At 43.0% G+C, this 576,716-nt stretch overlaps 7 protein-coding genes and 2 long non-coding RNA genes across 75 annotated transcripts in view; 4 read left to right on the forward strand and 5 right to left on the reverse strand.

The window, feature by feature from the left end:
* Window positions 1-215: 215 nt before the first annotated feature.
* LOC101172547 (uncharacterized) lies at window positions 216-3,164 on the reverse strand. Its single transcript, XM_078941982.1, has 2 exons — window positions 2,522-3,164; window positions 216-1,362 (listed from the first exon to the last, which is right to left on the reverse strand). The coding sequence occupies exon 2, from the start codon at window positions 1,162-1,164 to the stop codon at window positions 574-576; it is 591 nt and encodes a 196-aa protein (XP_078798108.1). The 5' UTR covers window positions 1,165-1,362; window positions 2,522-3,164; the 3' UTR covers window positions 216-573.
* Window positions 3,165-8,022: 4,858 nt separating this feature from the next.
* On the forward strand, window positions 8,023-73,808 carry abcc9 (ATP-binding cassette, sub-family C (CFTR/MRP), member 9). Of its 19 annotated transcripts, none has more exons than XR_002293121.3 (44): window positions 8,023-8,374; window positions 10,579-10,644; window positions 12,484-12,662; window positions 15,729-15,870; window positions 15,962-16,083; window positions 17,065-17,231; window positions 17,342-17,443; window positions 17,619-17,759; window positions 17,873-18,064; window positions 23,794-23,958; window positions 24,208-24,363; window positions 24,442-24,576; window positions 25,565-25,727; window positions 25,802-25,842; window positions 26,465-26,607; window positions 26,673-26,781; window positions 27,536-27,643; window positions 31,885-31,957; window positions 32,581-32,686; window positions 37,039-37,077; window positions 39,540-39,578; window positions 42,822-42,923; window positions 43,047-43,131; window positions 43,211-43,291; window positions 47,414-47,551; window positions 47,623-47,748; window positions 47,828-47,927; window positions 48,386-48,459; window positions 50,477-50,650; window positions 50,763-50,917; window positions 52,073-52,142; window positions 52,249-52,406; window positions 52,564-52,656; window positions 53,109-53,211; window positions 53,317-53,430; window positions 55,057-55,177; window positions 56,266-56,396; window positions 57,347-57,425; window positions 62,929-63,037; window positions 66,920-67,023; window positions 68,260-68,393; window positions 70,072-70,134; window positions 70,516-70,817; window positions 72,369-73,808. XR_002293121.3 is itself a non-coding variant. In XM_078941976.1 (43 exons), the coding sequence occupies exons 3-43, from the start codon at window positions 12,515-12,517 to the stop codon at window positions 72,504-72,506; spliced, it is 4,743 nt and encodes a 1,580-aa protein (XP_078798102.1). In that variant the 5' UTR covers window positions 8,023-8,374; window positions 10,579-10,644; window positions 12,484-12,514; the 3' UTR covers window positions 72,507-73,808. The 19 variants fall into 19 exon arrangements, 9 of the variants coding, with proteins under 9 accessions (XP_078798102.1, XP_078798103.1, XP_020569948.1 ...); XR_013653681.1 differs by having other exon boundaries at window positions 50,766-50,917; XM_078941976.1 differs by lacking the exon at window positions 70,516-70,817.
* A 2,324-nt stretch (window positions 73,809-76,132) lies between these two features.
* kcnj8 (potassium inwardly rectifying channel subfamily J member 8) lies at window positions 76,133-82,261 on the forward strand. Its single transcript, XM_004083226.5, has 6 exons — window positions 76,133-76,863; window positions 78,534-78,682; window positions 78,852-79,012; window positions 80,986-81,125; window positions 81,245-81,461; window positions 81,535-82,261. Exons 1-6 carry the CDS (start codon window positions 76,517-76,519, stop codon window positions 81,772-81,774), a joined length of 1,254 nt encoding a protein of 417 aa, XP_004083274.1. The 5' UTR covers window positions 76,133-76,516; the 3' UTR covers window positions 81,775-82,261.
* Window positions 82,262-82,775: 514 nt separating this feature from the next.
* Window positions 82,776-86,588, forward strand: echdc3 (enoyl CoA hydratase domain containing 3). The gene is made up of 6 exons (XM_004083227.2): window positions 82,776-82,965; window positions 84,143-84,264; window positions 85,009-85,106; window positions 85,182-85,382; window positions 85,616-85,794; window positions 86,020-86,588. The coding sequence occupies exons 1-6, from the start codon at window positions 82,841-82,843 to the stop codon at window positions 86,171-86,173; spliced, it is 879 nt and encodes a 292-aa protein (XP_004083275.1). The 5' UTR covers window positions 82,776-82,840; the 3' UTR covers window positions 86,174-86,588.
* Window positions 86,589-92,856: 6,268 nt separating this feature from the next.
* Window positions 92,857-152,399, reverse strand: usp6nl (USP6 N-terminal like). Of its 7 annotated transcripts, none has more exons than XM_078941983.1 (16): window positions 152,282-152,399; window positions 151,385-151,591; window positions 144,580-144,686; window positions 118,560-118,633; window positions 106,972-107,051; window positions 105,337-105,376; window positions 104,730-104,810; window positions 101,248-101,355; window positions 100,506-100,615; window positions 99,839-99,887; window positions 99,184-99,304; window positions 98,802-98,896; window positions 98,280-98,345; window positions 97,816-97,915; window positions 97,596-97,748; window positions 92,857-95,377 (listed from the first exon to the last, which is right to left on the reverse strand). In XM_078941983.1, exons 3-16 carry the CDS (start codon window positions 144,581-144,583, stop codon window positions 93,864-93,866), a joined length of 2,595 nt encoding a protein of 864 aa, XP_078798109.1. In that variant the 5' UTR covers window positions 144,584-144,686; window positions 151,385-151,591; window positions 152,282-152,399; the 3' UTR covers window positions 92,857-93,863. The 7 variants fall into 7 exon arrangements, with proteins under 7 accessions (XP_078798109.1, XP_078798110.1, XP_023808000.1 ...); XM_078941984.1 differs by having other exon boundaries at window positions 151,385-151,588; window positions 152,282-152,385; XM_023952232.2 differs by lacking the exon at window positions 152,282-152,399 and having other exon boundaries at window positions 151,385-151,638.
* On the forward strand, window positions 113,630-114,877 carry LOC111946914 (uncharacterized). Its single transcript, XR_002872723.2, has 3 exons — window positions 113,630-114,215; window positions 114,345-114,441; window positions 114,594-114,877. It is a non-coding gene; the product is annotated as an uncharacterized LOC111946914 (long non-coding RNA).
* Window positions 114,939-118,553, reverse strand: LOC144989477 (uncharacterized). Its single transcript, XR_013653706.1, has 2 exons — window positions 115,686-118,553; window positions 114,939-115,380 (listed from the first exon to the last, which is right to left on the reverse strand). It is a non-coding gene; the product is annotated as an uncharacterized LOC144989477 (long non-coding RNA).
* A 6,380-nt stretch (window positions 152,400-158,779) lies between the features above and the next one.
* On the reverse strand, window positions 158,780-433,419 carry celf2 (cugbp, Elav-like family member 2). 42 transcript variants are annotated; one of them, XM_023952423.2, is made up of 15 exons: window positions 381,742-382,113; window positions 333,674-333,709; window positions 250,139-250,335; window positions 233,639-233,721; window positions 210,307-210,355; window positions 205,594-205,728; window positions 196,960-197,039; window positions 185,619-185,780; window positions 183,971-184,034; window positions 178,688-178,822; window positions 174,901-175,029; window positions 171,652-171,849; window positions 168,320-168,463; window positions 164,531-164,703; window positions 158,780-162,919 (listed from the first exon to the last, which is right to left on the reverse strand). In XM_023952423.2, exons 1-14 carry the CDS (start codon window positions 381,792-381,794, stop codon window positions 164,576-164,578), a joined length of 1,593 nt encoding a protein of 530 aa, XP_023808191.1. In that variant the 5' UTR covers window positions 381,795-382,113; the 3' UTR covers window positions 158,780-162,919; window positions 164,531-164,575. The 42 variants fall into 42 exon arrangements, with proteins under 42 accessions (XP_023808191.1, XP_078798113.1, XP_078798118.1 ...); XM_078941987.1 differs by having other exon boundaries at window positions 174,901-175,026; window positions 381,742-382,108; XM_078941992.1 differs by having other exon boundaries at window positions 171,652-171,831; window positions 174,913-175,029; window positions 381,742-382,108.
* A 27,238-nt stretch (window positions 433,420-460,657) lies between these two features.
* LOC111946946 (uncharacterized) overlaps window positions 460,658-576,716 on the reverse strand; it is a 508,119-nt gene continuing 392,060 nt past the window's right edge. Inside the window, exons 11-12 of one of the 2 annotated variants that reach the window (XM_078942016.1) lie at window positions 465,649-465,760; window positions 460,658-461,241 (exon numbers count right to left, since the gene is read on the reverse strand). In XM_078942016.1, coding sequence (XP_078798142.1) covers window positions 465,667-465,760 — 94 coding nt within the window. In that variant the 3' untranslated portion in view covers window positions 460,658-461,241; window positions 465,649-465,666. Of the gene's footprint in view, window positions 461,242-465,648; window positions 465,761-534,599; window positions 538,307-576,716 lie in introns of those variants that run through there. The other variant, XM_078942017.1, reaches the window with a different exon arrangement.

A 576,716-nucleotide genomic window follows, 5' to 3' on the forward strand; every position in this document is an offset into this window, starting at 1 on the left:
ATAAAGAGAAATAGATGTTAATTTGGTTCTAACAGTCAGTAGAACCTGCAGCAAGTGAAGTTCAAGGTTCACAAAAAATAAAAAAACATCGCCTCCAACTCGTCTCAATCTGACGTCTGTCTCTCCACAACTACTACTTCTTCCTGTCCATCAATGTGTCAACTTTGGGGGGAAAAGCTGGCAAAACGGAGAACAGGTCAAAATAAAAATGTATACAACTTTAATTTCACTTTATTTTATAAGTTTTATAAATGGTATTAGAAAAAAGATCACATTAACAACACAAATTTTTTTTACAGGAACTCAAAGAGGAGAAAGAGGGCTGGACCACTCGACACGGGGGTGGCAGGACAAACCGGACCGGAGACACAACAGGGGGGAACGGACTGCAGACAGACCAGTGGAACACAGTCCGGACCCCAGAGCACGGACGTCCGGACGCCAGAGCACGGACGTCCGGACGCCAGAGCACGGACGTCCGGACGCCAGAGCACAGACGTCCCTCCACGTTCAGTCCTACGGCGGTTCATTCGAACGGGTTACGGCTGAAACCAGTCCGGACTCTCGAAGGCTTCAGGCAGAAATGCCTGCTGGGAAGCGGACGGCACGCTTCCGGAAGCAGACGTGGTTTCTGAGGCCGGAGAGGCGGATGAACCCCTTCCCGCAGGTTCCGCAGACGTGCGGCCTCTCGCCCGTGTGCGTCTTCCTGTGCCGCTCCAGCTTGGAGGCGCTGACGAAGCCGTTCCCGCACAGGTCGCACGGGTAAGGCCTCTCGCCCGTGTGCGAGCGCACGTGGCACAGCTTGGCGTTGCTGTGCTTGAACGTCTTGCCGCATATCTCGCAGGCGAAGGGCCTTTCGTCGGTGTGGATGGTCAGGTGTCTCTTGAAGGCGGACGGGTCGGTGACTCGTTTCCCGCAGGTGGGGCACAGGTAGGGCTTCTCGCCCGTGTGCGTTCTCTTGTGGAGCAGCAGCTTGTCGCTTCCTCTGAAGGTTTTGCCGCACAGCTCGCAGAAGTACGGCCTCTCGCCCGTGTGGATGGTCCGGTGCCTCAGGAGACACAACCTGCTGGACAAGCTGGTGCCGCAAATCCCGCAGTGGTACCCGTGACCCCCCCGCTGGTCGTCCGGACCGCCCTCCGCTTCAGAGTCCAAAGGCGCGATCATAGTTTCCCGCTTCTCAGAGTCCCGTTCCTCGTCGTCGTACTGCAGCCGCTCTTCCTCCAGGATGATAAAAGTCTCAAACTCTTCCTCCTTGATGTCTGGAGGCTGGAAGAAGACCTCCTCACTCCCTTCTGCTTGGAGCTCCTCCTCCTCCTCCTCCTCCTGCTGCTTCAGGGAGTCTGGGAGAGACAGAGACGTGACCTGTTGTTAGACAGAAACGGACACACGAGTGAAGAAACCATGGAGCTTCAGAATCACATCATCAGTCCCTGAACTTCAAATAAAACCTTTCTTACCAGTTACAACTCCATCTATTACCTCCTAACTCCCCACCACCATTGGGAATCTACTGGGGGGGGGGGGGTACATAAAGTAGGATTTTGAATACTTTGCACATTTTTTAACCCAAATATTGCAAACATTGAGATTTCCTATTTTTCAGATTTCATGAGCTGAAAAAAATGTTCAAATATCCAAATATTCAAGAAAAGGTAAAAAGAAACTGATTTTCACAATATGAAGATAAGAAGAGTTAAGAATCAACAGGTGTTTGAATAATTCCAAACTATTTCCAAAAATGTGTAAACTTGATTGTGATGAAATAATCAAAGCTCTTTTAATTACAATCAATGGGTATTACATTGTAATGTGCAATAATGATTACTGAAATGTTTAAATTACAATCATTAAAGCTATTGATTTTGTTTACTTGATCTGCAATGGGTAGCAATAATAATAATAACTGGTTTATTGTGATCATGTGTTCTAATTATAATCAATGTTTATTACATATTGGTTACCGATACGGTTCACTGAAATCATGAATGAAGGTTTCCGAAAATAATCAACCATTCTGTTACCTGAAAATAATCTATTGGATCAGAACCGGATTACAAAAACTGTAAAACTATCAAATGAATGAACTCAGCAGAGGTGGGATTCTATAAATCCGCTTCTTCCCACTCCTCTTCAAAAAATAAATTAAGCTCTACTTGACTTTAGTTAATGATCACTGTGTTTAAATAAGCAAAATGTGATTTCAGTGACTTTTTTGTTTTGTTTTGTTTTATTTTATTTTCTGTCTTTTTAAACTATGCATTTCAACATTTCTGTAATGAGTGTGATAAATTTATTGTTGTGACTACAATGCTTGAAATAAATCAATAAATCAAAATTCCTGAATTTTAGCGTTGTTCATTGTAGTTTACGTTGCAGTCGGTAGAGGGCGCACAAAATGTTAAACATAGTAAAAAGTGTCTAACTTTCACAATCAAATATTGGATGTTTAAACACAAAAACAGTCATTTTGCAGATATAACTTTGTGAGAGTGTGGTTTGCGGTATTTTTGGCTGAACTTACCGATTCTGAAAAGCCGAACCTCCGGTTTTAACGCGGCGTCGAGCATCTTTTGTTGCTCCGCGAGCCGCAGCTTCAAGTCCGCGATCCGGTTCTCCAAAACCAGGTAAGTCTCTTCCCCTGCCGCTCCCATCTGCTGCCGGACAATCGCTCTGAAATCCTGATCCGAAGACATGCTTCAAGCGGGGGCCGATGCAGGCGTGAGCGCCAAGGGCTTGGAAGTTTTTCACTCAACGGATCGTCAAGCTAATGCTAACTTCCGGTGTTAACCTTCCGGTAAAAAAAAACAGTGAAGAAGATTCCAGTTCCGGTCACCACGTGTTGTTAATTTGATTTCTGAGCAATTAAGAAATGATAGTATTTAAGCAAATTGTGAAAACTATAAGCAAAGGTATATTAATGTTCTATGAGTCTGTTGTAAGCTAAATATGAGAAAGGGGTTCAGAATATGGGTGGAGAATCGGCTGTCAGTGTCACCAACAGATATAGTTAGCAAAACACACAACATATTATTATGTATACTTGAGTGTAAATATATCACGTATACTATAGACATGTGGTGTTAAAGTATACTGACTTAATACCTCTTTAGATTAAATTGTAATATTTTAAGTTCGTATTATATAGATAGTAAATACAAAGTAAACTTCATGTATTTTTTAAAAAACTTTATTGAATGTAAAAATTCAATACAGAACAATGTTAAACAGTGAACAACAACAACGAAGGAACAAGCCAGGGGATTAATACAGTAAAGTTCATGTATCCTGGCTCACTTTTAGTATAGACCAGGGGTCTGCAATCTCTTTTATCCTTCCATTGTGGCTCTCTGGTTAAAGAAAAAAACTTTAAAAAATAACTGTAAAGTAAGTAGTAAGTTAGTAGTAAAGTAAGAAAAAAACTTAAATAAACTAACCCATTCATTTTCCGGTAAACATCCCAACTGCTCCCATTCAGTCGTCCATCCTCCAGGGTCGATTCCCCTCTGCGTCCCGTCGTCTCGTTTCATGTTTCATTTCGTGCCGCACAAAAAGGTCCAGGTCCTGCTATTTCCACGAACCTCTGCTCTCCCGTGTTTAGCTGAAGGATCCAGTCAGTGATCCGAACCTCATCCAGGACTCCAGAACCAGGAGGTTCCCCCAGAGGTTTGGAATTGCCTCTGGCTGAGACTCACCGCCGTCCGTGGTTTCTGACGCAGCTGGAATCTTGTTTCTTTGTCAGTTTTCCCTCTGATGGACCTGTTACAGGTGGAAGATCCAGGTGAACTGCCTAAGCAGGTTTTAGAAAAGACCCACTCTGCTTAAAATTGTGTTTTCTACATATTCTTGTGGCAAATATTTGAAGATTTCTAAAGAAAATTAAGATTAAACCTGCATTTCTGATACATGAAAAATGGAGAAGGAAGCCAGTATATTTTCCCACATTTTTGAACTCAAACCCGTTTAATATCTATTTGCACATCACTGAGCGATGCAAGTGATGTAAGTTGACACCGTGTCCTTGTGTCAAAGACACTGAACTCCACGTTGCTCCTGGTGGTCACAGGTTGGTGCCAGTGTGAGTCAGTGGTGCGTGTTGGTAAATGGGGACGGTGACACTTTTAGCCTTAAAGTGCTGTCATTTCCAGATTTGGTGAAATGTTGCTATGGCAACCAATCCTATAGTTTTAAAAGAGTTTTACAGTTTCTCTCTGAAACGGCAGTGAACTTTTTGAGCCTGAACGTCTGGAGGCTGCGGAGGTGACCAGCATCCTTTCCCCGTGAAGAAACGTGAGCCTGTGTCTTTACAATTTCAGAAAAATAACCACATTCTGTCCCGAGGAGCACAACAGCCCTCACACCCCTGACTTTATAAACCTTTTTGATGTGGTTAAATAAGGAGGAAAGTTACGCAGTAACTGAAGCTGCTGGGACTTCACTCCTCCAAAGTGGGGCAAGCTCGCCCTCCTGTGGTGATGTTAGTTTTGATAAAAAGGAAATAAAAACAAAAATAGTCTGATATGCTCAGAAACTTATTTATTTAGGACAGGGGTCTATAACCGGATGTTCTGGAGTCACATGTCTTTATTCCTCTATTGCGGCTCTTTAGCTTTGAAGAAAAATTTGAATAAATAATTGGTACATTTTTTCTTTTAAGTTTTGTCATTCATGTTTTGATTTTTTTAAATATCAGATAAAAAATATAATAAAAGGTTAAATCTCCTGTCAGACCTGTATCTTAATTGCATATTCGCATCTATTTCTTTACTTTTGTTCATTCTTAACATTATTGTGAACTTGGGAAATGTTCTTATGTAAGCTTCTTGTTATGTCAGACTGGGAGAAATGTTTTCACGTGATGTCAGAGTTTTAAAAATCACAATAAAGGATAAAAGTAGAGACACTCAAGGTTAATCTACCGGCTTTGATCGTGACCTCAGATGTCACTCGAGTCGTCTGTTTGCCTGTGATTTGTTGGATGTTGTGTAAAACGGGCAAAAGGAGGCCTGTGACAGCAGGAGTCACAGAGGAGGCGGGAGTCCATGCTTCCTCCTCCTCCTCACAGAGCGTTCTCACGCTGCGACCGATACCACAAACACGACACAGATGCAGGACACATAAACACAGGAAGAAGAACAAATCCGTGTAAATCACACAAACCGGGACGTGTCCTCAACGTCATGGTCCTGCAGGGCGGCGCGTGGGTCAGCAGGGCTACTTCCGCCTCTGGTGTCCGAAGGCCAAAGTGGAACATCTGCTTCAGAGCGAGTGCGTTTCTGCATGTAGGCGAAGAGGGAAAGTGTTTATTCAACTCGGGGGACATCGAATCGCTGATGATCTTGTCTGCGCTGAGGATGGAGGTCATCCTCTTCCTCTCAGGGAATCCTGGGAAACACTTGCAGATGTGAATCTCTTCGCTCCGTCCCCCTTCCTGCACAAACCCATCCACACACCCCGTCTTCCACTTCTCTGACCCACCCGCCACCTCCCCGAGGCCTCTCAGCTGGGACGCGTAGGCAAACGGAGTCCCAGGCTCTTTGTCCGGAACCTGCAACCTTTATCCCACCACAACGGCGGGTGGAGCAGACCTATCCGCCCCAGAGGCTGGGAGCCCCTACGAGGCCAAGACTTAGGATCATTTTGTGGATTAGTGGGATGACGTCCGAGAAAAGTGACGAGCAGAGAAGTTCTTCAGCACAAATGATGTAAACAAATGTGTCTTTGACCCACAATGACAGTCAGGATGAACAGGAGATCACTGGTGTCTCGATTTCCTTTGGGGAAAAGGTTTTAAATGAAATCAAGTAGAAAACTTTCATTTCTAAGATCAAATTTCACTCTCATTTGAGTGAAGACGTTAAATCACAATATTTCCAAAAATCTGATTTATTTTACATATAAAAAAGAAGATTTTTGCACAGCAAGTTTAATCAAAACATACAAAATAAAATCATGTGATATGTCAGAAAGCCGTCTGGGTTTTTCTAATGGAAAGAAGAAAAAAGGACAGAAAGTAAACAGAAGATAATCTACAACACTAAGATCAACAATTTAATTGTCAAGATAAAATCGTTATCATGAAGTTTAACTTTTAAACAAATATTCTCTCCTTATTTGTTCGGAATGCACAGATATCTTACACATATAATTATGCATTCAACAATACTGACTGATCCATTATAAACAGATTTATATCTGTACAACACATTTTTTTCTAGTTATTTCTACTAAATTCTGTTGAGTTTGTCAAATAATCAAATTCTTTCAAACTTTGTGGCGCAATACCAGAGAGAAAATCTGACATGGGTTTTGTAAATAAAGGACGATGCAAAAGTTTGGCCTTTTTCTGTTGTTGCAGGAGCAAACTTAATCTTTCTTCATGAGTGGCAGTTCAACAGACAAGGGAGTGATCATTAAAATCAAAATGTAAAGAACGTAAGCATAAAGTAACAGTGCTTATGTAAACTTTTGACTAAAAACGAGTCAAATGCAGCTGAGAACTGGTGGGTCTTTAACCTGGATTTAAATCAACTGAGTGTTTTTAGTTGATCCAAGGGTTTCTAGCAGTCTGTTCCAGATCTGTGAAGCATAGAAGCTGAACGTTTGGACTCTAAGAAATAACAACAGACTGGATCCAGATGAGAGGAGAGTTGTGTTTGGTACATACTTACTAAGGAGGTCAATTATGTATTTTGGTGCTAAACCATTGAAAGCTTGATAAACCATTAACAGAACTTTAAAGTCTGTCCTCTGGCAAACAGTCTAAAGACCTCTAAACTGGACCAATGTGGTCAATGCTGGTCTGTGTCCATCACTACCAAGTTTATGGCCTGGTTGGTGGCTTTTAGATGAATAGATTGAAGCTTTGTGGAGCCTCCAAGCGTTTGGCCCCAAAGATAATTCCCTCAGGTTTTTTTCTTTGTATCTTCGCTCAAATGCTCACCTATGGTCATGAGCTCTGGGTCATGATCGAAAGAACAAATGAGATACAAGCGGCTGAAATGAGCTTCCTCCGTAGGGTGGCTGGCACTTCCTTAGAGACAGGGCGAGCAGCTTGGTTATCCGCAGAGAGCTCAGAGTAGAACCGCTTCTCCTCCACATCGAGAGGAGCCAGTCGAGGTGACTGGGGCATCTGGTTTGGATGCCTCCTGGACGCCTCCCTGGGGAGGTGTTCCGTACATGTCCCACTGGACGAAGGCCCCGGGGAAGACCCAGGACACGTTAGAGAGACTGTCTCTTGGTTGGCCTGGGAACGCCTCAGGGTCCCCCCAGAGGAGCTGGAGGAAGTGGCCTGGGCATCCTTGCTCCTCAGACTGCTGGTCCCAGATGACCCGGTCCCAGATGACCGGAAGAAGATGGATGGATGGAGGAGGAGGTAACTAATTGACATCCAGGTCTTGATGTCTCTGATGCAGGCATTAAGTTTTTCCATATGATCATTCTGGACAGGTTTAATGGATAAACATAACTGCGTGTCATTCACGTAACAATGCAAATGAACGCTGTGTTTCCTGGTTTTGTTTCCTATCAGTGCAGCATGTAAAGCATAAACTGGATGGGTCCTAGAACTGAGCCCAGTGGGACTCCGTAGCTAACTCTAGTGCAATAAGAGGACTGTCGATTTACATTAACAAACTGGTACCTATCAGATAATCAGGATTCAAACCCCTGGAGGGCAGATCCTCTGATCCCGATGTCATGCTCTAAAATTTGAGTAAAGGGCTGTGGTCGATTTTGAAAGGAAATGACTACATAGTCCAACCCCCATCTTAAAAAAATGGTAAATGGGCGTGGCCCTACTAAAAAAGGCTTAATGCAGGAATTTAAAAACCACATGTCAATCAAAAGACCACGCCTCAAAATATGGCAACTTAAACAAAAGTCAATTTAAAGCAAATTTAAGAATTAGTACAATCATGTACATTTTTATATTTAAACTCTGATTTTAATTTTTAAAATAAAACCAAAAAGTAATAGTTTGTCATTTAAATATGGGGAAATGAGATCCCAAACCCTCCCCCCTTCACCGCTGGTGTTTTCCTCACACGTGCGCAGGTGTTTCAGGTACACCTGCAGCGCGCGAGCTTCGTACCATTTAATCGGGAAATGAAATATGATGTTTCCCATCAGTTACTCCTTTCTCTTTAAGTTTAAATGATCACTTAAAAATAAATTATGAATCCTTTGGCAGCTATAAATACATCCGTCGTCTCTGCCTCTGATCGTGCGCCATAACACCGCGTTTTCTGAGCGGACACGACGCCATGCAGGCATTTCCTGTCACCTGCTCCTCTGCAGAAACCTGGATGGATGCTTGAAGACGCGCAGAGGTTCCGGGAAGGACGTCCTGACCCAAAAGCTGCGTCAGAGAGGTCGGGTATGTGCGGGCTCCGGTTCTCCTTCAGTCCCCGCTGCAGCATCCTCCCCCTGATCATGTCTGAAGCTGCTTCTAACGGAGGCACCAAACTCCATTAAGAAAACTGGAGTTTAGAATAAATCTGATTCCTAGTAAAAGTGCAAACCCGAATTTAAAGTTTTTTTGTAAAGGATGCATGTATTGATAGAAAATCTTTATTTCGGCGTTAGTAGGATTGCTGTAACGTGTGTATTTCAGGAACACCTGGGAAGGATTCCTGCATACAGCACTGCTCTCCTTTCTGAGGAAAGGGAAGTGGATTTCCTGGGATAGTTTCTAAAAGTCGAGTCGTTATGGGATAAATCAGCATGTTTTTCTTTTTAAATCAATGCCGAATTTTAAATTAAATCACATTTGTTTAGAAAAAGCAAATATATTTTAAAATGTATCTAATACGTTTTTATATCGTTTAAAAAACGTAAAAGCTTTATTTTATTAATAGGATTCTGGAAATCACTTAACGCGCGTTCAGGCTTCTTTCTGTTATTTTTCCATGTAGGCGCGTGTCCGTCTGACTCTTCATCTTTATTTTTACTTCAGCATCTTTGGCAAAATGTGAAATAATCAAATGAAAAGGTTTGTTCTGCTTGAGTGCACCGGGCTGACCTCAGCATCCCCCGCAGCATCCTTCCCTCCTTCCCCGCATCTCAAAGCTCGGATCTCGTGCGTGAGATGAGCGCGAGGATGATCCACTCAAAACCAGATTATGATCAAGCATGAACATTATGAAAGGATCATCTCTGCGGCGCATTTCTGTTCCGGAGGAACGATGGTCAAAACGCGGAAAAATACTTCAAGTTTTATTTTGTTAATTAAAGTTTTTTTTTTATAAAAACTCTATAAAAATAGAAACACGGCCATTTAAAATAACATCAATCCAAATAACCTTGGCATTTTTTGTGATTCCAATATCAAAATATGTTTATGTTCTTCATAATTAACTGTCTTAACTTTTTTCTCAGGATTTCAGCGCGACTTTTCAGCGCTTTGCGTCATTTTGGCAGCTGGAGAAGCCTATAATAAACTCTTCTTCTGCGCCAAAACAAGTTCAAGTTGGGAAATCTGACACGAGTCAGCGTGGAATCAAGTGTTCCGAAAACCCGCCATAGAAGCCGGAAGCTCTAAAAGTCGTACATTCAGAATAAAACAACTTTTGTTTTTGAAGGTGTTAACATTTACTGTACTGTGGTAGTTAAATTTGGAATAATTCTATTTGTATAGGAATAAACTTAAAAAAATAATCAAATAATTACTTATAATAATAATAAATAAGAAACTTTTATTAGTAAAATTTTATTTATATTATTTTATCGTTTAAGTTCATTGTGATTTAAAACAGTGAGATTTACTTCATTAAAACTGAACATTCATTACTTGATATATTAGTTCATAATTATTAACACAGTCAATTTGGAAATTTAGTTAGGAACTAATAATATTGGCAAAGATTTAAAAAATGAGATTTTCCATTTATTTTTAGTGTTTTTAATTAAAAAAAAAAAGTTTTAATATCTGAAATCTGTCATTTTGATGACCAGCAAATTCAGTTAAATAAGCTGATATAACAGTGGGGGGATGACTAGTGATAAAATGTTAAATAATCAAACTATACTTAAGATGGTTTGGTTTTCTCAAATGTTTCCAGGATAAATCACTGGATAACTATAAAACTTGGATAACTATAAGTGATGCAGTAACTTTTGTTCAATTTAGCAATTAAAGTGCATGTTAATGACTTAAAAACCTCTATCCAGGGTACAAATGCTGCATCGAAAGCATGCAAACATAAAAGAAAATTGTTTTCACCCTTACAAATAAAGAAAATCTTACACAAAATTGTAATCTGATTGAAAATATTTATTTTTTAAATTGTTTTTACAAGAGCAAAATTACTTTTGATACCTTTTTTTTATCAACCAGCTTCAAAAGATTTAGATATTTGTTGAGGAATAGAAAAATAAAATAAAAGACGACTCTTGTTTTGAAGGTTTGAACCGGAAGCTGCACGAGGTAATAGCATTAGCTTGACGGTTAGCGGTGAAAGTCAGCACCGCCGAGCAGCTGATGCTTTAAACTACACAGGCTAAAAATAATTAACCTTTTTTGTTTTTTTCTTGCTCCAGCTTTCACAGTGGTTTATTTCTTTTCCGTTTCTTTGTTCTCAGTTTTCTTTTCATCCCAGAATCCAGCGGAATGGAATGAAACTTTGAGGATTTAGACTTTTTTTCGAGGTAAGATTTGGGAATAATTAGTCAAAAAAAGTCATTGAATTTAGGATTTTGTTTTCATTTTTAGCGATATGTGGTGCCTTTGGCTTTTGTTAAAGACGGAGAAGATAAACCAAACAGTGTAAAATAATCAATTAAATTCGAAGTAAACATGTTTTTTTAAACTGGTGTTTGGACTCTTTCTCCACAGTGAGTCACTAAAATTCAATTCAAACAAATATGGCAGCTCTTCTTTGTCTTGTTCTTCTTTACTTTTTTTGTAGTTAAGCTCATTTTTTGTAATTTTCTGATCCAGTCAACAGATTCTGCTCAGACATTAAATTTAAACCTAAATTATTTTTCTTTAGAGCTGCTAAACGTTGTTTATACATTCTACTTGATGGTATTGTTTTTATGTTAAAATGTTAATTAAATTAATTTGAAGATTGCACACGTTGCCTGCTCCACATGTAAATGTGGTTTTATATGAAGGAAGTGGCAGTTATTCTTCTTTTTCTTAGCTTAGTGCTAGTATTCCCCGTTATTTTGAAAGGTTTGGTTACAACCACACAGTTTAGCTGGTATACCTGTCAGATGGGGGGGCCCAACTCTCCATCTATTTTTTTTTAAATTGTTTGATAAAAGGTTGAAGAAAACCTGGAAAGATTTTCTTACAGTTTTTCTTTTTTTTATTTGAAATGGTTCATTTCAAGCAATCAAATAAGAATAGGTCTTTCTTAGGTCTACACTTAGGTCTATAATATTTTTTAGGTTATTAAAACGGAAAAAATGTTTTTCTGTCTGGAGGTACACAATAAACTAAAAGACAATTAGATTGATGTCAGGGCTTATCTTTTGAAAGTCTGGGGAAAAGTCTGAAACTTCCCCTTCACTTTGTCAAATTCTTTGTTTTGATCATTGACTGTACATGAGAACTGGGCTGACTGACCCCTCCCCTCTTGCATTCCAAACAGGAGGTATCCGCTGGTCCCAAAAAGCCAAAATCCCATTGACTTCTATAGAGAAATAAACAGCTGTTACTCAGTCATTCTACTGGTCAGAAGAACCATTTTGGATCTGATACTTTTTTTTCTGAACATCTTCTCGATAATCCTCTTCTTGTTATTCAAGTTACAAACTTGAATTTGTTTAATAAAATTAGGCGGAGCCTGCTGGCCCCCATGTTCAAAGTTAAAAACTTTTGATTGACATTTCAAGTTGATTGAGATTTCAAGTTGCCCACTTTCAAGTGAAGTCCTTTCTATAAAATGACTTCAAGGGGTGTGAACTTCCAACAAGCTCTCTCCTGATTGGCAAGAGATTGGTTGCCATAGAAACTTTGATTCAGACCCAGTCTGACCCAATTCAATCACTATTTACTGACGACAGTTGGCTCCAACAAGGCGGCGTCTGTATCGCGAAAGATTGGCGATTGAATTTGCTTCATTATTATATTATATTACATTATTATAATATATTACATTTTCTATGAGTGACGTCACATTAAGACCAAATCCGAATTCTTCCCTTACCTCTGCGGCTTCTCCCTAACCCGACAGTTAGCCCTCCAAATGTGGAGTTATAGAAAAATGGGGTCTTTAATTCAGACGTCACTCTCATTCAATGATGTTATCAATGGTCGCCACGTGAGCGCATAGCAGCCAGTGCTTGTAAATTGCATAACATCATCAGTTTTATAACTTTAAAAACTCGTGCTAAAACAAAAAGTCATTTCTTACACTTTAATGTAAACCTTTGTGCTTGAGAGCACACCCACCTGAAGAAAAGCGCTTCTCAAAACCCTCGCGGTGCAGGGAGGCAGAGCCCAGTGTCATCGGCGTAAAAATGTCCTCTTTCTTGCAGACGTCTCTGGTTGGGGCTGCTGGCTGAAGGCATGGCCTTTTCCTTTTGTGGCAACGACAAGAACATTAGTGCCTACAGCGTGGAGAATGGCGTGCTGAACAATGGCTGCTTCGTGGACGCTCTCAACCTTGTTCCTCATGTGTTCTTGCTCTTCATCACCTTCCCCATCCTCTTCATTGGTAGGCCATTCACTACTTGCTTGTTAAAAATGATCTTGCTTGCTTTCGCATATCCATTTCCTGTTGAAAAGTTCTTAAAATGATTTGTGGACCTCAAACGAGTGACCTCACATGCTAAAAAGCTTTAAAGCATCATATTTTGGCACCGAAACGGCTCTAAAGTAGGGTTTTCCACTGGTAAACATTGAGAGGTGTGATTGTTGAGAGTCTGAGCCACAGCATAAAGGCAGTGGAGTCAGTCTGTGTTATGTGTGCTCTGACAGGCTGTTTGAGTGTTTCCTGCCTAAGACTCTTAGAGCTTCACCTTTTCTGTCAGAGTTCAGCGGAGCAAGCACAGGAAATGCCGTATCTCGGCTTATCTCCATCGTGAAACGGCATGAGATTGATGTGGAAATTACAGGGAGGGCTCTGGGACATAAAAGTCCTACATTAATTCAGGTTATCAATAATTTCACCTGAAGGAAAATGAGGCCTGAGGTAAATCAGGGATATTTATGGGAGTTTGCTCCGCCATCCATATCCATCCATCTTCCTCCGCTAATCCGGGACCGGGTCGCGGGGGCAGCAGTCTAAGCAGAGATGCCCAGACTTCCCTCACCCCAGCCACTTCCCCCAGCTCCCCTGGGGGGACCCCGAGGCGTTTGCTCCACCCCTCCTAAGAAAGTGAAAGTTTTGGGACCAGCCACTCAAAAAGCCACACTGTTAAGATCGACAAAAATACACAAAATACACTGTTTCACTCAAGCAAAACATCTTAAAAGTCCAGATGACCCTTTGTAAAACCTTTTCTGCTGCTGAACCATCAAGGATGAATTAAAGCCTTCATATACCCTAATAAACATTGCGTAAAGCCAGACCTTTTACATTAAAGTCAATGGGAAGTTGCTCCCTTTTGCTGCCGGCCCCAAGTGGTTGTTTAAGAAACTGCAACATTTCATATTTATTGGTAATGATGGGTAGATGAGGCTTCGTGAAGCGTTTCAGCATATTGCCTAAACTGTATTGATACTGTGTCGCTGCTGTGTTACTCAATACTCAAAAGACATCTTAACTGCACAACTTGTGTTTTATCAACACACATACGTATGTGAAACTATGAAATAAATTAGTTAACGTGAAAAAGTGCCGGAAAACTTTGGCTTTACATTTTAATCAGATTTCTCCAAGGGCAAAGCTGGACTATTTTATATGGGACGGGGGGGGGGGGGGGGGGGGGGCAAAACTGCAGTGCTTAAAGGAGCTTGTATTGATGATTTCTTAGTCAGTCAATATTGATATAATTGAATTAATAAGTGTGTGTGCTAGCTGTTTATATTACTGCTAATGTGAATACTGTTTTTATACCAAATAAAATGAGTTTTATTAAATTGAATGGGGGCATTTATGAGTTAAATTTGATTTTGTTGGGTGTTTTGGCAGTGATGGTTGTTTAAATCCTTCTGTATTCGGCTTTGTCATTAAAAGTAAATTAAAACGCGCAATGGTACTTTTTTGGACTTTGTTTCTCAGCTCAAACTGAAAAATCTGTCAGATTTTCTGGTCAAAGTACAAACTGTTCAAAAGGATGGGACGTCCCTTTTTGACGTTTTGATTTACATAATTTGTTTTTCATAAGTAGCTGAATACAGGAATGTCCCAAATGTTATTTCTGTGGGTTGAATGTTGTTACCAATATTACTTTTATTCTTTGAGACAATGAAGATCTGGACTGAATGTTTCCACAGCCTGTTTCCCATGCCAGTAGAGTGGCTCTGCCTTTCATGACCTCTGTGGGAGACCCGGGACCTGGAAGGAGTAGGAGGTTTGGATTCTAGCTGGTTTTCAAATAACAGATGCATACAGGGGGATGGGTAGACTTTACTGTATTCATTGCTGGGAAACAAGATAAACAGATTTACATTTTTTGCTGAAAGTCGGCTTGGAGCCAAAAGTGGTTTTCACGATGCTGAACATCATCGGTTCCTCTTTGGAGTTTGAGTTGTGGTCCACTCTATAGTTGCCTTTGAGTTCTTACTTTTTCTAGAAGCATTTTGTGAATTCCTCTTATCTTTTATTTTGAATGTGTGATTTATCTTTATTGTACTAGGGTTTAGAGCAAATATGATGAATAACAAAGTAAACAGTGAACAGTTTAATCAAATAAATGGATGGAAACCTTTTCTTTATCTGATTGTTTTGGACAGAAAGCTGTGCTTTTTACCAATGCTATATATTAGCATGTTATATGTTAGCGTGTTATGTTAGGATGTTATATGTTAGTGTGTTATATGATAGGGTTCAATCATCATGCTATATGTTAAGATGCCATACTTTAGCATGTTATAGGTTAGTGTTCAAAAAGTTAGCATGTTATATTTTAGCATGTTATATGATAATGTTCTATCAGTTGGCATGGTATTTGTTAATGTGCTATATGTTAGTATGTATTTATGGGCAGTTGCATTGGAACATAGTTGGTAAACGATTTATTCAGCAAATTACAAACTGAAGCTAAGTGTAAAGTAATGAAGAAGTTTACATAGAACTCATCTGTCACTTTTCTGAATTTTCCACCATTTTTATTCTAGTCTTCCACAGACAAAGTTTTACTAATGTTTCTGTTTGGAAATGTTTTTTTTCAGAATAATAATAATGGATTAGATTTATCTGCGCTTTTTCTCGGTGCTCAGAGCGCTTGCAATGTGTCCATTATTCCTTCACTTCCCATTCATTCTTGGTGATGGTAACTACTGATGTAGCTACCACAGCTGCCCTGGGGCAGACTGACAAAGGCGTGGCTGCCAGTTTGCGCCTACGGCCACTCTGACCATCACCATCATACATCAAACACATTCACACACCAGTGGAGCCCCTGGAGGCAGGAAAGGTGAAGTGTCTTGCCCAAGGACACAACGACAGCCGGCTGGGGGGAGCGGGGATCGAACTGCCGACCCTTCGGTTGCATTGGATTGGACAACCTGGTCTACCGCCTGAGCCACTGCCCCCCCCTGAAGAAAAAAAAAACATCTAAGTGCAAGCACACTTTTTCATGAACCCCTCTGTGTCCCTGTGTCTGTCCTTCGGTAGGGTGGGGCAGTCAGAGCTCCAAGGTGCAGATCCATCACAACACATGGCTCCACTTCCCAGGCCACAACATGAGGTGGATCCTCACCTTCCTGCTTCTGTTTGTTCACGTGTGCGAGTTTGCAGAGGGCATCGTCTCCAACAAGTAAGTCCTTCGTCAACCCTTTTTTTAGCTTTTATCCTATTAAACTGTAACTGTATTTTCATCATTTTGTATGTTGGCCTCTTGTCTCAAGGGTGATGAACACCGACCACCTTCATCTCTTCATGCCAGCATTCATGGGTTTCATAGCAGCAACAACGTCTGTGGTTTATTACCACAACATAGAGACATCCAACTTCCCTAAACTGCTGCTTGGTAAGACGTTTGGTTTGATCAGGTGTTGTATAGATGTGGAGTGGTTAACGCCCTTGCTACACAGGCCGCGGTTCAAGTCACGGCTGGGACCTTTCTGCTTGGAGTTTGCCTGTTCTCCCTGTGCATTAGTGGGTTTTCTCTGGGCAATCCGTCTTCCTCCCACCGTCGAAAAAACATGCTTCAGAGGTTAATTGGTGACTCTAAATTTTCCCACGGTGTGTATGTGGTTGTGTGATTTGTGGCCCTGCAACAGACTGGCGACCTGTCCAGGGTGTACCCTGCCTTCACCCACAAGTAGCCAGGTTAGGCTCCGGCAGCCCCGTTTGTGAGGTGTTGCCTTATGTTCATCAAAAGTCTAAATGACCATTTAAGAAAAAAGGAAAAGCATGCACTTCTTATTGATGAGTCTGTTTACATTAACAAAAGATAATCAGTCATAACCTAAATTCTAGGGTTGTCAGAATTTTGAAGTGACCTTGTAAACAGGATTGTCTGATACTTAGAAATCCAGGGGCGGAGCTACAGGGGGGGACTGTTTCCCGAGCAAAAAGCTTTGCCTCACACTTGACCCCCACAATTTTTGAGTCAATAATATCAATATTGACAAAGATTAAGAAATCATCCATACAAGCTTTTTTAAACATTACAGAAATAGTAAAAGCAACATTTTAATTAACAATATTCTTTCATTCTTAATGGCCTCCCACTCTGAGGTTTTGCCACCCTTCCAAAGCCCCCCCCGCCATATAAAATAGTCAAGCTTCGCCCCTGGAGAAGTTACCCCCAAAAGCCAAAGTTTTCCAGCACATTTCACGTTAACTAATTGTTCTCATAGTTTCACATGCATATGTGTGTAGACAAAACACTGAATAGAAGTTGTGCAGTTAAGATGTGACCCAGGGCCTCGTGGCGTATCCAAAGCAACGAGCATTAGGTGGCCAGATTTTTAGCCTTTTAATGACACTGACTTCTATCTCATAGTCCTCTTCATCTACTGGGTGTTGGCGTTCATCACAAAGTCCATCAAGCTGTGGAAGTTCACAGAGTTTGGTGTTGGACCGCAACATTTAAGGTTCTGCATCACAGCTCTTTTGGTGATTCTGTATGGACTTCTGATGGCCGTGGAGGTGAACGTCATCAGAGTCAGGGTGGGTAATCGTTCTTTTAGCCGCCATTAGCTAAGCTCCCATTGAGGACTTCTGTTTGCAGAGCGTCTTCTTAATATGTGTCATGCTCATTTTACTGTTTGTCTTTGTAGAAATACGTATTCTTTGCCAACCCTCAGAAGGTCAAACCACCTGAAGATTTACAGGACCTGGGAGTTCGATTCCTGCAGCCTTTTGTCAATTTGCTTTCCAAGGTACGTCATCTAAACAGTACTTGATGTTAGAGATTTGCATGAAACCATGAAGTGCGTCTAAAGTGATGTTTCATCCACAAACAAAAAGGTAAGCACAGATGTCTAAAATAGGCAAGGACTTCTATGAAAATAGGATTTGGTAGCAAAACTCTGAAAATGGAGAAACATTTTCCAGGCGACATATTGGTGGATGAATCCTCTCATCATGGGAGCCCATAAAAGGCCAATAGAGCTGAAGAAGATTGGTAAACTCCCAATCGCCATGAGAGCACTCACCAACTACCTGCGACTCAAAGACGCCTATGAGGACCAGAGGGTGAGCGGATGGATTATCTGATCCACTTTTTACCCACATTTCGTGGTATTTTTTACTAAAATTGCCCTGCTCTTTTGTTTTCCTGTCTTTTCAATTCATCACTCATCTAACAGACGCCTGAGGATCGAGATCAGAACCCATCCATCTGGCGCTCCATGTATCGGGCGTTTGGCCGCCCTATCCTGCTCAGCAGCACATTCCGCTACCTGGCAGATCTGCTGGGCTTCGCCGGGCCACTCTGCATCTCTGGCATTGTGAAGTACCTGGATGTGACAGAAGTTGTTTCATCAGAAGACAAGAAAAAGGTGGGTGGAGCGGCATACTTTTTTGCCCTTAATGCTGTTTCATTTGTTTGAAAGCTTTGGGTCCACATGTACTGTGATTTTCTGTCTATTCGTCCATCCATTCTTAACTTTGTCCCATTTTGGGTTGCTGGAGCCTATCCCAGCTACTGTTGGGCAAAGGCGGGGTACACCCTGGATAGGGCGTCAGTGTGTCTAAGCATCAATTGTGCTCCATTCACACATAAATAGAGAGCAAAACTCAACCCATTACACTAAGACCTGACAGAGATTTGTTCATGCTCAACATCTAATTCTTTTTGACTCTAGAAAGGCAGCCACCTAAAGCTCCAAAGACCTCACCTCTAGCTCCATCGCTCAGTATTGCTGTCCGCCATCAGAGCACTCGCATATGCCATAGGCATGACTTTCATCCCTGATGCCTTTCTGGAATATTGTTCAAATTCCACCACCCTTTTTTCCAAATCAGCAATTTGTCGTTTTTAGCATTTTAGATCCGTGGCAACTTTATTTCCTCCAGTATCCTGAGGATTTGTATTTGCTTGGACCCCGGTCAAATTCTCAGATAAAACTTTTTTTACACCTATTCCTACCGCTGTGTTTTCTTAGGTTTCATTCTGAAGGGAAGTGGGTCTCTTGATATAGCCACATCTATGCATTTAGACTATGGTCACATATCCAAAAGTGCCACAGAGAGGCGACCTAAATGCATGTTTTTTAGCCAATTCGACAGGTGGCTGTGCGGCAGCATTTGTAATCAGGACGCGGTAGTCGCATTTTAACGTGTCGCACAGTGAGCCGCGTTTGTTTTGACAAACGACTTGACGATTTATTGATATCGGTCAGTGCCGGCGGACACATTTGGAAGTCAGACGGTGGCAATCCAGCAGCAGGCGGGTGGCAGGAAGGCAGCAGCGCGAGGATTGACTAATAAGAATTTCTTCAAGGTCCCTAAAATCGTCTGATGATTGGTCGACTTCAGGCTGGCACCCCCTGCCCCCAACCTGCCGTCCCACTGCCACCATCCAATAGTTAGAAATTGTACCGTAGCAGCACGGGCTCTCGACAATGGCTGTTGACATGGGCAGGGGACCTGGTGATGACTGGACGTCAATCTGGCGATCCCGGCCACCGTGGATCCAACATATTCTGGGGAGACGACATTGATAGTGCACAGAACTCATAGTGGCATTGATGCCACCACAATGACTCAAAGGCCTGCGTATTGACAAATTGTGGTTGCTGCTTAGAAGAATACGAAGAAGACAACGTCGAGCTGCAATAATCATGGAAGAAGAGGAACGCGCACAAGAAGGGCGTAGAAGTTGTTGTTGGGTGAGGCTGTGAATGTTGCTGGACACTATATTTATAGTTTTATATACTCCCGGCTACCTGGCAGCTGGTAAAGCTTGATATAGACGGCCGCCGTCAGCAGACATTTACACATCATCTAATCAGAGTTGCTGCCAGCAGTTAATTTAGTAGATCTCCCATATACCCATCGCGCAGTGGTGGTTGGATTTGTGACTGTAGCCACCATGAGCCACTTTGACTTTGGATTTTAAGTATAAAGTGCGATGATTAATAAACCTGAAAAAGTTTTTGTTTGATGGGAGAAAAAAGCAAAAGTTGTGATTGAATACACGAAGCAAGATGTTTGGAAGCTTCACACTGAAAAGCAAAACAAATATGTGAGAGCCGCTGATGTACTGAAGACATTAATTGGAATAAAGTGTTTCCTCCACCTGGATCCGTCAGAAGTGAAGCACAGATTTATGGGCGGTCAGTGGCTGCTGGTAAATTTGGACGGACCACTTGACCGTCGGATGAGTCGGGTCCAGTGCGATGCCAGCGAGGCGTTGTCGCAGTCATCGTTTCGTTGCCTGTTGGTGTGTGTCTGAGGCTGCACAGGAAGCTATCATGGACCGACTATCCTACTAATGACAGCCAAACACCCGCTTACAGCCTGAAGGTGTTTTCATTCATTCATTTTTTTTTCATTCATGTTCTATACCGTTTTTCCCTTTCGGGGTCCCGGGTAGGGTTGGGCGATGTCCCCTAAATCGGCAGTTGACGATGTTTGCAGTCAACCATCGGGATGGACGATTATATCGTCGGGGGGGGGCTATTTTTAATTTTTCGTTCTTATATAATTGCTATTCGTTATTTTACTTTATTTTATTTCCCAAATAATGACTCATCCGCGATGATCCAGTCAAAACTGAGGGCAGTGACTTCAAAAAAAAAAAAAAAAATAAACAAAATAGAAAAGAAGTGGTCCGGTCCTGCACTTGATTAGTCAAGTGCAGGATGATGTGATGTGATGTCAGTCACCCATCACGATGGACGCAACCCTAGTCCCGGGGCTGCTGGAGCCTATCCCGGCCACTTGTGGGCGAAGGCAGGGGACATCCTGGACTGGTCGCCAGTCTGTCGCAGGGTAGAATGTCCACAATCACACATCCATTCACTCTCACAGTCATACCTATGGTCAATTTAGAGTTTCCAATCACCCTATGAAGCATGTTTTTGGACGGTGGGAGGAAGCCGGAGATCCCGGAGAAAACCCACGCATGTACGGGGAGAACATGGAAACTCCACACAGAAAGGTCCCCCATTGATATTGTTTTTCACGTCCCCCAGGGGACTTGAACCAGGGGCCTTCTTGCTGTGAGGCAAGAGCGCTAACTACTGCGCCACCGTGCAGGTGTTTTCATCATCAAAAATGTAGTTTTCCCCCTCAAATTTAAGGCGTTTTCTTCATTTTTCCTTTCATTTTTTTGTATTGTTTGTTTAAAATTGTCTTCTTACTGAGGGACTCAAATCAAACGGTCTTCTGTGTTTAGTGACGCACAAAAGCTTGAATGTTTTGCTGTTCAGCCACATCAAAAGACAAGTTCTGTTAAATTATGGAGGACATGTTGAAAGAAAATTAAAATTACAACTGCACTTCTGAGTATTTCTCTATTCAAATCGTGATGAATTAGGAGCAGAAAATAAAATCCTGTTTGAAAAAGCTTCTGACGTAAAAACTACAATCAGCAGTGTTATGACCCAGGCGCTGGAAAACACAGGTGAGTAAGATGGTAAGTATTTGAGTTTTATTGTTGGCGTGGCTTGGAGCCGTGGCGTGGCTGGAGGTCTTGGCGTAGCTTAGAAGTCCTGTAGGCGAGGAGCAAAAACACATGAGCAAAGCATAAGCTCTAGCGACCAGACTAAGCATCATCAGGGGCAACAAACTGGCGACGAATGCTGGAACTGGATCTCCCTATGTAGGACTGGTGGTTGATGAGGTGAGTGGTCACAGCTGGTTCGAATCAGGGAGCAGCGCAGAGAGGGGAGGGGGAGGAGAGCTGCCAGAGGCACCATGACAGTAAACTCCCACATTGATCCATGAACGTCTTTGTTTTCCTCGTCTGAGCTGGAATCTGGATCTAAACGGCCGAACAGCTCCAATGTTGCTCTCAATTTGTGCTGGATCGGTAATTTTAGGTTGGGCTTGTGACAGGCTTTAAGATGGTGGGAGTGCGTGTAAACAGAGAGCTCTCATCAGGCCTGGATTTAGCCAGCCTCACCATGGTGTGAAGCTGAAATACCGGGGGGGGTCTGATTGTGCTATGAGTTTGTGGTATCACATCCTTCTGCCCCCCTAAATGCTTAGAAAAACATGCTATCATCATATCAGTTCATCTATCCATATATCTATCCCATCATTTGATCTGTTTGCGATGTCTTAAACGTTTTATGTTCAATGCCCTTCTTGATATCCTCTGAATTTACTGGGCTTGGGACAGGCACAAGCAGGACTCTGGTTTGTGCCCTTCGGAGGCTATCTTTTATGTTTTTATGTCAGTTATTTTATTTATGTTTTTTCTTTGTGTTTTTTTATGCTTTGTGATTGTTTTTTTTTATATGTGTGTGAATGTGTGGGGTAATTTTAATTTCTTTAGTTAAGTTGGAATTTTTGAAGACAATCACATTTGGTCTGTCAGATTTAAGGAAGGCATTGTCTCCTCTTGCCCATGCTTATATCTGGACATGACTCACACCAATGAGGAAGGGAAGGGGGGGCGGGGTTGCTCTGTGCCAACCACTCAGAGGTGAATTTCTAATGAACTCTGTCCCAGAAAATAGTTATAATTTTGATTAAAAACGGCTAAATCATACTTAAATGACCACTGGGAGCGCTTTGAAAATGATGACTGGAGTAGGACTTTAATGGATAATCCGTGCCGAGCACAACAAAAGCGATGTCATCCACGAGGACATGATGAACAGATTCCTGCAGACGGAAGCAGGCCTTCATTCAGCCAAAAAGTCTGCTCGCTCATCTAAACATCAGCTCCTCTGTAATTCATGCCAGCCTTCTCCAGAAGGAGAGGCAGACCAGATGCCCTCGTGATGATCTTTCCATTTCATCTGGAGCGGCTGCCGCTGATATTGAATATAAGCTGTTGTCGGCTCGGTGCCTGCCCGTTACATTGGGTACAAAGGCAGCAGAGACAGAGAACAGAGCAGCGCTGCATTTCTGAGCGACGTGGAAAATTCCCCGCTCACTTCACACTGTGGTCTGATATGTGGGGAGGCCTGCTGAGCATCAACCAGAGATTTTTGATTCTTGCGTCAGCTCAAGTTTTGAGTTTTTTCCTCTTATCGGGGGTCTTCAGTTTAAGGTTGACATATATTGTGGTGACACTTACACTGTTGTTGAAGTAAATGTTATAACCAATCTTTACAACTAAATTACTTTACCTGTCAACTGGTAACGTGTTTATAGTAAAAGGTGCTGTTTTATGTAGCGGCAATAAAACTTTTATATTTTGTTGATACTTTTGAAAACAAAGGTAGTGGGTTGGTACGCATGACACAGCAGAGCACTGGTTCCCATGTAAATGTATCTGCTGCCAAAGGTTCGTATGGTAACACATTGAAAGGGTTTCTGCTGGCTTTTTGAAGCTAATTTTTTTTTTTGTAGGGACTTTACATATTCATTTTTATTTTTTAAACATAGAATTTTCGTTGTTTTTTTTTTTACAGTATAATATTTTCAATTCTTGGCAACAAAAGTGAGACACCCTAAATCAATACCGTAAATTTTTAATTTCTTTTTTTTTTTTATTTCCGAGATGTTTTAACATTAACTGTGTATTAAATGTAATATGTCAAATGTCGTATATTCATTCAATGGACTGTATATGAGAACTGGATTGAGTGGCCCCTCCCCCTGGCGTTCCAAACAGGAAGTGGCTCCAAGAAGCCAAAATCCCATAGACTTCTAGAGAGAAAAAAAACAGCTGTTCCTCATCCATTCTATTGGTCAGAAGAACCATTCTGGATCTGATAAATTGTTTTAACATGTTCTTGATAATCTGCTGTCCAACAAGCCAAAAGTTTGATTGACAGATTTTGTCTATCCAGCTTGACAACTTTTTTTTATTTGCAGTAGCAGTTTCCAGCACATTTATTCAGTTTTTATAGCTAATTTGACATTTAGCCTTTATTTGCTAGGTTATTTAGCTAATTTTGTTTTCCTGACAATCTACCCTTCGCAGTTATATTAGCACCTTGTAGTTCAACTTTCCTGCAGTTTGTGGCTATAATTCAACCATATTGCTATCACACCAGGTAACAAAGTTAATATAATAAAAATGTCAAATTTTAATATCTAAGTATCTTCAAAAAGGTAGATTGTTCATTAAATTATTTGTTTTTTTTTGTGTGTGTATCTGTAGGAAACATATTTAGGAGTTTACTTCATGTCCTCCGCTGAGCTTCTGCAGAACAGTTCTGTCCTCTCGGTTCTTCTCTTCCTGGCGTTGGTCCTGCAGAGGACATTCCTTCAGGCTTCCTACTACGTCACCATAGAAACGGGCATCAACCTGCGTGGAGCACTGCTGGTGAGTAAAAAAGAATAGAAAAAACACAGGTTTTTGTTTGTTTGTTGTGAAGAACGGAGGCAGAGTATACAAATCGTCCTGGCTCAACACAAAGAGCTGAAGTGGAGTACAGAAAACAGTGGGTGCTTGAGTAAATAGGCATCAGAAACGTTGTATCAACACAACTGTTAAAACTGTGTTCAAAATGCTTTTCATGAGCACCTTCATGTCAATATGGTCTTTTTTTTATTCCTTTTTTTTATTACCTAGGCAATGATTTACAACAAAATCCTGCGCCTGTCCACCTCCAACATGTCCATGGGAGAAATGACGCTTGGGCAGATCAACAACCTTGTTGCCATAGAAACCAACCAGCTGATGTGGTTCCTTTTCCTTTGCCCCAACCTGTGGGCGATGCCCGTGCAGGTATGCTCGTTAATGGCGAGGTGATGACCGTCTGGACTGGAGGCGGGTGGTTACAGTCTGTCCTCCGTCTCTCTCCAGATTGTGATGGGCGTGATCCTGCTCTACTATCTGCTGGGCTGGAGCGCTCTGGTGGGGGCTTCGGTCATCGTTCTGTTGGCTCCGGTTCAGTATCTGATCGCCACAAAGCTGGCGGACACACAGAAAAACACACTAGTGAGCAGGAGCTTTATATACTCTCGTTTTAAGTGATGTGGTTTATGAAGAGCAGTTCAAAATAATTCAAGAATACACAAATAATAATAACAAAAGTGTTTATTTTTACTAAGAAAATAGATAGCTTAAAACTGGGATGTAGGTTAACTCGCTAAAGCAACAACAAAGAAAATGTTGAAGCCTTGTGGCGGCACCCACCCTCGCCAATCCTTCTCCTCTTCCATGGTGACAAATTGAAGCCAATAATTTTAAAAACAACTTAAAACTAAAAGCTGAAAAACTGCTGTTGAAACTTAAAATGAATGAAAACAAAAGCAGAATTTGGAAAAAGTGACTGTGATTTCTGAAAGTCGAATTATTTTTTTAATCAGTTAAGAGAGAAAGTTCACCTCTTACCGCTTGTTTTTGACCAAATGATGAAGCAAAAGGTTGTTTTAAAGAAGCCGGCGCAGTGATACAAAACATTTAAGCTAGGTGACCGGAACTTCTTTTCTCATCGTGCGGTTATCATGTGGTATATCACTTTTTAATGTACACCCAACAGCCAATCAGAATCAAGTTTTCACCCGGACCATGGTATAACTGTATTTAATGTATTACGTTACTCCGTTACTGACAAGTAATTGTTTTGAAATTCCAGGATTTTGTTTTTTTCCTTATCCATGGGGCTGGAATTAGGCAGAGAAATTGGTCTTAATTATTAATATGCAAGGTCTTAAAAAGGTCTAAAATGTGTTCAAAGTTTCTTTATGACTCACTTCAAATAAGAGTGATGTGTCCATAAGGTAGAACTCAACAGACGATCAGTAGAAACCATTCATGAAAAGATCTGTTTTTAGAAGGCAGGGCCATCAGCAAAGTTCTCTGTCAACATTTGAATAAAGAAAACAAGCTCAGACGTTAAAATCTGCACAAACTTGAGCACTGCTTTATTTGTTCTGATTGTGACGAGGCTGGACGGTAAAGTAGATCCTGCTGCGTCTCTCAGGAACACTCCACAGATCGGCTGAAGAAGACCACAGAGATCCTGAAGGGCATCAAGCTGCTGAAGCTGTACGCCTGGGAGGACATCTTCTGCGGCAACGTGGAGGACACCAGAGGCAAAGAGCTGACCAGCCTCAAAACCTTTGCTTTCTACACGTCGATGTCCAGTAAGACGAAACCCACGCATTCCTACGAATCGCATCTCTTGCTTTGCATTCACCTCCTCTTTCTGTGTGTGCAGTCTTCATGAATGCTGCTATTCCCATCGCTGCTGTTCTCGCGGTATGTCATTTTTTTTTATCCATTGACTGTATCTGAAAACCTCCCCCTGGCATTCTAAACAGGAAGTACCCAGCTGGTTCCAAAAAAAATCACAATCCCATCGACTTCTGTAGAGAAATAACCAGCTGTTACTCATTCTATTAGTCAGAATCTCTATTTTTAACAAGTTTTTGTTAAAACTCACCCTTTTCATGATACTTTTTTCAAGTTATAAACTGACCCATCAGATGCCCCAATAAAAGTAGGTGGAGCCTGCTGGCCCCCACATACAACGTTCCAAACAGATTTCGTGTTGCCCGCTTTTGAGGGTTAGGGGTGTGGTCTTCCAACTAGCTCACTCACTCTTGATTGGTGAGGGTGGTTGCCACAGAAACGTTGACTCAGACCGACTTGGATCAATCAATCAACCAGCTTACTGCTGGTTTCTGGTTCCATCATGGCAGCAGAACAGTGGCGACTGAATCGACCTCATCACATTAGAACTGGAAGTAAACCGTTTTCTATGGACGTCAAACTCACTCAGTCCAGCTCTCAGATACAGTCAACTCTTTTTACTGGTTGATAGTATTTAGCGATAGATGTTTCTGATCACGAGGGAGAAATGCGGCGTCCTCTCTTGCAGACATTTGTGATGCATCACTTCCTGAATAAAAGCGGCCCCAGCCCATCGGAGGCTTTTGCAGCTCTGGCGTTGTTCCACATCCTGGTCACGCCTCTCTTCCTTCTCTCCACGGTGGTTCGATTTGCAGTCAAAGCTCTGGTCAGGTGAGATCTTTTCAGACAGCTGTTATAACTGCTGTTGGAATTTTAATAGTCTGGTGTCTCTTCAGTGTCCAGAAGCTCGGCGAGTTCCTCCAGAGTGATGAGATCGGAGACGACAGCTGGAGAAATGGCGACATTTCGGTTTCCTTGAACGCGGGAAAGAAACACACGGGAATGGTCAGTATTACCGAAACCAGATCAGTGGATTTATCTGACTACGACGGCACAAATGTAGGGTTCACTTTCTTTCCAGCTCCGTTGTGGGTTATTTTTATGCTTTAAAGTCCCTCTCCAATCAGCTAATCCTCTTTTTTCAAAACGGTCCCAGTAGTCTTTCAATTACCATGATGCCGTTTTTAGGCAAAATCGGGGGGAAAACTGTCATTTTCTGGGACATAGTTTCTGCGAAGCGGCAGGAGTTCATTAGAAATTGAGTTGTAGGTGGGCTGTTGGCACAGAGCAGCCACGCCCCCCCTTCCTGTAACCCATGACTGAGAGCTTTCTATCTGCTCCTAATTCACATCAATTGATTAAGAAATACTCAGAAAGGCAGTTTTGAGTTTAATTTTCTTTATGAATATCCTCCATCATCAGCAAAATGCCACAAGAACATGTTAAAGACACCAAAAACACGATTCTCATCGGAGTGGGTATTTCTTAACATCTCAGAGAATTTTGATTAGTTCTGTTTCGTGAACTTCGCTGCTTTCAATAACTACGGTTCAGTGCACTTTACGTCTTCCATGTTTATGGATCTTTCTGATAATAAAAATGCTAAACGACAGCGGTGGGACTGTAAGCTCAGGGGTTACGTCTCCGTCTCCCTCAGGAACCAAACCGGATGCGGGAAAGTTGTGTGTTTATTAGCAAAAGCTAACATGAAATCTCTGTTTGCACCCCCCCTTCCCTCCCTCGTCTCTTTTGATACAAGACGAAAGCCATCAACAGGAAGCAGCCAATGCGCTACCAGATGGACAACTACGAGCAGCCAATCAGGCGGCAGATGAGGCCCACGGAGACGGAGGATGTGGCCGTGAAGGTCAGAGGCTGAGGAGCTGGGAGGAGGAGGAGAAGTTTAGAAAAATGTGGAATGACTTAAAAAGATTCCTAAAAAAATCTAAAATGAAAGTAAATCAAAGGAAAATGATTAAATAAGAAATGTTGAAAAACCTAAACAGACGGATTTCTCCTCTGATGGAGTTCAAGCCAAAAGGTCAGTTAGCATCTATGAATACAAATGCATTTGTTTATGCACGTGTTTATGCTAAACGCAACATTACACCAAGACATCGACAAACGGGTAAAAATATGCTAATAAGAAGAAGAAAAAACAGAAAATGGTCAGCGCCAGAGCTTCAGCTCCAGTGTTTACATCCTTTCAACTACATTAACTTCAACATTAACTTTCAACTTTTACGCAATTAACATCATTCCAGTAGATTCTGAAGTGAAGAAAGGAAGTTTGCACCTTTATATCGGTGCAGAGCAGCTTTTCATCAGAATCAGCTGTTTCACGGTCACAGAGTCAAGGTACGTCAAAGAGCGTGTTATTCATAGGGGTGTAGGGAAAATCTATATATCGCCATAGTTCATTTGGTGATACTTGTATCGATTGAAAATCCTGTCAAGAGGATCTTTATTTAATTATTTCTGAGCGTCCTTCAGAGTCTGACTCTTGTTTTCCACTTCAACCTGCGACCGAGCAGGTCTTCTCTGCACAAAACAGCTACAAGATCTCAGCGACAAGCAGTTTGTTTTGTTTATATGAGACATGCACTACTTGGTTTTTACTTGGGACGGGTACCGAACCGTAACTCTGTGCCACGACGCTGCCAGCTGCACAGCGGCTAATGCACAGAGCGTCAGTCAAAATGCTGTCGGCAAAACGGGCCAAAGTTCTGCGGAACCCCACAGTTCAGTTCTAGTTCAGTGACCTGATGAATCAGAGTGATGTGCACAACGCTCTGTTAAAAAAAGGCCAACGTCGCGGCGGAAGACATGGAAACTGAAGTTCTGATGGGATGAACATTCGACGTCTCGGTTTTGGACGGGCTGGATCTTAATGACCCGGCTTTGCGTGCTTCTGTGAGTGCAAGAGACCTTTGTCTTTTGTCAGGAAGTGTAGAATTCACACGAGAATTTGGTGGCCCCTGAAGGGTCTTGTGAAAGTCTTCTGCATCCTCTCGGTCCTGAAGGCAGAACCCCGCCCCCCCCACACCCTCCTCCCTGCGGAGAAGCTCCACGGACGTCCATTAACTGGAGTTGAAACCAGCCCGTCTTTCCCACACTAAACGTTGGTGTTTTATTCTGATCACTGTTTGGGTCCTGGAAGCCTCTAATTGATTGATTTGTAAATGTTCTGATCCTCTGACCATTGCAGTCAAACGTGCAGCTTCTCAGTTCTGTTTGGAGTTTAAAGAAAAGGCAAAACAATGCATTTAAAACACATTCATTTATTATAAATGAAGGAATTACAATAACAAAACAAATAGTTTATGGAAAATAAAATTCCATTAAAATCCTATTTATGAAAAATGTGATAAATACTCATATGTAACACTTTTAAAAAAAACATATATATATTCGTATGTTTGTTTATTAAAAAGTAAAATTTTCCTTTCTGGGTTAGAGAGATTCTTTGACAGTTAAAGCTTTATGTAAATAGACATTAATTTAAACCTGACTGCAAAATGAAAGCATTTAAGTTCTATAATTCTAAGGTCAAACTTAGCGGAGGTTCTGTCTTAAAGTCCCACTGCAATCATCCTTTGATCTACATTCAGTATTCGTGGTATTAGGTAGATTTCTATTCTAGTCACGTGACTCCTTTCGGTTCATCACAAAAAGGAGGAGGTGCTGCGGGAGTTTCTGAGGAGGAGAGCCGAGATGAAGAGCAGGCCCGTCCGGCGGCTTCCTCGCCATCTGCTAAAGAATATTTCACCACGAGCAACAGCCGGTTCCTGTTTCCCTACCAACCCAAGTTTGATGATAATCGCAGAGAATATTTACCACTTTGAGGAATGAATGATGGAGGAACCAACCTCTTGCTGAAGAGGATGCCTTCTTGCACCTAACTGATTAAGGAGGAAGCACAGGCTCCTGGTTTTTGCGAATTCTGCGTATTTGCGGGCGTCTGGTTTGACCAAAAAACACAATTTTCATCGGAGTGGGTCTTTATTTCTCTGAAGAATCTGTGCTTTAAAATGTTATAGAACCTCTGAGTTTACTGGCAAAAAGACACATCAGTTTAAAGAATGTATTGTAGTTTTCACATCAACAGAATTGAAACTGAGTCAAAAGCGTTTGTCACTTTAGATTTCCAGTAGGTTCTCTGTCTTAGTGCCACAGCTGTTTGCTTTGTTTTCATTTTTTTTTTCTGTATGGGTTGTTGTTTAGCTGTTCAGGAGCATTTCTTGCAGCTTCCTGAAAGATTCATTGTTTTGTGATTGTTAAAAAACTAACCCAGTTTTGCAGATATTTATGGATTCTTCTCTGTCTTAGAGCTTTCAACAACACTCATCTTTATCTTTCGGAGCTGCAATTTATCAGACAATTTTACAAACCTTAACTGTTTTTAGTATTTATTTATCTTGAATTACAGGGCTTTTATATTGAAAGTGGTCTTGATGACCACATATTTATTCTCTCGTGAATTTACGTTTAATGCATCTGAGAATTTACTGTTAATCACAGCTGTTTAAAAGCCTTACAAGGCTGCTTTGACTGTCTCTATGTCCGGTTTTCTTTCGGTGATCAGTGACACGTGAAGCGGAGGAAGCAGAGCTGAGGGGGATTCTCAGATAAAATAAACAGAAAATAAACATGTAAAACACAACAGATGGGAGTAAAGTAAACACGAGTTTCAGCAGGAAACAGGGAAGCAGAGCAGGGATTGAAGACAAGTTTTCCTCCGCTGCTCAGCGTTCCCACGTCCTGGACTTCCATGAAAACTGTTCAGATGGCCGTTTTAAACCCAGATATTTTGATATTTCGATATTTTGAGTTCACAACCCTGACGATTCTAAAGGTTAGATCGATGTTTGACGTTTTAGGAAGTATCGACTTTAGCCCAAACATTAGACAACTCGTTCATCCGTCCATCCATTCATCTGTCTGTTTAGAAATCTGCCTATCCATTCATTCATCTTCCATTCATCTCTCCATCCATTTATTCCTCTATTCATTCATTCGAGTTTCCATTCATTTGTGCATCTATTGTCTTGTCCATCCATTTATCTATCCATCCGTTCAACCGTCCATTCATTTAGTACTCCATCCATTTATCTGTCTATCCATTCATCTCTCCATCCATTCATTTATCTGTTATCTGTCAATCCATTCAACCGCCCATTTAGTAGTCCATCCATTCACTCATTCATCTAATTATCTGTCCATCCATTTATTTGTCTATCCATTCATTCATCTTCCATTCATCTCTCTATCCATTCATTTATCTAATTATCTGTCCATCCATTCACCCGTCCGTCCATCCGTCCGTTCACTAATTCATCTAATGATCTGTCCATCCATTCATTTATCTATTTATCTGTCCATCCATTCAACCATCCATCCAATTTGTAGTCCATCCATTCACACATTCATCTAATTATCTATCTGTCCATCCATTCATCCGTCCATCCGTTCACTCGTTGATCCATTTCTTAGTCTGTCCATTCATCTGCTCATACATTCATTTATCTCTTTTTCCATTTATCCATTAATTTTATCTGTCCTTCCGTTGACTTGTCCACCCATTTATCCATCCATTCATCCCAGCAGACTTTACCTCTTAACTGCCTGTTTAACCAGACAGTTGAGCGCATATTGGAAACACATTTTTGAAGATCGTAATTAACCCACTCATTTAATTATAAACAGGAAAAGACAAAAATCATTGATTTTTGAGTTGGGTTTTTCTTGGTGGGATATCAAAGGGTTCAAAACAAAAACAAAGCATCGTTTTTCCTCAAGGTGGTTTGTAAAAGTGACAGGAGACAAGCTGAAATGAAATAGTTTTCTTTTCGTGTGAACGACATTTACTGACTGTACTAAAGCGTGAAAACAAAAGTATTTGTTTGAGGTCATCAGGGCAGCAGGGATTCCCAGAAATATGTATTAAAAGGTCCTAAAATGACCTTAAAAGTGAAATTTTTGTGATTTTCTGTAACCGCTACAACTTTGCTAAAGATGACATTTGAAGCAACTTTCTGCAAAACTTTGGTTAAGGGAACTTTGCTGTTAGGAAAGGCATCAACCTTTTGTGTGTCTGTTTGTGAGCAGGTGAGTAACGGATCCTTCACCTGGGGAAACAACCTGCTGACTCTGTCCGACATCAACATCCGCATCCCTACAGGTAAAACGCAGTTTTACAGCCAAATGTGAACAAGGCGTGAATTATTTTATTAATTACTTTGACTTTCCATTACAACACGAGGATTTACTTCCTTGACTATCCACAAGTTGGTCTTATAAATGGTCTTTATTGTTGCTCTAGTGTCTATTTTGATTTAAACTCCATTTATTGGTCTCATATTATCGTTTATTTAAGAATTCCAGCATCCCTACAGCAAGTTTTCTTGTTGCAGGTTTAGCTTCTGAATTAAATACTGTCAGTACTTTTAAAATATTTGCTGTTTTAGTTCATTTTCAGAATATTCTGTATATTTGTATAAACTCGTTTCCCATTGGAAGCTAACCTTTATTTATATTAATTATATTTGCATACATTTCAAATTCTATTATAAAGATACAGCTTTAGTTGGAGGGTCTGCATGTCAGATTGACTCTATATGGACCGAAGACCCACATGTACATTCATGTTTACGTCTGTGACCACAAAAACGGCGCTTTGGGGTCGTTTTGTTAGGAAGAGTGCAGTTTCTTTCAAACCAAACTAGAAACTTGTCAATAACTGTGAGAAAAACCTCTGAATAAACAGATGAAGAGAGATGTGACGTTTTCTGATTAATGTCTCAGGTCAGCTGACCATGATTGTTGGTCAAGTGGGTTGTGGGAAATCCTCCCTGCTGCTGGCCATGCTTGGTGAGATGCAAGCGATTGATGGAGTCGTCCACTGGAGCAAGTAAGCCACAACAACCAGATCTTACAAACATCTAATGACTTAGTCTGGACTTCTTCTGTTTGACTTTTGGGAGTCTATAAAGTGCTTCCAGTCTTTAGGCTAAAAAAACAACAACCCACACTTCTTTCTTTAATTTCCATTTAAATTCCTTACATATATTAATTCATTTTACCAGTGAAAAAGAGGTCAAAAGTCTCATATTTTTCAAGACACACTCAAACCCAAATGTTGTATTTTTGGTGTTTTTAACATGTTCTTGTGGCATTTTTCTGACGATGGAGGACATATATAAAGAAAATTAAGCTTTAAATTACGTCTGAGTTCATTGTGAATCAGGAGGAGACCAAAAAAAAAAAAAAAAAACAGTTTGAGAAAGATCGTATTTGTGACCCAGAAAATACGCGGGAATCTGGATCAAAACCATGACTGGATAGCTCCAGTATTGCTCGCTGATTTTGTTGCACCACTAATGTTAGGTCGGTTCACGTCGGCGCCTCTATTTGGATGCGCGGCGAATTTGCTGCTCCACGCCTGTCCAAATAATGTGTTCATAAAATTGACGCCCAGACGCGTGTGGGAGGAGCTACCGCCAAATATTTTTAGCCTGATCGCTACATGGAGCAGTATTTGTATCAATCAATGCATGGTTTAAGAACAGATTTATTTATTTCGAAGAGCTGTAGAAAATGTCATCACCTCTCCATGTCTGCAATTATGAGATCATTCGAGCTTCACCGTCCTCTTTCGGCGAACCTCCGTCTCTGTGTGACCCAGTTTGATGACTTGCTGTCCCGCTTTAGTCCGAGGAGGGAAAAAATAAAAACAAGAAATAGGCAAACTTTTTTATTTTTTATTGTCTTGATGAAAAAATAAGAAATCTATCATAAAATTCAAGACCTGAACGATCAGCTTCTGTTGAATTTTTGGACTCCACCCACTGATCGTGTCTGTAAACGCGTCCAAAGCTGATTGCCTGATTGGTTGACGTGTCGTCCTCGCCAAGGTTTAGATTTTCGAAATCTGGACGCTGCTGCCGGACCGAAGCGCAGTGGCCGGAGGTCAAATTGCTCTACAGGACTTTAGGGTGTGAGACGCTGTAACCTGGTGGGAGAGCTCTTGATAAAGGGGAGGGGAAAGGGGCGGGCTTTTCTTCAAGCTAAGGTCCCGCCCACAACTATTCTGACTTCTGTGAGAGGAACTTCTAATAAGGTCCTGCTGCTCTACAGAGACTATATCGTTGGCTTTTGGCCTAAAAAGGGCATAATTAGAATTAAAAGAAAAACTGGAAACGCTTTGATAATAGGTCAAAAGATGATGAGTGGGTCTTTAAGGAGATCTCAATTTTTCTTGTTCATTATTGAATCTGCTGACAGCCTATCGTCTAGTCCAGTGTTTTTCAACCAGTGTGCAGTGTGCCGCGGGAGATGGTCAAGTGTGCCGTGGGAAATTGCCCTCATTAACTGATCTAAAAACATTTCCCATCTCCAGGAAATCAGCTCTCTGTTCATCCAAACAGGCCCTGATAAAACACTGAGGAGTTAGGAATATAAAAGATCGTAAAATACTTTTTCTTTGAGTTTATTTTTTTTTTATTAAAGACATTTTGATAAGAATGACGGTACCGCGATTCAGCTGCAGCTTCGGCTGTATTTTGGAAAAGTCCCGCCCCTTTAACTGTCTCCACCAATCATTCTTGGGGGGCTTAATCACATGTCATCAGTCTGACCAATCAGAAGTGGTTAAAGTCTTCACTTCCTTGTCCCGATTTAGCTCGTAAAGTCGCTCAGTTCTAACAAAAATACCAGCTAAAGCTCATCTTTAGCGGTGTAGCTTTCCACAGAATCCGGTTTCAGACCGTGGAACAAGTGAATAAAACAATGAAGCTCAGAAAACCGATCTCCGGCTGTTTTATGCACTACATCTCCCATGATGCATTGGGTTGTGAGAGTGACAGCGCACAAGGAGATCTGTTGTTTAAACGTCTTGAAACCAACGAACACACATCAAACTGTTTTTAAATCTTCTAACTTAACTTTTATTGCATCTTTTAGAAAAAAACAGCTGCAGTTTCCAGCTTTTTCTGAAACAATTATCTCAAAAATGCATGTGAGATTTTGGAGGGACTGTAGATCAATACAGACTATGAGTTTCTCCTTTTTTTTTTAATTTTTGGATGCTGGTGTGCCGCGGGATTTTTTTTAAGGTTAAAGTGTGCCATGGCTCAGAAAAGGTTGAAAAACACTGGTCTAGTCTCTCATTTTTCCTTAAATATTTCACATGTGAAAAGTCACACTGCTTTTCTAAAAGTTGCTACAAATACTTTTTTAAAATTACCACATCAAGCAAGGGAGAGGGGGGCAAACCGCACAGTCCTTCAGTCTGCAGAAGGACTCAAATGTTACGTCCTGTTGGGCGCAAGCCTAAATATTTACGGAATCATCTGAAACATGACCTAAAAAGTAATCAACCGAAGCTTGGAGAACACCAACACAAATACCAAAGGGACTCTGACAAAAAGAGGAGGAAGAGGATGGTCCTGGTGACCCCCCTCGGAATGCACCAACATGATAAGGAGCGTCCCGCAGACCTCCGTCAGGAGCAGGCCGACAGGAAGAGGGACAGAGTGGTGGTGAAAAGCTTCGACTTTAAGACATTTACTGACTGCTAACTGAAATGTGTCAATTATCCTGAAGATTGTGAAAGGACTATTCCTTCATATTAGGAGTGTGTATTGACGATACGATACGTATCCCGATATTGTACCCGAACAGATTTTCTCCTTTTTTTAACCATATGACTTAGAAAATACTCTACCTGAATATCAATATGTCTTTTAATGTAATAAAATTGTAAAATTTGGTTTATTTAATGATTACAATAAGAACTGCAACTGTATCTCTTATATAAGTTGGTTTTACCCAATCAAATTCATAGTGCTTTTATTTTGTAACTTAAAATATATATAAAGGGAACAGTCAACATTGTCTGATTTCCACCACAAAATATATTTCAGTATAAGAACAAAATACAGAAAAATGGGCCTTAACCAAAAAGTTATGATTGAGTAAATATTTCCAACATTGCTTAATGTAGCTTCTCCAGTACTTTAAAACCTGAACGGTGCTCCAAAAATAAAGGAGTAAAAGCAAAAACACAAATTCTTATCAGAAACAATAAAGTGTGATGATGAGGCAGCATGACAGGATGAAGGAAAGTTCTCTTCTCGCTGATTTCTTGTTGTTCTGTGTGGCGTAGAGCAGCTCAAAGAGGCTCGGTGTGCGGTGCTGCCAACTAGCGGTTTAAACCAGGCCTGCACAATAAATCGCAAATTTAGCGTTATCGCAATTTCAAGTTGTGCGATATCCATATCGCAAAAGTTGGTGAAAATCACAATAAATTGGAAACCTTAAATGTGCTAAAACAATCACATGGCAGCTTGAAATATTTAACAAATTGAATAAATTCCTTTATGCACTTGACCAATGAGATAGAGCCCTTCACCTTGTTGACCAATCGGATGGAGCTTTTATGTTAGACGTTGGCCTCCTATGCAGACAAGGGTCATTTGGAGTCTGATTTAAGGTATTTTGACTCTTATTTAAATTAAACTGCTGCAGTGAAATGGGAATATTTTTGGCTGTTTTGCTGTTTGTTCATTTACCGCAAGTTATATCAGCAGCCCTAGTTTAAACCAAGAGTCGGACGCTGTAGGACGCTCATAAATAATTAAATGAATATCGTCCTGACAGTAGTGTCGCCAAATGAACTATCGCGATATATCGCTGAATCGTTTTTTTCTAACACCCCTACTTCATATATCCGTTTTATTTTTATCTTTTCACATCAATGATCCTAAATGGGCTCTAACATGTAATGCATATCAAGATAAATGCAGCCTAATGGAGGATGAAGAAAACCACCAGTATATTCATATTGAACTACACTTTGGCTTATTTTCTGTCAAATATCTGAGAGATTTCTTTAAGATAATAAGGTATGTGAGACTGTAACTCTTCTCCACAACTTTTGGGTCTCATTTTTACTTATTAGAACCGGAACCATCTTTTAGGACTATTGCTGTCAGTATTAGAGATTTATAACAATTGTTTAGTTTTTGTCTTAAAACTTCTAAGCTCTGTGTTTTACTGATTTTTACCTCAGTTCCTAATTCAGAAGGTGGATAAAGTCCGCTTTAATTTTCATTTCTCTGCACTGTTTCTGCTTCCTCCTCCACCTGCTTCACCTTCTGCTGTTTGACGCTAACCTTCCTGTGTGTGTGTTTATGTTTGTGTGTGTCCATGTGTGTGCGTGTGTGTTATTTCATTCTCCTTGTTGCACTCGTGCCACAACAGGCCGACTGATTGTGAGCTGGTCCACGAGGGGAACATCAGGTACTCTTCCTGTTTTTCTCTCAAACTCTCCTCTTCTCAGATTGAAAACTGGGCTGCAGTGACGTTGAACTTTGTTATCAGCAGCAAAACTGCTCTGAAATTGTTGATGGTGACGGTTTTGGGAAAGATTTATTGTTATTTTCTGTGTGTTTGAGCCTGATTTAGTGATGTAAAGCCAACCTCTGTTGACTCCTGCCATTGCCTTGATTTAGCTTCTTTATTCTGAAGTGTTTTGTCCACATCTGCTGCATGTCTCTGACATAAACCAAAAGCCACAGTTTCCCCTGAGAAATGGCCTAATTTTACATCATCAGCTGAAATATCATAGCAGTTATGCAGAATATGTGTGGTCAGAAATACTTTTGACATTTTGATTAGAACCTTTTGGCCTCTTAAGAGGTTTAACCTTCAATACAGAACTCTTTTTCAGTTCCCGCCAACTTATAATACACAGCAGTCAGGAAACAGTTGGAATATTCACGTTTGTAGCTCAAGATTGACACACCGTTTTAAAAAAACAAAGAAAAGAAGTCGGATTACCCTTGACTTTATTTGGAGCAGTTGGACTTAAGTTGACAAATGATCAGTTTTGTGCAAACTGAGCACTAAAACCCCATTTTAAAACTTGACAGAAGGTAAATCCTCACCGTGAAATGCTTTGATGGTGACAGACAGGAAGACTAAACCTTTGTAGGAGCAAAAGCAGTTCCAGGTGCTTCCGAACACCATAGAGAAACTTCTCTAAAGTCTCCATTAGGAAGCATTTTTCTGTTCTTTACTCATTTGAGTTTTTCCACTAAAAAAAATGAAGCAGTTTAGTTTTACAACACGTGATCCAAAGCCTCAGTCACAACTGTCTTTACGGGTGGCCCGCATGAAATATCAAGGTTGTATACCGCTCTGTAGACCGCTACAACTTTTAAAGGTAAGAAAGGGGGAAGTACTGACTGTTGGAATTTAGGAAATGTGTCTATCGGTGTAGTTTGTGTTCACACCCCGTGCATAAGACATTTGCATGCGGTTGGTAAGGGCTCAGTTCTCGCTCTAGAGCTTGGTGTAAGGTAGGGGTGTCCAAATCCAGGCCTCAAGGGCCGGCAACCTGCTGGTTTTCCAGAAACCCTGCCTCATCTGCTGTTGATTACCTGGATCAGGTGTGTTTAGCCGATTAGCAGCTTCGACGGTAGGTTGATTGGAAAACGTACAGGACACCGGCCCTTGAGGCCTGGAATTGGACACCCCTGGTGTAAGGACTCCCATAGAACAGCATCACCCGTATGTCATTAGTGCGTGCCACTTCCGATAGACTTACCACACACACGACAATGGTACGTTCCCTTTTTATGACGTCCCTTGGGGGTGGGGTGGCAAGCCTCAAGGGAACTGCGCTCCTCTCAATCCTTCAATACCTGAACTTTGACATCCTTTCCACTGACATAACTCTTCGACCGTTGACGTAATTAGCGTAATTCCAGCAGATTCGGAGGATGAGAGAAAAGCAGCTTTGCGCTGATATGCAACAATTTACGTTGGTAATGTTACAAAAACGTTTTTTTTTTGTGTCGAAATCAGCTGATTCACCGTGATCACGTAAACAATTGACAACTTGGGGTGTGTCAAAGAGCGTATGTTATTTAGATGTCACCGGCAACATCTTCAGTGTCACAGTTAGAGCCTTAGTCACATGCACCACTACAGGGGGTTGACTCGTACGGTTGCTGAGGGTTTTTGGGTTGTCCGGGCCCTTGAAGGGTCGTAGAGAGGAATAGCCACATCTTCATCGGAGCACAGGAGGGACTTGTAACCTGCAGCATGCCCATTATTAAAAAAAAAAAAAAGATTTTCTCAACAGGCTTGACAAGTGGCCTGCGACCTTGATACTACGAGCGGTAACTGCGTTCAGCTTTGCAGACCGTATCCACTTAGAAAGGGTGTTGTGACTAAGGCATGATCTTCTCTGCGATGCTCCCTGGGTCCGGAGAACGCAAAAACCTGTGTGGGTCAACCCCCTGCATGGATGGAAATAACTTAAAGCGTTATTGCTCTGCATTCATCAAGCCAGACGACCGTTTTCTGTTTGTTACCAAGGGGAGTGTTTGGACTTTTAGGCTAGAAATGTACAAACCTTTACTTTCAAGCTGAAAACTCCTTTAACTCCTTGAGGAGCATCAAGTATTAGACATCATTGCAGAAGAAGCCACCAAACCTCATTATGTCAGACGGACAGCGGCTACAGCCCCTCCATGACCTATAATTTGATAAACGGTTGGCAGGTCAACACCCATGTCTTCACTCTCGGGGCTTTGACACAAAAACAATCTTTCTGCTGCTTTCCCACGTCACACTGCATAGAAGCTGGCCCTTTTTGTGTCCAGCTTTGTGTTCTTTTGCTGTTTTTGTGCTGTTTTGTTGCACTTTTCCCCCTCAGTCAACTGTTTTAACTGTAAACACACTGACTTTGACAGTTGGTCAGAGACAGAGGAGTCTGCCGAAGACGCTCCGAGGTACACGCTCTGCTCCTGATCTCCTGCCTCCTCTTCCAGCTCTGACGTGACCCACCTGACCTCCTCCTGCTGCCTCATTTCCCCTCCCATCAGATTTTTAACCTCATTCGTGTCTGAAGTTGACTCAGAAGACAGTGCCGTTTCTGTACCTTCATTCATGTTTTTCCTCAGGTTTTTTATGTTATCGTTCTCCTCACAACTTCAATTTTTGTGTTGTTTTTTTTTTTACTTTATACAGTTAATGTCAAAGGTTTAAACCCCCCAATGAAGCAAAAGAGAAAGAAGATTAATTTCTAAAAAGCTCTTTTGATTAAGCATGGTAGTGGGAGCTTCATGATGTGAATGACACCAGGAACAGCACTGATGATTTTGATTGTTGGCAAAGCAAAAACTTCTTGGAGTGGCTCTCTGAGAGCCTTGATCTTAATACTGGAGGGAATCTGGAGGGACTTGGAGGTTAATCTTTATTTTGGGTGATGAGCCATGAAAACAGAACAGTAAGATTCTTGAAAAGAAATCTGCAAAAATAACTTTAAAAAAAAGTGAACATAAGCCACTGAAGGCTGCAGACACTCATGCTCACACTGGGCTCAGAAACGGTCGTTCAAGCGACCACTTCCATTGAAAAGTCTATGTAGACGCGCATAAATGCGCATTTCAGAATTCTGTGTTTACAACTCTTGTGTTCACGCGTGGCTATACAAGTTCTTAAGTCAGTTTTTGGGATCTACTTAGAAAACTTGCGGCCATTAAACGTAGTGACGTATGGGTAGTGTCCTTTTTAATTCACGGTAGTACCAACCGTTTGAAAATTGATCATGGAGGACAAATTTATAATTGAGGCTTTTGCCCGGTCGTAATTTTATGACACCAAGTCTTTCATTTATCGGAATAGAGCTGTGAAAGAAAAAGCCAAATTCACCAGATTTACGCTGTTTTGTCATTTTTACACCAAGCCTCTTCCAACTATGAGTACATGCAGTAGTATTGGGCAGCGACAGTCCAGTGTGAACACCAAATAGTAAACGTTTAACATGTTTTTGAACATGTTGAACATTTCCGGTGTGAACGAAGCATTCGAGTCAGGAAAGCAAATGTGCTGATGGTTCCTGACAATCAGCTGTTGTTTTTTTTTTATTGCTTAATGCGATCAGTCTGTAAATAAACTGTCAAAGGAGGTTCTGTCTTTAGCGTTTCTTTATTAAAATTCTAGATACGTCAAAAAAAACACACAATTTCGCAATTAAAAAGCAATACTTTGATTGACAGCAGATACTTTCATATTTCTGCCACGGCTCTAGCGCTCATCATCTATCAAAGGAGACGTCGGCGTCTTCTTCAGGCCGTGGAGTGGCGAGCTATTACACGTGGGAGGGGCTACAGAAGAAGCCATTTCGGGAAATGGCGGTTGGTGGTTTTACAGAGGATATGTGGATCCAACAATTCTACATGACTCGCTCAACTTTTGACGAGCTGTGTGACGCTGTGGGACGTCTGGTGGCGCCCGCTGTGCAGCGACCATGGCTGCCAGCTTCTGCCAAGAAGCACATCGCCATCGGTATCTGCAAAATTGCTGCCTTCGGTCATGTGACTCAATTCATTTGAAAAATTCCATTGCAGTTTTGAGAAATATTTCAATTTTGATAAACCTCAAAATCCACCACCTCCAAGTGCAAAAACTTTTTTTAAATAAATGTGGCTTTTTCATAGATTGTCGTGTTTCTATTATGTTAATTTATTATCCCAAATCCAATTAACACAACTCCATAGTCAAACGCAAGGAAACGCAGCTTGTGTTTGTTCTGAACCAAACTAAAAATTTCATTTTATTGGTCATTCCCATTGAAACTTGGGGGTTTAATTCTGACAATAGCTGTATTGTTATCATTCCACACCTCTTTAATAATTTCTATGTCTACATTTTCTAGCCTTAGAGTTCATCTGTGCTTCATTGTGGTTCCTGGTTGCTTTTATCAGTTCCTTGTTCATGTGTTTTCCAGAGTAACGCCTGCTTTTAGAGGGAACATCTTCCTTATCGTGTGGCCTTCAGAAGGCCTTTTGTGGTTTATCTATAAAACTTATTGGAAGGAAATGCAAAAGTGCTCATTTATGTTCATGTCATCGAAAATTCCAGCACTGCACCGAAATGAAGACAAACATTAGTTTAACACAAACACATTGAAGTTTGATAAAAATGTCGAAATTTGGCAAATTGAAGTTCAAGCACGTCTACAAACGCAAACCAGGCTTACTGTTAAATGTCTTTGTTCTTTGATCCAAAATCTTTTATTCAAAGGAAATAAAAGAAAAAACAGAAACATAAAGATAAAATATTAATTCAAAGTAGCTTACAATGGCATAAAGAGAGAAAAATTATGTTTTCATATGTCAAATCAAACAGATTTAACAAACCAAAACATCCAGAAACGAATCCAAAAGTGCATTTAAAAGGAAAATAAAATAATAATACAGTAAATGAATTGAATAGATATAGAATATTGTGTTAAAATTACACTTTAACAAGCTTCTCGCTTTTCAAAAAGGTTTTGCTAAAGAAAAGTGAGCTAAAATTACAGTATAGAGCTGTTTCTAATAGGATCTGAAGTCTAAATCAATTGCATCATTTTGGAAACGTTTTTACACTCGAATTGGTCACCAGATGACGGATTTTTTTAATTACTGATTCCTGTTTTTCCCCAAAACTTCATGTTTTGTTTATGCTTCCAGCAGTGCTGCTCGGCCGTCTCTCTGTTGTGTTTGTGCTGCTGTGTCTCATTTATAACTCGAGCCTGGTTTTAACCATCATCCCTGGTGGACGGCGTTTGGCATTGCAGTGGGGTTTGGGGTGTCCAAATGCTCCTTCAATGTTCAAACAGGATTATTGATCTGATATTTATGTCTGGATTTGATTTAGAAACAATACATCAGAGCGATGTTGTATTTTCCTAGATTTTCATTGAAAAAAATTACTTTTTTTTTTAGGCTGCATATTCTAAATTGGGTCTAAACCACGACAAAGATAAATGCTTTAATTGATCAGAATTATATGTGAATTGATACTCAGATCACTGCTGCCATGTTTAGCAGTTTTTCGTGTGCAGCCGGTTTAACAGTAAAGCAACGTTGTTATTGTTTCACCAACATAAAGGCATCAGATCAGTATTCCTGCTCTCTCAAGCGTCGTGGTTCTGAGACTCATGGTTCTTATCGTCTGCCTGTTTGCCTCCGACTCCCACCATGCAGCAAGAACAGGAACTCAGTGGCCTACGCCGCCCAGAAGTCTTGGCTGCTCAACGCCACGTTGGAGGAAAACATCACCTTTGGCAGTCCATTCAACAAGCAACGGTAAAGCCTTCAGGGAGCTCTTGCAGTCTTTGTGAGGACAATCCATCCAAAGGCTCAGATCTTTGTCCATTTGTCCTGTTTTTTGACTCGGTGGATGTCTCGGTTATGACATTGCTTCTGCAGGTACAAAGCTGTGATCGACGCCTGCTCTCTTCAGCCAGACATCGACCTGCTTCCTTTTGGAGACCAGACTGAGATTGGAGAGCGGGTAATGCAGCCTGAGTCCTTTCTCTCCAACAGTTCACCATAAAACCCTTTTGTTGAGTTTGTTTGTGATTGTGTTTCAGGGCATCAATCTGAGTGGAGGTCAGAGGCAGAGGATCTGCGTGGCCAGAGCTCTGTACCAGAACACAAACATCGTCTTTTTGGTGAGTCTTTAACCCCATATAACCATTTATATCATATATGATCCATGCATTTCTGATCCAAAGTTTCCTTAAAAACCCACTGTTTATAAGTAGGTCCACGTTTTCCGCCCTGGAGTTGATCATCTTTCCACTAGGGGCAGTAGAAGGGCTTTTCCTTTCTAATTTCCAAATGGCTGCTTCCATTTAATCTCGAGGTTTGTTCAAACTGGAAACGTTTGTTGATCCAGATGGAGTCCTGGGGCCTGTTTCAGAAAGGAGGTTCAACCAACTCTGTGGTCAAACTTGAACTCTGAGTTGGTCAATCGAGAGATTAACAACTCTGAGTTTTCTGTTTCAGAGAAGCTGATCGGAGTTAGGTTAATCAACTCTGAGTGGACTGATTCGGAGTTAAGCGTGCGCACCGCGACTATAAGAAACCATTATCAATGGAGCGCTGATATTACGAGTCACCATGGCAACCGTGGAAAAACGAGGTCTGCATATTTTTCGCCAGCTGAACTTGACGTGCTGCTGCAGAGTTACAGTGAATATGAGCACATATTCCAGAAGAAAAGCAACACCGCTGCATCTGCAAAACAGAGACAGTTAGCGTGGGAAAACATAGCTGCTCCAGTTAATGCCTAAGTTTGCATTTAAATCATTGTTATAAAATATTGGCTGTAATAACTTTTTAAGTAGCGTACGGTGTGAAATAAAAAATGGGGATATTTAGGTGTACTTTTGAAGTGTTATTCCTGGTGTAATTGCAGGAAATGCTGCATAGTGTACAGAACCAATCTGGGGGAAAATGCATTTAACGTCGGTAATGTTTAGAGGACTTTCTTGTTAACTTTCCCCTCTTGCAAACGTTGGTCAGTTTAATATTAATACATGCAATTGTGTTTTTAAAAGTGAACTTATGTCTACCCTTGTATTGATCAAGTGGTATAGGTTTATATGGGATTAAGAAAGTAAGCAGTACTAGCAAATTGTGTTTCCTAAAAGTAATTGTTACATTAATCTAATTCAATGTCCCTGATTTCATTTTCATGTAGATGCAATCCTGCAGGAATTAAAAGAACATGGCAGCAGCTAAAAATGAAGTATAAAAACATAATTCAATCAGGTCAAATATGAGCATGTCATGGATGTAGGCTTTGTTGACAATATTTGACATATGAAACATCTATATAGCAATACATATCTAATGTTGTTTTCATTGTATATATGTAATTGACTGCAATGAAAAACGGTAACGCTCAAACAAAAACGTATGGGGAAATGACAAAAAATCGAGTCTAGGTCTCAAAATCCTGGCACGACGTAAATATAATTCTCTATGAATTAATGCAGCCTCCTCGTCTATTGGGTCCTCCAAAAAAGGACAAGCCATTCTTGTCACTTGTCTCTGTGTGACGGAAATTTGGGCAATGAAGGTTAAAGCGAAAAATACCGTTTGTTTTTAAAAAGGGGAGGGGACCGGCAGAAACTTTGAGTTTGGAGAATAAAACCTGCTCCCGACCAGGTTAGGTTGTCTGTAATTTCGTTGTACATGTACAATAACAAATAAAGATATTTCTATATTTCTATTTCACAGCGTAAGTAACCATGGACACTGACTCAGAGTATAAGTTAACTCTCTTTCAGAAACGGGTTTGACTTACTCTGATTACTCTGGTTTAACAAACCTTCCATTCTGAAAGGGAAAACCCAGGGTTTCCCTGATTTCAGGGTTAACGCACTCAGAGTTTACACTTAACCTCCTTTCTGAAACAGACCCCAGAACCTTGGCTTTGGTCTGTATTCAGACTGAATTTTCTGATTCAAACTAAAACTGGTGGCTAAAGATCTCTTCAGTCGTTGGCCAGGAATGACAAGGGCGGGGCCAACCAACTAGAGAAAGCACAATGGAAGTCCTGCACTTTGCGACCCTCGTGGGGAACATTTTTGTATTTCACTGACCACAACAGGTACACTTTTTACGGCTACTTTTGAGGAGACCACGGTTGATAAGTGTTTATGACATAAAGATTGTTGCTGCCTCCTGATGTAGAGAATAACTCTTCTATTGGTATTCATGTTTCAAATGAGTACTTGCTGTATACAAAAATGTATGGATAATTAATTCTATATAATACAGTTACACCATGTTAAAGGTAAGTAAAAGGCGAGTTTGCTTTATGAGAAAAAACATATTCTAGTGATATTATCCTGATTGAATCTAAAAATTATATTTTATATTTTTTTGTGGATTTAATCAAAGGGTTTATTCATAAAATTTTAGGCTGTCGAGCCCCGCATAAAGGCAAGAGTTTTGAAGGTGACAGTCGGAAACGCACGTTTACATCGACTATTGAACGCGCGCTGCAGAGGTGGACGTAACTTTAGGACGGGTGTTTGCGCTTTTCGGAGGCGTAACGCGAGTTTCCCACTAGATCAGCTCTCTATGTGTGCGTCATTTCCTGTTGTCACAGACAGCTTTCATTGTTTTTAAGCGTTCATTTCACTCTGAAAGCCGTCACGTCGTTCTCTCATCCCCTCATGACACTTTGTAATGTCTAGACGGCTTCATAAGAGCTGCTCTGTAAAGCTGTTGAGGAGACTGAGGCGGGAATGTTTTCTTTATAATGTTTAAGGGGAGAGTGTCAGCAGCTCGGTTTTCCTCTCACTTTGGCAGTGGAATATACGCGTCATCTTATTATACACAACCTAATTAATCATATCACACCATCTATTAACGTGCTAAGAGCCCTTACTGTGTCATCCACCCTGTTGCAGATATTATGGGGTGTTTGGCAGATGTGCAGTGGTGTGTCATTCCCAACAAGGTTAGGGAATATTGAGAAAATGTGCAACAAATATGAGAGCTGCTGCGAATAAACCAGGACTTCTGCAGACAACATGCTGAAGAGGTCAAGCAAAATGTAAAACAACGCGTTCATGCTGCAGGTTTGAGTTTGTTTTTGCTGGTTTTCTAGCTGAAGTAAGTTTTCTTTTTTAGTTTTTTATCCTCCAAATTACAATGGTTTGAATATAAAACAAAACACAATCTAGCAATATAAAAAAAAGATTTAAATTTGATTTAAGGATTTGATTATAATCCGACTCTGACAACAATCATTTTTTACGTTTTTGTAAAAAAAGATACTGAATCCGTTTTTACTATTTTTAATCCTTTATTTTTACTTTTGATAATATTTTCCATCTAAGGTTAAACTTATTTTTTAATTTAAAAAAACAGGGCTACTCTTACAAATAAATGAACACTAATAAACACTGCATATTCTATCTATTTACCACAGACAGAGCTACAGCTTCTGTAAATGTGTTTACCTTTTAAATTCCTGCTTTTTGTTCATTATTCAAAGAATATTTAAGAATTCAATCCGTCAAGATTCAAGATTCTGTTCATTGTCATCACACACCTAGTATTTGCAGAGAAAAACACAGGTGAGACGAGATGTTGTTTCTCACTAACATGACAGTGCAAAGAAGCAGCAATAATAAAAAAAGCAATGAAATAACAGTCCAAGAAGAAAAACTGGCAAAAAAAATAAGACGAATACAAAATTAAATGAGTGAAATAGAATAAACTAAAATGAAATAGACCAACATTCAGTCTTGTTTATGGGGGGGGTTGTTAGAGTCTGTCTCCATGTATTGTTTCTTCGGGTTGTGTGTGGGGGGGGTTGGGGGTCAAAAGGGTCAATGATCAGTTGCCTGTGCATGTTGTCGCCATGGCAACTCCAAAAGGTTATCTAAGTTCATGGATCCTTTTATTTGACATCTAAAGAATTAAATCGGCATTGAAGGAAACAAACCTTGTGGTGTGGGCGTGACCTCTGACCTTTTACTGGGCGCCACTTTAAATGTCAGACATTTAGAGCGAGGCTGTACATGTATCGAAGGGCTTTAGCATTTCGAATGCATTGACTGAAGGGGCAGGTGAAGTGAAGATGATGTGGAACTAATAGGAACTAGAGGACCTCAGCGATGTGATCGGTTCTCCTGGTTCTGGGTACATTTCAGTCTTTATGGATGACATCACTGTGATTGTCCTGGAGCCGCATGTCTTCTGGTGTACAGATGATGTGCAGCGGTCAGGCGGTGGAACTTCTCATCTCACTCTGCCTCCTCTGGCAGGACGATCCTTTCTCTGCGTTGGACATCCACCTCAGCGATCACCTGATGCAGGAAGGAATCCTCAAGTTTCTGCAGGACGACAAGCGAACGGTGGTTCTCGTCACGCATAAGCTGCAGTATCTCATACATGCAGACTGGGTAAGACCTCCAAACCAGGTGTCTCCTGAAGGATAAAGGAGACTTAACACTTTGGTTCATCCCATCTTCAGATCATAGCGATGAAGGACGGCTCCATTCTTCGAGAAGGAACCCTGAAGGACATTCAGACTCATGACGTTGAGCTGTACGACCACTGGAAAACACTGATGAACAGACAGGATCAGGAGCTGGAAAAGGTTCAACACCATTTCATCTACTGCTAGAGCCGTTCTGTTCTCTGATGAGCTTTTCCCTTTCGTCTGTGTGCGTCTGCAGGACACACAGCAGGACAGTCAAACCACACTGGAGAGGAAGACCCTGCGCAGAGCTTTTTACTCCAGAGAGGCCAAGAATCATGTCGATGACGAGGATGAAGGTGATTCTTCCAACAGATGATGAAGTTTCTGGAAGATGCGAAGAACTGAGAGACAAATTATCTTAGCGTGAATTCAGACTGGACACACTCGGCCCACTTAAAGTGAACCAGAGATTGTTTCCACCGATAATCCGGAGCCAATTTTCAGTCTGAATACAATCGGAGCGGAACGGCTGAACCAAAACGGCCACCGTACCCGCTTGCACACACACTCACGCATAAACACACATGCACACGTACAAAACAAGCAAATGTGGCAACATTTATAATATATTTAGATAAAATAATTATAATAATAATAATCAAGCATTTTATTTTGAAAGAAATACGCTTTAGATTTCAGAGCACTACCAACTGAGAGTCCTAAACTTATTCTGTTGCATTTTTGTAGAAAATGTGGAGCCTTTTGTTTATGCATCAAAGTTTTCACTAAACAGATTTTGAATTTACTCCAACAGAAGAGGTAGAGGAGGAAGACGAGGAGGACGATTTTTCCCTGATCGCCAACAGACGTTCAAAGATTCCATGGAAGGTGGGTTTCATCTTCTCAACGGAAACTTGGTCAGTGTTCGGATTTCTCAGCAGAAGGTTTTCCCTGAAGAACAAAAAACAATTCAGATTGGATTCATCTTTGTCATCGTTGCTATGGTAACTACTTCTAAAGGACCATCAGGAGCGGACAGTTCTCATGGTGGCTGGAAATGTGAAGGGGCTGAGAGGCTCTCACAGACTCCTGCGCTTTTCTTCTTCTGCTCGCTAATAGAAAAGTTCATGGCTCCATCTTTTCTCTTCGTGTCTCTTGAGGCTGATTGTAAACATGTCACGGATGGTTTCCCTGAAACTACTTTATAAAGTACTGTATGAGCTTGACGCCGCGTACAAGCGACCACTTTCAGTGTCAGGAGCGTCATACTTCAGGGCTCCTGCCGGTTTTCCAGACATCCTGCCTTATCTGGTGCCGATTACCTGGATCAGGTGCGTTTTGCCCATCAGGAGCTTCAATAGCAAGTTGTATGGAAGATGCTGGACACCGGCCCTCGAGGCCTGCATTCGGTCTATGTAAAAACGTGTAGATGAGCGTTTTAGGCTTTTGCGTTCAAGGCTCTTCGTGCGCAGCTTCGCAAGTTTCTACAACTCTAGAAACAAAGCGCGCGACCATCCAGTGCCCGTTGAAAGTTTGACTAGGTTTAACTTTGACCAGTCAGGGACTCGTTCACCAGATTTTCACCGCTTTGACATTTTACAGCAAGCCTCTTCCAACTGTAGGTGATGAACATGCACTAGTGAACAGTAGAGAAAGAAGAAAAAGCCCCTCCATGCTTATCCAGTGTAAACTCTCCGGGTTAAATGTGCCTTCAAAAACCAGAAGGTTCTTAACACGCGTAACATGCCTGGTGTACTGAAGCACACATTCAGCATCGACTGGGACACAAACTTGCTACAAAATTCGCAGCAAGCGCGGAAACGATCTGCCAGACGTGAAATTATTTGTGCTTGATTGCCAAAGCTTTGCAGTTGTCGGATCCACAACTAGAGGGACACGTTTGTGTAAAATGACACGTACAGTAAAGTCAGAAATGTGTTATTCTAAATAATTATTCTAATATTGCACAATTTTAGCTCTAATCAAATTTGATTTGAAAAAATTCTATTTGCGTTGTCGACACGAGAGAAAAATAACTCCATGAAGTCTTGTAACAAGGCTGCACTTGCATTTAGTGGAAGTCGGACACACGTAAATTGGGGGGAAAATGATCCTTATTAATACGTTCTATGAACTATTGTAGCTCGTCAACCGTTTTTCACAATTTATCCACCGGAGTCTGATGGGAAAAAAGGGCCGTTGCAGCGTTTTACAGCAAAGTGTTGTCGAAGAGTTATGATACTTCAAAGAACGCGTTGCGTCCTGTTCTCTGGAACAGCTCTGGTATTAAAGGATTGAAGACGCCCCCAGTGGTCATTTGGTGAACTGCAAATTTTGATCCTTTGGGTTTGTTTTTTTCCCTACAGATCTCTAAGAGAAATAACCATCTTTAACCTCTTTTTAATTTTTTTTAATGAACTCCTGTGGTAACATAACCCATTATGTGACGTGCAGGCATGTGAACACCAGGTCCTAAGAGGTTAAAAACTGGTCTTTAAAACACTTGAATCCCTCCAGGGGACTGTTTGACCCGTGAGGAGATAAAGGAAGGGAAACTCAGAGTCAGTGAAAGTTTAAAGCTTTTTCTCTTGGAGAGATTCCAGTGTGAGGAGTTTCATAAAAGTCTCACACTTGGGTGTGTGAAATTTCTTCTCCACGTTTGACCCATCCCCTGGGGGAGCAGACTCAGGCCATTTGATGGTTTAACTCCCCCAATCCAACCCCTTGATGCTGACTGTAAAACAGGTAGGCAATGGGGTCGACCAGGGATTTGAACTCGCAACCTTCCAGTCTTAAGGCAAACGCTCTACCACAAGAGCTCAGAGTTGATAAAAGCAGGAATTTGGATTTTCCTCTGGCAGTAAATGTAGTTTTTCTCTTTTACTCTGTTTCCGTCTCTGCTCAGGTGTGCTGGTGTTACCTGTCGTCTGGCGGCTTCTTCATGGTTTTCCTGATGGTTTTCTCCAAACTCATCAAGCACTCCGTCATTGTTGCCATCGATTACTGGCTCGCCGTCTGGACCTCTTCTAAAACCGACTCCGCCTCGCTCAACGAAACCCTGAGCAGCGGCATCCCCGAGGTACGACGACGTCCGCCTCCTTCTAGGGGTTTCAGGGGTCCGTTCAGAGAAAATGTTGTGAAAGAGGATGACAGATCTTCATGACTCAGCAGCTTTTTTTGATGACTGACAGCAGGACTCCCACTACCTGCCCGTCTTCATCACCCTGTGCGCGGCAGGAATTACCTTATGCCTCATCACTTCTCTCACTGTGGAGTTCCTGGGTCTTTCTGCAGCCACAAACCTGCATCACAACCTGCTCAACAAGATCCTCCATGCTCCCATCAGGTACACGGGCGCATGTACGTGCACCGTCACGCAGTCAAAACAAGTCCAACTTTATTCATAAAGCGCCTTTCATACATTTATAAATTAAAGTACTATCAATTGTAAAAACAGTTGTCAACATAAAAAAGCAAAAACAAAAAGTCAAAATCACCTCAAACACACACACACACCCCCACACACCCACACCCACACACACACACACACACACACAGATAGACATGCATGCAGAAAAACCTACAAGTACACACATATGCAAACACACACACATACACACCTATATATATGCATAAAAACAAATGAATACACACATGCGGGCGGCCGTGGTGCAGCGGTAGGGCTGTCGACTCATGATCATAAGATTGCAGGTTCGATTCCCGCCTTGCACGCCCATGTGTCGAAGTGTCCTTGGGCAAGACACTGAACCCCACCTTGCCTCTGGTGGGAGGTTGGCGCCAGTGTTCGGCAGCGGAGCCGCCATCAGTGTGTGAATGTGTGTGTGAATGTGTGTGTGCATGGGTGAATGGGACTGTGACTGTAAAGCGCTTTGGGCCTTCGTAAGAAGGTAGAAAGCGCTATATAAGTATACGCCATTTACCATTTACCATTTACATGCAAACACACACATACACATATATATATATATGCGTAAAAACATATAAATACACACATATGCAGACACACACACACACACACATGCATCCAGCCAATCATACAGATACACACATACACACCTGCCTTCACACACAAGCATTGAAACGCATACGCACACATTCACTAACACATGCATGCAGGCAAACAAACAAATACACACATGCATAAACATGCGTGCACACACACACACAAGCATGTTAACACACAAAGGCTCACATACTCGCATGCATGTACACACACACACTCAGTTGTGTGTAAACATACATCCACTTACACAAAAACAAACTAATGTGGCAACATTTACAATAAATTTAGACAAAAGCAATCTACCGACTGAGATTCCTTAACTTGCTCTGCTGTTTTTTTGTTAGTTTTTGTCTTTCATGAATCTTTGTGGAAACGATCAGATGTGGACTCTTTTGTTGAAAGTCACAGCAGCTAGAAAAGCTTCTAAAATGTTGTTTTTTGGGGTTTTATGTAACACGTTTGTTATGTTCTCCACAGGTTCTTTGACGTCACTCCTCTGGGGCAGATCCTTAACAGATTCTCAGCTGATACCAACATCATTGACCAGGTAAAAGCATTAAAGACCGCTGTGTGGATCAAATAAAAACATGTTTTGTCTGTATATCCCCTGGAGAATAGTTTCAAAATGCTCTCACTGCCTTTCTGCCTTTCAGCACATTCCTCCAACCCTGGAGTCTTTGACCAGGTCCACTCTGCTCTGCCTGTCAGCCATTGGGGTCATCTCCTCCATCACTCCTGCTTTTCTCATCGCCTTGATTCCTCTGTCCGTGGCCTTTTACTTCATTCAGAAGTACTTCCGGGTCGCCTCCAAGTGAGTTCAGCTGCTACTTGGTGTACATTTTTATTCAGTTGATGTTGAAGTTTTTGTCCAAAAGGATATTAGTTTTTTTCTGAATGACCAATGAAAAAAATGAGAACTTGGTCTTTTACTCTTTGCTTTATGAATGTGGATAAAACCTTCTTTTTAGGGACCTTCAAGACCTGGATGACTCCACGCAGCTCCCTCTACTCTGCCACTTTTCTGAGACAGCCGAAGGTCTCACCACTATCAGAGCATTCCGGTACAAACCTTCTTCACTACATGGAAAATGTTTAATTTTTTTCACCAAAAATAACCGCTTTATGGCTAAGAATAAGTCAAATGGAGGACTCTGAAGAATAAAAAATAACTCAAGTAATGCAAAGTTAAGAAGATCTTAATATCAGGATCATAAGTGACAGAAGAAGATAAATATTATGGGAATCTTCTTCTTATAATTTGACACAGAAAGCAAACAAAAGGGGTCTTTACATTGAACCCTGGGGTATCCCTTTGAAGGATTCACATAATTTAACTACTTTTTAAGGCTTGTATTTCACCTGTGAAATACTCACGACCAACCACCCCCCCATAATCTCTAAGAGCCCCCCCCACCCACACACACACAGAATTAATAAAATAACTTTTTTAAAAATGTTTTAAAGGATTTTCCCAAAGAAAGACGTCGTTCTTTCTGTTTTTAAATGTTTCCAGACATGAAGCGCGGTTCAAACAGCGCATGCTGGAGCTGACGGACACCAACAACACCGCCTACCTGTTTCTGTCTGCTGCCAACCGCTGGCTGGAGGTCCGAACGGTGAGACTCGAACCATTCTGACTGCAGGGTCTGAGAGGAGCTCCTGATCGCCATGGTTTAGCTTCAAGGTGAAGCGTCTTAGAGCTGTGAGGGTTTTCCCTGCAGGACTACCTCGGAGCGGTGATCGTCCTGACGGCGGCTACAGCCTCAATATGGAGTTCTCAGTACGGTCTGCCTGCTGGAGGTCTGGTGGGCCTGGGCCTCACCTACGCCCTCACAGTGAGTCTCCTGGTTCCTGTTTTCTACTCATTACCTCAGTTCAAAACATAGCCGTCTTCAGGTAGTTTTAGACTCAAGACTCATAATCGGAGGTGGTATTCCTTTTGGGTATGGGATATTTACTTCATTCTCACTATTCTGAACAGTGCTTTATATTTCCATCTTAACATTACAGAAAAATCAAGAACATCAAGAACAAAAATCAAGAACAAGAACATTTGAAACTCTATTAGTTTGTCTTGATGCAAGCAACGATCTGCAAATTTAAGCGTTGGCGCGTCAGTCCGACAGCAGCGCGTTTTGGGCGTCGCTTCGTAGAAGAAGCTGGTTTTATCCATCATTGTACATCCAGATGATAATTATTCCCCGCGATCATCTTCCTCGGCATATCAGGATATTCTTCTGAGTCAGCTGATGCCATTTCTATGTGCAGTGGTTTGTAGCGGTTCAGGAACCGGCAACCAGCTGTTGACTTAGCAGCTGGCGAGGAGGCCGACGGGCCGCCGTGCTCTTCATCTCTGCTTCCCTCCTCCCTCACAGCACCTCCTTCAGACGCAAACGTCTCAAACAAACGCCTTAAGCTCTAATATTGAAATGCGAATAAGCCGGGGGACACTGTATATACATTTTTTATTCTTTTTAGTGAGATTTGAACGTAGAAACGGCAGAGGGGACGGCTGCCAGGGGACCGTCTACAAAGTGCAAGCTCTGAAAAAAATTGATTAAAAACAACAGAAACAAATAAGCCATCATCATATTCAGGTATTTTTGTCAAAAAGCCATTTTTACTTTTTATTGGAGGTATGAATCATACATGATTGAAAAGGTTTAATTGGTTTTGAAGATACTAAAACTACAGTCACTAGTAGGCATCAGACATTTTTATTGTTTAATAGTTGCACTGATTTCCCATTTAATTTAGATTTTATTATTTATGCACTATCTCTATATGCATACACAAGCACTGAATATCAGAAGGTGAGGCTAATATGAGAAAGCAGAAATAATAATCAGATAAGAACAGTTGCACTAATTTTACATTCAAACTACATCACAGAAGTGTTTAGGTGTAAAATGATTAATAAATAGAAGAAAACCTGGATCTGTTTATAAAATTTGTTCCTTTTTTAGCCTTTTTTTTTTCTTTGCGCTCTAAGATTTTTATGTAATAGATCTTTTCAAAAGTCAAATTCCGGCAAACTCATGACACCTTTGTCAAGTTTTGTTCCCCGTTTGTTTGCACCAAAACAAGAGACTGTAATATTTATCTATTCATCTTTTAAGTTGTTGCACAAAAGTCAAGCTAATCCAGACTTTGTTCAACCTCAAATTAAGATTCGAATGAATGAATAAATCTGTATTTCATTACAACCCCTTGGTGTAGATAAGACGGTAGATAAAAGAAAATAAAAACAATGAGAAAATAAGGAACAAAAACGAAAACAGCATAAAGGTTTCTCTTCCCTGCAGTCTGCTAAGCTCTTCGTCATTCATCTAATCAATTTATTGTGATTTTTTTATTTTTTTTTATTTTCATCACATTTTTTGAAAACTTTTCTTTTCTGTGGGAGATTTTGAAATGTCTCCGTGTCTGAAAGGTGACTTTGAAATCAAACTGCCTCTCAGGTCTCCAACTACCTGAACTGGGTTGTGAGGAACCTGGCGGACCTGGAAGTCCAGATGGCGGCGGTGACGAAGGTCAACAGCTTCCTGGGAACAGAGTCGGAGAACTATGAGGGGTCTATGGGTAACTTCTCATCTTTAGTCCCAACAGAGGAAATCTGAAGCAACTGCAGGGGTTTATAAATAAACATAAAAGATACAATGTTTAAAATCATAAAATTAATTTAAAACAGAATGACGATGAAACTATAAAGCAGCATTTGTTGTAACTTCATTTTCTTTGTTGTTGTGAGCGTTCCTGTTTTATGCCAAACTGAAATGCAAACACATCTTCTGACAGATGACATAATATGCATGAGGTCCCTAATTATTATAATATTTAAAGGAACATAAAGACACGTTTCATCAAAGTGAACAAAGGAAATTTTCTCCCAAAACAGAACAGGCACAGTAAAAGAATGAGAACAATTTAAAATACTTTTTTTTGAGGAGAAAAAGACTGAATTGTTAAAAGAATTGTTTGTTTCTGTTATTTTTCTACGGTGGCCCAGAAGGGTCACAACACAACACATTAACTTTACACACAACACATTAACTTTAACTTTAACATTAACAGAAAATCCCTGAAAGTCATTGAGAAATAAATTAAAAGCATTTCTATAGGTGCATCCAGACGCTCTTCCTTGTTCCTTTTTTTAGACACATTAATAATATTTTCAATCCGTTTAAAGCTTTTTTTTTTTTTTTTACCAACCATTAGGTAGCTTACTTTACTTTTCCCTTGCTTAGCTAATTTAGCATGTTGCAGTTTTGTTGACTAAATTCAGCAACATCGAGCCATTTTGACATTTAGCTTGTTTTTTAGGAAGTTTAAAATTCACGTAAAAGTGAAAGTCCCACTCTGATCATCTTCTGATCTATTTTCAAAGTGTTCCCAGCGGTCTTTGAAGTCTGACTATGCCGCTTTTTAAAAACAAAATCAAAAAAACCTGTGTCGTTTTCCAGGACATAGGAGTTGATGAGAAATTCCCCATGGGTGAGACCTCCCCATTTCCCATCATCCCTTTGTTTACACTCCCTCCCGCTAGCTTACAGCCCGTCGCACCCCCAACTTAACTTCCCCAATGGGGAAGGAACATTATAGGATTGACTTCTAAAATATTGCCGTTCACTCTGTAGAATAACCCGTCCCGCCTGCTTCTCCCCCCGCAGAGGCCTCCCAGGTTCCTCAGGACTGGCCCCAGGATGGCGAGATCAAGATCCAGGGGTTGTGCGTCCGCTACGACCCTCTGCTCAAACCGGTCCTCAAACACGTCAATGCCTACATCAAACCCGGTCAGAAGGTGATTAACGCCGTGCTGCGAAGAGAGCGCAGGAGCGTCGTGTGAGGGCAGGAAAGTGGGCGGAGTTTGGTCTCAACAAAGGAGTATGAACCACATCAGTGCAGCTTAGGTGTTGAGTAAATATGGGTTGTGTAGCATGAAGGCGGGACATTTACTGAGCTGGGTCACGCGGTAGCTGGTACTTCACACCACGTTGGAGGGAAATGCGGGCCTCATATCACACTGGGGTGGAAAAGCAGAGACCAAACACAGCAGAGAGACGTCCTCTGGGAGCGGAGCAGAAATGTAAAGCAGGGAGATGTCATAGAGATTGGCGAGCCTTCCTCTTCGCCGCAGACGCCTTACATGGTCCTGCGCACGCCGCGGGTCTGTGTCGTCCCTGAGATGTGCAGATAAAACGCTGCCAACTTTTTTTTAGGTCAGATCCAGAGTTTCTGCTCTCCTGTGAGGGCAGAAACTCTGGTCACAAAGAGAGTCATCTAAATGAGTCCACATTTTTACTTATTTATCTTCTGTGTGACGTGCAATAATGTCAGCAAAACACCAATATCATCCTCCATAGTGGTCCGTTTTTTCACCTGTCTGAGGCTCACCTGAGCTTTAGAGATGTCAGCATTTCTGCAAAATCACAATACTTTTATTTACTCTTATTGCAATATTCAAATCAAACTTTAATTATAAAGCCCTTTTTTTTACATTAGAAAAGATCTCTTTGTTCTCTTGAAATTTGTACATTTTTCTGCAGAAAAACCAAACCAAAATTTCAAAATAAGAGCTTTTTTTACAAACTGCAGCTCAAACGGATTCTTCTGTGAAGAACATCGCAGCTTCTTTAAAGATGGCCTTCTTTGAATTCTCAGTGTCATGTTCTGCCAACCTGTTCTCACTCAGGTGTGTCTTGTCTCACTCAGGTGTGACTCTGCTCTCATAGTCCCTTTCTCCTCCGTCAGGTGGGAATCTGTGGTCGCACCGGCAGCGGGAAGTCTTCCCTGTCGTTGGCCTTTTTCAACATGGTGGACATTTTTGAAGGTGAGTCTGTGTGCCGTCACTCCGTCCTCGTGAGAAGACCCGCCCCCTTTGTTCTTCTGCTGTCTCATTCTTCATATCTTTGACTTTGAGGTTGAAATGACAATTTTTTTGGTGTTTGACTCTGCAAATAATCTGCCGTCATGTTTTTCTAGTATTTAATTAATTGCGTGAAAGTAGGAGGGAAGAAGCAAATTTATATGAGCCCACCGCTGTAAATTCTGAAACACAAACCAAACAGCATTTTGCTGGAGAAAAGACACAAAGACTTCACACTGATGACATGAAACTACATCAGGTACAGTAATAGTGAAGAAAATCACTGGAAAGTAGTGAAATTAAACTATTTTACATAAGAAATTTGATCAAATATCAAAATCTAGAAATAAGGAGTTCCACACAAACATTTAAATATGGAAAAATTGGCTAAAAAAGCTAAACCATCAAATTGAAATGTTCTTCATTAAGTTTTTAATGGAGCTAATTGTAGTTCATTTTAATTATAGTGAGAAAGAACCAGTGAAAATGACAAAATGACAGTTGATCCACCTTAATAAATCCTCATGAAGTCTAAAACTAGCCCATATTCTTATGCTACGTTCACACTGCAAGCTGTGTCTGAATGACGGCTGCTTTCAGCAGTACTCCTGTCCTGGACGACTTCCTGTCCCGCATTTGTACCAGAGAGAGGAATGAGAATAGGAATAAATATAGACAAACCTTTATCGTTCTTTCAGTTGAAAAATGATAAACTTCAGGAGTAGAACAATCAGATTCTCTTGTGTTTTGGTTTTGGACTCCGCCCACTGATGACGTAATCAACATGAGTCCCTGATTGGTTGACATTTTTTTGGGTCAAAGTTCAGATTTTTTTTTTTTTTAACTTGTCCTGTCCAACAGCTAGGCAAACAGATGAGAGCTGAGGGCCTCTTGTGTTGGACATATTTTATTTTAACAAGAGGGGTTATTCATCTTCAGACAAACCAAAGGTATGTCTGAATAAACCCCTTTTGTAATTGAGGCCAAACTTTATTAATTTCAATCATGTTTGAAAATCTTTGGTGTTGGACCGGACGGAAAAGGAAAGAGGGGAAGAAGAGAGAGGGACGTTAGAGAGAGGGGGGAGTAGGAGGGTGATAATAGGAGGGGAAGGGGGGTAAGACCATGAAGCAGCAGAGAGCAGACAGGTTTACTGGTTGTTTATCGTTACGGTACGGTTCAAATGTAGTACAAAAAGGGCGGGGCCTGTTCACACACACTCAAATATTATCAACACACCTGCTAGCCGCAAAAATGTCCACATGTCAACATGCACACAAAACAGATAGTGTTCACGAACGCATACCTATGCCTTTAAACCAACTAGTGTGAAATCTTTCATTCATTCAATCATGCAAACTATTAGTGCAAAGGTGGGCTAACACCTGTGCTCAGGTGAGTGTATATGTTCTTCTAAAATGGATGGTGGAATGTGAAAAGAAGGAGGAGGAGCGCCCAGCCACCCCCACACCCATACCCCCGCCGCAGCAGCAGCGGCAGCCGGAATTCCCCCAACGCCACACGGGAACAGGCAGGGAACAACCGCCCCCCGGGCGACCAAGACCGCCACCCAGGCCAGGGCCAGCAGGACCGCCGCGAGGCCCCCAGAGCCAGAGAGCAGGGAGGCGCAGAGGGAAAGAGAGCGCCGCCCCAGCCCAGCCAGGAAAGCAGCCCCCAGCCGCGCCGGAAGAGCCCAACGCAGGGCCCCACCGGAGAGGGACGCCCACAGCCCCAGACGAGCACCCCACCACCACCCAGGAGTTCCGGGCATCCCCCCGCCCCGACCCCAGGTACGAGCCAGGACCCCCCAAGGGAGACCCGCTCCGCACTCCAGGCAGCCACCCACCCGGCCCACGGTTGGTCCAGGTAGGAGCAAGGCAGGGGCCCGCCGCCCCCGCCCAGGAGGGGGGAACCCCGGGGAAAAAAGGGCGGCCCACAAGGGATGTTATAAATATGGCCCGACCAGGCTCGGCCATGTTGGAAGTTTGGCGGGGCCCAGCGCCCAGGGGCAAGGACCAGGACCCACCCCCCAGGGACACGAACACCCCCGGCTCAGGTGTAATATGAACCCCCCCACCGTGCGGAGAGAGCACCGCCGGGCCCAGGGAGCCGGCACCCAAGGGACACGGCCGCCATCGCCAAGGGGCCCGCACCCCCCACCAGGGAAGGGGTAGGGGACGGATGGACCCAGGTCCCACCTTCCTTGTAAAATGTGTGTGCGTGTATGGGTGTTTGAGAGGGTGTGTGTGTGCATGTGTGTGTGTTTATGTTTGAATGTATATATTGAAGGGGGAGGGGTGTGTGTACTAAGGGGGGTGCAGTTAAAATTGGCGAGTAGAGCTTAGGGGACATCTCCTGATTACTCACAGTGATGTCCCCTCACCCTCCCCACCAAGGGGCCCTAAATGTCTAAGGTGCGGTTAAAATTGGCGGGTAGGGTGCCAGGAGGACATCTGCTGCTTGCTTGCAGTGATGTCCAAGCACCCCCCCTACCAAGGACCCTACATGTCTAAGGTGCAAATAAAACCGAAAGAGGGGGGGCCCACTCCATACGGCAACCATAGGAGGGGGGCCACTCCCAAGTAGCCCCCCCCCCCCAAGGCGCATCGCAGGCTAGACCCCCCACCCCCTCACCCTAATATGAGGTTATATAAGGAAGGGGGTAAGTTGGGGACAGCTGGTAGACTGTTCAACAAAGTTCAAACAAAGTTCAGATTTTTAAACTCCGGATGTGCTACGATGATCAAACTGCGCTGCTTTCACGCTGCAGGACGTCTGATGGCGTCCGTACGCTGACCAAACATTAAAACTGGACACAGCTTCCAACATCATGACAAAGAGTCTGACTGGTCAACATTTATCTTTAAGTTTGAGTTTTGTTTTTGTCTTAAATCAGGTTTTTTCTTCGTCAAGAGTTTGGAGCAGAACCATTTTCACTCATTTTACCACGATTTTGCTATTTCTAGCTCTTAATGAGACAAAACGATTCATGATTTTGAGAAAAGCTTTCAAAGTTGAAGAGCAAAGATTTGTTGAAACCACTTCAAACCTGGTAAAACATGGTGAATGTCTAGGTTTGAGATCTGTGCAAGTAGACTGTGTGACAAACCTGCTGAAGAATGATGGCGTGTGGTTATTTTTTTCACACTAACTTTCTTAAAATGCAAATGCTGTAAATATATATCTGTCTTTACATGTTGATTTTTTTTTTCTGTAAAAACTTTAGCAAGTTCAAGATTGGTTAATGTCAGTGGTTGGAGGGACGTAAAAGACAATAGGGTTTGTTTGAAGTGAAGCTCTGCTTCAGGGAAATGACTGCTTCAGCCTTTCTCTCCTTTCCAAACATCTACCAGTGTTTATGTCTCATGCTGAGCTTTTTAAAACAGCTCTCTGAGTTTGCTCCTCACGCCTTAGAGGATTCAAATAACACAAGACTTCATCTATTTTCTAGATGCTTCTCTGCGTGGCGTTTCTTCCTGAAGGCAGCAGTTAAACCTTAAATCGTTCTGGTTTCATAAGAGCGTCCCGATCGAAGCGTTTCTGTTTCTGCTCTGAAGAAGGATGGACGCTGCCGGGCAGATAATTCAGAGAAGAGATTACGCAGTCGCTTTTTCCATCCACATGTTCTCACAGCTGGGCAGTTTGTTTCATGTAACCATAAATTCAGGCCTTTAGTGGCAGAAGCGTTTCCTTATAAAGCAGTAAAACAAAGTCCAAGCAGCGCCTCCGACTCCGCTGGACGGCGGCTGAGTGTGAAGGAGACGTTTCTTCAGAAAACATTCAAAGATGGACTTTTTTTTTTAGCTTGGAAGTCTGTATTTTATGAGGTAATAGTTTGAGTTTGACCTTTAATTACGGAAGTTTTTTTGTTCCATCAGATTCTGAATTTTTTAAACCTTTGCATTTTGTGTCTGATTTTTTTTTTTTTTTCTAAACCCTTGATTTTCAAACGGCAACAATTAATCCCCCAAAATCATATTTTATAACCTAAAAATTTCAGCGTTTTTAATTTCATGAATCAACAGTTTGACGGTACGACAGAGTTTTGGGGCCAGTTTACAAGCACGTTTTTTTTTAATTACTACTTTTAAGTCGTAAATTTACGAGAAAAAAAGTCATAACTGTTACTTTACGAGATTTTAAAGTGTTCTAGTGAGACAATAAAAGCGACTTCTTGGGCCTTCAAAATGTTGAGTTTCCAAATTAAAAAGACTGAAATATTTAAGACAGAAAATATTATTTCAGGGTAGGGCTGCACGATATGAGGAAAAATCGCGATATGCGATATTTGAGATTAATATTGTGACAACGGTATAATTTGCGGTATATAAAGCAATAGCAAAACAACCAAAAACATCATTCCCATTTCATTTCAACAGTTTAAAAATGATACTACAAATGACCCTCGATGACATAGATGACAAACATCTAACATAATAGGCCTCCATCCAATTGGTCAACAAGGTGAAGACGTCCATCCGATTGGTCAAATGCATGAAGGGATTTATTTGATTCGTTAAATGCTTCAAGCTGCCATAAGATTGTTTTAACACATTTAAGGTTTATGATTTATTGCGATTTCTGCTGTCGTTTGCGATATGCATATTGCAGAGCTGGATATTGCGATAACGATAAATTTGCGGTATATTGTGCAGGCCTATTTCAGGGCATATTTTGCTGTTCGAAAATGCAAATTTATAACCCTTGTGCTATCTTCTGGGGGTCAAAGTGACCCCAATCTTACATTGACGTGGACAAAGGTGGATAAAGGTGGAGAGGATTTCATGTAATCCATGGACACAAGTGAAGATCACAAATTGACTACTGTCGCCATTGGCATTGATACGATGACTCAGAGCGACTTGGACCAATCACTGTCGACTGATTTCAACAAAGCGGCGCCCGTATCAGGAAGCGATAGTGAGACATTTGGCCTGATTTCGCGAGAGCATTTTCTATTGGTGACGTCACAACCCGATTGGTCCATTGTTTATACGGTCTATAGAGGGAAAGTCCCTTAAGTCACTATGGCTCCCCCTTAAAAAAACACTTTTGGACACCACTACGGCTCCAAATACCCCTACAATTAGAGCAATAGGGAGGAGCCAGAGGGGTAGGGGTAAGCAATTTGGATTCGGACTACACCTCAAGCTTGTGGCGTCCATCTTTAGTCAACTGACAGGTCTCTTAAACCCAGTGAAACCATCCAGCTCGTACTTAAATTGCCCCAACTTTCCTCCTATATTATTTTCAGTTTTCCACACCCACATTCCTAATCTCTTCCTTTAGTCCATATGTTCATTTTGGACACTCTTTTCCCAAAACTCTCCAATCATCACTTCATTATTTTCTTAATCTGTTCTTGTTCTTGCCTCAAACAAAGCAGCAACAGTCCCTGCAGTTCATCAGCTCAAAGACTTCAGTTGTCGAAAACCCTCTGCTCACGAGACCTTTGTGCCGTTTTCAGGAAAGATCATCATTGACGGGATCGACATCTACAAGCTTCCTCTGCACACGCTCAGGTCTCGGCTTTCCATCATCCTGCAGGACCCGGTGCTGTTCAGCGGGTCCATAAGGTACACGAACACAGTCCTTCAGTGTTCCTTCATCCTCCCTTCATTAGCTGCGTTTCCATCACACGTATGCACAAAACCTTGTGGAAACTTAACAATGTTTCCGTTAAATCCTTATGATGCGAATAAACACAAACCGACTCGTGATGAGTCATTCAAAAACCCGGATGTGAACAATTCCTTTGATTGACAGCAGAAACATTCACATTTCTGCCACGGCTCTAGCGCTCATCATCATCAATCAAAGGAGACGTCGGCGTCTTTTTCAGGGCGTGGGGCGGCATGCTCCTTATATGTGGGAGGGGCTACAGGTGAAGCCGTTTTGGGAAATGGTGGTTGGTGATTTTCCAGGACTCGCTCAACTTTTGATGAGCTGTGTGACGCTGTGGGACCTCTGGTGGCGCCCGCTGTGCAGCGTCCAACGGCGCCAGCGGAAAATGGTTGTTGGTCATTTACAGTGTCGGGAGTCTTATTATTAAAAAGTTATTAGTTATAGTTACTAGTTACATTGCCCCAAAAATAATTGAGTTAATAACTTACAGCATCTTAAAAGTAATTAGTTACTCAGCAAAGTAACTATTCCATTTACTTTGGATAAAATCTTTCCTCAGCTGACTGCAAACATAACCTTTTGGTTAAAGTGACACTAAATAATACTAAAGTACTAAAGTATTCTGATAGGGTTCTACCAATGAAATTATGTTTAATTACAGTAGAGAGAGAAATTCAAATATTCATTTATCAGAATTATAACTTATATACAAAAATTTCAACAAGCCATATATAAAAATATTATTAATATTAACTTTGCATAAATCCTCAAAAACCACCTCCTCCAAGCACAAAACCTTTTATTTCCAATAAATGTGAGTTTTTATTGAATTTGTTATGTTTCCTTTAGAAAAATTTTATATCACAGTTCAAATTTGAGCAATTTAATAGCCAGTGGAAACGGCAGCTACTTTTGACTCCACTGTTTTTATCAAATATCTTATGATCTAATTTCAAAGTGTTCCTAGTCGTTTTTTAATCACGATAAAGCCGTTTTCTTTGACATAGTTTCTGCAGAGCGGCAGGAGCCTATTAGAAATCCACTTCTGAAGTTTATGGCGCAAAGCAACCCCGCCCCCCCTTCCCGTCTCCGTTGGTCAGAGCTCTCCGTTTGCATGGTCTCCTGTTACACCCCCAACTGAACACTAGCGGTGCAGCAAAAATGGCGAGCAATTTCGGAGCCATTCAGCCGTACAGTTTAGATCCAGATTCCAGCTCAGACCAGGAAAACAAAGACGTTCGTGGATTTATTTGTCTGCAGGTGGATGCATCAGAATGGTGCAGATTTTCTACGTCACTAATACGATCTTACGACGGAGTTTTAGGGAAAGTTTACATTTTTCTTTTCTTTTTTAATTACGACTTTTATGTCGTAATTTACGAGAAAAAAAGTCAAAACTGTTAAACTACGAGATCTTAGATTAACGAGGAAAAAACACCAAAGTTTTCCGTTCATCGGAGCCTGGCTTGAAGATGGAAGATGTGGACCCTTTTGTGAAGCTTTATTTCCGGATAGGTTTAAAAAACCAAGAAATTCTGAACTTTTTGACGACTCAAAATCAGATTATTTTCCGTGTAGCAGTCTTTCCGGGGTTCGGTGTCGGTAAAGCGGAGTTTCATGTGTAAAATAAGGAGCTGAGAGACACGTTTGGGTGTAGAGGACCAATACTTTATTTTTATTTTCATTCACACACCCAGAGGTCCGTTTGTCTCATTAAGTCATGAACCTGTCATGCACAGAACACCAGTGTGTAAACAGTTACAGACGCCCCCTCCTCCAGATGAAACGTCCTGTTTCAACATAAAACAATGAACATGAATGATAATAGTCTGTTATATTAGCATTAGAACGTTGAAAATGCCAAAAAAGTGCTCCTCCTCCTCAGACGGAAGCATGAGTTTAGTCGGTCAGCTCTGCTGCTGCGTGGCGTTCACTTGCTGCTCTCAACTCACCTCCACTTTGATCTTGTAAATTTACGAGTTTTTGTCTGATAAATTTACGACTGTAAATCTCAAAATTTACTTTTTTTTATTAATTTTTTTGTGGCCCTAAAACTCCGTCGTACGATCTTTTCCAAACGGCTATTTTTCCTCTGTTACTAATTTACAACAAAGAAACAGTCGGAAAAGCAGTTTTGAGCTTAATAAAAGCACAAGAAGATTAAAAAAAAGAAAATATTGACATAATGATTGAGATGATGTTATTATGCAGTTCACATACACACCATAATCCACTAAAGATAAAATTAGCACACAAAAAAAGACCAAATTGTGGACCAATCAATCTACTTCCAACAGGTAACTATACACTCAGGTAAAGAATTTTTTCTTTTTTTATGTCTATAAAAGTAACACCTTCCCTTTACTTCAAATACTTTTGGTTTAAAATGTGTTGGTCGTAAAACAAATGTTAGAACGTTTAAAAAGAAAGCAAGTATTTCAAAAAGACAATAATTTACTGATGCTGATTCAGCTTTTCTGTCACTGAAGGGAAATCCTCTTTGCTAAAATGTTGGCCGTATTTTTGCCGCCGCCTGGTCACATGACGGCGGTTTTCCCAGCTGCGGGATAAACAGATAAAGACGCAGTGGGAACTGTGGCTCCGTGCTCGTCTGACTCTCGTCACGAACGTCACGCACGGGGAGATGAAGGACCCCGCCGGCTCCTCGTCTTCGTTCACACACACTGTGTTTGTGTTAGCAGATAATAACACAGACTGTCTGTTTGTTACAAGAGGCAAAGAGCATGTGAGTTTGTTTGGACAGATATGCAGTCAGGGACGATGATGTGCGGCGCAGCAGTCCCTTAAAGTTGGTTTATGCGAACATAAGCCGGAGGTGAACGGTCGACACGGACCGCCTCGCTGTTTTCTTAGCTGTTCTGACCCAGTTTGAGCCGCTCGGCTGCAAACACGCGGCCAGTTCTACCCTCTTACAATCACAGAGCCTCTATTTCCTAATCGCCTCTTGTCCAATCCCAGCTTTTCCACAGTCAATGCTGTTATCTCATGGAAGAAAAGCTGTTGTTTACATGTTTACTCTCTAAAATATGACAACTGATGGACTCCAATATTGATACATTTTTGGACTTTGCATCCTATAAAAAGTCTGAGGATCCAAACTCAAAACTTATTTTGTGAATTTGCCTTTTCTTTTCTATTTCACTCTTCTGTCAGCTGGTAGTTATTGTGATTTCATGTATGTTTTAAATGATCTTTTTGTTTGTTTTTTGCCTTGAGGTCTTTGAAAGGTGTTTTCAAACAAAATGTATTGTTATTTTTTTTAACTATTATTATTTTTATTATTAATATTATTGTTATTTTTAATTTGCTACTATTATTAATATCATTATTATTATTGTTTTATTTTATTATTATTACACCAGAGATCCTGCAGGTTTTAAAAAGTCTTCAAAGCATTAAATCAATGAATTTGGAAACAAAACCTTAAAAAGTCTTGAATTTTGTGCTGCTTCTCCATTTCACGTTTCATGTGAAAAATTTAATTCTTCAACCAAGATTATTTTGATGAAAGGATGTAAATAAACATTCGGGAACACCAGTTGGTATCCACTAGTACGCTGTGAAGCATCACAGACCACAAACAAGGCAAACTACAGTTTTGATCATAAAATGGGAATAAATGAATAAAATGGACTTAAGTTTGGACATGCATGCCCTTAAAAGGTCTTAAAAAGTCTTAAATTCAAAGTTTTAAAAACCCTGTACTATCTTAATAGATGAAACGAAATCGCTCCGTCTGGTTTATGTCCATATTGTCGTCACAATTGAAATGTATTTTACCATTTAAACGTAATTCTTTGTTTGTGTGGCAGATTTAATCTGGATCCGGAGAGGGAGTGCAGTGATGACCGCCTGTGGGAGGCGCTAGAGATCGCTCAGCTGAAGAACATGGTCAAATCTCTGCCCGGCGGCCTCGGTAACCAATGAAAAACCTCCTTACGGGGCGGTCCCTCGCTATAACACAGCTTTATTTGGGGGAAAGTTTGCATTTTAATCTGTGCTCTGATTGGCTGTAGACCACTGTCAATCATTCTCCTTTACGAAATGCGTTAATTTGACCAGAGTTGCATAAATCTTTGATCGCGATCAGATCTTGATTTTTTTAATCTTTCGTCCTGGACGTAACTTTCTGTGAAAGTTTGAACTCTGAGAGTTTAAACAAGAGAGAAACGTGTGAAAATGTCGGAGTCAGCCTGAGAAAAGGGGTTAAAGTGTGAAATGAGGAGTTTGCAGCCATAAATCTTGAAGTGCTACATAATGTAAAAAATGAAGACGACTGCTTTTCAGATTTCATCTATCAGTGATTTATTTTCAGTACGCAGCTACAGTGATAAGCGAGTGACGACTCTACATCACACTATTGTCCACCACATCCATTTTCTCATCTACCATCAGCTAATTTTAAAAATGGACTGAAAACTTAATTGGATTTGATAGTTTTGACCCTTGGTGGAGCATCTCTTGGATGTTAGGTACACTATATTACCAAAAGTATTGAACCCATAGACTTTAATACGATGCGGGTCCAGTCCACCTTTTGCAGCTTTTACAGCTTCCACTCTTCTGGGAAGGCTGTCCATTAGGCTGAGGAGTGTGTTCAAAGGATTTTTGGACCATTCTACCAAAAGGCCATTGATGAGGTCACACACTGATGTTGGTGGAGAAGGCCTGGCTCTCAGTCTTTGCTCTAAAATGATTCCAGAGGTGTTCTGTGGGGTCCAGTTCATCCACACCAGACTCTGTCCTCCGTGGACAATTGTCCAAAATGTTTTGGCATCCTGAAGCATTCAGAGTTCCTTTCACTGGACCTAAGGGGGTCCAAGTCCTAAAAAACAAGCCCAAACCATGAATCGTCCTCCACCGAATTTCACATTCGCCACAATGGGGTCCCAAATGTACCGTTGTCCTGGCAACCTCCAAACCCAGACTCCCATCAAGTGTCCCGGCTTATTAACGGTTATGTTCTTACGGCTGCTGTAGCTAATGTTGAGATTGGGGTCATCAGGACCCCACAAGAAAGCACAAGGCTTAACCCTTTATGTAATTAAAGTAATTCCAGTGGATTCCGTCACATCAGCTTTGCGCCGTGGTGCAGCCCTCGCAGCAGCCGTTTAGCAAAAATCCGCCCGTTGGTTGTTGTGTTTGTGTTCAGATGCCGTGGTGACTGAAGGTGGGGAGAACTTCAGCGTCGGTCAGAGGCAGCTCTTCTGTTTGGCCAGAGCTTTCGTCAGAAAGAGCAGCATCCTCATCATGGACGAAGCCACCGCCTCCATAGACATGGCAACAGTGAGTGTCGGCGTTCAGCACACACACACACACACACACACACACACACACACACAAAAAACCTCTATCTAAGCGGGGTAAACAAAGAAACTACATTTGAATTTTGACTCTTCTTGCTGATGAATTTGACTTGTTTATTTCTCTTTTATTGGTAAGGATCATGCAGAAACCCAAGAAATGTTCATTTTAAAATGTAGGAGTCTTATGCGTGTCAGGAAGAACCACATTAAACTACAAGCATTGCGTTCTTTGCCGGAGTTTGACCGTAGGGTCCGACGGCGACAGTCGAGTCGGCCATATTGTCCTGCAACCACGGCTGCAGATTCGTGAACATTTTACCAACATGCACCTGTACGACTGCTGCGGGTTTTTGGATTGTCCGGGTCCTTGGAGGGTCATAGAGAGGAGCGGCCACATCTTAAGCCTTAAGGGGAGCGCAGGTGTGTCTCACAGTTCCGCCTTAAGGGATGTTCTGATAATGGCACGTACCGCGGTCGAGCGTAACATTCGAGCGCTTCGACATTTCGCACCAGGCCTCTTCATGCGACAGCAACAAGTATCGCACAAACCCCGTCCCAAGTGAGTCAAACCCGGCGTTACCGCTGATGGAGGGACGCTAGGCTCACAGGTGCCTGATAGGCAGAACCTGGAGGGGGGGATTGAACTTCATCCAGCAAACGCGTGTTCCTTACAATATGTGGTACCATTTAAAAAGGGAAATAGTCTTTTTATTTTCAGAGCATTGTCACAGGAAGCTCCTCCCCCCCTATTTTCTACACTGGTTTTTGGTTCATCAGCCCTCTGCCTGACCTCGTCAGCCGCAGACGGAGCCTGTTTGTGGCCTTCATTGATGGACGATCTTGCGACAGCTCAGTCTGGAAGCTGCTCAGTATTTTCCAGATAGAGTGAGTAATAAGGTCTCTTTCTGTGACCTTATCACAGAAAGGTCACAGACATTTGACATTAACATTTCTGTTCAATTTAAACTTGTATTTTTAGGTAACATTTTGGGTCTTATCACTTTCTGTGACCTTTCACTCTCCGTCTCTCAGGGTTCCTCACCCGCAGAAGGTCTTGTCACAGAGCCACTACGTACATTTTGAACAGTTTCCACGTATAAAAGTTCGATCTTTCGTGATACATCCGTGATTTATATCATTCATACGTTTTGTTTGCGTTTTGCATTCGTGGATGTGCGTAGATGTCCGCGAATTCAGTTTGGAGCTGTTCAAAGTTTTGGGTCGGTTGAGAAATACGCAGTTTCTGTGTATTTTACGTAGTTTATATGCAATTATTACATAAATCCTACACAATTCTGCGTGATATTTGCGAGACGCTTTCGTAAATTTGTGGTTTTCCATGACTGTTCCATGTCTGTCTAACAGACTTTTCAGGCATGAATCAGCTATGTATACGTTTTATATCGTGTACACGGCGCACATATCATGTTCAAATGACATCATTGATGCATGAATCATTAAAGGATGGCATATATACAGCGCAATAACCATTTTATGTTTTCTTTGTTTGGTTTATTCGTACTTCTGCTGTGATTTTAATGTGTTTCATTGGTGATAAACAACCACAACTTTTCCCCTGTATATTCACGTGTGACCAATTTTCATGGTAGCGGCTGTTTGCCACGGCCTTAAGCTTGTCTTCTCTTCCACCGCTGCAGGAGAACATCTTGCAGAAGGTCGTGATGACGGCGTTTGCGGACAGAACGGTCGTTACGATCGCCGTAAGTCCTTGAAGGTCTCAGTGTGTTTCTGGAACAGGAAGTAACAGTGATGCAAACCAGCAGCATCAGCCGGATCTTGCATTGTTTATGTAAACCATAGTCTTTAGTTTTATGAGTGCATCCTCCTCTTTTCCCTTTGTTTGCCCAAACAGTTGCTGTAAGTGAAATGACAAACATCGATCCTCTTTGCCGCCTCTTTGACTCATCTGCTTCCCTGTTTCCTCCTTTTGTGTCTGTGATCGTGTCCCTTTGCTCTTATCTCGTCCCTCTTTATTTACAATCATTTCTTTGATCGTCTTTCCTTCTTCTCGTCCTTTCTTCCCTCTCCATCTGGTGTTACCCCTCCCCCATCGTCCTGCGTCTCCCCCCGTCCCGCACCAGCACCGCGTGTCGTCCATCTTGGACGCCGAGCAGGTGCTGGTCTTCTCCTCAGGGATCTTGGTGGAAAATGACTCGGCTCCCAGCCTGCTAGCACAGGAGGAGAGCCTCTTCAGTGTGCTAGTGCGGACTCACAAGTAGACCCGGATCGGCTCAGACCGCCTCGGCTCGGCTGGAACCCCTTCCTTCCCATCCTCCTCTGTTTTTTTGTACCCGTCTTTGGTGTCTGTACCACTTATCCCGGCCGAGTCCGAGCCGGAGTCTGAGTCTGGGTCTGCTGGAGCCTTTCTGCCCTTGGCGGCCTGGTTGGTACCAAACTACCTACTGCATGCTCAATCATACCCACTCTGATGAAGAGGAGGCTTTAATGTGTTCTTTCTGATGATGGAGGGCATGAATACAATGGCCATAGACACGTTCAAGATCACAACCACAATTTAAAAAAACAAAATTCCAGAAAACCAAAAAGTGGTCAAACAAAAAAAGAAGCAATGTTTTGAAAAATAAAAGAAACCAGACTTGGTTGGTACTGTGGCACAGCACTGATTGGATGATGAAAGTTATTTGCTGGGTCTGATCCGTAATGATCATAAAACTTTTAAAACGTGCAGAGATTAAAGACGCATTTGTGAAAAATGTTTCATTTTTGTTTTGTTTCTTTTTATGTTTTATTTTCTGGAATTGTGTTCTGAATTTTAAAAATGTTCCTTACTTTTTTAATTGTCGTTGTGATCTTTAATGTTTTTGTGTCGAGTGATTTGTTGGTGTGATTTGGACTTCAGGGCCACCGTACATAATAGAAACCGAAGCTCAAATTATGAAGATTTCTGTTTTGCAAATAACGAATCAGGAGCAGACAAAATAAAAATAAAAGATCATATTTATGATGTAGAAAATACGGTGGGCGGGGCCACAGGCTCTCTGCTCCGCCCCTTTCTGATGCATCCACCTCCAGACAAATAGATCCATGAACGTCTTTGTTTTCCTCGTCTGAGCTGGAATCTGGATCAGACCTGGACTGATGGATAGATCTGCTTTTGTTGCAGCAGTAATGTTAGTTTGGGGATGTGTGGGGCTGTAGGCTAGAGGGACGGCGTGTAAACAGAGAGCTCCTGCCGCTCTGCGGAAACTATGTCCTAGAAAACGATACAAGTTTTTAAGGTTTTGGCTAAAAAATGGCGTCATCGTAATGAGACGACCAGTGGAAATGGATCAGAAGACGATCAGAGTGGAGCTTTATTGGACTTCAGAGGACGACACGTACAGCTGATGTTTGGGTTTAGACTCTCAGTTCACTCCTGTTGTTACTTCATCCCATCAAAAAAAGTTTTGAAATCCTGATGACACTTTAAACATTGTCGTCTTCTTACACTTTGGCAAAAATCCCCTCAAAAGCTTTTAGGTATTTAAAAAAACATTTCTGTTCTATTCAAACTTTTATTTTTAGGTAACATTTTGGGTCACATTCCGCCTTTTCACTTCCAGTTTGAGTTATCCGTTTTTAATTTTTGTCTGCTTTTGGATTTATATATTAAAGTTTTAAAATGTAGACATTTCTTCGAGAGGATTTCAGGAAAAAACCCTGAAATTTCTGGGGGATATTTTGACCCGTGAGGTCAACCTGTAAAAGTGACGGACAGACAGAAACATTGGGATTTACCGTTTTCTCCTAATTTAAAAGTCGTTCCCTTTATCTTTAAAAAGACGACCGGTTATTTGGTCATTAAAATGACGAATGACAGCCACCAAAAAAAAAAACTGGTCATGATCCATTAAGTCCTGAAATCATCAGAGAGTTGTGTTTGAAGACTGCCAGGGTCGTGGACGCTCACGGCGTCCGTGTTGTGTGTCTGCAGCACAGAGTGCACACCATCCTCACGGCCGACCTGGTCATTGTGATGAAGCGAGGAAACATCGTGGAGTACGACAAACCCAAGACTCTTTTGGAGCAGGAGGACGGGATGTTCGCCTCCTTCGTCAGAGCTGACATGTAGCGGCGTCTCGTCCATCGTCAGACGCCGTCAGACTAACAACCAGCTAAACCTCCTCCGCCATGAAGTTCGTCTTTAACGAAAGCCACTTGACCGGAAATATGCAGTAAAAGAACAAAAGTACGGTCGATGTGAGTCGTTGAACCATCCGTTCACCCGTTTCCTTCATGTTCCGACCCTCCTAACTGTCAATAGGCGTGAGGTAGAAAGGCTTTAGTGGCTCCGTTTCCATGACAACAGGTTTCATAACAGCGTCTCAGACCTGATCTTCTCCAGCAAGCCTCGGTACGGTTCGCTTGGAACGGAGCTCCAGAAAAACCATCCTTGGTCTTCCTGGTACAGATTTCCACTAGTGAAGAATCAAAGGGGAGACTTAAGAAAGTGATCTGAGCATGCTCAGAGTGTCCCGGCCTGCTATGATTAAGACAAAATGCAGAAAAACAAACCAATATTTTCTACCACTTTATCGTTACATTTAGCAAAAAATGATATGGGACTATTTAGGTTCTTCAGGCACTGGGAAAAGGCTTTAAAGTTTAGAATAAAGGTGTGCAGCAAAAAACCACCAGTAGAGGGCGCTGTTGATTAAAGTGAAAACGAGTTTAAAAACATTTGCTTAAAGGATTTGGATGTTTTAGGTTAGAAACAGCGACGGTGAACAAACTTTTCAGTCAACTCATCTGCTTCCACAACATTTGGGCCTTTTTCTACGGTTTGTATGCAGGACGAAGTTCTTAACATTTTACAAAACTTCACCATTTGAAGCTTCACCTTTTAAACTTCAGCGTACGTCTAAAATCGCAGTGTTTCTATGTGAAATGTTAAAAAAAAATGTTGTCGTGGAAATTGTGTCGTAGCTTTAAGCCGAATGTGAAACTCGGAAGATGATAGGATTTTAAAATTCGTTTCTAACCGTTTATTTGGTTTGTATGTGACGCAATAACAAGGACACATGGGGGGGCGGGGTCACTGAGACTTTTGATCTCTTTTTTTATTTTTTGCAATTGTGCTCGTTTTTATGGTTAAATTGTGCCGCCAAAGCAAAACTAGTTAGAGTTTTCTCTAAGGCAACATAAATGTAAGCGAACACTGTCTGTGGATGAATTACTTAAGACTTTTAAACCTCATTTAAGGTACTCCTTCAAACTAAAAGCATCTTAATGAAACTATAAATTAGATCGTTAAGACCATCAAAATTCAGAACAATAAAGAAAATTTGCTTCGTTGCTGATTTGTCTTTATTTACACTTATTTCATGTTGTTTTGACCTCAGTAAAATAAACCTTTATGTTTCCTGCCACAGAACTGCTGTGATTACCTGTTCATTTGGTTAAAAGGATTTCCATCTGTCCATTTTCTAGACCCACTGCATCCCTTTCGGGGTTAACGGAGTCCGTGCCGGCCAATGTTGGGCTAAAAGGTTTTCAGTAAATCAATTTTTTGTACGTTTTTCAGTTTGCAAAAACATTTTTTCATCTCTGTTCAATAAATGCCTGTTTATGAAAATCAAAAGTAAATATATATATCTATATATATCTAATATATATCTAATATTTTTAAATAGATTTAAAAATATTAGACATAGATAATCCAATGTGACTTTTTGTGAGAAGTTTCCAGTACCACTGTTATAGCCATGTAGTGTTAGCTGTGTTAATTGTTAGCTGCGTTAGCTACATTAGCTGCGTTAGCTACATTAGCTGCGTTTCTAAAGTCAATTTGAGAAGGTTCTTCACTGTTCCGGTTTTTTCTGAGGATCTCTGGATAAGTACATAAAATCATCATTATCTGTGTTTATACCATGGTCCGGGTGAATACTCGATTCTGATTGGCTGCTGGGTGTACATTAAAAAGTGATAAACCACAGTGATAACCGCACGTTGAAAAAATAAGTTCCGGTCACCTAGCTTAAATGTTTGGTATCGCTGCGGTGGCTTCTTCAAAACAACCTTTAGCTTCATTATCTGGACTAAAACAAGCGGTAAGAGGTGAACTTTGTCTCTGAACTGATGCTTTATTCAACACATCGGGACAATCAGCATATGTATATCGCTGAATCTTGACTGCAGCGTGTGAGAAATGCGATCCAAATCAGAAAAAAAAACAAGAATTAAGGACTATAAACTGTTTAATATGTATTGCTTTTGTAAGTGACCATGGTATAAGCAGGTTGATGGCCTTCGAAGTGTGCATTATTACTTTTTAACGTACTTTGCGGAAGCAACTGCACACTTCGTCGGCCATTAACCCTAAAATAATCCACATTTTTATCATGCCGGATTATCAGAGATCAAACCAGATCCCTATATATGTTTCATTAGTTTAAACCATTTTATGGAGTTTGAATTTTCAGAATGGTTATCTCCGTCTCTGGAAGTTTGTCATCTCTTTAACACTTGTGCTATCTTAGGCACTTTAACATTGGGAGTTGGGTCATCTAGACCCACTAGACAGTCCTCTGAACCTTTTTTCTTCAATGATTTGTGATCTTCACTGGTGTCCATGGATTACATGAAATCTTTCCACCTTTATCCACCTTTGTCATGGTAGGGAGAACACGTCAATGGAAGGGTGGGGTCATCTGGACCCCATAGGATAGCACAAGGGTTAAATCTGTGTTTTAAATATTTACCCTATAAAGGAGAATTATATTTTGTTTGTTTTGCTGCTTCTGTTCTGACTCCAACATAGCAGATCCTTTTTTTTCTGTCTTTTCGTATCCGTTTCTGCCTTCATCCAGCTGCCTTTGCGATTCTCTCGTCTTAAACATGTTTATGTGCGAGTTTCCAGCGTCACCACGGCCTTTGCTGACGTGCAAACACCAGGAAACCAGCGTGCTCACTTGAGTCTTAACTCAGAGGAAACCTCCTCACATCTATGCACGTCTCCTTCTGTCCCCAAATCTGACTGTTAAAATCTTAGGATCTTCAGCCTGTTTTGTAGAAATCGTTTACGCTCATCGCATATTTGAGAGGTTTTGACAAATATTTAGCAAAGTATCACATGTGTTTATCTTTTTTTTTAAACATTTTTAATGATAATAAAGGAATTTTGTGTGACGTGGGGTTGTTTTGTTCTTGAATCTGCAGCTGATACACTGATGTGGAGCAGAACCCATAATATTTTTCATAAAAGTTTGAATTCATAGATGACTTTAAGAACCTAACAAGGTAACGAAATGGAAAACAGCAACTTCAGAGCATCAGACAGACATGACAGAAAGGAGGCTACAGTTGCGTAATGGCGCCCCCTAGTGGTCAAATTGTAATTACCTTTGAAATCCAAGAAAATTAAGACATTTTTAATAAAATAATCTTCTTTATTGTTGTTTCGGCGGTTTGACACTAATGATAATTATATGACATCAGTCTAGAGGAACCCTGATTTTGTAGTTTCGAACTCAGCTCTGAGGCTAAAAAATTGACTCATTTTTGTTGGGTTACTTCAACTCAAGAAAAAGAATTAAACTGGATTAAAATTAGAACTATTATAACAAAAAATAGTTTTATTCCAAAAGTTATCGTAGAAATATCTCCCAACATGAATAACCCACGTGTTTTGAGAGTGGAAAGGGTTAATCCAGTGAATTTAAATCAAATATTAAAACCGGATTGAGAGTTGTTCCAGTTGTTCATTTTCAGAAGAACCTGAACACATGATTCAGCTCAGTAAATTAGTACATTTTTTTAGCTAAAGTTTTAGTTTCTGATGAGAATTGTTGACACGAAAAAACTTTTTAACATTTGGGAGAAATTTTTGCCCTGACGCGCGTGAAGTTGTAACTTTTCCGACCGTCCCGGAGGGTCCCTGAAGGCGCAGATCTCAGCTGGTCTGGACTCTGAAGCGGGTCGACGTCAACAGGACAGTGCCGTCAGTCCCTCCCTGCCCTCAGAGGAGCGGCAGAGGCGGCGCTCGCCTCCAACCATCCCCGAAAAGTCGATGGATCCGCGCGTAAAGACGCACCGGCTTCGGATTTCCGTTTGAGAGCTAACTCCGAGGCTCCCAAAGTCAGCATGTACCCGAGGAAAAGCATCATCCCGGAGGAGTTCGGGCTGCCGGGGCTCGTCTCCCGGATGCCCCGCAAGCCGGTGTTCAGGGACCGCGTGAACAAGGCGCGCTTCATCGCCAAGAACGGCTCCTGCAACTTGGCGCACAAGAACATCCGGGAGCAGGGCCGGTTCCTGCAGGACGTTTTCACCACGCTGGTGGACCTCAAGTGGCGCTTCACCTTGGTCATCTTCACCACCACCTTCGTGAGCAGCTGGCTGCTGTTCGCCATGAGCTGGTGGCTGGTGGCGTTCGCGCACGGAGACCTGGACCCGGGCGTGAAGAACCGGCCCTACTGCGTCACAGAGGTCAAGTAAGAACCAGGAGACATTAATGTCCCCTTTTTTTGTCTCTGAACTCCTCATCCTGCTGCTCGTCTTCACTTTACTTTAAACTCGGAGAGGAAGAGGAGGGACAGGACATTCATCAGGGGTGAACCTTCGTTGTTTATTTTAGGGGAAACAGGTGATCTCACATTCCAGCAGATAAAAGAGACTTTTTGGTGTCTCCTTCTCCTCCACTGAACCTCCTTTCCCAGCTTATTGTCTCTGCTTTCCTTTTTTTATTTTATTTTTTAACAAACTTTAACAAACAAACTCTTCATCTGTGGAATGCTCCTCTCTGTTCTTGAGGAGTTGGGATGTATGTGAAGATACAGAAATGTTCTTTCCTCATGAAAGTTTCCCACGCTGCTGCACTCCCTGCTCCATTATCAGCGTCCATCTGGGAAGTGAGGAGAGCCGCAGATGGAGTCTCCTGATGGAGAACAGATACTCCAAAAATGGTTTTCCCTGGAAAACCCTCAACTGGAGCTGATGTTGCTTCTGGAAGGAGCAGTAAATTTGATTTTGAAATGCAGTCCTGCCTTCTTGGACTCCATGTACTCATTTTTTTTTCATGTTGTCCCTGGCGCACAAAGATTCCTCTAGAGTCTCAATATCTTAAATAACTGAATATAATCACAAGCTTTACCTGGACAGACGTTGTGTTTTTATGCTCAATCACAACACAGATGGATCAACAGGAATAGCTGCAGAGATCACCCTCACTTTATCTCAGTTTCATATTCTGGCTGTGTCACTGATTTTGTTGTTTTGTTGTTTTTTTGGTGCATTTTGGCTTTTTTTTTATATATACAGTGTTCTCCATCCTGATTGGCTATTGACTTTGTCACTCACTCTGTGTGCCGTGTGTCATGTACAGAAGGAATTTAGTTTTCCAAATTACATAAAACTTCTATATTTGTTTTTATTCCATAATCCTGGACGTGTTTTTCTATCAAGGTCTGAACTTTGAAAGTTTAAACAAGAGAAAAAAGTGTCGAAATGTTCACGTCTGTCTGAGAAAAGTTTATAAATCCGGAGTTTTACAGCCTTAAAACCCCTGCGATGAACGAGGAAACACTGATATGTTTGTTTGGGTGTTAACAATAACATCAAATCAAAGCGATTGAACTGGTTCATTTAAAGAAAAATCATCAAAACTCTAATGTTAGCAAGTTAGCTACATGTAAACCAAAGTTTTTTTTTCTACAACCAAGGAACCACGAACCGAAGGAAATGGACTTAGTGGCTCCAATTCCAACTGAGATCTGTTTTTTGGGGGCTTGTCTGTGAAGCGGACAAGCGTGTTATAGAATGAAAATACAGGGCTGATCGCAATCAAAGATTTATGTAGATTTGGCCAAATGATGCATTCTGTACTTGAGATGCAGCATGGAGGAGATTGATTGACAATGTCTCCAGCCAATCAGGTTGCAGAACGCTATGTAGTGTAAAATATGACAGCATGCAAAATCCAAAAGAAAGCAATACTGTGAAAAATGAACTGCAACATATCGAGGGATATTGCCAAACAAGGAAATGTTAATCAACGTTGTGCATTCTTAAATTCTACCGATTTAGTCCCTCGTTGCTCAGAATTGTACACAATGATTCTCCTGGTTGGTTGGATTCAACAAGCTGTGACTCTTCCTCCGTCCAGGTCTTTTTCTTCAGCCTTCCTTTTCTCCATCGAGGTTCAGGTCACCATCGGCTTCGGCGGGCGCATGATAACGGAGCAGTGTCCGACGGCCATCACCGTCCTCATCCTGCAGAACATAGTCGGCCTCATCATCAATGCAGTCATGCTGGGTGAGGCTACGAAATTCTCCCAGATAATGTGTTCTCCCACATCCAAGACCTAAGACCAGACGTCAACATGTCAGCGTTGGAAACCTCTGCAGACACAAAGAAAGCCAACCCTCGACTCATATCTATTGGGGATCACCACAAAGTTATATCTTTTTTTTTTTGTCCTCAGGTTGCATCTTCATGAAGACGGCTCAGTCAAACCGTCGCGCCGAGACGCTGATCTTCAGCCGCCACGCCGTGATCGCCGTCAGGAACAACTGTCTGTGTTTCATGATTCGGATCGGCGATCTGAGGAAGAGCATGATTATCGGCGCAACTGTCCGGCTACAGGTTCACCTGGATCATTCTTCACAGATCATTTAAAAATATTTAGCGTTTTCTATTTAGCCCTTTAACACCAAGGATGGCGCCGATGACACAAAACAACACGCTCTTTAAACCAACCTAAGTCTTTAACGGTTAACGCGATCAAAGTAATTTGAACAGATTTTAAATCAAAGACAAGTTTACGTGTTACATTACAGCACACAGCTGCTTTTCTCCACTTCAGAATCCACTGGATTTATGTCAATCAAATATTAATTAAATAAATTCCTTAAGGGGTTGAATAGTGACGGTGCTAAAGGGTTAATGGACCTAATTTCCTCATGACTGCCTATCTACCATCTTTATATGATATTAATTATTACCAATCCAAAGTGTTTAGCGGAAATCTACACAGAAAAAACAAACACATTTTCATTATACATATATATTTTTAACCCCCTTGTGGTTTGCAACATGCTGTTAGATCTAGGACTTTAATTTAGCATCACTTTAAATGCAAACACATTCGAGAATATTTTTTTTACATCATTTGAAATAAAGTCTGGCATGAAAAGGTTAATTAGGTAAAAATCCTTCTAAATATTTCAATAAATAAAAGTTCATAAAAATGTTCACCTACACAAAAAATAAATTCAGAAAAAATTTTGGTTGTAATTATTAACTTTAATAATAATTCTGAACAAATTAAATAAATGATGTTAAATGTTTATCATTCTTTTATTGAAAAAGCTTTAAAAATGACAGACGGCAGTCAGCTACTATCTTTGTCATTTTACATGTTTTCATAAAGATGGTAAATTTAATCATAGACAAAACATCGTAGCTAGCTAGAGTCGCTAAAGATTAGCTGCTTCTGGTAACTTAAAAATCTTTTTGAAAACATTTTTTTGTTTATGTAAATATTTTCTAACTAAACTAGAGTACAACTTCAACAACTACAAACTACAACTGGACGGATCACGTGTGACGCCACTCCTAGAAAATGCCTCGCTGGTTTCAACCAAATGAAGTCAAGTCAGGCGCCATTTTTTCACAAGACTGTTGCCATGTTGGAACCAGCTGTCCTCTGTCCGTGTCCACATTTCTATGGCAACCACTCTCTCCAATCAGGAGTTAGCACATTAGAAGGCCACACCCCTTCCACTAAAAGCGGCCTCTGGTGAATCTGTCAATCAAATGCTTTGAGCATTCGACACGAGGCCGCCTAGTTTTATCGAGGCGTCTGATTGGTCAGTTTATGACTGGAATAACTTGAACTACCGTAAAAATATATTTGAAAAAAATTGGGTTTATTAAGAACATGTAAAAAAAAAAGTATCAGATCAATAATGGGCACTCTGACCAATAGAATGACTGAGTTACAGCTGTTTTTTTAATCAATAGAAGTCTATTGTATTTAGGAATGTAAGGGGGAGGGGCCGCTCAGTCCAGTTCTCATATACTGTCAACGGTTATTACAACAAAGGATTGGAATTATTGGGGATTAGACGTTATGTATCTTAAATCTAATTAAAGCTTCTTAGCAAAATAGTTATTTGAAAGAGGAAAACGAGTTTGTAATATAAAGAAAGTAAATTTAGATGAGTAATTAGCATAAATTGCTGTAGACTTTTATTTTAATTAGTAACTTATTCACGCCGCAGTTTTCTAGTTTCTTTTAACTAGCTTACCCACATAAAGACAGATTAACTCTTATGATTGGAAACAAAACCACCAACTTTCCCATCCTTCTTTCATTTTAACTGGATATTTACAGGAACATATAGTTTTTATGCCATAAGTGTTTGTAGTCTAGTAGTATGATGCTCAACACCGGAACGCCAACACCGTTAAAAACACGATACATGAGATTTTATGCCAAAAAAAAACAAAACAATGATTTGCCTTTCAAAAGGCCTTTATTAACATCTTTCTCATGAATTTGGCCTAGTAGTTTGGTTGGAATTTTGATGGCTGGTCCTGTGCGTCTCGTGCAGGTTGTGAGGAAAACGACCACGCCGGAAGGGGAGGTGATCCCCATCCACCAGATTGACGTGCAGACAGAGAGCGCCATGGCCAGCAACAGCTTGTTCCTCCTTGCCCCGCTCATCATCTGCCACGTCATCGACAAAAACAGGTTCTACGTTTCTCCAAGTCAATCAAACATGTTTTTCTTATGAAACAATGTTGGGTGTCGCTCCCCGCCACCTGCTGGACAAACAGGGAGCTGCAGCTGTGATTCTGCCGTGTCTTCAGCCCTCTTTATGACCTGTCGGCCATGGAGCTGCAGTGCAGCGACCTGGAGGTGATCGTCATCCTGGAGGGGGTCGTGGAGACGACCGGGATCACCACGCAGGCCCGGACCTCCTACATTTCCGAGGAGATACAGTGGGGTCATCGCTTTGTTCCCATAGTAACGGAGGAGGAGGGCGTGTACTCTGTGGACTACTCCAAATTCGGGAACACAGTGAAGGTAAAAAAGTGAAAATAGGATGGTCTTAATTTGACGAGACGGGATGAAGACGTTTGCGGATGTTTCCCTGAAGGTGGCGACTCCGCCCTGCAGCGCCCGGGAGCTGGACGAGAAGCCGTCCATCCTGATCCAGACCCTCCAGAAGAGCGAGTTGTCGCACCAGAACTCGCTGAGGAAGCGCAACTCCATGCGGCGGAACAACTCCATGAGGAAAGGTGGGAACCTGCACAGGAACAACTCCGCCCTCGCTCCGCCCAAAGTCCAGTTTTTTGCCCCCAACGACGGGGGCCAGAGCCTGAACGCGGTCACCTGACACGAGGCCCGCCCCCTGCTGGCCGCCCTGCTCCTCTGCCTGGAGAGGAGGACTGCGCCCGTTTCTGTGATGGGACTCTTTCTTTGGCACGTCTTACGTCGACATCCGTCTTAACGCGTTTATTGCTAACCTTCTGTTGTCACGCCGACCATGAAACCCTGAAATGTCAATCACGTCTTTCTCAACACGTCTCTCTTCTGATCGTGGAACATCCAGAGCTTCACACGTCCTCGTTTGCACGTTATCAAGTGAAAAACGGGAAATTCTGAGCGGTGCCTTTAATAAAATCCAATCTGTGCATCTGTGTCTGTTCATCACGTATCCATGGAGACGATTCGTTTTGCTGCTTGAATAAAAGACGTGAGATGTTTTTCCAGTGGGACATTCTGTAGCTACGAATCATGACATCATTTCCTGTACTGTTCTGTCTTCTTGTGTTACTGAGGACTGAAAGCTCTCACTTCAATAAAAACAACTCTTAAAAAGACTTTTGATTCTTTTATAATCATGTTTGGTCCTTCTGGCTGAATTTGATTTAAACATCACTAGCAAAGCTAATGAAGCTAAAAAAGTTCCACTTTAATCATCTGATGATCTATTTTCAAAGCGTTTTTTTGTCATGATCATGCAGTTTTTAGCCAAAATCTAAACACCTGTGTTGTTTTCTAGGACATAATATTTGTTTTTGGTAATTTTTTTTATGTATCTAAAGTCAAATCTGTAAATGTAGGTAAAAGATTTAATAGACCCAGAAAAAGAGATTGAATATTTATCAAGATAATTCAGACTTTATTTTAGATTTGATATTTTTAACTTATGTAAAATTTAGTTTGAAAAAGTGATAAATTAACTGCATTTTCTGTGTTTTAAAAAAATAAAAACTACAATAATTACACGTTTATAAGTTTTAATTTACTTGTCATAAGTTGTTTCATATTTTACCAAAGAAAAGAAAAATCCTCATTTATAGAAAAAGAGAAACACTGTTCTCTTGTTCCAGTGCGTGAGTCTGGTGACGTCACGACGCTACACGGAAGTGAGTGTGGGACAGTGAAGGCAGCCAGTCATGGCTCGCGCGTTGCTCCTCGCGGCTCTCGGCGTGCCTCGGTTCGGCGGGAGCGGGCCTCTGCTCTCCGCTCGACGGTTCTGCTCCGAGCCGCTGACGGTGAGACGGCAGGAGGCCGGAATCAGGTGCTGCTGAAGGAAAACGAAACTATGTCGGAAACTGCTGTCTTTGTTTGCGAATCAAAAAGACGTCAGAGTTTAATAACATTTGTCCCTCAACAATATTCATTTTCGCTGTTTTCATTTATGTAAAACAGAGTCCATAGTTCAGGTCAGGTTGTGGGGAAAAAAACTATAGTTTCCTCTAAAACATCTGGCATAAAACGACTTTTATTCACTAGAATCAAGAAAAAACAATAAATTAATTTCCTAAGATTTTGCAGATTCTCGCTTTTAGTTCTGCTGTTATCTTGCAAATATACAATTAAGTGGTTAGAAAGGGAGGATTTTCAGTCAGACGGATTAAAAAAACCCTCAGCTGATCATAAAGTTGATCAATTATAGGTTAAAACTTCTTGAAAACGACTTTATCCTCTTAAACTGAAAATGATAAAGTTTAAAACAAAAGTATAGACCTCAAGAATAAAATGAATACATTTATTTTTAAACCAAAAATATGTTTAAACTCAACTGATCAACTAAAGCAGAAAAGAATAATTTGGAACACCTTAATTATTACCATATGTATATATAATCTTATACTTTAATTTTTATTGTATTTTTTAACTGTTTATATTGTTGTACTAGCTAAAGTCTGTACATCACTGATGCGAGTGTCCTCCAAGGTTAAGATCAATAAAGTTTCTTTATCTTATTGATAACAGCAGGGTTTAGCTTGGGACGCCATGTTTTCAGCTCACTATGTAGTTCTTTAATATTCTCTCGGTTGTGAAACATTTTCTTATGGTTCCTTGGGTCAAGCTGAACAAAATGATATGACACACGATGTGGACATGGTTACCAAAAAGACCTCAGTTGCTAAGGAAATCCAAAAGTTTACTTTTGCCGATTCTTCTGAAAAAAGCATAGATTTGTTCGTCACCCCCAGGCAACCCAAAAAGAATATGGTTGCTATGGAGATCAAACAACAGAAAAGGTGCCATTTTGAAAAAATGGACTCATAAATGACTAGGGTGGCAGGGGTAGAGGGGCAGAGTGAGGGGTGTGCAGCAGAGGCTCAGCTGATGGGGGCGGGTCGCACCTGCAGGCCAAACAGCTTACGGCTTCATTTTGTTGTTTGAAAGGTTTTAAAATGAACATGTGGTTTTCTGCTGCTGGTTAAAGAAAATGAATTGTGTTTCAGGAGGATCATTTTAAACAACCCAAAGAAGAGGAACGCCCTGTCTCTGTCCATGCTGGAATCGCTCCGGGAAAACATCCTGACGGACGTGGACGGCGAGGATCTGCGAGTGATCGTCATATCAGGTTGGTTTGGACGGCGTGATGGAGGCTAAGATATGGACGTTTTTCTGTTCCATCAGATTCTGAATTTTTAAAACCTTTGAATTTTATTTCAATTGTTTTTTTTAACCCTTGAACTTTCCCTTAAATTTTTTAAGCATTTTGCATTTTCGCACAGTAAAATTTTATTCCCCGAAATATTATTTTCTATCTTAAATATTTCAGTGTTTTTGATTTTTAAACTTAACATTTTGATGGCCTAGAAATTCGATTGAAAAGAAGTCCGTTATTGTCTCACTAGAACGACTTAAAATCTCGTAAATACACGAGAGAAAGCTCATACATTTAGAAAATGTTCCTCGTAAATTTATGAGATTTTAAGTCGTTCTAGTGAGACAATAAACTGACTTCTTTTATGTCTCGTAAAAACTTGAGACTTTTTCTCTTAAATTTACAATATAAAATCTCGTAATTTGACATTTATGACTTTTTTCTTGTAAATTTACGACTTAAAAGTCGTAATTAAAAAGTATTTGTTTGTAAAATGGCCCTAAAAACTCCGTCGTACCATCTAAATGTTGATTCTTGAAATCAAAAACGCTGAAATGTTTAGGATAGAAAATAATATTTCAGGGGATTAATTGTTGCTGTTTGAAAATCAAGTGTTTAAAAAAAAATCCTGACAGAAAATGCAAAGGTTTAAAAAATTCAGAATCTGATGGAACAGAAAAACTTCCATACCTAAAGCTTCCCGTGTGTTTGCTGCAGCTGAAGGTCCCGTGTTTTCCTCTGGACACGACCTGAAGGAGCTGACGTCGCTTCAGGGCCGGGAATATCACGCTAAGGTGTTTCACACCTGTTCAGAGGTCAGTCGGTCAGATTCATCCAGATTGGAGGTTGCTGTTGTAATTATTCATCACCGGATCCGCTCTTTGTTGTAGGTGATGACTTTGATACAGGACGTCCCTGTTCCGGTGATTGCCATGGTGAACGGCGTCGCCACGGCGGCCGGGTGCCAGCTTGTTGCCTCTTGTGACATCGCCGTGGCAACAGACAAGTCCAGCTTCGCCACTCCTGGTGTCAACGTCGGCCTTTTCTGCTCGACGCCGGCGGTGGCCATCGGCAGAGCCGTGCCGAGGAAGGTACACGACGGGCACGGCGGCATTTCAGTTCACTGAGACAGCTCTGTTTAGAAAAACGTACAAATACTTGAGGGAAAAAAGTAATAAATTAACATAACAAAGTCAGGTTGATTAACATATTTTTAGACAAACGCCAAAACTGAAGCAGTGGATGAAACAAATATTATTTCTGCAGATGTAAAACCTCCCAGTGTCAAACTCTAATAATCTTCTTTCTCCTTTCTCCAAATGAGGTTGCCATGGAGATGTTGTTCACAGGAAGTCCTATTTCAGCCCAGGAAGCTCTGCTGCATGGTCTTATTAGCAAGGTGGTGCCAGAGGAGCGCCTGGAGGAGGAGACGCTCGCCATCGCCCAGCGGGTGTGTCGGGCTAGCCGGCCCGTGGTCGCTCTCGGCAAGGCCACCTTCCAAAGGTGAGGGCGGCGCTGAAGGACCCTTATTTCCCCCAGATCACCGCCATTTTTTTAAGAGGATTATTGATTGAATCCTTCCTACCAATTTTAAGAGAATATGAAAGATTTACATGATGAAATATCGGAATATCAGTGGGCGGCGCCTTTACTTGACAGAATTAGAATGATTAAATTCAAATTTCCATTAGAACTCATACAAAAGTGTCTGATTTGTTTGTTTTCAAGGCAAATGGCTCAAGGCAGAGACGCAGCGTACGCCACGGCGTCCAAGGTGATGGTGGACAACCTGGCCCTGAGAGACGGACAAGAAGGGATCCGAGCCTTCTTAGAAAAACGCCAGCCTGTTTGGAGCCATAAGACGGAGAAAGCCCCCCCCTAACCCTCTGAAGACATGATCCACACCAATCCTGCCAAATCAGTGCATCAGAGAAGCTTTGTGGATCTCCAAAAAAGTCTAGCATGATCTAAACCAAAACATCCAAGAAGATGAGGAGTCACTGATTTCTAATGAATGCTGCTTCGGTGGACTTTGACTGAACTGACTGGAGGTTTTGGGAATCTGTAGCTTTTAGAACATCTTATTTGTAGATATTCTTTCGATTTTCTTTAATGAAGAAAATACTTTGGATGTTTTTTTTTCCTTAATTAATCATGTCATTTGGAATTTGCAGAACTCTTAATCACAGTTTAACACACTTTATATGCATTTAATTGCTGTGAAATACTGAATTGGTATTTAATTTAACAGTAAAAAAATCATTTGTGCATTAAATACAAATTTCTGTTTTTATTGATTTGGTGTAAATATTTTTAATTACGCTGCGTTTTTGTTTGTTCTATTTTTTTTAATCGATGGCTTGTTTAAAACTGTTCAGTTGTAAATTTAACTGATAAAAAAAGCCAAAAAAAGTCTTAAGTTGCTGAAGAAATTAAAAAGAATATAACTCAGTTTAATTAAATTTTTCAAATTATGTCTAAAATTAAATTTTATTCTTTCAGTTTAAAAAACAATCAAAACAAACTTGAGCCTTCATAGCTTAAGTTTGGTTAAACTGTTAGTGATTACGCTGTCTAGTCAAACTTCTTAATCCTAAAACGTGATCGTTTGCAGCACAGACTCTACAATATAATTCATATTTAGGTTTCATTTTGGTACAGATTAGAAAATAGTCAAGTTTCATTTTAACGCTGGGGTTCAGTTTAGGTTTTTTTGTTGAAAACCTGCACAGCAGGTACATAAAGACATTCTCAATAGATCGCAGATTTCCGGAGTCACCATGGAAAGATGAAAGGATGAAAGGAACCAGAGCTGCTGCTATGGAGACAGTAGAGCAAGAAGGTGCTGGTTCAAATCCCAGAAAGCACCAGATGGAGGAAAAATGGTGATCGACAAAGCACTGCCTGATGTCCAGAATAGTGCGATGGAAGTGACTTGATCTCCAAAGCAGAGAAGCGCTGGTTCAATTCCCCGTCTCTGCTCTTTTGTTGTCGGTTTTTGCCGCTCCTTGACAGTCTTCAGCTCAAAGGAACAAAGCAACACAGTTCTGCTGTAGACAGATTAGCACAGTGGGAGTGTCTCTGTCCTTGAAGCGGGAGAGCGCAGGTTCAAGTCCCAGTCAGGGACATCGAGGTGTTCAGTCGCCTCACAATTCAAGCTGCGGCTAGGAGGAGTCAGGACGGCAGGGAAGGGGGCTTCATCTTTGCCCCCCCCCCCCCCCCCCCCCCCGAGGAAGGAGGACCAGGAGAAGAGGATCCCAGAAGAAGATGTGCATTTAGATAGATCCATGCAGAATGCAGCTTGGATGTGTGGAGGGTCTGAGCACTGAGATGCAATACAGGTAGAGCAACACCTGGAGGTGGCAGTAGGGTGGAGGGGATGTGTGTTGTAAATAAAGAAAAACTTAGATATAGAGACTATTATAGAGTGTGTATATATATTTAGTTAGAACTAACTAGCAACTTGTCTTTACAATTTACAACAAGAGAGCACAAGAAAGTTAGAAAGAGAAAGTAAACCAAGTAGTGTTTTAGTGTGAAGGTACTGATCATGATCTAGTTGGTGCTTCTAGGTATTAGAAAAAGAAAAAGAAAATCCTACCCCCCCAGTCTAGTTGGTTTAGCCTCCTGTCGGTTCTAGTCTTCTGTCTCACCCTCGTGGGTGTCTCTCTACCAGTTAGCGTAGCTCTAATATCAACCTTCATCATCTATCTTATAGCACAGAATTTATAGATCATCAACCAGACTAAAGATGAAGCTGCTCCCTTCCTCAGCATCCCTGACTCTTCCTCACCACAAACAAGAATTGTTGATGCAACTAGCCAGGACTTGAACCTGCACTCTCCTGCTTTAGAGGACAGAGACACTCCCCCTGTGCTAATCTGTCTACAGCAGAACTGTGTTGCTTTGTTCCTTTGAGCTGAACACGCTCCACATGTTTCAAAAATCAACAATCAGGTTTAAAGACACAGACTATGACATCTACTTCCTAAGAACCCTTATTCTAACTGGGAATTGAACCAGCACGTTCTCACTGGAAGCACACAGACACTGCCACCACACTACTCTATCTGCATCAGAGCAGGGAGGTTCTGGTCCATGAAAGATCTTCACGCAGAGTCAGCTTTTATAGCGACGGTTTGTTAACGAGTCGGGAATTGAACCAGTCACTCCCACTGCACTATTTAAAGCACCACACAGGTCCAAAAAAATGTTCTTTGTCGGTTTTTAAACTAATTTGGATTTATTAATACATGACAGTTGTTTAACTTACTGGTACATCCTTTTATCCGTTTGTGACGTCACACTTAACCCGTGTGCTATCTTAGATGACCCCCCCCTTACATTGACGTGTTCTCCCTACCATGACAAAGGTGGATAAAGGTGGAAAGATTTCATGTAATCCATGGACACCAGTGAAGATCAGAAATCATTGAAGAAAAAAGCTTCAGAGCACTGTCTAGTGGGTCTAGATGACCCAACTCCCAATGTTAAAGTGCCTAGGATAGCACAAGGGATACGGCACGACAAAATGTCGAAAGCTTTTATCAATTTAGTGTCTATCCATCTTCAGAACCAACTGAATCCTTTTCAGGGCCACATAGTTGCTGGAGCCTATCTCAGCTGCTTTTGGGCAAAGGCAGGATACGCCACGAAAAAAACCTCCCTTTCATGTTTTTGCTTTCATGTTGATGCTAAATGTGGGTAATTTTGGAGCCAAAGAATGTGCATTTATTTTTAATGCATATTTATAGGCATTGAGGGATGAATGCATTTTAGTATCCAGTTGTTCTCAAAGAAAACACTTAAATTTTACTTTGTTTTTTTACTTGTTGGTTTTTGCATTAAATGACATTCCAAAAAACTCCTTTTTTTCCAATTTTATTTGAGATGTATGTCCATAATATACAAAGTTTGCCGAACAATAAGTAAAAGGAAAAACAGAAGAATTTAAAAGGATATGACAATTACAGGCAAAAACATTTGTATTAAAAGACAAACAGATTTTAGTTTTGTTTAATTCACACAAAGAATAGAGGATGAACTCCTGAGGACCGGACTGTGTGGACGACCTAGCAGCCCCTCCCTGAAGCTCTTCAATTTTAGTTCAAGTTGGAGACTTGTGTCATAAATAACCGGAAGACAAAAACGGTTTTTAGAATGTTCTCTAAAAATTATGTTAAGATAACGGCCGTCCCTGGTCCACATGAGGCGTTGGCCCCTAATGGGTTAGTGACTCGCAATGCTGGGATGGAGCGGTTTGACTCGGACTAGGCGGGACAGTCCAAGTCGCAGCCCCTGGCTGGGTGACGATGAGGCGCTTTCACCAATATGAGTAGGAATATAATATAAATATAAATATCAGCCTTCAATCTGGGGGGTCTGGTGGGTGTCGGTTTGGATGTTGGAAGACTTTTTACTGGTTTGGAAGCAGCTAAAATATTTTTTAAAGTCTTAGTAACAAAAATCAAGAGGATGGAAAACGTCAGCAGTTGAAACCAACCTGCTGCTTCAGGCTTCGTCTTTGATTTTTGTCTTTTTCAGAAGTGGTTTGATTCTGTCTTTGGTGGAGACTTTGTCCTTCTTTTTGGTCTTTGTGGGTTTCTTGACTGTGAATTCTTCATCCTCACTCTCAGATGGCTCACAGAAATCTTCATCACTTTCTGGATGTGGAAAAGCAAAGAGCTGTGACACTCATGAAAGCCAAGGGAACCGTTATTTATGGAGCTGTGGAACAAAAAGTGCTAACCGGTTTTAGAAGAAGTCTTCTTTGAGGCGGATGATCTGATCTCTGACCAGATTGCGTCTAAGCCTGGGACCCACGAAGAACAATAAAAACACACAAATGAGTAAACTGAAAGAAAATGGCGATAAGACCAGTGGTTTTTTTTAAGATCGTATTTATGACGCAGAAAATTCACTGGGCGGGGTACAGTCTCCATGCTCCGCCCCTTTCTGATCATCCACCTGCAGACTAACAGATCCATGAACGTCTTTGTTCTCCTCTTCTGAGCTGGAATCTGGATCAGAACCGGACGTCTGGATGGATCTGACATCACTGCCATTTTTGTTGCCCCGCTAATGTTAGGTTGGGGGGTGTGAGGGGCTGTAAGGTAGCAGGAGAGCGTGTAAACGGAGAGGGGTCCCGTCCCCAACTTAGAGGGGAATTTCTAATGAAGTCCTGCCGCTCTGCAGAAAATATGTCCCAGAAAACTACACAGGTTTTGGGATAAAAACGGTGTAATTAGAATGAAAACTCACTGGGAACGCTTTTAGAATAATTCGGAGTGGGTCTTTAAATACAAATATTTGTCAAAGAGTATTTATGCCAAAAAAAATCACTCCCAATGATTTAAAATTGTAACCTGCAGATCTAAGAACTTTTGGATCTGCTGGTGACTCTTGAAAATCACATGAGAAGGTTTTTGTGAGGCTTATGTTATGTTATATAAGTTTAATCTTTCTATAAAGAAAAAAATTCTGTGTTGCAGATAAAAATGTCTCCAGTTTTCTTTGAGGTTTCTTTGTTGGGTGATGCTGCAGTTTATTGGAACAAATAACTTTCTGTGAAAAAAAAAAAAAAAGTACCAGTGGCGCCGTTTACAGATCAGTGGGAAACAACAGGTTAGCCTAGTGAAGAGGCTAGCTGGGAATTCTACTGTATTTGAATGTAAATGTCTAATTTTTGTAATTTAAAATAAATAAATAAGTACATGTTTATTTATTGTTGATTAATGGTTCTAAATTGACCCTAGGTGTGAATGTGTGCTGGGGCGGGGCCCTGCAGTAGACTGGTGACCTGTACAGGTGTAGCTGGTGTAGCTCCAGCAACCCCATGACCAAGAAAGGGATTCAGTGGGTTCTGAAACTGGATGGATGGATGGGTGGGTGGGTGGGTGGCATTTTTCCACCCATGTGTAGAAGTTTCCTTTGGCAAGACACTAAACCCCACCTTGCCTCTGCTGGCTATAGGTTGGCGCCAGTGTTCGGCAGCAGAGCCGCCTCCAGTGTTTGAATGGGTGTGTTTATAGGTGAACAGGAATGTGACTGTAAAACATTTTGGGCCTTCTAAGAAGATAGTAAAGCGTGATATAAGTATACGGCACTGAGACTACGGTCCTGTATACCAAAATGCCACCGCAGAGCGACAGAAATGCTAGTTTATAGGCAAATTAGGCAGGTGGCCGCGCGGTAGTGTTGTTCATCGGGAGGCGGCAGTCGCATTTGTACACAAGCACTGTCACCGCTGTGTCTTTAGGAAAAATGTTACAGTGACCAGACAGTTTCTTGACTCAGTCAGTGGCCGCCCGGGCCCATTTGGAAGTCGCACGGGGGCAGTCCGGTGACGGGTGGTTGGTTGGCAGGAAGATAATTGACTAATAGGGGGGTCTCCAAGGCCCAAAATCGTCTGATGATTGGCTGAATTCAGACTGCAACCCGCCAGCCAACCCCCCGGCCCCCGTCCTGCCATCCCACTGCCACCGTCTGATTGTGGTTGGACCGCTTGGACCTTCGTTCTGGAGAGTGCATACAGTTGAGCAGAGAGGAAGTGACAATGACATGTTTCTGGTAGCAGGGAACACAGAGGAAAAAGCCATTGCTGTGATGGATTCTGGAGATACAAACACTGAGATTTGGACAGAAAACTTCCAGATCAACAAAAAACAGGTGCCATGTAAGCTGGACACAGGAGCAGAATGTAATGTCATGTCTGTGAAAACGCTCACTGCACTGGAAGCTGCAGGTTCATTGAAAGCCAGCAAAACAAAAATAGTTCCCTGTTTTGGTCACAAGGTGGCAGCAAAAGGCAAGAAACAACTGATCTGTGACTACAAAGGGAAAAAAGCACAAGATTGAGTTTGCAATCACTCAGGAAGATGTGAGCACTGTAGTTGGAGGAGCTACACGCTCAAAAATAGGCTTAGTTCAGAGAGTAAATGCAGTTGGAAGAGAACAAGACATTCTCAAAGACTATAATGATCTGTTTGACGGTCTTGGTTGTTTGCCAGGTCAGCATCACATCCAAATAGACCCCTCAGTCTCACCCAGAAGGATTCCTGTAGCCCTGAGAGACAGAGGAGTCAAAGAACTGCAGGGAACGGAAAACATGACAGACAGAGTGGGTTAACAGCGTGGTGACTGTGGTCACACCCAAGAAAATTCAGATATGCATGGATCCAAAAGACTTGAACAGACAACATCATCCATTGCTCACTGTGGAAGAAGTTGTGTCTCGTATGCCAAACGCCAAATACTTCTGTGTTAGACGCCAACCAGGGATTTTGGCAGATCAAGCTGGATGATGAAAGCTCAAGGCTCTGTACATTTAACACACACATCGGTGGTTACAGGTTTCTACGGCAACCTTTCTGCATCTCATCAGCACCCAACGTGTTCCAGAGAGCAGGAAAAGTATAAATCTGAAAATGAACTCTTAATAAAAGGATTACAAAATGTTTTGGTTATATAGGTGGGTTTTTATAAAAGCAGATGGTAAAATGATTTGTTAGCATAACGACGGACAAAACCAGCTCAATAGACTTGAATCAAGAAAGATCCAGACTATTTTTTTTATCCCATCTTATTTTATTGAGCAAAGTATGAGAATGTTCTGTTATTTTCCTCTTTAACTTAAAAGAATATCGATGACATCAGAAAGATTTCTGCGGTTTTAGAGGCGGAAAAAAAAACCCAGACTGAAAGGACAGAGAATATTTGTAAAATTTGAAATGTGTGACTCAAATGTTGAAGATTTTGAATGTGTACCAGTGAAAGTGATCAGTGTAACAGTAGTTCACGTCAGCGTTGACAAATTTGAAAACAGTTAATTATTTTCTATCAATCTTAGTCTGTTAGTGATGTAAACTACACTACAGCGGTTTACTGTCGCCGTCACACACAAACTTCTAAAATCAAACAACAAAAGTTTTTTTTTTTCAGGGTTGAAACCTTTATCAATCAAAACTTCACAGACTTCAGAAAAGGTAAACGTTACTTGCAGGACAAATGCATTGCACGTCAGTCTGGACCCAAAAACCATGAAGAACCGTAACAGAAAAAGCGTCTTTAAAAAATGACAAATGCTGCTTTTTTCACTGTAAAATGTAAATCCAGATGAACAGTAACCCATTCAACACTGTTTTCTAACTCAACACCGGGCTGATTTTTAAAAAAAAATAACATTCACAAGCATTAAGCGTTAATGAGTCCCTATTGTCAAATAGTAAGATATAAAAAATAAAGATAAATGGAATTTTCTTTCTTTCCCTGCAACTAATAACTCTGTATATCAACAAAAAGATCCACTGTACATTTAAGACTCTAAAAGATATAGTCACCTCTGATAAGGATTTACATTCAAAAATAAAATCAAATCTTCAACTCTTTTATTCCTCTTTTTTAAAGCAACAAGTAAAAACCTTAGAGGCTGGTGTGTCCTGTAGCAGTCAGGCTCGTACTTCACTTTTATTTAAAAATAAACAACAGGGCGGAAACGAAGCCGGGACTACAGCTAGTCTTGACCACAGTGTCAGTGACTTCAGCTCAGTTTGTTCTCTGCGTCTGTCCTCCTATCAAAGCAGCATGGACTCCTGCATGGCAAACGCCTCCTGTGCGTGCCTGTAGTGTGGTTGCCCGAACAGCTGAGGGCGCTGTGGCCGTATAACCTGCCGCGGCTCCTGGTACTGTGTTCTATAATCGGGCAGGGGGTCCGGAAAAGTGAACTCTTCAACCGGAGACATTTGAGCTCGCTGAAAGCTGGGTGAGCGGGGCATTCCACCTGGGGACGGAGGAGGCGGGTCTGCAGGGTCCCACTGGAGCCCGTCTGGCGCCAGCTGGGGTCGTCCTTCTAGCACAAAGGCCTGGTTTAGCTCCCGTCTATGCTGGTCCTCGTACATGCGGTCTACCTTAGCGTACGCCGGTGTGGTTGCTGGTAGTTGTTGTGTGTAGATGGGGGAGGACCTGCCGTGGATTTCTACCTGCATGGATTTGTCCAGGGGTGACGTGGAGTCTCTAATGTTGTGGGCGGAGTCAGGCAGGCGCTGTCTGCGATATGTGGCGTAGGAGTTATTCTGCAGAGCCTTTTCAGGGGATCTGTTGTGCTGGCGTTGAGTGGTCACGTAAGCTAGCTCATTATAAGCCTTTCTGGAAAATGATGGAAGCTGAGAAGCAGTAGAAAAGTGCTGTTCTCCCCTGTTGAAGGGGGGGTGGTGGATGGGAATCTCCATTGTGGTTCTGCCTGGAGACTGTTGCTGGGAGGATGTGTGGATGCCATGGTAACTGGCTTGGATCTCTGTTGAAGTGTTCTGGTAAAACTGAGGAGCGTTTCGTGGCATTCTGGGCCCCGTTGTGGCGGAAACCAAGCTGTTAGCCAGAGTCAGTCCACGATTCAGGTTGCCATGATGCAAAGCTGACACAACAGGAGCTGGTTCAACATATGGGGTCCTCATTCTGGACGGAGGTCTCTCAAGTTCTAGGATCTCAAAACCCAGTTCAGTTAGCCCTGGGACATTGTCATACTGGGAGGCATTGGAGCCTCTGTCAGAACCAGGAAGGAATCCCTTGGGGCGTGGCTGGCCCTCCAGCTTCTCATCGTCATCTGGGTTGGAAGGTGCTGGTGACAGCCTGTGATTCCTGTCTTGGGCTGCTGCTGCTGCTGCTTTGGCAGCCTCCAGCTTTGTTTCAGACGGTTTAACCCAGCGGGGGGTTATCTCCCTGCGGGTGGTGGCTGTAGCAATGTGGTCCTGGGACCTCTGTGCGTCCTCTGTGGTGATCTGAGGCGTTGGTGTTGATGATGGGGTTGCTCCTCTCTTGGGCATGACGGAGGGGGGCTGCTTTTGTTGCTCACTGGGCAGCTCGGTCGATCCCCAGGAACCCCTCTTGTGATGACGTGTCGGTTTCTCAAGTGAGTCCCGGCGTGACCGGCTTGGGGGACGACTTTCGCCCCGCTGCATTTGAGGACTTGAGTCCTTGGCAGGCCGAGCTGCTTCTATGTGGCTTTGACCGTTAGCCACCTGGTTTGGTGCAGGTGCTGCGCGCTCAGGAGGAAGCTGCCCTAAAGGCTTCTTTGGAAGCTCGTCCTCGTTACCTGTAACCAGGGGAAGAGAAGAGCTGCTTTAACACCCAAACCAACGCTCAAGTAGCATTGCGCTGTTTCACATCAGATGAGGATCACAACAGGGATATATGACTTCATGCAACAACACTGCCATAGACGGGCCAAAAGAAAGGAGGACTGTGGTTGTAAACGACACACATTGACACTGAAAGGAAAGACATTAGAAAAAGAGATGAAGCAACCGTGAAAAAACCCTTCAGGTACCGAGAACCAGAGGTTACTTTTACCACCAATGCATTCTGGTTCTTCAAGGAAGTTTTATGCCAACAATAATCAATTGCTAAACTTGGATGGAGTCCAGGTAGACCCTGTTTGGGAGCTTTTAGAGATGTGTGTAAAATGTAACAACACAAACCGTAGCATGTAGGATATTTTTCCAAGGATTGTAGTTTGAAAAATGGACAAAACCTTTTGGTAGAGCTGTTTTAAGAAATTCTTCATCAATCGGCCTTTTCAGGGGATCAGAACTGATCTCTTCTACTTTTGTTGTCCTTCAGTAAAATCAGTAAAAGAAGGCATTGGAGTGTAACAGAGAACGTGTTAATAATTGTTTCTAATGCTTTAGAGATGGTACAATTTCCGCCTTTGAGGGTCAGGCACACAGGAAGAACGGTTTTTATTCTTTATATAATTCTGGTCGACATTAACGGATGCTGTTCTTTTTCATAAGGTTCTTCTGAACAACAGGACATGGGAACAAGCCTAAAGAGCCATTTAAGTTTAGAGCAGTCTGGTTTTTATGTGTTTGTTAAAGTATTTGGTTCCGTTTGTGGGAGAAAAGCCAAACCAAGTCACTGTTCAATGACATGGATTTGTTGTTGTCCCTGGCTCAATTCAAACTTTTCTTTCCAGTGGTGCCTTGGCACGGCTAATATGTATGCTGGCGTTTGTCAAGGTTTGTGGTTCCATCCTCACTATTCTATTCCAGATTCCAGGTGTCGGTACCATTGTAAACCTCTGCAAGGAGTCCCTCCAGCCAATGCCAAGGAGCACCAGAGAGATGACGGCTTCCAAAGAGCCGTGCATCTGGGCCCAGGTAAGTCTGGTCTATTTTTACATCTGTGTATCAAGTATAAAATTATACACTTCAGTGCTTTTTAAAAGTTTATATTTACTTTTTCCCCCAAACTAAGCCCAACCCTGGTTTTTGGAAGAAGGCATCTTTGTAGTAACTCCTCTAAGGAAGCCACAGCCTAATGCAACGTGTGAATTTGAATTTACTAGCAGTTTATTGTTCCACAACGGGGAAATGAGAAATATGTGAACTATAGATATTATAGTATGTGAGGTGCTGGGTTCAAACAACGGATTAGTCAAAAGTGCAATAGAGATTTATTCAGCCGCTTTTCAAAAACCCAAATTGAAAACAAATGATGGACTTGATACGATTTTGATTCACAATTTAGTACTTAAGCTGTGATGCCCGATCCAAGTCTGTGGGTGTGGTTTTCACCTGAGAAACATTATGCACTGAAGGCCTCATAAGCTGTTTAATGATGAACGTCTTACTGTTGGGTTTCTCTTTAGTAAAAGTTCTGCCATACATTTTTAGTAGAGGAGCAGGCATTTGGATTAAAAAAGGTTTTAAACTATTTTTGTCCCATCTGGTAATATGTGAAACTTTCCCTCTGCCTTTAAAACATTAAAATTGTCGAAGTACATGTATTTGGCCACCAGATGGCGCATTGTCTTCAGTAACTTCAGCAGCCGCTTGATTCAAAGGTTAGACAGGGTTCTGAGATAAATGAGGTTTATAGAAGCTCAAAATGTTGGACACCAGCTGAAGAAAGAAATCTTTGTGTGGGGGGGGGGTTACGTTTGAGGCGGGAAAACCCAACTGCAGTTGGACAGATGTGACACAACAGGACTGACTGACAGATGGACAGACATGGAAGGAAAGATCAGTCAGGATAGCCCACCAGTTGCTGTTGTAGGAGCCAATTTGGCCGCCACTCACACTTTTGTTGTTGTTGGCTATTATTGTTTGAGAGGAGAAGGAGAGAAGGAAGGTTACTGAGGCAGAGCAAGACTGGAAAAACACAACTATTGTACGATTAGAGAACAGGAAGCCAGGTGTGACACACCAACATTTATTTCCGTTTTGTCCTGGAAGCCAACCTTTGTCCTGAAAAGAATAAGGTATGTCATGTTGGTAATGAGTTACTTTGTGCGTCTTCTCCTGCAGTACCTGGTGGTGGCAGATCCAGCTTTGCCTTCCTGAGCTCCGTCATGGACGCCTGCAGCTGCTCGATTACAAAGTCGTCCTCATAGTAGAAGTTTTTGTTCAAAGTCACCTGCAGGAACTCCACCAGCTCCTCCATGGACAGCTTCATCAGGTGCTCTGTGAGTAACAGTTGATGGTTTAAAGACCTGGAAGGTGGTACAGATCAGTGGAGCGGGCGTCTTACTCTTGTGCAGTTTGAGGATGGTGTAGGACATTGCAGGGAGAATTCGTTCGCCCTCCAAGATGTAGATGTCCCAAATCCTGAGAGTCAGAGTGAACGGAGTCTGAGCACAAAAACAAAAGATTGGAAATGTTATTTTATTAAGCAATGTGAGAGAAGTCAGGTGGGGGGGGGGGATTCACAACAATGTGATTTCCTGGATTCTCAACTGGCTTAGAAGTGTATTTATGATGACAAAGAAATACCTACTACTTTTTGCCTCAATGTATTACATCTTAATCTTAGGTTGCTTGTATTGAAGTGAAGAACACAAAGGAGTGTAGAGCTTCAACCCTTGTGCTATCTTAGAAAAAAGGTTCACAGCACTGTCTAGTGGGTCTACATGACCCCACACCCAGTGTTGAAGTGCCTAAGATAGCACAAGGGTTATGGAAACTTTTATAGCCGGTGTCTAAATAAATACTCACTCTGTCCAGGAAGCACTGGAAGAACCACTTCATGGTGTACAGGCTGGTAAACACTTCCTGGTTGTCCTGCAAAAATAGACCAATCATCACCTCAGTGCATGTTGGAATATCACCATATTGGACAAAAGAAGGTTTTGAGAGAGAGCTGTCCTCACTAGTACAGAGAATGAGGGGTGTCATGATGAATTCTATACCATTATAAATCATTTCAAAATGAACTAAATCAATAATTAATATTGGAAAATACCATTTGGATTGATGCAAAAATTGCATTAAATGTGCTAAAACAATCTCATGGGAGCTGGAAGTACTTGCACTGTTCAGGTATTTATCTGTGAGTCACACTGGGTAAAGATGTCCTGGATCCATGTTAGGTCAGTGTATCAGATTGATCAAAAGGAATAGTTAGGATTAATCGTTACACCGCTATTGAGAACAACACTCATTATCTCTAACCTATTCAGGCATATTGAGCCTTAAAATCTGACTAGATTTTTAACTTCATCTCATCCTGTCACTCACCAAGTGCTGCTTCAGCTTGGGCATCATCTTCTTGAGGATACGGTCGTGATGCTCCTGGAAACGCATCAGCTTTGGGAAACCAGGAACAAAAAATCCTGCAATAGGATCATGGCACAAATCACTCAGTTGCATCAAGTTATTTAACATAAACTCTAATGTGTGTAGTTGCTTTTTTTTCTAATAAATCCCCTTGAAAGTCCACTGGCGAATGTCTGCTAGAGACAGAAATGCTGAATGTGATGAGAACTGCAGCGTCTGTTTGCTGTTCAGCATCAATTCTAAGCTGTGGTCTTTCTGCTGCATCACAGCTGGAAGTATTTCTGTGTTTTCCCATCAGAAAACCTCTTTAAAAAGCCTTTAGAGCTGAAGCAGAGAGCGTTACCGTGCATGGCGTGCTTCTGTCCTGACAGCAGCTTGACCAGAGCCCAGAAGGCATCTTCTTCATTCATGTAGATGAGCAGCAGCGCTGTGATCTGACTCATTCCCTGACAGTAGCCCACCTCCTGAGGAGACACAGCCACCACAATCACAGAGCTGCTGGTTAATGATCAGAGTTTGAACCACACCTCTGAGACTTTAGAACTTTTTTTTGACATTTTGGAGAACTGAAATAAGCAACATGGATTTGAACCCTAAACCTTTGAACTCCCAAACAGACCACTTCCTGACTGCAGCCTTTTCCCACACAGCCTCACAAACACAAGCAAAGCTTCTATCATCTTTTAGACCTTTTTTTTTCCATCGTAGTTTTATTATTTTAACACTAGACATCTGTGAAGAGCATCTCCACTCAGAGAAGCAGCTAAATTACTTTATTCATTTGCACCGTCACACATGGATCTACATAAATTATTGGGTTTTATGACGTTCACAAATTCTTCTCACCGTTTTAAACTCCCTGAACATTCAATCCATTCATGTCTGATGAAGTCTTTAAAATATGTTTTAGAGAAAATGAACAAATAAGTCATGACTACAATCTAAAAATGTTCAGTGACTCCAGAGGGACGCCGTCATGTCTGACGTCATGTACTCACCGTGTTGTACATGGAGTACGCCGTAAGAACGTGGAACAGCGCCTGCTGCCTGTGGAGGGAAAATAAAGCTTGTTAGTTAACTTTAGCTCTAAACTCTTTATTTTATTTATATATAGTCAGAACTGTAATTCTTCTCGTTCATCCAGGTGACTTTGACATCTGGACGGCATGTTTTCTCTTCGTAACCCTTGTACTATCCTAGGCACTTTACCATTGGGAGTGGGGTCATCTAGACCCACTAGACAGTGCTCTGAACCTTTTTTCTTCAATGATTTGTGATCTTCACTGGTGTCCATGAATTACATGAAATCTTTCCACCTTTGTCATGGTAGGGAGAACACGTCAAAGTAAGATAGCACAAGGGTTAAAGGGCAACTAAATCCATGTATATATGATAATATTTACCTTTACAACACTAAAGAATCATTTCTTATGAAATATGAGTTATGTTCACCGCTCACTTTTCCTCCCCAGAAGACGACGACTCTTGATTTAACAAATCAAAACAAACTCAGGATTTAACAAAACATGTAAGAAAATTAATTTAAGTATAATAACTTTGACCTTTACTGTAAAAAAAGTTCAATCCATACATAAACCTTTTTTACTGATTCACTTTAAAGGAAACCTGCCAGTCCATCAGCAGAGGCGGCGTGGACGGACTCACTTGACATCGTAGCGATCCATGAACATGATGTGGTCTCTGTAGGTTCTGTTTATGTCCAGGTCAATCTGCCGGACGTCAGGAGACGTCTCTCTGGCTCTGGCCTTCAGCTTCTGAATGTCAGAGTGTGAAACACACATCTGCTGAGAACACTTTGGTATTTTGATCTCATTTAACCTTTACAGGGGGGGGGGACAAAAACCACAGAACACATTTTACCTACCGCATTTGACCTTATTTCACATGACACCTGTTTCGTTTTAATTTATTGGAACATAAACGCATATTTGCTGGCATTTTAATTACATGTCAGGATTTGGTGAGGAGATACTTGAGATATTTCACTAGATAGCAAAGGTTTGATGTTATTTAGTGCAGATTTTTGTCTCTTCAAAAATAAAGAATTCTATTTTATCTCCAAACTTGATGAATATGTCTACATTCTTGAACGAACAAACAGGCTAAAGGTCAACATCCAAATAGTAAAATTGATTTTTGGATGTATTCTTTGACATCGTGATGCCATTTCTCTACGTTCATGCAAAAAGAGAAGTTGTCTTCCTTTCACTTTGACACGCTTTGTTTCCGTTTCCCTTTGAAGATGACATCATCCACTCCTAACCAATGGATTCACCTCAGCAGGTCAACTACTCTTCATGCACAATTATCCCTGTTTTGGTTTGTTCCAACATCTAATCCCAAAACAAAAGTTGATGCGATTGTTCCTGAGCTCGAGTCTCTTCACCTCGTAGAAGTCCTTCTTCTCCTCTTTTATTTTGGGAATGTCGAGCAGCAGACTCCACACTTCCCCTCGGAGCTGCAGGGGAATGCCCTTGTAGATCCTCCTGACCAGCTGCAGGAACACAATCACAACACAACTCAGTGTGGCATCAACTCACAAGTTCCACAAAAAAGGGATTCTTTTCAAACAGTCTAAAATCCTTTGACAGATTTCTCATGTTTGACCCAAACATGTCAGTAAGTCTTTGTATTCTAATCTTCTAGTAACAAACTTTCAAATATTGACAGAAAAAAGAAGATGTTTTCCCCCTGATAAATGATTAAAACACACACAGCAAAGTTTAAGTGTGAGAACATCATGATCATCTAAAGAGGGATCCGCAGAAACCTGTGAGAGCCGTCTGCTAAAGCCTTTCATTTCTGCAAAATCGGATGCAAAACGAGCATCTGGCCGCCGCCAGGAACGCCTCCTCCCAATGTGTCACGCGTGTCAGAGATACACGAGCTGCACATCGGAATGAACTACAGTCTCCCGGAGAGAAGCAAAGGGCCGAGGAAGGTGAACCTCCGCCATCTGGCTGGAGGAGCTCCAGAGGAGCATCGGCTGCTCTGCAGAACAGAGACGGGAAATCGTTTGTGTTCTCCAAAGAAAATCCTGTTTTTTGAGTCTTTAAAATGTTCGTTGACCATTTTTCTTATCTAAGAGAACAAATGTCATAAAACAATCATATTTGCTTTTCTCCTTTTAAATAGTTGTCAATCAAACTGTCGTAAAGATGATTTCTTTGAACTAACGAGCCGTTATGACGTCACAATGGTCCGGGAGCGAAGGCGCGAGCTCCCTGATGCCCAGTCCAGCCCGGATGAGCTCAGCTGCAGCATTGATGCGTTACCGCACGTATTTTAAGAGCTTGCAAGGCTGGACTTTGTTGTTGGTCGCACAAATTTAAAACTAAACTTGTGTTCTTCACATTTGTGTTCTCTCTCTGACCAAGTTTGAAGGCTTTAACCAGAGAGGGTAAAAATAAAAACAAGAATGAAATCGGGGGATTTTTTTAAATTATTGCCTCCATGAAAATAAGAAAAGTATCATAAAGTTCTGGAGGCCCGAGCAGGCTGGCTCCCCATCCCACAGCGGGTCTCCGTCTGGCTGCCGGCCCCCTCCATACCATCCGCTGACCCCTGCTGCCCCCTGGGCTTCGTTACACCACTGTAGTTCAGAAATGCCGCACAAGTCTCATTTCATCTCTGCTGGCCTAACGGCCGCGCCGCATATCTGATGTCTGCTGTGCTGAATGTAGAGGAAAAGAGCAAACCCAGCAGAGAACTGATTTACGGAGGTGTGCGAGGATGAGCGCGGCCTCCAAGAAGGCTCATAAATCTGATCTCACCTCCACGATGCATGCGTGCGGAAAGGCAGAGGAATGCCTCATTGAGGAGTAATGGCTCTGGCTGTGGATGTGTGATTTCTGACATCTATACTCCATCAGCCTCTCAGCGCCACGCTCGGTTGCTGGTGCAACAGCCATGTCATTAGGCTCAGACGAGCCTGTTAGACTAATCAGCCATTAAATGTTTGTGTCTGCAAACATGTTGACACTTGCAGAAGTCCTCTCTACGTACTGTATGGTAATAACGTGAAATCCAACATGATGCAATAAAGGGAAATCCTGCAGCTTTAATAAAAGATTTCATCGACTCTCCTGCGTGACACAGGCCTGTACAGTATTTTGAAAACTGACTTTCATGTCTCCTGGTTTGTTTCAAATTTAGAAATGGAAGGTAGATGTTTGGTCAAAGGCCAGTCCAACTTTTCTTTGAGCTGTTTTCACACTGACCGCAACCATCCGACCTCAGACGGTGACATCCTTTCATTGGTTTTCTATCCGCCTTAAGCCCTAGTCGCAGCCTCACTTAGAGAGAGATTCGGGCCGTCTTCAGGCAAAAAAATAGGAAAACACGTGTAAACCCGCTTGGAAAACGTTCATGCACACTGACAGGTCATAGTGAACATTAATACAACACGCATGTTAGAAATGAGGAAATTAGACAGAGTGTAGTTTGTGTGGACATCCTATGGACTTTTATGCGTCACCTGGACAGTACTGCAGGTTTGAAGCCAGTACTCAAACCTTATTAACCGTACGACATCGTCACCCACACATTATAAATGCCTGATACTTCTACTTTCCTTCTTAATACCACACGCACCACAACGGTACAGTCCATTTTCATGACATCCCTTGAGGTGGTCGTACGAGCCTCAAGAGAACTTAAAAAACACACCTGAGGATGCAGCTGCTCCTCTAGGACTCTCCACGGGCCCGGACAACCCGAAACCCTGCAGAACCCGTACGGGTTCATCAGGCCTTTAAAGAATTCTACTCCAGAAATGTTTAGCAATCACTATAGAGTCTACTGGACCGGGTTCCACCTCACAGAACTGCAATCACACTAAACCAGTGTTTTTCAACCAGTGTGCCGCGGCACACTAGTGTGCCGTGGGAAATTACCCTCATTAATCATTCACTGATCTAAAAACATTTTCCATCTCCAGGAAATCAGCTCTTTGTTCATCCAAACAGGCCCTGATAAAACACTGAGTAGTTGGGAATATAAAAGATCTTAAAATTACTTTTTTTTTGTGTTTATTTGATTCTATTAAAGACATTTTGATAAGAATGACGGTATTTACCAGCAGCTATAGCGGTTTGCGGGAAAGTCCCGCCCCTTTACCTGTCTCCGCCAATCATTGTTGAAGGCTTAATCACATGTCAGCAGTCTGACCAATCAGAAGTGGTTAAAGTCTTCACTTCCTTGTTCTTAATTCTGCTCATAAAGTCTCTCAGTTCCAACAAAAATACCAGCTAAAGCTCGTCTTTAGCGGTGTAGCTTTCCACAGAGTCCGGTGTCAGACCGTGAACAAAACAATGAAGCTCACAGACGCGAGTCTTTCTGCCCTTTTTCGGCAGTTTTCACACTACATCTCCCATGATGCATTGGCTTAAAGGGCCAGTGTCCCAGCGCACAATGAGTGCGCGTGAAATGTCTAGAAACCTCAACGGACAAACAAACAGTTTCTAAATTTTCTAATTTAACTTTTATTTCATTTTCATCTCTTAGAAAAAACAGCCGCAACTTCCTGCTTTTTTGGTCACAATTATCACAAAATGCACGTGAGATTGCGGGGGGGGGGGGGGGGGGGGGGCTGTCAATCAATAGAGACCATGAATTTCTGCTTATTATTATTTTTTTTTTTGGATGCTGGTGTGCCGCGGGATTTTTGTCAAGGTTAAAGTGTGCCGTGGCTCAAAAAAGGTTGAAAAACACTGCTCTAAACGAACGAACATGATACTTCCATCAACACAGGGACGTCCAATCAGCTCAGCCAGCATGGGGTCGTGACCTCCTTCCAAAGTGACGGTTTCATTCCAAATATTCTCAGTTGTGATAAGAACAAAGCACACACAGAGATGTGACCTTTACCTTCTCACTGTTCTTGTATTTGTCCCAGCTTTTCAGCATCTTCAGCCACTTGGTGGTCCTCTCCAGCTCTGTATGTTTTTGCTGTGAAAGTAAGAACAGGTTTACATTAATAACTCATCTTCACATCAAAACAAACCCACAAACACGGGGTCATCGCGTCTCCGGAGCAACTCATTTTACTGAGCCACAAATCAAATGTCTGCTTTTAAAGACACGAGGAAGTGAAACGCTTCAAAACATGGACACTAAACTCAGCCTGTAGGTTTGGAAAACTTCTGTTTGTAGGAGGATTGAAAAACTCAAAGATATTGTTAGACTAGACAGAAATAAAGCAAAACTATCCTGATTATTCTCTGTGCAGCTAATTATAAAGAATACAAAGATCTGCTGCTCATCTATTTCTAGAACATCAGCAGCTTTTCTTCAATATGAACCTTAAAGCTGGAACTTTCCAGGAAATCTTTGTGCATTTTCACTCTTAAAAACAAGAGTTGACGTGTTTTCCTGCAGGGGTGGGGGTGGGGGGTTCTTTGGAGCGTTACAGTGGAGGGGAGTGTCCTCCTCTGAGTTCAGAGTCATGAGAAGCGTCCGAAAAATCCTCACCCACCTTTTCCTCCAACGAGTCGAAGGACGGAAGTTCATTTGGGCTGAAGAGAGAGAGAGGAAAGGAGGTTAAAGACAGGAACGTGTCGGATTGGAAGCAGGATTTTAAGCTGATCTGTCTTTTTGAAGATCCTGGAGTTAGAGGTCGTCACTCTCCGTGACTCCTGCAGTCACAGGAGGAGGATCAGGGCTCACACAAACAGGAAATAACAGATTCTGTAATCTGGACTCTTATTATCTGAGTCTCTGAAGCGTCTCCTGCCCTCAGAGCAAACAGAAGTGCAGTTCTGCCACGGCGGGGAAGGTTTCTTTTATTAGTCCTGTTTTTATTTTCAACACAGACACAGTACCTTAAATAAAGCTGTGAAAATGGGATTGTTGTTGATTCAGAAAATTATAAACCTAAAATCTAAAACCAGGCTGTTTTCTCAGTATCTGTGCATAAGAAGTGGCGGCGTCTCTAAACCAAACCCATTCACTTTTTTTAACCAGCTGTCAAAACATTCTCTACCATTTTGGGAACTACGCGTTTTTTTCTCGTAACGCATGAGGTAAACTTTTTGGTCCTCTGGATAGTCTTTCCAGCTTTCAGATTTAGTTTACCGTACCAGAGTTCATTTGCAAGTTCCACCGTCCTCAAGTGGACCAGAGTCCGCCTGCTTTGCTTCTAGTTCAGATGAGCTTTCACCGCTGCAAAAACAACGTAAACAAACTGATGTGGACCAATCGGAGAGTTCTTTACTTTATTCTGCTGCTCTAAGCGGCCGGACAGCTCAGTTATGTGCAGGACGGGTAAACGGATAAAATACAGGGTCGTGTCAGGATGGGCATCCGGCGTAAAAGTAGACCAGTACTCTCTAATACTCCTGGATACTTTTCAGTACTGTGGACACGATCAGTCCAAATCAGTTTGTTTATTTTGTTGTGCAGATGTAAAAGACCAGCAGAACAAGCAAACTCTGGTTTTCCGGAAACAAGCGGTCCGACTGTGAGAATGAAAACAGACTCACAATGGGCCAAAAGAGCAGAGCAAACTAAAGATAATAAAGGACTGAGGTTTTGGAAGGTACCACCCCGTAAGGGAGCAGTTGGTAGAACTTCAGGATCTTTCCACGTACTTTGATCTGCTTCAGTTTTTGGGATCTTCTCATGAGTTTATGAGCAAACTGAAAATAAAAGTCCCATCATTTCCAGACCCAGAAAGTCTGGAAAACACCTGTTTTTCAGAACCAAAGTTCAATAAACTCAGAAGCTCTCCTCCTTTTCTTCCCCCCGACCTTCATGTTCTTCTTTTTTTTTAATGCCTTGCACCTCAGGAGACTTCTGTCCCTGTCAGAAACGATCAAAAACCCCAGAAGGGTCCGTCCGCCACCCCCCTCCATGTCACACCGCCCACAGAGGGGACTGGATCGCACCACTCCATCCTAACACTGATGCCCTGTGATTATGGCTGTTTCCTGCCTGCATGTGCCGGCCTAAATATAACACACCGCCGGCGCTGCCTGAGAGCCTGGTGGCCTTTAGAGCCAAAGCCACAAACACTCTGCTGTCAGTTAGACTCGGCTTCACAGCCAGCCCGTCCTGTGAGGCGTGGCGGCTGTGCTGAGCTCGGCTGAAGGTTTTCATGAGGACAACTCACTGGACGAAGCCGAAGCGGTCGGTGACTTTGTAGATGTTGTAGTTGGTGTCCTCCCAGGACTCCACAACGGCTTCTTTTCCCTACAGGAAGAAAAATCAAAGAAAATCTGAGGAATTTAACTCACAACCGTGACGGAATGGAATAAGAGTCCAGGTTATTTTATGATACCAAGAACAAAAATACATTTTTTTCACTTTTCTTACATTCTTAGTTGTCTTTTACGCGTTAGTAATTGCTTTTAGTCATCGTATGCTGTTTTTGTTCTTAATTTGCCTCATTTGAAACTTTTTTTTGCCTTTTCTTTTATTGTAAATCACTTTCGCCCCTGAAGGGTTTGTAAAGTGCTATTTAAAGAAAGCTTCATTTATTTACTATATGATGTTACTTCAAAGAACACAAACACCACTGTTGAGTGATAAATGATCACTCCATGTTTTCGGTTTTAATATGATTCAAGGTTTTTCTGTGATTTTCTGTGGTTTATCCGTTTTTAATTACACTAAAAACAGTCAAATAATGTAATGGCGTTCTTCACTTTTGGTATTAAAACAGTTTTATTTGAACCCTTGTGCAATCCTAGTCACTTTAACATTGGGAGTTGGGTCATCTAGACCCACTAGACAGTGCTCTGAACCTTTTTTCTTCAATGATTTGTGATCTTCACTGGTGTCCATGGATTACATGAAATCTTTCCACCTTTATCTACCTTTGTCATGGTAGGGAGAACACGTCAATGTGAGGGGGGGGGAGGGGGGGGGGGTCATCTAAGATAGCACACGGGTTACAAAAATTAAGTGAACCGGTCCCTACTGTATCTCACATCCTCCAAATGTACACACTGGATAGGCCACTAAGGTCAGCTTCCTTCAGCAAAGCAGAAACCAGGAGAAAATGAGAAATGTTTTGAGCCATGTCATGGAGAACTCAGTGCATTACTACCATCAGCCAAGTCAACCTGTACCTGAGAACTAGAATGGATGCTTTGTAAGTTATAAACAAAGATGATATGGAGATCCGGAATCTAATTTCCATAGCTGTCATATTATCATCATCATCATCATCATGGTGTCGTTTAAACAAACAGCAACACCCTTCCGCATCTTCTTCTTTGTCTTTTGACTCCTCCCTTTAGGGGGCGCCGCAGCGAATCATTGTTCTCCTTTTAACCCCCTCCTCTGCATCCTCCTCTCTCACAGCAACCACCCTCATGTCCTCCTCCTCTTCCTCCATCCTTTTCCTCCTCTGAAACCATCTCCACTTGCTTCCATGCGTTGGATCTCCAGAACATCCGACATGATCTGTTCCTCTGATGGATTCATTCCTGATCCATTCTGGTCTCCACCAAAGAGAACCTCAACATCTTCGTCTGTGCTGCCTCCAGACCAACAACATGGCTGCTCTCATTAGTCAGGAAGCACAGAAAACATACGGTTAATGTCTGCATGAAGAGACTAAAGCATTCACAGAGCACAGATATGAAACTATCGTTCCATTTTCTATCCATCTACCATTTTCCCCTGAAGGCTGACATTCGGGGCATTGATTTGTCAACCCGTCTGTTTTTGGCTGATCAATAATAATATAAAACTTCTCTAAACTCTGGTTGTGATGAGAAATGCCGTTTATCATTTAAAAAAACGTGCAAAGAATGATCAAACTAAGAGCATTTATAACAAATATCTCCCTGCTGCCGTTGGTGTGCATCTGTGAGTTTTCATCAGCAACTTCTGACCGAGATTCCTATAGACCTTTTTCGCAAAAACCGGAAGTACGTCATCAACGTGTAAACCTAGTTCCGGTTTGTGCTTCGCTGGCAGAGGAATGGCAGAGCCTAGAGTGTTTTCGAAGAGCCTGAGTTGTGTTCCGAAGTTCACCAGCACCGATGTGATGAGGAGTGTAAAGATGCATTCGTCCACTAAAGGAAACAAATTGGACAAGGGATATAAATTCGTCCACGAAGAGTTTATCCACCATTACCAAGGTAAGCTTCAGCTAGCTTTAGCCATAGCCGCATCACCGGTAACTCTGTGTGTTTACGTCAACTGTAAATCCTGGTGTTATTAATTTGTAATATAAGGCATAACACATCGCAGTGAATATGTTGTGTGTATGTTTAAGTGAAAAGGCATGAGATTAACATAATGTAACATCCGGTGTTGTTCCACGCACCGACGTAAGTTGATGACGTATGTGACGTGTGACGGAAGTAAAATAAAGGAAAAGAGTTGTCTGACGAAGAAGCCTCTTGTAGTCCCTGAATACCCTAAATAATACGGAAGTATTACATGGTGTCAGAACGGAGCGTGCCCACATCGACCTGACGATTGACGATGGAGAGCGCCGGCGTACCGATGCCGCGAATGGATTGGGATTCCACCAATTTACCTGACGCTTGGAGAAAATTCCGCCAGCACGTGGAGCTCATGTTCTCGGGCCCGCTGCGTAATAAATCTCAGGAGGAGAAATGCAGCTACCTGTTGTTGTGGATTGGGGAGAAAGGCAGAGATGTATACAGCACGTGGACTCTCACAGCTGATCAAAGAAAGGTACTGAGAACTTATTTTGATAGCTTTGAGGAATATGTCACGCCCAAAGCAAACCCAATCTTTGCACGCTATAAATTCCATGAGAAGATACAGGGAGAATGTGAAAGTTTTGATCAGTTTTTAACGGATTTAAGGCTCCTGGTTAAAGACTGTAATTACCAAAACAGCGATGAGATGATCAGAGACAGAATTGTGTTTGCAACCAACTCACCACGAGTTCGGGAAAAACTGCTGTGTCAAGGCCCCGACCTGACTTTAGAAAAAGCGATCGACATCGTCAAATCACATGAGCTGTCTCAGCAGCAACTAAAAGTAATGGCAGGTGCCACCTCCAACATTTCTTCTCAGTCTGCTCATGCAATAAGCCAAAAACCACATAAGCCAAGCTCGTTCCACCACAGGTTCAAAAGCCATAATAGCAATGTGACGGCTCCAAACACAGAATGTGGAGCATGTGGAAGACAACACAGCCGCATGGAGGACTGTCCAGCAAAGGGACGTCAGTGCAACAATTGCAAGAAATTTAACCACTTCGCCAAGATGTGCAGAACGCAAAGACAGCCTAAAAATATTAAATACAAGCCCAGAAAGGTGCATACTGTCATGGATGATGAGCAGCAACCAGAACTGTTCGTTGATTCTGTTACTTCATGTTACAAAGACACAGACAAAGAACAAGCCTATGCTGAAATTGAGCTAGGAAAACAGAGACACAGAATGAGTTTTAAAGTGGACACTGGTGCTCAGGCTAACATCATACCAGCCAAAATATTTCACCAGACGTTCGGGAGTGTCGCTTTACGCCCAGCAGACAGCAAGCTCACTGCATTTGGTGGGCATTCACTGAAAACAGAAGGAGTCTGCAGGCTGACATGCAGACACAAAGAAAAGATCATTCCTCTGGATTTCACCATAATATGCGAAAAGGCTCCCCCTGTCCTAGGCATGCGTGCTTGTCTGGACCTCGACATAGTCAGACTAATACATGTCGTTTCTGCAGAACCCAGGAGAGGCACAAACATCCTGGAGGAGTTTCCTGATGTTTTTGACGGCGTTGGTCTATTCCCTGGAGAATGTAAGTTTCAGCTAAAACCTTCAGCTGTCCCAGTGGTATGCCCCCCCCGCCGGATCCCGCATGCCCTGCGAGACCAACTTAAAGCTGAGCTCGATGCTATGGAAAATACAGACATAATACAGAAGGTGACAGAGCCAACAGAATGGGTAAATGCCCTAGTGGTAGTGGAAAAACCCAAAACCAAGAAACTTAGGGTGTGTCTAGACCCTCGCCCACTGAACAAAGCCATCCAAAGACCCCATTACCCCCTGCCTACGTTGGATGACATCACACCGAGGCTCGCGGGTGCACAGTACTTCAGCGTACTGGATGCCAGATCTGGATACTGGGCGATAAAACTCAGTGAGGATTCATCCATGTTGACCACCTTCAATACCATCTATGGAAGATACCGGTTCAAAAGACTTCCATTTGGAATAGTTTCAGCTCAAGATGAGTTCCAGCGGAGAGTTGATGAAGCATATGAAGGGCTCTCAGGCGTTTCCGCCATTGTGGATGACATCCTGGTGTACGGCTGCACGGAAGAGGAACACAACAGGAACCTGCGTGCAGTACTAGAGAGAACCAGAGAAAAGGGCATAAAACTGAATAAGGACAAAAGCATCATCTGCGTGCCTGAGGTGAGCTATTTTGGACACAAACTAACACGGGACGGGATCCAGCCCGATCCTAATAAAGTCAAAGCCATCAAAGAAATGCCACCTCCCAGCAACAAATCTGAGCTGGAGACCATATTGGGCATGGTAACTTACCTCTCAAAGTTTGCACCCAGACTTTCAGAAGCAACAGACCCACTACGTCAGCTACTAAAGGAGAACAGTGAGTTTGTGTGGGACTCTAATCATGACGTTGCTTTTCAGCGTGTAAAAGACCTGCTGACACAGGAACCAGGTCCTGTACTAGCGTACTTTGACTGTACCAAGGATGTGAAATTGCAGGTGGATGCATCCCAATGTGGCCTAGGAGCGGTTTTGCTGCAGGACGAAAGGCCAATAGCATACGCATCCAAAGCACTGAATGACACTGAGAAAAACTATGCCCAAATAGAGAAAGAACTGTTTGCAGTGCTCTTTGGGTGTAAGCGTTTCCACCAGTACCTGTATGGGAGGCAGGTAGTTGTCGAGTCAGACCACAAGCCTTTGGAATCCATAATGCGCAAACCACTTGTCGCCGCACCACCTCGACTCCAGCGCATGATATTGCAGCTTCAAAGGTATAACATTGACATCCAACACAAGCCAGGAAAACACATCCCCGTCGCCGACACGCTGTCCAGGAAACCTATTGAGTGTGACAGCCAGACATTGTGTGAAGGAATGGACTTTCAGATTCACAGTGTGATCTGTAATGCTCCTGTGAGTGACAGAAAAATGGCAGAAATAAGAGCAGCCACCGCACAGGATGAGCAGCTGTCAAGATTGAAGCAGATGATCCAATCAGGTTGGCCAGATTCGCGCAAAAGGTGCCCAACCACCGTCGCTGAATACTGGAACCACAGACATGAGATATCTGAGGTAGATGGCATCTTGCTGAAGGGCGAAAAGATAATCATCCCTCACTCGCTCAGGACAGACATGTTGTCACGCATACATACCGGACACCTTGGGATTGAAAAATCCAAGCAGAGAGCGAGAGATGTTCTGTTCTGGCCCGGGATGGGAAAACAAATAGAAACGCTGGTTGGATCTTGCAGCATCTGTCTAGAGAGGCGTCACTCACACCAGAGAGAACCAATGATATCCCATCCTATCCCAGAGAGACCTTGGCAAGTAATAGCCACAGACCTGTTCACGTGGAACAGCCGTGACTACATAGTAGCCGTTGACTACTACAGTAGATACTTTGAAGTAGAGAAAATTGTCAGTCTTACATCAGCCGCAGTGATTACAAAGCTCAAAGCTATGTTTGCCAGGTTTGGTGTGCCCCAGACTGTCATCAGTGATAACGGACCCTGTTACAGCTCACAGGAGTTCAAAAACTTTGCACATTCATGGGACTTTGAACATATCACGAGCAGCCCATTGTACCCACAGAGCAATGGACTTGCTGAAAAGACAGTGCAGACTGCCAAAGCTCTCATGGATAAAGCTCATGCTCAAAGAGTTGACCCGTACCTGAGTCTACTGGAGTACAGGAACACACCAGTGGATGGTCTGAAGTCACCAGCCCAGCTATTGATGAGTCGTCGCTTACGCTCTGTGTTACCAGCTACGGAGAAGCAGCTGCAGCCGGTCCTTTCGCCTCGCTGCACATTCCAGAGCAGACGACAATTATGTCAAAGCCGGCAGAAGCAATACTATGACAGAAGTGCCAGAGCGCTGCCTGCTCTGTCCCAAGGATCTACAATTCGATTCCAACTTCCATCTGGGACATGGAAGCCTGCAACTGTCATTGGACCAGCACCCACACAAAGATCTTACAACATTGTCACTGATGAAGGCCAGATGCTGAGGAGAAACCGACGTCACCTTCTACAGACGCAAGAACCTAATCCTGAAAAAAATGCATCTGACCCAATCAAACCTGCGAGCACCGAAACAGAGCGTTTGCAACATCCTAACGCAGACCCGTTAGAACCAGAAGAAACATCACAGCTGGTTTCTACCAGATCAGGTCGCATAGTAAGACCTAGGGTTGTTCTAGATCTGTAATCAAATCAGTCGTATTCTTTAGACTGAAACCTTGTTACCAAATGTGTTATTTTAAACCTTGTAAAAACTAAAAAGGAAAAAAAAACATTGGTTTAATAGTTCATCCAAACGGGATTTGAATTTGCTCCATAAGTTTTATTGCTAAGTCTGATTGCTTTCTGGTTTAGTGTGGTTTACACAGTCTCGTCAGTTTGACAACTATACTGAAGTTTTTTTTTTTTTAAAAAACAAGGGGGATGTAACATCCGGTGTTGTTCCACGCACCGACGTAAGTTGATGACGTATGTGACGTGTGACGGAAGTAAAATAAAGGAAAAAAGTTGTCTGACGAAGAAGCCTCTTGTAGTCCCTGAATACCCTAAATAATACGGAAGTATTACACATAACACCCAAAAATTTGGTGAAGCTGTAAATAAGAAATGTTAAGTTGCCCGTATGCGTGTTCATTCTTTTTGCTGCGGTTGCGGCACTTTCTTCACTTACTAGTATTATTTTTCTGAAAGTATGGTAAGCAGAAGTCCTCTTTTCCTGGACATGTCCTCTCTTTTGATACTTATAATAAAATAACATTGAACATAGATGAAATGTAATCATATTTGCTTTATGTACGCAGCTCTGAACACCAATTACTCTCGATGAAATATCTCACAAACTCACTTCACCCCTCATTTTTACTAACTCAAATCTGGTCACCCTACTGAAAGTTATAGTTTCATGTTACATTGATGTAGCAACATAAGTATGTCTTAACTGTAACCTATTTAATTTATTGTGTCTAGATATCGCTGGATGCATTAAGTGCCAACCTGAAAGCTTTCTCCTGCAGTTGTGTGGCTGCTAAAGGATTCTGCAATGACATCCTTTTGCCATCCTGTTCCAGAGCGCACATTATTCACAGCTGGTTTGCAGGCTGCTCCACCCACCCTGTCCTGCACGAGTGACTTGCAAAGACGGCACAGACCAAGAGCACAGGTGGGTTTGTGATCATATTGTCATTATTTTTTAAGAACGGATGTGTATCCATAAGAACTGTAAATTATTATAAAAACACCCTCAGTAGTGACTACAGACTGTAATTGCTTTCTGCGTTTTACTTATAAGGGAATCCATCCTGAACCGGTTAGTGAGCTGGTGGTGCAAAGACCCAAAACAGTTGGCAGGGACGGTCTGAGGTCCACACTGTACAAGGCATATACAGGTAATTAACTTTTTGTTGCTTTGTGAGCAAGTTTTTTTTTTTTCTAATCTTATGACTAACCAAATTATCATTACAGCAGATATAATGAATTAAATTTAAATGTAGTTATGCACTTATGTCTAACTTTTGTGTGTTGTGTTTCTCTTGTGTAGGACCACAGCCAGATCCATATATGATGGCATCTGGAAGCAGATTATGCCAGGTGCAGCCCCCTGAGATGGAATGAAAGAGAACTTGGATATATATTATGGCAAATACATGAATGCATACCTTAAATTACACTTATCTTGTCTTTAACAATCAGTTCAGCCTTCTGTCTTACTGTTGATCTGTAATGTTATTTTTTATTGTAAATGTTTGATGTTATTTGAGTTGTGATTAATCAGTTGTTGTTACGCATACCAAAAAATTAAATGAGGCACAATTTTGACCAAAATTGTTTTATTTGTTCATCTAATTTTTTTGTGTAGTCAAAGTCACATTTCAACAGAAAAATATTACAAATATAACAATTATATTTAATTCGATTTTAAGAATATGTGGAAACACTAAATTTTTCCATACTATTTGCACATTATACATTATTTAAATACCAAACATTAATTCACTCTTCAAAACAAAAAAGTCCATGATAATTTCCCAAAACACGGCAGTTAAGCCAGATCTGATTCACACCGCCCATCAGTGTGAGCGGCACAGAGAGTCCCTGATGTGAACGGACTTTATCTTACTGATCACTCTTTCCACTATAATTCTGAGGCGGGTGATGGCTGCGGTTTGTTCTGTTTCCTCCTTGCTGAATTGAGCTGAAAGCTTAAAAGGTGGAATGATGATCTTAGATCCAATGTCAGTGAGGAGGTCTTGAACGAGGAACTTTTGTCCACCATGACAACTTGGCTTCTAAGTCATGGATGTAATCCAAAGCCTCATCCAGAGCACCTGTGAAGATAAAGAAAATTAAAAATCAGTCTTAATATATTTATGCTACCTTTCAACACAACACAGTAATCATGTTTTGAAAAGTATGTTAAGTATTTAATTACAAATACATTTCATTTATTTTTGTTAAGGAAATTACAAAATGACAAAATACTCAAAAGTGATTAAATACATGTAATTAAAATAGGTGAGAGCATGAACAGCTTTTATTATAAACATTCATTTGTTCAGGTAGAAATGCATGTATCCAATAACGGTACACATAGTTGACTTACGTTAACCAAACACATTATGAACAACCTTACCTGCAGGTGGGTGTGTCATGTAGTCCTGATCCATCTTTACTGCCTTAGCTTAGCCACCATGTTGCTGTCTTCACAGCATAGCTGCATAGCCTGACGTTTGGGGTTCTGTCATATTCTGACTCCCTTCTCAGAGGAGCAGTAAAGTTGTTCCAAGGGAAAATACTCGGGACGACACCACTCTTCAGGCGACGAACGACGCAGCCGCACCACAATCCGGAGCGAAGTGCCGGCAGCAGACGGTGCTACCTGTGTTTACATTAAAACTATGCCCTTCATCTCTTCGGATCGCCTATATCCATTTGGGTTTCAGGTTTGGATCCACGGGAAAATAATGAAATGAAAGGCCGGGCTGTTTTTGGTTGGAAGACGAACAGCCTGGAACACAACAGAGACGGCAACTCTTCGACTCTGCCATTCTTCATATCTGCTGCTACGCTAACAGGAAGTTGTTTTACACGTCATTGACGTATTTCCGGTCGAAAAATGCGGAAGTGTGAAAAAGGTCTATTACATGCCACCCACGTTCCTCTGGGGCAGAGAACTCTGCTCTGATTGGCTGGGATATGACCAGGGGAGCAACAACATCAGTGTCCTTGGGGGGTAGGGGGGATGTGTCTGCTTCAGTGTACGTTTATCTGTGTGTGCGCAGCGAGAATTAGACGCTTACCGCCGTCACCGCCTGACCTCCACTCTTTGAAAAATGTCTACAGTATGTCAGTGAAATAGAAAACCTTCAGGTTAATCGTAAGATTAGAGGAAGGAGGGATGGAGGGGAGAAAGGCCAGAACATTAAGAGGAAAAGAAAACTCCCCATCAACATCTCTCTATAGATGAGTACAAGGTAAAAAAAAACAAAAAACATGGTGTCCTATGTCAGTTTTAACACCAGGTAACTTTAAAATGACCAGAATAATAACGCAAATGCTACCAGAAATAACCTCTGTTGGCAAAAAAAATATATAGTTATTGTTCTTTGTGTTCAGCTGCTCCTTTTGTACTCCAACAGTATGATTTCTGAGGAGACATACAGCTAAACTGTTGAGTAAGTTGGTCTAAGTCATCATTTCAATAGTTACCATTCTGCCCAATCAGGAGTGAGCTTGTTAAAAGTCTACATCCCTACTTCTTAAAAGCGGGCTACACAAAATCTGTCACAGTTTTTTACTGTTAGACGTGGGGGTCAGCAGGCTCCACCTACTGTTGTTGAGGCCTCTGATTGGTCCGTTTATAACTTGAGTAACTTGGACTACAGAAGAAATATTATGAAAAAGAGGATTATCAAGAAGATGTTAAAAAAAGTATCAGAGCCAGAATGGTTCTTCTGACCAACAGCAACAGCTGTTTATTTCTCTACAGAAGTCTATGGGATTTTGGCTTCTTGGAGCCAACAGCAGGTACTCCCTGTTTGGAACGCCAAGGGGGAGGGGCCACCGAGTTCAGTTCTTATATACAGTCAATGGGCTAAAGTCCATACGTAATTACATTAACACATCGTTTGTTCAGGAAGATGATTGAAGGACTGTTTCTGATTTGAAAAAGGAGAAAGAAACTAAATATTACAAAACAATTAACTATTAAATGCAAGACATTTTTCGTCATTTTCTCCTTTTGTGCTGTAAAACAGCTTTTCAGCTCCATATCATTACATCTCCACCTCTGTGCCTAACACTCTGTATAACTTTCTTTTGCCTAGAATGTCTCATCTTAGAAAAATCTCCTAAAAAGTGAGAAGTTGCAAACCAAAGTTATGCTAACATGTTGGTTTGGGAAACTAAAGCTTTTCTTTGTTTTCTGTAAACTAAAGTGAATTCATAAACAAAGTCGTTTAAATGAAACTTTGAAAAAATGGACTGTTGTTCTTGAGTGTTAAAAAGATCCAACATCTTTTATGAACGGAAAGACTCGGATATGAAGTCAGTGAATCACGAGAAGAACGTCTGTTTATTTAATTATTTATATTTATTTTAGACAATTAAAAATAAATTCAAGTGAGAGAAAACTCAGATGTTTGCTCTCCTCCAAGTTTCTCCTTCTGGTGGTTTGTGGGCCAAGCCCCCCCAGCCCACCCAGCGACTGCTCTGCTCTCCCAGCAAAAACTCACTGCTTCCATAAATACCCCACCCAGACCCCCCTAAACCAACTCCTGAATTAGTCCAGAGATCAAAACAGGAACACAAACGTTCCTCACAACAACATATCCACTATGTTCATATATATCAGCTGATGAAACAGTAACAGCTGGGTGGGTTTTAGCGTCACAACAAAAACAAAGAAAAACATCCAAGAACACCATCAAAGAGCTCCAATGAGGGCTGGAAGGTGTGAGACGACCCTAATGATAACAGAATATTAAGCTCCTCCCATCTCCAAGAGTGATGATTCACTCACGCCTCCACCTCCTCTTCACTCTTGATGAGGCAGCTTGATTATGCCGCCGGCTGGGCTCCATTAAAGAGACCGTTTACAGAAGTGATGCTGTCGTTTGGACCTAACCAAAACCAGGAATGTTTGATGAAAGTCAAACTTTTTCAGAAGTAAAGCGTTGACATACATTTATTGTCTTTCAGCCTTTAACATCAGAGCTTTAGCCGCACTGTTGACGTTCTTAAAACGGCCGTAACTCTTCAACCACTTAAAGATTTAACGTGACATAATTCCAACCGATTGTGACGCAAAGAAAAGCAGCTTTGCGCCAATCGGCTCCTCATTTGTGAACATTTACTCTGATTTAATCAAGGGCATTTTTTACTGCTGGATCTAAGTTCCATGGAAGGCTGCAGGTTTGATTCCCACGCAGACTGACGCAGCCAGCAAGGACAGCTTCAGCCTGAGTGAGTGACGGCGTGGAAATACACGCCCACGGAGGTTTCTTACCTTGTCATATTTGGCCACAATATCCGCCCGCTCCTGGTCCAGTTTCAGCGCTGCATCCTGCCCACTATCAGACGCTGCAAACAGAAGAAAACCGGGAGTTTAATCACAAAAGTTTGTCGTTAGGAAGTTCTGAAGCTACAAGTAATGGTAGAAAAAAAGCAGCAGGTTTCAAATTGTAACCTAACAAAGTAGGATTTTTAAAATGTTAACAATTCAGATTCATTTGTATTTATATCATAGTATTTTATATAGTTGGGAACATGAGAAAAACTTGTTGCTTTTACTGTCAGGTAGTAGAGATTTCTGTAAATTGCTTGTTTTCTAAAAATGAGTTTCTACTCAGTTTCTGCTCCCTGAAGCCCGCTCTACTCGACAGTATTCCTGATAAACGAATGAATAAAACGATTCAAGGCTAAAACCCTTTCATTCACCTGCATTCTACCATTTCTCTTGATTTACTTTTGAAAGAGAAAACTGAACTGCTAACAAACTCCTGTTCTTCCTCAGGAAGTGACGAAGAACAGAAGTGTCAGCCTTCACCTCTGCTCCAGGTATGGAGGTACGGAGAGGGTCCAGAACATGAAGTCAAATAAAAAAAATACGTATGACTGTGAAATAAAACATCTAAAGATTGTAACAAGAGGAAATAATGATCCATTACAAAGTCAGAGCTGTGACTCACTGTTCTAACCTTCGGTCCAAACATCATCACTCCTCTAAGCCCTTTAAGGTTTTCAACAACAGACTGGAAACACACACTTCCTGATTTAGCATCACCCAGAGGGATTTTAACGTGTTCTTGTAGCATTTTTCAAAAAATAGAGGACACACACACACATATATATAAAATTTAGCTCAAAATTGCATTTCTGAGTATTTCTTGTGAACCAGGAGCAGACGACAAAATGCCGTGAGAAAAAGCTCGTGGCAGTGACGTAAGTCTCCATTCTGATCATCCACCTGCAGACAAACAGATCCATGAATGTCTTTGTTTTCCTCGTCTAGAGCTGGAATCTGGATCAGAACTGGACAGCTGGATGGATCTGCTCACCTTTTTTGTTGCACAGGTAAGGTTAGGTTGGGGGTGTGAGGGGCTGTAAGCTAGCGGGAGAGCATCCTAATGAACCAAAACACTGGGAACACTGAAAACAGGTCAAAAGATGGTCGGAGTGGGACTTTACAGAAATACTTCAATGTTTTTATTCGCATCTGCATGTGAATTTTATTCCTACAACATGTTACAGTTCTGAAAGTTCTGCGGTGAGCCCAGAGGAACAACCGATGATCTGAAACCTTTTCCTCAGCTTCAGTAACCGGAACCAGCATAATGACTTCCAGAGTACTCGGTTTCCTTCAGACTTAAACCGTCACCTTTTTTTTATTTGTTACCGTTGTTGAGCAGGAAGCACCAGCAGGTCACTTGGATTTCTGTCGGTCAAATTCTACTAGTTTTCTTTAAACTGTACAAGAAGCGACAGACAGTACTAGGTACTTTTCAGAACTACAGACCATCTGTTAATAAATGCAGAGTTCCTTTTCCACAACCTAAAGCTAAAGGAGTTTGGACTGTTGTACGGCTTTCACGTTAGGACGGTCCTGAGGACAAATCCCTTTCACACCTTTGTCCAGTTCTGTTTGGATTCATTTGAGGTGACAAAGACCAAGAGAAGCAGCTAGTTTCACTGATCACAGCTCAGTCAAATGGCTTTTACCGTCTTTCTGCTTCACGTTTACTCTGTCAGATATTTGACAGCCTGTCTTCAGTCCTACTTCTTCAGTTCTGCTGAGTGAGAAGTTTATTTCAATTGTTGTAAAATGTGACTTTATTTACTCCTTTTCCTTCTGGTCTTTGCTTCCCTGAAGTAAACAGACACCCTCCCATGTCTGGTCCTCTTCAGAGTTCAAAGACACTTTCACACTTAAGTGGATCATCAGAACCCACAAACCCTGGAGGGAATCTAACCTGCTGGTTTTCCCGCTTCTTCTCCAGACTTTTCAGCAGATTAAAGCTCCGACTCATCTTTATGTCTGCACACTGATCCCACATTGGCCTTCAAGTCCTCCTTGATTTTCTCAGTTTCTGCTTTTTATTTGTGTAAAAAATCAGCTGCCTGCGAGTGACCCTGGCCTCACACTGAATCGGGTCCGGCGACCTAATAAAATGGATCCAGATCATCTTTATCCCAAACTTCAACCAGTGTGACTCAGACAGAAATTCCTGCTACTGAACAGTGAAGTTTTCCAGATTCCTTGGATTTCTTCAAGTGTAAATGAAATCTGTGTCCAAACAAACAAGTCAACTAGAATGAATGTCAAACACATTCACATGCTAGTTTCCTAAAGTTCAGCCCACTGTTGTTTTTCCACATCCAAAGAATCCAAAGGGAACATTCTTAGAAGGTTCTAGAACACTGGATGGTCACATGACTTTGCTAAATTTCTAAAAGTCTTTCCACACATTGGACTGGAATGATGGACTGATGCGTTTTTGCTGACATCACATGTGTGTTATCTGCTGGGATTGGTCATTTTTACGTTACAGTCAAATAAATCTACTGTACCTCAAACCAAATGGTATTTTCCAACATTGATATAATCCATTTTATTCTGATTTTTTTCGAATGCTTAAGGTCAATTCGATTAACAACTTGCCTCAGACAGATTGATCATGTTGGATCATAGGAATAGAAATGGATTTATTGATTAAGTTGATTAATTGTCACACCCCCACTAGAAAGTGAGGAGCTGGACCTGATCCACCGTTTCTGTTGCTCTGAAGACAGAACGGACCAGAAATGTTTGGTTCCTTTGACACAGAAGAGGAGGAGGAGCTTCTACAAGACTTTGATGAAGCTCCTCTCATGGCTCCAAAACTCACAACTAACAAACCACAACCATCAGCGAACAAATCTTTGCTGTGGATCTGTCACTTCATGTTAAAGTTCACCCCCCCACTGAGATGACCTTCCAGCAGCTCCTCCCTCCCCGAGCTGCCAGTCGCTGGTATCACTTCATCTAACTGTCCTCGCCCGCTGAGACTCAAATGTTCCTGTTTATCAAGACTCCTGTCCTGATAAACAGCCCCCCACCCCCACCAAGCTCCATTTGTTAGCAGATTCTTTCTGCTCCCAGACTGGGGTGTAACTGCGACAACGGGACGGACAGAGAACCCTTCCACGGCTGCAGAAAATCCCCCTGAGTTCCACTCTGAACGCACATTCCTGCAGAACATGAGCGGTTCTGTAAATGAGGGTTCTGACGTCACGGGACAGGACCGAAGGAAGAAGCCGGTTCAGAACCTTCACAGACCGGATCATGTTTTCCTGATTCCAACACTAAGCTGCAGAAGCCTTTATGATCCAACGACACAATCACCACAGCATGAGGTGGAACAAACACAACGTAGCGGTTCTGTCAGGATCACAGCCTCGTGAAAGTGATACTGCAGCATAACAAACGACAACACTAACACAAGCACGCAAACAGGCAGACGGACTAAACATCTGTGGCCAACGAGACGACAAAACCCGTTTCTGCACACAACGAAAACTGTTGTGTTTCTACTTTTCTGTTTAGCACTCAAGGACTGCCTTGCGTCATCTGAGCACAACTGTTGTGTGTTCGTGCTGCTGTGGTGTTTGCTCTGTGACATTAGCTGCTGTTTGTTCACAGAGCTGCACATATGCTAACGTGTTAGCACGTGTTTGCTGACGGTAAGACGGGAGGAAAATCTACAACATTCACCAATCTGTGAAATCAGACAATCAAAGCTGAACTTTCCATTAAAATATTATTGTAAATATAAATAGAAACGGGCATCAAGAGACTATATTGTACTTCTATGCGGAAATGCATTTTTCTAGTCCATCCCTAACTTTTTGAATCTGCTTCACTTTATGACATTTTCCAGCGAGTTCCAGGAGAACAAAGATGAAAAGACAGATTTATTTCAAAAAAAGATCTTTTTAAAGGAGAACACCATGGAGATCATCATCATTTGAAAGCAGAAAAACCAAAGAAAATCAACTTTCCTGCACTAAAGCCAAGCATCTATCTGTGGTTTTCTTCACACAAACCTGCCGGTCAGTTTTCATTGATATTTGCAACCACAAAACGACGGCAGGAGCTGCGTTTCTGTCACACATCTGCATAAAACTTTATCCAAATTTTAGAAATGTCAAAAAAACGATTTCACAACGACGCTGCATTAAATCAGAACGAACCGAATAAACACGAACAAACTTTCTCAAGTTGTTCAGAAACACGGTGACGGATGTGAACAACACTTTGACAGCAGAAACATTCACATTTCCACCTCGGCTCTAGCGCTCATCATCATCTATCAAAGGAGACGTTGGCGTCTTCTTCAGGGTGTGGAGCGGTGAGCTCCGTACACGTGGGAGGGGCTTCAGGTAAAGCCGTTTTGGGAAATGGTGTTTTCCAGAGGAGCTGTGGATCCAACATTTCCACACGACACACTCAACTTTTGATGAGCTGTGTGACGTCTGGTGGCGCCCGGTGTGCAGTGACCTAGGTCGCCAAGGATTTCCGGTTGTTGGTCATGTGATGCATTTAAATAATTTAAAAAAAAAGTGTTTCAATTGCAGTTTTGTGAAATGTCCATTTCTATACAACTCAAAAATGACTTCCTGCAAGCATAAAAGCTTTTTTGTGATAAATGCACGTTTTTCAAAATTGTTTCGTTTCCATTCGGCAAATTTATCATCGCAAATCTAATTAATTGGATAGTAAATGGAAACGCAGCTAGTGAGAAACAAAGCTAACAAAGCAAATGCTGGTGACAATAATTGAATAATCCCAGGTCAGATCAGTAAATTGAGTTTGTGACTGTGAGAGTGGAAACACGAGTCACAGATTTAGCAGCAAAGATCATTAGAAGCTAAGCACATGAATGCAGCAGGAATGTCTTAATGAAATTAGCTGCATTCTAACGCAGAAGGTCATTTTAGTGTTAAAGAGCCTCATAAATGTGGGGATAAACCCCTCACCTTCAAGAAAAACGGATCTACAACGCGTTTAACCGGAAAAACAAATGATGAAGTTGTCGATGTAAAAGAGCCGGAACTCTAAAGCTGAACTGTTTACCTATTGTAAAGCTCTCCTCTGGATCCTCCAGGCGGGCCTTGCTCCGCATTGGTCACCGTTAAACCAGATCAAGTGCATGAAAAGAGACCCAGAGCGAGCTCACCCCATCAGCATGACGGCCCACTGCTGCACAGCCACACAAAGGGAGGAAACAGCAGCAGAGAAGTGAGATCAGACGGGCTGCAGCCACAATGCTGCCGTTTGTTACTGACAGAAATCAGACTTTCATTCCCACTCACAGCATTCCCCTCCCATACACAACAACAACACAACAAGCTCCATTCAACACTCAGAGGGACACTGAGGGGACGACCGGGTCCACTCCAGGGACGACGGCTTCAAGATCTGCCAGTGATCTTTAAAACTATTTACCGGCTGAAAAACAGCAGATGATGGTAAACAGTCCATATTAAATGGACACGATCAAAGCCCTGTGATGTGGAGCATCATCAAAGACTATCGATGGGTGTGGCTCTGGAGAGGGGAGGGGCTAGCAACAGGCTAAGAAAATAAAAGGAAAACTCATCCTGTTACTAAAGGAAAACCTGTGTTTCGTTTTTTAGTGCCACATGTGCACAGATGCGCACAAACACAAGTCGATCTAAACAAACAGCAGATGACAGGAAGCATTTTTATTGCACTCCCTGGTACTGGGCGTGGCATCGGGACATGTCGAGAGGAAAGACCTCCTCCAAAATGAAGGAACCTCCAGATTAACCAGACATAGAAATGTATCTCAATTCTGCTGAAACCGTTCATGCAACACAAAATCAAAACCGCAACAGCTGCAACTCCGCTTTCTCACAAGGATCTTACTGCTCATCGCCACGGCGTTGGCCTTTTCTCAGAGCGTTGGACACATCACTCTGAGCCATCAGCTCGCTAAACTAGAATATATTACTGTGGGGTTCTGCAGAACTTTGCCAATAGCATTTTGTCTGATGCTCCATGCATGACCCACTGCTTCACACGTTTTTATCTGAGCCCGCTACAAAGCACCGCGATCCGTGTTTCTCTATGATACTGGGAGCAACATGACTCAGAGGTTCGGTTTGGTACCCATCCCGAGTATAAACTATGCGGTGCATGTCTCATAACAACAAAAACTGCAAGGCTGACTGAACATTTAGCATTTTGTGAGACCTTGTTGTTTTGTGTGGTGTAGTGTTGCTCAAAGAGGCTCGGTGTGCGGTGCTGCACACTAGCGGTCAAGGGTTTAAGTTAGAATTTAAATCTCACGATATTTTGCTTAATCGATTCCAATACATTTCCACTGGTAGTACTTTACTTTGGATCTTGGCACAGCTGTTAGGACATGCTCATTACTAGAATACTTTATTTATCCCAGGGGGAAAATGCATTTCTATATACAGTATATTGAATTATCACCACTTTCCTATGATAAATCAGTAAATGAATCAGGTAGTGAATCATTTTGCAATCATACTTTTCAATTTTCTATGATTTCTTCTTTGAAAAAATTAAAAACAAGTTTGTTTGTTTGCATGACTGTTGTTTGGAAGAAATGTCCAACAAATACGCATAAATATTGAGATAAATATAAACAAATCAAAGCTTCTCGTCATTTGCATTTAAAACGCTGCACTTCCTGTTCCAACATCTCCTGATGATTAACGCTCTGACAGACATTCACAAAAACAAGCTTTGGTTACTCTTCCTCTTTGGTAAACGTCCCACTTCCTCATTGGTTAGTTGAGTCCTGAAGTCATTTCCCTTTTCCCTGGAGTGAAAACATCAAACACTCGCTGCCATGCAACGTATCCCCATTAGAGGCTCACCAACATCTATTTAACTGGAATAGAAATCTGATCATTTCTATGAGCAAGTCTGCCCACTGATGTGGAAAATATCACAACAAAAGACTAAAAAGGTTTCTGATTTGTTATCATGAAAACAGGCATTCAGTCTTTTGAAAACAAGAGAAAATGTTACTGGAAAAAATAAAACTAATCTAGCAATGATAACCTGGACGACAGAATCGACTGTTAAATTCTAGTTTACTTTGGTGACCAAAACTTGATGTTTTTGACAGAAAACAGTCCATATTTTATTTTTGGACAAAACAACATTCATACCAAAAAGGACATTAAAGCTCATATTTGCTAAAGTATTTCTTAGTTACTTATGGCTCAGTTGGATGTATGACTGGGTCACAGGAAATCAGGGTTCGATTCCCAGGGGGCGCAATGAGCTCCATCCATTGTGGGTCCATAGGCGAGACCCTTCACACTACTGCTTAACTGTGTGACAGTCGATCAACCCATCGGTCCTGTAGGCCAGCCCTTTCTAGCCATTGGTAGGACTTCTTGATATCAGCCACTTCAGTTATGGTTTGGTGGTACATCCCATGCAGGGGTTTGTCCTCCCATGAGGATCTGTCCTCCAGCACTGTATCCTCTGCTCTCCATTGCCTGAGACATTCACTGAGCACACTGTCAGTTGGGGCCTTGAGCTTGATGTACTCATGGATCTTGGATGTTTCATCCTGGATAGCGGCTTCTACGCTCACTAGTCCTCGGCCTCCTTCCTTGCAGCTAGCATACAGTCTCAGGGTGCTGGATTTGGGATGGAACCCTCCATGCATGGTGAGGAGCTTTCGTGTCTTAACATCCGTGGTCTGTATCTCTTCCTTTGGCCATCTTATTATTCCTGCAGGGTATCTGATAACTGGCAGTGCGTAGCTGTTTATTGCCCGGGTCTTGTTCTTACCATTGAGCTGGCTTCTCAGGACTTGCCTTACTCGTTGGAGGTATTTTTGGAGGTATTTAGCTGTTGCAGCTTTCCTTGTTGCCTGCTCCAGGTTGCCATTTGCCTGTGGAATTCCAAGGTACTTGTAACTGTCCTCGATGTCTGCTATTGTTCCTTCTGTGAGTGAGACCCCTCCTGTGTGGACTACCTTGCCTCTCTTTGTCACCACCCGGCTGCATTTCTCGAGCCCGAATGACATCCCAATGTCAGTACTGTAGATCCTGGTGGTGTAGATCAGGGAGTCAATGTCACGCTCGCTCTTAGCACATCTAGTTCATTTCCGTCTCGTTCCAGTAGCCCACTTTCCATCAGGGTGCTCTGGTTCCCCCGGCACCCGTTTGGCCGGGCGACATCTGAGCCGCAGTGACATGCATTTCATAGTCTCCCATGGGTTATGAAGTAGGCAGAAGCGTTAAGGGACCTCGCTGGATTATGTTAATAGCTCACCATTGTTATGGTAATTGCCCCGTTAATAGTTCATTCCGCTCAGTTCATGCCCCATTAACAGTGAACTGTGAATGAAGACGTAGCAGCCTGGATTCTTCACAGGAGTGACCCTGGAGAGGATCACTTCAGGTTCCTGCTCCTGAAGGTGCATCTGTGACTCAAAAGGCCTAAGAATGAAGAGGATGTGCTTCTCTTTCACATCTCTGTTGGCTCTGCAGGGACGCCTCAGTTTGGAGCTCCAGCTGAACCGGAGCGGAGCGGCAGCCTGAACTCGGTCAGGCGGTTGATTCACGGCTCAGTCTGCCTCTGCATTATTCAGCCGCTCTGACACTTGTCTGTCTTTTTCCTCAGCAGCTTAACTGGTGGCAAAAGGCAGAAGTCAGAGCAGCACCAGAAACCTGGAGTTGTTTTTTATGTCAGGAGTCACAGGCTTGAGTTTTTGAAGGAAAGTTAATGAAGGGGCTTAAGCAGAGGGTCCACATCCAGCTGCTATTTGGCACTTCAGATGTGGAGCAGTTCCACCTTAAACACATTTTCACTAAGGATTTGTGTGAGCATTTTATTCTTTGGGGGTCGACAGCAGAACTGGTTTGCTGCTCTCATATAAACTCATTCAATTCCCAAGCAGCAGCTCTGCAGTTTTCTGTGTTTTTATCGTGATGTTGTCTTTCGGCCCAGGTCTACCTTGAAAAAGAGATTTTATCTCAACGAGAATTCCTGGTTAAAAACAAAAAACCTGCTTCAAGTTTCCTGTTCTGTACTGTGGATGCCCTCATGGAATCTCACTGCCACGCAGAAGCTTCACAGACGTAGAGAAGGTTTTCATCGAGCTGACAGGTACAGAAAATGGTTTCCAGATCTTTTCTAAATCGGGTCGACTCCTTCAGGGTGAAGCTAATTCCAGACGCTGCAAAAACCACAGAACCGAACTTCTCAGAGACGTTTTACAGAAGATCTGTTTCATCTGGCCCCTTCTCCACCTCAGACCACTGCTGGAGAAACCCACCCTTTACCTCTCCCTGTTAGATTACAGACCTGTTTGGACCAGAACACCAGAAGGTCCAGCTTAAACTTCCTCCTGCAGCTGCTGTGGTTCTTCTGTTACCCTCCAGGGGCTGGAAACAGTTTTAAAGCGCTTTCATGTTGACGTATCATCTCATGTTGATTTGAAAATTAATCTTTACAGAGAATTTAAATTGATGTATTTAAAATTTGTACTTTTGATGCAAAACAACATTTTTTAACTTTTAAAATCAAAGAATAAATGATTATTGATTAAACTTCTATTGTTGTTCGTGTACATTAATGATTTTTTTCCATTAGTGGGCAAAACCTACAACATAAAATGAAAGTAGAAACATCTATTTGATGGTTGAAATACTGTGCAGACTGCCTGTTGGCTACGGAGTGAAGCAGCGTCGATGCTATAGGAAGAAACTGAGGAAAATAAAAACGTGTGGATAGAAACGGGCTGAAGTTCCTCCTCCCTCCTGCAGAGCTTCCAGTGACTCCTGTTCTGCAGGAGAGATCACAGAGGCTGATCCAATCAAAGGACAAGAAGTGAAAGAGCACGGCGGATTCCATCACCCCGAGCAACGCACTTCATTATTTACTGCACAGCAGAGAGAAGCAGCCACAAGATGCACAAACACACAGTGCAGAGTTAATAGAGGGTTAGCTGCAGGGCAATGACACCACCATTCAGACAAATGCCATACGGTGCAACAACAACATCAAATACCAAGGTTTGGGGAATTTAGAGGCTTTTTCTGTGACCTAACCAGCTGTAAACCTACAGAAAATGTCACAACTTGTGTCGATCAAGAATCGACATAGTTTGTCAGACAAAAACCGATCTGGAAAAAGACGATCAAATGGGATTAGTATTAAATATTTAAGTATTAATAAAACAAGGAAGTATTTAGAAAGTGTGCCCTCGTCTTCTTCTAGCCGTTTTTGAAGATAAAGGAGTCTAAAACCAGACAATGAGGATCCAAGCTTCCCGATGCCGAGTCATAAAACTGTTATTCTGACCATATTTACACCTGTAAAACTCTGTAGGGAGGAGTCTCAAATATGATGCAGTAGTTTTTGATTGGATGGAGAAAGGTGTTGCAGAAAAATAAACCATACTCCAGTGAACGCATATCCTATTTATCACCAACAGCCTTTAAGGTTGAGACGCCACAGGAAGTGAGGAGTTTATGGCCTTCAAAAGTCAACATCGTTTTGTGTTTCACACAGAGTACAGTCCTCTTAAAATCTTTTCTTGGCACAGTTCTCCGTTTCCAAGCATCCTCAATAATGTGAGATTGGTCAAAATGGTTCAAGGCTCTGGAACGGTGCACCAGCTAAGGTAGCTAGTGTACCTTGGCACTAGCTAAGGTGCTAGTGGGAACACCTTAGCGAGACTGAATTCATGCTATTAGAAAAACACCAGTAGAATAGTCCTGAATACCTGATTGTTACACATTTGTTACACATTGTTACACATTTACATTCAGTTCCGTTAATTTTCAGTCTTGCATCAAACCGCCTGACAATAAATAGCTGTTTCTATTGACATTGTTTCCATGAAATTGCTCAAAATGGATTTGCGATGATAAATTCACCTAACGAAAACACGACAATTTGGAAAAGGCGTACCGAAATTGACATAATTCGCAAAACTGCAATAGAAACGTTTAAATAAAATGAGTCACATGACCAACAACCGGATGGCGATTTGCTTCATGGTACAAACAGGCTGCCTCGGCCGCTGCACAGAGGGCGCCACCCGACGTCCCACAGCTCATCAGAAGTTGGGCGTGTCATGAGGAATTGTTGGATCCACAGCTACTCTGGAAAACCACCAACCACCATTTCCCAAAATGGCTTCATCCTTAGCCCCTCCCACGTATAAAGAGCTCGCCGCTCCACAGCCTGAAGGAGACGCCAACGTCCAACTTTGATAGATGATGATGATGATGATGAGTGCTAGTGCCGTGGCAGAAATGTGAACGTATCTGCTGTCAATCAAAGCGTTGTTCACATCCGTCACCGTCTTTCTGAATGACTTATCGCGTCAGTTGGTTTGTTTTTATTCCTACCAGTAAAATTTAATGGAACCAGTCATTTTGAAATTTTGTTTTTTCCAACATTTCTAGAATTTTGATTACACAGATTGCACAGATGTGTGATGGAAACGCAGCGGATGTCTCGCAGTTCCAGCAGATCTCCATGTGTTTGACACCATGAGGTTTGGTCGTGAAAAGAAAAGAAGCAGGAACAACAACCGGTATGTCTCACTCACCGTTTGGTCAATCATCATCTGTTAACAAGAAGACCGTCTGTTGGTCCATTCATCCCTAAACGTCTGCCGGGTTTACCTCTCTGTGAACCGACTCACTTTAACAGACCTGAGATGACGAGTTTGATCCAAATCAGAGTTCAGGTGAGTTTTCACACCTGACCATCTTAGACGACCTCAGGACCACATGAACTCTTTTATGACACATACAGAGAAATATCCCATCGACCAAACCTTCATTTATCAGGATAAAACTGCTTTTTCAATCTGAAGTTAATGTGTGATCTAATGATCTGACAGTGTTATCGTGTAATCAGAGCTTCCTGGCAGAAGCTGCTGCTGATGTGGACGGTTTGTGGTTTTGTTCCGATGTCTCTGATAAACACACAGTAAGTCATTGAGGAGCCTCCCCCACATCTCTGGGTGTGAAGCAAAACGATCGGAACGATCAGCCCCTCATCATCATGAACTTCATGCAGAAAACATTTGAGAAATCTTCATTTTCTAAACGAGCCCATGAGAAGACAACACGAGCTGCTGATGAGTTTGTTTCTAATCTGAAGAGTTTCTCATAGAATCTGGGATGATCTGAAGCAAACGAGCGCACCAACCTCCAAATCTGGCGGCAGCTCTGTGTCTGGACGGCGACACCAGCTCCTTGACGATCTGTAGGACCTGCATGCTCTACGGGAGGTGGCGGCGCAGGCGGTCGGGGGCGCCACATGGCAGTGGCAGCTCCCACCGCCCAGAACCTCATAACCCCCTCGGCTCCTGCTGGGGAATCATCTCCTAATCCTCGGCATGACTCCTCTGGCTCTTCCACAGCTGAGTCCTCAGATCCCCATCACACTCATGAACCTCCACTTAACTCCGCGCTGAGAGTGGCGGCGGACGCTCGCCGACGCAGCCCCTCCGCTGCCTGAATGGCGCTCGTCGGTGTGCGCCTCGTTCAGCCAGAGCGCCCTCCCCTCCCCTCCCTCTTCCTCTGGCAGAAGCGGAGCTGCCCTCTCCTTTCTTTTCGTCTCCTCTGATGCGTTCTGACCTCCTGGCTGCTGCCGATCAATACCAGCTCGGCTCTCCACTGTCCAGCTCCCGCCTTTCCGCTCTCCTCCTCCCATCCCGTCTCCTCTCAGTCCTCGCTCTCCTCCTCCTCACATCCTCTTAATTCAAATTAATGAGCTCTCCCACTGACAGCATCCCCGTCCCTCCCTTCAGCACCTCCTTCCTTCTCCTTTATCGCTCCGTCTTGGCCGCCAGCCTCCTTGGTTTTGCTGACAGTCTGTGCTCTGAAGCAGAGTTTGGATCCAGAGCTTCCGTCTTCTCGTGTCCCGATTCCCGCAGAGTGAGAGATATCCTCGCTAAAATAGACTTGAGTTAATGAAGGAAACGACTGCTGGGGTGTCACGTTTTTTTTTAAACCAAAACTGTCTGTAAATATTATATTTAAACGGTCATGAAAGTAAAAGCAGCCCACAGACAAAGAGGCACAGATTTCCATTCGCTCTCCTCCTGACTGGGTTTACGAACAAAACCCTTCTGATTACCAACAAGTTTAAGGTTGAAACAAACAAACGTGTTTGTTTCTAGTGAATCCTTACAACAAGCTCACTCCTGAATGGTCAGAGTGGTTGCCATAAAAAGGCTGACCAATCACTTCTTGCTCATGACGTCATCCATCCATATCGCGAAAAATGGTGACTGAGTTGATTTTCTGTGTTTGGAGCTGGAAGTAATACGTTTTCTACGGGTGGCACCACACTTGCTCAGTCCAGTTCCCATCCATCCATCCATCCATCCATCTTCCTCCGCTTATCCGGGACCGGGTCGCGGGGGCAGCAGACTGAGCAGAGATGCCCAGACTTCCCTCACCCCAGCCACTTCCTCCAGCTCCTCTGGGGGGACCCCGAGACGTTCCCTGGCCAGCCGAGAGACGTAGTCTCTCCAGCGTGTCCTGGGTCTTCCCCGGGGCCTCCGCCCAGTGGGACATGCCCGGAACACCTCTCCAGGGAGGCGTCCAGGGGGCATCCGGACTAGATGCCCGAGCCACCTCAGCTGGCTCCTTTCGATGTGGAGGAGAAGCGGTTCTACTCCGAGCTCCCCGCGGGTGACCGAGCTTCTCACCCTATCTCTAAGGGAGCACCCAGCCACCCTGCGGAGGAAGCTCATTTCAGCCGCTTGTATTCGGGACCTCGTTCTTTCGGTCATGACCCATAGCTCATGACCATAGGTGAGTACTGGAACGTAGATCGACCGGTAAATTGAGAGCTTTGCTTTTCGGCTCAGCTCTCTCTTCACCACGACGGACCGATAGAGCGACCGCATAACTACGGACCAGTCCAGTTCCTATTTATAGTCAATGGTGGAGCCATGACTGTTATGAGCTGAAAATCACCGTCCAGATCGCTCAGGAGAGTCTGGATAAACGTAAAAAAACAGACCAATGAGAAATTCTGTGTCTGCTGATGGAAAGAGTCCAAACCTGCCAGAAAACGGGAAGTTCTGCTGAGCTTCTGATGATCCTCATGGATGTTCAGTCAGATGTTTGGAACAAAATGAACAAATCGGACTTTTCTTAAGACTATCACCTTTTTATTTTAAGGATACAGATATGTACTGAACTACGGATCTAGTTATGAGAGAAACAGCAGTGAAAACCACAGATACAAACAGGATTATGTTGGTAAAAACGTTTAAAACGATCAGGAATCAAATAACCGTTTATTTGGTCAAACTTTCTCAGTTTATCTTCAAACAAAAAAACATCCAATCAAAAGCTCGCTTCTAGCAATTGGCTGAAGGTGAACCACAGTGAGGGAGGTGTCCCCTCACAGCAATTTAAACTAAAACTGAATAAATAAACTGCAGGTTCTTATGTTTGAGGCTGTTATGTTCTAGAGACATTTTGCTGCTTAAAAACATTTCTCTGTTCAAAAGCATTTTTATTCAAAGTTTTAAATGCCAAATCAATAATAAATCTAAATTGTATCCATTTCGGTAGAATCATTGGATTGGATTCTAACGCTTTAACGGCGGACCTTTAGCTCGACTGTTTACTAGCGTAAAGTGTTGCATATCGGTGCAAAGCTGACACGATAAAACTTTTCTCCACGTCCGAACCAGCTGATTTACATCGATCGGGTAAACAGAAGTAGAGTTACAGTTGGTCAAAGAGCCTGTTATTTAGGTGTTATCAGAAGATCAGCCTTCATCTATTGAATGTTTCTGGCAGTTTCTACCTGCTGATGAGAAACAACAGTCAATGATATCTGGATCAATTTTCTCTCTATACCACTTCTTATCAAACTGCAACCGTAAATCCCAAAAAGCCATTTTAAGACGCTTCCACGGATCTGCGCTCCGTCAGAAATGTCCACAAACATCGGATGACGTGTCTGCATGACTGGACTCTGCTGCTGTGCATCCAACCTGCTGGTGTATCATTCATGTTTGCTGGAAGCCTCACCTAAAGCTCCGCCCATTTATGGTTTCAATCGCGCGTTTCATGGGTTCACTTTTTCATCCGTTTCATCATCTTAATAAGCTAAACTCTTGTCATCTCATAAAGTCTGCAGCCGTCCGTCATGCTCAGCTGCAATCTCACTAAGAGGCTGATTGTTGCTGCAGATGAAGAAAGCTGCATTTCTCTGCTTTCATCCTCCTCTTCCTCACAAAGATCAATGCTCCTCCATGAAAACCTTTGTTATGGTCCAGAAGAACGTCAGAGCTGTTGGGTGAGAAAAACACCGGCTTTGAGGGGGGGTGGGGGCCACCCGCAGAGATATGGATTACGCCATTATCATTTGGGGGTGGGGGGGGTGGGGGGCGCTCAAAGGTTTTCTTACAAACACAAGATCAATAAACCTCAGAGCTTCCTTTAACATCTGCGTGACTGAAAAAGGAGAAATGCTGCCTTGTGTCTACGTTGAGACCCCCCCCCCCCAATTAGACGCCTCATTAAAAGTAGGTGGAGTTTGCTGGCCCCCACGTTTTACTTTGGAAACGTTTGACAGATTTCATTTAGCCCACTTTCCAGTGGTAGGGGGTGTGGCCTTTCAACAAGCTCACTCCTGAGCGGTGAGAATGGTTGCCATAGAAATGATGACTCAGACCAACACAGACCAATCACGGCTTACTGAAGCCGTCTGGCTCCAACATGGTGGCATTTGTACAGTGAAAAAATGGCGACTGAATTGACTTCGTTAGGTTGGAGCAGGAAGTAAACCATTTTCTACACGTTGCGTCACTCAGTCCAGTTCTCATTTACAGTCACTGTTCTCCACTTCATCTGACTTGAGACTGTTTCTGCTCTCATCGATGTTCCCTGCATTGTGGGCGGAGTTATTCCGGATTGTGTTGAATTAGTTAACTCCGTATATTGTGGATGTTGTTATTGTGAGATTGATGGCAGTTTGATGCTGTGATACGCAGGTGAAAGACTATTACTGGAGTATTTATCTATAAATATATGGGCTGATCCAAATGATGAAAGCAATAGAAATAAATCTCTCATGTCTGATCGAGACGTCTTAAAACCACGTGATCAGATCGGGACATCCAAACTAATCATGTTTGCTTTTATTGTTGGGAACCTTTTGTTCAGTTTGAGGGTTCCAATCCTGTTGAGATTTAATGATTGTTTCTAGATTTTGATGATGCTGATTAGAAAGTGTCTTCGTGTTAGTTGACGGACGGTTGAGTGGATCAGGCGTGAAGCGGCCGCCTCTGTGCTCCTAATGGCTGCATTCTGCAGGATTAATTGAATCAGATCGGCTGCTGATTGGTCGGCACATTGCTTAACGCCGTGTCACTACGCTCGGAGTGGTGCTGCAGAATACCAACGAGCGCTTCATCAGACGCATGGAAACGAGTCCACGAGTTTCTTCTATTCCGGACGAGGATGTTTGCAAAGCTGGAACGGAGGAACGAAGCAAACGATAGATCCCAAATTCAGCTGCTGAAAAAGCAAGCAGTCAAAGTTAGCTTTGTGTTCTCCAAAGACAAACTGGATAAAGATCCTAGGAGCCTCGAAAGACGAAGCAAACATCCATCCAGGGTTTCTGAACCAAACCTGACCAATGTGTTACATTTATTCCCAGTCGGGCTGATGGGAAAGTTCAGTTAACATCAGCTTTTTACCTAAAAGTAGAATTTAATGATCGTCTTAGCAACGCCCAATTGACTTTTCTGAACAATGAATCAGTCAAAGTAGACGAAGGTCAGATTCCCTCCAAAAGACCTGCAACATGAACCTGCAGCTGCAACTATCTATCAACAGAAAGCTCCAACATTCATCAGAAACCAGGAAAACCCCAAACTCTGGAGTACTTGTTAAACTGGAAGGGATTCCCCTACATGCCCCCCCCCCCCCCCCCCCCCATTCTGACTTCCTGTCCTCCACAGTTTATCCCTCTAGTTTGGCTCGGCGCCTTGGCGGGTTAGAGAACGGGAAAGAAAACACGCTGGAAAAACATCAGCGCTCTGCTTCCCGCTTCCTGTTAGCTCGCTCCGTGTCATTTCCTGCTTTAAACGAGTGGCTCTTCGACCAATCAGAGTCCAGGCAGAGTTCAAATGTCCTTCACGGCCTGGTGAACCTTTCCAGGAACGCCTGACCTTGTTCTTATCCCGGTTTCTGCAGCATGAAATCAAAGCAACAACATTGCTAGTTGTTCGGGCCGAAGGCTCCTTTCTAGTCGCCGTTCTGTTACATACGGAATCAATGGCGTGTCATCAATCTCAGCTGACTTCTCCGTGTTTATTGACAGTCCGCTCTGGAGCACAATGCTTCTATTTAGTGCTTTTCCAGGACGACAAAACAAAAACAGGAAAACAAACCACTTCACTCGCCGAGAGCAGCATGAAAGCAGAAATCAATCAGAGCGGCTGCAGCCAACAATGCCCCAGCGAAGCTGCAGAGGACCGAAGAGGAAGATGTACGAGGAGACAAGCCCCTCCCCCATCCACGCTCACCGCAGTCCTCCATCACCCAGCAGGTTGTCGGGGGGCAACGTGCCGGTTTGACGGCCAGGTTTTTTTTTTGTAAGGAGCCCGTAGTAGTAGTAGGCACTTAGAACAATCAGACCATACGTTCTTCAGGCCTCCTACAGGCACTTACATGTCACATGATATGATTTGCACACAATCAGTAAGTGAGCTAGTACTGGCACCTTACCAAAAAGTCTGTTGAAATTGGCGTAAGTGCGTCAGCCTTATGGATACTTCACGATACATTTACCATTGTACCAAATGGTACAATCCATTTTCATGACTTTCCTTGGGGTATGAGTCTGAAGGGAACTGCGAGACCCACCTGCGCTTCCCTTCCCTCTACGACCCTCCACAGCCCCATACAACCCAAAACCCCTGTGCGGGTGCATGTGACTACAAGTTCAAGAATGTTTGTACACCAACATCTTCATCACAATACCTTCCAAATGAAAAAAAATATTTTTAGTTCCTAAAAATACCAAACACTGACCTTAAACACAGAACCCGTGTTAGGAAATCCATCATCCTGTAAACCGTTAAAACAACTTTTAGCTGCTTCTTCATCCCAAGGTAATCGATTAAAACCATAAAGGACAAAAACAGTACGAGGATAACGACATCACAGACCTGTCTGTCAAAGCAGAGCATAAAAAAGCAAAGCTTCCTGCATTCAACCAGATCCCATTAGTCTGATGTGTGGACATCAAGCACCGATGGACTAAACTTTCTGGGAGAGTCGCTGATACAAACAGCAGAGCTGCTGCCTTCTCCATGGCAACAGAGCACAGTGAGGCCACAAAAGGCGACGAAACACATTTTCTGTTTTCTGTGAAGGGGAGGGGGGGGGGGGGCATCTCAGTGGGGAGTCATTTAGTGCAATTATTGAGTTTGAAAAACAGATTTTCTCTTGACGGTTTCCTCAAATTCTGGACATAAAAGCTCTTTGAAAAAGTCTAGTTCTGATTTAGTCAAATCCCAAACCTTTTTGTTCTGAAACATCAAAGATGTGGCGTTAATCTGCGACTTTAATTAGGGATTTGTAAACGTACATACCGGCTTCCACCAAGTTTTTACAAAAATGTTAGAGATGAAGAAAAAATAGGGCCAGAAAAATCTGATTTTTTTAAACTGACACTGAAATAAAGACATGGATTTGCAACCAAACAAATCAGACAGGATAACTTTCTTTTATTTTTTAATTTAGGATATATATTTGATGCTTTGATTGACTCTTTAAAGGTGAATTCAGACTGGACACATTCGGTCCACTTAAAGTGAACCAGAGTTCCTTTTCCCCGATAAGCCAGAACAAATTTTCAGTCTGAATACACCTAAGTGGACCCTGGTCCAGGACCAGGAATCGCTCTTGGACCCATCTTTTGAGGTGGTCTCAGTTCGTTTCCAATCTGGCTGAGCTTTGAATCGCTCTGAGATTCCTCAGTGTGAACACAATCCGTCCTCAAAGCGGAGCAACTGAACCAAAACAGCCACCAACGCCGACGTCAACAGAGTAGGAGTGAAGAAACCGGGGAGTCGCAGACAAATAGAAAGCAACAATTGTTGTTTTATCAAACAGAAAAATGTTCCAACTGTTTATTTGTTGGAACGTTTATTTTAACACAGCTGAAAATGCTTCTTTCATGTGTGTCGTTACGCCCGGCGTGGCTGCAGGGCTCGACATAGCCATTTGTCCGCTGGCCCGGTCCTGTTTTTCGAGCAGTACGGACCACAAGACTTTACTTTTCACTTGTCCGCTTGGGCCACTAAAATATCTAACGGTTTATATATTCTTCACCTTTTTCAATAAAGTAAATTTTGCGAAAACGTGTAGATTTACCTCGTCTTCATAATTTAGTTTTTCTGCTAGTCCTGTGTTCAGACTTCAAGGGTTTCTATGGGAAACCTTTGATCACTTCTCCTTCTCTCCCGCCTGCGCGCGCGCGGCTGTCACTGCCGAGCACCACGCGGCACGCGCTCACTACTTTTTTTTTTTCAAACTTTATTGAATGTAACAATTCAATACAAAACAATGTTAAACAGCAACAACGAAGGCACAAGCCAGTGGGTTATTACAACATTTGATTATAAATCCGACACCGTCACTGAAGAGAGACTGAAGCGTGTCAGAGATGTGGAAGACATGGCAGGAATAGATAGGAATATGTTAGATGGAGTAGTGGGTATAATTAGTAGTATGGACAGCAAGATATTTAATGAATGCATTGAAGATGAAACTGTATCCACTAAGCTTTAAGCTGAATGTCAAAGAATCAAAGGCAACTCCAAATACCTGAATCTCAGACTCAAATGCAGTAGAATGTTAAACTACTTAATTTTGGTTTTCTTTACAACACTGTAAGCAGTAAGTATTTCTAGTTAGCTGAATGATCTCAGTTAGACCTGCACAATATGAGGAAAACTCGCGATATGCGATATCAGAGATTAAAATTGCGATAACGATATAATTTGCGGTATATAAACAAACAGCAAAATAACCAAATAACCATTCCCAGTTTAAAAATTATACTCCAAATGACCCACGTTGACATAGCTTACAAACATCTAACATAACAGGGCTCCATCTGATTGGTCAACAATGTGAAGGCGTCCATCCGATTGGTCAAATGCATTAAGGGATTTATTTGATTCGTTAAATGGTTCAAGCTGCCATTAGATTGTTTTAACACATTTAAGGTTTATGATTTATTGCAATATTTGCCGTTAGAAGCACCATGAAAACTTCTGAACTAGTGTTAACTACTACACTGCAGTGCTCTCTTCAAAACATCTGAAACAGACTAGAGCAGATTTAAGTTTGATATGCTCTATTTTCAGTCATTGAAAAGCGTAGAAATAAGTGATGTCACCAGAATGCACCAAATTGCACCATATTAAAAGTTTCCGGGGGGGCATGCCCCCGGACCCCCCTAAAGTTGCAAGCACCTGCGAAGCGGCGGGTCCCACTATGCGCGGTGTCGGGCCAGTAACTTTCAGGCAGGGCCAGTATGTTTCAAAAACTACTGGCCCTGTGGGCCAGTGCAAATTTCTGGGCTATGTCAACCCCTGGGCTGTGACGTCATCCGAAAAGCTACCTTGTAGTTCTTTAACAGAATTCTCTCAAAACAATGTCTTAACACCACAACGATGAGACACAGCAACTCACTGAAACGTGGTTGGATGAATTCAGGCTCATTAAAACAACTTTTACCGTGACACAAATTGCTTTTCACTGTTTTCCCAACAATCTATATGTCATAAATACTTATCAGCGTAGCTTCATACTGACCTCTCATCATCATTGCCTCTGAGCCAGCAACTACCTCACAGCATGAACCGCTGCACCAAAGTAACAAGTAAAAAGTGTCGTTCCTGACGTTCAAAACTGGTAATCTACATATAAAGTTAACTGTCCCCATCATTTTCTCTTGTTCTTTTGACCCGACTGAACCTGAGAGGACTGCTGTTCAAAAATCTCACATTTCTTTGTAAAATATTAAATCCACAAATGTTCCAGGAACAAAGGATGCGCCTCGTGTCACAGTTCAATCACAGCGGCCTTCACCGTCCATAATGATCTGGGGGCTGGAAATTGGGGCCGCTGTTTTACCCCCATCCACTAGGTGGCTCCACACATACAATAAACTGCTCTATAACCCACTGTTTTTGTTACTCTTTCGGCTTTTCCCATCAGGGGTCGCCACAGCGAACGAGTCGCATGGTAAACTTGGCAATGTTTTACGCCGGATGCCCTTCCTGACGCAACCCTCTCAAAGCAACCGGGCTTGGGACCGGCACAGAAGTAGAGAAGGGAACAGGGAGCAGCCCGGAGTCGAACCCTGGTTTCACGGACGGAAGGCGCCGCAAACCACTAGTAAATAAAAAAAAAAGGCTTTAAGGTCCGAATTTCTTCACTACTTAGGGAACTCTATTGGACGTTCACCATCTTTTGTGTCAGGATCTACATATTCAGAATATTGTCCTGGAAATTTCCCAGAAGTCTCTGTGAAAAACCAGTGAACATTGATGCTCACTAGAATAGCAAATAGAAACCACGATGCATTGCGTTTGAAAGGTTCGTCACTAAATATACTTTTTATAAATAATACAAACTTCATTTATTTGTTAAGTTTTGCACTTTAAAAAATAGTGGTGAGCAGGAGTCCAAATGGCATTAAAATCCGGGTCACTGGATGGTTCTGCTGTAACGAGCCAAGCCTCTGCAGTACAAGCACAGCGGCGCATCCGTCTGCAGCGATGATGTCACACCGCAAACCGCAGCTGCGCCTCCCTTCCTCTCTCTATCACAGCTGCTTTAATGACAACAACAGCTCCAAATCTGGACTACCCATAATCCCTAATCTGTGTTTCAGTTTAACATCAAAGCGTGCCGGGGGAATCAAACCTTCCACATGAAGGACGAATGGCAGCAAAAAAAACAAAAAAATCAAACCTGTTCAACCTGTACCGGCAGTGAAGCGGAGCGGCCTTCCTCCCTCAGGTGCTTTCCCAACAAATACCAATCTGTCTGTCTAACAAGCCGCCAGAGTGGAGGGATGAGGAGACGTGACATCATCTCTGGAGGGTAAAAACACAAACCAGAACGCGGCGGTTTCAGCAGCACAAGCTGTCAGTGTGTGAGTACTTAGCAGCAGCAGCGGTTCTGAATGCAGCAGCTGCGAGGCCTCCCATGGCGTAACCCTCCAGCAGGGGTCCACGTGGACGGACGCCTGCTGCAGCTTCACGCTCACACAGCTCTGAATCAAGGAAACTTGGAGGATGCCTTCAGTCTGGGAGCTGCAGGGCAACGGTTAGCACATGGAGAGCACGATGGGAAGACGATGATGTGAGGAGCAGAGATGAAGGGCAGGTGGAACAACTACCTTCAGACACCCAGAAAGGAGCCCAGAATCACAGACCCGCCAAATGAAAAAAGTGTTTTTAACACGTTCTTCTGGCTTCTTTTTATTCAAATTGTTGTAAATCAAGAGGAAACGAAAAAATGTCGCTTGAAAAAGATCATATTTGGGACATAAAAAATAAGCTGGGCGGGGCCATAAGCTCCATGCTCCGCCCCTTTCTGAGCACCCACTGTCAGACAAATAGATCCACCAACGCCTTTGTTTTCCTCGTCTGAGCTGGAATCTGGATCCAAACTGGTCGACTGGATATCTCTGATATCGCTGCCATTTTTGTTGCACCGGGGAAGGTTAGGTTGGGGGGCTGAGGGGCTGTAAGCTAGAGGGAGAGTGTGTGAACAGATAGCTCTCAGTTATGGTTGTATGTGCAGAAAGGACGTCCTAGAAAACGCCACAGGTTTTTTTAATTTGGGCTAAAAACGGCGTCATCATAAATAAAAGACCACTGGGAACGCTTTGAAAACAGATCAAGATGATCCGAGAGTGAAAAGAAACGATTTCTCCGTAACGTCTGAGCTTCTCTGACAGCGATTGTCCTCCTTCACCCGCAATCAAACTCGCCGCTTTCTCTTCCTCATTTCCCATCAATCTGTTCTTCACGGTTGCGGTTCTGCTGTGGCTTCATTTCCTGCAACGGCGTAGCTCTGAGAGGGAACGACATTGTGTTGTTATGCGTCATAATGACTGTGGGCTGTTGACAAACGGCTTCTTCTGGTCACAGGTCGCATTATTGGTTGCATTTCTGCCGCACACCAGTATCTAATAATCCTCACCGAGTAGATATGGGGGTAATAACTAATCTCACACTTTGCTCTTGAGCGGCTGAAACTGTTTCGTTAAAGTGGTTCAGGCTGTTCCAGACCCATCTGGACGGCTGTACGCATCGGTTCAGAAGAGTTCACTTCAGCGGTTCTCCGGGTCACTCAGCAGGAGCAGCTCATCTGTTCCGTTTCTTCACAAACATGAGATTCAAAAAGGGTCAGAAAATCCGGTGAAAATTCTTCAGCCTAACTGACTTTTCTTATTAGTAAAGCAGCTAAATCACCATTTAAGCTGATTAAGAATCATTTTTCTGATTTATTTTTTTAATATTAGGTTTGTTGATTAAGAAAAACCAAGTGATTTAATGTGGGAAAATACATTTTATTGCCATAAAGTGCCTTTAAACTAAATGTCATCTGTTCAGGTGTGAAAGCTCACATTCCTCCTTTAAAAGGAGGAACACTCAGATATGAGATTATTTTTATCACAATTGTTGTCTTCCATGAGAAAAAAGCCAGATGTCCATGTCAAAAACTCAAAAAACATGATTATCTTCAGATGATTTGCATCTTGATGTTGAGAAGATAAAGGGCTCTGGGGAAATCACATTTCGTAACGTCTTTAACAAACTCAGAGTCGTCCCTGACGACCTGGAGTGTCCTCTGCCTGCACAAGTGTCCTCGCCGTCTCCAGCACGTTTCCACGTCTCCTGGTCCAGAACACGAAGCCATCTTTGTGGCTCCTCCTCCGCTCAGAAATCATCCTTCACGTTTTCAGACCATCCGGGCGGAGTTGTCCGTCCTCGTTAGGACCCTCGTTTTGGGAGATAAGCCACGCCCCCTTCTCTAGGCCTGCGGCTGCGTGTCTCAGCTGTGCGTGTTGTCAGGCGGGGTAATTAGGGTAATTAGCTCAGGGTATCACCGTTGAGAGCACGTCTCTCCAAAGGCTGAGATGAATAATGAAGGACCTAAAAGGGTTCCCTGTCAGAGCGCCTGCTGCGGCTCACCTTCCAAACACAGGAGCTGAACTTCCTGTCATTTCAGCTGGATTCTAAAATTCTGAAACACACACAGACGGGTTTGTGTGTTTGTGCGTTTGTGTTTGTGTGTGGTTGTGTGCCAAGAGCAGCAGAAAAAGCAGCGATCTGGTTAAACCTCTCCAGCAGCTGCTTAATCCAGTCGTCTTCAAGTAAACACTTAATAAGTGCCAGGTTTCCGTGGTAACCCACTCCCAACCCTCCAGTCTAAAGATTTACAACCTGACCGAGTTAACTCTGTGGCCCCGCCTCCACGGCGAGCGGCACGGCAGACCAGGAAAAACAGGCAGAGATGAAGCTGCAGAGCCGATGAAGGATGAAGGAACGCCAACGACTTCCTGTCTGAGCCGCCGTTCACACCGCCGAGGCTGAACATCAGTTTAGGCCCAAAGCGGAATCAAACCCAAATGTTTACAAGTTAAGTGCCGTCTTCACTGAAAAACGGAGAGAAGATCTGTGCAAAAAAACCACGGACTTTTTCGTGATGAAAGCAGCAGAAACCTTGGTTTGAAATCCCGGCTTCACTAAAGGCCGTGTCACACAGTCACTACGTACATTTTGCACATTTTTTACACATATTTCAGTCTTTCCTGATACATTTACGTCTCACTCATAAGTGTTTCCTGTTTTCGTCATTCGTCGAAGGTTTCAGCCTACGGGGTTTTACATGAATTCCGTTTTGAGCTGTTCAAAATCTTTGGTTGGTTGAGAATTACGCAGTTTATGCGTATTTTACGTGTTTTTCGCATTATTCTCATCTTACACAATCACGCTTTTGTTACATGTCTTTAAACGACCGTTCCACGTATGTCTAACGATCTTTTCACGCAGTGATGTAACCTTTTATATCACGTCTACGCACACGTCACGCTAAAACTACGTAATTGACACACAAATCACTAAAGACTTGCGCTCAAACCGCACAATGACACACGGTTCATGTTTCACGTTCATTTACGTGTTCTTTGCGTGATTTGTCCGTACTTCTTCTGTGGTTTTAGCGTGGTTCATCCGTGATGCATCTGTGAAAATTTCACGCAAAGAACCACAACTTTTCTCCCTTTTTCCACGTATGACCAAGTTTTATCCATGCAATACGTGCAAAATGTACATAAGTAAACCCATCTGATGTGTCTGCTGCAGGAAATCGCATGGCCACCAACCATAATCAATGACTAATCAATAAAACAATAGTTGATAGAGGGAAGCCTCACTCTTTTTCATTGTAATCTGTTGTTTTCCTTCAACCAGCAGGGGGCGCTGTGGTTTATGTCAAAGCCTGAAAGTAGCTAAGCCAACACGGAAAAATGTATTAAACCATCCAAAAATTCCTACATCTGTTAAACTGGATCAGTACCGACCCCTTAATCATTCCCATCAAGGGTCGGATCAGGACCGACTGCAGTCTGGGTTCTGTGGAGGAGCTGACCCCCACTGCAGATAGAAACCCTGATCACAAACTGGGGATGAACAGGGGGGGGGGGCTCATCCCGGCTTATTCCCCTCCTCCCATCATGCTTTGCAGTATAATTGAGGGATTGGAAGGTGAGAGCAGGAATCCTCTTTGGATTCCAGAACTTTTGCAGTTCCAGGTCCAAAAATCTGGACTCCAACAATAAATCCAAAGCGTGTTTGATCAGCTCCTGCGGTTCTGGACACGTCTCCTCCAACTGCAGCCAAACACACATTCACAGACTGAGGTGAACTCACTCATGGTGGGGGTCCAGGCGTATGGGGCAGGATGAGGCCCGGCCAGGGCGAGGCTTTGGACAGGTGAGCTTGTTCTCCACTGTGTGGCTCCTAGAGGAACTCATGTCCTGAGAAGACCAAAACAGAAAGTCACCAAACACAAAGAGGCAGAAGCTTTGATGTTGAACATCGAACAGAGGCAGTTTGTCAGAGGATGGAAACAACAACCGGATGGAGTTTCCACCATCGACTGTAAATGAGAACTGGACTGACTCGTGGAACGTCACCCCTGCGGTTTATTTCCAGCTCTAACCAAATGAAGTTCATTCAGTCGCTGTTTGTTTCTCGTGATACGGCCGCCATGTTGGAACCACTGATTGGTCTGAGTCAACATTTCTATGGCAACCGTTGTTGCCAATCAGGAGTGAGCTTGTTGGAACGCCACACCCCTACAACTTTAAAGCGGGCTACACTAAATCTGGCAAACGTTTTGAATGTTGGACATGGGGGTCAGCAGGCTCCACCCACTTTTATTGAGGCATCTGATTGGTCAGTTTATAACTTGAATAACTTCAACTACAGAAAAAATATCATGAAAAAAAATCAACAAGGTATTTAAAAAACGGCATCATGAATGTTTATTCTGACCAATAGAATGACTGAGTACCAGCTGCTGATTTCTCAATTGAAGTATTTTGACTCATTGGAGCCGGTGATGACCTCCTGTTTGGAACGCAAGGGGGGGAGGAGTCACCGATTCTCATTTAAAGCCAAGTTACACTCTCATTGTTCAACCTTATTTAAACTTCCAACAGAAACCGGCAAAGACAGTTGGAATTGTAGATTTGGCGCCGCTCGACCCGTCCCCTGGAAAACGGTCCGGTCCGTCGCTCATTCAGACTCGTTTATAAAACAGTTTCATATTTCTTCATTGTCAGGTTATTATAGAAAACATTCCAGGTTCTAGTTTGCCTCACTTCTCTGTGCTCCAAGTTCCTAAAAGTTCATCAGAACAGATTTTTCTTTAAGAACTTAAAATAATTTTCTAAGTCAAAAACCTCCCGGCAGTTCGCCGATCCCGTGGATGTGGTCAGAGGGAGGGGATGACGGCGTGTTTACTGAAAGGTCAAAGGTGGAGGCACCAGCTGATAAAGGCACCCCCCCCCCCGCTGTCAGTAAACAACATTTACACTCCCACTGAAACAGCCGGGAACGGTTGGTGATGTCACCGACCACAATGACAGTAATCTGGGACTGAGCAGAAGTCTGCGGGACGTGGACGGGAAAATGAAGGGTTGTGTCGGCGTTGCCATGAGCGCCGACGCTGCAGCACGGAGGATCCTGCAGGGCGTCAGCAGAAATTGAGGTGGTGGTGATGAGGGGGGGGGGGTCCACATCTATTCACATTACGCAGCAATGCTGAAAAGCTGCAGGAACCAAAGTACCAAGAAAGGTGGAAAAACCAACACAAAAAGCATCATGTCTCTTTAAAACATACCAACAAATCACAGGTTGGAAGAAAAACCAAGCTGCTCTCACAGAACAATCTAGAAAATCTGCCATCAGTTATTTATATGATAATTGATATTATCAGTTTTGTTTGTTTTCTGGACTCCATTTACTGAAACAACATTAACAGCAAACAAACAAACAGTTCCAGCTGGTCAAAGAACAGAAATCCTTACATTCTGCTAAATAATAAAAGCAATTAAATCAAAACAGACCTCAACTTATAGACTTTTTCAATTAGAAACACATTTTTATGTCAGATTTACAACCGTTTTCCTGGTTAGATTTGTTAATATTAGATTATCATTCATTAAAGAAAACACTTTTCCAGGTCTAACAGAGAGGCATGCTGGGAGTTTTTTGCCCTCTTGAACATCACAATCTTCACGGGAAATTAACTTTCCCCTACTGAACGAGCCAAATCTCGTTGGAGGCTTGCCCTCCCCGCTTTGCCGCGGCCGTCGCCGGGCGGAGATCTAAACGGCTGGCGGTCTTAGCGTTAAGATTACGACCCGGGATTACAGCCACCATATGGTCACATCTGCCTAAGCTGAGGCGGCCAGTTAGCAGCCGTCAAGCTGATCGTGGTCAGAGCGTGGTTAGACGCCGACCTGCCAGTTTCAGCCGAACACAGAACCTTCACTCGTGTCTCCAGACGTTCCTCTGCAAATCGGAGGATCTAGGCCCCAAATTCCCACTAAAATGTGGAACAGGAGTAAAAAAAAAACGCTTTTGTTCCAACATGTGTGAGCTTTTAGCTTTTCATCTCAGTGAAACACAGAGGAGGAGGTATTATAGGGTGGCTCTGAGTGTGAAGGTACCTAAAGGTCGAAGATGACTGCTAAGGAACAGAGATGGGGAAATGGGCGGGGTTATATAGGGTAAACAATTCTTCATTTCAGAACAAACCTCTTAAATTTAAAGTTCTCGCTCCATGAACCTAAAAAGAGCATTTGCAAATATAGCTAATGGGAGTCCCGTTTTTAGGTTTCTTCTCACTCATGTTTCTCTTATTTTGACAGCGTTTGTCATCAAACAGAACGTCCTGTTTCCTATATAGACTTATTTTAGTTTATAGTCTGCAGATGCTAAAAATGACCATGAACTGCAGCAGAAGCCCACACTGTGAAACCAGAGCTGTTGTGTTGCTGTGTGCAACTGTGTGTGTGTACGCGTGTACACGACTGCAGTGGCGGTGTGTTCCACTGTAACTGGTTAATCACGTCTGAGGTAAATGAACCCGCCGCAACGCGAGAGACGGCGGACGCCGCACCCCAGCCGCTGCCTCCACATCAGCCCCCCTGCACAGCCGCGCTCCAGACTGACGCAGGGTGGGGGGCCGACTCCTCCCTTTGTCCAACACACACATGGTTTGGTGATGGGGGGGGGGCAGCATTGGCGTTTGTGCTGCAGCTCTGAAGCATTTAATGCAGAAAAAGAACCAACAGATCTGCAGCAGCTGCACAAACCTGTGCACTTTTGTGTTTCTGTATGTGCATTCTTTGCATGCACATGTGTGTATTTGTGTGTAAATGACAGCGTGTGTGGAACTTGTGTGCATGCATGTGCATCCCGTGTGTTCATTTCAGTGTGTGCAGGTGTGTGCGCAGTAGTGTAGGCACGTTTGTAGTGTGTTTTTGTGAATATTTCTGTGTGTGTGCGTCCATGTGTGTGAGCACATTTGTGTGTGTGTGTGTGTGTGTGTGTGTGTGCTGCATCTGCCGTGTGAGCTAAGCTCCTCCTTTGCTAAGTCAGTGAGTTTCTCCTGCTGTTCTTTGAAATCCTTATCAGATTTCAGCTGACCTGCACGTGCACGTGCACACTCACACTCACACACAGATAAAATGCAGAAGTTTTGCTGCTTTCAAAGGGAAAGGAGGATTTTTTCTAAACAACCAAAACAAAAATAGATCAAACTGATGGTGCGTTTAGTAAAATCAGTCAAAAGAACAATAATAAAAGACGCACAACTAGGAATTTTTCGTTACATCGACTTCTTTTTGATCCATGTTTTTTTTGCTGTTTATTTGTAAAATAAATTCAAAAAAGTTGAATCAAAATTTCTTCTTTTGGTTGAAAATTTTTAAGAAATTTCTGCCAAAATGAGCATAAATCCAGACGGATGGCGGATCGCTTTAATGACGCGTTTGAGAAAATGTATGAAGTTCAATCACTAAAAAGTCGGTAATTTCAAAGTCATGACGATGAAGCCCTGCTGAAAAGAATCTGTTGTTATGGCAACGTAGTCGTAAAATCCTTTAAGATCGTTTTTGTGAGCAAGTCTTGATTAGCAGCCAGATTTCTGGCCATTCTGGGGGCTTCTTGTGCCAAAAAAAGAAGTTACAGTCACCGTGAGCATTTATTAATATTCATTTTTGAGATAAATGCTGGATTTTATGAGGCATCAAGATCTAAATGCATTTGAAACAAACGTACATGAATGTATAACCCGGAGAAAAAAGGTCAAAGCGCTCCAGTTAAACACCATGAAAAGGACGTTTTTGGTGTTTTTAACGTGATCTTGAGGGATTTTTCTGATGATGCACACGCATTAAGAAAATTAAGATTACAATTCATTTCTGAGTTTTCTTTTATTTAATTGAATCGGAAGCAGATGAAAAAAAATGCTGTTTCAAAAAAGATTGTATTTGTGACAGAATATATGCTGGGGGGGGGGGCAAACTCCCTGCTCCGGTCTGCAATGGGAAGGGGGGGCGGGGCTTCCTCGTGCTAACAGTCCCACCCACATCTCAACCTAAACCTTCTGAGTCCACAGAGCCATCTGAACACTTTGCTGCAAAGAGTTGAGCTTTTATTTTGAAACACCACTGCCAAAGTTTTATATCATTATTTATTCTGTTCAGAAATATTTTAATTGGATAAATATTTGGTGTTTTTTTTTTGCATATGAAGCTTCTGGATGTTTGGTGTCACACTCAGTCATGTTTTATTTAAAAAAACATCTCAGACATAAAATAAACATTTAAGGCTGTAAAACCAAACTTTAAATGATTTTTTTGTTTCTTTTTTAAAACATTTTTACCATTTTTCTCTTGGTTGTTTCAGAGCTTTATTGCTACGATGAGACGCTGCATGAAGCTGTGACAGGCTGGGGCTTTTACGCTGAAATTGTAAAACTGCGGCGCTCCGGCAGCAGAAATCAACACTTCACCACAGGATCCAACCAGCAGCTGTTGATGAAGACTTTTGTGGGAATTTGGACAAAATATCAACAAACGAGCTCCTTAAACTGCTACTAAAACGTCCTCGCTTGTCAACAGTGATTAAATCACTAAAAAAGACAGACAACATTCAAATCTCAGCATTTCAAAGTGTGATTCAGATGTCAGGGTGTGTTTAAAGTCACAGGAAATGAGGTCAAACGGGCGGCCTGGTGCTCAGAGGTCTGTAAAATACCATAGAAAAGGTCAGCAGCAGGTTTTTGTGTTCAAAAACGGCAAATGTCAAAAACACAGTTCTGGAGCGGCCCGACCTTTAACCCAACAATGCCGCAGACGCGATCAGTTACAGGCGTGCTCCCTGACCGACCCCTGAAAGTTTTATGAGGCTTCACGTCTGACGCCGACGCTTCAGGTCAAAAAGTCCGCCGTCATTTCATCTTTGCTGGCGTGTTCATTCATGTTCCTCCCAAACGAGAGGTTTTTGTCCAGAATAACAGGGAAAAAAGGCGTCTAAACGGAGAAGAAGCATGTATGAGAATATCTGTGTATTTCACAATAAAAGCTCTTCCCCACCCCACCGGTCCTGTGTTTGCTGGTTCTACTCCAGCGATAGCTGCAAAGTCAGTCAACGTCTGGCGGAATAGCGACCTGCCTCTCGCAGGAATGTTGATCCCAACTTCTGACGGCTATCTTAGTTTTACATCAGAGCTGGGAAAAGGCCGATCCCTGAAAAGCAGCAGCAGCTGACACAATGGGTCGAAAAAAGAGATGCTAACACAAATCCACACAAACCAACAGATCACATCCAAACACAACCTAGATACAGGGCAACATTCAAACTATCCCACTGGATGCTATTGGTTTATTTTTGGTTATTTTAGTTCAAAATAAAAGCGTCACAATGCTTCCAGTCCTCAATCTGCCGGGGGGGACGGACTACTCCTGTGTTACATTTGTAAAGACCTTGACTTCTTTAAGCCGCATTATCCCGAAGTGAGATAGGGAGGGTTGGAAGGCATGCAGCTGTCAAAAAACTACACCAAGATGTCAATTTGAAACAGGAAGTTTTCACAATAAAATTGTTTATCTCAAGATAAATCCAAACGTGTCGTCATTTATCTGGGGGGGGGAAACATGCTGCATTCCAAAGAAATAGGTTTTTATTTTATTTAATCACAGATTTGAGTCTAAAAACACTTTAGATAGTAAGCTTTTTGTCTATTTTCAAGCAAGTTTTAGTGTAGAAACAAACGTTTTTAGACAGCTTATTTTTTATTTTGAAAGGACATGTCTGTACATCCGGTGCTAGTATTTTGAGTACCTTCGCGTACCTGTCGCAGAAGGTACCTGTCCCCCTCTCTCGTGCGGTTAAAATAGTCACTTAAGAGGCCAACATGACAAAAAATGTTGCCATGGAGACGCAAGTTCAGGAAAAGAAATAAAATCTACGAATCCCACCTTTTTAATGGTAAAACACGGATTCAATTTAACACTCCGAAGGCAGCAGAACAGGGCTCAACAAAATGATTGACATGGAGCTACAGCCAATCAGATTCGCGGAGAGAGGAAATGGGAGTCTGTGATTGGTGGTTTCTTCTGTATTGATTCCGTTGCGGGAGGCAGTCGGAGGTTTTCGGACACGTTAATGCGGCGGAATTAAGCCGAGCCACAACCGGAAGTGATACAAATAACCATTTAAGCGCCGTTATAAGTAGTTTTAACAACATTTGTGCACTTTATTTTAAATTATTATTTATTTGGGACGGCAGATAAATAATAAAATCGCTTTTATGACCTAAATATTTTTAACTGGCTTGATTTACTTCGCAAGATGAAACCGGAAGTGATGAGCTGTAACCCTGCTAACTTAGCAGTGGGGGGTTGGCCGTGTAGGCCTCGGTGAATACAAATAAGCGCAAAGTTTCAAACATAAAACTCCTTTTTTTCTTCTCATTATGGGGATGTAACCCCACAAGCGTGAACCAGAAAAGACAAAAAGCCCGCTGACTTTCTGGCTTTAACTTTGAAAATCCGCCGTTCGTGGCCGCCGTCACTCAGCCTCGCGCCACTGATGCGTTTCGACAGCTCGGCAACTTCCCGGCCGCTTCAAACCCCAAAACCCCGCGGCGGCTCACCTTGCTCTCGGCTCGCTCGGTCCTCCGGCCTCACATGGCTGCGGACCGAATCCCTGCCGAGCTGTAGCGCGAGGAGCCCATCGTCCCGTTCCGTCCCAGGAAGTCCGGAGCGCCGCTGAAAGTCCGGGTGGGAGAAAGCCGACCCACGATCCCAGCCAGGTGCGCCGCCCGCCGGGCTGATCTGAGCTCACCGGCTGGATGCGGCTGCTGGGGGGGCCGAGCACAAACATCCCCGCCACACAAAGTATCCAGTTACCGGTTCCTTACCGTCCCGATTCACCCAAAACTCGTTCAATCAAGAAGTATTTAAAAACCATCCAGGTTTAAAATTAATTCATAATCTTTTTATGTTTGAAAAAACATTAACACATATAAAAACGGAGGTTTATTTTCTTGTAGTTTTGTTATCTCAGCATCAAAAACCATCATGTTGTGTTTAACTCCGCAAATCATCAATATTCTACTTTTAAACCCCATTACTGATTTAAAGTTAGATCCTTTACATTCAAAACTTTTACATTTGAACTGCTTCCCAAACCTCTAGAAGTTATAATAAATTATTCAAAAGGCACATTTGTCTAAATTTGATATATATTACTGTGAATATTTGATCAAATATGCTTTATAATAAAAAAGTACAACCATTAGTTTTAGAATGACGGTTTAAATTACATTTTATCATTTTTTTATATTCTGAATGTAAAAAAAAAAGTTTTTCATTTATAGTAGATTAAATTAAATCTAATAAACTCCGTGTGTACTTTTGAATTGAAATTTTTTATTGTTTTAGCCCAGAAAGTCATTCTTCAGTTAGCTTAGTTATTTTATAACGTAACATTTCACCAGAATTCAGTTCATTTCCATGTAAACTATAATAAAATAAATGTCTTTACTCACCAAAAATCAATCATTAACATTGATATGTATAATTTACTTTCCAAGCCTGTAAATATTCTGAAACTACTTTAATTTGCTTTAATGTTTGCTAACATCCGGTCTTCTTCTTTCAATTAATACTTGTATCGGCATCTATGGCGGCGCCTTACCGCCATCTGCCGTTCAAAGTATGAATTGCAGCAAAGTCAGATTTATTAGATGTACCTTTTATTAATTCATGCTTTGAGCAAAAAAAGACAAATGATTAATACGTATTTTTATCTATGTTTAAAGTCAACACAAAATAATAAATTCTCGATTTTAATGAAAATATTTAAAAATTTGCTTTGAATTGTGTACTTTTATTTTTTTTAATAGTTTTAATAATAATAATGATAATAAATGTTTGGCGCCTTTCAAGGAACCCAAGGTCGCCGTACATAATTGTGAAAATAAAAAAGCAATAGAATGTAGAGTAAAATATACATTTAAGATAGGCAGGAATAACAAGTTATGGGGAGAAATTGGCAAGTTGGAAAAGGTGAGTTTTTAGCTTCTTGGTGAATAGTGAGAGTGAGCTAATGTTTCTGAGGTCAGGAGGTAGTGAGTTCCAGTTTTATCTTTTAGATTTAAATTTCTAGACTTCTTGAATAAACCAGAATGGACTTGTTGGAGAAGAAATGTGGATTTAATTTGGTTTTTTGAAGGAAACAATGAAATTCAAAGTGTAAGTGAGGCAGATCCTGTACAGAAACCCAGAGAGACCAAACTTAAAAACATTTAAGAGTTTAGTATTAAATATTTACTTATCTCACCTAGAAAAATAGTTTTATAGAATAACTCTAACTCCTTTTTGCTATATTCCACCAAAAAGCTCTAAAGAAAACTTGATGCAAAAGTCTTGATGCAGAAAATGAAGGTGAAAGTTTTAGGAAACTAAATCTAACTAAATCCCAGAAAAAATGAGATACCAGAAAAAATCAGTACACAAGTATAAACAAATACTTTAGTTCTACTTTTAAAATTTGTTTACAAAGAAAAGAAAAGTTCATTTAAAAAAGACAAAACTTCACCTTTCAAAATCTTTTTTTTCCAGATATTTATTTTATTTTATTTAATAAAAGTAAATCCCAGACTCCAGTTTTTAGTGAAAACAGTTTGAGCAGTTTGAACAAATAAAAATGTCTTAAAACTCGTTGTCCTTTCCCCAAAAGCCTATCCAGGATCAGAAAATGATGATAAATTCCCAAAATGCTTTGCAGGTTTAACACTAAAAAAATATATATCTCACAGATTAAAATAATGTCAAATTATTTTGGTTTATTTTAAATCTTTTTTTCATGTCAGCCTTAGAAAAGCATCAAAACAGCTTAATTTTGTTCCCACGTTCCTTCACTCTTCTATATTTTTTTCTAGTTTCAACATGAGACATTTTAAAAATAAGAAATAGTAAGAAATTTTTTTTATATTTTAACTGTTTAACTTTTGACTGAAAAGATAAAAAAAATCAGCTTCAAACCGATGACAGATTACAAAGTAAAATGTGGGAAAATGTAATGAAACCAACTGTCAGAATCTAATTTAAAACAAAAAAATATGAATTATACAACAAATAATTTATTTGTTGCGATTAAACTGCTCTTTTTAAAACTATTTCTGTTTGAAAGTTTCTTCTGTTTGTTTCCCCCAAAACCTTCAGGAGGATCTTTAACAGCCGAAGCTTAATATGTATTTTTTTAACTTTAATTCAATCCTTTAAAGTCCTGCGAGATGACCGAATGTGATCAGTACTAACAGATAATCTCATAATATAGCTTTTCTTAACATAAAGTTTGGCCTAGAGGCAAAACGCAGAGTATTTTCTGGCCACCAGGTGGCAGCATAGCATCATTTTGAAGGCGCGGGCTGCAGAACCTGCAGGAACCCGGTTCCTCCTGTGTGCACAAGCACAAGGAGCAGAGGACATTGGGCGATTTTCTTCCGGTTCTTCAGACGAAAGCAAAAAACCACGGAGCAGGAACGACCTCTGATCATGGTTTTATTTCCTGCTCAGCAAAGACTTCATCTGAAAGGCCGGTTCTGGTTTTAGCTACAAGAGTTTCACCCAAAAAACCCAGGAAACCGTCTTTCTGCTCACAGTAACGGTTTCATCCTCTCTGGGAAAAGTCAGCATCATGAATTTCTATCACCTTTGCGTAACAACAGGAAGTGGACAAAAGCCTCTTTATTTTTGTGGAACTAGAACTGAAGGTTGATTGGCCGGAGAAGCTGTGAGCAGCTTTGGTTTCAAATTTCTAAAAAAGTTTTCGGCGACACCTGTGGCTAAAATGTAAAAGAAGAAAACTTAATTTGAAATAAAGAAAATATACTATAAAAATAAAGAATAGAGAAGGCTGGTTTTTCATTATTTCCAGAGAGCCCCCCCCCTCTTTCTTGGATAGTCGGGTTTCATTTAATTTACATTTATTCTAATTTTTCTAATTTTTTTCACTGATAATAATTATAATTTTCTGATTTCTTTCTGTTTTTAGTGGTATGAAAGTTTATTTTTCAAAATAAAAGCTAAACATTGTTTTTATTTTAACCTTCATCTAAATCCTTTTAGTTCAGATTTCATTTGAAACAAAAATAGAAAATAATTATAAATTGAGGTCACCTGAACCTGTTTGCTGCTACACCCCCCCCCCCACTCAAAAACCTCTGCCGTGTAAACAGGAAGCTGTTGGTCACTGAAGCGCCGCTTCTTCCTCGGTTGTCTGATGAAGACGTCTCACCTGGAACCGGAGGATCTTCATCCGATACTCACCTGAGATTTTCAGTGGATGTGCAGGAAACCCGTTTTCCTGCTGCACGTTTCCTTTTCTTCTTTATTATTTCAACTTTATTATGGGATCCATGAACGTCATAGTTAATAACCTGCAGACTTTCTGCAGAAAAAAAAACCAAATTCATTTATCAATCAGCTAAAACATGTAGGTTTTAAAATGTTGCTTTGGATTTGATTTTTTCTTCTTTATTTTCTGTTTTGATTTCTCCTCAACTTCAAAGAATCTGCAGGATTTTAGCTTTTGTCCAATCATGAAAATCATAAAATATGGAATAACTGCAGTAAAACCCAAACCCAAATGTGATTTCATTTTTGTTCAGAGGCAGAAAGTCGCCCGGTTCAAGGTGAAACCGTTTTTTCCCTTGTCTATTGTGGTTTAGAAAAAGGTGAAATGACATTTCTCCTGTGGACCGAGCGGATCTGAAGCCTTTTTCTCCTCCATAATGGGAAGCTTTAAAGTTCATCAAAAACTGAAACGGACCCGGAGAGCTTCCAGGTTTGGAGGCTTCAGGCTTTGGTGGACCTCCCTGCAAAGGTGCGACCTTTGACCTCTCTTTTACCAAGGATGCAGTTGTAACAGTGAGACAGGTCAGACACAGAGTGGACAGACGGTGGACGGCCTCGCCCAGGACAGCCGGCAGCACAGACAGGGGAGGGGAGGGATTCAAACTCTCAGAAGAGAGAGCACATCTAGATGAGGCCTCCAGCTGGATGCTCGAGCAAATCTGTTCAGGCATTTTGGGAAATTTGGGAGAGCGGAGCTTCGTAGGCAGAGCTGAAGCACAGCAGGGAGGAACGTTCATGCAGATTCACCATCATTTCATAAAAAAATGCATAACTTATCAAACTTTATATCCACTATAACTTATTCTAAACACTAAGCAATCATCTCAGACGTCCATAAGATCCAACTCTGATCAGATCCTGTTAAATCTTCACCTGGTTTATTATAGATTTTTATCTAAAGATCAGACAAAAATCTGAAACTTTCTAAGTTTAATGCTGTAAAAAGAGAAATCTTTTATTTGGAAAAACTACTTCCAGAACCTGATATGTCGTTTTTGTGGAAACATCAGTTTTATTTGCGGAAAATGTTTCCCTTAAGGCTAAAAAAAAACCTCACTTTAACATAAAACTCAAACATCTGTTATAATTTTATCATCAGAAGATGTTTTTTACATAGTTTAGTGTCAATGTGAGTGATTGTAGTTAAACGGCATCAAAGCAAATCGTACGACGGGAAAAAGTGAGCCATTGCCATGGTTATTAGCTAAAGGTCAACATTTTGTCGCTAGCCAGATAAAAGGGATTTTATGTGAAAAACAGACCTCATTCAGAGCTAAATATCGTCTCAACTCTGCCTTGAAAGAAAATAAAAACAATGCAATAACTCGGTCTGCCACTAGAGACCGCCATCACATTTTAGCACTCAGGGAGAATTGTTGCCATAATATTGAAAGGTCCCTCATTTTGTTGGTTAGAATTTAGAAATAAAAGCTAGTAATTAACCACCAGAGGACATTTGGGTGCCGACTGACGCGAAGTGGCTGGTTAGCATTTTTTTTAGCAGTTTTTAATTTAAAAAAAAGTTTTTTCACTTCGCAACAGAGCAGCCGATCGAAGTCTTTAAAGATTTTCAGACACTTCCAAACCAACAACAATAAAACTTAAAAAAATTATATTAAAAAATATCTTTAAAAAGTGATGGTTAATGGCCAAAAATCCTGGGGTTCCCGTTATGTAGCTAGCCCAGAATAAACAGTTATTTTTATATAAACTAGCTTCTTCCCTCTCTTTTTCAAGCAATAAATCAAGCTCTACTCGACTTAAGTTAATTATCACTGTATTTATACCATGGTCCGGGTGAATACTCAATTCTGATTGGCTGCTGAGTGTGCATTAAAAAGTGATATACCACAGTGATATACCATGCCTAAAAAAGTAGTTCCGGTCACATAGCATAAATGTTCTGTGTCACTGCGCCGGCTTCCTTAAAACAAACGTTTGCTTCGTCATCTGGACAAAAACAAGCGGTAAGAGGTGAACTTTCTCTCTGAACTGATGCTTTATTTAACCCATCGGGACGATGGGTTAAATAAATAATATATATCGACGAATCTTGACTGCAGTGGTGTCATGGTAACGTGACAAGGCGCCGCACCACGTAACATATAGCCCACTTTTCCTGAAAAAAGCGATCCAAATTGGAAAAAAAAAAAGAATTAAGGACTAAAAACTGGTTAATGTTTATTCTTTTGTAAGTGACCATGGTATAAGCGGGTTAATGGCCCTCAAAGTATGCATTATCAATTTTTAACGCACTTTGCAGAAGCAACCGTCTGACGTGAAGGCTTCCACAGCGTGCGTTAAAAAGTGATAATGCACAGTCCGTCGGCCATTAACCCTTACTGAATTAAGCAAATGTGACTTAAGTATGTCTTTGTTTCTGTTTTCTTTTTATGTCCATGCATTTCATCATTTCGGTGATGGGTTTAATAATTCTGCGTGACTTTTTTAATGTATTGACTACAATTAATGCTTGAAAATAAATGAATCAATCAAATCAAATCAAATCTGAAGAGCTGCTAAAAGTTGCCTCTATGTTGCCTTCAAAACCCAGCAAATGAGCAGAAAATAGAAACGTTTTACATGCAATAACTTGTTCTGCCACTAGAGGCCGCCATCAGAGTTTCACACCCTGTGAAATTTCTTTGTAAAATTTAAAGTTTTCACATTTTTCTTTTGGAATTCAGAAAACGAAACTGCAACACTAACCTAGCTAGCTAGTTCCAAACTCACAAGAAAACCCCCCAAAGTGAGCAAAAAAAATTATATATATTTATATATTAAAGTTCTAAAGGAATTAACTTGGTCTGCCACTAGAGGCTGCCATCACATTTTCGCACTTGAGGAGAAATTTTGTCGTAAAATTGAAAGCGCCCACGTGTCTTCTTGGAATTCAGAAATAAAAGCTAACGATGAACCAACAGATGTGTTTGTTAGCATGGTTATCAATTTAGCCGTATTCAAACCAATAAAACATTTATACATTTTCCAAATATGTCTTAAAAAGCGACGTCTATTGACAAAAACTACTGCAGGTGGATCGGGCCACCACTAGAGGGCCCCATCACATTTTCGCACTTGGTGTGAAAATTTCTTAAAGTAAAAAAATGAACATTTCTACATTTTTTGTGATAAAATTCAGAATAGAATGCTAACCATGAACCAACAGCCTGGCTAGTTAGCATTTTAGCCATTTTTCAAGTTTAATTTCGCAAAAAGGCTACCGATCACAGTTTCAAGGATTTTTAGTCATGTGCCAATATGGAAAAGAAAAAAAAACAACTTGAAAAATTTCCCCAAATGTCTTTAAAAAATGATTGTAACATCCAGCTGTAGCGCTTTTGAGCAATTCCAGTTGACTGGCGCGCAGCTACTTGGGCTCCACAGTAATATACATACAAATGCCTGGATGTATATTGACTATGTTGGGCGGGAAAGCTCAGTGTTGAGTGGTCGTAGAGGATGAAGTTTACCACGACTTCCAAACGAAACCAACAAAAGTAAAAACACAGGAAGACAAGAGGGAGGAGACAGGATGAGCGATAAGAAAGAGGGAAACCAGAGGATGGAGAGGCCGTGAAACACAACGTCAGACTGGAACACAACAACACAAAGAGAGACAAGTATTAGGAAAAATGGTTTAATATAGGAGACAGAAGCAAAAAACTGCATCACACAAGAACATACGTTTACAAAAATAACTCTGACTGCTTCAGCTACACAGTTAGTTCACAGAGAAGGACAGAGAAACCGGAAAAATCTAAACAGCTAAAAGCAAAGTTTCTAATTCGTCGATCTCTTTATTTAAACTAATACATTAATCCATTGAAGGTGACTAAATATTTCTATTCGATCTTTTTCTATAATCGTCTTATCGTGTAGACGGCACAATACAGAAGTCAAATGAAACTTACGGCTGTTGTCTAGACACACTATTTAAAAAAGCAACAACAACAAAAAAAAGGAAAGGTGTGACACTCGCCTAGCCTCTGATTCAGGGGGAAAAACAATGCAAGAAAGAAACCAAAAGAAAGGAGGGAGAACACTGGTGTGAGGAAAAAGAAGTGGAAGGAATAAAAGCCAAAGATCTTCTAGAAAATCTGATATCAAAAGCCAACCTTCTCCATGCCAGCTAGAAATCAAACTCGGGGACCAGTCGGGGTCAGGCCACACCACCAGGCCAGACAGGTTTCTAAGATTTTTTTTTTATGTTGTTTCCTTTAATCTCCAGTATAAAAAAATTCCACTGGTACAAAATGCATAAGTACAATCAGTTGTAGAAATAGGAAAGCCTGCATTTTCTTGTACTGTTTAAATCCCATCCAGTGACAGATTTCCAAGTGTTGTCAAACAAACATACATCACGCTTACAGGATCCACTGAAATGCATCGACTTTGGCTTCTCTCAAGACAAGAACTTTGAAACTACTGAGAAATTAGAAAAAAAAAAAAAAAACCTTTGTTGAGATTTTCAAAATAAAAGCAACAACAGCGAGAACGGAAAGCAGAAGAAGAAGAAAAACAACAGGAAATCAGATCATTTCTAAAGACAACAAGCTCTTCTTTTTACGCCACAGAAAGAGAACACACAAAACAGTTTTTCCTCAAAAAACTTGACATAAGCCATAATGCAAAGAAACGACAAGATTTTTTTTTCCTTTCAGTTTCATTTGTTTGATAAATAGCACTTAGATAATTAAGAAAGAAGGAGAACAGAGAAGTGAACAGTGACGAGATAGAAAGATTACAACGAGCATCGGTGATGACAGCCCCTGAGGTGAGCCGCTCCGCAGGAACTCTGCTTCCGCGACCTTCTTGTGCTTCGACGATACGAGAAAGACGAGATGCTTCACGCCGGACTGTGCAAGTTTGGTGCAATTTTGCAGTTTTTTGGGGGTGGGCGGGGTGGGAGAGCTTAAATGCAAGAAGTGACGCGGCCTGGAACGACGGTCGGGGCGTGAAAGTGGCGGATTTGAACCTGCGCGGCTGCCTGTGCTGCAGGGTTTACTGCGTTCGGCTGATGGAGCGTCCGCTCGCCGCACTCCTGGAGCTCAGACTGCGAGTTTGGTAACGAAAGCTTTCATCCGGCGCTTGACTGGGAGGGTGCGACCTCTTCTTCTCCAGCCGACAAACGCTGTTATTTCCCCCGTCGCTGTTCCAATAAGGCATCTCTGTCCACGTGGCCCTGCTTCTAATAACCCTGGTTAGCCTGGGAGACGACCGCCTAAGCTAGAGCGGCGTCCGTCAGAGCTGAGAAGAAACGACGGCGGATCGACAAAGAGGGAGGCCGGCTGCACACGGACTGGAAATACTGGAACGTTGCTCCCTGGTTAAGGCGAATGGTGAGCTTCTGTAGAAAATAACGCTGCTGCTTTTTTACCTGTTTTTTTTTGTTCTTTTTTTTTGCAGACCGTAAACTTTCAGGGGGGGGGAGCAGGGGGCAGTTGAGTAGACAGACAACACTGTGCCGTCCTTGTAAACGGCTCGACCACGAGATTGGCAACAACACACTTTGGCATCTGAACAGGATTTTGGCCCACAAACGGAGGACGTCTTATGACCCTCACGACCCCCCCCCCCCGGCTGACCGACGGCGTGTGCTTTTCACCCAAAAGTTTGCAGCGGCAGGAAAAGGCAGCCGCTCTTGCCCTGTGCTTACATCATGAAAGCCGGAGTTGGCGCACATGACGGTAATGATCCGAGCTGTTGCGATTAAAAAAATAAAAAACGGTTTTGAACTTTCCAGAGCGAGCAGGAGAGGAGGATTGGTGGAAATAAGGCGTTGCGTATGGCTCTCACCCCGGGTTCTCAGCGGAGGGGACGTTGAAGCGGAAAGAAAACACGCCGTCTGAGACGCGAACACAGACAGAACAGGAGTGCAAAGATTGGTGGTAAGGCTTTGATGAAGGAAAAGTGTCTGCGACGGCGGCGGACGGCGGCGGCGGCTGCTGCTGCTGCTGCTGAGGAGGAGGCGTTCGCCCTCAGGGGCTCTCATGCACAATAAAGTAAACTGTGAGGTCTGCACGAGCGTGTGTGTCCATGTGTGTGTGTGTTAGGATATATATATATATATATATATATATATATATATATATATATATATATATATATATATATATATATATATATATATATATATATATATATATATATATATGTACCGTATATATGACACATGGGCACTTTGTACAGTTTTTACAAAGGAAAAAAAAAGCAAACATGACATTGTCAGGCAACAAGACCACAAGTTAACAAACTCTTTTAAATCTATACTTTAAATATGAGGGATCCATACAAAACACTTATAATAAAATACCCATGTTATCAAATAATTTCACAAGAAATACACTGACGCGCTAGGCAGGAAGTACCTTCAGAATTTGGCACTAAACTCCACGAATCTCGTCTTTTTTTTTTCGTTATAAGACATTTTGCCGAACAACAAAACACATCTAAATATTGTTTCCCACAAGAGAAATAAAATAATGACATTGATGCTTCACAAGCTGACAGTTTATATATATATATATATATATATATATAGATATAGATATTTATATTTATATATATTTTCAGGAATTTCATATAGCTAATTAACGAACAAGAAATTTAGCAAATAGGGACTCCTTAAAAAAAAGAAAAGAAAAATTATATGAAAGGCTTTGTCTATTGTTCAAGTAAACTGATTTTTTTAAGTCTTCTCTTGAAAAACATGAGACATTTAAGACCGTTAGACTTGTGATGAAACCCACAGCTAAACTCACGAGAAGCACCGACGTTAACGCGGATTACAGGTATTTTTTTGTCTATACATTTAAACTGTAGAAAATATAGGTCATTTCATCATGTGCATTTAAACCACGGATTGTCTATCTGTGAGTCAGTTCAGCAAAAAGGTGACACAAGTAGGTAGCATTTCTCCCCCAAACAGGGCAAATGTCTCTTTTTTTTGTTGTTTTACCTTTAAACTACTCTAGAAAAAAGTGGTTTCTATATATAGACTTTGAATGAGAAACAGAGCCACTTAAAATGGCCTTATCAAAAAACTTTACACCGCCTGAAAAATGTAAAAACCATTAGAGAGCTTTGACAGAGTCTAAGATTGATCAGACAGTTTTCTCCCCAAAACTGTTTGGAAGTAGTCTTATTTTCAGAGACACGAGCGCGAGGCTGCCTCTGGCCCGTTGGATCAGCGGGCGGCCAGAAGCCGAGCGGGACGCGCCAAATTCCTGTAGTGAGCTTCAAATGGAGGAAAAAAAAACAGATCAACTGACAGAGAGGAAGTGGAAATAATAAATAAAAATCAACGAATGGAAATCATTTTGCCACAGGGTTTTTTTTCCTTTGTTTCAAACATTTGTTTTGTCATAAAAAGTCTTTTGTTTTCTCGTCTGAATGCAGCGTTTTTCACATTTTTACGTGTCAACCTCCTCCGTCCCTGAACCCCCCCGCCCCCCGAAAAAAAAACCAAACAGATCCAAACATGCATAAAAACAGCGACGCAAAAAGTCCAAAAAGGTCAGTAGGCTGCGGACGAGGAGGAGGAGGAGAACCAGGTTATGATCAGATGAGCTCAAAAAAAACACATTGGAAAAAAAGAATGACGAGGACGAAGAAGAAGAAGAGGAGGACGATGACACTTTTTTTTTTTTTGGTGAAGAGTTTTTTTGTCGTATTCTTTGAAGTTTACTTTTTTTGTTTTGTTTTGGACGCCACGGAGACATGCTAGGCAAACGATGAGCTAACAGGCATGGAGATGTGTTGCTCTAAAGGAGGGAAAGAAAAAACACGAGAGAGGAGAGTTACACACAGAGCCAGAGCACCACAACACAACAGCTTTTCCTTTAGAGAAAAAAACAAAACAACAACAACAACAAACGTACAAACAACAACACTACACACTGATTTCATTGGCAGTTTTTTAGCTCTTTTTTTTTGTTTCATTATATTCATAGTTCTACTCTGACGGCAAACATCACACGTTCACAAGACGAGAGAAACTGCGTCCATCGCCGCGCCGACGCATGGACGACCTTTGGGAGGCAGTTTTTCAACAGGTGCGAATCTCAAAAATGTAGCTTTACAAATGCATACGGGGGTGGGGGGGCACAAACACATTGAAAACTTCTGAAGTCAACAGAATGAGAAAGAAAACCTGACACGAACGAGAACGTGGAGCGATGGAGTGACGGCACAGAGAGGTGTGATCTTCAAAGAATAACGTGGAACAGATAACTGATTCTTACGGGATGAAAGCGACATGTGCTTTACGCACTGGAAAAAAAACAAAAACAGCAAAATTCCAGTTCCACAAGACTTCTCCACAAGGGTCTACTTCGAAAAAAAGGATGTATATTTTCTAGGAGTCCAATAACTTAACTGCAATAAATAAAATCCTTTTTTTTTCTTTATCAGAGGCAGTAAAAACGTTGTAGAAAAATAGAACTGCTTTTTTTACAAATAAAATTTACAGGCCTGTGGCTTTCTGTAATTTGAATTTTTTTTCTCCAACAAACATCAAGTACTTTCAGTTTCCCCCTCAGACTCTTAGTAGTAGTACTTTTGATAACCATCAAATTCTGGATCTTATTTTGAAAATCTTCTATATGCTGCAACACTTAAGACCAATGTGATCTGACCCAGAAAAGTAGTTCATATAATTCTGCGAACTAAAAAAACGGTTTACTTTCATAGAACTGATGAGTGTGTGTTGTTGTTGTTGTCTTGTTGTTTACATTGTGTGACTGTGCTGTGCTGTATGGCAGGCTGACTTTAGTGTAAATAGGCCACTAACGTTTTGCAGCCTTTGCTCCCGGGTTGCCAGCAGGCTTAAGAGGGGTTTTGAAGAAGCAGCGGCAACCTGCAACCAACACCGCGGAGGTCAAAGGACGTGTGCATATCGGAGTGCGCGTCAAACGTAAAAGGAGGTTTAAAAAAATAAGAGAACCCCTTAGCCAAACCTAAGGTTTTCTGCGAAGGAAGAGAGGATGTGTAAAATAAGTTAAAAAAAAGAAAGAATGGCTCCATTTGTCTTTATCCTAAAATGTCTGGATAAAAATAATCAAAACTGGTCTTTCCTTAAAAAAATAGAGAATAGCTACTTCCTTCTAATATAATATTAGGTAGAAGAAATTGCACAAAGTAATGGGGGTAATGGAAGCGTTCATGTGTGCCAAAAATAAAAAAGCAATAAATAATAATAATACTGGCTAACATAAAGATAAAAAAATCAAAGGCTCGTGTCTCGCTCAGGATGGTTGTAGGTCGTCTCCCCCTCCTTCCCACATCCCTCCTTCAAATCCGCCCTCCCCAAGTCCCCGTGTGAAGAGGTCGTGGCTCGTTTTTTTTTCTTCATTGGGGAGGGGGGGGGGACTTACCCTAGCAGTGCTAACAGGGGGAGCAGACAAACCCTAGTGCTAAGATCAGTACGGTTTGCTGTCGTTCTTGGAGCGCTTCAGTTGAACCTTCAGCCTCTTCATGCCGATCTGAAAGCCGTTCATGGCCTGGATGGCTGCCTGTGCCGACACGGGATTGTCGTAGCTGACAAAGCCTGCGGGAAAACCGGGGGGAGAAAAAAAAAATGTCAATGTGTCATCCTTACCGCAGGTCAATGACTGGACAGTTTAACCCCTTAACACCTGAGCTGTCACCGGCGACAGTAATAAAGAAGACTTTTTCATTATCTTCTTCAACATCGATTATTCTGCGACATAATTAAAGCGATAATGCAAAGAGGGGATTGCATTTTCGTTTTCACGTCCACTGTCCACTATTTTAAGTCAACAAAAGCAGCTTTATTTTGAAAATGAAAAAGCATTTCTGGTATTGACTTTTATTTTTTTAAATTATGGAACATTAATGCTTCCATACACTAGAGCTAAAGCATACATATGTTGCATGTCATTAATAATCAGTTTATGCCCTATACGTGCTGCTAAAGTAGCAAATATTAATGGTCCCCATTTTCAATTCTGTTGTAGTACAATGTTATTTAATAGGACAGCAAGACAGACTTTTTTATTGCATTTTCAGCTTGTTTCTTTAGACAGCACTGAGGTAGAAAGTTTAGACACATTTGGATAGGTCATGTCCTTCATTAAGTTTTTCTAAGTTGACTAAATAACAAGAAAATAGTTGGAACAGACTTGAGTTGTTTGTTAAGACGTATAGCTAGTTTATTAAAAACACGCTGCTATTAAAAAGGGTTAGCACAAGGTGTTTTAAATGAGAAAGCAAGTTTTTCAAAAACTTGCTTTATCTTTATAAGCTAATGCTAGTCTACCATTAGCTATTTGGCGATAAAGCTAGTTTTTCAAAGATGCTTTATTTATGTGAGCTGATGCTAGTTTAGCATTAGCTATTTGATGAGAAAACTAGTTTTTCAACAACAGATTTTGTATATTTAAGCTAATGCTAGTTTAGCTTTAGCTATTCTGTGAGAAAGCTAGTTTTTCAAAAACACGCTATATTTATTTAAAAACGTTTAACATAATTAGCTCAACACAGTTTTTTAAATAGTAAAAGGCGGCACATTTATATTTTAGATTTCCAGTTGTTAATATTACGATATTTAAATGGCTTACCATTCGAAAACTGGTCCATTTGAGAAAGCTATTTTTCTTTCCAAAAACAAGCTGTATTTATGTTAGCTAATACTAGTTTAAAATTAGCTATTTCGTGAGAAAGCTATATTTTTAAAACACACAGTATTTATGTAGTCTAATGCAAAATTTCACATTTCACACACTACTTGATGGGAAAATTTGCTTTTAAAAATGTGCTTAAGTACAGACTCTTAACCAAATTAGTTTATCAGAGTTTTTGAATGCAGTAGGTCTACTTTTACATTTACATATGTAAAAATGAATTACTTAAATGACTCATGTCAAATATCTGGTTATTTGGGAGTCAATGTCAAGTTCAAGTCTCAAACTGCTAAAGAAAAGAATGAATCATAATAGCTCTTTGAAGTAATTGTTGCAAAAATATTATGAATGGAGGAAAAGTGCAACAGATGATGCTAGCTGACAGCTCACACATGACAAATGTTCAAACGCACAGCGTATCAGTTTCATGCCGCGTCCCAAGAAGCATCTCAGAGCACACTTCACTTCCTCATGTGATCCAACATTTAAACTGACAGTAACTTCTTGTCTCGCCTGTTTCACATTCATCCTAACAATCCATCTGCTGCTTGTCAAGTAGCAGTCAAATTTCATTGCTCTTACCTCCCGGATCCAAGCTTGATTTATTTCAGTTTGTCTCAGCTGTGACATGCAGACTGGATATGCATAATATTCAGATGTTCCTGCTTTTGACGTCTAAAGCCTGTCAAACAAAACTCGCCTTTCTTTTTTTTTCTTCTGTCGGAGAAAAAACGTATATGTGTGTCTATAGGGGGGAGATGAAAGAGCAGCATCTGCCACCATGGTCTGAATTGAAACTTAGAATTAAGCACAATTTTATTTCCTCCCACATGAGTTTAACCACTGAAATGTCATTTGGGTGATATCTTGAAGTTTCGCCATAATGGCAAAATGTTTCAAGAACAAAAGACAATAAGTCCAGATGACTTAACTTCAAGACTGTGAAATACTTTAGTCTTACTGAGGAAATGGACTTTAAACGGCAAAAGTTCTGCTTAAGAGTCTATTATTTTGAGTTGAGTTTGGAAGTTAGTCAAGACGTTGCTTTTCTTTTACTTGAATTTATTTTTATAAATAGATGTATGTTTTTGTTCCAAGGCTAAATACAGTTGTTTCTCATACGTAATACTAAGATTCACATTACTGCATTTACTGCACATATTTCAAGTGCGTCCAAGGCTAAATATTGTAGTTGGTCACATGTGTTACCATACCCTAACCCTTGCTCCGTGCGACTAAGAAAAGAGTTTAGCACTGGCAGTACAAGTGCGTAATTTGGCAAGTGATGTGACATGTACTCTGGAGCGACTTATATATGTCTTTCTTCTTTTTTACCGGTATGCATTTTTTGGCTCCTGCAACAGACAATCCGGTGCGACTTAAACTCCAGAAGGTACAGAGTATATTCGTACTAATTGTTTACGTTCTGCAATTAACAGTCCTTGAACACGTGGGGGGATGTTAAAAATGCATTATACCATATTCCGGGTGAATACTCGATTCTGATTGGCTGCTGGGTGTGGATTAAAAAGCGATAATGCACACCGGTCAGCTAGCTTAAATGTCCATATTACTGCGCTGGCTTCTTTAAAACAAACTTTAGCTTCATCATCTGGAAAAGAACAAGCGGTAAGAGGTGAACTTTCTCTCTGAACTGATGCTTTATTTAACCCATCGGGACGATCAGCATATATATATCGCTTTGCTGCTGCACTGGAGGTCCATGCTGGGCCAGCTGGCAAAGCGGTTGTCATGTTACTGTGACAATGCGCTGCACCACGTAAAAAATAATCCGCTTTTTGCGGAAAAAAAGCGATCCAAACCGGAAAAAAAACAAGGATAAAGTATTTCTTTTGTAAGTGACCATGGTATTAGTGGGTTAATGGCCATCAAAGTGTGCATTATCAGAATTGACACACTTTGCGTCAGATGTTTGCTTCCGCAAAGTGCGTTAATTTCTGATAATGCACACTTTGTCGGCCATTAACCGTTACGTAAAAACATCTTGGAATGTTTATACTTCAACATACCTTTGATTATAAAAGGGGAAAACTTTTATAATAATAATAGGACATCAGTTTGTGTTCAGGTACTAAAGCTGCTAAACTTACCGTACTAGTAGTAACTACCAGAGAAAACTTTTTCTTGTCAAGTCAATTTTTTTTAAGCTACAGTTCAATGAGCCCTACTCCTTCATATTGGGTATCATTGAAATCTCCACATGTCTTCTGTAGATACTTCTGTAGGTTTGGAAAGGTCCTCCACAGAGGACAAAATCTGCATTTCTAGTGGTCAGGAGGATACTATGAATTTTGAGCAAGTGAACCTCATGAATCAACAAAAAACAAGAAAAATGTGTGCGTTTGTGACAACTTAAGCAGAATTCAACTTCATCTAGACTTACTTTTTTTCTGTCAACAGTTTTTTCTACAACATTTGTCCTAAAAAACACTCTCGAGTTCTAGAAATGGTGTCATTATGAGCCTGTTTAGACCAAAAGTTGCGAGTGAGAGGTCCTACCGAAGCACTTGCTAAGGTTTGTCTGTTTGTCGATGAAGACTTTGGCAGAGACCACGTTTCCAAAAGGCATGAACATCTGCAGAATGTCCTGGTCTCCAAACTCTTGGGGCAGGTGGTAGATGAAGAGGTTGGCACCTTCAGGTCCTGCAGGGACGAAATGCACAGCAGACGTAAGGTCTGGGAGAGTTTTTGTTGTTGTCTTTTTTTTTCAATAATCAAAAATCTGTGAAAGAGACATAGAGACTGCAGATGTGTTGTCATGGGAACGGAGCTCAAGCACACAGCTTAGCACAATGTCCCGTGACCTTGGGTCCACCATTGCTCTTGAATGGCATAAAAACTGCGTCTCCCACGAAAGCTTTTCATTTACTAACAGTGTTTTCACTGTCTACGCATAAAACCGTTTTTGTTGTTCTGTGTCTTTTTATTTATTCATGATTTGAGCTTCATGGTTTCCTCTTTTAGGGGGGGGGGGGGGGGGGGGGGGGTCGCAGGTCAAGCCTCTGGCCTCTCCCTCACACATAATAATGATAATAGCAGGTCAGACCTCCGAATCATTTCATATTCGCTCCACAGCCACACAAAGCAGCGGTGGTGGCGGAGCGCTGAACACAGAACGTCTGGCTTTCCCCGGAGGGGTTTGAACTTTGGGATGGACCGCCAAACAAAGACGGCTTTTGTAGAAATGCATCTTGGCTGGAAGCAGAGAGGTGCATCAACAAACAGCATGCGGCTCTGTTTGTTTTACGAGGCATTTCATCATCTGCTTTGTATGCAGCGCGCTTGTGGAGGCTTTCTGGGAAATTTAAGCCGTGCTGCCGCCGCAGATGCAGATGGAGCAAAGCCTCTACCCAAAAAATATGAAATTTACAATTTATATATATATATATATATATATATATATATATATATATATATATATATATATATATATATATATATATACGAAACATAAACAATTATTTGATTTCTTAATGAATGACCTAAGAGTATTTTCAGTTTTGTTGAACACGTAAAATGACAAAAGTACAGACCGACCCACCTATACATATGTTCGTATTAAACTTACAAGGAGAAACTTTGATTTTCTTACAAAAATTCTTAAAAAGACTTAAGCATTTTCACCCTGTTATTGAGGAAAATCAAATACATTCATATCTAGGATATTATTTTTTTTCTGCTAAAGCATGTAAATTATCAAAAAAAAAATCCTTAAACAAGTTTTATAAAAATAAAATCTAATGATTTTATTTAGACAATGAAAATAGATATTGAGTAAGAATAATATACTAGAAAATAATTTGTTTAAAGACTTCAGAGTTGAAAGTTTATATATATATATATATATATATATATATATATATATATATATAAACATATATACATCTAGTCCAAACCAGCCTTCATAGGAAACTCAATGAAGCTGTCGAAAACCTCCCTTGAAGCCAATGGGAAGCCACTTGCACAAGTGTCCATCAAATGTGGGATATACCAAGGTGATGCTCTGTCCCCACTGCTGTTCTGCATAGGTCTGAACCCCCTCAGCCAAATAATCACAAAGACTGGCTATGGATACCGACTCAGAAATGGGGCCAACATCAGTCACCTCCTATACATGGATCACATCAAGCTATATGCTAAGAGCGAGCGTGACATTGACTCCCTGATCCACACCACCAGGATCTACAGTACTGACATTGGGATGTCATTCGGGCTCGAGAAATGCAGCCGGATGGTGACAAAGAGAGGCAAGGTAGTCCACACAGGAGGGGTCTCACTCCCAGAAGGAACAATAGCAGACATCGAGGACAGTTACAAGTACCTTGGAATTCCGCAGGCAAATGGCAACCTGGAGCAGGCAACAAGGAAAGCTGCAACAGCTAAATACCTCCAACGAGTAAAGCAAGACCTGAGAAGCCAGCTCAATGGCAAGAACAAGACCCGGGCAATAAACAGCTACGCACTGCCAGTTATCAGATACCCTGCAGGAATAATAGGATGGCCAAAGGAAGAGATACAGACCACGGATGTTAAGACACGAAAGTTCCTCACCATGCATGGAGGGTTCCACCCCAAATCCAGCACCCTGAAGGGGCAAGGAAGGAGGCCGAGGACTAGTGAGCGTAGAAGCCACTATCCAGGATGAAACATCCAAGATCCATGAGTACATCAAGCTCAAGGCCCCAACTGACAGTGTGCTCAGTGAATGTCTCAGGCAATGGAGAGCAGAGGATACAGTGCTGGAGGACAGATCCTCATGGGAGGACAAACCCCTGCATGGGATGTACCACCAAACCATAACTGAAGTGGCTGATATCAAGAAGTCCTACCAATGGCTAGAAAGGGCTGGCCTACAGGACAGCACTGCAGGGTGTAAGATGCTGGCAGGTAAAGCATACGCATACATGGAGCGCCACAATCAAGTGTCTGGAATAATATACAGGAACATGTGTACAGAATATGAACTGGAAACCTCAAGGTCAAAATGGGAAACACCTCCAAAGGTGGTAGAGAATGAGAGGGCAAAGATCCTGTGGGACTTCCAGATCCAGACTGATAGGATGGTATTGGCGAACCAACCAGACATTGTAGTGGTGGATAAGGAACAGAGGAAAGCCGTTGTGAGGAAAGCGATGGGAACATCAGGAAGAAGGAACATGAGAAACTGGAGAAATACCAGGGACTCAGAGAAGAACTGGAGAAAGCCTGGAGAGTAAAGGTGACAGTGGTGCCTGTGGTAATTGGAGCACTCGGGGCAGTAACCCCCAAACTGGAGGAGTGGCTACAACAGATAACTGGAAAGACCTCAGACCTCTCAGTCCAGAAAAGCGCAGGAACAGCTAAGATACTGCAGGACCCTCAAGCTCCCAGGCCTCTGGTGGAGGACCCCAGCTTGGAGGAGAAACCACCCGCGGAGGGTGAGAGGGGCGTTTTTTATTTTGATTTTTATATATCCCCCATTTCGAATTTCCCTCTCTCTCTGGTTGAGAAAGAGGGAAAGAGAGAGAATTGTCTGCAAATATAATAATATAATAATGATATAATTCCGGTTTAGCCTCAAGTACAAAAGGAGTTTCTACAAATATAAACCTTGTGTGTCAGAAGCTTCATAAACTCTTATTATAACAGTAACACCTTTAGCTCTCATATATATTTCCTTAAAATGCTGAACAGGACAAGTTAAACCAACCAACCAACCAACTTAAATCAAATCAAATCAACCAATCGTGCAGAAGACACTGACAGACTTCTTTCATTGGAAAAGTAACTGTTGTAATGGAGCTGCAGTTCCCGCTGAGTGACGCGCCGCCCCAGGCCGCCGGGCTACTGACCCTCTTTCTGGCTGCCGGCAGCGCCTTGCTGCTGCAGCAGGGACTGGCTGTAGAGCGTAGGCAGCGCTGCAGCGGCGTACTGCTGGATCCCTGAGTAAGCCTGCGTCAGCGCGTCCATGGTGCCCGCGGTCCCGTTGGTGAGCCCTGCGCCGCCCAGGCCTCCGTTTAGAGCCGCCATACCTGAGAGCATTTGAGCAACTTTACATAAAACCCAACAATAAAAAAAAGAAAAATGCACTTACTCATTAGCGCCCCCATTGAAGGTTGTGTTTCAATCACACATACAGAGACAAGGACGCACAACCACACAATAAAAGTGACGCATTTCACACACACACACACAAGTTTACACACAGCAGTGATATGAGAGCAGCAGGTAACAGCCAGAGCTGCGCAGGTGGAGTAACAGAACGCAGCGACGCATGCAACTCTTCCTACCGAGACACAACAGCATGTTTTGACACACATTGTCCCGACTCTGACAACTCAAAGGACGACAAAATTTTCAGTGAATTTCGTTTTTGATTGAGGAATCCTAGTTTCTTTATTAATTCAAAATATTTAAATAAAAATATTAATAAAAATGGAAACTTTTTTTCAAATACACGAAGGTAACAGGGCGTTAAATCCAACTGACTGGTGTAAATGTGCAAACATAAAAGTATTTTAGTTTTAACTACTGTTCCCCAAATCTTTGGAGGTTTCTATACATGTGCTGTGTGTGGAAAGGTTTTGTTTTTTAACTTAAAAAATGTTTTTATTATGTGAAGCACTTTGTGCTACATTTGTGTAAAGTTTGATGGCTCTTTTATCGTAGTGAAAAATCTCAAATAATTTGATTAAATAAACGGTAGGTTGTCTACGTTATTGTAGCTGAATTTTTCAATGTCATTTAAAAAGTACATATTTCCAATAAATCTAAGTAAACGGCTGAATGTCAGAACTTTTCATGGTAAATAAGAAACGCGTTTTCTTCTCTTCTGCTGCAAAACTCTGTTGAGTCCTTAAGTAAATAATTGCACAAACACATTTAAAACATCTAAAAGTCTATTTTATAGGTTTGTTTTGGATCCTAATCCAATGTTCTACTGTTTAAAGCATTGACTGTGTGGGACATCACCCAAACAACGATAGAAAGTCAATTCGCGATCTGGACGCCGCCATGTTGGAGCCAGATGTTGTCACTAAGCAATGACTGGTCCAACTGAGTCAACGTTTCTATGGCAACCACTCTCTCCAATCCGTAGCGAGCGTGTTTGAAGTCCAAACCCCTACCACCTGAAAGCAGGCTCTGAAGAATCTGTCAATCAAATGTTTGGTACGTAGGGGGCCAACAGGCTCCGCCTACTTTTATTGAGGCATCTGATTGGTCAGTTTATAAATTGAATAACTTGAACTTCTGAAAAAAATATAATGAAAACATAAGGATTATAAAAAACATGGTAAAAAAGTATCAGATCAGGAATGTTTCTTCTGACCAAAGAATGACAGGAACAGCTGTTTATTTCTCTATAGAAGTCTATGGGATTTTGCTTCTTGGAGCCACTTCCTATTTGAAACACCAGGGGGGGCGGGGTCACTCAGTCCAGTTCTCATTTACAGTCAATGGCTCAAATTCACTCGAGAAGAGAAAAAGGATGACGGCTTATCAAAATAGACTTGAGTTTTGACTTTGTATATCTCTACTTTTTCACACTGGCAAGAAAAGTAAAAGAAAAATTTACTTTTATTTAGAAAAATAAATATATTTTGATGACTTTTGAACATTCCAAACAATAGTTTAGAAATAAACTGGGCTTTGCAGCTTCGCTTCACCCTCACTGCCCCCCTTTTAGTGTTTCTGGCCGAAGCGCTGAGTGACTTTTCATCTGTTTTCTTGTCTCGGTGCTTTTCCAGCGGCTGATGTCTCTCTTTAAGGCTGGAGGCAAACGGGGATGTTTAAAACCGGCAGCCACCGCCGCGCCGCCGCTCATTAGCAGCTCGTAACGGCTTAATATCACGGCTGAGGGCGACTTGTCTGAGGGGGGGCAGACAGCGCCATGGCGTCCCCTCACCGCCACACACAGTGAAATAAATGATCACTGCGGCGCTCCGGATTATAGGTCACTCATTTATTCCGAAATAATTGCACCGGTGACCTTTGCAATTCAATTAGGGCCTGGCTGTGTTTAAATGAGGGCGGTTGTTGGTCGGGGGATGAAGGAGGAGTGTTCAGAGGGGTTAGCGGGGAGGAAATAGGACGCCAAACGAAAGCGACTGCTTTGGCCTGAAATGACGAACGCGTGGCGTGTACCTGCGTGCGCACGGGGAACCGCTCGCATGATTTACACGCCAGCTACAGCGGCTCCGGCCCGGAGCGGTAAAGGTCAGAGCAGAATAATGTGGTGGAAGAGGCTGAGAGGACAGGATCTCTGCTGTCATAACAGCTCTGATTAAGAACGCCGTCCCCGCTGTCCCAACAGGTCAGAGGCAGGTCACGGCGTGCAGCCGGCGAGCCCTCGGTCTGCGGCTTCACGCACGTCCAAGTCTTTAACCGATCACAAGTCGTGAAGACCTTAAAACCCAGCGACAGCCTCACTTTCATGAACTTTGGGTTTTCTGGACCTGTCTAGACAAAACGCCATGAGGATTCCTGCAGACGTCCACAGAAGAAGGTTGGCAGAAAAAAAGCCAAGTTTAAAGTTTAAAAGCTGCCTAAACTTTCAAAATAAAACATTTTCTAACAAATAAAATATCAGATGATCTTTTAGTCAGAACTATTTAAGAAGGTATTTATGTTTTTTATTTATATTTGCAAACAGCTAACTTTAAACAAAAAAAGACAAAACACAAGTTAACGTTTTACCAATTATATTATTGAAAAGCTTTTGTTCTGAACGTTTAAATCGTAGCATTCTTAGAAAATAAAACTTAAAATATGCTTTAAAAATTTTAAGCTATTCCCATTCTGTTCAAAGAAAAACATGACAGTGTCGAACAGAATCAGGAAACTAACAACTGTCGTCACAGTAGCCGCACGCCAAACCGGCATGCAAGCAGGAGCCAGGAGGGAACCAGGAAGCAGATGAGGAGGTGGATGAAGGTCGGGTGGTTGGATGCCTGATCGCAGTGTTTTGAGTCAAACGGAGAGATCAGGAGCTACCAAACAAGCAGGTAGCTGCTGAAGCTTCTCTCTGCTCTGACTCCTGCTGGAATGGATGGATGGATGGGTGGATGGATGGATGGGTGGATGGCAGGATGAATACTCACTGTTGAGGCTACCTGCTAGTGCATTAATGTTGTTCAGGCCCACGGTGGCGCCTGCCAGGCCCTGCAGGGTGCCCAGAGAGGTCAGGGAGTTCATGGCTCCGGCGTTGGAGCTGGCTGTTGTACCTGCTGCTGGGAGGGAAAAAAGAGAGCAGGGGAGGGACAGGGAGAGGGGTGAGGATGGAGGCAAGGAAGGAGAGCAGGAGACAAAGAAATTGATGTGTTACACGGATGTCAAGCACAGCTGCAGCAGAGGTGGAGGATTCTGAGCAGCTTGGTGCATCAACGCTGCGTACGGTCGGAGGCTTTTCCAGCAAACTACTTTAATCCTGTTTGTTTGACCAAACTGGACCTGAGCTTTTCCTGACACAGGTACATCAGGCCCAGAAGAAGATGAGTTTTACTGTCCACAGGAAAAATCCTAGAAACTTCTTTTCCAACTTAACTCTTTCAACATGTACGGAAGGCCAAAGAGGCCAAAAATTACAATTTGCTTTCATCTTAAAAAACTGAAACTCTCTTGATGTTTGTTGATCATGGTGAATATTAATGATTTGTTTGAAATATCTAATACAAAAGTTTTATAGTCTTCATTTTAATTAGGACATTTATTAATCTCTTAAATGTAGGATAAAAGAGTGATTCCTTTTTTTTACTGGGCAATTACACCATCAGATATGCATTTTTTAATTAATATTTATATATGAATATATTTTTAACTAAATGCTTTTATTTTTAGCTTTTGTTGCCTTTCAGAAAACGGAACATCCTTTTCTTTTTTCTATCAGGCATGTACGGAAGGCCAAAGAGGCCAAATCTTAAAACAATTTGTTCTTATCCCAAAAGTTAGGAACTCTCTTGATGTTTAGTAATCATAATTAATATGTTAGGAGTAGTTAGTAATAAGTTTTATAAAATGTATTACTATTAGGACATTTAATTGTCATTTAAATGCAAAAATACTTATCACTTTTTTTGTAAATCACCAATTACACAATTAGATTCAAAACAAAACACTATGTTTAACTTTTTTTAAAATAATTATTCATATACGTAAACACATTTTTGTTGCCTATTCTCTAAATGGAAAATCCTTCTGTTTTGTATGCTGCATGTACAAAACAGTTTGTTCTCATCATAAAAGTCAGGAACTTAATGTTTATTGATTGTAATGAATGTTTAATTTTTTAAGCCAACAAAAAGATTTATAGAATTCATTATTATTACGACATTTAAAAGTGTTTAAATCAACTATAACACCACCACCTTTTCCAAAAGTATTATATTCAACATTTATTCAAAATTGTATATGAAAATATACATTTCTTCTAAGATTACTGGCTATTTTTTTTGTGTGCCAATTCTGAAAACAGTAAGTCGTCTTTTGTGTCTCAGACATGTACGGAGAGCCAGAGAGGCCAAATGTTAAACAATTTGTTCCTATAAAAGTCAGAAACCCAATTCATGTTTATTAATCATACGCATTATTATTTGCTTGGAATAGTTATGATATTATATAAAATTATTCATTATTAAGACCTTTATTAGACACTTAAATGCACCAATAAAATCACCAATAACAACATCAGATTTTCCCAAAGTACTATTTTTAACTTTTATTTATAATTATATATAAAAATACACAGTTTTTCTTAGATAACTGACTTTTTTCATTTATTCTTTGTTCTAAGATCTGAAATCCTACTCTATTTCCACGCTGACATGTACGGAAGGCCAAATAGGACAAATGTCAAAACATTTTTTGTAATTGCTAATAAAAAGTTTTATAAAATTAATTTCTATAAAAAGTTTATTATTTGGTGCAGTACAGAATGAAAAATCCTGTGTATTGTCTTTGCCAGTAACGCCATCAGATTTCCAAATAGTTCAACATTTTGTTTTATATTTATATGTTAAAAAATACACTTTTTATTAATATTACTGTCATTTTTTTAAACCTAACATCCTTCTCTTTTTACAATCCTGAGGTGCAGAAGGGCAGAGAGGTCAAATTTAGAAAAATGTGAGTTTTGTACGTTTATTTTGTTGTCTTCATTTAAACAAACCTGACCAGTAAAATCCAGTTTTGCTTTTTCTGTCCAATTAGAAAACAAATGATGCATTTAGGTTCTATTTATGTCAGAAATACGTTTATCCACAGATTACTGGCCTTTAGCTCAGATAAATGGTCAAAAGCTTTATTTGTTAACAAATGTTAAGGAATCAAAATGTATTTTTTAGACTCAAGAATGTTTTTCCTTCAAATAAACCGTTCTTTTTACAGAAAACAGTAGACGGTCCTTGAATGAAGAAAGCTGAACGGAAATAACCTCCGGGTTCAAGGAAAACCGGTTCTTGAAGGAATTAATGACAGCAACGATCCATCTGCAGTAATGATTTTATGATACTGAGGCCTGAAATGTTACAAGCAGCACCTTTAATGAACTTTTAATCAACAAGCTGTGAAGCCTCGATCTTGCAGCCCTTTTGTGCAGAGTCATGTGGAGATGAAAGCAGAATTATGCATCAGAAAAAAACGGTTTGATTCCGGGTGATGCAGGACCGCATCGGAGAAACACAAGCAGACAAATGGAGCAACAAACAAATGGACAAAATCAGAACAACATTCATATCTACGCAGATTTGTCGACTCAAAACACCCAGCGGATGACAGCACGCACACACCTGAACGCACGCTCGTGTGAAGCGGGTGACCCACGATGCCACAGGTGATGGGTGGGACGGTGCACAAAGCTTTCAGTCTCACAAAACACAGATTTAATCCGGTCACTTAAACTCCACCTCATCAAAGCGCGGCCAACGAAGCAGGACGGCCGCCGAATGTATTCAGAGATGGTTTGGCAGAGGAGCGTTATGTCAGCACACGGTGCAAAGCAAAGACGCTGGCCCGTCTCCATGCACAACCGCCGCTTTTTTCTGGTCAAAAAGTGGAGACGTTTGGGCTTCACTGACACATGCAGTGCGGAGCTGCTGGTGGAGGAGCTACACCTGAGAGGTTGGACTGACACGTACGGTCGAGAAGAAGGAGGGATGAGAGAGGACGAGACGAGAACCAGCGTTTCCGAGTGGAAGGAGGGCGGCGGTGGCGCTGACGGGGAGGCGTTTTTCATATTCATGCTCTGCTGGGAGCGCGCTGCTGGAGCGAGGCCGAGCTGACAAGAAAGAGGGGGATGATGGAGCAGAAACAGGGAGCTTGTCAAAAAGGAGGGCAGGAGCAGGAGATGAGGGCAACGAGAGGGAGCAGGAGGAGAAGGCGGACAGGATGGAGCCACGAGGGGGGGGGGGGGTGAACTCAGAGGTGGAGATTTTTAGCCAGACGCTTTTCTGCCCCCCCCCCCAGCAGGAGGCGAGGAACGCTGATCTCCGTGGTTCTCTGGAGGCGACGGAAGAGATTCGCCCCCCGAAAAATGAAAGCAACACAAAACGGAACCCAAGAAACACTGAAGCACACACCGCACACACATGCACACACAAACGAAGTGCGTGTTGCGGGATGGCACACGATGAGGCGTTCAAGGACAGGGAGGCGGCGCAGACACAGCAAAATGGCGTCGGTCTGACATGGAGGTGTGAAAAGATGGCGGGTGCACACACCAGAGAAATGCCATGGAGGGTCGGGACAATGACGGTGTGTCGGCGACGGTGATCGGTGGATGGTTTCGGTGCCGGGGTCATGGGGGCGACAACACTGGCAATGAGCGGAAGAAGGCGTTGGCACCCCCCAGCACACAACGTCGGCCCCCCCCAACGTGAGTGGCTGCGGCGTTACCTGGGCTGGCCAACGCTCCCAGGGAGGCGGCGTTGGAGGACAAGGGGTTTGCGGTGGAGGGGCTGGCTGAGTTTTGGGCCGCTGCCGCCGCCGCCGCTAAAGTTGCCAGGTTCTGCAACTGCAGAGCACTCATACCTGGAGAGAGGAGCCAGAGAGGGTGGGGTCAAACCTGGGGAGCGGCTGGGTTGCCTGGTAGGACCAGGACAGAGCTGAAACTTTGGGGGGTCCCGAGGCGGAGAGGAGAACCGGCGCACATCTGGAAATAATCCCCCTGCTCGGTCCTCCTCTTTTGGTTCTACGCTTAGCAAATATTTGCACAGGAGTCTGTAGAGTGTGAAGGTAAACACCACAGCGGCTGATTTCCCTAATAAGTCCCAAACGTGTGAGCGGCGGGAAAATGCAGCTGCTGCGCTCGGCGGCTCTGGAAGCAGGAATATTGCAGATGATGTGAACCGACGTTCCTCTGCTTTAACGGCAGGAGCAAACTAACCTCCTCCAACAGCTCTAGATTCGTCTTTACAGCCCTTTCAAATTCAAATCAAGCTCATTACGTGCTCGGCTGCCTTCTGTTTCCACACATAAAAGTCCAACAGCTGAACAAATACCTTCATTTCTGCAATACTGTGTCACGTCTGCAGCTCTGCACCAACCAAACCTTCATTTGAGAGACGGAAAACCACATTTTCCTTCAAGCAATGAACACTTTACCAAATTATCATCCTCTGCTGTGAATTACTACGCTGAAACAATTAGCCACACAAAAGTATTACAAATATAAATGTTGGGAGAAAAATCCACAGTCGGAAGCTTTTCTGACAATTTTTGGAAACTGAACTTCAAAGGTAAAGTTTAAAATAGGATGTGATGCCATGTAGCTGCAAAGCTGAGAACTACGTCCAACTGGACATAAACACGGGGTGGGTGGATGTTAGTTAGTAATCCCAATTGATTCTGACGCACAGAAAAGCAGCTTTGGGCTGATATGCATCACTTTAACGTAAATTCAACCTTTTTAGCACCGATATGCAATACTTTACTTTAATAAAGGTTGACAAGCCACTTTTCTCCGCATTAGAATCCGCTAGTTTACGCTAGAAGAGTCACGGTGATTCATGGCACATCAACGCCGTGTTAAAGGGTTAATCAAGTTCCCAAATAATGGCCTAATCAAAGCTTATCCCAATACAAATGAATTAATTTGTCATATTTCACATTAGTAAGAACAAATGCTGGTTGCTAAGGAAAATTGGAAAATGTGTGTTAAGGTAAAGCCAAAAAAATCCTCAAAACACACTTATCCTCTACCGATATCTAAAAAACGTTTTGGTTGCTATGTGGTTTTTCCCTTTAATGAGGTCTAAATGTATGCGTTTAGCATAAAGAAAAGTGAGTTTTATAGTGTTTGTCTGCATCCTGGAAATTTGGACGGACCACTACCCACTTTGAGCTTCTGTCATTTGTCCAACACTCAGAGAAGTGATGCAGTTCCTCCCGTTGAACACTAGGGAATCCTATTGTTTACTGCAGGGGTGGGCAAACTACAGCCCGCGGGCTGGATCCGGCCTGCCCCCATGATTGGTCCAGCCCACTGAACAATGTCAGAGAGCCGTTTTTTGTTTAGTTTTTTTATCTGGCCACACGATCAAGACGTGACATTTTATTCCATCCTTCTGCAGTCTGAGCTCCAACCTGAAAGCCTCTAAAATCTCTGTCAAACAGAAAAGAAGACAGTCTTCCTTTTCTACGACGCAGTTCATCTTTCCCGGTTTAGCTCATTCTTTTAGAGCAATTATGCTGCTTTTTTTAAACAGCGCACCCTTTTCTGTGTCCTGATTGGCTGGAGACACTGTCAATCAATCTCCTCAGGGCCGTGCCTCCTGTACAGAAACATGGAGCTCTTCAGATCAGAAATCTGTGATCGATCAGACCTTTTTTTTCATCATCTTTCTTTGAGAATTTAAACAAGAGAAAAATGTGAAAATATTCATGTCTGTCTGAGAAAAGTGTATTAAGGCAGTGAGGAGTTTTACTGCCATAAAGGTCTGTAATCAGACTCTGTGAATTTCACCGATCACGTTTTTTTTTAGAATGTAACTCCTGCAATAAACGAGGGAACTCTGTTCTGGTGAAAAGGTAATGCAGATTTATGTGTAGCTGCAGCAGAAGACAGAGAAGTTTGCTTTTTACTGGATGAGAAACAGACATGCAGGACACAGCTGCTCAGTTTTAGTGCAAACTGTGAGACGTGAGGAGCTGCAGCCTCAAAGTCTCAGTGGCCTGTAAGTCTTTAATGTATCCGTATATTTTTTCCTGAATTTTTGTCTTTAAAAATCCCAGTTATTTGGTCATTTTTTATTTAATAAATAATGCTATTTATTTTATTAAAAGGATTATGAATTCATAAAAATTTATTATTGGTCTTTACAATAAAAGAAAGATCAAAGAAGTTTAAAGAAAAAGAGTTATTGTGGCCTCACAGGAAAAGGTTTTTGAAGATTTGTTGTTTTTCATTCTTCCATCATTCAAACGCAGCATTTCTCTACGTTTTACATGAGGTACAACAAGCCGTTGGTGCAATTGGCTCTAAAATGAGAACAAAGGTTTTAACCTAAAAACTCTAAAATGCTCTGTTTTAAAATATGATTTTCATTCCAAATGTTTTCATCTCCATTCCATGTTATTTCTTTCTCACTCCACACATCTGCTCCTGGTCCGGCCCTTCTATCCCATTTTAGAACCGTATGTGGCCTGCCATTCAAAATAATTGCCCACCCATTGTCTACTGCAAACTTAAGGGTCATACGTGTGCAATCTATGGCCCGACCGATGGTGTGAAAACCTCTCCAGAAGCAACAGAAGGCTGCAGCCGCCGCCTCCTCGCCGTTCTTCTTCTCTCTGACGGCGGCGTTTGGGCCCCCATTCAAGTGTAATTAATGAGTACACGCCAACACCTGAGTGATGCTGGCGCAGCGGCCATTACATGCAGTCAGAGCACGAATTAACCTTTCACCTCTCTGCATGAATGTGTGTGTCGGTGCAAAAACCCAGGAAGTAACCGGACACAAGCCGTGGCGGCCGCAGGTCTTACCGCCGTGAGGTTGTTAAGAGGGTGGTCGATGTGAGGTGTATGTGTCGTATATACAGCTGGGGTGTATATACAGTACCATGAGAACACACACACACACACAAGGATACAAAAAGACACACACACACTAACAAGACACCGTGGAGAAGATCCATCTTGTTTGACACCGCGGTGAAGAGAGTCTGAGGTTTCACACCAAAATCACCAAGACAACCGAGCCGAGCGCGGCCCGCAGCAGATGGCCGCTTCATCGCTGACATTCACAGCTCTGATTGGTAAATTTCATTTATCTAGAAGGGAAAAAAATAAAAAAGTCGCTCTGGAGCTTGTAGGAGTGCGCACGGTTCCCCGCGACGAGCGTGCACGTCCGTCCGCACGCACGTCAGCAGCACGTCGGAGCGCCGCCGCCAAAACCAATCTTGTTTTCAGAGCGATTTTCTCCAATTTTCCGTCAGTCATCAGAAGCTAAAATGGATTTCTATTTGTGCGGCGAGCGGGAATAAAAACAGCCACGGCTCGGTGGCGAGCATGTGCACTAACTCAGATACATATGTAGGGCAGACAGGAAATGACAAACAGAACCGGGAGTTTTAGAGCAGACTCATTTGAGACGTACAGGGATATTTCTGTTTGTCAGTGAGGATTTGGCTGCTTTTTGTTCGTCGCTTCATGCTTTTCTTCTCTTAGATTTGATGTTTTTTATCTCTTTCTCCTCCTGGCCTCCTCTTGCCTCTCAGACGCATCATTTTCTCATCTTTCCCCATCTCTGGGACGACTGCCGCCTCTCTGATTCCATCTTTCTCACCTTTTCTCGGAGCACCAGCTCTTACTTGCGTTTGTCAGAGAGAACATTTTCTGAATCAGTTTTAGAGAAAATAAAAAAAAGGAGAGGAAAAAAAAAAGTGTTGGAGAGAAAGAAGATGGAGATGCTGAGACAAACGCGTCCTATTTTCCACACCAGAGTGCAGAAAGTGTGTGAACGCGTGTGTGTGTGCGCTCCATACCACCACGAGCTGTGCTGCAGACCGGCCTTGGCTGCATCTAATTGAATGCTCATTGGTGTAATTGAAGCCTCTCAGCTCTGCAGCTCCTCATGTTAAAGACGGGGACCAGATGTCATTCAGCTGTCTCACATCTCCTGCCAATCACTAATGCTCACTCGCGCTCTCCAGCACAGATGGAGGACCTCCACGTTCAGTTCCTCTCTCCCTCGCCTCCAAATCCCAGAGCCTGTTTGTCAGAGCTCCTCCAGGAAAATGTGGGACGGAGCTCAAGAGCACAGTGGCGCCAAAAAAAAAACGAGTACCGAATGTGCAGAAAGGAGGAGCCTCCTTGTCCCGTCTTTAGGAAGGTCTTCAATTAAACTCACAGGAAAAATTGTATTTTTGGTGTTTTTAACTCCTTCAAATAGTATTTTTCTGATGGTGGAGAACATATATAAAGATAATTACTATTAACTGCCTATCCAAGTTTTTGAATTGTGGTAAATGCCCTTTGAAAAAGATCGTATTTCTGTAGAAAATACAGTGGGCGGGGCCACAAGGTCCCTGCTCAATTCTGATCATCCACCTGCAGACAAACAGATCCATGAACGTCTTTGCTTTCCCGGTCTGGGCTGGAATCTGGATCAGAACTGGACGGATGGACAGCTCCGATATTGCTCCGATAAAGCGACGCGAGTTTGCTAAGTTGGCTAAATTCAGCACAATCTTGACCAAAAGAGCACTTAGAACGCTTTGAAAATGGATCAAAAGATGATCGGAGTGGGACGCGGAGGAGGAGGAAAAAGTCAAGAAGTCCAAATGACGAAAAAACAAAAAAAAACTCCAAATCAAAGACAATTCAGGAACAAAGCAGTAGATGGCGCCAGCCTGCAGCGCTGCACGACTTTGAGCCCTTTTTCTGCGCTCCATTTTCCCTTTTCTTTTCTTTTTTCTTGCGCTTCATCCATCCCTGACAAAGCCTCCGTGCTGCCGCTCCACGCCCTGGGCACAGCTCTTGTCTGGCCTCATTAAAAGATCTAGACGAATCTGAGCAACAGTTAATAAATCTTCAGGGCAACGGTCTCTTTCACTGCGCCACGCGACTTCATTTGTTATGCTCTTTGCTCCCCTTTTGCAGGAAAATAAAATGTACAGAGGCGCGGCGGCGGCAGCGAGCCCGCTGCAGCGGCGGACTGCGGTTTCTTTTTCACTCACCGGCCATCTGCTGGATCCCGCTGAAGGCGCCCAGGTTCCCGGAGGAGGTCGCCTGCTGGAGCAACTGCAGGACAGAAAGACAGGAGAGGGTGAGGAAAAGCGCGTCTCTCGCCCAGCTGTTTTGACTTTTTTTGGATCAAACAGAACCGGCGGGATCAGAACGCGACATTTCTTTGAGCCTGCAGGTAACGAGCCGCTTCACCTGACTGACAGAGGAAACCTGCAGGTGATCAGACAGTAGGTTTGCAGATGACAGAGTCCTTTTTTAGCAGATCAAAGAAGCGTTTTCAAGAGGAAACTAAACCAAAGCAGACATTTACGCTTTGAATTTGAAACCTCATTCCTGCTTCAGTAAGACAAGCAAAAGAACATTTTCTGAGAATATTAAACTTACAAATATTTTTAAACATGATTATAAATTTTTTTCTTGTTTGAAATTCTGTCAGTATTTTGTGCTTTTATTTTGTATTTATTTTAATTTTAATGTATTTTATATTTATTATTATTTTTAACATTTGAAACCAACATATTAAAAAATATTTAGCAGCATAATAATAACTTGAATCTTTTGTTTCACAATTTTGTTTCATGAAAAATAAATAAAAATTGGGTTAGAATTATGACAAAGATTATGACAAAATCGTGGTCACTTGAAAAAAACAACCTTTCAAAGTTTGAATTCTTTTTACTTTGTTTTCTTAATCAAGCTAATAAAGTTTTTTACCCTCATTTCTGCAGAAAAATTAAGATTCCAGAACAGAAGCGGAAAACTTCCGATGTTTTTTCTTTTCCACCTTTTCAGAAAACGGAGAAAAATATGGAACTGGAGGAGCTTAAACAGTTCAAGGGTTCAGATGAAATGAATGCATTGGTGCAATAATGTGACGATTGTGTCTCTTTCAAACAAATCTTCAAAAAAAAAAGTTTCAAAAAAGTTTGGGATAAGTTTTCATTTTCAATCTCTATGTCAGAAACGTATAAATCGAAAAATCTTTCAAACTTTTTATTTTAATGAACTTCTAACACGTGCTAACAAGAAACGTAATTATGTATAATTATTGCAAAAAATAAGTCAACCAACAATTTTTGTCACACAAATAAAAGTGAAATGTGTTATTTGGAAAACTTAGTTTAAATCTTTTTGAAAAAAATAACGTAGTTTGACAATGTGTCTTTACTTTTTCGTGTATTTTTAACAAAATTCAACCCTTCAGCTCCACTGTTCACCCATTTATCATTTTTATCACGTCAGAATCAGCTGATTCACGTCGATTGTGTAAACGGCCAAAGAGCCAAGTCAAAGAAGGTGTTATTTAGGTTTCACCAGCGACATCTATGGTGTTAAAGGGTTAACATATTTGTGTAAAATAGGTTTTATTTTGAAAAGGTCAAAGCCACGACAGCTAAATTTAGTCATTTCCTATTGTTTTTTTGTAACAAAAGTGAAGCAGAGGAGGCTTGAATGTCAAAGTAATCTTTTACGCTGATGACACCATCATCTGCACCGACTAAAGTCTGGATTTGTCTAATTCCAGGCTGCATTTTTGTATAATATCGCTTTTCTAAGTGATGATTTATTGAATTCAGGAGTTTTATTTTAGGGCTGCAGGGGGCAGGGGTGAGGTTTGGGTTGGGGGGGGGGTCTTACAGCCAGATACTGCGGGGTGAGGCCCCCCAGGCCCGTCAGGCTCCCCCAGGTGGTGGCGCTGTTGAGCTGCTGCATCTGCTGCGCCAGCTGCTGCTGCAGACGCCGCTGCTCCTTGTCCTTCTGCGTGTCTGCGAACTTCACCACGATGGGAGACGAGCATCCCTGGGGGGGGTGGACAGGAGGAAGACGGGAAAGGGAAAAAACAAGGGGGGAGGGAATTTAGAAATATAATCAAACAGAAAAATAATCAAGTGGAGGAAAGGAAAATAAATGAGAGAAAAGAAGGAGAGTGGCTGGAAATAAACTCTAAATCACTGATTTAAAAAAAAAACCAACTACTGTTAAACATGTCTGCCTCTGCAGAAACACTCTTAACGTCAAAAAAGGAGGAAAAGGCGTGACGTGAATGAAGAGGCCGTCTCTGCGACACAGGACACGCACACACAGGAACCTCCAGCGTAAAGCCAGCAGGCTTTCTTCTCTTCCCCACGAGGACTCTGTTATCTCACAGCCCCAAACACTTCCAGCAGACACAGATTTCCTGACTTCTCCAACTATTTCATCAGCAAAAAGAGACTCCATCTGTGTGTCGAAGTCTGGAGAGAAGGCCTGGATGAGCAGGAGACGAGGGCGATGAGGGCAAACAGAATCAGCGGACAATCGCAAGAAGACGGGGAAGAGCGTCCCGACGGGCCGAACTTCTGCTCTGGGGACGGAGACAAAGGCGTTCCGCATGAAAGTTGGAGCCGAGCTGAAAGTGATCATCCATCCTCTTCCTCAAACAGAGCAATCAAAGCTTAACTCGGGGCAAATCCGCTGGAAAGCAAAGGCAACGTGCCACAGGAGGAGAAAAAAAACGTTTGATTGAAACATTTAGTTGGAGGCGGGATTCGCGCTCGGCGGCAGAGCAAAGGGATTCGGCGACAGAAATGGTGCGTCCGCTCAGGTGAGGAATCAGTCCTTTTTTTTTAGGTATAAGCCTAAAAAAGTGACAACTGCTCTTACAGGTGGATACGGGCGAAGACCTGTAGGGCGGCCTGAAGGCGGCCTGCAGGAAATGCCAAGGTCGTAGACCGCTCACTGACCCATTGTGCTGCGGCCGACAGCTCAGAGTGAACACGGACACGACACTTCAGGGGAAGCAGGTGAGATGCAGGCGTGTTGCCTGGATTTGTCTTCGTTTAATACCCCCCCAAACCCTGTTCACTCAGGCCCCGTCAGGGCTGTTCACGTGATAAGTGTGGGCTCCTTACGGGTCACATGGACACCCCGTGTGTGTGGCATTCGGGCATGGTCAGTAAGGGACTGCGACAGCATCACCGTACGTCAGAAGTGCGTGAAACTTCCATTAGCCGCACGAATACTTCACAATACACTTCCCACACGCATGACGATGGTACGATCTATCTTCATGACGTCCCTTGAGGTGTCCCTGTGAGCCTCAAGGGAACTGCAGGCCGCAGCCGCTCCTCTCTGTGACCCTCCACGGGTCCAGACAACCCAAAAAACCTTCACCACTCATACAGGTCAAACCCCGGATCCATCTGACTGAGGCTGCATTGACACCAAACGGGATTCGCTCATCAGATTTGCATCCACTCGCTCTCTTTCGACACATTTGCTGCTTGACGCTTGTCCAATAATGTGTTTGCTGAGAGATCAGCTTGATTTATTTTGAAGAGCTCTACAGAAACATCGGTAATCACGTCTCCATGTCTGGGTTCATAAGCTTCCCCGTCTCCTGCAGGAGCTGAACGGCGGCCGCTTTCAGCCGTGTTTCCGTCTATCTGTGACCCAGTGCGATGACTCGCCGTCCCGAGAAGGGGAAGAAAAAAAAACGAGAGGAACATGAACTCTCACTCATGTTGGTTTTGGACTCCACCCCCTGGTTGAATCATCAACATGTCAGGGGCCAAAGCGGAGTCCCTGATTGGTTGATGCCTATTCTTTGGCAAAGTTCAACTATCTGAACTTTAAACGCACCGCGATGCCCGAAACGCCATGCAGCCAGACCACCGCACTCCACCTGATCAGTCACCACGCAGGACGTCTGTAAATTGACCCAAACGGCGTTTACTCTAAACGCAGCTCAAGGTTTCAGAATGCGTCTCCGTTTGGCGTCTTTATCAGTAAATGACAGAAAGTAACTGCTGAAGAGCTCCAGCTCGGCAGCAGATCTCCTCTTTTGGCGCTCAGCCCCCCCCCCGCGGTAGAAACTCGACGGTAAAAAAAAACCTAATCGCTGAGCAAATCTGTCTGTCACTGCTGCCAACACGGCATCCAAACTGTCGGCTGCTGGGATTTCCAACCAAATGAATAAATAAAACAAATGAAATCAGATCTCATCTCACAGAGAAACCGCACTATTTACTCTATGAAAGCGTGTCAGTCAAACAGCATCTGAATCCATCAAAAGAGACGGAAGTTTCCACTTTACCTTCTCTAAGATCATCAGGGGAGTAATCCAGTTAATTTGGAGTAAATTTACTTAAGTTCTGGATTTCTATAGGTTTCCAGAACAGCAAAAATCCAAATATGAAACAAAAATATTCAATAAATGTATCATTGTTTGTTGCAATTTCAAAGAAAGGATTTAAAACACTTTTCCTTCCTAGTAAGTGGAGCCGAGTCAGTTTATCAAGTGGCCACCCAGTTGCAAAAGCGAGTTAGTCTCCGTTCGCTCCAACAGAAAACAAACCTAATTCACGATATACAGTATAAGGACGTCATTGATTATAAATCCAAGACATTAGAGAGTTTCCGTGGACTTTTGACAGACGTGACCATCAAAGTCATGGTTCAGTAACAGTTTTAGAGGTTTAATGGACTCTTTGGTTCATTTGTTCAGAGTGTCTTACTATTTTGGAAAAGTCTGGTTTCAGTGACCCCAACAGTAAAGCCTTAGCCACATGAATCTATACGGGGGAGGGGTTTAAACCCGTATGGGGTCTGGTTTTTTTTGGTTGTTTGGCCAGTGGAGAGTCGTAGAGGGGAGTGTGTCTTGCGGTGCCTTGAGGGACGTCATGACCATGGAACGTTCCATTGTCGTGCGTGTGGTATCTTGAAGTATTGGTGAGGCTAGCATAAGCAACACGTACGGCGGATCCTGCATTCGGTGTCCTTTCGTCGCTCTCCAGTCGTCTGTGAGGTCAGACGATTTACTGACAGGTAAATGCTGCACCTGTGGGGGTGTGCAAATGGTACTCAAGATGTCCACACCAACTACACTCTGATTAATTAGCTCATTTTGTTAGGAGTGAAAGAACAAGATTATCATTATTAATATTAATTATGTGGCGTTCTTCCTTCAACAGGAAGTCCGTTCAAAGAACAAGTTTCACAATAAAACAGCTTCTCCTTCAGCTTCTATCAAGTTACACAGCAATCTACTGCCTCACATTTCTATAGTGCCCCCCCCCCTACCCCGGGGAGTGGCCAAGGCCGGACTTTATCAGCCGAATGACCACGTCTCCTGGCTGACGGCGGCTCGTTTTCTCTTTTGTTCGGAGTGCGGCAGATAAAGAAAAGGAGACGATGAGAGAAAAGCAATCTGAGGAGGGAGAAGGTTATTCATCGCCGCCGTCGATTCCCGGGAGGAAGGAGTTCCCCCTTCCTGTCCTGCTAAACATCCCATCACCTTGGCTGACATGGGCAGGGGTGGAGCCTTATCCTCCCAAAAACCGGACTTCAGTGGAGTCGAACAAACAGAAACGCTGACGAAATTCTAATGAACTCCTGCCGCTCTGCAGAAGCTATGTCCTAGAAAAACGACACAGGTTTTTAGATTTTGGCTAAAAACTTCTTCATCATCATGAAAAGACCAACGGGAACACTTTGAAAATAGATCAGATGATGATCGGAGGGGGGACTTTAAGACATCAGCGTCATGGTCCTCCACAGAGGAACCACTGGAACCGCGTTCCAGGTGGGCGGGGCCTCAGCTTCTCAGGGATCTGGTTTTCTCCTCTCCTCCATAAATACTCAAAAAACGATGTGACTCTACTGAAATATGAAACTGATGAACGAACAGAACGGAAACTGTTTTTCTAGCAAAAAGACAAGCATGAAGCTGAACTCCTGACTGCTCGCAGGAAGGAAACCGTTGGGAGGATTTGCAGCTAAAATGAGATAAAAGAAGAAGAGTTCAGAATGAGAAGATCCCGAGCTAAGAAACTTTCTAAAGACATAGCATTTCTGCTGAAATCCAGTCAAAAAAATACGAGTTACAGAAAGCCTTTTTCCTCACAGCCTGATGAGCCTGCAGCTTTTTTAGGAAGGGGTGGGGGAGCAGCAGTGACAGAACACCTGAAAAGTAATTTCTCTCAAATTGGACGCTTTTGGAAACAAACAGCAGGTGGCAGCGTAGCAGTTCCATCTCCCTTTAGACCCTAAAAGGCTTCATGAGGCTCAGGCAGGTTGTTAAAGTACATTTATTACGACATTATGAGAATCATTTTGGGCGTAAAAAAAGTTTTTATTGATTCGTTTTAAATGCTAACGCGGCTGAAGCATCGATTCCCTCCTGAAACTATTTCTGGAAAGTGGCTTTTAGCTGCAGGCGGGAAGTCTCTGATGATGCGCGGCGTTCGCATCTTAAAAATAAAAAGTATATAAAGACCAAACACGTCAAACCTCACAGGTGACTTCCTCGCTATGAGACGCTTCTCCGGGGAGAAACAAAAAAAAACTATTTCTGTCTTCTTCCTCTGATTTCTGACAAATCTCCAGCACAAATGTGCCATCCGGAAAATAAACAGCTTTTCAGCATAAAGTCAAAGTTTTGAAGCATCAAAAAGTTATGAAATATGCAGCCGGAGTATTAATCATTCAGCAGGCTGAGTGGGCTTTAGTGGCTCCTTTTCAAACTCCTGAAAACACAGACAGCTGAGCGGCGTTGCAGGTTTGATGGCCTGACAGCACCTGTGACTGACGCGCAGCTTTGTGTGGGCTGACGCTTTGACAGCCCGCGCTCCCAAAGTGACACCTGAGCGGCGGCAATGAGCACGCCGCAGAAATGTGGCTTCCCAGCGCGCGATGATGTAATTGCAGCATATGGAGCAGCCGGTGCGCAGCGCTTTGACGTCTTGCAGCCCACATCTGCAAAACTTTGTGCTGGTAAAAGTTTCGCCGGTTTCCCTGGAAACCCGACTTTTAGAGAAATGATTTCCAAACGGAGAATTGAATCTGTTTGTCTTTTTTTTTTTTTTACCACCAGAGCTGGAATGAATGAACTGAAAAGACAAACGTAAAGATAAACATTCAATCGTCCATCAGGGAATTCTGAACATGAATTATTGCATCCACACAAACAAATCAGCCCATCGGAGACGGGCAGGAGTCTAAAAAATTCATTTCCACATTTAATTGCTGTGCTTTAGCTCCGTTCTCTGATGGATATTTATGTCTCAGTTATTACGAGTGTCTTGTGTTCCGACTTTTTAATGACCAAACGTCTCGTTTTAGCCCGAAAATCCACAGTGGAAGGGGCGAACGAGCGCCCTGAAACCGCAAGCGGACGGGAATCGAACAGCGGAATCTCCAGTCTCCTCCCAGCATCAGAAAGCATGGTTCATGGGTTAACTGGTACGTCCTTCAGTGTGAATGGAGGGTGTGGCCCAGTGACAGATTGGTGACCTATCCAGTGTGTACCCCCCCTTGCCCAACAGTAGCTAGGATAGGCTCCAGCAACCCCGTGACCCCAAAAAGGTTTGGAAAATGGATGGGCAGATTTTTATGGATGCACGTGTGCCTGTTCCATGAGTTCTAGCGGCCATATAAAAAAAGTACTATAAAAAGGGTTGCCAGGTGGATTATAACTGTATTTAATCAGACTTTTGTGACATAGGCACGTCCAAAGTCCGGCCACAAGCTGAGAAAATCATCTGATTGAAAAATGAATCTCTAGCATGTTTGGGTTATCATAAAAAGAGGGTTATCAACTGCTAACGTATCTATTTATTCATTACAAGATTTCTGCATCTCAATGCTGTAATTTCTTTGTTGCATCGAGGTCAGGAAGGGAAAAATCCTGCAGTTCCAACAGCAGCTGAATGGGGGCGATATTGCCTAAAGACGCACTGATTTTTTACAAATAAAGAGGTCAAAGATGAAAACCAGGGCAGTTCTCTGATTATAAAATACGTTTTATACAACATTTTGTTTAAAAACACCAAATTTTCTGGATTTTTAGATGTTTTTTTAGCCCATTTTCTCCATTTGATGCTGGTCTGTGTTGGAACAAACCAAACAAAAGTTTAGAATGGGGGTGTCAGACTCCGGGCCCCGAAGGCTGGCGTCAGACATGTTTTCCCACCAACCTGGAGGCCCGTCACATCTGCAGAACAAAATGGACCATCAGAGGAAACGGAGCGGTTCTGTTGGCGTAAAGGTCTCCCCAAAGTCTGATTGATGCTGAGTGTGGAGAATCCCATCCTTGTTCTGTTTGGCCCCTCCCTCTGTACATTCATCTTCCCTGCGGTTGACGTTTGTGCCCCCGTCTAAACAGGTTTGGTTCGTCCTGAAGCAGCGAGTCTATCGTCGGTGGAGGATAATGTGCGTCTGGTGTGGTGAATAAAACATAAAGGAAACCGGGGAAACAGAAATAACCGCTGATGCAAACATGCGCCGAGCGCTAAATGAGTCGTTACACATGGAGTGAATAATGCAACACACAAGTCAACACAAAGAAGCGTCCTCTGTGTGTCCTCAGAGTGAATTACCAGTCTCGCTCATATCCACTTTCATTACTTCCTGACATTCAGTGCGCTGCGGTGTTTGTGCGCCCGCCGCCGCACGCCAACCGTGCACCTGAATGTCACGGCCTAATGAGAATGGATACGACAGTGACAGGGCCGTCAATGAGCCGCCTCCCCCTCCGCCCAGCGACACGAGCCGCGTACGTGACGGCCAGGACGCACGCCGACAAACACACACCCCGGCCGTGAGGCTGTGCGCCGCCATGGAGCCCCGACAATAACCAAACTCTATTTACCAGACCTCATTCGCTCAATCGGACCCAAAGTAATTACTTTTAAATTGCAAAACTGAGGAGCATTAACAAACGGATGCGCCAATTTAGGTCCGCCTGAGGCTCGACAGCTTGTTTTCAAATGGAAATGAAGGTATTTCGCTTTTGTCGGCCGTGGTATCTTTGTGTGGCGCTTTAAGGCTTTTCTTCCTGTGATAAAAAGGAGGGACGGCGCTCGCCAGGCCCTTTGTGAGGACGCCGGCTCAGAGTGAGGATAATTCGGGCTTAATAGTAGCGCAGACACTCCTACCGCTCAGACGGACAGCACAGGAATCAACACTTCAGCGACGTTTAACGGGTAAAAAAAACACAAACAGAAAAGCTGCGTTTGGACGGCCGGGGGAGGAGCGCGCGTTCTCCACATGTCCGGGTCACGCCACGTCAAGGGCGGCTGTGATTATCATGATCGGCTGTAATGAGGGGGCCAGCGGGGTGAGGGGCGCTCGCTCTTTTTCCTTTAACACAGCCTGTTATTACCGCGTTCTGTCCCTTCTCTCTGACTCACGCTCGCCGTTCCTTTTATACCATGCAATTCTCCGGCAATAACAGCCCTGTCATCCTCAACTGTCATCGACCTGACGGGGCGGCGAGGCCCGCCCCCTAGTAGGGACCGGCACAAAGGCGCCGGGGCTCAGGGTCACGGCCGGGGTCGCCGTGCGACTGATGGCGATATGAGTAGAGCTGTGACGTTTCAATCGTCGGAAACCTTCAGTTTTTAACCCTTTAACATCTGAGCTGTCACTGGCGACGCCAAAACAACACAAACTCTTTGACCTACCACGACTTTATGATTGTTAAGGTGGTTAACGTGAATCAGTCGATTATGATGCGGAGGAAAGTGGACCTATATCTGTGCAAGTTACTTTTCTCCACTTCAGAATCCGATAAACTTATAAATGATTCCGCTTCCATCATCGACTGCTTCTGAGAACCAGACTGTCACACATAGAAATTGGTTTATTTCAGGCTCAGATGAAGTCCGTTGATGTTTTTTCGTGATACGGACATCGCCAGACGCAGCCAGTAATGCAGTGATTAGTCCTAGTTGGTCTGAGTTCCTTTGGCAACCACTCTTGCCAATCAGGAGTGAGCCCCTACCACTTGAAAGTGGGCTACACGAAATCTGTCAAACGTTTTGAACTTTGGACGTGGGGGCTACTTTTAATGAGGCATCTGATTGGTCAGTTTATATGGTCAGTTTATAACATGACTACAGAAACATTGTCATAGGAAAATAAGGAACATGTTAAAAAGAGGTATCTGATCAAAAATGGTTCTTCTGACCAATAGAATGAGTAACAGCAGTTTATTTCTCTATAGACATCTATGGGATTTTGGTTTCTTGCGGGCACTTCCTGCTTGCGGGCACTTCCTGTCCGGTGTTTCAAACAGGAAGTCTATTAGATTTTTGTTTCTTGCAGGGACTTTCTGTTTGGAACGCCAAGGGGTAGGGTTCACTCAGTCCAGTTCCCAGATGCTTTTCATTTTGAATTTCTGTTTTCGGTGTTCAGCGTACTTTTTTTTTTTGAATCACTCTAAGCTGATCCTGATTTGACCCCCTAACGGACACAGCCATTGCTTCCATCTGAACGCATACATACGTATCTGTTTGGCTTTTGGTCCATTTAGAGCTAAACGACCAACGTTCCACCTGTGTTCCACCAGAAGCAGCTCTCTTCAGGGTTTATTGGGTCTCAGATGTTACAGCAGAGCACTAAACTGTCCATCAGTCTCCATCTGCTGACCTGCTTCTCGTTTTTTTGTCTAACAGGAAGCACCTGACAGAGACACGGCTTTGACGATCACCTCTACTGAATCTGAAATCTGTCATTTTGACTTTTTTTTAGAAGTGGTTTGGACCAATACGACCCTCAGGGTGAAACAGAAGCGGCGTTCTTTGGTGTTCTTCAGCTCCTGTGAGCCTCTGACAGATCAGCTGTTTGACACAAACACGTCCAGCACGACACCGTTTGCTGTTGACGAGCACGGCAAGCCCGCCTCCACTTTTCCTCGCCGTCTCTCACTTCTGTTTGCTTGCATAATCCAAATGACGTAAGGCATGTTCTTCTGAAGCTTCAGCTTGAATTTCTAAACTGTTGTCCAGAGATTCTGCTTCAGCTCATCTAAGCCGTCAGATTTAAAAACAAAAAAAGCCACGAGCCGCTCCAGACTGAGTTTGAGGAGGAATTATCAGTCGGTGATCTTCTCAGGAGCTAAAGATGAACATGTAATTGTTCAGGCAAGAAGAGCACAAACTGAAAAAACCTTAAGTCTCTATGTTACAACCAGAAATTATTCACCGCCCCCTATTGGACACAGTTTCCCAAAACATGCAAAAATAAAAACAGAATACATCGCTCCTTCCACGTCCTGTCAGCAGATCATTTCCTCCTCTGACAGGACGCTGCGGAGTTTTTCAGACTCCAGAGATGAGCAGGAAGTGAGTCTTAAAACAACCGCAGAATGGAAATGATATGTAAAGCTGCAGCCGCAGCGTCTCTGCCGAACCCCGGTTATCCTGTTACATCATTGTTTACCTTTTTGCTTATTTTAATACTATTATCACGATGATGTTCCTCTTTCTGAGTTTTTTTTTGCAACTTTAAATGAGGGTTTGTGTGAGATCCAACAAACGGAACCACCAAAACACACCCGATCCTAAAGTCAGTTGGACTTTCGTTCCAAATCAGGACAGATCACAAGCTTCATTTGAAGACCTACAGATTTGTTTATCACCAAAAGGAAAGCAGCTTCTGGTCCTCAACAAACGGCAGAAAATCCTCTTCCTCTTGTTACGCCATTAAAGATACGTTTAACAACTTTGTGTTTCTTTTGACTCATTTTGTTCAATAACTGCTTAAATCAGAACTACTTTCAATCTGTTCCCCAGTGAACCTTCCTCTGCAATCCCATCATGCAAACTGATTTTGCATCTCGAATGTCCCATAAGTCCAAAAGACGGAGCCTCCTGCAGGAAACCCGTCCTGCAGAACTTCTGTGGGTTTAGGAGGCAGCAGGGGGCTAATCTGCTGCTCCCCAGTTGAAACGTCTGTCTGTGCACCAAAGCAGCAGATTCAGGGACGGATTGCATCAAACACCTGCGGCAGACGACGCGTTTTAGTCACGGAAGCTGTGATGGAGGGGCTTCCAGCAGGAGTGCAAAGAGCATTTATGAGCTTATGGAAGCACGTCCAGATTTATTCCTGCAAAATTTGAATTGATTTGAAAAGGATTTTGATTTTTTTTTGTTTTTAAGGCTAATGCATAAAACCTGAAAGAAGGCAAATCCAAAATCCCTTTCATCAGATCTCCTCCCATGAGGAGCATCAGAACCTCAGAAAGCGAAGAGCACCATAATAGTTGGACATAACCTTCTAGACTCGCATAGAACATCTGCTGAAACACAGTGTGTTAGAATTTCTTAATGATCCAGTTACAAGACCCCCAAAAGATTTATAGAACACTAATAATAAATTCAGTAGATGTCTTCCTTATGCCTTATAAATGCTTATGCAGCAGTTGCAAACCTTTATGGGATATTATTAAGACATTTATTAGCCCTTGTAAAGCCTTTTTGGCACTTTTTTTAAATAAAACATTTGTTAGCGTGTCTTGGTCAGTGTAAACTTAACAAGTGATGCACACTAAACCAATCGCCAATGGTCCTGCCAACAGCTAAGAGACAAATGTCTAAAAATAAAACTCCTGCAGCTGAGCAGAAGCTATGTTCTAAAAACACAACACCTTTTTTTACTTTTATGTTGTCTAAATAAAAAATGCATAACAATATTACTGGGACCCCTGGAAACACTTTGAAAATAGATCAAGAGATGATTGGAGAGGGTCTTTAAGGAATCTAATTATAAAGTGTTACCTGATCCGGTTTTACTGAACTGTTTTGTGTTGAGCTTTCATCGCAATCTAACGTCTTATCTAGTGTCTCAACAAATCTGTTCTAGAGATGTCAAATTGCATTACTGCAATGATTTGCCATATTTACACCTATGGCTGTCTGGAAAGATGTTTATCAATGTGCATGGTCCCTATCAAATGAATCAAATAAACCCTTAGAGAAAGAGGCTTCAGGGTCCGTTTGTGGCGTATTTCCTGCGTTCTGGTGAGGCTTCTTTTAAGTTCAGGACGGCTGCTTCAAACTCTGGACACATGAGAAAGCGCTCACCTCGCCGGGGTGTGAAAATGGGTCATGGCTATCATGAGGCAGAGCGGCACATTTTCAGAACAGTCAGAAAAGAAGAAGAAAAAAAAAAAAAAAGGAGCCACAGAGACAGTTGAAGTAAAGGGTGAGTACCGTACCTCCATGGTCTGAGACTGGTGCATGGCTTTGATTGCATTCTGTGCCATGGCTCTGGTGGAAAACGTGACAAACGCACAGCCTGTAAGGGGGGGGGGGGGGGGGGGGGGGGGCAGGAAGAGGGATGGAAGGACAGTGGAGGGGAGGAGGGGGGGAGACGAGAAAGAACAAAAACAAGACAAAAGGGTTGGACACGTCGTAGTTATTAAAAAAAAAAAACAACTACAAAAAACCAACAGAAGTCACAGATTGATACAGAGAACATCTCACAGGCGGACAACAGTGTTCTCAGTCGCTGCGGAAACAGCTGAAAAAATGAGCACGGCGTCATGACAACCACAGCCTGACCCCCATCCGCCCCGCCCCGCCCCGCCCCGTCCACATGCACCACAGGACGTCTGAAACCATCTTTGCCTCCCGCCTCCTCGGTCCTGCCTGGGTCCTCTCTGCCCTCAGCCGCTCATTTACATCAACGCCATCCGAATTCATGGGCGTCCGATCCGGCGCCCTCTCTCTCTCTCTCTTTGTCAAACAGGAAGGAGATGAGGTGGCGGTGGCGGCGGCGTGCTCAGTGCGACCGCGGGGGCTCAGGAGGACAGGAATCATATTAATTCGTCGGCAGGGAGATGAGGAGGGAAAGGGAGATGAGGAGGAGGTGTGGTCCACCTCTGCCGTGACTGACATTGATCTCAGCCAATCAAGCGGGGAGCCGCCTGCAGCGTTTTCACGGCAGTTTGTTAGCGGCCGGTTGTGGGCGAGGCGGGCTGGGAGGTTGTGTTTGTCTGGCTGTTCGGGGAGTGATTAGAGGAGGTAATGTGAGAAGTGCTTCAACAACACCCCAGGCTAATAATATGCTAACAAAGTCAGCCAGCCATGTTAGCACAGCCAGGCCTGGACCGCTCACACAAACACGCTCAGGTTCAGCTGGCTGAATTGGCCGGGGCAGAGACGGCGTAAAGTCTGGGTCTGATTGACCCTCCCTGGCTGTGAGGATGAGAGGAAATGCTGATAGCAGTCGAGGAAGAAGAGATGTGACGTACGGGATGAAGGTGACGGATGGTCAGGTTTTCTCCTGCTATCATGGATGGAGTTGACCTGCTGCGTTTGCTGTCCTCCCTTCAAGTTATGAATATTTTGTTTGCGAGATTCATCCTCAAAGCCCCTCCAGCTCACGGTGACGCAAAATTAATTTCTTGAAACAAAAAAACAAAACAAAACTGCAGAATTAAACGGTTTTATGTAACTGTAGATATTAATACTACCAGTAGATGGCAGCAGAGACAACCAAGGCTAGGAGGCTCCAACTCCAATATGAGATAACGAGTTTTTGCGACTGTCTAAAATTTACGTTTATGCAATCAAAGGGTTTTGTCGCAGAGAAAAGCGGCTTTGGGCCGTTATGAAACACTTCGGATTAGTGTTTTGTCGCATATTTGTAAAAGCTGATGCAAAAGGCACTTTTCTCCGCTTTAGATCAGCTGATTCACAGCGAACATGTTGGTGAACGGTATGAATTACGATAGGTCAAAGGGCGTGTGTTGTTTAGGTGTCACCGGTGACATCACAGGTGTTAAAGGCTTCTCTAAGGAAAAATATGTTCTTAAACTTTTTTTGAATGTTAAAGTGTAACATGTTAAAAGACTTTTATTTTGTTAAATCAATAGGCTTCTTTCAGTCCTTTTCGCCCACCAGGTGAAAATACGGCTAAGAAAGCCAACAAACAAAACTTGGATTAAAGGTTTTGCGATAAAATGTCAAAGATTTGCAATATAAAGTAAATGTAATGGAATAACCTGTTCTTTAGTCTTGGTTCACATTTTTCTGAGCTCCTCTGTGTAAAATTATTGATCTATTCATTTGTTTTTGGCTGCCATAGATCGTCCACGTTGAACAAAGAAAATTTCTAATTAAAAATATTTTTTTATTAAATAAATTGCAAAATAATTTACATCTTAATAACTAAATATTTAGCATAATTTAAAAGTAAACAAAATTGATGTACAGTCTACCATCTAGAAAAAAACGATTTAATCTTTTAAAAGATTATGAGCGATTAATTATAACAGAATCTGAAGGACGGTTTCTATCAAATCAATATTTAAATAATGGGAGGAGCTTAATGCAGAAAACATTTGGATATCAAACCTGTGCTTTTGGTCCTCACACACATCTAAATGGAGGAGCGTCACCTTAAATAGAAGCTGCACGTTTTTCACAGAGAGCTCTTTGCTCTGTGCAGGATTCCTGGCTTCTCCTCAAAACAAGAACGGGGGCGGAGCTCCCACCGTTCAGGCTCCAACTTTTTCTTTTTTTACTTCAGGAGGTAAAATCGTCTCCATCTTTATAAATTCAATCTTTTGTCATGACAAAGCTGCATCTGAGGTTAGCAGTGATGCTGCTTTGGGCAGCTAGGGGTCATTTTCTCACTAGTGCTCCCCGTTGGACTGCAAAAACTGAATCTTAAGAAAGTAAATCAACCCTTGTTTTAAATACTGGCTTGTTTTTGTCTTTTAAGAAAAATAAGATTCAGGCAAACATCTCTTTTTTTATCTTAAAGTAAGAATTATTATAAAGAACAGTTTTCTTACCACATTTGGCAGATTTCTTTTGCCTTTTTAAAGAACATTTTTCAAATTTTAAGAATTATTTCTACGGGGCCTGTTTTTGCAGTGTATGACAAACTCGTCTTTCTGTTTTTTTTTTTGTGTTTTTTGTCTTCCCTGTCTCTAAAGCTACGTACACACCGTGATGTGTCAAAGATAGAAATGTCAACGCGGTTCAAACCTGGTGAATCTTTCTTCAGGCCTTTTTCTTTCACAGCTCGATTCCGATAAACGAAAGACTTGCTGTCACAGAATTCCAGCAGTTATTAATTCCTCCTTCATGATCGATTTTCAAACCCTTCCATGGATTAAAAAAAAAAAAACGTTCCCCATCCTTCACTACCAAATTGGAGTTTCTGACTGGTCAAAGTTCAGCTGGTTTAACTTTTGGCTCGTGTTCATTAGCCGCTAGTTTTGTGCGTAGAGCTGGACGACTGTCTTAAAAATAATGTAGCGACGCGTGGACGAAGATTTTAACCCAGAGACGCACGTTTACGCACATCTACATAACCTTTTCATTGAAAGTGACCATTTGAGCGTGTGTTTGTGAACGTAGCATAAGTCTGCTTCTCTTGATTGCTAAGGATGGGATTACATGTAATCTGATATAATCTGTTGATCACTAAAATTCAGATTATTTGTCTTTACTGGAAGAGTTCAGACCAAATAAGAAATTTAAATTATTTTAAGAATAAACCATTTTTCCGGTTATTTTTATTCCATAGCTGCTAATATAATAAACAGAACATTCTGGTTCGGAGACTGTGGTTCTGACTTGTTGAGCGCCGCGTGTCCTTCTGAGCAGAAAGACAACGAGCTGACTTTAGAAATGGGGTCGCCTTAGTTACTAGTTTATCTAAAAAAAACCTGTCATTCAGATATTTGAGGCGAGCCGCATCGCCCCCTCAGAACTAGCTCAGTTCTTGAGGGGGCGTCCATGTGGGTTAGTCCTCTGGACTGATCCTGAAAGCTTCTGGAGTCTAGTACTATTGTAAAGCTGTCAGCCGCAGCATCATCTCGGGTCTGAGGAAACCCTCTTCCGTCTTTAACGGGTTTGCGGATCTTCATTTGCTAAGATCGGCGTTCATGAGACATGGGGGAGGAGGACTTTTCTTGCTCGTCTTGTTTCTCCTGGCTGCAGAGATGGAACGCCGCTTGATCGCTATAAATACCTCACGGGCCGCATTCTGTCGTCAGTGGAGATCCACACAGTCCTTTAATGAAAGTAGGCTAGCTCCCCAGGCCCAGCCATCCACTGGTGGTGTGATCCATATTTTATTAATAGCCGGATTGCAAAGCGCTCCTCTGATTGATTCTGTGCTTTTAAGGCGAGGTGGACCCGAGACCTGCGAGATCCAAGTCCCGCTAGGTGATCAGGTCATCATGGGGTCACCGGGTCGGATTACCAAACGCAAACACGGATCTGCAGATCGCTTATGAAATATTCATGAAGACAAAAAAGAAGGGGCTGGAGAGAGATGGAAGGAGGCCGGCGGAGGATGTCTGAGAAAAACAGGACAAATTGATGCAAGAGAATATTCTAGGACAGCCAGGGTGGATTTGGAGCCAGGGAGGGTGGTGCTGTTTGAAGAAGCAGGGGAACATGGGAGTCTGAGTACGTTTAGCTGGAGGCAAAGACCGGTTCTGGTAGAAGGAGAGAAAAGTCACATTGAGAGGGGGAGTCAACGATAAAAACATCCAAACGTCCGACGAGAAACAGCAAAAAATGTGACGGGACGTGGAGTCTACATGACAGGGGGTGGGGGGGTGGGGTGGAAGTAGAAGACAGGTGGATGAAAGCCCCTGCATCTCCTCAGCACACAGAAACCACAACGGTAAGACAGGAAGGGGTGAAAATGGATGACGGAGGCTGGTAGGATGAGCCAGAACTTCAAAGGTTTCACCGGGTTGTTCATGAGATGTCATGGTCCTGTTGGAACCCATGACTGTATATGAGAACTGGACTGACTGGCCCCTCCCCCCGGCATTCTAAACAGGAAGTACATGCTGGTTCCAAGAAGCCAAAATCCTGTAGACTTCAATAGACAAATAAACAGCTGTCGTTCTATTGGTCCGAATCAGCATTCTTGTTAAAATTATCTTTTTGTTAATTTTTTTTTTCATTATATTTTTGTTTGTAGTTGTTCAAGTTCCAAACCGACCAATCAGATGGCGGCTGGCCCCCACCTCCAACATTCAAAACGTTTAGCCCACTTTCAAGTGGTAGGGGATGTGGCCTTTCAACAAGCTCACTCCTGATTGGTGAGAGTGGTTGCTATTGACATTCCAACATGGCGGCATCTGTATCGCGAACAAATGACAAGTGTTCAGACTGGATTTGGTTGGAGTAGGAAGTATTGCTACGTTCACACCGGCCTCAGCAGCGCGCATAAAGCTGACGCCTTCCAATGAAAAGCCTATGTAAGCGTTTCAGGCACTGAAAGGTCAAACTTTGGTGCGAAAGTTTGACTTGGGGGACTTGGATTTGGGGGACTTGGATTTGATAGTGACTCCTAGATGGCGTCCCTTTTCATTTTGGGAAGTGTCAACAGTTTGAAAACTAATGGAGAAATTAAACAGAGGCTGGAATTCTATGACACCAAGTCTTTCATTTATCAGAATGGAGCTGTGAAAGAAAAAGCCTGGAGTGAGATTCACCAGACTCGGACCGCTTTCACACCAGGACTCCACCAACTGTAGGCACTGGGTAGCGACAGTCCAGCGTCAACACCGTATGCTAAATGCGTTCTTGACTGCGTGACACTTGCTCGCTGTGTACGCCATTTAAGCTGTAAAGATGATGTCACACTCACTCAGTCCAGTTCTCTTATACAGTCAGTGTATGGTTTCTAAAACGTTTTGCTGAGTCAGCGCCTTGGACGTTTGGGGGTTTCTGCAGATGGTTCGGTCGGGATCACAGTTTGCGTCAAGCCACGGCGCGGGTTTGGACCTGAGCGATGTGCGTTTGAAGTAACAAAAGCATCAAACGCCGCCTGTTCTTGTGTCAGACCGCTCCTGCCCTGCGTCCAAACCGGTCAATTAAGTTTGTATCTTTCAAAATAAAATCCCAGTTGAAAGTTTCGTCTCCACCATGAAGTGCTTGTTGGTTTGATTCGGTTCTGTAGTTTGAAATATTTGACCGTCTGTTTCGTTTAATTTTCTTCATTATTCTGTCCTGATAACTAAGAATGAAACTATATTTGTATCTAAAGACGATGGCGAGACTTTGCATTTCTGAATGAACGGCGGCGCCTCAGAGGAAACCATCAAACGCCGTCTCCTCATGCCGACGGTCGGACTGAAAGCCCTCAGCCTCAAGATGGAAGTAAAGAGCTTTGGTCCGCCTCTGAAAGAGAGGCTTAACCTGAGGGTGGATGATGTGAGCCGAGGATAGGAGGTGGGGACGGGGGAGGAGGGGAGGGGGGCGTTCAGGAGCCCGGGCTGAGAGAGCGAGAGATGGGGGGGAGGTGGGGGGGGAGAAAAAAGGAGAAGGGAGGGGAAAAGAGATCTATAGAGCGAAAAGGAAGAAGCATGTATTCACAGCGGCCGCAACAGCTTCAAGACACGGCTGCAGTTCATTTGCATTTGACTCTGCAGGCACTGTGCAGATTATTGGGGGGGGGGGGGGGTTCAAATGAACGTATGTGGGGGGGTTGTTCAATCGAACAGCTGGTCGGGAAAAGGACTCGGTACAAAACGGAAAACTGGAGTTCCTATGTAACACAACGGTGACATGAATGCAAAAGATTCCATTTGTTCATCATGAATGAGAACAGTTACAAAACTGCAAAAAGTATCTGCATCCCTTTGTTTTTGTTTCTTTTAAATAGATTGACTTCAAAGTCCTTTATATATTTTAGATTTAAAAAAAAATCAATGATTGAAGAACAGACAGACGGTGCAGAAACTTTCCAGGAGCCAAAATGACTCCAGCAACATCTGGATTGACGAAACATTTGGACAAAAGTCCTGGGTGTGTTGTCTTCAGTCAGACTTCCAGAGAGACAGAGACATGGTGGAGGTAGTGTGATGGTATGGACTCAGTCCGCGAGCTGAAACCTTTAGGCTACGTTGCCACTGCCGTGGCAGCGCGCGTTCAAGAAACCACCTGCGCTGTAGAGCCTATGCAAACGCAGGAAAATGTGCGTTTTGGGCTGGAGTTCACGCAGAGCTAAGCAAGTTTCTACAACCGTTTTCAGGCTCTACGTACCAAATGTGTGACCATTTAACGAGCGTTGAAAGTTAAACCAATCAGGGGCAAAGATTTGGTGGTGACAGATAGATGGTGTACATTTTAAAGTCACAACTGTGTGAAAATTGATCACCAGAAAAAGAGTGTTTAGTGTGGTTTGTGCCTGGCCGGAAACATTTGACACCAAGTGTTTCAAGAGCATTAGCGACTCTTGAACAGGCGTGAAATGTGTTTGTAGCGTTAGGGTTCTAACATCCTCCAGTGTCAATTTAGCAAAACAAAAACAATAAATGGGGAACTCATATAGCAACTTTTGTTCATCTTTTGGTGCATAGGAAATGATTACTGTTCTCACAAAAGCAAGACTTTCCTAATATTTTTAACAGGGGCAAATACTTTTTTACAGCCCATTCTACCTAATCTAATGTTACAAAGGACACATCTTTCATTTTTGACCATTTGTTGGTCTGCACACTCATAAACGTGTTAGGCGTGGCCCATGACAGAAGGAGGATCTTTGCATCTCAGATTCTATAAACTTCAGTCAGCAGATGTTGAAGTTAACCCTTGAACACCTGAGTTACAGCTTTCAGCTTCTACGACTTCAACCGTTTACATAACTCCAACAGATTCTGAACGTCAACGTTGTGTGTTGCATGTGAGCACAAAGCTGCTTTACTTCACACCAACATTCATTGGAATTAAGTTAGCGCTAAACGGTTGTAAAGTTATGGTCGTTTTAAGAGCGTGTGTTATTTTGCTGTCGCCGGCAACAGCTCCTGTTTACAACAACTCAACAAAGCAGGATGGTAGAAGCATTATGATGAGGGCTTGCTGCCAATTTCCATCAAATTGGTGGAGAATGAAATGTGTCAAAGTCTAGACTTAATAAAAAATGTGCAGAATCCCCCGTCTGGGGTTGTACTAACTACCTAAAACGGATCCTTTGGTTTGGTTTAGACCTGGTTGCATAAATTAAAACATTTTGTAAATGAAAAACTTTCATAAATAGAATGCATTTTCTTATTTGAATCTTATACAGCTCTGTGATGGACAGGCGAACCACGCGGGGGGGTGATCCTGCCCTCGCCCGACAGCTAGGACAGGCTCCAGGAACCCTGTGACCCCAAAGGGGTTGGGAGATGGATGGATGGATGGATGGATGGATGGATGGATGGATAGATGGATGGATGGATGGATGGATGGATGGATGGATGGATGGATGGATGGATAGATGGATAGATGGATGGATGGATGGATAGATGGATGGATGGATGGATGGATGGATGGATGGATGGATGGATGGATAGATGGATAGATGGATGGATGGATGGATGGATGGATGGATGGATGGATGGGACGATTGGTCATTTTACCGACATACTCATAGGAATTTAAAACTGAGCCAGGTGCTTTAATTTAATTTTTCTGAGAATCACTGCACTCGTCGTCAAGGCAACATAGATGTGACAGTTCATTGTTGCAGCTTGATCGCTGACACTCTGGTTAAATGATCAAATCTACCTGCCAGATGCTGCAAAGACGTACCTTTAATTTAGCAGCACAAGCGGCAGAAGTTCAATTTTCAAACAAGTTTTTCCCCCCAAAAATGTGATAAATAATCCAGTTTGCATCGATTTCTGGAAAAAAAGGATTACATCGGAGTCTTTTCCCAACCAGCAAAGTCCAGCCTCACTGTTTCAAGTGAAGTTATGTTTGAATCTTTGAACGTGAATGAACTGCAGCTGCTGGAGGCCGTTGATCCGCAGAAAAAAAAAAGAACAAAAAAAAAGATCGCACAGAGAGCGTCAAAGTGTGGATGGAGTCAGAACGACCGGTACCTCTGCTGAGCCCGTCGGGCCCCCGGAGGATCCGGCACTCCTCAATCTGTCCGAATGCAGAGAACATGACCCGGATGTCGTTCTCGTTGCACTTCTTTGACACCATGCCGATGAACAACTTCCTGTCTTCAACAGCTGCAAAAGAGGAACAAATAAACATTCAGAACTGAATCAATAAAAAGTGGAACAGCTGGAGATAATATTTATGAAACCGCAAATGTTGCTGTGGATCAAATTTCAACAAAGGCTTCATCGACCTGAACTTGTGCAAAAAAATGACTTTTCTTTTTGACTTTTATTTGTTTTTGTCTCTTATCAGTTTAGCGAAATCCAAGAAAATTGTTTTCATTTATTTATTTTTTTACTTGTGACATTTGAATATTAAATTGATACAGGTTGGATACAGGTTTGTGACAGATTACAGACCAGTCAGAGACATGTTGGAGATCATTTGGAGACAAGTTAGAGACAACTTAGAGACATCTGTCACATCAGTTATTTTAAAAAGGTTTGACATCCTAAACATAAATAATGCGACAAAACTGGTTTCAAACTGAACATCATGTGATCTTTACAGTCAGTTTAGTGGAGGAAACTGTAAAATTGACTTTCATCTACAGACTGGAAAGTCTCTGTAAACATTTCATACCAACATAAAAGAGGTAAAAAATGCTTTAGTTTCTGTGGACCAAACATCTTTATAGAGTCAGCTAAAAACCTATCTTTTTAAAATAGTTTTTTTTATAATTCTTTTTATATTCTGTGTTTTACTGAGAAGCCCTTTGTGATTATCATCTTAAAAGGTGCTATACAAATAAAGTTTATTATTATCTCTATGGAGTCAAATTTTTTTAAATTAAAGCAACAGTGTTGTCAACAGTTGCAAACGTATGGAAGTTGCTGCTTCAATGTTTCCTTTTCAGTCTAAATGATTAAGTTTGAGTTGATGAGTCCAATCAGAGTTTGGGATGAACAACGGTGGATTTCTTGACGATATTTCCAAACAGGGCAAACACTAATCTGATTTACAAATATTTGCTTTTTCTAAAAGTTTCTCCAATTTTAGAGTTATTAATACATTTGGAGAGGCATAGAAGTGGTTTATATTCCTACATATAGGGTCATCCACAAATGACTCCCTTATCGGACTTTGTTGACGGTGCAATGATGCATTCAGGGTCATGTATTTATGCTGTTACCAGTTTTGGGCTGATGACATTAGACACACAAACCAACTGGCTATAGTAAGAATCTCATTTCTAAATCCTTGATATTAGCTGGTAAACCGGTTGAGATTGGCCAAAAAAAAGGAATCGGGAGAAAAACGTCTCAAGCAGAAGAGAAAAGTGGGATTTGGAGCATTAGAAGCCGTCATCAGTCGGCCTCTCCCAAATGACACAATCCCGCCGTCTCAGGTGCAATCTCCAGGAAAAGGCAGCATGGCGCCCGGTCCGCGTGCCTCGGCGAGTGAGCGTGGGGTAACTTTGAACTGGAGTGGGGGAGCGTGTGCGCTCTTTACCCCCACCGTTCTATGTAATGCTAATCCAATTCATTTTTAATGAGGAAACTGTCAGCTCTTACCGCGAGGCGAAAGAGATAAGCGGTCGGTTGCACTCTGGGAAATCAATAGTGCGCTTGTTTATTTTGCTGTTTGGATTGTTTGTGTGGGTAAGAAAAAAAAAACACACAAAAAAAACCCGTCAGGATACGCAGCCGAGATGAGAGTCGTCTCCAAAAGCTGTAACTCCTCTGTACACAGAGAGAGCATCACTCCAGAGGATGATTACCGCACATCTTACAGCAATGTAATTAATTTACTCTGCGTCTGCGGAGGGAAGAGGGGGGGGGGCAGATATCGCTGCAATTGACTGTTTCTGATTTTCGGCAGCCGGTCGGGCGATAAGGCTCATAAAAGCTTTGCATTCTGGGAGACACTGGAGAAGCCTTTCACGGCGAGTTTGAAGAACACCCCCCAAAATCAGAATGACAACGGCCTAAAGAGGAGGAGAAATGTCCTCACTGTTACTGTACTCCACTAAACTAATAAAGCTCCTAGGAGCCATTCGTCACTATTAAAGCAAATCCGGCTCTATTGAAGGCCGTTACTGTTAAGTGGATGGATGCGTGCCACGCCGCCCGCTCCATATTTCAGCGCCCTGCCTTCTTTATTAAGTTCCCGCGTCCCCGCCCTGACAGTTATGTCTTGAACGTCACATTTGGCTGTATTTCAGTGGAGCGGATGATGGCTTTTTAGAAAGATTCCTGCTCTGCCCTCCAGGATGCTGTCATTTAACCGCTCCCGCAGAGCGCCGTGCCACTTCATCGTCTGCGTCAGCCGCTGCCTCGTCAGGCAGGAGCCCCTGCGGAAACCCCTCCAAACAACAACTGCTTTTGATTCCCGCCTCAAATCCTGAGTGAGGTTCCAACCATTCCGTCCATTTCCACATTCTGCTCAATTACTCAGCTTTAAGGGTCGGCTCCCCCAAAACGCACATTTTCCCACCTTGTCATCCATATAATTCAAGTTTAATTTGCCAAAAGTATCAGTTATCTGCCAGTGATCTCTCTGTTTTTGCAGGACGGGCCAAATTGAGGTCCGCTGATTATCCATCCAGAACATCTGTTCCTGGTCATTACACTCGTCTGAAGGTGGCTCCACATCCTTTGCTCCACACAAAGGAAACTCCAGCAACTTTCAGCAACCAGGCAGGAAATACTCTGGCGAATTTAGGAGCAGGTTTTAATTTAAAAGTCAAGGTTTGTCCCTGCCGTCCATGACGCCATCGTGGACTCATTTGAGCATCAGGGGTTACTGATGAAGACCAAATGAGGAATCATCGGCAATTGTTCGTACACAGAAAAACTGAATAAAATGTCAGACTTTTGACACACTGGCATCAGATATGTGAGTGTTGAGTTTGTGGTCAATTTAAGTGGCATGAATGGGTCAAATTCTGTTTTTAGCTTAGACTGTATCACAGAACTGGACCGAGTCATTGTGACGTCAGCCATAGAAAATGGTTAACGTCTGGCTCCAACCGAATAAAGACAGTTCAGTCACCATTTTGAAACCGGACATCATCAGTAAGAAGTTAGTTCAAGTTGGTCAGAGTCATGGTTTCTGTGGTAACCACTCTGGCCAATCAGGACTGAGCTTGTTGGACGTCCACACCCCTACCACTTAAGAGCGGGCTACACTAAATCTGTCCAATGTTTTGAATGCTGGACGTGGGGGCTAGCAGGCTCCACCTTCTTTTATTGAGGGATTTGATTAATCAGTTTAGAACTTGAAAAGCTGGAAAAAAACTATTTTAAAAAATTAGGATTACAACAACGGTTCTTCTGCCCAATAGAATGACTGACAGCTGTTTATTTCTCTATAGAAGTCTATGGGATTTTGGCTTTTTTGAACCAGCAAGTACTTCCTGTTTGGAACGCCAGGTGGGAGGGGTCACTCAGTATGGTTCTCATATTCATATTCAGTCAAGGACTGAAGGTCTCTTTAAAGTTCTATTCTGAAGAAAACTGTTCTTTTTTTATCTTTTTTAACATTTTTGTGGCATTTCTGGGACACGTATAAGTAGTTAAGATGAAACTGCGTTTCTGAGCAATTCTTTATTCAAATCAAGATATGTCAGGAGCAGAGGAAAACCCGCCATCTGAAAAAGCTCAGTTGGACGCAGCAACTGAAATGGGCGGGGCCAGACAAAGAATTCCATGTACGTCTATTTTTTCAAAACTGTGCGGCTGCACAGCTCCGATATTGCTTTTGGTTTCTGTTGCAATGCCACAGTAATGTTTAGTTGGGGTTGTGACAGACTGTAAGCTAGCAGGAGAAAGTGTAAACAAAGGAATGATGGGACATCAGTGGGGGCTTACTTCTGCACCAATGGTACGACCCACAACTAGAGGCAAATTTCTAATGAACTCCTTCCACTCTGCACAAACTTTGTCCCAAAGAATGACAGGTTTGGGGATTTTTTCCTAAAAACGGCGTAATCATGATTAAAAAACCACTTTCAAAATACATATAAGTATGATTGGAGTGAGTCTTTATCATTTTTCGTCAGCATTAGTTGAAGAGTACCACCAGTAAATTCCTGTCCAATTACACCCAAATCAACCTTTTTTCAAATAACGTGTAACCAAAAAGGGAATGATTTCCAAACAGCCTCATTTAAAAAAAAAACACGAAGGCCTAGGTCAGGGCAATTCCACGCCTCGAGGACTGTATTACGCATGTATGTTCTGATTGACTGGACACACCTGAACCAGGTAATCAGTCATGGATACCTGGATGGATAGAAAATAGTGGCACATGTGTCACTCAAACAAATGAGGGACTTCCTGTGGAGTTTCCTGTCTCCAGGATGCACTTAAGTATTGGAGGCTTCAGGACAGACTTTTTTTTTAGTCAAACTAATGCAGTCATGTGTGTGTGTGTGTGTGTGTGTGTGTGTGTGTACAGTAAAGTGCGTGTGAAGCGTTTGTTTGAGCGCGCGGCGGCGGGGGCCGGGCGCCCGCTCAGCACAAGGCTAAAACGATTCAACTTCCTCTGACCTCCACTGGAAGAGTCTAAATAATTCATTCCACATACGAGAGAAAACAAGAAGAAAATCAGAATTCCTCCTGGACGCCGCGCTCTCTCTGCAGCAGACGGACGTTACCGAGCCGCCTGGTGGTGCGTGTGCGTTTGTGGGCGGAGCCACTCACCGTTAGATTTCTCACTGTCTGCAGGCTTCATCTGAATAGGGTGGTGCATCTGTGAAGAAATAAGCAGGAGAAAATCTCTGTTAATTCTACAAATACAAATATATGCACAAGTATTTGGCATTATTGCTATTGTTTTTTTGTATGCTACATTTTAAGAATTGTTTGATTTGTTGTCATAATTTCACCTTTTGTTCACGTTAAATTCATTTTTTATTCATGCAAACTCATGAGGACAGTAAAAATCGTTTCCATGACGCCTTCATTGTTTTCTACGGTAACATCCACTCACATTTCAAACAGATAATGGAAGAGTCGGCGTCCACAATGAACCACCTAAACCTGACAAACCACGCTAACGAGTTGGGCTTCTGTTGACAAAGGCGCAGACATTTAAACAAAAGGAAAACATTTCATGAACAGCAGAAATGACAATTTACAGCTGAGAAACGATGAAACAGAAGTCGCTTTTAAAGCCGACATGTCTCCACAAGTTGGAAAAGAGAGTCGTCCTTCCAAATGGCTAGTTCCAGTCCTCCATTGGTTCGTCTGTGCTCTGTGAGCAGCGTCCGCCTCCTCCGACTAGTTCATGGGAACGCAGCAGCGTCCAAGGTCAGCTGAAAGAGACGATCTGTCCGAGGATCTGGGTTGACCATGAGGCCCGTTCCCACTGAGATCCAACCAAAAGACTTCCACCGGGAAGCCTGACCCTAACCTGAAGGCGTCCTGACCACATGTCCACACCGTCCTGATCTACCCGTCTGTAGGAACTCCTCCTTCACGTAAAAACCCCTCAAAATCAGGGGAGCCTACATTTGTTTAATCTAATCTGAAGTTTTTCGAGTTCTCAAATGACAAACCAGCTCCTCTCTTTTGAAGGTGGGAGTGCAGCTAAATCCCAGAGACCCTCGGAGAAGCAAAGGTGCTCTTCCTCCCTTTGTTTTCCGAGTCGCCTGAATCCAGGCTTTGTCGTTCTGGAGAACGCCATCAGGGAAGAGAAAAATCAATTGCCGGTGAAAGCAGAGAAGTAGAGCAGTGTTTCCGATCAATCCAACGTGTCTTCCAGCGGCGGGGGCAGGCCGACCCCCACGCCGCCCACAGGAACTCCACACAGAAAGACTCCGGCTGACAAACACCAACCAGCAGCACAGAGACGGTTGGAGTAGACAACTAGAGGGTTTCTGAGTCTCGGCCAGGAAATCATCACAACACAGAAATCCTTACAAGAATTTGACTCCCAAAAATGTATTTATCCAAATCTGTGTGCTAAACAGAAGACTTGTTATCCAAACTTCAGGACGTGACTTGGACCTTAAATGTCAACGTGAGGTTTGTTTTATTCTTCCAGGTAAAGAGTTGAAGAGTTCAAGAATTAGTGTAGACCAAAGGTTTATGAGTTACCTTTGGGTTTTCAGTAAAAGCCCTGAGCTCAGCTATTCGTGAGTTAACTGTTATTTACTTGATGAAATGTGACTTTAGCTTCTTAAACCAAACCCTGAACTTGGATCAGTTTATGGAAAACTCAACCGGTGATCAAGGACTTGGTATTTGACTCGGACTTGTTTCTCAAAGACTCTAGATCTGCATTCAGACTGGACACATTTTGTCGGCTTAAAGTCAACCAGAGTTTGTTTTCCCCAATAATCCGGACTAAATGTTCAGTCTGAATACAGCCAAGTGGAACCAGGTCATCTGGTAATCCACATGTAAAGTTTTAATAAGTTAACCGTCCCGATAAGAATTGAAAAGCACACCACGTCCGTCTTTCTCTTAATGTTTGATCCGCCCTCGTAGTTCCTGGCCAATGACTGAGGAGATCTTTAGTCACATGGTTTTGTTTCCAAGCTTTGGTCTGGAACAGAACGGGTCACATGATGCCAGTCTGAATTCAGACCAAACGCAAGGTTCAGAACTCGATCCGGGACTAAGGATTTCTCCAGTCTGAATACACCCAAAGACTTGCTTTAGATCAGACTTGGACTTGCTTCTATTTTGACTAAAGCAGGTCCAAGTCTGATCTAACATGACTTGGACCTGATTCTCAAATACTTCAGGTCCGACTTGGCCAAACCTGTACCACAAAATAAGACCCTTTGCCTTAAACCATTTAGGGCTTGGACCTAACTTGACACTTCAAGTTAAAAACTTGACTTAAACTTTTGATCAGAATTTGATTGAACATTTAAACTTTGGAAAATAAACACGGAAATCTTTACTAAAGCCTCAGCATTCTTGTTGTTTAAACCTGTTTAAGGAAAACAAAAAATGTTTATTATTTTTTATTCAATGGGGTTTCTTGAAATGTTAATTTTCTTTGTCATTATAATCTGTAATTTGACAGAAGTAAAGAAATGGCTTTGGCCTCAAACTTTAGCATTTGTCTCCCTTTTTTCTGCAGCTCGAGGACAGAAAAGGATGCAGCGGCGTCTCTGTATTTTTCCGGGAGGATGATGCATCTCCTGCTCATTCTGATGCAACGCATGCCTTCCTAATTCAAACATCTGATATCCAGATAAAGACAGACCCGTCGTTTGAAGCTGCTGTTCGTCTCTCTGGTGTCTGACGCTTAAATGGAGGTGAATGATAGACGTGTGTTTGAGGTGTTGGCTCTGCTTTTATAAAGGAGAAAAAAAAACACACAAAAACACTTGGCGAGACGAGAGGGCTTTGTCGCCGCTCTCAGCCGCCTCCAAACTCTCCTCCTTTGTCCCCTTTTATTCCCTCCATCTCTCTTTCTTTTATGGGAGATTACGTGGCTGTTTGATCTGCGGAGAGACGAATGACAGTGATTCTCCAAATCTAGCCCGGTATCAATCACACTCGGAGTCAAATACCAGCTGCGAGTGTGTACGAGGGAGTCTGTGCGAGAGTGTGCGCGCCCCGTCTCACCCATTACACCTCTGGGCTCAGTCACGCGATGACAGAGGGCTTTGATCTTCCAATTCTATCACACACCTTTATCCAGACTCTCCCCTCGTCTTGCTCTCTTTCTTATCACCTTTTTTTTTCTCCCTTCTCAAAGGCCTGTCCAACATCCACGCTTACAGATACGTTCCAACACCTGCCTGAAGGGGGCAGTCACGGCAGAGGGAGACGGATGTAAAAGGACAGCAAAAGAACAGAGGGGAATGAGAGGCTTTCGACAGGGAAACAACAAATGAGGGAAAAAAAGAAAACAGGGCGAAGTGAAAATGGGGCGGACAGGAATAGTCTGCGGTGCTCCGGGCGCCGGCGTCCGTACAGTATCACTGACACAAGGACAGATGCAGGGACGCCGCGGCGTGGGTTGAAGTCACATCAAACGAAAGAAAGTCGTGTCAAAGCGGACCTGGAAGCCACATCAAGTCAGTCTGTGTTAATCCATTTCAAAGAGTGTCCTCTGAAGGCAAAAACAAAAAACAACAACAGGCATGACAGCCGCCGCCGTTCACTCCTGCCACACAGTCCTCCCACTCACAAAAAAAATACTGTCTGCCTTTCAGGCAGCTCCTCCTCAGGTCTGTCTACCCACAAGGCCCGGCGGGCAGCGGCGCTGTCGACATGTTTGATCTTGAAAGCTCCCGCTGAGACCAGCAAAGCACAAACTCTCCTCCAGTATCCCACAATTCCTCAGTGCTGATTCTTCCGGCCTGGAAGGCCACAGTCTGCCGTTTGTTATGCGCTCAGCGGGAATCTGCCTGCACATGGACTCGCAAATCGCACCAAAATCTACGTCCTGTTTACCTGTTCTGCCCTGAAAGCCTCCACTAAAGCCCAAAGTCACCCCGTCTCTTTGGGAAGACTTCGGCTAAAGAGGCGTTCAGGAACCACTCCAAGCCTCTGCGCCATAGTTAATCACATGATTTACTGACTGGAGAAAACAAGCTGAAGGAGCTTTGCATGGTATCTGTTTAGCTAATAAAGCGGGATTGAGTGTAATTTCCTGGAGTTTGATTACAAACGCAGGAAAAGTTGGTTTGAGATCGAAGAGGCTCTTTATTTGTTTGTAATGCATCTGCGACGAGCTCCACGGTCATCCTTTGTTTTTTCCTCTTAAATATCTTTATTACACAGATATGCTGCTGTAAAATGCTTTTCTCTGGCAGTTGATTATGATTGCATTTCCATATTCATGTGTGACCTGATAGCCCCCCCCCCTCGCTATGCTAATAATGAGGGGCTGAGAACAACAGCTGCTCAACAATGACGGAGAAGCCATTAATTATTACTCACCTGCTATAAATAGCTGGTTTCATAATTACTGGACTGCAGTTATTGTACTCTGGGATCAGCTTTGTGTATCAATAAACAACAATAATCTCAATGATCCTCCTCTTGTCACAGTAAAACTAAACTAAACGTCAGAAGTGGTGGTGGGCGGAGCTTTCTCAGATGTACACGGGGGAAAAAAATGATGTTCTGTAAATTATCACAAGATCTCATTTGGCAATAATGGTATCTATTTTAAATGCAGTGGAAACAATTTTGTATTCTGTACTTGTAAGCAAGTATTTAGTTCTTATTTTAGTGTTCTTAAACCACCCACCACTAGGTGGCAGTGCACCACATTCGGGCTCTTTCAGGTCTGCAACGAACCAGCATGTCGGTAGATGATCACACATTAATCTGCATTTTTAGGCTGAGTGCGCGTCGCTGCACAGGGCGGTCCAGTTTAAATGTTAAGTCTATGCACAGAGACAACTAGAGGTCGTTCTCACATTGCGATAATTCCCGAGTTCAAATACCTAAAGTTTGGCGAAAAGACGCGTAGGCGCCTCAACCAATCAGGACTGATCTGTGACTTGTTGATGCCGAGATCAATAGGTTGAATCCAAACCCAAAATGAACTTTATGATCTATTTGGTTTTTTGCATTGAGACATTAATGAAAAGTTCCTTCCCAAGTCGTCAAACTGGGTCACAGAGATGGAAGTGCCGCTGAAAGCGTCTGTCAGAACATGCAGTAGATGTTGTAGCTCGCCATGTATCAAGCAGCCAATTGGACGCGTCAAAAGAGACACGTATTTGGCATGCGAATCGCGTTTGTTATCAACCTAGCATAAGTGTCATGGTTGCTGTTACAAGGCAGTGGTCACGGCTCTAAACATAGACGAGACGGTGAAACGAGACGCTGAACTACTACAACAGCCATGCCGTGCGGAAACTGTCAATCCAGAAGGAAATCCAGTGTTCCCTTGTTTATTGTGGGAGTTGAGGTCCATTGGTGAAATCTATAGGATTACAGATGTTTCAGGGCAATAAAACTCCTCATTACACACTTTATCCACTTTTCTCAGACATACGTGAACATTTTCACACTTTTCTTTCTAGTTTAAACTCTCAAAGTTCAAACGTTCACAGAAAAATACTTCCAGGATTATAAAATATTAAAACAAAGATGTGATCCAGATCAAAGATCCATTTGGTTTAGACAAACTGAATGCATTCTGTACTGGAGACACAACATGGAGGAGATCAACAAAGGCCTACAACCAATCAAGATGACTGGCGGTATAGCGAGGGAACACTGTGCTGAGGAAACACGACTAACCTCCACGCTCATCGTGATGGACTAGAGGTGAAGGCTAACCTGAAACAAGCAGTTAACTGCGGGTCTCAACTGACCCTTGCACAAGCTAATTCGATCAACTTCCCTTCAGGCTCGATACCCGCAGTAATAATACCATCCTGTCCTTTATTTTAGCCGTAAAAACATTTGCCCTCTTGGTGGTGTCCAGGTGCGAGTGCTGTCGTAGCGCGTCCAACACCCCGGACGTTATCCCATACGATCGCAACAATACATTATGAGCAGAATTCCAACAAAACTTTTCAAAGTCATTTTTTTCTAAAATAGAAATCACGATCTATCGTCTCTGTTATGGTGTTGCAATACATCGGGATTGATCAGATGGAGACGCATATCGCGATACGTATCGCCAAATCACGGCCCGATGAAAACCACACGATTTCAACCTTAAGCAGGGGCATCAGAGTGCAGCGGGCAGCCATGATGGATTTTATGACCTTCTAGTCAAAGGAGCCCCCACCCCCACCCCCCATCCACCGAGGTGTCTGTCCTTCAGACTGGCTGATAAAATGTTCCCTACCTCCCTTGTTTTGATCTCATCGTGTTCCGAAAATCCCAGCAAGCTGACGTGCGCTCAGGACCCCCGTCCCGCCCCGGGCTGATTCATAATTGCCCCCCCCCCCCCCCCCTCCCCCAGCTAGTGCATTAGGTGCAGAAGATGCAACTGTTCCTAAATGTTAAGCACAGCCCCTTGGCCAACATTATTCCCCGGCCTCTCGCCGATCCTTTAAAGGTCAGAGGTCGACCGGTCTTGGAGCCAAATGACAGGACTGTGGTGCGAGGAGACGGGTGAACCGTCCGCCGGCGGCTGGCGACGTTGAAGGCAGTTCACAGGATTGAGAACCAGCGCTGGACGGATGCTAACACGCCCACTCTGTCCCTCCCTCCCCGCCGGAGGTGTGACGGTGAGCCGCCGGGTCAAAGTCAGACAGATGGCGCTCACAGTCGGAATTCAATATCACTTGCCGAGACCACACACACGTGCGCACACACCTACTCACACTGCGTTTGTGAGGAAAAAAAGCACCCATGAAGGCGGGAAGCACAAGTATGACCTCCAGACAGCCTCATGTCCAAAGACGCAGCGTCTTCGCCGAACAACACGTTCAGATCACAACACAAGTAGATGTTCAAACGAGTCAATATTTATGGAAATGTGAACGGAGACGAGAACAAAATGATTTAATAGTTTAACCTGATGGACGAACATGAACAGAGCATCAGAAACGTTGAAAAACTTCTAAAATATCGCCATAAATGTCATTTGTCTGTGTTTTCTAATGACAATTAACCCTGGAGAAGTCAAGAATTTGACTTTTTTGTTTGTTTGCGTTTTTTATTTAGAGTTGCAACAACTAACAGCAGCCAAAAAATAAAATAGAATAAAAAAGAAAGAAAAACAATTTTCTTCTTAAAAATGGTCAAACTGGATCCATTAAGCTCTACAGAGTTAAACTGAATAGATCTTTGGATCTTCCAGTCCAAACCTCTTCATGCCACATTTACTTTGATAAAAAATGTAAAACATATATGTTATTTTGGTTTACAGTCAGCAGTTAAACTGTCAAAAATCAAATTTTTTACCTAAATGCATAAAGAACAGTTTGAGATATTAATTTTCAGAGGTGTGCAGTTGGGACGTTACAACAATCGCTTTATACTGGAACGTATTTTACACCGTTGAACTGAATTGTGGGGAAAGTGAATCATTGAATCTCTGCCTTTTTCATGAGAAATGGTTCTAAAGCGCCTAAATCATGAAAAACAACTTTTTTGGGCTTCTACGTGTATTAAAATTTTAATTCCTCACAGAAAACAACCCCAAAGTGGTATTTTGATCCATTCACGCATTTCTGAGTATTTTCTCTAAAACCCTGCTTTCTGTGTACAAGCCCCTCCCAACACATGAAAACCAGCGCATTCTCACATTGTGACATCACAACGTGAGGAACAGAAGCAAGCTCCGCCCCCAGCCAGCAGTGATCAGCTGAACGCTTTCATTCTCTATGAACAATATTTACATCCACCTTTGCAAAAGTTCAGATGTTGTTTGTTTCGTGGGAAAAATACAGAAATGTTGCTGAGGCCAACTTTAGAATGATGTCATGAAATGGGCGGCACCCACATTGGGAGAAAGGCTTAGTAAAACACTTTGGATTTTTGGAACCTGTGTGGCCAAAATCATTCACACTGTTGAATGTTTGTGTGATTTTTTCTTCTTTTTTTTTTTACATATATACATATATACATATATATATATATATATATGTAAATATACTTATATATATATTACCATTGAATTTATTATAACCCAAAACCTCAACTAGATTTCAGCCAAACTTCTCCTGTGATCCTCAGATTTCTTGTGTTTTGACACTTTTTAGAAGTGGGAAACATTTTCTGCTCCTTTTCCCCCCGATGCAAAGTGAGGACTCACTTCTGCTTCTTTATGCTGAAATCCCCGTTTTCAGATTCCGATGAATTTTAAATAGATTAATAATATCCGGCTCATATGTGGCTGCCTGGATTAAAGAGTTCAGCTTTCATTTGCAGTGATCAAAGCCTCAAAGAGACCCAGATGTTGATGTTAAACCAAATCCGTTTGGAGGGAGTCGATATTGCTCCGTCTTGGGATGGCTGTGGGACTTGGTTTGCTGGCGAAGACGTTGACATGACGATTATGGATCCACAGGCAGAATTTAATATAAACTCTCTAAGAACTTCCAGCCGTTTGAGTTTCCGTCCCGGAAAGGCTCTAATCCAAAATCAGGAAAATTTGTAGAAACATTTAGAGAGGCAGAAACAGCCAAGACACTCACACATCAAAGAAAATCAAGAAATTAAGAGGATCAAAATCATAATTATTGATAACATTTATAAGATAATGCAACACATTTAAAAGCATTTAAATGGTCAAAAAAATTATTTTTGTTCTTCTAGTTTTTTAATATTTTGGTTTCTCCATTTTTCAGAAGGTTGCCTAATGCCATTTTTTAGACTAAAGGCCGCGTTTCTTTCTGTGTATAAGGAGTGTGACTTATACTCATTAATATTGGCCCCTGTGACCCCAGAAATGATAAAACAGGTTCAGAAGATGGATGGATGGACAAATATTCGCTCATACATTAATTTTATTCTACCACTATCCGTTTTCTGCTAACAACCGCTAGAGGATGATGTAGTTCTTCTCCTGAACTTCATTATATTTTTCTTTTTTGCAATTTTGACTTAATAAATAATGTTTTTATTTTTCCCTCCTCTGACTAATACGTCGTCAAACTGGGTCACAGAGATGGAAGTACCGCTGAAAGCGCCGTCAGACGCAGCTCCTGCAGTAGATGGGGAAACTCATGGCAAAAAAATAACAAAGACTGAATGATCTCATGGACAAGTGCTTAAACATGTACAGTCAACGCTTCAATGTAGCGATCAGGCTAAAACCTGATGGTAGCTCCTCCCACACACAGCAGGAGCATCTAGCATCTGTATTTTATTGTTAGGCAGCAGGGAGGGACTTTCCCAAGAACCCTCACTGGGTAAAACTCATTGAGCACCCAGGGAATTGAACCCTGATTTCCTGTGCGCAAGTCCTGCACTTTGTTTAGAAGCCTCGCATTTTCTTTCCCAAGAGTGCGACTTCTATTCCAGTGCGACTTATATACGATTTTTCCTTCTTAATCATGCATCTTTCGGCTGCTGCGACTTATACTTTGAAGAAACGTAGAGTCCCTAATATACAACACTTAATTTTTCTTATGGAATAGAAACAAGTGGATAAAGTAAAAAGAAAGTCACTCGAGGAGAAAATACTTAATCCCCGGGTCATAGAAGTTTTTTCTTTATTTTCCTGCAGCTGATTCGGCTGGATTGCTTTGGAAATCCAAAGTTCAAACCCAGATTCTCCTCATCTGCCTGGAAGGTGAGAGTTTAAAATCCTGCATTTTATTTCCCAGCATCCTTTCAGTAACTTCACACTCACAGCTTTGACCCGATACCCTCGTGTCTTTCGTGTCTTTTTGTATCAACAATCCACAAACGCCCACAACTCTGCAAGACGCTTACCATTGACGGTTGTATTCAACATCTAAATAACTTTATTTATAAAGTTTCCCATAAGAATAAAACACAGGTTCCCTGTGGTTTGCATGTCTTCAGTGATTCTTAACACCTGCCTCACAGATATACAGATACATGCAGGCGATCAATCAAAGCAGATTGCATCGCCGCAGAGATAACATCTGAATGTAATCAAAGCTGATCAATGGCGGCTCTGAGAAGTAAAAAGCTGAGCGGCGAGGTGTCATTAAAGAAGGGTTATTGCGCAGCGGCGAGGGGAGGAATGCTTTATGCGCACAGCACGTTGGTCGATGCGCGTTGTTTGTTCAGGTGCAGGACCATTACACATGTCACTGCCCCATCACAAAGGGGTTCTCTGCAATTACCACTCCGGAGGCAGACAGGCCACCAATACCATGAGGATCCACGGCTTCTCCGCCCTTTAGGAGATCTGTGTAAGTCCACGGATCCATACGGCTGCCGCCGTAGGCGCCCAAGGATGGAGGAAAAGGTCGCAGGTGGAGTCAAAGCCAAAAGAGTTATACTCCAGGATGGGATGTTATATTTATCATGTAGCGAGCCATGTGTCATCAAACATTCATGCGTTCTGACCTGGAGGATATTATGCAACGAGCTGAAGGTTACACCTCGGACCAGTGGTGCTGAGAAGCCTGATGGAGTCGGCTGACCAGCAGGCAGCACTTTTAGACGTTTCCCTTCTGTAATCCTGAAACGCACGCGTCTGTGCCCGCACCCCGCCTCTTCCGCGTCGTCATTACTGAGCCTCATTATCGAAATCAATTCAATTAAAGGCTGTAATTGCTGCAGAGAAACCTAAATGCTATCGCAGGAGGTGCCCAAACCTCATCGATGCGCCCGAGCCACGCGCGCGCCGGCACACTCTTATTTAACGGAAAAAATATTAATCGCTTGTGTTTCAATTAACTTCCCTCACCCCTCTTCCCTCTGCAAGTTGGTGGCGGCGTTTAAGCATATTGATTCATGGCGGGCAGGGGAGGGGAGGGGAGGGGGTGGGCGGCGAAGGCAGCCAGACTATGTTAAACACTTAGAGGAGTTGAGTGTGGAGAGGCGACGCAGCTTAGCTAATGCTAAACCCCTCCATCATTCTGCTCACATGAGCTGGCTTAATTGTTTACCCAGCTTAATGAAGTGGGGATGATGTCGGCTAACGGTTTCGCCACCATGACGAAGGCCAGTTTGATGTGACCTGTTGCTGAAAGGAGCGTGACCCTCACAGACCTTCTGAAGGAGGGCTTTCATTTGATCAAAGGAGTGTGGGAGGGAACCGTTGATGTTTGCTGCTTTGCTTGGACGGCGAATGGCGGTGAATACGTGTTTGCGAAGGCCTCGCAACCAAATGTTCTCGGCCTTTATCTCAACTGCACCAACAGGTGGAGTATTTTCTCAGTGTTTTCTTTGAGAAAGCAGCTAAAAACCTATCTGTTTAAAATGGCTTCTTTTCTTAATTCTTTTATATTCTGTGTTTTACTGTGAAGCACTTTGTGATTTTTCATCTTGAAAAGTGCCATACAAATAAAGTTTATTATTACAATTATACGGGAGGCACACAGGTCGTAGACGGCTTGGTGAACTTGGTGCTGCAGGCGACAATTGCAGAGAACATTTATCCAACAAACAAGGGCCAGTCAGGGTGAAGTAGGAGAGATGCAGGTGTGTCGTACAGATTTTTCCATCTGAATCCTGCAGACAGCACAAGGACCCCGTTAGTGCTGGTCACATGGTCTCTTTGCAAACAGCCTGACTGTTAGAAATGAGGAATTTAGACAGAAGGTAGTTTGTGGACATCCTACTGGCGTTCTAGGAGCACTGACGTATCACTGCACAGCATTAGCGTGCGATCAAAAAGGGCTCAGTACTCGGATCTTACTAGCAACTGGAGCAAGTTGGGCAAACTTTTCGTCTCGTGGGCCACAACGGGTTCAACGACGACCCTTAAGGTGGCTGTATGAGCTTCAAGGGGACTGTAATTCTATGTTCACACCGGGCTTGGAAACCCAGGCTCAAGTGACTGCTTTTGATGTAAACGTTTCAGGGTTCTGAGTTCAAAACACTCATGTTCACGCGTCGCCACGCAAGTTTTTGAGTCTACATACAAATCGCATGGCCTCTGAACGCGCGTTGAACGTTAAACCAGTTCAACTTTGACCAATCAGGGACTTGGATTTGGTAGTGACGTATGGATAGTGAACTTTTTAATTTCCTGAAGTACCAACCGTTTGAAAATTGATCATGGAGGAGAAATTAATAAGTGCGGTTTGTGTCCGGCTGGAACGATACAACGATACTTTCATTTATCCAAATTGAGCAGTGATAGAAATATCAAAAGCAAGAATCAACAGATTGGCACGACTTGGACATTTTACACCAAGACTCTTCCAACTGTAGGTGGTGGATTAGTTCTAGTATCAGGTGGTGACAGTCCAGTGTAAACACTGTATAAGAAACGCATGTTCAAGAGCAGTGCATCCCTGAACCGCATCACACACCCGGTGTGTAAGTAGCTTAAAGGCCTGTTCACACCGGGACGAATTTCGCCGGCGATTTTCGCCGACGTTTAACGCCTCGTGACTAAACAAAGGGCACCAACGAGAGTGTGCACATCGACGCGAAAAAACGCCACGCGTTAAAGCGTCAAAAAAAAAAACGCCTCGGGTTCGTTTTTTTTTTTCGACGCGTCGCGTCGAAATCTACTCGACCAATGAGAACGGCGCTTTTGCTCACGTGTCTGGAGCTTCTGAAGTTACAGTAAAACACAACTTGGGGGCGCTCAAACACAAAACTGCCTTGCTGAGCACACATACCAGCGAAGAAGATAGACGCCAAGTAGCGTCTACACTGCCGCGAAGAAATAATGATGGACATTCTAAAATATCCCCGAACCAAGCACCAGTTGGAGCTACTGGTGCTTGAAATATTCATGTTTTCTTTGTTTGATTCTGACAAGCGTGTAAATACTTGCTCTCTTCTTCTGAGTGAAAAGCGACTTTAAGAAGCGTAAAGTTGCGCAGCGCCACCTTGTGTACAGGAGTATTTCTGTTTTACATTAAGCGCCATCTAATGTCAGGGAATGAAATTGCATGTTCACTCCACTCATCGTCAGCGAAAATCGCCTGGGTGTGAACACAAAAAACGTGGCGAAAAACGCTGGCGAATAACGCCTGGCGAATATTCGTCCCGGTGTGTACGGGCCTAAAGGCACACTCTCTACAGTACTACCCCCCACTGGTTTAGAAAACCCCAAACCACCAGCACTAGTAAATGTGGCTAAGGCCTTTCAAAAAAGAAATCCAAGACAAAAATGGTTTGTTTGAAAGGAAAAAGACACAACTGAGCCACACGAAAAAGAAAGATCCGGACTATCCCTAAAACCTCTGGACAAATAATCTGTGGACTAATCAGACAGATTTTACTGTCACATCTGGACTCAAACTAGGATGGACCTTCATGAAAGACATGACAACGGGTCCAACTCTGGATGGATCAAATTAAAGTGCTGGAAGAAAAAAAACCTGCTTCTCCTTCATCAACTTTAACACATAAGTGAAATAAAAAAGAGACGTGAAACTAAACTCTACAGATGTGGAAAGAATGTAGTGACAGATCTCCATTAACAGGCAACAACTGTTGAGTTTTCTTGAAAACTTTTTTCCAGTACGGATGTCCAAAGGGGGCGTGGCAATGGGTTTGAACTTCCCAGGGTTCCTCACATCCCTGCACCGGAGCAACATGGCCGCCTGTTGCTCCCAAACCTGCTGGAGATCCTTCATGATCAAAGTCTTTCATGTGGATGTTTGAACACGCGACCTCAGGCGAGGATTGTGGCACCGCAGAGTCGCTAATTATCTCCGAAACCGAAAGGTAAGGGAAGCGTGTGCGGTCTCTCCGTGTGGCGGCGGCCTTTAATGAGCGCGGCGCCTCTTATCAAGCCTGGCGCTCCAGGAAAAGGCCCGGTCGGCCCACGTGGAGGACAGGACAACCTCGTCGTCCTCCTCTTTTCTCAGTGTCAGAAGGAAACATCCTTGGGAGAGAACGCGAATCAAAGCGCGTTTCATCCTTCCTTACAAAGAGGGGAGGGGGGGGTAGGTGGAGGAGTGGGGGCAAGAGAGGGATGAAGGGAAGGCAGGAGGTTGACTGAGACGAGGAAGAAAACAGGGATGAAAGAGGGAAGTTCTCCGAGCCGGAGGGCGCTCTAGAGGACACGTCCTAAATTAGCTCCAACCCCTCCCTTCCATTCTGCCTCCCCAGCCTGAGCAGAAACCTGAAGGCTCGTGGCGGGGCGATTGTGAAAGTGTGTGTGTGTGGGGGGGGGGGGGGGGGGTGTGCATTTAGACATCTGTCAGCCTCTAATGAAAGAGTTCAATTTAGTGGAAAAATCTTAAACAACCTTGTCTGACAGGCGGGCCGACGGGCTCGCCGAGTGTTGTGTTCATCGCAGCGTGGGGGTTAGAGCGGGGGGGGGGGGGGGGGGGGGGTAAAAGGTGAAAGAGGAGGATTCAACCACATACATAAAAGTATGTGTGTGTGTGTGTGTGTGTGGGGTGTCAGAGCCGGGCAGCGGGGGGCTTCAAATCTCTCTGGGGGTGTGAGGCCTGTTTCCTGACGATACATGGGTTACAGTGGCGTGTATGTGGGGGGGGGGGCAGAACCATTAGAGCTGGGGAGATGAACACATGCCTCTCCAGGCGAGACGTGCAGACAGCCCCCCCCCCGCCGGCTTCATTAGCGTGTCATTAGGGACGACTGCAGTAAAAGCTGTTGTTCTTGAGAAACCGTCTTCACCGCCAGGACGCCGCGTTCGCTCGCCGCGCACAAAACTCATTATTTCCCTTCTTTTACATCTCACAGATTAATTCTTGGGCTGATTTGGGAGCGGCGCTGCCATTACGGAGCCGGAAGAGCCGAAGCCGAAGCCGCTTTTATTGACTCTGAAAGCGGGGAGTGTTTGCTTTATGACGGCCTGCAATTACTCTGAGAGATGAAGGCGCTCTGTGCGTCCGCGCACACAGACACCGCCGTTTGGGACTTTGGTGCCGCTCGTTTAGTCCAAATCTGAACACAAATAGGGTTTCCATGAAAATATTCTCAAGGCGGAGGTGATTTTTGGGTCCAGACACATGCAGACATCTGTTTATCTTTAAAAATATAGAAAAAAGGTTCAAAAATGTTCTTCAAACAATTGGATGCAAAGAAATAAAAAAGCTGTATTTAGGGTCATAAAACTCAGAAAGCTGGATGCTATAAAATGATACCTTATAGATCAATATGGACGTTCCACCGTTATGGTGGTTTTTAATGATATATCACCATGGAAACCAAGCACATTTCACATTTGCTTTTGCCAACAGCATTAAAAAATATATATATATTAGTCCAAGCCAATAGATAAAAATGATTGTGGACATGACCTCTGACCTCCATCGTCTTGAATCCACCATCAGGATCATCACATGTGAAGGTTTTCTTCGACACAACGTCAAACCTTTTGGAATTTTCTTCGCTAACAGAAGAATTTAAGCCTGAAGAGGGAAATTAATGAACGATGCAGAAGCCGCCGTGGCGTTCCGCCTCAGCATCCTCCGTTCATTTCTAACGATACCTAGAACACCTTGAAAGGCGTTTTTTTTTTTGCTTTTCCACCACGACCACTTACAAAGGAATTAAATATTACATCAATTACTGTTTCTTCTCGCTGTTTTTCTGTAGCTTTAGCGCCATCTTGTTTATGGTGTTGGCATCTAAACTGTGACAAAATGAAAGAAAGTTTGAGTCGTATAAAAACATCAGCCAAAGACGAGAAGAAACGTTTGCTGACCTCCACACAGACACTTCTGTTGTTCTAAAGCCAAACGGAGGATCGAAGGAGCGATGCAGGATGAAATAAAACAGGTTTTTCTCTTTGAATCGGTTTAAAAACACTCCTGAAATTGTAGGTTTTCTGTTCTTTAAATGCCAGCCTTTATCCAAAATAGATGAAAATAGATTTCTTTTGAATAAAGTCACCTTTTAAAGGTTATTAAGATGCTGAGACTGTGATTACTTTCCCCCCCAGCAGATAGCACACAGTGGTGCCGGCCTCTTACTTTCTTCTCCTGGATTACCTGCTTTTGTCCTTCACCTGATAATTAAAGCTTTTTCTGTCCGATGCAGATATTTCTGGACAAAGCAGCTGGTGGCCCATTTGTGACAGTTTTACTATTTGTGTCTTGATTTTAACGCAACAATTTCACCTAAAACAGGATGAATGATGATGCTCATCTTCATCACTCCAGACGGACCACCAGTCTTGAGGGGTCATGAGGTCAGGTCATCCACCTTATTAGAACCGGTTTAACATCAGTAAGATTTCCACGTACTTTTTTTTCTTTTTTCTATTTGGCTTCCGCTTTCATTAAAGATGGTTCAAAATTAAATCTAGCATAAAAAGATGGTTTAAAATGGTTTTATGCACAGCACTTTGAGTGACATATGTTGTCGAAAAAGTGCTATATAAATAAAGGTTGATTTGATTTGATTTGATTTGATTAAAAATGTCTGCAGATTTTCTGTAGAAGATGAAGATTTAATACAACAAAGTTATGGATTTGTAAAAACTCGTTAAAGGTCAAATTACAGAACAGATATTTAAGCACTCTGACTAAAAGGTTCATGACGGTGTTTAATCTCTTAATCTTAATCTTGATCCGTTGTGAATTTATCTTCAACAAAGAGGGTTTGTTGTTTTGGTGCCAAAGTTTAGCTCTGCTGATTGGTTTATTGAATCTTTGATCTCTGTTAAAACATCTCCGGCTGCTTTAACTAGACTTCATGTAGGAGCTATTTCAATGTCCATCCATCCATCTTCAGAATCCGCTCAATCCCTTTCGGGGTCTCCGGTTGCTGGAGCCTATCCCATGTCCTGTTGGGCGACTGCGGCGTTCACTCTGAACGCCACACAACCACATTCACATATAGGGGACAATTTGGAGACACAGACTGACCTATGAAGCAGGTGTTTGAATGTGAGACGAAACAAACTCACGCGTGAACGAGGAGAACACGCCGACTCCACCCAGAAAAGACCCCAGATGGGATTCAAACCAGGACCTTCTCACTGTGAGGCCAGAGTGCTGACCACTGCACCACCTTCCCCATTTAAGTGTGAGATTGATTTCCCTCCATCGTTAAAGTAGAAGTTAACATCCAAATGTTCAGAAAAACGTCCAACATTTAAAGTGTGGTGGATTAAAAAAAAAAACCTGAAAAAAGGCTAAAAATAATAAAATAATAAACGTATATAATGAAAATCTTCAACATCTTTGCAACATTTTAGAGTCAGTGAGGAATTCAGTTAAAGATCCAATCGGATCATCTTCTGATCTGCCGTCAAAACGTTCCCAGTGACGCCGTTTTTAGCCAAAACTTAAAAATCTGTCGTTTTCGAGGACATAGTTTCTGCAGAGCGGCACAAGGTCATTAAAAATTCACCTCTGAATTGCGGTCGGGACTGTTGGGGTGTGGAGTAACCCCGCCCCCCTTCCCATCCATGTTGGAGGAGTGGAGCCGGGACCTTGTGGCCCCGCCCACCGTAGTTTCTACGATCTTTTTCAAACTGCATTTTTTTCGCCCGTTCCCCAACGAAAGACGTTAAGAACGGCGAGAACAACTTTCATCTGACCGGATCCTTGGTCAGAGGTATTTAGGTCACCGAGGCGAACATCTTGACAAACTTCAAGAGGGTCGTGGCGAGGGGGGGTGGGGGGACAAAATGAAACTATAACAGACATGTTTCTGTTCCCGTGAGCGGACCGCTGGGGAGCGCTGATCGTATGGATCAGTTAGAGGAAGGTGGTAGTTTTTCTGCCCCCTCTATGTGTTAAGGAAACTAAATGAGAGTGTGCCCCCCCCCCCATCTTATTTATTGCCTCCATTGGAAAAACAGCAGCTACTCAACTATTTCCACTCCAAACAAACGCCGCCGCCGCCGCCGCCGCTCCACGCTGCCAACACTGTCCTTTTCTGCAATTTGGTCCCCGTCCAGCCTTCCACTCGGATTGCATCTCTCCTTGTTAGGGCCTTGGGTTTGGAGGGAGAGCTAGAGCGAGGGGGTGTGTGGGGGGGCAACACTAACATTGTTCCGCTGGCTTTTTACAAGCCAGGAGAGAGGGGAAGTTAATAAGCAGGTATTGGTTTTTATCGGCGGCCCGGTTATTGCTTTGCCCTCGAGCGTGCAGCAGTGCTCCACTCCACCGTTATCCCGGTCCATCTGCGCATCACCTTTGGTGACCTCTGGCTCCCCCCCCCCCCCCCCCTTTTGTCTTCTGGAGTGTCAGCAATTACGTCCCTTCATTAAGCCCCATCCTGGTTTGAGGTGCAAATAAAACCGTAAACAAAGGCGGCACAACATTGTCCCTCATTATGCTGCTATCGATTCCGTGTTTTTTCAAGCACAACGCCGTCTTGGCTCCTCCTCAGACGTCTGCATATTTCATTCAAAGCCACGTCTGTCAGTCAATACGGGACAATCGGATATAAGGCTGTCAGTGCAGTTCAGCGCCGGCGTGATGAATGCCGCCGAGCTTTAATTACGTACAGGCTGGGCCCGTACAGCATCGTCTTTTTTAATGTTCTGAGGCTTTTCTATCAAAAATCTGCTTTTTGTTTCTGACTTTAATTGATTTTATTTCAAGGTTCATAAAGATTGTTCTGCTAAAAGCAAAGTTTTTTAAATGAAGCACTGAAAAAAATCTTCAAATTTCTTGATCCTATTTTCACAAAACCTCTATAATTTAGCTGTAAATGTTTGATTTGCTGCTTTCTGCGTCTATCAGTTTCTACGTCCTTTCCTTTCACCCTCTTCACCACCGTTTCCCCTCCATGTCCTTCAGGATTTCTGTTTTTTTTTCTTTCTTTCTTCATTTTGCTGCATGAAGAATTTTGCACGTGAACCAAATGTGATGTCAGAGTGGCTCAAAGTGAGCGGCGTCTGGACTCCAAAAGCAGGAAGCTTCACTTCTGTTCTCCTTATCTGACCCTGCAGGAGCCAGCGGACCGCTCCGGATGAAGTGGAAAGACATCCTGCGGTCCTACAGTTTCCTACATCTGCCGCATCCGAGGAAATACTCAAGTATCTCCATGTAATGGGAGTAAGATATGATCCTCCCTCTGAGCTCTTTAGTGCTTTTGGATCATTTCTTACCCCCCCCCCCCCCCCGTGTTTTTATGGTTTTTAACTGCTAACGTTAATAAAAATTTTAAGAAATGTCATATTCTAACCAGTTTATGCAGAAATGCATCAATATGAAGTGATATTTATGGCACCACGTTGCAGACAAACGTTTTTAAGACGCAAATGAAAAGGTTAAATATTTGCGTTTGCAACACAAATGTTTTTTGTGACTCATCTCGCTTTTTTCCTATCTTTGATTTTGCTGACATACGTTTCAGTTTAGCGTGACAAAGCTGCCATCAAACAGCTGCTGATTGGTCCAGATTCCAACCAATCATATCACCACATTCATCGAACATGGTGTCAGGAGCTGAACAAACTCTTTTGACCTTCGGTTTTGTCTCTCTGACAAAGAAAATTTCATTTTTCATCTTTTTAAAAATAATTCATACTTCTGTTTATTTTTTTTAAGCATTGATTCATTTTTATTTTAGACAGATTTGTGAATTTATGGCTGAGGATCTCCTGAATCTGTAAAGTTGACCTGCTGACATTAAATCAACAGACCTGTGTGATGATCTGTGAATCCTGCAGAGCAAAATATTGGTAAAAACTTGGATTTTCTTGAAGATCTGTTTAAAGCACATATTGTTCTATGCTGCACAAGTGTTTTGGAATATATTAGCAGTAATAATAAGCAAAAGAATGATGGCTCACCAAAGCAGACTCAATGTATTTAGCAGAAAAAGCATTTTGAACCTTTAATCTTCACAGAGTTAAAGAACTTGTGTGGTTTTGTCCAAAGTAAAAAAAAAAGAAAATTCTCATTAAAAAAAATACTATTTTCTCTTTATATTTTAACATTTATTGATGAAAATAAAACAAAAGTTCAGATAAAATTCTTAATCGTAATAATTTTTTTCTGCTGCAGACTTTTTAGACACGTTGGTCACTGCAGTAACATGAATACATTGATTGATTGATTTGATTTTGGCTGCTTTGCTGCTCTTTCTGGGTTTTCCTCGGACCGAGCACCGTCAACAAGAGACAGAGACACCTGATTGGTTGGAATCTGGACCAATCAGCAGCTGTTTGATGGCAGCTTTGTCACGCTAAACTGAAACGTATGTCAGCAAAATCAAAGATAGGAAAAAGCGAGATGACACACAAAAACATTTCTGTTAAAAAGGCAAAAATATTTTTTTGAAAGCAAATATTTAAATATTTAACTGTTTCATTTGCAACTTAGAAACTTTTGTTTGCCACGTGGTGCCATAAATATCCCTTCACAAATCAAGAAACATGACTAAATGCAAACATGCGGGCCATTCTTCATGGAGAAGTTTCCTCAGCAGCTCAAATCGGTGAGAATCTTCTCCTCCATCTTCCACGTCTTTCCCTCCAAACCATCAGCTTGTTGTGCTCTCACAGACAAGTGTAAAGGAGTATTGAAAACACTTTTTCCTCCTGTTGCAAATGCCCCTTCTGATCTTTGGCACTGACAGCGGCTGTAGAAAAAGCCGGAGAATCATGTTGGAGTAAAAGCCGGCTAATGTTTGCTCTGAATAAATCAAAGACGAGGAGGTGAAGGAGCTTAACGGCATTCCTCCCAGCACCTTTAGGAGCTGCTGAGACGTCTTTTTACAAGACGCTCTCCCATGATGCACCTCCTGCTGCCTTCCATGACCCTCAGAAAACTGAAATCTGTTCATTTTACACGCAGTGAAGCGAATGTGTGGTTGGTTTGGAAGAAACGTAGAAGGATTCTGTTCTTCAGGGAATCTGGTTCTGGAAAACCAACACTGTTGTTTTTCTGGGTTCCTCTTCGCAGTAGAACCTCAGAATTCACAGATTCTCCGTCCTTTGATGCCCATTCAGGATGTTAGGGTTAGTATTAGGGCCATCAATACACATAAAGACATATATGAAGATAAAAGTGTGAAATTATAAGAAAAATATGAGAAAAAGTCACATTTCTAGGAAAATAGTCAAATTTATTAGAAATAAAGTTGTTAAATTATGGAGAAAAAAGAAATTAAAAATTACAAGGAAGTGGGAAAATTATAATAAAATTAAAAAAAAATGAGAAAAGGGAGTTGTGACACTTTAGTAAAAAGGTGAAAATGTTACAAGAAAAAAAAGTGAGAAATGTCAGAATGATGAGAAATTATGAGAAAAAAGGCAGAATACAAAAACGAAAACAGACTAAAAAAATGGAGGGAAAAAAATGGTAAAATTACAAGAAAAAAGATTCCAAACATTTAGAAAAGTCAATATTTTAGCGAGAAAAGCAAAAAAAATTATGAAAAAATAAGATGTAAAATGACCAGAAGAAGGAAATATTTTACAAGAGGAAAATTATTTAAAAAAAAAAGTTGAATTGATTGATTTCTGAGCAGAATGATGTTCACTCTAAGGTTTTAGGAGGTTAGTTTGGACAGTTTTCACTGATTCTGCTGATTCCTTAAAAACCTTTTTTTCTTCAGTCAAGCTTTAAGTTCATTTTATGACAAATTGTCCTGCATTTATTTAGAATTTCTTTTAACTTATTTTGTTTTGTTTAACATTTTTTGGTGCATTTCACTTCACATTGGAAAGCACTTATCCATAAAAAGTGCAGAAAAAATGACGAACAGAATCCTAGAATGTCATGACCAGAATTTCTACAGACAAGCTGGTTCTGGAAAAAAGATCACTTTCTGGGTTTTCTGCACAAACTTGAGCAGAATTCCCTGAACTCCGAACCTCAGAATGAACCCAAACACCAGAAAGCCGCCGACCGCTGGAGGAGAACCCCGCCTAAGGCGTGATGGCGGGACGTCATGGCGTAGGAGAAAGTGATTTCATGAAAGAGCTGCAGTCTTTCGTGAACATCCGCACCTCCATCAAGGGACAGGCGACCAACTCTCCCGGCACAGACAGAGACAGCCCCAATGTAAGCGACTTCTTCCAGCAGCAATTAACACGGCGACTCTGTGCAGAACAACAAGCTTCTTCCTGATTTAGGAGCACAGCTCACGAGGGATTCCCAACATCCACCCTCCACGCCCAGGAGGCTCATCCGCTCGTCCAACTGACACCAGTGAGACGGTGCAGGTGCTCCGCTGAGAGGGTTCCAGTTAGCTGCAGGCGGCGAGCAGAGGAGCGGGGAAGCAGACAATAACCTGAGCAGGAGGGATCTGAGGGCCTGTAAATATCCACCCAGGGCTACGAGTGCGAGTCAGCGAGTGAGCGAGCGAGCTCCACCTCACTTCCTCTATCGCTCTCCAGGGCGGCAGGGGGGGGGACAATAACGGAGGATGGAGCGTCAACACGCTCCTTTATTGTCAGACATAATCGCTGAGGCTGAGAGGAATGAAGGGAGAAACAGGCTGCCTCTTCTGTGAGACTGGAATGTTCTCCTCCAGAGAGGCTCCGCCCCTTTTGGCCTGATTGGAGGGGATTTTCTAACCCTAACCTAAAATCTATGGAATGTACTGTAGAAGCGTATGAACATTGAAGTATAACACACAGTTATGAAACACAGTTCTTACATAACTGTTGCACATCAGTATGGAAAACTTTATTACATAGTGTTGAATAATACTTTACTAAAGTAAATGTATTTTTTAACTGTTCTTTACTAACATTACATACTGCATAGTACTTTACTTCATTTATTTTACTAGTAGAAAGTCTTGTGTCATACTTTCCTAACGATCTTGTCTCACATTGCATAATATTTGACTAACATTTAACTAATGTAGACTACAAATGTTTTTTTCTAACGTTAAGTGTTGCAGAATACTTTACTAACATCCTTTAGATGCTTTATAAATACATACACACTCATAATTAAAGTTATTGTCATATAAACAGAGTCATTGCTTAAACAGGATTGGCAAGAATCTAATTATGATATTTCACTTCAGTTTTATTTACATAGTTGCCATAATCCAGTTCTTTTCATTTATTTAAAGGTTATTTATACTTTTGCAGTCCTAGTACTGATTATTTATTAAGTAACAAAGATGAACTTTTTTCTTGGTTAACCAACATTTTCTCATTTTTCTGCTATTTCGTTTTGTTTGTATTTCTTGCATTGGCAATAAATGAAATTTATTTTTTTTATTATTTTTGTCAGTTATTTGTACTTTTGATCAGAAAATTCTGAGCACGATTTTAAATAAAATACCAAAGAAAAGATGTCATCTGAGCAAACCTAAATGTCTTCTAACGTGACCATTCGATGTTTTGGGTTTCAGGTGAGTCGGATTCGCTGGCGTTTGTGTTCTGATGAGACTAAAGGAAATTCTCCTGAAGTCATCCCTCCATGCAGCGTCTGGATTTTCCATCAGTTCCGTGCCCCCCTCCCAAACGTCCTCTGACAGCGCATTGCTCACCTGCTCACACTGTCGCTCACCTCCGCCTGCAAATGCAAATACGAGCTGGCAGCGGCACAATGCAGGCGCGGCCGCCTCGGGCTGGCCGATGCTGGGGGGCGAGTGGTTAAAAGGGAAACGTGGAGAGCGGCGGACGCGCACTCACCCCTGTTAAGGTCTTTATGTTGTGCAGTGCATTCTGGGCTTCAAGGGCAGCTTTCCTTGTGTAAAACGTGACAAAACAGCAGCCTGGGGAGAGAGCAGAACAGAAAGGGGAGGGATGAGCATTATTCTCCAATCAGGCGTCACCTGTCGACACCGACACGCCGGATGAACGCAAAGGACCGAACGGTGAAGACGAGGGGAACATTTGAGTGTGTTTTATGACTGCAGCCAGCAGCATCAGCAAGAAAAAAAAAGATCTGTTCATAAATCCTTGAAAAAGCAGCCTATTCAGTCATCGCTCATGTATCTATTAGTCACGCTCACTCACTTATTCAGACTCCTTCCTCTTATTGATTTACCGACTTGCAGGTAAAAACACGCGCTCAGGTTAAAACCTGACAAATGAAAGCAGCAGAGTTAAACATCAGGCTGAACTGAACCGGATTTTCCTCAATGATCACATCTGGATCCCACTTTTGACACGGTGTAGGTACCATAACCGTTCGGCCTGGAGGTAACGTCACACTACGGTAGCCCCACTTGGACAAACTACGTAGCGTGGACATCTGCTCAAGCTCTACAAGTTTTCATTTCACGTTCCTTTTTGTAACCTAAAGTTATTTTCTCTCATAAATCGTGTCTGACATTATTATTTGTAATCTTTATAAAGAGATTTTGCCAAAATCCGTTTGTTATTCCATTTTAAGTTCAGCCGTGGCTGAAAATGTTAGTACAGCTAAACGTTGTTCTTCTGGGTCCGTTCTGCCAATAATAAAGCACTGGGCGCTCGGATTAAAAAAACTACAAGCGAACATGCATTTAATAATAATCATAAGAATAATAAAGGCACATTTAGAAGACAGTCTCGCTTTAGGTCGGAGCTGTTTGTTTATAACAGACTTCATAGTTTCTTCTTCTATGGTGGTTTCCTAATTAGTCCAGACCAATCACCATCTGACACGTCATCGGACCAACGGACAGCCAATCACATAATGTGGCGTCAGCACTAGTCCCAGGACCCCGAACGGAAGTTCCAGGCCGACGGTTATGGTACCTACACCGGCACGGCCCGGAGGGTTCGGGTGTTTGCTTTTTTTCCCAGCATTCATTTCATAAATGAGAACTGCTGTTAAATTCCTCACTTACAGAGCAACTCCATTCCTCCTAAGATTCTTTTTTGTACATTTCTCCTAAAAAAATAATTTTGTTTAGTAAAATTACATTTTTATAACTAAAGACTAATAAACCCTCATTGATGCATCTTCTCGCTAAAGATTGAAGATCTAAACTGGAACTTTTTAAAAATAATTTTCAGTTTGTGACTCAGATTTGATTTAAGCCGTTGATTAATCATTTTTTTCTGGATCTTCAAAATGACGTCCCGGATACGGAGAGAACACATAAACCGCCCACAGACCTTCATGTGAAGGAAAGCGCCGACTCGGCGTTTCTTAACCCCGTTTATGTAGGACCCCCTCCGCGCTCGACTGCCTTCATTTCCCCGGTCTGCCTTAAAAATGTTGTAGAATCGTAAAATAGAATAAAAAGTTGAGGGCTGTGACTGAGAAACGCTGAGTAGCCAGTTCTTAGAAACTTCTTCAGGATATAATTAGCAGGAAAAAGACAGAAAAGAAACATTAATTTGAGTTGGGATGCAAAGAAACAATCAAAAAGAATGTTTTCTTTAAAAAAAAAACTAGCATGTTAGCATTCCCATTAGCAAAGACTCCAAATAAACACTCAATCTTCTTCATATATGTCGTCCACCATCAGAAAAATGCCACAAGACCACGTCAAAAACCCCAAAACGCTGTTTTCATCAGAGCGGGTCTTTAAGTCCACATTTGGTTGTGGCGTCCCGGCATCTCAGGACCGTAAAAATACCACCCAAACGCTCCTTTAGGCACAAAAGTGCTCCACCCTCCAGCCTCTGCTGAAGACTGTGGGAGTGCGATGTGTGTGCTTTGATCTGCGGCGCCCCCCGCAGAGGGGGGCTGAAACCCAGCCGGGCCAAATCCAGCAGGAGGATGTAGGCCAGACGGGAAGGTCGTGGACACGGCGGATGTTGGCTTTAAGGGTTAGAACGAGGACTGACAGAACTGTCTGACGCCTACTAGGAGATTAAAAACATGACAAGATAAAGCCCCCCCCCCCCCACACACACACACACACACACTCATGGAGTGAGAGCTAAAAGACAGCATGCTGAAAGCCTCGTCCGCGGCAGCCACAGGTGAGGCGGCGCTCCGGCCTCATCGTCTCCCCTCCAATTGTTGCAGGTCGGTCTATTTGGAAGCGCTGCCTTCGGTTTCACCCATCTGCTAATTCTGGTTTGTGTTTATTTGTCCAGAGATGAGCACAGAGCGTTATTGTTTACATCTGCTTTGTCGTCCTCCCCATTGTGCCGATGGCACAAATCAAATCAGCCGGGTGGCGGTTTTGTTGCCCGTATCGCCGGCGTCAGTCCTTATGACACTTGCCCTGCAGTGCATCTTAGTGAAACCCAACAGCGAGCATCTGGAGCAGGTTTAGCATCTGAATCCCAGAGTCCCTTTGATGAGGCTGGGAGCGTAATGGATCTGAATTCCTGCGGTGTCCTCGGGGTGCCGGGGCTGTTGAACAGTTGGCCCTTAGCCTAGCATCGGCGACGTGATTGGTGTAGCGATTCAGATGGCGCATTAGCAGGGATAACACTCGCCAGAGTGGTTTTTCTTCTATGACCCCAGAGTGAGAGACGGCGCGGCGTGTCTCTTCGCCAAACCCGCCGCCCGTCGCTTCAAACATCAGTATCAATTTACCACCAAGAGACTCTCGCCAGCTTCCACTGGTTGAAAGCGGGAAGATAAGAGATGAAATTAGTCATGACTGACAGACTATCACTGGGTAGAAATTATACTATTTAGCTCATGTGGTATAGAGGGGACACAGAAACTTTTCCTTTAAGTGGTTCTTAGACTCTTTCCAGCCTTTTTTCGTATTAATACATTTTTCCAAAAGTAGATCATTAAAAGAACATCGGCGTTAGTCAACGGGAAACCATCCTCAAGGTCTAAGGACCACGCAGAAAAAAGAACAATTCACTGACCTACAAAGAGACCTGCGAGTACAAAGACATGGCTGCTGTCATGACCTCATAAACACGGCCGGTAACTTCAAGAGCGACTTAGAAAAGAATGGAGCGTGTCAAAGGCCGAGTTCCTACACGACTATTCCGCTCTGCAGAAGCTTTGTCTTAGAAAACGAAACAGGTTTTTAGATCTTGGCTACAAACGACATTGATCAGAAGATGATTGGAGGGACTTCAACCATTTGACACCCAAGATGTTGTTGGCGACACAGAAATAAGGAATGCTCTTTGAAACGCCTTAACACTTTGACCATTTAGGCGATAAACAATAATCAGCTGATTCTGACAGAGAAAAGACGACTGCATTGGGTCTTTAGTCAGAATTTTGGTAAAAACCAAAGCTTTTAGTCACAAGTTTGAGTCAATTCCTGATTCTGTTGTCAGCTAATGAAAGAACGGTCAAATTTGAAGTCTTGGGACCTGACGAAAAGTCCAGAGTCTTCGGGCCAGACTGAGGTCAAGATTTATTCACACGTCTGGTTTTAAATTGGATTCTAAGTGACATTTTAAGGTATGTCCACAAGACTTGAGCCATTTTTCCAGTCAGCATCTGAATTTATTGTGTCTCTACGATAAAAAATAAAAAAAATCCCATTTTAAATCCGAAGTGTTCAGAGAACGACTACATTTTTATTTGATACCAGCAAAAAAAACAACAACAACCTTTTAATAATTCAGCCGCAGACATTCAAACCTGCACTCTAACCTTTACAAAAACAATGTGACTCTAAAGTGAGCACTGCGCGTGCAAAGCTAGCTGTGGCTGCATAAAGCTTGTGTCGGAGCACTTCTCAAGCTTGCCATGTGAGACACATTACCTTTAAACTTCCTGCATTTCCAGCAGAGAATGCTGTTCAGCTGGGAGCTCTTCAGCATTGCCTCAGCAGTGTACATTATAATTCCATTATGATTCCAATTGCACCTGTGTTCAAACTTTAGCCCCCTGTGTACAATTTGCAATTCCGCTAGCGGTGCACGAGGGTTCGCCGCACGCCGTGCATTAGGATTCTAGAGGCATTTTCCTGCATATCTGTGGATGGGAGGGTTAGCTTTTGGTGTTAGCATTAGCGATTCTGACGGCATCTAACGTGCAGGGGGAGGGTCAGCCGTTGAGGGCCGCGCTGGCTGCGGCGTGTTGTGATTCCCTCGGCGTAGCCGGGGCCCCGGAGCCATGCGGCATGTGGCGAATCGTCCCAGGTGGTGGGCTGTCAAGATGAGGATCAAAGAGCAAAGGAGTGGACCTCACACACATTTCCACACAGGAGCGTCCCCTGCAGTGTTCCAGTCCGTCCTGTTTAAGAGTCTGCACACTCCCAGGGAAGGGGGAAAAAGATTTAAAAAAAAAAACGATGAGAAAGCACAGATTTCTGTCTGCGTGTCGTTCACAGAGCGCCTCAAAAGTGCTGCGGTGCTTCTCTTAATCGTTTTCAAGTTTCCTCGGCGAGAGTTCAGTTGTGGTGTGATGGACATCAGAGAGACGGGAAGAAGCTGTCCTGCCCGTCAGACGGGAGGGGGGGAAGAAGGGCAGAGGGTGTAGGAGAGGGGAGATGCTGTGAGAGGAATAAAAAGCACGGGGGGAGATGACCCCCCCCCCCCCATGAATGTTTATACGCACCTCAGTTTACCAAAGTCACTGATGAAAATGCTGCTTTTGCTGCTTTTAACATGTTCTTGTAGCTTTTTTCTTATCATGGAGGACAATTAAGCTTAAAATTGCATTTCTTTACGGTGAATCGGGAGCAGACAATTTACATTTAGAGCTTCTTTGAACATTGGTGATGCATACCTATTGTGCTATCTTAGGGGGTCCAGATGACCCCACCCTTCCATTGACATGTTCTTCCTACCATGACAAAGGTGGATAAAGGTGGAAAGATTTCATGTAATCCATGGACACCAGTGAAGATCACAAATCATTGAAGAAAAAAGGTTCAGAGCACTGTCTAGTGGGGTCATCTGGACCCTACAAGATGGCACAAGGGTTAAAGAAGCTTCTGTTGATGATTTCTTAATTGTTGTCAATAAATTTACTAATATTGACTCAAAAATTAGGGGCAAAGTGACGGGGCAAAGCGTTTTGTTAGGTGGGCAGCTGCCTCCCTTTGTCCCCCTGTAGCTCCGCCCCTGCTCATAGCAGAGTAGAAGGGTGCTGCAGTCCATTCCAATGCATCCAATTCTAGACGATGACACGCGTGTAGGTCCATGTTTTCCTCGTCCCAGCTGACATCTGGCTCAAAACTCAAAAGTTCCTCGCCATTTTTGTTGCACCGGTTATGTCATGTTGGGGTTGTGAGGGGCTGTAAGCTAGCGGGAGAACATGTGAACAGATGGATGATGGGAAATGAGGGCAGGACTAATGAAGTACTATCACTCTGCAGAAACTATATCTTAAAAGAAACAGCGTGACCATAATTAAAAGGACCATTGGGAAAGTTTAGAAAGTAGATCAAAAGATGATTGGAGTGGGACTAAAGTTGACTCGGATGGATGTTTTTCTGAGATTTCACTTAAAACCACCAGATTCAACTTTGACCACTTTAGCAAAAACGGTCAAATTGTCTGATAAAAATGCAGTTTTTATCAGAAAAGTGTTTACCAGAGAGGTCAGCAGGGCGCAGTTCTCAGAAATGAACTAAAATCTCTTTTTTCGAAACCCGACATGTGAAGCGACAGGAAGCAAAGAGGTCAAAGAAGAAACGTATGGATGCTAAAGGATGGCAGTAATTGGAAGACTGATATTAAATAACTAGCACTTGCTGCACTTTTCATGCATTACGAAGTCATGAGGTCAAGCGAAGCGCCCACGCTGTTCTTGTGGAGGCAGTTTGTTTTTTCCTTTTTAGCCTGAATTAATGCATGCGCTCTCCGGGATCGGGTCTCCTTTACTCCCCAGAAGACCGGGTCAGCTCTCAGCTCCAGTTCGGAGCTTCTGCAACAAATGTTATCTCACATTTTCTTCCTGCTTCCCAATAAGATGAAGTGAGGGAGTCCCAGCAAACCTGACGGCAGACGTTTCTGATCCACCATGAAGCAGCTCTGCAGCCACTCATGTCTGATATAGAAGCCAGAGAAGGTCCAGACTTAACGTTTGCTCTATAGGCTGCTATGTCACCCAGACCATAAAATACAAAACTCAGATCAAATGTTATTAATCTGCAATTCTGAAAAGGTAAAGGAAGCAAATAATCCAGAATGGTGTCGATACGGTTCACATCCTGAGATGATTGCTTTGTTCTTACAGTTGTAAAAAACTGTCTGGGTTTGGTTTTACCACCAAGTTGTGTTCTCCAAACTCAAATGTGCGACCGCTTTCAATGAAAAGTCGATGAATATGATGAGCATTTATGGGCGTCTAAGGCTACCACCTTCAAAACTCTCGCTTCGTGGTACATGGCGTAAACTAGGCCCAAAGAGCTTTACATTCACACACTGATGGCGGCTCTGCTGCCGAACTCTGGCGCCAACCTTCACGAGGCAAGATGAGGTTGAGTGTCTTGCCCAAGGACACTTCGACACATGGGCAGGCAAGGCGGGAATCGAACCTGCAATGTTGCGATCAGAGGTTGACCGCCCCGACGCTGCACCACAGCCACCCCTCATGGGCTGCTACGCGTGTTTTCAAGTCCGTTTTCGAGCTCTGCGTACAAAACACACAGCCCCTGACCTGGCGTTAAAAATCAAATCCGTTGAGCTTTGACCAATCAAGGACTCGGTTTTGGTAGCGAGGTGTGGACAGCGTCCTTTTCAAACCACTAACAACCGTCTGAAAACCGAAATCATGTGCGGAATCGTGGAATTCTATGACAGCCTGCAGGCTACAGCCTTAAAATCAATAATATGCGGCCCCAGCACATTCTAAGGAACACAATTTCTTGGTTGTGATTGGCTAAACTACGTCATAAGTCGTTTTTAAACTGTAGTCCTGTGTTAACCTTCAGAGCCTTCAGAGCCAAACAACAAGAACAAATTTGTTCTTGTGATCAAAAACACAGCGGTTTGTGCTAAAATTGCAATCGCATTTTCATAATAATTTGCATTTATTGTCATTGTGTGGGGTTCAGAGAAGGGTGGCCCATCCGTTGGCCCTCAGTTATTCCCACCTCAGCAAATCTGGGTCTCTGCATAAAGTTTGGATCCCTCTAAAATGCCATGGATGTTCTAGAGCTGGGACAGTCCGTGTCCTTACGTGCACAGCGTCTCTTCGAGAGCTCAAACGCTCTTTTTCCGAGCAGTTAAACCCGCAGGACAGAAAGCGCTGCTTCATTCAAGCATTAGAGGCTGGGTGAAAAGCAGGAAAGGACCACGGTTATTAGCTGGGTAAGAAGAGGCGGGTGCTGCTGCTGCTGGTTTAATCGCAGAGCTTCACCCCGAGCTCCTCCACCCCAGGCGAGCCGCTGACAGTAACTCACTTTTCTTCTTCTTGGTCCTTCCTGCCCCTCTTCGTTCCTTTTGACCCCCGGGCTTCCATTCAGCTGCTGACCCATATTAACTACAGCAATTACTGCGCACACAAGCCTCTGGCTTGCATGGACACATCCTCCATCACTGATCCGTCTCCACTCTCGGCTTCAAAAATGACCCTTAATGCGTATGACTGCGTGTGTCGGGCAGCTTCAGTGTGGATGGAAAAAAAACAACAAAACGACAAGACCAACTCTGACAGCGAGCTAAAGAACGGATTTACCGAAGGAAGACAAACGCCCGTTTGGCCGACGCTCTAATCCTGTTACTCCACACTTCAGTGAAAACGCACCGATGTCACCTCCTGACTTCAGGATCCTGCCGCCTCAAAAAAAGATCCTGAAAATGCAGCTCTGCAACTTTGCTTAAAGCCAAGCAACTCTCTCAGCGGCTGAGGCATTCAGGAGAACTTAGAGGCAAAGATGAGAAGATCCGCACACACCAAAACGCACAATCGCTCATTAAAATCCACCTGCAGCTGCTCTCTAATTGGGCCTGGGTAGCAGGGAGAGAAAAAAAGCTAACGTCTAGTTAAGGCGATATAATTGGCCGCTCTGCTTTAGGAAAGAATGAAATAAATCAGTCCCCCGTCTCAGGTCGGCCCCGTCTCAACTGAATCCATTAGAGCAGATAATTGTCTTGGACGGAGGAGTGTTCGCTCGGCGTTGCCATGACGGAGTGAGAGGAGACAGTTGGCCTGCAAAGAAGACTCCTGCATTCCAGTCGCCGCATTTTTCTGATGTGAGCAGTGATGGAAAATCAGACGCTGTGATCTGCCTGCACCAGTTTATCTGCAGCTTTGAAATGATGTCCAAGCTGCCGCCAGATTTGCCTTATCTGGGTTTTTTTTTCTTTTTTTGCTCCAAGCTGTCAACATGGCATTTCAGGTTTGAATAGATAACGTGCTCGTTTAATTCAGGTGTGCAGAAAATACTTTGGGAGTAGCTTTTTATGATAATGAGTTTCAATGACATCAGCCTGGTTTGTAAAAAAACCAGAATCCAAAGGATTTGGAATGATTTAACAGCAGATCAGTAACATGAACAGTTAACCCTTTAACACCAGAGCTTTAGCTCCAGAGTTTATATTCTTTGGACTATCGTAACTCTTTCACTGTTTATGCATTAAACATAATTCCAGCAGGTTCTGAAAGTGAGAAAAGAAGCTTTGCATCGTTATGCAACACTTTACGATACAGTGTTCCTTCGCAATATCACTACTCAGCTTTCGTGATCTCTCATGCTTTTTTAAGTGCAATTTTGCATGTTTTTTTGTTTTTTTAAATAGCCCTTTTTAGTCTGCATCCTGATTGGCTGTGGACTTTGTCAATCAATCTCCTCAGAGCCTGACATCTGCAGAGTTCCTTAAAAGTTGAACATCTTTGTGGAATTGATTTTACGTTTTATGGAGCTCAACCTTTCGGCGTCTCCTGCTAGGGGTCGCCACGGCCAATCAGCTTCCACCAAGTCGTACAGGTGGTTAGGCAGAGATTTTTACAGCGATAACATACATTAAATAAAAAGAAATAAATATACAATCAATTTGATTTAAAGGTCAAAAGTTGTGGTTTCGGAATTGAACTAGCAGACAACATTGGCCAGGAGTCTGCTGAAAAAAACGCTCAACAGGATGTCTGTAGAATTTGGGTTTGTAGGCAGAGTTTTGTCTTTAATGAAAAGTAAAGTGGATTTAATTAGGGTTTTGCTATAATACAGATTATGGCAGAACAAAGACAAGATATTTACGATAGAGAATATTTACAAGAGTCACCAGTGAGTGAAGAACGATGAAGATTCTCCAGTCTGTTTACAAATGAGCTGTGGCAAATCATCTGAACCAATCAGAGGAGACCAGTCTTCATCACTCAAACGTGTTCATGTTGGACATGGAGACAAAAGAGGACTCAGTTCAGAACATTTAAGAACTTTTCAAAGCATTGCTAAAAGGAATTCTGGGCTAGGGTTAAGGTTTGACGTTATAGATCAGACACCTGTTTAAATTCAGCTTTTGACCAGAAACAGGTTTACAAAGACGAGGAGGGAGATGGTCTTACTTTAAGCTTAACGGACCAGCACCCTGTTTGGTTCCGACTCCAGCTTCCAACAGCTGATGCTTCCTGCAGATCTGAGGGGGGCTTGACTCAGATATGGAACAAGCGCACCAGTTTGTTTGGCACCAGTGAGAACATCTCCTTCAGTGAGGGTTCAGCTTTTCAGCATCCACCGGTCAGATCAGAGCAGAATGATCCAGCTTCCTCACCTTCATCTCCAACCGCGACTTCAAATGTGCGCCGCATTCGCTCCATGTCAGAGCCTTTCACACAGATTTCAAAGGGAAGGACTGGAACATGTTTTAAACCCAAAATCTGGAGAAATCTATATATTTTTAGGTCACTATATATTGAATATACAGGTCTGAAAATAAAATCAAATTCCAATTTTAATCCAAATTATTCCTACTTTCCTTTACAAAAAATACAAATGTTTGATTTTATTTTGCTGAAGGGATGATTTTGTACGTTTAGGGGGAATTTTTTAGAAAATTTCATTATTCTATATATTATATTATTTTCACAGCAGTATTTCACCAAAAGAGTTTTATTATTTGTTCTATAGATAAATAAGTCATGTAAATAAAATATATGTATTATATATTTAATGCTTTCCAAACAAATTCAGTATTTGATTGATTGGTGTTTGCATATCTGATTGGTTGAGTAGTTTCTAATGGGTACCCATCCTTTTTTTTTAAATAATATCCTAAAAAAGTGGCAAAAATTAGCTGACCTGCTGATCTTGTTGCCTGATTCTCCCCATTATTTGCTTCTTGTCCAGTTCAGATCAAAAATATATTAAAACGAACCTTTACCAAGGTGCAATCATTCTGTAACAGCCACTAAGTCGTCTAAATACCACCTGCTCCACGGTTATCAGTTAAGAATTCTGATTCCTTACAAACCGAAACCTAAGACCGTTGTCACATGCAGGTTTCTGGGTTGCCTCAACGTGCGTTTTTGAACACGCCCACGGTGTTCACACTGGATGAACAGGGAGGGGCTTCTTCTTCTTTTTCTTCTTCATTTCACACCACTTCTTGGTGTGAAATTTCATAGCGATGTCAATCTTACGAATCTTGCTCCAGGATTTTTCTTTCACAGTTCTATTCCGATATTTGAAAGACTTGGTGTCGCATAATTCCGCAAATGTTATGAATAATAAAAAAAAAGAAACGGCCACCTGAACGCGCGTTTCTGAGGGCGGTGTGAACGTAGCTTGACGATAATGTAAGTTGCACGTACCTATGATGCGAGGGTGACGCTGTCATACGATGTCATTCCATCACAGTCTAGGCTGTAATTCTTGGTCGTACCACCCTGCCTGTTTTCTGCTGATTACCAGGACCAGGTGTGTTCAAGATACATATCGTGGACCAGGAATGAGCTGCCCTGCTCTTGTCATTAGGAAGGTGGGAGTATTGTCTCCTTACTGACCGTGTGTGATGCCAAATGTACGGGTCCACACAGACTACACTCTGTCTACTTTGTAGATACGCTTGCTTCAAACGTACTACACCCTTATGTGTTGTATAAGTGTTCTCTATGACCGATCGTCCCGTAAAAAAGGCGCATGAACATTTTTGCTCTACAGGGTCTACGACTTTAAAATTTCCAGGGGTCACCTATGAGCCCCGTACAGGTTTGCCAATTTTTCGCCTGCAGACAACCCAGATCGACCAAGCAGGGAGGAAAATTACAAACTTATTGGCAGACTAATAAACCTTTTATACAACCCAGACTTCTGCTAAAATAATCTTTCGGTCAGACTGACATTTTATCAAAGAGGCTCCGTTTTCCTTTTTTATTGTCATCATAATAACTTCTTGGATTCAGCATCATCTGAAAAATGCTGCGCATCCCTCATGGCTTGTTGTTAATTTGTCAGAGTTTTATATGTTTGAATTTTTTCCAGGTCATGTTGTGCGCTGAGAGTTTGAAGCCAAATAGACCCACTTAATGAAGACATTAAAGTTATTGTGTGTCACAGCAGCTCATGCGGGCTATGCCGTATCATTAAGATAAATGACACGGCGCATCTAAAAAAAAACACACACACACACACACACACACACACAAAGCCATCGCTGCGCTCACGGTTGTGTTTTAGCAGGAGGACCATATTCTGTTTACCCCTCTGGCTCTCCTTGTTTCATTCTGTCTTTATCTCCCCCTGCATCTCTGCCTCTCTTTCAGCACAAAATGGCAAATTGCTCCATTTCTCACCACTCACTGCCTCGCCATCCAACACCCACCCCTCACCCCCCGCTCATCCAGTCATCTGGTTATTAACTCCAAACACATTAAACCAACAGCAGCCCCACGAAATTCCCCAGACCGTCCTAGTCAGCATAAAAAGGCTCATGCAGCACTTTAAAGCACACACCTGGGTCAAAACGCAAAATGGATTCAGCAGAGAGATTCAAACACCCACAACTTTATCCAGGAAACCAAGTTAAACAGAAAAAAGTTTGGTGATTAATCAGCTTCTGGACCATTTTTAAGTATTGGCGAGAAGTTCTTTTGTTTTGTCAGCCTCCCAAACTGCTTTTCTCCTACCATGTGATACCAGATGACGACAATATTAATACAGAGGGATTACAGTGATCCGCATATGTCCGTTTGCCGCTTTCACGTGCAAAAACTGTAGTTTAGCTGGCGCTCCAAGCAAGTATTAAGTCTCGGATTTTATCTCCAGCCCCTTTTTTTAATTAATCCGGTTATTTGGTGTGTTCCAATGTCTGCACACGTTTGATTGGAAGGAATATTTCACAGCTCGGATCTTTGGTGGAAAATAAGCAGGTTTATCCTTCATTCTCTGTTCTGTTGGGCTCAGCAGAAGCCGAAAGAACTGAGCAGGAAAATAAACATCAAGTTCTTCCAGACTTTTAATGAAAATGAAAAAAAAAAAAAGCTGTTCATTTAAGACTTTCCTCAAATGATGGCGAAATAAACAAGCTGGAAATCATCAGTCGAGCAAATACCTGCTTTAAATGTCTCGGAATTTGCTAAAACGATCACATCCTTTATGCAAAGTTGGTTTGACTTTTCTGTTTTTGGTTCCTGCATTTAAACTCATTAATGATCAATATATAACGAAATATTAAATTAACGCTCATAAGGTCACATGGACAAACAGTGTAACACTGTGGCTGATGTTCAAATGGCTAAGATTGTATGTTTACATTTAAAAATCAGACACACTGAGCCAATTATAGTCCTATATGCAGTGACATAGAGCCACTTTACAGTTCAAATGTTTGCTTCAAAGATATAAAACTCTGTAGAAGTACACATCTTTGTGTTAGCATGCTACATGGATAACATTTCAATGCTGTCTTTAACATAAAAAAATGGCCCAGGTATGAGTTTGATCTTTGGTAGAGGTCTCCCGCACAGTGGCTTCAGTTTGACCGGAGATTCATGACATTAGGAAACTGTTTTCTGGAGCGTTAGCTAAAAGGATTGGCTTAAAGCCTTAGTCACATGCAGGTCTTTGGGTTGTCCGGGTCCGTGGAGGGCCATGGAGAGGAGCGGCTGCCTCTTCATAGGAGTGCAGGCATGTCTTCCAGTTTCCTTGAGTTTCGTACAGCCACGGTACGGTTGTATGGTGAAGTGTTCATCAGGCGGAGGGAAGTTACACGCTCTGATGACGTAGAGGTGATGCTATCAGACGGTGTCCTTACGCCACGCTAGTCGTCAGGAAGGTGTGAGTACCGGCTCCTTACTGATCACGCACAAATGTCGCACACACGGGTGTACTTATAGGACGCCTGTAGGGTGTCCACACACACTACACACTACTGTCTGATGTCCTTATATCTAACTGTCAGGCGCACTATTATCTTGTGAACAGGAGTCCGTAAGGTTCAAGGAGGTTGGAAAAATGAAAAATCCATAAGACACGCTTGCTTCTAACCTACTTCACCCTTATCAGTTGTGTAAATGTTGGCTTTGTACAGCATATCTGTACATGAACATTTTCACTACACAGAGCCGTTTATGACCTTGCTGTTTTGTGTGTCCTGCACAGGTTAGCCCATTTTTCGACGGCCCGTATTTACCCGTAGGGGCAGTCGCAACCATGGGTGTAGCGGCTGAGAAAGGGGCATTTTCCCAACTCCTCTGTTGACTGTAATTCTTCTGAAACTCCTTACATGCACTTTATCCAATACTGATGGTAAATGTAAACATACAGGTACGTTAGCATTTCGCACAAAGTTATTTTACTGTTGCTTGGCATCTTGGGTGTCATTATTGGAAGGCCTTAAAATGGCTCCTTCAAAATAAAAGCAAACATGAATTTGGGTTGAGGTACACACACATTTTGACTTCAGTCCAATGCAGACTTGGGTCGACTTCCCAAGAGCAAATCAAATAAAAACTATTCTTGTAACTCAATGTCAGCAGCTGTGTTCAAACAACAGCTTCTCCTCACGTCTATTTTTATCGTTTATCCCTTTGAGAGCAAAAAACAAGAAGCTCCTCCACGCAAACTTCACCCAGAAAGAAGAAATTGCCTCAGGGTCAGCGTGTGACCCAGATATTTTCCAAATAACAATCGCACCCATTTAAAATAAAGACTGCTAAACAAGAGGCCAAAGTTTCCTTCACACCAGCAGAATTTTAACAGCAAAAAAGATAAAAATCCGCTGAACACAACAGAAAGAGACAGCGGACAAGATCTGCTTCCTCCAGCCAACAACGAGGCTCAACAACCAACTGAAACGGAGGGAAGATGGCGTAAAAGTGTAGCAAGAGAAGAGCCCAAAAATCCATCAAAGGTTTCACATGAAAGATCTTAGGCTCCGCCTCCCACAGTTGGAGTTTTGATGAGTGTCACTTATGTTGTCTCTTCTTTTTTTCCAATTTGTATTGTCGTCCTCAGCAGAGTTTAATAGATTTAAGACAAGCCCAGAATTTGGTCTAAAATCGAGTCTCTTTCAGGACACATGATCGTCTAATTATTGACCATTTCGTTCCGAAAATCGCCAGGTAGATTTTTATTGTCACTTGTAAAAGAAATTCCAAAAGTGGTCCATGCAACACACTTGTCATTGTGCGACTGAAAATAATACATGTAAAGTGCACCCTTCGATAACTAGCAACAAGAAATTAAAACTAAGTTCTTGCCAGCTGGACGTGCAAAAAACATTCAGAAAAACAGAATATACACGTAATAGGTGTTAAAAATGTTAAATATAACAGAAAACAATGCAAAACTTTTGCAGAGTTTGAAAAAAATGCAGCTCCAAGTTTGTCTTTATTTTTGGCTTTTTTTTAATATCATTTTTCAGCAGAAAAAACATTTGGTGGCTGCTGACGGCTGAGACAGAAGTCGAGGAGTCAGAACATTTATGAAGCTTCAAATCTGGGTCACCCAAAGTAAGAAGTTAATTAGATCTGATGCCCTGAGCTGAAAACTCTGGAATTTCTACCATTTTTCTGCTGTTGCCTTTCTTTACTTTTTATTTTAAATCAGACAAAAGCATAAAAATGATCTCAGACTACAAGCAGAAGACTTTTTGGGCAATCGATCTAATATATCATTTATAAGAAAGTCAGGTTTTTTTTTCTTCTCTGAATATTAGGTCAGAAAAGGAAAACAATAGTTTTCATGTAAAATAGGAAAGTCTGTTAAAAACTGATTTAAATCTGAATTCTTTCACATAAAAACAAAAACAAAAATTCAAGAAGCAAAAACAACAAAACAAGAAGATCTCCTCTCTTCTTCTCAGGAAGAGCTGTTTAGAAGAATCTATTGGTATATTTTCAATCTAATTACAAAAAAATGTTTTTTTAATTGTTTCTTAAATATATGGTTCATTATTAATTCCTAAAACCTTTGACGGATAAAAATTTAAAACTTTTTATAAAAATTCTCTCTACATTTAAGTAAAAGGTTAACAACCAGAAAACAGTCAGCAGAGTCCGTATGTTTTCATACTTGTCAGACATAAATCAAAGTGTCATTCTAGTGAATACAATTCTACAAACATTAATGCACTTAAAGTGTTTTTTGCAGCAAAGTGTTTACCTGCAGATAAATCTGTTAAAGGTGTTAAAGGGTTAACAGTGTCTGACAACAGTGGAGAAAAAAGAAATTGGCTTCAAATCGGGCCAATTCAAACCAATGGTTTAGGCTTTTTCTACCCAAATATTTCCACATTCTGTTGGACTGAAGTGATTTTCTGAGTGTTTAAGTTGGATCTCATCAAAAAGAAAAAAAAGGCTCAATAGGTTTTTTTTCCACATGATTCCCCTTTATATTTTGGTTTATTGCTTGAACTTGTGGATCGTGTGACATTTATGGTGTCATTAAAATACCATCAAGCATTCACAAACATTATTAAGAGGATCCTGCCCCAAAACAATAACTCCTTGATTTAATCCAGGAGTGTTTAATGTCTTGGTGCACTTCATTCCTGCTGATTTATTTATTGTTTCAAGAGACACTTTGCAATTTCAAAAATGTGCTTTCCAGTGGGATGGAAGTACCATGTCTCCTTTCCTGTCTCCCCCTTTTTCTCTCTACTTTCCTCCCACACTCCATGTCTCATCAGGAGTGTCATCAGCACCCACTCCGGCTGATGCCTGTTAATATGGCAACGCTATTGTCTGCCCAATCGCTGCTGCTGTCTCTATTGTTTGCATTCACACTTGACGAATTCATCAAAGGCAGGAAAAAAAAGGGGGAACTGGAGAAAATAGCAGTTTCACACAATTGACTGTGTGAATCTGGCACGGCGAGTCTTTGTCTGGTCTAATTTTTGCACATTTGTTCAGAGCTGCGTGGTAAAAATGCAGAAAGGAAGCCGGAACCGACAAGTGGATGGTGGAAGGAAGGCGGACGGACGCACCTTTGCTCTGTGGAGGGTTCTGGCTGCGGTCTCGGAGGATGTTGATCTGGTAGACGGCTCCGTACGGCTCGAAAAGCTCCTTCAGCTCCTTCTCCGACCAAGAGCGCGGGATCTGTCCCACGAACATCTTGATGGCGTCTGGATCCGGCTGGTCCGAATGCTCCAGCGCGCCGTTCATCTTTCCGGCTGTGCCGTTACTGTTGGGGAAACAGAAGGCGAAGAGGCACGTCAACAATCAGACCATCAATCCCTCCAAACGAGTCAAAACAGCGACTGGCCTCCAGCTTTCAGGAAGACACTGAGCCACAGGATGTAAAACCCTTTAAAAAAACAGGAGAATGATACGGACAATATGTCACAGAACCAATCCAGCCCTCATACTCTTCCTCACAATGCAGGAAAGGTCTTCAAAGCAGCCCCCAGCCCCTCACCCAGAGGGACTCGGTAACAGCCACACTAATAAAATTCTCTTGAGTGGCTGAGCGGCTTGTTCCTGCTGGGCGAGACAGCTTTCAATTCTGGTTTTACACTCCGATATCCCCAAAGCCGGCAATTTTTCTCTGTAACGGACCAGACACATCAGAAAAACGGACGTTTCTCTGCGGCGTGTGGATTTTAAATGGTGGGGGAGGTGGCGCTGCATTTTCAGGGTGTCGGTTACTCAACGGTGACGGCCTGTGGCGGCAGAGGTGGAATACCAATGCCTCCCTGACGATGGCAAACCCAAACGTCCATCTTGACTGAAGCAGGAGGATTAAAACAGGAGGTAACCGTTTAGAAAAGTGACCGAAATCTTCATCACAGCCTGAGAAAAAAAGGTAAAACATGCCTCTTCATGGTTATTAACGGCAGCAGAAAGAATCCTCAGATAGGTTAGCTTACAACACTAAAGCTCAACAGGAAGAGTGAAGGACGGGGGGGGCATAAAGACACCACCATGCAGACCTTTGAACGCGGGCCATCCATCTTTTGCAGAAAGAGCCGAGGCGCTCGGAGGAAAGTTCTTTAAAGGACCGAAAGGACATGTCCAAAAAAAAGACGGAGAGAGAGTCAACGAGGCGAAGCGGCGCTAAGAATCCTCGGGGGCGCTCCCCACTCCCCACTAAGCTGTCCGTTAACCACGGGGGCGGCCTAGGAGTGCAGGGCGGCCGAGGATGGGAGGTGAGAAGGTCTCTCGCAGACTAATGTTCAGACATCCAGGTTTTTACAGCTGATGTTTGCGTGAACGACGGAGACAGTCCTTCTTTGTTGGCTGTTTGTGGTCGGGGAGGGGGCAGCACAATGGCTGGAGTCAGGAGCGCCTCCCTCGGCCGGGACGCTGACACACTCTGCCGCCAACACAATGAGCGACTTCACGCCGGAGGCCTCACAGAGCCGTCAGTGTCGACTGCAGAGGAATGACGAGGCGTTTAATTGATGCCGGCTAAGCTTTAGCATGAACATATTTGTGCAGGCGGGCCCAGCTCGGCAGGTGAGTGCCCTCAGGTTAAGATTAAGTCGTAGAGTGGATCCACTCCATCTCCCTCCCTCGTTTCCCCCCCCCCCCCATCACTCCCTTCTCTATTTGAGCCAATTGTTTGCTTTAATGGCTCGAGCGCCGCTTCCATCACTCCGGTGTCCCTGCAGCACAGTGCCGGGACTGATCAGCACTCAAAGCATTTACTTGCACGGCCAGAGCGTGTACGCGCACGGCTCGGAGCGTGTACGTGCACGGCTCAGAGCGTGTACATCCACCGCCTTGCTGTAAAAAAAGGGACTGAATCAGCCGTTTCAGGCTTTTATTCTAACAGCTGCCTCGTTCGACCAAACTAGTGCTGCGTTTAGAGCGAAGCGGCGTTGCGGCTTCAATCATGAATTAAGGTGATGATCCATTACAGAAGACCAATAGACTTTAGAACAGAAGTCTAGACCCTGTTTAGGGTCACTGGGATGCTGGAGCCTATCCCAGCTACAGGGCCACACACAAGCAGACAACCACACACACCTAAGAGAGTCATCAATCAACCTATGTAGCATGTTTCTGTACTTTTGGAGGAACAGGAGAAAAACCACGATGCACAGATAGAACAGCCGGGATTTGAACTAGTACTACCTTGCTGTGAGGGAGGCTGCTAACCACTACACCATCATGCCCAAAGCTACGTTCACGCCGCTCTCAGCAATACGTGCTCAGGTGACCACTTTCACTAAGCAATCTACGTTTCCTGTGTATGTGCATGTTTCAGGCCTCTGCATTCAAAGCTCTCACATCGCTACGTAAGTCTATGACCGTTTTTTGACTCAACATACAAAACGCCACTGAACGTGCGTTGAAGGTTAAACCAGGTTAAACTTCAGGGACTTGGATCCGTTAGTGACGTTTGGACACGTCCCTTTTAATTCAGTCGTACCAACCGTTTGCAAATTGATCAGGAAAGATTTTGTGTCCGCCTGGAATTCTATGACATCAAGTCTGTCGTACATCAGATGGAGCTGTCAAAGGGAGATGAAGATTCAAAAAGCGTTGGTTCTCAACCCAGATTTGGATGTCGACCCAAATAACCGCTACGTTATATCAACTCTGAGCTACCATGCTGTTGTTGAGGATTAATTCTCCATAGTCACACATTATTAGTTCAATTCATCCAATAATCTCTTACATAGATCAATTCAAAAAAGTCATTTAATTGGACAATTCTGGACCAAACCACCCTAAAAAAATTAAAAATTGTCTTTATTTATTAGTCAATTTTTTACGAATAACCTAAGCTGACGACTTCCTGAGTTTTTTACTGTCAAAATGTTTGCATAGCAGGTCAAAGGTCAGAGCGACTGTACACCTGCTGCAATTTCCAATGGTGGCTTTGGCTTGTCAGGTATTTAAGACGTTGCCAGTTTCTTGATACAAGAATCACCAAATATTCTGTATGAATCCCATTCATTACCAAGGACCACTGGGAAAACTGTCAAACTTAAAACTTAAAACTCTTTCACAGTAAAGTCTTCTCAAAGTTTGACTTTTTACATTTGCAAAAACGTAGAAATGTGCAAAATCACAAAAAATATATAAAGTATCAACCAGCGCAACAGACAACTAAACTTAAGAGTAACGTTACTAATACTTTATATTAACAAGTTCCTAATTTTTCTGCAGCAAAAAAGACAACTGTCAATAATCAAACTGAACATATTATTGGCCAACAGTAAATATTTATCGAGCTGATGACCAACATCAAATCTGAGCTGAAGCAAACACAGAGACCGTTGTCCTGCTTCTTTTTTCTGCCATAGGAAACACAAACATAAATGGCTTATGGTCGAGCCCAACTACCTCGCCCCCCTCTGAAAGCAACTACACCAGCTCCGTCCTTTCCGGCCTTGTTCACAGCCGGAGTCCAAAAGTGTGGAGACTAATGTTCCACATGCAGGACGGAGCGAGCAGAAGAAGCACAGAGGAGATGGATGCAGATGAAGCAGGAGTCAGCACAGCTCGGCATGGGTCCCAGCTCCTTTCCCGCCGCGCTCCACCCGCCTGCTTCAGGCTGGACGGGTCGCTCTAGCTTCAAACGCAGCACAGACGCGCCGCTCGCTGCGTTTGGACAGCCACGGTCTCGGCGACTGGGATGTCAGCGAGGTGTGTAACCGTCTTATGGGGACACTAATCTTGTTGACAAACAGAGTAAGAAACATCAGCCCCCACCCCGGGGAGAGGAGCGACCAAGGTTAGCATCTGCTTCCAAACAGCAAAACAAACCCACAGAAACACGATAAGATCAGACACTACACTAACACACTTTACAGTGTGGCTGCTGTGGAAGTACACTTCATTCTGTCCGCTTCCTCTTCTGGTAAATCTCCCTTTATTTGTCCGGTCACTGCTCTAGTCTGCTGTGACTGCTGCACCTGCGACCCGGTGATCGGGACAGCATGGATGGATGGGACGACTGTTTCATTTATTTGTTTGAGAGCCCTTTTTTTGGAGTGTATATTGTATGTATTTACTGTATGCTGATGATGCAGTGTTTCATACAACAAAATGATAACATGTTTGAACGTAAATATCCAGTCATTTACAGACTTAACATTTAGTTCTTATGTAATCCTATTGAATGACTATTCTGACAGCTGAACCGACCAAATTAAGTCAATTCAGGGTGTGTCCAAATTCCTTCACTACCCACTACATAGTGCACTATTTAGTGTGTTTTCCAGTTTGTAGTGCTGTCCAAATCTACAATTCCAAAATCGAGTTCCCTAGTAATTTCCCAGAAGTCTCTGTGAAAACCAGTTTGCATTGAAAGATTAGAGAATATAGACAACAATGCATTGAGTTTGAACAACTTTTGCAAACAAAAAAATATTTTAAATGTATTATTTACTATTACTATCAACGTTTTCATCTTCAGAACACAGTGGACTCAAAAAGTCGTCGTAGAACGCTCATTTTGATACGATTTTCACTGTGACGTCATCTTTTTCAATGGAAAAAAAAAAGTTTTGAGCTTGGTTTCCGAATTAGTCTCAAAATTCAGGGCACTAGATACTATATGGTTTTTTAGTAGTTGGGGATTAGAGCGGTAGTTCACACATAGCCTCATGTTTTTGCAATAATAATATGGACGATGCCATGTTGGAATAAGAATCGTCAATAAGCAGTAATTGGTCAGAGTCCGTCCTCAGTCAACGTTTCTACGGCAACCACTCTCACCAATCAGGAGTGAGCTTGTTGGAAGGCCACATGCCTCACAAAATATGTCAATTATACGTTTTCAACATTGGAAATTGCAGCCACCAGACTCCACCTACTTTGAGGGATCTGATTGGCTAGTTTATAACTTGAATTAGGTACACAACAGAAACTCATAACAATAGCTGTTTATTTCTTCATAGAATTTTATGGGATTTTGGCTTCTTGGAGCCAGTGGGTACTTTCTGTTTGGAACGCCAGGGAGAGGGGTCACTCAGTCCAGTTCGCATATCCAGTCAATGGTAAATCCAGTTTAAAATGTTGTTTTGGTTCTGTAAATCTGAAGATCAGCTGTCTGATGGATCACATCTAGTGTGGATGCAGATCCACAGTAGAAGACTGAATTACAAGGGAGTTCGTTCACGACACACTTAAGGAAACAAAAGCAGAAGAAGCCCACGGCTCCTCTGATCAAAGCTGCACACACTTAACCCCGACTGAATGCACGAGCGGCGCCCTGAAAAAGGTTATTACACACCGACACGCCGAACAAAACACACACCGAATTCATTTCACAGGCCTCAATGTTGTCTGCCGCTGAAACAAAACCATAAACAAGATTAGCAACTTCTCTGCAGAACACACAACACAGGAGGCATGTTGTTTTCCTCCCCGCAATCCCAGCCTGAAACCAATGGTGTCATCGGCGCTGCGAGCAGATTAGCGGTCGGAGCTAAATGAGCGGCAGGCTGCATTAACCGTCCTGCAGCGAGGCAAAGTGACGACCAGGGGCCCCCGTGTAGAAATTGGAGGAACAGGAATAAAAACTGTAGGGATTGTTGTGCGGCCTGTGATTCACTTGAACTTCCATGTGAACAGCGTTCCACCCACATTTGATGCAGCTCCGGCACGCCATGCACGCCACGTTTATGCATTCACTATCAATATGCTTTCACTGCAGCTTTGATGGAGCCGGTGTCTCTGAATATCCATGACTGGCAGAAAGGCCCGGGTCTAAGTGGGACTACTGGATTGCCTTTACACGCGTGTGTATGTATGTATGAATTTCCGGTTGTCATGGAGACGTGACGGTAAATGTGTTGCAGGGAAACGATCAGATAAATGTCACAGTTGCTTAATGAAGCTGCACCGGTGCCCCGACGCTCAGCTATCTCTGCGCTAACGAGCTACTGTATGCCGGCAGCCGCTAATGAGAGGAAAGACGTGCATGCATACACACACACACACATCCGCACACACACACACACACGCACGCACGAACACACAGACCTTCTTCTTTTTGCCCGTGTCACATATGTTTGTCTGTCAATAAAAAACTGTCTTTTTAGAATTAGAACGGCCTTGTTAGATCCTGTATTCACCGTCTGTGCAAGAGATTTTAGCAAAACAAAAGATATTTAAATCAATTATATAGATAACTGAAATATTTTGACTACAGAAAAATGAAAAAGTCACAGCTATTGTGTAAAAAATATTATTGCACTCAAAAAAGAAAAAAAAAGTTTTTCTCTTCCGGTGTTTGCTCACTGAAAAATCCCCACGAGAGTTAAAATTATCATTTTTATTTTTGAAATTATGTTGTAAAAAAAATGTTTTAAAGAAAACTTGATGAAAGATGTTGCCTTCTGTCCAGCTGCACTTTTACAGTCCCTCCACTAGGGGGAGAAAACAACATTTCTTAACAAAGATTGAACAACAGATAATGCTAATTTTTAAAATTAGCATCCGTCCCCCCATTTCAGTTGTGTATCAGCGTTAGGCTAACTGAATCATGCTAAAGCGTCTTTGACTCGATCAGCATCTTCGGATTCTCCAACAGTGTAAAATATATTGTGGTGGACAATATATGCGGTTTTTGCAGAAAAATGTTATTTTTGTATTTTTGGTTTTGTTCATTATTTTCCACACACCCCCCCAAAATACTTCTTTAGTTCCACTCCAGCTTCATAATTTTATGCCGAACACAAATTTTCCATCTACGTTACTAATTTGACTAAAAAACGGAAAGTGCAAAATGCTGCAGTTCTTTAAAAGACCACTGGGGGCAGAAATGAGCACTTATCCCCCGGCCTCCAAAAATAGTCAAATTTTACTAAAAAGTAAACGTATATTCATTTGTGGTTGCACTCTGCGTTAACCAGTAAATGTTCAGACTAACAACAATGATGTAATCCTGTTTATTGCTGTGTTTAATTACATTTTACAGCTTTTAGTTTTCTGGGATTAAAACACTAAAAGTTGAGTAAAAATGTGTCCGCTTGACCAAAAAAAACAACTTGTTTTGCATTTACCTTTCACATATACATCTATTGTTTTCGATCCAAAATCTGTTTTGTTATTTTTAGGAAATTCCAGTGATAAACATGAATTTAGATGTTGACTTTTTCTGTTTCGTCTGAAACTTTGTCTGTAATGCCGCAGCTGACAGACGCAAAAAGAGATGAGAAATTGTTATTTGGAGTTTAAAATCAACACCATCGTGTCTGAATATGAGGCACAAACACAGCAGAAAGTGCAGGTTGGAACTCCGCTGTGCTTTAAGTCACATATATATTCAACATAAATAAATAACCTGCAAATGCGATGCAGCAGGAAACCCTTAAACAAAACACAAATCTGTTTTTAATGTGTATTTGTGAACTCCTGTGCAGGAACTGGCTTTTTTGTTCAAACGGAACGCAGTCATGGATGAATCTGTCAGAGTTCATTCACGTCATTCCTTCCACTCTGTCTGCGCTTTCTTTACTGATAAAAAATAAACTTTTTTCTGTACATTAGTCACAGGGTTTCCTCACATGCTGCAGATTCACTGCCAAGAAGAAACCTGCGTCACTCAGGTGTGGAAATCCACTTTGAATTAGATCGCTAAAATGAAAGCCCTGCAGCCAAATCTAAACCGTTCTCGACTTCAGACGTCAACATGACACTTATAAACAGAAATATCCAAATGTGAGGCCCAAATAGACCTTAAAGCTATTTCGGAGTATAGAGTCCATAATTTCATTTTTACAACAATTCTGCTCTTTTCAGGTGAAACTTGGAAGAAAGACAAGACGAAGAGACAAAGACTAAGAGGCTGACTAAATACCCAGCATCCCCTCAATCCTTGGCAGCTTCTTGGCAAACCCTCTGATAACAGAAGAGGAAAACTTCTGGCTCGATCCACATGTGGAAGAATGGGAACAGGACGGGAAGAATCCCAGCAGTGGGATAAACAACACTGCTGCCTGGATAAAGTGTTTAGTTGATCTGAAATCAGCTGAGAAAAGCAGCCAGATGGACTCAATTAGTCCTAAAAATGGATCATTTTGTCATGTTTTGTTAAAAACTTGTGGCCAAAAACACATTTTTTTTAGTTTAGTTTAGTTTTTTTAAACAAACCGAAAACAATAATAATAAATAAAACTATTGTGTTTTTCCAGACTTCACACTGGATCCAAATGTTTAGTTTCAGTGACAGAAAAACATTTTATCTCCTTCCAAACATTGGAGATACAATAATTTGTTTTGTTTTGTTCCTTCAGGTCAGAATCTGGAAAATTGTCACAACAATTGGGTCACAACACTGAACTAGACCTCAGAAAATCTCATTTATATCAGCTCGACCTACTAAAATAAATCTGTCAGCTGACTTTGTCCTAATATTTTTCATATTAGATGGGCGGCACTACTTCAGGTTACTTTTCTTTGCTGATGATACTCTCCTATTCCTGTAAGGCAGGGGTGACCTAAACTTTTTGTTATAAAAATAACATGAAATTCAAATGAACTATTGGAATACATTTCAATGCAATGGCGTACTTTTCATTTCCTCACATAGAACAGTGGAAGTTTGAACGGGGGGAGGATTTAGCCCCTGTGGCTGGACTTTGGACATGTCCACTATACAGTACCAGGGTAGAAGGAGCCCTTGATGGGATAAAAGGCCAAAATGACTACACCTTCTTCCTGTTTCTTAAATTGCTGTAAGATGTCATCCCCTCATTAGCATATCATTTGCATATATTTTTTAAGAAAAAATACTTTGTGGGAAACACAAAAAAATGAGGAAAAATACCCTGACAGTTCTAAAATACTAATCTATTAAGCACCAAAGTTATCAAAAGTGTTCCTTAATCAATTATGATGGGGGGGGGGGTTGTTGTTACATCATCATTTGTTGGTGATGTTTCCAGTTTTAGACGATGCTGCCTTTAAAAAGTCAGGATATTTATTATTATTAACATGGCTGTTTTCCTTCAACGATCTGGTAGAAGATAAATGATTATTTATTATAATTAGAAAAAAAATTAATAATCAAACAGAAATTTGTAAACAGGTCTAAAAACCAGGCACTGGACTGAAGCAAAGTGTGCTCTATGATTGCAGATGAACACATTCCATAAGTGTTGGTGTTTTTGGGGTCTCCATTTCATAAAATGGGCTTTTCCGTGTGCCGTTCCTGGAACGATCCTCCCTCCAGAATGCTTTCCAGCTCACATCAGCATGACTGGAAGTCTCTGCGTGAGGGTTTCGTGATATAAGCGAAGGAAGGGAAAGGAATTACAGCGTCTTTAAGCCTCAACACCAGATTGGTCAAATCCAGGCAGCGGCAGCAAAATTTCCCCCCCTAATCTTCAGCACACTTTCTCTCGTCTTCACCCCACTTCACCTCCTCCCCTTATCTTGTTGCTATGGGAACAGCAGTGCCGACAGGCCACGGGGTGATGAGAGCTCGGGGCATTGGGTGTTGGAAAGCGGGTTCTTTGGATGACAGCTCTGCGAGTCTTTGTCTGACTCATGATGTTCGCCTTTCTTTGACTCATCTACAGCTGGATGAGGCCTCCAGCCCCTCCCCCCGCCACCCCCCTCATCATATCCTCTCAATCAATCTCTGGTGTTTGTGCTTTTAATGAGAAACAGCTTGTTTGCGATGCGAGCCTGCATGCATGCCCGCGCGTCCCCGTGATGAAATGGCAACGGCTCTGATTGTTTGGCATGGCGCTGTGGCTGCATTCTGCCAAAAGTCATCATCTGACTCGCCGATGGAGATGATGACCCATTTGACTAATGCTTCTTCACAAAACAGGCCAGCGACGCCAATCCAGCGAGGTAAAAAGATTAAAAAAGAGTTGTCGGGGGGCACAGATGAGTTACCTTTGCACGTGGTTCCTCCTTTGCGTGAACAATAGCCCCCCCCCTGGGATCATGCACAGTGGTCGTGTCACTTCTAAAAGACACTGAAAACAGGTGCCACAAAAGGTGCCGGAGCACCTGCCAGGATCAACAACACAAATGCATTTGTTGAACCTGTTTCAGCTCCAGCGGGTCCCAATGTGAGAAACCACCGCCACAAACGCAAAAAAAAAAACACAAAAAACCCCCCTACTTTCTGTGGAAAAAGAACAAAGTGCCTCGGACAATTTAATCAGCCCTTATTGCTGTTCTCGGTCGGTGTGATGGGTGTTTGCGGCGACGGCGCTTGGAGCAACAGCTTGAGAGAGGTGAGGCTGAACACGGTGAAGATGACCCAGCCAGAGGAAACCTTTTTATTGGGCTGCGTGACAGGCCCATGCGTCTGCGAGGGGAAAAAGGCACGGCGCTGCCGAGCAGTCCCTTCCCTCTGTGAAGACACATCTGTTAGCTCTCGTTTGCCTCGTAATTCGCCTCGTAGATCATTTCAGGGTTCAAAACAAGCGCTTTGACCACATGCACTTTCTACAAACAACACAGCTCCAGCTTTTTGTCTGCAGTGCGTTCCATTGCATTTAGGTCATAAAAAGTATTTACACACCAACAGTCCATCACCCGACTCGTCTGTACTTGCTCAAGAGTTTCACATTGGTTCTACTACGACCAAAAAGAATGCAAAGACTAAGAAGTAACGTTGACTCAAAAGTCTAATGCTCCAGTCCCTTGGATGGTGGTTGACCCGGCGGGTTCAAAAACCAGGGGCTAAACTCAGTTCTCACTGGACAAGCAGGGAGAGGCGCTCTCTCCTTTGTCAGTTACCAATGCTTTTTTCCGCCACCTGAGGTTGAAAGAGGCTTGGCGCGAAACGTCGAACGGTACAAATCTGGTGAATTTTTTTGTCACAGCTCTATTCCGATATCTGAAAGACTTGGTGTCGTGCGATTCCAGCCGCACACAAACCGCAATGATGAATTCCTCCTTCATGAGTGCTACCTGGCTGAACTTTCCACACACGTCCAGCGTCCAGCTGCATGCTTTAAAATGTGTGTAGCTACACGTGAACGTGAGTCTTGAGCACGGAAGCCTGAAACCTGCGTTTACTTGAGACTTTATTGAAAGTGGTCGCCTGAATGCACATTGCTGAGAGCGGTGTGAAAGTAGCTTTACAGTTCCCATGTCTTAAAGGATGTCATAAACTGTATCATGAGGTATTTATAAGGGGAATTTAAGTTGATGAACTTATGCCTCATAAAAAAAAGGGTATGAAAATTTCCCTTTTATATGTACGACCTTGAGATTTACACCTGCGTACAGGTTTCCTTTTTTATTTTTTAAACATGCAGACAACCTGTACCCACCTGTAACAACAGTTGCGACTAAGACTTCAGATTACAGCAGGTTAGGAAACAAGACTTAAACTACAGTCTTAAGTAATCAGGACCAAGTTCCATCTTGCTCATATATTTGGTTATCTGATGGTGGTGCAGTTTTCTTTGGGGACAACTTGGCAACTTACCTGACTTCAAAATTCTTCAGTTCACCATAGATGAATTCCCAATTTCCTGAGGTCAGATGCTTTAGTCCATAGAAACAGAAACACTCATGAAGTGCCTGATCAAGCCTCAAGCCCGATTATCTTCAAAGGTAAGACTTTCTCTACTCAGGTTTTGAGTTTCAGACTCTACTTTTAAATGTCTAAGAACAGCAAATATTCAGTCAGAGTTTGTGTGTCTTGAAGAAGTTTGGGTTGGAGAATGTCTCCCACTTTACATTCTCATTCACCTTTAAGTGCCACTTTAAGCTGTGCGTTTCCAGTCACTTTGCTCAATCAAATCTGTCAGATTCTGCAGAGTTTACTGAAGGTTGGATGAACCCTGGATCTCATATGGCTGAAAGATTTCCATGGAGAGCAGCGGGACACCTCCTCTCCTCCTGAACTGAGAATGCCTCTTGAAATGGGCTGTTAATGCCCACCGGAGTCATTTTGTCTACGATAATGCCGTACAAGTGGTGGGGCTGGGCTGCAGGGGAGCGGGGCAGAGTGCGGGTGATGGCATTAAGGGATATTAGGGTGGGTGGGGTGTTCGTTTTCATTAGGTTTTATGGGTTGGGAAAATATTGCCATGCATACCAATTAAGGGCGGAACAGATGGCTCAATGCAGTCGTGTGCTTTGGTTATACGCGTGGATGTGTGGCGTAAGGCTGACAGTAACAACCAGGGAAAGAGCATCAGGCCGGTCAACAGGACGAGAGGGTTCAGGCTGACAGCTGTTGGGAAGGAATTTCAGATTTCCTTTCGTCTCTGCCCTCCATCCCTGGTCAGCATCTCGGGGGCAAAATTAAACCTTGATCAGGCTGTTCAACAGCCTCTCTGGGGAGGGAGCCATATGCTGACATATGCTAAAGGAGGGAAGAAAGGGAGCAGGATGGCCTAATTATTCACATGAGTGTGTGCACATGCTGCTCACCGTCTCTGCGGCCCCCCCGCTGCAAACACCATCAAGTCAACACAAAGGTCTGACTGATCTGCGTCTCCGAGGACCAGAGAGGAGCCGTTTCAGCCTTTAAACCCTGACGTTCACGTTTGTTTGGGGTTTTACCTCAACGTTCCTCTTAGATTTCTCTTTCTTGAGAAAGCAATTAAGACTTAAGGGTTCAAAACTTGGAGAGGAAAAAAAAGATGCAATTAAAAGGACTAATGAGTCTAATCAAGGCAAAGAAAAAAACACACCTCTTTTATTTATGAGTGAGGAAACGGAACAGAATGCAGTCTTTGTCTGTTCCAGCCAACACTCGGCTGAACTTGTAAAAAGATAATTACTGGAAACCATAACACGTCCATTTATAACAGATGCTTCTGTTTACTTGGCTAATGCCACAGATTTGCACCTTAATGGTTTAAAAGGTTTTACCTACAGCTTCCCATAACCACGTCCTCACTTCATCGTCTATAAAGCTTTCTATGACATCACTTGCATCGTAAATGTACTTAAAAAGGGACGAGGGTGACATAAATACACTTTAAACTAAGAGTATACTGTTGATGCCTCAGTTAGAGCGTCTTTTTGAACCATGTCCTTAGTCCCAACCCCCTTATGGGTGAATACGGGCTTCCTGTGGGCAAAAAAATGGCCAAAGCTGTGAGCGGCACAAGGTGGTAGACCGCTCAGTGAACCGGTAGAGAGAAAATGTCCATGCTGTTCCATGGACAGGTCGTAGTGAATAGATAGATAACATTTATTCCAGACTCATAGTCCAATCAATGGAAGGGAGTACACAAACCCACTACATTAAAAAGCACAATGTCAAGAATACAAGTTAAGAAACAGTCTACAAAAAAAGACAATAGTTAAATTAAAAAAACTCTGATTATACATAACACACCATAAACATTAGTTACAAGGACAGATGAAAAGACAGTCCCTCCAGTGTGACCACAAAAATAACTGGAAGCGTATGGCACTAAATCTAATGTTACTTATGGCCAAGTATTGTCTGAAGCATTTAGTCTGCAGATAAACCTGACCATGAGTGAACGCATGCAAGCCCGGAAAGTTCATTCTGAGAGAAACAAGTAGCTCACTAACACTCATCCTCCTCGCTTCTTTAAAAGCACTTTCAGAGCGTCATTGTACGCCACCTGCAGCTTCCTCATGCTGGCACTTTTATAGTTTGCCCAAAGATGAGCTGTATACAGAGGAGTACACAATGCTTTAAATAACCATGACTTCTTCTGTACACATGCCAAACTTTCAAGAAAGACTGTTGGCTTGGCCATATACCACACGACAATGCCTGTAATCCAGTCCAGCAGGATCATCTCAAAAGAGTTTTGATAGAATACTGGCCAGACTGATTTTTCTGTAATTTTCAGAGCAACCAATTTTTACAGCTTTTTTTTTTTTGTATCATTGGTACGAACAGAACAGCTATCATAGAGGCTGGTAAAAAATCCATTAGGAAGAAAAGCTGTAAAACACATGGCTAGTAGTGGGATTACCCTTCACATGCTCAGAAGATACCCCATCAAGTCCAGTATCTTTGTTATTTGACAATCTGGAGATAGTTTGGTGGACGTTAGGCATTACATCTGTGTCATTTGCTACATATAGATCACTCTGGACACAGGTAAATATTCTCATATAGGGTTGTCGCCATAGTTCTAAAAATATTTCCAGTGCCAGAGACCCCAACTACCACACATGGAACTGTTTTTGTGCCAGAAGTATTACATTTTAAGTCTTTCCAGAAGTCTCGGGTGTTGTAAAAAAAATAGATTCCTAGCCATGAAATCAGCTGCCATTGCCTGATCACTTTTACAAGTAAACCGTATTGCATTCTTATGTCTTGCATCAGTAACCCATTTCTGCTTAAATAAAGGCCCATGCCTTGGTTTTCCAGCGAGAACCTATTCTTTAGATGCTTCTCGACCTTTTAAATAGAATTCTTGAACAACACGGGTAAGTAAGGGTGAAGTAGGTAAGACACGCATTGTCCAGATACTGCGGACTGCTCAAAGAGCCCGTTAGTGCAGTTCATGTGGTAAGTTCGTGCTCCTTGCTTGAAGTCTGACTGTTAGAAAGGAGAGAATTAGACAATCAAGAGTAGTTCATTGGGCGTTCTATGGGAACTTACGGCTCACATGCACAGCTCATGTGTTCGTAATTCACCCGTGGTCAATACGGGACCAATACTTGCACCTATCTAACGACTACAGTGTTGCGTAAGGACACTGGACAACAGCATCGCCTGTATGTCACACGCACGACAGTGGTACTTTCCTTATTCATCACGACCCTTGGCCACACAAGCCTCAACTGCAAGACACACCTGCCCTTCCCTTAAGATGTGGCCTCTACTCTCTACGAACATCCATGGGCCCGGACAACCAAAAAACCTGCAGCCCACCCCCGTAGGGTTGCATGTGACTAAAGATTTAGTGAGGGACACTTTTACTTCCACTATGAGGAAAAGGATGTAGAACATGTACAACATTTTTTCAGGACTGTTACATTATTTATTCATTCATCTTCTAAACCTGTTTGGTCTCTTTCAGGGTCACGGGGCTGCTGGAGCCTATCCCTGCCACTCGTGGGCGACGGTTGCCAGTCTGTCGCAGGGCCACAATCATATGCACGCCTAGAGACGATTTAGAATAACCAATTAACCTATGAAGCATGTTTTTGGAGGGTGGGAGGAAGCCGGAGTCCTCGGAGAAAGCCCACGCCCCCGTCAACCACTGCGCCACCAACCACAGCTGTTTCATTATTTAGTTACTCCCAATAAAGATTTTGGGATATGTATTGGTTTTATTTAATCAAAAATAAAAGACTTTGTCATTCAGTTTGTGGTCTGATGACAACAAGGACCCCATTTCACAACACAAACAATCCCTACAATTAATGTGAACATTTTGTTATATTTGAGATCAAAATCTGAATCAAATTGCGGGTGTAGCCTTTTGATTGACATGTGACCAATGAGTTGCAAGCTCAAAAATGTCCTTTTTGCACATGTTCCAACAAATAACTGGCTTTGTTGGCCACTTTTATAAAAGTATGTGTTTTCACAACAAACCTGAAGCGGACAAAATAACTTGTGACGACAGAGTTTCTTCTCACATTTACAGCTGCAGTTGGTTTGTACTAGAAAATGCGATCATTTTTGGATTAGAAGGAATTTGACTGAGTGGATGCTTCCACAGTTGCACAGCTCTTTAGCTGACAGGACAGACTGACACTGATCCACAAATCCGAATGAAAACGCTTCGGAATTATCAGGAAGCGGCCTCTCCAGGTTGCAGTCCTCCCTTCTTTGATCAGCGTTGGCGCCGTGGCAGCTCCAATCTTAGACACAAAAATCACAAAAGCTAAAGGATGAGCAGCAGACTTTGGGGAAGTGAGAATATGTTTTTCTTTTTGTAAATTGGGTGAATCAGGCTTTTAACACCCCCTCGCTGGACTGCCAGATCAAAGCCTTCTTTGTAAGACTTCTCCTTTCTTGTCCTGAGTTTTTTGGCTTCTCGGAGGCTAGAGAGTTGAGCTTTCTATCTGCAGGAACGGCGTCCACGCGCTGCTCTCCGCTTCAGAGAGCGCACTAGCAAACACCGTGGCTGCAGCGTTAGCCACGGCTCAGTGACTCTGAATGGGAGCGTGCTAACAGACTAGCGCTGCAGCTCTGGAGCGCATTGATCTGTGCTGCTCGCTAATAGAAGACAGTAAAGACTCCCTGGCTCTCATGGGCCATTAGAATGCATGAGTGTGAGCCGTGCTAAATGGGAAAATCCACAGAGGTATGTACAAAGGGTAAATACACTCCAGTTCATATGCTGAGGCAGACGCACAGTGGGACAGACGGAACAGCGTTCCTTTAGCTAACCCTGGAATCGCTTTGTCTCAGCTGTTCGTCAACATCTGTCCTGTGTTTCTGATTTGTGGATTAAACGCCTGAGGCCGTCAGATTTCAGGGTCGCATCGTTCCAGACTTTGATATACGCTGTGACAGAAAACAAACATGGCAAAACTAGAAACCTCTTGAGCAGAAAGGAGATCCATGCCTGTAAACGTCTAATGAAGCATCAGAGGCCGGCGCTTTCCCCCACTCTACTTGCTTTTGGGCCAAATAACCAAGACGCTCCGATTTTGGCCCAAACTCAAACGCCGACATCCTTCCGTCTTAACTTTTCACTTGTTGCTGGAGACAGGTTTCCTCCACGCATCAGCACCGTCCAAATGTGTTTGGAGAATATCTGCCAGGGTTTTTTTTTTTTGTTTTTTGGCACAAGAGAGACGTGAAATGCTGCGGTGCAATTTGTGAACTTCATCTTCGCAGCTGTTATTGTTTGGAAAACAGGATTTGGCAGCGCGGCATAAACGCTGCTGGGTTTTATTAGCTTTAATCTACTGAACTCGTCTTTATCTCTTAATTCTGAGGATAGCGTCTGTCTTTTTTTACCTGATCTGAATAAGCAGCTTTTACAAGTATAACGGCTCTGTTTTCAACTGTTAATTACACGTTAACACTGTAATTCCTGCACGTCGGTGCTTCATCTTTTGATATTTAATTCCAGCCCTCTTCCATTTAAAGTCTACCTCTCTGCCTTCCCAGAAGAATATTTGGACATGGACTAAACTTCCGCTCCAGACTCGGACCTCCGTGGCTTAGCTTTGGATTTTCAAATGAAGGATTTCGTTTAAACAACTCTTCTCTTAAAACATGAGCATTCCTGATACATCCACCAATCCAGATCAACCATGACTGTCTCAAACACTTCTCAGCTTCTGTCAAGAACATAAAATATGAGAACTTCTGTGCTTCAAATCCCAAAGTCCTTTTTCACGATCTGAGTTTTAGAATGAGTTCCTGCTACAACAATTCTTTGGTTTCTCTTCAGATTATGATTTTCTAAACATTTTCTAGTAGTTGAGAGGAATTGTTATCTCCTATCTCAAACACACTAAGGGAACCTGCTGTATTTCTCTTTTTGAGTATCCAGCACATTTAACGGCGTATGGAAGAAGTCAGGTTGCGGGACGATCACCCCCACATTTCTGACGTCTTAATAGCTGTCCCTGGAAATCTTCAAAGACGGTTATGTGGGTCTTTGATCTCGACTCTTGTCTTCAGTTTTGATCAAAGATATCTTGAGCTTCTTTCATGTTAGAATTATTGGAAACAGGCAGAAAGTTAAAGCGCGTTGACATTCTTCCTTTGTGTAGCAACATTTGATCGTCACAGACGTTGGATTTTGCTTTAAACTCGAGTTGTTTTTGGACTCGCGACAATGAAAAGTTGACCAGGTTGTAGTTAAACAAGACTGCATTTGAGGATTAATGATATGAATTTGCTCAGACTTCATTTCCCTCTATAATACATTTTGTTTGTCTGATTACGCTCAAACAAACCCTGGTCCGGAACCAGGAACCATTCTCTGACCCATTATTTGAGGTGGTCTCAGTTTGTTTCCAATCGGATTGAGCTTGGTTTGGTTTGAGTTTCTCTGTCTGGATACAATCCGTTCCCGGAGCGGAAAAGCCGGACCAAAGCGGCCACCGAAGCGGAGTTTTACCGGATGTAAAGCATTGTGGCGGAGCAATGATGAGACAGCAACTCATGGTTGGATGAATGCAGACTCATTGAAACAACTTCCAACATGATATACATTGCTTCTCACTGTTTCCCCGACAATCTATATGTCATAAACTACTTCCAGTGTAAGTACTTAGCCGGCTCCACCTCAGTAAATCGCCTTACTGCATGCCTCCACCGTATCAAAGTAGCAGTAAAAGTGTTGTAGCTGACGTTGATACAGACGTTTAAAATCAGTCAGCGAAATTCAAAGTATCCCAACAAGGATTGAAAAGTGCAGGAATTCCATTATTCTTTCTCTTGTTGCTTTGCCCCGCCCTCATATTTGTGGCCAATGACTGAAGAGATATTTAGTCATGTGGTTTTGTCTACAAGCTTTAGTCCAGAACAGAAAGCAAGGTTCAGGACTTAACCCGGACCAAATGAAGCAGACTCGGGCTGGACCAACAGACCTTTCCAGTCTAAATACACCCTTAGTTATTTATGGGGGAAGTCATTTGTCTTTTGCCGGAAGTGATCCCAATTTCTCCTTTACTGACGTGCTTAACTCCTTTCTGCGTGTTTGAATTCCCTTTAAGGCTAACTAAAAGCTGTTAATGTGAGACAAAAGCGTCAGTTCATTTAATTAAAGGTGTAGAAGCAGAGTGGTGAGCTTCCACTAAAACTCTGGATTCTTCCAAACCTCAACAGTCCTGATGACGCATCACGATTCACTCGTTCATCAGTAGTTCAAGATTTATTTCAAATCAAATCAACATTTAAATGAAATGAAATATAAGTCTACACAAGACTTTCAAATAGCTGCTGATGTCTCTCCATCTAACATTTATTTAACGATGGAAGCAGAAAAGGGTTTGGATTTCTCTGATTTAGTTTTTGGATGGTCTCCCAGGAGGAACCTGTGACAGAAAATGGCCCAAAAAGCACGGTGTATGGCGGCCCCGTCCGCCCGACTGTGTGTGCTTCCACGCTCGAGTGTACTTTCACTCCGAACCTCAGGACTCCAAATTATCCCAGCACTCCTCAAAAAACACACTTCAGAATTTCTGTCTGCTTTCCAAACTCATTACTTTAGGAGGGTGAATCAAACAGACCGGGATGAACGCAAGTCAAACGTGAAGAGAGCGGCGTGCAGGGGAAGAAGAAGGAGAGCGAGCATTAATGAGCAGGGTCCCGCTCTAATGAAGGGCCCGTGATCGCCGGGCGCGGGAGTCAAGGTTACACACCTGTGCAGCCGTATCGACGCTGATCAGATTATCCACACTTAATGTAAATACAATACCGGCAGACTCATCTGCCGCTGAGCCGACGGAGGAGGCCGCGAGCGTTAAGAAGATACGGCGGGTATCCAACATGGATGATGTCGGAGCAATTAGAGAACACATGAATCATCACTGGGGAGGTAATGACCTCCGAGCAGCACAGAGGAGAGTCAATTACTCCCCCATAACGCAACCTGGCAGCATTAAACATTATTTATTACTCATTTCAGGAGTGGTATGATGACTTTGCCGTGCTCCATGGTAACATTAATTTGTTATTATCCTTAAATTACTTTTGTGTTGCCCCCCCTTTTTAAACCTGAAAATTGAATTCTTGCTCTCCAGAAGCACGGCGAAAGACTTTTCTGAGTTTAAACTGACTGTGAAAAGAGGATTCTCAAATGAAATAAGCAATTTGAGCAGGTTCAATTTAACCACCAACCCGATAGAACTACAGGATGACATTTTGTCCAGCGTGGATCTGAAAAGGTGGTAATTGGCTTGAAGATCTCTGAAGCAGAAAAACAATTTCTGCCTCAAATGAGCTCCAGAGTTTTGTTTTTTCTTTCCAAATGCAGGCAAAGGATTGGCAGACTTTTATCTTTTGTGATCCTATTACTTTTTTAATAAACAGCATCTTTCCCCGTCTTTGTGTCCCAACATGACCAAGTTTAAGGGTCACAACCTCAGAAAACAATAATTGGGTGCTTTGTAGAAATTTACTTAAGTAATGAATTACTTCATGTTTAAATATTGTTAAGTATGGATAAGATCTACCCGTCAGTGGCGTCCACTTTCAATGTTACGTCAATGTACAGATGCAGTCAGAGGTCCTGCGACGCGTTGGTGAATTTCCATAAAAAACATTCAGATCATTTCCAGAATCTGAACTTTGGCATTAGATTATTACATTAGATTACATTAGAACTCAGCTTTGATTCAGAATGTGTTGATGATGTCATCAGCGGGTGGAGTCCAAAATAACAGAAAGGAGAATCTGATTGTTCTCCTCCCAAACCTTTTATTTTTTTGGCATGGCAACAATAATAATTAAATCCTCCAATTTGGGGAACACAACACTTTTACCTTACAGTAAATGTTCCGAGAGCGTCTTTTCATTTTGTGAGGAAAAACCCCTCAGTTTGGCCCAAACTGAGGGGTTAGATGTAAATGGATACATGTGCAGTCATTTGTGCAGCAGACTTTGAAAAAAACACACTATTATCCAAAAAAGGCCAAAATTCACGTCAATATTCAAGATTTTTTATTGACTCGACTTTTTTTTCCAATGTTTGTTCCTATAGCTTAACGTCAAACTGTAGAACCTTCATTTGCGATAGGCAACATTTTGGGAAGAAGTCTAAAAAGCAACAAAAAAAAAAAAAAGTAAAATCAAATATAAAGGAGAAAGAGAATAAGAGACAGAACAGACCATCCAGTGCCTCTGACAACTGTCAGGTGCAATAACCTGTTTGGGGCAACAGGGGGCAGAGTTTTCCACAAAGATCTGAAGCACAGCAGAGGGAGGGGCATGCAAGGGCTGTCGTTGCAAGATTTTTAAAAAGAATATCTAAGAATCCGACACAAAACAACTTAATCCTCTAAAACCGCAGATGAAGACGCAACACGCTCTACCAACTACTGAAACTTTTTCACCATAGCCGCAGCTGACGTAATTCCAGTGGATTTAGACTAAGGATATTGGCACAAAACCACTGTGCTCCATGTCAGAATCAGCAGATCTGATTGTGTGAACACTTTACTGCTTTTTTGCCATTTCAGGATACGTTGGAAAGATGTTGATTGAGTGAACAGTTGAGGAGTTTTGGAAGTTCAAAGAACGTCAACGCTGAAGCTAAAGCTGCGATTTTAAAGGGTCAATTCCAAACCTTTCAACGGGCTAAAAGTAGCAACCCAAACTAGATCAACCCCGTCTTCTGTCTGAGCATGTGCACCGCTTCAGCCAATGCTGTCCAATCATATCCCAAAAGTATCTATAAAAAAATGCCAACGCAGTAATATTGTTAAAATAATGACTACTGAAGGCGTCTAAACGGATAAAACTCCAAACTTCAAACTTGAGTTAATAAAAATGTGGTTTGACATGACATCAAATAGTCAATCAAACTGTGGCTGGAAGTTTATCTCTGCTGACTTTATTTTAAATCTTCTCAAAGTGTTTGTGACAATTTAACAGCCTTTTCCTCAGCCTCTCACATCCATGGCAGCTGCTGTGAATCCCATTGGACGACAGCAGGAGTGAAACATTTCACAGCCACGCCAGAATCCCAGAGGACCCGTTCCGAGCTGACAACTTCTCTCACAAAGCCACATTGTGGTTGTTGTGGGTTTTTTTTAACCTCCAAGGCCTCAAACGAGGCGCTAACAGCTCTGCAGGAAGCCGCTTCCATCTGCATGGCGCGTGCTGAAGCTGCAGGTACGGGACGCGGGGTATGACTCGTCACGGGTTTGAATTTGTGCGAGGCGTCCATTTCCGCCCCACCTCCACCCCCCCGCTCCCAGGATTTCAGCACCGACACGCACACGGCCTTTTCATTGTGTGTGAACAAAGAGAGCAATCCCCTCGCCAACAGATCAATACTTGGGATCCATTCTGGTTTGTTAAGAGTAATAGACATGGATTTGAAGAGTTGTGAGAGAGGCTAACAGGCGCTGATTTAGCCAGACTACACCGGACCAATTTACTTCTCAGCTCCAGTTAACGGGGTTTTTCCTGCCTCCGAAACACTTTGTACCGCCGTCAAAGCTCTGTATACGGCTGAAGAAAAATTACCCCCATTATGTAATCTCTATAATGATTCCTACTGAGAAAGCATAGGCTACAATGGCAGTGAGCTAAATTACACTAAACACCATTACTCTTGAGAGTCCTTTGAGTGTGCGCACGCATATCCACGTTCGAGAGTCCGTGCTGCTGGCTGGGGCAACGTGCACACGCACGGGCGGGCGTGGGCGCCGTTCGCGCGCGGAAATTAAACTGGGGCTCAGGTGAGAAACAGAGCGGTGCTTCAGCAGAGCGAGGATGAGGAAGAGGAGTTAAACACCCCGAGGACTTCGCACACAATGCTGCGAAAGGAAATAAAAGAGGGAGACGGAGCAGGAGAAGGGGAACAGAGGAGGCTGACAGGCAGACCGAGATGGCGAGATTGATGGCGTGTAATGATGAAACGGATGGAGGACGAGACAACAGAGACGTGCACGTCGGCAGCCATTACTCATCGGTGGTGCAAAAGGCGCAAAGACTGGAAACGCCACCCAAAAGGTGCCGGAGGACCCGTCTACCACCCACTTCTCTCCTCCCCTCACGCTGCCTCCCTTTCTCCGTCACCCTCATTTCCATCCCATCACCCATCGACGCCTTCGTCTCCCGTCTCCTCGGACTTCAGGCTGTTTTTCTACACATTCAAATTATCACTAATCTTTGCAACTCATCTGCACCTTGTCCATCCCCACTGGAAATGTCACGACTAAACCTGACCAAAGTCGTCCAGAAACGATTTCAGCTGCATTCACACCGAACGCGATTCGAGCATCGGGGGCGTCCAGTTCCAATGTTAGGTCAACGTCCAGACGCTATCAGATGTCCTGCAGTGCAGTTTGCCTGGAAAAAGTGCGATTTGAGTGTCACGAATGCAAGAACCCTGGCAATAAAGACGTGTCGCATCAATCAGACACAATGAACATGGAGGAGAAATTAATCATTCTACTCCTGTACTCTGTAATGTTTTCTTTTTTCCATCAGGACAATAATAAAAGTTCCTTCGATTTGAAGTCTCATCTGATTGGTTTGAAGGCAGGTTTATCTTTTAAGGCCTTCATTAATGACACTTTGAGTAATCGGACTTTTGAAGTGACCATCAGGGACGGGCAACTCCGTGTGTGTCTGTACTATGTCCAGATATCCAAGCCCTACTCATGACTGATTAACCGGTTTTAGGAGTGTCCAACCATTTAGAACATGCTAGAACAGAGTATGTTGGAAAACATGTAGGACTGCAGCCCTCGAGGCCTGAAGTTGCCCATCTCTGAGTAAACCAAAAGTCTGATATCCGATCATGGTAGTTAGCTGTAGAAACAGCTTGATTTCTCCCTGGAGAGTAGAAATTTCTCAGCAAGTCTCCATCATTATCTCAGTTTTCCATCTGCATATGAGTAACCGACAAAATGCAGTAAACTGGGTCACATGATGAAGATATCAGACCCCGTATCCAAGGGAACGGCCTTTTCATCCCAGTGAACTACAAATGTTGGGACAGTCGACGGGGTGTCCATTTGTCTGATATATTAGCCCCCACTTTAGCTTATGCCATGGACATCGGTGCTGCCATGGCTACCATTACAAGACAGGCCGAAGGTTTGACAGAAAGACAGAACAAACTGATGATTTCATAAATCCATATCCAAAAATCAGATTATTCTCAGTTATCCAGCTTTTCAGGCCATTAAAAGTCTCAGTTTTACAACTTTCTGAAGAATTGAATCTGATTGTCTTTACTTTTCGGTGATTGGCGCTAAAGAAATTAGACTAAAATACCTCTACTTACAGACCCTGAACACATAGATGCAGATAATTCAAAGTAGTGATGCTTTGGCGCAATTTCAGTAAGGAAGATCCAGCTGACCTTCAGGTACGCTGGGTGGTATCGTCACTCTACACTTTGCTTTGCTTTGTCATTTAGGCCTTCAACGATAGCCAAGTTGCCTGGCTTTCTTCACACCTAATCATAATCACATTTCCACTTTTAAATTCATATCTTTCTGCAGTCTTAGACGTTTGGCCGGCCCTCCTCCCCCCTGTAACAATGCTTCTAACCGCCATCAGCATTTGGAGCAGTGGTCTCCAACCGTGTTCCTCCAGACCTGCTGCCATGCTTGGTTTAGCAGCTAACCCAGCTTCAAGTAATTACTGATCACCTGGATCAGGTGTGAAGTCAATCAGAAACTGGACTCACTCAATTCAGCTAATCAGGAATTACTGAAGCGGGTTTAGCTGCGAAACAAGGAGGGCAGTATCTGACGAGGCAAAAGGAAGGAGGCCACTGAACTAGACTCTGGGGTGGAAACTGCCAAAGATGATCTATTATTTCAGCCACATCTCTTTCTATCATTAATAAATGAGATCCAATACTCAAACTCACCTAACTCATGTTATTTCAACAAGAAGAAAGAGACCTTGGAAAGAAAAACAGGCTGAAACATGTCATTCTGATCTAGATCCACATCGATTTTGAATGTTTATGCATTTATTAAATATAGCAGCCTTGCCGTAATTTACTTTTAACAAAACTAAAGGCAAATGTTGCTCTGCACACCACATACCTTACCATAAGTGTAAACCCTGTAATTCATTAAAATAAATGTCTGTTCCATTTTAAAATCCACCTTCTGTCTTTTTCTGTAAAATCTTTCCAAAGAGAGGAACAAGCACAAACACGGCATTTCAAATGTTCGGCTCCAGGAGGAATTCACCTCCTGGAGACCTCTAGACCTGTCAGTGACAGCAGGTAACGCTGGGAAAGCTGAGAGTAGAACCAATGGAAGAGGGCAAGAACTCCAAAGTACCTCGGAGATCATCGATGGGGGCATTTCAGCTCTAAAACAGCATTTTTTTCCACGTCACACTATTTTATGCTACTTTATTTTACCAGCTGATTCAATCTAATGTGAAGGACAAAACCACATCAGCTGGTTTTTTTCAACAGTTTGAACGACAAGGACTGATAATTAGATCTTTGTTTCTGATCTGAAGCTCCAGATTGCATATCATCTGCTAAAATGTGTATCAAGTCCTACAACCTGACCTCCTGACTTGGCCCTTTGTGGAACAATCTTCTTGTGGTCTGTATGTGTGAGCAGAGTTTCCAACCATTCCCTCATAATGAGCACCCGGGGGACTTGTTGCACCGCACTCTTCACCGCGCCCTGAACACACGTCTGTGATACCTCTGAAGCTCCCTGGAGGCCTGAGACTAAACATCCATTTCCATAACGGAATAGTGGCAAGCACCGCAATCAGGTTTGTCCCAGGGGTTTCTTTACCACAGCGAAACTCAGAGTGACATTTTCTAGGATCTTTAATTAGATAAACATCAGGCCACTATGCCCCCAGTGATGAAGAGTTCTTCCAGTGAAGATGTGACGGTATTTATTCATAGAAAGTCCTTTGGCGATACAAGAAGTTATCTTTTTTTATTTTATTTTGACAGGAGCCATCTAGAGGTGAGCCGAATCCGATTTCTTCCCTACAAGTACAAACAGGGAGTTATGGGAGAATAGTGTCTTCCAGTTTGGACGTTACTCCCAGTCGATGACGTCATCAATAGTCGCGGGTCAGCTATGTTTGCACATGTGAGCGTTCGGGAAATACATAAAAACTTTAAAAGGTCGTGCTAAAATAAAAAGTCATTACTTACATTTAAATGTAAACTTTAGAGCACATCCACGTGAAGACGAGCGCATCTCCTATTCACCACAGCGCCACACGGAACATGTGTGACAGATTTCTTACAGCCCACTCCCAGTAGTAGAGGTGTGGACTTCCAACAAGCTCAATCCAGATTGGTAACAATGGTCGCTATAGAAACAATGATTCAGGCCAACTCGGACCAATCACTGCTGAACGACAACATCTGGCTCCAACATGGCGGTGGCCAATAAGTGGCAACAGAATTGACTTCATTTGGGTGATGTCAAACTCACTCAGTCGAGTTCTCAGACCCAGTAAGACTATGTTAAATGTGGGTCAGCTAACTAGACCTTTATTGACTTATTAACATTTTATATTTAATATAAATGTTTTACTCTTTGTTACAACAAATTAAAAAGAACAAATTTGACTTGGTAGTGTGATTGTCTGATGTAACTCAACCATTTTCTAAAGATTAAAGAAAAACTCTGTTTTAGTTGGAATAGTTTTATGCACCAAGTTTGGGGAACCGTTTCCAAAAGCGGCTGCAGGAGTGTTATATTCATGTCCATAACTACATATGGATGATATTTCCAGGCGTCCGGCTTCATTCTGTCACACGTTCACAGCAGCAGAAAGTCTTCTTATTGTTCTTCAGGCAAACCAAACCGCCGCGCAGCTGTAATGCCATCCGTCTGGGTCCCTGTGAGCCAGACTGGGACAAAGCCAAACCAAAGTGGACACTAAGACCGCGTGAGGGCGTTTCAAAGCGGCGTTGAGCTGAACATCCTGCAGACACACAAAGAGCTGCTGTGCAAGGCGTCCTCTGCCCCCTCTGGGGCTTCCAATGCATCACACCTAATCAGAAGGGGGCGAGTGGGCTCATTGTGGCGGCGAGAGCAGCATGCTAATCCTCTGCAGATGAAGACGCTAGCTAAGGCTGACAGCCATGCAGAAGGCTAATGCTAAACGCTGTGTCACTGCCCGCCTCCCGCACATGCACGCCAGCCTTTAGAAGGAGCTGCTTTGGAGCGCGCTCCGTCCAGCTGAGACTTGGTTCGTCTGGGAGCATCTGTGTGTTCGGGCGCCTGGGGGCTGTGCGTTCACCAAAGAGTCTGACAATAATACCAACAAGCTCCTCCAGTCTGCAAACGCCGCCTCGCAACAAAGTTTGGAGACTTGTTGTGATTGCTGGTGTTTACCGGCGGAGGTGAGAGCGAGCCGTAGCCTTCTCATTAAAACAAAAGCCTTTCAGCTGCTTCTCTCATTAGCGTGGTCGGCTACAAACAATCGCTCAGCAGGTCTGTCAGCGCCTCTGCGTCCTCCTCAAGATCCTGAGCGTTCACAGTGCGGCAGCGGCTGGCCGCGGCTCTGCCAAAACACCCAAGACCGTCTCAGAGGGCTTGCATGCCTGCCAGTCAGCAGAGCCCTTCCACAGAGCCGCCTGCCAATCTCAGCCAGCCGCTGTCGCCGCAGCGCCCGCCACTGCACCCACTCGCCGTCAGTCACATCACACCCACCACCTGACAGCCCTCCAGAACCTCTAATTACGACTCTGCAGCCAAACCACAAGTGCTGCCGGAGCGCCGCATCCAGCAGAGCCGCTCCGTCCCATTAGGAAGGTGTCGCCGCTAATTTTCAGGCGTTAATTTGGGTCACTTTGATCCAAACCAAGTTTGACGGCTTTAATGACAAAACAAAGCAGAAGACAAACAAACCTTAAAGACCTGCCACCAATCACCACAGGAGGGAAGGAAAACGAGCAAAGGAGGCTCTTCCTGCGGCTGTGCCATCGTTACGCCGGCAGAGGGGAAGAGGAGCCCCCAATTAGGGTTTGGGATTGATTGAAGCGCGTTCCACAACCAAGAACACGGAACGAAAGAACAGTCAAGACCGTCAGGCTGACATTTTTGCTCCTGAAAGGATTTCCAGGTTATTTGGATCTAGAAAGCCGTTCATTGAACCAGTTTTGAGTTTTGAAAAACACGATTAGCAATGTTGCACGGTGGCGCAGTGGTTAGCGCTCTTGCTTCACAGCAAGAAGGCCCACGGTTCAAGTCCCGGCTGGGGGACCTGAAACAGAACCCCAATGGGGGGACCTCTCTGTGTGGAGTTTGCATGTTCTCCCCGTGCATGCGTGGGTTCTCTCCGGGGTCTCCGGCTTCCTCCCACCGTCCTAAAACATGCTTCATAGGTTAATTGGTTAATCTAAATTGTCCCTAGGTGTGAATGTGAGAGTGCATGGGTGTGTGATATGTGTGACCCTGTGACAGACTGGCGACTAAACCAGGATGTCCCCTGCCTTCGCCCATAAGTGGCCGGGATAGGCTCCAGCAGCCCCGTGACCCCGAAAGGGAAAAACTGAAGATGAATGAATGGATTCACAATAAGTTAGGGATGTTATTTCCATGACAGCATTTCCAACAGTCTGACATTTAATGAAACATGTCAACGTTCCCTTTAATATCACCAATAACGACTAAGTAGAAACACCAGTTTCTTTAGTTTGATATTTATTACCCCCAAATTTATTTTTGAAAACGCCCCAAATAACAAATGTTCATCATGTCAGCAGCAGGTATTTCCAACATCTAGTCTCTACGTCAGCTGGTTTCAGGTGTGCTCTACGAGGTTTAGGTCAGGGTTCATTGCTGGCCAAACTATATGAGGCCACACCTACTTCCTGAAGTCCAGCTGTGACGATTCTGGCACCATGTTGTGTAGCATTATCATCCATGAACAGAAAGTTGGTGGTGTGCTGGACTGATGGGTTCTACGATGTCTCTGAGGTAAGGACCTGCAGTGACTGGACCATCTACAAAAACCAAACCGGTTTTGCTCTGACTGGTGATTCCTGTCCAGACTGTTGCACCTCCTCCGCCAAAGCCAACCCTGGAGACCATGTTGACCTCAATGCATCGTTCACCTCGTACATCATTGTTCCATTGTCCAGGTCACATGGTGTTGAGTCCACCACAAACGTTCACGATGGGGTCAATAGTTATATCTTTGTTCAAAAGTTGAAGTCTTTAACTTAGTGTCTATACGAAAGACGTCGCTCTGCTCTTCTATAACAAACTTCTTATATCTTTCAGTCCTAACCTTTGATCCAGGTATTTCTACGCAGCTGAGGTTCCCGCCGCTACTCACCTTTAAACGACAGAAGCAACCCTCTTATATGAGCCGCAGCCGCTAAAAGCTTGTCATTTTCTCGCGCTATGGCAAGTGGGAACAGATCAGAACAGGCAGGGGGAGTTAATAACACCACTTTCTCTCGCCGCCGCGTGCATCAACTCAAACTTTGTGCTTGACCTTCGCTGAGATGCAAAGACAGACTAATGACATTAAGTGAGCTGTTCTCATAATCTCCTGAAAGAGTGAAAGATGTGGGTGCAGCAGCGACTCTAAACGTCTCCCCGAAACGTAGACGGCGTCAGGCCTCATCCACAGATGTTTCAAATCTCGTCTACTGACTGTAAAACCCCTCGTTTGTGAATCTGCAGACGTAGACATGAACCACACGAGCATTTGTGCAACAAACCCTGCAGGACTCTCATCTCTGAGGCAGTTGAACATCCTGAAAGTCAGAATAAAGGCTTCACTAAAACCTGAACCCTTCAGTGCCAAGAGTCCATTTTCCTACAGTGAACTCCTCCTAATGTTAGCTGTAATGCCTCCACAGATGTTCTCAGGAAACATCGTCTAACATCTGATGATGACGGGAATCCCTCCCTGCAGGCTGGAGCTCCCCGCTTCAAATCCCTCGGAAATTTTTGAAATAATTTTAAATACTTTAAACAGCACGTCTGCTGTCAAGGACTAAGCGGTGACTTTCAAAAGGCTTCAAAAGACATTTAGACGTGAAAATGCTCCCAACCAATGACCCCATAGGTGGGCCCCTTATTGAAGTAAAGGGCGCCATTTTTCAAACTCAAAGGTTTAAATTCAGCCTTAATGCTTTAGTTCCTAACTGTCCTTACGGCTGGATACCAGCTGTCAAAAAAAGCTGGGATTCTACCGCAGCCTCAGTGCAAAGACCTCTGGGTAGGAACCTTTCATTGAGACATTCAGCCGTAAGCACGAACCCGGAGTCCAAGATCAAGAATGTGGCTTTTGTCTAGAAAGGGGGAGTCTAATTGTTGGAAATCAAAGCAGAAAAACACATGAATGTCTTCTTCTAAAACGTCACCTCGTGATGAACATCATTTATTTAAAGTCAGGTCATATAAATGCAGAAATAAAGGAGGGGATAATGGCAAAAGGCAAAACGAGAGGAACAATTGAAATATCTTTTAGTGTTTGAAAAGGCTTTGTTGGCTTCTCATCATTTGGATGCAGTGATATACATTTGGTCACGGAGTAGAGAAGGTAAAATTGGACTATTTACTGGTAATGTTGTGCTTTCATGTCATAAAACAACATCCCTGCTGCACCTTGAGCTCCCAAAGCTGCGTGTAATTTGTGATGATGCACAGAAAAATCAAGGCCACAACCTGTATGCTGATGAGGGAAATGAATGCTGCTGAGAGCCTCAGAAGGAGGCTGGGGCCAATTCATCCGTAACCACCGGGGCCATCAGCTGGAGACTGCCTCCTTCTGTATTCCACTCATGTCCCCCCCCCCCCCCACTCCACTCCACTCCACTGCAGAGGCTGAAGGTCCACATGCACTGCGCCTCCACTCGTTTGCCTCCCTGCTTGGATGGAGGCCTCCTTCAATGCAGGGTGCAATTTAGCTTGTTCCTGGTTCTGATTGGTCTGTTTCAGGATCAGGTGGCAGGTTTTATGAGCCCACCTTGGTGGTCAGCAGTGACATCCACTCCAAAAATGAAGCACAACTACGGTCAAGTCACATGACAAGTTGTTCTGTTTTTAAAGTACAAATAAAACTGCATGTTTCCCCTCAGACGATTGCCCCCTCACCTCCATGAACTGCATCCAGAAAACCCAAAAAACTGCAGCCAAGGCAGTCTGAGACCAGACGAAGGTAAAGTCGCTAATGCTGCTGGCGTCGGTTTGTGACCACAGCCCGCCCCGCCCACAGCTTCAGACTGGGTTTGAACCCTGCAGGACGACTTTCATCCCAACTGTGAATCGTTCTTCATGAAACAAGGCTTTAAAGTCGGTTTCACACAGAGAAATACAAGGAAATTTTTCAATTTAGAGAACAAAAGGGAGTTCTTTTGCAGCACGAGGCGTTTATTAATGAGAACATTCTTATTAATAAATCATAAAAGTATAAACTGATGTTTGGCTTTCTTTGAGTTTCAGTCAAATGGTTTTTATATGCGGGAAAACCGGGAGTAACCAGGTATCTACTCTGCTCTCAACAACCCTTTCTTTGTTTCACTCTGCATCCGTCTCCTCCTCTCTTCTAGAAAATCATTAGTCGTGGTCGGACCAGCCAGCCGGGGTTAAATACATATAACCTCCAGCTGCTGCAAAGAGGGGAAGAGGTATGCCAGAAACCATCAAACACACTCAGACACACAAGCGGCGTCGCTCGACATCAGAGAGGTCCTCGCCGCGACTTTAAGAGCTGTGATTGCTGTAATAGCCCTACAGAGGAGAGGAGGAAAACGGGAGGACTGGGAGGAGAAGAAGCTGATGGATGGGCCTGCCGTCCAGGTCACTCAGGAGGGCTCCTCCCCCGATGTCAGCCTCTCAGGGTCACTATTACTGAGTGTGCTTGAACACACCAGCGTGTTGAAGTGTACAAGAACACAGGCAGGTCACGGCACAATAGGCGGCATTGATTTTACAATATAAGCTAATGAAGCAGACTGAACTCAACACAAAGAGCACACGGGCTGGAGAGGCCTGGAAACACATACCATCGCTGTCATAGTGTTGTTTTTCAAAGCACGTACTGTAATTGCTGATGTGCACATAAGGGTGTGCACCACTGGAACACAAACCAACAAGCTAGTCGTGGACACACAAAGTCAAAAATGAGATTCCCTCACACATGGGGGCTTGTCCGGGAAACAGTGTCCCTGTGAGGCGGCATCGTTCCTCTCTCCTCCTCCACTCCCCTCTTCTTTGGTGACAGCTGTCACCCTGTCAGGGCGAGAATGTGATGGCAGCCCATTCTGCTCATTGACATGCCGTGCACGTGCGCAGACACGTGCACATGCTGATGCTCAAACCTTCAAACTCTGCAGCCACTTCATATCCACCACTATGTGCCCCCCAGAAAACAGCATTCCTGCATGGCTAACCCCCATGTGAACAGAACATCCATCTGTATGTTTGATTCAAGGTTTGTGTTACGTACATTTTTAGCATTCTCTACAGATGATATTTCTCTTTTGTGATACATGCTAGATAAACGTAATTCATAATAGTTTCTTGCGTTCGTCATCTGTCCATGTCTGTCGAGGGTTTCGGCTGACAGGTCCTTACATGAATTCAGTTTCGAGCTGTTCAAAATTTTAGGTTGGTCAAGAATTACGCAGTTTACGCGTATTTTGAACGCTTTAAACGCAATTTTTATGTAAATTGTGGGAAAACTGAGTGATTTCTACAAGATGTGTACACAAATATCTGGCTTTCCACGACCGTTCCACGTATGTCTAACGGACTTTTCACGCATGAACTACTGATGAATAACTTTTGTATCGCGCATACGGCGCAACATATCACGTTCAAATTACATTATTGACGTACAGTCTACACTACACTAATATATAGTCTTCACCAGTGTTTTTCAACATTTTTTGAGCCACGGCACACTTTTACCTTGACAAAAATCCCGCGGCACACCAGCATCCAAAAAAAAAAACCAAAACAGAAATTCATGGTCTGTCTTGATCGACAGCCGCAATCTCACGTGCATTTTTGTGATAATTGTGGCAGAAAAAGCAGGAAGTTGCGGCTGTTTTTTCTAACAGATGAAGTGAAAGTTAATTTAGAAAATTTAGAAACTGTTTGTTTGTTGTGGTTTCAAGACGTTTCACAAGAACAACTCATTGTGCGCTGTCCCTTTAAGCCAATGCATCATGGGAGATGTAGTGTGAAACTGCCAAAAACTTGCAGAAAGACTCGCGTCTCTGAGCTTCATTGTTTTGTTCACTTGTTCCACGGTCTGACACCAGACTCTGTGGAAAGCTACACCGCTAAATACGAGCTTTAGCTGGTATTTTTGTTAGAACTGAGCGACTTTATCAGCAGAATTAAGAACAAGGAAGTGAAGACTTTAACCACTTCTGATTGGTCAGACTGATGACATGTGATTAAGCCTTCAAGAATGATTGGCGGAGACAGTTAAAGGTGCGGGACTTTTTCGCAAACTGTCATAGCTGCAGGTAAATCGCGGTACAGTCATTCTTATCAAAATGTCTTTAATAGAATTAAATAAACACAAAGAAAAAGTAATTTTAAGATCTTTTATATTCCTAACTACTCAGTGTTTTATCAGGGCCTGTTTGGATGAACACAGAGCTGATTTCCTGGAGATGGAAACTGTTTTTAGATCAGTTAATGATTAATGAGGGCAAATTCCCACGGCACACTTGACCATCTCCCACGGAACACTAGTGTGCCGCGGCACACTGGTTGAAAAACACTGGTCTACAATAACCCTAAAACACTAAAGATTTGGATCCACATGCTCTTTGATGCAACTCTTCAATCATTTACGCAATCACCGTAATTCCAACGGATTCTGTAGCAAAGAAAAGCAGCTTTACAGTAGTGACACTTTACAGTAGTGACGTGTTTACGTGATCAACTTCTTATCAGCGCAAAGACGCTTTTCTCCGCATCAGAATCCATTGTAATGAACCGATTGAGTAAACGGTTGTAGAGTTACAGAAGGTCAAAGGGCGTGGTATTTTACTGTTAATAAAAGAAAAAAGTACTAATTACTGAATGAAGCGAATTTTAGCTAAAAAATGAAAATTCTTAAGAAGTTGGAGACCGATTCTTTCATGGTGAATCACAAAGTCTGAACTTTTGCATCCAAACTATGATCCAAGTATCCACCGCGAAATCAGGCACATGAATAAGGGTTTGAACACTAGAACATATATAAATCTATGAGTCAGCCCTCTGAATTTCTTCCTTTAACAGTTGCTTGTGGGTTGAGCAGAAGAACACAAATGGATGTTGGGTTATGTGGTCAAGTTTAAGCTCTTCAGAAAACCCTACAGACCATACATCATCTTCCACTAAACTACCATCTTATTTTAACAGAGCAACAAAAAAAAAAGTAAAAACCTGTTTGAATCTGGCAGCTGACCTCTGAGTCGGTGTATTTTGTCATTTCTGTTTTTCCACACAGGATTCCTGATTGGATCAAGGTCATCCTGAGTGTCAGTGCCGGCCTTTGCTGCAGTTCAAAACACCTGCCTCCACTCAGAGATGTTTTCTCAAATAGCTGAGACATAAAATTAAAATACATCCCATTGGCAGCTTCCATCCAAATTTATCTGTGGTGGCCTTTAGGAGCACATACGTGTGCAGCACTGGACAGTAACTGGACACCTCCCCAACACAAACCTGCTGCTCAGACACATTTTCCTCATGTCTTCTGCAGCAGGTCCAACACGTCTGACTGTCTGCAGGACAGAGAACCGCTGAATCTGAAATCACTGCAGCCTTTTTGATTCTTTCATTCTTCACAGCAAAGTACTTTATTTTCTTTACCAGATTATAAGGCAGACCATCTCTAAATGGTCTATGTAACCATGTCATATATTAAGCGAGACAAAAGAGCCAGAGATAAGTCTGTCAATCATTCAGATTTTATTAAATACATTCACAGTTACTCTAGAACTTGTTGGTAACATGCTACATGTTAGCCATATCAGAAACCTTAGCAGCATTAGCATATATTAGCATTAGCAATATGCAGGCTGTACAACCTTGTTTTCAACACGTAAAAAACCACTGATGCCACAGAAACAAACGTTACTGTGACTACTCTAAATGTAGACGTGAGGGGCCAAAGCCAGGGTCTTATTTTGTCGCTCCCAAACCCTCAGAGGGTTCAGTCAGGAAGGGAATCCGACAAAAAAAAAGAAAAAAAGAAAGTCAAACTAAATATGCAAATCAGACCTGAAGCTGATTCGCTATGGCGACCCCTGCATGGAAAAGAAGACTGTGACTACGATAACTCCTAACCTTAATAGTAACGTGTAAAAGAAGTGTAAGAAGCATTGCCCGTGTTAGCATATTTAGATTACCCGTATAGTTTGCAACACATAAAAAACAGACTGATATCGCTAAAACATCTTTACTGTGATTACACCACCTCCCAACCTTACTACTAACACGTTGAAAAAAAAAACAGAGACCGCTACATGTTAGCTGTGTTAGCCACGCTAGCATATTTACATTACCTGTATTGTTTGTAACAAGTAAAAAACAGACAGGTATCGCTAAAATATCTTTACTGTAGTTACGCTTATTCCCAACCTTTACGGTAACACAGTCCAACCCTGCAACACATTAGCTGTGTTAGAGGTGTTAGCCATGTGTCAGTATATTCACAATAAAACCCAATCTTATATATCAATGCATGTATAATTAGGGCTGCAAGATATGAGGAAAACTTGCGATATGCGATATTAGTGATCAATATTGCGATGAAGATATAACTTGTGGTACATGAACAAATAGCAAAACAACCAAAAACATAATCTCCATTACACGGCAACAGTTTAAAAATCATACTCTACATAGGAGGCAAATATTGAACATAAAAGGGCTCTATCCGATTGGTGAAATATATAAATGAATTTATTTTGATCGTCAAATACTTCAGAAGGAATGCTGAAATCTCAAAACATGCACGGCTTCTCAGGAAGCGTAAACAGATTGAGAACACTTGGGTTAAAGGCTGCAGGATTTACGTCAAACCGCTCGGTCCAGAGGACCGGTCAAAGGTTGTGGTTGTGAACACCATGAAAGACTTTGAAAAGTGTTTGATCACGGTCGTCTGAAACAACATGGAGTAATAAACCAAAGAGCCAAATAATTTCAAGAAATATGACACGTGGATTCATCACTTTATGTAACCTGAATAACAGCAGAGTTCTGACCTGCAGACAACTTGACCTCAACTTTCACCGTCGCTGATATCAGCTGAAGAAGGATATGGACCTGAATCTAATGTCTGCAGACATAACATCGAAGAGAACTATAAACTCTGTTTTGAACCCATGAGAACGGCTGTTATCAGTAAAAGAAGAAATGCCAACCTTGGACAATCGACAGTTATGGACCCTTTTTACTCTTCCCCTACAGCATTACTTTATTATAAAAAAAAAAAATACAAAAAAATATTAAAAAAAGTAAAACAAATGATTAATCACTTATTGAAAATTGTTAAATTGATTGACTTTTAATGATATTACTACACTTTCTCCGAAACTTGATAAATTGATTCAAAAATCTTTCCTAATGTAGCATAATTTTGCACATTTTTTTAACTTTTGATACTTGATGAAATTTTTGCTATGAAAATTCCTGAAACAGTGTTGTCTGCTTTACTGATATAGTATTATGTTTTATTCATATGAATGGCTTTATAAGTAACATAATCTGCATATATTTCAGATGACTGATCTGCATTTGCCATGTTGATTTCCAAAATAGTTATTTTTGACGTAATACTTAAGTAATTCATCTTTGTCATGTGCTTTATCGATATCTTATGATTTTTAATTCTGTCTGATAAAAACTGGGAACCGGATATTGATAAATCATGTAATAAAATGGTTACAGTATAACGGGGTGGGATTATATAAGTTCGCTTCCTCCCACTCCCTTTCAAGCAATATTTATTAATATGTCTAATTATCCTAAGTTTGATTAGTTACTGTGTGAATGTATAACTGATGTTTATATTGCTGTTGTGTATTATTTCTACTTAATTGCTTGAAATAAACCATTTCAAATCAAATCAAATCAAATCAAGTTGCCATAAGATGGTTTTAGCACATTTAAAGTAACCATTTATTACAATTTCTGCCATCTTTTGCGATATGCATATTACACAGCTGGATATCACGATAACGATAAATTTGTGATTTATTGTGCAGGACTAACGTAGGAAGTTTCTCTAGATTATAAAATGCAATCTTCTTTTTTGAATAAACAAAAACAAAGGCTTTTAAGTTCGCCTTATTGTGCGGCAAATACTGTAACCATCTCCTTGTGTAAAGAATCAACAAATGTTGTACTACTGTGGTTTCTTAATATTAGTTTCAATGAATAGTTTTGTAAACCATTTGCAGATGGTGCAAAAAGACGGGTAAGAACATTCATTTTTGTGGTTGAATTCTTGACAAAAACATGTAAGAAACGTCATTTGGACTTCAGAAAATGGCTCCAACTCAAATAAAGGTGTTTTTGTTCCCTTCTTTCAAGCTAGGCGAAGCGGAGATGATGGAGATTTCCACTGAAATCTGACCTGATTACATTAACATTTGCATATTATTTAGATTTAGCAGCAGTAGCAGGAGAGAGAAAAAAAGATTAGTCATACATGGAGCAGCTGTTTCCTGAAAGACCCACATCTAAGAAACAAACAGGAGCGTGCACAGGCAGAGGGTGGCTTGGCAAATGGCAACCGTTTTGGAAAACGTAATTGCTTGAACTTTATAGAAGCGACTGCAGCTTCAGAAATACCCATGGGAGCCATCATGCCAACAGCAAGCTCCCACACTCTGGCAGTGCACTCACAGAAAGCCAGGAACCTCCTGTGAGCAGCCACACTACTTTATTTAGTAATAACTGTTCTGGCTGTAAGGGTGAAGAGAGATCGGAAGGAAGGAGAGGAAACAAACAAAAGAGGAAAAGAAAAGAAAAGAAAAGGCAGCTCTTTAATTTCCATCAGTTGGAGTTTTATTCTTCAGGGCACAAGCGGCGCCGACGTTCACAAGATGGGCTGTGAGTGCGGATAATTCAAGAGCTGGAGGAAGACTTTGTGCTTACGTTGGATTGGTGGAGTTGTTTTGAAGTGGCACTTGACCGGTTTTAGATGGAGTCGAGGCTTCGCTTGGTGCAGAGAGCGAACACTCCTTTTGGCTTTCTGTCATTTCTAGAGAAAAACTTGGGGAAATATCTTATCGTGTTATGGAGGTTTAGCTGGTATCAGCCGAGTAAGGAATCAACACAAAGGGAACTCAAACCCTGATTTAAATAAAGAAAATTACTCCAAAAGTCACTGACACAAAGAAAACGGCGTTTGTTCCAAAACGATGCATCTAAAAAGAAGGACATGATCTGGAACTTTATGGGAAAACTGGTTACTTATCAACGAATAAACAGCAACAGAAACAATATTAGATTTATTCAACACTTTAACACTCTAATTTAAATCTGTGATAAAATGGTAATAAACTAGAGACACTTGTGTTTTAGGATCTGTAATTACGGCCAACAGTGATTTACATTCATTGTATTATAAATCCATGAACCAATTGGTAGAATCTGCCATTAAAACTTCAGCCTTTTTAATTGTAATATCATTTTCTTAGCGAATTATTAAGTTCTTAAAGAATGTTCCATTAAAATCAAGGCAGCAACTTATACGTTTGAGGTCAATAGAAAGAGAATTATTTTCAGTCCAATCTCCAAAAGAGACACGTTTATCAATAAAGTTTAGCTTTTCAAGCGGTTTCGTCTTCACTAACACGAATGTCTCAAGGACAGAAAATACAGAAAATTGGATTTTCTTTGACACCAAAACAGTACTTTTGAAAGAGTCCCGGTGCCTAAACGGTGCTTCAAAAATGTAGCCATATTTTCACTCCCTACGCCTTTGGCATTTTGATTAAAGCTCCGCCCCATCCTACGGCCTCACCCATTCTTATATGGACCCGTCCACAATTGTTGCAAAAGTGAAATGATTGGCTAGAACAGAAACTGAGTAGAATCCAAGTGAAAGCCATGTCACTGTTTTTCAATCTGCGTTTTTACAAGGTACTGTATACCGCATACACGGGTACTGGTACCAAGTTTCAGTACATCCCAATAAAAACAATTTTGAAAGTTGAAGCCATTCTGAAGCTATCAGTAGTGTGGAATTGGTCAATAGTCTATGCTTACAGCTCGTTTCTGTCTTGCTTTAAGGCCTAAAGTGCTTTACAGTCACAGTCCAATTCCTTCACGCACACCCGCTGACTTAAAATGGCGCCAACCTCAACAAGCAGGACCAATAAGGCGTTCAGTGTCTAACCAGGGACAATTCAACACATGGGAACTAAACCTGTGATCTTCCAATTAGAGGTCAACCGTCATCACCCCATTTGATGTAACCAAGTTAACCTTTGAGTGGAAACTCATACTACTGTACCACAAGAGCAGCTTTGCACGGATATGCAACACTTCGTGCAGTGTTAACGCAAACAGCGTTTGAATCCACTGACACTGATGCAGAGAAAACCCGCTTTACGCCAATAAGCGACACTTTTGTTACAGACAAAGTCGCTTTTCACCTTAACGGTCACAGAGTTAGAGCAGTTTCAAAGAACATGTTATTTAGATGTCACCAGTGACGGCTCCACTGGTGAAGGGGTTCATTAGGTAGAAAATGGTTGCTAAGGAGAATTGAACATTTAGATTCAAGATCCATTGATTATTCCACATATTTCTTAAACCGTGACAAAAAAAAATTGTACAGTTGCCGTGGACTACAAACCGTCGTAACCCCATGGTGAATCTGAATCTGACTTCCCATCATACTTTGTACAGGTTATAACTAAAATATTACCCAAGTCATCCTCCTCATTCATAATTTAATAAAGCAGAGAAGAAGCTTCAAATGTCTGTGATGTGGAGAGAGAGAACCGTCTCAGATCCAACAGTCCTCCTCCTGCATCTCATTTGTTTGGGGCATTCATGAAAATCTATGTGTGCAATCCATAAAATATTGTTTCTGTTGATGGTGAATAAGTGCCTGTAATTACTTCTTTAAAACATCCCATTAGCTTGCAGAGTCTCCCTGTCCCGTCAAAGGTCGGGCCCACATGCCGGTGTTCGCGGGGTTGGTGCTCGACTCCCGGGGATGTGGTGGTGTTTCCGGGCTTGTCGGTGTTTGAGAGCAGGCATGCGTGTGTGCGTCGGCGTGTGTGTAAGCCTCGGGCTGTCCCCCTCAGCGCTGCCTCTGCATCGACCTGCAGTGGAAAACGGCCATGTAGGCCAGGAAGTCGATGGGGACGTCGGAATGAGGGCAGCCTTCCAAAACAGCACCACAATGTGCCCAGAGGCTGAGCAAACTCACTGTATACATACAAAGGGTTGGACACCATTCAACAAGCCTTGGAATAACGATTCATAAAGCTCCCAAATGGATATTCATATGTAAACTGTCTGTAATAGCTGCTTGATGGCGTTCAAACCTTTGTGGATGACTTTTTACTGTTTAAACGGCTTTCAACACATGTGACTGTTTAGAATAGGAAGCACTGTAGACTGAAAACATCCCAAAGCTTGAACGTGACAAAAACAAGGAGGAAAAAAAACAACCTGGGATTTGAATCCGTCTTCTGGTTTGCTGCCATTCAGAGATGACATTATTTTTAAGTTTAATGTCAATTCTTTACCCGTCCAAACTGCAGTTTTTCACAGTAAGATTGGTTTCCTTTAACAACCTGCTCTCTGAGCACCAGCCCCTTCCAAACATGAAAAGGAGTGAGTTCGCACATTGTGATGTCACAAAGTGAGGAACAGCCCCTTCCAGGAAGAGTCTGTGCTGCCAGCCCCGCCCCCAGGCTAACAAACGCACCCACTTTCTACGCAGAGCCAGCGGTGATCGGCAAAACGCTTTGATTTTATGTGTACGAAATCAGCATCCATCTTTGCAAAAGTTCAGGGCCGACTCTAGAATGACGTCATGAAATGGGCGGCACCCCCAAGGGGAGAAAGGCGGAGCCTCAGAGATCGAGTCATCTTACTTCCGCTAAGGAAAATGAGCTGAGAAAAGAGCCAATTTCATAAAAGAATTATCATTTATATGGATATAGTTTACTCTGAAAGGCTTAAGTAAAATAAAACACTCAAAAGGTTCTGGATTACTAAGGGTTGATACAGAGATTTGTCTTACAGAGTAAATGAAAAAACTTTTAACTTCATTTAATTTAATTATCTTTTTTTATAGATGTGTGTATAGGAGGCCTAAAAGTGTAGACGTTTTAAAAATGTGTGGAAGAGGCTGTTTTCCAGAAATCTTCATATTCTGAAGAGCCAAAGAAAGAAGTGATGACATCCCATCATCATCCACGGTGGCCCAGGAGGAGCGCCGGAGCCTCCCCTCTTCAGGACCGCCGCGCCGCCACCTCCGTATCAGCGCCTCCACTGACAGATGACTCCGTCAAAGCACAGCAATAATGTGTGAGAACAAAAATGATGTCTCTGCGTTCAGCTGAAAAATGGGTTTGGCTCCCTTATCAGGCGGCAGCTTGGATAACTGGGAGCAAGTCAGACGATAAGCTGGCTTTAAATCATAACTGCTGGCAGAGGAAAATAAAAATAAAGAGTTTGGTAGGAGAATGAGCTTTTTGGAGGTTTTCTTTTCAGCAGCTGAGTGAAAACTGTGCTTAAGAAATGTGCTTTTACAGCTCCGTTATGGCGAGCATGCCCCACTTTTTTCATTTCATCTGTTAAGTTTTTAGAGACTTGAACAGGATAAAGCTTTGAGAGCCTTTGAATTCATCTGGAGACGTACAAATCCTGTGACTGAGAGCAGAAAAACACAACTCCAGTACTTTGCAGCCAAATACAGCCATCTCCAGCTTGTAATCATCTATATTTTAACAGCTAAATTATTCATTTAAAGGGTTTTCAGAACTTCACAGAGCGGCGAGAAAGGTGTTAACTCGTGACATCTGAGCGTCTTTGCCCCCCTGACTGTTTCAATTATACAGATTAGGCTCACTTGAAGGGGGGCGTCTTGATCACAACATGCGGGCAGACCGCGCATGCCAAGCATCCCGAGTGGGAAATGGTCTGGGACGCGGTAAAAAATAGAACGGAGCTGAGGGAAATGAGCCGCTCCAAGACCCAGTTCCGTTAATGTCTTTCCAGAGGTTTTTCCCGCCTCTGCCAAAACCATCCGGCCTCTTTGATCAGCGACACTTCAGAGGGATGAAGGCTCACCATCAGCATCCTCCCTCCATCCATCCATCCCTGCAGGGACCCAGAGGCCTAGAGGGCAGGTTATTACAGAAAAGCCGCTGTTGGATGTCGGTGCACGCATGGATGCGCCGCGCGGCTCTTGGGCACGCCTTGCTCACACATCCGTGCACGCACACGCGTTGCAGCATCCGTCAGAGGCTGAAGTGCAGCAGCTGTTTGGGTTTCATCAGCAGGATTGGCCTTGTTTCTGTTTGAATTCCACATTCGGTTTTCCTGCCCTCCAGTTCAGCCTCGTGTTCTCCTGCATCTTTTAAGGATCCGGACGTTTATCCAAACGCTTCTCGCCTGGGTTAACGCTGCCTCGGCTCCCAGCAGCCCCACACACGCAGGCGAACAGGTGAAGAGGACGGCAGCTCAGGGTTCAAACCCTCTGCAGGAGCTGTTGCACCAAACGCAGACTTCTTCCCAGCAAGAACGGCATTCATGTTTCCTCCACAATAGATCTCAGAGTGACTAAGCTTTTCAGCTTCACTGCAGACATTTATCATTTTAATAGTTATGTAAGTTAGCTTCTGCTCGGTCAGACTCGTTTGGAAATGTTCTGACATCGGCGCAGCAAACATTAACCCACCTGAGGCCGGCCTATTTCCAGGTGCTGTTAAGGGGCTCTTCAAAGCCGACATGTATTCAATATAAGGTCCCATTTCAGAGGCGACCTGCGGTCGGTCATCTCAGCACGCTCCACCCCGAACCGCAGGAACCTGGCAGGCTCTGCACAGTCTTTGATTTAACACAAATTTGTTTTTTTTTTCCTCCGTAAAATTGGCCAATTTGAGCGATATTGAATATCAGCAGAAAGTATCAGAAGTCAGCAGCTTCCAGCAAAAATGCCCGGCATTGGTTCCTGCTTTTTAAAAGTGCATCGAGCCCCCAGGCGGGGGACAGTAAATGGGAAGGGGGTGAGGGGGGCGATGGGGCCAATTGAATCGGTGGAGCTGCAGCAGGTACTGAGGGATGGAAGGAGTTCTGTCATAAAGGCAGGATAAATGAAAACGTGGGACGAAGGGCAGACAGATGATGGTTTAAGTGGATGATTGGTGGGCACGTGCACGCAGCCAGTGTGCGCACGCACCCTCTCCAGAGGTGCAGATTAGATCACCTTTATGGCTGCACCGGCCCTCAGGACACGCGGATAAACATCAACAGATAACCTACACATTAATTCCCATCTCTGCACCATCATCACTTCCTGCTCCACACTCCCCTCTGAGGCACACTTCCTCCTCCGCCATCCATTCACCCTCACTAACTCTGCTCCCCCCTCCTGCCCCCGCCCTCACTAACTACATCTAATAGTCCCGGGGCGGAGTGCTAGATCACGCTTCTCAATAAACCCGTCAAGCCTCCCGCGACTTCGTCTCCCTTCAGCTTCCAGAAACACAATAACGGCGACGGCCCCTCCCAACAACGCTTCCATCGATCACTTGGCTGTGTGGAACACGCACATCTATCACCACGCCGGCGCTGACTTCAGGCTCAGCATCCACCGGGACCCCGCTGCTCTGGACATTTTTTCATGTCATCGACTCCAAACCAACAATGGAGCGGCTCAGTAAGAAAGTGCTTCAGTTTGTTTTGATGGTCTGAGTCTGCCCTCCTTTCCCAAAGGCTTCAGTCAGCTAACCGAGTACCATGCGTGTCGGTAGAGTGCTCATTATACATCACTCACATGCACCCGTAAGGGGGGGTTGACCTGTATGGGTGATGCAGTTTTTTGGGTTGTCCGGGTCCGTGGAGGGTCAAAGAGGTGGCCGCCTCAAGGGACATCATGAAAACGGAACATACCATTGTCGTACACGTGTTGATACAAGTGTATCATTTTTAAAGGATAGTATCCGCCACACGCACTAATGACGTACGGGTAATGCTGTGGAACGGTGCCGTTATGCCACAGTCTAGTCATTAGTAATGTGCGAGTACTGACCAGATGCCGCACACACGTCTAAGTGGCTTTAGGAGGCCCATTGTCTGAGCGTTGGGTTCTGGGAAAAATCCATTCCACATGCCTGCGTCTCACCAACTTCACCCTTACCATTACATTTGTGTTGTTAAAGTGTTCTCTATGACCTGCCATTTGGAGCATGCCCATTGAAAAATGTACAACAACATTTTTGCTCAACGGTTTCACCGACCGGTCTACGATCTTAAAATTTCGCCAGCGTGAACCGCCTACAGGTTTATTCATTTGTCTTTTTTTCAGTTTTATATTTTATTTAGATTTCTGAAAACTACTTTTGTTTACGAAATTTTGTTTTGTTCTCTTTTTGAAACCAGAAAAGGTAGGTATTATGGCACATTTATGACGTTTGTCCATCGTTTCAGCTAAAAGGTATTTTAAATGAAACGCTTCATTTTAATAATACTTTATTAGTGTGAGGACACTGAAGAAGCATTTGATAAAACGCAAAAATCAAACATCATCCAATCTGCGATGTCCCATTGTACCTACATTTTTTGGTTTCTTGTCGCGTTTCAATTTTTACTATTTTTATCGTCATTTCTGGAAATCACTTGTTTTCCAAACGTTTCGTTTTTATGAAATGACACACGTTCTTTGAATTATCGCAATCCTGATAGGCACTGAGTCCGTTATAAACAGCATCCAGAACTCCTCCAGTTTCCCCTCCCCTCAGGCTAAGCGTCTGGGTGTCATCTTCAATGGCACCCTCTCCTTTCACTTCACACATCAATAGCATCACCCGGTCTGCCTATTCCCACCTTGGCGGCATCCATCGTCTTCGCCCTTCCCTCTGTCCTCATTCCACTGCCGTCCTGGTGCACAGTCTTGTTACTTCATGCCTGGATTACTGCAGCTCCCTTCTTTTTGGTTTACCACAAAAAACTCTACGGAAGCCACGATATGTTCAAAACTCAGCTGCCAGAATCACCAGTCAAACGCCATCCATCCAACACATCACACCTGTTCTGCAGCAGCTCCATTGGTTACTGATTACACACAGAATTAAATTCTAAAACACTTCTCCTGACTTTTAAATCCATCCACAGCCTTCCCCCCTCATACCTGTCGCCAAGAAACTAAAAACCCAACTTTCCAAACTTGCATATTTCCCCATAACTTGACATTCCTGGACTGTTTTAAAGTGTATATTCTACTGTACATTTTATTGCTTTTAACTTTTACTATCATGTACGGCGACCTTGGGTTCCTAGAAATGCGACTATCAAATAGAATGTATTATTATTATTATTATTAATTTAACCGTTAACACCATTAACGTTAAATTGGCGATAACATCTCCATAAACAATCCCATTTTAATTAGGGATTTTTTTATCTTACAGCTTTACGCATCAACACATTCTTTCTTCCTTTGATTCATAGTTGTGTCGTCTTTGTATGGAAACAAAACGCTCCGGAAATCCGGGGATCGGCTCCACATTTGCAGCAAATCAAATGACCTGCCAGCATTAGCATGCATCTTCAGGAGGACTGAGACGCACCAACGCGCCTCGCATCCGTTAATAGATCAGAAGGTAAACCCCCGCTCGAGAAATATCAAGCGGGGAGGGAGGGAGAGGGGCGGTTGCTGTTGTGATGCAGTCACAGGAAGAAAAGATTGTGCAGAGTTGGACTCCTCTGGGGAGGAAGAGGAGGCAGCTCTCTGACATCCCGCCTGCTCCCGCCGCCCTTCTCTTTGCATTACAATTCACTCTGTGTGCGAGTCAAGGTTAGACCTGACAGCTCTGCAACTGTGAAGCATACGTGCGCTTGAGCGTGGATGTTTGCTGCACCCAAACAGGTGGAGGAGGTGGAAATAAAGGGGGTCAACAGATGAGCAGGCAGAAGTTTGAACTCCTATCGGTTGGAGAAACCGGGATTTGGAGGGGGAAAAAAGCCAGATCGGTCCCTCGTGCGTGTCTGGATGTTTGTTCGATTCAATTATAAGGCCAGGCCAGAGGTTTGCAGAGGCTAATGGACTACTCTAATAGTCATTTTTACATCTTCATCATGAATATTTCATCAACAGAAAAAAAGAGACTGTGGGATTTGGCTCAATTTAGAGGATAAAAAGAAGATGAAGCTAAAAAATCCAAATCAGATCCACTGCAGTTCTGGGTCTGCAGCTGGACAACAAATAGGACTGGTCTGTTCATAAATGCTGGGGAACATCTGCCTGAAGCTCCTGTACAGGTTCCACCAGTCAGTCGTCTCCAGCACCGTCTCTTATGGGGAGGCGTTGCACAGACTAAAGGATCTCAGACTGGTGTCTATGGTTGGTGTGAGTCTGGACTCTGTGGAGACGATGGTGGATGGAGGGACTGAGACTAAAGATACAAAACACGGCCAGCAGCGTGGCGGTCCTGCTGGCCCTGGCCTGGATGGCGGATGTGATCACCCGGGGGGGGCGGTTGTTCTCTATCTGCTGCCGTGCGGGTGTTGGGGGGGGTTCTAGCTGCCGCTGCTGCTGCGGTGGGGGTCTTGGTGTGGGGGTGGCTGGACACTCTTCCTCCTTCTTTTCACATTCCACCATCCATTTTAGAAGAACATAAACACTCACCTGAGCACAGGTGTTAGCTCACCTTTGCACTAACAGTTTGCGTGATTGAATGAAATATTTCCCACTAGTTGGTTTTAAGGCATAAGTATGCGTGTGTGAACAGTATTTGTGTTGTGTACATGTTGACATGTGGACATTTTTGGAGCCAACAGATGTGTTTATAGCATATGAGTGTATGTGTGGACAGGCCCCGCCCTTATAGACTTGTATCACATCTGAACCTCACTGTTATGTGTATAGCTATCCAGAAACTTGTTGCTTTACGCTGCTTCATGGTTTTACCCCCCCCCCCTTCTATAATCACCCCCCCCCCCCCCAACATCCCTCTCTCTTCCTCCCTCTTTTCCTTTTCCGTCCGGTCCAACACAAAAGATTTTCAAATATGATTTAAATAAATAAAGTTTGGCCTCCATTCCAAAAGGGGTTTATTCAGACATACCTCTGGTTTGTCTGAAGATTCGTGACCCCTGTTGTTAAAGTAAAATATGTCCAACACAAGAGGCCCTCAGCTCTCATCTGTTTGTCCAGCTGTTGGACAGGACAAGTTAAAAAAAAGAAAAAAGATACAAAGCAGGGATGAGCAACAGGAACCAGCCTCTGAAGTCCGCCTGCGTCAAACAGAAGAGCTTCCTCAGGGACAGACTGCTCTCTAACATGGAAGCTGAGATCTATGAATCAATCAATCGATAGATTGATAGATCTATCTAGGAACGCTCTGGACTTGAGTCCAGATCTAGTCCTCTTCGGACAAACGGTCGGTGGACTGATGGGAGAACACGTTGGTGGGGAATCCAGATGTTTCTTTGTGTTGTTTTGGCTCAGCAGTGTGAACTCTCCCATGGATCCATTTTTGTCCAGTCTGTCTGACCTCTGACCTGAACTGAGACTCTGCTCCTTTAGTCCACGTTGTGTTGTTGGAGTCATTTTGTCATGATTTGGAGATGTCTTTGTAACTTTCAGAAAACCTTTTGGATTTTCTCAGACTAAAACTTTAACCCTTCAAATAATTATGAACTGTGAACCTGCTGACAAGCAATGTAAATGTATCTTGTGTGGAGGATAAGATATGTCCCAACCACTGCATCCTACTAAATGAAATTTGTTTTTAGTATCTACAAAAATTGGTTTTTTTCCAATGACATCAAACATGCAGGGGTGGGACTCTGGGAATTGTAGTTTTTGGTGGATTTAAAAAAAAACGGACTTGATAAATGTATTTCTCTGGTGCTCAGGAGGGTAATGTACCCGGCTTATATCATAAGTTATCGTGTTAGCTTAGCTTGATGCTGACTAATTTCTGTTGGATCAAACAACAAGAGGCAAATTTTTTAACCACACTAAAAACGTTCCTAAATACACATCAAAATGGGAATAGTCCCATTCATTTGAACAGTTCAGTCTTTAAAGTTTATGTATCCTGATAAAAAAAACACCAAACTTCTCAAAGGAATCCAGCAACATCCTTCTTTTCTGAGGGGAGTTTTTCCCTGGGGGGAAACAAAAGTAACAAATACTACAATGAGTCTTTGGATATGATCAACTATAAATGCGAGAAAAGACAATGGGCTGCAAAAAACAACGAATTAGAGCCAAAAAGGTGGACTCCACAGCAGTGAGGAGAATCCCTTTCCAAGCGAAGAGTGTTGGGTTGTGAGGACGGGTTTGTACCGGGAGGTAATGAGACGCTCGGGACAGGTGGTGCTGACCTTTCCACCAGCGCTGACTGTGATCGGGCCCCTGAAGGTTCCCCGTGGTGCAAAAGTCACACTCACATAAGCTAGCATGATGACTGAGTCAACGGAAAAGACCAACTCAACTGAAGTTAAGGATAATCACAAAGCGCCCAATCAAAGCTCAGGCAAATCTCGCTTATTGCTGAAGGCGGCGCAGAAATGTTTGATCTATTGGATGGACTGCAGAGTTCAGAAAGGGATAATTGGTGATTGATGGGGAAACAAATTTGAAAGATTTCAATGAGTTACTGATTAAAAGACAACAAAAGAACACGGATGCAAATTGCATAACTGTTAAAATCACCAATATAAGGCTGTATTCAGACTTGAAAGTCCGTTGGTCCGGACAGAGTCCGCTTAATTTGGACCAGATAGAGTCCTGAAACTTCCATTTTGACTTTTATGTCAACAAAACCATGTGACTACACCCCCAGTCAAAATATACCATTATGAAACCAACTGGAACTTTAGTCGCAAAAGGCTTTTCTGTGCCGTTTTCACAATAAAAGAATCCTAAGCGGCTGGCACACAGGAAATCAGGGTTCGATTCCCAATGTGAATGATGTGTGGGTTCTTAAGCAAGACCCTTCACGCTACTACCTAACTATAGAGCCATGATGGGGCCCCAAGTCTGGGTCCCGGATAAAATACAGGGCTGTGTCAGAAAGGATGTCTGGCTTAAAAATGCAGCCAAACCAGCTGTGCGTATCAGTGAAAGCTGATTCGCTGTGGCGACTCCTAAAGGCAGAAGCTGAAAGGTGAACATCATTTCACAATAAAAGCACACAAAGTCGCACTTCCAACCCCAGAATGAGCAACACAAAACCCCAAAGAGAGAATGCTTCCCCCAAAAAACAACATTTCATGTTCTCACCTCAACAATGTGGGAACCGCATGCGTGAACCATGGCTGCAGATGTAACCATTTCTTTCATCACTGAGACAAAGAAACGGTCATAAAAAATGATCAGACAAAGACATAAACTGGTCACGGTTGCCTTAGAATTTCACGTCTATGAACATTTTATTCCAGTGGTTTTGATAACAGATGTTTCAAAAGGGCTACAATTTGTTTCTTTTCATTATTCAAAGTATTAATATTTGAAACTTTTTAAAAAAACTGCCGGGCAAAAAGCCTCAATTTAGAAAAAAAAATGTAAAAAAATAAAATAAATGAGAGAGGAGAACACTTTTCATTGATGGGGAAAAAAACTTGTATTGTTTTAACTTAATGGTTGGTAAACCCAAATTTGCCAAATGATGTTTTCGACAAATCAGAAAATCCATTAAGTACTACATTAAAAGCACTAAAGTGAAAAATACTTGTGACCGTCACAAGCAAACAAAAAAGCACATTATGTTTCTGCTACCGAAAAAGTATTTCTGGATAAAAACAATAATGAAAAGTTAAAAACCAAACATTCCTGAAAAATCTGCAGGAAAAAATTAATTATAATAATTCCAGAAAACAAAAGAAGGAGCAGGTAGGTCTGTCTGTCGCTCTTCCTGTTCTGATGGCTCTTTTAGCCAAACAAAAACTGACTCCACTCCATGAACGTGGCTCCAAATCCCAAACTTCTCTTTTGCCACCAGATTGAGCGTTTAACACGCTTGAATAGATAGGAAGGAAGAACAGAGGAAGATCCAGGCCACAGAGGATGGAGGCAAAGAATGGAGACAAGGTAGAAAGAGTCCACAGAGACCTGCATGGAGTAAGCTCACCCTCTGGCAGAGGGAGTTACGCTGCTACGCAGTCCAAATGCGATGGCTGGCTGTTGACAACGATGCAAAAGAGAAAGCAAACGACAAAAGAGAGGGCGCAGCAGAAGATTATGATTCTGTTTTCTTGGTCCCCTGTTTTTGTGCCCGTCACTGCAGTACCGGGATGTGAAAATGCGACTGTGTTTGCCTGTGCATGCGCCGCCTCCTCTCTAGCATTTACATGGAGATGTGTGAAGGCGAAAACCCGCACTTCATTCGTTTCAAGGCCCTGTGATGAAACTCGCCTCTCAGAGCGCGGCTGACCTTATTTACAGGAAAACAAAGCACTTCCCCTCACCGCTCAATTCAGAAGGTAACGGCAGCGTGAAGCTGGGTGTGCAAATGCACACTTGACACTCGCAGGCTAACATGCTCTTACTGCATGCAACAATCAAGGTCATTAGATGGAGATGCTTGAGAGCGCCAAAGCATTCCAGAACGGCAAAAATGAAGTTTATGACAAAAATGAACTCATAACAAATCAAACAAGACGAGAGGTTTTATGCAGCAGGAAGGAAAAACGAACACAGTACCACAAGTTTCCACTCCATGTTTAACCGTGTTTTGATTTTTCACTAAATGCAGGCCAATCTTGAAGAGATATTTCTACAAAAGAAGCATCCTACATACGTTCGTAACCCAATGAAAGAAGGCCAGTTGGGTATGTTGCATACATGCTTCCATTAGAAAATACAGCTAACCCTTTAACACTGGAGCTGTTGCCCACGACACCAATTCACAAACGCTCTTTGAAATACTGTAACTTACGCAGTTAACATTATTCCAATGCATTTTTTGCATTATGCACATAAAGTGTTGCATGTCAGTGCAAAGCTGCTTTTCTCAGCGTTCAGAATTGGTTGAAATTACATGAACTGCATAAACGGTTGAAGAGAGTAACCGTAATTCAAAGAGTATAAAACCTAGATCTAACACTTTCGTGTTCAAAGGTTAAACAGCTAAACATCAGGTTCTGCTGCTATGCTGATGATATTGTGCTCTATGTTAAAGCATATATTATAGCACTCAGCCAACCAGATAGTAGGCCTATCCTAATTTTTTTTAAGTGAGATTTGCCAAAACATTTTTAAAATGATATATTTTCACAGTGTAAAAACTCAATACTAAAAATGGCAATACTTTACTATTTGGTACTTTTGTAGGGAAAGGTTTGAAATATAAATCCTGTGATGACTTTGCAACCTAAAGCCTGATCCTTCTAGCCCTGACTTTTTCCATTAATTAAGCTGCTCTAGACTCAGACCATCCATGGGGGAGGGGTTATGTTTTGTCTTTCCTAATTGTTTTTAAGGTTTATTTTATATCCCCATTTAAACCAGTATGTGTGGGTTTTTCATGTTCTTTCCAGGAAACAGACCGTGTCTGGTTCATCATTCTGTGTGAATGTAACGACTCGTGAGAAGATGATTCCAGATGAGCAATTTGGTCATTTAACTTTACAAAAAAAAAGAAAAAAAATGGTAAATGGCTAATTTGGCGACATGCATGAAAATGGTTTTCCGAAACAAAAGACCCCCTTCCACAGAGATAGACACACAAATGCTTTGTTATGGAGTTGGATGAATGGGAACAAATTCTCTGACCAATTTTTTGCACCAGTCCACTCAAGCTTAAAGGTCAGAGTGGGAAGTGCAAGATAAAGACTCCTTTGTGTGTGACTGTGTGCATGAGCTTAAGTCCTTCACAGCCTCCCAACAACCTTCCTTCTAGTTTAAATGGCATCCTTAACTTACTGACATTTCTCCAATACGGTGTAAAGCAGACGTGCTGGATCCATAAAACACGTCATCCAATTTGTCCAACGCTGCTGCTAAATTGGTTTCTAGACATGTTTGGTTACCATGACAAAGATGGTAAAGGTGCTCAAAATGGTCTAAATGTCGCTCCGAGCAACCGGTAATCTCCATCTTTACTGACTGAAAAAACATTTTGATGCTATGCATTTAAGAATTCACTTCAGTTACGTTTTTCAAAAGAACAGTTTTCCACTGCCTTCAGTTTTTTTGCAGTTGAGGTTCAACAGAGCCAATTTTTCTAAATGGTTTATTGCTCAAAATGTTTGGGAGGTAGTGTACTGATGATATTAACACAAAAAACCACAATAACACAGGATTGATAACAGATCCTTATGTACTGGATTATGATTGACAGCAGCTCCTATCCAGATTGATATTACCACAACTTCAACAGCCTGGTGTTGATTGAAACCTTTTGGAAAAAAAAGGTCGGAAACAAGAAAATGTAGTGAGGTGTATAAACATTTACAGGTTATGATAAAGTCCCACTATCTGTCACACACCTACAGTAAGTGTGCGAAATTTGGTATGACTCGGCCTGGGTTTTTAACCCATGGCCTTCCAGTCTTAGGGCGGACACTCTACCACATGAGCTGGCCCAATAAGTAAATAAATCCCAATAAGCTAAGACTTAAATACATTATTTCTTTCCATTTCTGCTAGAGATGGCAAAACTTTTACAATTTGCAACTTTTACAATTTACCGCTCCAACAAATTCTTGCAGTTTGATGTTGAACGACTACAACGGTAATGTGGTCAAGGCTACCACAAGGCTCATTGACTGGTTATACTTTTACTTTTTCTCTTCCTGCTTTTTTACCTTGTTTTCTTAAAATATTAAGATCCACCTTTTAGGATCAAATTATTCTCTTTAATCTAAATTAGAAAGTGAGTCACTTCAATCAGCTTTTTTCTGTTTTGCTACATTTTGTTTCTCACTTTTGTCTCAAATAAGTCGCTGTTTTGTCCCAAAGTGCTCTCATATTTATGGAATTTTAATGCTTAAAAACCGAAGTACAGTAAAGGCATTTCGAGATGGGTTTGAGACACACTCAAAACTTTTTGAGAAATCTTAATTGTCTGGTTGCTGATAGACGATAAGAAATGGAGCCATTGTCTTTAGCCTTATATCTCTAAAACCACTCTAGTCAATGGGTTCAAACTTTACGTAGATCAGTCTGTGAGCCCGTAGGCTGAAAATGTTCATGGAAAAGTTTCTACGGGGAGGGGAGGATGCTGCGGCCGACAGGTTGTAGTGAACATTTCAATAACACGTAAGTAAGGACTAAGTAGTGAGTTGCAGCCGTGTCGTACAAATTTTCCTTTCTTTTTTAATCCTGTGAACATCCCAAGGATCTCGTTAGTCCTGTTCACGTTATAAGTGTGCGCTCTTTGCATGCAGCCTCACTGGTAGAAACGAGGAAATCAGACGATCGGAGCGTAGTTTGTGGGAACGTCCTACGGACACACACGTATCACGTGTACATACACCTCGTCCATTCAACATTGGTGCGCGATCAGTAAAGAGCCAGTACTCGCACCTTACTAACGACTAGAGTGTGGCGTAAGGACACTGTACGACATCACCTATAAATCATAACTGTGTGAATTGAGTCATTTAGAGCTTCTCCAGTGTTAAATGGACGACCTGTAACACTTTGACTCCGTTTCATGTTTCTACAGAAAGTTCACTTGCGTGCCAATCTCTACATTTCCAGGACTCTGAGGCGTTGGCTGAGCTCATCAAGGATCCTTATGGATGCATGCTCTCAGACCGCCACACCACGGCTGTACACACATGTCCACGCAGCGACCTGAGGCCGGCGGTGGCGATACATCACCACCTCCACACAGAGGTGTCGGCCACAGACAACTGCTGCCGAGCCCCGGCAGCACACAGACATTCATCATTATGACACGCCAGCATAAAACAATGTTGCAGCTGGCGATGCGTGAAGACGACTTCATCACATCATACATCACGCGTACTGTACATGTTCCACCCTAAATAAAAACATTATGAACAAAACCATCAGGAACAAAATGACAGGGGGATCTTTCCTATTGCCAACACATTTTTTCCTCCGTTCTCTGAGACTCTCGTAATGGGAGCTTGGGAGGAAAAAAACAACCACCACCGCAGACTATTTTCTCCTAATCTCCACATCAGATAAGTCACTATTCAAATCCAAGCAGATGTCTGTCCAGGGGCATGTAAGCCGTCGAGCAATCACTCCTCTCCTCTGCCAGTCCTCCGATGTCAATTCTCACCCAGCTCCCTCTGCCTGATCTCCCTTCACTTCTCTTTCCATGTCTCAGATTAGGTCGCTGTATCAGTCTGATCGGCTGTGATTTGCCAGAGGGTGTTATCAACCTTCTATAGAATGGTTAAGACGCAATTTTTGTTTGAGTGGATGTGTAATCTGCCACCGATCCCGAGCCCAATCGACTGCCTGTGCCGGATTCCCGGAGACGCGGCAGGATAGTGAGGAGTGATTTGCAATTGTTTGATGAAAAATATGGGGTGGAGGGGTGTCATTTCCCCAAAAGAATGCATGCGGTGTGGACTTTTAAAGGCAGAGGAGCTGATGACAGCCTGGTTTTTCTATGAAAGCTTTCCTCTGGAAGGAAGCAGGGACAATTCTACAAACGTACGTTCACTTTGACCTTCTGCTTTGTACACGACGCTTGTAAATATTTAAACTCAGTTTCTGAAATTTTAAGCATTGGCCGCGACCATTTCTGTCCAGCTTAAGAGCAACTACACAAACATTTCTCAAGAGAACCTTGTGCTGTCTGTCTGTCACAGGATCCTTTCAGCTGCTAGCTTCATGATTTGTGTCCTTTCAAGCCTGGAGAAAGGGTCACGAAGGGGAAGTGAAGGGATAAGTGGGCGGGAATAGGTCACGGAAAGAACCAGGGGGATTTTTCTTTTCTGTAAAAATTTAACAACTCCGTGTTTCTGTTTGCTCAAATTTCAGATACCCCTGCAGCGAGGACACACCATACCCCGAGGAACCTCGCAGTTTCGTAACAGGAGGGAATTCAACACTGAGTCGAAGGAGGTGAGGGGTCACGTATTTCCCAGACACGGATCCCATTCTAGGCCAGAATGAGACTGGAAAGTCAAGGGCTCACAGGGAGTCTTGACGCTTTGCTGTCCTCTTTGCCGTTCCGCGTCAAACTGACAAGAAGCTGAAGGCGGGAATCAGGAGAAACTCTCTAAACACAATGATGCAAACAATAATGTCAAAGGATTACCAGGAGCACCTCTCCAGAGCTAAATAGCCGTGCTCCAGAGGCGTGTTTGCGTAAATACAAAGTGTCATCTCCATAAGCGCTATCTGCTCCAACCTGTCCGCCTCCTCCCCGGCTGGGTAACGGGGCGCAGATAGGCCTGTCTAATTCCAGAGACACACATTATTCGGAAATCCCTCATTGCGGGGCAAACGCTGCCTCAGCCGCTGATGCAAAACATTTCTGAGGGAGGAAGGGAAGGGAAGGGCGACGGCGTTGTCGTATCCCCGCCGGCCCAATGGAGCCCATGACACTGATTAATGAAAAAAACGTCTCGTCACCGGCGCATCTGGGTAATAGACTACAAGGAGAGTCAATGAGAGGAGGCTCGGAGGGATAAAGTGCACAACCTGCTCCGACGTCAGCGATGGAGTTTTATTAAAACAGCAGCTGCTGTTCTGGAACCGTTCATCATCTCCAGTGATGAAGTCGGTTTACCGAAAAACCTGACCCACATTTGACCAAACCCGGCTGACCATTCCTGCAGATGTTGGACCACAGGGGTGGGAAATCCACGTCCCAGGAGACCCAAACACCAAGAAGATCCCAACCCCCACCAGGTCTACAAGAGCCCCAGCTATCGGGGTCAGGACTCTCCTCTTGAGAGAAAGCTTTGAGATGTCACTGTCAACACCAGAATCTGGACTGGTCCTCGTTCCAGACCACTCCTGAAACCCAAACTGGGAGCTTCTGAACGTCACACGTTTGCATCAGTCGAAATGTCTCGTTCATGTTTGGGACTTCTGAGGAGTTTTTAAACTTTTAGTCATCGGGATGTTTCAATTTATTTTCTTTGATGTAAAATGAAAGACAAGTTTTTAGTTCCTGGAGATCTACTACCTGCGTGTTTTCAGGTTCGGACCGAACAGACCTGAACGAGGAATCAGCAGACGCCCATGGTGGCGGATCAAAGATTGGAAGTTTAGATTCACTTTCAGAATTGGACTTTGATTCCAGGAGAATTTCGCTTCCTGATTGTGTGTTTCATTTGAATTGCAGCCCAGATCGAATTCAGTGTCGGACCAGACAGCAGAGAGAACAAAGACCTCCTAATCATCACCTCCATTCTGCATTAGGAGGATTTCTGAGGTTTGCTTGGATTTTCTTCCCCGGATGAGGCTGAAGCTGTGATGCTTCAGGACAAAAAGCGGGGAGCTCCTCTCTGCTCCTCATCATCAGCAGGAGGAGCAGAAGTGGGACACGCGGGGGGGACGAAACCCGCCTTTGTCCCGCAGATTCTAGAGTTTAGAGGGAAACAAGTGGAGCGCGCGGGTCGGGCTCTGCAGATGCCGGACTTTCAGCTGCCTCGCGTGGCTGCGATCCGCTGCGCGCACGCACGCCCGCGCGCACGCGACAAAGGGCGGAAGCCGCGATTGAGAGCAACTAGGACACGCGGCGCGGCGGCTTCACAATAGCATTCACTCATCCCCACGCGTGCCAGCAGCCGCGCGTGCCATTTACCGACGCAGAAGTGGGAAGAAGCGGAACTTACAGTCTGTCCCCGGGAACGAGCAGGCGGCTCTCCACTATCATCTCAGGCAGGAAATCCAGATTGTAGGATGAAGTCATGTTGCTGCCTGTCCGGACTGTGTGCGTGCGTGCGTGCGCTGGAGTGTGTGCGCCTCCGCCGCTGTGCGCCCTCCCCCCGACAAAATACAGGCGCGTCGCTCCCGCCCAAACTGCGCCTGGCCGCCGAGACGGAAAGGGACAGGTGCAAGAGCTGAGGCCTCCCTGAAGGCAGTGGATCCAGCCGCGCGCGCTGCGTCCGCATCCAGCTCCGCTCACATTCTCCTCTTCCTCTCCCCCGCGCGCCTTTTCACCTCTCTCTCTCTCTCTCTCTCTCTCTCTCTCTCTCTCTCTCTTTTCTTCCACCCGTCCTGCGCGAGCGCAGCTCTGCAACAGCGCAGCTCGCGGACCGCTGGGGGGCGTGGCGCGGCGCGCGCTCCCAGCCGCGGATTGGCTGCTCCCGTCTTAAAAATGAGCTCCAGTTCTGGATTTGAAGGTCTGCTGTCATTCCGTTGAAAGAGAGAACATTTGGGAGGTTTCATCCAAGAGATTTAAAAAAATAAGGAAATAAAAGAATTTTGTTAAGTTTAGGAGGAACATTCTTCATTTAAAGCAAAGAGCTGAAGGTCAGGAAGAGTTCTGTCTTTCATGAACACCGATAAAAAAACAAAGTTACTGCACAGTTTTTGGTCTGTGTTCACGTCACTCTGGACTCGCGTTCAAGCGACCACTTTCAGTGAAAGTCGATGTAAACGCGCGTATCGGATTTTTCGCCTTCAACAGTCATTGCTACGTTTTTAAGACCGTTTTCAGGCTCCACGTACAAAACGTGCATCGCCCATTAAAAGTTAAATCAGTAGAACTTTGGTGGTGACTTACGGATGGCGTCCCTTTTAATACACGAAACCCTTTGAAAATTGATCATGAAGCAGAACTGACTAATTGCGGTTCTATGACACCAAGTCTGTGATATATCGGAATAGAGCTTTGAAAGAAAAAGCCTAATTGGCCAACATTTGGCACTACACTCTTCCAGCTGTAGGGGGCAGACATGAGCTAGTGTTGGGTAGCGATGGTCCAGCGTGAACGCCGTCTGTGCCACACAGATCAATATCCAATTTTAATTAGTCTTAAAGAAACTTTAAAGAGTGAAGGTTGTTCAAACTGAATCAGTAATTGTCTTCTACAGATTTCACACTAGGGGGCGTTTCAAAATCCTATCATGTTTTTTAGGGACTATCTGAATGATCTCACTGACCCCTAAAGATGATGTAGTGCAGGGAGATCAGCTTTTACTTTCAAATGGGTCAAAATTGTATTCATTTTCAAACTGTTTCTTTTTTTAAATGTGAAAGTTTTCTTTTTAGCAAATTTAATTTTTTCAAACTGTTTTCTTTCGGTCTCTCTTTGTCTAGCTAGCCTGGCATTTAGTGCTTCTATATTTTTTGTTGCTTTAGGAAGTTTTCCAACATTTTTCTTTTAGCTAAATAAAATATTCAACATATGGTTTTGAATTTTTAAAAAGTTCTGAAATTTGGTTAATTTTTTTTTACTATATAGTGTAGCATTCTTGCTAGCTAATTTAGCATTTATAGCAATATTTTTGAATGTTTTTGGCCTTTTTAGTTTAAATGTTTGTTTTTGTTTTCCAGTTGACGTTGCATTTTAGCATGATTAGAATTAGGATATTCAGTTTTCTAATTTTTTAAGATAAATTAGCATCTGGAATGTTTTGTTGTATCTAGCTTTCAGCCTGTCGTTGTGTTGACTTTCCTTCTGCATTTTCAAAGAGTTAACACCGTTGTAATGCCAGTACGTCAGCCTAGAAATCAGTCAACAACACAAAAAGAACAAAAAAAAACACAATTTCCAGTAGCAACTACAAAAACCCTTTTTAGGAAAAAACATTCAAACCTTTTTTCAAGTTGTTTCAATAACTAATCTGTCCAAGTAGGAGCTAAAAAAGAACAAGTACTGCACCATTGTGTTTGTTTACTACAGGACTATTTTCAGACGGACCCTCAGGATCTGAGCTTAAGCCAAGAGAGCGCACATAATGGCAGCGCATGATCTCCATGCACAGCGAGAGTCGAGTCTGCAAATCAATTTTTCCTGTAATGCCTTCTAAAGAAATAAGCTAAATATAACTGCTGCACTTTTTCCTCGTGCTACGTTGCACAGTTCAGTCCAGACAGATTCAGAGAAAATCCGACAGTGATGTCTTCATGAAAGAGAGTTCGTCTGGTGATTTACTTCCAAATGAGAGGGCAGAGTTTGGAGAGGTGCGTTTGGGCGATGGGAAGGGGAGGGGGGACAGCTTAGCAATAATAAACCTGCTCATAATTCTTTTTTTTTTTTTTTTAATGCGGCGTTAATTGTGTGGATCCAGAGTGCCTCCCTGCAGAACTGGAACGGGCTCGAGTGCAGCACAGCTACCAGGTTGCCCCACTTCTTTTCTCCTCTGCAAGAAAAAAAAAAGGGGGGGGGGGGTACCTCTATAAAATAATGAGAGAGAGAAATTCATCTCTCTCGGGAAAAAATCTAAGTATCTGGGTCAATAGGAAAGAAAAAGTGCTCAGTATGCAGATGTACAGCAGCGTAAAGACTACAGCGTGGGTGGGACTCGGCTCACGGCCTCACCTGGGGGGGGGGGCATGTTTACTTGCACAGCTCGGGTCAGAACATGGGTGGGAAAGGCTGATCTTCCATCAGTGACTCAGGAGCGTCCCACGATTAGGGACGACGCTGCACGTTTCACCGCACTTGACCTTTCTCAGAACAGGAGCAGAACATTATATAACCGAGAGCTGCACTGCAATCACAGGCTTTCAGGTCCACGCCGCCGCCGCCACCGCCGCCGATGCTCACCAAAAGCTTTAAAAAAAAATAGGCTTACAAGAAAGAAATGTGCCCCGTGTTGTCAGATTTGGCCACTTTCAAGGAAATTCCATGATGACTAAAATCTTATTGTTATATAAAGCTGTGCAGTATGCATATCACAAAAGTTGGTGAAAACTGCTATAAATGCTAACCATAAAATGTGTTTACACAATCTTATGGCAGATTAAAGTATTTAATTAATTAAATTAGCCCCTTAAGACATTTGATGGTTATGTTGGATATGTAGACGAGGGTCATTTGAAGTATTATTTAAGTTATGTTGACTCTAAATGAAATTGTTGCAGTGAAAGAGAAATTAATTTTTTGGTTATTTTGCTATTTGTTCATGTATCACAAGTTACATCTAAATTAAAATATTGATCACTAATATCGCAAATCCCGAGTTTTCCTCATATCATGAAGCCCTAAAATCAACAAATAAAATTAACATCTGTTTGTGCAGCTTTGTCGCCCCGACTCTCCACTAGCTGTTGCAGAAGATTTTTCAGGCAGTTTAAAAACTAAAACAACCAGAACCAGGTCAGTTCATCCAGTAACCACTAGGGGGCTGATCAGACCAGCAAGTCTGAATATAGAAATATAGAGCAGTCTAAAGCTGCTTTTCTAAACGTTCAATGGAATTGCGTTAGCTGTGCAAACGCCCAAAGGAACGTTTTCTTTATGTTAACGGTTAACCCGTTAACATCAGAGCTGTCGCCGGTGACGGGAAATAACACGACCTCTTTGAGTTATCGTAACTATCCTGACAATAGTAAAGTGTTGCTTAGCGGCGCAAAGCTGCTTTTCTCTGCATCAGAATCAGTAGGAACTACTTATTTAGCATAGTTTTACATTTTAAAACAACTATGTTTTTTTGAGCTAGTTTCATAATTTTAAACTTAATCCGTTTTCTTTCAGCCACTCTGTTTAACTAACGTAGCATTTAACTTGCTTAGAAACAGCTTAACATTGTTAGGGGATTATTACGTTTATATGCTAAAATAACTCGTAGTAGAAAGTAGTACAGCAGTACAGTTTTACATTTTTAAACAGTCAGACATTCTAAGATCGAAGTTTCTTCTTAGAAGTGTGATGGGTTTGTTAGCTAATTTATTCATTTTAAACTTAATCAGTTTTCGCTCAGTCACTATGTGTTTAGCTAACTTATTAGCCTTCAGCGCATTTAAAAATTCACATTTTTTAAAAACTAGTTTACCATTTATTGGTACATTTCAAATCAGGTCTGATATATCTTATATATAAAAGCAATTTCTTTTTACAGGTGCAACATGTTTGTTAGCTAGCCTATTAACACCGGAGCTTTAGCGCTTTAGTGTTGACGTTCTTTGAATGACGGCAACTCTTCATGCAATTAACGTAACTCCAACGGAATCTGAAGTGGGGAAAAGCAACACTTTATGAACACTTTTCTCTCCGTCAGCTATGGTAGATCACGGAGTGTGTTTTTTTTTGCCGTCACTGGCGACAGCTCTGGTGTTGAAGGTTTACATTTAATATAAGGTGTCAAAGAGTTGCAAGACTTTGAACTTTTATTAAAAAAACAGACACGTATTCCGAAGGCCTCTGAACTGGTTTCACAACAGAAAACAAAAAATTTCCTCTTTTATTCCTGTCGTTTTCAGAGCCGTTGTGTTAGTTTCCCAAAGACCGAGGCGTGCCGGATTATACTCCGAAACGGCGCCTGTTTGCCAGAGGCTCATGAACACCTGGATGACTTTGCGTGGTGACAGAGCGTCAGGTTTGAGGCGAGCAGACTGGAACAGAGGCGCTCATAAACAACCCTGCAATCAAATCTCCTCATTTGCTTCCAGTTCTAAACAAATCCTTCCCTCCTGTTTGGCAAACACAAAAAGCTTCCACGCAGTAATAAAACATGATCGCTCTCAATTTTCCCCGCGCTCGCGCGATTCGCACAGCTTCTGGGGACAAACGTGGAGGTTTTTATTATGAAGTTGGCGCTGCAGCTGCTGGATCTGACTTTTCTTTACGGGGTGCATATGTTCGTTAGCTTAATTATTATTTTAGATGACTGGGTCCGTGTTTTTTACACCTCAAACGCTGACTTTCACTGAACAGTTTTTACTCGGTCGCCCTCCGCTGCTGTTGCTGTTGTTCTCTTCTCCCGCCTTAACCCTTGGCCCCTCGCCATCACTCCATCTCGTCACCCCGGGGGCCCTGTGTTCTCCTTGATCCCGCTCGTGGCAAGGTCTGCCACCGCCATCGCTTCTTCCTCACCTCATCTCCCCCGTCTAGTCATTTCTATCTTTTCCTTCCCCCTCGTCTGTCTCACCTCGGGCTGGGGGGGGGGGGGGGGGGGGGGGGCTCAGCTGCCTGAACAATACAGATCGATCACTTAGAGATGGAGAAAAGGGGAGAGGCAGAGGGGGAGGCGGGGGGAGAAACAATGAGGCTGAGCTGAAAATAGCCAGCAAGGATGAAGAAGAAAACCGAAGAGGAGAGGATTGTGGGTAGCTGATGGTGCCATCTCTTCAAATGTGAATATTTAATGACTGGAAGATGAATAATTCAAGAAAGCAAGCATCTGTGTTTGAGCCTAAGAAGACGTGGGAGCAGCACGACCGAACCAGACCGACCCGTTCACGCTGGCCGCTCAGAGATAAGTGAACTTCACACAGAACAGAAGGAACGGGCGTTTCCCAATTTTTCTATATGGGGAAGGAAGGCGCTAAAGTGGAATGGATGGATTTTCCCAGACATTTTTTCTTCCTCGTCGGATCTCATTCTGCTGTTCCCTCCATCCCTCCTTTCCCCCTCCGCCTGTGTCTGGCCCTCGCCGGACTCTGGTTAGGACATTGTGTTCTACTTAACACGGATGCCTGCTGCACCTGTGGGGCTGCAGCCCCTGCTACGAATGCTCGCTGACCTGTTTTGCAAATCAAACTCTGACGGATGTTGCTGCTCCTCTTTTTCTAAGGGGATGTTTTCCACAAACCAACAGAATTCTGGGAGGCTGTCAGCAGCTCCACACAGTCACTGCATTGAGGATTCTCACCTCGATTGGTATTTTACGTGCAAACGAGGCTAATTCAATCCCGTCACGCGGAATGTTAACAGCAGGAAATGGTTTACAGAGTCGGACATATTTGTGGGGCGAGAAGATCTTCAACCCGTGACCAGCGTTTCAGTGAAATAATTGAACACAAAACGAGATTCATGTGGGACAAAGTGTGAGACGACGTCTTTGCGTTTGACCCAGGTCACTGACTGGCTGCACAGGACGCTGAGGTCGAGTCCAACGCTGTCAAAGCGCGGCCTGACCGCAGTGACGAGCGCTCCCATGTCCCGACTTGACACGCAGGCGGGTCACTCCAAGTATCTGCCCACTGGGGCGTCCGCCGCCCCAGAAAAGGCCTCCGGTCTGCTAGACTTAACAGGAGTGGATGATGCAGTCCTGAGGTCCAGCCAGCACCTTGAGGTCAAAGTTCGGGGTTTGATCAAGTGTCATAAAGTCCGTCTGGTCTTTATAAAGAAATAGTGTTTGGTAAATGTACAACCTCAGCAGAGAACTAGAGGAACACTTTGGAGCGATGTCAAGCATATAAGCCTTTAACAGCTGAGCTGTCGCCGGCGACGGCTAAATAACACGCGCTCTTTGACACACCGGAACTCTTCATCCGTTTACAATGTGAATGAACTCATTCTGACGGAGCAAAGCTGCTTTTCTCCGCTTCAAAATCCACCAGAATTACATTAATAACGTCAATAATGAAGAGTTAAGGTTGTGGAAAGAATGTTACCGTCAACACTAGAACTTTAGCTCCAGTATTGACGTTCTTTGAATTGCCGTCACTTTTCAACTATTAACCTAATTAACATAATTCCACTGCATACAACAATGAAATGTTTTTGTAATTAACCTAAGTCACCTGATTCTGTTGTGGAGAAAGTGAGTTTGTGCCAAAATGCAACACTTTACCAACCGTTTATGTAGTTAAATTCAGACAGAACTTCAGCTACAGGATTGCATCAGGGTTCACTTGCAAGCGATTGCAAGTTGTGTGGATTGACAGATGCTTGGACCAAACCAAATGCTCTCTTTGTTTTCGACAGAATCCTACGGGTACCGGCCCACTACTCATGTCTACGGCCCTCAAACTTCCACGGTCTCAGCAGGCGTCGAGCTCCACCAAGAATCCACTAATGAAATGAACTTAATTAGCAGCTCCGGGACTCCATGAGGATTTTTGTCGGCGCTCGTTCACAAAGCGCTCCTGTCTCCGGCTTAGTGTTTCAGCTTGTAATAAATCATGATTTTTCTGGTTAAAAAGATCAATTACCCTAAATTTAGGGCTTTAAGAACCAGATGATGCCTGATTACTACATTTGAGCTTCCAGACTAACGTCTAGCGGCAAAACTCTCATTCATCAATGTTTCAAACAAAAGTCCCGATGGAGCCGTTAATCCGTTCAGACAGACCCGTAAAAATAGTTTAGTTCAGTCCAGACAAACTAAAGGTGAGTTACACCCTAAACACTCCCAAAAAAGCCGCTTGGAGTCGAACACTGTACTGATTTTTTTCCCCCTCAATGCAAATCAAGGATGGGGAGTCCTTCTCCATCCGCTGTGAGCGGCGTCCGCTCCACCTGCGGAGCATCGGAGCGTGCTCCCGCCGTAATTGGCCGACAGAAAGGCTGTCCATTCATCACAGCTCCCAGCCTCCTCTTCCCATTCGTCTCCTTCGGTTGAGACGTTGCCAACTTGGACCCCCACCACCACCACTACCACTCTCCAATTTCCCCACCCCCACCTCCCCCTTTGCTCCTTTTCCTCATTAAAGTGGGACCCAGGCAGTAGCGGTCACTGCCTCTCATTTATTTTCATTTGAAACTGGTGCAGCTCCACTGATCCTCTGGGGCTGCGGGGGGTGGGGGTGGGTGGGTGGAGAGTGTCATTCTGATAACAACTGACACACAAAATGTTAACACAACCACCCCCAGCCCCCCCACCGAAAAAAGGGAGCGTGGCACGTCAGGAGTAGGGGTCCACGCAAAAACAGTACGAATGCGTGGGCATCTGCCTGCAAGAGGATGCACTTTCACACCCATTTCAATTCATTTCACGCACATATTCACACATTTCAGATACCTGCGAGCTCCCGCATGCTCCCTTCCCTCCCCACCGCCACCCCCCACCCCCACCCGCCATCTCCTTCCCTTGATTGTGGGTTTTTGAAAAGGTGATGATAGCAGGGTGTGAGAAAAAGAGAGCGTTGCCATCCATGATTGCGAGTATTGATCACAGCATTGGAGCATGCGGGGGGGGGGGGGGGGGGGTCTGCTGGAGCGTCCTGGCACATCTTCACTTCCTGTGTGTTCGTGCGTAGTATTAAAAACCCGCCTGCCACCGTTTGATGGGAACGCTTCGCGGTAGATTGAATCTTTGGGCGGCGCCGCACACCGCCTCGGCACGGCCTTCGACGGTTAGTTTAGCCGAGTCAAGCGGGGCTTGAAAAAAGAAACGGGGGGGGGGGTTTGACTGACGGCGTTTTAATGGCTGCTGCACTGACCCGTCTGGGAAAACGAGAGGCAGGGCCTCAAACCGGCGGCCATGTCTCTAATAGTAGACTAATAACTTCCACACCATTAGACAGGCACACTTTGAGGGGTGAGTGAGAGGGGATGCTTGGTTTAACTTCTAGTACACCCAGAGGAAGACATGAGGGGGAGGGGGGGAGCTAATATCAACTTACAAAAGCAAACTTTCACGGAAATGAGCCTGAAACACAACTCCATCTGTGACGGCCCGTTTGGGCTTTGCATTAAACGCGGAAAACGTTCTGTAAATGTTCGGAGGATGCAGTCACATGATGTGAACAGAAGAAAAACCACCGAGTCAAGGTTCTACTGTGGTGGAACTGAAGGGCCCTGCGAGTGAAGACTTCATCTGTACGATGCATGAAGGTTTGTAGATTTGTCTTCTATCTTCAAATCAGGTCTGGGATTTCTGATGACTTCCTGTTTGAAGCTGATCAAGAACTAATAAAAACCCAGGCAGTGGTCATTTGAAAACTGCTAATGGTTCTAACTATTGACTGTTCATGAGAACTGGACTGAGTGACTCCTCCCCCCTGGCGTTCCAATAAGGAAGTAACCTCAGGCTGTTAGTCTTTCTATTGGTCAGATTAACCACTCTGGCTCTGTTATGTTCTTGATTATCCTATTTTTTCACATTTTTTCTGTAGTTCATGTTATTCAAGTTATAAACTGATCAATCAGATTCCTCAATAAAAGTAGGCGGAGCTTGGTGGCCCCATGTCCGACCTTCAAAGCAGATTTCGTGTAGCCAACTTTTAAGTGGTAGGGGTGTGGCCTTCCAACCAGCTCACGCCTGATTGGTGAAAGTGGTAACTACAGCATGACTAAAGTAATATCAGACGCTTATAAAAACAGCAAAAAAAGGGTTATTTCAACATTTTACCGTTCTTTTACTGCTAACAGGAAAAATTCATCACTCTACATTAAAAGTAGATGGGAATCTGAGCTCATTCAAAAAATTACAGAAAAAAACTGGTTTAAAATGTGTCTCACACAGTGCTCTTCTACCAGCTCTCAAATATGGAAGGAATTTTCATTGAAGAATCTTACACGCTATTTTATAACGCCCCGAATCAAAAGCAAACAACTAAAAACTCTTCAATCTTGTTGGACACAATGTGGGAGTCAGGAAGGGAATCACACACACATATTTTGGTCTTGTCCCAGACTACAATCTTTTTGGAAGGCTGTAACAACTGTTTTAAAGAGTGTTTTGGGATGTCATCTGCCAAACGGATTCACAAGTGTGTACCTAGGAAACCTTAAAGACTCTCTATTGAATGAAGATCTTTACCTGGTAAGGATATTGCTCTTGGAAAGCAAGAAAGCAGTGACCCTTAAATGAACGGAATTCCATTGGATTCTGACACGGAGAACAGCAGCTCTGTGCTGTTACGCAACACTTTCGATGTAAAAAAACACTTTTCCTTTTTGTCAAAATCAGCGGATTCCCGTTGATTGTGTGAACGTTGGGTCACAGTCTGTGGGTTATTTGGGCCTCGCCGGCGACAGCGTTGGTGTTCAAGGGTTCAAGTCCTGAATGAGAACCAGTTCATTTTTCTCAAAATGGAAAATGGTTTCCTCTCCATCCGCAACAAACATCCCAACCGCCGAGTCATCGTCGGACCTCTAGAAGTTCTGAAAACTGTTTTCTACTTCAACTCCGTCATCTGGCTGCTTTGGAAGCCAAAGGCTTCATTACTTTTCTTTGATTTGAACTCGATAGATTTTTGAAGAACCAGATCAAAGCCCCCACAGCTCTCCCAGGACCGCCTCGAGTCCGATGTGTCGCTTCATCTCCCCCGAGCTGAAGGACGGACTCCATCTAATTATTAAAACATACGCCTCTCACACTCTGGGCAGCCCGGCACTTGGAGCCTCCTCTAAAGTGGCGCCTATCTCAGCCTGCCACCCCTCCATCCTGCTGGCGGGAGAAACTCAGATGAGCTGCTCCACGCCGAAAGTGCCGTTTCTTGTTGGGGAAATTGCAAATGAAGTGCACGCCTCCAAAGCGGTTTCATTTGTCACCCGATGAAGCATTAACCGATTCAGTCAGCAAACTGTGGTCCAAGAAATTACTACCTGCAAACATCAATGAAATATGTTGACTCGCTGCAAAACAAGTCAAGCTGCTGTTTCTCGCCGTCAGGAGCGCCGCCAAGACTCGTCTCTAATCTTTTATGCAACAGGGTGGAGGTTAAGGCGGAGCGCGGCTCGCCGGGGTTACATCCTAAAGGCGGTAAAAACTTTTCAAATTAAAATAACAAAAACACTAGGAAATAAGGTTGTTGGGTAGAAAGAAACCAACTACGTCTTCGCACCTGATGTGCTCAAACTGCAGACCTGAATGACCAGCAGAGGAAACGAAGACGGATTCCCTCTCAGAGTGGATCCAGAGATCCACCCATGTGGTTTTTCAGGGCCGATCCGTTTATTAGTGGTCAAGAAGGCCGATAACCGAAATTCATTTGGAATAAGAGTGAACGTACTGGCGTCAAAGTTTAGGATAATTAAACAGTTAACGTTGCTTTTTAAAACAAATAGATAAATAAAGCAAAGAAATAGCTTTTGGAAGTGTGCGATGTAACGGGCTCAGCATGAGATTAATTAAAAAAAGTGAAATAAACATTTATCCCAAAACAAGTCAAACAGGAAAATATCAACATAAATTAAATCTTTGTTATAAGTTGAAAACAAAAAATGCTGAAAGTCATGAGTGAATGAGAGTTTTGGCGCTACCCGCCCCCGCCCTGGTGGCCCCCTCCTGACCCACCCTCAATGGCTAAGCAGCTGCCCCTCACTCCCCCGCCCCTGGTCAGAGCTGCATGTGATATATTCCTTCAAAAAAACCACAAAAGACTTTTTTTCAAAATTGCGGCTTTTCTGTTAGCTTTATCTCCATAGCAACCGTTTTATTTTTGGGTCGTCTGGGGGTGACGAACAGATCGATGTTTTTTGAAGAAATGTCCAGAATAAATTTTTGAAAATCCCTGGCAACAGAGGCTTTGATGACCACGCCCACATTTCTGACACTTTCACAGCATTTCGTTCAGCTTGAGCCAACGATTCATGTATAAAAGTTTCACAATATTCTGGTGAAAATTGTGCGACTAATAGAGGAACGCCACTTTTGTGAGCTCGCCACGCTAACGCCGTTCAAAATGTATAAACTTTATTTACAACATTTTGCTTCCCAGTGATGTTCAGTGAGTTAGGAGGCGATGGAGGAGTTCACATGTTTGGAAGGTAATTTATTTTGTTTTTTTTTTAATGGCAGCCTTGACCCAAGGTCAAAGGTCAACACAACTCCAGTTGACCATCGCTGTCAAGTTGCTCTCAGATCTGGTATTGCAGCTTTCGGACTGTAAAACGTTGTTTTTGTCAAAGCTTTGCAAGACGAGCTCCTAAAGCCCGACGCATAAAGGTTATAAATCATCCATATTTATGTGAACGTGGGCGGAAAAAATGCTGAATTGTAAACGAGCTGTAAGGCAAACAGGGCGACTGCGTGAGAGGAGGTGTACGTAAGCAACAGCGATGTAGGAGAAGTCAAAGGTGAGTGACGCAGAGAGCGGCCGCCTCCGTCTCCTCGGCTGCGGCGCAGGAACACGGGGATGCTACAAGCGTTGGGCGATCCGCTTCACTGGGCGGACCGTTGCAGGACAGCTGTGAGAAAATCCCCCGCCAAGAACGGCGTCCTTAGGGCTCCAGACCTCCTCAAACGGAGACGCCTGATGTCAGCAGAGGAGCAAGTTAGGAGGAGTCCACATGTGGGTCACGTGTTCTACATGCAGGGGTTTCCATGTCTGCAGCCCCCCCCCTCCACCAACGCCACCTCGGACGACATTTTTAGACCGGCTTCGCCAGTCCTCTTCTTCTTCAACAAGCTGCCTCTCTTTGCTTCTCAACCTCTGCCGCCGTTCGCTCTTCTGAAGCAGAAACAGCCCCCGCCTCCCCGCTGTTGGAGCGGTGGAGACCCTGCTGGCTTGCCTCGCTGAAGTAATCCCCAGTGACAGCTCAGCTCATGTTGTTATGTTCTGGGCCTGTAGGAGTCTAATGCTACAGCTCTGGAACAAGCGCGCTGCGGGCCAGTCTGCGTGGAGAGGCCCGGCCCGGCCCAGCCCGGCCAGCACCGCCTGCTGCTCGCATTTACCGCACATCTCATGGGTTTGAGGCCCGAAAACAAACCCACCATAAGTCAGCGTCACGGCATTTTCCTGCAGGCTTTTATGAGCTCCATAAATCCTGGAGTTCGGGGCAGAGCTGAGCTGACGCCAACAACAACAGCCAGTCAATAAAGCAGTGAATGTTTACTGTTCATTATGAGGGCGATAAATAAACTCCACACAGGATTTCATCAAAGACACTCCTGCAGAAACGCTCTAAATTCTAACCTTCACATCAGATAAAACCCCAACTGATGGGCGTTCCCTGCAGAACACGTCTGGAACTCCTATTTTCAGAAAAATGTTTGGTGTTGGAGCAAATCTGGTGGAGAGGATCTGCAGCGATGCGTCCTGATCCTCCTCCGAACAAGACGCGCGGTCCAGCGGACCGAGCCTGAGCCGCTTATTTTCCAGAGACGAGTTAGAGATTAGCAGGAACACTGGTGAGCCCCCAAATATGGACGAATGGGACTTTAAAACCTGTTCTTTGCATCGTAAAAGCATAAATACTGAGGTTTTTGTCACAACCAGACACTTCAATAAACTATCAATGGATGAGCCACCAATAAACTGTCATATACAATTACAATGACACATTTTTAAAGTTACGTCTCTGCTATTCTACGGAAAAAAAAAACCTTTTTACTTCAGAAACACCTTATTGGTTGCAGTACGTAGCCTGGAAATGAGGCTCAGCTGCAGTGACACCAGTAACCTAGACGCAGCATTTTATCTTGTAGTTAGTTTATTTAGCTCTATCACAACGGCAAAGACGACGAGTAACACCAGCCATTGCAGTTAGAGTAACATCTCTATCTAATGAGCCCCCCCTTGTCGTTTTTTGTTCAGGTTCAGTCTCTGTAGCTGACTGAAAACAAAGGGGTTTTGTGGAGTCTATGGTTTGGCACACCAATCAAAAATAAACACGACCTGCAACAAACTACAGCTGCAAAAAAAATCCTAAACAAAATTCAACCTAACAGTTGCAATAAACAACAAATATGGCAAAAACATCAAATAAAAATGTGAAAGTGGAAATGGAAACATTTGTCTTCCTAGCGTCTGTGGGACCAGCCCTCAGTGGTCATTTGAGGAATTACACCATTTGGTACTTCCTGGTTGGCTTTGGATCTGAGTGTGTAGAGAAAACGTTAATATCCAGAAAGCACTTCCTGGTTGACTAGATGACTCGATTCAAGCTTTTTAAATCAATAGTCAAGCCATAAAAGTAGAAACCAATCTTTTATCCTTTGTTTTCCAGTGAACTAAACGCATAACAGCAGGAAAGCCAAAGTCTGCTAGCTTGATGCTAACGTATAATGGAATTTCCCATTGGGCGGCTAATGCTAACATTCCGTCGACCTAAACATAGATTTCTGACTAAATGAATAGCTTTATAGACTCACAGTTAGGACTTTTCCAAACTCTTAAGGAAATCTGTTTTAAAAGCAACCATCTGAGGTCTAAAGCAGAGTTTTTTTCTTAAAATCTTGTGGAGTAAAGTCTAATGCTAAGGCGCTAGCTTTCCCTAGTGGCCATCCTAAAACACCCTCCAGGAGAGGCAGCACATTTATTTTTGTTGAAAAATCAGATTAATAGGAATATATTCAAAACATTCAAAGATTATTAATGTATTTCTATGCAAATATGACTAAATGTGTAAAATCGTGAATCAAATCGATCCAGGTTCTGGTGAAACGAATCTGGAAATAATTGGTGATACCTAGCCCTAATTGGTCTGCTTGTGAATAAAGTTCAATAAAGGTCTTTTTTTTTTAACACTGAGGATGTCGAGGAAAATAACTTGTTTTTGGGGAACGTTTTGGTATTTTCACACCAGACTACAAAACACCTTAAATAATTAGCTGAACTGATATTTGAAGGAGACATTTCAGACGCATGAGTCCACGTTAAAAACATCTGAAGTCTCTGCAGATCAGGTAAGGATTCATGAATCACTGTTGATTAGCAGCAGCTTTCTCCTCGGCAGGTGTCCCACCTTAAGTGGACGCAACCGCCGCCACCCCACAGTCACAGGAAGTTTATCTCCAGAGCCGGGTCGGGACAGACTAGCCTCCTCAGATGGACACGCCTCTGTGAACGGAGCTCTCCAAGGAGGCGCTGCTCAGATCATACCTGGCACATCGCAGTGCCCCCCCCCCCCCCCCCCCCAAGAGGCTGGGGCTGAAGACACAGGCAGGGAGCTGCTGATTAAAAATTCATCTCTGTTTATTATGATTTATGCATGTTTCACCGAGCCAGGAAGCAAAAGGAGAGGAGTGGAGAACAGCTTCATTAGTGCACATTGTGTGTGGGTACCACGTCGACGCTGGCTGGTGTTTGCGCAGCCGCTTGGCAGGTGGAGGGGAGATGAAATTATGGATCGTATGTGAGCTTCATTAGAATGTTTGGCATTCGGGGCAAAACCATCCGTCTTCACCAAACACCTGCATTTCCCTGAAAAACAACTCCAATTCCGATCCTAAATGATTGCAGGCGCACGGGCCGCTGCCATCAAAATGCAGCAGACCTGCTCGCAAAGTTCTAACTTAATTATCCGTTTCCGCCTGGTTTAAATGGGATCAGTCGAAGCTGGTGTGGTGAATAAGAGCACAGAGACAGAACTGAGATCTCAGACGTCACTGTTCCAGCCGGATGCGGGTGGCAGCGGCGGCGGCTCAGCAGCAGCTCAAGAACACGCTGTTACGGCTTCAGACAGGCAGGCCGATGATTGCTTATTTACATGGCTAAAAGCTCATTTCTCTGCGAGATTTCCTCACAATGTCGGCTTCTCGTTCACCATCAGACTCATAATGTTAAACGCCATACAAGCAAATGTACCTTAATCACTTCATTAGTCTTTATGGCCGCCATATGGCAGCAACATCCTGTGAGCCCGTCTTTTGCTCGTAAAGACTTCAGAATCCCACGCCAACGATTCCAATCACACAGGAAGAGGACAAACAGAAAGCTCAAGGCATAACGAAGGTGGGCGGGGTTTGTGAAAGCCCTCGGGCTTATTATTTTAATACCTCTACATAACAAAGTCAGGATCTGCGAACAGAAAACTTCACACACTTGTCAGACGAGCAGACATCAACCCTGAAACCAGGGACTGTATCAGACAACTGGACTGAGTCAGTGTGATGTCATCCACAGGCGTTGGTTTAATTCCAGTTCAACCAAATGAAGTCAATTCAGAACCAGACATAGTCAGTAAGCAGGGATTCTGATTACAGTCTATAAAACAGACCAAAATTGATGAGCGAAGGCCGCTCTGGTGCTGTTGGACAAACCAAGTCCAGTGTGACGACGTCTTATCTGGTTGCCTTCCAAGTTGAGCAACTTCTTTAAACCTTCGCTTTTGGTGATCAGATCTAGGGTTTCGACCGCTGACTGTATCTGATCTAGTCAGTGTGATGTCACCGACAGAAAATTGCTAACTTCCTTTTCCAACCAAATGATGTCAACAAAACGAAACAATACCAAATTTTTCATGATACAGACGGCGCCACATTAGAGCCAGACACTAGTGAACAGTGATTGGTCCGAGTCAGTCTGAGTCAACTTCTCCATGGCAACCACTCAGGAGTCAGCTTATTGGAAAGCCATAACCCTACCATTAGAAAGCGGCCTAACAAATGTGTCAAACGTTTTAAACTTTGGATGTGGGACCCAACGGGCACCACGTACTTTATTTGGGGCATCTGATTGGTCAGTTTATAACCTGAATAACTTGAACTACAGAAAAATATTTTAGAATAATGAAGAGGATTTTCAAGAACATGTGAACAAATGGTATAAGAGCAAGAATGGTTATTCTGATAAATACAATGGATGAGTAACAGCCTTTGATTTGTCTATAGAAGTCTTTGGGATTTTGGCTTCTTGGAGCCACTTCCTGTTTGGAACACCAGGGGGGAGGAGTGATTCAGTCCAGTTCTCTTATACAGTTAGTCGTTTCAATAAAGGATCCACTTAGCAGTGTGCTACGTGACTTTTCTTTCTTCGTTGGTGTCACCCTCATCTGTTTCCTGTTGGGAATTTTCCATTTGTATTGCTCATTAACATGAACTTTATTTGGATCAATAGGGGGTTGTAGGAGGAGGACATCGCACAAGCGTGATCACAAGACTGATTTGGTGTTTAGAAAAAGATGCCTGAATTTTTTCATGTATTCACTCTTTTAGAGATTTGGGCGTCCAGCCATGAAGGAAGCTGAAATCCACACACAGAATAAAGGCCGTGTCACACAGCCGCTACATACATTTTTTTTTTTTTTTTTTTTTTTTTTTTTTTTTAACTTGTCCTGTCCAACAGCTAGGCAGACAGATGAGAGCTGAGGGCCTCTTCGGTTGGACATATTTTACTTTAACAAGAGGGGTTATTAATCTTCAGACAAACCAAAGGTATGTCTGGATAGACCCCTTTTGTAATTGAGGCCAAACTTTATTAATTTCAAACATGTCTGAAAATCTTTGGTGTTGGACCGGACGGAAAAGGAAAGAGGGGAAGAAGAGAGAGGGACGTTAGAGAGAGGGGGGGTAGGGGGTGATAATAGGAGGGGAAGGGGGATAAGACCATGAAGCAGCATAAAGCAACAAGTTTACTGGTTGTTAATCATTATGGTAAGGTTCAAATGTAAAAAAAAACAAAAAAAAAAAGGGCGGAGCCTGTCCACACACACACTCAAATGTTATAAACACACCTGTTAGTTGCAAAGATGTCCACCTGTCGACATGTACACAAAACAGATAGTGTTCACACGCATACTTATGCCTTAAAACCAACTAATGTGAAATATTTCAGTCATTCAGTCTGTTGAGCTAACACCTGTGCTCAGGTGAGTGTTTATGTTCTTCTAAAATGGATGGTGGAACGTGAAAAGAAGGAGGGAGAGTGCCCAGCCATCCCCACCCCAAGACCCCCACCGCACCAGCAGCGGCAGCCGGATTCCCCCCAACGCCACACGGGAACCGGCAGGGAACAACCGCCGCCCGGGCGACCAAGCCCGCCACCCAGGCCAGGGCCAGCAGGGCCGCCGCAAGGCCCCCAGAGCCAGAGAGCAGGGAGGCACGGAGGGAAAGAGGGCGCCGCCCCAGCCCAACCAGGAGAGCAGCCCCCCCGCCGCGCCGGGAGAACCCAACGCAGGGCCCCACCGGAGAAGGACGCCCACAGCCCCAGACGAGCACCCCACCACCACCCAGGAGTTCCGGGCATCCCCCCGCCCCAACCCCAGGTACGGGCCAGGACCCCCCAAGGGAGACCCACTCCGCACTCCAGGCAGCCACCCGCCCGGCCCACGGGAGGTCCAGGGAGGAGCGAGGCAGGGGCCCGCCGCCCCCGCCCAGAAGGGGGGAACCCCGGGGAAAAAAGAGGGCCCACATACATTTTGGGTCCACAGACATCCACAGACATCTGTCGGGAGTGTCAGCCGAAGGGTCCTTAGATGAATTTCTCCATGTACCACAGATGAATAACTTTTATATTCCCTGCACAGATCCCACTCAAATTACATAATTGAAACATAACCTTTGGGCCAGATTTGGCTTTTGTGTTAATTTACGTGTTCTTTCCCTGGTTTATTCATACTTCTTCCGTGGTTTTTATAGTTGTACAATCGTGATACATCTGTGAAAGTTTCTCATGAAGACCACATTTGACTTTTTCCACGTATATTCAAATTTTCCTCCTTGCAAAATGCGCTACATGTACGTAGTTTCTGTGTGACACGCCCTTACAATGCAGGTTTTTGAAGTTTGTAGAAGTATCTCATCACTGTTTGGCAGACTGAAAAGACACAAACGTTGGCTTCCTTCTCTCAGGAAGTTCGCCCAAAGTCCCCACAGTCATCATGAACTGGTAAACATGGGACACCAAGGTCATGGACACATCAAAGGGCAGCTAGAAAAAAGTAGCAAAACCATTTTACCAAGTGAAGAAATCTGCCGTTTATCATGTGTTTGAAGTGGCAGAAGGCTCGGAGGATTTTTCCCCAAACTATCAAGACCTTCTGGCGCATTAAGATCAAAACGGCGGTTTGAAGAAAAACTAAAAAGTAACATCAGGGAAGTTTGTGATCCAGCCTGAGTCGCAGCATGAGCTCACTCCGGGTTCTCTGTGCTGGTTATTGGGGTTTCTTACAATCATTAAACTGTCAGATGTTTGATGAAACAGTTTTTGTTGACATCCAAAGGGCAGACACAAGAGAGGGGTTTCTTGCGACGTTCTCACACCAGGCAGACTGTATTGATCCATGAAGTCATTTTTCAAAATTGATATGTGACACTGGGTACCAGATGTCTATGGAGTCAAGAGAAACGTGCTCCAGTCCAAGAACATGGAGTTATCGCAGCAGCCAAACAAACTGGACTCAAATGCAAAAAAAAGAAAGGGAGAGATTTCCTTTCACCAGAATAGGTTGTTGTTCCTAAAATAGCCTGGACCTGAGCTCGACACAATAAACAAAACCTAACACACATCACAACAAATGACACTTTACATTGAAGATTCACAAAATAAAATATTTCAGTAAAACCCCTTTGACACTGCAGCTAAAGCCAACCGGATTGATGCTTATCTGATTGTCCAAGTGTATAATCTGTGGGGTTTAACAGATAAAGCACAGTATCATCAACATAGCAGCAGGACTTGATGTTTGGTTTTTCTAACCCTTTAACACCAGAGCTTAGGCTCCACAGGTGACAATCTTTGAAATATTGTAACTTTTCAACTGTTTACACCAGTAATGATATAGAAGAGTTTATTGTAGTGAAGTGATCACGCACTTAATTTGACCAACCAATATTGATGTGGAGAAAAGCAGCTTTGTGCCGCTATGCAACACTTTACTACCGTAACGTACTGGTGGAGGGCTAGTAAATGGGTTTTATGCACTGCATTACGTCACGTTAGTGAAGTGTTGCAGATCGGTGCAAAGCGGCTTTTCTCCGCCGAGTGTAACAGTTATTCAAAGAGCGTGTGTTATTTACAGTCGTCTGGTATTAAAGGGTTATTCAGCATTGGGGAGGGCGGGGTCCCAAACCATCTAATGGGTGTTCATGTTTGGGGGAGCTCCTACATGCGCTCAGGTTAACGGCGGAGACATGGAGCGGTTAGGTTAACGGCAGAGACATGGAGCGGTCACAGACTGAGCTGTGACACACGCCGGCTGTCGTTTACGGCAGACGCCGCCACAACTTTAGGGTCGACGCCCCACACCCCCACGCCCTCTGCCTATGTCTTTTTTTTAAAGTGTATTTACAATTTAATGACCGATTTGTGTTTGCTTCTGCCGAGCGCCTGCTCTGCACGCTCTCTCCCGCACTTTGTGTCTGCCGCTCCCTAATACGCTCTGACAGCAAAAGGTCAGTGCCCACCGGCTACTTGGGGGGCACGGAGTGATGTTGTCATGGCAACGTGCAGGGCACGGGGAGTGGTGGGGACGTGTGATACGGTGGGTGCCAAGAAAAGCAGAGGCCAGGACCTGAGTGGGTTGAAGGGACTAAAAAACTGGAGGTTAGCTGGACTCAAAGTGGGGGGGGGGGGGGGGGGGGGGGCTGAATCAACAGCCCTTTAATTGACTGATGGTTTACTAGGCTGGCAAATGGGAGGGTGGCGCTGGGGGGGCCTAAACACAACGGCTCTGTTATGTCTGTCAGCTGCCTTTCTGCTGAGCTTGGCTTCACAATAATAAAAGAGGGATTACCAAAGTCTGCAGGCTCCTCCTGCCCCCCCCCCCCCCACCGCCTGCCAGCCAAGGGTTCACCCCCACACCCCCCCACCACTCCTCTGCATGCTGCTCACGTTCATCCCATTCAGGAAAAAACACTCATCTGCTTTTTTTGCCGTACGTGTCCGTTCCATTTTCCTCCCTCTAAGTAGAGATGGGGGGGGGGGGGGGCACATGCACCAAACAGATGAATTATTTACGAATTTTTGCCCCCAAAGAGGGGAAAAAAAAGAAGAAATGCTTGACTATGCATTTTGAAAGATAAAGGGAGGGGAGAAAAGCGGGAGAAATAAAAATTACATTAGATACACAATTCTGCAATCAGTGGGGTGATATGAAGTATTCATCTTATCGCGCGGCGGCACGCGCCGCAGCACGCCTCCAAAGACTCGCAGATGACAACGGCACAAGCTCGCCTTTCCGTTTGGCTGCCATTCATCCATTGTGACTGAGGACACGTGCGATAAGAGGATGTATTGTTGCCATTGACGATGTCATTACGGGACAGTAAACAAGCGGCGCAGAGGAGGGTTGGCATGAAACCGTCCGGGGCCAGAAGGTCACGAAGACAATCTGGAATGAAAGGATGCAAGACCCCGTGGGGGAGATAAGACTCCTCTGCGTATTCTCCGGCTCATCCCCCCCCTTTGAAGCCAAGGACGGGCGTACGCTTAGAAACAAAGCCCCGGAGCCGCCGTGCAATCGACTCCTCTGTACCCCGCCGGGAGCGGCGCTGGCATCCCTGGAGGTCATCTACAGGGAGAAGCTGAGGGAGGCAGGATCATGCGCTATTAGGACGGGAAATAGGATGACACTCACCCAGGCTGTCGCCATTCAGAGTCTTAGACACATCAACAAACATGAACAGAGACCGCAAACTCACAAGAGCACACGCAGCACCTCCTTCTGAGGTACAAACAGCAACGAAGCCGTGTTCTGGTGGAGGAAAAACATGGCTACTCAGAATGATTGCAGCACTTTGAGGGCTCAACGCGCTTTCTGATGACTGCGCAGCATCACAACAGGTATAAATCAGCTGTTCCCCTCCAGCAACACAAAGAACTGGGATGCAAAATGAAACAAACTGAAAACTCAAGTTAAAGAAAGAGACTTGGGTCAGAAATAAAATGCAGAAACGGAAAGAGAAAGCTCTCAAATCCAGGTTTCTAAACAGCCGGCGCAAGAATTACAACGTTCTAAAAATTGTTCAATTGTGGGCTAAAATAGTCCAAACCGCTTGATTTTACTATAAAAAAGACTGAAAAGTGGGAAAATTGCTATATGCAGGGAATTAAACGGAATATGTTGACTTTAAAGACACAAGTTTAATATAAACTTGCTAAATAAGTTTTTAAGTTTGCTCTAAAATAAATAAATCCGGTCTGAAGCTAAAGAATAAAAGCAGAAAAGTGGTGAACCAAAAAAGGCTAATAGCTAACTTTAGCATGTCAAGAACAATCCAAAATAATCTAAATACAAATTCTGAAGAAAACGTGAAACACAAATGTGAGAAAAATGATACATTTACGCCGCCTAAAAATACAAAACTATGGCCGAGTCAGCGTTAAATTGGAAGCTAAAAAGAGCCAAAGCCGCACTTAAACACGCTAACAACATGCTAACAACATGCTAAACTGAAAATGTTAGCTAAATTCTCATTTAAAAAAAGCAAAATATCTTAGAATAGAATAGATTTTCCTTCTACTTCATAAAGCGACAATGCTTAAATGCTAAATCCTGCAAACATAATGAATACAGTAAAAAGAAATGTTTCCTTTTAAGAAATGTACGATTTTATAGGATAAAAAGCCTAATCTGAATGTTTTTTCTACTGCTAAACATCGTTAACAACAAAAACAGTAACAATTAAATCCTGACATCAATCAAACCAAAAAGTCACATCTAGAATGTCTGAAGTAGTTTTTTTGAGTAACTTCAAACTGTGGTTGAAGCTTACCCAACGTGGCCTAAATGGATCCATCAGAGCCTTCAAACCTATTTTTTCTTGGAATTCTTTCAGTTTTCTCTGAAAAAAATCTTGTTTTTATTAGAAAAAAATCTTTATTCTAGTAGAAAAAGGATTTCTGAGTTTGTAAAGCTCCTGCTCACACCTGTGTGTCGTTTCTAATTCCCCCACCTGCATCGGTGACGGTCATTACTCAGTCTGCAAACTCCATGGCCGCTGGATGAACATTTATTTTCTGTCCATCTACAGGTCCATCTACAGGTGAAGTTGGATTCCATCTGATCTAAATGGAAGTCAAATATTTGAAGGTTTTTATTGGGACGTCCAGCAGAAAATAGGTCTTCATTTATCCATAAAAAGCACTTTTATTTTGAAAGTTTTTTCTTCCTCCACTAGACTTATCTTCCCATTTTGATTTCCAAATGTTGACCGACGCAATAAGCACATTTATTTAAATCAACCAGACTTCCTGCCTATATATTATAAAGAAAAAGATGTCAATTGCCGTATCTTCAGTAAGATATAAATCAAAAAATCTTAAATATTTTGGGCCATTTGGTCTTTTTTTAAGAAAAGTATTTTTTACTTTACTTAACATTTCAAGCAGGCGTTTATGGGAAGTAGTCTTGTTTCCAAAAAACAGACGAGCTCGGAAAGTGGAAGGTTTTATTTGATTCATAAAACTTTAAACCACATCTATCTTGTGTGGTGTGTTTATTCTGACTTTTAGTGGATTATTGACTAAAAAAATAAGCGAAGTTTGACGGATGTAGTGCTAAAAATAGAATAAATGCCTTAAAAATCCAATGCGTCGTGTTTAAAGGCAGGACATCACCAATTGTGAAAAGAAATCATACCTACACAATTCTTTTCACTTCAAGTCCCTCTCCAGTTTTTTTTTTTCCAAAGCATTCAAAGAGTCTTTTATAAATTAGGATTATGACATTTTGAGCCAAAATCAATGAAACCTGTTGTTTTCTAGGACATCGTTTCTACGAGTTCACTTGAAATTCACCTCTGAGTTGTGGGCGGGACTGTTGGTGCAGAGCAACCCCGCCCCCTCTTCCCTTTCCCGTTGCTGCAGCCCGCCCAACGTGTTTATGACGTCACGAGTTCGATCTTCTTTAAACGGCATTTTTGTCGTCTGCTCTTTAAAAGTGTGAAATCCAACCTGAAGCCCCCAAAGCAGCTTCAGGAGAACAGAGCCGACACCCCTCCAAAAACCCCACAGGCTGTGAGGTGGCTGGAGTGCTCCTCTTCCATTTGCCAGCATTAGCACAGAGGGATTAGTTTGCCCCCTTCCATTAGGTGGGGGGGGGGGGGAGCGAGCGCCATGGCTGATCAATTATGGCGTCGCAGAAAGAAACCTGCTCAAACACGATGCTCGTGGATCCATTCCACGTCTCATTACCAGCAAACTTTTCTGCTTCCCAGCCTCTGTGTGAAAGACGACACACCAGAGAGGGACGGATGAAGATGAGGAGCAGGATGAAGGTTCGACTCGTCGCCTCCCCCGCCGCTTGCTGCTGTTTGTGAAAATTTCATTAGAATGACAACGAGCATCTGTGGAGCTCACTGAGACATTTGATGAACACAAGGAAAATGTGTTTAAATCTGCCCCATTGTGCTGCTTCATGGTTGTGATGAAACCAGCGCAGTGGGCGGGGCTAAAGGCGCGCGGCGCTGCGTGATGCAGGCCGTGATAATGAGCTTAAATCTGATGGTTTGTCATCGTTCCTGACGTTTGTGCGTTCTGCGAAACAGATTTTACAGGCAGATCGGCATCAGTGACGGACGCACCGGGACATTATGGAGGTAATGTTAACACTGCAGCACAGTTGTTGTGTGTGTGTGTGTGTGTGTGTGTTTGTGCTGTCGTGCTCCATCGGTGTGTTGATGCTGCTGTGTGGGGAGACTTGCTAATTGGCTCACCTGTCTCTCAGCCATCTGGAGCCTCTCAGAAAAGAAAAAAGGAAAAGAAAACATCACACGAGTTGGTTCCCCCGCATCACAAACACACACACACAGAGGTGTGCCAACCTGCAGGAAAAAGAGGAGCTGATGCAACAGGAAGAGAAGGAATCCTCCCAACATCCCAATCATTATTTTGCTGATTTAACGAACAAAAATGACGTTTGTGTGCGCTGACGGAGTCACACAAACTGGAACGATTCATCACTGAAACACAACGTTTCTGATGCACAAACTATGGAACCAGAGTGCGCCCAAACACAGCGTGACGACGAACGCTCAGCGGAGCGGGAAGACGGAAGGCCCAGCACCTCAGGATCCCAAACCCTTCATCTCGTTTCAAGTTTGATCACACTTAGTATGAGACACAAAAAACAACTGTAGCATTTCAGGAAGATTAAACATAACATTTTAGAACTTTAAAACATCTAATACAACTATTTGTTTTCAAATTTTGTGTAATACTTTGCAGCAAATGTTTATTATAACAGTGTTTTTTTTAGACACATGTTTGGTTAATTTAGGAAACCTAAAAAGTTGTGTTTGACCCATTAAATATTTAAAAAAAATGTTTGATTCTAGTCTCACTTCAAGCTGATAATTGTCCAAAAATAAGGAAAGTTGTAAAAATACAACTTTTTGGGGGAAAACGTATAAATACTTGAAACCAGCGACGTCCCGATCCGATCATATGGTCGAAAATCCGGTCCAATCTGCTGGTCTCAGACTGTTGTGTCCCGATGGTATCTTTATTCTGATAGGCGATATCTGTTTGTAGCGTAATATTCCAGACAATAGAAGTCTGCATGTCGTGAACAGATCACAGCATTTTAATGGCGTAAAACGTAAAAAAGGTTAAGCTAAGATATTCACCGATCCAATTACTATTTTAGAAAAACATTTGAAACTGACGGCTAGTGTCTCCACTGGTTTGTCATAACACAAACAACGATCTTTAGAAAATATAGATGTTTTTTTTATTCTTACTAATGTGAATTAAACATACTGACAGCAGAGAGAGAGAAAGACGGCTGTCAAGAAACCGTCTACAAAGTGCAAGTTCAGAGGAAAAATGATTAGGAAAAAATAATCTGGTAAGAAAAACTGAAACTGATAAATGTTTACGTTGAAATAATCATCATATTTATGTCACTAATTCTACTGATTCCATTTTTTATTCCATATTTTCCATTTGTTTTTAAGAGGACATTTTTTACAGTGTATGTTTGATCCATTTAGAAATGTGGGCATCTCAAGGATGGGTGGATCTCCCAAAAAAATAAATAAAATGCCCATTCATAGATTAATATGACTTTAAATTTGAGTCAATAGAAATAAAGTGTGTGTCTGTGTGCGTGTGTGTGTGGCTGTGTGTGCGTGTGTGTGTTGCTGTGTCTGTGTGTGGCTGTGTGTGTGTGGCTGTGCTCTCCCGGTGGTTCCAGGTCACTGGTCTGGATCTCCTCCTGGGCCTCAGTGAGCTCACCTGCCACTCTGACAGAGTTTGTGTGTCGGCTCTGAGTCGCTCCCTCAGAAGATGAGCCGACGACAGGAGGAAGAGGAGGAGGAAGAGGAGGAGGAAGAGGAGGAAAAGGGGGAGGCGGCTCCGCTGGACTCTGCCCCGTCCTTAACCGCGCTTCATCATTCATGAGTAGGCTGAATAATGTATGAAGTGCGAGCTTGAGACCAGCATCTGCTACAGCCAAGAACCCGAGGAGAATGTCGGGCTCAGATCCGGAGGTGGCCCCGCCCACATCCCGACCAGAACCACTCCCACCAGAAGCTCAGGAATTTCCAGAGGAAGCAGTTTTCCACCACTTTCAGCCTGATTAATATTCATGTGTATGTGTGTGTGTGTGTGTGGGGGGAGGGGGGACGCTGTCATGCAGCGAACGGGAGCGGACGCGGCGAAGCGGGACGCCACATCGTTCGAATCCCTGTAATTACAGCCTCCGCTGTGGGTGTAAACAGGAAGTGGCTGTGAACACCTGCGGAGGCGTCTGCGGCCTCACGGGGGGTGGGGGGGGGAAGGGGTGTGTGTGAGGGGGGTGGGTTCACGTCAGCACCGATGGCGGGTTTGCTGCTCGTGAAAAGGCGTCGGAGGATCCATAATTATCTGCTCCAATCAGGACAAAGACCTGCAATTACACCCCCCCCCCCTCAAAAAAAACCGCCTTTCTGGCTCTTGCTCCCAAACTGCTTCCTCTGTTTTCACACCTTCTCATCCATCCCTCCACCCCCCCCCCCTTTTCCCCTCGCTCCACTTTTTCATATCCTGCCTTCATTTTTTTCACCCCCCCCAGCCCAAAATAACAAGGGGGTGTCAGTCAAACCGCCAGAGAGCTTCATTAGAGGAGGAGAGCTCACAGGATCAAATTATACACCCGCTCTCCTGCCCCTGTGGGTGGGGGTGGGGGTGTGTGTGTGTGGGGGGGCTTCATTTCCTCACTTCAGGTCCTGCAGCTTCAACCTGAACGTCCAGATCTGCTGAGTCAGCAGATGCCTGAAGATCTGACCATCAACCAAATCGCTCGCCATCCAACCGTAAGCCCCGCCCACCATCCCGATGGCTTTCAGGGGCAGGAAAATTCATCCTGTTCTTGTTAGCCGTGTCTTCAATGAGAAATAGGTGCGGCTATTTCAAGACTTGGCCCTGATTTAAACCCCCCCCCCCGCTTGAACTCGGCTCTGTCGCTGAAGGCTTTGGTTTAATGACCCTCCGCTCTCACAGATCTGAGCGCCACACATCTCTTCTTTCCAGTTTCTTTTCCGTACAGCGGCAACAGCGCTCGTCATCATAAAGAAAAGAAAAGAAAGATGGTGTTCTGTACCTTTGTATCGCTCCAGAGAGGTCGCTGGCGTCCTGCCTGGAAGGAAAAGAAAACGTTCTTTTAAAAACAGCAAAAATATGAATCATCAAGCTCAGTTTATTGAGACTTTTGGTAAATCTGTCTGCTGAAACGTTTCTTCACACGATCAATCATAAAACTGAATGAGTGACGCTCACTTCTGTGCAACCAATCAGGTTCCTGATTCAACCGTGACAAAAGAGAAACTACGTTCACACCAAACAAGCAATGCTTCCTAAGTTCAATCATTGAACTTTGGCAAATAATCAACGAATCAGGGACTCAGCTTTGTCCAATGATGTGTTGATGACACGATCAGTGGGTGGAGTCCAAACCCTACAGTGAGGAGAATCAAGTCCCATCACTCAACGTCGATGAGAACCTTCACCCGTTCAGACCCGTCCAGCCATGAAGCAGCACTATCATCCTAAAGACGTGACCTCTTGGCCAACCACGCCGGAAAACTCTTTTTCACAAGGGTAAAAACTGGACTGAGTGACCCCTCCCCCTCTGTGTCCCAAACAGGAAGTACCCGCTGGTTCCAAAAGTCCCGTAGACTTCTACAGACAAATAAACAGCTGTGAGTTATTCTATTGGTCTGGTCAGAAACCGTTCTGATACCTTTTTTCAACACGGTCTTGATATTCCACATTTTTTCAAATCTTTTAAGTTATGAACGGACCAATCAGATGCCTCAGTAAAAGTGGGTGGAGCCTGCTGGCCCCCACATCCACAGATTTTGTGCAGCCCACTTTTAAGCGGTAGGGGTGTGGCCTTCCAACCAGCTCACTCCAGATTGGCCGGAGCGGTTGCCATGGAAACATAGAATCTGGCTCCAACATGGCAGCGTGAGTATAAAACTGGCTTTATTTAGTTGGAGCCAGAAGTGAACCATTTTTCTATGAATCCAAACCGACTAAACGTTCGACGTTACCAGGAAGCGGGATGACTGATCCTACAAACCCAAAAAGTTTGGGGAAAATCGTGTTCAGATTCATCCGGTTTCCTGGACTTCCAGGTCGTTAAAAGCTAAAAGTTTTGTTCCAGGAGTGTTTACAGAAAAGGCTCTTTTGCTGGAGTTTGCACTTGAAACTAATTTAGAAAGAAAAGCACAGACGAGTTTCCTAAAAAACATAAACACACACCATCTAAATATTAAATTGGTCCCGTTTGTCCTTGGGAACCGAACAGAAACTTGTTTGTTCCGTTGGGTTTTCTCCATAATTCCCTGCTGCTTCTTTCTTTCTGTCTCCTTCCCCGTTCGTTTCATCCACTCCCCTTCCACTGCATGTAAATAAATTGGTCCCCAGGCCCCGTCTTTGGACCGTGTTTGTGTGTGCTTGAGCCAGCGTTACACAAAGAGACTCGCCCGGCCCTCCAGAGCTTCGAGCTGCAGCGAATTAGACAGGCTTTGGTGTCGCGGAGGTAAATAAAATAATAACTGAGGGGGTTTGGGAGGAAGAGGTGGGAAGAGCAAGTGTGTTATGATGAAACGGCGAGAAAAGAAAAGACCAAAAAAAAAAAAAAAAAACTCCTGGCTCCTCCTTAACACGGCGGCCAATCACTGATATCATTTCTCTTTGCATTTCAAAGACGCACTCTTGTCTGTTTCATCTCCACAAAAACCACAGAAGGATGGTCCTGTTATCCGGCTGCACGCACCCGGCAGCCACCTCCGCTTCAGTCCATTTTCCCAGTGCCATGAATTATGAACGAAGGTAAATGGAACATCAAACACACTCTGCTTGCACTTAGAGGTACACACACAGGCAACACAACTCTGGGAGAACACACAATTTTCCTTCACTCACTTATTAACTGGCATTTTAAAGCTGGATGTTGCCGTTTCTGGAGAAGTCAGCTCTGCGGACGCTAATGAAACCTAATTGCAGCGACTTCAGTTGGTGGATGATGATACTAAAGGCTTAGACAAGCAACTAAAAGCTCTTTCAGTTTATAAATGATCAGCGGAAAAGTAAAACCATTTGGGCCGTTCTGGTTCTAATACCAGTTTAATCCAGAAGTGAGGATCTGGGTTTTCACCAAAAACGGGTCCAGAAGGCCGGTTCCATTTCCTTTAACTCCACTGTCGGAGGTTTGTTTTTGAAAGTCAGACTCTGCTGTGGATTTGGTACACCGGGCTCATTAGCGGGGATTGTTTTGGCGCCGCTGTTCCCAGGGTCGACCTGTCAGTCAAACCGTTCTGCCTCTGCGGGTTCGGTGGAGATTCTCTAGATTAGTTGTGAGGATAAGTGACAAAAGTTATGGGGGAAAATGTTAATTATGATTCTTATTTCTCAGGAGAAAGTCAGATGATGTTAACAAATTAAAAATGAGAAAACGAAAAAATTAAATAAGTCACAATGAACAGATATAGGCAGTTTTATGACTTTTTTTGGGATACAGAGCAGGAAGTGGCCGTTTAGTTCAGTATCATCCATCAAAACAAATGTCAACCTGTAAAACTTTAAGTTGTAGAATTTAATTTTAACATTCATATTAGAAAAATCTGAATGAAAGATGATTTTTCTAAAGAAAATGTAAGAAAAACTATAAATAGAGATCTAAATAAAACTACTACGAAGTGGAAAAACTGCAATATAAAATCCATTCTAATTGGTACATGAGCTAAAATGTGTGTCGTAGATAAAAAAAAATGCAACAAAATAAAAATAAGCTGAAATATGCTGGAATTACTGTTATAATAGGCCACTGTATGGGCGGCTGCTGAAAGTCAGAAAAAAAGAAAAAAAACGACAGAGAAACTAAACATTAAATAAAGTATTGAAGACTGCACAAACTAACTACAATAATGTTGATCATTGTCAAAATAATATATAAAAAAACGATATATATGATAAACAAAATGTTGTTAAAAAAGGATTAAAAAACTCAGTTAAGTAATATGTTCAGGATTGGCTGGTAAAGACTATAAAAGCAAATAAATAGAAGCTTAAAAAAAAAAAAATATTGTTTATAATAAAGAAAATTGACAGTTTCCTGTTGCTGGAACAGATAAAAGATAAACCAGGCTCAACTGTAGTAATGAAAAAACAAAAATAACATGATTACACCTGGAAAATACAGCTTTTAAAAAAGTCTAAATTGTTTTCCATTTTTAGTTTCTCACTACAGATAACCTCAGCTGTCGTTTCCACGTACGATTTGACTTCAACTGCAGAGTTGATCAGCCTCCAGCGTCAGAAGAAACCAGAGGATTGATGTAGAAAAAGGGTCAAATGAAAACGACGAGTTAAATCCTCAATAGTCCACAAAAATCTCAACTAAAATCCAACAAACTTTCAAATCAGTAAATCAGGACCGTTAGCTAACGTTAGCTAATGCTATCTAACACTAGCTAACAACTAAATGCTGAAGTTTAAGCCGAGACTTTGAACTTCCTTCAAAATATCTAAACTTTGTAAATAAATAGAATAAATAAAATTAATATTTGAAACCCAATGTGGCTTGGGTTGTTTTGCATAACGGTGCAGATCTAGCATGCTTAAGCTAATGTTAGCATGATTACCCGCACCCAAACAACCACAGGCTCCAAAACGTCTCTGCACTGCAAACTATTTGATCCTCACAAAGATTTTAAACATTGTTTTTAGACGTTCAAGGTATTTAACTAGGTTTGAAATCGTTCCAATTTCTCTTTGCTCCAGATCTTCACTAGCTTTTCTGAAAATCAGCAGCTTTTTTGGTTAAGAGGCAGAATCTATAAACAAGGAAATTATTATTAAAGGGCCTATACCCTAGTCCCCCTATGACCATTTTTTAAAAATACAAAAGGTACCCAGTGCTGTAAGTAAGACAACTCGATCTCTGAGGCTCCGCCTTTCGGTCCTTGTGGGTGCCGCCCATTTCGTACTGTCAACCTAGGGTCGGCCGCCACAGCGTGTCGGCGTTTCGCTCACACAAACAAACAACATCTGACCTTTTGCAAAGTCAGTGTCAAAATTAAGAAAGTGGGTGTGTGTGTTACATCCTGGAAGGGGCGAAGAGAATCTTTTTTCCTCCTTTGGAAGTGAAATCAACAAGCTTGTCATAAGATAAAAATTGGTGAAATAATAAAGAAGAAATGTCAGCTTACTGCCTGAAAAGCTTTTTTCTGGCTTCTTAATTACTGCAGAACTATTATGGCTGCTCCAGTGACTCTTAACCTTTTAGCATCTTCCATTACAGCGACTGAATCAGACAAGAAGCTCCCAAGCTGGTCAGCTATAGAACCACTTAAAACATGAATTAGTCCCTCCGGGGAGTTGGCCGTGTTTAGCAGGGAACAAAAACGAGGCTTTCTGCTCAGATTTGTGGAGTATCAATGACCGCGCTGACGGAGATTCGCTTGCTGGGATGGAAACAGATGGGAAGACAGCATCCAGGTGGAAACTAGCCAGACTTATGTGTAGTGACAGACAGATTTTTTTTTTTTTTAGGCGGCGTGTGTGAACCCACGCACAGCCTCCTGCAGGCTTCGTATAACATCGGGCCTGGCAGAGACGCAAAGCGAAGCTGAAGCGCGAGGGGCACCACGGGCGACGGTGCCAGCGCCGATGCAAAGGCGGAGCAGGTGGCTGGGACCCGGAGAGGACCGCGGGCATATTTGAGACATTGTGATTAACAGAAGATCTGACACCAGGACACGCAGGGACACACACTGTCCATTTGTGCGACGTGAGGGGAGACACTACAAGCCAGCTGCCATGGGGCTTCTGAGCAACACAAAGAGTCTGAAATGGTTTGCTCCTGTCTGCTTCTGCACCGCTAACAGTCCACGAGAACTGGACTGAGTGGGCCGTCCCCCCTGGCATTTCAAACAGGAAGTACCGGCTGGCTCCAAAAGTCCAAAATAAACTTCAGTAGAGAAATAAACGGTTATTACTCAATCAATCATTCTATTGATCAGAATAACAATTCTGATACTTTTATTAAAATCTTCTCGATAATTCCCTTTTTTTTTCATTAGATCTTTTCTTTATTTGACTTATAAATTGACCAATCGGACGCCTCAGTAAGAGCAGGTGGTTTCACGTCCAACGTTGGAAACGTTTAACAGATTTTATGTGCCGCAGCTGTGGCCCCCTTCCAACAAGCTCACTCCTGATTGGTAACGGTGGTTGTCATGGAAACATTGATTCAGACAGACTCAGAGTAATCACTGCTTACTGAATACGTCTGGTTCCACCGTGGTATCCCAGAACAAAATGCATCTGAATGAACCTTATTCATGTCGGAGCTGGGGGTAAACCGTTTCCGCATGTGATCTCACATATACAGAGCCCCGCCCACAAAAAGAGCGGCTGAAGGAAACTAAGAATGATGCTTCTGTGATACTGTTAAGCAAGTCTCACGTTTGACAATAACATCTGTGTTACGACGGTCTTGCTAAATCGCAGTTTCATTTATTGTTTTAATAGGTTTTTTGTGAAAATCTTTTAAAAATGTATATTTTTTACAGCGTTTTGTGCTCTGCGTCCTGATTGGCCGTAGACCTTGTCTATTCTCCTTTGTGCCGTGTCTCCTGTAAAGAATGCGTTCAGTTTGCCAAACCTGCATAAATCTTTGACGGCCAGAGACCTTTGTTCACATTTTTAATACTGTACGTGTTTTTCTAAAAGGTTTAAACCAAAGTGTTCATGTCTTTCTGAGAGAAGTGGATTCAGTGTTGTGAGAACTTTTAGTAGTAGATAGTAGTAAATAATAAACTTTGCAGATTGTGTTTATCGCAGGTCATTTATAGAACACAACCAGAGGAACCACTTTCCAGGAACATTCAAATGATCCACCTGCAATCAAACTGACAATTGCTGGCACGGTGGTGGCAGTGTGATAGTGTGGGCCTAAAGCTTTTTTCCCCCCTTCTTTGGCTCCTTGGTCGTGGCATTGCCCAGAATGAGGCATAAATCAATTTGTTGGTTGTTTTTCCCCTCCTCTCCTCTCAGCAGCTCATTTGTGACGCTCCGACACTTCCTGTTTTCTCTCCTCCTCACCTGCACGCTCCCCCGGACCAACCAAGCCGACACACATCGTTCAGCGCCCAGAAACGCATTCCCACACTCTGTCGCCGCTTCCTTCTCGCCGCCTTCATCGCAGGTGTGTGAAACAGACTGTGTAATTCTGACAAACTGTTCCAGGTCTTCAGATGATGCGGGCGGCTGGCCCGCCTCCAGATGGACTTCGACTCTCTCCCCCGCTGGACGACGAGAGCACTTGAAGGGGACAGAGGGCATTGCTGACAAGCTGTCATTTCATGAATCATCCTCTGACGCTGAAGCCGCACAAAGACGCAAGTCTGAGTGATGGTGCCAGACGGATCACCAAAACGCAGCTCAGTGGATTTAAGGTGGCGCTAAAATGTCCTCATCGCGCTCCTGCTGTCCATCTGCAGTCAGTATGCTCTGCAAACAGAATGTTCTGCTCCTGAGTCAGGCCAGCAGGCTCAAACATCTGCCAGGTTTGAGAGGAAACGCGGGAGAATGAGCAGACTCTGAGGAGCCTCCTGAGAGGCGTCTATAGATATTTAATGGCAGCATTTAATTATGCAAAAGCTGTCAGGAGAGGAAACTGATGCAAGCTGACCCCCCAAACAGGAGAAAACTACAACCACATCAGGGTTTCTGCAGCATTTTCTGAGTCTGCAGCTAAGGATGGTTTTTTTTTATATCTATGAAGAAAAACAGTTTATTAAAACATATTATATATTGGCTCAGGTCTGAAAGTTGGTGGGTTTTTGCTCATTTAAGTTTGGAAAAAAACAAAATATTTGGATTGACTTAAGATCCTACTTTTTAACTGTCTCCCAGCAGAAATGTGAAGAAACTGACACAGGTCAGGTTTTTTTGGTCACAAATAGCCCTTTTATGTAGAAGAGGCTCATTTGGAGTATGATTTTTAGACTGTTGCAATGAAATGGAAATGATGTTTTTGGTTGTTTTGCTATTTGCTCATACACCACAAGTTATCGTCATCACAATATTGATCACTGATATCGCGGGTTTTCCTCATATCGTGCAGCCCGAGTCACAAACTTTAGCAAAAAACTCATTTCTGACTCAAATTGACCTCAGTATGCGCCAAGATGCCCCTCCCACCAAATTATGTTTGGTTCAGAGAGCCACATGGAACCTGAGCCGGTCAGGTTTGGATTGGTTTAACGGTCCACCACTGCAGCTTTAGCTCCAGTGTGGACGGCTTTCAGCTACCGTAACTCTTCAAATGTTTTTGCTGCTTTGCGTTTGTTACATTTATTCACGTAATTCCAATGGATCCTGAAGTAGAGAAAAGCAGCTTTGCGACAAAAAGCAACACTTAAGTTGATCGTCTAAAAGTCTTCATTGCCGCGGCAACACGCGTCAGAGCGGCCACTTTCAATGGAAAGTCTATGTAAGTGCCCGTAAAACCGGGTTTTGGGCTTCCGAGTTCAAAACTCTCACAATCATGCCTCACTGTGCAAGTTTCCTACAGTGTCTGTTCTTTGCTTTAGGTTCAAACCGGGCGTTCAATGACCGCACGCTAAAAGTTGAATCAGCTGAACGAGTGACGTATGAGTAGCGTCCTTTCCAAAACGTGGAAGTGCCAACTGTTGTAAACACGACCCTGAAGGACAAAGAAACAACCGCGGTTGGTTTGTGCCAGGTCAGAATTCCTTCATACATCAGAATAGAGTCGAGCTTTGACATCTCATACCAAGCCTCTTCCAACTGCAGGTGGCGGACGTGCGCCGCAAACAGCAGGAGAAGAAAAAGAAGAAGATGTGTGTGTGCACGTGCAGAAGAGTCAAGTGGAGTCAGCCGGGGAGACACTTCCGCATCCCCCCCGCCCTGCTTCTGGGAGAGAAAGCCTCCCCTCCTTCCATCTCCTGTCTAATGAACCCCCCCCAAAGCCTCCTATTCTGTGGCCTCCTATTCTCCATCCCCATCAGCTCAGACCTCCTCACACATGCAAATGAGGCCGGCGCTATGGAGGCACACGTCACGCATTACTGATGCAGCCCCCTACGACCCGTCACGCCTCACAGCAGAATAAACTCTGCGTTTGAGGCGGTGGCGCTGGAGGGGGGGGGGGGGGGGGGGGGGCTGTGTGTTACAACAGCGGTTAAATTAAGATGCATTAGGGTGTTGATTGGAGCGTCAGGCGGTGTGAGGAGAACATGGATGAGGATAACGGCTCCTGAGAAAGAGGTGGAAAATACAGCCGCCGAGGCGGTGTGAAGGAACACTGACAGTTTTCTAAATTCAGATTATGAAATAAAAAGGTGAATGCCTCACAGAGCCTGCTCCGCTGTTTAACCAAAAGTCACCTTTTCCTTTATCTCCACATTAATCTGGTTTCCATCACTTCTGGGCTGAAGTTCAATTTGTAACAATTTAGTCTTGAAAATGTCTGGTATTTGTGTTTGCATTAGGCTCCATTCTCTCCATCACAACAGGCCTGATTGCTCCTGCATTTAGTGCTTATGGAAAGCAGTTAGAGTCAACATTAATGAAGCGCTCACCTCAATAATCAGCCTTTGAAAGAAGTGAATCCCTAAATTAACACCACAGGCAAAAATCAGTTATTTTTGCTCAGCTTTTTCTAAAAAAAATTGATTTGAAGACGTCAACGACAGTAACAACAAAAGAGTCTTAGTCACATCCACCCGTGTTGTGGGCGTTGACCCGGCGCTGCAGGTTTTTGGGTTGTCTGAGTCCATGGAGGGTTTTAGAGAGGAGCGGCTGCATCTTCAGCTAGGTTCACAGCGCCCTCGGAGACGCGTGTTCAAGCAGCCACTTCCGATCAAAGTTGATGTAAATGCACGTTTCAGGTTTCTGAAATTCTTGCGTGTGCGGCAAATAATTGCCTGTTGCAAGTTAAAGCAGGTCGTATGTTGTCCAAACAGGGACTCTGATTTGGTAGTGCGGTTTGTGTCCAGCCGGAACTCTATGACACCGTTCGTACCAAGTCCCTTCCAAATGTAGGTGGTGGACATGTGCTAGTAAACGGTAGAAGAAGAAGGAGCCCCTCCCCTGCTTGTCCACTGTGAACCCTATGAGCTAAATGTAGGCTATAGAACGTACCTTTACGTACGTGTGTCAAATACCTGTTGTGAACGTAGCTTGAAGCTACGTAGGGGGGCGTCAATATAGTCAGTAGAGTAAGTGTATCGTGAAGTATTTTTAAGGTACAGGTGATACTGTGTTCACTATAACATGTCGCCTCATGTGTGTAGAAAAACATGTGCATGAACATTTACTCTCTACGGGGTCACCTTTAAAAAAGTATTTTACAGATTATCTAATTGAAACAGCTGCTTTGCTTTAGTTTTAATATAGATTTGCAGCAGCTTTGGGTCTCTTTACAGTGCAGAGGATCACATAGGGGGAATAGTTGCATCTGAAGCCAATTAACTGCCTTAGTCGCTTTAGAAATCTATATCTTTCTGTATATAAAAAAATACAGAGGGTCAAAGCTCAAGAAGCAAAAGGAATCTGGGTTTTCTGATGTAAATGTGGGATTTTTGAACCAGTAGAAGAATAAATGCAGGTGTAAAAGTACTTCTGAATAGAGTTAGAGAGCCTGCAGCGGTACATGGTCTCTTTTACCTGCGAGGTAACCTGGACGCTGCAGACGGTCGGTCGTTCGTTGATGACACTGCTCTTTAAACCATGGTATCAAACTCTCGCCGTGCTGACACCATTGTTAATTTATGTCTCTTTGATTGTCTGAAAAAAATCATTTTTTAACTGTTCTGATGGTTCTTGAAGACATCGGCAGCATTCAGCTGATTAGAGGTCTGAGTGGATGCATCAAAGGACTGATGCAGAGCTGGGGGGATAATTGGTTGAGCGGCGCTGAGTGAGGGAAAAGGAAATAGATGTGAAAGCGTCTGAATGGAATGGTATTTAAGAAATGTTCTCCTTTGATTGCAGGTCTGCGGCGTTCTCTGTAAAAGTGTTGACGCGCAGACTAATAGGGAACCTCAGTCACGTCCTACTACCTTGTTAGCCTTGACGGCCCAACATATCTGAGCTGAAATGACGTTTTGTTATAATTGGAAATGATTAAGGCTCTTTTGTGGCGACTCTTATCCATCGGAGACTTTCATTAGAGGCTTCAATACCGAGACCTTGGTATTGTCCACACCAGGAGGCGTCTTTAGCCGCGTTCTTCCGCAGACGCAGAAACTTCCCTAAACAAACTCTAGCAGGGTCGATGCTACTCGAGCCCGCAATGACGAGGTGTCTGGTAAAAGGCCATCATATCGGCTGGAAAGACGGCCATCTGAGCTGATAAAGGGAGAAAAAAAATCAATGGCATGAATGGCAGCTCATCAGAAGACAGTGAAATGTCAAACGCTAATCCCTTTAATAGTCTGATATTACATTTTAATCCCAGTCTGATTCCTTTATTCTTTGCCTGTAGATGTCTGTCAAGAAATATGATGGTGGCAGTGGGATGGGGGTGGGGGTAAGGAGAAAGAGAGGGATGGAAAATCAAGTGGCAATTAGGCGGAAGGGAGGCAGACGGAGAGAAGCGTACGGCGTGGTTTATGCCGTTCCGTGTTGTGGATTTACAGCACGGATGAGGGGGGTGATGGTCTGTAAGAGACGGATGGGCAATAAAGTGATGTCGATGAGAGCGGAGGACAAATTGATATGATCACAATGTGTCACATTAAAGACAGGCCTGCCATCCATCAACATGATAAAAGGCCTCCTTCATCCCAACACAACGCGGCTGCGCTTGATCTCGACGCTTCACTTAGCCGGCCGCTAAGCATTTATGATAACTATCATTATGCCGTTATGAGACGGCCACCGTCTATCGCGCGCACGGCCCAACCACAACCCCGGATCATTTGTGAGCGCCCATCGCACGAGGAAATTAGGTAGAAAGCCGAATAATTTCACTCAATTATGTCGTGAAAAAAAAAAAAAAAACCTTCTGCAATAATTAGAAATCTTTCTACTTTGTTTTGGGAGGACTGAAGAAAAACTGAGATAGACGAGAGGAAAAACCACATTGACGAGAACAGCAAACATGCTTTTAAATCACCCCTGAGCAAATCAGTAAATCAATATCAATTAGGCTGTGAAAGAGCCCAAACGGACAACTGGCTTTGTTTTAACTAATGAAGTCTGCTGAGAATCCAATCAGACCAGCGCTTCCCTGTCAATCCCACCCCTTATTAGCGCCATGACAGTACCGCTCACGTGCACGTACGTGCACGCACACCCACAATCCTGAAAAACTCATTGGTGCTTTATTTTTATTTATTTATTTTTTTTAGAAAAAACTAAATTTTAAAATGTTTTTGCTGATCTACGGCAAAATAAAAAAGGTGATTATTGATCTGCAATATTATAGATTATACCTGTTAGCGTTCTGCTAAACACCTAGAAATCCTGAATTTGTAAAAAGTTATTTCACATATTTGTTCGATCGGAACAAATTGAATGATTTGACTAATTTTGTTCGAAAAGATAAACAGAATAAAAAACATGTTTTCATTTTTATTTCATCATCCTGTGGTTGCTGCTGATGTCACCAGCGATACCTGAATAGCTCTTTGAAACACCGTAACTCCAACCGTTTGAGCGGATTTTTGTACTTCTGTACACGTTATTAACGTGAAGTGTTGCATAACGGCAAAAAGCAGTTTTTACAAGAGAATCAGCTGATTTACGTTGATCACGTCAACAATTCCCTCCAGCAGGGGAGTCCAAACATTTTGCTGAGGCAGCCAGATTTGGTGCGGTGGAAAGGCCAACCAGTCGGCCTCACGTCTACATTTGATAACAACAAATGTAAATATGAGCTATTTAATTAATATGTCAATGCAATACTGTTCACCATGTAAATATGTTTTAACCTAAATATTTGCCAAGTGGTACATTTTTCGCACCTTCCATCCCCAGATAGCCAGTTAGCATGTCTTGTCCAGTGCCTCATGATGTTAGCCAAGCGCTATCAAGAAAACGTAAGCAGTTTTTAGAACGCGCTGGGAGCCACATATGATTGATTTTATGAAGGGAGCCTTGAATCCGGGCCACATTTGGCCCAGGGGCCGACTTTGGACATGCCTGCACTACAGTAAAGTGCTGCTTGTCGACGCAAAGCTACTTTTCTATGCTTTATGCTACGTTCACATCGCCCTTGGCAACGCGCATTCATGTGACCGCTTCCAATGAAAACGCGTGTTTCGGGCTTCCACGTTCAAAATTCTTATGTTCAAGCGGAGCTACACAGGTTTCTACGACCGTTTTCGGCCTCCATGTTCAAATCCCGTGACCCCTGAATCGCGTTGAAAGTTTGATCAGTTGAACTTTGACCAATCAGGGACTAGGGTTTCATTTTCATCTCATCAAATGCCTGTAGTGGCATAGGGGTAGCGTCCTTTTTAAATTCACCAAAGTGCTAATTGTTTAACAATTGATCATGAAGGAGAACTTAAACATGGCGGTTTGTGCCTGGCCGGAATTCTATCACAAGTCTTTCATTCATCGGAATAGAGCTGTGAAAAAAAATTCTGGAGCCTCCACATTTCGCACTGAGCCTTTTCCAACTGTAGGCGGCGGACATGCACTGGTAAACTGTAGCAAAAGAAAAAGAAGCCCCTCCCTACTTGTCCAGTGTGAACACTATGGTCTATTAGCACTTAAATGTTCTGCGTTTCACATGTTCTTTAATGCGTCACATGCTTGGACCCAACAGAACAATTGTCCAAAAGTTTGGCAATGTTCTAGATGGTCCGGTTTGATGCGTTTCTTTTCCATGGATCCCCCCCCCCCCCCCCCCCCCCCCCCACACACACACACACACTTTTTAAATTATTCTTAGTGATGATAGGGATCCAGGTGTTTGCTGAACTCAAAGGAAAGTTCCTTAAATGGTTGTTGATCAATAAAGTAATCTTCAGACCATGTGGCGAGCTCCTGAAGGAACCCCCTGGTTTCTCACAGTTACTTTTGTTTTCACAGCAGCTTCAAATAGGAAGTTTTTGAGCCAGAGACCACTTATGATCGTCTGTTTTGACCTGGTTTTCGGCTCCATTCGTCACTTCAGAGGCTGCAGGATCTCAGTGATCAACAGATTCACAACCCAAACGGATCACATGGTTTTGAAATTCCGACTAACTTTTGTGCACATCAGGGATGTTCTGAGTTGTTGATGCTCAGTCACATGACGCCGGCATCCTTTCGGGCTTCAGGAAGTGGTGAAAAATGACCAGATGAGCAGAAGTCGTGAACGGTTTCAGGTTTTTTTGTGGTGACATTGATGTGGAGAGAAGCTCTACAGTTGCAAACGCACAAACCGACGGCGGCCTGGCAGGCAGCACGCCGCCAGCCTCCTCGGGGTTGCCGTATCATTTTAAACATCCATCAGCTCTGGAGCGATATCATATTAGCTCCTCATCTGCATACGGCGCAGACAGAATGACAAACGAGCGAACGCTCCCTCCTCCTCCTCTCCATTGCATCTCCTACATGGCTGCCTCTCACCCTTTAGCTCCCCTCTATCTCCTCATCCCTCCTTTTCTAACCTCCTAAATTGGATCTCCACTGCCAGCCGAGCGTGTGTAAAAGTGTGTGCGTGCATTGTTGAGGTGTAATCACATCTTTTAAATGGGAAAAGGGACGAATCTCAGGAGGAACGATGACCACTGGACCCATATCTGACTCCCCCCCCCCGGCAGTCTTTGTATTTCTCTGTACTACATCCCACTTGCTTTCACTGAGCAATCTCGCAAACCTTTCTACTTTTACACTAATTGCATTCCCAAACTTTAAACTTTTTCATCTGCGCTCCACTGCGACTTGAATTTGGTGTTTTTGGTGATTTTAACATCTTTTCATGGCATTTTTCTGATCATGGATGATACATATAAAGAAGATTTAGACTAAAATAGCATTTTTGAGTAGCTTTATTTTATCCATACTGTTGTGAGGACAAAAAAAATAGACGGTTAGTGAAAGAACGCAGGGGGGGGGGGTCAAAGGCTCCCTGCTCCGCTCCATTCAACTGTTTCCACTTGTAGACGACTAAATGCATATTTTTCCTGGGCTGAGTTGGAATCTGGCTCCAAACTGTATGGCTGGATAGCTCCAACATTGTTGCACTGCTAATGTTAGCTTGGGGGTGTGAGGGGCCGCTCTGCAGAAACTATGTCCTCGAAAACGACACAGGTTTTTGGATCTGAGCTATAAAGACCACTGGGAACCGATCAGAGTGCCTCTTTAAAGACTGCGTAGTGCAAGACTATTCAGTTTCCTGGGTTTTAACGTAATTCCGACACTCGCTCACTACTTTTTCTGTTTTGTTTTTTGTAACGGCAAATATGACGTCACCCATTTTCCAAAGAACAAACCTAAAATACTATTTATGAATCCACTTTGTTCTGATAATGAACACTTGGCTGATTTACACTAAATCAAATAAATAATATTTTTGAAATGACAAATCATTCAAACGCAATGCATTGTGGTCTATATTTGCTAGTTTGGCTTTAGAACTTTCCAGTGTTTTTACACCTAATCAGCCTTTAAACCGCACAATCCTGGGCTAATATCAACATTCATCACTAGTCATTTACCATTCGAGGCAAATAAATCTGTGAGTAAACAATGCGCTAATGAACATTTAAAAAAGCCACACTTTGATTGTGGGCTTAGATCTCTGTGATGCGATTTCTCCCCCAAACACTGTAACTTCCTTTAAAAGGAGGCTGCATGCTGTAAATCCAGTTTAAAACCAATAAAAGTGTCCCAGATGAAGCAATCGCAGCTTTTTCCTCCTTCTAAGAGTCTCCTGGTTAATTATTTTACCATCTTCACTCCGTACCAGAATTCAATTAAGTCATTTCCAGTTGTTTGTAACTTTCTTTTAATCTCACAGAGCTGTCTTCAGGTATAAACGGTCAGAGTTATTAGCGCTAACTCCAGAAAAACAGCCTTTTCAAAGACTCCTAATGGCCCAAATTGCAGCTCTTTGTGTTTTTTTAATATCCAGTGTTTTTTTTGGGGAGTGAGGGATGAAAACTAATCTTGTTTTTGAAGGAACCAGAACGCTCTCGTCAGCCTGACATCCTTTCACCTGCATTCAGCCTTTTCTTATCCTTCTGCTTTTTGACAATCATCTGCTCAGCTTCGGCGGGTCGTCCAGGTGACCTTGATTCCGGTTTCCTGGATGACTGAATCTTTCTCTGCAGATTCTCGTTGGAATCAAACTATTCACTCGGATTTTGTCATCTATGAATCCCATCCTCTCCTGCTTCTGACTCTCCAACTCAAGTCTTACCCTAAACGTAAAGATTTTCTTGTTTGTGTAAATAAAAATGGTGGAGACACGGCGACTTAGTGTTTGAGATCCAAACCCCTGTTGAAGGGTTGCTAATGCAGCACTTAGGTTGACATTTATCAGAAAATACTGAGCAGGAATCATACACGTATCTGAAACAAAAGAGGCTTTGCTCTAAATCCAAAGCTTGGACTCAATTCCGTGGGATTGTAGAGTCTCGATCAGCTTCTGGAAGTTTCAACACTAAGTGATGGAAAGGGTCAGAAGGGCGTCTTTAGCTCAGTTTTTGGGTGTTTTCTGGTTTAAAACTGTTATATTCTGTTAAAAAGGGGCTTCTCAGGCATAAATCCATCCATCCAGTATCACTGTTGTACCCTAAAACTGCCAAAAAATGAATGCAGAAGCAGTATTTAAACTACTGAAAGTACTTCTGCATCAGCGAGGCAAGTGCGGCCAAGCACTGCAGTGGGGAGCATTTCAGCTTCACCTTTCTTCTGTGCTGCTTCAGAGTGTCCACAGTTACATAGCACCACTCAGATTGACGCATCGGGTCCAGATGACGCTGAAGTTGATAAACCCAAAGCCAGTGGACCTTGACAATTATCCAGCACAACATTTCTCTAGAATGAAACATGTGATACGGAAACAGACCCGGGTTCAAATATTCAGAAGAAAGTGATGCTGCAGATTGTTTGGATTCAGAGTTTGGAAGAGTCTTGGACTGAGCGAATGAAAGTTAAAAAAAAAACTCTTGAAAGTGGAAAGAAGGTATCAAAGCGAAGAGCCGTAGCCTTCAAAAACAAAAAACTACGACAATGGCTGCGAAACGCTGCGACTCACTGGAGGGGGGGGGGGGGGGGGGGGTAGGGATGAATGCAGTGGTATCCTCAGATCTGAAGGCAAAGCCCCGTCGGTGTTAGTTCTGCTCCAGCGGCTGCCACTGACATGAATATTTCATAGTGTTGATGTTTAAATCCCATCATTTGCGATGTGGCGTGCGCACGAGGGCTGACTGGAACGAGGAAGAGGAGGAAGGCACGCGCGTGCACGAGAGACAGAGTGTGTTGATCTATAATGCATAGTTTCAGTAAGTTCACTCGTGATGTTGCATCTGTGTTTCGGGCGCCGCGAAGGAGGCGGACACGCGTGTGCTGCCGTGTTGGAGTGCCTCTTCGCCTTGGAGCGCAGATTACCATGTATTAGCTCATCCATATGCAGCACGCTGCACGACACGCGCAGCGTACTGTACATGTGAAGTTCTGTGACCCGAAACACACAAAACGCACCTCACGGTTCTTATCTCGTCTTCAAACGATAAACCTCCGATAACAACAGTAAATCCCCTGATTCAGCCTCTGCTGCTGGATTCACCTCTTTCCTCCTCCTCCTCCTCCGAGCTTCGGTTCCACCCAAATGAAATGCAGAACAAGCTGAAACCGAATGGAGATGCTAATTCCCCGCTGAAGTCAGGTTGTTACGCAGCCCGCGTTGAAACCATTCACTTTATGAACGTTTCCCGTCCTGACTGAGACACAGGTGTGGGACCGCCTCCTGCCTCCCTGATAAACTCAAACCTGCAGCTGGAAGCAAAGAAAACAAAAAGACTCAAACCATTTCAATCAAGAAACAAAACAAGTAATAGGACCTAAGCTTGTGGTCATTTCACCCTTCAACCCCTGAGTTTTCCAGTCTTTGAATAACTCCATTTTAACGGATCCCAAGCAGCTCCGTGTCGACGTTCCCAGCTGTCAGCTTCTGCAAACCGGCCGACTGTGACGCAGAGAACAGTTATGCTAACTCAAACCAATACCATCACTGCTCAGTTTTTTGCACAATTCAAAGTGGATTCTGAAGCAAAGAAAAGCAGCTTAATGCTACGTTAGTGAAGTTTTACTCTGTGCGAAAAAAATGTGTTGAAATTTCGTTAATTTCGTAAATCAGGGGCCATATCAGCATAGTGGCTGTCCTCAAAGGGCAGATATAACTTATACATGTAACTAAATGTAATGAAAAATAAACGTAACTACTCCTTGATGTTAAATAACTCATTATTTATGTATTCTAACTTTTTCTAGTGACAATTAGAGTTGCATTGAAAACATTTGTTTGCTTGTTACTCTAGTATAAATCCTTCTACATTTGATTCTGTCAGGTTAGGTTATATGGACAGTGTTTTAGTCCTAATGTGTAGTTCCCAATCCGATAGTTCAAGTCCAATTCCCCCTAGATATGAATAAACAGACAACAATTTGTATATTTTCTTTAAAGAAATTAAACCTTTATGCTCTTGAGGGCCACATTTGGCCCGCGGGCCTTGAGTTTGACACATGTGGCGTAAACGGTTACAAAAGAGTTACAAAAATGCAAAGAACGTCTTAAAGGGTTAAGGACCAAAAAACAGCACAAACGGTAGCATGGTCATTTGATTAGCAGGCCTGTTCCAATAACCAAACCTTCAACACCAAAGCTTTAGCTCCAGTGTCGACGTTCTTTTGATGATGTTTTGACTCTTCAAGGAACAATTCCAGTGGATTCTGAAGTGCAGAAGAGCATCGTTTTGCTGGTGTGCAGCAGTTTACAGTAAAGCATCGTAATCTGTTGGAATTGCGTTAATTACCTAAAAGGTTAAAAGAGGGTTTTAATATAAGGTGACAGCTCCATTGTTAAAGGGTTCAAGAACCGACACAAATGAGCATCAACGGCGATCCAGGAGGTCGTGAAGAAGCAGAAAGAAGAAAAGAAACTGAAGAAAACATCGACATCCGTAGCCCTGCAGACCGATATCAGGCCATGGAACAGTTGGTACCGGGTCACAGAGGAAAAAAACACGGCCAACATTCTTTATTTTGAAAAACTGCAGGATTTCCTCCACCTCACGCTGCTCTCTTAAAGGCACCCAAATAGAGCATGATAATAATGCAGAATTTTCATCAACGGGCTGTCTAATCTTACAAAGATGCTGCTAATAAAGTTTTGGATTCAAATTCATAATTAAATTAAGAAAAGAGCAGCTTTAATAACCACTTTTTTTGGTATTTATGCGCCACACTTTGGAAGTCGGCTAAAGCTAAAGTTGGAGCATCATTTCTTAGCTTCCACTTTGACATTTTGATGGTTTCTACACAAAATCTAACGTACAAATAACATTTTAAGGAGCTGCAGATATTTTGCAGAGGAAGAAGATAAACCTGACACTCATAAGTTGAGGGAAACTAGAAACAAAAAAAGTGTATGTCCACTTTAGCCTCGTACGGACCGGTCCGGGAAAACATTTAAACCAATCTTTGGCCTGAAAAAGGTTGAGAACCATCGGACTGGACAAATTTTCTGATGAGACACAGAAGGAATTTTCAGTCCTTCGTGAGCCTCCAGTGGCACAAACCACAGTCAAACATGGTGGTAGTAGTGTGATGGTTGGGGGTTCTTCAGCTAGAATCATTACTAGAGCACCCGGGCTCTGAATCAGAACAAGGACCCAAACACAGAATGGAGGTTCTGGTCCAAATCTGGACTTTGATCTGACAGAAAACGGGTGCGTCGATGACACACACTTTTGCAGCTCTCACCACAGGCGCCCGGTGAAAAACGTTGGAACCAACCAACCAGTTTATGCAGTTTAATTAAATGTCCAAACATCCGTTCCTGCTGCGGTTGAATCGTTTGAATCCAATTAGCGAGTCAATCGGATTTTGTAGGCAGATTATGGGTTTGTTAGCGGGTTTGCATTAGCGGTTATCCATTTGGCTCCGATTGTTCTGGATCGGAAAGGAGCCGTTTCCCTTTTTCTTGCCCTCCACCCAGCGGTCTTTGATTTCCCTCCTCTTCCAGGTATCAAACTCTTTCCGACTCGGAACGCACCGACTCCTGGCTAATAGAGTGTACTCAATGACTAATCAAAATGCCTAATCAAATTGGAGCTACCTGGAAAATTAATTTACTATTATGTACTTTCCGAATTGTAACACGGAGGGCCGGCAACCTCGTGTTGTGCCGCCGCCGCGGGGAAAGTAAACAATTACAGACTAGGTGACTAATGAATGCTGTGATTAACGAGTGTGTCGGAGGTAAATCTTCTACAAAGTACCACCAAACGACGGCACATGCTCACAGGGAGGCTCCTTATCTGCATTGATGGTTGAAGTGAAATATTCTGCACCCCCCTCCCATGGTTAAGTGAAATAGCAGGCATATCCACTCAAAGATTAGACCGACGGCATGTGTGGGGTAGCGGTGTGTGTTTTTAAAAAGCAGGAAGCGGGAGAGTGACGCGCCGCGTGAGCTGGGGTGTCGGTGTGTGTGCGGCGAGATAAGACCGTGCCGGTTTGTGTTACAGATAAGGACAGAGAGAGGGCGGGGCTTAGATAAAGCAGGGACGAGGGCTGGCTGCAGATCTGCAGACATTTTCCGGGGATAACTTCTTCCCTGCCATTTCTGTCAGCGAAGGTCTCTCATACAACAAAACCCAACGGACCAAGTCCAATCTGGGGGGGGGGGGTGTGACACACACATAAGGAGCGTTAGGATTAGATGGCGGGGGGGGCACATGCATTTTGATGCCCTCTCACACGGACTCTGAAGGATGCAGGGCTGGGGAACAGAAGCTGGGTTTTTCACTTCCTTCATGGGGGGGTTGTGTGTCGCACAGTGGTGTAATGACTCCCCGAGGGAGCCAGATCCCAGGCTGAGTTCTGGCCCCCCCACCCCCCCCATCAGCTGGGAGCAGGGATGGAGGAGGAGTGATGGGCATGAAATGGATGGCAGCGGTGGCGACAGCTGCCGGCTCCTCAGGACAGTAATTGGTCGAAAGAGGAAATGCAGCCCCCCCCCCCCCCCCCCCACACACACACATTTAAGGCTGCACAGCAGCGACCTAAAATTGGTAGTGGCACTCCCTCACAGACCTCACATCTGGGGGGGAGCAAAACCTCTATGGATGACGGGTGAGCTGCAAGGGGGGCTCTGGTGTGACACCTTCACTCATCAGTAAACAAGGCAGACCCCCCCCCCCCCCCTACGCACACACACAGACCCCCAGAGTGAGTGACAGCTCCAAATCACACATGACAGCCTGACTGACAGCTCGGTTTGGGCAAAGGGAGGGGGGGGGTGAAAAATAATAAGCTGCAATATTATCCAGACAGGGTTGGGGTGCAGGGGGGTGGGGGGTGGGGGGCAGCTATAGGCTGGGGCCACAAGGGAGTTGTATTCATATTTTATGTCACATCTGTGCGGGGCTAAAACTTTCCCTGCTCCACACAAACACACAACTGTCGCCGAATCTGCAAACTTTAAAAACACAAAACTAACTTTTTACCAGCCGTCGTGTGATGGCGGACCCAACCATTACTGCACAGAGAGGGGAGGTTCCAGCCAACCCAAAACAAACAAAAGAATGTCCAAGTTCCCATCCAAGCAGAACCAAACAAGTTACACATTCGCAATTTTTATCAAAAAGATCGGGAAGTTGTGTTAAATCATCAAAAATGCTACGGTTCCGTCCAGCTTAAGGGGTCCATTTTTAATGGAAATGTTCAAAATACCAGACCGGGCCGAACCATACCGCTCAGTGGAAACGAGGCAAAAACGTTTTAGGTGCCAAACTCGACATTTTTTTTAATTTTGTAAATGTTGTGCAATGTTTATTTTGACACAGACTAAACAAGTTATCACATAAACAGAGGTGCTAACAATCAGGCGTTTTGTCTTCAATGATAAAATCTTTCTTTATGTAAGCTTTTCCAGAACTGGCATTTCAACGATTCTGCGAAACAGCCAAAAAATTCTCCGACAGTCGTATAAAAGACTCATTGTCAAGTTATCACAAGCAGTTCCTGCTGTGAAGGTTGGCACAAGAACAACTGGGTTTAGGGACAATTACTTCTCCGTTTGACGAGTAAATAGCTTTTCTGCTTATGACTAAATTCTTTCTAAGACGTGCGACAGTCACTGTCAAATCTCCCTTTTTCCCTTTTAGCGATATTAGTCAGGCTTTTCATAAAATCGTAGCCGAGGAAGAAGAAGAAAGGTCTTGGTTATAGTTGAGACTACAAAAGAAAGAGGAAGCCATAGAAGGAAGGAGATGAGGTGGCGAAAGAGGAGTAGAAGAAAAAGGAGAGGAAGGGGAGAAAAATTCAATATATTTTTAATCTAGAGGATGTAATCAGATTATGCGTCTGCCAGGAGCGACGTCTTTCATAAGGAATAACCAGTTTGGGGGAGGGGGGCGCGGGGCGGCGAGGAGGAGCGGTGGAGACGGGCACTTTGGCTGGCCGATCTACATCGACACTGACAGATTCTAATAAATGCGCTGGGAGGCGCCCGGAGAAACACAATGCCGTGTAATCATTTTATCATGACAAACCGGAATTCCAATGCTGTCCCATGTGAGCCGAGCTGAGGGAAAATTGAATTAGCCGTGAAATGCTCATGCTTGGGGAATGGGGAAGAGGGGGGAAAAACAGGATGGGGGTGGGCGGGCATGGATGTGGAGCGCGTCAGGAGGGAGGACAACTGGCGGGCCTTCATTTTGGCAGAGGTTCTGGGTCTCTTTGGGCTCAGACGGTCTCTCAGCGAGGCGGTCCGGTTTCAGCAGGTGCTGGTTAACGACGCTAACCTGGGGATCCGATGCTGTCGAAGTCAAGCGTGGCGTGACCGTAGCTGTATGGAAAACTCATTACACTCTGGTTCAAACGAGACATAAGCGCCCCCAAGAATCAAAGAATTGTTCGCAGCAATCCCACACATCTGCAAACACATGTTCAACCACACTGGTGGTTCAGAGCTGCGGTGCAGCTCCTACAAGCTCCACTTCCTCCCAGTGACAGGAATAATGAGGTTTTGGGGGAAACTGGCACTTTTGTGACCACAAGGGCCAAAGTTATCTTAGTGGTCATGACTAATTATTGCCTAAAGCTTCCACTTCGATCACTTTTTAAGGAGTTCTTTAAGGCAACATGCAGCATCCACTTCTGTAGCGCTAAAAACTGAATGCTTCTCTATAAATCTTCTGGAAAACCCGCCCCAGGCCTAAAACTTTACAGTTCATGTGATTACTGAAAAACCCCAAAGTTGCTGGGCAACTTCTCAACAGCTAAGAGACCTGTGATTGCTTGCACACAAGGATTTCTGCTGAATTTATGTCCATTTGTACTTTGAACCAGAAGATCGCAGGACGAAGTCCAAAACTAGGGACCGTGTGTTTACTGTCACGTTTCTTTGGGTGGATACACAACGCCTTTGTGACAACTGCCCTTACAAGTGAATAAAAATAGGCAAACCTATACGGGAAATATCATGGTTGTAGACCGCTCAGTGAACCCTTGGAGCCGGAGGTAAAGCATTTTCAATGGGAGACGCCACACTGTGTCCATCTTTATGTACACTCAATGTATCACAATCACGACAATTGTACGCTCGATTTTCATGACGTCCCTTGAGGTGGGCGCACAAGCCTCAAAGGAAGTGCAAGACACACCTGCGCTCACCTTAAGGTTGGGCCGCTCTTCTCTATGACCCTCCACGGACACAAACAACCATAAAAACCTGCAGCACCCATCCGGGTCAACCCCCTATACCAGTACCTACGGCTATGACTGAGGCTTAAGCTTTGAGCAAGAAATGAGGCACCGTGACAAAAACCACATCAATGAATGAGATCTTCTCTGAACAGAACAAACGTTTGCACTGGTCTTTAAGTCCACCTACAAGCGTTTCATCAAATCAATCAAGACAGGTAATGAACTGTAGAGAGACAATATAAACAATACGGCCTTGTGTGCGACAACTTGACCGTTTTAATGACAACTTACAGCATATGTTATACAGAGTCCCCAGGCTTCTGCTACCACATTGTGAGTCAATGCAAAACAAAGACAAAATACCTTTCTGAGACCAAACTGCAGATCAGGTTCAAGAAAACAACAGCCCAAGGGAAATAAAAAAGCCAGAAGCAGTATAATTTAACAGCAACGGTTAAATTACAATGATTACAAATACGCTAGGTAATGATGGGAACCGATTTCCCCTGATAAAAACAAAATAACTCAACTTGTGTTGACAACAATTTAGAATAAGAATGACATTATGGTTGTCCTGGATGTCACTGTGCTGCAGGAATTCACCCAATACTGACGGCTGGCTGATACCTCCTGTTATATAACAACACAGACGACTGAAGAAACAGCTGAGCATGGTGGTGGTAGTGTGATGATCAGGGCTTATAACCAGTGATATCTGGTGGAATGAATTCTCTTCTTCACCACAAAACTATTTTAATATTGTAAAATATCTCCAGAGTATGACTTAAAAATATAAAAAGGAGTATTTTACACACTTATGTGGAATAAATTACAGTTCTGGTGAGAAAGTCTGAACATAATCTGGGTAAATAACAGTTTTGTGATTTTTTAAACTACAGTTCCTGTTATTAAATCCCACAGCGGTGTGAATTGCTTAACAATTTTCAAGCAGTTGGTGCTTTCAGCGCTCATTCAGTAGCCACAAGTTTTGTACGTAGAGCCCAAAAACAGAATCAAAAACCTGCAAACTAAAAACGAGATGTTTGAACACCAAAGTAACATAGCATGGGGTTTAGGGTGCAATTGCTTTTCTCTGATAGTTACAGGCAGGTTCTAAATGTACTTTCTTAAAATAAATCATTTATTTATTCACATGCATGAAAACCAACTAGAAATGACAAAGATGGAGAGAAAACGTTCCTCTGACGCTCTGGTGGTTATGCTTTGGGCTTCATGGACTTTAGACGTCCAGCAGATGATAGCAGGTTTCCAGTGTGGATAAAAGATGGCGCCTCGTATCTGTTCAGATGGAGACGGGAGGAAGGAGCCGTTGCCTTAAAGTAGGACAGTATATGTTTCATAAGAGGATTGCTGGGCAAACTGAGGTTGCAGGGAAATAGACCGATCCTTTACGGTGTGGAGAAAGCTGAACCAAAAGGCAAAGCTGCAAAGTTACCAGCCGACCTACTTTCCCGTCCTGACCTGTGCTCATTTGGTTCCACTCAAAGACAGGGATGGGGGGCGGAAGTCGGTACTCGCCAAGTCCGATGGAAGGGAAGCCGAGTACAGGAGAGCCAGCTAAGGTGGTTTAGATGCTTGGCACCATGAGAGACTTTGAAAAGTCCAAATGGAGGGGACAGGTTAGAAAAGGACCTCGAACTCGCCGGAGAGTCAAGAAAAAATGGTTCCTGGGGATCTGTGCTCAGACTCCGCTGACCTCAGATAAGCAGAGGAAAATGGATCCTGTTCAAATATTTGCATGAAGCCAATCCACATTTCAAAATTGTTCTTCTGAGCCCATTTTTTATGTAAATCTAATTTAAATTCTTAACTTCCCATTTGGACGTTCAGCAAATGTCTCCTTGATGGAATTTGCTCACATGTTCTGCTCTCTGGAGGTATTTGTTCCCCCTCAAGGGCAGCAGCAGAATATCACTGGCACAGACGGAGAACAAGGATCCGCCCCGCTGCGGCCTGCGACTTTGGATTAGGGCCTGTCAGGGAACCGGGGTCGCCACGGATACAGCCCAGATTCTGCAGCTCTGCAGCAGCGTGTCGCTGTGGAAACGGGAAGTGTTGACTGCTGAGCGATGAAGGTCTTGATTCTTCCCCCCGCTGAACACGTCCCAGAAAGGCAAGAACAGGAATGGAGCGAAGAGAGGAAACACACAGGCGTATGTATCAATGTGTGAGCGGCCGCTCTTCCCTCAAAGCCTCTTTTTTCTCCTCTGCCTCTGCTGTCACCGCTTAACGATTAGCATCACAGCTCTGACCCCGGCCAATGAGGATGAGGGAGGGATTTGCATAATTAGCCCCACTCGGTGGACAAGTCCCACTCCAAGCCTTCTGAAGAGCGTCTCTAGTGGGCTTGCTCAATTTTGCATGTAGGAGATAGTGTGCAGTTAGATAAGGACGGCTGAGAGGAAGGCAGGATCCGGTTATATGGGATAATTTATGGAATATTTTTCCAGGTTAATCTTCCCGCAGCTGCTTTTGTTCCAACGTTGACCTCAAAACAATCTCCTTTCCCCCCGAGTGTAGATATTTGGCTTTAAATGTGTGTCACCGAAATATGAAATCTTTGCAGATTTTCTTTGAAGAAGTTGGATGATTGCCAACCAACCAGGGAAATTCATTTAAAAAAAACACATTCCAGTGTTTGCATGTTGTTTCTGCTTCTCCAGCATTTTGGAGACGGGACTGGAACTGGAAATCCTCCGTAAAGCTTGTGTTGCGTTGCAGAGACGCATGTCAGACGCAGACGGAGATGTAAACATTGAGATTCACTCATAAAGGTTCTATTACTTTGTGTCAAAGCACGTCTTGCTTTGACGGACCGCAGACAGACTTCAGAGTGTGGTTTGTTTGTTTGTTCATCCCATGGACACTTACAGATCAGGCTCACACGCCCAGCTTGCAGAATTCCCATGCAGTCGGTAAGCGGCCAGCGTGCGCACCTCACTAATGACTAGTGCGGCATAAGGACACCGCACAACAACATTACACGCACATTATCGGTGCGGGCCACCTACATCAGCCTCGCATGATCTTCATGATACACTAACCACGATCACCACAATCGTACATTAGATGCTTAAGAACCCAGACCCATTTTTGCTTAAAAATAAAACGGTGTATTTGACCACAGAATCCATTTCTGATATGTGTCTGTCACTCTGATGTCACCATAGTTTCCATTGGTGGCTGTGCAGGCCTGAAGGGAACTGAAGACACACCTGTGCTCCCCCCCTTAAGATGCAGCCGCTCCTTTCTACGACCCCCCCCCCCCGGCAAACTGAGCCAGCCTGAGGCCCAGATTTCATGACCACATTCAGTTGTGTGGTCTGATCGGCGCTACAGATGCAACCCACTGGTGTGCCAGCCTGATGGCACTGTAGGAGAGCGTCCTCCTTAATGTAGCTAAACTACACCCCATTACTGAAAAACATACAGGACGATCTAACACGCTGGACCAACCTGCCTCTGTCCCTTATGGGCAAGGTAGCCACGGTAAAAATGAAAATCTTACCCAAAGTTAATTATCTCTTTTCAATGATTCCCACACAACCGCCACTAAAATGGTTCAAAACATTAGACTCATCCATATCAAGCTTTTTATGGAACAATAAACCTGCAAGAATTAGTCTAAAAACTTTAAAATCTGCAAAAAGCTGTGGAGGATTAGAATTACCTAATTTCCACAAATACTTTCTTGCAAATAGATTACAATACATCTTAAAATGGTTAAAAAATAATCCAGAAACCAACTCATGGTTAGACTTGGAACAGGCGTTATGTGGAAAGATCAACCTGTCAGATCTTCCATTTATTAGCCAAACAGTTAAAAAACAGGATTGTTTCAAAACTATTAATATAAACGCCACTTTAACAGCCTGGTGGGAATTTCTCAAAATATCAAAATCATCAATTCAACCGTGCAAAATGACACCCATCTGGAACAACCCAGACATCCTCATAAACAAAAAAATTATCCACTTCCCAGCTTGGCAAGCAGGGGGCGTAAAACAACTAGAGCACGTAATTATTGATAGAAGATTCATAACTCCCCAGGAACTTCAAGACAAACATGGAATATATAACTTCTTGGAATATCAGCAACTTAAATCAAGTATTACTAAAAAATTTAAATACAGAGACAACGATTTAAAGCTACCAGATGTAGTTACCACTCTGATCAATTTCTCAATGAATAAAACTCTCTCCAAAATATACAAACTTTTATGTAATTTAGATAATAACATTTCACTTCCGACAACAAAATGGGATGCGGATTTGAGCATCAGCACAGATGAAAGCTTTTGGTCAGAACTTTGTCTAAACACCTTTAAACTGACAAAAAGTCCAAATCTGCAGCTAATCCATTTTAAAACCCTTCACAGAATTTACTACACTGGACAGAGGATGTTCAATATGGGTCTCAGCAACTCAGACATTTGTCAGCACTGTGACAGTAATCTACCCGACAATTACATGCATGCACTGTGGTTCTGCACTCCTGTCCAGGCTCTCTGGCAGCAGGTATGTGCCGATTTATCAGTCTGGCTTAAGGTTTCAATCACAGCTTCACCGTCACTTTGTGTGCTTGGTGACATGAGTGCCATCGATGTAGAAGGAGGATTAGGCTCTATCATTTTCATAACTCTTTGCATTGCTAAAAAAACTATTTTAACAAATTGGAAAAGCAAGAAAAATATAAATATAAGTCAACACAGAAATCTGCTGCTTGATCAGATCAGCTTGGAAAAAATGTCAGCCCAAGGTTCAAGTAACTTTGAAAGAATTCGGTCTCTCTGGTCTCCCGTAGCTGACTCCATGACTTAGGGGATGGGGGGGCCTGGTCGTCGCTGCTCCTTGCCCTTCTGCCGTGGGCTGGGGTGGGGGCCGGGGCCTCCGGTGCCTGGCGGGGGGTGGTGGGGGCTCCGTTGGTCGGGGGGTCGGGTCCGGCGCCGGGGTGGGGCGGGCTGGGGCGCTGCGTGGTCCTCTGGGCTTGGGTGTTCTGGCTTGGCTTGGGGGGGTGGTCCCTTTGCCTGTGCTGGGGGGGGTTGGCGGGGGGCGCTGCTCGGGGGGGGGGGGCCAGCGGCACTGGATGGGCTTCCCATCTACGCCTGGGGCTGGGATCAGCCCTTCCCTGGCTCTGGGGCGGGACGGGACAACCCTCTTGGGGCCCCCGGGCGCTCTGGGTGTCATCCGCTTCGGCTGCGGGGTCTGGGGTGGGGTGGGGTGGGGGGTCTTGTCGGCCCTGTCCTGTGGGGGGGCATTCTGGGGGAGGGGGGGGGGCCACTATTGGTACGGGGCAGGGGGGGTTGACAGGTCGGGGTCTCCGCTGAGGCCATCGGCGGTTTCCCCGGCCGGTTGGCTGCCTCGGTCCCGTCGAGGCCTGACCAGAGCTCTTCTAGGGCCGGCGTTTGGGGGTGGGGGCCTGGGCTTGCTCCGGGGGGGGCCGGCGCTTTCTGGCTCCTCTCCCTCTGTGTGGGGTGGGTGGTGCTGGGCCTGGGGTGTCGGCGCCTCCGGGGGTGGGGCCCCTGGGCTGGGTGGGCCTGGCCCCCTTGCTGGGGGGGGGGGGGGCGGGGGACAGCTGTTTGACCACCGGGGGACAGTCTACCAGCTGTCCCCAACTTACCCCCTTCCTCATATAACCTCATAATAGGGTGAGGGGGTGGGGGGATTAGCCTGCGATGAGCCTTGGGGGGGGGGGTTTACTAGGCAGTGGCCCCCCCTCCTATGGTTGCCGTATGGAGTGGTCCCCCCCTCTTTCGGTTTTATTTGCACCTTAGACATGTAGGGCCCTTGGTAGGGGGGGTGCTTGGACATCACTGCCAGCAAGCAGCAGATGTCCTCCTAGCACCCTACCCGCCAATTTTAACCGCACCTTAGACATTTAGGGCCCCTTGGTGGGGAGGGTGAGGGGACATCACTGTGAGTAATCAGGAGATGTCCCCTTAGTGCCCTACCCGCCAATTTTAACTGCACCCCCCTTAGTACACACACCCCTCCCCCCTCAATATATACATCCCAACATAAACACACACACATGCACACACACACCCTCTTAAACACACATATACGCACACACATTTTGCAAGGAAGGTGGGACCTAGGACCATCTGTCCCCTGCCTCTTCCCTGGTGGGGGGTACGGGCCCCTTTGCAGCGGCGGCCGTGTCCCCGGGGTGCCGGCTTCCTGGGCCCGGCGGTGCTCTCTCCGCGCGGTGGGGGGGTTCACATTACATCTGAGCCGGGGGTGTTGGTGTCCCTGGGGGTTGGGTTCTGGTCCTTGCTCCTGAGCGCTGGGCCCCGCCTAACTTCCAACTGTGGCCGAGCCTGGTCGGGCCATATTTACAACACCCCTTGTGGGCCCTCTTTTTTCCCCGGGGTTCCCCCCTCCTGGGCGGGGGCGGCGGGCCCCTGCCTTGCTCCTCCCTGGACCAACCGTGGGCCGGGCGGATGGCTGCCTGGAGTGCGGGGCGGGTCTCCCTTGGGGGGTCCTGGCTCGTACCTGGGGTTGGGGCGGGGGGATGCCCGGAACTCCTGGGTGGTGGTGGGGTGCTCATCTGGGGCTGTGAGCGTCCCTCTCCGGTGGGGCCCTGCGTTGGGCTCTCCCGGCGCGGCGGGGGGGCTGTTCTCCTGGTTGGGCTGGGGCGGCCCTCTCTTTCCCTCTGTGCCTCCCTGCTCTCTGGCTCTGGGGGGCCTTGCGGCGGTCCTGCTGGCCCTGGCCTGGGTGGCGGTCTTGGTCGCCCGGGCGGCGGTTGTTCCCTGCCGGTTTCCGTGTGGCGTGGGGGGGATTCCGGCTGCCGCTGCTGCTGCGGTGGGGGTCTTGGGGTGGGGATGGCTGGGCGCTCTCCTTCCTTCTTTACACATTCCACCATCCATATTAGAAGAACATGAGCACTCACCTGAGCACGGGTGTTGGCTCACCTTTGCACTGGCGGTTTGCGTGACTGAATGACTGAAATGTTTCACACTAGTTGGTTTTAAGGCATAAGTATGCGTGTGAGCACTATCTGTTTTGTGTACATGTCGACAGATGGACATTTTTGCAACTAGCAGGTGTGTTTGACACTTGGGTGTGTGTGTGGACAGGCTCCGCCCTTTTTGTACTGCATTTGAGCCTTACCATGGTGATTAACAACCAGTAAACTTGTTGCTCTATGCTGCTTCATGGTCTTATCCCCCTTCCCCTCCTACTATCACCCTCCTTCCCCCCCTCTTTCTAACGTCCCTCTCTCTTCTTCCCCTCTTTCCTTTTCCGTCCGGTCCAACACCAAAGATCTTCAAACATGTTTGAAATTAATAAAGTTTGGCCTCAATTACAAAAGGGGTTTATTCAGACATACCTTTGGTTTGTCTGAAGATTAATAACCCCTCTTGTTAAACTAAAATATGTCCAACACAAGAGGCCCTCAGCTCTCATCTGTTTGCCCAGCTGTTGGACAGGACAAGGTAAAAAAAAAAAAAAAAAAAAAAAAAAAAAAAAAAGAATGGGGGTTCAAGTCCAGACTTCAAATGGAACCGAAGATATTCCTGCACGGCACCTTAGGGGTCAGGGGGTTAAACCACCAAAAGGTTCCTGAGTGCGGCTGCAACCCCAGCCTCGGTTTGAGGGGGAGAACAACCATCACCACCCTCAGCTGCGCGCGACAAAAGCAGGACTTCAGAAATCGCAGTAAAGCCTTGATCAAATGCTCGTGCCTGACCTTGAGGCTCTGTCGTCGGCAATTTAGCTTTTTCCATGGAAACAGAAACAACACGCAAACACATTCCTTCTGTATGACAGCACGCTTCAGGAGGAAAGTCAGAGCCCTGTGACGCCGTGATGAAGTCCAAAATGGAGTCTCATGACACACGAGGATGGCGTCTGCCCATTCGCGTCTCCTTTGGCTCTGAGAGGGCGCAGCTTTTACAAGAGTAAAAACAGCGAGTCTACAACCTAATTCGAAGAAGGAACTTTTTTTTGGAAAGTTCTGAGATTCTGCAAGAAGCCAGAAGCATCCAGGCTGGCTGTGCGGTGCAGGGCTCAGCCGCCGCTGACCCACGATAACGCCAACCCTTCATGCTTCCTCGCCTCGTCTTCGAGCTCAGAGGACCCAAAACGTTTCGCATTTACACCCAGAAAAAACACTGTTTCTGCTCTCCTGACCCGAACATGTGAGCCTGGGCAGACGTGAACATCGGAGCTTCAACACCTGCCACTGCTAGCTCAACTCGTTCATAACATCGCAGAAAACAAAAGAGGCCGGACAGCTGGAGCTTCTGAGATTTCTGCACCCACCAGAGCCCCATCAGGTGAAGCAGCTTCAGAATTATACGCGATTTTAGGAGCGATGCTGCTTTAAAACTCGACCTTTGATTCGTATCAAAGAAGCTCTTGAAGTCCCGTAAGTCCCCTTGTTCCCACAGTTACTTTTAATTACAGCACAGCAAGTCTTTATCGGGGGGGGATGGGAGCTGCAACAAAAAAAGTTGACTCTGATGCATCAATTCCAGCCGCCTAAATCAGCCTAAACCAGAAAACTCAGGGAAAAACAGCAGATAAGAAGAGTTTAATAAAAAAAACGGATGTGAAAAAATGCTCCATATTCTCCGTCTGCACATGTTCATACGTTTTTTAAACAAATCCAACAAATACTTGAGCTAAATGCTTCACGTCACACACAACCTGCCAACGGGATTATGGGTAAAACCGGGAAGTGAGCCTGTCAGGTGTGCAGGTGAACTCAGGGAAAGGTGGGATGCTAAACTCCCCACCTCCACCAGAAACCAGAGGAAGAGCGGCTGTTACGGAGGGGGGGGGGGGGGGGGGTCCTTTTCATTTCCACCTCCACCCACATCAGCACCCACCTTGACATTTTTAACACATGAGGGGCTGTTTATCAACGACAGGGCTTTTACTTTGACGTTCATTTTAAAAGTGTTCACCTAGGCCCCGCCCACATCCTTGTTAACGCCCGTCGAGCAGGGAGACCGCCATCCTGCCGAGCTCGTTTTTTTTTGCCTCTGTCAAAGTTCGTTATTCGAAACTTCAGACGTCAAATCAGGATCTCCACAGAGGTCAGAGGTCAAACCCTCCTGATGCACTGTAACCTCCAAACAGTCCATCCCTCGAAACAAAACTCCGAATGCCTCTGGCTCATGGTGAAAGGATCATGAGGGATGTTTCCGGTCGCACCTGTACAGCAGTGGCGCCACCAGGGGGTGGCCAGGGGTGGCCATGGCCACCCCTCTCCGACACCTGGCCACCCCAGTGGCCACCCCAGTAGCCACTATAAGCTGTGGTAGCATCAGTTGTGCGTTTCATCCCAAATGCACAGCCAGCAAGCGGCAAGTCGCTCTGATCACCTAAACCGGCCCACACCCCCTCCCCTCCCTGCTGCCTTTGAGTGCGCAGACATCTACAGAGGAGCCGCTGGACGCAGAATGAATAAGACGCGTGGTTCACTTCCGCGTTCGAACCCTCAGATCCTCCGGGCCGGTCAGACAAAAGAACCAGTCTCAGTCACTAAAGATGAACTTTCTTTATTACTTTTTCCTTAAGTCCAAAACGGCGACTGACCGCGCGTGTATGCGCTCCACACCCTCACACGCGCTATCCCCCCTCTCTTCCTGCATCGCGCGAGCACCGGTTTCAGCACGCACACACACGCGTGCGCGCGAGAGCGCACGCACGCACACACAATCACACATCCCAAAATGCTACGTTTCTTTTCCTGTTAAATATTTTCCGTGGGTCTTTAACAATCTGTTTACTGTACTTTAGATCTGTATAGATAGAGAGAGAGAGAGAGAGAGAGAGAGAGAGAGAGAGAGAGAGAGAGAGAGAGAGAGAGAGAGAGAGAGAGAGAGAGAGAGAGAGAGAGAGAGAGAGAGAGAGAGAGAGAGAGAGAGAGAGAGAGAGAGAGAGAGAGAGAGAGAGATAGATAGATAGATAGATAGATAGATAGATAGATAGATAGATAGATAGATAGATAGATAGATAGATAGATAGATAGATAGATAGATAGATAGATAGATAGATAGATAGATAGATAGATAGATAGATAGATAGATAGATAGATAGATGACTTTATTAATCCCACAATGGGGAAATTTCATTTATCTATGGCAGCAACACGACATTCAGAAATAATCGGTATAATATAACATCAATAAAGGACATCACAAATGACATTTATATTAAATAATTAAAAATATCACTGAAAATTATTATGAAAAATTATTATCAAAAATTAGATTCTTATTAAATAAAGAAATAAATATTAAATTTTAAATAAATACAGCTGCAAAGGTGTAAAAAACATGCGGTCTGCAAAACATGTAAACCCAGTGTGCAAATACTTCGTGCAAATACGCCACATCATCAGCGGCGGTGGATGTGTCATTACTTCTTATTAATAAGTAAAAAAAGGATGTCCCTGTCACAAGCCACTCATTTTCATGGCACTATTTAAGCACTGGTTGTTGTGTTACCGCAACATTTTGATGTGTTTTTGTTTCCACAGAGTTACCTATAGTCATTAGTTGATGCTTGTGTCTGTCCATTTTCAGAGAATGAAGAGAAATTCAACATATATTCTTATTTTAAGAATAAAAGTGCAGCAGAAGGAGTGAAAGAGATGGTAGGGGAGCAACAGAGGAGTAGTGAGGAGGAGGAAGATGAGACAGAGCAGCATGAATGACAGAAGAAAATAAGGAAGACAAAGATGAGACGGCATCAGACGAGGGACAGTCAGCATCATTGGTCAGAGAAGCAAGGCAGAACTCAGCATAAGCAGGGGCTCCACCTGTTCCTGGACCAACTGGTGAAGTTAGAATTATGTTACCCTATTAATAAAAATGTTTCATGATTATAAGTCTGAATAGAAATGTCTACAGATATAATTAATAATTAGAATGATATTTTTATTATTATTTCAGAACAACAGATTTCATTTTTTGTTCTTTATAGATATCTCTCAGTCAAGAGCCGAACACCCTAAGCAGACACACCAAAGCATTAAATATAAACAAAAAATATATATATATATATATATCAGTAGTAGTATCTACTAATGGTATCTACTAGTATCTATTAGTTATTATACTAGTAGTATCTACTATAAGTTCATGTTCTACAAAATATCAGTAGGCATTTATCTTTCTGTTGGTTTTCTAAAGGTTGTTTTACTACGTTTGGTAGAATGAATTTTAAAAATATAGCTCATGGTTTTTGTGTGCCACCCCAAGATTTAATGTGGCCCCCCACTGGCCACCCCCATGAAAAATTTCTGGAGGCGCCACTGCTGTACAGGTGAGTGTGTCCAGTTTTGGGGAGAATCTGTTCAAGCTCAGGAGGTTCACTTGAGAACGAAAACTTAAAAAAGGTAACGTGCAGATTTGAGGCAGCAGCACATTTCACTATTCACAGGAAAATATTTTAAAACTAGTAAAGAAAAGAGGTCAAATTAATAAAGAACATCAATATATGGAATACATTGAATTAAAAAGGCATATTTGTTCCACAAGAAGTTATTATTGAGGTCAACTAAAAGTATTTCAGATGTACTTTTGAAAAATGTTGGATATTCTCAGCATTTGACATTACCAGAATATTTATTCTGCTGCTGTAATCCACCTAAAGAATTCAGAGTTCAAATATGATCAGAATTTATGATTTTTTTCTGTCTTAAAGCCTCAAAAGTTCAACTCTTCTGCAGCGTTAAACCACGACTGTTTGAACTTTTCTGGAAAGGGTTTTGAATTCAAACAGCAAATCATTTAAGTTGCTAGTGGTGCAGCATGGCCCGCAGGCGCTACCCGCCCCCGCAGGCGCTACCCGCCCCCGCAGGCGCTACCCGCCCCCGCAGGCGCTACCCGCCCCCGCAGGCGCTACCCGCCCCCGCAGGCGCTACCCGCCCCCGCAGGCGCTACCCGCCCCCGCCGCCCCCTCCTAAAGCCTTGTTTTACCTGCCCTCACCGGCTCGGCAGCTGCTACCCCCACCCCACTCTCCCCATAAGGTTCTGCCATCCCATGACAAATGTTTTCTCAAAATGGCGGATTTTCTTTTGGTTTTATCTCCATAACAACCATTCCATTTTCTCCTCGTCTGGGTGGGACAAACAGATCTATATCGTTTTTAGAAGAATTGGTCAAGGTAAACAGAGGTTTTCGTTAACCACGCCCACATTCCCAATATGTTCACATTCTGTGTTATGTGATTTTCTTCTGCTTGAGCCAAGCATTCATGAATAAATGTTCACAATATTCTGGTTTAAATTTGTGGGACCAACAGGGGAATGCCGCTTTTCTGATAATTCCAAACTTCAATTTTCTTCTAAGTTGCTACCAAATGACGATGGAGTAGTAAGGAGGCGATAAATCAAAATCAATAGGATTAGATTACATTTTGAACTGGGACTAAAGGTGTTTTTATTAGTTTTTTAAAGATGGCGGCTTCTTCCTGAGATCATCGGTGGTTGTAGACGTAACCTTGTGGCGTGTGTGAGAAATTTCATGAAGATCGCTCCAATAAAAGTTTTCTTTTTCCATATTGCAGGAAATTGTGAAAACGCCAAATTTCAAGCTTTGTCATAAAATGGCCGCAAAGCCGCGAGTCCTCTGGCCATCCCATAATAATCCCATAACTTTAGACATTTTCCACCACCAAAAGATTTTGGTTCATTTTTTCTATGGTTTCTCCCGCTGTGATGTCATCATTTTTTGGGTGGGGGTCGTTCGCCGTGTCAAATAAATCCGTTTTGTAGTATGTGGCGGGGGTGACACTTTTGCTGAGAGGTGCAGTGAGAACGAAGAATTGCTAAAACCATCAGGTCCTTCAGTGACAGAAGAAAGTCTGAAGCATCAAAGCTCCACTGTGAGTCCAAAACAAAGGACGTCCCAACGAAACAACCAATCAAAGGCCGCGTTGGAGCCGTGTGCTCCACGTCCGTAGCTCTCCTAGCGACGGCGCAATGGGAGCCACCGGCGCCGGCTTGAGAGAAGACCGTGGATGAAACGCTGCAGCGGAGCGTGAGCGGTGACGAGCTGGAGGGTGAGGTCTCGACTGTTTCCGCCGGAGCTTTTCGTGAGCCAATCAACCTCATCTCATCCATCAAGTTCGGATCCAGCAGGAAGAGGGCCTGCGTGGAAAAGCACATCCCAGGCCGCGCCAAACCAAAGAACGGCGCCGGCGCTGCCAAAGGAAAGCGGCCCAACACGGTGAAATGAACGGTTGGCTTCTAACGCTCGGCCTCTCCACCCCGGAGACCTTTCATCTCCCACTGAGCTCCTGAACGCCTCATTTGCATTCATCTGCATTTTTCCCATGAGGCATCACGTGTCGTCTCTTCATGGAAAACTGGGATCACCCTTAACTGTAATGGCCCCATCTTTCACTGCCTCACTCTTCCTCATTTTGCTCCCTCTTCTGATCACACAGCAATATGAGGGGGGGGGGGGATTCTGATCCCGGGACAAAAGGACCGGCTGTAGTGAACCATCTGGGGCCAACGAGCGCCTCTGGCCTGAGAGAACACAATAACACCACAGAAAAAATGAGCTGAGCGCACAATGACCGCCACTGAACCACACTAATTAGATTAATATGTGATCAACTATTCAATTAGGCCCATTCAGCGGCGGAGCTCGGGAGGTATGGATACATGCAAATGAGATGAGTGAGTAGCAAATGGAAGTGTAAATTAGGACTGGGATTCTTTTTTTTCCCCCCTTCAAGCGTTTATGCGCATTTATGTATTTATTTTTTGTTATTTCGAGCCAAACCAGTCTGCTCATGTAAACTGAGCGGAATGGAGAGTCCCTAAAAATAATCTGCTTACTATCTTTTTGTGCTAACATTTCTCAGCTTATTGTTTCCAGGGATTACTCGTGTCTGAAAGCAAAGCCTGCAGCTCCATGCGTGCTGGAGGTAAACGTGAAGATGTCATCGGTTACCAGTGGAGGTCTGCACAGATGAAAACACATCAAGACTCACGGGATGCGTCCAAAAAACAAACAAACCAATGAACGCATGAAGCATCCATTTTCAGGGTTTTGTAGTTAAATGATCCAAACCAACAGTGGTGTTTATGTAATGTTTACTGCTGGAGTTAGGGATCAACCAGGAAGTTGATAGAAACATTTGTTTAGAGTGATAAAAAACTTTTTTCCTTTCTAAATCTTTGTGTTTTTACCTGTTAACTTAATTCAGATCTTCTCTAAGGATATATGTGACGGCGATTAAATACATTAAATTGATACGTTGGTATAATGACATAAACATTCAAACATAATAGATGAAATAGTAAGAATCGTAGTTAAATCTCAATCCATCTTCATTTGTTAATCAAATCGGATTGACGCAGAGGTAAAAATCCACAGCCCCACCGGTTGCTTTTCAAAGAGGAGGAGTTTCTGCCCTCTTTATGACCGGTAACCAGTATTTCTTACCCTAAAGTCCATAAGCCGACTTGGTCGACTCTCATCCAACGGTAGCCCAGCCCTCCGTTTACACCTCCACACCGTGAAAATCAAAATAACTCGTGTTTTTGGCAAAGGTTTCTTCAACTTTCCCCCAAAGTTTTCAGCGCTCACCTTGTTGCCGCCGCTTCATTTTTCGGCCCGCGTCCCCGATCAAGCGACCGTGTCTGCTCATGAATTTAGAAGGAGACCTCCAGCATTTAAATGCGCATTTAATTGCACTGGTTCTGGAAGCGTCGTTAAGTAAGAGCTGAGAAATACATTTCTTAATGCGACTTAGTGATGCCCGGCAAATCAAAGACCATCAGGCGAATTAATGAGGGTGAGAGCATTAGGAGCAGAGACGGAGGAGCCTCCAGAAACAAACACACATCAGTCAGCGGAGACGCCACAAAGTTCTCCATCGACAAGCATGCCACAAACCGGCAAACGCTTTTCCCTCTGCTGGGGTTTAAAGGCGGACGCGTCTCCTCTCTGTTCTTGCTGAAAGAAAATTCTAGAGCAGAGGAGAGGAACGCTCAAGAGGAGGGAGGCCATGAAAATAAAAAATAGAAGAAATATGTAACCGAGCTGGTTATCAAAGGATGTGCTTTGAAGGACAGCACTCTTTCAGGGCGATGAAGGCCGAGCTTTCTCTGTTCTTAACTCAGAAACACGCTGTAAGCACACATGCAGACTGTGGGAAACGCTTTCAAAGTAAAAACGACAACCACGCCCACCGCGTCCGGATCCAACACTAGGTGGAGCAGCTTTCCGCTGTAAAAAAACTACAGAAATGTGTGACATTTGATGCTAAACGGATGTCAATAAGAGAAAAGTGCAACTGCGAGCACATGGGGAGTCATCCAGAGTCGGATTTAGAACTGGACTGTGATCCCTCCCCTTTGGCGATCCAAACAGGAAGTGGCTGCAAGAATCCGATAGACTTCTATAGAGAAATGAACAGCTGTTACTCATTCATTCTATTATTGATTAGAAGAATCATTCTGGATCTGATACCTTTTTTTTCCACAACATTTTTCTGTAGTTCAAGGTATTCAAGTCATAAACGGACCAATCAGACTCCTCAATAAAAGTAGGTGGAGCCTGTTGGCCTCAAAGCAAGACAAAGAATTAAGCAAAATAATTAAATAAGAAACAAACTTCATATCGAATTGAAAAGAATTACTACGAGACCAAACGTATGATATTTCCTGAACGTGCATGATGGCCCTTAAATGTTAGCTGCTTCTTTATGCCTCCAATAAGTCCAAATCATCTTCCATCGATGACAACTTTCAAACTTTGCTTGACTCTGTTCAACCTGCTGACTGCATCTGAGAGAAAATGTGTCACTTTAAAGACTAAAATGTTTAAATCAAAGATTTGGAACAGAAAACCAACATCCAGTGATTCACATAATCAGAAATCCCCCCCCAAAAAAAGAGCTGAGAAATTCTAAATATCGCCAACAGTTTATCCCACAATCATGGGACCCTCTGTGTGTGGTTGCCATGGCGACATTGCCCAGTGGGCTGGGCCAGTGTCTCTGAGGTAAAGTTGTTCTATCGTAGCACGACGGCTTAATCTTCAGGCCTTAAAACGGTTCGTAGAAAGCAGAATTATCAGTGATTGTAATATCATCCTTTCATAAAAGGACGGAAGTGACCGACTGGTTGGAGACGCTGACGCACGCGGCGCGTGCCGGGGCTCTTCACTCAGGTGGATTTGGGAGTGTTAGACCGACGGCGAGCGCTGCTTTCCCGCCGTGGCCCCGATGACACGCCAGCCAGCGGGGCGTACTCGCGAACGTCCCCGGGGACTCCTGTCCAATTACAGCTCAAAATGAGCCAGAGGAACGCAGAAATTGGGCTGGGTGCGCAAAGGTGATGATGGAAGGAGGGTAAGGGGCTGGAAGATGGAAAACAGGGGGCCAGCAGTGTGAGTAGCACTTGAAATTAATGGTCCAGGGTGGAGTGGGACTCCCACAGCTGAGCATGTGGCCCGCTGATGACATCAACTCCTCCCTCAAGCAGCCATTAGGGGGCGGGGGGCTCTGGAAATCCCAGGACACGTCGAGTTAACTGTGCGTGACACCCAGGATGCTTCCTTCAGCTCAGTCGCATAATTATGGTTGGAAACGCAGGGTCTGATTTAAAAACTGAGAAATGTTCCTGCAAAGACTGAAAGGAAGCTGCAGCGGCGAGGCTTTTCTTTGAAAATGTCATATTTCCATCACTCTTCTCCTGGAGCTATTAAGCATAAATGTGTTCCTCCGTAAAAGAGCTCTTCTGTGAGTATTTGCCATTTAATAGCCGGCCATACGTTCACGCTTCAGTCTGGCTTTAATGTCGTCGTGCGCTGGGGATCCTCAGCGAATGAGGCGAGAGGACCAGAGGCCTCCAAACACCTCGTCCAAATTAGCATCATCTTCCGAAGTGCGGCGTCGAGGGATGAGAGGAAATGTAGTCATTATGTTTCAGAGTTAATGGCCACAAGATGAGACGAGGGAAAGAATAAAACTGTCCTCATAATCACACCCAAAAATGAGTGATTATTACAAAAACATCCACGAGTCTCAGTTGAGATCAGGAAAAAAAAATAAAATATCAAAACCAGCAGCTGAATCGTCTGAATGGAGAAGAGCTCTTGTTCTCTGTGATGCAGAGAAACTGCTGCAGGAATGAAAGGATGAAAGGACAGACAGAGGAAAGTGTTGAAAGTTTAGCCGCGAGTCAGTGCTGCTTTCAAGACCTACACCAACACTTAGGGGTTGCCATGGCAACAGACACCAGTTTTATGTAAAACGCAAGCTGGCAAAATGCACTAAAAAATGTACTTAGAAAAGAAAAAAAGAAGTGGAAAACAATAGAAGACAGAAGAGTACGAAAAGCATCTGTAAGAAAAACAATACAAGTTATCCATCTATCCTTCATCCATCCGTTATTTTCTGCCTGTAGGGGTTTAGAGACCGCTGAGACTTGCACCCCATCCCGGGTCGTAACCATTTTAAATTCACACAGCCATAGATGAAGGTGGAGCAAAGATCGTCTAGTGAATTACTTCAACAAAACATGAGGGTACAAGCTCTGCACTGATGGTAAATCTAACGCTACATCCTTCACTCGTCTGTAAACATCCAACACCCAGTAACTACTACCTAACCCTATGGGACCTCCCCCCTTCTTCCAGCTGGAAACCATGACCTTAGCCTTGGCGATGCTGAATTTCATCCTGGTAGCTTAACACACCACTGCAAACTGTTCCAAGGAGAGATAAAGGTTGTGGCTGTGAGAAGTCAAAACGACGATGTCATCTGCAAGCAGCAGAACACTTCCGTGCTGACCACTAATTTTCATTTCATCTGGTGTTAAGTCTTCATAGACTCTAAAATGACCCTCAAGGCCCAGGTTTAAATCCCGGACAAGCCCCCACGTCATGCTGTGCCCCAGTCTGGGGGATTGTAAAAGGTCGCAACAAAGAAAAACTAATTTTGAAAAAAAAAAAAAAAAAAAAAAACTTTTACAAAGACTGCAGGAAAAAAGTAAGACAGGATTTATTTACAAAAAAAAATCAACAATTTACAAATACAACCAGGCAGCATCCAAATCATCGTCCAATTAGGCCAATTAAAGAAAAATCTGCAAACAGAAATTACAGAAGACAAAAGATAATAAAAAAGAGAAGACTTCTGACACTGTAATAAAGTAAAAATAAAGACAAGATTATGGCCTCGGCCTTAACAGGGTTGTATCTGTCTGGAGATGAAATAAGTAAATTCAGGTTTGAATGTCCAAGTCCCAACTTGTTTGTCTTCATATTGGTTTTACCTCAACATTATGAGGGGGAAACATCTCTGACTGAAGGATAAGTCTCGCTTTAACACATATTTCTTCGATTTTGTTTCCAAAACACAGTTCTTTACTGACCCCGAAAACCTTTACGTTCTACAATTGTTCATTTTTAAAGCCACCCGAGTTGAATCTACCAAGGCCGAGCAGAAAATGTTCTGACCCTCTGCTGTAAGAACGACTGTGAGATGTAAGACTATCAGAACAAAAAGACGAAGCGATCTAATCACAGCAGCTGATGAGACGCGTTTCAGCATCTTGTCAGTTGTTTGTTGTCATTTTAAGTCAATGAACCGTCTCTTTAGGGAGTTTAAAGTAAACAGCGAGTCATCCTAAAAATAAGTCAGTCAGAAAACAGATCCAACACTAATCTGCGGGATATGTCAAGCATTAATGTCACGTTTGCTTCCTTCTTTAGGGCAGAAATGATTGTTAACTGGGAAAGTTTTGAATAAAATGTTCGAACTATCAAACGCTGAAAAACAATATGAAGCTTGAGGGGATTGTTGAAAAGAAAAGAGTCTCCAGTGGATGTGAGTTGGGTTAACCCTGAAATGAACATGTTTGAATCAAACAGAACTGGTTTGATTTAGTCGAAATCCAGCCAGAAGCTCTGGAAAAACAAGCTTTGGATCAATGTGGGGGAGTCAGCAGTGGCGTCCGGATGAAGTCGTAGACGGGAAAGTGGCGTTCCACATGTACGTTTTATTTTTCCAGCATATTTCAGAAAGTTGTAAAATTACACACACACACAAAAAAAAACATTTTACTAAAATAAATTTGTATATTTATCATTTAAGAAAGTCAAAATTTTACAAGGAAAAAGTTGTTGAAAATAAAAAATGAGTAATTTCATGGAAATACATTTTATAAAAGTTTCAGCGAGGTGTGATGCCCAAACCATTTCTCTGAATCATCTGCAACATAAATAACACAAAAAATGTTGCATTGTCTTTGTTAAAACATTGTAAAAGCTACATATAACAATTTATATTTAACAGAAGTAACATTTTCCTTGTAAAATCACAACTATTTCCAGCAGAAACGTACGTATAAATTTCGTAATTTGACGACTTTCTCCTCATAGATTTGTTCATTTTGTTGTGGCCCTAAGTATAGAATAACTCATCTGCTTATTATTTAAAATAAAAATAAAAAAACCTAAATTAATTGAAGTCAAATGTCAGCAAAATTTGGGTGTACTGGCAACGTGTGTGTGTGAAATTGTATAAAAGTATCTTTCCCCATATTGTGTGAAAATCGCCAAATTTCACACTTTCTTACAAACTGGCCGCCAAGCTGTAGGTCCTGAGGCCATCCCATAATAATTTCATAACGATATCCCTCACATGTGTGCTTTGGTTTATGGATTTTAAGATTTTCAGCCCCGTAAGAGATTTTGATCCTTTCATTTTTTGGCGGTCTGTGATGTCATCATTTTTTGGTGGGTGTCAAAAATTCACTTTTTGAGTTTGAAATTTGCGCTCAAAGAGAGAAAACTTGTGAAAAGCACCTGAACGTGGCCACAGAAAGTGGCCACAGATCGCTAACGGTTGGGGATCACTAGATGAGGATGTTTTGAAAGGTTAAATAAATAATTTACTCCAGAAATGAAATGCATGCAGAGCAATCGAGGACTGGAACGGTCTGGAAAAGTTTCACCGTGACGTTCGGCGTCAGCGGGGAAGATGGGGCTTTCCTCACCCCCCTCACCCCACTCTTTGCACATGACAGCCCGCAGTCTGGAGCGAATCAGCTCAGGTTATTACATCATCCAGCATTCCCGCCATGAGGACTCCACCCTGCAGCACTGTTCCACTTTCAGTGCTGCGTGAGTGACGTGTATTAAACACACAACGCTGCACGCCACACTCGTGGAAATCCAATTTCTTATTCATGCTACGGTTTGTTTTCTTTCAGCTGCCTGAATCATACCTGAGGACATTTTCTGGGGTTTGTTCTGGTTCACCCCCCCCGTCACTCCTCCAACGTCATGTCTATTTAGGCTTAAGTGACAGCCACTTTTTGGAACAAAACACGAGAACAAAGCGGCGGTCGGCGCCCATCACGACTGCCTGACTGTTTAACAATATACTCCAGTGGATTTGGCAGCTGGCGTTCTTTCATGAACCGTTTCTGACGCCAGTCAATCGGCTGTACTTCCTGCTCCTTCAAGAAAACAAGCCTCCCTCTCTTCGTCCACTCGTTTTTCTTTGCCCCTTCTCTTTTGTTTGCATCACTCCGCGTCACCATCTTCATGGCTGCACTTCCACAATCCGAGCAGGGGAAGAAAAGGAACGCCACCGTCATTCATTTTACCTGGGCGCCGCGGCGAAGGCAGATCTTTTCCGGCGTGAAGCTGCTGACGGTCCGGTTTATTCAGACGCGCCATCAGCAAGTTTTAAAGATGACAAACCCGCCTCACAAAGGCCACGTTTGCCAGCGTGCAACCGGAAAAATCCACTTCACGGTGAGATATTTGAGAAGGACACATCTTTACCAATAATAAATGCTTATCCGAGACATTTAACTTTTTTTCTTCTTAAATGTCTAAGAGAAAGATAAAAAATGCCTCTAAGTTCAGAGTTTCCCAAAATTAACATGAAATACTAAATCTAAAAGAGTTTCTAATGTAAATTTATAAAACAATAGGCTAACATCAAACAGACTAGAATTGCTGCTCTAAAAAAGTGATGCTCCATAGCAACCATTCGATTTTTTTCACATCTGAAGACAATAAGAAAGTGTTCCAAATGTCATGTTTCTACGATAAAGCTAATTTTCGCATTTTGCTTAGCAACCACTGTTATTGGCGTTTAGTGCAGCTTAGATAAAAGTCAGTAAAATTACGTTTTCAGCTTTTATTGGTAAGTTTTTCATATTTGCTAAAACACAAGTTTTAGGAAAAGCTGGTGCCTTTTCAGGAATATTATCCATAATTTCCTGCGGCTTCAAAACAGAATTTTATTTAAGGATATATTACCACGGCAACACCATAATGGTGATATGTCACTTTCTTTTAGCTAATTAAATGTTGGACAATTATGTTAAAACTTTATAAACGGAAAAGACAAAATTAAAAAAAAATCCTAAATCTCTTCCTCGGATTTAAAAAAAAAGAAGCAAAGTAAAGTTTCTCTGATAAAACTGACTTTAAAAAACGTTTACTTACAGTCCCACAATAGTAAGCTCTGTGCCACTTTAGTATTGGCTACATGCAAATGCTATCCGCTACATGCTAATGCTAACATGGTACGTGAAAAAAAAGCACCTTGGAGGGTGATTTAAGAAATTCTTCAACAAGAATTTAACTCCAAATATATCAATAAATTCAGACACCACTACGTTTTCTCGTGACTAAATTACTTAGCATTAGCCTAAAGCTAGCTTACCGAAGCCCGGTGTTGTTGGTAGCAAACATTGATTAGCATAACTCATCAGTACATTCTAGCTAACAGTGCCCTCTGCTGGCCAGATGCTGCATCACAAGAGCTCTCATGAGAAAATTACCCTTTCAGGAGGAAAAGTCTAATCAAAAGTGTGTCGCATTAACGAGTAAAACATGGAATAATAAAGTAACGATTCCTTTGATGTCTTATTCTCCGGGGTCTGGGTGCTTAAAGAAATGTGGAATTGTGGGAGAGGAGAGACCCGCTTCGCGTTTATCAGTTCGGTTTGACGCCGTCACAGATGAATGCCTCTTCTGGATTTTCAGGATTTAAATGGTGGAAAAGACGTTTTCAAAGCGCGGCCAGCTCTGTTGATGTGAAAATAAATCATTAAGTGGAAATAATATGAAGAGGACACAAGGGTGCCGTCTTTCTCCGTTTCCCAGCATCCCTCAGTCATAAAAAAACACACACTGATTATTTCCTTTATTTTCACCGGGCGGAGCGCCAACGTTTTCCTTTTCCTCTGCTGACTCTTACCTCTCATCTCGGCTCCCCCTCCACCCCTCCAACTCATTTTGGGTTGCAAAAAAAAAAAAAAAAAACGAGCTGTGCCCCCACCCCTCCCTCCCCCGACTTCCTCTCGTCTCCACCCGAGCATCTTCAACAGAGAAGATGCTCTAGTGAGGCTGGAGAAGAGGAGGCTTAATAAAAGGCAAAAATGAAGGGATGCCTAAAGTGAAAGAGAGAATCTCCACTTCCTCTGCTGTCTCTAAAGGCGCCGGCATGTTGGCATGTGTGTGTATGTGTGTGTGTGTGTGTGGGATTCAAAGAGTCTCTGTGCGTCGAGTGTCGCTACTGACGATAGGACCAGAACAGAGTACATTTATATATGGGCGTGCACGTGTATGTGTGTGTGTGTGAGTATGCATGTGTGCAAAAATGTGTGTTTGTGGGAACATTTGAGCGTGCGCGCACGTGAGTGTTTTTCATGTTGGGGATTGCATGTGTGTGTGTGTTTGTAAATAAAATACATTGACTTTGAGGAAATAACAAAAAAGGAATAAAGACAAAAACAAGTTTGTCATTTTTTAAAGTGTAATTCCTTGGTGTCGTATTTCCCTGATTCCCAACAATCCATTAAATCCTAGACTCCAATCCGTCCGACGGAAAAAAAACCAAAGAACATTTTTATGTAACTAGAAATCAATTCAGGCCTGAAGGGGTTAAAAAGGTGCATTCCATTGGACCAGAACGCTTCATTTCATTCATGGTTTCACAGATTACAGTGCTGCGCTGGGGGTGGAGTCCAACCCATAACCCCGCCCCTTCTGTCTCCAGGCTGTGCCTCCTTTATAAAGCGAGCTCCAGCTCACAGATGTGCTCAAAGGTGGAGCTGCCTCCAACCTGCTGATCTCCGCAGAACGCAGGAGGAAGAGGAGGAGGCGGCGGCGCTGTGTGGCTCTAGTGTGTGTGTGTGCGTGTGTGCGAGAACACAAAAACATTTCCAGGTCGACAACGATGCTGCGTCACTGACTCAAAGCAGAACTTTTCAGCGAAAACAGAAAACGTTTTAGATGCCGGTGGTTTTTTCCCGCTCCGTTGAGGACTTTTGAAAACGTGAAAGTGAGCTGCAGGTTTCTGGATAGGGTTTGCATCATCGGGTCTGTGAGGAGCTGTCAGTCAGATTGATGGTTAAACCCCCCCCCCCCCCATGTTTTATGACACCCCCCCCCCCCCGGCTGCATAATCAAGTTTTTCTGAGTTAGAAGGAACTTGTCACTCCCTTCTGCTGAATGCTGCATTGGCAGAAGTATAAGCAGCTTCAATGAGGGGGGGTACACGATAAGAATAAGAAAATTCCATCTTAAGCTACATCAAAGCAAAATTCGTAAATAAAATCCAGAGAAGCGGAAACGTCGCTGAACTTTTCTCACACACGTCTGTTTTTAAAAACGTGACAGACTCCCGATCAGACGAGGTTCCAGCCGAGCGTTCTGGTGACGAGGCGGTGCAAAAAGGGCGACGTCCGGACCGGATCGAATTGTTCGAAAGCTGTGGGGTCAAAGGTCAGGCTGCAGGTTTTCATCCCGGCTGAGGATTTCGGAGCGCGCAGGATGGAGCGCAGAAGTGTTTTCTGCAGGTGGACAAACCGAGCGGCACGTCCGTCAGAGTGTGGACCGCCTGATACCCCCCCCACCAAAAATTAAATATGGATTTTCCTAAATCCCAGATGCAGAGAAGTTTCCGCGAAGAAGTCGGAAGCTATGAGAGATCAGGCATTGGATTCTTCAATTATTGAGAAGTTTTCCAAGCTTTCGGCAGAGATGCATCGCCCATAGAGAGGCTCTGTAAGCCCCCCCCCCCGCCGCTGCCTCCAGACAGACAGAAGTGAGGTTAAACGCGGCGAACAGTCAGACGGAGGACGACGCCCTCTGGCTCCTCGATGACCTTTTCACCCGAGGAGCAAACGGAGCTGCAGGTCAGCAGGTCGCTTACTAACAAGTTATCCTGACGCTCCAACCTGCAGAGGACTCTGTGCGTGTGTGTGTGTGTGTGGGGGGGGGGGGGGGGGTACAGCATCTCTGCATGTTAGGAAATGACATCATCTCCCCCCCCCCTTTGGTCCTGTTAAAATATGCCCGCTCCACATTCTTCCACTCATTTTCTATTTCGGATGAGCAGAGAATGATGGTGGGATGGGGGGGGCACGCAGAGGGAGAGTGTCAAAAGACAGTAGAGGAAGAAGCACTAAGAGAATAATTTGAGGGTCTCTGGGGTTTGGTCTCCTTTCTTTTCCTTTTTTTAAATAGAATTTGCGCTGGTCTGTGTGGGAATAATAATTTATTTATCAAAAAGCTGAAATATTCAGGCCTTTTTTTAAATTCCACCCTTTAAATTCATAAGCTCTTCTGCTGAGAGGAAGCTTGATGGCGGGGCTGGGTTGGGGGGGGGGGGGGGGGGGGAGCCCTTCTGCCAGAGTCTAACAGCTGTTTGACACTATGAGATGGAGGGGGGGGGGGCAGTGAGGGCTAACCTCTGACCTCAGAGAAACATGAAATGAGATATGATCCGGTCCTGATAAGCGGAGTAAACGCGCTTCTGCAGCTCTGGAGACAAAAATGTAAGGGGTGTCACAACGCGCACGCGCGTGCACGGCGAGTGCAAATTCCTGGAGGGGCCACATCAGTTTTATTTATTTATTTTTTGGGGTGGGGGGTTGTTCTTACTTGTGGGATGGATTTTAGATGCGATGGGGACGATGATGATGATGAAGCGTTGTAACGGGGTCAGTCAGCCAGTAACACGCACGAGCGCAGAGCGGGTCAGAAAGTGCGGCTCCCGCAGCGGGTTTTTTTTTTCTGCGGACAAACTGTGCGTAATTACGCAACAAGGCAGAAGCGGGCGGCGGCCACAACCTCCCGCGTGCGCGGCGTCCCGCCCTGATTTAAAAAATAAATAATAAAGAATAAAAAAACACCAACACCCCCCCCCCCCCCCCCCCCCCCCCCGCGTTCGCTCCGCTCCCCGCGAGTCTGTGGAGCAGCTGACCGCGCGCTTACCTTAACACGTTCCAGCTTTTCAGGGGGTCCAGGTCTGAAATTATAGAAACCATGGTCGAGCGGCTGGGCAGCGGCGGGACAGGGAGGGGGCGCGGCGGGAAAAGGTCGAAAGAAAAAGCGGCGCAAAAGGCTGTAAAGTCCGTCTGCGGATGACAGCGCGAGCTCGGATGCGACCCGTCCTGTTGTTGAGTGGGTGATGAGCGCTGTCACGGCTCTCCGGCTCTCCCCCCTCTCTCTCTCTCTGTGTTCTCTCTCTCCGGCGCGCGCGCAGTCTCTCCGCCCCCTCCCGCATGAAGCCTGCGCTCAGCAGACGCGTCTCCTCCGGGCGCGCTTGCACGCGCAGCCGCAGCGCGCACGCGGGAGGTCAGATCCCAGCCGCTCTTCCCAGAAAACCAAACATTTCTCCGCTTTGTGTTGATAAAAATGACCATTGAGGATGAAAACGGACTTTATGAGATGATGGTTTTGCACAATAACCGCAGAGTTGGATTGTTCTGCAGCTTTCCAAGCCCCCCCCCAAAAGTCAGCTCATACTTCCTGTCTGACACCACCACATCCTGTAAATAACAGCTTTCTTTCCCTGTTCTTCTCCCCTCCCCATGACATGGCAGCAGATACGTCATCCTGGCAGAGATAGTCCAGGCTGCAGCCAAGTCCCTCCTTTTGTGAGAAGCTCATTGGGGGTTAAAAAAAAGAGAGAAAAGCAGATGATCCCAAAAGGAGAAAAGTATCAGAGCTGTTTCAGACAATTGCCTGGGATGGCGGAGCCTCTGCCACAGCGCGCGCGGGGGGGGGGGGGGGGGGGGTGTTGTTATTTCCAGGGTTTGCAGTATTAATCAGATAAGTCATGTTGGCAAAAAAAGAAAGAAAAAAAGAAAGAGCCGCGGCTCAATTCTTGACCCTTTCTCTGCAGCCGGATAAACATCCAGGTTCCCAAAAGCTGTCTGGTTTTTCTGAAGTGGAATGCGGAGCAACAGCCTCAGCAGCCGCATCACTCCGGCTTTAAATAGCCTGAATTGGACATCTGCTTCACAGAGGAGGAAGAGGGAGAGGATGAAGATAGCTGACAGCATCTCTTTCTCTCGCCCTCTTCTTCATCTCGTCTCTATTTCTGTCGTCCGCCGTCACACGCAGACACACAAACGCAGCCGAGCGTTGGACCGACTGCAGGCCTGAACGCGCCCGTCTCACGGAGGAGCTGGAACCCTCCAGAACCCGGTTCCTGCAGGAGCCATCAGAACCGTTCTAAAGGGGCTGCTGAGGCGTTCTACAAACACACCTGTCCTTAAGCTCGTGACGCCAGTCTGAACGTTTCAACACAAAAAGATGCCAGGTCAAAAGTTTGACTCAAATCATAAACAGTGTCATTAAAAAAAGGTTAACCTGTAGGTTAAGTGATGAAACATTCCGCATTCAAGTTAATCCATTAAAAAACAGACATTACCTTAACGAAAAGGCATCATAAACATGTTGATGGGCTGTCCTTTGTCCCCCCCCCCCGCACACCCTATCCAGGTAATCAGCAGCAAGTGTCTGAAAAGACAGCAGGAGGACGACCCTTCTAATAAATTCTTCTTAAAGTTAGCTCAACACACGTTTGACACTTTCAGCGTAAACATGCAAACGCAGGGATGCAACCATTGCTTCAGTGGTTGAACATCCGATTCCGTTTTAAACCGAGAGTTTTGGCGTCGCTGCAGGAGCCCGAGGACGAGGACCTTAAATGTAGCAGCCCAGGTACGGTGTCAGGAACTAAAATCTTTAATAAGTAAACCTGAACATGGCAGAAGACAGAAGAGAGAAACAGACGAAGAACTGAAGACCAGACTCTCCAACAGGATCATCTGTGGAAGATCAACAACCTCAACCTGGTCATGTGACGGACAGAAGTGAACAGAAACGGCAAGAACCAAGGAAACAAATCTGACAAAACTCCATCCAGGAGCACAATCCTCAGACTCTGACGCCGTCAGTCACAGCTTTGGAGCGTTGGCGACCAGCGTAACCCAAGCAACCAGCGGTCTAAGAGTCTGCTTGATCAATCGCACAATCGCGGTCAGACGAGCTCTTCTGTTCTGTCAAACACAGTCCAGCATGGAGCGGGTAGACCGGTCTGACTCCGCCCACAATCCAGAAGAAAGCGTGAGAAAATTTCATCCAGCTTGTGGCCCCGCCCAGCATGTATTCCACACCACAAAGACAATCTTTTTCCAACAGCATTTCTTCTTCTGCTCCTGATTCAAAACGATTTGAATACAGAAAAACTCAGAAATGCAGTTTTGATCTTCATTTTCTTTCTAAATGTCGTCCATCATCAGACAAATGCCTCAAGAACACCAAAAACCCGTTTTTCCATCAGTGTGGGTCTGTAGGGATCAGGGACAAAGTCTTTATTTCCCGTCATTTTTAAACCGTACAGCAGGTCTGACGTACACAGGTCCTACTCTCAGGGATTTGAACCCTCACATGGTAGCACAAACACCAAACATCCATTAGGACCACAATGGAATTCAACGTTCAGCCGAGTCAGGTGACATTGATCCAGCATGATGGACGCCTCATAGCCCTAAACTTGAGGACAGGAGAGCGGTTCATCCCATCACGCATTGGTACCTCAACAAAGTCGGTTTATCTTCCAGCACCCACTGAACCCAGATTCTCCATCTGTTTAACGGCTGCGGCGCTGCAGATGAGAGGAAACGCCGAAATGAGCCCAGAGGAGGACGCGGATGAAATAAGTATAGGGGGATTATTTCATAAACGACAGAATTTTCTTCTCTCTGTAAGTCATTTGATCCCGCCAAACGTGCCTAAAGCCAAACGCCCACATGCTCATTGTCTGGGAAACGCTCTGTTTATGAGAATCTCTCCCCTCTCCCACAAAGAGCCCGGCGCTCGGCTCCACATCCGCCGCGCTCAAATCAGGGAAAAGGCAAATGAGATTTAAATCAGGGATGCAAAGTGGCGCGCACACGCCCAGGAGAACCGCCCAGCGAGCTTGTTTGTTTCTGTCCCACGCCGCAATCAGCGTGTGAAATTGCAGAGGGCCTTCATGTGGCGTGTTTACCTCCAGGACAGATGACATCGATGCAGAATAAACAGAGGCTCCTTTTCCCATCTGGACCTTTTATATCGCTAACACCATCTAAACCAATCTCCATTGACACCAGGAGGACCGCTGCGCGTCACAGCAAACAGTTTTCCCTCTCCGAGGGGATCAAACCGTTTCCACCGCTTCAATAAACGGACAAGACGACACTCATTTACACTTTTTGGTTCGTTTTGGTTTCAGTTCAGCCATTTTTTTAACCAAATCTCCTTTAAGCAGCGAATGATAACCCTAACCCTTTTTTCTTTATTGTTACACGTGCATTATTACATACCTTTAGGTATTTCTTATTACATTTTATTTTGTTTTTTTGTTTTTAAATCAAATTATGAATTTAAATTTACATAAAATATATTTAAGTCTACAATGTTTTTCTTTCAAAAAGCTAAAGGACTTCATTTCATGACTGACGTCTGAAAGAAAAATATTAAATCTTAACAGGAAATAGCTGAAAACATTGGGAGAAAAAGGATAAATCAAGTAAAGTTATGTTACATTGTCAAAAAAAAAACGTTAAAAAAAAGCAGAAAACCAGCTAAAAAAATGCTATAAGCTATAAAGAACACAAAACCTAAATAAGGACCAGTTTAACTTCATTAAAGTACAATTTAAAACCTAGCAAAGTGGAAAAAAAGCATTCTAAATTCAAAATAATGCTAAATTATTAATGAAAAATGAAAAAAAAGTTCAAGACAGCAGAACAGAAGCTAAAAATGACGGAGATGCTAAAAACTGTGTAAAAAACACAAAAACTAAACATGAAAAATTTTACTTTATAAATGTGAAATCTAAAATGTGTGTAAAAAAAAAGCAAATTCAATGGAAAATAATGCAAAAATAACTAAAAACTAAAGAAAGCATCAAAGAAGGTAAAACAACATTTTGGTAAATGCAAATATTGGTAAAAGCTATCAAAATTATGAAAACTAAACAAGAACCAAAAAAAGTGCAAACTTTATGAAAGCTAAATGAAATGTGAAAGTAGCTATATATTCCTACTTTTAGTCCCCATTCAAACGCCGTCTACACCGACACCGTACGGTTTTATAGACTCCACAGCGCCGCCGGTGGCTGATGGAAGTATAGGCTGCAGTGCAATAAAACAGATATAAACACAAAGTAAAACCAAAACTAACCTAAACCAAATTATAATCCAGACTAAGAGAAAGACATGCTCCTACAAGTAAAGAATTGGTTGAAGTAGACAGTAAACAAATGGTAATCTAGGAGAAAATTCTCAATAATTGTAATAACTGGCTGATCTCATAATGTGCAGACCCGTTTAAAGTCTGCTTCAGAGCATTTGGATGACCCAGAAGAGGACCGGGAGGATGTCGTATGGTCAGATGAAACCACAACAGAACTTGGTAAGAACTGTTCTTGTCGTCTTTGGAGGAGAAAGAATGCTGAGCTGCATCCAAAGAACACCCCACCCACTATAAAGCACGGGGGTGGAAACATCATGCTTTGGGGCTGTTTTTAGCAATGGGACCAGGACGACTGATAAAAAAAGGAATGAATGTCCCTGTTGCCCAGCCACAGCCCCAAAACCTCACTGCTCTAGAGGAGATCTGCATGGAGGAATGGGCCAAAATACCAGCAACAGTTTGAAAACCTTGTGAAGACTTACAGAAAACATTTGACTGCCGCCATTGCCAACAAAGGGTATATGACAAAGGTTTACAGCCCTAAGTGGGAGAACTTGCACTATTGGTGGCTGACTAAATACATTATTGCCCCACCGTAACTAGATATATGACAGATTACTAATCTAATAATCTTGCTGACTAAAATGCGTGATGCTGCTTTAGCTGAACAACGTAAAAGTCCTAAACACTTTTATGAAACCATCCCAGGCTGACATCCTTTTGGAGCAACAAACAGAGAGGGGGACCTGTTTGCAGACAAGATGGCGGCAACAAATGTGCTACAAGTTTTCAGAATCGTGGAACCTTTTATTTAAACTAAGCGGTTCAGTGTGCAACATGTGCTTAAAACGGGGCAAATAAAAAGAATATAAAGAGACAAGTGTTCAGATTTGTAAAACTGTTCCACCGGAGCTTTAGCGCCCTTCCTCACTGTAACTTTTCAACCCTTATTGCGATCAATGTAATATTTGTCAATATGCATGAGTATTTTCTGACCTAATGGGAACTTCCGGTTCCGGACTTCCTGTTCCAGCTACTGATGTCCGGGTGCCGTATTGTCTGCAATCAGGTCCTTTTGCAAAAAAGCAGAGTCCATCCTAAATCAATTAAAGCTACAATCAGCATTAAGTGGCCCCTGGAGCTTGTCATGGAAAGCGAAGGTGACAGTGGTGCCTGTGGTAATTGGAGCACTCGGGCTGGAGGAGTGGCTACAACAGATACCTGGAGAGACCTCAGACCTCTCAGTCCAGAAAAGCGCAGTGCTAAGAACAGCTAAGATACTGTCCCAGGCCTCTGGCAGAGGACCCGAGCCTGGGTGAGAAACCACCCGCTGAGGGTTCATTTTAAAATAGGTTTGGTTTATCAGAAACAAAAAGACATGCGTTTTGATAAGTTGATTGAATTGTTGTTTTGCCCCGCCCTCATGGTTCCTGGCCAATGACTGAAAAGAGATCTTTAGACACCTGATTTTGTTCACTGAATTCCCCCTCAGTGAAGGTTCTCCTTCGTCCAGGCAGCGCCTCTCCACTCTCTGGGTGTGGAGAGGGACCTGGCGCTGGCTAACAGCTAGCTCGAGTGTACATGTGAACACATAACTGCAAGTACACACAGTTACGCACAAATTGTACTGTATGAGATACAAATCAAGAGTTACGCGCAGACAAATCAGTGAGTCTATTTTCTCTCCAAATGTCTCAAAGCTGCATCAAAGCAACTGGATTTAAAATGTTCTTCCTACATCTTCACTATATCTTATAATCCGTGTGCAGCTAAAGATGTTTTAACAGACTTTTAAATGAAACTTTCCGGTGATATTAAAGTGGATCAAAGCCTAAGGGGAACTGCTTTAAAAAATGAAATACATAGAAATGATGATGAAGTGTTTTTGCATCCTGTGTTGTTGACATCTCCGCTCATTGAAACCTGCATCAGACTGTTGGCACATGAAGGCTGGACTGATGTTCCCTCAACGCCCTTGAAGTCATCACAAACAGCCGCACTTGAAACCCACTTGAAACTTGTTTGCAGTCTGAGGGAAAAGCTGTGGAGTCCAGAGTGAGTGTTGGTCTGCCTAACTTTGACTGGCTTTGCTTTGGCTGCACATGTGAGTGTGTGTGTGTGTGTGTGTGCGTGTGTGTGTGTGTGCGTGTGCGTATTTAGATAAAGTAGTGAGTCATGCAGGAAAAACATAGCAGAGAGTTTGGATGTACAACTGCAGTGAGACCATGTGCTATTTCCATTCTCTGGAATCTGAAAATTGTACTTTCAGTTCTTTCCTTGAAGGATTTACACGCCAACCTCCATTCAGCGGCAGAGTTTCAACACCTCCTCTCTGCATTTGGATAATTATGTTTTGGGGTTTCTGCCAAATGGGTCAGTAAAGTTGAAAAAGTGACGCGTTGGAGCGAGCCGACAGGAAACGGCGAGAGAAAGCGCTTGGCGTGAAAAACGTCCAGGAGGATCGGACGAGGGAAGAATGTGGAGCGGCTGAGCGGGTGTGGGTGAGTGAGTGGGTGAGAGCCAGAGAAAAGAGGAAGAGGAGGAGGAGGAGGATGATATACATTTAAAGCTGCTCTTAATCAACTTCTTGTGTCTGCGGGGGTTAAAGAGACCGATAAGTTCAGCGCTGGAAATCGATGAACCCTGCCCACTTGATCAGAGAGCGAGAGAGAGTACATAGAAGGATGGAGGGGGGGTGCATCCCTGTTTCATCTCTGGATGTAAAAAGATCCATTCAACTCAGTTTTACTGCAGCTAAATGAAGGCAGTGGTGCTTAGTTTCACTGAGATTTGAGGCCTAAATCAGCCACGTGGTTAAAAAGTTACTATAGTTATCCTTTATGCCGCTGATGGGGGGAATACTGGATTCTGATTGGCTGCTGGGTATAGATTAAAAACTGATAATCCACAGTGATAATGTAAAGCTGAAAAAGTAGTTCCGCTCACATAGCTTACATCGTCTGTATCAACCTTTAGCTTCATCTGGACAAAAACAAGCGGTAAGAGGAGAACTTTCTCTCTGAACCGATCCATCGTGACCATCACAATATATATGTCACTTTCCTTTGCCGCTGCAGTCGAGGTCGGTGCTGGCTCAGCCGTTACCATGACAACGCGCTGCATCAAATAGTCTGTTTTTGGTGCCATTTAAACCAAAATAACAAGAACAAAGAATCAAAATGTGAATGAATATTCCGTTATGTCATAAGTGACCATGGTAAAAGGTGTCCATTAAAAAGTGATATGGGACTCCTAAAGAAGAAGTTCTGCTCAAACAGCCTGAATTGTTTTATAATATTGCACTGGTCTAAATGCTACTTGGTTACCAGAACAAAAAAAACATGGAACAGTAGTGGACATAATTCTACAGTTGATCACAACAGCAGTACCACAGTCTGAGGTTGGTGCAGGCTCAGTATCTGTTACCATGACATTGCATCACACTACATATCAAGAGGCCTGTTTGTAGGGGAAAAAAAATTAAAGTAAAAAATAACAAGATTGAAGTAGTATAATTCAATTTAATATTTAATTCTTTCATAAGTGACCATGGTATAAGCAAGAAAACATCCTTTCAAGGTGCCCATTATCAGAAATGATCAGACACCAGGGAAGAAACCGTCCGACGCAAAGCTCTAGTCTTTTTCCTTCTGTTAACGTAAAGAAAATTCAATGAAATAAACCAATTCATTGATGTGTGGAGGGCTCTAAAGCTATAAGGTGGCTTTAAATGTTATCAAAGCAAGCTTGTTCTGTTCAAAAAACAACATACAAGGTTTATGAGAATAAACCCTTAAATCTCTGGATAGAGGTGTTTGACAAATACCACAGTTAAAGCACGGTGGTGGTAGGATCATGATTTTTTTTTAAAAAGTTTAGTTTTAAAACTGCTGTCGTTTCTCGCGTTTGTCCCAAAATACCAAAAAGTTGGATTAAAAGTGAAAACAGAATCAGTTAAAAAAAACAAAACAGATACAGTTCACCCTCAACAAATCGCAATCATCTCCTCTGAAAGTGTTTGTGCAGTTCTGACTTTTGATAGACTCAACATTTAATGGAGAAGGGGCATGGGGGGAGGGGGTGTTAAGACTCATATACAGTAGCAGCGCTTTGGAGAAACTCTGAGCTCCTTCATCACCCCCCCCCCCCCACACACACACACACACACCACCATCTTATTAGCCGTTGATCGATCCCCTCTCCACATACCTCACACAGATAGAAAAGGCAATTAGAGCATTGAGCAAACAATTGTGTGAACTAGTGATCGATAGGTAATCATCACCTGAGAGGGACAGCATGGGGGTGGTGAAGAGGGGAGCAGGGGCCAAGAGGTGAGCCAGGGAGTTTGCCGGGGATTTTATGGTGAAGGCAAATAAAACCAACTGAGAGAAGAAAGTTAAAATTAAAAGGAAAAAACCTAGAAAACAGAACTCCAGAGTAGGTTTGGAGGAGGGGGGGGGGGGGGGGGGGGGGCTGTCATCTCAGATTATTGTTAAATTAGATCCTAATCCTAAATGTCAAGAAATTTAGAAAGTGTAAGTTGAACAGTTACAGATCGCTTTAATTAAACCTCTTTGTATACGATTTATACGCTACTAAAAGACTTAAAGCTTCATTAGAAAAAGAACAAAGGAATATTTTTTTATTTAATAATTAGCAAGAAATAATGAAACAACAAAAGATTAAAAAAAAACTCAGAAACGAGATATGAAGCTTAATGTACTGGTGTACATCAAATCGGCAAAATGCCAAAAATCCGATTTTTATTCTACTCCATGAACTCTTTAGTGTGTGGCTCCGCTTCTTAAGTTGTAGCTGGAGCTGATGTGGCACGAGAATTCCGTCCGACCGTCAGAACAAATGTTTCCATGTTTTGGTAATAACGGGTCAAACTAGTTGGGAAACGGAATTACAACTACAAATGAAATCTTTTTGTCTTTGATCTACATATTTGATCCTGTCAAAGCTCCCAACATGCAAGCTAAGAGTTGGTAAAGGAAAGCTTACCAACTCATAAAAGTTATCTTTTGGAAGAAATCTTCTGAAACGTTGGCTTTGTCTCCTTACACAAAATAGAAAGGTTAAGGTACGGGTGAATCTTTCTTCGACCTTTTAAAGTTCAACAGACAGAACGGCTTCAGCAGAAGACCCAACATCATCAAAGTCCTCGTGGTCCATCAGGTCCTCAAAGCTCATAATCCATACAGTTCCAGTGGGTTAAGTATTGTACTATCAAAGTGGTAGAATGACCGGATGAGTGGAAATGCTTTTAGAAATCATCCGTGTGATGAGCAGCATAAATCTGAGCAGAACATCAAAGAACATCTGAAGTCTTTTGAGGATTTAATGAGTTTTTCCGCATCTTTAAACCTTCCCTTGCTCATTACCAACAACTATCTATTGCAGGGCCTAATGTGTTTATTAATTGATCATAATTGATTCACAAAAATGTTCATTCAACGGTTGGAATCTGCTGCTGTAGCAGTTTGTCACCATTTCTTCCTGTGTTCTCAGAAACGATCAAAAAAACGGACAAAAACCAACTTTCCTGAGACATGATTTTCCTGCTTCATGTCTGTAATACCTTTGTTCTTTCATTCTTAAATATATACACTCTGCTTTTTCTTTTATGTTTTACAGTTTAAATTAATTGGTGAAAAGGGAAGGGCCCCCATCCCTAATTCCTTTTTTATTGTCATTTGTTGCTTTGTGGACTTTTTCTTTTTCCTTGTTTATTTTTGTTTTGTTTTCCCATAAACTGACTTTAAACTCCTTTTTGGAGATTATTTTTAAACTTTATCTCCCAAATTCTATAATACTAAAAACTGATAAAGACTTTACTGATGCACAAATTGTCTTACTAGTATTTTGTATTATAGTACGACGGAGTTTTAGGGCCACCAAAAAATAAATAAAAGTAAAATTACGAGATGCTATCTCGTAAATATAGGAGATAAAAACTCGTAAATTTATGAGAAAAAAACTCGTAAATTTACAAGATTAAAGTGGTGGTGAGCATGCAGAGCAGCAGGTGAACACTTCGCACCAGCAGAGCAGACCGACTAAACTTAGTTGAACAGGTGATCTGAATGTTTATTGATAACGTTCCAGATGTTTGGAACTTCATTTGTTTGATTTACAATTTATTAAAGTTTTATTTATTGATGGTTGGTTTGCAGGATCTCTGCAGCCCAATGAAGCCGTCAGTATCCCTGCAGCTGTCCACTTCAATCCTTTCTTCCTCCATTGAAGACCAGATCTCTACTTCTGTGTGACGCTTCCGTCTGAGGAGGAGAAGCACTTTTTGGGATTGTCAACATGTTAATGCTAATATAACAGACTATTTTTATTCCTCTTTATTGTTTTATGTTGAAACGGGACGCTTCGTCTGGAGGAGTAGGCATCTGTAACACTGTTTACTTCTGCATGGCTGTTAGGATGACAGGTTCATGACGTAATGAGACAAATGAACTTCAGGGTTTGTGAATGAAAAGGAGAATAAAGGCTGCAGCGGTCCTCTACACCCAAACGTGTCTCTGAGCTCCTTATTTTACAGATGAAACTCCACTTTACCGACACCGAACCCCGGAAAGACGGCGACACTGACAATAATCTGATTTTGAGTCGCCAAAAGGTTCAGAATCTCTTAAACCTATAATAATCCGCAAATAAAGCTTCACATAAGGCTCCACATATTTCGTCTTCAAGCTAGGCCCAGATAAACAAAAAACTTTGGCGTTTTCTCCTTGTTAATCTATGACTTTTTTCTCGTAAATTTACGAGTTATTATCTCCAATATTTACCAGATAAAATCTCGTAATTGTACTTTTTTTTTTTTGGTGGCCCTAAAAATCTGTCGTACTATAATACGAAATACTAGTAAGACAATTTGTGCATCAGTAAAGTCTTTATCAGTTTTTAGGGCAAAAACTAAATTTCTTCGGGGACTCCACAAGTCCACAAACCTCTTTTTGATAATCCCATATTTTTTATCATGATTTTTTTTCTGTTATTATAACCGTCCAACGTCCAAAATGATTGACAGATTTCGTGTAGCCCACTTTCAAGTGGTAGGGGCGTGGCCTTCCAACAAGCTGAATCCTGATTGGTGAGAGTGGTTCCCATAGAAACATTGACTCAAACTGCTCACTGACATCGTCTGGCTCAATCTTGGTAACGTCTGTTGAAACCGGCGACGGAATTGACTTCTTTGTTTGGAGTAAACCATTTTCCATGGATGACATCACAGGGATCCAGTTCTCAGATCCAGTCCATGGTTCCTCCTCAGCCTGGGTGGGCCATGTGAAACTAGACTCTCCCAAAAGGGGATTAATATTTATGTTTTAGCTGCATGTTCTGCTTTTCTCTCCTCATTCTTCTCCGTTTGCTGTCATTGCTGCTGCTTTAGTTGTTTTGAAGGAGCCGCTTTGGTTCGGTCCGTGCCGGCTTTGGATCCCTGCTCTAGTTTGACAGGATAATTCCCCTGAGAGCTCAGGCTGTGCAGCAACTGTACCTGAATTAATTCTGGCTGTTTTCAAATCTTTGCAGACCCAACAAAAGCGTCAAGATGATGCTTGTTTTTTAGACTTTCTACCGCAGCTCACACTCTCAACTTTGTGCTTTTATGCAGACAGTATTTCAATTCTCTGAGCTGATTTCAAATTGATTCCCTTTTCTGTTTTTTTGTTGCTTACGCCTTCATTATGCGCAAAAGCAGAGGATGTAAAACAGAATAGACATTCTCTGGACCAAAAGAAAGCTTAAAATCTAGATGAATAAAAGGCTTATCATTCGATACATAACCTGTCATTTGAAACCAGAAGGAGACATTCTTGGACTTGTTACTCTTTCATTATGGATGATTATAGAAAGAACAAAGGCTTGGATTTTAATGGGGGGCTCATGTATACTATATGATCTATAACTAGTAGGATCTACTAGATAACTTTGGACCTGATGGTTCAGCTGGGCGACCAGAACATTTTTACTCAAGTGAGCAAGTCTGACCCTTCTGTGAGGGGACCATAGCTTAGCGAACCCTAACAAACGTCAACAGATTGCAATCTGGAATACAGATGTTCAATTTTTGCTTCCTTTAAAAAAAAATAAAAAAATTTATTTTTCCTGCAGATTTAGCAGTTCTGAAACCACCAGCATCAGAAACTAAAATAATGAAGAAACGATAAGTGACCAATGTTGCATGATGTTTAGATAACGTTACTGTAGAATGTCTTGAAACTGAGTCAAGCTATCTGGACTTAACACTATCTTAAAATGTTTAATTTTTTTTGATACATGTGGGATAAACGTTAATTCGTTTCTTGTGTTCGTCACATGTCGATGTGCGCAGATGTCTGTTGATGGTTTTGGCAGACGGGTCTGAATTGATCGATTTGAGAATGATGCAGTTTATGCATATTTCATGTAGTTTATACACAATTATTATGTACATCTTATTCCATTTTGTGTGGTTTTTGTGAGATGCATATGCAAAAGTGTGTCTTTCCACAACCGTTTCACGTCTGTAACGGACTTTTCACACGTACCACCGATGTATGACTCTAAGATCGTATTTACGGCGCACATATCAGCGCAATAATCACGCACGGTTCATGTTCTACGTTGATTCAATTCAATTCAATTCAATTTTATTTGTAGCCCAAATTCACAACAACAGTTTTCTCGATGGACTTCGTATCGGTAATTGAAAAAGTGAAACATAAACTCAAAAGGATCATAAATACATAGAATTCAATAGGAAAACACTAAATTGAACTAACAAACTGACTAAATTAAACGGGACATCCCTGCCCTTAGACCCCCCCCCTTGGCGTGTTCTTTGCGTGGTTTATTCGTACTTCAGAATCCAAATCCTTTAATGTTATTGTACACAAGAGGCTTGTTACAACGAAAATTCCTGATTCTCTCCAGCTGCTTGAGCAAAATAAAATAAAGTGACATATATAATAGAATAAAAATAGAGAATAGAAAATGTGAAACTATAAATATATACATTTTTACAACTTACATACATGTATTGCACATACCTTTCTTTTATTGCACTATAAGACTTAAATGTTGCACATGATCGGTATAGGGATGTTACAGTGTTGTTTTTTTTTAGGTTCATGTTTTGTTTAGGACGTTGACAGCTCTGGTTTTTTAGTCTGTTGGTGCGAGCTTTGTGTGTTCTGTACCGCTTTGTGTGTTCTGTACCGCTTTGTGTGTTCTGTGCCGCTTTGTGTGTTCTGTGCCGCTTTGTGTGTTCTGTACCGCTTTGTGTGTTCTGTACCGCTTTGTGTGTTCTGTACCGCCGGCCTGCCAGTAGCAGGTGGAACAGGTGGTGGTTGGGATGGAGGGATGGTTCATCTGGGCTTTAACGTGGTTCATTTGTGATTCATCTGTAAAAATTTCACTCAAAGACCACAACTTTTCTCACGTTTTCCACGCATGTTCCCGTATGACCTATTCTCCTCTGTGCAATATGCGCAAAATGTACATAATGTCTGCGTGACACGGCCTTATTCATGACCATAACACTACAAATCAGTCCAAACTTTCATTTGTCAACTTGCATATTTCTTGGTTGCTGGTTAGACTCCTGACTGTGAGAATTCATGTGGATTTGGGTGAAACTGACTGCATCCTTTTGGAAGACGTTATAAATAGAGGAATTTCTTAACTGCATAATATCTACAGTATATGTATGTATTTCTTCTTAAAATTAAATCCATCTGCGTGCTTAAGACAGAACGCTGCAACAACATACAGTTTTATTTTCCCAGTTTCCTCCTTCAACGTCTCAAATATTTCTTCCATTATGAAAGGCTTCTATTCATTTTTAACTGAACCCATTTTTGTCCTGCCTGCCACAAAGAAGCCCATATTGCAGGTTATGAAAGAAATAAATCCATAAGTATCATAAAAAAAATACCACACAAATCCCACGTCAAAGGTTCCAAAAGTATTTTTCCCTTGTTGCCTTTCTATCGATTCGACAACATAAATCAGACAGGGAGCCCTTTTGCTAAGCAACCGCCGATGGGAAATCTCGTTGTCTCAGGTGTTGTGGTCATTTGTACAAAAAAGGTCAGAGGTCACGTAGAGCAGCAGCCAATTAAAGCCCTGCAGATTTGACCCAAGAAAGGAAACAATCTCCGATCCCATCTGTGCATCTTTGCCTCGGGGGTCACACTCCCCTTCCTCGGTATGGAGGGAGTCTGTGTGGCGTAGCTGCAGCTGCCCTTTATCTACGCCGTTTCCTTTTACACCGGTAGCTCATAAACCAGAAAACAGAAAAACATTTATCTATGTGTATGTCGCAGCTCATAATCCTTTCCTAACACAAACAGAAACACTTCCCGAGCTGGAGGTGTGGACCCGCAGACACAGTTCAGAGGTCTCTGCGAGCCGGCACACTTCATTTCCCAGGCTGCCGCGGGCCGGCCGAGGGCAGGGCGCCACATTGTTCGGCGGCTTGATGAAACATGTCTACCTCAGCATGTGCGTTAGCGGCTGGATAGGTGAAGGGTTAGAGATGAATATGTATTTATGTGTGTATGAAGGTTTATTATGTTCTTTCTGGTTCAAGATGGCACACTGACAAGTCAAAGGCTCATACATCATCCTGGAGCTTAGCGGCACAGAGATATTTATGGCTGTCTGATGTGGTTCAGTGTGTGCGTTTCACACAAAAGGAGAGAGCGAGGAGGAGATCTAGAAGGAGAGATGGAGGTTTTTTTTTCAAGAACAGGCTGCGGAGGTTCGCTTCCAGCTTAAAGTGAAAATTGCTGCTTTGTCAGTGAACTCGCATTTGCACCATTAACTCAGAGAAAGACTCATCCGGATGCACTCAATGACTGCCTCGTTGAGTGCATTAATGGTCACTATCATGCTCTGATATGATCGATTGAACTAAGATTTCATTTATCCACTCAAAGTGCTTTTCATCTTTGGCTGCAAACCAAGAACACCTCAGAGCTTTAGAGGCTGAGCTGGATCACAGCTGGATTCCAGTTCACCATCAACTCTCACAGCCACACAACCAAATGAGAGCAGCTAAAGCGTAGTCACATGCACCCATACGGGGGGGTTGTCCAGTACAGGTGCTACGGGTTTGTGGGTTGTTTGGGCTCGTAGAGGGTCGTAGAGAGGAACCACAGCTTAAAGAGCAGGTGTGTCTTGCAGTTCCCTTGAGGTGTGTAAGCCTCAATTACGAAACTGGAACGTCCCATTGTCGTCCCTGTGGTAAGTGTATCATGAAATATTTGTAAGGATACATGCAGTGATGAGGTACAGGTGATGCTGTCATAGGGTGTCCTTACGCCACACTCTAGTCGTTACTGAGGTGCGAGTACTGGCTGCTAAGATTACAGTCACATATCCCATAATGCCAACGCACGGCACATACGTGCACGTTTTTCAGCAGAAATTGACAAGTGATCACGTGGCGGCGAGCGGACGATTTGTTGACAGCGGTCGGTGCCTTGGCACATTTGGAGGTCACACGGTAGCAGTCGACGGGCAGGTGGCAGGAAGGCAGCAGCACAATAATTGACTGATAGGAGGGGTCTCCAAGGATCCCAAATCGTCTGAAGATCGGCTGATTTTAGACTGACCCCGTGCTGCCGTCCCACTGCCACCGTCCTATTGTTATTATTTTTTCTTGATTTCTGAGGAGGAAGTACCACGCAGTTATCATGTGAACAACACTATTTGTGCAATGCGCAGAATTTGAGGGATTGAAAAAATGAAAAATACGATACGAAACGCCTACATCTCACCTACTTGACCCTACACCCTGCGTAGGTGTCTCTAAGCCCTGTGACCCGCAGCATGCCTGTAGAAAAACAAATTGTACATGAACATTTTCTCTGTACAGGTTCATCTATCAGTCTACGTCTTTGAGAATTCCTTTGGGCCACCAATAGATATGGTACAGATTTGACCATTTTTTACCTGCAGACAGCCCGTATCCACCTGTGAGGGAAGTTGGGACTAAGGCTTAAAATGAACATACAGAAATGTTTGCAGAAGTAGTCTTCAACTCTGCTCAGCAAGTACTGACTGGCTTGATCAGGGAATGCAATGTTTGGTTTTAGCACAGAACGGTACATTTAGGAAACAGTATTTAAAATTCTCTGGCTTACAAGAGCAAAACCAAGTTTTAATTATCTCATGGAGCCTAAATGACCCCAACGATGCCATCCTCTCTGCTGTGTGGGAAATAGACTAGAGCTTTTTTTTGTTTCCAAGCAGTAGGCAGAAAGGAAAACAGTCTGCCAAGATATTATTTCATAGCAGTCAACAGCGCTCTTAACAACCGTGAGCTAGTTTTACTAGCCAGTGAAAATGTCTCTTTCCCTGTCAGTCCCAGATCCACTCCGTCCCACACACACTCACCTCTGTGCAACCCGCTGCAGGCCTGAGGAGAAGGAAGCAGAGATAAAAAGGAAGAGGGCGTCAGGGCTCGGAAAAACAAATCCGAAAACAAGAAGATGAGTGCGGTCACATCTAATCGCAGCCTGGACCGTTCAAATGTGGTTTTAATAAGATCCATAATGACAATGTGATTCAAAGAACTCTCATCTGTTTGTAATTGCTGAAGAATCTTTTACACCCCTTCTTCCCTCTATTGCTCTTTTTCTCTCGTCTTTTCCTCCCTTGTACGTTTTTCTGCAGCGTTAGGAATCGCATACAGCTTTACTCTTAAACTGTGGTATAAAAAGGTTGCAGATGGGTTAGTCCGCAAGATCGTGCTCTGGGATTTCTCTCCCCTCCCCAGGTTTTGATCCCGGACAAGCCCCTGTTCATGCCAAGGCAGGTCTTGCAGCCGGACAAAAGTGAGCGAAAGTTCAAATGATGCAAGATGAAAGTGAGTGTAGTGAAATGCAGCCATGTTGTTTCCAGCATGGTTAAGAAAAACAGGATCATCATCTTGACAGGAAGATCTGAAAAAGACATCCAAGAAATAACATCCTGCTGTCTGTGATGTGCAAAAAGACCCACATCAAATACTTAAAAGTGTGTACAGAAATGAACCCAGGGATGTGTAATGTCTAAATAAAATGTCAAAAATAAGTGAAATCTGCACTCAACCACTTTATATTTTTACGTAATGCGCTATTGAGGTTATATTGTTAATTTTAACCATGGCAATGACATAAATATGAACCATTTTTTTCATTGTTTTTTGTGGACTGAATCAAAAATCTGATGGTCTTACTAATCATGCAGTGATGTGAAAGTATAACTGTGTTTAAATTTGGCTGACCATGCACCTGCAAACCCACCATAAGGAGTTTGAGAAAAATTAAAGGCAGTGAAGTCTAAGACCAAAACTTCTGTCGCAGTTCCTTAAAGGACCACTAGAGGCTGGTCCCATCTAGTCCCATACTGATGACACCATATTACCATTTCTACATCATGATATCAAGATTACTGCTGTCATGCGATTGATTTTGTTTGTGTGATTCATTAATCATGATCTGTAATTAACTAATCACAATAGTCCAGTTTTAATCGCAATTATTTTCAACCTAACTGCTGTAAAAAACCTAATTTTAGATATAATTGTTTAAATTTACGACATTGTGTTGCAGTAAAACATCAAATTTCAACAAAAAAAATGGCTGTATGAAGTTTTTCCTTTGTAACAGACTTCCAACCTGTTTTGGTTTGTTTTTTTCCAATCTCAAACAATTAAAAAACAAACTTCGGGTCCATTGAGCTCACACTTAACACATAAAAACAGTTGTAACACTTTTCTGATCAATCAAACAAATATTGACCACAAACTTCTTATTATTATCATCATAATTTACATGTTGAAATTCCTTATTCCACATATCTTATCCCATGTGATCAGCCCTCCAAGTACCCCATTCATTAATGATTGATTATCCCTTTCATCCCAGATAATAGTTGTGGCGTTGTGGGCTTGTTTGGGTTAGTTCTTTAAAGAACTACAACGTTGCACATTGCCGCATACACAGCGGTACATGGACACTAAGCCCTTATTTCCCATCGTCCATTTAAATACACTCTCCCGCTAGCTTCCAGCTCTCAAAACCCCAAGCTAAAGTTAGCAGTGTTAGGCGTTAGGAATTAGTGGATGAAGAGCAACATTGCAGCTCTCCAGCCGCACAGTTTAGATCCAGATTCCAGCTCAGACGAGGAAAACAAAGACGTTTATGGATCTATTAGTCTGACCGTAGGGGCATCAGAATGGAGCGGAGCAGGAAGCTTGTAGCTTGCCGTTGTATTTCCTACATCACTGCTACGAGTTTTTTCCAGTGGCAATTTACTCATCTGGTCCTCATTTAATACAATTTAAATAAAGAACTACTCAGAAAACACAATTTTAATATGAATTGTCTTGATTTATGTTCTCAATCATCAGAAAAATGCCACAAGAACATTTTAAAAACCCAGTTTTTTCATTGGAGTGGGTGTTTAAGCAAACAATGTAAACCAGCCACACAACACTGCAATGCAACTGTGTTTGTTAATGTTTCTATTATTGTGTAAACAGTCCAAGTGTTACAATAAAGCGTGTTATTCTGTGTAGCTGGCAACATCTCCGGTTCAAAGGGTTAATCAATTTTCGTACATCAAAAACGTTTTAAACAAATCAACAACTTTATTTTATTGAATCCTCTGCTTCCATTGTACAAATAACCTACAGTGTAAAAATAGGATTTTCCCTTAACTCTAAAAAGTTCACCGTACCCTCTACAGTTAAGGGAAATCGAAAGCAAAAAGAAAAAAAGGATGCCAACTGTTAGATCCTACAGGCTGGTCTGTAAAATAATGTCTGACGTGTGAGCAGTGGGCTGCCAAGATAAGGTTGGAGACCATTGACAAAGACCAGTGTGCAAAGGTCTGTGGTTAAAAACACAAAATATCACGGAAATTCTTTATAAAGATGAATAAATCACATGCACACTGGAGGAAAAGAGCACACTAACCCCCAGAAAGAAGATCTTCAAGTTAAAAATGTGAAAAGAGGGAGACGGTACGACTGCTGTCAGCTCTCATGATCATGACACAGAAATCCAGAAGCTTAGTGTCCTTCTGGATACATGGCATGTCTGAATATTCAGCTGTTCCAAACACATTTACATGAGCACAAAAGATGCGCTCTCTGCACCGCCTTCGTGGAGCCGACGCCTCCTCGCAACAACGGCTGCAGCCTTTTCTGCCATGGCTTGTGTCCGTGAACACCTGCCTTTCAGTCGTGCTAAATATAGACCAAGAACCGCCCACGAAAATTCTCTTTCAGGTTTGATTAACATTGATCTATTTGCTTCTCCCAGTTTTTTGTGTGCTCTGCCAGAAAAAAGCCAAATTGCGTTTTCATCAAAAGTGAAGGTGCTAAGTGGAATGCACGTTGCGATTTGCCTGTTTGACGGACACGTCCCTCCATGTGCCCAGTTATATCAAGAACAACACGTTGGTGGGTTTAAGCTGAAGCTGGTGGAGATGCTGCTGTCTGAACAGGTGCAATGCTCTTGTGACTGGTTTTTTTTTTGGTAATATTATAGAAAAACAAGCAGAGTCATTTCTGATGTCATCAACGATGTTAAACGTTGAGAGCTTCAGTGACCTAAACTCTTGTTTTGAAACTCTTTCCTGTCAGTTTAAGCCGTAGTCCCAGCTGCCCTTACGGGTGGATACGGGGGAAAAAAGGGCAAACCTGTTCGGGAAAATATGGATTTCTAACCCGTAGAGGAAAAGCGTTTGCTGTGTTTTCTAGGAGCATAATGCATGTTATCATTTTGCTTCCATGTACCATCCCCACCACCCACAGGTGGAAGAGCCTTGGTGTAAAATGTCATAGTGGTGCAAATTTGGTCAATCACAGCTCAATTCTGATAAATAAATAACTTGGTGTAATTATCCATTTCTCCCTTGAGAATCACTTTTCAGCCGGTTAGCTCTTCTGTGAATTAAAAAGGACGCCATCCATACGTCACTACCAAATCCACGTGCCTTCAGTGGCCACACGTTTTGTACGTGGAGCTCAAAAACCCGCGTGGCAAACGCAAGAAATTTGAATATGCCAGGCTAAGACTTTTCATTGGAAGCTTGCTGCCGAGGCCGGTGTAAACACTCCGTGCATGCAGTATTTGGTCAGTATGGAGTCAGTACTCGCACCTTACTGATGACTAGAGCGCAGCGTAAGGACACGGTACGACAGCGTCACCCGTACGTCATAGGTTCGTGCAACTCACATCAGCTTCACGTTGCACTTACCACATGCACAACAATGGCACGCTCCGTTTTCATGACGTCCCTTGACGTGTCCATATGAGCCTCGAAGGAACTGCAAGACGCTCCTGCGCTCCCCTGAAGATGCAGCCGCTCCTCTCTACGACCCTCCAGGGACCAGAACAACCAAAGAACCTGCAGCAGCCATTCAGGTCAAGCCTGCAATACACTTGTTGCCATATCCTGTCAGACCTTTGGGATGGTTGCAGTGATAGTTAGACCTATCAGGATAAAGATATGTTATTGATCCCAATCTGGGAAATCTGACAAAACTAGTGTCAATGTGTGAATGTGACCAGGGCTTTGGTCCAATGTTTTCTGCATTTTTGCAGACAGTCAACACTTTGAATTATGAGAAAAAATAAGCATAAAAATGAATGAAAGGCACGATAGCAGACTTTCACCCTGACTGTGAAAGCTTGGGCCATAAAAAGAAGGACTGGATAAAAGTCTTTGTCCGTCTCTTCAAGGCCACTAAATCATGTTCCTTAACAGGAGAATTGAACGGTTCCTTTTTCCTAGAGTTGATGATTCAGAGCCAAAAAGATGTCTCTGATCAGTGACATGGCTTTCTAAAGAATGTCTAAACAGAGTGTTTGCAATAGTTTTTTTCTCTTCTCCCAATGAATCCCACAAACTTCGTTTCTATTCATCGAAACTACTAAGGTGAGATGATCCGGCATATCTGGACCGCCTGACTCTTCGCTCCAGCAGAGGAGACGAAGGCGAGGCTGAATCACGGAGCTGCAGGCTGTGGCAGACATCAGGGAAAACTGCAGGAGGAGAAGGACGGCGTCCAGAGCCCAGCTGTCACGAAGCTCCGGGTCAGAACTCAGTGGAGGAAAAAAAAAAAGACCAACTCAGCTTTCCCGTCCCGCACAGACACAGTGCAGAAGTAGCATTCCTCCTGAACTTGTCACACATGTTTTGCCTTAACGCCGACTTTTGACAACAAGGCGACGTGCGAATGAATCAGCAAGCCTCCAGCGCCGCTCAGCCCGGCCTGGCCCGGCTTGGCCTGGCCGTCTTCATGTATTCATTTCGTGAAGTCTGTCAGATTACAATGGATGGCAGCCAGAGCTCCTCATGGGGGGGGGGGGGGGGGGGGGGTTCTGAAGCCTCTGCATGTGTTTACTGAGCATCCAGAGCTTTTCCTCATGCCACATAGACCGGAAACATGCATGCAGAAATATTTATGACACACGACTTCAATGGATGAACCCAAGAAAGCAAAAATACGTAAAAAAATACAGAATTGCAAGTTATGAAAAGAGAGAGGAGGAGACTGCCATCTTGAATTCTCCCCCCCAAAAATTACCTTTAGTACCCCCTACAAATTCAAACTCATCCTCGGGGTTTCAATCCATCGCCTCCTAACCCCTCGAGCATTTTTTTAACGGCGTTCCCGTGGCGTCTCCCTGTTGCTCGCCATGTTTTTAACCGGAATATTGTAAAAATGTAACACATGAATCGTTGGCTCAAGCTGAATGAAACAATATGACAGACAATAGGAACATGTTAGGAATGTGGGCGTGGTTAACAAAAAAACCTCCGTTGTCAAGGAAATCCAAAATTGTACTTTTGAAGATTCCTTATAAAAATTACAAAAACGTGTTGGTCACCCGGAGGCCACCACAAAAGAAGACGGTTGCTATGGAGACAAAACCAACAGCAGAGCTGCTATTTTATCAAAAAAGTGTTTTTTTTCTTTCTTGAATTTGTCATGTGCAGCTCTGACTAGGGTGGCAGGGGCAGAAGGGGAGAGTGAGGGGGCATGTAGCAGCCGCTCAGCAGTAGGGGCGGGTCAAAGGGGGCAGTGAAGCAACTGCACCGCTTCAATGTTTGACTTAGTATTTCTTTTTTGACATCTTCATTTTCTCTCTTTTACCTTTTTGAATTTCTTTGTTTTGTTTTTCTTACTGATGCTTTAGTTTAGTTATGTATATTTTTCATTTACATTATTTGTTTTCTTTTTTGTGCATGGCTTGATTAAGTACTTTTCTTTTTTACATTTTCAGAAGTTTTCTCCATATTAAAGAACAAAAATTAAAGCCTTTTTTTAAATTCTAAAACATTTTCGGTTTTCTGTTTCATCATTTTAAACGTATGCTGACATCTTTGAATTTTTTTACACTTTTTAATATTGTTTATTATAATTTTTTACCTTTTTTTTTTAACCTTTTTTTTCATCTTTTCTATTTTTTTTTCCACATTTTTTAAATCTCTTCCCTATATTCTTCTCATCTTTGTGTCCAAATTTTTCTCATTTCAGTGGGAATTATTGTCTCATTATGTTCATTAGAGGGTTGGTCTCAGATTTAGACCCAAACGAGAAAAATGATTGCAGTTTCATCATTAAAAATGAAAGATAAAAGCTTAGAGGTTATTTTGTGCATGTTTTTGTTTAGTTCATCTATGGGTTTTGTTTATGCTTCTTTGTTGATCATTTTCTGCTTTTCAGGTAAAAGTTCTAGATCAAACAAAGAGAAGGATCCTCTGTGTTTCATCTAAAATCTATTTAAGTTTATGTCCTAAAAACAACAGATCACGGGTTTTGAACCCCAAACTGCTGTTCGATCGCTGTGAAATGACTTCACGTTTCATTTTAAACTCGGAAGAGACAAACAGTTGTGCTTTCTGCTGAATCTGAGCTCTCATTCAGGAATATTTTAAAAAGACGTTTTTGCCAAAAATCCTCTTTCCTTTAGGTATTTTCCGCATGAGAAGCAGCAAACATCTCTGCATGTTTTCACGCCATATATTGGATTTGCCGATTGAAGAAGGGAAGGGAAACAATATTCCTCACTAACAATTTTAGCTTGGGCATATTCAAATGTGCTGAGCAGAGAAATGAGGGCTGCTCCGAGGTCAGCTCCGATACCGTCGGCCCGGAATAACATAAAAGGGGAACCAGCTCCCCGAGCCCGATCCAGAGTCAGTTCATCAAATATTAATACGGCGTGTGGTATTCCTAGGAGCGTAGCCCAACCCAAATACAATTACAAGCAATAAAAACAGTTCTGCTTTAATCACAACAGCAACGTTTTACATGATTAATGCAATAAACTCCAATCTCATATCGCCGTTATGAACCCAAGCGGAGATCCTGGTGCCTACATTGTTGTTATTGTGGGCATGATTACGTTGCTCTTTCTTTACATTCATCTTTTCATTAGCTTGTAAACCTGATTTAGCATCAGAATGTGCAGAACAACCTAAGAACTGTTGACTCTGCAGCCATCCCAGCTCTCCACATTTAGTCTGAGAACTAAAGGAATAAACAAAATTCTGCTCCAATAAAACCCCTAAAACCAAAACAGCGCAAAACAAACGCTAAGAAGATACTGGACCTTTGGCAGGTATGACAATCAGACTTAAAAATATCCTTTCCTAAATTTAACCAAAGCCAGAAAACACCAATTATTGCAGTTGCTTTATTGAACACTAGAGACAGCTTGTAAAAGAGTTATTCTCTATTGACACCCTTGCACACAAGTCTAATTTACATAGAAAATGAGTTGACTTAATGCCTTATTTAAGGATATTTCTACTGTTTATTGCGTGAGTTATGTTCTAAAATAGAATAGACTAAATCTGTGAAGAAGTCAACTTCATGTTTACAATAATTCTAGAGTTTTTGAGGCTACAGAACCCCCCACTACACACGTTTTACACTTTTTTCAGACAGTCATGAACATTTTCAGGAAATAGAAAATAGAAAAATACGTCTAGATTTACAGAACAATATCAAAGACCCGACCGTGATCAAAGATTTATGTATATTTATCTAACTGAACGGATTCTGTCCAGGAGACACGACACAGAAGAGATGGTTTGACAAGGTCACAGCCAATCAGGACACAAAACAATACGCTGTTAAAAAAAAAAGTAGGAATGCAGAAAGACAGCAAGACAGCTAAAGGGGAACTGCGATATAATTTTATTTATAAATGATAACTGTGTCTGTGGAAGAGGGGCTGATGATTGTTTTAATTTGTCATCATTTTCTAGAGTTAAAGTCTGCTCATGATTGGGGGCGTGTCTTTTAATCGCAGAATCCGTAGACATTACATTAATTGCATAAACACTATACAGTAGTAAAGCAATTACGCAATCAATGTAAACCGGGTAATTCCGCCATAAAGTGTTGCATATCGGTGCAAAGCTGCTATTTTCTGTGTCAGAATCAGTTGGAATTACGTTAATTGTGTAAACTTTCTAATTAAGTTGGGCGGAGCTAATGTCAGCCAATTAAATTCCATGAGCTCATCCCCTACTGAAAGCTTTATTTGTAGGTCTCTGAATATTTATCCAGTCTTTATCTGTCTTTGGTTTAACGCTTTAACACCTGAGATTTAGCTCCACTGTTGACGTTCTTTAAATGACCTTGAGGTTGAATTCATGTTCCAACGGGTTTTAAAGCTGAGAAAAGCAGCTTTGCGCATATATGCAATGCTTCACAGTGATGAGGTGTGTACGAAACCAACGCAAACTAGCCGACAGACAGAATAGAACAGAAGCTGTATTTATCCTGAAGAACATTTAATAGCAGCAAGCTGCTTATTCCACAACACGAGCACATCCCATAAAAATAAATAAATTAAATAAAACCAAAGACACTTCCAAAATTACCATTTTTGTTAGTAAAGTGCTGCATATCAACGGAAAGCTCCCTTTCAGTCAGACAACTCATGCAGTAAAAAATATTTATTTTCACATTCTTTTCGTTTGGCATAAGGCTCCGTACAATTCCATGAGACAGGATTTCCATAAAACTTTTGATTAATAACTATCCCTAACGGAGCTCACAGGTGGAAGCCGGGGAGGAGGGTGGGGCGACGAACGCAGCGCTTGCGGTAAAGGAAGAGAATGAACAACTGCACACCTGGACTTAAATAGGACGCTGAACAGGTGAGTTGATTAACTGAACCGCCCTAGGGGAGAACCGAGTAAAACACTGCTAGAGTAGTCTGCCTGAAAGGCTCCCAAGGTCGCTCATTTCTGTTTTTTGATGGTAACAACCCAACATAGATTATAAAACAACAAGGTTTTAGGATTATGCCAGCAGAACCAGGATGCAACTTCCCAACCTGTAACCATAACAATAGCTATCACATTTCACCAGCTTGTGAAGGTCATGTCTGTGACTGTAAAGTCATAATAAAACTGCCGTATAGAGGCGGAGAAACAGCACAATTGGGATCATTATAGAAGTTTCCAGGGCTACGTTGAATGTAAATAAAGGGATTGAAAGAAAACGAATGGCAACAGCATAACAATCAAGAGTCTTTGGACGAAAAACACCTCTGATTAGGCACACGCACTCCTGATTAGGCAGAATCAGTAAGCTAAGGAGGACAGCGTCAGTGTGATTGGAGAAGTGAGCAACAGTAAAGAGGCTCTTAACACTGATGGCTGCTACTTGACTCAGCTGTGGCAGACCTCTGTAACAAGATGCCATAACCAACCCACTGCCTGCCTCACACACAAACGCACATGTGGCTGCGGCGCTGGCTGGCCCACACTTAAATCTGCAGCGGCAAAAGTACGTCATTGGAGCACGACCTCAGGAACAACTAGACAAGTGTTTTCTGATCTAAAGGCGCAATCAGCGTCGCACCGTCAAAAGTGATCCTGCACTGCTATTTCCTTGTTGAAAACAAATAAAGTAGTCTGTTTCGATGATGTTCGATGTGATCCCAATGTGCTGTTAAGACGTTTTAATACTTTTTATCTCAGCCACTACAGAGATGGCTTAATGTGGTATCGTCATCAATTCATCAGACAGAGACACGGTGAAAGTTATCATTTTTGATTTGGCTAAAGTGTTGCAACTCAACACTGTTTTTTTTTCATGTGTTTCTTAACAGGATTGGGAGTTAGCGTAGTCACAATAATGTTTTGTTTTAGCAGCATTAGTCAGTTCTTTTTCGTGTTATGGTGAATATGCTAATGTGGCGGACGTGTCACAGTAACGTTAGTTTTAGTGGTATCAGTATGTTTATTTACATATTGGGAACAAAGTTGGAAGTTACAGGTACTTATGCTAATATGCTAACATGTATAATACGGCTAACGCTTCTAACATGGCTTACAAACAAGTTCTAGAGTTACCGTGAACACCATTAATAAAATCTGACTGACTCGGCTTTCTGACTCTTTGGTTTCACATAGTTCAAAAATTAGACCATTCATTAACACTGCGCCTTATAGCGTGCAAAATATACGCAAGTAAAACTGTAAAAATCGTGGTTTGATTTGTAAATTGTTGATCTTGAATCATGAATTGAATTGGAACGCCGCCTAAGCAAAGATCCACAGTTCTGGTTGTGGGTGTTTCTAATACTGCTAAGGCCAAAAGTTAGGGATGGGCCACATATCAATGCTAGTATTGGTATTGGCCAATATTGCATAACTTGAGTTTATCAGTATCACTCCAATATAAGAAAACCTACCGATATTCTTCTGACTGTTTGCAAAAAACACTTTATTTTTTTGAAATGTATACTTGTTTCTAATAGATTGGGAAGCTTATTTCTACAGTCATAGACAGTAAATGACTGTTTTAAGGTCAATACTATGTTTGATAGGGACACATGTTGTTCCTAATAGATCCTGGTTATGGGGAGCTTACAGTTTACAGTTATGTCCAGTATTTAATAAATGGTCTGAATGCTTTCAGAAATATTCATATGAAAGTTTGAAATTCATACGTGTTCCTATGATCGTCCAGTAAAAGAAAAGTCTAAACTTTGTGTTACTGTAGACCAGTGTTTTTTCAATTATTTTTTGCAAGGCCCCCCCTTAGTAAAAAGAAAATGCCCCCCCCCCCACACACACACACTCGTGCGATGACAATATATTAGGATAAAAAGAAAAAAGAAATATAACAACAAATATTGACCAACTGAACCATTTGATGCTGAGAAAAATAATTCAATCAATAAATAATATTAAATGTAAACTGATCTGAATCATGAACACAGCAGCACCGATATATTTAACGTTTTTAGTCTGAAGAAATAGATAAAAAAACATTGTGCTGATTTGTTTTTCTAAATGATGGATTGTGTATTTATAATCTCATAAAGTGCAGCTGTTTTCCTGCATTACCTGCTGTCTTTATGTCAAATACTGACACCAACTAAACCACAGGCAGACAAAGAATAATACATTGATGGAAAATGAAGACACGTCATCAAAATGTCTACACATAGTTCATAGTGAATGACATAATTAGCATGAGCTGAGTCATCTAAAGGCATGCCATGATCCTGGTGTTGCGCAATAGAGGCTGCGCGTATGCTCCTGGCTGCCTGAGCCCACTACCCCTCCCCTCTCATTCTAGGACACGCGTGTGACAGGAGACAGGACCAGCTGCAGGGGCAGCAGTTCAGTTTCAGGAAGTTAAAAACTCTGTCATATAACAGATAATAAGAAAACCAGCAGTGGCGCAGATTTTTTTCCAAGCACTGAGCCACTGTCACCACCGTGCCCCGTTAAATTTGCGCCCCGAGCAATTGCCCGTATTACCTGTGCCTAAAACCGCTACCTGGCATCGCATGGGGCGCCCCACTATTTGAGAAGCACTGCTGTAGACACTAAAGTATTGGTAAATATCGACTATCGGCCACAGTTGCAGGGGAAATATCGGTTACCGGTATCGACTGGAAAAACATACATCGGCCCATCACTCCTAAAAGTGAGTCTTTGTCATCGCTCTTTAGAATAAAAACTCAGCAAGCCTGGCAGGATTAAAGGAAACCTCTCGTCTTCCCCTAGAATAACATTTATGATCAAAACTATCCGGTACGTTTAGGTAAAATGAGGTGATCTCACCTGCTAACGGATGCCGTTTACAGTGCAGCTTCTGTTCTAATTATATTTAAAAGGAGGCAGCAATCGCTCCCCGCTGGATCCTGAGACAAGCAATCAAGTGGATAAACAAACACACACTCGGAGTGTCTGTGTGTGTTTGCCCTTCGTCGCCGTCCCCCCCCCCATCCAGCCTAATCTCCCATTAAAATGGCAGCGACTCTGCATGCTGTGTTTACTCTGACCCTGACGGATATGAAGTGTGTATTCCCATTATTTTGGGTGTTTTGCTTTGTTTGTTTGCCTTTTTTAACCAATGCCTTGTTGTTTGAAGTGCTAATTCTGTTGTTCTGCCTTTATCTTGTGATCAGAGGGCCATCTAGCCTCTCACTTCACACCTCTGGGGGAGGACTGAAATAATCCGTCGTGAAAGCTTTGGGCTTTATTGTCCAGGTTTCTCAGCTGCTTTGAACATAAAAATAATGCACCACAACAGAAAAACTAAGTCCTTTTACATTCACTTACAAACAAAATACTTTATTTTTCTGGATTTGTCCTAAATTGGGATTTTTTTTTAATGGTAAAAGCAGCCCAAGAAATGTGCGAAAACTCTGCAGTTTTACATTTCAAATATCAAAGTAAGAACATTCTAGTGGAAGTTATTTTAAGTTTAATTTTCATTATTATTGCTTTAATGTTTTTTGCAATTTCCAAGCATTCATGAATGCAGAGTTATTTTTTTTTTCTATATTAAGCACATTGTGCAGCAACTCAACATAAAGAATGAAGAGTACTGTGTGATGGATGGAGAGAATTGTGAGAAATCAATGAAAAATATAACATAGTATAAAGTGAAAGGAAAACGAGCGTTCAAAAAGGTCCAGCAGTCAGAAAGAGAAGCTGTGACCATCTTCAAGTCAGGAATTTCTTTTTACATTCTGTTGGTGCCTAAAAATCTAAGGAATGTATACTTAAACAAACAAACAAAATATATATATTTATATATATTAATAGTTTTTGTGGCATATAGTTTAGCTTCCTTCAGTTCAAAAGTTTGCATTTTTATCCTTTATCCAGGATTTTTAGCCGCATATCTGGTTCTTCAGCTTCATTTTAGCGGTTTCACACGGAGGCCCCAAAGTGTCAATCATGTCAACAAATCAAACATCCACAAACACATTTTAACAATCGCGACAGTTAAGAGACCAAAACAAGTAATACTGTAAAAACTTTTTAGAAATCAAAACAAAATTCCAGAAATAAAAAATAAATAAATAAAATCAGAAAAAAATCAAATAATTCCAATAGTCTAAATTAAAAGCTAAAATATGGAAACAAAATAAAAGACAAAAGGAAGGTGTAAATCTGCATTTACAGTCCAAGCGACCACTTTTAAATGAAAAGTCTACGTAAGCAAGTAAATGCATGTTTTGGGCTCCTACCTGCTTAACTTCCATGTTTATGCGTAACAACACCAGTTTTTGATCATTCGCTTTGCCTTCATTGTTGACGTGATTTGGACTCCAGGGCCACCGTAGTTTTAGATATTTTCTTCAGCTAATTCAATATTTAATATGTATATTTTACTAAAAGAAATTGCCTAAAATAATCAGTTAAAACAATACGCATCACAAATGGTGCTCTTTGCACATGCACGCTCACACGTGCACCACAGCTGACGCCTGTGAAATTGCCCTTTTTCTTCAAACAAGTGAAGCCCTTCAGCTAAGAAACAAACCTTGTGTTTTTGATTGACAGCAGAAAATTAAGTTTAAGTCCACTCCTAAAGCTGTCAATCAGTCACAATCTGTGTAGCTGTCTTTAAAATATTTATGTTGTCTTGCACACAGTGCGACAATCCATTGAGCACGCAATTGGATCCATTGGAGCAATGCCTGAAAAGGAATAAAGTTTTTGTGCCCGTGTGCGTCTGTGTGCTTGTGTGTGTGTGTGTGTGTGTGTGCGCTCCTGTCCAATAAAGTGGGAATGTAACTCAGCTGGAATATCATCATTCAGGGCTGAGCTGAGCAGGTGACCCAGAAAAAGAGAAAACACACACGGAGGGAGAGAAGAGAGAAGGGAAGCTGGGAGAAAAAAAGAGACAGACTGATTTTCACAGATATGAGGATAATGACGATAGCTAACAGAAGGTAAACATCCAGACCTGCAGATAAAGTGTGTGGGTGTGTGTGTGTGTGTGTGTCAGTGAGATGTCAGCGAGAATAGATTCCAGCACTAAAACCTGTCTTTTTACAGATAAGACGAGAACATCATCAATATCTCTTCTGTACAATTCCACCCTATCAAACTGGAGGATAGCAGATCTATCTTCTGGTTCCCCTCTTCTCTCACTTTCACACCGTTCCCTGCTCCAGTCAGGGTTACTGGGATTTCAACTTTTATGGGTTTGGAGATAAAGATTAAGAAATTGCTGGAACCTCAAATAACAAATACATTTTTTAGATAAAACCTTCGACTGCAATGATAAACTAAATGCAGTTTAAAAGCCTTCCATTTCTCTGGGAAGCACACTGGGAATGTGTGCTGTCTTTGTTCTGTTTTTGTCAAATTTCCCATGTTGGGATCAATAAAGTATCTTTGTATTTATAGATCCAACCACTCCTGCATATTCGGTGTTCTACTGCAACCATGCCAGTAGGTCTTACCAGAATAGTCAGCTCCATGAGGAGACTTTGGCAACGACTTTGCATGATTTGACTCCAGGTCTACCAAAGCAATTTACAATTGGAAAATAGAGATTTCAAATGAGCTACAGGGATTACCAGCTCCTAGTTTATGGGTTCTGGTGGATGGTTGAACCAAACTCACTGGATCTGGTTAGGTTAAGCCCAAATGAACCATATGGCTTTGACCTCCAATGGGTCCATGGATCCATAGGGATCTTAAGGATTTTTCTAAACCACTCCCCACCCACCACAAAAAAACTCTTTGGTAAAAAACATGTTGAGTGCAAAGCAGCAGATAATGACCATCTGAAGCCCATACGGCTCCAACTGCCTTTCTGAATGCAGTTTCCCGCCTTCTTTCCCTCCTTTGTTCTGTTCACAGTGTCCTCCTCTCCATGTTGTCATGCAGAGCCTGCTGACGTTCTGTCCCATCGCTCAGACCCACGCCGTCACCCGCCTCATTAGTGCAGAAAAGACACCAAAACTGCACAAGATTCTCCCCAGTTCAACAAATGCAAAGATATGCGGACGGCACCAGCAAGCGCGCACACTGGACTGAGGAAGAGGGAATATAAGGAGGGAAGAAGTTGTCCTGGCGCCATGATATGTGTGCGGCAGAGACCTTTCAGAGGGCCAACTGTGACAGAGGGTTTTGATTTTCCTCTTGTCTGACAGGAATGACTTATGGCCTTACTAGTGTCTGTTAAAGGCCCCAGACCTCTCAATCTGAGAGTCAGTGTGTTGAAACTTTCAATAAAACACCTTCAGGAAGTGAGCCTTAAGTCCACATTCAACCAGTATCATTAATAGAAGGGTAAAAGCAGTTTTCCACCGGTTTTGGAAGTAAACCTGCCAAAAACTGACCTGCCACGCCGACATCCATCATTTAATGTTTTGCCATATTCATGGTAAAAAAAACAAAAGTGTTTTTCCCTGAATTGAATTCTTGGCAGAACAGAACGATTTCTGCCAAACAGCAATTAAGAGACTCAGAAACTCATTGCTAAAAACACTGCATTATAATATTAATGACAATTATGAACACATTCATGAGTACTTGTGTGGAACTTGATAAAAATGTCACATTAGAATCAGTTCTGGTTCCAGCAACAAACGCCAGCAGACAATTATCAAGTGGCTCTTAAAAAGTCAAATTTGACTGTAAAAGTATGGGGGAAAAATCCTGATTTTTGGTCTTTTTAAATTCAAATGGATGTATGAAAACATTGCAAACATTGAAAACATTTTATAATACTCAAAAACAAAGTTTCCACTGAGCGGTCCGCAATTATAAGAGCTTTAATTATCAAATGGACCCATTATTCTGGAGCGAACCACATTTTTGGGCCCCCGTTAGTAGTAGGTCCATAGACAAACGTAACGGACCGGTTAGGGCAGAGCTGCTGTCGTCACACGATGCAACCTGTTGATTGGTGGAAGTCCATAACAACAACAGAAGGTGCCAAGCCAGGTTACTCCTCTTTGCTGTAGTCGCACTACTATGACGCAACCGGTCAGCATGTGCCACGACGGTCCAACCTTGAGTGCAAAAACTCGCCTAATTTACCTGGACCATTCTAAACTGGACTGCTCAGTAGAAACTAGGCCAAAGTGTTTATAGGCTTGGATCACTAATGTGCTCTATTCCTCTCCTAGTGTCTTGCAATGGCTTAGTTCTGGGTCAACAGCACAATCAACAGTGAGCACTGTTCCTGAAACTCAATTTATTGCTAAATTATCATGAAAAACGAGCCGACCATGGCCCTGTAGAAAACTGAAGACCTCAAAGAGCCACTGAAAGACAGAAGCCGCCTCTGGAGATTAACAAACCAAACGTGGCCCCAACAGAAGATATAAAGAACAACGAGAGAACAAGATCAGTGGAATCGAGATAAATATGGACGCCTTAACACTTAAACAATAATGTAAATAACTTTACAAAGTTTATCTATGTAACTATGTAAATAAATAAGAAAATTTGTTAAGTAAAACATATGAGGGGTGGGATTATTTAAGTCCACTTCCTCCCACTCCTTTTTAAGCAAATAATGAAAGTGTTTTTGACAAACTTCACATTTAGTGGATTAAATGGGTCATTTATTATTGTATGCACAAGTACAAAAATGTCAATTAACAGTAATTATAATGGCATTTTTTACATGTGTATTTATACATACAGTATTTATCTCTTCATTTTTACATTTTCAAATTAATTCATTTAAATAACAACCATCCAAAGTTTGATGTTTCTGTGTGTACAAGTCTCTTTTGTATTTTTTGTTCTGACTGCTTGAAATAATCAAACTTTTTAAACTTCCTACCGTGTGTCTGCTAGTATAGGCTCCACCCCTTCTGACCTAGAACAGGGTCAACCGAGACAGCCCTAGAAAAATGGGACAAACGTGTCACATTTCTCAGTTTACGAAGCTATTCTATTTGTTTCTTTTTCAAGATTATAAAGTTTAGAAAGCTTCTTTCAAAATAAAAGTAGTCTTCTTTAGATGGTTTACCATTTGGACCATTGGTAGAATAATATTCTGTCAAGTCTAATAAAATTTGCCCTTTCAATATGTTTAATTTCAAACTTATTTTTGAAAAAGAAATGGATCAATCACTTTGCATTCTAAAATCTTGGGTTTTGAGTTTAAGCTTTAAGTGATGCAATTGAGAATTTGTTCAGTCTGAAGTTTTTTTTAAAGTATGTACGGTATATATTTTTTGATCAATATTTTAATTCAGTTCCTCAAAACTTCTGCAATAATTTCAATTGAGACAATTTAGTGACCTTTTTGAAAGAAAACCGCTCTAATGTTCACTGTTTACGCAGTATGAGAGGAAGCTGCAGACACTTCCTTGCTGGCGGTTTGTAGTTTCTTTGTGAAAATGTTGCATTTTTTCTTCCCTGTGGTTGCTGCACAGAAAGAAAGTTGCACAAAACCTGCAAAAGATTAAAAAAAAATTGTTGGAAATCCATTTGCTCTTAATCCCACGTTGGCTCGGTGCCTTAAACACTTCAGTTACTCTGTTAGTTTATTTTTCTTCACATTGTTCTTCTCATTTCCAAGTATTATTCCAAATAAACTTCTCCGTCCCTCTAAAACAGCCCACAGCAGGAGAGCCGTCACCTTTAGATGTTTTCTCAGACTTGCCAGATGCTTCAAGCTGTTTGAGTAGCTGCAGCAGTCTGACTTCAAAATCATTCTGCTTTGGAGTTTGAGGTATTTTCAAACCGGAATCTGGCAAGCCTTAGCACCAAGAACCATTTCCACGCGGACTTTACAGAGCCAGTTGGTACGTCCAACTGAATCCATCACTTTTAGCCTCTCAAGAAACGGTTCCAAGCTCTTAAAGTGGAACATGAGACTCCTTTCTCCGGACTGGCTCATTTAGCACCGCAGCGTCTGTTCCGTGTTAATGGTTAATCAGTCCCATACTGGCACGTTTAAAGGGGGAACGGGTGAAGCAAAAGAAGAAAAAACTGCTTTAGGGTCATGTCTGAAAACATCTCCACTCATGACATCACAAGGCCTACAGGTCTCCTTTACTAGAAGCACACGTGTGTTTGTGTGTTCATGTTTGTACGGGCGTTACCGTCTGGAGACCCTGTAAGCAGAAGAAACCGATGCTTAGTGGGGGCTGGGTTTAACCAAGACCTGAATATTGCTCAGCAGGACTCGAACACAGACAGGAAGCTACGTTCTAAAGCTGATTTCACACTTCACTGGCGCCTATTTGGTATATTGTACCACAAATGATCTGCTGAATCACTATAAATGAGCAAAGATGTTACATTCCTCACCCATAAACCTGATAAAAAAGGGCTTTTGGAGGACTTCTTTGCACACCAGCATGAGATATAATGAGCTTCAGAGAACTGAAAACATCCATTGTCGTCCAGACTACAAAAAGTCTTTGCTCTAAATATTTTGCCGTCATTCTAAAGCTTTAAATCTCAATATCCCTCAGTCAGTGTACCTGAATCAACGCTCAGAGGCACACTTATCTGACAACCAACAATGGCTTCAGAAAATTGGAGCCTTTTTGCTGCTCTATCTCTCAGAAAAAGACCGTTTTCGTTTTGGCATGGAGCATTAATTTGCACATGAACTCTTACACAAGCGCCATTGTCATGTCTGTGTCGAGTCCGATAGCTGGGGGAGGAGAGGAGGTGAGAATAATGAGGCGAATAACAGCGCTCTATCAGAGTAAACAAACGTCTGCATGGGTCGCTGTGCTGTCAGCGCGTGTGGGAGGACAGACAGGTGGAAACAATGTACTCTTCACCTGGGTTTAAGGGTCCTCCAGGCAGGGATGAGCGGAGCAGGATGGCAGGGGGAGCCTCTGGAGGGAGGAGGAGGGGACGGCAGAAGACCCAACCGTCGGGGTAACGTTAGCCGGTCTGTGGGGTGGGAGTTTTTCCTGGATTACACGTATGGATTGATATCAGTTATCTACTCGGAATAACAGCAGGTTAACAGAAATTCTTAAACATTCTTCCTGCAGCTGAGCATTTGCTCACTTCAGTGTTTTGTTAATCCACTCGTCAGTAAAGAGGGTGTCTGTGGGTGGGAGTGGGTTCTTTGTTGCGGCGGACAGTTTAAGTGCATGTTAATGGCTGAAGTGTTTCTATGACTTCGGATTTATGAAAACGTTGAATTTAGGAAGTGAAAAAAAAAAAGTTTGACATTAATGCACCAGACCAAAAAAAACAAAAACAATCATGCACAGTCATCAGCACCTAATGATCTCCAATGAGAGTAGAGCTAAAGACAGATTACAGGATGGGGAGACAGATGAATAAGAATGTACTAGCACAAAGGCTTCGACACAGCAGACATGGTCCTGGAGAGTTGCCCAGTGGACTCGAACCACAGCGGTTGTGATTGCACCATTGACTGACAACCTGGTGATTCAAACAGGAAGTGGCTGCTAGCTTTTTTGGTCAGTAAGCCGCGATTGGTCCAAGTCGTTCTGAGTCAGCGTTTCGATGGAAACCACTCCCTCCAGTCAGGCTTGAGTTTGTTGGAAGGCCACACCCCTACCACTTGAAAGCGGCCTACATTAAATCATTGGACGTGGGGGCCAGCAGGCTCCACCTACGTCTTTCGAGGTTATGACTTGAACAACGTGAACTACAGAAAAAAATATGAAAAAAGAGGATTTTGAAGAACACTTTAAAACAAGTTTTTAGAGCAAAAAATGGTTCTTCTGACCAATAGAATGACTGAGTAACAGCTGTTTGTTTCTATGTAGACGTCTATGAGATTTCGGCTTATTGGACCCAGATGGTACTTCCTGTTTGGAAACCTAGAGGGGAGGAGTCACTCAGCCAATACACACCACACATCTAGTGGTTGAAACAACAAATGTCGTTGGAAAATACATTTGACAGTGAGCCAAACTGACCATATTCTGAATAGAAAAACAATACAACAGATTATGAAGATAAATGTGGTTCTAGTAATAGAAAAGGTTGTTTATGTTCCTTCCGGAGGCAGAAGACACTCACATGCAAACTCAGCATGGATGGTGTTTGGTTCCATGCCAGAGCAGAAGAGCCAGTGAAGCAAAACCCAGGGCAGCCTGGGATCCCGCTAAGCTCAACCACTGGCACGTAAAAGCAGACTGCATGGAGGAGGAGGAAGAGGAGGAAAAGGAGGAAGGAAGGAGCTTCAAGAGGCCTGCTGCAACCCTAAAGAAACAAAAGCAAAACCCTCTGGAGAACTTCGGGGGATCCTGCCTGACAGAAAGACACCAAGAGGGATTCAGATTGGCTGCTACCCATGTTAGCGGCTGCGTGCATGTTCTGCACGTCTCTGAGTGGAAGAAAATGTGCATTCTGTGTGGGCGTCGAGAGATGATCTACAGGAGAAGGGAGCGGTGTAAAAGTAGCAACAGGGGGAAAGCAGAGGGGAGTCGGGATGCCGCTAGATCTTCCCGTTAACCGTAGATAATGACAGATGCTCAGGAGCACAGAGAAAAAAAAATGTTCGTCTGAAAATAGAAAGACGGACAGTCCTCCCTCCTCCTCCTCCCTGCTCTCACCTGGAGGGGTCTTGCCCCGTCGAGGCTGGAGCGGCTCCGCCCCCAAGCTGGTCTCCATGAAGACTTTGTGTTGGTTTGCATTCAGGTTAAGCGGCTGTGTGCTTAATCACGGGAAGACGACGTGGGCGTATTTTGCTGCCGGCGTTGTCATCAGGTGAACCTTCGTCCCTCTAAAGCATCAATAAAAACAATTGATTTATTTTGATTTTTTTAATTAAAAGCCCTCTTTTAATTGAAAAATGCTAAATTTCCACTGAAAGGATGGAAGGTTTCCTTCAAAAAGGCCGCCGAGTTGTGACTCCTGGGGTTCAGCAAGTTTGCAGACAAGCAAACTAGTCAAAAACCTTGGAAATGTTTAATTAATGAAGACAGTTAGGTTCAGTGGTTTGTTGCAAGGTTTCACTCAAACTCACATCAATCTTTTTGGTTAACATAAATCAATGTGAGCTCCAAGGCCGTTTCAAGATAGAAAGGAGAAATGCCGGAGAAAGACGTCTCTTTCCCACTGACTTTTGCAGATCCAGTTCTTCTGTTCTGTGCATGTCACTGTGGCGTTCATGTCTTTCTCTTTACAGCAGATGTTCCAGTGTTTCGGCCTCTCTGCTGTCTTCCGGAAACCTTCTGGCAAAACCACATGTTTGCCCAAATCAAGTGTGCCTACGTCCTGTTTGACGTTAGTTTTTCCTTATAACTGTTGCCTCTCTGCACCTGAACCAGACTATTGTGTAGCCACAGTTTTAACAGGTTAAAGTAAATGTTATCACGTATCCCCAGCCTTTTTCAGGCCGCAGACCGCGTTGATGGAAGACAATATTTTCACGGAGCGTTCTGCACGAAGCTGAAATAGATGTCTAACATTTTTTCAACCCTCAGTCTCCCTTAACTTTTGAGGGGATAAAGTTTATCTTCATCCTCTGTAAAATATCTGCAGCTGCTTTAAACTGTATTTGTCCACCAGATTTTGTTTTCCCTTCTGGATCTTTTTTGCCAAAACTCTTCAAATATATCTGCTTTTGTTTACTTTGCTAGCTTGGGGGCTGCAGTTTAGCCGGCGGTGCAGCCGCTTTAAGAAAGTAGCGGATGGATTATCAACACGTGGCCGAGCGAGTCGACGAGCGTCAAGAATGAGTCGGATGTGGTGGAGAGAATCCTGCAGTTTTCCAAAATAAAACTTCCTTTACAATCATATAGTAAATAAAACCAAAAAAAATGTAGGTGGTGCTTATTTCCCATCTGCAGCCTGGTACCAACTTTCCCATCCGGTACCGGTCTGCCGCACTGACTTTAGGGAGCACTATTCTAAACAACAAACATCAAGATTTTTAAACAAGAAACAAAAGAGTGTTTTTTGCTGAAATCTTTTTTTTTGACTCGATCTCTGAGGCTCCGCCTTTTGCTCCCTGTGGGTGCCGCCCATTTTCTGACGTCAACCTAGAGTCGACCTCAGCAGCGTTTTTGTGTTTCACCCAAGAAAACAAACATCCGAACTTTTGCAAAGATGGATGTGCATATTGTGCTTAGAAAATGAAAGCGTTTAGTCGATCACCGCTAGTTCTACAGTGGGTGTGTCTGTTAGCCTGGGGGCGGGGCTGGCAGCACAGACTCTTCCTGGAAGGAGCTGTTCTTCACTTCGTGATGTCACAATGCGAGGACCCACTCATTTCCACAGATTGGGAGGGGCTGGTGCTCAGACAGCAGGTTTTAGAGCAATACTCAGAAATGCGTAAATGGATTGAAATAACACTTTGGGGGTGTTTTTCAGGAGGTAACATTAAAACACACTTAAAAGCCCAAAATAATAATTTGCATACGTAGGCCCTTTTATATCTTATATTGTCGATAAGATAGAAAGCTTAGACCGGCTGTTTTAAGCTCAGACGCTGCATCTGGCAGAGCCCAGCTTGTCATTGGTGACATGACAGAATCTGAGCAGTGACTCCCATTTAATATATTTCACTCTGAGGAAAACACCAAGATAAATGAAAACAGGTTGGTTCCTATTCTTTAGGTAATAAAGTATTTGGTCTAGTATGCAGGGCTGTGATAACAACAACAATGGTCTTTATGTCTGGGACATTTTTGAATTAGTGTACTAAGCCGAGCCGAGCATTTTGAGATGCTAAAACACACCAGGAGTAAAAGCAGAGACAGAAATTAATGTTTCCGATAGTTTGGAGAGACAAAGAATTCAAAATGGAAAAAAGGGTTTGTTACTATTAAAGCTGAGGAAATAATTAAAAATAAAAAGTTATGCAGATCCACATCCAATTATAGTTATTTCTCAAACCAATAGCTGGTGGCCCACAAACCCCGCACAGCACAGGTCAAATTCAGCTTAGAAAAGCCTACTGTGGTGACATTTAAGGTGGCACACAGCTTTTTCAAAAGACCTGCAGCATTTTTGACTGGTGTGTAACATTACAAAAGCTATTTTAAATAGTAACTGACATTGACTTATGCCATGCTTTACTACCTTCTTAGAAGGCCCAAAGTTCTTTACAGTCCGTCATACACCAATTCACACTCCACTGCCGAAAACCGGCGCCAAAGTATAACCACCAGGAGCAATATGGGGTTCATGTTTTGATCAAGGACACTTCAACACATGGGTGGCCGAGGCAGGAATCGCACCTTCGTGTCCTGATCAGAGGTCGACCGCTGTACCTCTGCACCACGGCTATCCCAGATGTCACGTGAAAATGGCAGCAGGGCTGTGGCCACACCCTAAAGCTCAGGGACCGAAGGAATTTGGTCTGCAAGCAAAATATGTATGTCTGTGGATTGATGTCAGCTGTCAAAGTCTCACAGTAATTCCTTGTTAGAGTAGAAATCTGTGTTTTTTCAGTTCACATGCCCTTAAGACGAGAAGGCAACATATTTCTGACAGGACTTGTTTAGATTAAGGCTATATATTTTTAAAAAGTTTGGCCTTTTTCGGGCCTGGCGGATCCCAAATCCCAATTCTATGGCACCGCGACAAAGATCGGCAATTTTGTTGGGTTGAAAAGTTTCAATTTTTTTCAAACGGGGCGTGGCCTATTCATCCAAAAATACCTTTAGGTTGTCGCTCCAGAATAGCGTCATAGTGGGAAACAAAAGCAAAGCCATAAACACTGCTTTGAATCACCAACAATGTCAAATGACCAGAGGGTTCCTCCACTCCATCGTCTTTGATAAAATATACTTGTAAGTGTTTAAGAGTCAAATAATGAATAAAAAAGGTGGAATCATGTCAGAAATCAAGAAATCTGTGAGCAAACTCAAGCTAAAATGTGTGTTCTGAATAATCCCAATCATACACAAGTGTAAGAACAGCCACCCCATGGACCTGGGGTTCATCAAAAGCCCTCTTTTCCTTAGCTTTGTATCTGCAGATCAGCATTCTGTGGCTCCGTCTGAGAGTCATGTGCTCACGCTGCTTTCCTGCCGGAGAAAAAAAAAGTCGGCAAGCGGAGTCAGTGTTCAGTCACGCAGCTTTCTGAGGTTAAGTCACATACCAGCCCTTTCCCACCACATTCACACTGGGATTCCACAGACCACACTAAAAGGAGACCATTGTCCTGTGGAGAAATACAAATGGAGAGGCCAGAGGCAATCTTCATCGGCATCTGCTGCCGACTTCTACACCCAGAACCACACACATACAGGTCTGGACTATCTCCAGATAACAACTCCAGGCCTGTAAATCCTTTATTCTGGATGACACTTTTGGCAACGTGATTAATGAGCAGTGCTGAGGAAGCCAGACAGCTACACCTGAGGTCAAGGTTTACTTTTTCCAGGGTCCCAAGGTCGCCGCTGCATCAGTGGGGGGATACTGCTGAGATGCCCACGAAAAACCCACTGGACCTCATGAATATTACATGAAAGCTCTGCCATGACAGGATGGAGGGGAAAACAAAAGGGCAAGATTTTATCTGAGAGAGAGGGAGAAGAAGGACAGAGGAGGGATAAAGAAGGTCCTGTGAGGCCCGACAAAGACAGGCTTTATTGCAAGGAGGGTCAAATGGGGGTTTTATTCATGGCTTCCTCCTACTCACAGAGGAGCTCCCTTAAGACCTTTTAAATCAAAGGTGGTGTGCATGTACGCCGTTGGTTTTCTTTAAACATCCTCCTTAAGTCCACCCTTATTCCTATAATTATACGAAGCGATACCAAAATATCCCAAATGCGTCTCGTTTTTCATGTTGCAGCCACTTATCTCACTGTTTTATCAGATAAGGTACATGTGTTCCTATTTCATCCTTGCTTCTCTTCTCTGAGCATTGTTCTGACCGCGATGAGGCGAGCAGCAGATGTTCTGTTTGGCATCATTGGGGACATTTCTCAGTGGCTTTCACTGGCAGAGCAACTGCACATTCTTGAGTAGGGCCAACACACGAGTCCATATTTAACAGGAACCAAAGGGATGCAGGCAATCTGAGAGCGTTCTTCTCTCTTCCACGTGCAGCACATTTGTGATATCAAACAGGACACCATGGAGCTTTCCCGAGTGGGTGGACGGCAGAGAATTAGAGAGTTGTTATAGAAACCAGACCCCACAGATGCATAGATGACACGTGGCTGGGGAGGGAGAGGTGCACCGGCCAAAGCTGAATGATTACCACGGAACGGTTAACATAGAGAGTTCTCTCTTCTATGACGCCATTTCAGGAAATGTCTGATAAAGATACGAGACTGAATTATCTTTCGTAAAGTGGGTGTGTCGTAGGTAGGGGTGTTAGAAAAATTGATTTGGCAATATATCGCGTTGGTTCATTGGGGGATACTTGTTTCAATTCAAAATGCTGTCAGGGCGATATTTATTTACATATTTCTGAGTGTGCTTCAGTGTCTGGCTGTTTTTTTCCATTTCAACCTCCGACCGCTAGTTGGCAGCAGAGAACGCGGAGCCTCTTTCAGCAGCTTAACACCACACAAAACAACAGAAGACCTCGGCCAGAGGCAGCTTTTTTTTCGTTGTTATGAGAAATGAACAACTTAGTTTTTACTTAGGATGGTACCGAACCGAAACTCTGAGCCATGTTGCTGCCTGTAACATATAAAAACGCCGATTGCAATGCTTGTTAGCGGGCTCAGATAAGAATGAGTGAAGCACCGAAGCTTCACAGCGGCTTCACTTAGCATTGGCTAAAATTCTATCGCCAAAGCAGGTCAAAGTTCTGCATAACTTCATTAATAGATTTTAGTCTAGTGACCTGATGGATCACAGTGATGTGTACAACGCTCTGAAAAAAGTCATACATTAAAAAAAAAAGGAAAAATGAAAATGTGTTCCGGTACAATATCGGGATATGTATCGCATCGCCAGACTATTGCCAATACACATTATCTATTATCTGCATAGTAAGTATTGTGAGATTAAAATATGTCCAGAAGGGTTTTCTAATAGCAAACACAAGGGACCCCAGCACTGTACTCCGGGATACCGCAGGGATAAACCAACTCAGTGACCTAGTGGTAGTGTCCCCCCCTAAGAGCTTTACATGAAAAACTGTGGGTTCAAATCCACCCAAAGCCTCATTGCTTGCTAAACCTATCAGCATTGGGGGGTGGAATGGGGGTTTAAACCACAAAAGGGTTCCCAAGCGGAACTATGTGGGACTTCAATTTAAACTACTAAAGTTAACTTTGCATGTGTTGTCATATTGGCGCGACTTTAAATACCAATTGTTATAAAAATCAAAGTGCTTCAGTTTAGTTCTACCCCCTTGACAATGTCCACAACTATAAGAAATGCTACAGTATCATCTGCATAGCAATGAATGTCATCTGTACACCTGGAGACTGGAAGCTTGTGGGTTAAAATCCAGGATCAAGTCATACCAAAGACTTTAAAAATGGGACCCAAAGCCTCCCTGCTCCTTTCTCAGCACTAAGGGGTTGGATTGGGAGGTTAAACCACCAAGTGCTTCCAGAGCTTGACTGTGTCTAAAGATCACTGCTTCGGATCAATGGTCGGGTTAAAATTCACCCGTGCACATGGGAACAGAAAACCTTTTTCCGATTAGAACAAACGTTCCCATGGCTCACTCACACTTTCGGGCGGAATGAATAATTTGGGCACGCGCAGTCGTGTAAAAAATCCCCGGATGAGGAAATAAGTCCCGTTTTAAACAAACCACTGCCGCAGTGTGCTGGCGGTTCCTCCTGAGTCCTGCAGCCGCTAACCCAGAGCGGCGGGACGGCTCGCAGTCTTAATTCTCCCACACATAACAAAACAACAAAACGCACATGTAACAAAGCATCCTCATCCCGTCAGACACAATGTTATTAATCCAGCTGCTCTGCTCACTCGGGTGCCAGTGGACCGAGTGAGCGTCGGGGGGCACGAAGCGCACGAAGCGCTCCTTCCCCGCATCTCCCTCGTGAGGGGTTTAAGAGAGGCGAAGAGCCAGCGGGGCGAGAGCGGAGCAACGCTTTTCACGGGGCGTCCGCAGAGCAGCTGGTCGGTCCCTCATGAGCTCCAAGGCTTTCTCTCAGCGAAACAGCGTCTATGCGTGACGTAAACCAGAGCAGAAGTGACACACAATCGGAATGAACCGTTTACATGCTCCACGATCGGATAAACGATCGGTATAACCCACCTATCTCGATCGGAAAGAAATTTTGATCCGAACGAGTCTGACCGGGGCAGAGTATTCTGAACGGCGTGTTTACATGACGCATTTTCTTTTCGATCAGACGTTCATTCAACGCGGCTAATGTTCCCAACTCATTAGAGAAATACTGCAGTATCATCTGCATAGTAATTCTTCTGATGGAAAAATCTGTCTAAAAGCGTTTTGTAAATAACAAATATAAGGGGGTCCAACATTACACTCTGGGATGCCCCAAACCACTGAGTTGGTTATGTTTGTAGAAAAAGATTTTTACATTTTTTTTTTATTTCCTCAGGGAAATTTTAAAAAATCTGCCAGCCAGCCAGCCTACCTGCCTGCCTGCCTGCCTATCTATCTTCTAAATAACGTTTCAAATTCAGCTGCAGATTGGCATGAGATAAATAATTGTGGGATTATAATTTCCCTGCCTGTTTTGTTCTACTCTCTGAAATTTCAGCGTAAACTTAGAAAGTTTTAGTGAAACAGATTACAGAAGCACACTGATGAGTAGATAAATATAATCACAGGCAAAACAACCACTATCACAATGTTACTACGTGGACACAAACTCTTATTTACTTTATTATCGTTGCCATTTCCCCTGACATGCTGTACCTATTTTGCACTATGTCTAATACGGCTGTAATCACCATTGTAAACCTTGTGTCGTTGCGGGGACACATATAATTAAAAGAGGATTAGCAACGAACGGCCCAGATGCCTCCTGCATGTAATTAACATTCAGACAATGTGGCGGGCATAAAGAGAAAACACCTGTGTTTGTGGGAGTGTTTTCTGTGTGATGCCACTGTGTCTGTCTGCACACACGTGTGTGTGTGAGGGCGTTCCCATTGTTGTGTGTTGGTGCGTATGTTTGAGTGGGATTAGCCTCAGAAAAATTCATTTTGACATCAGCCAATCAGGGCCACGCGGCGGGTCTGCCCAATCATCCACAGCAACACAAAGGCTGCCAAAGCACGGCATTAAAACACCGTCTTCAGTGTGAAGCTGGAAACCACCGCACAACAAGGATCCTTTTTGAATGTTTGTGAAAGATCTGGGTTTTGTATAAAAAGTAACTTTCTTAAAGCAAACTTGATGTATGCGGATTTAATTTTATTAATTTAAATGCAATTGGATATTTGTTTTGTACTCTAAAATCCTGGACTTATTTTTCCATGAAGGTTGGAACTTTAAGAGTTTAAGCAATTAGAAACGTGTAAAAATGTTCATGTCTGTCCGAGAAAAGTGGAGTTAGTGAGTACATAAGGAGTTTGACAGCCTTAAAACATCTTGAATTATTGTAATAAATGTAAATGACTACTTTACAGATGTCACCTACTGCCGGTTATTCATTTTTTAGGAAGTAAGGACAAATGAGGGATCACTGTACTATAAAAAGTGAGACAGCATTAAGTGTCAATGTACCAAATTTGATTTGGCACATAACTTAGCTTATAATTCAAAGTTAAATTTGAATGACCGGTCATGAAAGTTTTCTAGGTTTTTTTTATTTGACTTGTTTATCTTTGTTTCGTCCCACTTGTGCCTGGTTGGGTCCTTTAGCATCCAATCCTGCCGTTTTGCTCGTCCTCTGCCAGCTCGTTTGTCCGCCTTCCCAGCGGAGTTCCTGCTCTGTTCTCTGCCTTGCTGTGTCTGCGCATTCTAAGAAAATGTTTTAGGAGTTCATTGGGGTTCTTGCTATAGCAAAGCTTTTATTCATTGGATTTTTAATAATTTTCAGCGAGTTATTACAGTCCATTTCTGTTTTCTACCTACCTGCCAGTCTGCATTTGGGCTCTCCATGACAAAGCCACCTTTTATTAGATTTTTGTTGGCTTCCTGGGTTCATCCTTTTAAAATTTTATTAAAATCTTTTCTTCTTCTCATAACCCACCTTTCCTCCTCCCTTTATCTGCATTTTTGGATCTCTTAGGAAAGTTTCAAAAAAGCTATCTATTTATTTTAAAAAAGGGTATTTTGGTTACAATTTCTGCAGGATAAAAGGTAAATGCTCCCGCATGGCAGGATGGACTGTTGCTGTGTGATTACACCATGATCGGATTTTGTGATGTGAGGTCACATTTGCTCTTTCCAGCCTCTATGACATTAAAAGGTGATTGTCTAATGGAATTGACCTTTCAGCTTTATCTCTCTATCATGCATATATGAAGAAGATGCACCTGCTGCGTGTGGGTGTATGTGAAGATGGCGTATGAATGTTTCATAGGAAGGTACGTCTGCTTCTTGTGGGCTTCTGCATCTTCCAGCATGTAATTCAGTGTCTGCAAAGACTGGCACAACTGTGTGGCCTGAATGCCATCGGGGGTCGTCTACCATTACCTGAGTGAGCATGAGATGAGGTTAGGGGGAAAAGGGCATGGCGGCGACGTGAGAGTGTGTCACCCCTGACCTGCGGGCCGTTGGCTGATGGGTAAATACTATCACATTGCTACAGGGGATAAAATGAGCTAACTGCTGTTGATTTACAGCGTTGGTGATTTTGCTCTGAAGCTACGTACACACCAGGCATGTGTGGTGCGTTCAAGAACTCGCTTTTAGCACATTTACACAGGACCGATGCTCACTGATACTAGTGCGTGTACACACAACGCCGCTAAACCGATGAGCACCTCCACCTGGCAATAGGTGGCGGTTGACAGTGAGGTGTTGCAGGTGGACTTGTCTCAAAGTGTCATCAGCAGACTCACATCAAGACTCAGAACTACTGGCAGAGTTTGTGACATACCCAGGAATGGAGCCCCGCCAGTGACTGACCACAACCATGACCAGAACCTATGGACCTGTGTGGTCAGACATGAGGGGTACCAGGGTTTCCAGACAAACCATTCACAACCGACTCCACCACGTTGACTTGATTGACAGACGAGTGAGTCCAGGTGTCACTCCAGGTGACTCCACTGACACCAAGACACTGCCGTGACCGTTTGCAGTCAACACAAGACCATGTGACCTGGACAATGCACCAATGGTCTACCATCCTGTTCACTGAAGAGTGTCGGGTCATGATAGTTTCAGCATTGTTGGAGAAGGTGAGGTGAGCAATAGGCCTAGATCAGCATGGTCCCTAACCATGTCCACAACATGGTTGGCTTTGGCAGAGGAGGTGCAACAGTCTGGACAGGCATCACCAGTCAGAGGAAAAACCGATTTGATTTTGTAGATGGTCCAGTCGCTGCAGGTCCTTACCTCAGAGACATCGTAGAACCCATCATCATCCCCCATTTCAACCAGCACACCACCAACTTTCTGTCCATAGATGATAATGCTACACTAGATGGTGCCAGAATCGTCACAGCGGGACTGCAGGAAGTAGGTGTGGCCTTGTATGGTTTAACCCGCAAAGAAACCTAACCTGAATCTCGTAGAGCACGCCTAGAACCAGCTGAAGCAGAGACTGGATGATCGTACCCCCAATGACCTGGTAGAACTGCATGCAGCACTTGTGGTAGAGTGGAACCCCTCAGAACATCGTCATTTGGCTGGTGAGGAGCGGGAGAGGTGGCTGTCAAGCTGTCATTGCAGCAAATGGTGGAAATACTTGCTGTTGACATGGTCCATTTGGAGCAATCTTTATTATTGTCTTAATTTTAGGGAAATAAATATCAAACTAAACTAAACAAACTAAACGTTTTAATAGAAGTCATATCAGAAGGAAATTTGATGCATTTTATGAAAATTCAGACCAAATAAGAAAAGTTCTCGTGTAAATAACAATATCCCTAATGTATATCTCATCATGCACTACATTTACAATGAAAAAAAGGTAATTCCACATTTTTCTAACAAAATTCTCTTTAAAAGTCAGTGTTAAAAGTAGTCCCAGACTATGATACTTCCACAACCAAGACGTTTCACATTTTTGCTAATGAGCAGCAGCCATTTTGATCTGCCTTCCATAAACAAGGACCGCTCATTTGGAGCACTTTGGTGTGTTTATTAGGATGCCCCTCATCAAGTGTGGTCTTTTTTTGAGCGTTGCCTACAGTTCTATGGGTTTCAAATTAGAGCTGGGACACAGACCTAATGTTCCTGTTGCTAAGCAACATGACTATAGGAGCTGTTTGGACTATTCTTGATTTGTGACCTCATTAGTCACCTGTGTCATGAACACTTCCACAAGTTTTTCCAACAGCCTCTGGGCTTGTTTACTGTCAGATGGTCTTTAACAAACTATGGACAGCCAGTAATGGTCTTTTTAATGAGAGATGGTTCTCTCTTTACAGGCGAGCCAAATGCACAAACTCTGCTTGGAAGGGTTTTCATACTGGACTCCAAACAATCCACATTACAAAGAAAAACATTCATAATTACGGCAAAATCCTTCCAATGTTTTTTTTTTGGGTGATTCAAAATGTGACTTACACCTCACACAAGGATCTTTTCTTACTTTACTTATTTTGTCTATGTTTAATCATCTTGCTTAATATACTAATTGTTCTCACAACCATAAGAATGTAAGTCATTTGAAAATGAGGGAGAAGAGATTCTGTCATAATGTCACATTTTACGGTTCAAAAGTCTCATATTTAACAGTTCACAGCCAGGTGAGTTGATTATTCATGATAGAACGTCTTTAAGGGAAATATGGCTGTTGAATGGGAGTGCTGGGGGGAAGAGAAGTGCTACTCACTTCAACACTTTTTATAGTGTTTCTGTGAGATGTCTTGTTTATTTAAAAAAAACATTTTCATGATTCTTGTGTTTTTTGGGGGTTTTATTGGCTAATCTATCTTATGTGTTTTAACAATGCTTTCTCATTACTGAGTCTGATTCCTCTGTGATGACTAAACGATGCAATGGACAGCCATGCAATTTCCCTCAAGATCAATAAGGTCCATCTATGATCTAGCCATTCATCCTTCCATCTATCAATACATCAATTTATCCGTCTATCTATCCATCAATCCTTTCATCCATCCATCTATTTATTCATCCAACTATTCATCCATTTATCTGTCCATTAATCATTCATCTATGTATTAATTTATCTATCCATGTATCGATCAATCCATTTATCTATTCATCCATCCATCCATACTAACTTCCTTGTTCCCAACCTCAGGCTGTGCAATAATTCCGCAGATGTGTTGAGTTTAACCACCCTTTACATTTTTAAGGTATTTTTTTTTTGCACGTTTAGTTATTTTTCTATTTAAGAAAAGTAGAAGACATAAAAAAGAAAAGTATGTTTCTGGATAAATAGCAAATGATTTTTAAATTCATCTTAAAATCTAAATAAATATCATTTAAAGCCTCTGAGGCTTTAAGCCCATACAGAGTAGTTCATGTTTTTAATGTCTCGCAGAAATGTTCATGTTTTTCTTCCTTTTGCTGCTGTAGAATAATAAAATGTGGACACAGTGCAGAAGATTTTCCTTCCCGACTTTAAAAGAGGACATTTCTAACCCTAAAGATAAATTCTTTTAAAAAATGATCCACAGGTTGAAATTTAAAGTCTTCATAAACATCCACTTCTAAAGCCAGACGTCTTTCTTTGTCACAGGTTTCTGAACTAAAGCTTCCGTTTTTTAGATTATTTTCTGATCTAAATGATCAAGGATCTCTTTGTCTTTGTGGTGACGTGAATCCATTTTCTGCAGGACTCAAACTTTTGGCTTTGCTGTCAAGTCAATTTACTTGGACTGAAATGGCCTTCTGAAGGGTTTTGCACTGTCAAACCAGCAGCTTTGTTGTCATAAAGGGGTTTCAAGCCGCCACAGTCGTCTATTATGGTTCAAGGCTTGTGGAATTTCTCAGGAACGCCTCAGAAAGAAAACAGGAGACGTGTTTGGATGCAGGTTTAACAGGCTTCCCTCGAATCTTCCATCCTCTTTTCTGCTGCTGAGTGCTGAGTGGCTCCGACTGCTCGAAGAGAGCACTCTGCTTCTCAGGGCTAAATCACTCAGGACTCATAATGAAAGGACTTGCAGCTCAAATGCCGGCAGCGTTAGCTGAGCAAACAGACAAATGGAAGTCTGGGTCATGCCTGTCTGTTTGGAGTCCTCCGCACCGCTGCCTGTCCTAACCGAACGCATTTTCACTCCAAACAAATTCTGCCCTCTCAATAAAATGTGAATTCTTCGTTTATCTGTCCCTTTTTTGTCTGTATTACCTTTGAAAAACTATTACAAAAGGATTTATAGTATTATTGGTCCACAACATGACTGCCTGAAAGATCTTTACCACCAGAGGAAATGTGAAGAAACTTCCCAGAGGTGAGAAGTCTAAACAGGAAGTCCAGTTCTTCTGCTTCCATCTTCGTTTATTTTACTTTCATTTTTAATCAATCTATCTTTTTTCCGTTGGCCCAGAAGTAAAAATTATATCCACACATCAGTAAATGCAGAAAAAAATTAAATATCACAATGATAATCAGAAAAACAAACAGAAAATTATAATAAAGGAACATGACACTTTAGAATTCAAAAGTCCAAAAACCAAAATAAAAAAAATATAAAAAAAAAACATGAAGCAAAACGAAAAAGGAAACAAAATTTCCAGAAATCAAAAGGAAATATAAAAAAATGCAACAAAAGAAGAGACCAGAAAAGGAAGGGCATGATGGGATTTATGTGGCGATATCTTCCAACAGGTCATTCTAAAAGCTTCTGGCCACGCCCACACAAACTTCCATGACTGATCAAACATCCCATGTTCAAACAGCCCATCTTCGTCTTCTTCATCATCATCCAATCATTGATGTCCCAGAAGACCTACCCTCTCTATTTTCTTATTTTGATTCCTTTTTTCAACGGTTTTATTTTGGTTTCTAGAAATGTGATGTTTTTGTGTTCATTGTTTTACTTTTGTTGTTGTTGTGGTTTTTAATGTTTTTGCATTCTGTGATTTACTTTATATCTGAAATGATAAGTTAAATTATTATTTATTTTTAATGGTTCAAAACAAAATCCAATAAAATTAAATGGGAAAAAAAGAAGGAATAAAGAAGTGCAGACCTAATGACTCGGTTCACGTTGGAGTTCATGATCCAACACTCAGAAAGAACAATGCTGCTACATGGAGGTGGGAGTGTGATGGTGTGGAGCTGAGGATTCTCCATTAGCCAAACAGCCACTCTGATGGAAATTGTGTTTCTAACTTGTTCTTACAGTGTTTTTGGGACGATGGAGGACGTTTATAAAAAATAAAAAAATTGAGCTCAAAATTGGATTTTTGATTTCTTTTTTAGTCAAATAATTGTGAATCAGGAGAAAATGAGAAAAAGGCGGTTTAAAAAAAAGATCATAAAATACGCTGGGTGGGCCATATGCTTCTTGCTCCGCCCCTTTCTGATCATCCACCTGCAGACACACAGATCCATGAACGTCTTCCTGGTCTGAGCTGGAATCTGGATCAGAACTGGACGGATGGACGGCTCTGATACTGCTCACCGTTTTTGTTGTACCGCTAATGTTAGGTTGGGGGTGTGAGGGGGCTGTAAGCTAACGGGAGTTGTTGTAAACAAAGAGCTCTCAGCAATGATTTTTGGCTAAAACGGCATAATCATAATGAAAAGACCACTGAACAATATAAAAATGATGGGAGTGGGACGTTAAAAACCTGAAACTGTATCCAAACTAAAACTAATCCATCCACACATGAGAAACACTGAGAGGAGCAACAAAAGTGGCTTCTAGTCGCCACAGAGGTGACTTTATAATGAAGTATCCCATTTTAACACTTTGTGTTGCAGTAAGTCTGATAATCGTGCATGAGTGACAATAATAAAAATAAATCACTTCAGGAATGTTTGGCTGTAAACTGCCTTTTTTTAAGATCCAAACTTTTATTCATGCGAGCTTAAAACAGAGGAATAATAAACCAAATGGAAGTGTTTCAGCAGCAGCTCGTGTCTCCAGTGTCGCCGCATCTTACCTGTTGCTGCAGAATCCTGTCAAACGACGTCATGAATAAAGATCAGCTGAGAGTCTCTCCCACTCGAGGACGATCGTTGCTTCTATTCCTGAACCGTCTGTCCTCCTAGACGTAAACAGAAGCAGAAGACGAGAAGGAGAAAGGAAAAAGGAGAGGCGCCGTCTGTCAGTCAACGGGGAAAAACATCAAACTTCATCAGAGCTTCAGTCCTTTGTGTTTCTCTGCAGAAACCTCAGAAATAAACAAACGCTTATGCTAAAAAACAAAAAGTCCCATCAGTTTCCTTTATCATTGGAAAACCAACGATAGTTCACTTCACTTCTCAGTGATGTAAACCAAGTTATTACTTATTTCACAAAATAGTTTCAGCTTCATGCCAAATTCTTCATCGCTGTTCTTTTTAGCAAAAATCAGAACCAGGAAAAAATAAATCCACTTTAAAATTGTAATTAAAGGAAATGACTGAATAAAAGAAAGAAAAATATGAGGCACCAACCAACCCCCCCCAGCACCGTTTACCAAAATGATATAACCTCCAGGACCGGAAGGCACCGTCACAATAAAAACATGCAGTTAAAACAAATCATATATGAAAACGGGCAGTATAACAATAATAAAAACGTTACATCGTGTTATTCAGTCAGGTCAAGGAGGACATGGACATATTTTTTTTCCAGAAATAATATTCTCTTTCTTTATACATCTCCTCCATCATGGGAAAAATGCCAAAAGAAAACATCATCAAAACACAAAAACATCATTTTAATCTCAGTGAACATTTTCAAAAACAATAAAAAAAAAAAACACATAAAAGATATACAAAAATATGAACTGCTTGTGCAAAAAAACTGTTTCAAAATAAAACGTTAAAAGTCAATCTATTCTAAATGGATCTGACAGACTCTCAGGTCAGTCAAACTCAAAAGGGAATGTTTTTAAAAACATTGATGTAAATGTGAGTCGGCTCATCGGTGGGTGGAGAACAAAACGGCCAAAAGAAAAAAAGAAAAACAGATTTTTTTCTTCTTGATTCTCTCTCAAAGTTTTTGATCTCATTATGTATGGAAAAGAAAGAACGTGGCGGAATGCAGAGATTACAGCGGCGCTGCGCGCACCAGACTTACCCTCCTCCATGACTCCAATCTATTTCAATTGGCCACGGCTGCAGTGTGTGGCGTCGGCACCCGCGCGCAGGCCACAGACACGCGTGTCAGCCGCGGCTGCGCGCGCCGCGGCAGGTTTGAAAAGTGTGTGAAGGACGCTCAGACAGCTGTTTTCTGCTGTCAGGACTCATCAACGCAGCGCCAGTCTGTTTGAGAAAATCTTTAGTGAGGGAAATCTAAAACTATGAAGCCCATATGGTCTTCCTGTCAGCGTCCATCAGCTTTCTTCCGTCTCTGCGCTGCATTACATCATCCCAGTTAAGAGATGACAGATCACTGCAGACGCCGACAGCCTGCATAACACTCACAGCCCCGACAAGAGGCAAATTCCAGCTCCACTCTGGACAGAGTGGAGCTGGAATTTGCGGACTTCCTTCTGTAAACACGGCAGAATCCAACATTTGTTTGCCTTTCAGCATCTTACTTGTTTGTTTTTTGACTGGATTAATAAATTAGGTGAGCAGAAACGGCCCCCAGATTTGGGGGGGGGGGGGGGGGGGGGGGGGGGGGTGTTCTTCTCCGTCCGTCCATCCGCGCAGCAGCCAAGCTGCAGGCGGAGACCAGGCTTTTGCAGAAATGCAACACATTGCCATCTGCAGGCGGGTCAGATCAGCAGACGAACCCGCTGGGAGCCGAACAAACACGTCAAATTTAATCAGGAACCTCATCTGAGAATCAACTGGACTCCTCAACTTGTTCTGCTTTCTTCTTTTTTACCCTCCAAGTTTTGGTGAGGAACTGAGCAGCCTCACTTGAACTTCTCCAGGAAATAATTCGCATAATCTTTACTGATCCTGCATAAACGCCTCTCCGGCGTGCGGGAGATGAAGTCTGGCGAGAGCGCCGTCTCATGAAAAAGTGCACGCGTCGTCCTCGCGAAGGATGAAGTGAGAGCCGTCAGAAGGCCGTGATGGAAAGCAGTGCTGACACCAGCCGTCAGCCAGCATCAGCCCCGGGAAGATCGCCGTGACAACCACGACATGGAGCCCTCCGAGAGATTATCTTCAGAGCTGCTGCCTGCCGGCTGCACGCGCACACACACACGCGCACGCACGCCCGCCCGCCCGCCCGCCCGCCCGCACCCACCCACCCACCCACCCACGCACGCACGCACGCACACACACACACACACACACACACACACACACACACACACACACACACACGCACGCACACACACACACACACACCCCCCCACACACACACACACACACACACACACACACACACACACACACACACACACACACACACGCTGCTCCCGCAGCCTTCACATGACCAAGATTTAAAACTAATTACACAAATGTTTTTTTATTTAAGATTGGGATTTGTGAAGCAGTGATGAGTTTAAATAGAAAACGCTTGAAGAAAGGAATTTAAACTCATTTAAAGCTTTCAATTTCTGTCTTAAACTGCATCAAGAAGCAGATTGTGTCAATGGTGCCAAAGTTTTTCCTGCTGCTGAAAATAATGACAAAAAAAGAGTATTTACTCAGGCAAAGAAAAGCTTTACATGTACAGGACCCGTCACCATCTCTACCTCCATCGAGGAGCAGACCAACGTGATGTCATCATCTCCATCTGACTGAGGAAAACCCAGGGTTTTGACAAGGAAACCCTTGTCCAAGTCATTCAGAGAGATGCAGAAACATAGTATCCACAAATGCTAGATTAAAACTGTTAGGAGTCACAAATACACAGTTGGAGAACTCCCATCAGCCCACAGGAACTCTGCCATGTTTAGAGACACCCAAAGGTAACGTGTTTGCTGCAGGTGGATTTAAGGGGCGGGTCCATTTCCTGCCCCGTCAGCAAGTTTAAACGCACAAATCTGCCTGAAATTAAACATTTATTTGTTTTAAAGACTCATTATGGTGGTGGGGGTGTGGGATCTTAAATAATCCTGGGGGCCGTGCTGTTAGAGGCAGCAAAGCCAACAATCGTAGAGTGTCCTGTGGCAGACAAGACCAATGTTAAAAGAATATAAGCAGCTCAAATGCCCCTTCAAGTCCCATTCTGATCATCGTCAAATGTTTTTTTAATTAGTTCATTAAGGCTTTTCTTTGTTCTTTATGGCATCTTGAAGAAATCCGATCCCAAACTGAACCTGATTCTAATCAATCATGTTTGCTAAAACAAACTCTGCTATCAGTCGACACTAACTAATGCTTCACTTCAGGAGCTCTAAACTGGAACGGACAGTTCCGGTTTGAAATAATATCCAAGTCCCCAGTTCCTCTGCTTTGTCATAAATTTAAATCTTTACTGAAGTTTGGTGGCAGCATAGATAGATAGTTATTACTTTATTTGTTTTTGTCACATGTGCAATGAATTTTAAGAAATGCTCTTTGGTCAGTGCATCATTCATGCATTAGAAAAAACCTTAAATAATTTACACTTCATAAATATGAACTAAAATCATTTAGTTATTAAAAACTAAAAAAATACAATAACTTTTTTCAAATTTTAGCCGTGTAGTCTGAACATGACTCCTTTAACATGCATTTCATCTTTGTGATCACGGGCCAATTGTTGTGTTTTTTTGTTAACGTGCTAAAAATCAATAAACCTACGTATAAAAAATAAAACTAATTCATAATAACTAAAAAGTCATCATCAAGTTCTACTCCAATAATCTTTTCATCTATTTTCAAAGGGTTTCCAAAGCTCATTTAATGATGATCATGACTGTGTTTCTGCAGACGATTGGTAGACATTCACCTCTGAGGTGGAGCAGAGCAGCCCCACCCACCTTCCCCTCCTAGTCACTGAGAGCTCTCTGTTTAGATGTTCTCCCGCTAGCTTACAGCCCCTGAACACATCAGAATCAGTATCAGGAAATATTAAAGAAAGGTCTGCTATATTACCCGGAATGGCATCACCGAGGTACCACCACTGAGCAACGCCCAGGGGTGGGGCTCCGACTGGGCTAAGCCAGAAAAGTTATGTGGGATCACTTTCCTACAAACCACAAGTCCAGATCCAGGTCTAGAGGGCCAGCGTCCTACAGATTATACCAGTAAGGAGTCTAAAAAACAGCCCGCCAATGAAATTTCTCAGTCAACACGCCTGGCAATCAAACAGAAGCTACAGTGCTGGTCACATAATGCGTTATTAGAAATAAGAATAATAATCTCCAGATATAAAAAAGGCAACAGTCTCTTATAGTACAGTAGGTGCTACTCTTTACCTGTAAATACTAGTATTTCTGTACTGATCTTAGTATTTGATCTCAATTGTCTTTTACATTCTATGCGTCTTCTCAATGATTGGCCAAGAAAACATGAATATGAAGCTAATAAAAGGCCCTTTAAAAGCCAGAACAGTATGAACCTCTAGTTGCAAACGGAAAAAAAAGGCTTTTTTTTCTGTACACTGTATCAAACAGGTTGATTTTTTCATCGGCAATGTGGAGCTGAAGGACTGAAACGAGGACGTTCATTTAAAATTTATGGTAATGCACATTTTATATTCAATTTTAAGTCTGATTGAAACATTGTCTTCAGAAGTGCCGTGGCAGTTTGTTGTTGCCCGCGTTCCTGCATCAAGGCGCCCTCCACAGACGCGACACATTTTCATGCCGGTGTCATTTTTGCTTCATCACATTCGCTCTATTTCCCATGTTTTCCTTCAATTAATCAGCGTGTTTGTTCCATCCGAAAGAGGAAAACCTACTTGAAAATGCACTTTGGTAAAATTCTTGCTCTGCCTCAGCTTGTGGACTCACGACGCGCTGCACGAATCCCCGTGTGCACCGTGTGATTTGGAGCTTATGGCAGCGGTTTGTACTGTAAAGAGGAAAAGCTGGGAGTCCTCGGCGGCTGTTGGGCGAGGAAAGAGAAAGAGGAGGCAGAGAGGCTCCTCTGGAGATAAGACTTGCTGACTTAATCCTCTTGATGAAGCCTCAGCCTTCGCACCGCTCTGTTTATCTGCCATTCAAAGGCTCCAACAGGACCGGATGGGAACATGGAAAATAGATTAGGCTGCTCCTGTCTAAACACCTCACGTTTACGGCGGTAAGCACACAGACAGTGACAGAGGTTGACATGGCGGATGACAAATGCCGTATCAATGAAAATAAACAATATGGAGTGGAAGCCAAGTGTTTCATCAGAGTAATGAGTTTCAACATTTCGGTTTTACATTTTCCAATGGAATTTCGATATTAGGAATGGAATTCGGTCAAAGGTTTTGAAAATTAGAAGTGGCGGCCAGCAGGATCCACCCACTTTTATCAGGATCCACCCACTTTTATTGAGGCATCTGACTGGCCAGTTTATAGATTGAATAACTTCAACTACAGAATGTTGTAACGCCGGAGCTTTAGCTCCATTGTTTTAATTCTTTTGACTACCGTAACTCTTGTTACAATAATGTTTCTGAAGGGAGATCAAAGTAGAGAAGTGTTCATACAATCAATCTAAAAATCTTTATTGTGTCGTGGTAAAAAACGTAAAGCCAATTAAAAAGCTGCTTTTCTCAGTGTCAGATTCAGAGTCACGTTGATCATGCAAATGATTTATGAGTTTTCTTTTTTTTTCCTTTTCCAGTGTTAAATGGTTAATAATGTATCAGATCAAAAAATTCTGACCAATAGAATGACAGAGTAACAGCTGTTTATTTCTCAATAGAAGTCTATTATTATTTCCTGTTTGGAATGCCAGGGGGGGCGGGGTCATTCCGTCCAGTTCTCAAATACAGTTAATGGTTTGAAGACTATTTATGTAAGCTGTTTTGGTTTGAAATAAGGGACCTTAACTGTGGTGTCCCCCAGGGTTCTGTTCTTGGACCCTTTCCACCTGTACCTTTGCCTGGCATATCGCGATGGATGCACCCCCCCATGACACCATTCATACAATGCTTGAGTGACGTTGGTCATCACTTCCAACATAACCCCCACTGAAAGGAAACTTTTGTTTTGCAACTTTAAATTTGACGTGCATCTTACTGCCAGGAAGTTTAAATGGTCAGATGTAGTTTTTGCCATTCTCAACTTCTGTCAAAAGATAAAACGTGTGTCTTTTATGGATTAAACGGCTATTTGTGCTAAACGACTTTTTATCACAACCTAAAATCATAATTACTGTTTGTCCAGTGTGCAGCACTGTGTCTTAAGGAGAACAGGAACACGAAACTCCAATTCTGGCCTTTTTACATCATTCTTTTAAAGTTGATAATACGATCTAAATTGACCGTCTCCACTGTACAGAATGAATCCACTTTTTCTGGAGTCAGTTTCAGCCTGTTGCTGTGGCGATGAGACGGTAAGTTTGTGAGTTCAGATTATCCGACACTCTAAAAAAAATCCACTCTTCCATCAGAATTTCTTGAATTCTCTGCTTTTTTCTTTTTCTGTAAATTTAAGTTTAGAACTTTAAAAAAGGCTACGAGAACAAAATAAACCAAATCTCTTTTCCTAAGACAGCAACTGTTAGATCAGCATGTATATCACTTAAAAACAGGCTATCAATAGTGTAGTTTTACATCCTCATTTGAGCCTCCACTATAGATGGAGTCTTCAGTGAATCAAACCAATGAGACCCAGACATGTAGATGAACGATAAAAGGTACTTCAAGTTACCATTCACTAACATTTGGAAATAGCTTAATTAGCTCTGATGACTCATCGTTATGCTTTGAGGTTATAAGCATCTCAGTTTATCAGTCAGATTGAATTGGAATACATTAGGCCAGAAGACTAAATGCAGTTTAAGTTGTTTTTGTTTACACAAATCCTGATTTCTTTTTCAAGACTTTACCTTAAATGTTTACAAATGTGTGCTTCCACTTCTGCTGTCCATTCAAATCTAAAACCTTCAGGAAGGTTGATGAGGCCAACATGGGAAAGACTAAAGAGCCAACAGTGGATTTAAGGTAGAAGATTGTAGACCTGCACAGGACCAGAATGGACAACTAAACCATCAGCAAGAAGCTGGGGGTAAAGTACCAAAAAACAAAAACACGACCATGAATCTACCTATAGGTCTGGGGATCTCACCTGGTGGGGTTTGAGACGCTTTTATGAATTCAATGTTTTTATTCCCCACATAAAAATAAACTTTTAAATGTGATTTCAGCTTTTAAATGAATATCAAAACATTTGGTTTCTTGACATGTATGCCGTCTAAAAGTTGACCACTAAAGTAGTTATTTGCAAACATTTTACCCAAGGTAAGGATATAAAAGAAAATGATGAGTACAACCACTGCAGAGGGCGAATAATTACATGGACATTGTTTGCCCCCAAAACTGCTACGTCTGCCCCTGGTGCAGCCCCATCTGAAGTTTGCCAAAGAACACCTTCCTAATGTAAAGAGTGATTGGGAGAAGGTGCTATGTGGACAGATGAGACCCACATGATGCCAACACTCGTTGGCATCAAGTCAACCCGTCGTGTTTGGAGTAAGAGAAATGTTGCCTATGACCCCAAGAACACCACCCCCACTGTCAAGCATGGAGGTAGAAAGATTATGGTTTGGGAGTGTATGTGAGGATGGCCAGAGCTACGTACTATCAAATCCTGAGGTCTACCAAGGAATGGCTGAAGACTCACGTCAAGGTCATGGAGTGGCCCAGTCAGTCTCTGGACCTCCATCCTTTAGAAAACCTCTGGAGAGAACTGAAGCTCAGAGCCGCTAAGCAACAGTCACCAAATCTGAATGATTTAGAAGTCATTTGTAAAGACAAACGGACCAAAACTCCTCCTGACGTGCAGAAACCTGGTCATCAACTCCAAGAAATGTCTGAGCTGATAATAAGGTTTTTGCAAGCAAGTACCAAGTCTTTCCAACAAGACTGTTCACACACTTATTTCTCTCAATGAAATACACATAAATGTATAGAAATTCCAGACTGTCAATTTCTTATGAATTTTTTTGTTTAGTTGCCACACCTACAACATTTAGCAAGAGATCAAGAACGTATTTACTCCACTACAAAAAGCATACACTTTGTTTTATGAATGTTTATGATTAATGTGTTGTTTTCTGAGAGTGACCTTTTTCTATTTTTTTGTCCTTTTGGTTGTTCAGTATTTTCGTTTAATCAGCCCAAATATGGCAAATCCTCATTTATCATTAAATACACATTCCAGCCTAGTTTGCTTGTTTTTTTTATACCAGCATTTCTGTTAAAATGCAGTCAAAATTTTGCTGCTAAAATAGTTTTTTTTTTTTTAATTTAAGAGCCTCCAACAGTCCTGAAGTTGCTGAGTTAGCCAGCTAAAGGACGGGAACATGTCAAGGAAAAGTTGCACATTAGCTGGCTGCCAAGAAGACGACGCATCAGCTCACAGGCTTTCAAAGGCTGGTGGTGTTAGAAAAATTACAAATCTGTGCTTTAAAAAGGCAGCTGTGTTTTTTTTCACAATTCTCACTTTTCTCGGGTTCTTCTCTGACACATCCATCATGTCTCACAGCGGAAAACTACAAGCACAACTGCTGACGCTGAAAGGTGAGACTGACAGCGCACAACTAAACAGGAATATCAGTTCTGTTCTTGGAGGTTAGAAAATAACCTGCTTAGTATTAATAGCAGCCACGAGAGCAGCATTTGATTCAATGTAGGATACCTGTTCATACTTTTAGCTTTCTGCAGAACAAACATGCTCTGTAGAACCCAGATGTTCTTCATTTGTTGACACATTGTCGGTAACACTAAGACCTCAAAGGGCACAACCAGATGTCATTTGGTGAGTTTCTGGTGGATTTGTGTCTGATGTTTGGCAGCCACATTTGTGAGGTAAATGTAATTTCCCGTGCCTCCCAAGGATGGATCAAAGTGACTCACAGCAAATCTTACCATTCAAACTGTTTTAAATTAAAATTGTGATGCAATGCTTTTAACCTAAACTCACAGACCGAGGTTTAGCTTCAAGGGAAGAAGGCCAAGACGGGATTTACTGATGTCCGCCTCTCTGGTAGGATAAAGGCGTTCCCTGCCAACCTGACACATATGACCCTTTAAAAATGTCAAAGGATCTCCTGGTTGGACATGTTTTATCTGAAATCTTTCTAGAATGCCTTTTTGTCTCCAAACCACCACAATAGAGTCTTTTGAATGTAGAAACAACAACTTTCACTAAAGGATCAACCAATTCCTGGCAAAGCTTTCACCAGTTTTGGTAAAATTCTACTTAAAGTCAAAACTTCCCGTTACTTGAAGTTTCCTTAAGTCTCATGACTCATCGTGGCGGTGTAAGTTTTTGAGTTGTCTGGGTCTGTGGAGGGTTGTAGAGAGGAGCAGCTGCATCTTAAGATGAGCGTAGGTGTGAGGAGATATCAAGGACTGTCAAGATAATGGAATGTACCATTGTCATGGATGTTGTAAGTGTATTGAGAAGTATTCCTCAAAGACACCGCCCTAGGTAATGCACGTTCTAGTGGCCACTTTCAATGAAAATACTATAAACGCGTTTCAGGGTTCCACATCCAAAACTCCTGCTTTAGCGTGTAGCTACAAATCTTTCTACGACTGTTTTTGGGCTCTACATTCAAAATGTGCGTCAATTAAAAGTTAAACCAGTTGAACTTTGAAGAGTCAGAGACTCTGATTTGGTAGTGATAGACAGATGGTGTCCCTTTTCATTCACAGAAGTAACAACTATTTAAATGTAATCATGACGGAGAAATTAATAATGGTGGTTTGCACCCGACTGGAAGTATGTAACAACAAGTTTTTCATATATCTGAACAGAGCTGTGATAGAAAAACCCTGGAGCTAGATTTGTGAGTTTTGCAACGCTTTGACATTTTGCAGCAAGCCTCTTCCAACTGTAGGTTAAGAACATGCAATAGTAAACATTAAAAGAAGAAAAAGAAGCCCCTCCCTGCTTGTCCAGTGTGAACAGCATGGGCTTATTAAGAACCTGTGTTGAATGCATTCTTGAACGTCACGTCTGGTATGTTTGTACCTCCAGGCTCATATCTATGTCATACTATGCTGTCGTACAGTAGTTACTAGTCATTAGTAAGGTGTGTGTACTGGTTTCTAACTGAAACCGAACAAATGCCAAACACTTGGGGTATTTGACACCCAACTGCCCGTAGGACGCCCGACCAAACTACACCCTGATAGTCCAATTTCCTAACAGCCAGGCTGCCTCACAAGGACCATGCACTTATCTTGAGAACAGCACTAATACACTGCTTGCGCAATTTGAAGGATTTTGGGGCTGTCAAAAGAAAAGTCTGAATAATACGCCCTACTACACCCATCCATTTTCTCTCTACAGGTTCACTGAGCGGCCTACGACCTTGACATTTCGTGCAGAACACCTGCGCTCTCTGTACAGGTTTGACTACTTTTTGCCCGCGGCCACACCGTATCCACCCGTAAGGGGGGTTTGGACTAAGGCTCTAAGACTTGAAGCTTGACTTGGACCTGTGATGAGAGACTTTAAACTGGACTCCAACCCGAAGATAGGAGGCTTGATTTCAATTGACCCATCTTAGCCTTGAGGCTCAAACCTTTAAGATCCTCATTCCACAGTTCCACTATTCCATAGTTTTAAATCAAAGCTGAGATTTGAGGAGAAAGTCACTTTTAACTGTACCTGTTTTACATGAGTTCTAATTTTTATTTATGTTTTTAATGTTGACATTTTTATTGTAAATGTAATTTATTGTTTCCCCCCTAGCCAGGACTCCCTCGAAAAAGAGATTCTTAATCTCAATGGGACAATTCCTGGGTAAATAAAGGTTAAATAAAAAATTTTATTTAGAACAGAAAAAACCTCTGAGCCTCTCTGTCAAACTAAAAATGAAAAAAGGTCTGCTGGCGATAAGATGATGGGCATTAATAAAACGTCATCACTTTTATTTGCTTGATAAAATTATTATCTTTGTGTGTAAAAAAGAGAATAATAAACATGTTTTCCTGTGAGTGTCATATCATTTCCTAACTTGAGCAGAGAGTCAACACATGCAACATGTGCTGGAACACTTGCAAAACAGCTTTCAAGTTAGATTGATGCCCTGGGAGGCGGACACATTCATTCACCATTAATTGGCTGTCGAAGTACAAGTCATTCATGGAATTTGAATTTTGGCAATTCCATCAGGTCATGCTTTTTCATTTGTCATATCTGTTCGCAGGCATTTATAGAAATGCATTCGAGTCAAATTCCACTGTTTGCCATCAATTCAGAGGCAATTCTGTGCTTGTAAATGGTGGAGATGGAAGAGGGGATGTGTCTATTACAGCTGGTTTGGCACTGAATGAGCTCCATATGTATTTACGCTCTGCTTTTGTGTGTGCGCAGGAGTGTGTTGTCACTGTGTACAAATGCCAGAGGGGCACGATGGCAGAAATTAAAGAAAGAATGCAGCATATTTGCAGAGTCTGTCTGGACTTGAGGCAGATGTGTGATGATAAATGGACTGAAAGCCAAACTCGCTGAGCTTACAACCAGTAATTAGTTTTTAATTGACAGCCATTAAAGATCCCCGTTCCCCACCCTGATTATCTGTTGCAGAGCTGTGATCTCCAAGCAGCTTTTCTTCCCCGTATTATTTTCTCCCCTTGTGCTGAGTTGCATTATTTCTATCTTTTATGCACAATACCTTCAGCCAACAAGTCCTAGCCCTTGGCAGGCAAAACAGACATCACTCATGATGACAAGTAAAATGAAAAAATGATCTCTTTGTCAAAGGTTGGAATATTACAGGTTTTCCTACATAGTGGAAACATTTCAAACTTTTTAATTTCTATGTAAAAGGCAGCAACTTTACATGTAAACCTTCAACGGTTGGCAATTTGGACACAAAGGTGCTGACAGTTATGACATTAGCTTTAATAATGTCACTGGTTCACTTCAGATTGGTGATTTTTCTAAGGATATAAAGAGACTGCTGACAACAACACCATTGGAGACCAACTCCATTCATCGCATTTCAGGCAACTAACAATATCTTTAAAGGAAAAACAAGAAATCACAGTGTTGGCTGCCCATCCTCACTCCTGCATGAGAGCAACAACAGGTGGAAACACACACTCACCAGCCATCTTTTTAGGTACACTTGTCCGACTGCTTGGTAGCACAAAGTTCTAATCAGCCAATGGATGGTTGGGTCAGAATTGGGCATTACCATCATGAAAGCATGGATCCATCCTGGTTTGTATCAATTGTTCAGGCTGGTGGTGCAATAGTATGTGGGGATATTTTCTTGGCTCGCTTTGGGCCCCTTAGTACCAGTTGAGCATGGTCCTAACAGCACAGCCTCCCTGAGTATTGCTGCTGACCATGGCCATCCCTTTCTGACCACAGTGTACCATCTTCTGATGGTTACTTCCAGCAGGATAAGGTGCCATGTCATAAAGCTGGAGTCATCTCAGACTGATTTCTTACACATGAGATCGAGTTCTCTGGACCAAAATGGCCTCCACAGTCACCAGAACTCAACCCAAATGAGAACCTTTGGGATGTGGTGGAATGGGAGATCGCCATCATGGATGTGCAGCTGAGAAATCTGCAGCAACTGCGTGATTCTGTCATGTCGATGTGAACCAAACTCTGTGAGGAATGTTTCCAGAACCTTATTGAATCGATGCCACCAAGGATTAAGGCAGTTCTGAAGAAGCTTCAGCAAGGTCTTCAGTGAAAAAAGACGCTATGGTAAAGTGGCACCAGGATGACGAGACATGGTCAGAGACATGCTCATTTTATTCTAAAACCCTGGACTTATTTTTCTGTCAATGTTTGAACTTTGAGAGTTTGAAAGAGAGAAAAGTGTAAAAATGTTCAACGTTCCATTTCGAAAACTTGTTGAATGCAGAGTAAAAATCATGGCTTTCATTGTACTTGTCAGTGTTGCTGAGGCAGAAAATGCAGAATAACAGTATATTTCCAGGTATTTTACTACACTCTAAATGTTAATGTACATTGAACGGTTGGCGTCCGTTAATGGAGGGGAAATACAATCTCATATGTCTAAACACATATTTAGACTTTTTTTTTCCTAATAATTGCCATCCCTCTTTGCTTGATTGTAGACTGAGAGCCAAGAACCTCTGCATCTTCACATGAGCTTAGATAATTAAATGTGCCACGGATTCAGAAGTAATTCATTTTATGCAACCAAATAGTTGCTTATTACAATAGAAAATTAAAGATGAAACGTGAGTCAGCTCTGAAACAGTGGTTACGTTTGGAGTCTTACGTTTAAGTATGCGCGGTTTTCCCGGCATAGCTTCAATTTTAGAAAACAGATGAAAGGCAGAAATGTACTAAAAATAATAAAACTGGTGATTTTATGGATAATTTGTAAATACTTCAAGCTTTCTATGTATTTTTCTATGTAATGGTCCCTCTTTACTGCTACAGATCGAGTCGTAGATGGCATCTTTTTTCTGGAATTGCCCCTTCATGTGGAATATACAAATATAATTTAGTCAACCCCAATCAAGAAATGATGTGCACAGTTTTTAGAAGGTGCTAGGGGCCGTATGTCATTGATTTTATTCAAGGAGCCTGCAGGCCAGTGAAAACTTTAGGCCAAATTTGGCCCAAGAGCCGGACTTTGGACATCACTGCAAAAATGTCCATTTATGATTAATAAGTACACCGTCAAAAGAGTTTTAATATCTTTAGTATTTTAATTAATGTAATAATTGGTATCTGAAATGGGTTTGATAGTTCTATGCTTTGTCATTTTAATTGCAGTTCTAAATTATTTTTAAATGCTTGAAATCAATCAATCAAATCAAATGCAGAATTTGTCACAGAAGTGAAAGCATTTGGTTTATTTATCACAGACTGTCAACATTCCATCATAATCTTGTTGGCATTTTCTCAATTTGCAACATGCAGCGGTGATTCATCTCCATGTACAAGGTCTTATGAGGCAAATTGGTTCAAAGCATTTTATCATCTGGCTCCAGAACTCAAATTAACCACATGGCCACTTTTGTTAACCCTTAAACGGTGGAGCAGGAAATCCCAGATGCTCTTCGACTTACTGTAACGAGTACAACAGAGCTAAAACTTTGACGTTAAAGTGTTAAAAACATTCATGAAAAGTAGTGGTGTATTATAATTTGTGGTTGACGATATGATTCATAGTCAATTTGATCTGATTGACTGACCTAAAATGGTTTCAGGACGTCTTGATCCAAACTTTAACCAGTGTGACTCAGGGAGAAATACCTGGGTTCTGACAGTTCAGGTGAGTTTGTGGAATGATGGACTGATCAGTCTTTGCTGACATCATGTGTGCTGTCTGCTGTGATGCACTTGGTCATTTCTACGATATAATAAAATAAACGTACCATCCCTCAATCCATTTGGTAATTTCCAATATCGATATAATTAATTTATTTCATATGGAAATGATTTAGAATGGTTAACAGCTTGCCTCCGGACAGAATAATCTGGTTGGATAAATCGATTCATCAGTGAACTGATTAATTGTTACACACCTAATAAAATGATTACAAGTTTTGTCCCAGCAGAATGCTGCTGCAGTGAAACGAGATAATTCATTTCATCAGTGAGTTAATTTCTGTTTTTTTCTTTTGAATTCTGAAAAGCTCAAGCAGGGAAGAAGTGTCAGACTGATGGGTGTCAGCAGGACCGTGACACTTTGCTTTTGCCTTTGTGAGGTGGTGCTGTCAGTGTGACAGTGTATTACTGCCACAGACTCTCAGGCATATGTGAGGAGCTTCCATCTCTTAAGTCTTCATGGTTATTCATGAGCAGCCTGTCTATTCACTGCTTCATCATTGTTTTCCTAAGGGATCAACACTAAACAGCCAAAGACACACTCGCAACTTTCAGCTCAACTGTCTTTAGCCAAGCTAGCATTTAGCACCATCAGAGGCCTTTTTAAAAATGTCCCTACATTTAAAAAAGTCCTACATTTGTTTTTTGTGCAAAATTCAGTTATGAACCATTGACTGTATCAGAGAACTGGACTGAGTGTGACGTAAAAAAAAAAATGGCTTACCTCTGGGCTCCACCAAAATGAAGCCAATTTAGTCGCCATTTTTCTGCAATACGGATGCCGCCATGTAGGAGCCAGCAGACAGTGATTGGTCCGAGTCAGTCTGAGTTAATGTTTATGTAGCAACCACTCACCAATCAGGAGCTTGTTGAAAGTCCAGTGAAAGCGCGCTCAGAAAAGACGTTTGAGGTGGGGGCCAGTGTGGACCCATATCCTCCAATTGATGCATCTTATTGGTCAGTGAAAAACTTAAATAACTTGCAATAAAGAAAGAAATGTATTAAAAAACGAGTATTATCAAGATTGTCTTAAAAAAAGGTATTGGATCTAGAATGGTTATTCTAATCAATAAAATGACCGAGTAATAGCTGTGTTTTTCTTTCTTTCTAGAAAAGTCGATAGTATTTTGGCTTTGTGGAGCCAGTCTTGACTTCTTGGGTACTTCCTGTTTGAAATGCCAGGGGGGGGGGAAGTCACTCAGTCCAGTTCTCTCATATATATATATATATATATATATATATATATATATATATATATATATATATATATATATATATATATATCCCTTAAACAGCATAGCATTTGCTCCAGTGTTAACGTTCTTTGGACCAACATAACTCTTCAACCGTTTGTGCAATAAACTTAATTTCGGTGGAATCTTGAGCAGAAGTTATTATAAATATATTTTTTACTTCATCAGAATCTGGTGATTCACATTGATGGTGTGAACAGCCCAGGAGTTATGGAAGCCCAAAGAGGCCAATCTGTGTGCTGCCGGTAATATCTCCAGTTCTTCACATTTAACTGATGTAGCCAACCAAGTCATTAGCATTTCATTTAACCCTTTTAAGTATTTTATACGATTTTTTTTTCCGATTTCAGCCATATTTATTTTCGATACTGATAATCTGGCAAATTATCAAATCGTTCTCATAGCTCCACACTCTGATGTATTTTATCTTTGCCAAACTAGATTTAATTTAGCATTAGAAGCCCTTCTTTGTTTTTAACTCAGCTACCTTAGCTTTTAAAGTATAGTTGATCATTTTTAGTACTGTGATAAACTGAGCTGATTTTTATTCAGCTTTTTTGTTTTCAAACAATTCATTTTTAAACACTTGTTTACCACATTTTATCCAACATTTTTTTGTTTTTTAGTGGATGTTGCACAGTTTAGTCATTTATCCTACTTTTTATTTAACATATGATTTTTTTTGTTTACAAGAAATATGAAGTAACTTGGGAAAAAACAACAAGAAAAAGACTTTTTAATTCTGTGTTTCAATGTTGATATGATGATTTAAAAAAAAGTGTACCTGTTTTAATTTGTCAAATGGAGAAGTCACATTTCTAAAATATTTTTTTAAGAAAACAAAACCATCATCATAGGTCCTGTGATCAATCATAACTGATCACACATCTCAGAAAAACTTGGCACTAAATGTTACTCTGGAACTCCAGAAGCTGAATTCCAAAACGGACCCAACTGAAAGGAGCTTTGAATGTACAGAAGCATGTGGACAGATGGGACCGCGGCGGCTGCTGGAGAGATTCGGAGCTGCTGATGTGTTTGAGAGGTGGAGGGCCGGCATTATTAGAGGTCATCTCTGTGGATAACAGAGGCAGAGTTCAGCGCTCAGCGGTGCCAGGCAATTTACCTCCATGAAAAATAGATGCAGCGCAAAAATGAAGTGACACATGCACTTACGGAGACAGGCAAGCGGCCAAACTGTTTGTGAGAAACCCGAGCAGATTTGTACCCGTTTGTGCATGCAAAAGAACAAAAGAAACAGCAATAAATGCTGGAACAGGGATTTGTTTCTGACATAGCACCAGGTCATCCCTGTATAGACCTTGATCCGGCTGCACCAACAGGTAGGGCTGTGGATCGTAACTCAATTCACGATTCCCAGATCAAACCACAATTCTTACTATTCAACATGTGTTTGAATGGCTGCTTTATGTTTGTCTTGTTACTAGATGCTTGAACATTAAAATCAATTATACATATACTTGATCAGGATCAATACAACCGATAAAAACACGAGGATTTAAAAAGAAAGAAATGTTATTTTGATTTTAAACAGGCTTCTCGGTCAACTTCCTGGTTAACTTCAGCTGTAAACAAAACGTAAAAATCACTGTTGCTGTAGATCATTTAATCCTGAAAATGTTTTTCCATCCTCACAGTTTAGCTACCTACAGTTCCAGTAGATCGATGACAAGAAGGCAGTAAATAAAGACACCGCAACACCTCAATAGAAATGGAAACACTAGAGAAAAACAGTCCTGTCATCTAAACCGATAGTTTCAAACACAAAAACATGTTTCACTAACTGGCCTTTTTTAACTTTAGCAAAAACAATCTACCACAATTTTAATAATATTCTTGATTTTAATATTTATTGTCTTTTCCTATTCAGATTATTGACTATATTTAAAATAACGTATTTCTTACTCTTTTTTTTTTTTTACTTTTCTCTTTAGGGGTCGCCACAGCGGTCAGCTTCCTGCATCATCTACCAGCAGCTACCTTCATGTCTTCTGCATCATCTACCAGCAGCTACCTTCATGTCTTCTGCATCATCTACCAGCAGCTACCTTCATGTCTCCCGCATCATCTACCAGCAGCTACCTTCATGTCTCCTGCATCTTCTACCAGCAGCTACCTTCATGTCTCCTGCATCATTTACCAGCAGCTACCTTCATGTCTCCTGCATCCTCTACCAGCAGCTACCTTCATGTCTCCTGCATCATCTACCAGCAGCTACCTTCATGTCTCCTGCATCCTCTACCAGCAGCTACCTTCATGTCTTCTGCATCCTCTACCAGCAGCTACCTTCATGTCTTCTGCATCCTCTACCAGCAGCTACCTTCATGTCTTCTGCATCATCTACCAGCAGCTACCTTCATGTCTCCTGCATCATCTACCAGCAGTTACATTCATGTCTCCTGCATCCTCTACCAGCAGCTACCTTCATGTCTTCTGCATCATCTACCAGCAGCTACCTTCATGTCTCCTGCATCATCTACCAGCAGCTACCTTCATGTCTCCTGCATCCTCTACCAGCAGCTACCTTCATGTCTTCTGCATCCTCTACCAGCAGCTACCTTCATGTCTTCTGCATCCTCTACCAGCAGCTACCTTCATGTCTCCTGCATCCTCTACCAGCAGCTACCTTCATGTCTCCTGCATCCTCTACCAGCAGCTACCTTCATGTCTTCTGCATCCTCTACCAGCAGCTACCTTCATGTCTTCTGCATCCTCTACCAGCAGCTACCTTCATGTCTCCTGCATCCTCTACCAGCAGCTACCTTCATGTCTTCTGCATCCTCTACCAGCAGCTACCTTCATGTCTTCTGCATCATCTACCAGCAGCTACCTTCATGTCTTCTGCATCATCTACCAGCAGCTACCTTCATGTCTTCTGCATCATCTACCAGCAGCTACCTTCATGTCTTCTGCATCCTCTACCAGCAGCTACCTTCATGTCTCCTGCATCATCTACCAGCAGCTACCTTCATGTCTCCTGCATCATCTACCAGCAGCTACCTTCATGTCTCCTGCATCATCTACCAGCAGCTACCTTCATGTCTTCTGCATCATCTACCAGCAGCTACCTTCATGTCTCCTGCATCATCTACCAGCAGCTACCTTCATGTCTTCTGCATCATCTACCAGCAGCTACCTTCATGTCTCCTGCATCCTCTACCAGCAGCTACCTTCATGTCTTCTGCATCATCTACCAGCAGCTACCTTCATGTCTCCTGCATCCTCTACCAGCAGCTACCTTCATGTCTTCTGCATCCTCTACCAGCAGCTACCTTCATGTCTTCTGCATCATCTACCAGCAGCTACCTTCATGTCTCCTGCATCATCTACCAGCAGTTACATTCATGTCTCCTGCATCCTCTACCAGCAGCTACCTTCATGTCTTCTGCATCATCTACCAGCAGCTACCTTCATGTCTCCTGCATCATCTACCAGCAGTTACATTCATGCCTCCTGCATCCTCTACCAGCAGCTACCTTCATGTCTTCTGCATCATCTACCAGCAGCTACCTTCATGTCTTCTGCATCCTCTACCAGCAGCTACCTTCATGTCTCCTGCATCCTCTACCAGCAGCTACCTTCATGTCTCCTGCATCATCTACCAGCAGCTACCTTCATGTCTTCTGCATCATCTACCAGCAGCTACCTTCATGTCTTCATCATCATCTACCAGCAGCTACCTTCATGTCTTCTGCATCCTCTACCAGCAGCTACCTTCATGTCTTCTGCATCCTCTACCAGCAGCTACCTTCATGTCTTCTGCATCCTCTACCAGCAGCTACCTTCATGTCTTCTGCATCCTCTACCAGCAGCTACCTTCATGTCTCCTGCATCCTCTACCAGCAGCTACCTTCATGTCTCCTGCATCATCTACCAGCAGCTACCTTCATGTCTCCTGCATCATCTACCAGCAGCTACATTCATGTCTCCTGCATCCTCTACCAGCAGCTACCTTCATGTCTCCTGCATCATCTACCAGCAGCTACCTTCATGTCTCCTGCATCCTCTACCAGCAGCTACCTTCATGTCTTCTGCATCCTCTACCAGCAGCTACCTTCATGTCTTCTGCATCATCTACCAGCAGCTACCTTCATGTCTTCTGCATCCTCTACCAGCAGCTACCTTCATGTCTTCTGCATCCTCTACCAGCAGCTACCTTCATGTCTCCTGCATCCTCTACCAGCAGCTACCTTCATGTCTCCTGCATCCTCTACCAGCAGCTACCTTCATGTCTCCTGCATCATCTACCAGCAGCTACCTTCATGTCTTCTGCATCATCTACCAGCAGCTACCTTCATGTCTTCTGCATCATCTACCAGCAGCTACCTTCATGTCTCCTGCATCCTCTACCAGCAGCTACCTTCATGTCTTCTGCATCATCTACCAGCAGCTACCTTCATGTCTCCTGCATCATCTACCAGCAGCTACCTTCATGTCTCCTGCATCCTCTACCAGCAGCTACCTTCATGTCTCCTGCATCCTCTACCAGCAGCTACCTTCATGTCTTCTGCATCCTCTACCAGCAGCTACCTTCATGTCTTCTGCATCATCTACCAGCAGCTACCTTCATGTCTCCTGCATCATCTACCAGCAGTTACATTCATGTCTCCTGCATCCTCTACCAGCAGCTACCTTCATGTCTTCTGCATCATCTACCAGCAGCTACCTTCATGTCTTCTGCATCATCTACCAGCAGCTACCTTCATGTCTTCTGCATCATCTACCAGCAGCTACCTTCATGTCTTCTGCATCCTCTACCAGCAGCTACCTTCATGTCTTCTGCATCATCTACCAGCAGCTACCTTCATGTCTTCATCATCATCTACCAGCAGCTACCTTCATGTCTTCTGCATCATCTACCAGCAGCTACCTTCATGTCTTCTGCATCATCTACCAGCAGCTACCTTCATGTCTCCTGCATCCTCTACCAGCAGCTACCTTCATGTCTTCTGCATCCTCTACCAGCAGCTACCTTCATGTCTTCTGCATCCTCTACCAGCAACTACCTTCATGTCTCCTGCATCATCTACCAGCAACTACCTTCATGTCTTCTGCATCCTCTACCAGCAGCTACCTTCATGTCTTCTGCATCCTCTACCAGCAGCTACTTTCATGTCTTCTGCATCCTCTACCAGCAGCTACCTTCATGTCTCCTGCATCATCTACCAGCAGCTACCTTCATGTCTTCTGCATCCTCTACCAGCAGCTACTTTCATGTCTTCTGCATCCTCTACCAGCAGCTACCTTCATGTCTTCTGCATCCTCTACCAGCAGCTACTTTCATGTCTTCTGCATCCTCTACCAGCAGCTACCTTCATGTCTCCTGCATCATCTACCAGCAGCTACCTTCATGTCTTCTGCATCCTCTACCAGCAGCTACCTTCATGTCTTCTGCATCCTCTACCATCAGCTACCTTCATGTCTCCTGCATCATCTACCAGCAGCTACCTTCATGTCTTCTGCATCATCTACCAGCAGCTACCTTCATGTCTTCTGCATCCTCTACCAGCAGCTACCTTCCTGTTTTCTGCATCCTCTACCAGCAGCTACCTTCATGTCTCCTGCATCATCTACCAGCAGCTACCTTCATGTCTTCTGCATCATCTACCAGCAGCTACCTTCATGTCTTCTGCATCCTCTACCAGCAGCTACCTTCATGTCTTCTGCATCCTCTACCAGCAGCTACCTTCCTGTTTTCTGCATCCTCTACCAGCAGCTACCTTCATGTCTTCTGCATCATCTACCAGCAGCTACCTTCATGTCTCCTGCATCCTCTACCAGCAGCTACCTTCATGTCTTCTGCATCATCTACCAGCAACTACCTTCATGTCTTCTGCATCATCTACCAGCAGCTACCTTCATGTCTCCTGCATCCTCTACCAGCAGCTACCTTCATGTCTTTTGCATCCTCTACCAGCAGCTACCTTCATGTCTTCTGCATCATCTACCAGCAGCTACCTTCATGTCTTCTGCATCATCTACCAGCAGCTACCTTCATGTCTCCTGCATCCTCTACCAGCAGCTACCTTCATGTCTCCTGCATCATCTACCAGCAGCTACCTTCATGTCTCCTGCATCCTCTACCAGCAGCTACCTTCATGTCTTTTGCATCCTCTACCAGCAGCTACCTTCATGTCTTCTGCATCATCTACCAGCAGCTACCTTCATGTCTTCTGCATCATCTACCAGCAGCTACCTTCATGTCTCCTGCATCCTCTACCAGCAGCTACCTTCATGTCTTCTGCATCATCTACCAGCAGCTTGTCCAACGTTATGCTGCATTTTAGAGGGATAATTACATTGAAGTGTATTTTTACTATGGACTACTATATTTTTTAAAGATGGTGGAGCAGCGATCTCAGCCCCACTGACCGATGAGGTTAATGCCGCTCATCTCTTTATCGTGGTGCCCATATATCGGACAGGTACCGCTTGGAAACCACTGGTCTATGAGATTGTGGCTTTTTGGAGCCCGCGGGCACTTCCTATTTGGAACGCCAGTGGGGCGGGGTCACTCAGTCCGTTTCTCGTATACAGTCAGTGGGACACGTCCATCGTTTAGTCATTGAACCCTCCTGTTCAGCTGGTTATCCTTAAATCCAGGCATAAATCCTCCTTTTCTCCTTTCAGTTTAAATTTGATTCAAGGTGCCACACATTGACTTGAGATGTTTCCGCACCGCCCACATTTGGACTTAATTTTCTCTCAGAGTTAACCACTCCACAGTTCCTGCAGTCGGACAGCTCCGAACCGTCCCCTCTATCACTAAAGTGACACAACGCTGCGGGGCACAAAGCAATCTGAACCCTGAATCCGCCTCGCACAAGCAGCTGCTGAATTACCATAAGCTAAAAAAATCCAATAAGAGAATCACAAGTGGCTTTCCCTCCATGACCCGTAATGGGGCTTTAAGTTAAAAGTATGTGTGCATGTGAAGGGCTGTCCACGGAGCTAGCTGAGCCGGCGCTTCTCCCTCCCGCTTTGTTGACACAAGATAATTTGGTTTGGACAGCAGATGCTGCCTGCTCCTCTCCTGTGCCCCTATTAGAGGCGGAGAGGTATTGCCTCTGACAGGCGGAGGAATGTGGAAAAGCTCCCCGAGCAGAAACCAGTCTCCAGCTTCTCCTCTCTATTCAGCGGCTCAGTGGGAAGCAGGACAACAGGAGCAAACCACTTTCTCTCACTTTGCATTTTAGTCCCCGTTTTTTCTTTTTTTGGAAACACAAAAAGGAAACGGTGAGCGATAACACGCCGTGACGTCTGCGCTTTCTGCAGTCGGACAAGGGAGACGGCGTAAATAAAACGCTCCGTTTGTACAAAGCGTGTCCTCCGCTGACAGCAAGCACACTGTTAAGGTTCTGCTGCTTCAGCCTGACATTTAACGATTTGGACCCGGACACGTGTCGTGCAAATGCACACCCATCATGCACCTCAACAGTGGGTCTCCTGGGAGCCACAGCTCCTATATCCTTCCTGGCTTTTTAATATTTCATCTCCTGACTGGGAGCCTTATGTTTTATTGAGGCAGTCACTCCCATCACAGCAAATGTACTACATTATGCAGTATTATTTATGGATGACCACCAATCAATGCATGACCTTACATGTTAACGCTCCCTAAACAAGCCACGGCGCAGAAACTGCTCCACAGCAGAGAGGCAGATTACACACATCTGGTTAACCCTTGTGCGATCTTAACATCCTGTTTACTCTACTTGTATTATGGGTCAAAAATGACCCGGATAGAATGGAAAAAATAAAACTGGATAATAACATTTCACTTCTGATAACAAAGTGGGAAGTGTTTTGTTATGCTTCTGGTCATAAATGTGTCGAAACACCTTTAAACTGACAAAAAGTCCAAACTTGCAGTTAATCCTTCTCAAAACTCTTCATAGAATTTACTACACTGGACAGAGGAGATGGGTCTCAGTAACTCAGATATTTGTCAGCACTGTGACAGTAATCTACCCGATAATTACATGCACGCACTGTGGTTCTGCACGCCTGTCCAGGCTCTCTGGCAGCAGGTATGTGCCGATCTATCAGTCTGGCTTAAGCAGCTGTCCTCGACTTACTCTCCTCCTCATATAATCTCTTATTAGGGTGATGGGGTGGGGGGTCAGCCTTCGATGCACCTTGGGGATAGGAGCTACATGGCAGTGGTCCCCCTCCCATGGTCACCGTATGGAATAGCCCCCCGCCTCTCGGTTACATTTGCCAGCAAGCAGCAGATGTCCTCTTAGCGCCCTACCCACCAATTTTAACTGCACCCCCTTAGTACACACCCCTTACCCCTCAAAATATACACTCGGACATAAACACACATAAGTGCACACACACACCCCCTCACAAACACACACACATGCATTTCACAAGTACACTCGGACATAAACACACATAAGTGCACACACACACACCCTCACAAACACACACACATGCATTTCACAAGTAAGGTAGGACCTCGGACCATCTGTCCCATGCCGCATCCCTGGAGGGGGGTAACAGGCCCTCGGCGGCCGTGTTCCCTGGGTGCTGGTTTCCTGGGCCCGGCAGCCCTCTCTCCACGCAGGGAGAGGGATCCCTGAGCTTTCTGGTAAGACCAAGACCCGGGGATCATATCACATCTTAGCATGGTGGTGTCCGTGTCCCTGTGGTGGGGGTTCTGGTCCCTGCCCCTGAGCACTGGGCCTTGCCAAATTTACAACTGTGGGTGAGCCTGGTTGGGCTATGTTTACAACACCCCTTCTTCCCCTGGGTGTCCTCCACCTGGGCGGGGATGGCTGGCCCTTGCCCTGGTCCTTCCTGGAGCAACCATGGGCCGGGTGGGTGGCTCCCTGGAGCGTGGGGCGGGTCTCCCTTGGGGGGTCCTGGCTCGCACCTGGGATGTCCAGAACTCCCGGGTGGTGGTGGGCTGCTCGTCTGGGGCTGTGGGCACTCTTCTGAGGTGGGGCCCCACGTTGGGCCCTCCCAGCGTGGCGAGGGGGGGGGGGGGCTGCTCTCCTGGTTGGGCTGGAGCTTGTACTCTCTGTCCCTCCCATGCCTCCCTGCTCTCTGGCTTTGGGGGACCCTGTGGCGGTCCTGCCGGCCTGGCCTGGGTGGCGGATGTGATCACCCGGCGAGCAAACGAGCTTTAATGTCAGCTGAGGAGAGGTTAACCATGGTGGAGGGAATGAAGGAGCTGCAAATAACAGCTCTGGAAAGGTTTCTCTTCACCTTCTCGTTGGTGGAGATGGATTTAATGCAAGACGATTTCCACCGCTTCCCTTAAGTGGTGATAGAGCCGGATTACCCGGCTTTTCCTCAGCAGGTGAAGGCACTTTGGGTCTCCATAACTCGGCCCTTGATCACTGTAATCAAACACGGGCTGCATCAGCCTGAAGCTCCTGTAATTATGGAGCTCTGCACAAAGAGGCTGCCTGCACGCTGGAAGACAACCCAATGTTGGAAAGCGCACACAGCTGTGAGCACAGGCGGAGTTTCAGTAAAAGACACTAATGAGTCCAAAGGGACGAGGGGGAGGGGGAGGGGGGGTGAGAGATCCACTCCACTACCTCCGGGCCTCAGCGGGGATGGGAGGGGCTTGTTGCTGAACCAGATAAACAGAAGCAGAGATCTGCTGAAGGAGAAAAGTTGTGGTGATGGTGGTGGGTTACCAGAGTCTGCTGAGGCAATGTTGCCAGGTGTTACCATGGTAACAGTGCTCTTTTAGGCAAATGTCTTGCTTTTATCGACCGTCCAGCAGATGTAAGCTGAGTTTTAAAGGCAATAACCGTAAAAAAAACATGAGTTCCAGTTCCATAAAAAGAACATATTTCTCATATTATTGCACATAAAAAGTTGAGCTGCGACCAGAAGAAACAGAGTTTATGTTCCAGAGGACCTGCAGCTGCTATGTGGCTTTGATGGATACAAGCTCAGAGAAACTCTACACACCAATTAAAACAGACGAAAGGGCCCATAAAAAACTGACGGGTAATTAGTTTTCATATTTGTAAAGATCAGAAAAGTGAACTTTTTGATATCTTTTAAAAGGCAAGCTACACAAATGCAATGTTATTTTTAAAAAAATATAAAAATCTATCAAAATAAAAGTTTATCTTTAAATGATTTGATTTTGGTTTATTGGTCACATTGTTCTTTGTAGTGTTTATAGAGAGATTTCGCCACAACCCACTTTGTAAAAAGATTTGTGGCTGTTAGAATGAACCGGCTGCTCCACACGAGTGAACCGTGTCTCTGATCAGAGCAGCTGGAGTCTCGTAGCTTCGTGATCGCAGGCAGGGAAGGTGCTTTTTGAAGGTGAGCGGTCCAGAGAAGCGTTCGGACCGCAGTCCGTTCGGCTGTTCTGTGTGAGTGAGCTGCCAGACTCAGGAGATCCGTGTCTCCCAAGAGTTTTATCTCCAAGCAGAGGCGCGGCTATGGGACGGTGCGTGCGTTAGCGGCTCTTGAATGAACAGTCCTGAGAAGCCGTGCAAACTATCATGTGAATTTGTGTTTCCAGTCGGGTCCAGAAAAAATAAAGGCTGATGTTATTCCAGTTTAAGTTCATCTGCGGGTAAACGTTCTTCCGCGTCCGTTCTGCCAACTTTAAAAGCACTGGGCCCACGGATTTAAAAAACTATAAGCAAACATGCATTTAATGATATTCACAACAATAATATAACCTCGTTTAGAAGATCCTCTCACTCTATGTCGGAGCTGTTTGTTCACAACGGACCACATAATATCTTCTTCTATGGTAGTATCGTAATTTGTCCAGACCAACCACTATCTGACACGTCATTGGACCAACGGACACATAATGTGACATCACCATTAGTCCCAGGACCCTGAACGGTTATTGCAGGCCTAACAGTTTTGGTACCTACACCGTCTAAAGTTTGCTAGAGCATTTGGATGATCCAGAAGAGAATGGATCAGATGAAACCAGAAAATAACTTTTTAGTAATAACTCTACTCATCATATTTGGAGGAGAAAGAATGCTGAGTTGCATCCAAACAACACCATACCTACTGTAAAGCATGGGGGTGGAAACATCATGCTTTGGGGCTCTTTTTCTGCAAAAGGACCAGGATGACTGATCTGTGTAAAGGAAAGAAAGAATGGGGCCATTTATCGAGGGATTTTGAATGAAAACATCCTTCCTTCAGCAAGGGCATTAAAGATGAAACGTGTCTTTCAGCATGACAACGATCCCAAACACGTTGCCCGGGTAACAAAGCAGTGGTTTCGTAAGAAGTATTTCAAGGTCCTGGAGTGGCCTAGCCAGTCTCCAGGTCTCAACCCTAGAAAATCTTTGGAAGGAGTTGAAAGTCTGTGTTGCCCTGCGACAGCCCCAAAACATCACTGCTCTAGAGGAGATCTGCATGGAGGAATGGACCAGAATCCCAACAATAGTTTGTGAAAATCTTGTGAAAACAGAAGACAGAAATAAGACAGAAATTGTTTTATATAATCTGGTCCTTGATATCTATTGAAAGTTATTTATACTTCATTTATTCAACTGTAGATTATTTATCAACTAACAAAGTTGATGTACTTTAAACAATATTCACACAAAAACTACTTAAATGAATGTTGAATTTTCTTTCCTGTTTTAACAAACGGAAAGATGAAAAACAATAGGACACATTGCGCTGTTCTCCAAGACTACATCAGTACTCGGTGATGCCTTAATTCAGAATGCCAACTTTTTTCCAACTTTATTTTTTATTTTTTAAATTGGATACAACAAAAAAATAAACCAGTGGATTTACAACCTAAATTTGGCAGCAATGAGGACATGGAGTGACGGTAAAGCTAGTCGTCACAGACATGCTGAGACACGGGACGGAAATCTGAACCATTTTTTCTCAGATTTACACCAAGTTGCAAAAATGGACCCCATTGGTGTGTGAATGGGATTGTGATTAAAGCATTTACCAAAGCCTTTGAGCAAAAATCTCAACCCCAGCACATCATCAAAATTAGCACATACCCAGTTCCCAAATAAAATACATTTTGGACATAGTGAACAACCCCCTCCCCCAAAAAGATGATATCACAGAGGGAGAAACCTTTGAGGGAGCCGGTTTAGCACATGCTGGATTGCGGCGCCTTCCGTCCGTGAAACCAGGGTTCGATTCCGGGCTGCTCCCTGTTCCCTTCTCCACTTCTGTGCCGGTCCCAAGCCCGGTTGCTTTGAGAGGGTTGCGTCAGGAAGGGCATCCGGCGTAAAACATTGCCAAGTTTACCATGCGACTCGTTCGCTGTGGTGACCCCTGATGGGAAAAGCCCAAAGAGAAACAACAACAGAGGGTGAAACCTAAAAAAAAAAAAGAAACTGTTTTATGGAGCTCAAAAAAGTGTTTTCAAAATCCACGAACTTGTCAGGGATATCCAAAGGAAGTTTTGAAACTCTTGTGGGATAGCCACAGAACTCACGAATTGGCGGCGATTTTGTGGTAAAATGTGAAATTTGGCAATTTTCACACATTGTGGGAGGAAAAATAAAATGGTCTGAGCAACTAAAGAGCATATTTTACACACACACACACACCAACAGCTCTAGTCTACAACCACAAATGAGGCTTTGTTGACCTTTGACCTCGGGTAGCCATCTCCAATTTTTCTTCAGTAGCCTTTACAGATAAAAACTTATTTTAGAGATTTCGATCTATTGCCTCCTAACTCCTTGAGCATCACTGAGGACCTACTTTGAACTTGGATTACAGATATTTAAGGTGTTAAAATGGTGTTTCCCCGTTAATTACACATTTTTTGCTGGAATATTGTAAAATAAATAAATCAATAAATAAATACATGAATCGTTAGCTCAAGTTAAATGAAGTGATACATTAGGAATGTGGGTGTGGTTTAAAAAAACATCAGTTGCTTAGGATATCTAAAAATTTACTTTTATTGATTCTTCTAGAAATGACATTAACCTGTTTGTCACCCCCAGGTGACCAAAGCATCAAATGGTTGCTATGGAGATAAAACCAACAGAACTTTTTTTTCTTTGTGAATTCCACACATGTGTGGTTCTGAGCAGGGTGGTGGAAGCATAAGGGGAGTGTGAGGGGTGTGTATTGGCCACTGAGGGCGGGTCAAAGGGTGTGGCCAGGGCGGGAATCGATAGCACCCGCGGGCCATACAACGCCACTCGAGGCTTTAATTACTATTGAGTTCTGAAGGTTGTCGAATTGTCTCAGTGCTGTTTTTTTGTTTGACAAAAAGCCGAAATTCAAGACGATTGATCAAGATTCTAGACTATCTGTTGGAAAAGTGAAGCTCTATAAAAGTAAAGGTCAAAAGGATTTTTAACTGAAATAACATTTCCAGTCCTCCCTTTCCAAACCTCTCATCACGAGCACCAAACCCGCTCACAGCAGTGGCGGCTGCGCTCTCGGCCATGGAAATACAGGGGCCTGACCCATTCAAGTCTGTCGCCTACTGGGGGTCAGACCAAGGGGTCACAGATTCTAACAGACGATGCAAAAGGTCAGTGCTGGGAAGAAACCTGGATGTTAACACTGCAGAGCACAGAAACACATTGAAGCGTGGCCCAATCGGACTTGTGAGGGATGAGTTATTCCTGCCCTTCTGTGAAATCTGGGATGTGAGTGGGTGTTTGCTGCATGCCTGCAGGCGTGCTTGTAAGTGTTAGAGTATTTATGAAATGCGTTGGTTCACAATGTGAGCAAAACCAGGAACACACAAGGCACTTGCAGCATTTATAGAGCTTTCTCCGTATAGGATACCATGAACTGATTGAGTGCAATGAAAAAGGATGAATGTGGGAGTCCGTACCAAGGATTAGCTCAATGGGTTTTAAGGTGCTTTTGGACCACAAACCTGCAGAACCATTCCAAACCCTGAAGAGGAAGTGGCTGTTTCCACTGGATTTAGAAGCCGCTCTGTGGACTGATAACAGTGCCCGTCACTGAACTGTTCATGGACCGTGCCTTCATGTTGCATTTCACTCCACAAACAAGAAAGACTAGTTCCTCTGTTGTCCGTTTTCGCTGATTTGCATTGATAGCTAGTGTTGAGGCAAACCTGCAGCCTCACAATAGAAGGGTTTGAATATGTTTCAGTGCTTTCACTGTAAGAACTGACGGGGAAATATGCTTTTGATTCAAAACGCAGCAGCCTCCACAAAGGCAATAGGTCCATAGCAACCAGTAAATCTCTTTCATGCCTGGGATTTTGAGCTTTTTGTCTGTTTCTCTAAGGAAATATAAAAACTTCCCTGAACAAACAGTGCTTGTTTGCTACGGCATCAATGCTAATGTGATGACCTCTAATGTCATGTGGAAGCTGCATGAAGTTTCAGACAAAAGGAGGTTTTTTTTTAAGTTGAAGATCGCCATGTTTGTGAAAAGCTATTTTTAATGGTCGATAAAACTTGACAAATATATTTCTCTTTCTTTTTATTTTAAAAACAAATGCAGCCTTTTAATTTATACGTAATCTTAAACATAAAGGTACTATGTTCCACTGACTATAAGCCAAAATCTTAGGCCTTAGTCCAGAAAAATTAAAAAAATAGATCAAACCTGTCAAGTATTAAGGTGGAACGCCGCTCAGTGAACACATTAAGAGAAAAAATGGTGCACATCTACAGGCAACAGGACGTAGTGAACACTTCTACAACACGTCCTTAATGGTAAGTAATGGTGTGAAATTTATTCTCCCCCCAGGGGCGTGGCATGTCTGCAGCTCCCCGCTCCCCCAGGTGATGGATCAGGTTTCACCCCCCCATGTGTGCAGAATGGGATGTGTTACAGACAATGCAACTTTCCATGTTTTGAAAGGACGCCATCCAAACGTCACCACCAAATCTGAGTCCCTGATTGGTCAAAGATCATCTAGTTTAGCTGTCAGTGTACGTTCAATGGCCGCGCATTTTATACTCAGAGCCCGAAAACGGACGTAAAAACTTGCGTAGCGACGTGTGATCGTGAGATTTGAACGCAGAAACGTGTTAACATAGCTTGGTGTGAACCTAGCTTGACGGCAACAAATTATGAAATTGATCGAGTGTAATCCGCGTAGATATCCTACGGACACTTACGTGTTACGTGCACTCTCCTGCATGAGGCATTCACGTGCGGTCAGTAATCAGCCAGCATTCACACTTTGCTAACGACTAGCGTGCGGCCTAAGTAGTGCGTACCACAGCATAACCTATACGCCAGGAGTGCTTGCAGCCTATAGCCTTATGAATACTTCATGATACACAGGTGGCCATACGAGCCTGAAGGGAACTGCAAGACACACCTGCTCCTGTATGCAACCCAAAAACCCGGGTCAACCCCCTATACAAGTGCACTAAGGCTTTAGGAGGGTCTGTGGTGGAGGGAGGGTATAATAACAACGGTCTTCTATCCGTCAAAAGGCCACACTCACACTTGAATGCAGTTTGAACTTAAAGAGTTCATAGGCCACGCCCACCGACAATCACCTCAGACCACAAATTGAACTACAGAGGAAGTAGTCCTCAATGTTGTGAAAACTAAACAACGAACCAAACAGAAGCAAATGTTGAACATGGAGACATGCAGGAGCTCCAGTTCCTGTCCTCGCTGGCAAATATGATTTCACTGCCCCCCCCCAGGAAGTAACCTGGAGCGATCTGTCAGAAAACAGTAATGAGGTCTTAACACTGGAGCCCAGACTCTAACGCCACCTCAGCTGTCCCCTGCTGGGCTCGGGCAGCCGGGGCTCAACTTCTGACCTTTGGAGAGACAAGCCTTTAATCACCTCTCCTCAAACAGGACAAGCCCACTTTCAGGGCTGGAACCCGGCAGATGTCTCAGTTGGTCAAAGCTAAAGACTGGCTTGTTAAAGGTGATTCTTTAGACCTCAGATTTCTTATGAGAGTGAATACAAACACCAATCCTTCACTCTATAGAGGAAATGTGTAAAACAACAACATGAACTGCGTTAGGAAAAGCTGCGTTTAGCTGCCGAAAGACCTTCAGGAGGAAGCCTGGATTTCATTCACTGCAGGGTTTTGCAAGTGTGTTCTGTTCTTGTGCTGCACAGAGGAGCGCAGGAGGAGGTGGTCATGCCGGATGTACGCTCAAAGCCTGGGATTCTTTATGCTGCTGAACTAAATGTACCGCTCAGGTTCAGAAAAAGATCAAGGTCTGGTGGGGAGAACAGTTTCATGCTTGGAGCGCCCGTGATCTTCCCAAATACAATCAAAGACCACGGTCCAACACCAAAGATTTTCAAACATGATTGAAATTAATAAATTTTGGCCTCAATTACAAAAGGGGTTTATTCAGACATACCTTTGGTTTGTCTGAAGATGAATAACCCCTCTTGTTAAAATAAAATATGTCCAACACAAGAGGCCCTCAGCTCTCATCTGTCTGCCTAGCTGTTGGACAGGACAAGTTAAAAAAAAAAAAAAAGACCACAGTAACAATTTGACCCTAGCTAAAGCGTTTCATCTGAGCAAAAACGAGCACAAAAACACAAGTCGGATTGCGGCTAAAGTGGCGCCTGAAGATTTAGAAAAAGACATCCGCAGAGAACCGTGGTTAAACTGTGCATTCAGAAAGGAGAGTCTAAAATAAGTCCTTTAAAAAATAAAAAAAGACTTCAGGGTGAGATGAGAGGGACTTCCTATAGAAGTGAAGAAATAGATGCTTTTAGCATTGAAAGGTTCTCACTTGAAGGTGCTCGTGGCATTAGACGGCGTGGAGCGTGGAGTTAGCAGCCGTCACATCCGAGTCCAGGAGGCTGATCACACCAGGTGCAACGTCCGAGAAGCTCCACCTCAAGCTGCGGGGGGAAGAACACAGCAGTTTACCAACCGAGACAGAAGACAGGACGGTTTGTCACAAGGGTCTGCACGGGTTTGAACTCAATTCAGTTTATTTTTACTGCCACAGTTCACCACCTGGGGTCTGCGACCTGAGGCTGTGGAGACACTCGTCTCTTTTTTTTTACCCTCCATTGTGGCTCTTCGGTTGAATGAAAAAAACCTCTTAATTTTGAAAAGTATCATATTCTTCTGATTACAAGGCAAGTTTGGCAAAAGTAGCAGTCAGATAAATAATTGAAGCATGGTATGTATCCACCCGCCAGGCTGATGACTACAGTACCCATAATGCTCCAACAATTCATCAAGCTGTTCACTGATTACCAAAGTCAGAGTGAAACATTTACACAGAGTCGTGTACCACAGCAAATCTATTTGAGTTCAATAAGCACAACTACAATCCCTCCATAAGGTGCACTTGATTATAAGAAGGATCTTCTATTTTTGAAAAACATGACAGGATTTTATTTGCGCCTTATGTTTCTAAAAATACAGGGACTGTGACCGTAAAGCGCTTTACAAGTAAACGCCATTTTACCATTACCTTACCATTCAGTCGCCATTTTCTCGCGGCCACGCTAGAGCCAGACGTCACTAAGCAGTGACTGATCTAAGTCGGTCAGAGTCATCGTTTCTATGGCAACCCCTCTCACCAATCATAAGTGAGCTTGCTGGAAGTCCACTAGAAAGCGGGCTACACAATATATTTCAAATGTCTTAAACGCTGGACGTGGGGGCCAGAACTTCTGCCTACTTATATTAAGGCATCTGACTGGTTCGTTTATGATTATGAATAACACGAACTACAGAAAAATATAATGAAAAACAGAGAAATATTAAGAATGTTAAAAAAAAAAATTATTCTGACCAATAGAATGACTGAGTAACAGCTTTTTTTTTGTTCTCTATAGAAGTCTATGGGATTTTGGCTTCTTGGAGCCAGCAGGTACTTCCTGTTTGGTACGCCAAGGGGGAGGGGCCACTGCTTCCAGGTCAATGGGCGGGCCTCATGATCAGAGGTGGTCGACTGTCTAACTTTTACTATTTTCGTAGCTCCTGATTGACTACTGACATTTCAAAACTACGGTAGGGTGCTTGATTAATTTCAAAATTCGGCGTTGACATCCGCAGGGCCGATGGAACGTCCTCAGAATGAAAACAAATCATCATGATTTTTAAATTTGTACAAATTTGCCAGTCTTTACAGACAACCTAGACGACAAATGTTGGACAGTTTCAACACGTATAAAATCTGTCGTTTTGCTTCTTGTCTGGAGGCTTTGGGTCCAGAGTTATAACGGAGTTTCATGCAGCAGCTAACTGGAACCCTGGATGTCTTTCTCTGCCACAGCCATGCAGCAGAAAGTCCTCCGTTCTCCTGAAGCTTCCAGCGTTTTCTGTTTATCAATGATTACTTTAAACCTCAGCATGAAGTCTGCTCCTAACAGCTCTACACTTTTCCCACAAGCCCTAAATATCTCGTTTGCAAGATGAATTTTGCTAAACGAGCGTCATCAATTAGGAACGTTTGGATCCGATGGATGGATGGATGGATGGGGGGGGGGGGGGGGGGCAGTCAGAATAAACAAGCATCTGTTGCATGTTTCATCTCTTTAAATTCTTTGAAAATCCTTGCAGTGAAATTTCTGCAGTAAAATAAGTAAATAACCAGGAGCCTGAAGTGATGGAGAAACGGGCTCATGAAACAGAAAGTCTAACTTTTTTCTAGAAGGGTTGTCCGTTTTGGAAAACATTGGAAGGCGGGTCAAATTTGCAGCTCTGAGGTTTAACCCGTGGTGCCGGACGGCGAGCGGAAGCCTTGGAGAAAGCAGGTGGCCCGGCAGAGCGCCGTCCCGCTAAATGTAAGGCTGAGCTCATTAGGACTGGCCCAACGTCACAGACGCACAGAACAATCCAGCAGTTTTCTCACATTCAACGAGCAGACAGGACTGCAGGACGGAGACAGAGCAGGGCGAGGAGGAGGAGAGCAAGGGCTACGAGTTGGCAGAAGAGGAAGGATCAGACTGGAGTGGTGAGGAAGCAGTGGAGGAAATGACAGACAGAGATGGAGTGAAAGACAGAGAGAAAGATGGAGACGGAGAGATGGAAACAATGAGGGGAGAGACAAAGCAGGTGGCCTCGGTAATTGCCTGGGGAATATAATGAATGAGCCACAGTGCGTCTGACAGAATAGGAAATCGTCTATCTTCTCATTCCCCCCTCGCTCTCTCCTTCCCACTCTCATTATCGCTCGCCCTCTCTCCTTCCACACCCCCCCCATCCATCTTCTGCACCCTCTTTCAACATAACCCTGCTTTTCATGCTCGCCAGTTTTAAATCTTTTTTTCCACAAAACACACTGAAACAACAAATTTCCAGCATCTTTTGTGTTCTTCTTTTTTTTTTAATTAAAGTTGGACTGCAGCATGAGTGGCGTGTTCAAGAACGCACTAAACGGTGTGACGAAGTAGCGTCACAGGTTGCAGGACGGAGCCTGAACATGAGCCTTGGTTGTTTGTTTTTTTCTCTTTTCTCCCAGCCCAGTAACAGTTTATAGTTTTGTGGGACAAATCATTCACATTTCATGTTTTGTTTAATTCTAAGGGTACACACTTGGTTTTAAACAGAATCTCACTCACCGTCAAAGTTTTCATCCACCAACAGCCAAACCAGAGCCACGGACACATCAGCATTTATATCCACAGGAAACAGGAAGTGACTTCACATGTCAGAATTGTTGTTTTTTTTGCTTTGTTCCCCTTCTTGTCTAATTGATTTTGTTTCAAACCTATGTCTGTATTTCCACTGTTGTTGTTTTTTCTGTTAAAAATCTGTGGGTTTGGAATAATGAGGATGAATCTTCTAGTAAGTTGTTTTAAGGAATTGTTTGGATAATTGGCCTGTGGTAGGGGCTAGGTCTTTATAAGGGGTGAACTTTTCTCAGTTGGGGGAAGAGCAGTCTTGGTTGCAGTGGTGGCAACAAGCTCACCCAGAATCAGCTGAATACTTTGTCTGATTCTTTTTTTGGGGGGGATCAATAAAATCCCATTTTTGAAATTTTGAGTTTGCTGGTTTGGCCATCTTATTTCCGAGTTATTTATTTTTCCGCTGCTGAGAAGAACCCCGTCACAAACGGGCGTTCTTGAACACGCTTCTAGCATACGGTGTTCACACTGGACTGGCGCTACCCTCCAGCACGGAGGGACTCCTAACGCAACGCAAGCTTTATGCAGGAGTTCCGGTTCCGGTCCGTCAACGCGTCAATTTCACAGTAAAAAGACGGAGAAGCAGGAAAATAAAAACTTTTATTGTACTATCAAAATAACACTTTTATTCCATGTTCACAGTGACGTGCCCACGTCATTACACACGGCAACATCGCCGATAACATTGTGTCTATATATGTACATAAATGCAACATCATTTATGACACAAAACATCCACTGATACAAGGACTCAGTGAGGAGAGAGGGGACATGGGGCCCAACTGCTGAAGTTTTGAATGTTAATGACAAAGGAACAGTGGGGGGGGGGGGGGGGGGTGTCGGAGACTATAATGATAGCTTGTTTGATGTGAACGCACTGTTACAGTAATTGAAAGATCATCAATCCTGGCGCTACTAATCCTGTATTAAAGGGTCAATCTGTCATTAAAAGGTCTACTTGATTGTTCTTCTTGGCCTCCTGCCACTGGTGACCTACATTGAGAAGGTTCCTCCATCTAGAAGAGTACAGAGTTTGGAAAAAGAAGCAGAGGAGTGCTGCTATACTGTCTTTAGATTGACAAATTTCATAGTGTGGCCATTTACCAACAACCCTTTGCTTTCACTCACAAACAAGAACTCCAATGTTTCCTTACTGAAAGTTCCTCTCACTGGCAAACCAAAAGTGGTAACTTCACACAGAATCAAGCACAACCATTTCTTCAAAGAGCAGAGTTCTTCTGTTCTCCACCAGAGAACAGTAGGATGAGAGTGGAGACAGACGAGGCCAAAGCCAGAGTCCGTCTTTGCTTTAGGTTTCCAACTGTAATGGTGAGATTGGCGATGCACTTTGATTTGGGATCCAGGCAATCCAAAGCTTGTACCGATTTCAACTGCCGCCTCATAATCCCCACAGAGTGACAAGCAGCCCAACACAAAAGCTCGCATCTCCAGCATAAAGTATTTACAAACCCAATTTTTTAATGCATTTCTGAGAGAATATTTGATTCTGTACAGTTTCACACATCAAACCTCCTGTCAGAAACCGTCCATGGGGAGGGGGGGGTTTAATAGATGTGCCACAGAGCTCCTTGCTCCATCACTTGTGTGTAAACAGGATGTGTAGGACATCTTATGTAAACGCTGGTGGAATGTTCCGGGCCGGCTCGGTTCTCTTGCATTCGGCCTCCCGTCAGCAGCCACAGCTTTGTGAGAAAGTGAAGGGGTGTCAGGGTGTCTGCAGCCAAGGTAGATCCAGAATGGAAATCAAGATAAATGGGGAGGGAGGAAGGAGGGGGGAACATGTGGGTGAGACACCATGAATGGGGGAGGAGGTGGCGGCGAAGGAGGAGACAGATAGTGTCACGTCTACCATTCAGGGCCATTCGCTGAGACGTCTCAACCGTCTGAAAAGAGGAAGACGAGGAGTGTAAAGAGTGAAAGACCCCTTTCATCACGACGACTTGTGCCGCAGAGCCCTCCCGTCGCCTCCTCCTCCCCCTCCGTTCTTCCTCTTCCTCAGCCCCCTTCACCTCCCGCACGCAAAGATAAAACAGATTCAGTCACAGAGAAACAAGCAGGGGGGGGGGGATAAAGGAAGAGTTCAATCACGTTCCTCTCGGTATCAAAGAGACTCAGATTCAGGTGGGGCTTTGAGGAGCGTTGGAAAAGCCAAGAGGAACTTTATCCTGGTTATGGAAACAAAAACTACCATCAGTAACAGAAGAAAAGATACTGTTTTCCATAAACTTTTAAGTATTAAGTTACTGAAATGCAGCAAATGATTCACAATAGTTTGGCTGAACAGAAGATCCAATGTTCCACGCTTCAGGAGAAGGCGTTTCCAAACTATGACCTCGTCACATTCAACACATCTTTGAGGGTTTATCAGAAAGACTGAGCTTAATATAAAACTAAACAAAGATGTAAATAAATACATGTCAAGGATAAATACATTTTGGGGAGAAAAGGACAAAAATATAAATCAGTTGTTTACATACAAATATATTTATTTCAATGGGTTTAGAAAACAAACCCTGCAAGTTTCTAGGCATACATGATCTTTAACTAGACCAGAGCTTCTCAATTATTTTTTGCCAGGCCCCCCCCAGGAAAAAGAAAATGTTTCGCGCCCCCCCAAACCCCCACCCCCCACACACAGACTCGCGCGGTGACAATTTATTAGGTTAGTATCTATAAAAATTGTGTAAGTAAACCTAAAAATGTATCTTTTAACATTAACTAATGAAAAAAAGCAATAAAAAAATCCACTTTCAACAAATATTAAACTTTATTTAGCCGCAGAAAACCTGTTCTAGTCTAAAACAGAAAAAAAGCTTAAAGTGCCTGAAATAGAAAATCTGTCAGTCCTTCTTTAAACTAGAAACATTTTGACCAACTGAACCATTTGGTGCTGAGAAAAATAATTCAATCAATAAATAATATTAAATGTAAACTGATCTGAATCATGAACACAGCAGCACCAATATATTTAACGTTTTTAGTCTAAAGAAATAGATAAAAACATTGTGCTGATTTTTTTTCTAAATGATGGATTGTGTATTTATAATCTCATAAAGTGCAGCTGTTTTCCTGCATTATCTGCTGTCTTTGTGTCAAATACTGACACCAACTAAACAACAGGCAGACAAAGAATACATTGATGGAAAATGAAGACACGTCATCAAAATGTCTACAAATAGTTATTAAAGGATGACATTGTTAGCATGAGCTGAGTCTTCTAAAGGCATGTGATGATCCTGCTGTTGGGCAACAGGCAGCACTTGCAGCTCTCCGCGTGCTCGTTTCACCTTGCAGCCTGAGCCCACAACCCCTCCCCTTTCGTTCTCACACACGCGTGTGACAGCAGACAGGAGCGGCTGCAGGGACGGCGGTTCAGTTTCAGGCTGTTACAAACTGTGATTTTGAGCCGCTGTCACCACCGCCCCCACGAAAAATTTGCGCACCGCACAATTGCCGATAGTACCTGTGCCTAAAACCGCCACAACCAGGCGCCCACCGTGGCATCGCCCCCCCCCGCCCCACTATGCACTGATCTAGACTAATAAGACCTGTTGCATGTGTTTATGCTGATTTACCAAAGATGTGTTTTTCTATTTTTTAAACAATACTCTTTGTGCTTTAGAGTCAGAGTGAAAAGTGAAAAAAGGAAATAAATGTAAAATGCCGTTTCTTGTCAGACATTTCTATTTTCCATAAACATGTACGAGTTTGAAATGAAATGGATTTGGACAGGCGTCCCTCTCTGGAGAAACGGCCACCATGTCATGATCAGGAAGAGTATTTCCCCTGTGCGGAGATTAAATCCAAGCTTCCAGAGTGCAGCCAGCAAATCAGCACAGGCTGGCAGGCAAAGTAACGGCCAGCTGAGGTCGCCTCAGCAGCTCGCTGATGTGTTTGCTCTGCGGCGAGCGGTCAGACTTTGAGCTTTTAGGAGCCGGTTATTCTCACAGCGAGCTGAAGCAGCGGTTGTGGAGAGATGAACCTAGCGGTTAAGTCAAAGAGGGGAAACAGACCCGGTGATTTAGGCGGCTGTGATTATGGTTTATCGCAGAGCAGCAGCCGCTGGTGTGTGTGTGTGTGTGTGTGTGTCGGTCAGTTTTACGCTCGTGTGTGTTTCGGTGCACAGACAGTGCAGTCTGAGGCGAAACAAAATCGCCTTTGAATGGATCCAGAGTGTCAGTCAAAGGGTTTGGTCATTTGTACAAGCAGAAACTGGAACACAAAAACTGACCCCCATCGTGGAACAAAAATGGATGAAGCTGTTGAAGCTCATCCTGTTTGGAAATGAAATCCACATTGACACAGAAACCAAAGGATTCAAGTTTGAAAGCAGCCACAGTTATTCTATAACGTTCTTACTCTTTAACAGGTTTACACACGTTATTGATTTGATATTCTTCTTTTTGATGACTAATGTACTGTTTATAACTATTCTTTGGAGTAAAAGTCCTTTTTTCATTGTTTGACTACGGGTGTGACTTATATTTCAGAGTGACATTTTTTTTCCTTTCTTTATTATGCCTTTTTTTGGCTCCTGCGACTTATACTCCAGTGCATCTTATACTTCGGAAAATACGGTAGTTGTAAATGAGCTTCGTGTATAAATGATGGACTGACCAAAGAGCAGTTTCTGAAATCGTTAAAATGATTGAGGAAAGTTGAAGTAAACTGACAGCTTTCTTCCAACGGTCAAAATGACCAATACTTTCATCTTTTCATTTTTGGGGGATACGAAGAAGCATTTTAGAGAAATGTTGCTGCTTTATCTAAAACAGACCAAGATTTTTATTTTTATTTAATGTAAATATGCCGGTAATACAGCACTGCACTTCAAATTTTTGTCTTTATAATTTAATTTAAAGATAATCTTCGTCCGAAATGAGACAGAGTTCATTTGATTGACAGCTGCCATCGAGTTCAGTACATCAAGAGCTTAACACCGGTCTAATGTGATTTGTTTTTCTGTCAAGGACAGACCTTGTAGGACTTTTGTGTTCCTACCTAACCACTTGTGCTTTTTCTTTTTATTACATTTGGTAGGAAACTGAATTTAAAAGGACAAGAAGAAAAGCGTCACAGGTCTTTGGTTCTTTATATACTGATGCTTTCCACAGAAATGGGAAATTTACACAAATTCATAGTTACAACAGAATATTTACATCTACCAGTCAATGTTTGAAAGCCTAACAATAAATGGATATAAACAATACACAGGAGAAAAATCAAAGAAACAAAAGGTTAGCTTCTTTTAAAATCAGTGATCTCCTCTCGAGGCGCGGACGGGCTACGTTCCATAGAGCACGGAAGAAGAACTTTCTACTTCAAAAGAAAACTGTATTTAACGAATGAAAAACCAGAAGTGTCTAATCCAAAGATGGATTTATTGTGGCAGTTGTTCCCACAGACCAAAATAAATGTTCAGCAACCGGAAAAAGAATAAGCTATAGTCAAATGTTTTACATGGACGTGTCTGCGGAGAGGCATAGTGCTGGAAGTGTGATTGAAGCATGGACTTTAGAATTGCCAAAAAGACCCTCCAAGCCTCTCTGTTCCCCAAACAATAGTAACAAAACCAAAAAAAAAAAAATGGTACAAACAGTCCTCGGGCGGGGGACACACACGCTGATCACTGGTACGTTTTAAGTGTCATCAGCTTTCAGGTAAAAGAATACAACAGATCAGAGATATCCCATTACTATGAACCTGTTCTCTAAAGGGAACACAGGAACAACAGATGTCTACGAAAAACATTTAAAAACGAGGAAGCGTCTGATCATAATGATGAAGAAATTTGGTGACAGAGTTTCCGTTCAGCAGATATTCAGTAGATTTTTCCAACAAATCCTGCATTTAACTTCTAACTTTAACCACAAGAAAAAACTAAAATGGTGGCCATTTTCAAAGATGGTGTCCATATGATCAATTGTTAGAAAAATAAGTCATCTCAACAATTTGGGCTGTTAATGCTTAAAATGGGTGAGGAACAGCCTCACCTGCAAAATTTAGCTTAAAAAATACATAAAATGAAAGTTTTTTTTAAAATTAAAAATAAAAATCAAATACATTTTAGACATGTCTATTCTATGATAAGTATTTTTCAGTGAGGGCTTATAAAATTTTAAATTTAAAAATTTAATTTACTAATTTCTAGGCGTGTAATGATACACGTAGTTGAACCGAACCGTTTCGATAAGGCAGATTCGGTCTGGTTCACTTCTGTACCGTTCTGATACGTTTTTTCTTTTTTTACATGCATTGTAACGACCCAGCTGCTTTGTCACTCGTAGCGGGGAAACGAGAGCCATTGACCGTCCTTGTCCCATACTCCACAAGCCGTGGAGTATGGGACGTGGAGGTGTCCGACAGAAAACACACACAATAGATGTGTGTGTCGTTCATAAAACAGCAGTTCATATCAGGCAGATTTGTCAAACAGCCGTACCGAACCGAAATGTACCGCACCGAGCCCTTTGTAATTCTGAACCGAACCGAATTGAGATTTTAGCGTATCGTTAACACCCCTACTGATTACTGTCCGATTGTGACTCATACAGCTTCCTTTACCCAGAGAATGTGACACAGTGGCTAAAGATCAATAGAATTGGTGGTAACAAGTTAAATGCAGCCGTGCAGTTATTCTTCAATATGGAGAGCTTTATGGAGACACGCTACTCAGAAAGAACAGCGCAAGAACTTCATTTACAAATAAAAAGTCAATGACAACAATTTTGATGATTTTTTTTTTGCTGCCGTTTGTAAACGGAAGAAAAATGTTAGAATGAAATTTTAAACAGCACACTTGAACTGTTAATGGTGAATAATCTACTCTGTTTGTTTATAAATCTGACTGACGTCAGAGTCTCACCGCACGTCACTGCACAAAATGCCGTTTCAGAGGTACCCACAGAATACTATTCTATGTAGATTATATAGATTTCAAAATCTTGGAATTTTTTAAGGCTAGCATTTTTGTCTGAAATGGAGAATCCCATATTACATCCATACCAAATTTGGTGCTTGTACCACAAAATTCACGATTCCTTTACTGACCAGCTCCGTTAATTCAAAGGCACAAAGATTGAACATTTGTTTGTAAGAGCTGTAAACTCTTAACAAATACAAAAAAAAAGCTTTAATTTTAACTTTATTCAACTGTAATTTCCACATTTAGTTTCAACTTTAACAGCTTTTCTTTCCTTTTTAAAAGGAAAGATTGCTGGATTGAAAATGCTGGATTTTCCCAGCATTTTCCCAAAGTGAGACATGCAGGAAAATACAGAAGCTGTCCCCTCCCCTTCAGATGGAGACCATGCACCTGTCCTGTTCCCCCCCAGACAGGTAGAAGGATTTAATCTCCCGTAAGGAAAAAGCTGGAGTTGCAGTGCATTACCTAACTATTACAAAGTCAGCCCCCTGCCAGCGCTCAGCCAAACTCACAAGCCAAAAATATTCCAGATAAAGTGGTGATGGCTGGGGGGTGCCCAACAAAAGGGAACACTTTGCTTGCCAACCAAAATGCTTGTTATTTATTGAATTAAAAAGAGGGGACCTTAACCCTCGTGTCCCGCTGTTCCCTCCAGCGACCTGGAAGATTTGATATCCAGCATGGAGGGACTCTTCTTGAAGTTCTGTCTCCTGCTGAAAACTGAACCTCTAGTATTAAAATCTTTAAATGCAACAGATTGCAGGGACTTACAGAGGGGGAGGATGCTGCCGTCTCTGACATGATAATAGCAAAGCGCTCTTAAAAAAAAGAAAAAAGAAAAAAGTTAAGCCACATATATTCTAAGCCATCACTTTAGAAACAAGCTACAGTCGGAAGAAACTGATGAATGTAACCATGTGTTCTACCCCTTTATTGGGTAGAACACAAATTACAAAATAACAAAATGTAATACAGTTTAAAAAAATTGAGTTCTATAATAAAACATAAGGTTTAGTGAAATTCAGTTTAAATGGTGACTCAACCTGCTGCTATTTTTATTCGACTTCAATGTAGGCGAGCAGACGCATAACCCAAATGAAAACATAACTTTGTTAAGACCTACCCTAATGAACATGGTATTTTTAACATGTTCTTGTGCCTGGGCGGGGTTACAGAGGGCTGGGGGGAGGGGGGGTACTGATTTAAGTCAGTATCTTTGATTAAAAGAGAAAATAATCAATACAACTACTTTAAACTTTGCAAAAATAAAAGAAATACATTTTGAGCCTCTGGCATAGTAAATAAAAACAAAACACTGGGAACACTTTGAAAATGGATCACAGGACGATCAGAGTGGGACTTTGAAATATTACGTTTATTGCGATTCATCTATGATTTAAGAAAATCGATAAATGGAACTTATGAAACCAAAGACAAGCAGTGACCAGTTTTAGTTTTGCAGGTTTGGATGTTGTGCCAGAACCCTTTAACTCTGGTTTGTGCTCATCCCAGGTTTTTCTACTGATGGACCCGTCAGGTCTCATCAGAATTTGATTTGATTTTCAAAACACAAAATAAAATGCTAAACATGATAAAACACAAAGTGACAAAGTTATTGAAAAAGGAGAAGAAAATCTTAATTCCTACCCTGAAACCTACGATATTTTATACACGCGTTTTAACATGTTGAACATTTAAACATTATTTACATAGGTGCAAACGATAGATTTCACACGGTTCCAAATTTTCCAGTTTGTATTTCTTTGAAATTGTGTGGCATTTATTCTCATTTAGATCCTTTTCTCCATGTCCTTGTTATTCCACAACCTCTGCCTGCTGACAGAAATGCTTCTCTGTGAAACAACCAACCACCAAAAAACAAAAAGGTGAATTATTGCCTTTCTTTAGTTTTTGCAATTTGTTTATTTCAAGCAATCAATTGCTGTAAAGCAAGGGGGAAGAAGCAAATGTATTTTATACCATCCCTTAGTTTACTCCCAAAAAATGTAAATATTGTGTGCATTTCATTGCCCATTATTATAAAAAAAAATAAAAGTACACAAAGGATGCAGAGCCTCAGCTTCATCAAAGACTTATTAGGCTCTTCTGCAGGTCTTACACATCATTTCTTTGTAGTGTGTACTCGTGGTCTTTGCATTAGCAGTCAGCACTAAAGTGTGCTCATTAGAAGTGCCATTACTGTCTTCTAATAAGTGAAGCCACAGCGAGGCGTGTTGACGCAGTGTTTGATTATCTCCACTCCGCCTCGCCGGCTCCGCCCCTGCACATCCTGATCCGCTCCCTCTGATCCATCCACACAGTCACATGAGTAACGAGCCAGTCTGCAGACGGGAGAAACCAACCCCCAGCTGAGGAAGAGGGCTTCAAAGAGCATCTTCCTCCAGAAAAAGGATGACCAGCTTATTTAAAGCTGAATAGTTTAGCAATTACGTATTATGTTTTATGATGGATTTCACGCTCTTATACAATTACCATAATGAAGCCCATTGAGACGAGTAGGGATGGGTATCGTTAAGGTTTTAAAAGTACTACTACTCTTATTGGTACTACTTATCTATCCAGTATTTTAACGACACTCTTATCGAAACTTTTTGAGGACGAAAAATAAATAAATAACAAATTAAGAACATAAAGTGTTTTATTTCCTCATTATGCAACAACATTGTTTTTTGACAAAACATTTTACTTTATACATTTTTCCAACTTGAAAAGTAAAATACATGAAAAAATAAGTTATTAAAAGAAAAATAAACAGCAATATTTTGACAAATTGCTGTCATGATGTAAATATAAAACAAATTAAATAAATGTTTGAGTTTATAAAATCATCCCAGAGAGAGTCTCTGCTTTAACTCACACAGTGAAAGCTGCGTCTAAATCTGACGCCCGTGTTTCCATCACTGTGCTTGAAACTCTGAGTTTTAAGCCAAAGCCCCTCCCCCGCCTCTCTACCTGTTCACCTGTTCACATCCACTGCAGCAGCGAGTCGTTTTTTCCTACGCCCCTCCATTGTGTTCCACACAGAGAGCGCCAAACACGGTCATCATAGCAGCAGGTTGACACGATAGTCGGGGCGCTCTGGCGCAGCTTTAATTAATTTTACGCGCATGCCCCGAACTGTCTGAATTACAGCCCCCCCCCCCGTGCACACAAATAGCCAGACAGACCTCTCCTCTTCAGCGAGAATAGCGAAATTAATATCATCACTAATTTATGGAAAGTTGACCAATGACTGACTTGGTGACTTAAACATGGCAGATAACGGCGTTATATCTTGTGGGACACAAAAAGACTTCTCCAGTACCGATAGCAGAACCGTTGAGGTCTGATCTTAAGGATACTGCGGTCTTGAAGAATGTGGCCCCGGGGCTCGTTCAATACCGGGGCTCGGTACCCATCCTTAGAGACGACTATTGCTGTAATATTGGGCTATATAAACAAAACTGTATTCATGTTGAGATGTTGCCAGGTTGTGTGCTGACTTTGTCAAATACAGTTACAGTAGATGGACCTTCACAGTGAGGCTGTTTGTCTCTTTACCATAGATAGTCTGAGGGAAATTAAGATGTTTGTGAGGCCAAGAATGAAAAGTGTAAATAGGAAATATTTGTAGTTTATGAGCATAAAATCTTATCTACATAATTATTTCAAATGTCTGAGAAATCTGACCAACATCTCAGGACCAGCCAGGTCGGGCGTATAATCTTTGTTTTCCTGAAGGGGGCAGTATAGAAATGTTTGCATTGAGTTGTTGAGGAAGAGTCTGTAATTCCAGCTGGAAGTAGGAAGTTTGTCCAAATTGTAGTTTTCTCACAGACGAGTTTGTAGTCAAACAGGGAGAGCTGTAGATGCAATGGATTGGCAAAGGATGAAACCCAGGAGCAGGAAGGACACAGAGCAAATCCTCAAATCAGTAGAGGTTTTAATGCCATGAACAAAAAAAACAAAAACTAGAAAAGGTTCAAAGACGCTCCGACACAGAAAAGCCACTCCTTATATGGGAGCTTAATGAGAATAGGAATCAGCTGTGAGTCTTACAGAAGACCTCAGGGGAAGGGAGGACCTCCAGGAGAAATCACATCCTGTCAAAATAATCAAACATTTCATGACAGTAGATAGTAAAGATGCTGGATGGACAGCATGGGAACATGACTTCCACTAAATCCATTTACAGGGGCTTGCTTGGTTGAGGACGGAAACTCAAATTTTATCACCAGAACAAGTAAACAAACAACTATGAACTAGCAAAGAGGGATGGAATTGTGATTGAGGGGTGGCAGGTGTACACGACAGGTATGCAACCCTTTAGAAGTGATTTTGTGAAGGAAGTTGAAGTTTATCAGAGAAAAAACAAAAAAGATCTCCCCACTTTATTTTAGCCAAGCTGAAGTTCAGTAAAAGTTACAGTAGTTGTACAGCTGAGTCCACTGTGAAGCAAACAAAAGAATTGTTAGTAGAGTTCAGATTGGTTTTTCTGAAAGGTCGGTTTGGTTTTGGTTGGATTTCTAATCAGGTTGTCCCTCTGTGGTTCTCATACTGATGTTCTTTTCCATTTTTATGGACAGCGTAGCAATGCGTTTGGACTTACTGCATTACAGTACATTTCCAGAAACAATCCAAGACAGGACAATCCTAGATGGCAATAGGCACAACAATGGAACGTTTCATTTTCTTGAGGTGGCTGTACAAGCCTCAAGGGAACTTAAGAGACACCTGTGCTCACATTAAGAAGCGGCTGCTCCTCTCTATGACCGTTGACGGGTCTGGATTACCCCAAAACCAGCAGCACCCGTACAGGGATTGCTGCATGTGACTAAGGCTTAAGGACATTTCTAGGATGCCAATCTATTACAAGGCAACAACCCTAACTCGCAGGACTCAAGTGACAAAACTTTCAGTTCAAGTCTGAGAAATATTTACAGGAACCCCTGTTAAACGCAGAAGTCTGGATTTAGCAGTCATTTGAAAAAATGTTTAGACAAGAGACCATGTTGGACTGAGGAATCTCTAATAGGCTTGAACAAATTAAATGGCACGTTTGCCTGTTTGGGCATATTTAAACATTTAGAGTTCATTTGTAGCTGCCCCTACAGCCTCGGCGGATAAAGATAGCAGAGTGACAGGTTGGCCTCGGAGACAGGAAGGAAGCAGGTTAAGATGGAGATCAGGCTTCTATAAATCTCATTTCTGCTGCTGATTTATCAGCTCACCCTGGTCGCTGTCAGCCACGTCCAGGTGTGACCAGCGTGGCAAAGGGCTAACTCATTAGCCTGCCTCATCACAGTAGGAGCTTTCTGCTTGTAGACAGCAGTACGCACGCCGTCTTTCTTCTGTCCCATCATCGTCATCCTCTTAGCCAATTTCCCCTTTCCCTAATCAATGGAACACCAGCGTTCCACCTTTCCTCGTAGTCTTCCATTTATGATTGTGTTTTCATTGTGAGGCTGAGCAGTGGCCACTCCATCAAGGATTTAATTAAAGCGGTTTAAATAGCCGGAGGTGATTCTCATCGTGTCATCACCCTCTTCCCTGTCTCTCATCCTCTGGAGGTTAATATCAGACTAATCCAGTCTCCCCCCCTAAGCCCTTCCTCAATAATGCATGGCTTCTCTCTGGCCATCTAGAGAGGCTGTCTTCAATGAAAACAGAGCCTACAGGGCTCAACCTCTCCCCACCAACGACATACACACCCATATTGTTGTACAATGGAGTGACATACTCTGCATGTCAGTACTGACTCCCAGCATTTGTGACAGGTCTCCGCTGACAACATGAAATCCAAACACTGACCTTATCAATCCAGTTCTGATGTACTTTGATTTCTAATCCAAGCCTGGAAGAGTGTCCTCAAACCACCATGAAAGGAATGAGCCCCAAAAAAACTGTTGTATCATTGGGGCCTCTGAGATCAAGTCATCTTACTTCCTGGCGGGAAAATGAGCTGAAAAAATAACTCATATTTCATAACAAAATCATTCTTTAGTGTGCCAAAGGTGATATATGATGATATATATGGATATAGTTAAAAATAGCATAAACGGGCCCTTTAAATGTTAGATAAATTATACATAAATACAAAAGAAGGTGAAAGTGATAAAAAAGCTAAACTTAACTATAAATACGGAAGAAATTTAGAAAACGAGACTGAAAATGAGAAATGTAATTTACAGAACTAACGTTGGATGGAAGAATAGAAAATAGGGGTAAAAAAACCCAAATGCCATAAAAATACTTGTAGAATAAAAAAAATAAATTGATTAATATGGAAGTTCACATTCATTCTAACGGAATTTGTAAACTGGTCATGCAATAAATGTAAAATTGAAATGCATTTTATATTGTAGTGGGTTTTTGGTGGCATAATTCAAATACAAAATTCACATTATATTAACTTAAAATGTATTGTATTTTTGTTTTTCATAGCGCCCCCTGGTTTAATAATGTATTTTCATTCACATGGTGTCGCACTTTTTCTTTTGGATCAGAATTTGGCATCAGAGGTTAAGAAGATTAGAGTGCTGATCCTCTAGTGGCTCAGTCACCACCACAGCATCTGTCTGAGTGTCTTTGCTGCATCATCATGATAAATTATGGAAGGTCACAATGAAAGAACCCCAGAGTAACCAGAATATTCCAAACTCACCACGATGAGCAGCTCGGCCTGGGTCCTGTCCTGTGTTTAAAAACTTCCTTGGGTGAGGTCCCAGCAGAAGAAAAGCCTGAATCCAATTTTCTCCCCTGTTTTTGGCCAAACTATGACGGTTGTTGGTTTCCTAGTTCCAGTCCTGTTCCTGCTTCCCCAGGTCCTACTCTGTATGCCCCTCCCCCTCCTCCAGGTGTGTCCAATTAAGGATCTTCCTGAACGACTCCTCAGTGTTTTCTCTGGGAAGCATTTTGGATCCACAAAGTTGGAAAGAGGAATCTAAATGGCTTCAAACTTTTTTTGTTTATAGAAATAAACAGCTTTTCATCACACTTCTACATGGATTTGTGTTTTTACAGCGAAGGCCTGAAGCTCATTCAGCCATTTTCCACATTTAGATCTTCCGGTAGAGTTTGAATTAACTTGGACTGGAGAAAGTTTTATTGATGAACTCTTTCAGATGATGAAAAGACATCAAATGATTGTGAATTATCGTGGACTTATAACAGAGCTTGTGTGTTTTTAACGTGTTCTTGTGCCACATATGTAAAGAAAATGAAGCTCTAAATTGAATTTCTGAGCATTTCTTTACTTTGTTGTGAATCAGGAGTAGATAAAAAAATACTGTTTGAAAAAGATTTTATTTGTGACGAAGAAAATAAACTGAGTGGGTCACAAGCTTCCTGCTCCGCCTCTTTCTGATGCAAATAGACAAACAGATCCATGAACGTCTTTGTTTTCCTCGTCTGAGCTGAAATCTGGATCTAAACTGTACGGCTGGATATCTCTGATATTGATCGACATTTCTGTTGCACCAATAATGTTAGATGGGGGTGTGTGTAAGCAGAGCTCATAGGTAAAGGTGATGGGAAATGGGGGCGGTACTGCTCTTCCACAATTGTCAGGCAAATTATTAGTATAAGGACTACAATAATTGAAAACAACTAATTGAATGTCTCGCTTGTCTGATCCCAAAGATTGGACTGGATCAAATGTGCCAAATGTTTTCTCTCCTTCTGGATGTTGATTTGTGAACTCTGACCTTCACTGAGTGACGCCTGCACTTTTCTCCATCTTCTACTTCTCTGATGCCCTCCTGGATGAGACCTTTGGCCTCCTGAGAAGGTTCTTTCATGTTCCAGGTCTTCTCAGAGTGAGGATGACGACTTTCACAGGTTCTTACATTATCTCGGGTGGATCTAAGTGGTGGCAGAACTGATCTTGATTAAATATGTTTGTGGTTAAATCTGGCAGCAGGTTTGTGCATACGAGTGTGAGCGTCAGCAGCTCTCTGACAGCCCAGTCTGAGGATTTACAGCAGCTTCAGTCTGTCACTGACAGATAAACGTAGAACAAACACAAACGGAAACACACTGTTGTGTGAGCGTAAAGTAAGGAATACAGAGCATAAATACAGTTTTTCATTTTTATAAGAATTTCTATTGTTGGAATGCAGTGTGGGTGTCACACACTTGAGAGTCCCTTCTGCTGCTGTGCTGGTGCTGCAGGGACATTATGCTACATTCACACCGGACTTGGAAATTGCGCGTTCAAGTGACCGCTTCAAATGAAAAGTCCATGTAAACAAGCACATATGTGAGTTTTAGGGCTCTACGTCCAATACATGCGTTTATTGAACGTGTGTCAAGCTACATCCACACCAGGTATGTATTGTTATACGTGGTTTCATGAACGCGTGTTTAGCCCGTTCTGTTGCACTGGACTAGCACCAGACAAACAGGTAGCAGCAGGGAGGGGATTCTTCTTCTTTTGTTGTTTCTACTGTTCACTAGCGCATAAACAACACCAACTTAAGGAAGAGAGTTGGTGTGAAATGTCAAAGCAGTGCCACTTCCACATATTTCTCCAAACTTTTTCTTTCACAGCTCTTTTTCCGATGAATGAAAGACTTGGCGTCATAGAATTCCAGCCGGACATAAACCGCAATTATGAATTATTGTCCTTCACGATCATGTTTACAAGGGGTTAAACACCAACGCCTGATTTATATGTACAGCCTGCAACCGAAATAAAAAACTTGAGTAGCAACACGTGATCACGAGAGTTCTGAAGACAAAAGAGGGTTTACCTGCATAGACTAATGATTGAAAACGAGTCAACGCGGCTGGTGTGACTGTACCTTCAAAAGTTAAACCAGTTGATCTTTGACCAATCATGGACTCTGATTTGGTAGTGCTTCCTTTTTAAAGCATGTAGCAACTGTTTGAAAATTGATGACGGAGGAAAAATAAATAATTGCGGTTTGTGTCTGTCTGGAATTCTATGAAACCAAGTCTTTCATATGTCTGAATAGAGCAAGAGTCACTAGATTTACACCATTTCTCACCAAACCTCTTCCAACTATGAGTTCATGCGCAAGTTTCGGGTAGCAACAATCCAGTGTAAAGACAAGTAAAAGTACATTTGAGAATGTTCAGCTCGTTCTTAACGGGGGTAAATGTAGCATCAAAGAGCAACAAGCAGGAGAACCGAGCTCCAAGAGGAATGGATGTGGCAGCACCGCCGGACCACAGAAAGGCCCCACAGACCCAGAATCCACCTGGAGTCGCTAAGCTAAAACTGGGTTTCGCCTTTTTCTCTTAAACTACTTCAGGTACATTTTCTTGCTTCGTCTTTTAGCTTTCTGATTGGCTCACAGTAGTTTGACTCAAATCATGTGACAAATAAAAAAAAATAAACACCTCATCGTAGATTTAAAATCCTTAATCATTTCTTTTCCCAGTGATATTGTCTGAGATGCTGCTTGAATGATTCTTTTCAAACAGCGAAGCTCTTTGAGGCGAGTAGATTTTCCCAGAATGCAATTGCGGTGAATGAAAACACCTTTAGGCGCTGGAGTGTCTGTGGAACAAAAGCGGATGTGGACGGCGATCTGTTATTAAACCAAGCACATCTAATGACCTTTTCACCAATCGCTGTGCCCGTGTGTGTGTGCATGTGTATGTGCACGTGTGTGTGGGAGGAGAGGCAGGTAGGCTTTGGCTGCTAATGAAGACAGGAATATACACGACAACTACCAATTAAAGATGCCAGAGCCGCCGTGTTTTTGGCGTTTGGCGACTCTGCTTCGCCCGCTCTCCGCTTCTCCCTTGCATCCTTTCCAGTGCAATTAGGAGGCAGGTGGGTGTGGTTGTAGGGAAATGGCCTCGTCTGCTTCTCCATTCAGTTCATGGCAGGCCGAGGGGGTTGCGTGTGTGGAGGCAGGCGGATGGAAGGAGCGCCACAGCCTCCAATTAAAAGGCGTTGGGTAAGGAAAGCATGCGTGCACACAGGGGCAGTCGAACGGAGGTTATAATCTCCACCCGCACAGACCTCTGTCCCCGTGCTCCGCCCAGGAACCTGGCATCCTCTCCTCGGAGAATTTAACGGCGTCACGTGCTGAAAAGCCCGGTTAAATCTCCGCTTTGGCCGCGGCCATTAATGGCATTTCATGGATTTCCTCCATAATTTATCATAGTTCAGCTGATGGGGAGCAATTACCATTTCACCAAGCTGACCTTCTCCTAATGAGAGTGCTCTGATTTACATCGTGAAAATAGATGATTAGGATCAGACTGACACTTGGGCCGCATGGTCAAGCAGTAGTTTATCATGACATACAAAATACCGTTAAACTGCAGCAGCACCGCCCCGGTCCGGGGCCCCCACAGCCATCACCACAGCAGTTGGTTGGGCTACGAATGCGTGAAGTTACATTTGACTTAAAGACCCACTATGATGAAAATTGAGTTTTTTCTCTAAATTAAGAGAAATGTTGTTCATGTTTGTATACATATTTATAAATTCTAAATTATTTGGTCCAAACTTAATCTACTGTCTTTCATGAAGCCAACACAAAGAAACCTGGATTGAGTCTAACGCCTTCCAAAGAAAATGTTTTTTTCCAGCTCCAACCAAACCAAAAGCATCTAAATGGTTAGTTTATAACTTGAATAACTTGAACTACAGAAAAATATGAAAAAAATGGATCATCAAGAAGATGTAAAAAAGATGTTTCAGATCCAGAATGGTTCTTCTGACTATAGAAGTCAGTGGGGTTTTGGCGTCTTGGAGTCACTTCCTGTTTGGAGGTGGGTGAACCCAAAACTGTTTTTAATTTTTCAAGGCTTAATAAAAGTATTTTGCCACAAGAACAAACTCACCAAAAATAAAAATAATAGTTGAATAGATGTTGTATTAAAGCAGTGCTTCTCAAATAGTGGTGCACGCGATGCCAGGGGGGGGGGCGCGCAGTAGTAGCGGTTTTAGGAACAGGTAATACGGGCAATTGCTCGGGGCGCAACAGGGGGGCTGCGGTGACAGCGGCTCAGTGCTTGGAAAAAATCTGCGTCACTATTGGTTTCCTATGATGTTATATGACAGAGTTTGTAACAGCCTGAAACTGTACTGCCGTTCCTACTAGGGATGGGTACCGAGCCCCGGTATTGAACGAGCCCCGGGGCAACATTCTTCAAAACCGCAGTATCGTTAAGATCTGACATCAACGGTTCTGCTATCGGTACTCGAGAAGTGATATTTTTTTTTTGTGTCCCACAAGCGTTATCTGCCATATTTAACCCACAAAGTCAGTCAATTTTCCTTTAATGAAGGATTATATTAATTTCGCTATTCTTGCTGAAGAGGAGAGGTCTGTCTGGCTATTTGTGTGCACGGGGGGGGGTCGCGGGACTGTTGTTCAGACAGCACGTGGCGCGCGCTGTAAAAGATAAGGCAGGGCACACACAGTCAGTATCTCCCTAGACTAAGAACACCCATTTCCGCACAAAATTATTAAGTTTGCATCAAGGAGCCCCTAGCATCCTGTCCCCTTTATGTTACGATGACCGTATATTGCGCTGTCTGTATAGAACACGCTGCGCGGGGGGGGGTTGCACGCGAGGCAAACAACAAACAGGTAGAGAGGCGGGGCTTAGACTCACCGCTTATGGTTCCAGACCCACAACAAACCAACAGCTGCTTCCGAATAATTAATAATAATTAATACCTAATAATAGTTGTCATCCATAAAATTAATATAATTTATTGGGTTTACTGGGTTTAAAGAAAAATAAAAAAAATTGAAAGGAGTCTGCATCAAAGTGAATTTGTTTCCATCATCTTAACTCTGGTGTTTGACAGACAGAAAAGTCTGTTCAAGGTTGTGGAAAATGGACAAAAGATCAAAGGAAATATCACGCTTATAAAGAATACAAACAATTAAATCAAATAATTAAACAAATATCCTGATAGCATTTTGAATCAATACAAGTATGGCCAAATGAACTATCGCGTTATATCAGCAAAACCATTTTTTCTAACACATCTAGTGTTGCGGCTCTCTGTGCCTTCATCTCAGTGGGAAACTGATCCAAATGGCTCTTTGAGAGGTTCAGGTTGCAGACCCCTGGTCTAGCACATCTAAAAAGTAAAATGTTTTGTTAAAAAAACAATGTTGCATAATGAGGAAATAAAACACTTTATGTTCTTAATTTGTTATTTATTTATTTTTCGTCCTCAAAAAGTATTGATAAGAGTATCGTTAAAATACAGAATCGATAAGCAGTATCAATAAGAGTAGTAGTACCGTTAAAACCATCCCTAGTCCCTACAGCTGCCCCTGTCACACGCGTGTGTGAGAAGGAGAGGGGAGGGGCAGGGGCGCGAAACATTTTCTTATTACTAGAATTAAAGGCTGTAAAAAGCCCAAGTGAAACAATGTTGACTTTTTTAAAACCTGACTTTTCGATGAAAATTAATACAATATTCATTTAAATATATTTATTTGTTTGTTTTTGTGTATTTGTCTTTTAAATTCATGTTTAGTGATTATATTCATATATCTGGTCTTAATCTTTAGTTGTAGTTGTATTTATTTTTTTACATTTTGTTTTGTTTGTTATTAAGCATAAAAACTGTTGGGTTACCAGTCTGCAGATACACTGGACCCCCCCCCCCCCCCCTCCCGATGTTCCTACAGTGCTAAAGGACCCAAAACGTTTTATTTTAATTATCCAACATACAGAGGAACACTCCCTTAACTCCATGCAGTTTACAACCAGGTCATCTGTGGGACGGCAGCTGACCGCTGTCCACCCCACCCTTAACCACAGCCACCCCCACCCCCAGACCCCCGGCTGAATTCTAATATCGGTCACAGGATGACTGAATTCTTGCCTGAACGTTGCTACATCTGAGACTGACAGAACGCGGGATGGTAGCTCCACCTTTTTCTTCAGAGCTCCATCCGTGTTGGCGCCAAGACAGCCATCCTTTGTTTGTGTGTCCAGAGTCTTACCTCCAGAAGTTGCCATGACAACCTGGAGGATGCAGCGTGTACCCCTAGAGATGGGAGGTTGGGGGGGGGGGGGACTATTCCCTCCCAAACCTGAGGTACTCAAGATAAATGAAGCCAATCCAAAGAGGGATGTGGAGGTAATGAAGACTACGGCGCTGAGAGGCAGGAGCTCCGAGGAGCCCGGCCCTTCAGGCCCGCTCCCCTCGTCTTCCGCGGCTCGCCTCGTCTCTATGGAAACGCTGCCCCACGCGGAAACGCATCCAGAAGATTCGCCTCCCTCAGTTCAAAACTGTTACCGGAGCATTAAAGTGCTCCTCGTCGTTTTCTGGGATTTTTGACTCTGCTTGCCTCTTGGACCTCATTATGAAAGCAGGCTTGACCGCAGCTTAACGCAGCTGACTGCTCCGAACCAACACTTCCACTTCAATGTGCTCACAAACCTCTCTGCAAAATGTTCTGAGGCTATTTGAGGAAGTTACTCAGCCGGTCAGCCCGCTAAAGTACCACACTGCAATGAAAAGTCTACCGGCTCAATTAATTTCTCACCTGGAGGTATTTCTCTCAGTCTGGGCTGATCCCTCCTCATCCGCCAAGCGGCGCACCCAATGACCTTCTCTATGGCGTTTGAAGCTCCAGCTGAAACGCTGCTTCTAAGTGAGGCTTTTTGGAGCCGAGCCAGAGAGGCAGAAATCACCTGCAGGGTCATGCTGGGCGGAAAAATACACCTTAACCACACGAGACGGAGGAAAGGTAGCGAGAAGAGCAGTTTAAAGTTTAAGCCCCAATATTTACACAAACAGAAGCTTTTTAGGATTCTATGAAAAAAAAAGGCTCAAAACTGACTTTTCTGAAAAAGGTTTAGACCCTAAAAGAAAAGAAGATAAACTGCTTTTGTCCAGTTTGGTGGTCTGTTTAGAAGCAGGTCATCTCAGTGGAAGGAAACATTTGGATTGAGTCAACAGTCCTGCAGAAGCATTCTTGTCTTTGCTGAACCACATCGGCTCTGGTGTCGCTGAAATCCTGGACACGGATGAATAAGGCCTAAATGGATGTGGCCCACACGCTACATGCCACAGGCCGTAGAGAACACTTCAACACGTAAGGGTAAGTGAGGGTGAAGTAGGTGAGATGCAGACGCGTCGTACGCATTCGTCATTGGGGCTCCTTGCTGAAGCCTGACTGTTAAAAATTAGGAAATTATGCAATCAGTGTCATTTTTGTGGACATCCTATGGATACTCATGTATCACGTGCACACTCTGTGCATGCAAGGTGTGCGTGCAGAGTGTTCATGCAGTCCTGCTCCTGTACGGGGGCCTGGGACTGAGCTTTTAGATGGAGGCAGATGATTCGCCGAGGCAAGTCCTCACAGTAGAAGAAAAATGTTAGCCGCAGATGGCGTATGAGCACCCAACGTCACTCGCCCCCTCCCTCACAACCCCTCTTTGAACCAACCTCTCTGGGTCAGTGGCTAAAACAAACCTGCTTATTCTTCCCCAGTCACCCTGGCCTGCACTTTTATTTCCCAATTTGCGGCATTACTATTAGCTTTATCTTTTAATTCTAACATTAATTCACAATGTTGCTCAAGAAGTTTGTCATATCTAGTATTTCAGGTGATTTTTTTTTTTTTACTGAAGGTGCCAGCCTCTTTCCAAGGTCAAAGGTCGACAAAACTTTGGTTGAGGTTATAGACCTAACCTGGCGTCGTTTCTGGAGTTTTGTAAAGATCGCTCAAAAAAAAAAAAGGTTTTCTCTCCATTTTGTGCAAAAATGTAAAAAATAACCAAAGTGTCGGTCCTGAGGCCATCCCATAATATTAAACTTCCTTTGGATATGCCGGACACATCTGTGTTTTTGGGCCCATTTATTTATTTGACGGTTTCTCCTGATGTGATGTGATGTTTTTTTTATATTTGTTTGTTTGTTTCAGACTCCTCCCTCCAGTCTCGGTCTTGTGGCCTGCAGCCTTGTTTGAAGAAGACGTTGGTGGAGCGAGGAAGATGATGGTGGTCGTCGTCGTCCCCTTTTATGTCCTCCTGCGGCTTTTTGAAGCGTCCGTACCTCCTCCTCATGTGCTGGCGTCTTATACGATAAGGTGACTTTTCCACCAGGCTGCTTCCGACGATAAGCCCCCGCTTCAAAAACGCCCGTGCTGAAAGGCTCGCCCGCCGGGCGCCGTGCGGGACTTTGAGGCTCGGACTCCGGTTCGAGCTGCAGCTCTCTGTCATCTGTCAGCAGTGGAGAGCGTGGCGGGCCTCAGATAAAGGCAGGATCAAAGCGTGGCACAAAGATTACCGTGAGAATAAAAGCGTCTCTGTGATTATCGTTTCCAGCGCGCTGACCTAACGGAGATGAAACCGTCCCTGCTGCACATCTCTCATTACACCCCATTATTAATCGACTGTTTCTTCTCCATTTTTCACTCTGACCAGCTGTGACCCAGCCTGCCTTCCAGCATCTTTTATCTAAAAATAAAAAATAATCGGACCTAATTGACATGTCATCCAACTGTGTTAAACTCGTAACCGAAGCCGATCCACTTCACTTTCCTCTAGTGAAGTTGTCAGTATTAAATATTATAACGATTCGTTACATTGTGGAAGCTGTCATTAAAATTGCTCTCCATTCATCATGTCATGCTCGGAGCGCCAAGCAAATGACAGGGTGGATTGCTCCAAAGTCACAGAGTGCATTTTTGCAGCGTCTGACTGACATGAGAACAGGGATGCTCTCCTGAAAAGCAAATAAAAAAGTGTCTGACAGCAACGATGAGGCTGATAACAGTGATAACTGTGAGCCGAGGGGAAAAGAAAACCACTTTTTTCCTTTTAGTTAAAAAAAACAAGTAAAGAAACTTGGCCTAAACAATGTAGGTCAGGAATTAAACACTTTTTTTTTTAACTTAAGGCCATGTCACACTGCAGCTACATACATTTTGTGTACATTGCACAAATGAGAATTGTTCATACGTGGATATGCATGGAGAAAATGTGAAATTTTCCCAGATGTATTATAATTGAACCACATTAAAACCACAGATGAACTACACATAAACCACGCAAAGAACACACCAACCAGCTCTTCATTGATTTCTTCACGTTGACATTCATAGCACCCACCATCAGCACCATGGTCAGCTCCCGCCCTCACAAAGCTTTGTTTGAACCAAACAGTCGGATTCCTCCGATCCGCACCAGTTCCAAGTCGGCTGCTAGTCACCAGCCAAGGTCTCCAACCCCAACACAACCTCCAACCCTTAGAGATTTCAATCTAGATATATATAAATTTTCCCAATTTGGGAAAATAGTTATTTTAAAGTTTGTAGATTTTGAACGGCGTTAGCATGGCAAGCTATCAAAAAATGGCGTTTCCCTGTTGCTCACACAATATCGTTTAGACTAATGTTTAATTCATGAGTCTGTGGTTAACCTGAATGAAATCATATGACATACAAGTGAACATATCAGAAATGTGGTTAACAAAAAACCTCCGTTGCCCAGGAAATGCAAACATTTACTTTTGCGGATTCTTCCCAAATCTACCTGGTCGACCAGCGACCCAAAAATGAAATGGTCGCAATGGAGATAAAACCCACAGAAATGCAGCCATTTTGAGAAAAAAAAAAAAAAAAAGAAGGTTTTGGTGTCCTGTGCAGCTTTGACCTGGGTGGCAGGGGCAGAATGGGGAGGGTGAGGGGCGTGTAGAAGCCACTCAGCCAGTGAGGGTGGGTCAAAAAGGGGCAGTGCAGATGGGGATGGGTAGAGCCTGCAGGCCATAAAAGGTACATTTTGGTTTATTCTATGTTTTTCATAACCAAGTCCCTCTCATTGCCTGAATGTTGTTCTTGCAATGAATTTCCATGTCAGACCGGATGAGCAGAAGAAGATGGAACATTTCAGATCCGGTTTGGTGTTTGGTGCTGCAGAACACTACACATTACTTTGCAGAAAAGTTCAGCGCGGGTTTTGCTGACATTCTGATCGCGTCTTTACAGAACTGACAGCAACACTAACGTCTGACTGTTTTAACCAGAGGCTGACCCGTCGCGCTCTCAAGCTCCGTCTGGACGGACTTGATGTTCCAGCTGTTCTGAGGTCAGCCGAGCGCCTGCTGCTTCCTGACATATTCTCACATTATTCATGCTTTCTTTCGGACATGGCCGGATTTTAATGCCACGTCCGTCTCCCTTTGAGGGCTGCGCAGCAGCTCTGCTGGACTCTTCCTGTTGCTGGCCGGCAGGTTGAACGGCCCTCTGGGAAAAACCTCCTACTTCAGCAGATGGCTCCTCGGCCGCGGCTGCCCAGCTCTTGTGCTGCATAGGCATAGCCAGCTGGTTTGTTGGGTGGTGCTGAGGTCAAGCTTTTCAAGAGCGGCCATGGAGGAAGAATGAACAGTCATGTCAGAGCAGTGAAGGTGCTCCTCATTATCATGGTGTTCCTAGAGTATTCCAGTAAGGTAACCATCTTTTCTCTTATTTTTGATATTTAACCAAAGGTAAAAACTTGGCTGCAAATTAAAAACGTTGAGAAAAATGTGTTTTATGACAGGTACTCTTTGTTCATAAAATCAAACAGAGCATAAGGGCTTAAGAAAATATCCCAGAAACATTGCAGTGCAGGACATATAAAAGAAAATATGCTGCTGTGCTAAAGATAAAAATCAGGTGTAATAATCAGATGAAATATAAAAAACACCAAATAAACAAGAAGTTATAATTTAGAGAAACTTGTGGAAAAGTCTCCTGGTTATTGATTTCAAACCAAAAACTTGCAGATTATTTTTTATTTTTGTTCACAAAAATAACGTGTCAAAACTGTCCTGTAGGACATTACTTGATTATTACTTTAAAGTCACTTTTTTTGTCGCATCATCAGACGTTTAAATAGACATTGAGTGAGAAATGTTCTGCAAAGTCTTCTTCCTATCTAGCTGAAAGGAAAAGTGCTTTAATAAGGATTATTAATTATATAATTTAGCAGAGATGGAGGAGAAACTCTGAGATTTAGTCAGTTTAGTTTTTAATATTTTCTTTGAAAAAGAGAAAACAAAGCAAATAAATAACCCGAGTCCTCAATAATGCAGCTTAAAGGCCGCGTCACACAGCCACTATGTACATTTTTTTCATATTGCACTGATCAAAATTGGTCATACATGAACATACGTGTGGTGAAAGTCGTGGTCTTTACGTGAAATTTTCACAGATGCATCACAAATGAACCAAATTAAAACCACATAAGTGCAAATAAACCACGGAAAGAACACGTAAATCAATGTGGAATATGAACCGTGCGTGATTATTGTGCTTTTTATATGTAATTCATTAGATCCGTGCGTCACTTACATAATTTGAACGTCGCATGTGCCATATACATAACATAAAAGTAATACATCGATGGTTCATGCCTGAAACCAAATTCGGGTAAAGACCCATCGGCCGACACCTTTAATGGACATATGCGCTTATCGACGATTGGCGAACGCAAAAAACACGTGTGACTTACGTATATCACGCATGTATCACTAAAGACCAAAATGTCATACGTGGAAAATGCACAAAATGTACATAGTGACTGTGTGACACAACCTTAGGTAAGCAGTACAGGGGGTGACGCATGCGGGTTCTGATGGGTCTTTCAGGCCCATGGAGGCTCATAGAGAGGAGTGGCTGCATCCACAGATGTGTGGTGCAGTTCCCTCGAGGCTCGTACCATAACGTTAATGGAACGTATTGTTCTCGTGTCTCTGGTAAGCGTGCCATGAAATATTGGTAAGGCTGATGGAATTGACTTACGGGTGATGCAGTCGAACGGTGTCCTTACACAACCTCTTAGTCGTTAGTAAGGTGCCTCTTACGCTCCAGGATTTGAAGGCTTGAAAGACTAAAACATCTGTACGACACACCTACGTCTCACTTACTTAACCCTTGTTTTACCCTTGTGTGTTGTGTGAGTGTTCACTACGACCTGCCACCCGCATCATCCCCGTGTGCATGAACATTTTCATCTGAGCGGTCTACCACCTTGACTTATGTGTGGGGCACCTGGGTGACCCTTTTTCACCTGTAGACAACCTTAACTTCCCATAAGGGCAGTAGACACTGATGTATACAATTTAACTTAAATATCCTCTCCGTGAAAAGTAACACGTTAATGTGTTGGACAGTTCCTTTAGGTTTGTGTTTATGCATCATAGTTTTTTGTGTGAAGCATGTCGTCACATAGCTCTCTGACAGTCTGGAGCAGCGTCTGAGCTCCAATCGTGGCGTCCCATGGTACTTCTGCTGGAGCGGTGTGTGAAATATTGAGTATTATGGGATGGGGTTAAAGCTGTGGCACCCTGCAGTTGTCCCGATTGTAAGAGTGACATCTGAAATATCCCACAGTGTTGTGTTGGGGCTCCAGGCTCAGCGAGAGCAGAGATCAGACTCAGCCAATCGGAACCATTCCACATCATTGGCCAGGACCATCTCTTATCTTGCAGGAGTGGAGAGGTTTTCCCTACTAATGCCACCCGGCTTGCTCCATCCTCCATCCTTTGCTTCAGTGCTTCTTCCCCCCTCAGCACCACCCTCCCATTTCATTTTCCACTCTCCCCTCTTCTTCTGCTTTCCCATCATGTTAGCCTTAAACTCCACATCTCCTTTTCTCTCATCTCCTGCATTTCATCTGCCTCCATCACTTTTTCATTTTTCACTCATGCATTTTTTTTCCGTTATTGGCTCCGCATTGCTAAAGTGTGTGATAGGCCCACACAGGAGAAGTTTAGAGCTGACGTCTAATGACTTCATGTGTGTGCATGGAATTGTGCGATGTGGAACAAGGCAGAGAACGGCGCATCTAGACAATCTGACTACAAATTGTAAAAGAGGAACAAAAAAACAAAACAATGAAAGCTCATTATTTTTGTTTAAAATAAGCTAAATAAAAATGAAGCGTTACAATTTCTAGATTAGATTAACTTCTGCTCACTGATGGAGGCAGCCAGGAAAATACACTCACCAGCTACTTTATTAGGTACCCGGTTGGACCCCCTCAGCCTTCAGAACCGCCTTAATCCTTGGTGGCATCGATTCAACAAGGTTCTGGAAACGTTCCTCAGAGACTTTGGTCCATGTTGACATGACGGATCACACTGTTGCTGCAGATTTGTTGGCTGCACATCCATGATGCTGATCTCCAACTCCACCACATCCCAAAGGTTTTCTATTGGGTTCTGGTGACTGTGGAGGCCGTTTGAGTCCAGAGAACTCATGGTCATGTTCTGGAAACCAGACTGCGATGATTCCAGCTTTGACGCCTTATTCTGCTGGAAGTAGCCATCAGAAGATGGAACTCTGTGGTCAGAAAGGGCTGGACATGGTCAGCAGCAATACTGTGCCGTTGGAACCATGCTCAATTGGTACTAAGGGGCCCAAAGTGTGACAAGAAAATATTCCCCATACCATCACACCCCCTCCACCAGCCTGTTGCCTTTCTATCCGCTGGAACCAGACAAACCATTCTCCTCTGACTTCAACAACAAGGCATTTCTGCCCACAGAACTACCGCTCACTGAATATTTTCTCTTTTCTGAGCCATTCTCTGTAAACCCTAGAGAGGGTTGTGGGTGCAAATCCCAGTCTCTGAAATACTTGGACCAGCGACAATCTAGTATGAACACCATATGCCAAAAGCCGCTTCAAAAACTAGTATTGAGCACGTTCTTAAACGCTGGTGTGAATTCAGAGTTGATGCTTTTTTTTTATTTCTCCGGCTGTAAATTCAAACTTAGTTCTCAGCAGCATGAGCACTGTCCCATACTATTCTAGTTTAGCATGTGCAGCTCAAAAGCTAATAATTTGTACACATTCTGATCTTCCTAAAGGTTGCCGTAGTGTTTTAATGCTGCATATCAGCTACTTCAGGCATCAAACAGCAGATTAAAACAGTGTCCCCATTCGTTCACAGCCCGCCCTGAGATGTGCGTGACTCCTCCGCTGCCTCATGTCACACTTCCCCCTCCCGGACGCAAATCAACAACAGATTGCCATTTATTTATTCTTGCACCATCACAGCGGCAAATTGCTTTGTAAATGGCACCGTTCTCTCAGCTTCTCCTGTAAATACAATGTCATTGGCGATGTTAATAATCCTTTTGTTTGCTTGACCAGGAGCTCTCCAACGCCGCCCGTTTCCATGATTCAATTACTGCGGTTTAGGGAGTGGGGAGAATGAAGGCTGGACCTTAAAGCCACCCGTGTTAATGACATTCAAATTGATCACTGCCACATGTTGCTATGGTGTGGCCCACTTAAAGGCAGGGGTAATGAAAAGAGGAGCTCTCCATTACTGAGCGTAACAAAACATGACACCTCCTCGCTGAAATTACAAGGCCAGCGCTCGCCGCCGTCGCTCGCTGCCACCACTGCCTGGATGTAATTTCACTTAGAAACAAAACTCTGGTATCCCACCATGCAATGGGGAGCCCCATGGTGCGTGGTAGATGCGCGGATGGCCTGAAGAAGGAATAATCAGACCACCCCGCTCACCAAGAGAAAAGCAGGGTTGCAAAGCAATCTTGCATTAAAGCTACAATGTGCAGATATTTTTGGCCTGAGGCGGCGTGCGGCGAGCAGGGAGACTCACATCATTGCCTACAAACCTTTGCCCGAGGCTGTATAATGTGTAACAAGTTGATTCAAGTTGATGCAGGGGGTAGGTACACAGCAGCATGACAATGTGTGTTGAAGACTTCAGGGAAATATTCAAGTTTCCAGAAAGCTGGGCTGCATCAGTCATTTTCAGTATCGCTAATGGGCCTTGTTTCCCTTCAGGGAGGCGTCGTAAGTCCAGCAGCTGCAGTTTTCATTGTGTTATTGTTGCCACCTTGCACTGTTTTCAGGCTTTGTGATGATACAGAGGCAAAATGTTCTTTTCTCAGGCCGCAAACGTCCGACTCATGAACCACAAGGGTGCATTTGTTTTACATAAGAAGACACTTGGAATGATGAAAACTGGACTCTGATGAACAGCCAACTAGTTATAAATGAAAATCATTTAAAAGTCTTCATTATTAACATTATTTAAGGATTCAGATTTTTTAGTTAATTCCAAGTTTTTAGGTATGACAATTTAGGACACCTGCTCAGTAACGGACTGGCGGCCCGTCCAGGGGGTGCCCCACCTTTGCCCTACAGTACCCACAACAGGCTCTGTCATTCTCGTGACCCCAAAAGGAAAATAGATGGATGGAAATTTGGACACCGTATTTGTCTTGTGTGCAAAAATGACTCTTTGAAGATGGCTCACACAAAATAAAGTGACAAATCCAGTTAGTATTACGCCACATTCACGCCGACCTCCGCAACGCCCGTTAAAGCGACCACTTCAATGAAATGTAAAAGTACAAATATGCACGTTTAGGGCTTCCATGTTCAAAATTTTTGCATTCACGGGACACTATGCACAGTTTTACGTTTGTTTTTAGGCTTTGCGTCCAAAAAGTGCGGCATGTACGCACATCACACGCCATAAAGACGCTGGAGCGACTGGTCCTGCAGCTTCTGGGACCCCAGGTGTAGCGTAGGGACCCTTTCCAGTTCACCTACCAGGCCAAGGTGGGTTTGGAGGACGCCATTATCCAGCTGCTCCATGGAGGGTCGTAGAGAGGAGTGACCACATCTCAAGGGAAGTGCAGGTGTCTCTTTTGCAGTAAGCCACCAAAAAAACTACTAACACGCAATTTCTGCTGCAAAGGTTGGCACAACCAGTCATTAGAGATCAACTATTTTCACCTGTATAGGGTCAGGCAACTTTTCCTTCAATCAATGAAATCCTTTGGGATGAGGTAAGACTGCATATATAAAAACTGGGGCTTGAACCAGCAACCTTTACCACCAAAAAGCTCTCCTCTGCCTTTTCCTGTTAGTTTGGATTTCCTCCATTTTCTGTATCTGAGCTGCTTCAGACGTAGAAACATAAAGGCCATTTCATAGCTCAACAAAATCCTTTTGTTCTCTCAGTGCTGCTAAATTCATCGCTAAGTGTTAAAAAAAAGCATCTGAAGCTGTGGCATTCACATTCCATCCTGTAATGCACCTTAATGGAGACTTGCCCTCAATGTTCCTGTAACCTTTCAAGATGAGTTATTTTCTTCTTCCACACCTAATGCAGATAAAAGCCCATCTCTGACCAACCTATGCCACCTACTCTGGTCCCAAAGCAGCCATAATTCTCCCTTTGAGCAACACGTAGAATATAATGAAGCAGCATTAGTGAGACCTGTCCCCAAGGAGATGAACCCACAACCTCCCACATGCGAAGCAGTCCGTCTTCTACAGCCATTGCCATCTTCTTAACCGGCGAGTAAATCTTAGCTAAATGCTGTAATCACTCCTGCTGGACAAAACTTCTCAGTAATGCTTTGGTCAATACTTGCCTCAGGGCTAAAGGGGACACGCTGGCATCAATGCATCTCTGTTTACTAGACAGCGAGTCACAGAGACAGACGGTCTTTCCAGAGACACCGTCTCTCTGAAGAAAAGATGCAGCTCTAAAGGATGATTCGGGTCACTTTTCATCTTTAACTGTCCCCTGGGAGCCAGGAGGACGAGAGGAATCCTTTGTTCCCAGTTGAAGAACGTCTACGACTGTAAATCTAATGAAATGGAATTATCTCTGATGGGGCCCGGCCAATGAGAAACCAAAAGACCCGTCATGTGACCTCAAGGACAGATAGCCCATCTCATAAAATGTTTTTACATCACAGCCTGCCCGATGAGAGCAATATCATCACATTTATGAGAAAATAATGATTTCCTCTCGGAATTTATGAGCATCTTTTTCAGAGAGGGCTTCATAAGAATTATATCAGTATAAAAGCAGAGGAGGGAGACGAAAGAGGAGAAATCCCTCCCTTTAATTTGTTTTGTGCCTCAAGGGAATAAATACAGCACTGTAATATTGGGTATAAAAGTCAGTCTTGTCGACAAAGAACAGGCCAATTAGTTGAGCTATGAGGAGATGAAACAGAGGAATCAAAGCAGATCAATAAGGAAGATTCACTCCTGCTCTGCAACCACAATCAATAGGAGCCGTGAGAGATGGGCTTGATTAGAGATCAGCAGGTCACCGCGAACCCGTCCATAATCAAGAGGCGAACTTTAAGGAGTGCAGCGTTTGGGGAGGGATCTGAACATCCTCTGCAGTGACGGGGAAATGGCTTTAGTGACTGAACCGGGAAGCCAAATATAAAAAGATGTTTTCATTTAAACATTCAGAGAGGCAGAAAAGGAAACACTTTGTTCTTGTTTACAATGACAAACTGTAATATGAGCCCAGTGTTTTTCAAACACGCCTCCTATCTCAGAAACAAGGATTTGGTACAAAATAGTTTTGCTGCATATAGAAAATCTCCAATGAGGTGGCCTTCAAAAGACCACAACAAGCTGCTTTAAAGACCTACTCCAATGAAAAATGTGTTTTTGGTGTTTTTATCATGTTCTTGTAGCATGTTTCTCTTAACCCTTGTGCTATCTTAGATGACCCCACCCTTCCATTGACATGTTCTCCCTACCATGGCAAAGGTGGATAAAGGTGGAAAGATTTCATGTAATCCATGGACACCAGTGAAGATCACAAATCATTGAAGAAAAAAGGTTCAGCGCACTGTCTAGTGGGTCTAGATGACCCAACTCCCAATGTTAAAGTGCCTAGGATAGTACAAGGGTTAATGGGGGACATGAATAAATTAATATAAGATTAAAACTGCCTTTCTGAGTATTTCTATATTCAAACCCCGTTGGATCAGCAGCAAACGAAAACTGGATGTTTGAAAAAGCTCAGACTTATCACGCAGCTACTGCAGTGGGCGGGGCTGAAGTCTCGCTTTTTATTTTTTGTCCAATTCTAAATCATCCACTTGCAAACAAATAGATCCAATAAAGCTTTCATTTCCTCGTCTGAGCTGTTTAACTGAAAGGCAGAATGGCACAAACAATACTTCGCACTGAGCTATGCTCATGTATGCTGTGGTTGGTTGAGTGAATGAGAATCAGGTGTGCGGCATCCAGGAAGTGTGGCTACAACTCTGGAGATGTGTCCCCACTCCCCACCAGAGGGGGAGACACAGTGTTTGTGTCTGACTTCCTACTCCAATCCATAATTACTAAAAAACTATATAGTGTGGCACTATAGTGCTGTGAATTTTAAAAGCAATTCGGACGCCACACTCACAACTTTTGTTTTTTAAACAGCGGATATGACGTCATCAATTTAACAAAGTTAGAATCTTATTAGACTGAGCAATGATTATTTATGAGTCCACTGTCTTCTGAAGATAAAGACGATGATGTTTTATCAAAAAAATACATTCAAATACATTTTTTCGGTAAAACTGTTCCGACGCAATGCATTGTGGTCTATATTCACCAATCTGGTGAGCATCGATACAAACGGTTTTTCACAGAGACTTCTGGGAAATTTCCAGGGCACTCGATTTTGAAATTGTAGATTCGGACGGTACTAAACAATGGCGAACACCCTATATAGCGCACTATGTAGGGGTTAGGGTGGGAATTCAGACATGCCCAGAGTTCTGACTTCAGAAAGTTAGATAGTCCAGGACTATATGGCTTTTAAGGAGTTAGGGATTACGGAGGGAATTCAGACATTGCACAAGTCATAAACAACAAAACATCTTCTTCTAGGAATTACATCAACATGAAACAATGGATCTGCACCCCCTAGTGGTTAGACGATGCATTGGTTTCTGATCTAAACAACTGTTCAAATATTCCATAAATTTCCAAAACAAATACATGAATTTGATAGAGGTTACCAGAATAGAAATTAAGGATTAGAAATTACCTTCAAAACTCATAAAATGGTACTTACGCTAACATTTGCTTAAAGATAATTAGGGCCCGAGCACGGAGTGCAAGGATCCTATTGTAATTCGAATGTTTATTATTAGGGCCCGAGCACGGAGTGCAAGGACCCTATTGTAATTATTATTAGGGCCCGAGCACGGAGTGCAAGGACCCTATTGTAATTCGAATGTTTATTAGGGCCCGAGCACGGAGTGCAAGGACCCTATTGTAATTCGAATGTTTATTATTATTATTAGGGCCCGAGCACGGAGTGCAAGGACCCTATTGTAATTCGAATGTTTATTATTATTATTATTAGGGCCCGAGCACGGAGTGCAAGGACCCTATTGTATCTGTTAGGTTTATTATTATTAGGGCCCGAGCACGGAGTGCAAGGACCCTATTGTATCTGTTAGAGTTATTATTATTATTATTATTATTCTTTTTCTTCCGACGGAAGAGTCGCCTTTTTGAGGCCTTTAACATACCCCAAAACTCACCAAATTTGGCACACACATCAGGAGTCGCGAAAAATTTCGTATTTTACAGGAGATTGGCATGGGCGCACAAAAACGGCTCGACAGCGCCACCTACAGTGACATTTGTCCCGAGCCCCCGCATATGCTTTAACATACAAGCTTGATTTTTTCAGGACATGTTCATCAGATGGAAACCTACAAAAAAGTCTCTTGGTACCAAGCTGTCAGTCGCACAGGAAGTCTGCTATATTGGTGTCAATATGTCATTTTTGCTCTATTTTGGACATTTGTAGGCCTCCTTCTAGAACGAACTCCTCCTAGAGATTTATGAATAATGACTCCAAACTTTGGTTTTGTAAACTAGACCCATGTCTGATGTTAAATTGCGAAGCTTTAAAAGTATTACATTTCGAAAACACGCCATGAAACGGAAAATGGCCATTACTCAGCCATGTATAATCCAATCTGATCCAAAATTGATATGCATGATTTTAGTCTGACTTTGAACACATCTGCAGTGAAAGAATCTGGAAAAAGTGTAGCGCCACCTGCTGGCAAGAGGAAATGACATGTTTGACTTGGAGCATCACTGCTCCAAGTAGGATGAGCCGACAAACCTCAAAATGATGTCCACCTGTTGAAAAGCCATTGAAGTTTACTCTGATAAAAAGCCATAACTTTCAAAGCGGGGGTGTGGTCGTGACAGAGCGGCGAAGTTGGGCGCCTCGCCGTGCACACAAAAGTTGCTCTCACGTGCACATTCCTTGTCCAATCTCACTGAAATTCGATGGAGGTGATGAGGCTTCCATTCTGAACCAATGGATATGACAATCTTGGACGAGCTCTATAGCGCCACCTAGATATTGACAAATACATTTTATGTCACATTCTGACCTGTCTTTTCTCTGTGCTTTGTCCGATGTTCATAAAATTACAACAGGAGATACTCACAAGGGTTTTCTCTCATTGTGTAAAGTTTCATGGGTGTACACCTGACGGTGCCTGCGCAAGCCACCGCCAAACAGGAAGTGGTTGATTGCGTTGCAGTCAGATAATTAAAAATTCATAAAAAATCAGCCGTTTTTCTGACGAGGCTGAGATTTCAGAATGAAATTCCCCCATACATATCTCCAACTTAGATATACAGCACTCGCACGGGTGCACAAAAACGGCTCAATAGCGCCACCTACAATGTTTGTTTTCGCGAGCCCCGCCATGTTCTTTAACATACAAGCTTGATATTTACAGGACATGTTCATCAGATGAAAACCTACAAAAAAGTCTCTTGGTACCAAGCTGTCAGTTGCACAGGAAGTCTGCTATATTGGTGTCAATATGTCATTTTTGCTGTATTTTGGTCATTTGCAGGCCTCCTTCTAGAACGAACTCCTCCTAGAGATTTGTGAAAAATGACTCCAAACTTTGGTTTTGTAAACTAAACACATGTCCGATGTTAAATTGCGAAGCTTTTAAGTTTTTACGGTTGTTTGTGACCGTGGCTGCGCGTCAAAATTGGAGGTCGTTTCGAAAACACGCCATGAAAAGAAAAATAGCCATTACTCAACCATGCAAATTCTAATCTGATCCAAAATTTATGTGCATGATTGTAGTCTGACTCTGAACACATCTGCAGTGGAAAAATATGGAATAAGTATAGCGCCACCTGTTGGCAACAGGAAATGACATGTCTTACTTGGAGCATCACTGCTCCAAGTAGGATGAGCAAACGCACCTCAAAATGACATCCACCTGTTAAAAATCCATTGAAGTTTACTCTGATAAAAAACCAAATCTTTCAAAGCGGGGGTGTGGTCGTGACAGAGCGGCGAAGTTGGGCGTCTCGCCATGCACACAAATGTTGCTCTCACGTGCACATTCATTGTCCGATCTCACTGAAAATAAATGGATATGATGAAGCTTCAATTCTGAACCCATGGATATTACAAGTTTGGACGAGCTCTATAGCGCCACCTAGTTATTGCATGGGGCACATTCTGCCCTGTATTTTCTCAGTGCTTTGTCCGATGTTCATAAAATTACAACAGGAGATACTCACAAGGGTTTTCTCTCATCGTTTAAAGTTTCATGGGTTTACACCTGACAATGATTGCGCAAGCCACCACCAAACAGGAAGTGGTTGATTGCGTTGCAGTCAGATAATTAAAAATTGATAAAAAATCAGCCGTTTGTATCACGACTCTGAGATTTCAGAATAAGATGCCTCTTACATATCTCCATTTTAGATATACAGCACTCGCATGGGTGCATAAAAACGGCTCAATAGCGCCACCTACAATGTTTGTTTTCGCGAGCCCCGCCATGTTCTTTAACATACAAGCTTGATATTTACAGGACATGTTCATCAGATGCAAAACTACAAAAAAGTCTCTTGGTACCAAGCTGTCAGTTGCACAGGAAGTCTGCTATATTGGTGTCAATATGTCATTTTTGCTGTATTTTGGTCATTTGCAGGCCTCCTTTTAGAACGAACTCCTCCTAGAGATTTGTGAATAATGACTCCAAACTTTGGTTTTGTAAACCAAACACATGTCCGATGTTAAATTGCGACGCTTTTAAGTTTTTACGGTTGTTTGTGACCGTGGCGGCACGTCAAGATTGGAGGTTGTTTCGAAAACACGCCATGAAAAGAAAAATAGCCATTACTCAACCATGCAAATTCTAATCTGATCCAAAATTGATGTGCATGATTGTAGTCTGACACTGAACACATTGGCCGTGTAAGAATCCGGAAAAAGTGTAGCCCCACCAGCTGGCAACAGGAAATGACATGTTTTACTTGGAGCATCACTGCTCCAACTAGGATGAGCAAACACACCTCAAAATGACATCCACCTGTTGAAAAGCCATTGAAGTTTACTCTGATAAAAAGCCATATCTTTCAAAGCGGGGCTGTGGTCGTGACAGAGCGGCAAAGTTGGGCGTCTCGCCATGCACACAAATGTTGCTCTCACGTGCACATTCCTTGTCCGATCTCACTGAAAATAAATGGATATGATGAAGCTTCAATTCTGAACCCATGGATATGACAAGTTTGGACGAACTCTATAGCGCCACCTAGTTATTGCATGGGGCACATTCTGCCCTGTATTTTCTCAGTGCTTTGTCCGATGTTCATAAAATTACAACAGGAGATACTCACAAGGGTCTTCTCTCATCGTTTAAAGTTTCATGGGTGTATATTTGACGGTGCCTGCGCAAGCCACCGCCAAACAGGAAGTTGTTGATTGCGTTACAGTCAGATAATTAAAAATTCATAAAAAATCAGCCGTTTGTATCACAAGGCTGAGATTTCAGAATGAGATGCCTCCTACATATCTCCAACTTAGTGTCCAGAGCCAATCACTTTTACACTTAAGGCCTACTGGTGAATGAAGCAGCAGTAATGCAGACATTTTGGAAAGTCTGGGTCAGCTTTACAGTGAGTGATGAAACCTGTTTGTCTATTGATCATAGCAGGAGCCCCGTCTGCAGTCACTGCTACCAGCTTTTCTAATGGTACCTTTTTCTGCACAAAAACTCCTTTACCGTGTTATACATTTCAACTCCTCCTATATTTGTTTGTAAGGGCAGTTCTGTCAAGAGTTCTTCTCTTGATGTAAAGAAAAACAAAAAAAACAAACAAACACACAGCTGCGCTGCACTGCTGCTGTCTAGAGAATCTTCAAACTGGATGCAAAACAACATGCGCTTTGCAAGATCCCATTCCACCTGATCAGCCAAGTTATCAAACATAGCTGACACATGTCGAGACATTGTAGTGGAAATTAGATCACTTCTATTTTTCACATCTTTAGGTACAGTGTTAATGATTATCATCATTGCTTGATTGACAACTTTTTAATCTGAAAAGGCCTTCTGGATGAGAAAATGAGCAGGACTAAACAAAGCTTTGTTTGAATTTTTTTTCACAATATATGCAAAAATATCAGTCCTTCAAGGAAACAGATTACAGCCCCCCCCCCACCCCCACCTTCCACCGAAAGGCTGCTGTCATGTTAAATGTAGCTTGCAGCGCCAGAATGCAGAAGGAAGAACGACACAAAACGGCTCGAGCAGGGCATTGTTCATTCACTCACTCGTTCATGCTATATGCAAAAGTCTTTGTCCCTTAAGGCAACAGATTACAGTCCCCCCCTCCCACACCCCCCACTGGCTGCTTTCATATTAACATTAGCTTGGAGCTCCAGAATGGACAAGAAAGAACGACGAGAATGGCTCGAGCAGGGCGTTGCTCACGGGGCGGTCGCTCGTGCCAGGCGGTCGCACGTGCTCGGGCCCGCTAAATGCTACTTGTAGCTTTAATTATTATTATTATTATTCTTCCGACTTTTCCGTCGCCTTTTTGAGGCCTTTAACATACCCCAAAACTCACCAAATTTTGTATACACATCAGGAGTCGCGAAAAATTTCATATTTTATAGGAGAACGGCATAGGTAAACAAAAATGGCTCGATAGCGCCACCTGCAAAATTTGTTTTCGCGAGCACCTCCATATGCTTTATAGTACAAACCTGATTTTAACAGGGCATGTTCATCGGATAGAAACCTACAAAAAAGTCTCTTGGGACCAAGCTGTCAGTCGCACAGGAAGTCTGATATTTTGATGACAATATGTCATTTTTGCTGTATTTTGGTCATTTGCAGGCCTCGCTCTAGAACGAACTCCTCCTAGAGATTTGAGAGTAATGACTCCAAACTTTGGTTTTGTAAACTAAACACATGTCCGATGTTAAATTGCAAAGCTTTTAAGTTTTTATGGATGTTTGTGACCATGGCGGCGCGTCAAAATTGGAGGTCGTTTCGAAAACACGCCATGAAAAGAAAAATGGCCATTACTCAGCCATGCATAATCCAATCTGATCCAAAATTGTTGTGCATGATTGTAGTCTGACTCTGAACACATCTGCAGTGAAAAAATCTGGAAAAAGTGTAGCGCCACCTGCTGGCAAGATGAAATGACATGTTTTACTTGGAGCATCACTGCTCTGAGTAGGATGAGCCGACACACCTGAAAATGACGTCCACCTGTTGAAAAGCCATTGAAGTTTACTCTGACAAAAAACCATAACTTTCAATGCGGGGGTGTGGTCGTGACAGAGCGGCAAAGTTGGGCATCTCGCTATGCACACAAAAGTTGCTCTCACGTGCACATTCCTTGTCCAATCTCACTGAAATTCAATGGATATGATGAAGCTTCTATTCTGAACCCATGGATATGACAATCTTGGACGAGCTCTATAGCGCCACCTAGTTATTGCATTGGGCACATTCTGCCCTGTATTTTCTCTTTGCTTTGTCCGATGTGCATGAAATTAAAACTGGAGATACTCAGAAGGGTCCTCTCTCATCATGTAAAGTTTCATGGGTGTACACCTGACGGTGCCTGCGTAACAGGAAGTGGTCGATTATGTGCACCCAAATAATAGAAATTTATTATAAATCAGCCGTTTGTCTCAGGAAGCTGAGATATCAGAATTAGATGCCTTTAATAACTTCCAGCTTTGATATGTAACACTATAGGGTCTACGAGAAACTTCATCACTTGATTTTTTTAATGAAATTTTGGACTGAACAAAGATTTTTAGCATAAATTCTGTTTAGGTTATCAGCACCAAGAATTCAACTTTCATAGGCATTTATGTGCTACTGCTTCCTAAAAAAATTCAGAATGATTGAAGTTACAGGTGAACTTTTATTCAACATTTCATCCAAAAAGGTCCGAAAACGTCTTTTTAGGCAAAACTACAAACACCTATTTTTTTTCATAACTTAATCATCATATATCAACACCATTTATTTTTTTAAATGTAGGGATCTGTGTTTGCTGCCTTCCATATTTTTTTCAGAAGTCCAGGTGAAACAGATGATTTTAAAAAAATCCTGATTCATCCCAAAACCTGTGCTTTTTCCGTCTGGACTCCAAACAAGTGTGTTTTAAAATTACTTATGCTTCAAATATCCACACCAAGTTTCACACGCATATAGCTGAACATGTCTAAATGCTTCTTGAATATTCTTTACAGATATAAAATGAACTGGTCAACTGTAGGATGTCATTTCCTCTTACATGCCTTAGTCTTTTCCTCATGCTGCAGCCTGCTCCTCAATCCGCCCTGTTGCTGGAGTCAAATTTCACCCCTCCCCCCCCCCCCCCCCCACACACACACACACCAGCTGCCTGTTTATATGCTAACTAACCCAGAAGTGAGGTGACAATAGTTTAGACACAAGAGGGAGGGCAGACTGCTTTTTCATTTGTTTTGTATGTCTTTCATAGATTTTTATGAATAATCATTGCTTTTCTAGTCATGTAAAATGCAATTAACTTAATATTTTATCTTTTTTTTTTTACAAACAAAACATATGAATGTGCTCCAAAACAAAACCCAACTCTCAGTACAGTTCTACAGATGTAACATAAGACTTAGACAGTAAATGTCTCTTTTATCCTTTTTTAATCAATGCTGCAACTTCTTTTCCTTAATATAAATCCAATGAAATTAAACTACAAAACCAAAAAACACAACCTATAGCAAATTTCTCTAAATAAATTATGTGTATATACAATATGTAGCACTTTTAAACAAAATAATAACAAATCCTTCCAATACAAGCACAGAAAAATGGAACACAAAATTTAAAACCCAAATTTGAAATGGCAATTTTAAAAAGATAATTTTTTCAGCCTGCTAAAAGTGCACAATTGTAAAAGCTCTTTTATATAGACAACTGTTTGGTTGCTTAGAGCTCTAAATATAAAAACAATGCCTTTATGGACGTGGCACGGATGGCACGGATGTTCAGCAGGGTAAACCCCAGGAAAGCGGCGGGACCTGATGGAGTTCCCGGAAAGGTTCTGCGGGCCTGCGCCGATCAACTCTCCCAGGTCTTCACAAAAATCTTCAACCTGTCGCTAGCTCAGGCTTTCATCCCTGCTTGCCTGAAGTCATCCACTATCATCCCGATACCCAAAAAGTCCTCATCCACAGCCTTCCTCACGGACTTCCGCCCAGTTGCACTCACTGCTGTCATCACAAAGTGTCTGGAGCGGCTGCTCCTGGGACACATCAAAGACTCCCTCCCTCCAATCTTCGTCCCCCACCAGTTTGCTTACAAAGCAAACAGATCAACGGATGATGCCATTTCCATCACCCTCCACACTGCGCTGAGCCACCTGGAACACAGAGACACCTACGCCAGGATGCTCTTTGTGGACTATAGCTCAGCCTTTAACACAATCATTCCTGACATTCTGGTCAACAAACTGTCTGAACTAGGACTCCACCCACTCACCTGCACGTGGATCAAGGACTTCCTGACAAACAGACCACAGACAGTCAAACTTGACCCCCACCTCTCCTCCACCCGGACGCTGAGCACAGGCTCCACACAGGGATGTGTGCTGAGTCCTTTGCTGTACACACTGTACACAGCAGACTGCAGACCAGCCCACACCAGCAACACCGTGGTGAAGTTTGCAGACGACACTACTGTGGTGGGGCTGATCTCTGGGGACGACGAGACGGCCTACAGAGACGAAGTCCTGAAACTCTCAAGGTGGTGTCAGGCTAATAACCTCATCCTGAACACCACCAAGACCAAGGAGATCATCCTGGACTTCAGAAAAAACAGAACAGATCCACCCCCACTCTACATCGATGGAAACTGTGTGGAGAGGGTCCACAGCTTCACCCTCCTGGGCACCACCATCTCTGCTGACCTCACATGGTCTAACAACACCATGACTGTCATCAGGAAGGCCCAGCAACGCCTGCACTTCCTGAGAAAACTTAGGAGGAACGACGTCAGCCAGGAGCTGCTGGTAACGTTCTACCGCTCAACCATTGAGAGCATTCTGTCCTATGGCATCACAGTGTGGTTTTCCCACTGCACTGAAGCAGAACGGCAGAGTCTCCAGAGAGTGGTAAAGACAGCGCAGAGGATCATCGGCTGCCCCCTCCCCTCACTGAAGGACATTTACCAGTCTCGCTGCCTCAGCAGAGTGACTAGCATCACCACTAACTCCACCCATTCTGCTTTCCCTCTGTTTGAACTGCTGCCCTCTGGAAGGAGGTACAGGTCCATCAGAACCAGGACAAACAGACTAAGAAACAGCTTTTTTCCATAGGCAATTATCATACGGAATGCACATACGTCCACCAACCACACCTCACTCTAATTTTACTACAATGCGTGCAATATCCTGACTGTCTAACCGGGTCACTGTGCAATAACTTGATATTTATTAAGCTGTGCTCACAGCAACTCATGTAATTCCTTTCTATTTTATTCACAAATATTTAATATTTAACAGTTTCTGTCCATATTGTTCATTTTTTGTTAAGAGTTGTAAATACAGTATTTCTTTTTCTATTCTATTTTTATTTTATGTAACTCCTTCACTCCAAGGCTGCTGCAATTTCATTGTATCCCCATGTACAATGACAATAAACAATTCTGATTCTGATTATATCACTTAGACACAGATGGAGAACCATATCAACTGGATTGGTAACAGCAACAACCACCGACCAAGCCGGCAAGCCCTGGCAGAAAAGATCCCCACAAGAAACCCTGCAGGCTGTTCCATAAAAAATATAGTTTTACCATTGCCTTGCAGATCACAGTTGAAGTGGTTTAGTTTTCCTAAAAAAATTCAGAATGATTGAAGTTACAGGTGAACTTTTAGACAACATTTGATCCAAAAAGGTCCGAAAACGTCTTTTTAGGCAAAACTGCAAACACCTATTTTTTTGCATAACTTATCTTTCAAATATCAGCACAAAAAAATTAAAAACGGTAGCGATCTGTGTTTGCTGCCTTCCATATTTTTTTCAGACTTAAAAGTGTAACAGATGATTTATAAAAAATCCTTTTTCATCCAAAAACCTGTGTTAAATCTGTCTAGACTCCAAACAAACATTTTTTTATGGTAACTTATGTTTCAACAATCGACACCAATTTTCACACACCTATAGCTGAACATGTCCCATAGCTCCCTGAATATTTTCATAGATATAAAATGAACTGGTCATTCTAACATCTAGCATTCTAACATCTAACATCTTACATGTCAAAGCCTCTCTCAGCCTGGCTCTGCTGAAGGAGTCGTGTTACAACCCCGCCCCCTCCTGCTGGGACCCCTGCTTCTATGTAAATTAGCAAGCAGTGAACAGAGAGATGAGGAGTAAGAATGGCCATTACTCAGGCATGCATAATCCAAAGACAGCCAGTTAAACACTGAAAGACATATTTTTTCGGTATGTCTTTCATACATCTTTAGTATTAAAAACTCTCCAAGATGAATGTGCCTGACTCCACCTGCAGGTGGATCACAGACTTCCTGACGGACAGACAGCAGTATGTGAGGCTGGGGAAGCTTGTCTCAGATACTCGGACCACAAGCACCGGATCCCCCCAGGGCTGTGTCCTTTCACCCCTGTTACTCTCCCTGTACACAAACAGCTGCACAGCTGGTCACCTGTCTGTCAAACTCCTGAAGTTTGCTGACGACACCACACTCATCGGCCTCATCTCTGACGGAGATGAGTCGGCCTAAAGGGGTGAAATAGCCAGGCTGGTGTCATAGTGCAGCGCTAACAACCTGGAGCTTAATGCTCTGAAGACAGTGGAGATGACAGTGGACTTCAGGAAGGCCCCAGCCCCCCTCCCCCCTGTCATCCTCTGTGACTCCCCGGTGACCTCTGTGGAGTCCTTCTGCTTCCTGGGAACCATCATCAGCCAGGACCTCAAGTGGGAGCAGAACATCAGCTCCATCACTAAGAAGGTCCAGCAGAGGATGTACTTCCTGAGGCAGCTGAAGAAGTTTCACCTCCCTGAAAAGATGCTGGTAGACTTTTACACCGCCATCATCGAATCCACCCTCACGTCCTCCATCACAGTCTGGTTCGCTGCGGCCACGGCCAGAGACAAGGCCAAGCTGCAACGCGTCATCCACTCAGCAGAGAAGGTGATCGGCTGCCACCTCCCGTCTCTCCAGGAGCTGCACATCTCCAGGACCTGGAGGCGGGCAGCCAGGATTGTAGCCAACCCCTCTCATCCAGGACATAATCTCTTTCGGCCCCTCCCTTCTGGCAAGAGGCTCCGGTCCATCAGGACCAGGACCTCGCGCCACAAGAACAGCTTCTTCCCCACTGCAGCCAGCCTGCTGAACAGAACCCCAACTCCCCCAGGTGACCCCCCTCCCCCCCCCGCCCACCAAAGGACTGTCGGTGCCACTTACAGGCCCCACCATCCCAGCCCATCTGTGCTCCCACTTTAATTCACCTTACTCTACTGTATATAGTGTGTTGTTGTTGTTAACTTAATTTTTAACTTATTCTTAATTGCACTATACACCAAGTCAAATTCCTCGTTTTGTAAAGTGCGCTCTACTGAACCTGGCAATAAAACTTTTTCTGATTCCTGATTCTGATTCTGATTCAATTAATCATTGTTTTTTATTCATTCAAAATGCAATTAAATCAATATTTTATTTTTTTTCTTTTTCTTTTTTTTTATCTCTTATATCCTTTTTTATAATCAATGTTTGAACTTCTTTTCCTTTCTATTGTCATGGTTTCAGTTTGTTGTCTTTTTTTTCGCTTTAGTTCTTGTTCTGTCTTGTTTGGTTCTGTTTCCTGTTTTATTTTGAAAGGTTTCCTGTCTTGTCATGTTTCTTGAGTTTTACTTCCTTTGGTCCCCATCTGCCCTAATCGTGTTCACCTGTGTCTTGTCTGCCCTGTCTGTATATAAGTCTTGTCTCTGCCTTCCTCCTGTGCTGGTCCATTAACTTCTGCTCATGTTGATCACGTCTTCTTGTCTGGCGTCCATGTCCCTTGCCATGCCACAGTAAGTTTTTGTTTTTAGTTTTGTCATCCTGCTCTGCAGCGCTTTTTGTTAGTTAAATAAACCCACTTGCCCTGAACCCGTTTGCCTCCCGTGTCTGCGCCTGGGTCCTACCTGCTCTCGAGCCTCCCCCCCACACGACATCTATACATCCAATGAAATTAAACTACAAATCAACAAACACAACTGATAACAAATGTCTCTAGAAAATGATGTGTATATTTGCAGAACCTTAAAAACACCAAACAAATAACAAATGCTTCCCAATTAAAGCACAAAAAATGGAACACAAAATGTAAAACCCAAGTTAGAAATTGCAATTTGAAAAAGATACTTTTTTCAGCAGCTTTTCAAAATCAATCACCAATTCTACTCTTCTGTGGATGAAACAAAGTACTCCAGAACAATGAAGCCATTTCTCTAAGTCTCTCTCACCTTCAGTTTTAAACAAGGTCTGTGAAATTACACCATACATTGGTCACATGAACTCAGAGACCTGCTAAAAGTGCACAATTGTAAAAGCTCTTTTATATAGACAACTGTTTGTTTGCTTAGAGCTCTAAATATAAAAAAAAATGCTTTTCTATCACCTAGACACAGATGGAGAACCATATCAACTGGATTAATAACAGGGTGGCATGTTTAGACAACATGAAGCTGTCCATCACATTTTTGACCTAAACATGTAAACACATCCTTGGCTCTGCGGTTAGGAAATGGTATTTGGGAATCTCTTTATACCAGGAGCCAGCCTGGCCATTGGAACATCGCCACAGTGCCCATCCAGACTGGGACAGCAACGGGGTCCACTTCAGAGCCGTGAGCTGCTGTGTTTAACTCCAGCTGTCCCAGCAAGGGAGACAACTGCAGCAACATCCACTGACCAAGCTGACAAGCCCTGGCAGAAAAGATCCCCACAAGAAAAACACTGGCTCAGGCAGGCTGGTCAAAAAAAAATAGTTTTGCCATTGTCTTGCAGCTCGCAGATCAAGTGGTTTAAATTTCCAGTAATGTCAGTCAAGAATGCAAGTTCAGATTCACAATGTTCATATTCACCATATTCAACAGACATCTCCTCCAATAGCACCTTAAAAAGCCTGTGCTGTTTTGCTTTGCAGCTGAGGTTGTTTACGATTTTCAGAATAAGAGTCATTATATGTCCAGAGCCAATCACTTCTGCACATAAGGCCTGCTGGTGAATGACGCAGCAGTAATGCAGACATTTTGGAAAGTCTGGGTCAGCTTTACAGTGAGTGATGAAACCTGTTTGTCTATTGATCATAGCAGGAGTCCCATCTGCAGTCACTGCTACCAGCTTTTCTAATTGTACCTTTTTCTGCACAAAAACTCCTTCACCGTGTTATACATTTCAACTCCTCTTGTAGTTGTCTGTTAGGGCAGATGTGTCAGGAGTTCTTCTCTTGTGGAAACCAAAAGCTATGCTGTACTGTTGCCGTCCACAGACTCATCACACTGGACGTTAACCACCTGCACTTTGCAAGATCCCGGTCCAGCTAATTGGCCAAGTTATCAGACATAGCTGACACTCATCTAGACATTGTAGTGGAAATTGAATGAGTTCTATTGTTCTCATCCTTAGGGACAGTGATAGCAATTATCATCATTGCTTGAATTTTTTTCATGCTATATGCAAAAGTCTTTGTCCCTTAAGGCAACAGATTACAGCCCCCCCCCCCCCCCCCCCCCCCAGGCTGCTGTCGTATTAACAATAGCTTGGAGCTCCAGAATGGACAAGAAAAAACGACGAGAATGGCTCGAGCAGGGCGTTGCTCACGGGGTGGTCGCTCGTGCCATGCGGTCGCACGTGCTCGGGCCCGCTAAATGCTACTTGTAGCTTTAATTATTATTATTATTATTATTCTACCGGAAGAGTCGCCTTTTTGAGGCCTTTAACATACCCCAAAACTCACCAAATTTGGCACACACATCAGGAGTCGCGAAAAATTTCGTATTTTATAGGAGATTGGCATGGGCGCACAAAAACGGCTCGATAGCGCCACCTACAGTGACTTTTGTCCCGACGCCCCGCATACGCTTTAACGTACAAGCTTGAATTTTACAGGGCATGTTCTTCAGATGGAGACCTACAAAAAAGTCTGAAAGGACCCACCTGTCACTCGCACAGGAAGTCTGATATATTGAGGTCAATATGTCATTTTTGCTTCATTTTGGACATTTGCAGGCCTCGCTCTAGAACGAACTCCTCCTAGAGATTTTGGAGTAATGACTCCAAACTTTGGTTTTGTAAACTAGACACATGTCCGATGTTAAATTGCGAAGCTTTTAAGTTTTTACGGATGTTTGTGACCGTGGCGGCGCGTCGAAAATGGAGGTCATATTGAAAACACGCCATGAAAAGAAAAATGGCCATTACTCAGCCATGCAAAATCCAATCTGATCCAAAATTGATATGCATGATTGTAGTCTGACCCTAACCACATCAGAAGTGGAAAAATCCAGAACAGGTGTAGCGCCACCTGCTGGCAAAAGGAAATGACATGTTTTACTTGGAGCATCACTGCTCCGAGTAGGATGAGCCGACACACCTCAAAATGATGTCCACCTGTTGAAAAGCCATTGAAGTTTACTCTGATAAAAAGCCATAACTTTCAATGCGGGGGTGTGGTCGTGACAGAGCGGTGAAGTTGGGCGTCTCGCCATGCACACAAAAGTTGCTCTCACGTGCACATTCCTTGTCCAATCTCACTGAAATTCAATAGAGGTGATGAGGCTTTCATTCTGAACCAATGGATATGACAATCTTGGACGAACTCCATAGCGCCACTTAGATATTGATAAATACATTTTATGTCACATTCTGACCTATCTTTTCTCTTTGCTTTGTCCGACATTCATAAAATTACAACAGGAGATACTCATAAGGGTCTTCTCTCATCGTCTAAAGTTTCATGGGTGTACACCTGACGGTGCCTGCGCAAGCCACCACCAAACAGGAAGTGGTTGATTGCGTTGCAGTCAGATAATTAAAAATTCATAAAAAATCAGCCGTTTGTATCACGAGGCTGAGATTTCAGAATGAGATGCCTCATAAATATCTCCAACTTAGATATACAGCACTTGCATGGGTGAACAAAAACGGCTCAAAAGCGCCACCTACCATGTTTGTTTTTGAGAGCCCCGCCATGTTCTTTAACATACAAGCTTGATTTTTACAGGACATGTTCATCAGATGAAAACCTACAAAAAAGTCTCTTGGTACCAAGCTGTCAGTTGCACAGGAAGTCTGCTATATTGGTGTCAATATGTCATTTTTGGTGTATTTTGGTCATTTGCAAGCCTCGTTCTAGAACGAACTCCTCCTAGAGATTTTTGAACAATGACTCCAAACTTTGGTTTTGTAAACTAAACACATGTCCAATATTAAATTGCGAAGCTTTTAAGTTTTTACGGTTGTTTGTGACCGTGGCGGCGCGTCAAAATTTGAGGTCGTTTCGAAATCACGCCATGAAAAGAAAAATGGCCATTACTCAGCCATAAATAATCTAATCTGATCCAAATTTGTTGTGCATGATTGTAGTCTGACTTTGAACACATCTGCAGTCGAAAAATCCGAAACAGGTGTAGCGCCACCTGTTGGCAACAGGAAATGACATGTTTTACTTGGAGCATCACTGCTCCAAGTAGGATGAGCCGACACACCTCAAAATGACGTCCACCTGTTGAAAAACCATTGAAGTTTACTCTGATATAAAACATATCTTTCAACGCAGGGGTGTGGTCGTGACAGAGCGGCAAAGTTGGGCGTCTCGCCATGCACACAAATGTTGCTCTCATGTGCACATTCCTTGTCCAATCTCACTGAATTTCAATGGATATGATGAAGCTTCCATTCTGAACCCATGGATATGACAACTTTGGACGAGCTCTATAGCGCCACCTAGTTATTGCATGGGGCACATTCTGCCCTGTATTTTCTCTGTGCTTTGTCTGATGTTCATAAAATTACAACAGGAGATACTCACAAGGGTTTTCTCTCATCGGTTAAATTTTCATGGGTGTACACCTGATGGTGCCTGCGCAAGCCACCGCCAAACAGGAAGTGGTTGATTGCGTTGCAGTCAGATAATTAAAAATTCATAAAAAATCAGCCGTTTGTATCACGAGGCTGAGATTTCAGAATGAGATTCCCCCATACATATCTCCAACTTAGTGTCCAGAGCCAATCACTTTTACACTTAAGGCCTACTGGTGAATGAAGCAGCAGTAATGCAGACATTTTGGAAAGTCTGGGTCAGCTTTACAGTGAGTGATGAAACCTGTTTGTCTATTGATCATAGCAGGAGCCCCGTCTGCAGTCACTGCTACCAGCTTTTCTAATGGTACCTTTTTCTGCACAAAAACTCCTTAACCGTGTTATACATTTCAACTCCTCCTATATTTGTTTGTAAGGGCAGTTCTGTCAAGAGTTCTTCTCTTGATGTAAAGAAAAACAAAAAAACAAACAAACACACAGCTGCGCTGCACTGCTGCTGTCTAGAGAATCTTCAAACTGGATGCAAAACAACATGCGCTTTGCAAGATCCCATTCCACCTGATCGGCCAAGTTATCAAAAATAGCTGACACATGTCTAGACATTGTAGTGGAAATTAGATCACTTCCATCTTTCACATCTTTAGGTACAGTGTTAGTGATTATCATTATTGCTTGATTGACAACTTTTTAATCTGAAAAGGCCTTCTGGATGAGAAAATGAGCAGGACTAAACAAAGCTTCCTTTGAATTTTTTTTTCACAATATATGGAAAATTTCTGTCCTTCAAGGAAACAGATTACAGCCCCCCCCCCCACCTTCCGCCGACAGGCTGCTGTCATGTTAAATGTAGCTTGCAGCTCCAGAATGCAGAAGGAAGAACGACACAAAACGGCTCGAGCAGGGCGTTGCTCATTCACTCACTCGTTCATGCTATATGCAAAATTCTTTGTCCCTTAAGGCAACAGATTACAGTACCCCCACCCCCCCACCCCCACAGGCTACTTGCATATTAACATTAGCTTGGAGCTCCAGAATGGACAAGAAAGAATGACGAGAATGGCTCGAGCAAGGCGTTGCTCACGGGGCGGTCGCTCGTGCCAGGCGGTCGCACGTGCTCGGGCCCGCTAAATGCTACTTGTAGCTTTAATTTAATATTAATCCTTCAATACCAAAGACTTCGCAGGCAACACCTAATTAACAAACGCTCTTTGATGTGTCGTAACTCTTTGACCGTTTGTGCGATGAAGGTGAATAAACTAATTCTGACGTGCAGAAAAGCGGTGCGTCATAATGGCAAAGACACTTTTCTCTGTGATAGAATCAGCTGATTTATGATGATTATGTAAACACTGGAGCTACAGCTCAGGTATTAAAAGGTCAAAAGAGCTCAATTTGGGAAAAACAAACATGTATATGCAGAACTTTACAGTCAATTCAGCTTTTGTGACCCAATTTAGAATTGTGTACGATTGTTTTATTGCAACCACTTCTGTGAAAAAGTGTTTTTGAGCTGATTGGTTTCCTGCTTCCATCAGTTTGTTTTCCACTTGGAAAATTAAACTTACAGAAACTTTTAATTGATAATCCTCTGATGGATGGTCTTGTCCAGTGACAACGACGACTTGCTTCAGTTAAGCTACACATTAAGCTGTATATTTATTTATTGTTTTGGGGGTTTTTTTGCGGATGAGTCAACCTCAGAGTAAGAATCACTGCCGTCACTTGGTTTTCGTAAATGTCCTAAATGTCAAAATATTTCAACTTGCACTTTAAAGTTTCCAATTACGCTGCATCTCCAGCCTGATTTTATTCTCGGCAGAGTGGAAAAAAGCTCATTAACCACATATATACAGTATAATGGGACACTTAAACTCTCCATAACAAGAGGAAAATATATTCAAGCCCATTTGAGTGGAGCCCAATCAAAATGTCTCATTAGAAAGATTTTAGTTTAATGGCTTCCCAAAGAAATTGATCAATTAAACACTGTCATCAAACAAACTGCATCGCATCCATCATGCGGACCGATATCCAGTTTTGAATAAGTAGTGACCCGACGGATCAGCATGCCAATTAATCAGCGCAACCCAACGAGGTGACGTTTCAGCGCCGGGTTCAGACGGACCCACTCAGTCCATTTGGAGGCTGAATGAAGAGGTGAGGGCAGGATATTATAACGTAATTATGATGTCAGCTTCCATCGCCCCCAGTAGAGTGAGGTCTGGGGAAGTGGTGGAGGACCTGCAGACGACGATCAAACGCAACTTCTCGGAAACCCCAAACCCCCCCCCCCCCCCCAGCTTCAGTCACCATGCTGAACATCTGTCCCCTGGGTGTGGGCTCGGCTCCAATCACGCTCCACATAAATCCATAACTTCTGCTCTCCTCCCGGCCCCCAGGAAAACACAATAAACTGCACTCATCTTTTATGCATGATTCTCTCTGTCTCTGTAGCTAGCTCTGCTCTCGGTATCAATCATCAGCGGGACGCTGCGGGGCAAGGAGGCTCGCAGAAAGAGCGATGGAGGGCGCAAAATATACATGGTTGCACAACAAGGCAAAATGAAGAGTCCTGTTTCCTTATCCACTGACTTCTATTTCAATTTCATCTCCGCATCCCTGCCAACCCCCACCATTTCTTCCTTTCTGCATGTTTTTTTCCACTTCCTCAAGTTAAAAAAAAAAAATACACAATTTGCGGATTGAAACTGACCCGTTCACCTCTCCTCATGGATCTGTAACATCAATTTAACAGACTAATGCTGGTGTTTTTAAAGAAACGCCTTGTCCCTCGGGCTCCTGCGAGGGCAGGCTGCTTCCTCCTCCCACACACAACCGGGTAGTCGTCCTAGCAGAGACGCAGGCCTGCACGGGCCTCGTTGGCATGCTAACGAATTCACAGACAGCTCAAGCACAGCTGGTTCGTGTGGGAGAGGCCGGCCCGACAAGAAACTGAACCGCCGCACTGCGTTCAAGACGACGACTCCTGCTGAGAATCCAGAAGTAGCTTCATTTAACAGAGAATTTAAGGAACATTTCAAATGATATTAGGTCTAATAAAATAGAAAACTTTTTTCCAGGTAATCTGGTGTCAAACAAGGCAGCACGAGTCAAGGTATAGCTCAAGTGTGAAACTACTAAACTATAATCAGACAAAACACCAAAAAACAAGCACAAACAGAAAATCTTGTTGGTGCCTGCAGTTTATGTCTCAACTGATGTGACCTGAAAATATGAGAATACCATTCCTCTCTTTTTGGTTCATGCCTGGAACAAACTGACCCAGCAAAAATTGATTACACTGAGCAGAAATAGGATTTAAAATGAAGACATCATAGAGACAAAACCACATCTACAGTGAAAAGAGATGCAGCACCTTGTCAATAAAGTTGTTACTCTTTGCACATTGCTCCAGAGAAAGAGCTTAACATGGAACGATTCAGTGTAGGACACCCCTCTGGTCTCCAGCAGACGGTTCCAGTCTGGCGCCTGCCCCGACCCTCGCCTGGATTTTGACCATCCTGTCTCTCCTCTGATAAACTTATGCCTGTTATTGACTCCTTTGTGTACTTTTAGCTGAGCTAATAAAACTGCTGCATTTGGATCCAGCCGTCTGCCTGTCCTTGTGACACTCTTCTTGCTAATCCTATTCTTTTTCATTATATGCTGACTGAATTGGCTTCATTTAGCTAAAGCCAGAAGTAAGGCGGTGACGTCACACCAGGCTGTGTCCATCTCTATTTACAGTCAATGCACCAAACGTAATAGGGCTGTTACGATTAATCCACTTAATTGCTGAATGAATCTACTTTCCTACAATCCAACCAGGGGAATCTGCCTGAGGCAAGTTGGTAATCAAATCAAATTGAATCAACCTATATCATTACAAAATCATTTAAAAATTGAATAAATCGATTACAAGCGATAATGAAAGTTTTTACACAGATTTAATTTACACTTGATTATCTTGCAAGAAATCCAAGGAATCTGGAAAACTTCCCTGTTCAGTACCAGCTATTTCTCTCTGAGTCACACGGGTTGAAGCTTGGGCTAAAGATGCCCTGGATCCATTTTAATTTAGAGAATCGGATCCTTCAAAATGAACCATTATTGACGGTGTATCAGATTGTTAACGATAAACTATGATTTGAATTATTAAAATGAGTTGTTACAGCCCTTTAATGTATTGGAACGTTGCATACCTGACTCATAACATCAGGTAGTGTTGCATCTCTAACCTATAATGTGACGTGGTCTTGCATATTGGGCGGCTGGGTAGCTCGGTTGGTAGGGGGAAGGACTGACATGCAGGTTTCGATTCCCGGGGGGGGGGAATGAACAAGCAAGCAATTGAATTGGTGAGCAGTTAACACCACCCAGTGAGGGCCCTTTGGCAAGACCCTTAACGCTACTACCTACTAGCATGAATGTGCACGAATGATCCCGGTGATGGTCAGAGGAACTGTAGGCGCCAAGTATGAATGAAGAGTGAATGAATAATGGACACATTGTAAGCGCTTTGAGCGTCTGGAAAAGCGCAGATAAATCCAATCCATTATTATCATTATTATTATTACATCTAAGTTGTTATGTAACACAGTGTTGCACTTTTTATGTAACATAGCATATCTAACTTTACTAAAGTTAAGTGTTGCATTTCAGTGCAAAGACACTTTTTTGTGTAGTAATTCTTTGGAATTACATTATTCGCGTAAAAGTTACGGTAATACAAAGAACAGTGGAGCTAAACGTCGGGTGTTAAAGGCTTAGAGTTGGTAAATTTGGATTTTCAGTCATTTTGTGGATGTAACTTTCTGGGTATACTTTTGATGCAACAAAAGACAAGACACTCGCACAGGACAAAGCGCAGAAACACAAAAACACACACATGCACACACAGACTCACACACTTGTAAAATGTCATAAAGGCAGAAAATTGAAGCAGAAACAGCAAAGCTAAAACAAAGAAGTCAAATCGAACAGTCGGTGATCGTATCTTTGAGCTTGAACTTCTATTCTCTTATCAAGGTCTAGTTGAAAGTATTTCTTTGACTTTAGTGTCTCCTGAAAATAATAACCCCTCATCTGCAGTTTCTCTGCACATTGTCTTTTTGCAAGTTTAATCCTGAGGCTGGCTTTCTTTGTATTATTACCCCTCTGCCCCCTACCTGTCCACTGGTCCCTGAAATAGGTTGTGCCTCATAATTCTGGTAGGTTTCTCAGCCAATCCATCTTCTCGCCTGTTATTTTTACCTCCCTCAGCATCAGAGTCCACATTTCTGTCCTCAGAATGAAAGCTCTGAACAAAGCAGCAACAGAAAGGAGGTCAGAGCGTTTTTTTAAAGATCATTTATATTCACGAAGCACCACATGATTAGGTTTTTATAAAAATTATTTGTAGACGATAAGGACCTGTTTTCCCAAGACTGGTTTGTATTACATTTTTGTTTGATCTGTAGCATCCAGCCGAGTAAGCAAAGCCTTTGATTCTTTGTAAATGATGTTTATTCAGATTTTACCTCAAAGATGTTGGGGATAAGTTTGCAAAGTTGGAGAAGAGTCACTTTTTTGACCGGATCATAAAATCTGGCCAGACCAAACCAGTGCTAAACAAATGCTACATGATGAGAACTGAACAGTCTGGAAATTACAAGCATAACGTAGGAATAATAGTCTTGCCATTCTTTCAGCGGAAAGCTTTTGGTTTCCTAGTCCTAACAACCAGATAAGTGGTTATTCTCTCACCGATCTCGAAGGTTCTGGTTTGGGTGGTCGACAGCTGATATGACCTTAGATTAAAGGATTGTAAATGGTGCGTATAATGCTTTAAAGGTTCACATCGCCCTTGGCAACGCCGTTTAAGTGACCACTTCCAAATAAAGTCTGTGTTTATGTATCTGCGCGTTTCAGGCGTCCGCGTTCAAAACTCTCACGTTCACGTGTAGCTATGCACATTTTTGTTTAACATTACACTCAGTACAACATTTGCATTAGTTCCAACCACATTCAACAGTATTTGGCATAACGATTTTTCTTTTTCACAGTTTTCCGACCCCCCGTTAAAGAACAAGTGTGCCTCACCTTAGACATTGACAAGCACCGTTTATGAACTGAAAGGTTTAAAGTAAAACAGAGGTCTGGAGCCGCTAAAAGCTTTGGCCCATCAATACAATATTTATTAAGCATTAGAAATGGCACATCAGCTTAAAGAACTACTGTCTTAATAAAAGGAAGACTATGAGAATATTTTAAAATACGTACTTTTGGTACATTCATTTGTAATGGCCTTCCACTCTGCTGGTCTCATTTGCCAAGTCTTTTGCCCCATTAGAAAAGCCCCACCACTGGAGGTCTGGTATAGCATCTAAAAAACAATCATCCTTCCGTCAATATTATTTCCAAATTGTTGAAAGGTTGCCATATGATCAATTTCCTCATTTTTGTCTTTTAAAATATATGTAATCCTTTCTAGAGGGACGCCTAGCAACGTTTGTTGGAGGTATTGGGTTGTCTATACTGTAAGTTGTTCTTCAGCATTTATTCCAGATGTTTGTATGAATCAAGCTGAGATTTCTAAACACCTTTTAGCTAGGCATCTTCTTAAGTCCATTTCTGGGTACAAAGCGCTCAGCTTTTGTATGTGTGCTAAACCAGGTCAAACTTTGACCCATCAGGGACTCGGATTTGGTAGTGACGTGTGGATGGCCCCCTGTGTAATTTGAGGAAGTACCAACTGTTTAAAACCGGGAGGAGCAATTGACAGCAAGTCCTTCATTTATCGGAACAGAGCTGAAAAGCCTGGAGCAAAATTCACCAGATTTGCACCGCTTTGACATTTCCCACCAAGCCTCTTCCGATTGTGGGTGGTGGGCAGTAGAAAACAGTAGACAGTAGAAAAAGATGACCCCTCCCTGCTCGTCCAGGGTAAACATTATGGGCTAAATGCATATTAAAGAAGGTGTTTTTAGTGTCACATGCCCGGGCTAAACCCACAACTAGCAGCGATGTGGGATTCAGTATCATGCCCAAGAACACTACCACACATGGGCGGGGCAAGGCGGGAACCGTACCTGTGATCTGCTGATCAGGGGTCAGCTGTTATTTCGTGAACTACAACTTTGCTCTGTAAACACCAGGGGCCTCATTTATAAAACTTTGCGTAGGATTTGCGTCAGAAGTGGCGTACGGATGAAACATGGGACGTGCGTACGCACAGAAATATTCGGATTTATAAAACCGTGCGCACGCACATCCTACGCATCTTTCCCTTAATAAATCACAACCAATTCTAAATGCAGCGCAGCTTTTGCGGCTTCATGACACGCCCATAGTTGCCCATGAATAGTCCGTGAAACGCCCACAAATGAATATTCATTGATTGGGAAACCATGGCACACACGGAGAGGAAATGAAAAAAACGGAACTTCACTCAATGAGAAGTAGAAGTTATCGTTGGCGATGTGGAAAAGAGGAGAAAAATGTTGCTTGGAGGGCACAGTGTGGGCATTACTAATGCCAAAAAGGCACGTGAGTGGCAGACGGTGGCAGACGGCAAATGCTGTAGCCTCACAACCTCGGACCGTGGCCGAAATAAAAAAGAAATGGTCGGACGTCAAAGTCGAGGCGAAAAAACGTATAGTGCTCCATCGGGGGGGGGGCACCGGAGCGCCAGATGCACCGGGTGACACGCGTAGTTCCTCCGAGTGCTCCTCTGCCCAAAAGCCCGCAGAGGTCCAACAGGACGGTTAGAGGAAGTCGGAACTGGCTCATAAGCCACTCGTCCTCGTTTTCCAGCAAGTCTTCTTGCTGTCTAAAGATGCGTTCACTCTGAATTCTTCCATTTGCCTCATCTTCTAAGAGCACAAGATCAGCCATTGTGCGTCATTACGCATTCTGGCTCTGGGGCGGGACAGGACAACCCTCTTGGGGCCCCCGGTCGCTCTGGGTGTCCTCCGCTTCGGCTGCGGGGTCTTGGGGGGGGTGGGGTGGGGGGTCTTGTCGGCCCTGACCTGTGGGGGGGCATTCTGGGGGGGGGGGGGGGGGGGGGGTCCACTATTGGTACGGGGCAGGGGGGGTTGACGGGTCGGGGTCTCCGCTGAGGCCATCGGCGGTTTCCCCGGCCGGTTGGCTGCCTCGGTCCCGTCGAGGCCTGACCAGAGCTCTTCTAGGGCCGGCGTTTGGGGGTGGGGGCCTGGGCTTGCTCCGGGGGGGGCCGGCGCTTTCTGGCTCCTCTCTCTCTGTGTGGGGGTGGTGGTGCTGGGCCTGGGGTGTCGGCGCCTCCGGGGGTGGGGCCCCAGGGCTGGGTGGGCCTGGCCCCCTTGCTGGGGGGGGGGGCGGGGGACAGCTGTTTGACCACCGGGGGACAGTCTATCAGTTGTCCCCAACTTACCCCCTTCCTCATATAACCTCATAATAGGGTGAGGGGGTGGGGGGCTTAGCCTGCGATGAGCCTTGGGGGGGGGGTTTACTAGGCAGTGGCCCCCCTCCTATGGTTGCCGTATGGAGTGGGCCCCCCCTCTCTCGGTTTTACTTGCACCTTAGACATGTAGGGCCCTTGGTAGGGGGGGTGCTTGGACATCACTGCCAGCAAGCAGCGGATGTCCTCCTAGCACCCTACCCGCCAATTTTAACCGCACCTTAGACATTTAGGGCCCCTTGGTGGGGAGGGTGAGGGGACGTCACTGTGAGTAATCAGGAGATGTCCCCTTAGTGCCCTACCCGCCAATTTTAACTGCACCCCCCTTAGTACACACACTCCTCCCCCCTCAATATATACATCCCAACATAAACACACACACATGCACACACACACCATCTCAAACACACATACACGCACACACATTTTGCAAGGAAGGTGGGACCTGGGTCCATCTGTCCCCTGCCTCTTCCCTGGTGGGGGGTGCGGGCCCCTTTGCAACGGCGGCCGTGTCCCCGGGGTGCCGGGATTTCCCACCAAGCCTCTTCCGATTGTGGGTGGTGGGCAGTAGAAAACAGTAGACAGTAGAAAAAGATGACCCCTCCCTGCTCGTCCAGGGTAAACATTATGGGCTAAATGCATATTAAAGAAGGTGTTTTTAGTGTCACATGCCCGGGCTAAACCCACAACTAGCAGCGATGTGGGATTCAGTATCATGCCCAAGAACACTACCACACATGGGCGGGGCAAGGCGGGAACCGTACCTGTGATCTGCTGATCAGGGGTCAGCTGTTATTTCGTGAACTACAGCTTTGCTCTGTAAACACCAGGGGCCTCATTTATAAAACTTTGCGTAGGATTTGCGTCAGAAGTGGCGTACGGATGAAACATGGGACGTGCGTACGCACAGAAATATTCGGATTTATAAAACCGTGCGCACGCACATCCTACGCATCTTTCCCTTAATAAATCACAACCAATTCTAAATGCAGCGCAGCTTTTGCGGCTTCATGACACGCCCATAGTTGCCCATGAATAGTCCGTGAAACGCCCACAAATGAATATTCATTGATTGGGAAACCATGGCACACACGGAGAGGAAATGAAAAAAACGGAACTTCACTCAATGAGAAGTAGAAGTTATCGTTGGCGATGTGGAAAAGAGGAGAAAAATGTTGCTTGGAGGGCACAGTGTGGGCATTACTAATGCCAAAAAGGCACGTGAGTGGCAGACGGTGGCAGACGGCAAATGCTGTAGCCTCACAACCTCGGACCGTGGCCGAAATAAAAAAGAAATGGTCGGACGTCAAAGTCGAGGCGAAAAAACGTATAGTGCTCCATCGGGGGGGGGGGGCACCGGAGCGCCAGATGCACCGGGTGACACGCGTAGTTCCTCCGAGTGCTCCTCTGCCCAAAAGCCCGCAGAGGTCCAACAGGACGGTTAGAGGAAGTCGGAACTGGCTCATAAGCCACTCGTCCTCGTTTTCCAGCAAGTCTTCTTGCTGTCTAAAGATGCGTTCACTCTGAATTCTTCCATTTGCCTCATCTTCTAAGAGCACAAGATCAGCCATTGTGCGTCATTACGCATTCTGGCTCTGGGGCGGGACAGGACAACCCTCTTGGGGCCCCCGGTCGCTCTGGGTGTCCTCCGCTTCGGCTGCGGGGTCTTGGGGGGGGTGGGGTGGGGGGTCTTGTCGGCCCTGACCTGTGGGGGGGCATTCTGGGGGGGGGGGGGGGGGGGGGGTCCACTATTGGTACGGGGCAGGGGGGGTTGACGGGTCGGGGTCTCCGCTGAGGCCATCGGCGGTTTCCCCGGCCGGTTGGCTGCCTCGGTCCCGTCGAGGCCTGACCAGAGCTCTTCTAGGGCCGGCGTTTGGGGGTGGGGGCCTGGGCTTGCTCCGGGGGGGGCCGGCGCTTTCTGGCTCCTCTCTCTCTGTGTGGGGGGGGTGGTGCTGGGCCTGGGGTGTCGGCGCCTCCGGGGGTGGGGCCCCTGGGCTGGGTGGGCCTGGCCCCCTTGCTGGGGGGGGGGGCGGGGGACAGCTGTTTGACCACCGGGGGACAGTCTATCAGTTGTCCCCAACTTACCCCCTTCCTCATATAACCTCATAATAGGGTGAGGGGGTGGGGGGCTTAGCCTGCGATGAGCCTTGGGGGGGGGGTTTACTAGGCAGTGGCCCCCCTCCTATGGTTGCCGTATGGAGTGGGCCCCCCCTCTCTCGGTTTTACTTGCACCTTAGACATGTAGGGCCCTTGGTAGGGGGGGTGCTTGGACATCACTGCCAGCAAGCAGCGGATGTCCTCCTAGCACCCTACCCGCCAATTTTAACCGCACCTTAGACATTTAGGGCCCCTTGGTGGGGAGGGTGAGGGGACGTCACTGTGAGTAATCAGGAGATGTCCCCTTAGTGCCCTACCCGCCAATTTTAACTGCACCCCCCTTAGTACACACACTCCTCCCCCCTCAATATATACATCCCAACATAAACACACACACATGCACACACACACCATCTCAAACACACATACACGCACACACATTTTGCAAGGAAGGTGGGACCTGGGTCCATCTGTCCCCTGCCTCTTCCCTGGTGGGGGGTGCGGGCCCCTTTGCAACGGCGGCCGTGTCCCCGGGGTGCCGGCTTCCTGGGCCCGGCGGTGCTCTCTCCGCGCGGTGGGGGAGTTCACATTACATCTGAGCCGGGGGTGTCTGGTCCCTGGGGGGTGGGTTCTGGTCCTTGCTCCTGAGTGCTGGGCCCCGCCAAATTTCCAACTGTGGCCGAGCCTGGTCGGGCCATATTTATAACACCCCTTGTGGGCCCTCTTTTTTTTCCCCGGGGTTCCCCCCTCCTGGGCGGGGGCGGCGGGCCCCCTGCCTCGCTCCTCCCTGGACCAACCGTGGGCCGGGCGGATGGCTGCCTGGAGTGCGGAGCGGGTCTCCCTTGGGGGGTCCTGGCTCGTACCTGGGGTTGGGGCGGGGGGATGCCCGGAACTCCTGGGTGGTGGTGGGGTGCTCGTTTGGGGCTGTGGGCGTCCTTCTCCGGTGGGGCTCTGCGTTGGGTTCTCCCGGCGCGGCGGGGGGGCTGCTCTCCTGGTTGGGCTGGGGCGGCGCTCTCTTTCGCTCCGTGCTTCCCTGGCTTCTGGCTCTGGGGGCCTTGCGGCGGCCCTGCTGGCCCTGGCCTGGGTGGCGGGCTTGGTCGCCCGGGCGGCGGTTGTTCCCTGCCGGTTCCCGTGTGGCGTTGGGGGGATTCCGGCTGTCGCTGCTGCTGCGGTGGGGGTCTTGGGGTGGGGATGGCTGGGCACTCTTCCTCCTTCTTTTCACGTTCCACCATCCATTTTAGAAGAACATAAAACCTCACCTGAGCACTGGTGTTAGCTCACCTTTGCACTAATAGCTTGCATGACTGAATGACTGAAATGTTTCACACTAGTTGGTTTTAAGGCATAAGTATGCGTGTGTGAACACTATCTGTTTTGTGTACATGCCGACAGGTGGACATTTTTGCAGCTAGCAGGTGTGTTTATAACATTTGAGTGTGTGTGTGGACGGGCCCCGCCCTTTTTGTACTGCATTTGAACCTTACCATAATGATTAACAACCAGTAAACTTGTTGCTGTATGCTGCTTCATGGTCTTATCCCCCTTCCCCTCCTATTATCACCCCCTACCCCCCCTCTCTCTAGCGTCCCTCTCTCTTCTTCCCCTCTTTCCTTTTCCGTCCGGTCCAACACCAAAGATTTTCAGACATGATTGAAATTAATAAAGTTTGGCCTCAATTACAAAAGGGGTTTATTCAGACATACCTTTGGTTTGTCAGAAGATTAATAACCCCTCTTGTTAAAGCAAAATATGTCCAACACAAGAGGCCCTCAGCTCTCGTCTGTCTGCCCAGCTGTTGGACAGGACAAGTTAAAAAAAAAAAAAAAAAAAGTCGAGGCGAAAAAACGTATAGTGCTCCATCGGGGGGGGGGCACCGGAGCGCCAGATGCACCGGGTGACACGCGTAGTTCCTCCGAGTGCTCCTCTGCCCAAAAGCCCGCAGAGGTCCAACAGGACGGTTAGAGGAAGTCGGAACCGGCTCATAAGCCACTCGTCCTCATTTTCCAGCAAGTCTTCTTGCTGTCTAAAGATGCGTTCACTCTGAATTCTTCCATTTGCCTCATCTTCTAAGAGCACAAGATCAGCCATTGTGCGTCATTACGCATTCTGATGGGGCATTTTATTTCCCTCCATTTAATTGCATCTGACCAGCTACAGATGTCGGTAATAATCCACGTGGAAATGGGAAATTGATCAGCGCAAATGTAATTTCTTGTTGCTTTCTGAATGGTTGAGACATACGCCATACATTGTTTTATCAAAAATAAAACTAACTAAAGGCATATGCATGAATACCATAATTCCATAGCTTATGAAGAAATGTTTTGCTCTGAAAACAACTTTCCCCAGTGGAAAATTAGTACGTCTGTCCGTCCGTCCGCACGCACCTATATCTGCTCCGCCAGACGGACACACTGACGAGAATATCAGTTTTGTACATTATTTCTTTCTGTTAACTATATTATTTATGAGGATGAATTGCTCAACATGCCAATATTGCAGAACATATTTCACTTTTCTTTTTGCAAATAAGTGTTCATTTGAATTTCTGTTGTAATTTTCGTTTGATTTTTTGTTTGTTTCACTGCTGATCGATCAAACGGGTGTTGGTGTAGGCTGTTAATTGTAAGACTTGCTTTGTGAAGTCTTCATGTTATTTCTGAGAGGCAGGATTGTCATTTTCACTTTCACGTGTTTCTTCCATCTGCTGACGGTGTCGCCGTTTCTCATTTCACCCGTTTTTGTGCGTACGCCTGGGTCAGAGCTTGCGTGAAGGACCGCACATTTTCCCGTCAAGTTTGCTTTTTATAAATCTCAACTATTGCGTAGAGAGTGGCGTACGCATTCTTTTGTGCGTACGCAACGTTTATAAATGAGGCCCCAGCTGTTTGTCAGGACTGATCTTCAAATATACTAATGAAAAAAAAACAAAAAAAAAAAAATACTATTTAAAGCATTAAATTATAACGGTTTGTGATGAGCACCAATTAAACCTTTACATCGGTCCAGTTAAAATAATTTTCATCCCCCAAAAGTAATTTTTTCACAGATGTTTACTTTAAGCTGAAAAGCAAACAAGCTGAACATAATTGTGTTTTTTGCTTTACAGCTAATTCTTTAAGAGTGTTTTTCACCAAAGGTCTTTTACAAGAGCGACTGTGCTTAGCATAAGCACCCCTGGCATGAAGGTGTTCATTATTCTGATCCATCCCCCCACAGACCAATCCATCACAATCAGTCAATCACAGCTCTTTCCGTGATGCTTTTTACTGAACCATTTGTCACCCTTCACCTGCAGTTTCACGCCGCTGCGCCCAGCAGGAATGCAAATACAAAACAAAATCTTGTGGAGTTATAATGGAAAAGTGTGCGACTAAAGTGGGGAATGGCGTCCGGGCGACTGCGGCGAGCGCGTTCACAGGTACATCAGAGGCCGAGCGCCGGCCGCAGGGATGCTGAGATTACAGACTAAAGCCCTCCTTCTCCTCCCTCAAGCAATAACAGAGACTGAGTCTGACATTTCACTCTCAAAGACTCACTCGCTCCGGCGTCCAACAGGAAGGGGATGGTGGCGTGCACGCACATCTACATGAACAAAACAAGAATGGAACAGGCCGAGAAGACAGAACAATGAAACAGCCAGGACGGCTTAGATGGAGAAGGAGCTGCAAATACAAGACTGGTCCTTTAACTCTACACAGACTTTCAGAGGCCTTGACATTTTGGACTTCTGATTGAAAAACCACTCCACAGAAAAGACGCTTTGGACCTTTTTCTGAAACAAATACAAGACTTTTCCTTATGAACCAGAAGATCGAGTTTGACCTTTTTCATGACAACAACTTTTGACCTGTAAAGGCCGTGTCACACTCCATACATTTTGCGCATATTGCCCGGACGAAAATTGGTCATACATGAACATACGTGGAAAAAGGGAGAAAAGTTGTGGTCTTTACGTGGAATTTTCACAAATGTATCACGAATGAACCACGTTAAAACCACAGAAGAAGTACGAATAAATCAGGCAAAACACAAACGTTGACGTGAACCGTGTGTGATTATTGAGCTGTTTATATGCAATTTACAAGAGATTCACACGTCAATTATGTAATTTGAATGTGATATGTGCGCCGTATACGCTTTTAACTGTACCTGTTTTACATAAGCTCTCATTTTTATTTATTTTATGTTTTTAAGGTATACATTTTTATTATAAATGTCATTTATTGTTTCCCCCTGGCAGGGACTCCCTTGAAAAATACATTCTTAATCTCAATGGGACAATTCTTGGGTAAATAAAGGTTAAGAAGATATAAAAATATATCAGTGGAGCCCGCGTGAAAAGTCTGTTAGACATACAAGTTGAGGAAAGCTACAAATTTCTGTGAGCATCTCACAAAAACCGCGCGAAATTGCATCCGATTTCTGTAACGGTTGGGTTTGAACAATGTCAAATGCGCATAAACTGCATAATTCTCAACTGACAAGAAATTTTGAACAGCTCTAAACCAGATTCATGTAAAAACCCGTCATTCGAAACCCTTGACAGACATCTGCACACATCGACGAACGGAAGAAACACGAATGAACGATGTGTGTCACGCATGGATCACGAAAGACTGAAATTCTATTCATGAAAAACGTGCAAAATAAGAGTAGTGGCTGTGTGGCCTCAACATTCCTCGCAGGAATCCGAACCATAAAAGAAATAAAACCTGGAGTCATTTGATCTCATAAATTTAAATCAATGTTTGGTGCAAAGTTAGACTCTTTGGGGGGAATTCTCTCTCATAAGAGGTCGTTTGAGGAAGTGTAACATTTGGTAAGCCAGGTTGGCTTCAACTATAATAATGAAAAACAGGGCTTGACACAGCCAACAGGAAAGCTAAAGACTTCAGTTATTTTTAATGAACTCCAGTGAGCCGTTTAAATGTGAAGTAACTGACTTTCCTGACTTTACTGAAGGACATCCCAATGAACAAATGATTATTTTTCCCACTTCCACAGCAGAAAACATGCAGTTGGTAAATGAAACTATAACTGAACAGTATTAATCGTCTCTGAACATCACTTTACAAGTTTGTCTATTATAAATGAAATATATTTGTCACCAAGTCTATTCTCTAGTCCACTTTCATTACTAAGACCCACTCCAATGAAAATGTTGTTTTGATGTTAAAAACATGTTCTTGTGTCAATTTTCTAATGGTGTGATAGAAAATTAAGATGCAGATTCTGATTATTCTAGAAAACGTCATTTGATAAAGCGTGTAGCTGTTACATGAAAACTACAATCAACAGGCCACAAGCTGCTGTATCTGAGCTCCAGATTTTTACCCTCAGACAGCCCGTATCCACCCCTAAGGGCAGTCGTGACTAGGGTTTTACCTCCATTCTACATGGACTCTTGCCTCTTTGTACAGACTGGTTGGGGTGAAACCTTCTGGAGGGACTGAGATGTCTGCAGGAGCAGCATGTTTATGTTTTTTAATGTAAACCTCTTGAACCATCATGAAAGTCCACATCTGCTGGAATATGAAGAGTAGGTTTGTTTTGTCTATATTTGAAAAGTTGAAGCTCCACTTGACAAAATCCTGGTTGGGTTTTTGAAAAGTTCAGAGCAAAAAAGAAAAATATTGGTTTCTTTAAACTAGATCGGGAAAGAAAAGAGTGCGTTAGTTATTTCCACACAATTGTCCTTTTATGTTTTAGGATTTCCATCTTTTGGGAAGTCAAGATGCTCTCCCCAACAAGAAACAACCTAAAGACGCCACAAACCAACCACGGACGCAGTCAAGTTCATTTATCTCCAAAAGAAAACTTTTCATGAGTTCCTCCTTTGTTTCCATTCCTCCTTTCATATTTAATATTTTTCAATTCATAAAAAAAGACGGAGCGCGAAACGTAGGCAGAGATGGAGACAAAGCTGGGGAAGGAAAAAGAAGGTAGAAAGAAGAGTTATTAGACGCATATTAATGTTTGCTCTTCTCCTTCATGGGCTTCTCTCTGGAGATCCAGCCGTTGCTACTTTAAGCATGAATTCTTAATCACACACCAGACACTGTCTAATTCCTCTCCCCCAGAATGCAAGCCAGGAGTGGGAGTCAGGGAGGCTGAGGAGGGCGAGAAAAGGAGAAAAAAAGAGCGAAATGTCACAGAGGCAATGCTGGGATACTAATAAAGCTATGCAAATAGCAATTAGCTGAGCCAATAACCTCCGAGTCAATACCGAGCCACCCAAATGGGAGCAGCACAGCGCCAGGCTCATGAGTTCATAGGTCACGCTGTGATTAGAGGCCCCAGCCCAAACCCAGGAGGTGTGCAGGAAAACAATGCACATCTGCTTCAGCGGCTCAATAAAAAACACAACTCCTGGAAGAATTATGGAGAAATCATCAGGCATTACTTTGCATAAAGCTGATTAGAAACTTTTTAGTTTGCTGGAGGTTCTTAATGTTTGTGCTTTCTCAAAGGATGCAGGGACAGAACAACATCTAAGCTCCAAGGAAAGCTTTGTAGCCGTCCTGTTGTAGTGCTGGTGAAGCCGGCACAGGCAATTAACAGGAAAAACAACTCCAGCAGTTTCTCTGGGAGTTCACATTATGTGGACTGAAAATAGGGAAGCAGCAAAAAATAGCTTCACTCAAATAAAACATATATGTGAATAAATAATAAATAAAGCAAACGTACACGACTCTAGGATATGACAGCTTGAATGGAAGCTAAAAGCTTCCGGAGCTTCATGTTGGAGCATGAAACTTGCAGAAAGTGTTACAATGACATCAACGTATTTGCATGTCTATATTCTCATTTTGAACTAAAAGCTTAACGGAAACCTTTCCTTCAGTTTTCCACCAGGAGAAATTGATATTTTATTGGCAATGCCATCATGTAACATAACAATAAACGTGTCAAGCTACGTTCACACCGGGCATGTGACGCGTTCAAGATTGTGCTTTTAAACTGTGGGGTTCACACTGGGCTGTCGCTACCTGATACTAGCGATTATTCACCAATTACAGTTGGAAGTGGGTCGAAGCGATACGTCAAAGCGGAGCAAATCTCTCAAATCCTGCTCAAAACCTTATCCTGCACAGCTTTATTCCGATACAGGAAAGACTTGGTGTCATCGAATTCAAACCGCAACTATCAATTCCTCCACCTCCATCAATTTATAAATGGTTGGCACTTCTGTGGATTAAAAAAAGATGCCATCCATACATCACAACCAAATCTGAGTCCCTGACGGCTCAAAGCTGAACTGGTTTGACTTTCACTGAGGTTGAACGCGTAAACACGACAGTTTTGAACGTGAAAGCCCAAATCGTGCATCTACGCAAGTTCCCATAAACCTTTTATTGGGAGGGGCCACTTTGAAGTGGGCTGTGAATGTAGCTTCAGACTCCACACACACACACACACACACACACACACACACACACACACACGCACACACACGATGGGTTGGTTTGTGAACAATAACTTTTATATGAAAACTTTGATTACAATCATTTTACATTGTGAGTAGAATATGCTCTCATTACTGGATAAATACTTCTGCACGCTAAAAGATAAGCTGTAAATTATAAACAAGCTAAAAAATGCACAAAAATTCCATGATAACTTTTCTTTCATTTCCCATGAATAAAAAAAGTTTTCTGTCACACAATTATACTATTGCATTGGCGAAGTGCTGATAAATGCTAAACGAGTTAGTAAAATCTACACATAAATAAGACACAAAATGCAGAAATATTCAGCTTCAAGGGAGGAAAAGTGGAAAAAAGTGAAATCATTCCAGAAAGCTCTAATGTTTTATTTTGAAAATTCCAGAACGCTCTAATGTTTTATTTTGAAAATTCCAAATCTAGTTTCTTAAAATTGACTACCAAAATGTATCAATATTTTGAACAACGTATGTGTAAAAAAAGACAATTATCTATTGAAGAAAAATAATTATTTTGTTTATTTAAGTTTTTATTTTATGTTTAAAAAAATGATGTAAGCTCACAAAACAAATAAATTGTATCTGTTTTCTCCTTCATTATCTTGGCTTCTTCACTGGTAATACTCAGTGTTTACTTGTAATTTCCCACCTAAGAAGCTCAGCTTAACTGCAACAATCCAAAACAGAACAGTTCTAAATGAGATTTCATCATGTTTTTCTAACGATTTGTCAAATACCACACCTTCCTTCCTGCTTAAGCTCTAAAAACCATCCAAACGAAACAAATCAAGTGACAGAAATCCTTCTAGGCTTGAAGTGATTAGAGCTCATAAAATACAAGGCTTGTAACAAAAGGTCACTATTGAACATCTCACGCTTAAAATATTTGCAGCCATGAGGCCAAATCTGGACTCGAACACATGTTTCAATTGATGATAGCAGCTTCATAGCCGTGTAGCAGTGCTGACATGAAGGTGTGGACGAGGTTTTCTGGGAAAACTGCATCCTAAGGAGACAAAGAGGGGGAGGAAACTTGGCCACTTTTGATTAGTCTTGAGCCCTTTAATCTCTAAAAACAAGCCCGGGTGACCTAAGTGCGACACACGCGCCAAAACACACAAGCCCTTTGCGGGGGCCACTTTTGATCCGGGTGCATAGAAATCAGGAGCAGCATGTAGCCGGAGGCTACAAGACACAAAGATGCGCTGCAGAGAGACGGAGCAGCCGGCGAATGTGTGTTGATGGGTGATTTTTGAGGAAGGCTTCCGAGTGTTTACACAAAGCAGAGCGGATGCAAAAGCGTAACGTGGGAGTTTGTCCTCTCAGTGGATTTCTAGAATATTTTCATTTCATCTGCTTCAGAAGGAGGATGAGCTTTCAGCCGCTTTGGCTGCTTGCTTTTTTTCTAAACTGTGGAAAAAGAAAGAGCGTTCAGCCTTGAGGTTCTCATGCTACATGCCGCCGTCTGTTCGTGTTGAATGTACATTTCCTGCATCCATCTCCACTCTCCATGCAGCTCTGACTGTGACACAGCTGACGATAATTATAGATCAGACAGATTCAAACTTAAAGAGCATTGGGCCAATCAAACTCTCCCCTGGAACTCTTCATCACCATCCTCTCCATTCTCTGTATCGTTTATTCTGTCAGACAGTTAAGGAAAAAGATGAGACCGAAGGCCTCTTGTGTTAGATAGAGGCTACAATAGACACAGGAGGTATATATTTGAATAAACCCCTTTTGTATCTGAAGCTCAACTTTATCTTTATATACCGTAGAATCCATTTTCCACACTGGGGCACTGAGACCTGATGTCTTTTGGGGTTCTTTATTTTTTACTGTAAATCGTAACCAACACCATGAAGCCTGCCAACAACAGAAAAAAAGCTCACCAAACATCTTCATTGTTAGTCCTATAGCAATGGATGAGCTTTAGCTCTTATGCTAACTTTGGCATATTTATGTTGACGCAGCAGCTGAAACATTGATCAATATGCTCTGTCCTAATTCAAACAAACAAACAGACAAATAAATACATTTATTGTTGTTTTTTATTCCCTTCCTCCCTCACTATTTCCCCTATTCTCCCAATAGCTGAACCCAATTAGTCCAAACCTCCAACAACAGGTTGAGTGACAGAACCGAGGGCCAGAGTCTCTGCCTGGTGCGTTCACTGATCTCTGGAACTTAGAACAGGACCCAAACAGCCACCCAGCCTAACTCAGTCCACTACAATACTTCTCTTTTTGGACCAAACAGACAACAGAAGGGAGAAGAAGGGTGGGGTGTTACTCTTTTATTCTTGAGTTTATCACTTTTTTGGGGCAAATCTCGACCATCGTTACCTCATTTATATGTGATCTGCATAGAGGTCTTTTATTTATGAATATGCTGTCTAGGACATAGTGTCTGCAGATGGCTGGAGTTCATTTACAATCCACCTCCCCCTTCCCTGTTGCTGTTTATGCGCTCTCCCGCTAGCTTACAGTCCCTCACATCTAACATTCCCGGTGCAACAAAAATGGAGAGCAATATTGGAGCTATCCAGCCATATAGTTTGGAGCCGGGTAGGGTTGGGCGATGTCCCCTAAATTGGCAGTTGACGATGTTTGCAGTCAACCGTCGGGATGGACGATGATATCGTTGGGGGGGGCGCTATTTTTAAATTTTCATTCTTAAATATATAATTGCCATTCGTCATTTAACTTTATTTATTTTATTTCCCAAATAATGACTCATCCGCGATGATCCAGTCTAAACTGAGGGAAGTGAATTTTAAAAAAAATCAAATAAACAAAATAGAAAAGAAGTGGTCCGGTCCTGTGTTTGATTAGACCGGTGGAGCGAGCGACCGTGCCGATGGACGATGGTATCGTCCATCGGCACAACCCTAGAGCCGCCAAAACGATTTGTGGTAGAAGATTTTGTGACTCAACTTCAAGACTGGATGAATAAGAACGTTCACCAATCTTTGGGATTTTGGCTTCCTAGAGCCAGCGGACACTTCCGGTTGGGAACACCAGGGAGAACGGGTTCACCCAGTCCAGTTCTGAGACACAGCCAATACGTAGATCTTAAGAATATGTCTAAATGTGGTCAAAACATTAACCAATCTCAATAACGTGTGAATCTGCTGTCACACATCTAAATATGTGAAATCTGAACCCTCAGCAGATGCCCCAAAATGAAACCCATAATGTTGAGTTGCAAAAACAGATGTTGGGATTCTCTGATGTGAAATTATTTCTATTATTTTGAGGTTTATGTGCATTTTGACCCAATAAAATGTAGTTTTTGCTTAACAAATTGCAAACATTGCCTCCAGCTTTTCTGTAATTGAATGAGGAGGATGAAGTTTTAGATTAACACTGACCGCAGTAAATCAGCAGTCAGGCCGAATTTGAATTTCAAAGACGGAGCAGAGCAGCAGAGAACTGGAAGGGCTGAGGCGGTGGAGGCTGCTTGGCAGTGTCAAGTCACTGGATATGAGTGCAGCAAATGAGGAGGAACCAGTCACCGCTCCAGACAGGCAGCTGAATAGACCAAAAGAATGGGGAGACAGGGTGGGGAAGGGGTGGCGGGGGTATTGTGAGCACAGACATGTGGTGGTGGAATCTGGGTGCTGAGTGTCACTGTGGAACAATCAGCACTGACGTCCCAGGTAGTGTGCAGCCAGACGAGGGGACTTGCCTTTCAGCTCTGTAACCTTTTCCAGCTGATCATCCTGAGAAACAAACAGGAAAATGACCAAACTATAAAAGGTGAAATCTTTTAGACATCAATCTCTCAGACATAAATCATCTCTTTAGCTATTTGAATACGGCCCTAAGCAGGGAATGACAGTAATTCGCCAGCGGACGTGCTGCTTTGTTTGTGTGAAGGTGGCGTCTCACCCATCATCCACTTCATCCACCAAGCTTCAAGAAACGATGTCGTACATTTAATCATTCTAAACCAGTTTAGCACTAATTTAAGCAACTGAACTTTTATTAAAGACAGATTTTAGTTGACAGGTTTCATTTCGAACGACTTACTTTTTGCTACTCATTTGCCAATCTAGTGAGCATCAATACACACTGGGAGAAATGATTTTGGAATTTTAGATTCAGACAGCTCTAAACAATGGTGAACCCACTTTATAAATCACTATGTAGTAGTTTTGCTGTTAAGAAACAAATTAGCTTTGTGCGTTTACAGCTTTCTTGTCCTGAGATTTGCCTTTGAATTCTGTGTAATAGCCAGATAATGCTAAGAGGATTTCTTAAGGAAGTCAGATTACACAGAAACACAAGTGTTGGTGCCAAAATGACTGGAAGTCCTAATGAAAATTCACAAATTAAAGCGTTCCTAAACAATCTTGACTTTGCTTCCCTTTTGCGTCCCTTTTAGCCCCCCTTGTTCTGCAGGGGGGCTAAAAGGGACATTTTCCAAAGAAGATCCATCATTTAAAAAATGGAAATGCAACTGGACACATGGATTCAACAAATGACACTGACAGTTCATTAATCTACAGGCTGCAGCATAAACCTTCTCTCATAAATGCCCCCCCCCCCAACATTTGCCTCTCATGCTGTTGATTAAAATTCAGATTATGTATGATCCCACTGCATCTTTTCCAGCCTTTATTTCCCAAACATATTACAGGTTAGAATGGCTTCCAGTGGTCCAGATCTAATTATCCCCCTTTGATTCTGTGACAAGTAATTTGTCATTTAGATTTGGAGAGGACACTATATTGCTTTAAAACAGCCATGGTTTCTATTTCTGCTCAGGTTTTTCCTCTTTTTTTTTCCACCTTTACTTGCACATTTTGCTTTGCTGCGCGCTCATTTTGGAGAAGAAACAAGCTCCTTCCATCCATCAACATCATTTTGTACCCATTTGCCACGAGCACAATGACATTATGCTAAACAGTGTGTCTGTCAGCGCGTCTTCCATGAAATTTGAATAACACACTGGACAAAAGACTGGCAATTTGATTCTGGTGCTGATCCGGTTTTGGGATTCTTCCCTCTTCCAGAATGATTGCTTTTATCTTTGATGAAAGAAATGGAAGAGACAGAGATTAGGTTGGAAGACATGTTTCCAAGGTTATAGTTTGGGGAGCCTGACTTTTACATAGACCCCCCCCGCCCTGTTTTTCATCCTTAATGACTTTGATCTTTGAGTGTTTCAGGTGAAACATGAACTTTAGGGTCAGTTATCAAAGCTGACAGAAAGTTTTTAAAGATGTAATGATGTCCTTTTTACCTTGGGCTTCCTGTTGAACTTCAGGAGCATTTAAGGCGGAATCTCCAATTAGGAATACATGAACCCTTTGCTCTTAAAGACCCACTCCAATGAAAATGGTGTTTTAGCTGTTTTAACATGTTCTTGTTGCATCTTTCTTATGCTGGAGGACATATATGAAGTTTATCCGGTGGACTGAACGGGGACCCCGTTAGTGTTGTTCCTGGATAAGTGTGCGCCCCTTACTGCAGCCTGACTATTAGAAATGAGGAAAATTGGACAGAGTGTAGATTGTGTGGACCTCCTATAGGCACTTGCACATCACGCGTACACTATGAACAATGCCTTCAACAATGGTACGTTCCGTTATCACGATGCAAAACCGAGACCACCTGCAAGGACGCGTCAGAGAGCGGTTCCTGGTCCCGGACCAGGGTTCGCTTGCATGCATTCAGACGGAAAAATCTGTTATGGATGATCGGGAGAAACACATTCTGGTTCACTTTAAGCGGACCAAATGTGACCAGTCTGAATTCACCATTAGTGTTGGGTGTTAAAATCTGGATGTGGGGCTTGGTATTTAGCAAAATGGGTTGCGATATAATCGACAGCTTGTTGTAAAAGTGCAATAAGGTTGATAGTGTCTGTATTTTTCACTGACTTCTTGGTTCTTTTGCTATCAGACACGTCTGACGTCCGTGGAAACATGTGCGGTATGTTAAAACACAACCCAGCTCTGATAACAAAAGAACCAAGAAGTCAGCGAGCTTGTTGGAAAGATATTTGATCCTGTTTATCACTAAAAAGCTCCTTTTTCAAACTTGTGTCACGTTTAAGAAAAGGCTTGATTGTCATTGTGACATCTTACAGGCACAACAAAATTCCAGCGTTTCCAGTTTAACACAATGAACAGAAAACCTGTTCTTGACTCATGAGTTCACAAAGCTACAAATTCTTTCCCCCACCATTTAAAAACTGCTAAAAAACAATATCACCAAGAAAAAAGGTCATCCAAGTAGTGGAAGTGCAGTGTGCTGTTTAGTATTTGTGCAAAAACTGAGGTTCCTCCATTGTTTAGGAAAAAAAGAAGACGATGTAGAATCTGAATCTGGTTGGCTGCCTGGTGTTGGCAGGCTGACTGAGGAAAAAAAGCTGTTTTCATCTTTTCTCCCTTACCTTTCCATCCTCCTCTATTTCTATCCCGTTACATCTTTCCGTCTTTTCTCCCCAGTATTGTTCTCTCCATCACGAGTTGTCATGACAAGGCTGTTTATTTCTAATGGTTGACATTTCGCCCTGTGCTTCTCGCCTGAAAGAACACACCGGGATGAATGCTTCTGGATTTTCAAAGGAACATCTTGTTATTAGCCAGCGTTTCCACATTCTGACACACTTGGCGCGCAGATAAACACTCGCACAAACGCACCGGCTGAACGCAAACACAGCGAGCTGCACACTCCTGAGCATGGGAACATTTAAATATGCAAAGATCTATGGGGCTGCTTAACCTTTCATCTCTGAGCAGAGCAAAAAAAGCTGCTTTTTGACTCCCACATCATGTTCAGCTCTCAGCTGCATTCTCTCCTCCATCCTTCCATCACCCTTCTCATCTATGGAATCAAATTATGCTGGAGATGAATAAAAAGATGGGGTGTAAATGTCTGTTAATAGGTTATGGTCCAATCATTGTGGCTCTCTGACAAACACTGCCCGGTTTCCCACTCTTTCCATCTTCAGACCTTCTTCTAATCATTTTGCTCATCTCTCCGGCTTTGTCTTCCATTTTCTTTCTTAGTGACTATTATCTCATTTTGTATAATTTCTTTTAGAGCTTTTTTAATCTCTTTTTTTTGTTTTGTCTGCTTTGGGTTGGAGATCCTGGCCATAGCTCTCTCTAAGAATGGATCCGGAAATCAATCATGAGGGCACCAAGAGTCTGAATGTTCAGTCAGTTTCAGATAATTTGCAAGATAAAATAATAAAAAAGGAATGTATCTCCATACAGCAGGAGGTAAAACTCTCCTAAAGGACAAAAAAAGATGCATTTTTCTGAAAACTGAAGTATCAATAATGGTGGAAAAACGTGGCTCTACAGGAATAAAAGACCATGTTATAGGTGTTTAACGTGATGTGCGTCCCAATCACCTGATCAGGTGTATGAATTAGATACGCACATATCACAACAGCACTGCTGAAACAGACGAGTGTCTTACGCTCGTATTTTGATTGTTATTGTTTTTATTTTATTGTGATTTTTTAGTCTTTAATCCAGTTTATGTATATTATGCAATTGGATAAAGGCGGTCTATGAATGTAAAGAAAAAATAAAGTTATATATGGATTGAAATCCTTGCAAATAAACACCCTTTATGTGCCGCAAAAACAAATAACAAATTCTTTAAAAAGCAAAATATAAAGAGGAACCATCATCAGACAGAAAGATGGAGGTCAGGCTTTTAGGAGCATCGACTGAAGGCAATAAAGACCTTTCCCTGACAACACCGAGGCAAAAGGACCAAAAAGTCCTGAAGCCTTATGCTACGTTGACGCCGAGCCCGGCAACACGTGTTCCAGCGACCGCTTCCACCGAGAAGTCTGTGTAAACGCACAGATATGTGTGGCTCAGGCTTCCATGTTCAAAACTGTCACTTTTATCTGTCACCAAACTAGTTTTAAAGTCAGTTTTCGGGGTCTACATACATTGATTGTAATGAAGGTTAAACTAAGTTTAACCAGCCAGGGGCACACAGTTGACGTCCTTTTCAAAACACGGAAGAGCCAACCGTTTGCAGGTTTTTGGGTTGTGCAGCCCGTGTTCGTAGGACCACCTCAAGGGAGACGCTGGAAATGGAAGCGACTGTATGACTAGGTGTGGTAAGTGAATAGGGAAGTATTTGCAAATGGAAGTTACTCAAACTTATGGCGAACGGGTGATGCTGTTTCAGTGTCTATGAGGTTAGATGGGAATAATTTGTATTTTTATGCCATCTGACAACAGAAAGGATCACTAATAGAGAGTGGTAACTCCTGATGTTGTTTAGTTTGGATTTGGTTTATTTCAAACAATTTAAACATGAACTTAGGTTTTTATGACTTTACCATCAACATTAAAGACAAATAATGTTTAATACTCAGGTTATCGATTGACGTAGGAGTTTGTTGATCCAAAACATTTTTTGGTTCATCTTGGCTGCTGCCTCAGGTTATTTAAATCTTACCTGCACCTTTCATTTCAATGAGGAAAAGGGACGTGGTAAGTCGAAGGACACGGAGAAGACACCAGCCTTCAAGAGCTGCAGAGCCACCGGCACCGACTGCCAAGATTTCACAGTGATGGACTCCAGACAAAACATTGTTTTACTATTTGGATCCAATGAAATCTTATCGTATCATGGTCGACGCCTCCAATGCAAGTCTGTCTGGAAATATATCAAATTAAAACCTTTGCTCTGCAGAGAAAGATAAGCAGCTGTACAGCGGAGCGCCGGTCGATGGGCAGACGCACAAAAGCGGGATTTTCTCAGAATGGATTAGAAAGCCTCGCTTCTTAACTGTATATTGCCATTGACAGTTTGGGAGGAGATCAAACCGGCACCGTGTGGGATCCAGACAAGTTTGTTCGATACCCATCAATTCAACTAGACGTGGAATTTGTCCATAGGCGCCTGATCCGATTGGCTGCACTGACGTGGACATGAAGTGAAATTGAACGGTGGACTGAATGCATGAGGAAGTATTATTGGTCCTTTCCTCCGCTGAGGGAGACAGCAGGAGAAGACCACTCTCTCTGAGGTGCTGTGCTCACCTTGTAGGCTGCCAAGCCCCATTAGAGGGTGACAAACAGACGTCTGCCCGGCTCAGGGCTGTCAGAGCGCGGTAATGAAAGACACATCAGCTTCAGAAAGAAGCAGAGGCGGCAGACGAGGAGGTGGGAGAACAACAGCAGGCCGTGCACCGACACTTTCTAAGACTAATGGCTTAAATGCAACAGTGCAGCACTGCAGAGGAGGGGAAAAAATGCTCTATAAACTATGTAATGAGGAGACAAGGAACAGAAGCAAAGAGAGAATCACACCAAGACGAAGAAGATAAACAGAAAATCCTGGGAAATGTAATATAAGAAAAGCAGGAAGGGCAGTGGGGGGTCCTTTGTGACTCACTGAGCTAAATATGTCGGAGTCGCGCCATTAAACAGCAAAATACATCAATTATTATCTTTGCTTCAGCCAAATTGTCATCAAGTGATTCAATGGTACTAATAAAGTCGAGACATTGCATGGCATCTATCTTCAGTCCTGAGCGGGAAAACTGTGGCGTGCGTAATAAAAGCGGTTATTCCCTTTGCAAGCGTGGATGCGGTTTGTGAGGTTTGCAGGAAGCCGCCGCCGCAGTACATAACGGTGAGTTATGGAGGAGGCGGCAGACAGGTGGAGCTGCAGAAGTTATGGATGGAGCACCTTCCCAGTCTTGTCATCATAAGCTACAGACGCTTGTGGAGGAAAAGTTGATTGCTGATGCAGAGCGATGGCGAGGTAAATTGTGTCACTCGCTGTCGGCTCTGTAATCTCAGCAGAAAGGAAGCATGAGACGCGGTTCTGTTGGGGGGGGGGATTATTTTCCCTGCAATCGGCCTTATCAAATCTATATTTCTTCTGCAGTCATCCCACTATGAAAGAGAAGACGGAAGTGAGCGTGGTAGTTTGGCTTTATCGGATTAATTTATTGGTGTTTGTGGCGCATCGGGCTCGGCACCCCCCTCTCTTGCCAGGAGTGTGCAAAATGAAAAGTTATGAATCCATGAAGGTTTGAGCTCAGAAAACAGGGAAAAGTGAAGCTGAAAGCAGCAACATCTGTTGGTTTCTTCCTCAGCGCATGACGCAGACGTGCTGGGCTGGTCACGCAGTAACAACACACTACAGCTCAGAGGTTTGTGCTTGTTTGTGTGTCATTGTCAAACAGTAAAGATCATCAATCTTTCAAAATAATTGAAGTTGTTCTTTTTTTTTAAATGTTTTTTTGGAGACTGGTTTTAGTTTTATAGTTTGTCGGGGTTAGGTCATCTTTTAGGCCTTAGCTTCTGCCAACGTTGTCAGACTTTTATCAGGTTGGTTCAGTTTTATGCTTTTCTCTGACACCACTACATCACCATGGCTGCAGCCTGAATCAGGAGCAGATGAAATAATGCCATTTGGAAAAGCTTGTGGCCGTGATGTATGATCTGCAGTCAGGGCGGCTGTGGTACAGTGGTAGGCCGCCCATATGTCGAAGTGTCCTTGGGCAAGACACCTTGTCTCTGGTGGAAGGTTGGCGCCAGTGTGTGAATGTGTGTCTGAATGGGACTGTGGCTATAAAGCGCTGTGGGCCTTGGAGGCAAGTACAAGTACAAGCATACACCATTTACTATTTTACAGTTGGTGGTCCACAAGCTTCCTGCTCTGCTCCATTCTGATCATCCACCCGCAGACAAATAGATCCATGAACGTCTTTGTTTTCCTCATCTGAGCTGGAATCTGGCTCTAATCTGTACTGGCTGGATAGATCTGATATTGCTGCCATTTTTGCTGAACCGCTAATGTTGGGTTGGGGGTGTGAGGGGCTGTAAGCTAGCAGGAGAGAGTTTAAACAAAGGCGTGATGGGGGAAATGAGCATAGGTTTACTCCGCGCCAAAAATGCTGCCCACATTTGTGTGAATCTGTGATGTACACCTGTTGCTCTGCAGAAACTACGTCTTAAAAAACGATAATTTATTTTTATTTTGGCAAAAAACGGCATAATCCTAATTAAAAGACCATTGAGAGCTCTTTGAAAATATTTCAAAGAGCTCTCCGATTTTAAGAGTTTTTGGTATGACTTGACCGTGGATTTGAACTCACACTGACCAGTCTAAGGTTGGACACTCTAGTACTAGGCCACTAAATGGGAATCGGCGATTTCAGAAATTAAATGAATGGATTTGTATTTACCCCAAAGGTCTGGAGACATTTACACACCGTCCAATGTTTAAATGGACGATGTCGCTGCAGGCCGGCGAACCGGCTGTTACCGCCCTGTGGCCACCCAGCGGTCGCCCGATTTTGTTATGGCATCGTCTCAGTCTGGCTGACTGTCGTCGTCCACATTCGTGACCATGCCCTCCATTTTCAAAAAAACGGGCGGGGGCATGAAACCGTCATGGATCTGCGGATGCCTTCCCATCGCACGGCGGCAGTTGTATTTGTGACCGTAGCATTAGGCCTCTTAATATTTCTGTTAGAAGCACAGCAGACGCATACAAATGTACACAGAGTAAATAATGTGGCAACCGCCCACGCTGCCAGCTGCGCCGCCCCTCAATGGCCCGCTCAGCTAATCACAATACAAGGATTTATGACATCACGGGTTCAGAACATCGTTCAGTAGAAACAGGAAACATAAAACGGGGATGGGTGATGCTAAAACAAACTCTCTCTCCATTCATGGAAGCGTCGAAACTGAAACAGTTCTAATCAATCCACCACTCAATCTGACCAAGCTCCTGTTTGTAAATTTTATCTGCTTTGGTAAGACAACGTCAACAGAATCAGAATAATTAATCTCTGCTGAGTAGACGATGCTGAAAGGAGGATCAGATTAGAAAAATCATCAGGTTAAAAAAAAAGAAGGTAATTATCTGTTTTGGTAACTTGGAGTCAGTGAGCTCAGTAAATGTCTATTCACATAGATTATCGGCAACCGTCGTTCTCGCTGAAAGCTTTTGTTCAATACGAAAAACAAATGGAAATCCTCTGAGAAAAAGCCGTCGGCGGCTCAGATAAAGTGTTCCTCAGTCCACTGTGTGTGTTGGTTCTTCTCAACAGAGAATGACACTGACATTTCCTTTGTGATTTGGACGCTTGAAAAGCAGCTCACCATGAGTAACACCAACACCACTGAGCTATTGAATACTGGCTCCACAAAATCATTACGCCGTTTCCTCTCAGGTTAAAAACGCCACACTAAACGACCACTTAGGAATATGGATCGGACGTGTAAAACGGTGAAAGGCCAGGTTAATGCAATCAATTATTTTTTAACAGTAATGGCTGAGCAAGAGTCCTCCACATACCCACACAGCCTATCTCTGTGTACTGTAATGGGTCTCAACGATTCTTTTATGTGAGCTTTTGCTGCTGTTGGCCCCCCAATGACATTTAGAAAGGGACAAAAGATCAGGCCATTCGAAAAAGGAAAAAAAAAAATCACATTTTATGCTTGTGTCCTTTTTACCCTACAATTAAAGCAAAAATGCTGTAGAGTGCTAAAACCACTGCTGGTGCATAGCGCGACACACTGGCTTGACGTTAGCAACATGACAGGAATGGTGAAATTTGACCACTTGGGTGCAGAAAGTCCTCGTAAGAATCCTCTGATTCATCATTTGTGAGAGATGGCTAACACTTTAAGCTATCTAATGCTGTAAAGTAACTTCAGATTTGTTTGATGCTCTTCAAATCCTGATGGTATGTCCTGACAGTTGGTGGAGAAATTGCTGATCAAACATTTGGGCTAATTGTATTTACTGCGCCCTTCCTATTTGTAGCGTAAATGCCTGCCCATTTACAGTCAACATAAAGCTGGCAGGGACCTACGTTACCCAGCAAATGAGCACGCGGCGCACGAAGACACACCGCGGGTGGCTAAAGGAGGACGACAGATTCCTCCCGGCGCTCCAGGGGCCCTCATTACAGCAGGGAGTGGGTGTAGAAGAACGTGGTATAGCCAACGTGTGAATAAAGCGGCATGGGGCAAAGATATTGGATCTTCTTGCGTCAGTCTGTTTCCTCCTCATTAGTAACTCTGTGGGACTACATGTGCAACTGACCAAAGTGCTGAGATCTCCTCTGTAGCGCCTCCGCACAGAGGTGTCTGTAATATGACAGCAATGAAGCTATTTATTTTTCTACCCTGGAGAGCAATCAGTAATAGCCCTAACTGTACTTTTATTACTCTGTACCCTGCACTGACACTTCCATTAGCCTTTGTTGATATTGTTATGATAATTTATTAAACTGGTATTCTCTCAGGCCTTCATTTCTTTTTCTTTATCGTTGCTGTTTGGATTCTACTCCTGTTTTATCTGGATTTTTCTCTGTTTGACTCTACTCGTCCCGCTTTCACATCCGTCTTGACCTGAATGACGTCCTTCATGAACTCTGTCTGTCATACTATCGGTTTTATTGGCCTTCAAGCCTTTAAGCCTGTACTCAAGTTGAGAAATGCCATCGTTTTGAAGTGAAAGGGGAAACCTGTCCTCCCCTTAAGATGCAGCCACTCCTCTCCACGACCTTCCACAGATCTGGACAATCCAAAGACTCGTACAGGTCAACCCCCCATACAGGTGGGACTTAGGCTTAAGGTGACTGTGTGTCATTTCTGTGCCGCCGGGGACGGGGGTTAAAGGTCAAAGCTTTCAGTGTTGTAAGATTATAATTAGCTGCATTTAGTACAGTTCTTTTGTATTTAAATTATACCACAGTTGATTTTTGCATTTAGTGTACAAAAAATAAAAGCAGATTACAGTGTGTGATCCTCCAGCTGCATCTGTTCTGTCAAGCACATAAACTGGCTCTTAAAATAAAATAAAATAATCCCCTAAAATGGTAAATGGCGTGTAAGCATCTAACACTTTCTTACCTTCTTAGAAGGCCCAAAGCCTTTTACAGTCACAGTCCCATTCACCCATGCCGTCACACACTGATGGTGCCAACCTATAACCACCACGAGCAATGTGGGGTTCAGTGTCTTCCCCAAGGACACTTCAACACACAGGCGAGCTGGGTGGGGAACCAAACCTGTGATCCTTCACCCATCCTTGTTTGCATCTCGTAAAAAACGTAGACGTAGACACCGCTAAGATAAAGGCTACTATGACTACTATGCTAACGTCCAACCTAGTTAGTAACATAAAAGAAAAAAACAATCCGACACCACGACATGTTAGCCAACGTTAGCGTTTCTTTAATTCCTGTAAATCCCAACCTTGTTTGCAACACTGTGACTAAGCTAACTCCCAACCTTGTTAGTAACTGCTGCATGTTAGCTGTGATAGCATATTTCCAATGACATCCGACATTGTTTGTAACTGACATTTTGTCAGACGCAGTGTACCTCTCAAATTGCTTATATATCAGTGAATACAACCCAAATTAATCCATGCTCTGGATTATAAGGAACACTATCGTTTAAGAAAAAAAAATTGCGATTTAAGAGGATATATTAAATATTTTTCAAATAGTTGCTACTTTTCTCCATTTGTTTGATGAAGCTTTGGCACAACGTCAACAAGGAATCTACCTTACTGCCGGGTAAGCTAGGTTCTTCCGTCACTCATGCTACAAGCCACTTGTAAAGTTAAAGTTCCACTATCTGTCACACACCTAGGTGTGCGAAATTTGTTCTCCGCATTTTCCTGGAGGAGCGGTCCTGCAGAAGGGGGGCAGTAGTGTTGAGGGTCTTGCCCACTGGGTGATGTTAATTTGTTGCCATTGTTACCATTGTTTATTCCCCTCCAGGAATCGAACCCTGGTTCCGTGTGGTAGCCTTTCACCTTACCAACCGAGCTACCCAGCCACCATCAAGCCTTCAGTGTAAGCCGATAGCTAAATTTCTACAGCCAATCACAATAATATTTCTGCTTTTAAATTCATAGACGTTTATTTATTTACATTCCAGGCGGTTTTGCCGGTCCTCCCCCGCCCCGTTCTCCACCTGGACAAATTCTGTCGTTGACTGGCCTCAACCACCATGGGCGTCTAGGCTCTGGGGTTTATCCATCTATGGTCCAAACTCACCATGATATAAAGACCTCCTCCGCCCCGAGCCTCACTGCCAACAGACTATCCTATTTCATGCACATTTTTGTATCACGTTAATTTTTTATTCATATTCCTTGATTGTTAGAAGCTGCATTTATTCTTTTGATTATTTCTTTTTCACAAATTCTTCAATTTTTTGCCCTTTTTTTGTTTCTGTATATATGAAATCCAGGCATTCCTCTCTCCCCCAAGTTTTTGATTGACAGGTGGTCCAAAAAAAGCACAACAGTAAACAGTAACCTGCAAGGTTGCTCTGGGAAAAAAAAAGCAAAACTAAGCGGTGCGATGTTAAAGGTGATAGCTTTAAAAGCTTACTCTGGTGTTGATGAGTGCTTTGTGTGGAAAGAGGCAACATGATTCAGTGCTCTTGACAGTCATGCGCGGCTGAAAATCACACTGCAGCGAGACGGCACAGCGCCTTAAAAGTGGCTTCCCGGCCCACGCCGAAGACAGACGGCAGCTACTTAGCCTTTTCCAATTATGTCTTTAAGTTAATTGAGAGGAACATTTTTGTCTGCGCTGCTGCACTGATGGGCATTCTGCAGAACTATTAGAATGTATTTATGAAAGGAACCTGAGTTATAGCCACACTGTTATTAATATGTTTATTTTGTGCATGTTCCGTATTTTTCCTAGCATGAGAGAGCCAGCGGCGCACACTGGATACTTAAGAAGAGGAGCTGAATGCATAATCAATCCCTGCTTTTCTGTGTGAGAACAGTCAGCTCTAAAGGGCTTTCTTCCTGCAGCTCAGCTAATTTGATTTCAAATCTGGCCTGTTTTGGGTGCATTATGGGATGTGAGCTGTCATCTGAGGGCTGATCAAATCCTCGGTAATGAACAGGGATGCAACGCCGACTAACAGACTGGAGCAGTGGCTCTAAAAACGGCACGGGGAGGTTTTAGAGGTAACAATGTTTGGAGGAAGAGAAGATTGGGATTCAATTGCTGCTTGTAATAAAAAAAAAAAAAGAGACATAAATAAATAACAATTTAATCTGGAGACGGAGGCGGACAAGTTAACATGGTCAACCAAGCAATGAGGGCAGGGGGAAATTGGAGGATAAAATACTGATTAAATTAAAGTGTGTGGGCAGTTTTCAGCTGAGAAGTGACAGTAGATGTTATGAACTGACTCCTCTGTGATTCAAGGTTATGTTTTAACGAGAAATGATGTTTCATTATGAGGAAATAAATATTATAGTCGTCTTTTGAGGCGTTTTGTTGGAGAAAAGTTAAAATATTTGGTCAAAATGTGAACTGAAGCACTTTTTAAATATGTTTTTTCATAAAAAAGGCCAAATTTGAATAGATAGATCTAAAAAAAAATACACTAAAAAGAAATCAATTTAGGCCACATAATTAGGCACTTCAAACTTTTTTTTCTTCCAACTCGAATTAAGCAGATATGGAAAACATGAACAGAGATATAGTGGTGAAGAATTGCTTAATACAGTTGTTTTTTTTTTAACTTATATATTTTACTGTTGTTTTCTGTTCCACTTAAGTTATTGATGATTAAAGACCCACTCCGATGAAAAAGATGTTTTTGATGTTTTTATCATGTTCTTGTGGCATTTTTCTAAAGATAGAGGAATTTTTTTTAAAGAAAATTGAGATTTAAAACAAAAGTTGTGCTCTTTACATGACATTTTCACAAATGTATCACGAATATACCTCATTAAAACCACGAAAGATGTAACGATAAATCACGCAAAGAACTAGTAAACCAAAGTAGAACATGAAATGTTTGTGATTATTGCACTGTTTGTCTGCAATTCATTAGTGATTTGAGCGTCAATTACATAATTTTATTGTGATATACATACATGAAAAGTCTGTTGGACATACATGGAACGGTCATGGAAAGGAACAAACTTAAATATGAAACATGTAATGCGTATGTGATGAATCAAGCACAGTTGTGTAGGATTTACATAATAATTGCCTAAACGTAAGTATGTAAAATACGCGTAAACTATGTAATTCACTATGTAAACCAAAAATTTTAAACAGCTCAAAACCGAATACATGTAAAGACCGTCGGCCGAAACCCTCGCCGGACATCTGCGCACATCGCAAGAAACACTTATGAATGACATACTGTATATCACGCATGGATCACGAAAGGCCAACATTTCATATGTGGAAAATGTAAAAAGTTACGTAGTGGCTGTGTGAAACTATCATGGTGGCCTGTCAGACTCATTCCCCTCCAGCTCTGCTGCTCATTCATCTCAGCTGTGACCACTCAACTCATCAAGCCACCTGCTACTTAAGGAGACCCAGCTTCATCATTCTTCGCCAGTCCGTTAACCCTGATGGTGCTTAGTCTCCAGAAGCTCACTACGTCTGGCTACTGGTCTTGTCCTGAGCTAACCTTGTCTGTTTTCTGCACTTCAGGTTTCACCTCATGCCAAGAGTGTCACCTGAACCTTACCACCTCGAGCAGCAGAAGTCACAGCTCTCCTTTGCTGACGCCACCTGTGAATGTGAGCCACAGCTCTCCTCAAGATCTCCAGCCACGCAACGCACCAAGAACTCAAGCCATGAACTCTGTCTGGTCCCTCGCTCTTGGAGTTCCACACGAACGGTACCAGGGTCTTCAATCAAGAGCCGCAGCCACGTTACCCACAGCCTCGCCAGGAACCAACCAGAACTCTAATAAACTTCTTACTTACCTCTCACCTATCTGTCTCAGCCTCTGGGTTTCAGCATCTGGGTCCGCCCCATGTTCTAGTCATGACAAAAACGACCTTTAAGTGAGAGCTTAGAGGAGCAAAACTGCTGCTAGGAGGACATCAAAGCTCAATGCTGTTTAGAACATGCAAGCCCCTTGATTATTGAAAAAGTTTATTTTTTTATTGGTTTGTATCCTGCAATACCCACAAAAAAAAGATCTGAGTGATTCAGTGAGGAAGAGGAGACGAAGGTTTTCATCGCCACACGGACGAGGACGGGTCCAAGAACACGTGACAGAATCTTTACATGAAGTATGGCAACACAAAGGGAAGCAGAGAGAAGAACTGGTTCCGTGGTTTCTGTTTTTTTTTTTTTAGTTTGTGCAGCCATTTTGAAACTCAGAGAAACCGTCGCAGGGAAAACTCGTCTGTCACTAAAAAAGTTTCTTTATGGAAACATGATAAAGAGAAAAAAGCTCAATGAGGAAATGGCTTTAAGAGTTCTTCAAAGCTGAGATGCAAGTCCTCGTTTAGAGATAAATGCTGGCACTCAAAGAGCTGCTGACTGTTGAGAAGTTGAAGTGTAAACCAAGCAGCACCTTTTGACTTCCATTGAAAAACAATTTACTTAGAAGCTCGTTAAACAATCCAGTCTCTATCCTTTTACATAAATATAAAACGGTCCAAATTGTTTCCTTTTACATTAGCAATCAAACATTTCAGTCAATCATTTTTCAGCTTCTTAAAGCCTCAAAAAGTCAAGAAAAAAAGCACCCAGATGTTGGCGTGGCAGTTTTGATTAACTGGAGACTTCAAAATCCTCTGCTTGAAAACAGGCCTATGAGGCAATTCGCTCATTTTCAGAAAGTCCTGGATTTGTTGACATTCGAGCCGCAGTAGAGCACATAAACAGACTTCGGATCTGTTTGCCGCCTTTCATTAACTAACCTTTTCGGTTCTTATTTCTGTGGAGGACTCCACAATATTTCTGGTCTGTTTTTTCTGAATGTGCAGCCAAGTGATTATGCAGCAGTACAAGTAGGAGAGACAGATGTTAATGTTTTGTCATTCCTAATGACTGAACAGGAAATATTAGTGTAGCCAGACCTTGACAGTTTTCCATCACAAATTCGATCTGAACTAGAGGGAGTTTGGACCAACTACATTTGTTTCGTTGTTTACAAAACGGCTTTGTTCATTCCACGTTCACAGCAGAGCAGAAGTCGGAATATTTCTACGCCTGGAAATAACAAAAAGCCACAAGGTTTATTTATTGCCTTGGCAGCACTGTGAAAAACACAGATAATGACTCTGTTGGAGCAAGAAGGAAACTGTGTCACTTTCATCCACCGTGGCTGCTTTGGTCAAAGAATTAGCATTTCTGACTAAAACAAACAGACGATATATGAAGAAGTAATACACCAATGCCAAGAATGGCCCACTAAACACAGGAGTCACTGGGGCGGCCGTGGTGCAGCGGTAGGCCGGTCGACCCATGATCGTATTATTGGATGTTCGATTCCCGTCTTGCACACCCTTGTGTTGAAGTGTCCTTGGGCAAGACACTGGTGGGAGGTTGGCACCAGTTTTCGGAAGCGGAGCCGCCACCAGTGTGTGAATGGGTCTGTGACTGTAAAGCGCTTTTGGCCTTCGAAGGAGGTAGAAAAGCGCTATATAAGTATACGCCATTCACCATTTACAAGTTCTATGGGGAATAAACGCACATCTGCTGCTGCAAATCCCTGATAAATGAATCCAAAAGGAGATATAGGTCTTTCAGATTCTTTCAGATGTAAAGAAAACCTTGGTTGTGAGGAGCAACTTGTGAAGGAAGAGAGTCAGGAAAGTTAATCTGAGAGAATCTGGAAGAGTGTGAGCTTGTTCAGCAGAACAAAATGGAAGTGGATGCTGGTTTTTGGTCAAGTCTGTACACCTTTACTTGTTTCATGGAACCGATGATGGACAAAATTGTGTAAAAATATGTTTTTCTCCCAACCATCCTTCAGTTTTATAGATACTTTACTACATCTGACACTTAGGGGTGATAACTTTCAGATCAGCTGAATCAAGAGATCTCTGAACGATGGTTTTTTACATTTATTTTGCTGTCACTGGCTACATCTCTGGTGTTAAAGGGCTCAAAACAATTTTTCAAAATTCTTCAAAGCCCGTCCTGCTACTGTCATCTAAATAAAAATGGTGTCAGCCCTACACATTCAAACGTAGCGGGCTGTGAGACTTTTGGATTCCAGAGATGCACAGTGAAAGAGACAGAAGTCACCAAGAGTCTCCAACCGACCAAAGTGACCCAGGAGGTCAAACAAGGGACAGAAGAACATACAAGCTTCTTGAGTTGTATCAGCTTTTGTGGTGAACCGGAGAAGTCAAGTTACTGAAAAAGAATCTGCGGACACATGAACCCGCGAATATTGAAACGCAAAAAAGCGGAGAAACACTGCAATCCAAATAACAGCAGCTACTCCAAGGGAGCTATACTCCTGCTAAGTGTTTAGTGTGTGAGCCAATAAACGACACAATGTCCCTTTTTTATATTAAAAGACTTCTTCTAAGTCAATGAACATCGGTTGTGGTACCAATTCTGTTAAATTTGGGGCATTTTTCCAACATGTGCGTTTAGAAATTCTTCCTAATGACAGAAGACTAGACAACCAGTTGGCTTCAAGAGTTGAAGTGTATTGATTGAGTTTGTATGTAACAGCATCTGCCCAAACCCACCTGCTGCAACAGATAACCAACAATGAGTTTCCCAAATCATATTTACTGCTTAACCATCTTCCAACAAGGATGAGTAATCTGCCAAAAAAAGAAAACCCCAAATTAGAAAGAGTGTCTCTCAGCAACAAGCAGGAATCAGGTAAAAGGTAAAGAAGACAAAGGAGTTGCCCTTTATTCCCATGACAGTGAATTTGTTTTGTGCTAAGATAAAATGATTTTGACAGCGTACATACAGGATGTGTGCTGCATGTATATTTCAACAATTTGTGTATACCCAAAACTGACGTGACCTTTTATTCTTCATCTACCAAACCCCCTAGAGTCTTTTCTTAAAGGAAGCTACCGTCTCAGTTACTGGGCCCTCTACTCTCCTTCAGGTTAGTAATCTAGTTTTAATATTTTCCATCAAGCTTTAAGTATGATATGTCTGAAATGTGGACAACGTTTACACCGGCCTCGGCAATGTGCGTTCAAGTGGCCACTTCCAATAAATAGTATAAAAGACATAAATGTGGCTTTTGAGTTCAGCTACGCAAGTTTTTAAGTCAATTTTCTGGCTCTAGAAACAAATTATGCATATACTGAATGCGCGTTGAAAATGAAACCAGTTGAACTTTGACCAATCAAATTTGGATTTGGTAGTGATGCATGGATGGCGTCCTTTTTTCCTACACGTAAGTGCCAACCATTTGAAAATTGATGAGGAAAAATAATAATTGCGGTTTGTGTCTGACTGGAATGACACCAAGTCTTTCATATATGGGAATAGAGCTGAAAAAGAAACAGCCAGAGGCAAGATTCAGGAGATTGGGTAGCCACAGTCCAGTGCGTACACAGAATGATGTGCATTCAAGAACCTGTATGCAGCCCGTTCTTCAATACGCCCATTGTGAAGCAGACATGTCCATTTTCGGCCTGTATTCACCCATGAAGGTAGCTGGGGCTAAGGCTTTACCTTTTGTAACGGTGATCAACCACATCACACGTTTGCTGCTGGCAGTCCTGATTTTGTTCTTGCTGGAAGGTTGTGACACTGGCTCAGAGACTATGTTGGAGTCATTTCCCGGTTTTTCGCCTGCAGCAATCAAAAGAGGCCTACTTCCATGTAACTACTCGCATATAAGATCAGAGCGTGGAAAATATCAGAGATAAGAGGAATTCTGTTCCCTTTGACGTGCGTCTCACTTTGCATGCCTCTTTGTTCTTCAAACACAGGAAGAAAGGAGAAAAAGGTGATAAGTTTCAATTGAGCGTAAACTCAATCAGAGCGTTGGAGATTGGCCTCGTGAGGATGAAGTAATGTGACAGCCCTAAAGAGGTTAGGCGCCAGGTTTATCCAATTAGGGCGCAGCAATAAACAATCCCAGAAACCCTCCCCCGGCAGACGCTCTCTCGCTCCCTCTGCGCTCCGTTCGAAACTTGACCCACCATCTGTATCCATACACTGCTGACGGATGCTATGAGCACCGCCGCTGCTTGTGATTTGTGCTCAGGACTTGGCTCTGCCAGTCTGTGGTAGTAGCAAGCAGCCAACTCTTGATGCCCCCCCGTCCGCTAAGCAAATATTCACAGACTCAAATGGTGTCGTTTCTTTCCAGATAAGTGAAGAACTGTCTGCGGATAATGATAATGAGACACTCAAATTCCCTGAGTCTGGCCATCTGAGAGACGGCAAGACGGCCGTATAATCTGGTTCGTGCCGGGGGCCCTACCCATCGAGTCCCTCCGCCGCGTTGGCATCAGCACGAAGACGTATTAGCACATTAGCTTGAATGTGATGATGTGCTCTCAGTCATTTAAGCGGAGTACGATAGCAACAGTGTTATGGTTATGGTGATGGCTTTATCTTACCATTGATCTCCAGATGCACCTGCTAACGCCACTGATGAAGTGAGTAGACACCCTGAGCTTGGAAGTCTAGATTACAGAAAAGCAACTGGAATTTCCTGAGTGATTGAACTTACTTTTCTTAGCGATCAGAACATTGTGATGGTTTGAAAAAAGGGCAGCTGTGACGGTATCTATTTTAGTCTTAATTTAAGGGTTCCTAGAAGGAGCAGCAGCCTTGCAGTCTAGTCATTACATGCCACAGGCCATAGACACGGATCTATAAATGTTTGGTATTAAACGGACCCATTGATGGCCTGCCCTCACTCCCTTCACTCCCGTTAATGGAGCTTTTATGAATCTCAGGCCTCATTTGCCTCTCATGGTTAGGGGCTCTCTGCAGTCTGAATTGTGTAATAATGGCAAACCCAATTTGCTTGTGCTATGTTAATCTCAACACGCCCCTTCTTTCTCTCTCTGTCATGCTTCCCTAACTGCATTCATCAATGATTCTATTATCACTCTCTTCTTTGAACTGCGTTGTGTGGGCTTGTGCGAGAGAATCGTGAAATAAACCCAAATTATGCGGCTGCGCTGATGAAATTCTCAAAAAGCCATTAACAACGCTGCCATTATCTTTGTTAAAATTCGTTTTTTTCCTGTACAACATAAACTATAGTATTTCCTCAAACAATCAGACAATATTTTAATGACTTTTTTTTTTTTTCTTCTGAAAGCAGAGCACAATGTGGGGTCTTTGGGGCCGCTGTTTGAGCTGCCAGCCACAGAAATGACTGATTGAGGTTAAAGGGATCACATCTGTTTTGTGCTAATTGCAAAGAAAATTACAGAAACTCTTTTGTCCTCATATTTAAAATGAGAGAACAATGACTTTTCAATCACAGTTTAAATGTTTAGCACTGAAATGTTTTCCTATCTGCTCTGCTCCAGAAAAACAACCGCGTTCTTGTTATTTGTGGGCTGTACCATTCTGGACCCCCGTCAGAGGACCATCAGGCATGACCCACTTCTACTCCCAGGTCAAAGTCAGCAAATAAGAATGCTGCTCCAAATTCCAGCCATGTTGGCCCAGATGTCAGCAGCAGGGTCCACAGCAGCTTGTGGTTAAGGTTGGCCTTGGTGACACTGACATGGACCAACCATGGCGTTGTCCTCTTTCCTCTTTCTTTGCCTACTTTATGTCCCACCCCCTATTGTTATTGTGGCCTTTTTGTCTTATGTGCCGTTTTGAAATGACTTTCCAAGGACATTTGTGAATCTAGTGAGTTCGTGATCTTCCTGTTAATGTCTCTGGGTGTTCACAGAGCTGCTGATGACATTCCCCCAGAACCACAGTCTGTATGAAACCTGGACTGAGTGTGACTTCACTCATAGAAAATGGCTTACTTCCAGTTCCAACCGCATGAAGTCAACTCAATTGCCATTTTTTCATGATACGGCCGCCGCCACGTTGGAGCCAGACAACATCAGTACAGGTTGTGTCACACAGCTACATTTTGCACATTTTCCACATATGAAATTTCAGTCTTTTGTGATTCTGTCAGTCCAGTCCAGATACAGTCCAGCTCTCCGTTTTTGTCTTTAGTCACTTGTATTGAATTAGATTCCTTTTCTGAAAGCGAACTCTATGGAGTTGAGAAACTCGCTCGTCTTTTGTGAAGACTTAAAACATTCTGTCTGTTTCAAATAGTAATATCCCTCAGTCACATCATCAGCTATTGACTGTGATGGGTGAAGGTGAGGTTTAAACAAAAATCTTTTTGAGGCAGACTAAACATATCCATGGAAAATTTCAATCATTCAGCCTTGACGAAGGCAGAGCCTCTTAGTGTTTACCATCACAGAAACAGGTACCGCTCTGTGTTTTATCCAGGGAACAAAGAAGCAAACGTTGGCAGGTTAAACCCTTCATTGGATGCAGATCACACGAAACAAGTGGCGCCAAAACAAAAAACAAAAATAAGGCCTGGTTGCAGTCCAGGCTCGGGGGGACACTTTACAAAACCCAGAGTGTGACTGAAATGAATGAAACCCCGCCTATCCCTGTTCTACGCTGGGTAAGATAGACATAAATGTGTTGATTATTGGATATGCATATCTATTTCTCTAAAGGAAAACATTTAAACACAAAGGGGGGCTAGGACTCTGCAGGTTATTTGAAAAAAACCTTGATAAACATGAATACACATAGAAAAATCCATTGGAAAAAGCTCCTTCACATTTCTGTATCCACTTTAGTCATTTTAGTCCTGTTCTGCTCATGAGAAAAGTAAGCTGTTCAAGCCACACTGATGCAATGATTCATCAATTAATCCACCAAAGAAAACCAACAAACTGTCTCAACGCCTGCTGAAGTCCAACCCCCAACGGACAACCTCTCAATGATCTTTACCTTATTTCATGCTGTAAAGTTTGAGATTTTTTGTTTTAAAGAATGAAAAGCTTTTCTTTTTAATTGTGATTACCAATTCTAAGGGATTTTGTAAAAAAAAAAAAGGATAAAAAGATACATTTAGGAGGTAAGCAGCCTTACAGTCCACCGCTTCATAAAATGATGATGTTTGTTCTTAGAAAACTCTAAATTTACATCATCTTCACATGTATTTTGCATAATTCTGGCTACATGGTTCAACATTGATCTCTACCGGTGCAAATGATGCTGCTGCCATGGGATTCTAAAAGAAACGGCCACAGTTATGTAGCAGAAAACATGCGCTCTGTGGTCTGCTTGAATCCTACAGTTAATCTTATGGCATAGAAATGATGCGGAGGGGATCCCACAGGCTCTGCTGACTCGTCTTAGAAGATCCCCTGTGTTCAATTATATTCAGGATCAAAGCCATTTAAACTGTGATGGATCGCAGCCGGCGATAAAGCCGCAGTCCTTTGTTATTTAGCTTCGATCATGGCTCAAAACTATTTGTGTAAATACCCCAAATGCACATGGGACAGGTGAGGCAAAAGCTGATAAAGGGGCATATTTAAACACAGGATGGCTTCCAATATCCTGAGATTTGCCTCTAAAAAGAAACTGCAGGTTTTAAATTTTAAGTAGCTCCTAATGATGGAGTGGGGATTTGCTTAAAGGGAGAGCGTCGCACTTTATATTCGGTCGCTTCAATTTCAGATTTCCAAAATAAAGAGCACATGTTGAGGGAAATCTTGGAATTGGGTTGGATTATTAAACGCCTCATAGTTTACATTCACCTGTGGACGAATGCCTATTTCAATCCGTCCAAAGTAAAATGATCAAAATAAGATCAGCGTCATGGATGCTCTAAAGCCTCTGCATTACAAAGAACATGGATAACCTGATCCAGGGAGGGCTGTTGTTTCTGTTGTTTCTGTTAATTAATTTAGAAAATGATAATAAACGGTATAAATTACGTTCAAAGTGGGGCAAACATGCGGGGAGTGTGCATCTTACCAGCATGTATTAAGTGTAGCCGACATGAATTTCCATCAATTTTTTTTAATCGCATGTAAATACCTGCAAATAATATCAACCATATTTAAAAGCTATATTTTGTAAATTAATGACTTTATGACCACAAAAACATAAACGATGAGCTGAGACTTTGCAGCTCTGGTTCTGGTCTGTAAGAAACGTCTGGTCTGTCCAAAGGATCATTTAAGGGTTAAAGGTGGCAGACTCTCATAACAACTCCTATGGAAGTGAATTTTTAGAAATGTGTAATATTTTAGACCTCAGTTTTAGGAACAAATTAGAGGACGCCATCTGCAGGATTTTGATTGGCAGGTGGGTGGACCCCACAGAGCGTCAAACTTGACGTGGTCCAACATGATCACCATTTTCAGAGTATTGTTCACGAGTGTGGATTAAACTCCGGTCCATGTGCTCGTTCCCCTTTTTTCAACCCTTTTAAACCTTCCAGGTAATGCCGTATATCTAGCTATAAATCTCTACTGTGAATGCACACTCTTAGTTTCTGCTAAACCGTCAGTGGTCCAGCCCACCAGCTTAATTGCAACGTCTTAGCATGTCTCCAGTTTTGGTTTGCATTCTGCTCAAATAGACCTTTGGTCTCAGCTCGTCTATTTTGTGGAAGATGGATTTTTGCTTGTATTTGAATCATTGGTTGATCAGTGAATTGTCCTCGTCTGACGCCTGTACTGACCGGCTTCTCTACACTTGTCGTCATTTGTGTTTCAGTGATTTAAGCGTTAACTTCTCTTTTTGGGAGGAGGGATGCTTGTGCCGTTTTTCATTTTTGGTGTCTTCTTTATGGCAAATGATTTGTATGTTTAGAGATAAACTCAAAAGAGACAAACTATGCGATGGAAAATGAAGAAAAAAAGGATTTAAGGAGTCAAGTGGTGACATCATTATATCGTGAACAAACAAGTGTGTAACATGTGATCTAAAGGCTATGGTCACAATTCATTTAACGTAGCAAACTAGTACTATTTAAGATTTAAAGTGATTCCAAAAAACTATTTTCTTTCACTTTAGTTAACACATTATTTTTTTTATTTGGGTAAAATTAAAACTCAAAATGATCTAAAACACAGCAGTGGTCTTAATTTGTGATTTACCACATGTATTTTTGAGAATTAGACAGAGGACAGAGGAATAAAACAGAGCGTAGGAGTTAAAGGAGAGAGCTTCATCTGTGCTGTGAAATCGTGGCAGCCAGGAAACAAATCGCGAAAAGGAAAAACAACAAGTGAGGAGGAAGAAGAGGGGTACAGGGCGAAGGACGAAGGGTGTCCTGGGATGTGGGAGTGAGCCGGACAGTTTTTGTTTCTGTGCTCTGGAACCAGAGGCTGCCAAAACACCACCTACTCACTGGCAGAACAGAAACCAAGGCTCAGAGGCAAAAACACCCGAGTGAGGGAAGGAGAGAAGCTGGAAGAGGGAAACGGATGGGGAGAAGAGAAGGAGATGGATGAACAGGATCGCTACAGGAACAGCTTTCAGAATAGTAACTCAATCTACCGTGTGACTTTCCCTTCTATCCTAAAGGTAGTACAACCTATAAATGGACACCAGTGACAAGGAAAATATGATGTTTTCAATCCGAACCAACTTTAATCCAGGTTCTGGACCCACTTTAGCTCTGTTTAAGCCTCAGTCGTTGCTGCCCTTATGGGTGGATACGGCAGGTAAAAAGTGGGTAAACCTGTATGGGGCACGCAGGTACTGTCAAACCCGTAGACCGCTCAATGAACCCGGGGCACAGGTTGTAGTGAACACTTATACAACACGCAAGGGTAGGTAAGGGTGAAGTAAGTGATACGCATTTTTTATTTGTTTAAACCCAAATCCTCCCGACTGCACTAGGAGTCCGTTAGAGCTCTGTGCGCACAGCTTGACTGTTAGAAATGAAGCATTTAAACAATCGTGGATAAGTGGACAATGGAAGCATATGTGTCATAATTCAAAATACATTTCTGGTTTTGACTTTCATTTTAAATCAGGAGACACATATGCTTCCATAGTGGGCATCCTATGGGCACCTATGCATAGGGATGGATTCCAAAACTTGGTGCCAAGTTGGCACTAGTACCGACATACATAGTACTACTGACACAGTAAAAAATCATATATCTTGGTGCTTCATTGCAGACTGGTCGATCACTTTTATTCTATTCAGTTTTGCAGTGCCATTTTAGCAAATAGTTCCATCTGTCCAGGGATTTGTGGATGGGCTCATATAAAAATGGGTTAGGGCATGAGGGTGGGTGGAGCTTCAGTCAAAATGCCAAAGTGGAAGCGAGCAAAAGTTCTGCGGTACTTCACAGCAAAAGACTGTAATTCAGCGACCTGAAGGATTACAGTGATGTGTACAATGCATCAAAAAACAGGCCGGTGTCGTGGCGATGAGCGGTGAAATCCTTTAACTTCAGTGTGTGTGAAACTAGATGCAGCACTGCACTGCAGACTGTCACAAAGAAGGAAATCAAGCATCTTAGGCACATTCAAGAACGTCATAAGTCTGTGTAACTTCTCTGAGCCTCAAACATTCGTCATGATACGCTAACTAATGCTCCAATTTCATGAGTTGAGGTGGCTGAACGATAGTATCACTTGCAAGTACAATGATACACTAACTACATGCACAGTAATGGTATGTTCCATTTTCATGATTGAGGGGGCTGTGCGGAAGCATCAGTCGCACACAGGAGTTGAGCTTGAACTGTGGGTGTGAGGGGGGGCAGACGAGTTTGGTAGGGTGAGAACAGCAGAGTGGACAGCCATTACAAATAAAAAGATCAAAAATTTGTATTTCTATAATTATTAAAAATGAAACAAAAGTTATTTTAGCTCAGGTTCAATTGCTTATGAAAAAATAAAATTGTATTGATCATTTTATTAGTCTGTCAATGTAAAACTAATATTGACTCAAAAGTTGGGTTGGCAAAGCATTTTCCTGGGGGGTCAGCCGCCCCCTCTAGCCCCCCTGGAGCTCCAGCCCTGCTCGTACATGTTACTTCCATTAGCCTTACAAATACTTCATGACACATTTATCACATTCACAACAATGGTAGGTCCCATTTTCATGATGTCCCATGTGGCCATACTGAACTGAAAGACACACCAGTGCCCCCCTTTAGATGTGTCTGTTCCTGGCTGTCCACGGGCCGGACAACCCAAAAACCCATAGCCCCCCCAAAGCGGTCGGCCCCCATACGAGTGCATGTTTAAGCAGTCTATGATAGAATCCCATTACGGCTCATTTCTTACATTACAGGATCTGTTATCAGACACTAATAGAAAGAAGACATTTGAGCCTTCGTCTTCCTCTTCCTTTTTGTTCTTCAGAAACATTTTTAACTAAAAGACTGAGCCTCAAATCTCTTAATTGAGAGGATTCGTCAACTCTTCCGACATAGCCGTTCATTTCAGAATTAACATCTGTATTGTGGGATTGTGTCGAAACTGAGCCAAACCAGACTTTAGTCTGCAGGTAGGAAGATGAAACAAACGACAAATTAAAGTCTGATTCATTCTCTGACTGTGAAGTTTGGGTCGTACTGTATGTGTCGCTTTCAGTACTTTGGAAAACATTCATTTAATTTGTGCTGCTCCCACATGATGAAGCTGCCTGGTTTTCTGAAGGCTGTGGCTTTTCTGAACACTTCAGGAACAAAGGTAGATTAAGAAATGTGTTTGAAACATTGACCTGTGCCGCAGTTTAAATCCACAGGGACTTTTTCAAAACAATTTTGCTGTAATGCAATCTTGGCTGGATAAACCAAGGGGATCCAGGTTCCACAGCTGAGTTGTTATTACTCAGAGATAAAGGGAAAAAAAGCCAGAGGCAAAGTACAATGTAGATGAAATAAATTTAATTAAACCATGTCTGAGTAAAGCAGCGGTTCTTACCGCAGATACAGCCCGGAGTTCTGAGAAAACCCCTGGTGTGTTTTAGAGCCAGACTCACAAAAACTCCCTCTCAGTCACATGGAAGTGTGCTTTTCTTTGCTGTTTCAGATGCAAAAGAATGCAATGAAAGCTGGTTTTTATGCATGAATATCCTTGGAACTCAATTCTCTTCAAGTTCAAACATAAAAATATATTCTGATATTAATTAAATCTGCAAACAGCATTGAATAACCTCCAATTATTGATTGGCAATATGTACTTATCTCCGACATCCCGTGGCTATAAAGTCCAGAAGTAGGATTGTTTGAAATGGTGCTCTGTTGACTGTGAGCAGGAACTGGACTGAGTGGCACCACCCTGCCCCCCAGCATTCCAAACAGGAAGTACCCGCTGGCTCCAAGGAGCCAAAATCCTATAGATTTCTATAGAGAAATAAACGGCTGTTCCTCAGTCATTCTAATGGTCAGAAGAAAATTTCTGGATCTGTTACTTTTTTGGAATCCTATTTTTTTTTTTACAATATTTTTTCTGTAGTGAAAGTTATTCAAACTATGAATTGACCAACGAGATGGCTTATTAAAATGCTAACGCTGATGTCATGCTCCATAACGGCCACGTGGGCAGCGCCAAAAAATGCCGACTGAATTTGGAGCCAGAGGTGAATCATTTTCTATGAGTGACATCACACTCGCTCAATCCAGTTCTCATGTACAGTCAATGGTCCAAACACAGAAATGTTTCTTAAATACCCCTTAGATGTCAATTTTGATTATAGTTGATGTCCAATGTAGCTCCACCCATTTTCTTCCCTGTTTTTCAATTTCTGACTAATGTTGAGAGGAAAGTTGAAATAAAGTTGAAACAGTGGAATTTCTGTGGTCATCAGACGTCTCGTCGTTAAGCGATATGGATGTTTTTTTTTCACTCATAGTCCAGTAATATTTATTTATTTAACTTCAAGGTCCATTTAACAATTTAGAACAGAATAAGGTATAATAAATGACGATTAAATGTTTTTTTTTCTTTTTTACTTTTTAACTAAACTTAACTAAACTTAAGCCAAATCAATTGCGTTTTAAACTCTTGTGGTTTTTAGGTACCATATCTAAAAGTGAAAATGGGTTTTGCAATTGATATTTTAAAAAATAAAAATGACTTTTTAAAGTCCTCGTCTGTTGTAACATCATTTTAAATAAGCTCAGAACGTGTTGCGTTTTCATTTGCCGCAGTGTTTTTGTGTCAATATTTAAAAGAAATTGCCAAACAGCGCCCCCTGGTGTAGTGCCTTTTTATTTACAGGTCATCGTGTTCTTCGCTACAAAATCTAAACTGAAAATACAGGTGGATGTAAAGTTCCACCTCCGCTGCTATTTGGTGGGTCGTTAAAAATGAATACGTTACTCAACAAACCAATGGAATGAAGATCAGAGGAGAATATAATGACTGAAGTTGTTGCAGCTCTTAGAAGTTACTTCAGGAGCACACCTTTACAGGTATATTGCCCTTACAAAGCCCCAGCATGTATGTTTTGAGGTGCACGATGGCGGTCAGACACCTGTCCAAATGTTTGAATTAGAATGGAACCTCTTGATGTTTTGTTGGGTAGAATGGTCAAGGGCCTGGCAGACTGCTATGTACTGTTCTTCAGCATCATAAAGTGAGACAGTGAGAGTATTTGTTTTGGATTTTACAAAAGAGACAAACGTAAAGAACTACACAATTCATGACTAAAACTTCCCCACACCCCCTCTGACCAATTGCCTGCCTCTTGGTCCCTTTGGTATTCTGTAAAATGTAGTCTGACCACATTCTGACTGTTTTATTTCACCCGAAGTGGCCTGTAATCTGGTGCTCCTTGTAGTTTGAATGTCTGTATTTTCTTATGTGGTAAAATATATATGCATGCATCAATCTAGATCCAGATGGATCCCTTCTGCTCGTACTGTAGTCGGATTAAAAATGGTGTTTTCCTCACAGAGGCGTCTTGGTAAATTGAATTTGAGATCCCTGATCTAACGTCAGTGTTTTAGTTTGGTAAAAGGAGCAAAATCACTGCAGTCCAATGAGTAATTTTTAATTAAGCTGTTATTTTGCCCTCTTGTTTGATTTTAAAACAGTTCCCTTCTGCTTAACTCATAAATTCACTTTTAAAGAAAAAAACGAACCTCTGAAAGAGCATTTTTTTAATTTGGCACAGACTTTTTGTTTTTTTCCGCACAACTAAAAAGCTAAAAAAACAACCCCTTCATGTTGACAAAACCCTCACCACAAAGTTGCTTCAGATTCCTGTTTTCCAGTGGAGAGGAAGCAGAAGCTCTGCAGCCTGCTTGGCCTCCCTTTGGTGTCTACACAACATGCTGCTTGGATAAATGGACAGAGATGTGTAGCAGGAGCACATCAGACAGAGACCATCTCAGCGTTTCAAACCACAAATACCATAAAAACAGGACTTTCAGGTGCATTTACAGCAGCTGTGTGTCTCTCCAAGCTCAGCAGTGAAGAACAAAATGTGGCCCCGGGGACAGCAAAGTGAGCAATATCCTACAGGTCCCCCGAGCCTGCTGCTGCTGCTGCTGCTGCTGCTGCTGCTGCTGCAGACACAACCTTTACACCGCCCTCCCCAGAGATGACTGAGCATCAATATTTAACATGCTTCATTCTGATTCAACTAACCGTATCAGAGGGAGGCCCAAGCCGAAAAGAACGCAGAACAGCAGAAAAGTGGTACAAACGGATGTTCAGACAATGTCTTTTTGGATCTTTAGTGGGGATCATACTTAAAAAACACAGATTTCAGCAGATAAAAAAATAAATCCAACTAAAAAGTTTAAGAAAGCCTAAAGAGAAGCACAGCAACTTTGACTGAGTTTCTGTTGAATTTGAAGAAAAGCCAGTCATCAAACTGAAGCGGAGTGACACCCTTTAAAAAAATAACTCCCCTTTACGTAGCAACCCGTGTAGTCAATGGAGACAGAAGAAGCAGCATCGCACCAACGCAATCTGCTCCAGTTCTTTACCCACAAACTGAACCTTTTTACGAAAATATCAATATTGAGGTCATATGTTGGTCCAAAATATTATTGCATGACTGCAGAAACAGCATACGCAATCTAAGTGATCAATCACATGTAGAATAAACCAACACCCACTGTACAAAGGTAAAAGGCTGCATGGTGCAGAAGGGCTGTTGGTTTGGTCCACCGCTTAGCTGCTTTCAACAAGTACTCAAGAAGAAGAAATGCTTCACATTTTCGGCTTTTTATTGTTTGGTGGAACTCAAGCTGGAAAAAAAGGCAAGTTGGTTGTTTTGAGCTAAAAGTTTCCACACAAAAAAACCAGAGAGCAAGATTTGCTGCTATACAACATCCTCAACAGATCACGCTTGTCACATTTTGATCGTAATATTGCAGGTTCGATTCCCGCCTTGCACGCCGATGTGTCGAAGTGTCCTTGGGCAAGACACTGACCCCCACCTTGCCTCTGGTGGGAGGTTGCCGCCAGTGTTCGGCAGCGGAGCCGCCACCAGTGTGTGAATGTGTGTGTGACTGTAAAGCGCTTTGGGCCTTGTAGGTAGAAAAACACTATATAAGTATACACCATTTACTTTAATCTTTTACTTTTTATTTAAAAAAAATAATGCTAAGGTTTCAGGTCTGTACACAAAGAGTTTTCTATTTTTGAAACAATCTCTATACACTTTCCAAAGTGTTTTATTCCTGAGTCAGAATTTCTGGAGCAAACCCAGACCAGGATGACTTTTGACAAAATAAACATGAAATTAAATGTGAAAGTAATATTAAGCTACATTAAAACAATCTGATTGGCTCCCAATGTGGAGTGATTTACTATTTCATTGGATAACAAAAGACAATGTTCATGTTCGGTGGAGTTATAACACATTCTGAAAGAACTGGAAGAAATCTACGTTTAAAATCTGAAACATCATTGGGGGATAACTGTCGTTAATACGGGTGTAAAGATTCCTTCTAACATCAATTTACTCATGTCATAACTTAAACAAGAATGAATGTCAAATCCATTTACATTTTAGCTTCCTAAAGTTCAGCTCACTGTAGTTTTTCCTCAAAGAAGGGAAAAACAAAATGTCGATTCACTTCGATTAACATCTTGCCTCAGACAGATCGATCTAATTGGATAAATTGATTTATCAATGAACCGATCAATCGTCACACCCCTAGTAGATAGATATTTAGAGTACTTTGAAGACAAATAACTAGTCAGCTTCTGTGAATAATCATTCCTGATCAACCATGCAATTCCCCAAATCACTAACCATTACCTTAAAAACACTTGATATAAACAGAACAGAATGTTCTGAATTCAAACACCATCATTTGTGAAGTAGGAGGGATCTCTAATCCTGTTATGGACTTTCAAGAGGCTTCACTTTCCAACACTAAGTAAATAGCAAAAGGAACTACTTTTATCCCATCTGCAAAATCCAATAACTCAAAAATGATCATTTGTTATGTCTATTGACATCCTCCATCAAACCTTTATATCCTCCCTTCATGCCACCACATTGGTCTAACAAAGCAAACATGAATCCGACTTTAACGTTCAGGATGGATTTTTTGCGTGAATACTTGTCATTTCTGAATTTGCCATGACAATATTCTGACAAACCTTCCCTCTCAGCTCCATCACATTACCACCCTGCTCGAGTGTTTTTTATTCACACTATGACTTTGAAGCCTCCCTCCCAAGTTAATGGTCCAGTTAAGAAAGCATCGCCGGCTTTTTCCGAGGCTGTCCGGAAAACGAAGCAGGCGGGAGCCTCGTTGTACCTCATTTCATCTGATCTGAAACTCACGTCCTCACGATGTCACTGCTGTGAGGGCGCTGTATATAAAGGTCCTGCAAGATTCTAAGAAGAACATGAAGGAATCATGCGGGCTATGAGCTCAAAATTACCAGAAAGTGTCAGGATGGTGCAATCCTTCCCGCTTTAAAATGCACAGACGCACAAACACATGGCCAAGGATAAAACACCCCAGGGTGCCGTGGTGAGTACATTCTATTATTTTTCAATATATATATGTATAGAGAAGTGTACGGGTTTTGTTCCGGTGCCGTCCTTGTTTTAAATGGCTGTGTGCATTAGAGCGCGTGTCTTCCTGCCATTGAGTTCCAGTGTTTTCATTGCCTCACTAAGCTTCAGCAGATGTTTCTCTGCTTTTCTAAAGACCCTCTCAGCAGCCTGGGCGGAATATCAGAATACCTCTCCTTAATCCACTTTACCCACTAATCCCTGCTCCGTAGACCTGTTGGCTTGCTTTTTATACAACCCCGTCTCTCTGCTTCCACCATTCACCGGGGGTCTTAGTGAGATCACTATCTAGGAAACAGGAGGAATTAAGTTTGCGTCAACGGACCAGTAGCGAGGGATCTGGCTGCTGCTTGATTTACTGATATTCAGAGGAAGTGGAATTGATCGGAAGCTGCGGGGCCCGGCCACACTGTCTGCAGGGGATTTTGCGGGGAGTGAGTTAAGGTTTCGGTTTCGCTGCTGGCCCGCGAAAGCGATGGGGACTGGATTTAACTGCCTGACAAAAGCTTGAGAGGGATGTGATATGTCATCTGCGGCTGTGGGATATTCACAGACACAGCGTAAATAAAGGCGAAAGGAACAGCCAGTGCTGGAGCCGGGGCACAGACAGCCAACATCCCACAACTCCAAATGAATGACTCGAGGGGGAGATTTGATTTAGGCGACTGGCAGCGGGACATCTGCAGGGGGAAAGGAACAGAATTAAGCTAACTGGTGCATTTCAATCCTTGTATTCTCAGCATACTTGCACTCAGGAGGCACCCACATGTGAGGGAGGGAGGGGCATGCGGATTCAGGTACAGGAAGCTGACAAATGGCCAATTCAATGTGCCAGGTCAAGCGTCCGCCCCCTGCAAGCCCTGTGTGCCTTTTGCTCAGCTCTATCGTGTTTTACTTATTAAAAACCTCAAATCAAACAAAAAAAAACAAGTAAATAGTTTAAGACTGACAGCATTTGAACTGAACTATTTGCTTTTGGACTGATTGGGACCTAATGGGTGAAGAAACAAAGAATCTTATTTTGATATGATGTAGTTTTAGAGAGGGGAGGGGGGGACCTTACCATTGAGCAAAGGTAGGCAAATGCTTGGGACTACAATGAACACTTGAAGGGCCTATATAATTCAAAAACAACTCTTTGAGCTTTTAAGCGACTATAATGTTCATTCTTTATGAAAAACAGCCCTAAAGTGGTATTTTAAAAACCAGCCCCTCCCCAATTCACAAAAATGAATGGGTTCTCGCTTTGTGATGTCACAACGTTGGGAGCAGCCCCTTCCAGGAAGAGCCTGAGCTGCCAGTCCCGCCCCCAGGCTAACACACACACCCACCTTCTCCACTGAGCTAGCGGTGATCGGCTAAAACTCTTTCCATTTATATGCCCAATATACACATCTTCCTATCTCCGTCCTTTTGCTCTAATTGTAGGGGCATTTAAAGCTGTAGTGGTGTCCAAAAGTGTGCACAAGAAACACATTTCTTCACGTTGGTGTGCTCTGAGGCACAGAAGTTTACATTTAGATTTAAGTATTGAGTTTTTGATTTATTTTCTAAAGGATAAAACTGATGTTAGCGGTGGTACTGTCCAAATTTGAAGACGCTATTTTTTTTTACATATCTCTTCGCTAGATGGGCTACATGTGGGAGAAGAGAAGCAATCGGGAGTCGGCCTTAGCACATGGAGTTTCCAGTGTGTATCTGTGTTTGTTAGGAAGACGTACCAGGAATTTTACAAATTGTGAAGAGTCTCATTTTAAAAGCAAGTTCAAATTCAAACCAAACTCGGGGGGACAGTCTATCAGCTGTCCCCAACTTACCCCCTTCCTCATATAACCTCATAATAGGGTGAGGGGGTGGGGGGCTTAGCCTGCGATGAGCCTTGGGGGGGGGTTTACTAGGCAGTGGCCCCCCTCCTATGGTTGCCGTATGGAGTGGGCCCCCCCTCTTTCGGTTTTATTTGCACCTTAGACATGTAGGGCCCTTGGTAGGGGGGGTGCTTGGACATCACTGCCAGCAAGCAGCGGATGTCCTCCTGGCACCCTACCCGCCAATTTTAACCGCACCTTAGACATTTAGGGCCCCTTGGTGGGGAGGGTGAGGGGACGTCACTGTGAGTAATCAGGAGATGTCCCCTTAGTGCCCTACCCGCCAATTTTAACTGCACCCCCCTTAGTACACACACCCCTCCCCCCTCAATATATACATCCCAACATAAACACACACACATGCACACACACACCATCTCAAACACACATACACGCACACACAATTTGCAAGGAAGGTGGGACCTGGGTCCATCTGTCCCCTGCCTCTTCCCTGGTGGGGGGTGCGGGCCCCCCTTTGCAACGGTGGCCGTGTCCCCGGGGTGCCGGCTTCCTGGGCCCGGCGGTGCTCTCTCCCCGCGGGGGGGGAGTTCACATTACATCTGAGCCGGGGGTGTCTGGTTCCTGGGGGGCGGGTTCTGGTCCTTGCTCCTGAGTGCTGGGCCCCGCCAAATTTCCAACTGTGGCCGAGCCTGGTCGGGCCATATTTATAACACCCCTTGTGGGCCCTCTTTTTTTTCCCCGGGGTTCCCCCCTCCTGGGCGGGGGCGGCGGGCCCCCTGCCTCGCTCCTCCCTGGACCAACCGTGGGCCGGGCGGATGGTTGCCTGGAGTGCGGAGCGGGTCTCCCTTGGGGGGTCCTGGCTCGTACCTGGGGTTGGGGCGGGGGGATGCCCGGAACTCCTGGGTGGTGGTGGGGTGCTCGTTTGGGGCTGTGGGCGTCCTTCTCCGGTGGGGCTCTGCGTTGGGTTCTCCCGGCGCGGCGGGGGGGCTGCTCTCCTGGTTGGGCTGGGGCGGCGCTCTCTTTCCCTCCGTGCTTCCCTGGCCTCTGGCTCTGGGGGCCTTGCGGCGGCCCTGCTGGCCCTGGCCTGGGTGGCGGGCTTGGTCGCCCGGGCGGCGGTTGTTCCCTGCCGGTTCCCGTGTGGCGTTGGGGGGATTCCGGCTGCCGCTGCTGCTGCGGTGGGGGTCTTGGGGTGGGGATGGCTGGGCACTCTCCCTCCTTCTTTTCACGTTCCACCATCCATTTTAGAAGAACATAAAACCTCACCTGAGCACTGGTGTTAGCTCACCTTTGCACTAATAGCTTGCATGACTGAATGACTGAAATATTTCACACTAGTTGGTTATCAGGCATAAGTATGCGTGTGAACACTATCTGTTTTGTGTACATGTCGACAGGTGGACATTTTTGCAGCTAGCAGGTGTGTTTATAACATTTGAGTGTGTGTGTGGACAGGCCCCGCCCTTTTTGTACTGCATTTGAACCTTACCATAATGATTAACAACCAGTAAACTTGTTGCTGTATGCTGCTTCATGGTCTTATCCCCCTTCCCCTCCTATTATCACCCCCTACACCCCCCTCTCTCTAGCGTCCCTCTCTCTTCTTCCCCTCTTTCCTTTTCCGTCCGGTCCAACACCAAAGATTTTCAGACATGATTGAAATTAATAAAGTTTGGCCTCAATTACAAAAGGGGTTTATTCAGACATACCTTTGGTTTGTCAGAAGATTAATAACCCCTCTTGTTAAAGCAAAATATGTCCAACACAAGAGGCCCTCAGCTCTCGTCTGTCTGCCCAGCTGTTGGACAGGACAAGTTAAAAGGAAAAAAAAAAAAAAAAAAAAAAAAAAAAAAAAAAAAAAAAAAAAAAAAAAAACAAATTCAAACCAAACAAAAGATAATTCCAAGGAAATTCTGGAATAATTTCCACAGATCATCAGGGGAAATAATACATTTATTTATGTGCTGCACTATGAGCATGGTGAGTATATTGGAGCTCATGGCAGGTTTTCCCTTCATACCTTGCAATTTTCTCACTTTGTCTCTTAGCAACGGGCACAACGTTGGCTTTGTCAGCTGCGTCAAGAGCGTTTTTATCCGAGGCGTTCTGACAATGTGTGGGCAACTTACGTGTCTTCAAATGAGTTACTTTAATTTCACAGGTTTTAATCTTCATTAGGGTTCAACACGGCTCTCAGTGATCTCCTTCAGAAACGACCGACGGCGTCCTTCCCTTCAGAGGCTGCTCCAGTCACTTAGGTCCCAGAGGGATTCAAACAGTTCAGAAAACACGTCAACTTACAGTTTTCCTTAGAAACACCATAACCCCAGACATTTTTTAAGGTGGGTATTATCTGTACTTTTGTCGTAACAACTGTCATACGAAGTCTGGTAGTCGCTTATAACCGGGACCCATGTGTGGAGAAAAGAAGTTTGTCCTTCAAAAGTTTGTCCTTCAAAGGTCCCAATGATTTCTATCTCTGTCCATGTACCACAAGGGTGGGCAAACTACGGCCCGCGGGCTGGGTCCGGCCCGCCTCCATGTTTGGTCCGGCCCACTGAACACTATCAGAGACACATGTTATTTTTTTAAATCTGGCCACACGATCAAGACGTGACATTTTATTCCCCCCTTCTCCAGTCTGTGCTCCAACCTGAAACCCTAGATAATGTATCAATATATTTTTCCTGAATTTTTGTCTTTGAAAATCATAGAGTGTTATTTGCTCATTGTTTTATTTCATAAATAATGTTATTTATTTTAATAACCCCTGTGCTATCTTAGATGACCCCCCCCCCCCCTTACATTGACGTGTTCTCCCTACCATGACAAAGGTGGATAAAGGTGGAAAGATTTCATGTAATCCACGGACACAGTGAAGATCACAAATCATTGAAGAAAAAAGGTTCAGAGCACTGTCTAGTGGGTCTAGATGACCCAACTCCCAATGTTAAAGTGCCAACAGAGAAGGAAAAATAAAGCAGGTAACCACTTAGCTCTCCTTTTCAGAGACACAAAGGAGAGCACAAAGATTTCATTTGTGAGAATTATGATTTATAAACTGATCAAAGCGTTTTGCCCCGCCAAAATAAAGGTGTCCCTGGTTTTCAGGTGTAGTAAAGTAGAAATGTTAAGTTTATGTGCAAAAATGAAATGAACACAGCTAACCTTACTATGCATGGAGACAAAAGGATCCTCATTTCTGTGAAGATCCTTAAAAATGTGGGTGACCTCATTCCTGTCTGTTCAAATGTTGAACCATATCAGCCTTAAAACATTCATAATATTGATGAATTGAAAAAAAAACTTAACTTTTTAACACTCTTCATCCATTTATGCAACTGGCGTAGTTCTAACTAAGGTTCTGACGCTAACGTTTTTAGAGTCCCACTTCAACTCTATTTTTATCTATTGTAAAATTGTTACTGGTGATCTTTTTTATTATGATTAAGCAGTTTTTAGTAGAAAAAAAAACTGTCTTTTTTCTGAAGACATTTTCTGCAAAGTGGCAAGAGCTCATTAGAAATTTGACTCTGAGTTGTGGGTGGGACTGTTGGCCCCGAAGTAAGCCTGCGTTAAAATCTCAGCATTCTTTGTTTACACTCTCCTGCTAGCATATAGCTTCCCACAACCCCAAGCTAACAATAGCAGAGCAAAAAAAAAAAAGGCATGCAATATTGGAGCTATCCAGCTGTAGAGGTTTAGATTCCAGATTCCAGCTCAGATGAGGAAAATGAAAATGTTTTTGGATCTGCAAATTCGAATTGGAGTGGAGAAGGGAGACGTTGGCCCGCCCATTTCAGTTGCTGTGTCACAAACCTGGGTTTTTTCAAACTGTGGGTTTATAGGAATACTAAGAAACATGGTTTTAATCTTAACTTATTTTATAGATGTCCACCCTCATGAGAAAAATTCAACAAGAACATGTTAAAAACACCAAAAACACGATTATCATTGAAGTGGATCTTTAAGTCCACTTTAAATCCTAAGTTTGATACGTCATTGGATGAATGTATAACGGATGATTGCATGATTGTGTATTATTCTTATGTGATTGCTTGAAGTAAACTATTTCAAATCAAAAAAATCCAAAATCAAGTAATGAACGTAAGTCAGCAGATTCGGATTTGGAGAAAAGACGCTTTTCTCAGCGTCGGAATCCGTTGGAACTACAGTAAATGTGTAAACAGTCGAAGAGCTGCAGTACACAGACACCTTGGAGGGGTTCTCAGGTCAGAGTAGTCACAACCAGGCAGATCTAAAGTTTTGGTTTTGGAGAAACCACCGTCCACCCTGAGCTCATTCTAGGGACAGAGAACAGAAATCCACTCCATGGTGAATTCCCACTGATTTGACAAGTGTGGGTTTGGAGAATGGAGAGGCGTCTCACTGAGGTAAATGAGACATTTCTAACAGAAATCAACGTCAGCCAATGTGACCGACGGTTCACCTCCAGAATCTAAGAGGAGAAAACACAAACAAAGGTACACAGCAAATACACAGTCAAAGCCCAGGGCTTAAGGGACACTCCTCTGCTTCCTTTCCAACCTCACGTTGGAGTTCACCTGATCCAGGTAATAAGACTATAGGGAGACATGTGAAAAACAAGAGGGACAGTGGCCTTCAAGAACAGAGCTGTGACTGTTGGTGGTACAAGATAAAGCAAAACTTGGATCCATGTATGGTTCTACACATTTATGTATGTAATGGTTTGGGTTGGGTTCCCTTAAAGGTTTTTTTTAGTTCTTGATATATTGAATGTCTTCTTTCATCAAAATGGACCAACAGGTGACATGTTAGGAAATGGCCAATCGGGTCTACAATCACCTGTACAAGAGGCCACACTCCCCATTTAGCCACCACTTTATTCTAAAACAAAACTAAAAGACATTTTCTCTGTAAAGTTAAATGCTACAGCACTGATTTAGTTGGATTATTTTACATTCAAATGACAGGGGTAACAGTCCAGCTCTGGTCACTTCAGTCTTTGCTTTGCACTGCTTTATTTTGAAAAATGAACAGATTGTTTTTACTCTTGTAAAAGACTTCCTGTCTGCTATTTCCCACCAATGAAAATGGAGGAGCTTCACTGTGATTCGTATGCAGTTCAGAGTAGAATGTGATCAAGATCCTAATAAAATATTCATCTTTGACACCAAATTGGGTTCAGACCTATTTTTGTACATTCCATATAATCATTGATATCAATTCTTCCATAGTCCACATTAATTACACAAAAGCTTAAAGGACTGTTTAAACTCCAATATTTCTTTAAACTGACATTTAACAATTATTTTATTATTTTTCTGTTTTGTTTTAAATGTAAGATACGCATACACCTCAGTTCCCCTCCCACTGCTTGGATGCTCTGATCACAATCTGATCCCTAAAGACACAAAGAAATATTATTATGTACAGTTATCTATTTGCTTGTTTGATCGATATCTAGTGAGCTGTAATTTTTACAAACACTTGTTTTTTTCTTTGATGAATGAATTTCTCCCTGTGAGGTACATAAAGTTCAATTCAGTTCAATTCATCTTTTTTTAATTCAATTCCAT

Source organism: Oryzias latipes, chromosome 23 (assembly GCF_053564925.1).
Source record: "Oryzias latipes strain Hd-rR chromosome 23, Olatipes_Hd-rR_3.1".
Lineage (NCBI taxonomy): Eukaryota > Metazoa > Chordata > Actinopteri > Beloniformes > Adrianichthyidae > Oryzias > Oryzias latipes.

Coding starts and splice junctions, on each gene's coding strand:
- LOC101172547 (XM_078941982.1), bottom strand. CDS start 1,164: ATGATCGCGCCTTTGGACTCTGAAGCGGAGGGCGGTCCGGACGACCAG.
- abcc9 (XM_078941976.1), top strand. CDS start 12,515: ATGGCCTTTTCCTTTTGTGGCAACGACAAGAACATTAGTGCCTACAGC. Junction 43,292..47,413: donor ACACAAACATCGTCTTTTTG/GTGAGTCTTTAA, acceptor CTCCTCTGGCAG/GACGATCCTTTCTCTGCGTT. Junction 52,657..53,108: donor ACCACTATCAGAGCATTCCG/GTACAAACCTTC, acceptor AAATGTTTCCAG/ACATGAAGCGCGGTTCAAAC.
- kcnj8 (XM_004083226.5), top strand. CDS start 76,517: ATGTACCCGAGGAAAAGCATCATCCCGGAGGAGTTCGGGCTGCCGGGG. Junction 79,013..80,985: donor GCGCAACTGTCCGGCTACAG/GTTCACCTGGAT, acceptor CGTCTCGTGCAG/GTTGTGAGGAAAACGACCAC. Junction 81,126..81,244: donor CACGTCATCGACAAAAACAG/GTTCTACGTTTC, acceptor CCGTGTCTTCAG/CCCTCTTTATGACCTGTCGG.
- echdc3 (XM_004083227.2), top strand. CDS start 82,841: ATGGCTCGCGCGTTGCTCCTCGCGGCTCTCGGCGTGCCTCGGTTCGGC. Junction 84,265..85,008: donor GCGAGTGATCGTCATATCAG/GTTGGTTTGGAC, acceptor TGTTTGCTGCAG/CTGAAGGTCCCGTGTTTTCC. Junction 85,383..85,615: donor GCAGAGCCGTGCCGAGGAAG/GTACACGACGGG, acceptor TCTCCAAATGAG/GTTGCCATGGAGATGTTGTT.
- usp6nl (XM_023952230.2), bottom strand. CDS start 130,851: ATGCAGGTCCTACAGATCGTCAAGGAGCTGGTGTCGCCGTCCAGACAC. Junction 101,356..104,729: donor AATACAAGAACAGTGAGAAG/GTAAAGGTCACA, acceptor GTGTTCCTGCAG/CTGGTCAGGAGGATCTACAA. Junction 97,749..97,815: donor CATCCTCAAACTGCACAAGA/GTAAGACGCCCG, acceptor TGTTACTCACAG/AGCACCTGATGAAGCTGTCC.
- celf2 (XM_023952423.2), bottom strand. CDS start 381,794: ATGGTTTCTATAATTTCAGACCTGGACCCCCTGAAAAGCTGGAACGTG. Junction 210,356..233,638: donor ACATAAAGACCTTAACAGGG/GTGAGTGCGCGT, acceptor ATTTCTTCACAG/ATGCACCACCCTATTCAGAT. Junction 205,729..210,306: donor AGACAGTGAGAAATCTAACG/GTGAGTGGCTCC, acceptor CCTCTTTTGCAG/CTGTTGAAGACAGGAAGTTG.